We start from the raw sequence: 477,909 nt of genomic DNA on the forward strand, positions 1-477,909 counted from the left end.
CACGCTGGCGGAACGAATCCGATCATGCCCTGACCTCGCCTGCTCAGCCCTCCGAGCCGGCCGGAGGCGCCAGCGAAGGCGGGGAACCCGGCGGGCCGCCACCCACGCGCCCGCACCGCGGACTCAGCTCGCGCCGCTACCAAGAGCTAGGAGAGCGCGCTCGGGCGGCACCGACGGCCTGAGCACGAAACCTGTCACCCGCACTGGCTTTCCGCGCCCGCAGACGGTGCAGGATGGGTGCCCACCCGCAGCCCCCACGGCCGCCGGCAAGGATGCGCAGAGGGCGGGGCGCCAGGCGCCCCGCACCCCGGAGGGGACCGCAGCTGCGGGATGCCCAAGGTGCCCTTTCCCTTCCGGGAACAGTGCCCCCTCTCAAGTCCAGGGAACAGCAATGGTGGTCTCTCCAGGTTCTCACAACCGCTATGAAAGGGGCGGGGAGGTACTAGCTTCCCGCTCTGCGCCGAGAAACAGATCTTGCGTGGGTCACAGGCGGACAGAAAGACAGCTGCGACTAACACCAGGCAGGGGCGCGAATTCTCCCTGGCCCAGGGCTAGTTTGGCCTCCCTCCATCCCGTCCATCCCAACTGTTCTAAGAAACAGATTAAACCTTGAAATGGGCACAACGAACACCTTAAAAATTACTTGGGTCTGGCGTTGTGGCGCAGCTGCTTCAGCCGCTGCTTGCTGCTCCAGCATCCCCTATCAGCGAGCTAGTTCCAATCCCAGCTTCCGCTCCCGATCCAGCTCCTTGCCAATGCACCTGCGAAGGCAGCAGAAGATGGCCCAGGTGCCCTGCCTGCCACCCATGGCTCCTGGTTTTGGCCTGGCCCAGCCCTAGCTGTTACAGCCAACTGGGGAGTGAACCAGTGTATGGAGGACCTCTCTCTCTCCACCTCTCTCTCTCTCTCTCTCTCTCTTACTTTCAAATAAATAAACTTAAAAAAAAAAAAAAGGTGACTTGATCCCATTAAACCACCCAACTCTCCTTGCCTCTGCCATGGGGTTTTTTTTAGATTCTCCTAATAGGACAGAAAGAGAGAAGAGAGTTTTAAAGAAATCAGGTCTAAAAGGCCACCCCAGGGAAGCCGCCTTCCTCTTTGCCCAAAGCTAGTGTTTAGAAAGCCCTGGCTTCCTTCTGAAAGCTGAAAGCCATCGTCAAGGACCCAGTGCTCCCTGGTCCACACACAGCGGCTCAGATCTTTCTTCTCACAACCCAGAGGCGCCAGCTTACACAGCACGGTGCCAGGAAGTCAGGAAGTGAAAACTTGCCAGGGGTCGCACAGCAAGGGGCAGAGCAGCCCTCCCCCCCCCCACCCCACTGCCCTTGTGACCCCTAAAAGGAGAAGCCCTCTCTGACCCTGAAACTGCAACAGGAGCAGGAGCACTGGGCGTCAAAGCAGCTGGCTTTGCGTCCCCCGCTGCCACTTCCGGCTCTCTGACCCAGGCCAGCCACCCATCTCGGTCTCCCAGCCTGTGAAATGGGGATAAGTGTCCCACGAGGCGAAAGGACAACAGCCGATGGCAGGCGGTTATGGAGGAAGGCAGCCTTGGGTGTGGCCTTCACCCCGATGCTGCAGGTCAGCTTCTGCTTCCCCTTGAGGGGCAGCGGCAGCAACTGGCTTCCCAGGAACTGAGAAAGGAGGTGGGGGGGGGGGGGGGCTGCTTCCAGGTGGAGTCAGGTTCAAGGCTCCAGGTCTCCCACCCGGCCCGAGTCACTTTCTCAAATGATGTGTCAAGTGACAAGCAAAAATATATTACCAATTTAAGAGCGTGATTTGCCTGCAACTTTTTAATCCTCAGGCTGTTGTTGAATAGATTAAAGTGTCTGCCTTGATCCATGCATTTAGATGGGAACATAAATATAGCCATCACTTAGCTCGCCGCCGCCAGGCTGGGTGTCACGCCGCGGCGCCAGCTGCCGACCCGGCCGGGCGAGGCGTGGGAGGGACCTCTTTGCCCTTCAAATCCCTCGCGCATTTCCGCCCTGACTCGGTGCCCGCAGCCGCCGCCGCGGCTCGCGCTGGGAGAGGGAGAGGGCGGAGGCGGCCGGGTCCCCCAGCTCCGCAGGGCCCCGCCAAGAAGTCGATTTTGAAGAGGAATTTGGGACACAGATCTCCGGCGCGCCCGTTTTTTCAGGCGCTGCTCATCCACAAATCCATCTATTTTCACATGGATCTGCGGCGAGAGAGCCTCTTCCCTCGCGGGGCGGGGCGGGGCGGGGCAGGGGTCCGCAGAGCCCCCGGCTGCCCGATCCGCCCTCCGCCCCCCAGCGACCTCGACACCTCCCTCCCTCCAGGGGCCGGGCCCTGGGCTGACTGCGGACGCCCCCGGCCCGCAAGCGTGCAGCGCGCCGACGCCCGCGCCCCAGGCCCCCGCCGAGCGCGCACAAAGGCGGGCGCGCCGCCCGTGGCTCCGGGTTTATTCTGGGCCTGGCGGTCCGAGCTGCAGCTGCGAACAGTGGGAGTCGGCTCTGAACCGGGCGAGAGGGCTGGCGAGACTCCTGCAGGCAATTAGGCCTCAAACAATGGCCCGCGAAATGTCAGAAGTGCCGGGAGGCTGGGCTGCCGCGGGTCCGCGTGCGGGTGGGGCCCAGGGCCAAGAGACTGAACTGCCTTGCTCTGTGCGTCCCTTTGGACAGGTCGACACCTTCGTGTCTCCTCTTCCCGAATCCCCTGGGGGAAAAAATGAACCCTTGTCACTCCCGGGAGCCTTGGCTGCAGAGACCCCGCCCCCAGGGGTCTTTTTCCAGGGAGAAAAGGTAGCCCCAAGCTGGGGAAGACCTAACACCCCACGGGCCAGGCCTCCACCTACAATTCTTCTTCTTAAGATTTATTTTATTTGGGGCCGGCGCTGTGGATCAGTGGATTAAGGCCCCAGCCTGCAGCACCAGCATCCCATGTGGGTGCCGGTTCTAGTCCCAGCTGCTCCTCTTCCTATCCCGCTCTCTGCTATGGCCTGGGAAAGCAGTAGAAGATGGCCCAAGTCCTGGGGCCCCTGCACCCACGTGGGAGACCTGGAGAAAGCTCTTAGCTCCTGGCTTCAGATCGGTCCAGCTCCAGCCGTTGCAGCCATCTGGGGAGTGAACCAGCAGATGGAAGACCTCTCTCTCTGTCTCTCCCTCTCTCTGAAAAATAAAATAAAAAAGATTTATTTTATTTATTTGAAAGACAGAGTCACAGAGAGAGGGAGAGACAGAGAGTGATCTTCCATCCCTTGGTTCACTCCCCAAATGGCCCCAACATCCAAGACTGGGCCAGACTGAAGCCAAGAGCCAGGAGCTTCTTCCGGGTCTCCCAGGTTGGCTTCCCAAGCAGTTGGGTCATCTTCTGCTGCTCTCCCAGGCCATCAGCAGGGAACCGGATGGGAAGTGGAGTAGCCAGGACTCCAACCTGCACCCATTTGGAATGCCATTTGCAGGTGTTGGCTTAACCCGCTACCCCACAGCACAGGCCCCCAGAGACTTCTAATTCTAAGAGGTCCCGGGATCCAGGTGCGGTCAGTCTTTCAGATGCACCCAGCCCTGCCTTTCCCCACGGGAGGACCCTGGCTGTGGACTCCCAGCCAGAAAGCAGCATTGAGTGGTAGGCAAACATCCAGGGACAGCCGGGTGAGTGGGCCCTTCCAGAACTCAGCCCCACCCTCCAGTATTTGTATTTGGTTTCCTCCCCTGGAAGCTTCCTGCAGGTGTCATTAGGTGGCTGACCTTGGTAACGCTGAGATTATCCTGGGCTATCCTGTGGGCCCCAGTAAATTCACAGGAGCCCCTTTAAGAGCAGAGAATATTCTCCAGCCGAAGTCCGCAAGGTGCAGCGAGAGAGAAAGGAGAGGAAGAAATGTGGCAGAAGGGGACGTCAGAGAGCTTGCAAGTGAGAGAAGGGGATGAGGCACCGATGCTGGTGCAGGAGTCCACATGCAAGACATGGAAAAGGCCTCTGGGAGAGGAAGGTAGCCCCAGCCCACAACCGCGGGTGCTACAGCCCCGGGGAATGTGAGGGAGCATGGGAGCAGATCCTCCCAGAGCCCCCCATCAGAGCTGGGCCTGCGAGAAGCCACGGGAGTTTGTGACCTGCGCAACTGTGAGATCATTAATCTGTGTGGCTTTAAGATGCGAAGGTTGTGATCATTTGTTACAGCAGCAACACTCCAGCTCCCACTGCTGCTACAACAAAAGACACCTTCGTCTGGACTACTATAAACAGCAAAGGTTTATTCCTCGCAGCCTGGGAGGCAGGAAGTCCAAGGTCAAAGCATTGCAGACCGACTGTCCAGTGAGAGCCTATCCCAGAGTCCCCGTGGGTGGTACCTTCTCCGTGCCTCCTTCCCCCGCAGAAGGGCAAACAGGCTCTCCCAGCTCCTTTTAGGAGGGCACCAATCCCATTCACAGGGGCCTCACCTCTTCATGGGGGTCAGACTTGAACCTGTGGACTGGACAGCGACATCGACAAACACACCCTACCCCTCTCCCCCATGACCCACTTTGCAAACGGCTGCGGCAATACCAGCTACGCACCCCAGTGCCTTTTATGCGTGTCTCAAATCCCTACTGACATGCAAGGCAGCCGGCCTCCACTCGTCTCCCTCAGAAACCCCACTGCACACCTGCTGCACCTGCGCAAGCTCCCAGCAGCCTCCAGCCTCCCACCTTCCGGTCTCTGACCTCTCGTTTCCCTCCTCGCCACCAGTCCCAGATCCGATCTCCACCAGAGTCTCTGTGAGTCCCCTCTTCCAGGAAGCCTGCCTGAGCCTTCCAGCCTGCACAGTCCCCGCCCCTCTGCTCTCCCCACTTCACCCACTTAGCACACAGGACCCAGGGCCTTGGGTTCGAGTCTGCCTTTCCTAGACACCCTTTGCAACAGAATGGCAAGATCCACAGCTTTCATGTCTCTTATCTCCCCACTGTGCCTGACACGCTTCTGAGTACGGGGTGGGGGGCAAGTGAAACCTGCTACATTGTGGCCTGGCAGGTAAAGCCACCACCAGCAATGCCAGCACCCTGTATGGATGCTGGTTTGAGTCCCGGCTGCTCCACTTCCCATCCACTGAATGGAACTATGGAACACACTCTCTCTCTCTCTCTCTCTCTCTCTCTCTCTCTCTCTCTGCAACTCTTTCAAATAAAAAAAAAAATCTTTAAAAAAAAGAAACCTACTAAGTTGCAAGCACAGTGAAAATGTTCCCAGTGTGGTATTGAGCGCTAGGTCTCAGAATCTCAGGGACACTCCTCCTCCCCATCCGGCCTGGCCTTGCCTTCCAGGGGCCAGGAGAACGGGCAGAGGCCCCAGGCCAGGGGGCCCTCGGCAGGCACTGAGTGGATAAGAGCAAACCACACAGCAGCCCCTCAGAGTCGGGAGTAGCACCCTCTGAGCCAGGCCACGAATGAAACCGGATCAGGAGCCGGTGAGCCGAGAACAGTGCCCAGGGCGGACACAGGCAGGTGCGGCATCGCAGGAGAGGGCAGCGGGAGGAAGCGTCCACTGTGGGCTCTGGGAGCAGGGCGAATCAGTAAGGCCACGGGCTGGCTTGTTCCAGGGGAGACCAGGGTAAGGCCGAGGAGGCGGGGCAAAGAAGGAAGAGGTTAGGAAGGCAGGGAAGGGGCGGGCTGCAGACAGGAAAGGTGTGAGGAGGAGAGGGAGAGCCTGGCAGGTCTCCCTCCATGGTGGCCATGGCCAGGAAGGAGCACGAAGCGACACCTAGCCCGCCGGGGTTAAGGTGAGGTGAGGAGATGGCGATGTCACCCCCTCCCTCCCCCCAGCCACCACAACGAAGAAATTATGTAGAGTAATTAATCAAAAGCTAATGAGAAATGTGTTTTCTCTCCCAGCCTAGCCCCACATCACATTCTTATTAGCCGAGGTTATTACAATAGTAATCATGCGTGCTCCAGGCGCAAATTGGGTTTTTTGCTCCACTGCCACCAATTTAGAAAACCATTAATCGCAAGATAAAGGCCCCCATGGCTCACACCAGGCCGAGCTGGGTGAACCTGCCGCTGACTCCTGCTCCAGGCACCCACTGTCCAGGGGGTTTTGCGGAGCACCCCTGGAACCCTGGGAGGTGGACAGGGAGCCAAGAGCTGGGGGCTGGGCCGGGACCCCAGGTTTCTCCCATGGGAGGGCACTCTGTAGAACTCATGGCAAGAGGAAATGAGAAGGTAAGTGTCGGGGCAGGCGTTTGGCACAGCATGACGCCATTGGGACATCCATGTCCAGTGCCTAGGTTCAAGACCTGGCTCTGTTCCCAGTTCCAGCTTCCCACTAAGGCACACCTTGGCAGATAGCAGTGAGAGCTCAGACGCTTAAGTTCCCACCACCCACCTGAGAGACTGGGATGGAGCTCCTGGCCCCTGGCTTCAGCCTGACCCAGCCCTGTCTGTTCCAGGCATTTGGGGAGAGAACCAGCAGATGGGACATCTCACTCTCTAGCCTTATCTTTGTTTCTGTCTCTCTGCTTTTCAAATACATAAATATTTTAACTTTAAAATACATAAAAATTTTTAACTTAAAAAAGATGTTTATCGTGGCTCAAAACAATTGGACTCGGTGCATGGTTTTCCATAATACACATTTTCTATGAGTTTTTTGCAGACCCTCCTGCATGTGATATGTGTGTGTGTGTGTGTGTAGCCTTTCCTTGGTAATTACTGGAGACTCTTTCACTTGCAAGGGATGAATTTAAATGGATGCCACAAAGGAGGAGATGCACTGGCTCCCGTTCCTGGGAGGAAGAGGGGTAAAATCAGAGTGACGTGAGGGCGTCAGGTTTCTCTCGCTCTCTGCCTCTCTTTTGGTGTTGTCCTGTGTTAGTCTCTTACTACATGTGAGCCTCTTCCCTGGGTTGGGAGTCTGGGAAGAATGACTCCTGGGTCAGGGCCAAGGCTGCTCCGGGCTTACATAATTGCCTCAGCAGCCACATACAAAGTGCGGGGCAGGAGTCTGACTGTGCCACCTTGGGTCCTGCATGCGTGCTAAGGCCCACCTGTGGCTGGAGACACCAGGCCAGCCAGGTCTTAGTCATGGGGACGGTTTTGTGCTTTTGCCCCAACAGAATGGGGGCAGTGCCCTACAGCAGTAGAACTACGGCAGCCAAAGGTAGAGAAAGGGGTGCTGGGCACACAAAGATGGCGACGACCACTATACATGGAAAAATAAAAATATAATAAGATATCAGGGTTCCAACCCTGCCCTTTGCAAACTACCTCTTCTGAAAGCCCTGGGCACTACCGGGTCAAACACTGAGCCACCAGAACATGTCAAAGACCATTTTCCCCAAGTAAATCTCCCAGGATTTACGAAGCACTAAGTTTACCACACTCACGGAAGCCGTGGCAAGTGCTTAGCAACCTCACTGGTTGGGCTGCCTATCAGAAGGCCTGCCTGTGGCATCAGAACCTATAGCCCATCAGTCCCTTGAGCCCGTTCCAGATGATTCTGGGCTGAGGATCAAAGCGCAGATCTAGAAGGCTTTCCTAGCCATAGCTCTGTGAGGCTGAGGTCAGCCAACAGCAATGTCTCTACAGAGGGAACTCCCCAGGGGCCCAAAGACCTCGCAGAAATCCAATCAAGACAGCTCAAGAGATTTCTGGAATACTGCGCCCTTATATCATACAGCTTCTTCTAAGCACGCCTACAGATATCTGACTCATGGGATCAGAAGTACACTCAGGATGTCCTCCTAAGAGAAGGCTAAGGCTTCCAGTTTGGTTGTTCCTATTGTTTATTATCCTTCAGTTGTTTGAATTTGTCTATGGCCCTGACATAGTAAAACTGCCCACCGCTTCCCAGCTGGAACCAGACTAACCCAATCTGAAGTCTATCTCTACTTCCCACTGGCTCAATTTCCTCGTCTGTAAAATGGGAATATATCTCCACACACCTTTGGAAGTGGTCCATGAGCAGCCAGGAGGCCCAGAGGTGGCCTTGTGAGGTGTCAGGTGCTGTGTGAGCCACTATGGGTGAAGACAGGACTTAGGGGAATCTAAGAATGCCAAAGAGGGGGCCAGTGCCATGGCATAGAGGGTTAAAGCCATGGCCTGCAGTACTGACATCCTATATGGGCACCAGTTCAAGTCCCAGCTGCTCCACTTCCAGCCCAGCTCTTTGCTAATGTGCCTGGGAAAGTCGCAGATGACCCAAACCTTTGGGCCCCTGCACCCATGTGGGAGACCCGGATGAGCTCCTGGTCCTGGCTGTTGCAGCCATTTGGGGAGTGAACCAGCAGATGGCAGGTCTCTCTCTTTCTCTCTCTCTCTCTCACTCTCTCTCTCTCTTTCTGTAACTCTGCCTTTCAAATAAAAACTTAAAAAAAAAAAAAAAAGGCTGATGAGCAAAGACACACTCCCCGGGAGCATGGAGTACGTGTCATGCGAGAACCATGAACCAAGAGGAAGACGGAGTTGCTGGCAGCCTGGGGGTGGGGCAGATTTCGGGGAGGATCGGTCTGCTGCGGCTGGGCGGACAGCTGAAACGTGCTGAAGGGGCCACGGCCCAAGCTGAGGTCCGGAGATGAGAACCCTGAGGGTGGGAACGTGGAGCAGGCCACAGCTGGAAGGGGCCTCCCTCCGGACCACCTGCTTCCTCCTCTGGTCTCTCCAGTCACAGGGGATGCTAGCTGGGCACAGCCAAGGGGTGGCCTTGGAGGGGGTGGAGTGTTCCCTCACAACTCGTCCCTAGAGAATCTTGGGCCTGTGACACCCTCTGCAGGACCATCCGCCTCCTCCCCATCCCACCACCTGCCTTTATCTGCTCTCCTGCTCGGCCAAGGTTCAGCACTGCTGATTAGCAGCAATCAGCTCAGCTCCCCCAGCCCCACCCCTCTGCCAGGGCTGGGACAGCTGATCACCAAGGCTTCCTCTCCCTCCTGCAGGGACGGCTCAGCAGGCAGCTGGAGGCAGGGGGCAGAGGGGAGGGCACAGCTGCTCCTGGAGTGGCTGAGGTGGATACAGAGGGGTGTGGGATTAAACACAGACTCCAAAGGCCCCCCTAGCTCCTGCTCGGGCTGAGCCTCCATGATAACAAGAAGTCCTAGCCAGACAGAGCCTGTAGAAGCCCTTTTCCCATAGCGTCTCACTGCTTTAATCCCCAATCAGCCATGGGAGACAGGTATCGTCATCATCATTCTTGTCATCATCTGATGTTTTTCTGCCTTGGTCAGCTCTACGATCCAGAGGGAGGGGACCATGTCAGGCTTGTACTGCTGTGGTGCCCAGCACCCAGCAGAGATGGTATTCAATAAATAGTTGCTGAATGAGGGGCTGGCTGGATGGATGGATGGATGGGCTGATGGATGGATGAATGAATGGATGGATGGACGGACGGACAGGTGGATGGGCCAATGGATGGATGGATGAATGGATGGATGGATGGACGGACAGGCGGATGGACTGATGGATGGATGGTGGATGGAAGGATGGTCGGATGAGTGGGTGGATGGATGCAGAGGCAGGCAGAGGAACAGATGGACGATAAATTATTTCATTTTATAGATTAGGAAACTGAGCAGTACAATGGGAAAGTACCCTACACAAGAACAACCGACCAGCAGCAGGTCAGCCCAAGTCCTGGCTCACCAGCCTCCTCAACTCACATGCTCCCCAACATCCAAAACTGCCCTTCTCTTTGGTTTCCTGAACAAGCTCAGCCAAGAAAGGCCTGACCTTCTGAGGCTCTGGTTCAACCATTCCTCTGGAAGTTGGTCAGAGCCATGGCCCTGCCAACTCTGCCCTCACAGAAAGGGCGGGATCCCCGGAGCCCAGGACCGTGATCTGAGACACCGAGGCCCGCTCTGGTCACTGTCCTGGATAAACCTGGCTGGTGCGGGGAAGGAGCGTGCGCCCCCACAGAAGAGCTGGTGACCACAGTGCAGGGTGACCAGCACAGGACTTGGAGTCACACGGACGTCACACACTCCGCTCTGTGACTCAGCCAAGCACCTGCCTCGCCCCATTTCTTGGTTGGTTCCCTGGGCGCTGTGATGTTCTCCCTCCCTCTCTCCATCTCAGTGAACCTGGCTCCGACCCCTCCAACCTCACTCTCCCTATGGATAACACATGAGGGTATAGTGTCACCCACATTCCGTGGAAGGTTGAATTCCGTGACATAATTGTGCAGCCCAGCCCCAGCCCAAGCCCCAGCCACAGCCCCAGTCCCGTTCCTGGATCCAACTGCCTCCCTACCCTCCTCACTCCTCAGAACATAGACCTCAGCCTGGTGCTTTCACACCCTGGGAGTCACCCGTGGCAGCCTCACTTCCACTCCGACCACGCCCACCGCCATCAGGCCAGGAATCCTTCCCTCACACCACCATCTGCCCCTCTGCTGCCCCCCAGCAGCTGGCCCTCTCTCCAGCAGCTCCTGTGTCCCCGAGGTCCCGGGGTCCGTCCTCAGGCTTCTCCCAGGAGGCACACTCACACTTCCCGCACTGGCCCTGGGCAGCCACCTGGCTCCCGCTCTACCTTGTAGTCCCTCATTTGCTCTGATCTTTCCAGGACCACCAGAGAGCTTTGCCCAGACCTGGTGGGAGTCCTTTGCCTCAGTGCACTTTGGGGCTTACAGAGCAGGCACATTCGATGGGAACAGAGCCCACACCTAGAGGGGTCCCTGAGATGCACCTGCGAGTCACTGGGCGGAGGCCCCTTCCCACCCCTGCTGCGCCCATGGCGGCAGCTGTGCTTCATTCTGCTGTGATTCGGGGTGAGCTCTGCCCCTTCCAAGCCCACTCGAGGTGGGTGTTTAAGACACCTGCATCCCACATGGGAGCACCTGGCTCTGGCTCCTGACTCCAGCTTCCTGTGAATGCACATCGGGAAGCAGGCAGCACAAGGGATAGCTCAAGTAATTCAGGGCCTGCTATCCACATGGGAGACCCAGCATGAGCTCCCAGCCCCCAGCTTCAGCCCCGGCCCCCAGCCACTGAGGGCAGCTGGGGAGATTCAGCAGATGGGGGCTTGCTCGCACTCTCTCTGGCTCTCGAGTAGACTTCTAAAAATTTTTTTGAAGATTTACTTTATTTACTTGAAAGGCAGAGTTACAGGGTGAGGGGGCAGAGATAGAGATCTTCCATCTCCTGGTTCACTCCCCAAACGGCTGCAACAGGAGCCAGGAGCTTCATCCGGGTCTCCCACACGGGTGCAGGGGCCCAAGGACTTGGGCCAACTGCTGATGTTTTCCCAGGTGCATTAGCAGGGAGCTGGATTGGAAGTAGAGCAGCCAGGAATTGAACCAGCACTCATGTGGGACGTGGGCATCACAGGCAGTGGCTTAACCTGTTATACCACAACACTGGCCCCTAAAAAAAGGTTTTAAGTCCACTTAACATGATTCCTTCTGAGTGCCAGGGCACAAGGTAAACCCCTTAACACCACAGACTTCAGGTCCCTTTTCCTGACCCTGGCCCCAGCGCCACGTTCAGCCACATGGCTCAAGCAGGGGCTTAGTGTGCAAGCCAGCACTGGCCACTGTCCTCCCTGCCACGTCTCCTCCAGGGCAGCCTCTGGCCCATGGCCAGCAAGGCACTGGCAGGTGCCTCTGATGAGAACTGGAGGCTGCATTGGTGCTGTGACCACTTAGAGGTCATCGGACAGCAGGTGCAACTGGGACCCAAAGAGACCGACTGCCCCAGCCCATCATTCCAAAGCCAAGCAACCCCAGAGGAACAAAGACAGACAAGACCGCGTCCACTGGGACGATATTACCGTCATTCCCATCCGACAGGACAGGCAACTGAAGCCAGAGGCGAACGCCCACCCAGGTCAAACAGTGGGTAAGTGAAGGAGAGGAGCTGCAGGAAACTCAAAGTGTCCTGGCTTCTTGGGCTAACTGGAGGGTTCAGAACACACGTCTCCAGTGTGGTGACCCCAATATGGCTCCACAAGCCAGACCCCTGGTGCCAGCCTCTGTGTCGGGCTCCAAGACGTGGAAATGCCTGGGAGGGTTGCCTGCCAGTGCATGGGCACCAGCGTTAAGGAGTTTCTGCTTCACCTGGAGCATGCGCAGGGTTCCTGGCAGAGGAGGGTGGAGAGAAGCCGGGAAGCCACAGCCTGTGCATGCAAATGAGGCAGCTGCATAATTAATTAACATCAAACAGTTTCATTACGAGATGGAGCTTTGCGGCTGTTTGTCTTGAAAAAAAAGAAAAAGAAAAAAGAAAGGAAACAGCAGGAAGGGGACCGGAGAATGGAGGCTGAAGCTGCTCGAGCCCAACTGAGAGGTCCTGATTCTGCCTGCGGTGGGTGGGGGTGATGGCAAGGTCTGCTGGGACAGGACACTGCCCAGGAGGGCTCTAGCCCCCAGATCTTAACCTGCCTGCACAGGGACAATGCTCTTCCACCGCCAGCCTGCTAAGAACAGCGCCAAGCCCCCAGCCAGGCCCCTGCAAGAGCCGAGGTGGGGGAAGGAAGGTGAGCGTCACCAGGCTGAGTCCAGGGGCCCCTCCCAGAGCAGCCAAGTGGGAAGCCGACAGGGAACCTCGATCCCCAGCCACTGAGCAGTGGCTTCCCCAGGGAGGGGGTCGGTGCCCTACCACTCACCAAGACCCCAATGCTGCCAGGTCACCAAAATGGCCTCAAAGCCCTGTGGGACAAAGAGAAACCGTGAGGAGCAGGCACATCAAGGGGCCCCCGAGCCCTCCCTGTATCTCGGCTCTCCTCGGCTCTCCTTCCCCTGCCACCCCACCACCCATTCTTCCATAGTGCAAAGGGGAGGGCAGGCGAGCAGAGTTGCTGGCCAAGGCCTCCAGGAGCTCCAGCACACACAGGAGCACCAGACCCTGGGGTGCGGGCCCCCCATGTCGTCCCACCTCTTGGAAGGCATCCCCCCAACACCGCATGATCCCGACAGTGCCCGGTTCCAGCCATACCCAAGCAGTGGCTGTGCTGCGGGCAGCCACGGCCTCCTGGGTTCCCACTGCTGGTCCTGCCAGCCTCTGTCTCCCCTGTCTATCCAGCTCCTCCCTATCCGACGGTGCCCGAGTAAATATCCCCTCTCCCGCCCCCAAGATCCACCCTTCCTGCCTTCCTGTTGCCCGCTGGGTTAGGCCCTCCTGCATGTGCCCAGCTGGTTTGTGTCTGTGCATTTGTTTGTGTGACAGACTCCGGCCATAGACCTCGAGTGCCTCAAGGGCAGAGTCGTCACCTCCTTTCAATCACTAATATCTGGGCTGGACTTCAAAAGTTTATCAAGGGGCCCGAGGCAAGGGGATGGAGCTGCCACCTGCGATTGCCAGCATCCCATATGTGTCCCAGCTGCCCCACTTCTGATCCAGCTGCCTGCTAATGCACCCAGGAAAGCAGCAGAAGATGGTCCAAGGGCTTGGGCCCCTGCCACACACGTGGAAGACCTGGAAGAAGCTCCTGGCTCCTGGCTTCAGCCTGGCCCAGCACTGGTCATTGTGACCATCTGGGGAGTGAACCAGTAGATGGAAGACCTCTCTCTCTCTTCTTCTTCTTCTCTCTGTAATTCTGACTTTCAAAATAAATCTTTATAAACAAAAAAAGTTTGTCAACACTCACCTCGTGCAGACATCCAACTTTTTTTTTCTTAGTTTATTTGAGAGACACACAGAGAAAGCTTCCATCCACTGGTTCACATCCCAAATGTCCCCACCAGCCAATGCCGCGAGCTGGGAGCTCCACCCAGGTCTCCCATGTGGGTGGTGGGGACCTAATTGCCTGCTGCCTCCGAGGGTCTGCATTAACAGGAAGCCGGGTGGGATGGAGGTGGGGAAGAGCCTGCTACTCTCTCGTGGGATGCAGAAACGTCAACCCTGACCCACTGGAAAGAGAGGTTCATCCGCTTCCTGGATGTGTCGCAGACACCGGCCAGCTGTTGAGATGGCAAGAGTGGCCTCGGCGGCTGGGTGTGCAGGGACCAAGAGCCAGCTCCTGAAGGTGCCACCTTAGGCTGTGCAGCTGAACGCCAGGTCACAGCAGAGATCAGGTGCCGGAAAGTCCAGGGGCCCCATCTGGGTGTTGCAGGGGACACGGGGACCGCAGTGCCTCTGGACCCCCCTGTGTGCAGGGGAGGGTCTGTCAGAGGCCGTTCTGCACACATGGACTCAGGCGGCTGCTCCAGGCCTGCACCTCTCCCGCTGTTTCCCCAGCAAACCCACAAGGCCTCTGTGTGCCCCAGCCTTCTCTCTTCCGCCCTCCCTATCCTCCCATCCTGCTGACTCCGTGTAGCCCACATCTTCCCCAGACGGCCAGAGGGGAGGGACCCAATTTAGGTAACAAGGTTATTATCAGTTAATTACCTGCGATGTCTCCTAATTGCAAAGAAAGAGAGGAAAGAGGCTCATAAACATTCCCCTGGCCTCCCCTCCATGGGCAGACGGACCCGTCCTAGCTCGCTCTCTCTGCATTCCTGCTCTCCACCTGCTTTGTCTGCAGGGGGAAGCCAGGCCCGGCCTGGGACTCGCTCCACAGAAGCCACCAAGAGGCACATATTTCGTGTCAGGGTGGGTGCAAGGAGGAGGCACAAACCAGAGGGCTCCAGGCAACTTTCTTCACTATTTCATCTCTGAGGGTCCTGCTATTCAGCATGGCTGGCACACGTCAGCATCACCGATGCTTGGTCCCCAGTTCACAGAGGCACACAGCACTCAGGCCTTGGCTCCCTTCTCTCCTGCAGGGAGGGGAGGGCTCTTAGAGAGGATGCAGCTGGAGCAGGCAGCCCAGCACTTGCTGATGGGTGCCAGATGGCGGGGGGAATGGGGGACGTGCAGTCTGGATGGGAAAATCACCCTTGGCCAGGGGAGCGACGCCAGGGCCCAGAGTCCGAGACAGCAGGGCCACAGAGAGGCAGGAAGGGCCCCACCAGAGAAGAAGCAGTGGGAGTCGCTGGGGCTGAGCAGGTGCCCAACTGGGCAGCACAGGGCCCCGTGGGCAGTCTTGGAGCCCACACCCAGGATATCGAGGATTCGTGGCCGTGTCTGCCGGGTGGGACTCCCCCTGAGCAGAGGAGCCCAGTACAATCCCCCAGCGTGACACGTGGCCACTTGCTGCAAGCAGCTGGGAACGTAAGATGCCGTGAGTGGCCCAGCACTCGCCCCCTGAAGTCTGGCAATGCCAGCATCCAGGGCCGATGCCTGCCAGCCGGAGCACGGAAAGGTGGAAGGTCAAGGTCAAGCTCCAGGAGAGACCCAGACCTGGACATGGTCAAAGAGAGGAATTAAAAAAGTAGGGTGGCGAAGTGCCAGACCGGGGCCTCACAACGCCACCCAGCAGATGGCGGGCCCCTTCCCCGAGTCGGCCCACTCACTCCCAGGGCCCCCCCAGCCAGCATCAGCCTCTTCCAGACCCTCAGACCTTCCTCTTCTGCCTTCTGCCAGCCCTGTCTGCCCGTCCTGGGCCTCTAGAGCCACAGCCCACAGCCACGGTCACCATCTCGGGTGCAGGTGGCCATGGGCCACCCCACCTCCGGGAGTGGTCGCTGCGTCCTGCCTTGCCCAGGCCCGCCCTGCTGCTAACACAAGGTCTTTCTAAAGCACAACTCCAGGCACACAGTCCCTCGCTGCCCACGTCACGGTACGGACAGCGCGGAAGTGCAACCCTGCCGCCACACCTCGCCTCTACACAAGTCACCACTCCGGCTGCTTGCCGCCCGGCCTCGAGCTCCTGGAGACATCGGCAGCTTCGCACCCTCAGCGCGTGGTAATGTCCACTGGGTGCACGGCTGGACGCAGATGGTGGGCTTCCCTCGTTATCACAACGAGGAGAGTCAGAGAGGCGAGGAACTTCCCGGTGCCACGCAGGCTGCGTCCCACCTCCGGCCACCCACTGTGGCAGAGCCCGGAAAGAGCCAGGACATGAGCAGTGGGACCCTGGGCTGGGCAGCGGGCTGCACGGGGCAGGAGGCAGCAGGCAGGGAAGGAAGCCAGTGGGAGGGGCTCAGGAGTTCAGCAGCTCCAAGAACAGCAGCCGCTGCCGCCCTCGCCCAGGTGGGGACGGGGGTCAAGGACTTGCCTCCCCCAGGAACCAGGGTGGGGCTAGAGGTGCTGGGCCAGAGTGAGGACAGGACCTGGGCTGTGCAGGTTGTAAAGCCTAGGGCGCTGCGTGAGCCCTGACGAAGAGGGGACCCCGCCCCATCCCACATCCCTCTCAGGAGGAGAAATCTGGGAACACAGAGGCTGGGCCCTTGGTCTGTGAAAACCTCAAATCCAAGCTTGGCTGGAGAAATCTGGGCTTCATGGGGGGAAACGTGAAAGCCCTGTTCTCCCCAGCTCCCACCCCTGCCCCAGCCTTCAAAGGCCAGTGGCTCCCCCTACACACACCTTAGCCCCGCCCAGAAGCCCTGCTGGCCACACCCACTGCTCTCCTGCCCTTGGCCTCCTTGCCTCTCCCCTGGATGTAGAAGGCCACCTCCCTCCTCTCTCAGCGACTGGGGGAACAGGGAAACCTGTCTTCCATCATCAGCCACCTTGCCCTGGGCCTAGCCCCGGCCCCATGCCATCCACCCCTGCTGCCTAGAGCTTACGGCCCCAACGCCCAGCAGGAGGCAGCTATGCCATGGCTGGCCCTTCCGTTTTGTCAGCTGCTGCCCAACGCCGGCGAGCAGGGCCCAGGAAAGCACAGGTGACACTGCTGGCCCTGCCCGGCAGTGCCCAAGTCCAGCCATGCTGAGCAGCTCTGTGTGCGTTCTGCTGGGAGCCGCTGGGCAGCAGGAGGAGCTCATAGAAGGGCAAGTCGCTGGGCTCAGAGCACCGACCTGGGTCCCCTGTGCCACCAGAGGAAGGCACGCTGGGGCCTGGGGTAACGAGGCGGCCCCAGGCACCATGTTGGAGCTGCCCATTCTCACTCAGGGTGTCTCTTCCTTTGTGAAACCCCGGGACCCAGCAGGGAGCTCTGCACATCAGCCCTGGCCCAGATCTGGGGGCTCAGTGACAGGGGTGGCAGCTGGCCAAAGGCTGGTAGTGGAAAGCAACAGGGAAACTTTGCAGAAAACCCACCCCGCCCCTTCCCGAGCCCACCCCTTCTTTTGCTGGCCTGGCCTGGCTGCAGGGCACAGAGGAGGAACTGGAAAGGGCTGGGATCCAGCACAGACAGGCCGGGGCCCTGGCCATCCACTCCCGCGCCCCTGGCAGCACGGAGCCCCATCATCAGGCGCTAATTAAATCCCCCTAATGAGGAAAGAAGGATGCAGGAGCCGGCTCCGCTGTGGCTGCCCCGGCCCACCGCCCTCGCCTCTCCATCGGACTTATCGCTCGTCACAGGATGTTTACAATAATTTTTAATTTGTGCAATTATTAATCACTTTTCTATCTGCCTCATTTGCATAATAATTAGTCATCTCACTGTTTGGCATGCCTGTGAATGACAGTGTTTTAAATTGAATTAAGATTTTAATATTCTATTTTCCTGCTTTCTTCCCCCTCCGTGCGCTAATCAAAGTCAGATTTGGCAGCTGGAGAGAGGATGGGGAGGAAGTTGGCAGGCCCCGGCCCTGGCCTGCTCTGCACCCCTGACAGCAGTGCTGGGAGGAGGTCCCGTGCGGTGAAGGTAACAGCAGCCGCCTCTCACGGGAAACCTGGCACTTGAGGGGTTAACCCCGCATGGCTACCCGAGTGCAACAATGGGTGACAAAGGGCAAAGGCATGGGGGGAGCCTGGCCCAGTGGCACCAGGGGTCAAGAACTATACTTTCTTTTCTTTCAATTTCCAGGCAGGCATTGGCACGCACACTGCAGAGCAGCCACTGATCCCTGGTTTCTAGCCCAGGTCCCCCCCAAGGGCTCTCAGAGCCCCAGGATGGCCTCACCGCCATTCCCCTTGGGGCGGGGGGGCAAATCTCTAGATGCTGCAGTTGAGCCTGGCTCCCCTTCTCCATCCAGACAGCCCCAGGCCCTTTGCCCAGGCAGAATCTCGAAGACCTGCACCAGGGAGTGTGGCAGGACAATGAGCAGGAGCCTGGTGCTATGGATTGATGCATCTCAGCTCGCTCTTCTGACCGCCCTGAGAGCTCAGCTCCAGCCGAGAAGGGGGCCCTGCCCTATCTCAGCCTCCCGCTGCTGCTGCTGGATTGCCTGCGTGTTGCCATGGCAATCCCCTGGCTACCAGGGATACCCATTGCTGCTCTAGAATTCTCTGCTGAGGCCTGGCAGCTCTGCCTGCAGCCACTTAGAACACCTCGCCCTTCACCATGGTGTGAGCACCAGCACGGAGTCTGCCAAGCTTGGTCCTGGCCTTGCCCTTCAGGTGAGCAGGAAGACGAGCCTGGAGCCAGGGATCAGTGCAGGGCAAACAGCCACGGGCTAGGCCAGCGCCACTCAGCACCCCAGCAACAACGCTTTCTTTCCTCTAGCTGGCCCCCTCCTCCCACGAGCAGCAAAGTCTCCCAACCCTGCACTTAGGGGTCCAGGGAGGTCCCTCGATGGGGGGAGGGGAGTTAGTCTGACCGCCAGCGTTAGAACTGGGGTGGGAGGGAGAGCGCTAGAAGTCTCCAGAAACCTTTCTCTTTCACAGGGCCCCTGGCTGGCCTGAGTTGCCCACCTGCAAGCCAGCCAGTGGGGTCAGGAAGAGGAGGTGTTCCACGGGTCCCCTCTGGCTCAGAGTATCCCTGGGCTGACCCAGGAGCCCTCCTGCCAATGCATCCAATTGTTGGTCTAGAGAGGCGGGACTAGGAACCGGCCTGAAGGCCCAGGAAGAAGGTTCACTAGAATCCAGGAAAGGCCCTGCCCTATCCAGGCGTGACAGGGAGCTGTCAAGAACCTAGCAGGCCCTAGGGCTTTGGGCCATGTCTCCAACCTGAACTAGAAGCAGCACACAGTCTGCTTATCCACTGTCCACCAGGCCCAGATGAGCAAGGCCTCGGGACCCCAGCCCTGTCCACAGTTGACTGCAGCCTCCACAGCCCACTTCCTCCCACAGCCCTCAGACGGCGGGCAGAGCCCTGTAGGTGGCAGGACACTAGCCAGGGCTGCAGCAGCCCCTGCCGGCCGCTGTGGCCTCCATTCCTCATCCTGGGATGCAAAGATGGCCCAGGAGTTCGCGGGGCTCTGCTGGCCTGCCTGAGCTCCAGTTGACTGAGACAAGCCTGGTTGACACCTGTCACCCCAGCCTGATTGTTTAGGACAGCAATGCACGTGCTCTCACAAGCATCCTAGTCTGGATGATAAGCTAAATGGCCCCGAATTGCAGCCATCTTGGGAGTCCCAGAGAGCCTGGGGGACAGGTGGAAAAACAGCCTGGAGACCCCCAGCCCTGACTCCAGCGCCAAAGAGAAGTAAGGTTTCCCGCTTTGGGTCAGCACCATAGGAGGACTTTCAGAGCCTTGGCCACTAAGCCAGGGCAGAGGCATCACCCCATACCTTCCTGGGGGAGGAAGGCATGCAGAAAATGCGGGGAACTACTTCACAGAGGGAACAGAGAGAAGATGGGAGAAGAGCAGAGGCCGTGGGAGAGAGTAAAATGCATCACTCCATGTGTCCAGCAGATGGCAACACCGAGCAGCCTGACAGCCCACACCCGAGGCAGCCTGGTGGCCCTGGGAGGCTCTGAGTATCACTTCTGCCTTCTGCAAAGCCCGTCTTCCCCTTTATCTGCTCTCCATCTGCTGTGCCCTCCATGACTCAGCCTAAATCACAGAATCAAGACATTAAACCACTTCACAAGCTCCACCCCCTTCCCTCCCCAAGAACCAAGGAAGAGAAGCCAGAGCCATCAGCTCTGGCCAGCAGGGCTCTGGGTCCCTTGCGCTTGTGCAGACACCTGGATAACACAGGGCTCCCCAGAACCCCTTTCTCTCCACCCATCCGGGTGGGGAGTTCCCGAGTACAGAGGCACAGGAACCACTGCCGTTTCCCGTGGGGCCACAGAAATCTATGTGCTGTCATTCATTCAGAGACGGGAATGCGAGTTAGCCGTGGGGTAACAAACGCACTCGCAGTCACAGGGTGCAGGGCGGGGGAGAGCGGCTTCAGGGGCCCAGGAGGAGAGCAGCCCCAGTCCCACTCCGCACAGCCTTGTGGGGCGGTGAGAAGGGAGTCTGGCTGGTGCAGGCGGCTCCTCCTGCATGGTCCTCCCGCCAGAGTCCCCACTCCACACAGGCCAGGTCGAGTGGCTTGGAGTGGAGCTCAGTGGCCCCCTCTCCCCCCGGCCTCGGTCACGTGCCCCCTCCAGCCCACGCCAAGGCTCTGCAAATCAAGCACACGACTGGGCTCATTTGGGATTTTATCTCCTTCTTCCCCGTGCAGGAGAAAAGGAAAAAAAAAAAAAAAAGGCTCCCAGAATCCCAAGGAAGATTTCCACCCACACTGGCACGTCACTAACAAGAGGGCTGCTGGGCTCAGGAGTTGGCGCCGGCCCGATTTTTACCTGCTCGGAACCACGAACTAGCATCCAGCTCAACTCAACTCAGGCTTGCTGGACTCCTCCCCTAGGCCGGGCCTGGTGCTGCACGCTGCAGGCTGTGGTCTCTGCTCCGATTCTGGCTGGGGGAGAAAAACACCACAACTCCCTAGGGTCAGGTATGTGAGCGTACCACGGGACAAAGCCTGGCATTTGGGTTGGGTCCCAAAGGCTTTGCTAGGGCAAGGAGGAAGCACAGGCAGGAGCAGTCCCTGCGGGAAGCAGAGGCCCGTGGGGGGGGGTGTTTGCGGGTACATCCCGCCAGCTCTCCAGAGACGCAGGCAAGAGGTGGGCGGGTCAGGGCGGGAGAGAACGCCAAGGAGATTGGGCGCATCCTGTGGCCAACCACTGCATCCTGAACGTGCTTTTCCAGGGACCCTCTGCCCACCCCTCCACCCCCCCTGCAAGGCTGGGATTGCCAAGCTTCCCCCACTGTCTCCAGGAAAGCCACAGCGCCCCCTGTGGCTGGGCCTGGGCTGGCCGGCAGGGCCTCTGCAGGGGCACCTGAAGGAGGGTCCTGTGCACTAACAGGGGCCTGTGCACTAACGGGACCCGGGCAGGGACAGGACCGGGAGCTGGCAGGGGCGCTCTGACCTCTGCCACCTGGAGGAAGCACCCCCGGGCTCATCCATTAGCTTCGGTTTATGGAAACATTAGCATCGGCTTTGCTGGGTGGCTGGGAGGTGAATGCTGGAAGTGTGTGCATTTAGTGCCCAGAGCTGTGCTGCTGCTTCTGGGGTGTGTGCCTTGGGCTGGGAGATGGGAGTTGGTTTGAAAATGAGTAAGACAGGGGCTGGCACTGTGGCATAGTGGGCTAAGTCTCAGCCTGTGGTGCAGGCATCCCATATGGGTACCAGTTTGAGTCCCGGCTGCTCCACTTCAGATCAAGCTCCCTGCTGATGGCCTGGGAAAGCAGCAGAAGATGGCCCAAGTGCTTGGGCTCCTAAACCCACATGGGAGACCCAGAGAAAGCTCCTGGCTCCTGGCTTTGGACCGGCCCAGCTCTGGCTGTTGCAGCCATCTGGGGAGTGAACCAGTGGATGGAAGACCTTTCTCTCTCATCTCTTCCTCTTTCTATGTGTAACTCTGCCTCTCAAATAAATAAATAAAATCTTTAAAAAAAGAAAATGAGTAAGACAGCTGCTGGCCATGGGACCTCTCTGTCCTCCGCAGAGCATGGCGCCGGCTGCCCTGGGGGGGCTGTGAGAACTCAGAGAAGGGCTGCACTGGCAAGCCTATCCTACACTGGGAGTGCGCACAAGTCTCCACTCCGAGGTCTGGGCAGGAACTGGGCAGACGGGGCCCGTGTAGCACCTCTGGGATCCCTGGGGATCCCAGCACCTCGGAGGGTTGCCCGAGGGGGGCTCCGTCTCTGTCGACACTTTCTCTTTAGTTCCCATCAGCAGACTTCCCAAACCGGGCCTCAGAAGCCAAGTGTGCAGCATGAGGTCAGGCCGGCCAGGCTGAGCTGAGCCCCAGCAGCAGGCATGGGACCAGACAACCCCACTGTGGCCTCCTCCTCTCCTGCACCAAGGAAAACCAGGACAAGGGCAGCGTCCCACCACCTTTCACGTCCAGAAAGCGCGGAACAAGCAAGTGGCGTTCCTAGAGGCTAGAGGTAATCAGACTGCACCCAAAACACCCACAACACTAATAAGAGGTGGCAACACAGCTTCCTTCCTCTCCCAGCCCGTGGAAAGGAAGCGTGGGAACTCACCAGTGGTCAGCACGGTAGGAATCCATGGTGTGATATGGCCTCCAGGAAAGCTAACCCAGTCATAGACACAGTGCTTAAATTATAATATCTTGGAGCTGGCGCTGTGGCACAGCAGGTTAGGCTGTAGCCTGCAATGCCAGCATCCCATACGGGTGTTGGTTCAAGTCCTGGGCTGCCCCACTTCCAATCTGGCTTCCTGCTACTGTGCCTGGGAAGACAGCAGAAGATGGCCCACGTGCTTGGGCCCCTGCCACCCACATGGGAGACCTGAATAAAGCTCCTGGCTTCAGCCTGGCCAACCCCTGGCCATTGAGGCTATTTGGGGAGTGAATCAGCTGTCTCTCCCTCTAACAGTACCTTTCAAATAAATCAGTCAATCTTAAAAAACCAAAACCACCAATGGAGGCAAGCATTTGTCCTAGGGATGACGTTACTGCCTGGTTTAAGTTCCAGCTCCGCTCCCAATTCCAGCTTCCTGCCAATGCACACCCTGGAGGCAGAGGTGATGCTTCCCATCGTCGAGTCCCTGCCCCCATGTGGGAGATCCAGAGTGGGTTCCAGGCTCCTGGCTTCAGCCTAGCCCAGCCCCTGCTGTTGTGGGCATTTGGGGAGTGAACCAGCAGATGGGAGAGTGTTCTCTCTCCTTCTGCCTTTCAAATATATAAAATGCGCACAGTAGTGTGAGCTGTGCTCTGGGGAGAAAGGTGTCTGCTCTGATTGGAGAGCCCGGGGTGTGATGGCAGAGAAGTTGGTGTGAGGTGCAGGGCTGGCAGACCAAGGGCGGCCCAGGGACTGTGCACATTAGCCGGGTCCCACTGCTCTCCAAGCGCCGGGATGGGTGCCGCTTAGCTCTGGGGGAGGGCGGGCCCTCCCTCCCCTCCCTCCCCTCCCTCCCCTCCCTCCCCTCCCCTCCCTCCCCTCCCCAACACCGAGTCCAGGATCAGAATAATCAGCACTGCCTTGCCGCAGGACTAGAGCTGAGAAATGGACAAAGAAATCCTTCAAAACCAGTGAGCGGGAGGCACACTCAGTACAGCTGGGGGCGGGCAGACGCAGACGCCCGAGGGGCTGCAGCTCAGGTACACACACGGCAGAGGGCACAGCTGGACCTGAGGCTGGCTGCAGAGACAGGGCGCAACGACCTCCAGGCCTGCGTCACTCTAGTCACCTGGGCCCAGCTGCCGGCCACAGCGGTTTGTTGCTGGGGACGCGCTGCCTCCACCTCCTCTCCCACAGCCAAGGCAGTGGCTTGCAGAGAAGGCCCCCAGCAACCTGAGACCCCAGAGCCGAGGCCAGTTTGCTCATACACAGGCAGCCCCGCTCAGGAGCTGGGGACAGAGGGTAGGGCTGGTGGTTCAGAGTGCCCCGCCCCCGGGCATCCCTGTATGCTGTGGCTGTGGGTGAGTGTCCTCCAGTCACACCCCCATGCACACTCAGCATCTCTCTCTCACTCCCCTCCTAGGTTTCAAAGCTCTGGCTCTCTGCTTCCCTCGCTCTGAGGCAGGGTGGGCGGGGAGAGGAAGACACAGGGTGCCTCCCACCCCCGGCTCTGCTCTGACCTCAGGGGTTCAGTCGCAGCCCTCCCCACCGGCCTCCTACCATCCTGCAGGACACCTGCCCACCTCACAACGTCACCTGCTTCACCCCCCAAAAAGCTGCCCATCCTCTCCCAACCCCCCACCCTTGAACATCAGACTCTGGAGTTCTAGTTGCATCCACAAGTGGCCAGCAGAGGGGGCCACCCTTTCCTCCTCTACCCAGAGAACTGAAGGAGCCTCTTCTAGGTCCCGTGGGAGGAGCCTGGGGCTCTCCTTGTCTTGCACTCCCCGCTCTTTCTGTTGCCCCATAGGAGACCCGGACAGCACAGCTACAGTACCAAGCCCGCGGGCGGGGTGCCCTCCATCACGGAGCCCAGCATGGCCCCTCTGCATGGTAAGCCTCCCCGCCCAGGCCAGCACAACCTTCAAGGCCAAAGAAACTGGAAGTTATCATTAGCAATAACTGCCTTTGAGATGCCGTGTGCCCTCCGATGGGGACAACCGTGCCCTCAGCCGTTTTACGGGTCCCTCTTCTCTGCTCAGTGGGGCGGGGGTGGCGGGGAAGAACCACTGAGTCACCAACCACTCCTCCTCCCCTGCTTAGACCCTGGCCCTCCCGGGGACAGAGTGCACTGCCTGCTCGTCCACTCTGCTTCAAACAGCTTGGTCCTCAATCCCACCCAGGAGGACACCCTGGCCCCCCAACCACAGCCAGGCAACAGTGGCCCCGGTGTCCAGGTAAGGCCAGGAGTGAGGCGAGAATGGGTGATAGAGCTGCAGCAGACGCTAGTCAGAGGGCAGAGGCAGAGGGCGTGCCTCGCACTGCTGCTCCAGAGCCACCCAGAGGCTCAGACAGGAAGTTAAGCAACTTGCTAGAAGACAGCAGACACCTGACTGGTGTTTGATGATCTTCGCTCTAGAAGACTGACCTCTCTCCCGACTCCCCTACGCACCCCATTAATGAGAGGGGTAGGCCAGAGGGACTCCCCCTGAAGATGGTGCACCTCCCACAGGGGGAGCAACAGCCTGGAGAGTCGGAAGCCCAGGAGGAAATAGCCCCAGGAGACATTAAATACCGCCTGGAGCCCCTGGCCAAGGCTCCCCTTCAGACACAGCCCCCCAGCTCCTGCACCCGATTCCAGAAGCCTCAGGGGTCCCCCTTCAGGACGGCCTATGGATTTGAAAGTGGCAAGCCCTGGAAGGCAGAGCCCATGCCTTCCCGTGGGGAGCAGCCCTCCCGCCCAGGTGAGACCTGGCCTGGTAAGCGGGGACAAACGCACGGCACTGTGTGAAGCAGAATCCGAGCCCTCTGTTCCCACCACCTCCCAGCACCCTACCCAGGGCCACTCCTGTCCCCCACGCAGATGCCAGAGCTGGCAACCAGCAGCCCAGACACAGCAAGGAGCACGGGCCGTGGCCCTCGCTCTTCAAGAGCCCTGCAGGCAGGAAACCCTTGTTCCAGAAGGAACCATACCAACCCCCCCAACCCGGCCTCCCCTCCTACCCGCTTTGGTGATCCAAACAGGGCTGGCAGGCCCCTCTGGAATGCTTTGGTCTTGGGGAGGAGATAAGCAAAAGATCAGAGAGTGGTGGAGGGTACAACACTGAGACACTCCGGGTCCCCATCAGACAAAAGGAGGGTTGGGGGAAGGCCCAGCAAAGAGCAGGTGCAGCCAAGGGGAGGCCGGCCACATGGTCCAGATTCCCCGCGGGTGATCCCTTCCACACACCCTCTCCTCCTCTTAGGTGACCACAATATGACCACTGCTCCTCAGGTTTCCGCCCACAGCCAGCCTCTTGGGCAGTCAGTGCTCCCAGTTCATATCCAGGGCCAAAAAGTCGCCCCAGCAGCCCGCCCAGGCCACGGGGAAAACGTGAGTCAGCATCAGAGTGACTTGCAAGCCCCAGGGTGGAGGCAAATTGTTGCTCCTGACCCGGACAAGAGCACGCGAGGAATCGAGCCGCGGGAACAGCTGCCGAGCTGCAGGGCTGCCGTGCGGGAAGGGGCCCGGGAGCAGCCTTGTCTCCTGAGACTAAGGTACTAGCTCAGAACGCACGCAAAGTACTGGTTACTCTGGGATCCGGGATCCTCTTCTGGCTCAGCTTGCCTTAGGCCTCTCACCTGAGGCTGGAACTCGGGCTGCTCCTCGCTGGGGGTCAGCCCTTTCCTAGGGACCTGGGGGAGGCATGCACCCCAATTGCAAGCCAGAGGTGGAGTAACCAGGCTTATCTGGTGCTCAAGAATGTCCACCTGCCTGTCAGGGCTCGAGTGGCCTGTTCCTGGCCCCTACTCGTTCGGATGAGGTTAAAAGGCCCGGCTCAAACCCACAGCCTAGAGCAGGTGCTTCAAACATAAGCCACAGTCCTAGTCCAACGAGGTGGATGGAAGGATCATGTCCATCCCGAAGGGACCAGGAACGCCACCCTTGTGACCAGGACGGCACACACACCCCACACTCCTGTGTCCCGGGATCCCAATGGGTGCTTGATAAAGGCTCTCCCCGGCCTGCGCTTGGCTGCGGCTGTCTCACCCCCTCCGCTGAGTGGTGGCATGATAACTGAGGGGTGTGAAAGGAAAACAGCCAAACTGAAACTTCATATTCAGAGACACAATCCAGGAACTTTCATTTGAAATCCCCTGAAAATACACTGTAGCGTTTTAGGCAAACCCAACAAGGGAAGACAGAGAGATGGGCTGGCGTCTGGATCGCTCTAAGGGCGGATCCCCACAGAAGAAATACGTGTTCCCCATGCAGCAAATACATCCAGTACGCGCGGAGGAACATGGCCGGTGGCTGGCAGCCCACAGCCCACCTGCCCCAGGAGCCGCGACAGCCAAGGCTGGACACGGCCATGCTGGGTGGGAGCAACACAGCCAGGCTCGCTGTGGACCCAGTGACCAGGGTAAAGTGTCCAAGTTCTTGGTCAAGAGGTAATCAGCATGAGGGTCATGGCTGCTCCTTCGTGGGAGGGGCAGGGGGAAGGGGTGAGAGCCCAGAAAGACGGGCGACGATGACTTCCGCCTGCTGAGAGGCTGGCGCGAGGAGGCCCTGAACGTGTACTGGGCACACAGGCTTCAGGAACGACGGCCACTTCCTTCCCAGACACGCGTTCCTCCCTCCCCAGGTGTCTCCTCTACCTCCTCCCAGGCACCTGGTAAAAACACTCAAGGGTAAGTGCCCCTCTCACATCCTCGGGGTCTTCAAAGTCAAGTTCCAAACTGAAACTACCAGCAAGCCATTCTTCCAGGACTGGGGATCGCAGCCCCAGGTGCGCTGTGGCCCTCGTGACAGAGGCCATGAGAACCCCCCGGTAAGAACTCGGGTGGGCAGGGATCGGTGCCTGGGCTGCCCTCTCCCCCCGCCCCTCACTCCCAGAGGGGAGAATCAGCAGGGAGAGAGGACTGATGTTTAAATGCCTGCTCCTTCCCAACGCAGAGTGGTAGGGAGCAAGCTAAGCTCTCCATAGCAGAAGTCCCTCTCTTGCCCAGAGAAACGAACTAAAGAGAGCAGGCCTTGCTCCAGCCCCTGGCGGGCAGGGGTGCTGCGTATGACCTGCAGAGAGGGAAAGACTCCACTCCTTCTAAGCTCACTGCTCTCACCCCTCCCACTGGGGTGGGCTCACAGGCACCAGCTGAGGTTGGAGCGACCACCAGGACCGCCTACCTACCCTTGTTTTCTGAAAGGGTGAAGCTGTGTAAACCCAAGGTCAACAGCGACAAGCTTGAGCCAGGCGATTTGTCACCTGAGCACAGGTACGAATGACAGCCGGTCACTCCCAGATACGGCAGTGCAGCTCCTGCGCCAGGCGGCCAGTGGCGGCAGAGACGTGCCTCGGCTCCAGCCCAGCCCCGTCCTCTCCCTGCCTATCTCCACAGGCCAGTCCAGCTGCCCGAGATCCGGTTCCCTAAGTACCTATGCCTTGAAAACAGAAGATCACGGCAAAGGGGCTTCCCAAACATCCTACGCAGAAACGCCCAGTTCAGGACACACATCTCCTGACCGGCGAGCTGCCTGAAGGCGGGACCCCCCTCTCTCACAGAGATTGCCCAGCACGTCCTATCCCTCGTCCAGCTCTCTCTGCTGCCATCCGAGCACAGGGGAGGACCTGCCTTGGAAAGCAGCGATGCACCATGGCCCAGAAGGTGTGTGCTTCAGGAGGACCGAGGAGGAAGGAGGTCAGAGCAAGTCCCTCTTCCCCAGGAACCCGTGCGCCCGCCGCAGAGCACCATGGCTGCTCCAGTCAGTACCACCGATGAATTACATGCTATTGGAGCCACAGTCTGTTCACTGGTACTTCTTTCTTCATTTTTTTTTTTTTTAAGATTTATTTATTTTACTTGAAAGTCAGAGTTACACAGAGAGAGAAGGAGAGGCAGAGAGAGAGAGAGAGAGAGGTCCTCTATCCATTGGTTCATTCCCCAGATGGCCGCAACGGCCGGAGCTACACCGATCCAAAGCCAGGAGCCAGGAGTTTCTTCTGGATCTCCCACGCAGGTGCAGGGGCCCAAAGACTTGGGCCATCTTCTACTGCTTTCCCAGGCCATAGCAGAGAGCTGGATGGGAAGTGGAGCAGCTGGGTCTTGAACCAGTGCCCATATGGGATGCCAGTGCTGCAGGCAGCGGCTTTACCCGCTACACCACAGCGCCGACCCCTCTTTCTTCACGTTTTTACAGATATGATTCACATGCCCTAAGTTCGCCCTTTTAACTTAGACAATTCAGTCTAAACCTGGGAATGGAGGTGGCCTAGAAAAGGAAGGGAAGCCAGGGGGTCTGAATTCGATTAAAACAAAAATCTTCTATGTTTCCAAAACTCCGGCAAGGGACTTTTTTTTTTTTAACATTTACTTACTTATTTTGTTTATTTAAAAAGCCCAGGAGAGAGAGAGAGAGCAAAAGAGAGTGGGCACTCCTATCTGCTGGTTCACTCCCCAAAATGCTTGCACAGCAGGGGCTGGGCCAGGCTGAAGCCAGGAGCCAGGAACTCCATCCCGGTCTCCCACATGGGTGGCAGGAACCCGAGCACTTGAGCCATCACTGCTGCCTCCCAGGGTGCACATCAGCAGGAAACTGGGTTGGAAGCAGAGCAGCCAGGACTGGCATCAAGCCCTCTGATGTAGGATGTCAATGTCCTAAACACTGGCTCAACTTGCTACACCTACCCCTGGCAGGAGAGAGTCCTTTAAAAAACCATTTATTTATTTATTTCACAGGCAGAGTGATTGGGGGATGGGAGAGACAGAGACAGAGACAGAGACAGAGAGATCTTCTATCTACTGGTTCACTCCTCAAATGACCATAACAGCCAGGTCTGGGCCAGGCCAAAGCCAGATCAGAACTCCACCGGATGGCAGGGACTCAAGTACTTCTGCCATCTTCAGCTGCTTTCCCAGACACATTAGCAGGAAACTGGAGTGGAAGCAGAGCAGCAGGGACTCAAACCGGCACTGATATGTGTTGCCAATGTCACAGCAGCGGTTTAATCCACTGCATCATGCCAGCCTCCACCCCACCCCAAGTCAAAGAATCTGATCAAAACCTAAATACTAGGTCTTTCTTGAAGATTTTTACCATGTTGAAGATCTAAGGTAGGGGTAGGAAGCGGAGGAATATGCAACTGGATTTAGCCGCACCGCTACCCCTGCGATAGTCCAAGGCCTGTTATTCCAAAGCACCTACAGACCCAGGGCCCTGCTTTTCCCCAGGCCACAAAAGGCGTCTCACACTGCCCTCTAGCAGCCAGCCTAGGAAACGACAGCCGGCTGCAAGCTGGACAGGCTGGGGTCTCCCACCTGCCGACGTGCCGTGCTGTTTTCACACTAACAGAGAAACTGGAGGCGGGGAGAGTGCCTGCTAAACACAGAGCTCACCTGGAGCAGAATCTACCTGCTTCATCTACACCTCAGTGAAAACAGACAATACTTTTGTTAAGGAAAAGGCGAAGTGATTACAGACTTTCAGGTGTGAGGGTTTGGCTCCAGCGGTGAAGACACCACCCGGGACACACGCGTCCCACATGAGAGCGCCTCGGTTCAAGTTCTAGCTCCACTTCTGACTCCAGCCCTTGCTAACGTGCAACCCGGGAGGCAGCAGGCAATGGCACCAGTGGTTGGGTTCCTGCCACCCACATAGGAGACCTGGATTGAACGTCTGGCTCATGGCTTCAGCCTGGCCCAGCCCTGATCATGTGGGAAGTGAACCAGCACTTGGAGATCTGTCTTCTGTCTGCATTTCAAATATACTCAAAAATTTATAAGTAGTAAAATAAAATTAAAAAAAAAAAACTGTATCAAGCATGAAGACCTCTCAAAGCAAATTGTTCCCAAGAAAGTGTGGGGCCTCACAAAAATAAAGTCAGAGCCTGACCCAAACCTGGCTGTGCAGAAGGGTGTGGCAACGGCCTAGGGGTTGAATGCACTCGCTGCCCCCTCTGCCCAAGGCAGGGGGCAAAGGCGCCTGTAATAAGTAAAAACCTGCGGTAGAATCCAGTGTCCAGAGCCTGGATTTCTTGAGGCTTTTAAAAATAAGCCTTTTATTTTGTAGTAATTTTACATTTCCAGAAAGTCGTAGAGAGTACAGAATCTCATGTACTCGCCTCCCAATTCCTCAAACCACATCTTTTACACAACCACACTACTCTCAACACTAAGAGATCCACATTGGCCCACTTCTATGCACTAAACTTTTTTTTTTTTTAAGGTTTATTTTATTTATTTGAAAGACAGAGTTACAGAGAGGTAGAGATAGAGAGAGAGGTCTTCCATCCGCTGATTCACTTCCCAAGATGGCTGCAATGGCCAGAGCCGCGCCGATCCAAAGCCAGGACCAGGAGCTTCTTCCTGGTCTCCCACGCAGATGCAGGGGCCCAAGGATTTGCGCCATCTTCCACTGCTTTCCCAGGCCACAGCAGAGAGCTAGATCAGAAGTAGAGTAGCCTGGTCTCGAACCGGTACCCATATGGGATGCCAGCGTTTCAGGCCAGGGCGTTAACCCACTGCGCCACAGCGCTGGCCCCAACGCACTAAACTCTTACATTTTGTTTGGATTACACTAGTTTCTCCCCTTTTGTTCTAACCTTGAACCTTTAAAAAATGATTCAAAAGCCTGTACTGTGCCATAGTGGGTAAAGCCACCACCTGCAGTGCCAGAATCCCATATGGGCGCTGCTTTGAGATCCAGCTGCTCTACTTCCAACCCACCTCTCTGCTATGGCCTGGGAAAGCAGTAGAGGATGGCCCAAGTCCCTTGGGCCCCTGCCCAGAGTACCCAGAGGAAGCTCCTGGCTCCTGGCTCCTGGATTCAGATCAACGCAGCCCTGGCCATTGCAGCCATTTGGGGAGTGAACCAGCAGATGGAAGATCTCTCTCTCTCTCTCTCTCTCTTTCTCTCTCTCTCTGCCTCTGTCTCTCTGTAACTCTTTCAAATAAATAAATAAATCTTTAAAAAAAATAGAAAAAAAGCGATTTGAGTTAGGAGCCAATAGACAGGCAGGCAGTGTACACGGCTCAGGGAAAATGGCACTGAGTTCTGGCCCCAGGTCTTCCATGTGCTCGTGACAGAAGTGAAGTTTCCTTTCTGGGCTCTCAGAGTACTTCCATCTCACAAATGCTGGCTCCGGACACAACTCAGTCCCTTCATCTCCCTGACTTCACCTCTGCCACCTCCGAGCCAGTGCAGGGAGAGACATCCCTGACTGGGTAGTGACGCCAGGTGATGCTCCCCAGATAAGAGAATGGAGTCCCTTTGGGCTTTGCACATCTCAAAGTTAACAGCCTTTCTTGGTGAGTCTGAGAAGCGCAGAATGCTGTGGAGATGATACCCAGGCAAAAACACCCTCTGTGTCCCTTCTTCCTGGGCACACTGTGTTAGAGCCCCCTGCATTAAGGGGGAGCCACACAACATTTCAGCCGGCAGGATCTGAGTACAGTGTGTGCCACTTCTAGTGTGTGCCCGTCACATAGGCTCAACTCACCAGAATGGCAGTGCCCAAGCAACCACGGAAGCCTTGTTGCAGCTGGCATCAGCCTGGTCCCTCAGTGACCACACAGCATATCCTCCTCCCACTTCCTCCACTGCAAACCACCTGGATGTACAGGAGTGAGGAGGAGGAGGAAACCCCTTCTGTTCAGAGTCTGCTCTAGCAGTTCAGTGCACCCTGACACAGGTACCAATGTCAACTCCATCTGAACCTGGCTCCGGGAGCCGTGATTGGGGTCTTAGAGGACAAACTGAGTTGACTGCAGGCCTCAGTAATGGCCCACTGTCACTCTCACCCATGCAGGCCTCTGTTCCCCTTCACTCTCCTCTGTTCCCATACCCTCCCTCACCTAGTCCTATTCTAAAGATCTATTTATTTACTTGAAAGTCAGTTACACAGAGAGAGAAGGAGAGGCAGAGAGAGAGAGAGATCTTCCATCCGATGGGTCACTCACCAATTGGCTGCAATGGCTGGAGCTGTGCCCATCCAAAGCCAGGAGCCAGGAACTTCTTCCGGGTCTCCCACGTGGGTACAGGGGCCCAAGGACTTGGGCCATCTTCTACTGCTTTCCCAGGCCACAGCAGAGAGCTGGATCGGAAGTAGAGCAGCCGGGGTCTCAAACCAGTGCCCATTTGGGATGCCGGCGCTTCAGGCCAGGGTGTTAACCCACTGCACCACAGCATTGCCCCCCGCCAAGTCCTATTCTAACAAGTTAAGGAGTACAAGGAGGATTCAAGAAGTTCATGGAATATGCTTAATATTTAAAAACTACACATGTATTTCAATTATTTTTTGTACCAAAGTAACAACTTTTAATTCCATTTTCCATGACCTTTCTGAAGACCCCTCACATATCCTCCTTAAAAATAAGATTGCTTTGAGTGTTTAAAGTGCTGAGTTCATTTTTGCTGTATCTCAGTATTCCTTATTTTCTCCACCTGGAATCTCCCATGTGGCTGCGTTCCTAAAAGCATGCATCTGATTTTTCTTTAAGTAACATTCTATCAGAAGCATGTGTCACATTACGTTTCACTTCCCTTAGTCGCAGCTATCTACCTTGCTTCCAGCTTGTTGCCTCTGCACTGCACGTAGATAAACACGCCTGCATGTCAATCCTGGAGGACTGTGCGAGATTCTCTCAAGGGTACAGCCAGGAAAGGAAGTGCTCTGCTGTATGGACATACATACTCTATCAGTTACTGTATGCCAAGTTAGCTACCCTAAATTCAAATTACCTATCCTAAACGTTTAGTAACTTGGGGCTGGTGTTGTGATGTAGTAGGTAAGGCTGCCACCTGCAGTGCTGGCATTGATATGGGTGCCGGTTCGAGACCCGGTTGCTCCACTTCTGATGCAGCTCTCTGCCATAGCCTAGGAAAGCAGTGGAAGATGGCCCAAGTCCTTGGGCACCTGCACTCGCGTGGGAGACCCAGAGGAAGCTCCTGGTTCCTGGCTCCTGATCGGCGCAGCTCCGGCCATAGCGACCAATTGGGGAGTGAACCAGCGGATGGAAGACCTCTCTCTCTCTCTCTCTCTCTCTCTCTCTCTCTGCCTCTCCTTCTCTCTCTGTGTAACTCTTGACTTTCAAATAAAAATAAATATTTTTAAAAAAAAGTTTAGCAACTTAAACAAGTAACAACTCGCAGAAGATCTTTACAAACCATATATAAGGGACTTGTAACCAAAATATATGAAGAATTCTTTACATAGGTGTGTATGTGTTTATACGTGTCACACACACATGACACAAAAAAATTGTGACAAAGATATGGAAAAATCAAAACTCTGATTTGTTTCTTTGGAAGAAGTTGACAATTTCTCAAAAAGTTAAACACTGGATTACATAGGACCAGACAATTCCACTCCTAAGTATACAGCAGAGAAAATAAAAACAGACATCCACAAAACAACTTCCGCACGAGCTGTCCACAGAAGCATTGTTCATAATAATCAACCCAAATGGCCATCAAATAAAGTATGGATAAATACAAATGTGATCTAAACACAAGGAATATTAGTTAGCCATTAACAGGAAGAGGGTACAGACACATCACAACATGGGTGAACCTTGAAAACATCATTAAATCCAAGAGGTCAGACCCAAAAGGCCACATGATCGATTTCCATTCACATACGACACTAAAGTCCAGAACAGGCCCATCTCTGGAGATGGGAAGTAAACTAGTGGTTGCCCAGGCCTGGGGGGGGGGGGGGGGGAGCAGGGAATTACTGCTAATGGTTCAAGGGTTCTTGTGTCCCCATGGTGACAGAAATGCTTTAAAATCATTGTGATGGTTGTACAACTGCGAATGCTAACTCCCGCTGCATCACTTTAAATGGGTGAATTGTGCAGTGTGTACCTTGTATTTAAAACAGTTCCACAGCAGTTTCTCTGAAACCACTGTAATGCCACTGTGAAACAAGCAAGGTGCCTCGCAGGGGAACACACACGCAGACACCTGGCTCAGATGCAGTGCCTAGCACAGGGACCAGTTCCGACCAGACGAGCTTGCTAATGCACGTGTCACGACAGTAAGAGCATCCTTCCACATCTGAAGTAACAACACTCTGTGTACCAACAAAGAAAACGTGACATGGAGAACATTTTGAATGAGAAATCTTAAAACAGCAAATAAATGGAAATGCATGTAAAAAAATACCAAACACCGATTATCTCACAGTTTCTTTGATTTTGGAATTTGAGGTGAGCATTTGGCCTTAACACTTAAGGTGCTGGTTACAACACCCACAGCCAACACTGAAGTGCTTGGGTTCAATTCCCAGCTCCAGCAGATCCTGGAAGGCAGTGGTGATGACTCAAGTGAGTAGATTCCTGCCACCCACGGGTAGACAGACTGCATCCCTGCCTCCCAGCTTGGGTCCCATCCAGGAGCCACTGCTGGCATTTGGGGAGTAAACCCGCAGATGGAAGCTCTCTTCTCTCTTTGCTTCTTCCTCTCTCTCTCCTTCACTTCTTTGATCAATATTCTTTCTTGCCTTAGATTCCACATTTTGATTGATTGGTATTTTTTTTTTTTATTTTTATTTTTTTTGACAGGCAGAGTGGATAGTGAGAGAGAGACAGAGAGAAAGGTCTTCCTTTTTGCCATTGGTTCACCCTCCAATGGCCGCCGCGGCCGGCTCATCGCACTGATCCGAAGCCAGGAGCCAGGTGCTTCTCCTGGTCTCCCATGCGGGTGCAAGGCCCAAGCACTTGGGCCATCCTCCACTGCCTTCCCGGGGCCATAGCAGAGAGCTGGCCTGGAAGAGGGGCAACTGGGATAGAATCCGGCGCCCCATCCGGGACTAGAACCCGGTGTGCCGGCGCCGCAAGGTGGAGGATTAGCCTGTTAAGCCACGGCGCCGGCCTGATTGGTATTTATTTTAAAGGCAGATTAACAGACAGATCTTCCATCTGCTTGTTCACTCCTCGAATGCCTGCAACAGTCAAGGCTGGGCCAGGCTGAAGCCAGGAGCCAGAAACTCCATCTGGGCCTCCCACGTGGGTGGCAGGAACCCAGGTACTTGGACCATCATCTGCTGCCTTCCAAGCATATTAGCAGGAAGCAGAGGGGCCAGCGCCATTGCGCAGTAGGTTAATCCTCCGCCTGTGGTGCCGGCATCCCATATGGGTACCGGTTCTTGTCCCGGCTGCTCCTCTTCTGATCCCGCTCTCTGCTATGGCCTAGGAAAGCAGCAGAAGATGGCTCAAGTGCTTGGGCCCCTGCACCCATGTGGGAGACAGGGAAGAAGCTCCTGGTTCCTGGCTTCAGATCGGCGCAGCTCCAGCCATTGCGGCCATTTGGGAAGTGAACCAACAGAAGGAAGACCTTTCTCTCTGTCTCTCCCTCTCATTGTCTGTAACTCTACCTCAAATAAATAAATAAAATCTTAAAAACAAACAAAATAAAACCAGGAAGCAGAGACAGAATTCAATCCCAGGTGCTCTGAGATATTGGTGTGTCAAGCTACATTCCAACCTGCTGTGCCAAACTACCCTTCAGATCCTCAAATAAATAAAAATTTGAAGAAAAAGAAAGAATTTGGAGCTGGATGGTTCTGGCTCAGGATTTCTCATGAAGTTGTTGTCAAGTTGTCAATCATGGTGGCAAGTGCCTGAAGGCTTGAACAGAGCTGGAGGACCCATTCCCAAGGTGGCAACTGGTGCTGCCTGTTGGCGCGAGGCCTCAGTTCTCCTCCCCGGGGGTCTCTTCAGAGCGCTGCTTGAGTATTTTCATGATACAGAGGGTGGCCTCTTCCCAAGCCAGCGACCCAAGAGAGTACAAGCTATATGCTTCAGTGTCTTTTATGACCTAGGCTCAGATGTCACTCATTTCCTGGACATCTGATTGGTTGCCCACATCAGTGTTACTCACTATGGGAGGAAGCTACACAAGAGCTTGTATACCAGAAGGCTGGGATCGCTGGGGGCCACTCTGGAAGCTGATGACGACGACAGTAATAACAGCTGATCATCTTTAAACTTACTTTATGCTAGACACTATTCGAAGCTTACAATAAATCTATGAGGTAGGTACTATTATCTTTACTTCACTGATGGAGAAAATAAGGTACACGGAAGTTAAGTGCTTACCAGATCTCACAAAGCTGGCGAAGGACACAGCTGGGATTCAGATTCAGGGACCTCAGCTCCAGGGCCACCCTCTGCCAACTGCACCACTGCACGGCAGGCCTTACTTGGTTGCAGGAAGTGCTGTACATGTGTTCTGCAGAACGATGCACCAGGCAAAATTCCCCGTTTCCATTCCCCTCAGATTTCAGTCACTTGCTCATTTTTGCCAAACTAATAGATGTAGAGTAGAAACTCAGGGTTCTAATTTGCATTTTTCTAGTTACTGGTGAGGGCTACACTTATTAGCGACTCCAGTTTTCTTGTTTGACTTTGCTTTTCATACTCTGCATATTCTTATTTTATGCTGTCATTTTCTTCCTGATTGCAGGCGTTCTTTCTCTAATCAAACCCTTATTTTTGCAAACTCTTGGCATTAGACACCGCAAATACTTTCTCCTAATTCACATCCATTTTTGAGAGGCTTTGCAGATAGAAATCTTGTTATAGATGTCAAAGCTATCAGACCTTAGGGGTTGTGCGTTGGGATTACATTTAAGAAATCAATCTCCACTCCAAAGGCCTAAAGACCCCATCTGTCCTTACTAGCTTTATCATGCTACCCTTCATTCAGGTCAATTGCTCTGGGCTTTCATTTTATAGGGGATGAGCTATGGATCCAAGTTTATTTTTGTTCAAATAATATGTAAATTTCTGAGCACCATGATTCATCTCTTCCCCACCAATCTGTATCACTATCTTTACCAAATGCTGTGTCTTTAAATACTCGCCTGTCTAGTCCCAGGTCTAGTTTAGTGCTAATTCCTGTTCTCTCCAAGGAAAAAGTGTTGTGAAAGTTTTTACTCACATTGCTTTCTAGATTAACAAAAAATTCAAACACCACCCTAAGACCTCTGGAGTTCAACATTGGCTTGTATTCTTTTCTAAAACAGAGCACCCAGTTAAGAAAATTTTTCTTATGAAAATAAATGTATGTTTATTTTTAAAAAGAACAAAAAGAAAGCCCCAACCAAGAACCAAGGGTGGGGCACAGAAGTCAATGTTTCCTGTGAAAGTCAACCACAGCCAGTGTTGGAACACCTGCAAAGGTCAGGTACCTCCGTCCAAAGATCTGCTCTCAAAACTGGCATTTAGCCAGCTGCTGGTCTGCGTGGGCCTTGATCACTGGGATGGGCGACTGTTCCTGTTGGAGGTCTGGCTGCCCTATGCCCGCTACCACAGCCCACATCCACCAGCACAGCTCCACAAAGTCACATATCCTCAACGCTCCACTTGTAGGCAAGCTCTTCCACTGCCTTCTTGCTGGCAAGCCTGGCAAAGCGCTTCTGTTCAAATCCATTGGATCTGCAATCAAGAGATACACTCATCAGAACCCTGAACTGGGCATCTATTTTACAAAGGACAGAACAGTTCATAATAAACAGCACAGAGGAAAGCAAGGCAACTGTGTGAAAACATCTGAAGCAGGTGCAACAGAATCAAAGGGACAAAACACATGATTCACCTTCTCCTCAGCCCTTGTTCAGACCTTCCTCCCACTCTGCAACAACTGTTTCAAACCTTACCATTTTCTAAAGCTCAGCTGACATCTGTATCTCAGTTCATCCACTCATTAAACACTTATTCTCACTGTCCACTAGGCAACGTGGTAAGCATTAGGAAAATGAAAACAACACAGCACCTACCCTGATGAATTCATAGACTAGTGGAAGAAAGAGACAGCTAAACAATTTAAATTTAAATAAAAAGGATAAACTATGGTAGAAGAAAGATGCATGGAGTATCATGAAACAATAGAGATCTTACTGAGCTTAGAAGCAACACAGTAAAAAGGTGACACAAGGCCGGCACCGCGGCTTAACAGGCTAATCCTCCGCCTTGTGGTGCCGGCACACCGGGTTCTAGTCCCGGTCGGGGCGCCAGATTCTATCCCGGTTGCCCCTCTTCCAGGCCAGCTCTCTGCTATGGCCCGGGAAGGCAGTGGAGGATGGCCCAAGTCCTTGGGCCCTGCACCTGCATGGGAGACCAGGAGAAGCACCTGGCTCCTGGCTTCGGATCAGCACGATGAGCCGGCGGCAGCGGCCATTGGAGGGTGAACCAACGGCAAAAAGGAAGACCTTTCTCTCTGTCTCTCTCTCTCACTATCCACTCTGCCAGTCAAAAAAAAAAAAAAAAAAAAAAAAGGTGACACAAGGGATGGACAAGAATGGCCAGCAAAGGCTGAAAAGAGCAAGAATTAACCACAGGGAGCAGAAGGGTCAAGAGGTCTTTACAGGATAGACATCACCATAGGCAGTAAAAGGAAGGGCACAGAAGTGAGTACCACCCTAAGCGCAAGGAACTAAGGCAAACTGGCATGGCTGCAGCCAAAAGTGGAACAAAGGAAGCAGCCACAAGCCAAACTAGAAAGGCAGACAGAAGCCAAGTCCTAATGAGCTTTATAGATCATGGTAAAAAAAAGGCCGGCGCCGTGGCTCACTAGGCTAATCCTCCACCTGTGGTGCCGGCACACCAGGTTCTAGTCCCAGTTGGGGCACCGGATTCTGTGCCGGTTGCCCCTCTTCCAGGCCAGCTCTCTGCTGTGGCACAGGAGTGCAGTGGAGGATGGCCCAGGTCCTTGGGCCCTGCACCTGCATGGGAAACCAGGAGAAGCACCTGGCTTCTGGCTTCGGATAAGCGCGATGTGCCGGCCGCGGCAGCCATTGGAGAGTGAACCAACGGCAAAGGAAGACCTTTCTCTCTGTCTCTCTCTCTCTCACTATCCACTCTGCCTGTAAAAAAAAAAAAAAAAAAAGAAGAAGCTTAGATTTCATTCAGAAAAGATGAGCTTGTTCATCAGGCTGAGAGACAGACAGGGAGCTCCCATCCACTGGTTTACTTCCCAAAAGCCCACAACAGCCAGGGCCGGGCCGGGCCAGGAGCCAGGAGCCAGGAGCCAGGAAGTCAGTCAGAGACCGAATTACTTGAGCCATCACCTGCTGCTTCCCAGGGTCTGTATCAGAGGAAGTTGAAAGTGGGAGTCCGAGTCGGGTACTGAACCCAGGCGCTCTGATATGGGAGATGGGTACCCCGGCCAGCAGCTTAACTGCTAGGCCAAATGCTGGGCCCGTGAAGTGTGGGTTTAAATCAGGAGCATAAACTGTTCTTCCAAGAGCTCACTCTGGAGGAGCCTGTAGGCAGGAACGTCACTGCAAAGGTCCAGGTAAAAAGATGACAGCAATGATAAAAAGGAGGGATGGAAAGCGAGAAGACAGAAGAGGCAAAATCAGTAGAACTCAGAGACTGGTTAGTGCATAAAGCCAAAGTGAGAAGACGTGCTGTGCATCTGCTTCACAGGTTAATGACTGAGTGAGCAGACGAGTGAGGCTGCCAGTAGCCAACAAAGAGAGGACAAGAGAGGTGCGGGCTTGGGGTCGGGGACGCTGAGGAGGTCCATTTTAAACGTGCTGACTCTGAGGCATCTCAAGTGCCATCTATCAACAAAGAACTTCAACATGCGGCTGGATGTACCAGGACAGGCAGGAAATACAGATTTGTGTATTTCCATGGCTCAAAGCATGACCAGGTGAAATTCAGAGAACAAAGGGCGTGAGACAGCCAGGGGTTATGGATGGAGCCCTGAGGAACATTTAACAGGTGCGCAGAGGAAGAGATGCTCACAAAGGTAGCCAAGAAGAAATGATGGAATCAGCAGGAAGGTGTCTTGGACCCCAATGGTGGCGGTGGTGAGGGGGCTGAAGGGGGAGCAAGTGGATCTCAGATCTCTTCTGATTCCTATGTGTTACTTCAGTCTTCTTAGCTCAGCTTCTTGAAAGAGCCTTCATGTGTCCATTCCCTCACTTCTCATCCACCCCTTAACACAATGGAACCTGGCTTTTGTTTCACTAGAGCCTCAGACTAGAGAATCAGGAGTCCAGGGTTCCAGCTCCAGCTGCATCGTGTGAGTGGCATGACTCCAGGTAAACTGCCGATTTACCTAGTCCTCGGCTTCTCCTTTAAGTAATGGCTGTTAGAATAACTGAACTAATGGGTTTTCAGACTGCAACAAACTGCAGATCTGTTCTGGAAAGATTCCCTTGTAGAAGGCCAAGAGCGGGCAAAACTAGAAAAGTTGATTAAAGACTGAATAATCAGGGGCTGGCATTGTGACATAGAGGGTAAAGCCTCCACCTGCGATGCTGGCATCTCGTAAGGGCATTGATGTGTGTCCAGGCTGCTCCACTTCCAATCTAGCTCCCTGCTAATGTGCCTGGGAAAGCAGCAGAAGATGGCCCAAAACCTGGGCCCCTGCCACCCATTTGGGAGACCCCACTGAAGCTCCTGGCTTCAGCCTGGCCCAGCCCCAGACGTTGGTGGCTATTTGGGGAGTAAACCAGCAGATGGAAGATCTCCCTCTCTGTGTCTCTCCCTGTCTCTCTGTAACTCTGCCTTTCAAATAAATAAATCTTAGGAGAAAACAAAAAAACAACCCCTCACTATCCCAAATAATTGCAGAACTTACATTCTCTTCAAGTGCAAGTCAAACATTCATAAGGCCGACAATATACTGGGCTAGAAAACATATTTTAATAAATGTCCAAAGATCTGGCCGGCGCCGTGGCTCAACAGGCTAATCCTCTGCTTTGCGGCGCCGGCACACCGGGTTCTAGTCACGGTCAGGGTGCCGGATTCTGTCCCGGTTGCCCCTCTTCCAGGCCAGCTCTCTGCTGTGGCCAGGGAGCGCAGTGGAGGATGGCCCAAATGCTTGGGCCCTGCACCCCATGGGAGACCAGGATAAACACCTGGCTCCTGCCATCGGATCAGCGCGGTGTGCCAGCCGCAGCCGCGGCGGCCATTGGAGGGTGAACCAATGGCAAGGGAAGACCTTTCTCTCTGTCTCTCTCTCTCTTACTATCCACTCTGCCTGTCAAAAAAATAAATAAATAAATAAATGTCCAAAGATCAATATTTACAGAGTATATTCTCTGACCACAATGGAATTGAATTAGAAGTCAATAAAAGGGGCCAGTGCTGTGGTGTAGTGGTAAAGCTGTTGCTTGCAGTGCTAGCATCCCATATGGGCGCCGGTTCGAGTACCGGCTGCTCCTCTTCCAATCCAGCTCTCTGCTATGGCCTAGGAAAGCAGCAGAAGACGGCCTTGGGCCCCTGCACCCACATGGGAGACCCGAAAGAAGCTCCTGGCTGCAGATCAGCCCAGCTGTGACTGTTGCAGCCAATTGGGGAGTGAACCAGCGGATGGAAGACCTCTCTCTCTCTCTCTGCCTCTCCTTCTCTCTCTGTGTAACTCTTTTAAATAAATAAATACATCTTAAAAAAAAAATGTCGCCGGCACTGTGGCTTAACAGGCTAATCCTCCGCCCTGCGGCGCCGGCACACCGGGTTCTAGTCCCGTTCGGGGTGCCGGATTCTATCCCGGTGGCCCCTCTTCCAGGCCAGCTCTCTGCTATGGCCCGGGAAGGCAGTGGAGGATGGCCCAAGTGCTTGGGCCCTGTACCCCATGGGAGACCAGGAGAAGCACCTGGCTCCTGGCTTCGGATCAGCGCAGTGCGCCGGCCACGGTGGCCATTGGAGGGTGAACCAACGGCAAAGGAAGACCTTTCTCTCTGTGTCTCTCTCTCTCACTGTCCACTCTGCCTGTCAAAAATAAAAAATAATAATAATAGTAATAAAAAAGAAAACCTGGGAAACTGCCTAGGCCATCGAGTGTATGCATATCTAACAAGACACCAAGTATCTGAAAAATGCCACATTGAAAGAAGCAGCATGGACCCTTCCATATTTACAATGGTGGGGTTGAAAGCTGTGCCCAGGCCAAGCAGTGGGGCTGGACACAGGGTTGGTGGCCAAAAAAAAAGAATATGAGCTTTCTGCTGCATGTGCTTAAAGACACAGAGTGCTGAACTTGGGATTTGGATGTGGAGTCTCTGGTCATTGAACAAAGCCCCCAAGATACATCGCTGTACATGTGTGGATTAACCCACACATGAGCTCCGCCTGACACAGAGATGATCCTCACTGACAAGAGATAAATTACTCCTAAACCAGAAGAGAAGGTGGCACAGAAGGAAAAGATATCCTACAAAAAGCTGAAGAAACAAAAACTTACGGCCTGGGAATAAATTCAACATAAAACAAATACAAGTTAAAAGCAAAAAAGAAGCCAATAACAGGAAGATATCTCGGGAAATCACTATGTTTGGAATTTCACAATGCACTTCTAAATAATCCATGGATCAAAGATCCAAGAGGAAATATTTTACAAATCCATAATACATGAAAAAACTCTCAGTAAACTAATAGAAGGGAGCTTCCTCAACTTAGTAAGGTTTACTGACAAAAAGCGTAATTTACAAAAACATTTTTAATGGTAGAAGACCATGTTTTCCTAAGATCAGGAATAAAGCTCTTCCTACTTCTAGCCAGCATCTGCACTGGAAAGGCTAGCTAATGCCACACACAAGAAAAAGAAACAAAAGACATTCAGAATGTAAAGAAGCAAAATGGTCTGTATTCAAAAACAGCATGATCTTCTAGATACAAAATCTGATGGAGTTTACAAAAAAAGTTACTGTACAAGATGAGCTGTTCATCAAGAAAAACTGACAATATTTGTTACCAATGATAAAATTCAAGCTTTTAAGTATAAATTAGAATTTTGAAAAATTGTCACCATAATTCTTTAGCTTCCCATATTTAAAGAGACTTGCAGTAAGGTAAGACTAACGAAAGTATAACTATATAATGAAAACATGTCAGCATTTGGAAGAGCTGAAAAACTCAGCAAACCAGTATTTTGCAAATGATCAATGAGTGATGTTATAAAATCATGTATGGGGGCAGGCATTTGATGTAGTGATTAAGATGCCACTTGGAATGCCAGCATCCCATTTCAGAGGCTGGGTTTGAGTCCCAGCTCCATTCCAGATTCCAGCTTCCTGCTAATGCAAACCCTGGGAGGTAGCAGGTGATGGCTCAAGTGGTTAGATTCCTACCACCCATGTGGGAGATCTACATTGAATTCTGGCTCCTGGCTTTCAACTGGCCTAGCCTTGGCTAAAACAGGCACTTCAGGCGTGACACAGCAGATAGGAAATCCATCTGTCTGTCTCTCTGCCTTTCAAATTAAATAAATAACTAGACAAAAAATTAGAACAAGAGTCTAGAAATAATAACAAAAATGAACTGAAGTCAAAGATTCACTCAAACTAGGAAAAAGATAAATCGATTTTTATGCAACAGTATGAGAAGTTCCCTGACATGATTTCAGATCCCACTAAGGCAGCTTCAAGAAACTGGCACTTACTTGAGATGTGGTGCAGTATAACTATGTGTTCCCTTCTCTACCTACCCTTGTGCAAGGCTGACTTTTCTTCACTAAACAACATTTCACAACAGACAAATGCAGACTCCAGCTGCTGAAGTCAGACATTAATGAGACTTGCAAAAGCATAGATCAACACTATCCTTGTCAGTACTTTTCAATTTGAAAAATATAGCTATTTTTCATAAAAATAATATGGCAATTATTCTAACATGTAACAGCTTTACTTTTAGAATAAATTAAAGTAAGAATAATTAATATATTTAAATTAATATTTAATATTTTGGAATAAATTAATATAATTAAATGTCTCAGATTTAATTTCTAATATGGCAAATATTAATATAATCTATGTAAATAAATAAAAGCTTTTTTTCTAAATATTTTTAATTTTTTATTTTTATTCCTAAATATTTTTCCTAAATATATAAATATATTTAGGAAATATATATATATAAATTTATAAATATAAATAATATATTTAGGAAAAATAAAATTTTCCTGACTATATTATTCCTAAATAATATAATCTATGTAAATAAATAAAAGCTTATTTTTCCTAAATAATTTTTAAGAGTGTAAAGGGGTCATGAGATTAAAAATTTTGAGAATCATTATGCTAGATACTAGAACAATGTTCTTTAGTAGGCAAGAGGAGATGGGATCTAATAAGTTAGTAGAGGGACTGACTTGGAGTGGAGAAAATACAGCTCATCCATCAGAACAGACAAGAAGTTACAGTACACGGAAACAGATGCTGCTGGTTGAATAGATGAGAGTGTGAAACATTACAAGCAGCTCACTGCTCAGAGAGGGAAGGAAATGAAGGCTCAAGGGCTACATTTTAAAGATACAGACCACAATCCATAACTCATTCCCTCTAAACCTTAGCAAATATCATTAAAAGTGGCTAATGTCCAAGACAAAAGATGCCCTACCTTGACGTCAATTCTGAAAAAGAAATAGGAGGGAGGGGAGTGTTCCGAGCGTGGGAAATAGGATTTGTGGACCTCAGAACTAGAAGCAAGTAAAATGTATATTATTCACCCAGTGATTACAGCAGAGAAGGAGGCAGAGTATAGAGTGATTTAGAAACAGTGAGGAAAGATTAAGGTCAGACAGAAGAGAAGATGAAAATGTAGGAAGTAATCATGATTACCTGTCCACTCCATCCCAGCGATATCCAGGCCAGATATTGAATCTGTTGGGAGGAGGTGCTGGGCCATTGTAGCGAGGTCGCACTAATGAGAGGAATGAAAAAAAAAATAGTCAGTTTCTGCATTGTAGTGCAGTGGGTCAAGCCGCCACCTGCAATGCTGGCATCCCATGTGAGCACTGGTTTGAGTCCTGGCTGTTCTGTATCCAATGGAGCTCCCTATTAATATGCCTAGGAAAACAGTGGAAGATGGTTCATTTACTTGGGCCCCTCCCACCCACATGGAAGAGCGGATGGAGTTCCAGGCTCTTGGCTTCCACCTGGCCCAGCCCTGGCCATTGGGGCCACTTGGGGAGTGAATCAGCAGATGGAAGATGGATCTCTGTCTCTCCCCCTGCAAATCTGCCTTTCAAAAAAAGTCTCAATTAAGTTGAACCTAACTTTCCAAATACAAGGAATTTAGAAGTGTATGAGAGGGGCCAGTGGTATAGCCAGAAAAGCCATCGTTGCAATGCCAGCATCCCATATAGACACCAGTTCGAGTCCCAGCTGCTCCACTTCCAAACCATCTCCTTGCTAATGCACCTGGGAAAGCAGCAGACGAAGGCCCTAATAATTTGGCCCCTGCACCTACATGGGAGACCTAGAAAAAGCTCCTGGCTCCTGGCTTCAGACTGGCCCAACTCTGGCCGTTGGCCATTTGGGGAGTGAACCAGCAGATAGAAGATCTCTCTCTCTCTCTGTCTCTCCTCTCTGTAACTCTGCCTTTCAAATAAATACATAAATCTTAAAACACAAACAAACAAAAAACCCAAGTTGTTCAAATCTCAACTTTAGAGACAAAGTGCTTTAAAAAAAAAAAAAAAGTAAATGGGAAAGGCTTCTTTGCACATTGCTGTGTATTAGCACCCTAACAACTGTCTCTCTTCACAAAAATCCCCTCTAGTCACTTCTGGTGACTGCCGGAAGTCTCACCTTTCTTATTCTTGCTCTCCTTGGCCTTACTCTTTTTGATGAAGTTGGCCATGGGGTCTCCTTCTCTTTCTTGTTCTCTCAGCATCCGATCCAGATCTTCATCGTCAATATAGCGGGCCAGAGGCTTCTGCATCTCCTTGATTGCATCCTCCACATTCTGCTGCTGTTGCCGGTCCTGGGCAAGCCTGAACCAAAGAGAACCAGGAGGGCTTGCAACTGCGTTTGGTATTTCCATCCCTACACTGGATGGACCACACTCCTACATTAGTAGAACCTCCTCCTTCTAGTAACCCAGGCTAAATATTGAAAACATTGAGCTGGAAGTGTGCAATAAATCAGTATCCTAGGGAGGAGATTCAGCACAGTGAATTTCCCATTCCTGATAACAGTCTTTAAATAACTTTTTTTTTTAGGTTAACATGCAATGCTAGCACACTTTTAAAGGGGTACAATGGAACTTTTCCACACATATACACAGCTTCAACCAACCACATCAGACAACCATCCTGTTTCCTTATCTTTCCCTTGTGCTTGCAGTGTATCAGCTCCTCTCTTCCAGCTCTTCATAGAGGATATTTTATACCATCATGAGCCCCAGTCACCCCTACTGCGCTGCACTATACCAGAACTAGCCAGGTTTACCCTACTTTTTTTAAGTACCCATTGCCCCACCCTCCCCTCCACTTCCCTCACCTCTCCCCACATCTAGTAATCCCTATTTTAAATGTGGATCAAGTGTCTAATAACAGCTTTCGGGGCTGGCACTGTGGCATGGTGGGTAAAGCTGATGCTTGCAGCACTGGCATCCCATATGGTCACTGGTTCAAGTCCCAGCTGCTCCACTTCAGGTACTGCTCCTTGATAATGTGCCCAGGAAATGCTTGGGCCCCTGCACCCACGGGGGAGACCAGAAAGAAGCTCCTGGCTCCTGGCTTCACATGGGCTCAGCTCTGGCTGTTTCAGCCATTTGGGCAGTGAACCAGTGGATGATAGATCTCCCTCTGTCTCTTCCTCTCTTTCTGTACCCTACCTTTCAAATAAATAAAACAAAAGAACAGCCATGACAGAACAATGAACTGTTGGCAGAGCCGGGGAACAACTTGTTCTCATCACTACAGTCCCGCTTCCCCTTTCAGGGTCCCTTACCCTTTTCCCCATCGTGCGTACTGCTCATTTCTCTCCATGTCCTTCTCCGCTTTTCTCCTCTCCTCCAAACGTTCCAGTTTCAAATTCCTCTTACGACCAAATTTATCTCGAAATACGGTTTCAGCAAACTGGAATTGAGCTACAAAGAAAAACCACATTTTTTAAAGATAAATAACAGGTATTAAAATCAGAAATAATATTCTAACACATGATACCAACAGCTTGGGATTCTGATGCTAGGTAAGAACTTCTACAGCCAAACTACAAGTAGTTCCTATCAACATCTAGCCGCATTTTGGTGATGGGCCTGAGAAGCGACATTTTTCAAGAAGGAAACCATCTGGTCCCACAGAGAAGTTAAAATGATGCATAAAATCAAAGCTGAAATTTGGTAGCAATTAACTATCAATAAGTTACATTAAAAAAATAAAAGCTGCACGAGCCTGGAATGGTCTCAGCACTTTTACATTTTTACCTTCAAATGCCAGGGTTTCTTGGTCCTGTTTCTTGAGCTCCTGCTGTTCTTGCTCTACATTAGTTAACACCAACCCAGTTTTAGCTCCAGAATACATGTGTGCAGCCTATGCAATGAAAAAGGAAGCATCTGATGTTAATGAGACATGGTTAACTGCAGTTCTGATGATCAGCAATGACCAAACCAAAAATTCCAGCTTTGCATTTTCATTATTTACCAAAGGATAAAAGAATAAAATCTAATTTCATGGAAAATCTAATAGTACCATCAAGTTGAGGAGTAAGCAGAAACACAAACCAACAATATGTAAGCGGGAAGACTAAGCATTTGCATTTCTGACTTCTCAGCATACAAACTGCACACACCAAGACACTCTCGGCTCACTTGATCAGAAATTTTTATCAAGCTCGGAGCAACACTGAAAAAAATGCTCCATTTAAAGTGTAAACTTGAGCAAACCTAAGATGCTACATTGTAGATATATTTCAGGAAAAACAAAAGACTTGATGAAAGGAAAACTTTGTACTAATCTCCACCTCATATCAAGATAGCAAACCCCACCCCACAAATGGAGTATATGGTGGATCTTGGCATCCGTAAGCAACTAACTCCGATTAATATGACACCTCCCAGGAACTGAACAGACACATAAAATTCCAAGGGGTCCAGCTAACACAGACATCTTACTTTTTCCCCAAGAGCAGGTTTGGGGACAGGCTGGTCCACCTAACCAGGACCAGTCTTTTCCAGGTCTTCTGAGAAGACTTAGCTGAGAAACCTGCCTGAGAGAGAAACTCGCACACCACAGTGCTTAATCAACTCGCAGATAAGATGCCTTTAGTGCCACTAGTCTTCCTTATGGTTACTTGGGGTTCACATGGACTTTTATTGTGCTAATCCCTCAAGCTTTATCATAGATGTAAAATACAACAAAACAGATTTCTCAGACTGTGATTTCTGAAAGTAGTTTTATAGTTTAAGTGTCTTTCTTTATGTTCCAGCTAGACATGTAATCCAACTTACAATAATAAATTTGTAACAAATTACACTAAATGATCACTTTGTCCTAAGCTCACACTTAATTACTCACACTTGATTCTCATAATAATCTCAGGGTACTGCCATTATCTACAGCTGAGATGCAGAGATATTAAGTATCTTGCCCAAATCTCACATTCAGTAACTGGCAGAAATAGGATTCAAATATGTGATCAGTTTGACACAGGCTTTGTGCTACGAACTCTATCCTACAAACCACAACCCTTCATTTACTCAAAAGGAAGCCGGAAGTTTTTCCAGCCCAACTAACATGAGACTTGACACAAGCCCATCTGGGTGGGGTTACAGCCAGTCCCGCCCTGAGAGCAAAGGAAAATGCTCCAGTGGTACTTCTAAGCCAGGATTCCCTGCACTGCCATAGCTACCTCCTCCGCTGGCTCGGTTTCCTGGGACTCGTGCAAAGCCGGAAGACAGGAGTCACGGGAAGGGAAGGACGGGGCTCCCTACCCGCTTTCCGGGAGGCTGACTTCTCCTGGGTGGAGACAGATCCGAATCAGGAGACCTGGTCCCCCGTTTCCTCCTTGGTGGAGAGAGGTCAGAATCAGAGCTTCGGTGCTGAGGTCTATTCCGTGGAGGAGACAGATCTGAATCAGAATCCGGAGGCCTCGGATGTTTACGCCGTGGAGGAGAAAGATCGGAATCAGAGGCTTTCCGGCAGTCACCTGGGTAGGAAAAAGAGTCCCCACGTGTGACTCAAGTCTCCTAGGTGAGGAACTTAAATGAAATTTCCTTTGGCTGGAGGAAGAGCCTAGAAATAAAGAGAAGACTAACCCCTCTGTAAGAATCTATAAGAAAAATGTACTCAGCTGGTATAGAACATTGACCTAAACACAAGTACAGATGCTTTGGGAGAAGAGCCAAGTCAGAGATACTTTCAAAACCAACAGGCAGGAGATGGGGTTCTACTCCCAACTGACTAGTGACTGTGACCATGACCGCTGTGCCAAACTTCAACACCTCCATCTACTCACAGAACAGGCAAAACAAGTTGGGAGTTAGCTCTCCATGGTGTGGCCAAAGTTGGAAACAGCTACAGTATATTCTGATATCTGATATATATCATGTTAAGAGAGAAGGTAAGATTACACACACAGTAATACTCATTCTGCATAGCCAGGACTCAACTGCATCAAAAATACATTCAAAAAAAAAAAAAAAAAAAAAGACTAAAAGAGGGCACACATTCAGCCTAGTGGTTCAGATGCCCCAATTCTACAACAGAGTATCTGGGTTCAATATCTGGCTCCAGTTCCTGACTCCAGCTTCTTATTAATGCAGACCCCAGGAGGCAGCAGTCACAGCTCAAGTACTTGGGTTCTTGCCAGCCACATGGGAGAACTGGATTGAGTTCCCAGCTTCCAACTTCAGCCCAGGCTGCTGCAGGCATTTGAGGAATGAGTAGCAGATGGGAGCTCTCTGTCTGTCTCATTGGACCTCTACCTCTCAAATAAATTCATTTTTTAAAAGACTAAAAGGACATTGGTTACAACATTATCAGTGATTGCCTCTGAATGACAGAATTTTGTGTCACTTTTTATGCCTTTTTGTACATTTCTATGCATTATAAAACTTCTGCCACAAACATGTAGTACTTTTATACATGGTGAGAAGTAAATAAAATAATTCATAAAAATTTCCTCCCTGCCACCATAATGTTTTAACTCTCCTGAGCCCAGTCTCCCACTTTTCAAAACTTTTCCAAAGAAATTCCATTCTCACATCTAATACAGCAAGGAAGGGTGCAACAGAAAGCTGCCAGGGAGTGAGTCCTTCCTTCCCGCGGGCGGTCACGGGCTCACCTTTAGAATCAAGCGGCTGCTTATCTCCAAAGTGGGATTTTGCCTGTCTTTTTCGTGGCGGAGAGAGATCCGAGTCACACTCATATTTGCTCTTCTTCGGGAGTAATGAATGAGAGGTCTGTGGCTCATTCCAAGGTGGAGAAGTCTTGCTAGATGCTCTTTCTGGGCCTTTCTTACTTTTGGTTTTGGACACTGAGTGAGTGACATCAGGTGCCGAATTGGGGGAATTGTGCCGGGCCCCCCTGAGCTGCCCTGTGTCAGAGGTGCCGAGAATTTTCCTAGGTTGGGAAGCATCAGGGGAGCTGTCAGGGGCCCTTCTGGAGGAAGAAATATCTGAGGAATTATGAGACGTCCTCCTAGAAGGAGATGGATCTGGTGAATCACGACGGGTTCTCCTAGGAAACACAGCTGAAGGCTTCCTGGGAGGAGAAGGATCCGGGGTGTCGTGACGGGCCCTCCTGGGAGGGGAAGGATCCGGGGTGTCGTGACGGGCCCTCCTGGGAGGGGAAGGATCCGGGGTGTCGTGACGGGCCCTCCTGGGAGGGGAAGGATCCAGGGTGTCGTGACGGGCTCTCCTGGGAGGGGAAGGATCCGGGGTGTCGTGACGGGCCCTCCTGGGAGGGGAAGGATCCGGGGTGTCGTGACGGGCCCTCCTGGGAGGAGAAGGATCCGGGGTGTCGTGACGGGCCCTCCTGGGAGAAGGATCTGGAGTGTCGTGACGGATTCTCCTGGGTGGGGAAGGATCGGGGGTGTCGTGACGGATTCTTCTGGGAGGGGAATGATCGGGGGTGTCGTGACGGACCCTCCTGGGAGAAGATGGATCCGAGGTGTCATCATGGATTCTCCTGGGAGGAGAAGGATCCGGGCTGTTGTGACGGAAACGCCCTTGTGAAGGTAGGTCTTCATCGTGACCTAAACACAAAGAGCAAAGAACCAGATTTCCACAGTTGCTCTGTCCACCCCTTCATTTAAAGTTTCAAAAGACGTCCCAGCAGCATACACCTCAGAACTACTCAGAAAGCCCAAAAAGTCTGCACAGCACTCTTCCTTAGAGGCAGCAAACCAGCACTCATGAGTCTGGAGAATAACCCCGCTTACTGGTCTACAAGTCGTAAATCTGAAAGCATTTTGAAGACATCTTTCATAGTATACCCTCTAAGGTAAGCAGGGCAGGTCCCTTGTTTTATAGACATGAAAAGGGAGGCTCTGTGATACTGAGAGATTTCTTATTTAAGGTCACAGCTACTAAGATAAAGACTGGCTAGAACCAAACTCTTCTAACCCTTAATCCAGTTTCTTTCCAAAACCTCATTTATGCAGAGTTCCCCATCAGTGGCTCCTACTGATACTTAGCCTAGACTATTTATAGCTGTAATCAATCTTCTTTCAAAAGTCAAATGGACGGGGCTGGCGCTGTGGCGCAGCGGGTTAATGCCCTGGTCTGAAGCGCCAGCATCCCATATGGGCACCGGTTCTAGTCCCGGCTGCTCCTCTGCCCATCCAGCTCTCTGCTGTGGCCTGGGATGGCAGTAGAGGATGGCCCAAGTCCTTGGGCTCCTGCACCCACGTAGAGGCCCAGAGGAAGCGACTGGCTCCTGGCTTCGGATCGGTGCAGCGTGGCCATTGCATCCAATTGGGGAGTGAACCAGCGGATGGAAGACCTCTCTCTCTCTGTCTCTACATCTCTCTGTAACTCTGTCTTTCAAATAAATAAAATAAATCTTTAAAAAAAAAAAAGAAAAAAGTCAAATGGACAAAACCTTTGCATATTAAAATGAAATGCTTGTTGGCCGGCGCCGTGGCTCAACAGGCTAATCCTCCACCTTGCGGCGCCAGCACACCGGGTTCTAGTCCCGGTTGGGGCGCCGGATTCTATCCCGGTTGCCCCTCTTCCAGGCCAGCTCTCTGCTATGGCCTGGGAAGGCAGTGGAGGATGGCCCAAGTGCTTGGGCCCTGCACCCGCATGGGAGACCGGGATAAGCACCTGGCTCCTGGCTTTGGATCAGCGCGATGCACCGGCCGCAGCGGCCATTGAAGGGTGAAGCAACGGCAAAAAGGAAGACCTTTCTCTCTGTCTCTCTCTCTCTCACTATCCACTCTGCCTGTCAAAAAAAAAAAAAAAAAAAAAAAAAAGAAAAAAGAAATGCTTGTTAAACATTTAATCCATGTCACTGTGCTTGTTGTTAGAGGAGAAAATCGCTAGAAAAAAGATTAAGCACTTACTGATAACCTACCATGTGCGAATGCTCTATACAGATGGCCTTATTTAATTTTCACAAGTGTGGGCAGTAAACACTGTCCTCATGAGGAAGTGATACCCGGGAAGATCAATTCACTGCCAAAGTCACACTACTAGTAATTCGTGAAGGAGTAAATACCAAATCCAGATCGGACCCCAAAGTCCATGTGAAATCTTTAAAAATGTGTAGCTGAGGGAAAAATTCACATTTGAGACCATCAATTTCAGAGATAGAATAGTATGAAATGTTTATAGCAACTGCAACATTCCCCAACTCCAGTTCCTCCTCTCCCTCTAGTTCTTGTTATTGAGCTCCATGCACCAAAACCACAGCTGGCTAGGAACACGTGGATCCTTGTTAAGTGCATGAAGTGAACCGAGGCACCCCTCTGCTCTGAGAACAGACCTATGGCACTGGAATCCACCCCACAGAGAACAGCACTGATGTCTGCAGGAGGCTTGACAATAAATCTAACCCATGAGAGACCAGGAGAAGCACCTGGCTCCTGGCTTCGGATCAGCAAGATGCACTGGCCGTAGCGGCCATTGAAGGGTGAACCAACGGCAAAAGGAAGACCTTTCTCTCTCTGTCTCTCACTATCCACTCTTCCTGTCAAAAAAAAAAAAAAAATCTAACCCATGAGACTGATACATTTCAAGAGATGTATACAAAGGGGGAAAAAAACCAGAACAGTAAGTTATTTCCAGTAAATAAAGGACTGTGTGTGTGTGTGTGTGTATGAGAGAGAGAGAGAGAGAGAGAAAGAGAGATTTCCTAGACCTTTAGACATGGAGACCAGATCTTCTCTGAAAAGATTATACAAAAGATTGGAAACACACCTACAGGATAAGATAGAAAATAATGGATAAGACTAAAAAGCATTCTGATAAAAATATCCCAAGACTAAGGTTTTCATTTTTTTAAAAGATTTATTTATTTATTTGAAAGGCAGAGTTGCAGAGAGACAGAGGCAGAGAGAGAGGGAGAGAGAGAAAGAGAGAGAGAGGGAGGAGAGGTCTTCCATCTGCTGGTTCACTCCCCAAATGGCTATAATGGCCAGAGCTGAGCTGATCCAAAGCGAGGAGCCAGGAGTTTCTTCCCGGTCTCCCATGCGGATGCAGGGGCCCAAGCACTTGGGCCATCTTCTGCTCTCACAGGCCATAGCAGAGAGCTGGATGAGAAGTGGAGTAGCCATGTCTCAAACCAGCACTCATATGCAATGCTGGCACCATAGGTGAAGACTTAACTCACTATGCCACGGCACCGGCCCCAGACCCTGCTTCTTGATAGCTGTTTAATTCCAGTTTACTCTGGAGGCTTGCTCCTTTTCCCACATTGAGGATGAAATTAGTTTCTAGACAAGATTTGTCATCTGTGTTATACTTTCTGCCATTATGTTAATTATCTTAGAGTTCTGATTTGAAAAAATGTGTAGTGAAAGTGACAGCTATGGATTAGTGATCACTGTTGTCTTGGTTACTTTTCAGTACATATTATGAAAGAAAACTTTAGGGGCAGTGCTGTGGCATAGTGGTTAAAGCCCCTGCCTGCAATGCCAGCATCCCATATGGGCGCTGATTTGAGTCATGGCTGCTCTACTTCTGATCCAGCTCTCTGCTATGGCCTGGGAAAGCAGTAAGAGATGGCCCAAGTCCTTGGGCCCCTGCACCCATGTGGAAGACCTGGAAGAAGCTCTTATCTCCTGGCTTCAGATAGGCCCAGCTCCAGCCTATTAAACCAACAGATGGAAGACCTCTCTCTCTACTCTGCTTCTCTGTAACTTTGCCTTTCAAGTAAATAAATAAACCTTTAAAAATTAAATAAATAGAAATATTAAAAAAAAAAAAAACAAAAAAAGCAGGATCCTTGTCTATGAAAGAACACACACAGGACAAAACCAAGCATGCCCCCAGTGGCTACACAGAGCAGGACGTACTCACTGGACTCACAGGTACAGCTATCTAGAAAGTTCTTGGAAAAGGAGGAACGCTCTAGTGAAGAGCAACAAGCTGCGAGCAGCAAATGCCTATCAGCAAGCCAACAATTCCACACTACTGAAGGCACCTCCTGGGCTAGGCAGCAGGAGGACCACGGCAAAGCACAAGGGACAAACACACACCTCTTACTCAACTCAGAAGGTCTCAAAAGAAAACAAGAAGAACTTTTTTTAAGGAAGTTAAATTATTGGCCTAGAGAGAAGGTCTAGAATAGGCAATTGGAGGATAATGCATTGTAAAATACTAATATTTAAGGGAAAAAAACCAGAAATCTATTAACACAAATAAAAAGGACAAAAACCACTGGTCCTTGACCCAGACATGACCACTTCACTCTGGAAGAGAAGACAGGGGTGAAGTCTCCAAAGTGCTCCTCTGCTTCTTGTGACCTCCTCCCAAAGTCCCGCCTGTGGACCAAGAGCTCTCCCATCTAGGCCGAGAGCAGTCCCAGAGGAGCCGCTTCCTGACCTCGGTAACCCCTCATACCAAAATATGAGAGAAAGCAGGGCACTTGATCGCTAAGTTCCCATGTCTTACTCATTCTGAAGAAATCCTGAATTCTTTTTCACACTCGATTTTTCAGGCTCAATAACACACTAAAACAAACTATCATTCCTCTAAAAGAAAAGTGTACAAAAGGGAAAAGGGTCTACCCTGTAAACGGGGAGTTCAGATTCATCTGCTGGAGGAACTCACCTCCTAGGAGCTTCCATTTGGCACTGGAGCGAAAGGCCTCCATCTGTTTGACCTCTTCCGGCCGTTCATCCACAAACTCAGCCACCTGTGAGAAGAGGGACACTATGTAGAGGACATCCCCGCAACCAGCCAAGGAGCACTGTTGTCTCAAAACCTGAAGCTATGACCATTCCCATTCCTGATACACAGAGTACACCCAAAACAGTCATGAAGAGACACAGAGCAGTGCTCAGTTACCTCCGCCCCATAAACACCAACTGTCACTGTACTGGGTTAATTATACACCTTTCCCTGATTATCACTGTCCCTCCAAAGGTTAATTTCTTTCATGACAAACCTTTTTGTTAACAATCCGGGTACACAGGTGCCACTTGTAAACTAAAAGCCACATTCCTTTAACATTTTTCACTTTTACATTCAAAGAGAAAACACAGGCTGCCTCCCTGTCACGCCTGCCTGCCACAGATCAAGGACTCTGGGCTCCTTTCTGTTGCAGGTTGTCACAATGCCTGGTATTCTTAAATCCAACCAAGGAAGCCTCTGAGATGCACACAGAATCACAGATGTTTAAGGCATAAATCTACATCTCACATTCTCTAAACTCTCAAACAAGCTGGAATTGTCTCGAAAGTACTCCTGATAGGGGCTGGCACTGTGGAACAGAAGGCTAAGCCTCCACCTTTAGTGCCGGTATTCCATATGGGTGCCGGTTCCAGTCCTGGCTGCTACATTTCTGATCCTGCTCTCTGCTAATGGCCTGGGAAAGCAGCAGCAGATGGTCCAAGTGCTTGGGCCCCTGCATCCACACTGGATGCCCGAAAACAGCTCCTGATCCTGGCTTCGGATTGCTCCAATTCCGGCCATTGAGGCCATTTGGGGAGTGAACCAGTGGATGGAAGACCTTTTTTTTTTTTTTTAATCTATAACTCTGCCTCTCAAATAAATAAATAAATCTTTAAAAAAGAAAAGAAAAGAAAAGAAAGAAGGAAGGAAGAATGGAGAAAACAAAATATCCCTGATAAATATTCACTCACTCAATCCTTGACAGGAAACTCATGATCTTACAAGGCAGTCACTGCATTTTTAAACAGTGTGAGAAGGCTTCAAGTTTTATGAGATCCATATCCATCTTCTTATAACTTCCTTCCACTGATCCTAGTTCTACCCTCTGACAAAACAGATTCCCATTCCAGAAGATAGATTTTCTTTCTTTTTTTAAAAAAAGATTTATTGATTTATTTGAAAGAGTTACACAGAGAAGGAGAGGTAGAGAGAGAGAGAGAGGTCCTCCATCCATTGGCTCACTCCCCAACGGGCCTCAACGGCCGGAGCTGCGCTGATCCGAAGCCAGGAGCCAGGAGCTTCTTCCAGGTCTCCCATGCGGGTGCAGGGACCCAAGGCCTTGGGCCAACTTCTACTGCTTTCCCAGGCCATAACAGAGAGCTGGATCAGAAGTGGAGTAGCCGGGTCTTGAACTGGTGCCCATATGGAATGCCAGCACCACAGGCAGTGGCTTCACCTTCTACGCCATAGCACTGGCTCCCAAAGGATAGATTTTCAAAGAGACTGGCATTGCCAATTTCTAGTTACAAAGTAGACTATGCGCAAGGCACTATGTTATGTACTTTACTTAAATATTATCCCATTCTTACCTCACAGGGTCCTCACAATAATCCTGCACAGAAATACCCCATGCTGCTAAACAGAATACATTGATTTGCTTGTTTTTACTGGCGGCAGCCTAACTCACTGCACCACAATGCTGGCACTCAAACCATTTTTAAAAAATAATTCTAAGAGGCCAGCACTGTGGCACAGAGGGTTAAGCCACAGCCTACAGCACTGGCATCCCATATGGATGCCGGTTTGAGTCCTGGCTACTCCACCTCAGATTCAGCTCCCTGCTAATGAGCCTAGGAAAGCAGTGGAAGATGATGCCTCAAGTATTTGGGCCCCTGAACTCATGTGGGAGACACACCCAAATGAAACTCCTAGTTCCTGGCTTCAGCCTAGCCCAGTCCTGGCTGTTGCAGCCATTTGGGGCGTGAACCAGCGGATGGAAGATCTCACTGTCTACCGGCTCTCACGCACCCTTCAAAACTCAACTCAGTCGGCGGCGTGGCTCAACAGGCTAATCCTCCACCTTGTGGCGCCGGCACAATGGGTTCTAGTCCCGGTCGGGGCGCCGGATTCTGTTCCGGTTGCCCCTCTTCCAGGCCAGCTCTCTGCTATGGCCTGGGAAGGCAGTGGAGGATGGCCCAAGTCCTTGGGCCCTGCACCCGCATGGGAGACCAGGAGAAGCACCTGGCTCCTGGCTTTGGATCAGCGTGGTGTGCCGGCCGCAGCGCACCTGCCATGGCGGCCATTGGAGGGTGAACCAATGGCAAAGGAAGACCTTTCTCTCTGTCTCTCTCTCACTGTCCACTCTGCCTGTCAAAAAAAAAAAAAAACAAAACCCTCAGATATTTACATCTACATGACGTCTCCCAACAAAATACCAAGTATGCTATCTACCCTGGGCTCCCATGGCATTTGCTGCATGTGGCCTGGGAAAGCAGAAGATGGCCCAAGTCCTTGGGCCCCTGCACCTGCGTGGGAGTCCAGGAAGAAGCTCCTGGCTTCAGATCAGCACAGCTCTGACCACTGAGGCCAATTGGGGAGTGAACCAGAGGATGGAAGACCTCTCTCTCTCTGCCTCTCTTTCTCTCTCTGTGTAACTCTTTCGAAGAAATCTTTTTAAAAATATCATTGCTTACCAACACAACACACAGAACAGTACCAACTGCTGACCCTGGGATCTTGTGGCTGATTGGGAATGGCGGCTTGCTGCTGCCACCCAGCATCATAAGAGAAGAGTGCACTGCACACTGCTAACCCAGAAAACAGTCAACATGCAAAATTACAAGGATAGTTTCTACTGACTGCAAATAGCTCAGGAACTGTCTAAACAGACATAGTGAAAGACTAGGCTATGGTACTGGCCCAAAAACAGATGCATAGACCAATAGAACAGAATCAAAACTCCAAAAATCAACCCATACATCTACAACCAATTTATTTTTGACAAAGGAGCTAAAAATCAATCCCTGGAGCAAGGACAGTCTCTTCATCAAATGGTGCTGGAAAAATTGGATCGCCACATACAGAAGCATGAAGCAAGACCCCTACCTTACATTTTACACAAAAAGCCACTCAAAATGGATCAAAGACCTAAATCTACGACCCGATACCATCAAATTATTAGAAAACATTGGGGAAACCCTGCAAGACATTGGCATAGGCAAAGCATTCTTGAAAAAGACCCCAGAGGCACAGGTAATCAAAGACAAAATGGACAAATGGGATTACATCAAATTGAGAAGCTTCTGTACTGCAAAAGAAACACTCAGCAAAGTGAAGAGGCAACCAACAGAATGGGAGAAATAATTTGCAAACTATGCAACTGATAAAGGATTAATAACCAGAATATATAAAGAGATCAAGAAACTCAACAACAAACAACCCAGTTAAGAAATGGGCAAAGAACTTAAACAAAAGAGGAAATCCAAATGGACAACAGATACATGAAAAAATGCTCAGAATCATTAGCCATCAGAGAAATGCAAATCAAAACCACAATGAGGTTTCACCTCACCCCAGTTAGAATAGCTTTCATACAGAAATCAACAAACAACAAATGCTGACAAGGATGTGGGTAAAAAGGTATCCAATCCACTGCTGGTAGGAATGTAAACTGGTACAGTCATTGTGTAAGACAGTATGGAGTGTGGAGATACCTCAGAAATCTGAATACAGACCTATCATATGATTCATTCAATCCCACTCCTGGGAATTTACCCAAGGGAAATGTTATCAACATATGAAAGTTACCTGTACCCCTGAATTCACAATAGCAAAAATGAAATCCTGTTGATTGCAACAAAATGGATACAACAGGAAAACATTTCACTTAGTGAAATAAGCCAGTACCAAAAGCACAAATACCTTATGTTCTCCCTGATCTGTGGTAACAGAACATCTAAAAGGTAATCTATACATGTGAAATTGACACTGAGATGACTCTGAACAGCCCTTGTCTCAACTGCTGAGGATCAGTTTTTCATACTATTTGTTGAACTCTTTACTTAGTATAGAGTTAATCATGTGTATAAAGTTAATTGAAAATAGATCTTAGTAAAAAAATAAGAATGGGGTGGGGGTGGCTGGTGCAGTGGCATAGGGGGCTAAAGCCTCTGCCCGCAGCATCAGCATACCATATAGGCACTCGTCCATGTCCTGGCTGCTCCTCTTCCAATCCAGCTCTCTGCTACGGCCTGGGAAAGCAGTGGATCATGGCCCAAGTGCTTGGGCCCCCTGCATCCTCATGGGAGACCCAGAGCAAGCTCCTGGCTCCTGGCTTTGGATCGGCTCAGCTCTGGCCATTTCAGCTATTTGGGGAGTGAACCAGCAGATGGAAGACCTTTCTCTCTGTCTCTCCCTCTCCCCTCTGCCTGTAACTCTACCTCTCAAATAAGTAAATAAATCTTTAAAAAAAAAAAAAAAAGGGAAGAGGAAAAAGAAGGGTAGGAAGGCAGAAGGGAGGGTGGGTAGGGTGGGAAGAATCACTATGTTCCTAAAGTTGTATTTATGAAATGCATGAAGTCTGTATACCTTAAATAAAAGGCTTCTGAGAAAAGAAAGACAGACGGACAGACTAGGCTAAACCATTCTCTGTGCTCAACTTTCCCCTACAAATCTATTCTGCCCTGGGAGTTAACACTGAGAAGCTTAAATCATTTCCAAGTCCCAGAGTCCTGAATATACATACCACAGGCAAATCTCCATCATCTTCTTCCTCCTTTTCTGGTTTAGTGGTAGAGATAGCTGTCCAGCTCACATCATCATCCACAATCCGCATTCTAAATGGAAACAATAAAAAGATCAAAAAGGATACCAATCTAAGAACATGATCCATTGGTTTTACAGTAAAGCTCAAAATCCTACAAAATCGCCCATAGTCTAATTTTTGCTCCCATGGCCAGCTTCATCTCATACCACTGCCCCTCAGTTCACAGTCTCCCAGGTCATTCTCTGGTGCCTAGAATGACCAAATTCCTTCCACATCAGCTTTCACATCCGGAATTCCTTTCCCTCTGTCTAACCCACTATTCCCCTATTTACCAGGAAACTCTTACTCATTCTTCAAGTCCTAGCAAAAATATCACTTTCTTGGACACAGCTTCCTTGCCTATCCTCTCCCTGCCCCAAGATCAAGATCTTCAGTTATACTTCCATTGTATTGATCACGTAAGAAATAAATCAATTAGCTGTGTAATCAGTTGTTTAAATGCATCCCCATTGAACCACAGCTCCATCAGAAGAAGCAAGGCTCTCTGGTTCACAGAGGCGTCCTCACCACCCCGCAGTAACTGGCACGGCAGGGTATGGTCAGCCTTCCGCATCCACAGGCTCCACACGCAGGTGCATACTGAAAACAGCCAGGTATGACAAGTAATCTAGAGAAGACTTAATGTACACGGGACTTCATACATGGGTTAATGCAAACAACACTATGCCATTTCATATAAGGAAGTGTGATGTGAATAATTATTATTCATAAAGCCTAGGGCAAACACTGATTCATTGGTTAAGCCACTGCTTGGGACACCCACATCCTATGTCAGAAGTGCCTGGTTCTAGACCTGGCTACACCACTTCTGATCCTGCTTCCTCCTGGTGAGCTTTCTCAGGTATTCAGGTCCCTGCCATCCCCATGGAAGACCCAGATTGCGTTCCTGGCTCTGGTTTCTGCCTGGCCCAGCCCTAGCTGTCACAGGCAATTGGGAAGTGAACCATTTGGAAAATCTTTGTCTCTCTCTCTCTGACTTTCAAATAAGATGGAAACAAACAAAAAGAAATTTTATAAATTTTTACTAGGGCCAGCATTGTGGCCACTACCTGCAAATAAGCTCTGATTTGAGGCCTGGCTGCTCTACTTTCAATCCAGCTCCTTGCTAATGAGCCTGAGAAAGCAGCGGAAGATGGCCCAAGTATTTGGGCCCCTGCCACCCATGTAGGAGTCCTGGATGAAGTTCCAGGCTCCTGGCTTATGCCTGGTCCAGCCCCAGCCATTGCAGCCATTTGGGGAGTAAACCAGCAGATGGAAAAATCTCCATCTCTCCCTCTCTAACTTTGCCTTTCAAATGTGTAAATACATCTTTAAAAATAATAATTTTTTAAAGATAGGGATACTTGATGCAACATCTCTAATCACAACAATCACCACTTAATATGCTATATTACTCAACTTTACTGTCACTTTAAAAATTAGGAATCTTAAGCTGAGAGATGAAAAGATCTTGCTCACAGCCACACATCCTACAGTGGTCTGGCAAGGACAGAAACACAGATGCTGCACGGCCACGTCTCCAGCGTCCACACACGAATGGGGAAGAAAGAATGAGGTGAGAATCACACTAGGAGAATAAGCGGACTAATTCTTGGGAACTAATTTGACTTCCTGGGCATATCTGTTTCCTAGGGCTGGCCATCACAAAGTACCACAAACCTGGAAGCTAAAAGTCTGAGGGCAAGTCCAAAATGCCAGCCCATGCTCCCTAGGAAGCCTCCTGGGAAGAGCTTTCCTTACTTCTTCCGGCTTCTGGAAGGTCCCCAAGGTGGGGGAGATGGGAGGTGGGGGTTGGGGGTCAGAGGGTAATGAGGGTGCTGGCTCCTGGCAGCATAAATCCAACCGGATGTCAGCCTCCATGTACGCAGGGCCGTTTTCCCTGTGTCTCTTCTTAAAAGAACACTTGCCATATTGGACTTAGTGCCCACCTTAACCAAATAGGACCTCATCTTAACTGGTAGCATCTGCAAAGAACCTGTTTCCAAATAACGTCTGAGGTGCTGGGTGGACAGGAGTCAGGGGGCGAGGAGCACTGTTCAACCCAGGACTTTGGATACAAAACATTTCTCATTAAAAAAAAAAAAAAAAGACACAGAAATACCTACTTAATGGGAGTGTTGTGATGCTTAAAGACACTCGTGTTTTAAGTTCTTACAACGGCACTTGTTAAGAACTACAAATGACAAGAATCGTGTGAACAGCGGTTATTACTGTCAATAGTAGTTATTACTAAAAGAACAAGATGCGATCTTGGGTCTCTGGTTCAGGACCGGAGACCAAGGGATCTGGGGCACCCCCAACCCCACCTCTCTCTCTCTCTCACACACACACACACACACACACACACACCGCCCGGGACAGGCCCTGGAACCCTGAAAACCCAAACCCGGAGACCGAATCAGCCCCACTGCTCTCGGGGCACAACAGTCACAGGCTACAGGCGGGAAAGGAGAGTTACAGCCTGGCTCCGACGCTTGAAGACGCTGCCCGGACGCGCGGGGCTTAGGCCGAGCGGTCCGCGCGGAGCCCGAGGCTTGGACCGGGGTCGGCCGGGAATCTGAGCGAGGCCGGCGGGCCCCGGGATCAGGAAGCGCCGGCGGCCGGGGCGGAGTCGGGAAGGCTCACGGCGCCGCACGCCCCTTCCCAGTCAGCACCACTCACCCCTTACCGCCGGCCCCGCTGGGCTTCGGCCGCTTTTTGCGCCGTTTGCGCCCGGAGTTGGAGGCCCCATCGACGCCGGCATCTGGCCCGGATAAGTAACGCTTCAGGTACTCGGCCTTGGAGAGCGGCGGAGCTGCCGCCATGGCAGCGGCGAGGGCAGGGACGGCTAGGCGTTGGGGACAAAATTCTTGAGAGCGAAACAGACGGCGGCCGTCGAAGGGGTGGAGCCAGAACCGGAAGTAGCGGATGAGCTCCGACCGTGGAGACTGACAGGTGAGCCCCGCCGGTGACGCCGGGGCGGGCTAGCGTAGACATTCCTGCGGTGACGCAATCCTGTCTCTTCTTTATTCATCCAACGTGCTGGCAACAAGCTGACCCAAACAAGATCCCCTGCCCCCGCGGCCTCGGAACCGCACTGTGGTTAAGGTCGCCGGCCCTGGAGTGGCAGCGGACCCTGTGCGACTTTGGCCAAGTTTTCTAACAAAGTAGGCACAATGATTGGCACAGCCTAACTTAAAACGGTGGCGGGGATTGAGACATTACTGCGTGCTCATCGGCCTGTGATCGTTTTATCAATGTCAGTATCTTTAGGTGGGCAGGAACCTGCTCTGGTGGGTTACCAGAGGCAGCCAGGGAGCCCAACCCCAGTGTAATTACTGTGGAAAATTCGTAGGCTTCCAAAGCCTGTGCAGGTGCCCCACACTTGGTCCTATTGGTCGCCCCTAGTTCTTCTAGGAAACTGTGTAAAATTTTTCCAATAAAAGGATGTGGATCTACTTTCTGCATACTAAATAGCGAAGCTGGAGAGACTGAACTCGAATACTCAGGTTTCTGGGGAGAAGGCTCTTCTGTGGAGGGTAACAGCTTTATTTGAATTCTCTCACTTGGCCCTCTCCGCTGTTTTTGTGGAATAAAGTAATGGCCCGTATTTTCATCTCATCATGTCTGTTAAGTATGTGTCACTGTTTTATTAGTGTATTAGTCAAGTAGGCATTGTTGTATTTTACAAATAAATACACCTGTCTTGGGACATATGCCCCAAAAACCCTTTACTCACATAACAGGCTGGGAGATGACTGCCTTGAAGCATAACTTTTAGCCACTGGGCCGTACTGAGCATCTGCAGCCACAGGCCCCGAGTGGAAAGCAGGCTGGGTCTTGGAGGGCTTGTGAAAAGGCAACACTGGACTGGGAAATTAGGATCTTGCTAGCACAAGAGCCCTCTGGGGCCCCCTACACAGCCCTACTCGGCTTCTAATCTAACTTTGTACAGCTCAGACTGAACTTCAGGCGTTTGGAAAGCATCACCCTTCCGCTCCAGTGAACGAGAGCAGTGTCCCCTCCTTGGCCCCCATCAACACATCTCCTGCCCTTATCTGTCTTCAGTTCTGCCAGTAGCCATTCAGCCCACCCCCAACCTCAGCCTGACAAGACTCAAGCTCGAGGGCTTGTCTGGCGCATTGGTTATCACAGTGCCTGAATTCAAGTTCCAGCTCCGTGGCTGATCCAGCTTCCTGCCAATGTGCACCCTGGGAGACCCCAAGTGGTTGCTCAAGTACTTGGGTTCCTACCACCCATGAGGGAGACCCCGATGAAGTTCTTGGCTCCCAGCTTTGGCCTGACCAGCTGTGGCTGTTGTAGGCATCTGGGGAGTGAATCAGCTGGTGGAAGACCTGTCTACCTTTCAAATAAAGTGAAAAAAATAAGTGGGATGGATTTCTACTTAAAAAACAACACAGCCAAGCTCATGCCCCAAGCCTCCATTGCAAGGTGGTTAAACAGATCAACTGACTATGTGCCCAGTACAGGGTCTGGGCTTTGCCCCGCGTTACAGCTGCAGCGAACAAAACAAAAGGGTCTGCCTGGCCAGCGTTTGAAGTTTGCCTTGTAAAAGCTCTACTTCCTTCTCAAAGTTCCCTAACCTCTCTGAGGTTGTTTCGTTATCTGTAGAATGGGGATAATTTTATTTATAGCTACTTTTACTTAGAACACATTTACAGCTGAAAGAGACACTTCAGGATTTTTGAATCATGGGAAAATACATATACAAGCACTTTACAATTAACTCACTTATCCTTACAAAAACCCTACAAAATAGATGGTCCTACAGACCAGGAACCTGAGGCACTAGAGGTGCCCACACTAAACTCTGAAATAAACACACAGGACAATCACTGGCTCTTTTTCCTTCACAGTTGAAAACGCCACTTGCCTATAAAGTATGTAAAACTCTTTTATAATAATATTTTGAAAATTTTGTGGCATCACTAAAGCCTTCAGTTAGCAAAGTGAACTGCCCTTCATCCTTTTTCCAAACACTCACTCCGCACAGCACAGAGACCCCCAGTACCCACCTGCATGGTCACAGGTCTAATGGCATGTGCCTCCACTGAGCAGCTCAAAAGATGGAGTAGGAGGCATGCTCTCACTAACGAGCCACTTTCTTCTTCAATCACAAAACTTCCCACTTAGATTTAATTTTTATTTATTTTTTATTTTTTAAACTTTTATTTAATAAATATAAATTTCGAAAGTACAACTTTTGGATTATAGCGTTTTTTCCCCCATAACCACCCTCTCACCAGCAAACCATCCCATCTCCTACTCCCTCTCCCATCCCATTCTTCATTAAGATTCATTTTTAATTATCTTTATATACAGAAGATCAAATTAGTATATACTAAGTAAAGATTTCAACAGATTGCACCCACACAGACACACAAAGTATAAAGTACTGTTTGAATACTAGTTTTACTATTAATTCGCATAGTTCAACACATTAAGGACAGAGATCCTACATGGGGAGTAAGTGCACGGTGACTCCTGTTGTTGATTTAACAATTGACACTCTTATTTATGATGTCAGTAATCACTCGAGGCTCTTGTCATGAGCTGCCAAGGCTATGGAAGCCTCTTGAGTTCACAAACTCCAACCTTATTTAGACAAGGTCATAGTCAAAGTGGAAGTTCTATCCTCCCTTCAGAGAAAGGTACCTTCTTCTTTGAGTGGCCCCTTTTTTCTGCTAGGGTCTCACTCACAGAGATCTTTCATTTAGGTCATTGGTTGACTCTAATTAACACACAATTATTCTTAGGTGTTTATATTTAACTGAAAATTGATCCCTGTTAAAAATAAGAGTGGGAATAAGAGAGAGAGGAGATGTACAGTTCAGCACAGGCTCACTCGGATTTACCCCTAATGGTAGAGCTAGAAACATGCCATGGGACTCCAAATCCCATTAAGTTGGCATGTACCAATGCCATCTTACTAGTTAAAGTGATCAGTTTAAATTCATAATTGATCATAAAGATAGGATTGTCAGAGGGATCACATACACAAGACCAGTGTCTGCTAATACTAACTGAAAGAATTAAAAAGGAGAGAACGATCCAACATGGGAAATGGGATACACAGCACTCATAGAATGGCAAATGCCCTAAACAGCACTCTGGCCTCAGAATCAGCCCTTAAGGCATTTGAATCTGGCTAAAAAGCCCATGAGAGTTTCTCAGGCATGGAAAGCCAAGATTCTGTGGCAAAAAAATGACCCAACTAGATTTTTATTCTGATGCTGGAAAACTGATGTCCGTGGCTGCCACTCTTGCCCCCCCACAGCCTTTATTTAGCAGGGCCCTTCCCATACCTTATTACCCATACCTCCAGTGTCCCAACAGGACTCCATACAGGCTGGATGGTTCATAAGCATCTGTGGAGGATTTTCACAGATATTAGCCTATGCAACATGCCAGGGGCTGGGGGGCAAGACACTCTAACGAGAGATAGGCTCGCATCCCAACAGGCTTTATGAATGAAAATGCTGTGAAACTCAAGATGCAGACTCCAGGCCTGTCAACAGCAGGACGTGCCTTAGCTGGGTTATTCCAGTCTGGCACCTGGCCCAGTAAGTCTGCAGATTTAGAAGAAACTGTTATCACTTTGCACTAATTGCCTGGAGTCTGGGCGATGCCTCACACCAACTGAACTCCCGAGAGATTCCGTAATAAACCAGAGTGCCATTTTTCTCCTTTCATAGTAGATGATGAACCTGATAGCAGAGCTCATCTTCAAAGAGCAGCCCCTAGCCCAAGAGGAAGTTCATTCAAGAGGCCAAATTATAGATGAGGAGGTTGCCATGTAAACTCAGATACCCCAGTCAGTTGGAAACATATCTATTGACAATCTCTTGGGGTAGAGTACTTGTATCTGAGAAGTCGATTCCAAAGTGCTGTGGCTCCATCATGTGTGGGAGTCATTTCTAACCCGTGTTCCCACCTTACCTTTGCCCTCACAGAAATCAGAGAGGTACAGGAGTTAGTCCCAGGACAGGAAGAGGCGCCAGAAAGCAGAGCCTTCAGAAACGAATACATTTAAGGGGGAGGAGGCAGAAGCTCCACACAAGGAATGGTCAAAGTAAAGGGAAAATTTGGCACAGGACACAAGAGCCAAAACAAGGGGTGGGAAGAGATGATCAACTGTCCACCCAACGGAAGTCGAGAGGATGAGAACACTTCCAAGTGGAAAATCACGCGTGACCTTTGAGAATACTTTAACAGGGAGCAGATGTCTGCTGAGTCATCTGAAGCGAAGCAATTCTTCAGAGTTAAGTCTACGGCATAAGCAGACTTTATTGAACTAATACCCTTCAGCCCACACCACACGAGTCACAATCCGTTCCTCAGAGGCAGAGATCAGTGCGAAGGGCACTGGTAGGGGGGGTTCAGGGGCTCACTGGCTACACTGCTGCAGGCAGCCCCTCCTGCTCTGGTAGAATCCACTTCTCTGTTTGGAACTGAGTGTGCAACTGGCTGATCTCAAATACTCTGGCTCTTACATTCTCCAACCCCAAGCTTTTGCCTTTACAGTTCTTCGTCCAAGTCTCTCCCCGCAGTTACAAACCTGACTCCCTCCCTGACCTCCTTCTTTGCCCTAACATCAAATGAGCACCTTCCTGTTGAGATCTTCTCGGTCCACTCTATTCCAAACCTATGTCCCCACTTCCTAACGCTATTCACACCCTCTCCCTGCTTTACCGGGATATTCAAAAAGTTCTGGAAAATGGATACATTTTATAACTCCACTTTTCCCTCGATTTCTGAAGCCCCCTTGCCCATTCCCTGCTAATACCAACCACCTTCTGACATCCTGTGTTACCTGCCTCTTTACTGTTATTCCCTGTGAGGCTTTAAGCTCCAAGAAAGAAGCTTATTTTGTTCACTGTTTTGTGATGTGCCTGGATGAAGCAGGTGAAACTTCTGTGGGAAAAAGGCATAAAATGCCAGCTCTATTCCCAAATTACAGTGGTCACTCTGTAGAAAACTGTCCCTAGGCAGGCCAGAGACTACCAGCTGATGTCAAACCGAACAGAGTGAATTCAGAAGCCGGTGTTGTTTGAAAGCCATTGCTTTAATGATACCTCCTCCACCTGTGCTGGACCCCTCCCCTCAGTACTGACTGGAAAGTCAGCACTTCATATACGCAACTCCAACTCCCCGCTGCAGCTGTCACCGGATCCCATCTTGGCCAACATCAGAGTTCCAACTCGAGAGGACGCAGCACTGCGTGAAGGGAGGGTTAAGAGTGGACAGAAAATGTGGTAATGACATGCTCCGGGGTTCATTTCTGGGTTTCTTCCCAGGTCAATTCCAAACCTCCAAAATAAGGTCGAGTAACGGAACAGGCTTGAGCCTGCATCACAAGCTGTTTAGAAAGTGTGCCTAGATCGCTGACTCAGGCCGGCTGTCTTCCCAACCACGGACAAGGCTGGCGGGGAGGCCTGTCTCAGCCTTATTCCAATAGTAAATAACCCTGCAGTTCGAGCAGCGTGGAGGCAGGCCGTGAGCCTCCACTGCTACCGCTGTGGGGCCCCACCTGCCTCATAGCCCTCTGTCTTCATGTCATTGAGCCCTAGCTCCTCGTTTTGGTCAAAAGTGCGCTTATAGTGCTCCACCTTCATCTCAGGATCATCTTCAGGCGCATACACGTTCTGCAAGGCCAAGGACAGACCATCAGTGCCTGCACCACCTCCCCTCCCACATGCAGCTGCCAGTTCCCACTTTCCCCAGAACTCAGTAGTTTATTGTCTAAGGGTCTCCAATTCTCTAAGGCCAGGCTGAACCAGTGGGCAAGAGGGTCCACATGGGCCAGCCCAGCCCCAGGCAGAATCAGAGAACAAGTTGCCTAAAACATCTTTATCTGTCCCTTCTTAGGAAATATGTGACAATAGTCTCAATCATGGAAAGAACTTAGAACACTTTGCCAGACCCATCACTACTCCACAAGTATTAAAGTGACATCAATTACCAGACTGTCGCCCCCATCAATTAAGTCCTAGGTTTCCCCATCTGCCTCTGGATCTGGCTCCACTTCTTCTCACTGCACAATCAGATGTGCAGAATGAAAGCTTCACAACCGGAAGAGCCTAGGAACATTGCCTTTTCCTTCTTCACACAGCCGTCAGACCCATCCCCACTCCCACCTCTCTTGCTCCCTTATCTTCTAACATCTGCCAGAAGCCTCCTGGTCAAGAACAGAGCAATCAGAACCAAGTCTTCCAGTTTCTGGGGAAACTACACACATTCAAGTTACATCAGAAACTGTACCTGCATGAGACATCAGGGAAGGTCAAGGTCTATGTACCTGCAAGTAACTGTTTCCCGCCGGATCATTCATAATGAAGTGGGCCTTCAGGTGACCCGCCACGATCTGAAGGAGAGAGAACAGGACATGTATATTCTACACAGGGTAGGACTGGGCTGCACCTGCCAGACCAGCCCCAGCCCAATTCACACGCAGAATCCACCCCCACCCAACCAGGTTTTGAGCACTGGTGAAATCAGGTGCCTTGGAAGTGGGGGTGAAAGCATCTAAAACTGGGATGGCGAACACCCAGACCGAGGACCACACAGGCGCATTTGGTCCAGCCCTAATAAGGCATCTACAGGTGAGACTCGAAATTCAGTAAATCTATAGCAGGCTAAGTTTTAAGTTGATAATTTTGTATGGCCCATGAACGATGTTATAAATATCCACATTGACCTTGGCAGAAAAACAGTTCCCCACGCCAATAAAATATTGTTTGAAACCTCTTTATAAACCAATTCAAGCGCAGGTATTTGGCCTAGTGGTTCAGAAACAAATTAAGATACCTGCATTCCACACAGAAGTGTCTAGGCTGGATCCCAGCTGAGGCTCCCAATCCCAGCTCTGGCTCATGCCAACTCTGGGACGCAGTGTTAACAGCTCAAGTAACTGGGTTCCTGCCACCTATCCACACAGAAGACCTGGATAGAGTTCTAGGCTCTAGCTTCAGCCGTGGCCCAGCTTCAGCCATAGAGAGCAGTTGGGGAATAAACCAGCACATGGGAGCTCTGTCTTCTGTCTCTCTCAAGTAAATAAAATTAAAAGCAGTAACTCAATATCAATCTCATGTCCCACTTCAAAGGGCTAACAATTTTTTCTGGACTGGGGAACTGGCCCAGTTGAGAGCAGAGGGAACAGAATCAAGAACAAAAAGGTGGGGGCGGTGCTGTGGCATAGCAGATTATGCCATGGCCTACAATGCCAGCATCCTGTTATCAGAGGGTCAGCTCAAGTCCCACTTTCCAATCCAGCTTCCTGCTAATGCGCCTGGGAAAGCAGCAGAAGATGGCCCAAGTACTTGGACCCCTGCCACCTCAGATGGAGTTCCTGGCCCCTGGCTTCAGCCTGGCCCAGCCCTATCCACCATTTGGGGAGTGAACCACTGGATGGAAGATCTCTGTCTCTCCCTCTCTAACTCTGCCTTTCAATTTAAGAAATAAATCTTAAAAAAAAAAAAAAAAGAACAAAAGAGATTATATAAATGTATGCTTCTCAGAAACAGACACACATTCCCCAGCACCCATCCCACACTCAGCTCAGATACTTCCAGCCACGCCATTATCCTCAGGACAGAAAGTACCAGAGCCCCCTGGTGGACATCTTACCAGCCAAGAGGAAAGACCTGACAATTTTGGCATTCATAACCTTAACAAAATGGCTACGCTAGAGCCTGCTACAACGAGCCCCATGTCAGTAAGAATCACCCCCACTGAGGATTTGGGGTTTTGTTGTTGTGTTGTTTAGATTTATTTGTTGGTTTGTTTATAAGGCAGAGGGACAGAGTGAGAGTGAAAGTGATATTCCATCTGCTGGTTCACTCCCAAATAGCCACAAAGGCTGGGGCTGAACAAGGCCAAAGCCAGGAGACAGGAAATCCATCTGGGTCTCCATTGTGGGTAGCAGGCACTCAAGTACTTGGGCCATCTTCTACCACTTTCCCAGGTGCATTAGCAGGAGAGTGGAGTAGCTGGGACATGAAACTGGCAGTGTGATATGGGATGTGGGTGTCCCAAGCAGCAGCTGAACCCACTGTATCACAACACCCTCACCACACACTCCAAGGTTTTCAGGCCTCTACTTTAAAGAACGCAACATTAACATTCCCAAGAAAGATTACTAATCCTTAAAACAGGATATTATTTTTTAAAAGATGCAGGAGTATTCAGAGTCCACAAAAAGCTCTTAGAAAATAAAAATATTTAGCAGAAACTCAAATTTCTAATTGAAAGGTTGGAAAATAAAGTTCATGGAATCTTCCACAGCAGAACAATATACCAAGAATCTAAACAGAACAGAAGAGTACATTACAGAAGACCAGAAAGAGAGTCTAATTTCTAAAATCTAGGAGTTTTCAGAACTAAAAAGACAATCTTCAGTAGAATTGAGCCACACGTGTTTTCCAGATTGAAAGGAAACAATGGTGGGAAACCAACCCGCAGCACGGCACACCCTGAAAGTTCACATCACTGGGAACAAAGAGATCACAAGGTCACAAGCAGAAGATTGGGAATCAAAATGGCTTCAGGCTTCTCAAAGGCCAAACTGGGAATGGAAGACGGTCGTACAATGCCTTCCAGTTCTCAGGAGAAATTATTTCTATCCTGGGAATCTATTCCCAGCCAACAATCCAGTGTGAGGGCAGAATAAACAGAGACGTGGAAGATCCCAGAAATTTCACTTTCCATGCACTTTTTCTCAGGAAACTTTGAGAGAAGGTGCTTCAACTAAATAAGGGAGAAAACTGAGAAAGATGGCAGAGGATACAGGAAACAGCAGGACCCCCAACATGAGGGTTACAGTTTGGAAAAATGGTAAGAGTAAGTAAGCAGCCTCTCGTTCACCTGAGCCCCAGGGCCCCACGTACTGACCGGCCTGGGTCACCTTACCTGGTCCAACTTCCGGCTAAACTCCTGCAGCTTCTCCGCCTGGCCAGGATTGGAACTGTCACCCAGGGTAAAAGGGTTCTTGGTTACCTTCAAGAGATGGCATCCAAATTACTAACTAGTCTTTCAGTCTTATGTTTGCAAGGCTTGGCCATTAACCAGACAGGAGGTGGCAGTGGGGTATCCACACCACCTTTCTAACCAAGGCACTGGGATCAATGTGTCATGACAACAGAACTGGCAACAAGGAAAACATCCATACACAGGTTCCTACAATATGACCTTGAATTCCTAATTTGAAGAAATGCAAAGGAAAAGTACAATTTTCAATGATCAAATGCCAGGCAACTGAGAATTAGCCAAGTGAAATAAGATAAAATTGCAGAATATTTGCACGTAACCCATATATCTTCCTGTATACTTTAAATCATCTCTAGATTACTCACAATATAACTAACACGGTATAAATGCTACATGAATAATTGTTATACTATATTGTTTAAGGAACATGACAAGAAAACAGTCTATATTGGGGCTGGTGCTGTGGCATAGCAGGTAAAGCTGTCGCCTACAGTGCCGGCATCCCATATGGGCGCTGGTTTGTATCCTGGCTGCTCCACTTCCGATCCAGCTCTCTGCTATGGCCTCGGAGAGCAAAAGATGGCCCAAGTGCTTGGGCCCCTGTACTTGCATGGGAGACCCAGAAGAAGCTCCTGGCTCCTGGCTTTGGATCAGCTCAGCTCCAGCTGTTGTGGCCAATTAGGGGGTGAAACAGCGGATGGAAGACACCTCTCTCTCTCTCTGCCTCTCTTCCCTCTGTGTAACTCCGAATTTCAAATAAATAAATAAATCTTTAAAAAAAAAAAAAAAAAAAAGTCTGCGCACATTTAGCACAGGTGCAATTATTTTTCTGGATTTTTCCAATCCACAACTGGGCCAAAACACACATATGCAAGCAGACTTCACAACGTTCATGGAAAGTGACATTTTGGTCCAAAAATCTTGAAATCTACACATAGTTTGTTTTGTTTTGTTTAAAAGAATTATTTTATTTATTTGAAAGAGTTACAGAGAGCCAGAGAAAGAGAGAGGTCTCCCATTCTACTGGTTCACTCTCCAAATGACCACAATAGCCAGAGCTGAGCTGATCCAAAGCCAGAAACCAGGAGCTTCTTCTGGGTCTCCCACGCGGGTGCAGGGGCCCAAGGACTTGGGCCATCTTCTACTGCTTTCCCAGGCCATAGCAGAGAGGTGGATCGGAAGTGAAGCAGCCAGGACTTGAACCGGTGCCCATATGGGACGCCAGCACTGCTGCCCCACAGCGCCAGCTACTAGCATAGTTTTTTATAACATGTGTTTTTTTGTTTTGAAGATCCCTCTTCAAAAGATTCATAAGTGCATACTGTGAAAAATGTCTGCAGGGATTTCAAAATCTTTTGCACCAAAATATAAAATGATCTTTTAATTTCATTTTCTGTGAACTTTGTAAAGTACCCTCATATGTATGTTGTAGGGTACCTTCACATGTATGTTGCAGGGTTTCTCAGGTGCTAAAAGGACCTCATCTCATTTCATAGTGAAATCACTTACCCCAAACCAGAAAATAACTACATAGTCCCAAAGTAGGCCTGGGAACTTCCACTCAAAATTTCCCATAAACTTACCTTCACAATAAATAATATTTAAGTCTATTAAGCCAGCTTTACAACAAAGCAGCCCCAGTTAGCAAAAACAAATGAGGACATCTGAGGTCTCCCAGCCCCATTTCCATAGCCAAACTGCCGGGAGCAGCTGTACCCACACCGCAGACTCACCAGTTCCCGGATGTCTTTCAGCAGCCCCTCCAGTGTGGTGAACTTGCCCCCCAGGACAGCCATTCCCAGCTCAAACTCTAGCTCCGGGATTTCCACGCTACATGTCTCAGACTGTGAGATAAGAGGACAAATTAAAAAAAGAAAAAAAAAAGAGGTCAACTTGAGCTTTAAATCAAGAGCAAAGAAAGCAAACCAGAGGCCTCCTGCCAAATTAACACAACCAAGTGACAGTTTGGGGACAAAGTCAGCTGTCCCAGTTTTTTTCTGACTCCCCAGTTAAAGCTAGAGACTCACTCCTGTCCATCTGAACCACAGAAATGGAAGCAACTTAATAAAGGGACATCAAGTCGTAACTTCCAGCTGTCAGGCAGGCTGTCACAGGCCTCAGAGAAGAGGGCTCCAAGTCATCAGCAAGAGCTAATGAGGCACCTCCAGATCTGTCACTTCAACCACAGGCGACCCCTGCCCAGGGACCCTCAAACCCAGGGGGGCAGGGGGGTCGCCATGTCCTTTATCGTTATTTTAAGACTATTTCCTCCACGCAGAGGGACAGCCGTAGGAGCATGAGCAGGTCCTCACCTTGAGGAGGTCTCTGGTCATATCTGAGGGCTCTGTGATGTGAAGGGTGATCTTGGTGCCCAACGGCTCCACTGCTCCTCCAGACTTCACCTGCACAGACGACAATCAGGAGCGGCAGAGAGAAGCCCAAACCTCACCTGGTGCCAGGGAGACCACCAAGGGCAGGCTCCGGTCATGGCTCCCAAGACAGAACCTTCGAAATCAATAATGGTGGCAGTTCCCCCAAACCGAAAACATCAGGTACAGAGGGCCCAGCACCAACGGCACGCCAAAGCTTGTCCCAAAGTGCCAAGAAACTCTGAATTTACCTTTTAAAAAAGAAATCTGACTCTTGGGTCAAAAGACTTTTTTTTTTTGACAGGCAGAGTTAGACAGTGAGAGAGAGAGAGAGAGAGAGAGAGAGAGAGAGAGAAAGGTCTTCTTTCCATTGGTTCACCCCCCAAATGGCTGCTACGGCCAGCGCACCGCACTGATCCAAAGCCAGGAGCCAGGTGCTTCTCCTGGTCTCCCATGCGGGTGCAGGGCCCAAGGACCTGGGCCATCCTCCACTGCACTCCCAGGCCATAGCAGAGAGCTGGACTGGAAGAGGAGCAACCGGGACAGAATCCGGCGCCCCAACCGGGACTAGAACCCGGGATGCTGGCACCACAGGTGGAGGATTAGCCTATTGAGCCGTGGCGCCGGCCCAAAAGAGACTTTTAAACACTTAGTCCAGTTCTTACATCCACTGAACCAATGTGTGGGTCTCCTTTATAGTATTCTGATTTAAGAATTTAATCAGTGCATGCTTCAAGACAACGTGCAACCCTCCCAGGCACCCCATTCTATTTTCAGACAGCTCTAATAAATTCTTCATTCAGAATCAAAATCTGTCTTCCTGAACTTCCACCACTCCAAGGAGCAGGTCAATAGCCTTCTCTTTAGGAGCCACCATTGTGGCACAGCAGGTTAAGCTGCCACCTGCAATGCTGGCATCCCATATGGGCACTGGTTCGTGTCTGGGCTGCTCCACTTCCGATCCAGCTCCCTGCTAATGGCCTGGGAAAGCAGCAGAAGATGGCCTAAGTGCTTGGGCCTCTGTCACCCATGTGAGAGACCTAGAGGAAGCCCCTGGCTTCAGCCTGGCCCAGCCCTAACCATTGTGGCCATCTGGAGAGTGAACCAGAGGATGGAAAATCTTTCTTTCTGTAACTCTTTCAAATAAATAAATTAAAAAAAAAAAAAAAAAAGCCTTCTCTTAATATATTTCAACATTAGGATTTCTCTAACTTTCCTTCACTAGCCTCATTCCCTGTTCCTTCAAGGGTTCCTCACCCCACGCTAAGCCCAAGGGAAAGTTCCAGTCCACCATTCCCCCCATCCCCCCTCCCCAGGCAGATTCAGGAGGAATGTGAGTCAGAGGGGGGCTGCCCTCAAGCTAGGCTTCTCATTTGATGGAGCCCACTCACCTCATTGGTCCGATGTCCACAGTTCTCGCAGTTGGTGGCCATGATGATAACCTCCTTAAAGTGGGGGATTTCTGGAAGATGGAGTTAAGGAATTCTGCTCCCAGGAAAGCAAGACCACTCTCTGGAGAAAAACAAAGCCGAACCCCACACAAATAGGTGTTGCTCCCACCACCACAGCATTGTATCACAAGAGGCAGCCTAACTCCGAGAGGGCTCCAGAAGAGAGCAAGCTCCCAACCCCTGGCAACCCTTTCTCATTAACATACGAAGACATGGCTCAAGCCAGACACACAGGAGCCTCAAAACCACGGAATTTCCCTGTGAACCCAAAGTGAAGTTACATGGTTTAATCAAAGGCAGCATCATCCTCTTCAACACTGCAAATACAATTTTAGATATACTTGGCTATTTTGCTCCTGGCCAAAATACAGTCTTCCTGCCCGAGTCAGAAGAGCATCCCAAGAGCTTGCCAAAAGATACGTACTAGCTTCATGTTAGTCTGAGCTGGGGCATTGCATTCTGGGCAGTTTGTGTTGAACTGCAGCACCTGGAAGACAATATGGGCACAGGGTGAGCCCTCCTAGGTGTGATGCTCAGGCTAAAGACATCCGCCTACGCTGCTCGTGGTCACCCTCGTTGGGGAGAAGAAAGAAACACTAACATTTTCTTGGCCCACAACTCTGCTCCTCCCTCAACAGCAGGCGGAATGACTCACTTCATTTCTGAGATCTTCCTCTTCTGGCTTCTCCTCTGGAGCCTCTGCCTAAACAGCAGAGATACAGATCACAAGTTGGCAGGGAGACCTCAGCTCACCCAACACCCTGCCCTGGACTGGGAGAAACACTGTAGTTATGTCAGGTGCCACCTCATGGGTGAAGGAATCCAGCAAGGGAAGCCCCAAGCCAGGGAAGAACAGGGCTCAAGCCGGGCCCACAGTCACTGCCTTCCTTTCTGTGAGGTTTACACCGAGTCCTTGACATGAGTTAGATGAGAGGCACAGACATGCTGAGGTAGCGTACACACGGCATCAGCAGCAAAGAGAGCTTCTGCTGCCTCCAAGCAATCCAGCGAGCAAGGTATTTCCAGACTATTCTTCTTGCTCCTTCAGTCTACCTACCTGGAGCCCCAGCATCTGCTCCTGCTCTGGGGTGCGGCTGTAGTATGTGATCACCAGGGCATCATCTTTCTGAGGGGCATGTGGGTTTTCCACAAAGCTGTTCCCTGAAGGATCATCGATGATCTAACGGAGTAATTGCAACAAGAACTCATATCCAATGCTCCAAATACCATCAGACCACACAGTCCCAGACAGTTTGAGTGGTCTGTCCTGAGCAACTATAACCTCACAATACTCACCAGAGTGAAAGGCGAGTCCATTTGTTTTAGTTCCTTCAGTCTGACAATGAACTCATCAATTTGTTCAGCCATGGCATCTTCATTCGCCTACCATAAACAGAAAGTAAAAGCATCAGCCCTGTCACACCGTGTCCACCAAGAGACTGACACCTGTCTTAGTGTGAATGGACCAAGAGACTGACACCTGTCCTAGTGTGAATGGACCAAGAGACTGACACCTGTCCTAGTGTGAATGGACCAAGAGACTGACACCTGTCCTAGTGTGAATGGACCAAGAGACTGACACCTGTCCTAGTGTGAATGGACCAAGAGACTGACACCTGTCCTAGTGTGAATGGACCAAGAGACTGACACCTGTCCTAGTGTGAATGGACCAAGAGACTGACACCTGTCCTAGTGTGAATGGACCAAGAGACTGACACCTGTCCTAGTGTGAATGGACCAAGAGACTGACACCTGTCCTAGTGTGAATGGACCAAGAGACTGACACCTGTCCTAGTGTGAATGGACCAAGAGACTGACACCTGTCCTAGTGTGAATGGACCAAGAGACTGACACCTGTCCTAGTGTGAATGGACCAAGAGACTGACACCTGTCCTAGTGTGAATGGACCAAGAGACTGACACCTGTCCTAGTGTGAATGGACCAAGAGACTGACACCTGTCCTAGTGTGAATGGACCAAGAGACTGACACCTGTCCTAGTGTGAATGGACCAAGAGACTGACACCTGTCCTAGTGTGAATGGACCAAGAGACTGACACCTGTCCTAGTGTGAATGGACCAAGAGACTGACACCTGTCCTAGTGTGAATGGACCAAGAGACTGACACCTGTCCTAGTGTGAATGGACCAAGAGACTGACACCTGTCCTAGTGTGAATGGACCAAGAGACTGACACCTGTCCTAGTGTGAATGGACCAAGAGACTGACACCTGTCCTAGTGTGAATGGACCAAGAGACTGACACCTGTCCTAGTGTGAATGGACCAAGAGACTGACACCTGTCTTAGTGTGAATGGGAACTGAGCGACTCAAGACCGCAATGAGATGTCAAAAAAGAGCCTCAAGTTGATGGGTGTTACCAGGTTATCTTTATTCATTTGGCCCAGGCCACCTTCATGCTGGGTAAGGGACAGAACAGACCTCTGATGGGGCTCCCGACTCAGCTGCAGCCAGATGACTAAATGCAGAGTTATGTTATTTCTCTGATGCCAAGTATAAAATACAAAGGAACATTTAGAAAGCACAGAGACCATAAGGGGATCAGGATTCAGAGGCATTGTTAAGTTGTCCAGGATGAGGCCTGAGCATACACTGGGGGAGGGAGGAGAAAGGAAATTCAGCACCCTGGCCACTGCAGGCCCACCACATGCTCCCCGCAAAGCGCTCTGACAGTCAGTGAGACACCAGTCAGCCCCCTGGGAAGCTGACGCTCTATCAGACCCATATATGCAATTACCCCTTGAGTTGCTGCAGCCAGCAAACCCCAGCTCACCCTTCGTGTGGGTTGGTCCTGCTCGAGGCCAGAGATAGCACGGTTGATCAGTCCTTCAACGGTGGTCAGAGCTGATGAGCAGAAAGGAAAGGTCAGTGAGTCTTAAGCCCCGCCCCCAAGTGCCTACACCACCCTGGGTAACTCACAGTGTGCTGTCTGGGCCTATACAACAGGAAGCCATCACCTCTGAGAGCAGTGATGCTAAAATTCTATGATAAGGACACCACTGCCTCACTACCCCTCTCCACTATATCAAGCCACTGTTATACCAATGAAGATCGCAATGATCACATGGCCAAACACATACACAAGCAACTAGGCCTGATACCTAGCGGGACCGTGCGAGAAAGCAAGAAGACTCCAGCTACCTGTGAACAGCCCAAATATCTCAACGACGTTCAACTCACCTCCCTTCTGGCTGAAGGCAGGGATTTCAAAATCCAGCTCAGGGATCCTTGTGGTGGCAGAGTCCGTCTTCACCACTTCTCTGTTCATGTCCTGGACAGAAGGGGAAACCTTCAGTGCGGAGAGATCAGGAGCACAGCTTCTCCTGGGGAAAGAACCAGCCCCAGCCCAGCAGCATTGCCCTCCCTCCACTCCAGTGGTGTGAACACGCTACCCAAAGGGCGAGAAGAACATTCGCTTATTTCACGCTCCTACAAAATCCACGGACCATGTTCATAAATCCTATCTCACCTGAGCAGCTGATGGCACCAAAAGGGGCAATCGAGGCTTGGAGACCCGTGGGAATTTATTCCTGGTCTGCCCGCACAAACCAGACCTCAGACCCCGATACGCTGGGGCACTGGCGCTGGGGTGCCCTCACCTCCGCAGATCTGACGGTCAAGGCATAACGCACTCCCTGGTCCTGGATCCTGCCTGCCGACTGGATCTCCGTGTTGTCCCAGCCACAGTGCTCGCAGGAGAAGGAGCTCACGATGATTTCTCTGAAGAAGGGGATCTTGGTGAGCAGCAGCCGCGTCATGCCCTACGGGAGTACAGAGGAAGACGGGAAGAACCACATGGAACCCCGGTTCCCCGCCTTACGGATCGGACCCCGAGCCAGCCCGGCGGGACACACCCCCGGCCCCCGCCCGCTCCAGCCCTGCCCTCCCGCCGCCGAGCCCCCGTCTCACGTTGCGGTAACAGTTCATGCACAGCGACTCGATCTCGGTGGGCTGCTGCTCCTCGTCCTCGGCGTTGATGGGCCGGAACAGGTGCCCTGCGGCAGGAGGCCCGGCCGCGGTGGGCGAGGGGGCAGCCGGGGCAGCCGCGACCCCCGGGGGCCCGGGCTCCACAGCCCCGCCGGCCGACATCACCACGCGCAGCTCCAGCCTCGGCTTCCGGCTTCCGGCTTCCGGCGCGCTCGCGGCCCCACCCCTTTACCGGGCACTTCCGCCGGCCGCCGCCCTCGCCCCTTTTTAAAGTAGACGCGGGGCAGTCGGGGACGAGGGCTCCCGGTTACCCGGGTTGCGTGGGTCCGCCGCAGTTCAGCCGTCATCTCCTTCAGGATGTGTTTTCTAGACGCGGGGGCAGTTTTTCGCTCTTGGCAATAGTTCCACCGCATCTCACAAAATTCTCTCGGCCCTTAGGTCTGAACACCCTAGCTCGAGGGCAGAGGGACCTAGCTTGTCCTGGGTATCCTCCACGGAGCTGCGCTGCAGGTCCCCCACGCGGGGTGGCCCAGCTTCTTCTCAGCCCCTCGGTCCCTCTCTCCCTTTGTGTGCGTCCCACTCCCCATTCTGCCTTCTTACGCACCTCCCCAGTTTCCAACCTCCAGTGCGCACACAGCCCCCGTTTTTGCCGCCCTCACATCCCGCCCCCGCTGACTCACCCTCCAGGCTTCCTGACCGCAGCCCCACCACCTCCTTTCCAACGTGGCACACTTTTCTTTCCACCACTTCCTCTCCTTGTGCTGGGGCCACAGACCACAGCTCTGTGGCTGAGAGTGTCAGGGAAGACCAGGTGATGCGCTCAGATGCGTGGGGGGTCTTGTGGTGGGAGGGACGGGAAAGGGTGCTGCCAGGGACAGCCGGAGGGAAAGGGGTGCGTTTGTCCTTTCCTCTGCCCCACCTCACCCCCCGGTTCCCAGGGGGTCCAGGAAGGCTTTTGGTGATCCTGAGTGAGTATGTATGAGGGTGAGGGGCTAAGAGCTTGGGGGATCCCAAGAAAAAGAGGCCATCAGAGTGTAGAACATCAGGACAAAAGAGGCAGGCACCTCAGTGCCACCAAGGCCATACTCTCCTGCAGTAACAGGCTGTGTTCCACCCACACAGTCCTGTGGCAAGCAGCCTGTTGAATAGGACCGGTGCAGAGAAAGAGCCTGCAAGCCGGGTCCACCCTACCAGCCGCGACAGACAGCTGTGGTGTAGCCGGAAGCCGTAAAGCAGAGCCCCTGGGAGGGGCTGATGAGAAGGGGCAGCAAGGGGTTGCAGTGGGGCACGGGTGTGCTTTGCAGACTGTGGACGTCCAAATGAGAGTCACAGCAGGCCAACAAGCTTCCATGATCAGCATCTATTTCAGTGGAGCCAGACGGCCAGACTTCAGCCTGGGAGTCAGGAGAGAGTGGCCCGGGATGGGGCAGGCACCCCGTGTGCTCCCCAGGGCATTGTAAGTAGCCTCCCGCACGTTGGAAGGTTCAGTCCCTTAGGTGCAGAGAAATATGGGCTCTGCCAGCTCCCATGACTACCTCTGCCGTTCATTCTCAGTGGCACTAGAGCCAGCAGAGAAACATACACAGGACCCTCCCATGCCCTCCCTCTGGTGGTGTCCTCCATCCTCCCTCCTTGTCCCCTCCTGTATCCTGCCTCGGCATGCGACCAACTGCCTCACTGGCCGCTAGGTGGCCAGAAGTGGCTGGAGCTCAACTGCAGGATGTACCCCTAGTGGCGGCACAAGCTACAGGCGCCGGCCCATAGTGACCTGCAGGCGTAGGGCGTAGGGCGGTGTCCCTCCCCTTCCCTCCAGCCCTGATTGGAGCCACTCTGAAGATTCCCAAATGAGCACGGGAAGCTGGGTTGACAGTGCCTGCTGAGTGTAATGCGTCCAGATGGGAGAGTCGCAGGGGGCCGGATACACCTGCACAGCAGCCCCTTCAGCGGCCTCAGCTGTCCTGTAGGACCCTCCGCCCTCCACCCAGCAGGCCTCTTTCAACGACTGCACCCTGCCAGGGGCTCAGATCCATGCTTCTCCAGACAAGAGCTGCGGAGTGGGCCTGGGCAAGCAGACCTTCAGGGCTTCCCCAGATGGCCGTGGCCCTGGTCGTGGAGGCTGTAAGTGATGTCTTCCCACAGGTCATCCAGACGCGCCTGCAGCTTGCTCAGGGCCTTGCTGTTGTCCATTTGCCCGAACTCAGGAGCGAAGGCACTGTGACCAGGAGGGGGCGGCGCCAGCTGTTGCTGGACCTCCTGGGTCTCCTGATCGATGGCGCGAGTGAAGTCGGCGATCTGCAGGAAGGTGTCGTGGCGGAAAGCCTGGAGTCGCTGGCGCACCTCCTCGGAGAGCACCTGAGGGTCCGGGCCGGCCTCCTCCCCAGCCCCGTCCGTGCTGGCGCCCACAAAGGCGCTGAGCTCATCCCGCAGCTGGTCCAGGTTCTGCTGGATGCGCGCATGCAGGGCCCCCGCCTTGAGCGTGAGCTTGTGCGAGAGCGCCTGCATGCAGCGGCTGAGGCGCGCCGGGCTGGCGGCGGCGTGCGGGGCCACGCTCCGGTGCAGCTCCTGCACGTGGTACCCGATGCCGCTCAGCAGGCGCTCGGCATACGGGTGGAAGAGCTCTTTGACGCGGCTGGTGTGGTGCCTCACGCGGCCCTGCAGTTCCTGCAGCAGGCTCAGCGCCTGGTCCACACCCCCCAGCAGCTGGGCCTTGGCGTCCTCCCCTGCCTTGCGCAACTGCTCCTGCAGCTCCTGTGCCTGCAGGGCCACCTGCTCCATCAGCTCCTGCGTGTAGGGCTTCAGTTGCTGCCGCAGCCCCTCCAAGTTCGAGCCCACAAGCTCGTGCACCTCCGCCATGTAGGGCTCCAGGCGTGCCTTCAGCTCCTCCAGCTCCTCCTGCAGCTGCTGTTGTATGCTTGCTGGGTCCCGTGGCAGCCGAGGTGGCTCCTGCGCCTGCACGCTCTGAGGACCCAGCTTTTCCAGGAACGTGTTCATGTTGCTGACGTCTTGCTCAAGGCTGTCTTTCAGGCTCCTGGGGAAGGGGGCAGACACCCAGGCCATCAGACTGCCGGCCTCATCATCTCCTTTGCTCACAGGGGCATTGCACACTGATCCTCTAGGGAAACTGAGGACATCGGGCTGTGGCCCCAGGGGATGGAGCTCTAGTCCTCACCCTCCAACCAACCACAGCTCCTCCCACACAAAGCCCAAGCCATCACACATGCAAACCCAGATACGTATCACCGTACAAAGAAGCATGCGTGCACATTCAGCATCCTTTCACTGTGGGATCTCAGAATTAGGGCGGTCCCCCTGCTAAATCCTGACCCCATGGCTCAGTGGGCAAGGGGGCAGCCCCTATGGCAAGGTCAAGGGTGCTGAAGAGCCCCAGGGAGGGGGAATTGCCAGCAGAGGTAGCTCAACTCCTGTCCCCCCCGAACGAGGGCTCAGAGGTAGCAGCAAGCATAGTATCCCAGCCTGGCTGGCTCCTCGCCTGCTGGCACCCCTGGCCCTGGACACTCACGCTGGCTCCCGCACCAGCTTCTGCTGCTGGCTCTGCTCCTCCCTGCCTTTGTCCCTGCTGCTCTGGCTGAAGTAGTCCCAGAAGCCTCTCCGTGCCTGGGTGGCTGAAAGCGCTGCGGGGAGAGAAGGGGTGTGAGGCGCTCCCGCGGCGGCCGTCCCTCTGGCCAGCGTCCACCCTCACTCCCACACTGGCTCAGGGTTGCAGACCCACCTGAGAGCAGGGCCAGAGCCCAGGTGAGGATTGCCGCCGTGCTTGCCATTATTGCGGACTCTGAGAAGGAACGTGAAGAAGCGAGGGAAGGGATAGGCCCCCGGAGCAGCCTGCCCCAAGGCCCTGGCGACTCGGGGCACAGAGCTGGGGCGGGGGTGGAGCTCCCGAGGGCTGACCTAGGTGAGTAGGGGAGGCCAGGTGGGGAGGGCTGTCCTCCTCAGATGGGAGGAGGAGGAAGCCTCACCTCAGCCACATAGTAGGGAGTGAAGAGTTCAACCCTTTTTGCAAAAATGCCCCCATCCCTTCTGAACCCCAGACCCCAGAAGCAGATCCCTAGTCCTCTTTGGCCACCACCCCTCACTCACCTACCTTCCTGCCTTCCATTGCATGGCTGGGGATACTGAGGCACATGGACGGGCAAGAAGCAACTCTGCCTAAGTGCTCCAGGAGGCTGTCTCAGTTCCCACCCCCAGCTCTGTCCTGAGGGCCCCTGGCACTCCCCTCCCTAGAGGCCGCGACTCCATCCCGCTGCCCCGGCGGCTCACCTGCTCGGTTCTGGGCACAGAGAGCAGACGTTTGTGCTTTATACTCCGGAGGCCGGGGTCCTGGCAACAACTGCTCTTGGTAAATACCACGTGGAGGTTCAAAGAAGGGTGACCTCAGCTGCCTCCCAGCGCTCACCTCCTGCCCTTTTCCTGGCACCCAGAAGATTAAGGAGTTCCCTGGGAGCAGGGGCTGCCCCAGCAGAGAGTGCTTTCTGGAAAACATGTCTAGTGGGGCTGAACCGGTGGCCCACTTGTCCCCGAACCCCATGGCCAGCAACCATCTGCAGGCTGGCCCCTCGGGAGAAAGGAGCCTGTTTGTCTGCTGGGAGCCCCACTCTTGCTCAACTACCTTGAGGCACTGTGCCCCAGCCAGCCAGCCAGCCAGGGACGGCATCCAGCTGCAGCCAGAGCCGGGCAGCCCTTGACAGCCCCAAGTCAGGCTAGGCAGGCAGCCGGCAAGAGCCAGCATTTATAGGCTCAAAGGCCCTCCCACCACCTGATTCATGAGGTGATCCTGGAAGAAGCAGAGGAAGCAGGCAGGTTGGAGATGAGCCGTACCAGGGACTCTGGACCCAAGAGAAGGGAGCGAGAGAAGGCTTCCCCCCAGGGCAAAAGACTGAAGTCCAGCCCCCGGCCTTCCAGGTGGGGAAGCTGGTGACTTTCTCATTCCTTACGCACACGCATCCACAAGCTCCTGCCTCTACAAGCATCTTGAATCCATGCCCTCTCTGCCATTTTCCCCACTGCCACCACCGGGTTATCTTGCTGGTTGCATTCACAGCCTCCCACGGGCTCTCGGCCTCAGGCCTGCACCTGCGGACCATCCTCTCCTCCTGCTCACTGCCTGTTTCCAGCCTCATCTCTTGCTGCACAAAGCCTTGGCATTCGCTGAGCACCCCACCCCGCTGAGCCCTCGGCTGCACCGTTCCCTCTGCGTGGCACAGTCTGTCTTCCGGTGATGGATAGTTTTCTTCTTTTATAACCAGACTTAGTATGTGCAGTTTTATTTCTCATGTCAGTGTAAGCCATGCAGGGCTCCTTCTGTCTTGCTGCATTGTCATACTCACCAAGAGGCACATGTCCAGGGCCTGCACCGTGGCGTAGTGGGTAAAGCCACCTGCCTGTGATGCCGGCATCCCCTATGGGTACCAGTTTGAGTCCCAGCAACTGCCTGCTAGTGGCCTGAGAAACCAGCAAAAGCTGGACCAAGTGGGTGGCCCCTGCCACCCACTTGGGAGACCTTGAAGAATCTTCTGGTTCCTGGCTTCAGCCTGGCGCAGCCCCAGACATTGCCATCATTTGGGATGTGAATCAGTGGTTGAAAGATTCTCTCTCTCTTCTGCCTTTCAAATACATGAATGAATCTTTTATTTATTTAAAAGAGGCTCATGTCCAAGGTGCAGCTGCTCTGGCTCCTGTCATCAAGTGTACCTCCCAGCCTGCTGGAAAAAGGAAAAGAAGAACATGTTCCCTCCCTTTGAAGACACATCCCAGAGGTTGCCCTTACCACCGACATCTCACAGGCTAGAACTTAGTCACACGGCTGAAAAGGAGGCTGGGAAATGTAGTCTTTATTCTGGGTGGAGGCGGGCCCTGCTGAAAGGGGGCTTTATTGTTTAGGAAGCGGAGAGGAATGGACCTGGGGGCACAGCAGCAGTCCCTGCAGCGCAGCTCTGCGCGCCCTCTCTGCCTTCACCCTTGCCTGCTCTGCAGACAGATCGGCTCCTCACTACTCACGCAGCACCGTGTGTGTTGTCGTATTCCAGCACATGTTACTGTGCAGTGCAAGGATTTGGTGACTCATCGGAGAGCCTAACATAGGCACACCAGGGATTGCCGATGGGAAAGCGTATACTTGAAGGACATAAAGGCAGTCGAATTGATAGCACTTGGTGGTTGATGGGATGACGAGGTGAAGGCAAGGAAGGAACCCAGATTCCCAGGTTTCAGGGCAACAGGGAGACGAGCGTTCCTTTCACCAACTGCAGGAGCCTACCAGAGGAAGAGCAGGTTGGGACAGGCAATGAGAGCCCAGTCTAACAGGAGTCCTCGCTAGAACCTAACCTGGGTTCCCGACAGACACAGGGCAAGCCCCACTGAGGTCTATTTGCATAATGACCAAGGAGAAATTCATTAGAAAAGAAAACAAGCAACAGGAACTACAACCTAGTCACAAAAACTCTAGGCATCAGGGACGGGAAACTCAGAGTGTTAGGGAGGGGCCTGTATTCAGGGATGAAAGATGATAGTGGAGACCCCTGAGCATCTCCATTTGGGGGCAGGCATTTGGCCCGGAGGGTGGGACGCTGGTTGAGATGCCACATCTCAGATCAGAGTGCCCACGTTGGATATCCAGCTCCATCCTGATCCCAGCTTCTGGAATGCACACCCTAGGAAGCCGCAGGTGACAACCCAAAGAGTTGGGTTTCTGCCACCCATGTGGGAGACCCAGACTGAGTACCTGGCTCCTGGCTTTGGCCTGGCCCAGCCTCAGTTGTTACAGGCATCTGGAGAGTGAACCAGTGGATGGGACCCCTCTGTTTCTCTGCCTTACTTTTTTTTTAAGATTTTTTTTTTTATTTGAAATCCAGAGTTACAGAGAGAGGTAGAGAGAAGAGAGAGGTCTTCCATTCCACTGGTTCACTCCCCCAGATGGCTGCAAAGGCCAGAGGTGTGCCAATCCAAAGCCAGGAGCCAGGAGCTTCCTCCGGGTCTCCCACTCAGGTGCAAGGGCCCAAGGACCTGGGCCATCTTCTACTGCTTTCCCGGGCCACAGCAGAGAGCTGGATCTGAAGAGGAGCAGCCGGGTCTTGAACCTGCGTCCATACAGGATGCTGGCGCTTCAGGCCAGGGCGTTAACCTGCTGCGCCACAGCACCGGCCCCAGTAAATAATTTTTCTTAAAGGGAGGTTGAAAGACATGGAGGATGGAAGAAGGAAATCCCACAGACCCTGCATGACATCCACCAAGAGAAGAGAGAGGCGATAGCAGACGCAGTGTTCCAAACGTGATGGTGCAGAAATTTCACAAATGAAGGGTGTGACCTGAAGTGTACAGAGTCCGAGTAGGATAAATTAACACAAGCCCAGATCAACACACACTGTGGCCAATCTGCACAGCATCAAAGACAATGACTAGGAAAAATCAACCACAGAGAAAACAGTCATTATCTACAAAGTATGATTAACCTGACTGCTGACTTACTAGCAATACCCTTAAATCTTCAAAAGACTGATGGCAAATTAATGGTCAACCAAGCATTCTACTCAGTGAACTATTAATGGGGAGTAAATTGTTTTCAGAGAAAGACAGGAAGTTTTAGCATTCTCAGGCCCTCACTGAAAGAACTAGAAAGATTTGAAACGGAAACAGAACCCAGAAAAAAAAGAAGAGTTGATAAAAGGAGACACAGGTAGCCAGGAAGTTAGTCAATGTTTAGGTAAACAAAACAAAACAAAACAAAACAAGCATTAGTGAAAATACACCATGGGGCCAGCCTTGTGGCACAGTGAGTTAATCCACCATTTGCGATGCCGACATAACATATCAGAGTGCTGGTTTGAGTCCCCGCTGCTCCACTTCTGATTCAGCTCTCTGCTAATGCACCTGGGAAAGCAACAGAAGATGGCCCAAGTATTTGGGCCTCTTGACTCCCAGCTTTGGAATGGACCAGATTGCTGTCTCTTCCTCTCTCTCTCTCTCTCTCTCTCTCTCTCTCTCTCTCTCTCTCTCTTTCTCTCTGTATTTTAAAACAAGTAAATAAATCTTTAAAAAAAAAATACACAGAGGCCAGTGCTGTGACATAGCTGGTAAAGCTGCCACCTGCAGTGCTGGCATCCCACATGGGTGCAGGGTCAAGTCCCAGCAGCTTCACTTCTGATCCAGCTCTCTGCTATGGCCAGGGAAAGCAGTAGAGGATGGCCCAAGAGCTTGGGCCCCTGCACCTACATGGAGGACCTGAAAAGAGATCCTGGCTCCTAGCTTTGGATCTGCCCAGCTCCAGCCATTGTGGCCATCTGGGCAGTGGATCGGTGGATCGGAGATTTTTTTCTCTCTTTCTGTCTCTGCCTCTCTCTGAATTCTGCCTGTCAAATAAATAATCTTAGGGAAAAAAAAGTAAGCAAACCTATATTATGAAAGATCCTTTAAAAAAACATATGCAGATGAGATGTGTTTTTATAACTAAAATTGATCAAATATTGGCAATTTCATATAGTTCTAACAAAATATATATGTAGTTTAATTCATTGCTGTATTTGCAGTGCTTTATGCTTATCACATGGTAGGGGGTCTAAATGTGTGGGGGGGGGCAGAGAGAGAGAAGGAGAGAGAGAGAAAGACTACTTTAAGAAAAATGTTTAAAAAAATGAGGAACTAAAATTGCAGAGCAAAGTAATGTGAAAATGAGAACAAGAACAAAGTTAAAGCATTCAGTAGTCTTTGCATTATTCAAAAGGAAGTCAGGAATATTGATTACCTTTAGACTTTGTAGGTCAGGCAAGAATACCAAAAATTTTAAAGATAACCCATTAGAAGAACGGGAAGAATGGGTGACTTTGACCGGGTGTATGGGCAAGGGACTAAAGAGCATCCGATTGATTTCTAGTGAAGGAGGACGGGTTGATTGCATGCATTAGCCACTGCCGTGTTCTGCAATCCCAATAAAGTGGCATGAAAGTGCACTTCTTAAAAATGCATAAACCCACAAGAAGAATAGAAAAGGAGACAAAAACAAGAACATTGTGGAAGCGGTAAGGTTCCCGGATGGTCCGTCGGTAGTAACTGGGCAGACTTGAGAAGATGCATCTTGGAGCTCCTCAAAGCCCAGACACCAGCCGCAAGAGGTTCTTCCGGCAGCCCGGGTGACGGTGGGCCTGAAGCCGTCGCGATTGGCTGAGAGCCCTTCTTCAGCTCTGCCCAGCTGGGTGGCTGTCCTTTCCACCTGCGGCTTGCTCTCTGAAAACGGGGGCGAGAGAAGGTGGGGGGCAGCCAGAGTTCTGGCATTTAAACAAATTGAGGAAAGCTTCGAGTATTAAATGCTGAGACCCTTGGCTCTACGCACTGTCCTCGTGTCATCCAGCACCGTGGCCAGCTAGACTGGACCTCCAGGAAGGGGCTGGAAGAACCTTCTTCCTGAGGAATTTAACTATCCTGAGAAAACAGACCTAAAGAAAACAATTTTCAAGGATTCTCTGGGGTCCAGATGGTGTCTCCAAGACTTCCCCTCAACTTCTTCCTTCTTATAGTTTAGTATGAACACTGAAAAATACAGACAAGCTGAATGAACAGTACAAGAATCACCCTTACACTCAGTACCCGGGTTCAGTCATTGCTAACATTTGGCTATATTTGCACGTGCTCTCTCTCTCTGTCTCGCTCTCGCTCGCTCTCGCTCTCTCTCTCTCTCCACATAAAATGTGTATACATACACATTTACCCATGTGGAAGTTGCAGATGACATTCACGTTTCCTCTACATAACTTCAGTTTTCATGTCCTAAAAAATAAGGACATCCCTCTCCAAAACCACAATCCCGTTATAATACCTAGGAAAATTAGCAATGGTCCCATGTTATCACTGATAGACAGTCCATGCTCAGAGTTCTCCCTTTTTCCTTTTAAAAAGTGTTTTTTAATTGTTGTCTTTGTATTTGTAAATAAAGATCCAATCAAAGTTCACACATCACAGTTGATTGTCAAATACTCTTTATCTCAGGGCGCTGTGGCATAGAGGAAAAAGCCACTGCCTGCAGTGCTGGCATCCCATGTGGGTGCCGGTTTGAGTCCCAGCTGCTCTACTTCTGATCCAGCTCTCTGCTACGACCTGGGAAAGCAGTATAAGACGGCCCAAGTGCTTGGGCCCCTGCATCCGCATGGGAGACCTGGAAGAAGCTCCTGGCTCCTGGCTTGGACCTGGCCCAGCCCTGGTCATTGTGGTCATCTGGGGAGCAGATGGACAAACTCTGTCTCTCCCTCTGTCTCTTGGCAATTCTGCCTTTCAAAGAAAAAAATAAAATAAATCTTTTTTTTTTTTTTAAAGAGCCCACCTAGTACTTTAGCTTCCAACACAGTGGGTGGAAATAGATCCAGCCCAAGGCACATCATCAGGGCGCAGCAGAAGCCCAGGGCTGAGGGAAAGATGCTAAGAACTTCTGGAGAGAATGACAGCAACAGCAACAGGTCCCATGCAAAACAGCCTCAGCTTCCTCAGCAGCCACCCCTGGGGCTCAAAAGCAGCATAAGCAGACATTCCAAAGTGTGAGATGCATTTTATCTTCAATCTCCAATATTACACTACAGCATAGTAGCCTTTCAGAGTGAGGCAGCACGAAGACATTTTCAGAAATGATCTGAAAAGCCATACCTCCCGGGCTCTCTTCTTGGGAACAAGAGAAGGGGGTCTTGCACCGAAATAAGGGAGTCCCCCTTGAACCGGAGGGTCTGGGATCCAGGTCATGAGGTCTGGTTCTCTCGTGGATGCTTCTTTTTTTTTTTTTTTTTTTTTTTTATTTACTTGAAAGAGTTACATACACAGAGAGAGAAGTAGAGAGAGAGAGAGGTCTTCCATCCACTGGTTCACTCCCCAGTTGGCCGCAACGGCTGAGCTGCACTGATCCGAAGTCAGGAGCCAGGAGCTTCCTCCAGGTCTTCCACGCAGGTGCAGGGGCCCAAGGACTTGGGCCATCTTCCACTGCTTTCCCAGGCCATAGCAGAGAGCTGGATCGGAAATGGAGCAGCCGGGACTCAAACTGGTGTCCATATGGGATGTCAGCACTGCAGGTGGCAGCTTTACCCACTAGGCCACAGCGCCAGCCCCGTGGATGCTTCTAAAGCCTGTGGTGCTGCCTCCTGGGTTGGCACTGACCAAAAAGGCATGCAGCCCTCAGAGCCCCAGCCACCCTGAGGGCTGCCGGGCAGAAAGGAAGTCTAGGGGGCAAACATTTGTTTTGTACCATCTGGCAACTCTCCCCAGTCTCAATCAATCTCTGGTTGATTTCAACAAGGTCAAATTCATGGAGCAAGAGTCCAGATACTGTGCAAGATTTCGTTGTTTTACTCTCAGGCTTGCTTCCCATTTTCGAGATTTACACCAGTGGGTGGAAATTTACTGAAACCCATGGAAAACGTTGCAGCAAATCATGTTTGAGTTGTGAAAGCATGCACCATAATCATGATCACACTAACACGGACTATGATGTCACTGGTGTTTTTTAAGACTTATCTATATATTTTATTTATTTATTTTTAAGAATTATTTACTTATTTACTTATTTGAAAGGCAGAGTTAGAGAGAGAGAGAGAGAGAGAGATCATCCATCTGCTGGTTTACTCCCCAAATGGCTGCAACAGCTAGAGCTGGGCCAGGCCAAAGCCAGGAGCCAGGAGCTTCTTCCAGGTCTCCCATGTGGCTGCAGGGCCCCAAGCAATTGGACCATCTTCCACTGCCTTCCCAGGTGCATTAGCAGGGAGCTGGATTGGAAGTGGAGCCACTGTGAATGCCAGCGCTGCAGGCGGCAGCTTTAGTCTTTATGCCACCCCAATATCACCATTTTAGTAAGAACTATGGTATAACAAATTGAGAGGCAGAGGAAGAAGGCAAGAGACAGAAGAGAGCATGGATGTTGGGGGCTGTGGTGTGTATGAAGTGGGCATATGTGATAGAGAAACCAGTGTTCACCGACCACCGTGGGGAATCATAAACCTCAACGGGAGAGGAGTTGCAATCAGAAAGTGATGGCGCAGGCTTCCCTGAGTCGGAAAGGAGGCAGCAGGAGATGGCTCACGTGGTGGCGTCTCTGCCACCTCGGGGGAGGAGTTGGAGTTCCTGGCTCCTGGCTCTGGCCCTGCCCAGCCTCGGCTCTTGTGGGCACTTTTGTCTCTCTATGTGTTTCTTCATATGCCTTTGCCTCTCAAATAAATTATTTTTAAAAAAAAGAAGAAAAAAAATAAACAAGCAAAAAAATGGTAAATAGAGAATATAAAATAATGTGACAGAAATAAGACAATGATCACCATCAAGGTAAACACTAAATGTGCCATAAAACACCCACCCTGGGGGCCAGCATTGTGGCACAGCAGGTAAGCACGAGTCCGGCTACTCCTCTGATCCAGTTACTCTTCTGATCCGGCTTCCTACTAATGCGACTGAGAAAGCAGCGGAAGATGACCCAAGTACATGAGCCCCTGCCACCCACATGGAGACCAGGATGGAGTTCAAGCTCCTGGCTTCTGCCTGGCCCAGCCCTGACTCCTGTAGCCACTTGAGGAGTGAACTAGCAGATGGAAGATCAATCTCTCTTCTTCTCTCTCTCTCTCTCTCCTCTCTGTCTCTCTTCATCTGTCACTATGCCTTTCAAACAAAGAAAATAAATCTGTATAAAAAGCACCCACTCTGGAGCTGGACTCCGGGGTTAAAATTCTGCCACTCAGTAGCTCTATGACCTTGGGCAACTTATTTAATTTCCCTATGCCTCAGTTTCCCCATTTGTACAGTAGGGAGATGCTAATATCTACCTCAAAGGATGTATGGGAAGTAATGGATTTTCTTTTTCTTTTTGTTAAATATTTATTTATTTCAAAGTCAGAGCTACACAGAGAGAAGAAGTGAAAGACAGAGGTCTTCCACCCACTGGTTCACTCACCAGATGGCCACAACAGCCGGGGCTGGGCCAGGGAAAAGCCAGGAGCCAGGAGCTTCTTCTGGGTTTCCCACTGGGTGCAGGGTTCCAAGCACTTAGGCCATCTTCCACTGCTTTCCCAAGTGCATTAGCAGGGAGCCAGGTGAGAAGTGGCGCATCCAGGACTCAAACCAGCACCCATATGGGATACTGACATCACAGATGGTAGCTTTACCCACTGTACCACAACACCAGCCCCAGGGAGTAACATTCTTTTTTTTATTATTTAGTAAATATAAATTTCCAAAGTACAGTTCATGGATTGCAATGCCCCCCCCAATAATTTCCCTCCCACTCGCACCCCTCCCATCTCCCACTCCCTCTCCCATTCCATTCACATCAAGATTCATTTTCAATTATCTTTATATACAGAAGACTGATTTAGTATATATTAAGTAAAGATTTCATCAGTTTGCACCCACACTGAAACACAAAATGTAAAATACTGTTTCAGTACTAGTTATAGCATTACTTCACATTGGACAACACATTAAGGACAGATCCCACATGAGAAGTAAGTACACAGTGACTCCTGTTGTTGACTTAACAATTTGACACTCTTGTTTATGGCGTCAGTAATCTCCCTAGGCTCTAGTCATGAGTTACCAAGGCTATGGAAGCCTTTTGAGTTCGCTGACTTCGATCTTATTCCGACAGGGTCATAGTCAAAGTGGAAGTTCTCTCCTCCCTTCAGAGAAAGGTACCTCCTTCTTTGATGGCCCCGTTCTTTCCACTGGGATCTCACTCACAGAGATCTTTCATTTAGGGCTTCTTCTATTTTTTTTTTTTTCCAGAGTGACTTGGCTTTACATGCCTACAATACTCTAATGGGCTCTTCAGCCATATCCGAATGCCTTAAGGGCTGATTCTGAGGCCAGAGTGCTGTTTAGGACATCTGCCATCCTATGAGTCTGCTGTGTGTCCTGCTTCCCATGTTGGATTGTTCTCTCCCTTTTTGATTCTATCAGTTAGTATTAGCAGACACTAGTCTTGTTTGTGTGATCCCTTTGACTCTTAGACCTATCAGTGTGATCAATTGTGAACTGAAGTTGATCACTTGGACTAGTGAGATGGCATTGGTACATGCCACCTTGATGGGATTGTATTGGAATCCCCTGGCACATTTCTAACTCCACCATTTGGGGCAAGTCCAATTGAGCATGTCCCAAATTGTACACCTCCTCCCTCTCTTATTCCCACTGTTATATTTAACAGGGATCACTTTTCAGTTAAAATTTAAACACCTAAGAATAATTGTGTGTTAATTACAGAGTTCAACCAATAGTAATAGAACAAAACAAAAAAAAATACTAAAATGGATAAAGTATTACATTGTACATCAACAGTCAGGACAAGAGCTGATCAAGTCACTGTTTCTCATAGTGTCCATGTAATGTTCTAATATAGGGTTTTTTTTTTTTTAAGAAAAAACAAAACAAAACATGCAATTATGCTTGACACTCAGTAGGTGCTAAATGAGAACTTCCTATTGTTACTATTGTTCTTAGATTGAATTTCACAAAACTTCTTGTTATTTACTATTTATAAGAGGCATATCTAAAAGATAATGTCAGAAAAAGTCCAAAAAGTTGAGAGAGGGAAAAGAGACTTTAAAAAGATACACCAGGAGCTGATACTGGTGTAGTAAGCTAAGCCTCAGCCTGTGGTGCCGGCATCTCATATGGGCACTGGCTTGTGTCCAGCTGCACCTCTTCCTATCCAGCTCTCTGCTATGGATGGGGAAAGCAGTAGAAGATGGCTCAAGTGTTTGGGCCCTGCCCTCGTATGGGAGACCCTGCAGAAGCTCCTGGCTCCTGGCTTCTTATCAGCTCAGCTCTGGCTGATATGGCCATTTGGGGAGTGAACCAGCAGATAGAAGATCTGTTTCTCCATCTCTGTCTCTCTCTGTCTGTCACTCTACTTCTCAGATAAATAAATAAAATCTTTAAAAAAACCCCACACACACCAAACATTTACCAAAAAAGTAGATATATAGTATATTATCAGAATATATAATACAATATCAGCTTGTGGTAAGAAAAATTAATAAGGATTAAGTGTATCATTACTTAACAAGAGAAGAAAGAATTCACCAGGAAAATAAAACAATTCTGAACCTAACTGCATAGCTTCAGAATATGTGAACCAAAAACCCACAGAGTCACACGGAGAATTTGACAGATTGGGTGGGATATGTTAATACCATTTCCTCAAAAATTAGTAGACACACAGGAAAAAAAGGGAGATTTAAGCAATAATCCGTAAACTTGCTTTTTAAAAATAATTTATTTTATTTATTTGAAAGACAGAGTTACAGAGAGAGGTAGAGACAGAGAGAGAGGTCTTCTATACGCTGGTTCACTCCCCAGATGGCTGCAACAGCCGGAGCTGTGCCAATTCGAAGCCAGGAGCCAAGAGCTTCTTCCAGGTCTCCCACATGGGTGCAGGGACCCAAGGACTTGGGCCATCTTCTACTGCTGTCCCAGGCCATAGCAGAGAACTGGATCGGAAGTGGAGCAGCCAGGACTCGAACTGGCCCCCATATGGGGTGCCGGCGCTCCAGGCCAGGTCTTTAACCTGCTGCGCCACAGCGCCGGCCCCCATACACTTGCTTTATAACAAACTTTGTACCCCAGGAAATATAAAGTGTTTTCCACAATCAAGCATATACCAGGCTTCAAAAGAAGTCCTAGTATTGTTTGCAACAGCAAAAAAGTATAGAAGGAAGAAAGGAGGGAGGGAAAAGGAACATAATTTGTGTATCCCTCAGTAAAGGAACAGGTGAGTGTTGGTGTGGCCACAGACTGGAAGCTGCACAGCTGACAAACACAAAAGGCTTCACATATATGAGTATAACTTTTTTTTAAAGTGGAAATGCACTTAAAATTATTTATTTTATTGAGAGGCACAAAGAGAGAGAGATGGATAGAGTTAGTTCTCATCTTCCGACTCATTTCCCAAATGCCTGCAACAGCTGGGGCTTGGCTTGGATGAGGCCAGGAGCTGGGAACTCTTTCCAAGTCTCCCATGTAGGCAGCAGGTACCCAACCACTTGAGCCAGCACCACCTCCTCTCAGGGTGCACACGAGCCGGAACCTGGAGTGGGGAGCAGACCCAGGATCAACCTGAAGCATCCAGTACGGGATGCACTTGTCACAGGCACCATCCTAGCCACTAGACCAGACGCCAGCTCATGTCCCCAGAGCACAGTGTGAGGGGGAATAAAGCAAGACGCCCAAGGATATAAACACTTGTACATTATTTCATACATTTGTACAACATAAAACAATACTATCATTTTGGACACATAAATATATATAAAAGAACAAAACCAGGATAGCAAGGGGACTCGCCAATTTCAGGCTGGTAAATGGAACAAAGGAAAATAAATAGAACCAGGGAAGAAGGCAACCACATGTGTTGCATTTTACTCTTTAAAAAACGATTCTAAAACACAAATGTGAAGTCATCCGTGTTTGTTATTTCTTGGTCGTGGGAACAAGCATGTTAATGATGCTGTCATATGTGATTTTATGCATACTTGAAATACTTCATTACAAAAATTTAAAAATTTAAAAAAGAAGAGACCAATATCAGATGGCTGAAAGGGTAGAGAGAGAAAAGGCTGGCGAGGACACATGGGCTGGTGCACAGGACGCTCCGGGGAGCGCAGGTGAGCAGGTGTTGCGACCTGGTGGCTGCAGAAGCTTGAGAGCGGCAGCCTCAGGAGAAGCTGGGGCAGGAGGGGCCGGGAGAGGGTGTTCGTGTCCTCGAAGAACAGCACGAGGAAGGCTCACCAGACCCTGGCCAAGAGCCCGCTTAGAGCAGCAGGCCTAGAATTAGCGATGGCCTAAGTCAGAGGACAGTTTTCTGTAAGAGCCCACAAGGTGACATGCAGATGCGGGATCTAGCCCGAGGGGGGCTTTGCAGGTGCCTGAGGGAGGACAGGGATGGAGGAGAGCTGCCTGGGGGGTGGGGCGGGCCAGGTGCAGCACAAAGGGCAAGTTGGAGGGCTGGAGAGGATGTCTGAGAGACGGGTGTCAGAGGTGGCCCAGCCCGGGTCTCCAGGGTGCACATGTGTGGTGGCTGAATGAGACACTGAGCGTGTGGAGGAGGCGAGAGGGGAGAGGCGAGGTCCCTGGAGGAGGATGGCAGGCAAGCCATGGAGATGGGTGAGCTGCTGGGCTGGGCGCTGGGCGCCGCGTGCCGGAGGCTGCAGAGCCTGTGGAAGGCAGCGGCAGGGGCGAGGCGCACGACACAGCCAGGTGTGCCCAGCCATGGGGGGCGGGGAGTGGTCTGGAAGCAGCAAGACGCAAAGGAGGCCGTGGAGAAGGCAGGAGCCCAGGGACTTGAACGAAGGTCTGGGAGTGGAGGGAGGGGGCGGGGGAGGGGCTAGGTGACGGAGTTTGTCCCAGGGGGCAACAGGGCGAACCTGTGGGAATGGACATGTGGACTGGTGGCAGGGGAGAAAAGGCAAAGAACACGCAGGAAAGAGAAGGGGGTGTTTCCCTGGCCCCTCTGTGCCAGGTGTGAGTAGGAACTCAGGTGTAGGCTCGGAGGCAGAGTAGCCTGGGGCAAAATACAACCCTAAGCTAGGGTGCTGGGGAAATGATGTGGGGCTCAGAACAGCTGGAGCCCCAAGCCTTCCTGAGCCAGCTGGACAGGTTTCAAACAACTTTACCCCCAGGAATCTCTCCCTAGAGCCCAGGATTTACTCCATTATCTGGCAGGCTCAAGGCAGTACTCCAGGTAGATGCTGTTATCCATCTTCCGTAGCAGAGAGCCTGGGGCCCGGAGAGATTCCCTATCTCGCTCAAGGTCTCACCCTGGGTCACTTCCACGTCTATCTGACTCCAAAGTCCTCGCTGAGCAAACTGTCTGGGGCTCCGGCCAGGAGGACTCTGCTCCTAAGACCAGAAACACAGCGAGCGCCTCTGCATATCTCCCTGGGAGACCCCCGGGACCCGCTGTGCCCGCAGCGCCTCGTGCTGCACCCCACGGGGTGTATGATTCGGGAGAAAGAGGGCCCTGGGAGCACGGTCCCAGGACAGTAGCTCAGGGCCAGCCAGAGAAAGGACAGCCAAGCCCACAGAGCTGCCTGGTCATCCCAAAGGGGTGGAGGCCACCTCTCCCTCCATGTCCCATCCACACTTGAGCATGCCCCCCTCGGTTCCCCCTCTTCTCCGTCTCCTGCATAGGCAGAACCAGCTCCCCCATAGCCACGACACCAGGTCCTTGTGTCCTTGGGTCCTCGGGCTGCACCTGGCAGGTGCCCAGGGGTCAGGTGTCAGGGTCAGAAACATCTGCTTGTGGTGCAACCCTTGGGCAGGGCGACCACGTGGACTCTAACACAGCAGTGTTCCGAGCACATGCTGAGTCAGCACAGTGATGGCATGTAGCACAGATAACGACCTGGATCGTGTACTCGTTTATGTTTTGCTTATGTACACTCCTCTTCATCAGCAAAGATTTGAGGGCACTAGAAAGAAAACTTGAAATAGCAATAGAAGGGGGCGGGGGAGAAAGCCTCAGGACCAAGGGAAGTGAAAGGAATAGCAGAAAATCGCGGCCCTTCGAAGAACACGATCACAGGAGCTGTAAGAGACGTGGCTGTTGCCAGAGCTGACGTTCTCATGTTGGCTTCGGGTTTCCTGGAAATGCACGAGGAGGCAAAAGCCAGTCAGTTACACAACTGTTCTGATTGGGAAGGAGGAGGCACATCTGACTCACAGGAGAAATCTAGCTTGTCCTGATGCAGAGCTGCAAAGCGAGTATCTCCATGGGGTGTTCTGTGGAGGGCCCTTTGAGATGCACTGAAAAGTAACCGGGAAAGGACAGCTTGCAGGAAGCAAGGGGGTAGCCCGAGGCAGCAGCTTCCGGCAGCCTGGCCCAAGCGCTCATGGGTGGGAACTGAGCACGCCAGAATTTTCCGAGTGCTCATCTATCGAGATGTTAAACTGCTAACTAAAATTAGTGAAGAGCTTTTTGTTTTGTTCCCATAAAAATACAACATAGAAAAATGGGAAACACAGGTAAGCAAAAAGAAAAAGAGTAACTCTTAATTCTACCACCATCAACATTTACATATCCTTCCACATTTTTAATCTAAGCATATATTTGCATTTGACAAGTTTATTTTTATAGGACCAAGTTGTTTAGTAACTTGGTTTGTCATTTACATGGTATTCAACTTTTGAAATTATAAATGACAATACAGTGAATATCCTTACCGCTAAATGCATGAACCCCATGATCATTTTCTTAAGATAAATTTTATTTATTTATTTTAAGATAACTTTTAAATTGAAGAACGTTCTCTGGGCAAGCAGATCCCTCTCCACACTGAAGCCCTCCAGGGGAGGGAGGCCGCAGCGATGTGGCCTCTGTATCACAAACCCATCAGCAATCTCTGTGCTACTTCTGTGGATGTTCAGATAAACATGGCACATTGAATATATGTGTTTAATTTCACTTTTTTTTTTCCTGAAACTCTCCTAAAACTATAGTGAAGAGTTTTGTTTTGCTTTGTTTTAAAGAAAGGATATAGGGGCTGGCTGCTCCACTTCTAATCCAGCTCCCTGCTAATGGCCTGGGAAAAGCAGCAGTAGGTGGCCCAAGTATTTGGGCCCCTGTGCCCACTTAGGAGATGAGGTGGAAACTTCAGGTCCTGGCTTCAGCCTTACCCAGTCCTGGCTGTTGTGGCCATTTGGGGAGTGAACCAATGGATGGAAGACCTCTCTCTCTCTCTCTCTCTCTCTCTCTCTCTCTCTGCCTCTCCTCTGTAACTCTGACTTTCAAATAGATAAATAAATCTTTAAAAGAAAAAAAGGAAGAAAAGAAAAGCTGTAGCCTTCCAGAAGACTGGAAGAAAAGACTTGCATCCACATTTTTGGAAACTAGAAAGCAGACATCACAGTTGCTACTAATTTAGCAGAGGTCTGAAGATGCTGGTCTCAAGCTGTCGTGATACTGACTTGAAAGATACTCAGAGGGATAAAGACAAATAAACATCTATAAGGGAACTTGGGAGCAGGCACTTAGCCTTGTGGTTCCAATGTCGGAGGGCCTGACCCACCTGGGTCCCTGGCTGCAGGGATGCTTATCCTGTGGCTAAAGGAGAAGTGAAAGGAAGATCAAAGTGAAGGAAATGTGCTGAGGAAGCTTCCAGGTGAATTTTAATAATTTTTGAGCAGAGGAGTACAAATAAGAACATAACACAGAAGCTGTAGTGGAAGGAAACAATTTAGTTTTTTTTTTTTTTGAAGATTTATTTATTTATCTGAAAGGCAGAACTACAGAGAGAGAGAGAGAGAAGGAGAAACAAAGAGAGAAAGAGAGAGAGGGAGAGAGAGAGAAAGATCTTCCACCCCCCATCTGGCAAAAGCCAGGACTGGCATGTCAAAGCACGGAGCCAGGAGCTTCCTCCGGGTCTCCCATGTGGCTGCAGGGGTCCAGACACTTGGGCCATCTTCTGCTGCTTTCCCGGGCCACAGCAGAGAGCTGGATCGGAAGTGGAGCAGCCAGGACTCAAACCGGCACCCTTTTAGGATGCCAGCACCGCAGGTTGGGGCTTTAAGCCGCTGAGCCACAGTGCCGGCCCCGGGCCTGTTTAGTTTGAGTCATCTTCACAGGATCGTCCAAAGACGGGATGGATCAGGGTGAGAGATGGTAAATTGCCTCAGTGGAAGATCCTGTGCTAAGGAGGATTTGTTTGCTGGGCAATGGAGTGGCAACCACGTGCCAGGCTCTGTACCGGTCAGCTGTTGCTGCATAACAAGTCTCTCCAGAACTTAGTGTCTTAGCACAGCAGTAGACATTTGCAATCTCCTGCGTTGTCTTTTAACTTTTTAAATAGATTATTTATTTATTTGAAAGACATAGAGTGAGTTCCATTCCTCAAATGACTGCAATGGCCAAACTGGGCTGGTGCAAGCTAGAGCCACGAGCCAGGAAGTCAGTCCTGGTCTCCCGTGTTAGTGGCAGTGGCCCAAGAACATGAGCCACCCCTGTTGCCTCCCAGGTTCTGCCTTAACAGGAAGCTCGAATCCAGACACAAACCCAGGCACTCCAACGTGGGATGTGGGCATCCCAGAGTCTTAACCGCTAGTCTAAATGCCCAGCCCTGACTGGCAGTTTCTTCAGGGCCGCAGTGTGGCTGTGTTTCTGGGTGAGGGTCCGACACGAGGTTGCAAGCCGGATGTTGCCTGGGGCTCTGGTCACCTGCAGGTTTGACTGAGGCCTCGGATGCTCCCCGCAGGGACGGCTCCATGGGGCTGCTTGAGTGTCCTCACGACAAGGCAGCTGTCCTCCCTCAGAGCAAGTGACGGAAGAGCAAGTCAAAGAGAGCCACGACACCTTTTAGGACCCAACCTTGGGACTCCATCAGTGGGACTTCCGCGACAGCCTGCTGAACACCCAGGAGCCGCACAAAGTGAACGCTGCCAGTGAGGCTCCAGGGACCCCCTCTGTAGCCACAGTGATGCTGGGGCTTCCCTGAGGTTGGCCCCAGAGGTTCATGTGCAGGAAGCTCAGTCCTTAGGGAGCAAGACTGAGAGGTGACGGAGGTGGAAAGTGATCAGGTCGCCTTTCGGGGAGCCACCCCCAGAGGGGACTGTTTCTTCTTGAGGGGTCCTGGCTGGTTGCCACATGGACGGGTTGTTATCAAATGAGCCAGCCTGGCCCTGAACGTCTTTGGCTTCAAGTCTCCCGATGTGATCTCTCCCTCTCACACACACTGCCACCGTGATGCAGCCAGAAGACCCTCACCAGAGCCAGCCAGGGCCAGGGCCACGCTCTTGGCTTCCAGAACTGTGAGCTAAACAACCTCACCCAGGGTCAGGAAGCAACAGAAAATGGACACAAACAAATGATGAACAAAGAAGCAGGTGGCCGGAGCCCAAGGGGCTGTTTATTCAGATATAGTCATGATCATTTGCTGGAGGGGAAGGCAAAGGAGCTGGATTGAGAGCAGGCGCTCCCCTGCAATCCCAATGCCCCGCAAAGGTGCAGCTCTGACCCTAGGCCTGCAGGTCCCATCACTGATCGGCCATCTTGGGCCCAGCAGCTCAAACCCGTACTCCCTGACGCAGGCGAGCCTGGGGTTGCCATCACACAGCAAGGCAGACAGCCATGGTCCCGCCCTCTGACTGTCAGTCACAGGGACACAGAGTCCCCATGGAACTCCAAGCTTGTTTCTCTCCTCAGAGCAAACCTCTGTGTGCACTGCTCGTGCTGGGAGCACAGAGTGTCCTAGGACAATGGCAGGAGGACACAGCGTCCCCACACCAGGAGCTGCTTTTGATCCTGCCAGGAACTCCCTCCAGAGCAGGCGGGTACAGCAGAATGGGCCTCCAGCCTTCTCCCTTTGCCCTGGCCAGGGCCACTCAGGCAGTAGAGGCCTCAGGGGTAGTGACCCCTCTGATGTCCCCAGAACATTTCTGACCTCTGAGCTTGGGGGTGGTGTGGAGGGGTGTGGCTGGAACTCTGCCTAGCAAAGCGCTGGGGTGCCCTGGGCAAGCCCTATGCTCTGGAGGTGTCAGAGCTTCTGTCACACCTGCTGCAAGGCCTGTGTCCTACAGAGAAGATTCAGCTACTCACTTACTCCTGAGGTTCCATTTTTTTAAAAATAAAGATTTATTTTATTCATTTGAAAGTCAGGGTTACAGAAACAAACATGCATCACTTGTATCATGGGGATGGGGTGGGCTGGGCTAACCTACACTTGGCATAAATAAATCAAGCAAGGACACAGAACTTCATCTGCGAGGAGGGGCAGTCCCCACCACGGGACCAGGAGCTCTCGGAGGCCAGGAACCATGTCCTACTCGCCTCTCGGTGACCCCTCTGTGGGAAGCCCCGAGTCAGGCACACAGCTCCATAAAAGCTGCTTGTCCATTGTCCGGGGCCTGAACAATGACTGGCACACTGAGACCCATCAGTGAATACTGTTGGGCAGGTGAACACCTGGGTTACCTGTTTTGTCTTTGGATAACATGTGACATATTTTCCCATCTCCCTCGCCAGCACACCCTCTCCTGCTCTCCCCATGGTCTCCACAGCCCCCAGTCTCCCCCACAACTTTGCCAAGTGGTGGCCTCCTCCCCATCGCAGACGGGCCACAAGGAGTCCCACACCAGATGGGCCTAGCGTCTTAGAGGCTTTATTGAATAGTGAGAGGGAGCGTCACCTCCCACCGGACACGTGTCCTCAAGCTCATACAAGAAGTGCTTTGGGACAGACTGACAGACAGGTGGCAGGGCAGGGCAGGTGCCGGGAGGGCGGGGGCGAGGGCACCAGGGGCAGCTCAGCTCTCCAGGGGGGCCAGTGGGAGTGCCTGCACCTGCTCCTGCCCCTGTCCCGGGAGGGCGTCGGCTGGGGGTGTGTCCTGGATCTCTTTCTCCTTCATGGTGCTGAAGAAGGAGCTGACCTTGTCCCTCAGGTCCTTCTCCAAGAAGCTCAAGTGGCCTTCCACGTTCCCCGCATAGGGGCCCAGCATCTGCCTGAGCTGCTCCACCTGCTGCACCAAGGCCTTGTTGTAGGTCTCGCCGTAGGGCTCCACGTTGCGGCGGAACTCCTCCACCTGCCTGTTCAGGCGGCCGCTCAGCTCGGACAGCGACTTCTGCAGCCCCTCGCCGTTGCCGCTGAGCTTGCTGCGTACGTCCTCGGCCGCCAGCGCCAGCTGCCCGCGCAGCTCCTCGGCGTTCGCGGAGATCTTGGCCTTGAGCTCCTCCGCGTTCTTCTTCATCTGGAAGGCCAGGCCCTCGAGCTGGTGGTTGAGCTTCTCCTGCATGTCCTGCGTGTAGGGGGCCAGGCTGAGGCGCAGCCCCTCCACGTTCTGGTCGATCTTGGCCTTGAGGTCGTCAGCGTAGGGCGTGAGGCGCCCCTTGAGCTCCCCCACCTTCTGGTCGATCTTGGATTTGAGCTCGTCGGCGTAGGGCGTCAGGGAGGCCTGCAGGTTGCCCACGTTCTCGCGGAACGCGGTCTCCATGCGCTGCGTGTACCCGGCCAGCTGGTGCCGCAGCTGCTCGGCCTGCGCGTTGACCTGTGTGCGCAGCTCGGTCGTGTAGGGCCCCAGGAGCTCTTGCAGGTGCTGCATGTTGTCCCCGATCTTCTGGCTCACCTCTTTTGCGTGGGGCAGCAGCCGGGCGCGCAGGTCCTCCAGCTCCTTCCGAATCTCCTCCTTGAGCTTCTCCGAGTCCTTGGTGAAGCGCTCCTGCAGGTCCACGACGAAGGGCATCAGCTTTTTCTGCACGTCATCGGCGTACGTGTTCACCTCCCCGAGCTTGTCCTGGAAGAGGGTGCTGCGGAGGAAGGACACAAGAGGTTGGCCGCTTGTGGAGCGCTGGCCTGCACACGGCCTGGGACAGGTGAGTGAGCAGGGGGCCGGACCTCACGCATCCTATCCCAGCGGCTGCCCCCGGTGATGGTGGTGGTGGGGATATGAGGCGATGGGCACTGAGTTTGCCTCTCCCGGGCTCCCAGGGCGCCCCAGTGCCGCTAGCTCCCAACCTGTGACCTTTAGCAGTTTGCCTTTCCTCCTTGTTTGCATTAGGATTGGACTTTGAGGTCCTCCTGGAATAGGGTGTACTGCAACCTGGGATCCCACTGCGAGATCGAAGCTTGTGCTCACCCCTCTACGGAGCAAGGGGCCGGCTCCCTGCCTGGGCCCAGAGACTTCCCCAGTGTCCCCACCGCCCCTCCTTTCATGGGATCGCTCCTTCTGGAGTGCGTCAGGAGCCAGTTCATGCGACATCTCACTCGCATCCCTTCTGCCATGAGCCTCGGTGGTAGGATGTGGCCATGTGTGAAGCCCTAGATCGTCACTACAGGAAGGCGCCTTTGGGGTAATTCAGTCTGATCCCAGGTCCGGAGAGCCAGCCCGAGGCAGTGCACCTGTGCGCCCTGAGCCCCCAGCTGCTGCCCCTAAACTCAGCCCAGGCCAGTGCACAGCATGACCTCTAAGAGCCCCAGTCCGCCAGCTGCACCCCTCTTACTTGAGCTTCTGGCTGAGCTCTGACTTCTGGAGCTGTTCCACAGCCTCCTTGGCGTTGTTGCTCAGCTGCGAGAAGTAGTCCCACATCACAGTGGCCACCTGGTCCGCGCTGACCTCGGCCCGGGTACCTGGGCAGGGGACAGAGAGCAGTCTGTGTGGGCCGGCCTCCCTCCCGGGCCCTCTGCACCGGCTCTGGGCTGCAGGCTGGCTGGGTGATGGTAGGAGAGCCCCATCCACTCTCTCCCATCCTGGCTCAGCTCATTGGAAGCCACAGGCACAGGTGCAACTGGTATGAGCGCCGTGCTGGTGGGCCTGCCCGGCCACGGGGATGTGGTCAGCTCTGCAGGGAGCCAGCTGGCGAATGGCAGCCCCAGGCCCAGCCTCTCCACTCTGCCCACTCCTTGCAGCCCCTCCGAAGACAGCTTCTACTTACTGGTGAAGGCCACCAGGGCCAGGGTCAGGACCACGGCCTTCAGGAACATGTTGGGCTTCGTGCTGTGCTGCAGGGGTCTTGTGCTGCCCTGGATCCTTCCCGAAGCCCGAGGGAACCTGAGGAGAGGACCTCAAGCAGTGCACCTGTGCTGCTGTGCTCGGAGCCGGAGCCAGCCAGCCATTTAAAGCCCCTGAGCTGGCCTCCCCGCCTCCCTCTCCCCTGTGACTCCACGTGGAAGGTGACACATTCCCAGGCCTCTTGGACTTTAGTGACTCTAAGGCTACGTGGAAGCTGACAGCAGACCTGGGCTTAGGCAGCAGCCAGGGACAGCATGTGGCCCTGCCCCACCCAGCGTGAAGGGCAGGAGGGGCAGCCAAGGGCCGTGGGGGAAGCACAGCCTTTGGAGCCCCTGGGCCTGGGACGGATGCCCCAGGGGTCCTGATGACAGCTCTGGCTCTGTGCCATGCTGTGGGGGTAAAGTCCACTCTGCCTCTGTCTGCCCAAGTGCACAAACCTCCCTCCCCCAGCCCCACATCTGCCACCAACCCTGACTCCATGTCGGCAGCAGACACTGGACTGGGACCATACGGGGCTGCAGACGGAGCAGCGAACCGAGAGCCAGGTTGCTGTTGAGGTATCTGAGGGGCAGGGCTCTTGAGAGCCCTTGGGCAGGGGCAAGGCAGGCAGGGTTCTGCCTGGAGGGGTGCTTGTAAGTGTCCCCCACTGCCACACTGGGCCACCTTGGTCCAATTATTCAAAGCCCTGAGCCTCAGTTTCTCCTCTGAGCAATGGAGCAGTCAAGCACATTAAATGAGATGTTGCTTGTGAATTGGGTCATAGAGTGCTTCAAAGTTAGTTACTATTATTATTATTATTATTATTGCTTTCTTTTTTTTTATTTTATAGGTAGGGTTAGACAGTGAGAGAGAGAGAGAGAGACAGAGAGAAAGGTCTTCCTTCTGTTGGTTCACTCCCCAAATGGCTGCTCTGGCTGGAGCTATGCCGATCCGAAGCCAGGAGCCAGGTGCTTCTTCCTGGTCTCCCTCATGGGTGCAGGTGACCAAGCACTTGGGCCATCCTCCACTGCCCTCCCAGGCCACAGCAGAGAGCTGGACTGGAAGAGGGGCAACCGGGACTAGAACCTGGCTCTCATGTGGGATGCCGGCGCCGCAGGCGGAGGATTAACCAAGTGAGCCACAGCGTCGGCCCCTATTGCTTTCTTTTTTTAAAGATTTATTTTGTTTATTTGAAAGTAAGAGTTACACACACAGAGAGAGAGAAGGAGAGGCAGAGAGAGAGAGAGGTCTTCAATCCGCTGGTTCACTCCCCAGTTGGCTGCAATGGCCAGAGCTGCACCAATTCAAAGCCAGGAGCCTCTTCCGGGTCTCTCACGTGGGTGCAAGGGTCCAAGGACTTGGGCCATCTTCTACTGCTTTCCCAGGCCATAGCAGAGAGCTGGATCAGAAGTGCAGCAGCTGGGATTCAAAGTGGTGCCCATATGGGACGCCGGCACTGCAGGCGGCGGCTTTACCCCCTACACCATAGCGCTGGCCCTACTGCTTTCTTGATTTGGACAAAAACAGAGAGTGCGGTAGAGGGAGCGTAGAGGGAGCGTTGGCAGACTGAGACCCCGCCTTCTGAGGGTTGCAAAGGGGACTCAAGCCGAGTGACAGCCTGAGGCCTGATGGCTGCCCTGACCCACCAGCCACACACGCTGGGCAGGAGCATTCTGCTTAAGCAGAACCTCTGGATCTGAGGCCCTCAGGGGCCCTGTCACCTAGGCACGGAGTGGGCAGGGCTGGTGCTGGAAGTTCTCCTCTTTAGACATCTGATGGTGTCCTCTGCTGAGGTCACACACACCGGCTGAGAAGACAACACCCTGCGGCCAGCGTGGGCTGCTCTGCCGAATCACAGCCTCGCCCGGTGACTGCGCCTGCACAGCAGCACAGCGCCCTGGGCCTCTGTGAGCTGAGAGCCAGCAGAGAAGCCCCCGGCTATGCTGACCCCAAGTCACCACGGCTTTCCTAAGTCAGCTGGAAGGCCTCTATCACCAGCCTCCTTTCTGCAGGTTTCCCACTACCCAGCAGCAGTCCCCACCCTGTCCTGATTGCCTCCAGCATCTACAGGCTACTCCTTCCTGGGCGGTTCGTGGTGGTTCTCAGTAGTTTCTGGGTTCAGACTCCCCGGGTTTGCATCTGGGACCCTGCACAGAAGGTCTGTACCTCCATGGGATGTGACACAGACCACATCTCATAGGCGCTGCCGATGCGGTGGCATCATCTGTGTCATGCTTGCAACCGGGCTGGCCATAGTAAGTGCTCATTAAACAGTGTGTGTTTACTCCTGATTGGCTCACTCTCCTCTGCTGTTGACTGTCCCAAATCGGGCACAGTCCAGCCTGGGCTGGCAGCAGAGGTCGGTGCTCAGTGCCCCACCCCTTCCCCGGGGCCAGAGCTGACGGGGACAGTGAGTCAGGAAGGACACCTCAGCTGCAGTTTGACCTCCCGGCCTTGCAGTCTGAGAAGCAGGTGCCGTCAGCATGGAACAGGTCCAGAGGTGCTTCGTCTGGCCCGCCTGCCCTTTTGCACACAGCTCCTGGGAGCAGCTGCGCTACAGGCGCATGCCCAGGAGAGTCTACCCGGGCTACAGACTCACCAAGTGTGCCGACACAGGGGCTCCTGGTGTGGCCAGTGTATGCGGCCACACGCACGGGGAGGGCACGCTGCCCACTGGCGCAGGGGGTTGTGATGCCATTAATGCATGTGTTTACAGCTCAGAGCCTGTGGGCTTGTTGTTATTACTTTTAAAAATTATTTATTTATTTATTTATTTATTTATTTGACAGGCAGAGTGGACAGAGAGAGAGACAGAGAGAAAGGTCTTCCTTTTTGCCGTTGGTTCACCTCCCAATGGCCGCTGCAGCCGGCGCGCTGCGGCCAGTGCACCGCGCTGGAGCCAGGTGCTTCTCCCGGTCTCCCATGCGGGTGCAGGGCCAAAGCACTTGGGCCATCCTCCACTGCACTCCCGGGCCATAGCAGAGAGCTGGCCTGGAAGAGGGGCAACTGGGACAGAATCGGCGCCCCGACCGGGACTAGAACCTGGTGTGCTGGCGCCGCAGGCAGAGGATTAGCCTATTGAGCCATGGCGCTGGTTTAAAAATTATTTATTTATTTGAAAGGTAGAGTGACAGAGAGAGAGAGAGAGGGAGAGACACAGAGAGAGAGGGAGATCTTCCATCCGCTGGTTCACTCCCCAAATGGCTTCAACAGCCAGAGCTGGGCCAGGCCAAAGCCAGGAGCCTGGAACTCCATTCAGGTCTCCCACGTGGGTGCAGGGGCCCAGGCACTCTGGCCATTTTCTGTTGCCTTCCCAGGTGCTTTAGCAGGGAGCTGGACTGGAAGTGGTGCAGCCAGGACTTGAACCAGTGCTCTGATAGCGGATGCTGACCTCGCAGGCAACAGCGGCTTAACCTGCTGCAGCACAACACCGACTGTGGGCTTGTCTCGTACCCATCCATGGCCACAGAGAGAGAGTGAGGGCCCCAGCCCGAGCTGCTGATGGACACAGCCAGCCAGCAGGGGATGCTGGGCGCGAAGGACTGTGTGGTCTCGGGCGAGGCCTGTCCTTCTCTGAGCCTCCGTGTCCTGGAGTGACAACAGACAGAGCTGCTGGGGCAGCGCTGAGGCTGCTGGGTCAGAACTACTTACAGCCTCCCTCCTGGCCCTCCATACAGTGGTCCAAGCCGGGGTGCCCGGCTCAGGGCCAGCCGGGCACAGGCTCTGTCACACGAACATGGACAGCTCGTGTTGTCACAGGAAGGAGCTGGGTGAGGTATGGGAGGGGATGGCAGCGTGGGGAGGGTGGTGGCCCTCTGCTGGCTGGGCTGCAGGAGCCCCCCACCCCGGCCCAGCGGGGACCCAAGCGGAAGCACCATGGGGACCATTTTCAGCCCCAACTGGCCGAGCCCCCTTGTCCTCCCCATCCACACAGCAAAGTCTGCAGGCCAGCAGCAGCCTCGTCTTTCTGGGGGAGTCATGGAGGGCAGGATGGAGGGGCAGCTGCCGAGGGGATCCCCAGCACAGCCCGGGCTGGACTGCTGACAGCGACAATGACAACGGAGTTCGCAAGCAACAAGGATTTTGGAAGAGATAAGGTCCTTGGCCTCCGGAGAGAGGGTGGCATGCTGGTCCCGGCTGCAAGGGGCCTGCGCCCAGACTTCTGCACCCGGCACTCTGCCTGCGACTCCTGACCGCCATGGCCTCAGTGGCCTGGTGCCACTCAGTGGGGAAAGGGCCAGCTCCCCCTGACCCTCCACACAGACAGAAAGGGAGTTGGGGGAACCGGGCTCAGTGCCCAGCCCACCTGTTCCAGCACACCCAGGGCTGAGAGCCTCATCACCCACCCCCGCTGGGAGTCCAGCTCCCCCAGTGCCCCTCACCTCCAGGGCTAAGGGGCAGGCTGCCGCAGAAGAGGAAGTGCTCCCAGTGGCCGCCCCTGCCCCCCGGCCCAGCTCTGAGATGCCAGTGACTGCTGCTGCCTACGCGTCCGGTCCCTCTGGGCATTGGAAGACCTGGGTTCTGGTTCCCACTGGTCACTGGCAGGAAAGTGGAGCCGTGCACCTGGGGCGCTTCCTGGCCCTTTGAGCCTTAGCTTTCTTACCTATACAAAGAGACGATAATGTCTCCAGAACAGGATTACAGGGCATTTAAAACCAATGTTTGTTCTCATCTACTTGAAAGGCAGAGCAACACAGAGAAAGGGCTATTTGGTTCATTCCCAAATGCCTGCAACAGCCGGGGCTGGGCCAGGCTGGAGCCAGGAGCCTGGAACTCCGTCCAGGTCTCCTACATGGGTAGCAAAGACTCAAGCATTTGAGCTACCACCTGCTGCTTCCCAGGATGCATCAGCAGGCTGCTGGGTCAGACGCGGAGTGGTGGAAACTTGAACCAGGTGCTCAGATAGGGGACGTGGGCGTCCCGAGCCTCGGCTTGAGCAGCTGCGCCACAATGCCCGCCCCCGACTCCTTGTGTTTAGCAGACACAGTCCTAAGTGCGAGCAATGAGTCTCTGACAGAGGAATTTGAGGTCCCTGCCATGGATAAGGAATGCTGAGGGTAAGGCCAGGCCTCCGGTTCCACGGTGTGGGAGAGCCGCTGCCCACCCAAATCCCTGTCACACTGGCGGCTCCTCTGGCCTCCAGAGCAGAGGGCGGGGCGCAGTAGCTGGAGGAAGGCAGAAGGCTCGCCAGGACCCTGCCCAGGGCAGCCTCATCGTCCACCTCTCATGTATTCCTCGCCACAACGCTTGGAAATGCGTATTTGGTCCCCATTTTACAGGGGAGAAAATTGAAGTTGAGCTGCTAGATCTCTGGCCATGGAGCGCATGAGTAAGCCCAAGGCAACATTTCCATGTAGGGTTTCTTGACTGCAAAGCCCCAGCATCCAGAGGACAAAGGGCCCAGCCCTGCCATCCCTGCTGCGGCTCCCAGCGTGGGTCCAGCGGACACCTTGGCCCCGAGAAGGGCTGGAGGTCTCTCCAGCCCAGCAGCTGCCCACAGAGCTCGCCTTGTCTTCTGCTCAGCGGTGGGGGCAGAGCGCAGCGACCTGAGGCCCTAGGGGAGAGAGTCAGTGGCAGGCATGAGCTGAGCTCCTGGCCAGGAGTGTTATCAGTGGGTCCAGAGGGCAAGGGGAGATGCGTGGGACGGGCGTGGGGGTGGGGGACAAAGGCCTCGGGCTCAGAGTAGCCTTTGCTCTTCTCCCACCAACCCCTGCCCTGGCCCAGCGGGGGCGGGGGCAGCCAGAGGTGCTGGGGAAGGGGCCATGGGGCCCAGCAGCTGTGTCGCCCGGCAGTGCCCTGCTATGGCCTTGTCTCTGAACACCCCCAGAACTGTTCCCTGGGCCTGCAGAAGTCCTTGACCCCCACCTCCTGCCTGCCCTGCCCGCCCACCCAGGCTGTTTGCAGGGCTCAGGGGACGGTGGGGGAGAGGGGCCAGAAAATTCATGTGGGAGTGGCTGAGATGCACTCAAGGCCTCCGGCCTGACCCTAAGTCCTCCCGTAACTCCCCAGCCCCTCCTGGGGGAGCCTGTCTGTTAGAAGGGATGGGGTCTCCCCAGGCCCACGCACAAGCTGCCCAGCCCATCTGGGCTGCAGGGGTGGCACCGTGTAGCATGGGCCATGGTCTTCCAGGGATTTCCCAACTCGCCCGGCAGCTGGCTGCTCCGGCAACCCTGGCTCCGGCCCCGGCCTCCACTGGTCAGCAGGCGACCTTTGCCCAGCTCACTGGGCCCTCAGTGCCCGCTGTCCTGGGGCAATATAAAAACTGGCCGGCAGCTTCTTGCTGGGCTTCTACTCAGTTCATCCGGAGAAGCAGCGGCTCCAGGTAATGCCCCTGGGGAGGAGGCGGGGATGGAGGCCAGGGAGGGACCGGGAGGCGGGCAACCTGACTGCCCAGCCAGCAGGCCTGGAGAGAAGCCAGGGGAGCCTCCGGACCTGAGGAGGGTCCTCCACTCCCAACGGCATCCTGGGGGAAACTGAGGCCGGGAAGGGGAGGAGTCACTTGCTTAAAGCACGTAGAAGGCAGTGGCAGAGCTGGGGTGGGAGCCGGCTCCACATGCACGCTTGGGGCTGGAGAAGCCTTAGACACGCTGGTGCCACCCACACAGGAAACCTGTGACCCAGGGAGAGGCCGACGCCCATCCACAGCCATACAGCGTGTTAGCGGCAGACGGGGCTGGCTCCCAGTCTAATTGGTTTCTCTGTTCCACCCCCCCCCCCCCCACTGCCTGGGACCAGGGTCAGTCTCCAGAGCCCCCTGTCTGACCACCCCTTCTCTGGCTCACCCAGCTGAGATCCATCTAGGGACCACACCGCTCCCAGGAAGGGGTGCACAGGTTGGGGGGGTGCTGGGGTGCCCCTCACACCCCACTTTCCTCCCCGCAGGAACAGAGGTGCTGCCATGCGTCCCTGGCTGCTCCTGGTTGCCGCCCTCCTGGCGCTCCTGGCCTCTGCCCGTAAGCACTTTGTGGGGGACTGGGCTGAGGCCGCCTGGGGAGACTGTGATGGCTTGGGGAGCCCGAGGCCCTGGGACCAATCCCACCCTGCTCAGCCATGCTGTCCCTGCAGGAGCAATGGAGGCCAAGGACCCTAAGGACGCCTCCCTTCTCAGCGTCATGCAGGAATATGTGCAGCACGCCACCAAGACGGCCCATGACGCACTGAACAGTGTGCAGGAGTCCCAGATGGCCCAGCAGGCCAGGTACACCCACAGGCCCTCACTTCCCTGCCCTCCAGGCCAGCTGCCACCAGGTCTCAGGGCCAGGATGGGGACAGCCGGTGGGCATGATGGTGGGGACCTGGGTGCCAGAGATGAGCTCTTACCCCCTCCTCTGCTGCTTCCTCTTATTCAACCCCAGGGGCTGGGTGGACGCTGGCATCAGCTCCCTGAAAGGCTACTTCAGCACATTTGCGGACAAGTTCTCCGGGTTCTGGGACCTGAGCCCTGAGGCCAGTCCAACCCAGGCGTCTGAGGCTGCCTGACACCTCAACACCCGCAGTCCGCCTGCCCATCCATCCTGCTGCTGCCCTGGCTCCCGTGGGCTCCAGAGCTGCCTCCACGCGTGGCTTGAAGGGACAGTAACCTCAGTGTCCCCTCACCCCGCCCCAGACCTGGCTCACTTCCAGGCATACTAACTCCCAATAAAGCTGGACAAGAAGCCGCAGAGAGCGGGATGTCCCACGCGTGCCGTGTGTGCTTGGGCATGGGAGGGCGCTGGGCTGTTCCGCGGGTGGGCCTGGCACCAGTGCTCCGTCTACCTCCTGGTAGTGGCCTGGTGGTCTCTGGGGCCAGTTTCTTCATGCGTAAGGTCAGGGTAAGCCTGCTTATTCTGCCTGCCTTGCTGGGTTTGTGTGGAAGAGGCAATGGGATAATACTGGGGTTGGCAGTACTTTGGTAAACCGTCAAGTGCTGTGCCATGTGACTCGGTGTGTACTCTAAGCCAGGCACTGTGCCTGGAGCCTTTTTGACGTCATCAGCATTGGCATTCTGGATTCACCGAGACCCTGAAGCTGACCTGCCCTGTGCGGGCCCCTGGGGAACTCATAAGCACTCATGAGGAAAGGAGGCAGGGCAGGGCAGTGGTTGGGGTAAGACACAGTCAGGCTGTGGTCCTGGCCTCCATTTCGAGTCTGTAAAGCAGATCCAGGAATCGCCCCCTCACTGCAGGTTCGCTGTAAGAATGAAATGAGACAGCGATTGAACGCCATGGCAGAGTGCCGGCACTCCCGTGGCAGCCTAGTAATGGCAGTCACTGGTGTACTTGAGCTTGATGGGCTCCTTGGGACCAGGCCTGGCGCCGAGGCCTTCTGGGAGCCAGAAGGAAGAGAAGGTCACCCTGATAGGGGCTGCTTCCCTTGTGTTATCCACACCCCAGATGTTCCCGTCAGAGAGTTCTAGAACCACACAGCACCTCACACCCCCACACAACACTCCCCGGGTGAAAAGACAGAGGCAGTGAACAGCAGGGCCGGACCTGGAGCCCATGTCAGCTGCCCGTACTCTGCTCAGGAGGCACAGGAGAGAAAGCCTCGTTACCCCTGTGCAGGGCATTGGGGGTGCTCCCTAACAGATCTCGGTGGTTTCTGTACATCCAGCCCTGCCTGGAGGTGGCTTTCCCTCTGGAAATCCACCTGGGCTTCTCTTCCAGCCCTGCTAGAGCCAGGGATCTCAGCAGGACACCTGGGAAACGTTCCCACGAATAGCGTGACACCTGTTATTCTGCAAGGTTGGGAGCTAAAGAGCCCGCTCCTTCATTCAGGCGGCTGTTGAGGTGCACTGGAGGTGGGGAAGGAGCAGATTGCCCAGCGGCCTGCAGGGAGAGGCACTGCCCAGCACTGGGACGGCACACGCGTGCACGTGGGCCAGGCAGGAGCAGAGCGGAAGAGCAGGCCTCCCTGTGTGCACAGCTGTATGAACTTGAGCGCCTGGCCATCCACTTTTTTAAATATAATCATGGATGCCCAGGGGCGGATGAGTCTACAAAGGGCAGCAAAGCCCATCCTGCCTTTGGCTTGGCGAGCACCCTCACATCTGCCGGCTGCGGCTTCACCACCTGTGACGTGGCCACGATGGCCATTTACCCAGGATTTAGGGGAGGGTGCAATGAGACGATGGCCATGAAACATCTTAGAAATCAGCTGTGCTGATCACATGCAAGAGGCGGCGGAGGTTCTTCCGACTGCCGAGTGCCGCCAGAGCCCTGGCAGCGGCGTGGGTAGGGTGCGGGCTTCTACACCTGTGCCTGTTTCTAGGAAGGGTGGGAGGAGGGGTACTGACCTTGAGAAACAGAAAAGGGAAGGGTTTGCTTAAGCATTTTTTCTTTAAAGATTTATTTATTTATTTGAAAGGCAGAGTTTTAGAGAGGACACACACACACACACACAGAGAGAGAGAGAGAGAGAGAGAGAGAGAGATGTTCCATTAGCTTGTTTACTCTCCAAATAGCTGCAATGATGGGAGCTGGGCCAGGCTGAAGCCAAGAACCTGGAGCTTCTTCCAGGTCTCCTACTTGGGTGTAAGGGTCCAAGTCCCACTATTTTCCCAGGCACGTTAGCAGGAAGCTGGATCAGAAGTGGAGCAGCTGGGCCTCCATCTGGAGACCACATTTGGTGCCTGAGTCGTAGGCAGTGGCGTAATCCACGGCACCACAATGCTGGCCCCTCGAGCATTTTTGTAAATACAAGCAGCTTGTTTGCTCCTGCCCAAATCCTTCAAGTCCAGTGGCTTCTTAAGGGCCCGCCCCAGCTGGCTTAGAGACAGAGGGCTGGCAAAGGTGCCTGTCCCCTGCCCAGGTGGATGTCTCCAGATGCCCAGCTTACATTCAGCATCTCTGGGGACAGGGAATCCACTTCTCCCAGCAAAACCCACACTGTTCCCGGAGCCTCTTCAGGGAGGGCTGAAGCACCTGTTGTTAGAGCCTCCTGCGGGGCACTTGGCCTTGGACTGTCGCTCTGCCTGGCCCTCCCTCACTCCCAAGCAGCTAAGGGCAGGTCCTGTAGCTGCCCTGCTCTGGGACCAAAGCCTTCCACCCGGGCTGCCCCTCCAGCACCACCCCGCTTTCATTCCCCCCAGAGAGAGAAGCTGCTCCCAAGTTGTAAAAGACTTTATTCTAAGAAGCCGAATGCTGGAAGGGGTAGCGGGGGCGGCGGTAGGCACCTCACTGGGTGTTCAGCTTCTTGGTGGCCTCGTCCAGGACGCTCTGCAAGCTGGCCTTGAAGCTCTCCAGCACGGGCAGCAGGCCCTGGCGGAGGTCCTCGAGCGCGGGCTTGGCCTTCTCGCTGAACGCGCTCAGGTGCTCCCTGGCCTTGGCCTGGTACTCGGCCAGGCTGGCGCCGCCGCCCTCCTTGATGGACTCGAGGCGCGCGGCCAGGCGCTGCTGCAGCTCGTCGCTGTAGGGCGCCAGCTGCGTGCGCAGCGTATCCACGTGGGTGCGCGCGCGGTCGCGCAGCTCCTCGGCCAGCGGGCTCAGCTTCTCCTGCAGCTCGCTCAGCTTCTGGCGCGCGCTCTCGCGCAGCTCCGTGCCCAGCGGCTCCACTTTCTGGCGGTAGCGCTCCACCTCCTCCTGCCACTTCTTCTGGAAGTCGTCCAGGTAGGGTTGCACTTTCTGCTTCACCTCCTGCAGATCCTTGTTCATCTCCTCCCTCAGCCCCTGTGTCTCCTTTTCCAGGTTATCCCAGAACTCCTGGGTCACGGGGCCGAGCTGTTCCCGCAGCTTGCTGACGGTGCTGCTCAGGCTGTCCCAGTTGTCCAAGAGCTTCAAGCTGGAGGCAGACACAAGGCGCTGAGGGGGGGCCCTTCCAGGCCCCCGGGACTGCCCCCGCGGGCCTCGCGCCCCGCCTACCTGGGTGAGCCCGCGAGCCGCACCTGTCCCCGGATGTGTAGGGGAGCCTTGCGCCTCGGCCCCTCCACACACTTCCTCACCCAGTACCTCCCTCCCACACCCTGTCCCATTGTACAGACGGCTGGAGGCACGGCTGGGACTGGTGCCCAGGTAGTCCCGAAAGCCTCTCCACACCCCACCCATTATCCTCCCTGAACACAGCCATCCGTGGACACAGCAGGGGACACGGACCCCTTGCCGGCTGCCTCTGGGCAGGCAGCGCTGGTCTGCCCCATTCTAAGATGGGGGGAGTCCCTTCCCATTTCTCCAGCCGGGCCTTCTGTGGGGCCCTGCAGTGAGGACTCGACTGGTCCTGCAGGCCTCTGCCCCCAGCCGCTGCCCCGAGTGCCGGGCTGCCTGCTTACTTGAGTTGTTTTCCGAAGGCGGAGGCTTCAAACTGGGCCACATACTCTCTGCCGCTGTCTTTGATTGTGTCCACATACACGGTGGCAAAATCCTTTATTCGATCCCATGAGGACCGGGGTTCATCTCGCTGCCAGAAATGCCGAGCCTGGCTCCCTGGGCGTGAGAAGGCAGGTCTGGATTAGGCCAGCTCTGAACCAGAGTGCCAGGGGTTGGGATGTGGGAGGGGGTCCTAGGGAGAAATTCTACTCCCTGGGTGGGCCCTGGGGTTTCGGGGCTCCCTACACTGGGGTGGGGGCACCTACCTGTCAGGAAGAGCACAGCCAAGGTCAGCACCACAGCCTTCATCCTGCAGGAGCCCAGTGACCTGGAGGAGAAGAGGGGCCTGGCTGAGAAGGGGGAGCCCTCCAGCCAGGGCGAAGGCCTGGGGGCTGCCAGGGACTGAGCCTCAGCTGCCTGGAGGGAGCAGGCAGCAGCACTTACCTGCCCCACCTCCTGGAGCTCTCCAGCAGTCTCCTGCGGCCAGCTGGCCCCTGGCCTATTTATGTCTCCAGGCAGGGGCTGGGCTGTGAGGCTGATAAGCCCAGCTGGGCCTAGTCACTGCTCCCTGGTCCTGGCCATGTGGAACTTAGAGTTCAAGGATCAGCTCTGTCCCTAGGGCCGGGCAAATAGAGTGGGCAAACAGGAAGCTGTGGGGGCTGCAGGGCAGGGGTCAAGGGTTCAGATGGCGGGAGGGGAGTGGTTGCAGGCTCCCAGTCCCCAGGGTGGGGGGCATCGGCACCCCTCAGGGGAGTGTGAGTGCCTGCCATTGTCCATTGTGCCTATGCCGCAGGGGAGGGGTCCCCTTCCCCCACTGCCCTGTCCCCACCTCCCGCCACCACTGTTCCTCCTCTGGTCCCCACTGCTGCCGTCCAGGCCCTGCAGAGACCTCCCAAAGTGCTAACCAACGGGAAAGGTGGCGCCAGGGGGCACTGTAGAGGAGTGGCTCCCAGACTGAGAGCAGAGACTTCTAACGGGGAGCTGCCAACTTTCAATTTTGTCGGAGATAGTTGTCTCTCTTCCCCCCAAAAACTAGAACTCTCACCACCGAAAGTGACCATCAGTTTAGAACAGAAGAGACTTTCTAACATCCAAAGAGGAGTCGCAGAATTGCAGGCACTTACACTGAAGATGCGTGCCTTTGTGTTGCTGGTGTTTCCCTGTGCTCGCACACAGGGGAGGGTCCCTGGACTAGGAGGTGGCAGGGGGGCAGTTTCTCATCTCCCTTTTGTCCATCTCAGGGGAGGAGGACCGGGAGCCAGCTAAGTCATAACCCCGGGCCTCAGTTTCCTATCTGCCAAAGGGAGCGCCACAGTCAGAGACATTGGAGGCCCCCGAGGCAACCTGCCAGTGGGAAACGCTGTGCGTGCATTGGCACCTGCAGTGCCGCCTTGTAAGGTTTCTCGTGGAAGGCCCAGGCCCTCGCACACCGGGTCACGGACAGCACCCGAGTTACAGAGACTTTGAGCTTCCACGCTGAGAAGAACCCAGAGACCAGCCAGCCTCTCCCCACACCACCGTCTTCCCAACGAGGAACTGAAGAGTGGAAGGGATTTGCTCAACGTGTGTCATCACTCAGAGATGCAGTCAGGGCTGGACCCGGAACCCAGATCTCTGGATTTAGGACCCAGGGCAGAAGTCTGCCCTCCAGGAAACTCCCTAACTCTCTAGAAACCAGCCAGGCTCTCTGCTCTGCCAGACCTGGGAGTGGCTGGCTCCAGGCCTCTCCCATTCTAGCCAGTCTCATGCCACAAGAAGGCTTTCGATCTCAAAAACCTTAGGGTTCGACCGAGCCCTAGCACTTCCTAGCTGTGTGTAGCTCTGGGCAAGTCACTTAGCTTCCCACCGCCTCACGTCTCTGGGACACGAAGATGATGACAGAGCAGCCACCTCCTGGAGTTCTAGCCAGGGGTACTGTGTGGGAGCCCCTTCCCTGAAGACCCGCGTGTCCCCTCCTCTGCTCCCGATCTCAGACATGGCACAAGGGATTTGCAGAAGTCACGAAGGCCCCTGCGAGGGGGTGGGTGTCCTGGGTTATGCAGGTGGGCTGGATGTAATCACAGCGGTTCTTAAATACACCGCGGGCAGCAGGAGGGTCAGAATCAGGGAAGGCAGCCTGGGGATGGGAGGGGAAGGAGTTTGCTCGGGGGAGGCCACGAGTCGAGGGATGAGGGCAGCTTCCTTCTCCCCAGAAGCTGCCAAAGGTGAAAGAACACGTTCTCCCCTGGAGCCTCCAGAGAGCACAGCTCTGCTGACACAGGGTTCGTCCAGTGTGACCCATGTTGGACTTTTGAGCCCTCCTCCACTGTAAGGTGATGGATTTGTGTTGCCATAAGCACACCATCTTGACATGTCTGTAAAACTGTTAGAACGGTCCCGTAACTATCCGGCACCCCCTAGCCCCGGTCCGCGCTGCACTAGCCCATTAATCCCCACAGCCCAGGACCTCAGTTCTCGGCAGCAGAAGTGGAAGCAAACAAGGAATCCCTGCTTCTCCACTTGGCCTTGACCTGCAGATGATGAGATGTGGGACATCTTTTCCAGGACGACACTGGCCTCAGATACCCGTGGGGCCATGCAGAGAGGGAGTTGGCCTTGGTGAATGGTCCACCTGGGCTGCCCTGTGGCCATCCCAGCTGTCCGTGGTTTAGACAGGGATGGACGCTGATGCCATCCGTACGGGGCAGCTCGTAGGTATCTTGGGCCAGAAGTTCTTTTGCTGGTCAGAACTCATCTCAGCCAGTGTATGGGGATCTCAGCCGCTCACTGGTTGGACTCTAGGATTTTTACCCTTCTCTTTAGTTACTGAAAAGATTATGGCTAAAACTAGCGTCGAACATTTGTACAGTTCTTTAGCGGTCAGAGCGCTTCCACAGTCAATTTAGCATGTTCCTGTAGGGCTGGAGGCTAGGTTTTACCCTTCTTACTTTGCTAAGATCTTCCCTGTGTCCCTCCACTGTTCGTACTGAGTGCTGGCAGGGCTGGGAAGTAGGCGGCCTGGTTTCTGGCCTGTTGGCTTCGTCGTCCTTGTACTCTGTTGGGTACTTCTTGGTTTCCTGTTAAGGATTCCAAGGCCTCAGGGCCGGGGCCACTGCGGGACAGCACCGCGGCACGCACGCTGTTTCCTTTCGGAGCATACCTATCCCTAGTGTCTACTTCGTTTCGTGCAAGACATCTGGGTTACGCTCCGCCAGACACCACTAATATTCTGGGAAGGAAGTGAGGCTTTCTGGAGAGAAGCCTACAGAGACACTAACAACTGGGCTCTGCAGAGAATCGGGCTTTGGGTGCGGACCTCAGTGCCCGCAGACCGGGACCTCAAGCCCTATTCCCATCACCCTCTTCCCCCATCCTGGGAGTCTCCAAAGCAGCTGTTTCTCAACTGGGTCCCCCTGTGGGATGCAGGTAGCCACTCGGGAGTGGATTTTGCTCTGTGATTAGTGACTTGTTTCACAATTTATGTCCCAACACCCTGGTCTGCCTGCCTCAGGAGGACTCCGTGCCTTGGTAGGCTTGGCACATAACAGACACCAAACATCTGCTCAATGAGCGACACTGGCACAGCGAAGGGAAGGTCACCAGACTGGGGAAGCTGCGGGCCTTGGAAGGCGGCTCAGGAAACCAGAGCATCAGCCTTGTAGCGGCCCCCGCTCAGGACATCCCACCTGAGAACACCTGGGGAGGACCAGGATGGGAGTTGAGGTGGGAGGTTCGACTGAGCAGGGGAGTGAAGACATCCCCCACTCTGTATTTCCTGGTTGACAATTTTGTTGTAGCTCTTCTGATAGAACCCCGAGGCAGAGCACTGTAACCAACTATGCCAAGATTCTCTCCTGCCCTTCTCTTAAGAGACAAAGGCCAAGACCCAGCTCATCTTTGACCATCACGAGGGAGGCACAACAGCTCCCTGAAGTCTTATCTTGGCAGCAGAGTGGGGTGGGGCCTGGCACAAAGTCAGAAAACTTGCAGAAGGATTTGCCAGCGTGGCTTCCAGTTTCTTAAGCTCAGAGACTGGCAGTTCTACATCCAGGAGGTAGTGTCTCTGGAAGCTCACCCTCCCTCCAGCCCAAAGCCCTCCACCCCTGCCCGGGTTGACCTCAGGAGGTGGTGGCACCCACTGCAACAGGAGCTCCAAGTTACTGGAAGGCACCTGGGCATCTCACTGGGTCCAGACTCACCTGGTCCTGCGTGGGGGAGTGTATGCACAGGATTTCTAGAAGGGTCTTTTGTTCTAAATGGTCCTGTGGTGGCTTTCTGGTCCCCCCGGACTCAAAGGCTTTTGTTAACTTTCCTCCCCCTCTACAAACTCAGTATTTCCAGTGTCAGGATGTGTTCTTACAGAACCTTCCAATGGCTACCTCTAAGCCACGCTTGGGATGTTGTTAGAAATTCAGCTGTCCCCTTTGGAGCCCATGGCAAAGAGAAGAACTACAGGAAGAGTCCTCTTTCTACCCTGTCACTTATTTGTCCATCACATCACCAGGCTGAATGGGGTCACCTCATCTAGGCTCCACCTGTGCCAACTCTTTGAGGATTGCCTTCCCCCTACTTGTTCCAGAGTAGCCTGACAAAGAATGTTTCCTCTCCAACTTAGCAAACTCCGACGCTCCCTTCTAAGGGGGTAGAGTCTAAGCTGGGAGTCTAGGGACACAGTGTGAGCTGAGTCCAGGTTTCTACAGAATGCTAGTTTCCTAAGGCGAGGTGTGTGAATGAATGCTCAGAGCCTCACCCGCAGCCCGGGGACGCCCCAGTCTCCAGTGTTCCAGCTTCCACCTGCCTGGATACTTCTCTCAGCTACAGTCTGAATCTCAAGGCCAATAACACGTCAGCATCAGCATGTAATCAGAACATAGTCACCCGACTCAGTTTGTTTGTTTGTTTGTTTTTGACAGGCAGAGTGGACAGAGAGAGAGAGAGACAGAGAGAAAGGTCTTCCTTTTGCCGTTGGTTCACCCTCCAATGGCCGCTGTGGCTGGCGCATTGCAGCTGGCACACCGCGCTGATCTGAAGGCAGGAGCCAGGTGCTTCTCCTGGTCTCCTGTGGGGTGCAGGGCCCAAGTACTTGGGCCATTCTCCACTATACTCCAGGCCACAGCAGAGAGCTGGCCTGGAAGAGGAACAACTGGGACAGAATCCAGCGCCCCGACCGGGACTAGAACCCGGTGTGCTGGTGCCGCAGGCAGAGGATTAGCCTACTGAGCCACGGCGCCAGCCCTGACTCAGTTCTAAGTTGGAAGTGTTCCCCACTCACAAAAGGACAAAAGGTCTTAGCAACTGGAATCTGTAGATTTTTTTTTAATTCTTTTTTTAGTTCAACATAATGAGAAAGAAAAAATATTTCTGACATTTTCAAAGAACAGAAATAGGAAAGTATATTCATATACATTCAACATATACTGCGCATTGGTTACTACAATACAAAGCAATGATTTTTTTTAAAGTGTAGTTCGCAAGATGGCACGGTTAATAGGCTCACTGGCTGTCATCTGCGTAGGTGCTGGAGGGTGGTAGTCTGCTCTTTCACACACCCAGTACCTTGTCAACAGAGCAGGCTGAGCATGTGGTAGCGGCAGGCCGAGTCGGGGGAGGGGGCGTCAGGTTCGGAACAAGCCCGAGAAGTCCAACAACAGCTTTTGCTTTTCGGGCTTTCTTGGTAAGCCCCCTTCTGGCGAGTAGGTGGTGATCCCACCCTCCCCCCACCCCCAAGTGGAGGGGAGACAGGACCAGGGCAACATGGGACAGGTCCCAAGAAAGCTCTTGCGCTGCGGAAATCCACTTGAGGGCTACTGGGTCCAGAAGCCAAGCTGCCGGTATCCGGGAAGGACAAGCTGCATGGGGATCCTGCCGGCAGCACCAGGAGGGCCATGCGGGGCACCGCTTTCCTCTGTGCAAATTCAGGACGAAAGACTAGGAGGGAATGGGGACCTTGTACTCTGTTCCCAGAAAAAGAATCGAGAGTCACCATATTTAATGTCTCTCTTGGGTTTCGAAAATCAGAAGCGATAAGTCAGATCCTCTCTCAGCCCCCAGCCAGCGGAGAAGACTTTGGTTTCTAACAGTGAAATCAAGATAACCACGGAAGCGATAAACTAGTGCATTTGCACCGCTTCAGCTGGGGAGAGGGGACTGCTGTGTCTGCCACGGGCACAAGAAAGAGCTGTTTGCAACTACAATGCCTAAAGAAAATACTCTGAACAAAAGGTGCAAGTCACAATTCAAATAGAACAGAATCTGGTTAAACATTTCTCTTTTAAACAAAAATTCTTTGTCTTTATTTACTAACAATAATATCAACATTTATCAAAAACAATTCCTACATGATCAAGAATTAAAATACAGGGGTTGGAGATGTTCAGGGAGGAGGAGAAGGTTAGGAGAGAGGCAGGACCCAAGACAACCTCCTATTCTTGCCGGTGACAAAGCAACTGGAAGGGGAAGGCTGTGTGTATGTGTGTGTGCACGTGTGTGCACACGCACACACACACGCACACATCTTTTTATAGCACAATATAAAAATGAGAATGAAAGATGACACAGGAAGCATAGTGCGCCACATTCGGGTATTCAGTCCATGGGTGGGACCAGGACAGGAAAGGCAACCAACTTTCCAGGCGACAAGAGGGAAGCCGTGCTACACGCCAAAGAAGAGGCTCTAAGACAGCCTAGCTGGGGACTCACTGATTCTAGGTTACCCTCAGCCTCTGTGCTAAAGTTTTGATGTGATCTTGGCTGAGCCAGACATTTTTCCCATGGATTCCTGCAAAAAAAGGTCTGTCTGGGTTCTAGGCTTGGGACTTCTTTCTTTGCTTTCTTTTTGCTCTCCAAATGCCAGAAGCCACAAGCCCTTCCCCGCTCCCTTCCCCAGCCACCAAGATCTGAGAGGCTGTTATCCCGGAGCATTTGCTCATGTGGGAGAGGAGCCAGAGGAACGGTGGGCAGGCTGGTGAGGGTCGTGGCTCTGAGCCCCTGGCCTCTGAACTCTTAACTGCTTGCCTCTCCTGTCTCACAAAAGCAAAGAGAAAAAACAAAATGAAAGAAAAGAAAGAAAATCACCTCTAAGAGAAAACATGCCCCAAAACAAAACAAAACAAAACAAAAAAAGCACAAACAAAGCCAAAAACTAAACAAAGAACCCCACCAACTCAAATACACTAAATACGCTTTCACAGAGATGGGGAGCATGGATTTCCTGTTTATTTCCTTGGTGTCTTGGTCATACAGGCAAACATGGCAATACCCCCTCAGAACCCAAAAGAACAAACAGCACACTGATGAACCAAATGTGAGGAAGCGAGCCACGATACTCTGCGTGAAGAGAAACACAATGGCCGTTTGGCGCAACGCTGCTAGATACTGGTGGTTTAAAAATCAACCTTTTCATTCCCAAGCTGTATACAAAACCTGCAACAGAGCAGACAGAGAGAATCAGTATGCAAAGAGAGACTCAGATATTCAATTGAACAACTTTTTTCCTAAAGATAACTGGTTCACGTTCACGTTGAGTAATTTAAAAGACTTGCGTTACTGAAGCTCCAATACGGATCTGCCAGAGGGCTTCACTTTGATTCAATCTTTCAGTGAAAGATTTTGCAGAGACAGAAGGAACCGGTTCCTGTTGTGCACTGTTTGTATTACTCCAGCCAAACCATATACCCATTTCCTGCCACTAGCCTCTCGCCACGCATTTCCTCTGTCTGGAATATCCTACCATTTGCTTCTGTACAGCTTTTAAAATATACGGCTGGACATGTTTGCCTGCTAGGTTTCACCCTTCAGGACTGGGTTTAAAGGACTACCACTTTCCTTATTACACTGGCCAGAGGTCAGTCCCCTCTGCCCTTTGGAGCTGAGGCTTACTTACTCAGTGAGGGCGACAGCACCTATAACACAAAATGGTAGGTCACATATCTTATCCTCGCAATGGAACCAAGGGACTGAGTCGGCCCCATACTAGCACAGTGCTTAGTGAAAATGCAGGAAGATGCGAAGGCCATGAGATGAGTGATGGTGTCAGTTTCACTGCCACCACACATGGACTCGATCTCCTGATGGGACCAGGAGAGGGTCTGAGGCTACTGGGCTGGTCTGGCCCTGGTCAAGGTGACACTCACTCTGTTCCTTGCTACACGCCTGCCTGCTCCATGCTGAAGGAGAGCTCGGGGTGCTTGTAGCTGAGCAGGATGTCTGTAATACACGTGGATGGATAGCAAGAGGAGTTGACGTGCTGGCTGCCGTCGCTCTGTTCGTGAGCCCCCAGACTCACCCCACATTCTGTAAGACCAAAAAAACCACATGAGATGGGCAGGGAGCTGGATGGGGTTGGGAGGAGGGATAAGACATGAAGACGTGGAATAAGGCAGCCTGTCTGAGCGCTGAGCCTGATGGCCAGCCCACAATTCCAGCTCATAGCAAGCCTTCAGATGGTTTAGTGACTGTGGCAGGGAGTCAGGAGTCTTCCCGTAGTCTCCTCCAAGTGGCCCATTTCCTCTTCTTCTTTTAATATTTATTTATTTGAAAAGCAGAGTGATAGAGATCTTCCATTTGCTAGTTTATTCCCCCAGTGCCTGCAATATTGGTACTGGGCCAGGCTGAAGCTAGGAGCCTGGTACTCCATCTGGCTCTCCCACGCTGGTGGCAGGGACTCAAAGTACTTAAGCCATCATCTGCTACCTCCCGGGCATATCAGCAGGAAGCTGGATTGGAAGCAGACTAGCTGGGACTTGAACTCAGGTGCTCAGATGTGGGATGTGGCCATCCCAAATGGTGGCTTAACCTGCTGTGCCATTAATACCTGCCCCCAGTGTTCCCCTTTCTTTTCCTTCCCACCCTGAAGTAGGATCAATGACAGTATAGAGTGAGAGAGGAGAAACTTCTCCTTCAGACTAACATCTCTTGCAGCTAGGGTTGTGGTGTAGCCCACGATGTCAGCATCCTATATGGGCGCTGGTTCATGTCCATTGCTTCACTTCCAATCCAATTCTCTGCTAATGTGCCTGGGAAAGCAGTGGAAAATGGCCCAAATGCTTTAGCCCCTGCACCCACGTGGGAGACCCAGATGGAATTCCTGGTTCTGGCGTGTTCCAACCCTGGCTGTTGGGGCCATTTGGGGGAGCGAACCAGTGGATGAAAGATCACTATCTCTGTCTCTCCCTCTCTTTCAGTAATTTTGCCTTTCAAATAAATAAATAAATAAATCTTTTTTTTTTTTTTTTTAAACAGGCAGAGTGGATAGTGAGAGAGAGAGAGAAAGGTCTTCCTTTTTGCCGTTGTTTCACCCTCCAGTGGCCGCCGCAGCCGGTGCATCTTGCTGATCCGAAGCCAGGAGCCAGGTGCTTCTCCTGGTCTCCCATGCGGGTGCAGGACCCAAGCACCTGGGCCATCCTCCACTGCCTTCCCGGGCCATAGCAAAGAGCTGGCCTGGAAGAGGGGCAACTGGGATAGAATCCGGCGCCCCGACCGGGACTAGAACCCGGTGTGCCGGCGCCGCAAGGCGGAGGATTAGCCTGTTAAGCCATGGTGCCGGCCAATAAATAAATCTTTTTTAAGTAAAATATCCCAAGCTCTTTTAGGATGAAAGACACAGTAACTTCAGGGCTTGTGTGGGTCCATTCCTGGGCACCCTGTGTTCTAGGTGCTGTGCTAAGCACCTTACCCTCAGTAAGACACTCGATCTTCATGGCACAATCTAGGGTGCAGGCACTAGTACTTTTGCTTCCTTACATATGAGCGACTTGGGGTCCAGAAAGGTTAAGAGCCTTGCTCGTGGGGCCGTGAAGAGTGGTGCTGGACCTCCCTGCAGACCTCTCCATCTTACGGCCTGTGTTTACAATTATTTTTAGCCCCCTGCTTTGGCTCTCAGGAGAGCAGAACTACGTTCCTACAACACAATGCCCTCTAATTAGAAGCGGTAATTAAAAGTGTATCTTCTCAAAGCATTAGAAACAGGACAGGGCTTGCCCTGTTCTCAGCCAGAAAGCTGTGGGGATGCTGCGACTCTGCTTCTCCCTGAGCCCTCTCTACAGAAGAGGGGAGCAGTCGCTGGCAAAGATGGAGGGAAAGCCCTCTCTAGAACTTCTTTGGTGTGCTCCGTGCTCAAGGCCACTTACCCTCGTTTTCCACATCTGGAAACTGCTGGCTGCCCATGAGCGAGGACTGACTGAGAACTGCATCTGACATCCGGGCAGAACTAAGTGCTTTCCCAGCCACGAGACTCATTCCTGGCAAGTTATCCAGCTGCACCTGCAGAAAACAATTATGGAAAGACATAAGGACCCAGAGAGCGTGCCACTCTCAGGTGCCTCTTAGAGACAGCTGTTCCTTCTAGAAGAGCCCAGACAACAGGCAGCCTAACACAGCACTCCCAGACTCCCTTCTGAAGCATGATCCAAAGAGACACGCTGCAACACTGACAGTTTGGGGGAACCTGACTCAGCCCTCCCCACTTCCCTACCATGAGCAGTTGGGGTCTGGATGAGGGCATGGTAAATCTCAGCTGGCTGTTAGACCCCCTCGACATGCACACTTCCTTCTAAAACCAGGTTTCTATCCCAATCACTGCTAATCATTTGTCACAGGATAACATTGTGCAAATGCACCCTCTGCCCTCAACAATACAGCAGCTACTAGAAATGGCTGTGGAGCACCTAAGCTTTGACTGACATAACTGAGGAACTAAATTTTTAATTTATTTAAATACATTTGTTTAGATAGCCACATGTGCCCTAGTTGCTACCACTTTTGTGATGTCCCAGGAGTTTGCCCAAGGAAAACAAAGCAAGCCAACTTCAATGTAGCTGCCGAAAATTAACTGAGAGCCTAAGGGTTCATTTGCTGGGGCCTGAGTGTGGACTGTTTGGGGGAGAGGTTTAAAAACTAAGACTGCAGGGAACAGATATAACTATTTTTCACTCCTCTGCCTCAAAAGTGATGCACAGGTTCTACTGGAGTTCAGTAGGGAGACTCCTATTGGTCTCAGTGGTGCTGGCACTCTGAGAAGAGCAGAGAGTGGATACCACATTACTATGTTGTGTTTTCAAGTGCAGACTGATAGGATCCCACCTCTGAAAAGCAGGAAAAGACCAACATACGTAAGCGTCGTCACTGTTCTGGATTGTGTGGTGTCTCTGGAGGGTCCGGGGCCGGTGGTGTTCACTGACGGAGGGCCGTGATGGGTACCCAAGTCCATTGTGGTCTGGTAGCTCCATTGCTTGTCCTGGAGAACTCCTGTCCATGCAGTTCCCTAAGACAGACTCTGAGGAGACACAGCAGATGAGGGTCAGCGGTGTACAGCCTTTCCCAACATTGTAAGCCCCCATCAAAGAAATGCAATGTCTGGCAATGGGCCGCGAGCAAGGGTGGAGACCAGCATGTGCGCTAACCTGCTGATTGGCAGCCAGCTGGGGCTCAGAGGCCAGCCTGACTGCTTAGGAAATATGAGTCCCTTCAGTAAAGGGACCATATCCTAGGAGAAGTCTGCGTAAAGCGGCTGGCTGGATCGCACAGAACCTTTTCTTCTTTCTTTATTCCTCTGTGGACTCACCTGTGCTGTGTTCCCAAACCCAGACTCCCACACGGAAGGCTCTCAGAGCTTTCGGCACCTCTGCAGCCTGCGAGGATGCCCCCTTCTGTAGATGCCTCTCCTCTGCTTTCCGGGCTTCCACCTCTGTGTAACGCCCTGGTCCTCCCCTTCCTATTTTTTAAACTGCACTTCCAGCTCCTGTGGCTCCCCTACCCTTTATAAGCAAACACTCTTTTCCTTTCTGTCCTTGACCTTCTGTCCTCCGACACTAACTCTGACAATATCATCTACATTCATGGCTCTAACTGCATTGCCTTTTAAGTTCCAGATCCATAATTCCAACTATTTCCTAACCATTTCTTTTTCTGAATATCTAACCAGCGTGTGGCACTTCCCATGTCTAATTACAAATGCACCAGCTTTCCCTATAACCTGCTGTACCTTTAGACATCGTGGTTTTAGTGCCTAATTTTCCTAATCTTCCAGAAACAAGCGATTGGAGTCACTATTGGTTCTGTACTCCTGGTCCCACGATGGCTTGAAGTCTAAACAATCTAAAGAATATTTGTCACTTTAGCCCCCTTCTTTCCAATCTAACTGAAGCCTTATTACCCATTTCCTAGATTATTATACTTGCCCCCTAACCGTTCCCCTACAACTACCCTACCAAGATTAATCTTTCTATAGAGTAGTCAACATACTTCCTTTTCACAACACTGCCCCAGACTATTTTCCAGTTAGTGTTTCACTAAAAACTAATATCTTAAGTTCTAGTCAAATGAGACCACTTGTAATTCTTCCCACCCATCCACAAGTCTATGCATTTGCTCTTGCTGTTCCTTCAACCTAGGAAATGCCTGATTCTTCTACCTCTGTTCATGACAACCCAATCAACTTATCCTTCCAGGTTCACCTCAGATGTTGTTATCTTTACACAACTTTACATTTCATATAGAAATTGATCATTTCATCCTATCTTTTAAACTTCAGAAGACACTATTAGTCTGACTGCTCTAACATTAACCCTGGTATTGCTGGTCTGAATCATACATACTAGATTATAAACTCTTTGAAGGAAAAGACTGTATCTTATACATGCCTGTGAACCATCAGTATTCCAGAACATTGTCCTATAGCCAGTAAATATTTAATAATTTCTTTAACTGAATTTAATAAATGCTCTCTTAATATAGGTTAGGATCCCGTCAGAGCCATGCAGTTCTATGAACCAGAGTTTGGAGAGAGAGAGAAGTTCAAGAGGAGTGAGTTTTCTTGGTTAAAGGTGGTAGAGGAGAATCGTTAGTTATATCTAGATCGATAGGACCCTCCTGGTAGCCCTTTGACTTCAGTCATGAAAAGCCACAACCTGAACACATGTGAATGCTTGTTTGGTTTTTGGATTAAAGCTCCTTAGCAACGATAGGGCTTCTCTCCAGATGAATTACTCCGGGGCAAGACCAATTAAAAAGAAACACAGCTCTAATTCTAACTGTGCTGTTCCAATAGCTAGGAAAGGAAGATATATTGCTTTAGCACTGGGCAGAGGATTTCATATCTCTATATTCAGCTGGCCTCATATGAGGATCAAAGTTAGGCCCGGGCTTAGGGGCTGACGTAGGAATAGAAGGGAAGATTGCCTTTGTGTACACTGCTATTAATCTAAGACATTCTGGTGAAAAATTAGAGGAGGCGAGAGCTTCCCAACTACCAAGGATAAAGGCAAGCAAGAAATCTTTAGAAAATTCTCTGAATAATGAGATTCAGGGAGCAACCAGAAGCCAACTATTCTGCTACTGAAATCCAAAAAGCCAGCAGAAAGAGAATAAAAGAAAACCTATGTCAAGACTTGCTCAGTGAAATTAGCTCATCCGTCTTACCCACTCAGCCCAATTCCTCTCAGTGGACACAGCTCACACACTGGCCCCAGGGCCAACCAAAACCACTGGCAGGAAGTGGTGCAACCCTGGCTCTGTGGGAGTGAGGAGGTGTTGATGCTCTCTGCTAGGCCAAGAAGCCATGTGGGGAGTTGCTTCTTACTTTTTCAAAAAATTTTCCAATGCCTACACTCTAAGCCTGGTTATAGAGTTGGATGTAAACTTTATCAGCTGCCTCTCCTTGTTGCCCCCCAGAGACAGATGTTCTCCTGTTTAAATATTTTTAAAGGACCATTGTCAAACATGAGAGGATGGCAAAACTAACAAAAGGTATACAGTCCTGGCTCTTGGTGTTTAGCCTTTCCTTCCTCTCCTGGAGGCTTCACTGTTTTTATTTATTTGTTTGCCATGCAGCTGAGTCTCCTTTTCCCTCCCTATTTCTGAAATTTTTTTATTCCTGGGGATGGGGCTTTTCTGCAAACTCAAACACCTACACTCTTTGCAGCTGTGCCTTTGGGAAAGTCATGTGGATTTTGTCCTCTCTGTCCACTCTCCTCCCAGCCTTCTGAGGCAAACAGACCTGAAAGTACCACCAAGACAGAGCAAGCCCTCTTTGGACAAATCACATGATGAGCCTGCCTGATCAACCCTCCTCACCTCTCTGCCTCAGGCTCACCCCTCAGTCCAGCTATGGGGTTGGGAAGACTTCCTGTGGGAGTGGGAACTTGGGCAAATTATCCAGCTTCCCTGGCTCTCAGCCTCTTGATCTATAAACTAGGACCTTCTCTACAGGTGTGCAGACAGCTCAATAGGACATGGTATACCATAAAAGCTCAACAGAAACAAGTTATTTATACTAGTTTCAGAGATGTTACTTTTTTTTTTTTTTTTTTTTTGACAGGCAGAGTGGATAGTGAGGGAGAGAGATAGAGAGAAAGGTCTTCCTTTTGCCGTTGGTTCACCCTCCAATGGCCACTGTGGCCAGCGCATCGTGCTGATCCGAAGCCAGGAGCCTGGTGCTTTTCCTGGTCTCCCATGGGGTGCAGGGCCCAAGGACTTGGGCCATCCTCCACTGCACTCCCTGGCCACAGCAGAGAGCTGGCCTGGAAGAGGGGCAACCGGGACAGAATCCGGCGCCCCGACCGGGACTAGAACCCAGTGTGCCGGTGCCGCAAGGCAGAGGATTAGCTTGTTAAGCCACGGCGCCGGCCTCAGAGATGTTACTTCTGAGTAGGTAGGGGCATACAGAGGCAACTGATAAAAACAAACACAGAAACTGATTTCATCACAGAACCCTACTTGTAGGATCATGGGGATGACTCACCCATATATTAATAAACCAGTGAGTCTCTGGAACTTTATTTTCAGAGAAGCCTCTGATTTCGGAGAGAAAAACGCTGAGTTAAAAACCAGATGAAAGTGAAGTGTATGGCTAGGAGCTAGGGAACACACAGGGGCTGTCTGCATGAGTTTCAGTGTAGTCAACAGTCAGAGACCTGAGAGGGACTGGCATCTTTCACTTGACAGACATGCTCAGAAGGCATCAGATGGGGTAAGGAGGCAAAGCAAAGAATAAAAGCATAAGAGGCAGAGTACTGAGGTCAGAATGCAACTCCGCCACCAACAAAGTGAATGGACTTGGGTAAGTCCTTTAATCTATCCTTGCCCCCGGGGTCCATACATGAAAAATGAGGGGGCCTTAGGGGTTCAAAAAAGATAATACAAGTGAAGGAGTCTTTAATTGTTCAGAAACATGTGAAGGAGTCTTCAAAAAGCTCATGAAGAATGTGTATTATGAAAAAAAATTATACATGGATTTCAAATTGTTTTGTACCAAAAATCTTTTAATTTCATTTCCCACAAACTTTTTGAAGTATCCTTGTATAAAGTATTATTTTTAGTAAGAATGTTCACTTTGAGTATAAGTGAAAGTCCCTGTGACACTTTATAGATGAGATCCACTGACCACTCGGGGGTCTAAGTAGACTAATCTGGTGACCACGGGCCATGAGTTTTCACTGACATCTTCAGCATCCTTTATACCAATTTAGCAACTAGAAGAACTGCTGGGCTCACAGAAGGACATATAAATAATGGGAGAAAGATGACTTCCAAGAGCCCCACATTTGACTATTTACCAAAGTGAAACTAAGAGAGTACAGAGGGTGGGATGATCATCTAATCACACACGGGGAAAAATGCACAGATGAGCACAACACACACCGCCCGCCTGCACAAGGAACTTTGGGGCAGCTTGCACAACTCTCTGTTGAATCTGTCAATGTTGACTGTCCTTACTCATGTACTGGATTTTAAGAGAAATGACATGTTTGCATACTCCTCTTAAAGACTCGGAGCGGCGATCCTTCCCAGTCAGTCAGCATTTTACCTCTCTCTGAGGCCGGAATAACGCTAAGGCTGACTGAGCTCAGCGAGGAGGATGTGGTTTTCTTCATGAGTTCAAACTGGCAAGCTCACTGTGTAAACTGGCTATGCTGTTGCACTTACTTATTTGCAAAGTCAAAAAATCAAGTGTATATTATCACTACATTAGAATAGCAAATATGGCTACTTTGTGAGTGGCAGACAGAGATTACCGGCAGCATGGGGCATGGGTAGCTCTGTAACTTCTACCTGTTTGAATCAGAGCAATACTGCTCTGGCAGTGTCTGGCCTAATGGCTGGTAGCTAACAGCCATGAAGGAAATAGGTAACCATGGACATTGATATGATGGTATCTAATTTGCATTGACTAATACTGATTATCCTTGTTCATCTACCCTTGAGAAATTTCAGAAAGACCACACCAGTTCTACTTCTATTAAATTATACTTCTTTACAGAGCACTTCATGTCAAAGCTCTTTATGTCTTCCTTCCCACAGGAGAGTATAAACTCCTTGAGGGCAGGCTCTTTTTTTTCATCTCTGTATTTCCCATAGCATCTACAATATAATCTTGTGCAATACAGTAAGTTCTGTTGAGTTTGTTCTACCCTGGAAGTAAGAGTTGAAATGTTAGGGCCAACACTGTGGCGCGGTGGGTTAACGCCTGGCCTGAAGCGCCAGCATCCCATATGGGCGCCAGTTCTAATCCTGGCTGCTCCACTTCCGATCCAGCTCTCTGCTGTGGCCTGGGATAGCAGTGGGAGATGGCCCAAGTGCTTTGGCCCCTGCACCCATGTGGGAGACCCAGAGGATGCTCCTGGCTCCTGGCTCCTGGCTTCGGATTGGCACAGTTCCAGCCGTTGCAGCCAGTTGGGGAGTGCATCATTGGATGGAAGATCTCTCTCTTCTCTCTGTGTAACTCTGACTCTCAAGTAGAAAAAAAAAATACATCTTAAAAAAAAAAAAAGAGTTGAAATTTTTTGGAACTAGTGTGTAAGTGCACAGGGATGGAGGGATCATTAAAGGAAATAGCAGGCATCCCTTTCTCCAAAAACATTAACAAGTGTGAGTGCCCTCTACTTGCCCACAGGGTGATGGAGCACAGCATTATAATTCTTTTTTTAAGATTTTTATTTCAAAGGCAAAGTTACAGAGAGAGAGAGGGAGAAAGGGAGAGTGAAAGATAGAGGGAGGGAGGGAGGGAGGAGGAGAGAGAAAGAGGGAGGTTGGGAGGGAGGGAGAGAGAGGGAGTTAGAGAGAGAATCATCCATCTGCTGGTTCACTCCCCAAATGGCCATGAATGGCTGGGGCTGGGAGAGACTGAACCCGGGAGCCAGGAGCTTCTTCCGTGTCTCCCACGTAGGTGTAGGGGCCCAAGGACTTGGAGGCCTTGTTCTGCTGCTTTCCTTGGTGCATTAGCAGGGAACTGGATTGGAAGTAGAACAACCAGAACTCGCACATGCACCCATCTAGGACGCCAGCATCGCAGGGGGCTTAACCTGTTATGCCACAACGCCAGCTCCAGTATTATAATTCTTGCTTGGAAAAAATGACAGCAAATTATCTGATTATTCTTTGGAAAAGTAAAAATGAAAGACTTCTCAATTAGAAGAACAGAACGAGGTCAGGTTAATGCAGTAAGAGACTGTGGAACCTGTTTCTACTGTCTAAGGCAGTAATATTTGTCCCAGAGCAGTTGTGAAAAATAAATATATAACTGAGTTGAAAGCACTAAGCATGGTATAGGTATTCTACAAACATTAACTCAATGCTCCTTCTCTAAGAGAGGCATTTAACATAACACCTTTCATTACATAGGTGAACCCATGATCACCTAGTTGGCTCACACTGTTTAAAGTAAGGACAGATCAGCGCCGTGGCTCACTTGGCTAATCCTCCACTTGCGGCGCTGGCATCCCGGGTTCTAGTCCCAGTTGCTCCTCTTCCAGTCCAGCTTTCTGCTGTGGCCCAGGAGGGCGGCGGAGGATGGCCCGGGTGCTTGGGTCCCTGCACCCGCATGGGAGACCAGGAGGAAGTACCTGGCTCCTGGCTCCAGATTGGCGCAGCGCCGGCTGTGGCGGCCATTAAGGGAGTGAACCAATGGAAGGAAGACCATCCTCTCTGTCTATAACATACTCTCTCTCTGTGTCTAACTCTGCCTGCCAAAAAATAAATAAATAATAAAGTAAGGCCAACAGGGGCCAGTGCTGTGGCACAGCAGGTAAAGCTGCCACCTGCAGTGCCTGCATCCCATACGGGCACCAGTTTGAGTCCCGGCTGCTCCATTTCCGATCCAGCTCTCTGCTGTGACCTGGGAAAGCAGCAGAAGATGTCCCAAGTCCTTGGGCCCCTGCACCCGCATGGGAGACCTGGAGGAAGCTCCTGGCTACTGGCTTGGGATCCGTGCAGCTCCAACCATTGCAGCCAACTGGGGAGCGAACCAGCGAATGCAAGACCTCTTTCCCTGCTTCTGCCTCTCTGTGGCTCTGCCTTTCAAATAAATAAATAAATCTTAAATATGAAAGGCAGGGGGAGGGTGTAAAGAAACCCCAGATAAACTAGAAGGCTAGAAGGACAGGGTAGTTTTGAACCAAAGCCTTTAGGAACATACTTATGGGGGTAATGGTGATGCTGGTGGTATGTGTCAAGAACGTAGGGAGAAGGGAGAGGGGAACAGCCAATGGTGGCAAACCAACTAGAGGAAGAACTACGGCAGATTTGTTTAAAAAAAAAAAAAAAAGCATAATCACAAAGTATCAACCTGAAGTGAAATCATTACACTCACTAGAAAGGAAATGACGGGGAATAACTGACAAGACAGCACACTGATTTAAAACTCCAGGAGAACTGAGCAGTGTGCCTCTGCTGTAAATCTAGACGGTACTCTGTATTTTAGAAAACCTCTGCCCTCCACCTCTAATTCCTTCTTACACACTTTAAACCAATCAGGCCTCTTTGCAGTTCCCCCAAACTTCCCTGAGACATTCTTATCCACTGTTCTTTCCTCAGGCTTCTCCTGTAAATTCAAGTGGCAAAATCCTCTTCATCCATCAAGAGCCAACCCCAACACTACACTTCTGGCTACAAACCTCCTCTATTCCTCCACTTCAGAACTGACCACAGCACTTGGCACCTGACCCTATTCTGCCTGCTGTAGGCACTACCTAGACCGGTATGTCTGTCGAAGGAGGGCTCCTCTGACAATTAGGGAGCAGTGAATACAAGCTCTGTCCTTTCTGTACACAGCACACAGAAGGAAATGTAAAAAGAAATTACAGAAAATAATTTTTGAAGAAAAACACTTCAAAAAGTATTTAAGTGCATGGCAATCTGGGGTTGGGAAGGGGTAGAAAGTGAACCACTATTTGCTTTGCTCCTTCCAGGGTGCCTTGCAAACCCAGGACTTGCTCAATAAGAATCTGTTGGAGTGGGAGCCGGCACTGTGGCATAGCGGGTAAAGCTGCAGCCTGCCCATCCCATATGGGCAACGGTTCGAGTCCTGGCTGCTCCATTTTCGATCCAGCTCTCTGTTTTGGCCTGGGAAAGCCATAGATGATGGCCCAAGTACTAGGGCCCCTGCACCCATGTGGGAAGAAGCTCCTGGCTCCTGGCTTAGGATCGGCACAGCTCTAGCCGTTGTGGCCAACAGGGGATTGAACCAGCAGATGGAAGACCTCTCTCTCTCTGTGTAACTCTGACTTTCAAATAAATAAATAAATCTTTAAAAAAATAAAAAAAGAATCTGTTGGACTGACTGAACCCAGCAGCTGTTGGGTTCAGCTGCCACTTGCAGATCTTGACTTAGGGGCAAGTTACTTAACCTCAGTAAGTTTAATTAATAAAATAAGAATAGTAAGAGTTATTACCTTCTAAGCTTGCTGTGAGGATTAAATGAATTTTATATACTAACAACTTCGGATGCCTGGGAAATGTCCCAATAGACATGTTAGCTATTCTCCTTTTTATGTCAACCATAGTATGCTAGTTGCTGGACCCTCTCATTCCCACAGGAGCCTTTCCCACTGTGTCCCTAATACCGCCATCATCCCATCTCTGCTCTGATGCACCCAGCAAGAGGAAGTTCCCACGTGGCTGAGGTGACATGGCATGTTCTGTCAAGTTCTTAGAGAAGTCTTCCATGGGGGTGGGTGTTGGTGCAGTGCTTACGATGTCGCTTGGGATCCCCATATCCCATGTCACAGTGCCTGGGTTCAATTCCCGGCTCCACTTTAAACTCCAGCTTCCTGCTAATGCACATCTTGGGAGGCACCAAGTACTTGGCTCAAGTACTTGGGACACTACTACCCATGTGAGAGACTCAGATTGATTTCCAGACTCCTAGCTTCAGCCCGACCCAACCCTGGCTGCTGCAAGCATTGGGGATTGATCCAGCAGATAGAAGATCTCTCCATGTCTATCTCTCTCCCTCTTTAATAAAGTTTTTTTTTTTTTAAAGTCTTCCAAGCAGAGTTGAAATCTTCTGCAACTTCCCTATCCTGCTCTTGGTTCTGCCCTGTAATATGAACCCAGAAAAGTCTAAACCTTTCTTCCATCTGATATGTATGATGTTTCTCTTTAGTTTTTCTTTCCCAACTCTAAACATCCCCAGGTCTGTTAGTCATTCCACATATGACCTGGTTTTAGAAACTTCCACCATAGTGGCCACAAGTAAACACAATACAACTGCCTGGGGGTAGACCTCTAAGTTGATGACACACATGTATACAGAAGCCCAACATTTAATTGGCATTTTATACAACCACATTTTCCTATCAGTGCATGATAAGCATGATCAGAAGTCACCAAGTCTTTTGCACATAAATTGCTTTAGAGTAAGGTTGTCAATCCTGCTCTGGACTGTAGAATCTAAGTCCGCTTGGAGTTGAATTTTGCATGCTGACTCTGAAGGAAAGGACAGGAGATCCAAGTAGTTCCAGGAAGGGAATAGCAGAAGGTTGCACAGTTAAAATCCATTTTTATTCCCTTGGATGGCAATGGTGAAGAGTGGCAAATTGTTAAGATGTATGAGGGGATAGATATCATTCCTGTTTTTAGCTAGGGTGAAGGCTGTGATGCTAATGGAACTATATTTTCTGAATATCACTACTGCCAGTAATCCTAATATCCTTCACAATGAAAATGAACACATTCATTGATTATAAAGTGATACAAAACGAGCTGCTATGGGGCCCCTCATGACGCTGTAATATTCTATATATAGCTTATTAAAGAAATGATCAGAGTACAATAATTCACATTCAGATATTTATATACATTTCTGATCAAGTACTTCTCTTTGTCATTTCTGTGCAAACATAATATATGACACACACATAAATGTCTGCTTTCATCTGCCTAAGTGCCCTGCGAAGGGTTGTTACTCACCTGCTCCTCGTTCGCACACGAGGAGAATGAGGATCAGCGTTCTCATACGGGTGAACGAGCTAAGACCAGGATTAAGGTGCTCTGACCCTTTGTCCCACACATTTACAGTAAGTCCTACTTCCTCAGTGCTGTCTGGCTTTATGGCAGAAGTTAAAGGCAGCTGTCTTGATGACAGCACTAAGTGCTACTTGTCTTGTCATTACCACCTTAGTCTGAAAACAGACCCCATACCCACCAGTACCCACTTCCTATAGGCTTCTCCCCAACAAGGTCCCGAAGGGCTTCTGAGTGGCTTTTTCCTTAGGAACACAGAGTACTTGCTGGAACAAGATGACATTACTGAGTCACTGGAAATAGGCACTGTGGCCCAGGACTTGGATTCTGAGGGGACTCTTACCTCGGCTGGGCACCTTATTTCTACTGAACGCAGCAGGCGGCTGATGTCCATAGGGATGAATCCCCAACTCCTGGGCATGACTCACAGTTCCGAGTAAAGATTCGGGGTCCCCAGGTCCACCGGTACTCAAGAGCAGGGGGCTGTCATGGCAACCTTTGGTCAATGTGCGTGGACTCTTACTATCTGGAAAGCCATCCTTGGCCCCCTCACATGAGCAGTCCTCCTCCATGCTCTCTGAATGCAGCAGTGCCGGCTGATGAGCATAGCCATGGGTCGGGGTGGGTGAGGAAACCTGTGAGATACATTCTTGCACCCTGATTTGCAGAAGATGCTGGGGGCTGGTGTGGTGTTGGTGATAAGAGTCAGTATTTTGATAAGATAAAGCCTGGCGCTCTGTCATACTCTGTCCCCCGAGACTGGGAACCAGACTCCCAGCATCCCCTTGGTTCATGGCCCTGAACAATTCTTGGTACTCTTGCTGCTGTTGCTGCTGCTGCTGCTGCTGCTGCTGTCGTTGTTGTTGCTGCCTTTTAATGAGCTGTGCAAACTCTGCTGGGGGTAGCCGAATGTCCGAGTGGCCGGTGAGTGAATGCCGGGGAGAGAGCAGTCCCTGAAGGATGTGGGGTACCTGCTGGTGTCTTGTATAGTCTGGCGGCGTGGGGGACAGCAGGGCCTGCTGTAGTGCCGATGTGGTATAGTGTGGCGGCTGCTGATGTGCACTGGGAGGGAAGGTGGGGAATTGGTCAAGTGGAGGGACTTTCAGGGCTTGGGTTGGAGGGAACCCCACTCCTGTTGTAGGGCTGTAGCTGCTGGGGGAACCCCGGGACTGGTCCGAAAACAGATGGGGGTGTAAATGCGCCTGGTCGTAGTTAGCAGGGGAGAACCGATTCACGTTCAAGCTGCAGACACAAAAGGGAGTGAGTACCAGGCATCCACATCACAAGAGTGCTAGATTCCCCTGGGGAATAGCTACTACTCTTCCTCAATAGGGAGTGCACCCGCTGGTCCAGAGAACTGAGGTGTGATGGGGAGGAGGGGGATGGGTCATCCCAATTTCAGCCCCTTAGTCATCTATCCTGTAAGTTCCAAGGGTCCTGGAGCACTGTGAGCAGAGCAGATCTAGCTCCACCTTGAAGGCAGCACTTTGGCAAATCTTAAAACATCCTTTGAACTATTTAGAGGCAACAATCTCATAGAAGAGTGACAGAGAGAGAAAGACTCATAGAAGAATAAACTAAGGGAACTGGCATTTTAATATATCCCTCTGATAGGCTTCTTCACTGTAAACAAATAGCTAAAGTAGCTGTGTCCTTTCCCCCTCTCTCATTAGCATTTTAATCCCGAGTCCATATATAGGTTTCAATTTCATCTCAAACCCATCTCCCTGGTTTTAGAAAGGGCGTAACTAGAGCAGAGCCTAGTAGAACCATTCTCCATCCTCCCTTTTCTCGGTGAAGGGGCTTCCTCCCACCCGGATTCCCTGGGAAGATGGCTGAGGGATGTGAGGCAGTCTTACCTGTGGGCCTCTGCACTGTCAGCACTCAGCTGCTTGGACAAGGGTCGGTGCCCGTAGCTGAGGGTGGCCATCAGGTTGGTGCGGTGCTGCATCTGAATCTGACTGGCACTGGGGCTCATGGAGATGCCTCGCCCAGCAGAGCCTGCAGCTGGGGCTGGCATGTTGCTGAGCATGTCGACGGGCTCTTGTACTTGGATGGTCACCTGTTGTGACTGGGTAGGCTGCTGCATGCCCAAGCAGGTTAGTGCCACGCTGGGGGGAGGGGAGCAGCTCTCAGACTGCTGCTGGAAGATTGCACTGCGGGAGGGTAAGCCTTGAAACTGGGAGGGAGAGGCAGCACCTGGAGAGAGAGGAACTGAGAGTGACCAAGAGCCCAGGCTTCCTGCCAGCTGGAAGTAATGGGAGCCAATGAGAACGCTCAACCACACATAATCCTCAGTAGAGTCCAGACTCAGTGTGCATCAGACAAGCTAGGAGAATTTGTTAAAGACCAGATTCCTGGGACCTACCCACAGAACACTGATTCCATAGGTCAAGGTGGGCCTCTAAGAATTTACATTTCCAATAAGTTTCCCTAAACCCTGGTCCTCTGGTCCATGGATTATGCTTTGAGTAGCTCACTAGGCAGTACTTCTCAAACTTCAATGCACATACAAAGGCCTCTTTAAAATGTAGACTCCAGGGGCCAGTGCTGTGGCATTGTGGGTAAAGCCTCCACCTGCAGTACCAGCATCTCATATGGGCACTGGTTTGAGACCTGGCTACTCCACTTTTTTTTTTTTAATCTTTTATTTAATGAATACAATTTTTATAGGTAAAATTTTGGGAATATACTGGTTTTTCCCCCCATATCCACCCTCTCTCTCCCACTCCCGTCCCACCTCCTACTCCCTCTTCCATCTCATTCTTCTTTAAGATTTGTTTTGAATTAACTTTATATACAGAAGAGCAACTATATGCTAAGTAAAGATTTCAACAGTTTGCACACATACCCACACACAATGTAAAAAGTACTGTTTGAGAACAAGTTTTGCAGTTAATTCTCATAGTATAACTCATTAAGGACAGAGGTCGTCCTACATGGAGAATAAGTTCTCTTGTTGATTTAACAACTGACACTCTTATTATGATGTCAGTGATCATCTGAGGCTCTTGTCATGAGATGCCAAGGCTATGGAAGCCTTTTGTGACCATAAAACTCCATCAGTATTCCAGCTACTCCACTTCTGATCCAGCTCTCTGCTATGGCCTGGGAAAGCAGTGGAAGAAAGCCCAAGTGCTTAGGCCCCTGCATCGGTGTGGGAGACCCAGATGAAGTTCCTGGGCCCTGGCTTCAGACCAGCTCAGCTCTGGCCATTGCAGCCATTTGAGGAGTGAACCAGCGAATGGAAGACTTCTCTCTCTCTCTGCCTCTCTATAACTCTAACTTTCAAATAAATAAATAAATAAGTAAATCTTTACAAAAATGTAGACTCCAATTTAGCAGGTCTGGAGACGCCGTTTGAGTAGAAAGGGTCTCAAGGTCAATATAGGCTTTTAAACGATATCTGGGGAGATTGATAAAAGTCCTAGATTTTGTGGTTTGCTCAAGAAATTCTCAGAGTGATGATCTCTGCAGACTCAAACCCAGCAAAGCATACTCACCTTCACCTCCATCTAAGCAGCCACAAACCAGAGGGCCACAAGCACAGGGGGTCATCAAAGGGAGGCACAACAATAAAGAAGGCTAAGGAAGCAACTTTTTATTTGGTAGGGTTTATTTAAAAGATTAGTTATAGTTGATTTTCTCTGAGAAGGACTTTGTGCCAGAAACTATTCTAAGTGCTTTACATATATTTATTTATTTATTAAATATTATTATCCTCATATTTTACAACTGAGAAAGCTGAGGTACACAGATGTAATACACATAGGGTTTCACAGCTAAACAAATTGGTGGCACCAATGCCAGGCACTGGTTCTGCAGCCCCACATCTAACTATTACGCTATTCTGTCTTTCAAATGCTTTCTGGCACTCCAGACTGAGAGGGTCATTTTGTCCATGTGGCATGCACTGGGTCACCGTGAATCCCTCCACTCACCGTGAGGTTGGATCATGGCACTGTTCATTGGGGGAGGACTATTACTGGGTGGCCTGAAGAGATGGTTGTTTGGGTGGTTGGGGGGTGGGCTTGAAGGCTGAATCCTTAACCTTAAAAACAACAAAACAGATAAAGAAACTTCTTGTGGTGATACTACAATCTTGAGTTAAGTTTCAGCCATATGATACACACAAATAGAAACTTTTTTACTTTTTAGTTTTGATAAACTTCCACGGAAGACAGCCATCCCCTATAGTCTACTGGAAACCTATCCCCATTTTGTATAACCAGACTTCTCAAAGTGGCCAAGTGGGCCTGTGCCTGGCCTCCTGCATTAGGTATCAGATCACTTGAAGCTATCTGAAGTGACAAAGGAAGTCAGGATTTCAAAGGCTCCTAAAGTTTAGATTGGTTTCTCTGCTTTTCCAATAGTTTCTTCCAAGATGGATACTAAAGTAAGCCAGTGTCTCCCATGTGAGTGAGACCAAGGATATTAAGCTATAGAGACAATGGCTTTGGCATAACACAAAATGACTGCTTACCTCTGGAGCTGGTGGGTGAGGAGGGCTGGCTGATTTTCACACGAAGCCTGAAGAGGTGGAGAAGGCTGAGGAGGACAGATGGAGTCCTAAAACATAGATGGGGAAAGCAAAAAAAAAAAAAAAAAAAGAGTTGTGAGCCTGAGATTCATCAGAGCCATTCTCAGGAGAAACAGAAGTATATGTGACTCAGACTTATGCTTCTGTGTGTTGTTCGGCAAGAGTCTGATTACCTTTACTCCACCGTATCAAACATAAACTAACTCCACTTTGCCCCGAGTACTCTCCTCCAAAAAGCATATGCAAATCAGCCTGAGAGCAAACTCTAACAAGTTGGAGAAAGCAAAGCGTGAGGGCCTACTTGAATCTGTTGCTGGAGAATTTGGTGGTGCTGCTCCTGCTGGTATAACATATGCTGCTGCTGGGTCTTCTCCAGGGTTCTTTCATCAATCTGCCCCCCGTACATCTTCTGTAGCTGCTCACACTCCTGAAGGGAAAGCAGTTAATGCAGATGGGATGCAGCCAGGCCTAGCCCCTGCGGTGATCTCAGCACATGCAGAGTTGCCTGAAGAGCTCATGGGCAGAAAGAACCAGAGAGCACAGTGTCTTTGACGCCCACTTCATTTACATAGGCACCTGTGCACTAAATGTATTCTGCCTGGACTGTGTGAGTGAATGGAAACTGTGTCTGAGTGTGCACTGTGAAACGTGTGTACAGTGCCCAGGCCACCTGAAGCTTCATCATCAGGAAGAACGAAAGGAAACTGGCCCTCTACGGAAGCCTAGAGGGATGTCTCCCCCTTCTAGGAGCACCGCTCCGTACTGGCTAGAGTATGCCAGGTGGTAATGATGCAGAGCAGGTTCCAACATGACCCAGCACCTTCTATCAGGAGAGAATGCCAGGGTGGCTCAGAAGGACCTTCCCTGGTGCTTTCCCACTGAAACTCATGCCCAGAAATTCCTCCCCAGTGGATTACAGAGACAGAAGAAAAATCTAATTCCTTCATGAGGAAATCAAGTTTGACCTTGGGAGAGCTGTACGTAATGGGAAGTAAGGAAAGAGTTAGGAAGTTATACTTTTCTAACCTATTAAAATGCAGTGTTGCTGACATGAAGGGAGTGGGAAGTAACTGCCCGAGCCTCCTGTAATTCAGGTCTCTGTTACCCACGCTTCTCCAGAGATGCCTGCTGTCTCTTCCATTACCTGCTGCAACTGTTTGATGCTGCTGTTGTTGCCCATTTTTTCCAGGTGAGCTTTGAAGGCCTGGATGCTTGCAGCCCCATCTGAGAACCGGCGCACGGGGGAGAAACGCTCCGTAGGGAGGTGCAGGGTGTTGGAGTCCTTGTAGGTAGAGCTGAATACATGGGAAGACAAGATTAGGGGCTAGGCCTCAGGGGTTCTGACTCAATCACATAGGGCCCGCTGGTCCAGATGAGCACAGAGATGGCTGGCTGCACGTGTGGCCCTGCATTTTAAGCAACTTCCAGAGGCTGGTTGTTTCCCTAGCCTGCTTCCCATACAGGGCTCAGGTACGCATCTTCCATCTCCACTTACCTTTAGTTGGCTTACACTCCAGGGCTGGTGAAGTCCTGGGATCAAATACATTCATTTATTACAAATATATTAAGCCAGAGAGAAAAGCTTGTCAATATCTCCCAGGCCAGGCTCTACAGGAGCGCTTGTGTTTATAATTGTATCTCTATCTAGTGCCTTTAAACCTGAAATTCATCAATGAACCAGCATTTTCCCTGAGCAGTAATCTCTGTATGACCAGCTCATCTAGTCAGCTCTTTGGTCAAAGGTCTGGCAGGACTCACAGGTTCTGCGCTAGAAAATGCAGGGTGGAGGTTGGGGTGTGGGATAATGGGTACTTGTGATCCTGGGATGGAGACAGCACTTTCTTAAGGAATGTGGGTCTCAGATCCAGCACCTACCTGGTCAATGAAAATAAGGTTACCTACTATGAAAATCAGTAGCACCTGCCCAAAGGTCTAATAAAAGAGGAATCATGTGGATTACCTTCCAAGACCCAGTGGCTCAATCAGAACACAGCCAGTATCTTAGAGAAAGAAAGAACAAGCTATTGATAAGGAAGGCCTAAGAAAGCATCAGGGTTAGAAGCTAACACCTATACCTGTTACGTAATCAGAAAGAGATGTTTATGGATTGAGGTAAGCAGATAAAAGACTGCCAAAGCAGCATTCCAGCAGCTGATGGAAAAGGCCAGGGTTTCATGTCCAGAGCACAGATGACAGTACACTCAGCTATGGGTGAAATGATGGATCACCTTGCCAGTTACTCACTTTGGACTGAAGCAGAAGCATAGCTAAGGAAGGGGGTTAACAAGCGAGTTCAAATACAATGCAAACAGGAGGGACTAGGAGGAACAATGTGCAGAGGTGTCAAGAGAATTCTGGCAGCAGGTGCGAGCCCTTCACCCTCTCTTTGCTAATGATGTCCTGTTTCAGATGCTCCCTGAGGCTGGATACAGAGTGAGTTAATGAGATGAGCATGAACACATATTTGTTTCAGTAACACAAAAGACAAATGATCTGGGGGGACACAATCCAGAAACAGTGATCATGAAAGCTGATTTCCAGAGCATTTGCTCAAAACTTCTCTTTTCTCTTTCTGCTTCAGATTTTGAATTAAAGCAAGTATTTTTTTTCTTAAAATTTTACTCATATTTTCTGATAACAGACATATTTCTAATTCATTCAGAAAGCTGCGTTTTTCAAAGACTCAATAGTCTCTCCACACAAAACCATTCTCTGCCATCAGAGGAACGATCCTGGGTCCAGGTAGGTCATGACTTTTTCAGAAGCTCTGGTGTGACCAGACTGACATTCAGCTCAGTACAGCATAGTAACTTCCAGGGAAACATTCTGATGTAGCTGCTCATCTTAGATATACTGATAGCATCAATTGTGCTTGGCTTTATTTTTATCAGCAATCATGTTCAGACAGGCTCATATTAGGCTGATATTCCCAATATACTCTTCAAACAGGGACTTGGTTACCCACCTGGATAAGATCCATTCTGTGTCAATTTCTTGTAGTAACACTCAGAAAATTGTAAATTATAAAGTACACACTTCCAGTAATGAAAAGATAAATCAACTATGTCCTTGGTCTCCATGTTGAATTTCATCTATGAGACCTCAGAAGAACAGACGCCGTTATTTATCATATTTGTTCATCTATGCCATTCTTTAATCATTTCCTCCAGAAAACGAAAGGAATTCAAAAACCTATCCAGGCCACCCAGTTTCAGTCTTTTATGGCCTTAGAAAGTTCCTTTTTTCCCATAAAGACTAACTTCACTATCTTGTGTTACGTATTTGTACAGTAACTCCTTCAAGACATGCTGAGTTTGCACAAATTTCCCACCTTACACAATCTGCCACTCATAAAGCATTCTTTTTCTTCCAATTTAAACTGGCTTGACCACAGGAAATCCTTGACACATGCTACCAAGGGAGTCCACGTGAAAACAGACGGCTGACAGACTTCCAGCAGGCAGGGCCTGGATATGAGTGCCGGCTAAAAACCACATCAATGGAACTGTGGGCCAGTGTGGCCTTCCTTTAGCAGCCATGTTGACAGGATACGGGGTCTGTGACAGAGGCTGCCTGTGGAGATGTGCTCATCTTCATGTTTCTGAAAAGAGCAAGCCCTGAGGAACGCCTAGAATTGAATACGGAAATTCAAGGGACGTAAGCTGAACAACAGACTCTGACAAAGGCTGAACACTTCTTGTCAGGCTGGAGAGGAAGGGAAGACAGAGACGAGCAGAATGAAGTGACAAAGCACCTGTCTGCTCTAACTGTGCAGCTCACCATAACGAGAAATCACGGGAATTCACAGGGGGAAGAGAAGGCGGCGCTCCAGTAACCAGTGCCCTTTGGTGAACACTACACGGCTCTTAAGAGATCTTCATTAGATTGTCTTTCTGGGCCATCAGAGTTGTATTTGAGAAGCTTCATTCTTGTTATTCCTACCAACCCCCTTTTCACTAGCTTATTCACAGTCACTTAGACAAAGCTTATCTTCCTCTGTCAGAGTTCCAGCGTGGCACTAATGATGCCTCAGCCCGCTCAGAGTTCACCTCCTCTGCTGATCTCATCCAGACCCAGTGGGTAACCAGTTACAATACAAACATTCTATCAAGCCTGCAAGTGTTAAGTTGGTTGCAAGATTTCATAACACACACATAAACCTAATTTCCTTGGACTGTGATGGCTTCTCAACCTTCCCAGGAAAGACTTGCTTTCCTCTGTGATCTCAGAAAGACTGACATTAAAAAAATAAGCTCTGGCAATTGATGATGGTTCTGATAGTGTGGCTTAGGAGCTTGGGAACAGCTTCAGGATAGATGAAGATTTTTAGACATCAAAGTATTCACAGAAGATAACCATCTTCTGAATCTAGGACTGTGTCATCCCTCCTGCTTCCAGGCTTATTTGGAGTCAATCAAGTTTTCTTGGTCAGGAAGATTAAACTTGCTTTTACTTCTTCAAGAGAATGAATTAGAATGTCACAGAGACCTAGCAGAAGATTATGCCACCAGGATATTCAAAGAATGACGTCTCAAGCACATTAGTTAAGAGTGTACAGCATCTGCTCTACCATCCAGAAGGGGATGTATCTTCCTCCATCTCCAAGCTCGTTGTTCAATGGTCACACGGTATGGAATGCTCTTTCTTTTGTAGGTGATTAATTATTAAACGTCAAGTCTATTAATATGGCTACAAATCCTCCCATTTCCAGTTGGCCTTGAGAGCTTTACTTCCTTGTAGTTCTCAAGTTCAATTTCATGTATGAGTCAATATCCAGAATCATGGGAATCAATTGCAGACAATAAACAGGTCTGCAAGGTAATGGGAAAGAAGAATCTTGTATTGCTCAGGGCTCAGTAGAAAACCTTTGCCCTGTGCATTGCTTAATGCAAGAAGTTGAGAAGAGGTGCGTTCAGGATGACAGCTGGCTTCTATTTAAAGCCTTGATGCTAATCACCATCACTGAGAGACTGTCCAACGAGCCTCAAGGAGCTCACACAGCTCAGGTGGCTACTCACCGATGCTGATCTGGTACCAGGTGAGGAGGCCAGACCCGGGAACGGAAAGGCTGCTGTCCTAGCTGTCGTTGTAGGTCCGGTGGGATCTCAGCTGTAGGGTTGGTCATGGCCAGTGTATGTCTTTTGGACCTATTTGCCAAGTACCTGCAACAAGCAGGAGCACATTTCACAGTAAAAAAGACAGACAGGAATATTCCTCCACAAGAAGCAATAGAAGTTAATCCAAAGCACTCCGTGAAACAGTGCCAGCGCTCCAAAAGGGCTCCATGGCACACAGATCCCTGACAGATGGAAGTGAAACATGTCTACACGGCCAAGAAAAGCTGGCTCGACATCGAAGCTGCTGAATTTTGGACCTAGGAGTAGCCATCGAAGAGAAGAAAAGAAAGCAGGTCAAGCTCAAAAGGACGATCAACTTTCCTTACTGCGTTCAACAGAAGAATTTATTCTCTACAGGTTTATGTTATTCCACTTCCCCCTTCAAATTCCAAAATGCAAGTTAGAAGTAGTGAGCCTAAGGACTATCTCTAGAGATAAGCAAGGGAGATACTCCGAAGGATACCACATTTGAATCTTGAACTGATAGGCCTGGGTTTTGAGACTGTTCTCATTATGTCTCACAAAAACCAGATCCTTCCATGTGGGCAGAAAGCTCCAAAACCACCTCGGTGGCTATGCCCTGTGATTGTGACATCGGAGAAGGAAAAACGATGTGCCCAGGGAATCAGTGTTCTGTAGAGGATGAAGAACTAAAACCACATGAAAAGTGTAGAATTGTTTTTAGGGGGAAAAAATGGCAGGCAAGAAAACAGAAGTTTCAAAAGTGAAAGAGTTCACAAGCTGATGACTTTCTCTGGAAAATCTTCCAGTCAATACCATGAACAAGAATATCAGTCCCCCTTCGACCAGTTGGTGACTTCCTCCACTACTGCTGTTCTTCTTGGGCATGAATAAAAGAAGTACTATCCCATTTTATCAAAACTGATAGGCATTATCCCCTTTAAATGTTGATCTAAGGAAGAAAAAAGGTGGAGCTGGAGGAGGTGAAATACAAGACAAAGAAGATAAAGTAAAATATTGCAGTCTATATTAAGGTAGAGAAGCAGTGAATTTCCGAATTTCTCATTTCATCATGGTACCAGTAAGACCCCTTTGCAATCTTATACACTTTGTTATCTGTAAACAATAGATACAACAGCATCAAGAGAAAAAAATGTTACCAGTTTTCCCTCTATTGGCTAAACTGTAGAAGGAGCTGGCCCACCTGCCAACACTTCTGTGTGCCACAGTTTCCTTTCCACGTGGGACCAGCTTCTTTCTGAATAGTAGCTCTCATACAGAACTACTAGGGGTAGAAAAAGAGTCCTGGCCAGCAACTGTCAGGTTCTTAAAATGGTTTCATTCCATTCTCAACTACCCTGCCTATTTAAGCTAAAATCAGTTAACAGACTGTAAAGTAATTAGTGGTATGAAAACTTGCCAAAGAGTAAGCCATTTGTGGTTTAATATCCATTTGATAAAGACACCCAAAGTTTCTTCAAGAGCCCATGAAAACCATTTTATTTCAATTTCCCTCAAGGGAAAAACATATAATCACGAAGAACACCTGCAATTCTGGGAAAATACATGCTGGATTTTGATGAAATTCCCTCCCCGGAAAATAAGAACGACCACTCCCACAAGGAGGCATGCACAGAGTTGAGAACCAGGGCTAATAGAACTGAGGGCAAATGAACGGTACAGCACGCCCGGTTCTCTGTGATGTCGTTCTCTGTGAACTGGGCATCTCTCAACAAGGCTCTGCCAACAATCAATATTTGCAATTGTCCCTGGCCCAAATTCCATATTCATTTTTCAATATCTCTTTGTTGGTACAAGGGAGTGGAAGAAGCACACAGCACACAGTACAAGAGGTATTCATTCTCCTGGAAAGGAAGAGTCCATGCCAGAGGTCCATAGCCAGACCAGCTAGGATCACTGTCAGCCCAAATCTCCAATTCCTTTTCAGTAAACAGTTCTTGGCAGGTAGGAGCAGGCTTTGTGCCTCGTGAATACTATCAGAGTTGCAATATGAAGACAGGGGGCAAGGAAGGAAGGAAGGAGGACAGAAAAAGTTCTTATGGTTATTGCTGTCACTTAGGGGACTTCCAATGGCGCTTACAGAAATGAAATTTTCTGGGCAGTCTTCTGTTACTTCCATGTGGGGAGGAACATGCCATCTGGCTTGAGCAAAGAGACCACACAAATGTTGAAGCTGCACTGTACCACCTCCTTGGGCAGAGGTGACCTTTCGCTGGTCGCAGGGGGAGCCTGCCCAAGGACGTTCTGCAAGCACTGCCAGATGTCACATTACCTCTGCACAGCTTCCTGATCTGGCTCCCCGTCTGAGCTCTCCTCGTCCACAGGGGTAACTGCTGGCACTGCCTGAAGAGAAACAGGAAGGAAAAGCTCAAGGTGGCTGCTTATGCTGTAACATCTCTTATCCCTGTGACCGGACTTGGGGCAAGACTTTCTGTTAACCCTCTTGTTTACAAAACTGTTCCCAGATCTTTGGGTTACGTACAGCTTTCATATACTTATGGTTCATTTTTACCTTGATTCTAATCTGGATTCCTTCCTCTTATTACCTTTATCCATTCATGTATTCACCCAACAAATAGCTGAAAGCCTACCGTATTACATGATAAAATGGGAACTTACAGATAGAGTCTTTGCCTTCATTTCATAGTCTAGTGGAAAACAGCAACAAGCAAACACACAAGTACAGAAGTATGCCTAAGTCCTCTAATAGGGAGACTAGGGAATTAAGGAAGGCATCCTGGAGGAGGTGAACACCTCACCTGAGATCTGACAGATACATAGGAGCTACTAGGCAAAGAAGCAAAGGGTAATGGCTTCTAGGCAGAGAGAAAAGAGAAGGCGTGCAGGCATGAGGCAAGTCCATGGAAAATGCGCATTATGAAAAAACTAAGCATGGACTGAAATTTTTTGTACCAAACTAAAAAAACTTAGCTGTTCATTCCATTTCTCCATAAACTGCTTGAAATACCTTTAAATCCGAGGATCTGAAAATATAGGAGTGTTAACCTGGAATATCCAGGAATAATATTATTATCAGAGTTTCAATGTCTTAACTCCAGGAAAAGCCATGAATGATTTCAAAGGTACATTTTAATACGTAACATGTAGTTGTATAGTTGTAATTCAATACTTTAAAACTAACTTCAGTGAAAAGAGAACCGCCACAATGCACGCCTCACTGTGACAGTGTCCTCAACTGCCTGGAGACTGGAAGGTGGCCCACTCCTCATGGCTACGCATAGCTTGGTGCCCACAAATCACCATGCCCCCCCGCCATTACAAAACAAAAAAAAACTTTTTCAAATAATTCCACTTTTTAAAATCTAGAGTTTCCAGATCCTTCAGTATATTTCTACAAGAGTGGAGAAAACAGGGTTGGGAAGGCAGTGGCTGTACACGAGGCAGGGGAGGAGTGCTGTGGCCAGTTATAAATGGCCTTAAATATCCTACTGGAAGTTTATTTTGAGGAAGGGCAGTAGTGAACCACTGAAGAGTTTGAAGCAGGGCCATGATGCTATAAGAACTGTATCTGAAAAAGCTAGAAACCTGTAGGTGCAGGGTGAAAAGTGCTGGTGGTAGAGATCATGAGACAAGCCTGGAAGCAAAGAAGCCAGTTAAGAGTCCATTGTGTCAGTCTAGGCAATGGAGGACAGTGATCTCCGTTAAGAAAAAGGCTGTAGAGATGGAGAGAAGACATTGAATTCGTGGGCACCACATAACTGGTTTCCTATGGGGGCATAAGGGACAGGCAAGAGTTAAAGATCATATCCATATTCATAGCTTGCATAACCAGAAGAATGACAGCACCACTCACTGTCAGCCAAGGGGAGGAACAGGTTTCCGAGAGTCCTAAGTTCATTTTTGAACATACTGAATTAAAATTGTAAGTACTGTGGGATAACCAACTAAATCTACTGATGGGACCTTCTTATTCTTGTACTTATACTTGTATACAGATGTGCAGAATTGAGAATACTCTGGGCTGGAGAAACAGATGGTAAGTTAAATTATGGGAGTGGGCAAACTCATCCAGAGACAGTATGTAAAGCGAGCTGGGAGTTAAGGGCCTAAGACAAAACTCGGGATTTGCCAACTGCAAGGAACAAACAAACTGAAAAGGAAGGCAGGAGGAAGACAAAGAATATGTTGTCACTAATGGGAAAAAAAGTAAAGTCTATTTCAAGGAAAAAATGGTCCGCAGTGACTAATACAGTTGAGATGTCTAAAAAGATAGATTAAAAATGTCCACTGGCTTTACCAACAAGAACTTGTTAGTGACCTTGACCGAAACAGTTACAGCAGACAAGTCACCTCACCGCCTATAAAAATTTGTTCCTGATCCTTCCGGACCCACATTGATCTTGTCCATCCCTGAATGCCTCTGCCACCTGTTAGTCTACGTTATTTACTTTGGCATTTAAACTCATACAGTTTTTTACTATTATTCAAATACTTTCCATTCATTGATTTTTGTCTTCCCATCTTATAAGGTCAAGGATGCCAACAGCTATTATATATAATTCTGTCATTTTCCAGATATCAGTGTTATTGAAGTGTGGCCCAAGGATCCATGCCTATCCACAAACTGTCTTGTTACCAATCCATGACAGAAAAATAACCAGAAGAAAACCAAAACTCAGAAGAGGAAAAATTTCTTTGATTGTGATCATAATGTGAATATAAAAAAGATGAGACTGAGAAATACCACCTGACTACGCTAGACCTTCTGAAAGCCAAATAAGTGATCTTGTGGTATTAAAAACGTGAGGTGGTGTTGATCAAAGGAGAAAGAGTGGAGATAGGCAATTCTGGACCCCAGCCATGAAAGCAATTAACTCCAGAGAGCACTATTAATTCAGCTGCCTTCTGGCAGATACGTATCCGTGAGAAAGCTCTGAGCTAGGCTACTGCTCAAACTTGCAGAGAGGTACTGGTCCTTGACTTAGGGTGACTGTAAGTGGTCCACTGCGGAAGAGGCTTTCCACGAACAGGGTTCCACTTAGAAATTATTTGGTTAGGCCGGCGCCGCGGCTCACTAGGCTAATCCTCCGCCTTGCGGCGCTGGCACACCGGGTTCTAGTCCCTGTCAGGGCACTGGATTCTATCCCGGTTGCCCCTCTTCCAGGCCAGCTCTCTGCTGTGGCCAGGGAGTGCAGTGGAGGATGGCCCAAGTCCTTGGGTCCTGCACCCCATGGGAGACCAGGATAAACACCTGGCTCCTGCCATCGGATCAGCGCGGTGCACCGGCCGCAGCGCGCTACCGCGGCGGCCATTGGAGGGTGAACCAACGGCAAAAAGGAAGACCTTTCTCTCTGTCTCTCTCTCTCTCACTGTCCACTCTGCCAGTCAAAAACTTAAAAAAAAAAAAAAATTATTTGGTTAAGTAAGGAAATGAGCCAAAAAACAACAGAGATGGGAAGTCTACTAGCATGAAGAAAACAGGAATATACTGAGCATAATACATTTGTAGTAAGAGCAAATTCCAATACCTAGACTAGGTCTGGGTCCCCAACCCTATGCCCACAGCCCTTTTATCACATCTCTGGGAAAGCTGGGCTCTGTGCTGCTACTCACTGGTGTCATGGTGACAAGCGGGGAGGGTCCCCGTGGGCGCTTCAGCAGCTGCTGGGCATGCAGTTGGATGTTGGCTCCTCCATCTGATGCCCTCCGGCCAAGGGGGCCCATTCCATTCAGTAGCTGTAGGGTGGGTGGCTGTAACAGAGACTGCTCCTAGCAAGAACAGAGTGGGAAGCATACACTGGTGAGATAAGGGGGAAAGAGGAGTGAAAACAGCAGTACTTTATCTACTGAAATTAAGGGCTCTTTTGACTGTAAGGTAGACTAGCAAAATCTTCCCTCTGTTTTGCAACAGAAATCCTCCTTCCCTAAAAGGAAACCCTGAAATCCTGGAATAGATTCCTAGGGAAAGCCTCCCAAAGGAAGCTCAACGTTTGTGTCTCCTGGGGCAAGCCCTCTTCCATATCCAGGTACCTTGTACTCAAGCTGCCCAGTTGGCTGCAAATTTTGCATGGGTAGCAGGTTATGCATAAAGTTCATGTTAGGGGCCACTTGCAGGAATGGAGCTTGTGGGTTGACACCAGGAAAGCCTGGTAGGAGCTTCTGTAGATCTTCCATGACTTCCGTGCTGTTAAGAAACAGTATGTCAGAGAAATCTGGTTAATATTCGTATTCAAAAGTACATATATCCCAAAATTGATAGCAGTACAATTTGTCTTATTATTATTATTATTTTACTTCTAAAATTGTATTTCTAAGGTCCACAAAAAGAAGCCTAATGGGTGGAATCTGACTCTCTGTCACTTTACTACTTGGGCCTGAGGATTGTCATTCCTTGTTGACCACGCATGTAAAAAACAACAGCTCTAGGCCAAGAGGAAACACTGGCACCAGTCCAGCTCAGGTTTTCAAAGCCTGGAGGTGAACAGCAAGTCTGCGGAGAACACAGGCCATCTGATGAGACAATGACTGCCCGAAGTAGCAACTGATTCACCGGGGAAAGAATGTGAGTATTCTTGTCAGCGGTGACAGGACAGATAAGTACTGGGTGTACAGAGCTGTCACGCCACAACAGCAGGTTTCACAGCAGACTTTAAAATAAGCGTGCTTTCCACTAACAGAGCAACTCACAACTCCACCCCTTCGCAGTGACAGTCTGTGGAGCCACAGTGTTCCCCTATTGCCTGGTTGATCGTAGGCCGAGAACAAGAAATGGAAAGCAAGCAAACCAGCAGGAACGGGAGTCTTTTTTTGAAAAGCATGTGGAGAAAAGAGAGATGTGTAAGGAAACCACTTTGCTCCTAGTTGAACTCTCAGGAAAACTCTTGCCTCTAACTTCTCTTCCCTACTAAGCAAAGGAAAGTATCCAGAAAATAATTAAAGCTATTTTTAATACTCAGAGTTCTCAACTGTAGAACAAACATGGACCAAGCTGGTCTTTAGTCCATTTCCCCACTATGAGGGCCAGTAGGGAACTTCATGAAAACACTTTGGGAAACTGGTATGTTTTTGGATTCTTGTTTGCTGAATTTTTAATTGTCTACATAAACAAATGACATCATATCATTTGTCCTCACTTCCCCAAGAAGAGTTGCATTACAGCATGTGGCAAACATCTCTAAAGGCTGTCAAACTGAGATGAATTTTTAAAAGATATGTATTTTATTTATTTGAAAGGCAGAGTGACAGAGAGAGAATGAGAGCTTCCATCAGCTGCTTCACTCCCCAAATGGCCACAACAGCTAGGGCTGGGCCAGGCTGAAGCCAGATGCCTGGACCTCCATCCAGGTCTCCTACACCATGGCAGGGGCAAAAGTACTTGGGTTATTTTCTGTTGCTTTTCCAGGCACCTTAGTAGGAGCTGGATAGGTAACACAACATCCAGGACTCAAACCTGTCCTCTGTTATGGGATGCTGGTTCCAAAGGCAGCAGCTTAACCCACTTCACCATGATGCTGGCCCCTCAGATGAATTTTAAAAATCACTTTTATGTAACATAGATCAGAAGTCCTCAATCTTTGTAGGCAAAGATGATATCATACTCTTCACCAGTATTGTGATTAATCGGGATGATGGTTCTAACGCCCACTATCCACTAGGGACACCTGACAATTTTTTAGTCAAGTCAAGTCTGATCTACGGTGTGGTCCCTGGAATGGGTTTAAAACCTATCTTGGCCACTTGTTTAGATCTCATCTGGGGGTTATAATGAAGTGGAGAAAACCTGCCATGATAAGAATTGATAGCCAAGTGGGAATGCTTGGCTTTGGCCAGATACTCACCGTGGGTCAGCCACACCCACTGTGTGCCTCCTCATGGACAAATAGCGGACCAATGCTTCAGGAGATGGTTCTTCACCCTCATCACTATCCAAGTTCACTGTCCCATCCGGCTGAGGTGGAGGGAAAGAAAATCAGTTAGAAACAAACAGTACTTAGAAATAAGGAAGGAAGGAAGCGTGGATATGGGAAAGAAAACGGTTTCAGCTAACAATCATCCGAGGTAGCTACTTGCCTCCACAATTTGGTTCTCTGGGTTGATCAGCTGCACCTGGGGAACGCTGAGGTTCACAGTGGTACCTGACTGCTCTGCCTGGAAAGCAGTACACACAGACACACACAGCTTTAACAACAGAGGCAAACAGGAGCAGTCTTTCAAAATCATGTTGGTTGCTAAAGTCTGTGGTTCCTTTGCCCTTAAAAGTCACAACAAGGACGCTTTCCTTAGAGCGGACAGTATTTCCCAGTGATTTTTCTTGAAAAATCAATCAAACAAAAACAACTATTGTAGCCCATCCATCCTCTCTGTCAAATAAAGGTTCAGATTTGACTGACGCCTGACCAAAAAAAGAGGTAGAACAGGAAACTCTCTTGATTTAGGGTTGGTGAGCAATGGCTGATCTTTACCACTCCCCATCTCCCCCCGCCTCACCCCCAATGTTACTTTTCCTGAACTAATTCAGTGGAGTTATTGCCCACCTGGATATTGACTGGTGCTTGAAATGCCATGGCTCGGGGCATGCTAGGAAGTGCTCCGAGACGCAGGGTTTTATGTCTTTTGTGGCGATCACACAGCAGGCTGTAGATTGCACTATAGTGATCATAGGCATCTGATCTTAATGACTACCGAAAGAGAAGGAAACAGAGCAAAAACCCTGATGAAATGGCATGTCACTGGCCAAAGCCCTCTCAATAATAACACCAGAACACCAAAGCACCTTCTCTTCTTCCTTCCAAGGCCCAGGGAGGGAAAGGAACGTGGAGGGAAACAGAAAGACCCGGGTTGTCAGGGAGGAGGAAGGACAGGAAGGGCAGACAGAGGAAGGCCTGTTACATCCGACTTTGTTCTCCAGGCCTTCACAGATACCTGCAGCGTCCGCTCTTTGTCCAGTCCCATGTCTTCCATAGCCAAGAGAACATCCTCATTGAGGGGGTCCACCTGTCTTTCTTCCTTTAGTTGTTGGCATTCAGCTATTAACTGTAACATAAAAAGAAGGAAGCTATCAAATCCTCAACTGTGTTGATGGCACATCATATGTAATGACGAAGCTATTCCATGCCCAGGAGTGTGGGATTTTTTTTTTTTTTTTTTTTTTTGGTCTCAAAGTGTAAACAAGACAGCCCTGTCAGTAGTCAAGATCTCCTTGGTACCTGAATTCCTTTGAGGACCTAAGATAGCAAATAATGGTTTCAATAAAGGTATACTACAAGAGCCACTGAACTGAAGACACTGAGAAGGAGCGATATCTTGGTGAGTGAAGGGCAGATCTGTGAGCTGCACTGTCTGAAAAGCCAAAAACAGATGATGATTCCGAGACAAGCAGTAGGGAACTGGTACCACTATTCTCCAACAATTCCGATGGCTTTCCCTCCCTTATTGCTTGCTTCACTTGCTGCTTTAGTATTTCACAATAGTTTGTTCCTCGCGTCCATCTTTTCAGGCCATGGCCTGGTTATAATCACACGGGAAAAAGACTGCAGCAGTGCTAAGAGGAGTTGCCCGCGGAAAGCGGGGCCCAGCTCACCCTGTCAAAGTTGGGGTCGGCGTCCCCCAGCTTCATCCACTTGTGCTTGCAGATCTGCTCCATCGAAAGGCGCTTATTCGGGTCTAACACCAGCATGTGCCGGATCAAGTGTTCGCATTCTGCAACAGACAAATGGCCCGGTGAGGGAAGCACGAATGGAGCTGAGGATCTTCAGGCAAAGTCAGCAGACAGATTCTCAAGTTCCTTGCTTCTCATTTTGTCTCTCTTGTTCCTCCATCCTTACCCATTTTACTGCTTACTCCAGGAAGGGCAAGCAAAGAGTGGAGAAAAGAGAAACTGGAATGCAGTAGCCTGGGTAATGTCTTTGCTCAAAGTCTACCCACAAAAACTCTGGGAATGATCCATGTATTTCATTTATTTATATTATGTATGACTCCATTTAGCACAATGAATGAGGAGTGCAATTCCATCTTCTTTTATGTGTTAATGTGTGCATACTAACACACAATGCTGTTGGCCTACATGTGTCACGGCTGTCTTCAAAACTCAAGGAATTTGAAATCTCTGATGGTACAAGGCATATGGGGAGAGAGGACCGAGCACAGGCTACCTCTCTACCAGACACTAGGATTCAACCAACTTTATAATTTTGCAGTGTTGTTTAAACATTCACAGGCACGTAAAACTGGGCTGTGAGCTACAAAGATTCAGATCAACAGATACTTACCCAGATTATATTGTTGAAAGAAAAACGGATTTCAAATCAAGAAACCTGTATTCTGATTTCAAAACCACCTCTGTAGAACTCAGCTGTAACCTGGGATTACTGAAGATCGTACGGGAGTAGCCATTGTGATGAAACTGCTGCTACTGCTGATAAAATAGCCATGTTGTTTCTAACCTTTACAATTATTATCTTATTTAATTCTCACAGCAATCTTGGGAAGAATGTGCTATCACTGTACCCATTTTTAAAATGGTAAAAATCAAGCACAGAGAAGAAACTTATTCGAGGTCACATGATCAAGTCAGATGTCAAATCCGATGGTCTGACTCTTGACCATCATGCTGCTCTGCACAGAGCGGATGGCAGATCCAAAACCCTGAGCCACCTGAGCCACCATAAAACCGTCTTAACTAGTCTTTCTGCTTCGTTATAATCTACACTTCATGGAGAGGCAAAGGGGATTTTTTTTTTAAAGCATAAATCCGTGCTTTTCATTACTTTGCATGTAATTCTCTAGTCTCTTCTCACAACCTTCAAAGTAAAATACAAAGCTCTGGGCCCACAAGATCCCTTCCTACTTCAAGGCTCCTGCCTACCTCTCTGACTTCATCTCCTGCTATTCTGGCCTCTTGGAACCTCTGCACATCTTCATGCATGGCCACCCAATGGGATTACAGCTGCTCTCTCCTTTAACTAGAATATTATTCCTTAGATCTTCACATGGCTGGCTCCGGGTCATTCATGTAAGAGCTTAACACATTACTTCTGCAGAAAGCTCTTATCTAACCACCTACTCTGAACTAGGCCTCAATCCCTCTATTATATATTAATTTTCTTCATACTAATTACCTCTTTGTGAAATCTTGTTTATTTACTTACTTGTTTATTGTCTGACTACCCCATCATAATGCTAAAGTCATGTCTTTCTAACCACTGTTATCTAACATCAAACCTCCAGTATTAAAAATGGTCACTATATCTCATGAGCTGAATAATTATCTACTGAATATATGAACAAATGCTTATTAAATATTTAATCTAATAAAATGAGATTGTATTTGTCAAATGTTTTTTAAAAAAAGATTTATTTATTTGAAAGGCAGAGTTACAGAGAGGCAGAGAGAGAGAGAGAGAGATAGAAAGAGGTCTTCCATCCACTCCCCAAATGGCCGCAATTGGCAGATGCCAGGAGCCAGGAGCTTCTTCCAGGTCTCCCACGTGGGTGCAGGGGCCCACTCAAACACTTGGGCCATCTTTTACTGTTTTTCCAGGTCATATTTGAGAGCTAGACGGGAAGTGGAGCAGCCAGGACTCAAACTAGGGCCCATATGGGATGGTGGTGCCCTGTACGTCACAGCGCCGGCCCTGTGAAATGCTTTTAAAAACATGAAGTTCTCGGAAGTTTTAAAATTTTCCACTTCTATTTCATTATAACTTTCCTAAAAACAAAACTGGACAGTGGAAATAAAATAAATCATGTCAAATTTAAAAAAAGACTTTATATACCAAGCACTGTGCTTACCAACTTTATTCTACTTAATCTTCACGACAGCCCTAAACTGGATACTACTGTGAACACCATTTGCAAATAGAGAAGAAATAAATTTAGGAAAGCTAAATAGCACACTCAACATCATGAACTAATGGCAAATATCTTCACATGGACATAAATTCTGTATTATCTCTTTCAAAGATGAATTCAGTTCTGCAATTTCTATACCATTTGACAAATACCATTTTATATCACTGCCTTGAAAGGTGTACTAAGAATGATTAAGGCCGGCACCATGGCTTAACAGGCTAATCCTCCACCTTGCGGCGCCGGCACACCAGGTTCTAGTCCCGGTCGGGGTGCCGGATTCTATCCCGGTTGCCCCTCTTCCAGGCCAGCTCTCTGCTATGGCCCGGGAAGGCAGTGGAGGATGGCCCAAGTCCTTGGGCCTTGCACCCGCATGGGAGACCAGGAGAAGCACCTGGCTCCTGGCTTCGGATAAGCGAGATGCGCCGGCTGCAGCGGCCATTGGAGGGTGAACCAGCGGCAAAAAGGAAGACCTTTCTGTCTCTCTCTCACTATCCACTCTGCCTGTCCAAAAAAAAAAAAAAAAAAAAAAAAAAAAGAATGATTAAAATACATTCTTCTTAATTTTTAATTTATTCTAACTTTAAAAGAAAATGAAATAAAGCCCCTATATAAAAATGATTTTTACGGCAGCCACCAATTTGTTCTTGCTTTATGATTAAAAGTACATTCAGATGCAGTGTAAATCTCCAAGACTATAGTTCTTACAGGCCTATAAAAATAAATGCTGGGGCCAGCACTGTGGTACAACGGGGCAAGTCACCACCTGCAGTGCCAGCATCCCATATGGGCTCCAGTTCTAGTCCCAGCTGCTCCACTTCTGATCCGGTGCTCTGCTATGGCCTGGGAAAGTAGTGGAAGATGGTCCAAGTCTTTGGGCCCTTGCACCCATGTGGGAGACCCAGAAGAAGCTCCTGGCTCCAGGCTTTGGATCGGCTCAGCTCTGGCCATTGCAGCCAATTGGGGAGTGAACCAGCGGATGGAAGACCTCTCTCTCTCTCTCTCTCCCTCTCCCTCTCCCTCTCCCTCTCTCTCTCCTTCTCTGTGTAACTCTGACTTTCAAATAAATAAATAAACCTTTAACAAAAAAATAAATGTCATCTCTTATGGCCTTGTCCAAATACTGACAGAGTTTGTGGACTCAAAAGGCTTCCATAGCCTAAGAAGCTCATGTCAAGAGCCTTGGGTGGTCACTGACGTCATACATAAGAGTGTTAATTATTAAATTAACAGGAGTCACTGTGTACGTACTCCCGATGCAGGACTTCTGTCCTCAATGAGTTGTATTATGAGAGTTAGCTGTAAAACTAGTTCTCAAACAGTTTGTGTGTGTGTGTGCACGCGTGTGCAAATTGTTTAAATCTTTACTTAGAATAGAGTTGGTCTTCTTTGTATAAAGTTAATTGAAAATGAATCTAAATGGAGAATAGTACTGGCAAGAGGAGAGAGAGGAGGAGAAGGGGTGAGCGTGTGGGTGGGAGGGCGGGTATGGTGGGAAAAATAAGTATATTCCTAAAGTTATACTTATGAAATTTGTATTCTTTAAAAAATAAAAATCAATGCTAGCTAAAGAGCTTTATTAAATTGTTTCCAGAGTAGCAAGGCTAGAACCCATAACTGTATCATCTGTATAGATTATAAATATCATTGACACACACATTTGTGGTCTGCAATTACTGGAGAAGAAAAAAATGTCCTATATAGAGTTAAGAAAATTGCTAAAGCTGAAGGCCCCTGAATAGGGAGAATGGTGGGGCCTGCTTTAGAAGTTGTGAAATTGTTTGTAAGGCCTCTAGATGGCACTCTTCTGTTTCCTTTTGGTTCCACATAGAATTTATTGCATAAAAGATGATCAAGGCCCAATGATGTTAAATCTCTTTAAAAACAAACAAAAAATAAACATTATCATCAAAAGTCCTACTTATAAGTTGTTTCTAATTCAATTTCAGAATCCTGAAACCTCTACTACATTTTCTTTACCCATTATTTGACCTCAGATGCCTTGAAAAACCCCCAGAAAAATTCATACAAGATTCATGCACAAAAATCTGCATATAATTTAGACTTTTCAAGGAGCCCAGGAAGCTTGCCATAGATTCTACAGATGTCTACAGGTCCCCAGTTAAGAAGCCCTGGCTGGTGATAGCACTGGGACATGGCAGGTTAAGCCACTGACTGTAGTGCAGGTATCCCGTATGGGTGCTGGTTCAAGTCCTGGCTGCTCCACTTCTGATCCAGCTCTCTGCTAATGCATCTAGGGAAGCAGTGGAAGATGGTCCAAGTGCTTGGGCCCCTGCACCCACGTAGGAGACCTGGATGAAGCTCTTGGTTCCTGGCTTTGCCTTGGCCCAGCCCCAGCCCTTGCAGCCATTTGGGGAGTGAACCAGCAGATAAAAGCTCTCTGTCTCTCCCTCTCTGTAATTCTGACTTTCAAATAAAAAAAAAATTTAAAGAACTCTTAGTCTTAAGGACAAATGCTTTTATCTTGTCTACCCCACATAATATACAACTTGCAAAGGAACAGAAATCTAACACTTTTCATATGTTGCACAGATGGCAAAATATGACAAAATGCAGAAGGCTACACATCATCAACTTACATTTCCTAAGTGTCATACAGCTCATGAAATTAAATTCAAAAAGAGATTTGAACACCACCATTCTACATAAAATATGAAGAGAGAGAAGGGAACGAACGCTCTCAGGATAGTCAATTTAAGAGTGGAAAGAAGATGGGGCCTCAGATCAAAGGGTACAAAACATCAACTTTTCCAGATGCCAAGAAGGAGTCTATTTTAATGTCTGAAATGGCCCCATCATTTGTTCCCTCTCAAAAGGCAGGGCCTTTGATGCTGAATGAAACCAAAGCACTCTGGGCAATGCAGGAATATGCTACGTGTGCCAGAGAAGCAGCTTCCCAAGAGGTTGCTTTCATCTGCTCTGTATAAGAGGCGGAGTGGCCTCTGCAGTGGAAATCAGTGAGGGCCCATGAAACCCGAGACCTCCGTGAAATGTTAACCAGAGGATGCGCTGCACCGGGCACAGGCCCTGCCCTGCTGTGCTAACAGGCATTTGGATGACTTAGTGCAGAGAGAGCTGTTGTACGAGCAGGGTCCTAAAACGAGAATGAAGTTGAAATTTGGTGTGATTCCCTCTAAGAAGACGAACTTTTAAAACTGCCTCTCTTTTTTGTCCTTTTTTAATATTTTCTCTAAGATGCTGAAAATATTATGCCTAAGGGGGGAAAATAAAGAATGAGGGGAGGGACATAAAAAACTAACTTTACATTCACCAAAGATAGTTTAATAGAAGCTCTGCCTCCAGTTTCCAGGCTAGAAAAAGAAAGAATAATTAAGAAGGAATTTCCTCACTAAAATTTTGAAAGCATGCCCGAAGATAGGTTTAAGGCGATAAGGCTGATTGATCATGAAGAGAAACGATAGGCAATGGTGGGTGTTTTTCAAGGATCTCAAAGATTTTTACAGGGGTCGGTGCTGTGGCATAGAAGGCCAAGCTTCCGCCTGCAGTGCTGGCATCCCATAAGGGCAGCAGTTCAAGTCCCAGCTGCTCCACTTCCAATTCAACTCCCTGCTAATGTGCCTGGGAAAGCAGTGGATGATGGCCCAAGTACTGGGCCCTTGCACCCACATGAGAGACCTGGAAGAAGCTACCAGCTCCTGGCTTCAGCCTAGCTAAGCCCCAGCCAATTGCAGCCATTTGGGGAGTGAACCAGCAGATGGAAGACATCCCCTCCCCTTCTCTCTCTGTATCTCTGCCTTTCAAATAAATAAACAAATCTTTAAAAAAATTATTTTACAAAGATGACGAACTGGATTTATAGCATGCTGCTCTAAGTGCCTGAATTTGGAATAACTAGAAAGTCACAAGTTCGATATAAGAAAAAAATATTTCTAATTACCAGTACTGATTCAGTTTACTGGATCAGAGTCCTAGTGATCTAAGGAGAAACCCTTAGGGAAGTGAGAAGGAGCAGTCAAGCAGGTAAAGTCACTCTTGGAACACAGCGAATTTATCCATTTTGTGTTCTAGGTAATATTTCACTTGAAAAAAATATGTCCAGAAACAATTGAATAGTATGAACTTTTTGGTCCTCTTCAACTCCAGCAAGCATGCTACTGTGAAAAGAGAATGACTTATCCTTTGAAGTAGTGAGCTTACTGTCATCAGAAATGTTTAATCAGAGGCTAGCTTTGAGATGTTATTAGTGAGCAGAAAGACTCGAAGTCCTTTAAGCATGAAGACTATGTCTTATAGAATCATATATCCCCAGTGCCTACTATCATACCTGACACATAACAGGCCCTCAAAACACAGCAGTTGAAAGAAACCCAAAACTAGGTGACTCTTACAATTCCTTCTAACAACTTTAATATTATAGTTCCAAGAATCTACTACAGAGGAAGGCATTCTCCTTGGTTCAAGCAGGAATAACCATATGGCCACTATTTTACTTAAGATTTAAATGCAGCACTGGTATCAAAAGTCCAAATCAGATGACCTCCAAGGCTTCTCCTTATATCTTTATAGAGTTATTTGTCTCACACAGGGTGTACTCAATGATTTTGTCCCTGAGGCTATACAGAATAACCTGTAAAAAGCTCATTAGCAAGGAGAGAGATTTGAAGTGATGCAACCAGGACTTGAACCAGCACCAATATGGGATATGGGTGTCGCAGGCAGCCACTTACTCCACTGCACTACAACACTAGCCCCGAGGAATTCAAATAAATGTCAAAGAAGGTTCTATTTCTCAAACTCTCAAAATCCAAAAAGGAAACAAAATTAAAAAGGCTATAAAATCTCTAGAACATGCTTCTATGAAAACGCGTAACTCTATAAAGCTTTTTTCTTTTCTAAGTTAAATGGCATTAAAGTCTTAAACTTTCCAGAGCAACGATGCTAGGTGACACGCTGCCTGAACCTGTTAGCCATTCACTTTGTCCGGCTCACGTAAGAAATGAGATTGTGCGCATGACAGCAGAACACGACGAGCAGAACCAGACTGATGGGTGATCTGCAGTGACAATCTCAGGATGCTGCAGCGACGCTTGGGGAAGAGCCTGTGCTTTCACCCACTATGACAGGGCTCCAGAAAGCTCACGGACAAGGTGCTTCATGACACTGCATGGATTCAGAATTTTTTTGCACCATGATAAACTTATTTAATTTCCATTTTCCATGAACTTTTGGAAGTACCCTCATGTATTCTGGACTTAGTAATGTTCATGACCCAGAGCTCCTCGCTACTGCTGTCTGCCTTTTCCAAAGAGAAAAACCACACATAAGGTCATGTTGTTTTTCTTCATGCAAAGAAAACAAAGTCTGTCATAATGTCCTGATCCTTTAATAACCACAGAATAATGTGACCTGCTTGCAATGTCATGATCCCTACAGAAATACTTTTAAAGTAAGTCAATAAAAAACAAAGTTGTGGGTTTTTTGCCAAGATACTTTCTTTTGGAAAGAAGTTAGCCAGAGATAAGAATCCTCATCCTCTTAGAAATGATGCCTTATTAACACACCCAAGGAAACCTGTAAATTAACTACCAGCTAAGGTTAAACCTATTTTACATAGTTACTATTTTAAAATCTAAACAAAGTAGAAAATGGTCTTTACATAAGAAATTGGTACATATAAATAACACACCAAATGTGCTAACCTATAAATGCATTCAGAGACTGCATAAATGTTAAGTATAATGGCACAAAATACAAGGGACAAATACAATCCCAAAAATACATCACAATGAAATTTGTAACACTGGATATTGCTAGAACAATGGTGCTATAAAATAAAACTTTAGGGGGCTGGCATAGTGGCATAGCAGGTAAAGCTGCTGCCTGCGACGCTGACATTCCATGTGTGCGCTTGTTCATGTCCCAGCTGCTCCACTTCCAATCCACTCCCTGTTAATAGGTTGGGAAAAGCAGTGGAAGATGGCTCAAGTGTTTGGGCCCCTGCCACCCATGTGGGAGACCCAGATGAAGGTCCTGGCTCCTGGCTACAGCCTGGCCCAGCCCTAGCTATAGCAGCATCTGAGGAGTGAACCACTGGATGGAAGATCTCTCTTTCAAATAAATAAATATAAATAAATCTTTAATAAGTAAATATAATTTAAAAAATACATCAGTGTAAGAATGTCAATACTTTCACCACATAAATTAAATTTTGATGTGCTCCTGTTGCAACAGAAATATCTGAATGTTTCTAAATCCCAAGTTAAGGGACTAGCAATTTAAGTCATAGTCAACGCTGCAATTTTACACAAGCAAAATACACAATCCTGAAATTAACTGTAATGGAATTTGAACTATAACAGTATTGGTTCTAATAAACTGTGACTCATAAAAAACAAGTAGCAAGATTACCCCCTCTCACACAATGACACCAAGAAAAAACTATCTTATTTCGAAACCATTTCCTTTCAGTTCTTTTGGGAAAATAAAAATGGGAGTCTCATACAACTAGAATACTTCAGCAAAATTTCTTTTTTTTTTTTTTTTAAGATTTCTTTATTTTATTTGAAAGGCAGAGTTGCAGTGAGAGAGGGAGAGAAAGAGAATCTTTCACCCACTGATTCACTTCCCAAATGGCTGCTGTTGCCAAACGGAGTAGCCAAGAGCTTTTTCCAGGTCTCCCACATGGGTGCAGAGCCCCAAGGACTTGGGCATCTTCCGCTGCTTTCCCAGGCATATTAGCAGGGAGCTGAATCGGAAGTGGAGCAGCCGGGACTTGAACTGGCGCCTGTATAGGATGCAGCACTGCAGGTGTGGCTTAAACTGCTAAACCACAGTGCAGTTCCCAGCAAAATTTCTAAAAGGATTTTCCAACCAACAGCATACCAGACAAGAAAGTTTAGAATTTTTTTTTTTCATTTTTTAGTCAGACTTTCTTTATTATTTTTGTTTTTTTCAATAAGCATTCACTAATTACCAACTGTATACCAGTGAGAAGTTACATTTAAGCTGTGTAAGAGAGTTTGTGATCTAAATACAAATCTTAAAACTACTGGTTTCTGTAAGTATAAGAATATTCTGGAATAGAAATAACAATCCTTTTAACTCTAAATTCTATGAGACAATTTCTGTAACTGAACATAGAAGACGTACGGAGATGGCTTAGAATGTCTTAACAAAAAGCGATGTCACTGACAAGAAAAGTTTCTATTAGGAATCAACAAACTCAAATTGAGAGGCTATATTCTTCAGTTTTCATAGTTTACCAATCTGACACAAACAATGTTTTACTGGGACATCTCTATTTATTAGAAACGCAACATCTATGTTCTTGATTTTCTTGTGTTTTCTTTTCTGTTTCTTTATTGGATGCTTGTGATGCTTCCAGAATTAAGATTCAGAAATTAGGGGATACTGGTTTAAAGGCGGGAAACTATTGGCATTTAACCCTAGTCCGAACCTTGAAAATACCCTGGCTTGCTACACTGTTGAAGAGACTATCCATTTTGTGGTTTACATTTATGTAAACATGTTGCTTATATTATCATTCAAATATTTTTGAGTCCTAATGTCAGTAATTAGGACAAAATTATGGCTCAGTTTTACTACAGTGTCCGATACACGTACTTACTTCTAATTAAAGCTTTGGGAAATTTTCTAGACTTAGACAAAGATATCTATCCCTGGATTTTCTTGATACTTGAAATAACTTATTAAAAATTAAAATTCAATCAAATATGGTTGGGTGGTCTCTAAGTCAGACTGCCAGGGTTCAACTCTCAGCTCTGCCACTTACTATATGCATGATCTTGTATGTGACTTAAGCTTACCATGTTTCCATCTTCTTAACTATTAAGCAACCTCTCAACTAGATTACCCCTTATATTAGCCTATCTTTCAAGGATGTTTTGAGCATTATATAAAGTAACATGTTAATGCAACAACATCTTATACATAGGAAGTGTTCAATACTCACATCTCTAGAGTCTTCCTCTTAGAACATCCTCCTATTCTATATTTTTCTATATAAGTTGCCATAAGCCAGGAGACAGTTTGCTTAAAAAGACTAATAAGAAACAGAGCAGGCTCAGTTGTTAGGCACCGGTTTTCTATTCTGTCAGATAAAAGCACAGGGATGGTCAGAGGAGGCCTGGCTTACTCTGAGGAGTTTCAGCCTCTTTCCTGGTATCATTTGTGACTTCTGCCTTCACTGACACCAGAGCACTACCCGGACGCCTCCCAAGCAGTGGAGAACTGCTCTGAGGACTCTGCTCTTTAGGACTGGAGACTGGTGGGAGAGCTACTTTACTCCTCTGACCCAGTCTCTCTAAACAAAGTGCTTTTAGCCAGGCAAGAGGCTGCGTGGTTCTTTATGAGCAAGCCCATCAGATCAGAGTTGTTTGCCTCTAAGTGGAAGCTTTTTTGGCAGTAGCTGCAGGATACATTCTCCATCAGAAGCATTATGCAAGGCTGGGTCTTGCCATTCCCAGCGATAAAACACTTATGTAGTATTACAATTAATTAAGTCACAATGAAGTCTAATCAATAAAGATTCAAAAATATTGTCCACAAGAGATCTCTATGCTCTTGCCGTCACTACAGTTTTTACACTGTAAATTAATTTCCCTTCAGTTAAGTAAATGATCGTATTACATTTGCTAGCAGGTGGTACAATTGAGGATTAAGGCAAACTAGGCTTTAAAAAGCAGGTTTCTAAAAATATGTTGTCACTGAATGATTTTTGGTGCTCAAAAAATTTAATGCTGGTTTCCAACGCTGGGAAGGGAGTCAGAGAAGTATGTGCTCACACATGTAGCCAGGCCAGGTCTCATCTTCTGTGAGAGCCCAGGAGAACAAGTTTCAACCTTTAATCCTTCTAAAGAGGTTCTGGGATTCTGACAAGCCTAAATAAAAAACATTAGCCTGGACCAAACTTACTTTACTTGAGACACAGAAAGTCAGTAGCTCAGGTATCTCTCTCTTTATTTGTTTTTTTAAAGATTTATTTATTTTATTTGAAAGTCAGAGTTACAAAGAGAGAGGAGGACACAGAGAGAGAGAGAGAGAGAATCTTCCATCCGCTGGTTCACTCTCCAAATCGCCACATGGGCTGAGGCTGGGCCAGGCTGAAGCTAAGAGCTAGGAGCTTCATCTGGGTCTCTCACATGGTTGCAGGGGCCCAAGCACTTGGACCATCTTTCATTGATTTCCCAGACACATTAGCAGGGAACTGGATCAGAAGTAGATCAGCTGAGACTCTAGTTGGAGCCCATATGGGATGCCGACGCTGCAGGCCGCGGTTTAACCTGCACCACAGCGCCGGCCCTCAAACATTTTTTTTAAACTGTCAACTGGGACTTGAGTTGTGGTGCAGCAGGTTAAGCTGTGGCCTGCGACGCCAGCATTCCATGTTGTAGCGCCAATTGGAGTTAGCTGCTCTGCTTCTGGTCCAGCTCCCGGCTAATGTGCCTGGGAAGGCAAGGCAAGATGACTCAGGGACTTAGACCCCTGCCACTCATGTGGTAGCCCCAGATGGAGTTCCAGGTTCCTTGCTTTAGCCTGGCCCAATTGCAACCATCATGGCCATTTGAAGAGTGAACCAGAGGAGGAAAGATCTTTCTGGGTCTCTCCTTCAATAACCTATGTAACAAAAGGACATAAAACACATCTTGCTGAAAAAAATAATTCCAGATCATTAATTTTATCAACATAACACAAGAGTTGGAGATTCCACAGTTAAGTGGTGATAAATAATTGTTTTTCATTTAAAAATATTTACAGACTATTTATATCCTACCTGGTACTGTCAGGTTTTATGGAAGATTATGATGTGCAAAACCCATTTTGATATAAAACACAGTTCTGGTATCAGAGTGTATTCTAGGGGGCAGGGTGGGGAGAGATATACACTTTATGGTAAAACTAGGAATATAAAATCAACTCAACTTTGAATAAATCTTCTTTTAAATTTATATCACTATCATTCCAACTTGAAAGCATGTGTCTTTAGCACACTTTAGGATGCCCACAAAAGGAAATTTGTATCAAACAAATAAGACCAGGAATGAAATATCCACTAATTGCGAGGACATGTCATTCCACACATTACTGACAATAAAGAGAAGCTCAACATTCTTGAACTAGCTGTATCCATTTGTAGAGTATGGCCTCCCCCACAGCTGTGGATGCTCTGGAATTCAGTTTGGCTAGAAGGAGCTAGCTGATAGGGCCTCCTTCCAACTGGCTTTTTCTCCTAAGCAACAACTTAGGAAAACTATGTTAGTCCTGATGTCATTTCAAGATCCTTCTGACAGAAGAAAAAAAAAAAACAGAATAAACTCGACTTAGGTCTATGACAACAGCCTGAAAAAAAGAAATGATCTGTTCTTAAGGATTTCCCTCAACCACATTCTCTCCTGTACTGCAGTCCTAGCAGACCTGACAGGCTGGAAAGTAGCTGCCTCCTGCCTCCGCACAATCAGGTCTAATGACCTACAACTGCGGCCAGAAACAGGCACCGTAACCAGAAAAGGACTCAAGGAGACTCCAGATTTCTTTCACACAAACTTGAAATTTCATGGTGTCTAAGTTAAGAAAAGACCAAACATCCTTACTGATTTTCTCCTATGCCTTATCCTTTTGACAGTACCTCTGGTGGATCTTGGGATTCAGCCCTATGGCATTAGACAACACCAAGCACACGTATGTTCCTGAAGGCAGCAGAGATCATACTACTCACTTCCCAATCTGGGTTGTTGCTCATTTTCTATACTTAAAGCTTTGAAAAATTTCATTCCTATTTAGGGAATTTCTTAACTGGGATTAAAGAGTGGCTTTCTCTGACTCTTTAAGCTTTCATGTTAACATAAATATTAGTTCTTTCTGAATACTTAAAATGCTATATAGTTTATTTGTAAGCATTAATAGAAAATGTGGGGGCTAGCTGTGGTGCTGGCATTCTATATGAGAGCTGGTTCAAGTCCCGGCTGCTCCTCTTCTAATCCAGATCTCTGCTTATGGCCTGGGAAAGCAGTGGAGAATGGCCTGAGTGCTTGGGCCCCTGCACCTGAGTGGAGCACCTGGAGGAAGCTCCTGGCTCCTGGCTTCAGATAAGCTAAGCTCCGGCCTTTGTGACCATGTGGGGAGTGAACTAGTGGATGGAAGATTTTTCTCTCTGTCTCTCCCTCTGTCTGTAACTCTGCCTCTCAAATGAATAAATAAAATCTTAAAAAAAAAAAAAAAAAAAAAAAAAAGAAAGGAAAAGAAAATGTGATCAACGGCATGTTAGCTCTCTACTGGGATCCACTATGGAAGCCAGCTCTGGTAAGGCTTGAGTAAGAATCTCTCATGATGATGAAAAGCAGTAGAAGCAGGAGGTGGAGAAGATCCAAGCTGCTCACAGGAAACACTGGACACTGGAAAAGCAGAGGAAGTGGTTTGTTTACCTTCCCCTTGTCTTTTTTTTTTTTCTTTTTGCAAAAGTATGGTGTAGTAGAACAAATACTGATTTGAGTACTGACTTAGTTATTTGTTAACTGTGTGGCTTTAGACAAGTTAACTAATGTCTCTAAATTTCAGCTTTCTAAACTTCATTAACATGATAAAATATGTACCACTACCAATTACAGAGTATAATTACAAAGCTCAAATTAAATCAGATGTAAGAAAATGTTTTGTAAACTCAAAAGCCCTAAAGAAACGCAATTTCTTGATGTTGTTATTTGAATAGTCCTATCCTCTGGAAGGACTTCTGTAGTCAGCATTTTAACAAACTTATGAATCATGTTGTTCATTCATTTAACAATGAGTGTCAAGCACTGTGCTAAGCCCCGGAAACATAGCCATGAACCATACCCATTGGGGTCAAGTGGCCATGGGGTGGGAAGGAAGAAGGTAAGAAACATACAACGTCACGTAAGGGTGAGTACCATGATGAAATGACAGAACTGTGGAAAGAGAACGAGGAAGGCAGTCAGGAAATGCTCTCTATGAAGACACATGAATATGTGATGGGACAGGAATGTCTGTGTTTGGCAAGTCTGAGAATAAGCAAGAATGCTTCTGTAATGGGAGCTCAGAACCTGAGGTGCAAAGTTAACAGGAAATGAGATAAGGTTGGGGGGCAATCCCCACCATGCCTCGTAGGCCATAATAATGACGACTTGCCCCATTTTACTCTTAGTGTAAATGGAAGCCATGGTGGGTGGGGAGGGCAGCCAACAGTCAAACAGGATCCTGACACAGGTGTACTTCTTAGTAAGCACTATTGTGTTCCAGAACCTACGGGGTTACAGATAACTGTGAAGAAGACATGCTTCACCTGTACTTCCTCCACACTCACAGTCTGGTATGGAAAACAATGAAAGAAGTCTACTTACAATATAAAGTTTAGTAAGTATCATAAGAGAAATTCAGAGACCGGAAGAGTAAGTAGAACTGACTTCGATTCTTATTTCTACCCCCTCTAACGTCTTATCCTAGATTCCAGAATACAGGAGTGGGTGGAATGGAGTATGAGAAGAAAGAAGTAATATGGGCCAAGGGAACTGCTCTAGCAAACATGGTATGTTTAGCGACCTGGAACAAAAACTACAGCAACTGTAGAACAAGAGTTGAAAGGACAGGCAGGAATGGAGTCACAAAAATATTTCTAGGCCATTATTTTTCAAACAGCAGTCATGTGATCACTTTAGTAAGTTGTAGTCAGCTTTTTTTAATGGCATAGAATAACATATAATAGAGTGTACTGCACATAGTAAAGCTAAGTTTTGCTTTAAACAAAATTTTCAGAGTGGGCCTTGTGATACACGGGGTTAAGCCACCACTTTCGATGCCTGCATCCCATATCAAAGTGTGGGTTCAAGTCCTGGCAACTCTGCTTCAGATCCAGCTTTCTGCTAATGCGCCTGGGAAGGCAGCAGATGATGGCCCAAGGACTTGCACTCCTTCCACCCATGTGGGAAACAAGGATGGAGTTCCTGGCCTGGCCCACACCTGGCTATTGTGGCCATTGGGCAGTGAACAACCAATGGAAGATCTCTCCCTGTGTGTTCTCTCCCTCTCTCTGTCACTCTGCCTTTCAAATAAATAAATCTTCTTTTAAGAAAGGGTGAGGGCCTGGTTGTTGTGGTGCTGTGGGTTGGTCCTCCATGGCACCACCATCCTATACAAATGCCAGTTTGAGTCCTGCTACTCTGCTTCTGGTCCAGCTAGCTCCCTGCTAACTCACCTGTGACAGCAGCAGAGGGTGGCCCGAGTGCTTGGGCACCTACCATCCACCTGCTGCTTCTGTCCGGCCCAGCCCTGGCTGTTATGGGGAGTAAACCAGCAGATGGAAGATCTCTCTCTTTGTGACCCTGCCTTTAATATAAATAAATAAATCTTAAATAAATATATAAATCTTAAAAACATTTCAATTCAGGGCCGGTGCTGTGGCTCACTAGGCTAATCCTCTGCCTTGCGGTGCCGGCACACTGGGTTCTAGTCCCGGTCGGGGCACCGATCCTGTCCCGGTTGCCCCTCTTCCAGGCCAGCTCTCTGCTGTGGCCAGGGAGTGCAGTGGAGGATGGCCCAAGTGTTTGGGCCCTGCACCCCATGGGAGACCAGGATAAGCACCTGGCTCCTGCCATCAGATCAGCGCGGTACGCCAGCCACAGCGGCCATTGGAGGGTGAACCAACGGCAAAAGGAAGACCTTTCTCTCTGTCTCTCTCTCACTGTCCACTCTGCCTGTCAAAAAAAAAAAAAAAAAAAAAAAAAAAAAAACATTTCAATTCAGTGGCATGCTTATGTTCTGTTTTGCAGCATAAAATGTGTTTTTTTATTATGGTCATAGTAAAAACAAAATGTTTCAAAGCTGGTACTTTCCCCAATTTAAGGAGTAAAGGTTTACCTTGGAAGGAATGACAAATCACTAAGAAGTTGTAAGCTGGGGCTGGCACTGTGGTGCAGTGGGTTAAAGCCCTGGCCTGAAGCGCCAGCATCCCATGTGGGCGCCAGTTCTAGTCCGGGCTGCTCCTCTTCCAATCCAGCTCTCTGCTATGGCCTGGGAAAGCAGTGGAGAATGGCTCAGGTCTTTGGGCCCCAGCACCCGCATGGGAGGCCCAAAAGAAGCTCCTGGCTCCTGCCTCCGGATCGGCGCAGCTCCGCCCATTGAGGCCATCCGGGGAGTAAACCAGCGGATGGAAGACCTTTCTCTCTGTCTCTACCTCTCTCTGTAACTCTGTCTTTCAAATAAATAAAATAAATCTTAAAAAAAAAAAAAAAGTTGTAAGCTGAAAATGGTATGATCAGATTTTGGGAGAGAGGAAGAAGATTTTGTTCATTTTTGTATCTGTGTTTTCGAAAGATGACTTGTGCATCAACATGGAGAATGAATTAGAAGGGGGACAAGATTGGAGCCAGGAACTCATATATTTTACTATGCTTAATCTAGGCAAGCGAGGATGATAATATGATCTACACAAGTGGCTACAGAAATGGAGAGTTAAATCTACAGAATTTGGCCGGCGCCGTGGCTCAACAGGCTAATCCTCCGCCTTGCGGCGCCGGCACACTGGGTTCTAGTCCCGGTCGGGGCACCGATCCTGTCCCGGTTGCCCCTCTTCCAGGCCAGCTCTCTGCTGTGACCAGGGAGTGCAGTGGAGGATGGCCCAAGTGTTTGGGCTCTGCACCCCAGGGGAGACCAGGATAAGCACCTGGCTCCTGCCATCAGAACAGCGCGGTGCGCCGGCCGCAGCGCGCTACCGCGGCGGCCATTGGAGGGTGAACCAACGGCAAAGGAAGACCTTTCTCTCTGTCTCTCTCTCACTGTCCACTCTGCCTGTCAAAAATAAAAAAAAAATTAAAAAAAAAAATCTACAGAATTTGGTAATCAATCACTTCTGGCAATGATGCCAAAGAAGGAATCAAGGATTGTGTCTGCCTTGGTCAGGTGGGGATGCTAACTACTAAGACAGGGAACACAGACTAGAGCAAATCTGGGGAGAGGTGAGTTGAGTTCAATTTTGAAAAAGTTTCCAATGATATGACTTCAAGCCATGTAAGTCAAGACAATGGGTGGCAAATGGTTGCATATACAGCCAGAGGGCCTAAAGGAGAGCCCTAATCCAAACCTGTAACTGGAGATTGATTTAAGGATGGACAGAGAAAGAGAAATCTGGCAGACAATCCTGAGAAGGTGTATCCAAAAGCCAGCAGGAAAACTGGGAATGTGGTGTCTTGGAAGCAGAGAAAAATATGTTTCAAAAAGTGAAGTGACTCAACAATGAGAAAACAAAAAACTTGAGTGAAAAAATGCGCAGAAGACCTGACAAGACACCTCTTCAGAACATTCAGGAGGCCAATAAGCACGTGAAAAGATGTTTATCACCGTAAGTCACTGGGAATTGCAAGGAGATGCCACTATATAGTTGTTAGGAGTGGCCAGATCCAGAACACTGACGCACCACATGCTGAGGATAGTGCAGAGCAACAAAAACTATTATTCACTGTGACTGGCAATGCAAAATGGTACAACCACTTTAGAAGACAGTTTGGGAGTTTCTTATGCAATGAAACATAGGGGCCAGCATTGTGGCTCAGCAGGTTAAGTTTCTGCCTGTGATGCCAGCATCCTGTATGGTTGCAGGTTTGAGACCTGGCTGCTCCACTTCCTATTCAGCTCCCTGCTAATGTGACTGGAAAGCAGAAGACAGTCCAAGTGCTTAGGCTCCTGCACCCACACAGGAGACCTGGAGGAGGCTCTGGGCTCCTGGCTTCAGTCTGGCCCAGTCCTGGCCGTTGTGGTAATTTGGGAGTGAACCAGTGGATGGAAGATCTCTCCCCCTCTTTGTATATGTGTGTGTGTGTGTGTGTGTCTCCTCCTTTCTCCGTAGCTCTGCTTTTCAAGTAAATAAAAAATAAATCTTGGGGGCCAGCACTATGGCACAATGGTCTAAGCCTCCACCTGCGGCATCGACTTCCCACATGGGCACAGATTTGTGTCCCAGCTGCTCTTCTTCCTATCTGGCTCTCTGCTGTGGCCTGGGAAAGCAGTGGAAGACGGCGCAAGTGCTTGGGAACCATGTACCCACATGGGAGACCTGGAAGAAGCTCCTGGCTCCTGGCTTCAGATTGGCCTAGCTCCGGCCATTGCAGTCATTTGGGGAGTGAACCAGCAGATGGAAGACCTCTCTCTCTCTCTCTCTCTCTGTAACTTTGCCTCTCAAATAAATAAATAAATAAATAATCTTAAAAAAAAATTCTAACCATATGATCCAGCAATTGTACTCTTTAGTATTTACCCAAATGAGTTGAAAATTTATGTCTACACAAAAACTGTATAAATATGTAACAGTAGCTTTTATTCATAACTATTAAAACTGGGAAGCCACTAGGATGTCCATCAGTAGGTGAAAGGATAGTAAACGATGATATATTTAAACAATAAAATATTACCCAGCAATAGAAAAGTGGGCTATCAAGCCATGAAAAGACAGGGAGGCATCTTATACCACTAAGTGAAAAAAATCAAAGCAAAAGTGCTACATAATGTATGTATGTTTCCAACTACATTACATTCTGGGAAAGGCAAAACTTATGGAGAAAGTAAAAGGATCAGTGGTGGCCAGGAGTGAGGAGGCAGGCAGGGACGATTAGGCAGAGCACAGATGATGTTTAAGGCAATGAAACTATTCTGTATGATACTATAATGGTGGATACATGTTATTATACATTTGTCAAAACCCATAGGATATTCAACACGAGAATGAATCCTAGTATGAAGTATGGATTTTGGGTGATAATGATGTGTCAATGTAGGTTTAAGGACTTTATCTAGTGCACAATTCTGATGGGGGGGGGGATATGTTTATAGTGGGGAAAGATGTGCTGGGGCGGAGAGGGCAAAGTGTTTAGGGAAATTCTGTACCTCCCATGAACCTGCTCTAAAATACAAAGTCTTATTTTGTAAAACATACAGAATGGTGAAGCGCTCAATACTGCCGGGCAGTTATTATGATAAATATGAGGAATCCAACTATCACGGTGACTCTGGCCAGAGCCATCCATTGACCACTTTTCTGCTTCCAGTTATAGTAAAATTGGACAGAGTTGAATTTATTTCCCTTCTCTATTTTTCTTCCTCCACTCCTTTTCTGCTGTATCCACATGATTTAGGCTTTTGCTGCAGTCCTTCCACCAAACTTGCATCAAACAGCTCCATATTTCTAAATGCAATGTTCAGTTCTTGTGGTTCTCCGGTGACAGAGCAGCTGCACTCCCCAGAGTTCTTCACTCCTTCCCCTTAGAACAGTTTCTCCACTGTTGTCCAGAGGAGCAGACTCTGGCTCACCTCACTAACCATTCTTAGGATACCTCTTTACCTTCTCAATATCTAAATATTGGTATGTTCCAGAGCTTAATCCTCGGACCTTTTTATTTCTTTATAATCACTGCCTAAAAAGCAATCTCACCTCATAGCTTTAAATACTATCCACACTGATACTCCCATTTGAATACCCCTACCCCAGAATTCTCTGCAAAATTCAACTGCATATACAATATCTCAATTTAGATGTGTAAGGAACATCCCAAACCTAACACAGCTAAAACATCCCCTCCAAACGTCAATACTTTTCTTCACTCATCCACATCTTATTAGCCATAAATCCAGTCTTCCAGCTGCTCAGGCCAAAAATCCCGGAGCTAGCCTTTATCAGCAAATCCAACACTAAATATTGTTGGAGTCAGACTGCCTAGGTTCAAATTCTAGTTCAGCCACTTAGTAGCTGTGTTATCTTGAGAAAACTGCTTAACCTCTCTGGCTTCAGTTTTATCACCTATTTAAATGGAGAAGACAACATTACATATCTTATATGGTTGCTATAATTATTTAATTAGTTAATGTCTTTAAAAGCTTTGAACAGTGTTCTGCCACAGAGCACACAGTTATCACTTCAATCTCACCCCTTCTCACGGCTCTCACCTGTACATCCCAGTCTGGGAACCAGCCACCAAGATTTCTCATCTAGATTGTTGTAAAAGTCTCCTACTAACTGGTCTCTTCCTTCAGCCCCCATACCTTCAGACCACAGGCAAAACAGTAGCCAAAGTGATCTTCGTTAAGCCAAAAGCACTGTAAAATTCTTTCAACTTCTTTGTATGTTTGAAAATTTTCATAATAAAACTTGGGAGAAAAACAAAAATGGAATATGTCACACTTCTGTGCAAACCCTCCAATCCTGGACATTTCATTCAGAATAAAATTTTTATTTATTTATTCATTTTTGAAAGCCAGAATAAGAAAGAGAGGGAGAGACTGAGAGAGATCTTCCATCCACTGGTTCACTCTCCAGATGGCTGCAACAGCCAGGCTGAAGCCAGGAGCTGCTTCTGGGTCTCCCACGTGGGTGCAGGGCCCCACAGCCTCGAGCCATCCTCTGCTGTTTTCCCAGGAGCATTAGAAGACAGCTGGATCAGAAGTGGAGCAGCCCAGACACGAACTAGTGCCCAAACGGGATAATGGTATCACAAGTGGCAGCTTAACCCGTTAAACCACAATGCCCTGAAAGCTAGTCATTTTACATGAACTGACTGGGCCCCAAAATCAAGCTTTCTCCTACTTCTCTGACCTCCCCTCTCTTATCCCTGTTACTCCTGACTTTCCAGCACACAGGCCTTCTTCCTACGCATTTGCACTCTTCATTTGAAGGAAGAAGGTATGTCCCTTGGGTTGACAACAACGTTGCTTCCTCCCTGATGCTCCTCTGACTGGGACTTCCCAGACTGCACAGCTCACACCCCCGCCTCTCTGCGGTCTTGCTGAAATGCCACTTTCTCAATGGAGCGGCTCTCTGACCAAACCCTTTTGAATAATCTCCCAAGCGCCATCCTAAACTCAGCTTTTTAAATTTTTCACACAGCATTTTTCATTATTCAATATATTAATAAGTCATCAATTCTATGGATACTCAAATCTAGTCCAAGTTTCATCTATTTATTCTAAAATGTAATTCATTTGTGCTTATGGTTTGTTGCCAATCCAGTGCACATGTTTTTCTTAAAATTAAGTAAAACTAAAAACATATACTACTTTCTACACTGTCTCTACAATGCTTTTCTTCAGGGCAGGTATTTGGCAAAGCAGGAAAGACACCACTTGGTGGGGCCAGCCCATATCCCATATCAGAGTACTTGGGTCTGAGTTCTGATTCTGCTCCAATTCCAGTTTTCTGCTGATACACATCCTGAGAGGCAGGAGGTGATGATGGTTTAAGTAGTTGGGTCCCTGCCACCCATGTGGGAGACCCAGATTGTGTTTCCGGCTCCTGGCTTCAGTGTGGCCCAGCCTCAGCAGTTGTAGGTACTCAGAGAGTAAACTAGCAGATAGGAGCTGTGTGTATATGTACATGTGCCTTTCAAAAAGAGTCTGTATGTGTATATAAATGATGATGAAATATTGTAGATTCTAGTTATGTAGTACCTGTTTTCAGTATTACATTTTTTAACCCTATTGCTCTCTTTTTTTAAAAATGTCCCTTAATTGGAGTCCGGAGGATAAATAATATAGAAGTAGGAAATGAAGCAGTAGCAATCTAAGATGCAAAACCCATTTTATCTTTGCATTTAAAACCATTTTACAATGGAGCCACAGTAAATGGAAATACTACCCAGTAAAGGGGAAGGGGGCAAGACAGTGATAAAACAGGAACATTTACTGCATTGCCACCACGTGATGGGCCTAATGACTCATTACATACATTATTTAATTTAGTTCTTATAGTAATAGCCCTCACAAAACTCTTAGCTAATTTATGGAGGAAACTAAAGCTCAGAGTCTAAATTCAAACCCAGGCAGGGCTGTCGGATAGCAAAGTCTATATAATCTATTCCTTTAGAACCTTGCTTTCTGGAGGTGCTGGGTCAGCAAAATGTTGTTAAGGGGCTATTTACACTCCATCACCAAATTCTTACCATGGTAATTTAGGATAACTTAGCATGTCTAACTTTCCATGAATCCAGTCATAGGTGTGTAATGGCAACTCCCTTACCTGTGGACATAAAAAATGGGATGCGGAACTTTCCACTCAGGACCCGGGCCCGCAGATTCTGCAATGTGCTCCCATCAAATGGCAGGGCACCACACACAAGGACATAGAGGACAACGCCAAGACTCTGCATCCAAACAGAGAGTATATACAATTAATCACACCAGAGGAAACAAAGGAAACCACTGCTAGACGATGGTGATTCTCACACAAGGTAACAGAACAAACTCTTCCCTCTGGTTTTATGAGAAATGTTATGTGGCACTGTCAAAGCCAATCATCTTTAGAATGGTTAACATTCTTCTTGGGTTCCAGACATTAATTGGGGGTCACAGCTAAAATTTCTCTTAGTACTCATCCTCCAGGAATAAGAAAATGGCAACAATATAAAGAATTTCTGGTCCTTGTCAAGTGCCCCTGCTCATACCAGCCCCGGGGGATTATTCTGCAGACACAAATGGGAGAGTCTGAAACCCAGGGCTCTGTCTGTAAGACACTGCTTAGGAAAGACTTTGTATAAAGAAATGGGAATTGGAAGAACAGGTAACCATGATCTCAATTCACAGGCAGCATTATGTGGCCTTCCAGGATGAGAACAGTGCCATCAATCAAGGATTGTGGGACATCAGAGAAAGCAGTTACTTACCCAGATGTCCACTTTGGGCCCATCATATTCCTTTCCTTCAAAGAGCTCGGGTGCAGCATAAGGAGGGCTGCCACACCAGGTCTTCAACAGCTGCCCAGGAGTGAAGAGGTTACTAAAGCCAAAATCTAGAAAGGCAAAAAGACACAACTCACTTGTTTCTAGTCACTAGAGTAAAAATTCCAAATCATTAAGTCTGACTATCAAAGGCAAAAAGAGAAGGTTTAGATATGGCCAACTACTAACCTGTAATAAAAACAATGAAAGAGATATTACATGAGTTAGAATGCACAAGATATCTGGTTAACTAAAAGTAAAAGATTGGTTTACATCAGCAAAAATAGCACTGTTCCTTTCATAAATCTAGGCAGGCTGGGCTTTGTGGTACTTGTACCTTTTAAGAACAAAAATGAAACTGAATGATTAATATTAAGACTATATCATAATCAATAAATACAGGTAAGCTTTCTCAAATAGATCCAGAATTTTCAGATTATTTTTACTTCTTATGACAAACATATTTAAGACCACTTAAAAACTAGAGAAAATGATAATACTATCATTAAGACGGCTGATTCCAAATGAAGACTATGCAACTTACAGATAAAATTGAACCAAGAATGTTTGCATTTTAACTTCGACCTCTGAACTTAACTCCTTCCCCCTTTTCTCTTGCCCTCATATTGTGTCCTTTTATCTTTTTTCTTTCCTCTCACCTTTTAAGAGCGAGTAGAGAGTAGGTAGGAGGGGTGACTCTTGAGGAATGCTGAGAAAATGAACATCCAGGATGGCAGGCCACAGAACAGAGAGCAGCTGATACACACATGCTGTTATTTATAAACCACACTTCCTGCAATCCCACCATCCCCACATGCTAAGGACCTACCACTCTGTGCAAGTCTTCCCTCCCTCTTCTTGTTTGACTCTGCCATTGATAATTCTGTCTCCTGTGGCTTTTAATTTCTTTCTACTTTCTGTTTTCCGGTGGGCATTTATGACTTTACTTACCCCTCCCCACGCTCTATATTTTCTCAGGGTTCACTCTTATTGTCTCACAATTTCTACCATAACTTGTCTGGGAATATTTAACCAAAATTTCTGTCTCTGGACCTAGGACCACTCTGAAGTTCCTGGCATGAATGTTTAACACTTACTTGGAAACAAACACCACAAACTCATTTTCCAAACTCAAATCTGCTCTTCCAGTGATGCTCCTATCCTCACTGGAAGCATTACAATCCCTGTTATCAGGAATAATGAAGTCAACTTTACTTTCAATTTCTTTCTTCTTCCCATTTCGCAAGCCAAGCTGATAAAACGTCTGTTTCTACCCCGGTAAGTGTGTTCTGAATCCATCCCCTTTCTATTTCCATTGTTACCATCTCAGCTCATTTTCTTATCACTGCTGGCCTAGAGCAAGGCTATGATTACTACCTGTGTCTATTTCATTTCCCTTTAAGCCATCACAGCACAGTAAATGTTACACAATTCAGGTCCCCTTGCCTCCTGGCTCAGAAACATTTGGTGGCTCCTTTCTGCTTACAGAATAGTCCTAACCTCTTAGCATTGTTATTTGAGGTCCTTTACAACCTAGCTCCACCCAACCTTCCCAACTTACCCAGGCCCTGCTAGCATGACTACACTATTCACATCCTGTGTTTACATGCCTTTCTTATGCAATTTCCTCCCTGTGCCAAGCCTTTTCCTTTCTTTTCCACTTTTAAAACATCACCCATTTTCAAGGCCTGGTCAAATATTACTTCCTCGATGAAGCTTTAACTGACAGAAAATACCAAGTCAACAGTTTCCTCCCCTGCGCTCTACATCTCAATTATCACTCTGCCGTCTATTAAACTTTGTTGTATTATGTGTTTGTTCCTTCTACTAGTCAGTGAACGCAAGGAGCACAGTTTTATATCATCTTAGTTTCCACGCAGTGTTTTTAATACATAGCAGTGACTTGAGAAAAGGTCATGAAATGAAGCTGCAATAAAATCACTGGGCCAACCCTTTCCCCAGCTCCTGGCTTCTGTAGCCTTCTCACACTGACAATGGCAGCTGGCCAGCTACTACGAGCCTCCACCTCCTAGTCATTCCTCCTAAGTTTCTAAAATTAGCTTAATGATCACAAGGAGCCTGGAGGTCAGGACCACAATTAGAATCATTATAGCTCTAAGAAACCAAATGCTCTCATTCATCAAAGGAAATGAATGCCTCCTCTGTGAAGTCTTCCTGGATCTCCTACTTTCTCTGCACTCCTCCATTACTCTGCAGACATAGATCTCCAATCTAGTTCCTTAAAAACTGACTCTCATAAAGATCGACCCTCTCTTTAATTCCTTAGCAATACCTTATTCTTCTTACAGTACCTAATGTAATATTTAAACACAGTGGGAACTTAATAAATGCTGATTATGAATTAAACTGGTTTTAAAACTCCACCAACTAACCTACAACTTTTGAAACAGTATCTTTAATGTACAACTTAAAAAAATGTATAACTTAATAGTCTGTACACACTCTAATAGACAATGGGCCCAAAATCTCAATAAATGAAATTCTGCAAAGTAGATGTCTTTGGGAATTATACAGAAATATTTATAAATTTTTTTCATTAATTTTCAGAGACCTTCACTGGGTCTTTTTCCACGACTGAATTTCTATTTCTCCACAGAGCAGAGGACACATGTGGATGATTCTGTTATAACTGATAGAGTCTGACATTGGGGCGGCTGAATAGCAAAGTCCAAAAGAAAGAACTGTAGAGCTTTTCTATTTGTGTCTTAAACAGAGAATGCAGTAAGAGAAGCAACGGTTAAAACCAGTTTATTTTAAAATTTCCTAATAAGCACTTTAAAATATATAAGAAATTTCTCAGTTTAAACCACTAATGCTCTACCTACAATCAGTAACCTTTCCATCCTTTCATTCCACTGCAGAGGGGAAGGCACAAACTTAATAGCATGAGCTTGTTTATGGTATCTAACAAACAGGAAATCTTTACAAAGAATATCAAAGGAAACTAGCTTCACAATGGTGGCAGGCTTACACTACTATTAGGTTTCAACATGAGAAATGAGCATACAAGAATAAACGATCTGATGAGGACCTGACAGCTAGAGAGGTTCACATCTGGGAAGCACCTATTTCTACAGTATGTTCTAGACAAACAACTGGCTATAGCCAAATAGGTAGGCCTATGGCCAAAAGCAAAATTTCAAAAAAATTCAACAACAAAATGTTACTGGTTTACTCTTAGAGAGAGAGAGAGAGAGAGAGGTTTATTTATTTATTTGAAAGGCAGAATGATAGAAAAAGACAAGAGAGAGAGATCGTCCATCTACTGGTTCACTCCTCAAATGCCTGCAATAGCTTGGGCTGGGCCAGGCCGAAGCCAGGAGCCAGAAACTCCATCTGGGTCTCCCTCCCCATGGGTGGGAGAAGCCCAAGTGCCAGAGAGCTAGATTGGGAAGTAAAGCAGCAGGGACTTGAACTGGCACTTTGATATGGGATGTTGGCATCACAATCATCAACTTAACTCACTGTACTATGTACTACATTGCCAGTCCTACAATCCTTTCTTGAATATGCCAAACCTAACAGGATCTGGACCAGCCTCCCTTTTCAATATACATATTATCATAAATTGACAGTTTCGTTATCTTCCCTATTACTGGCGCTTTACAAGTATTTCACATTACCTTTCAGTATTGCCCTCTATCTTGTAAGATAAAATTCTGATCAGTTCACTGTCCATTCAGCTATAATGGTTTCTCAAAATTTAAAATATCCCTGCAGGAGAAGCCCAAACTATTAACATATACAAAACCTGAAACTCATGTTGAAAGCTAAATTCTTTTCAATCAGCCCTTCAGGGACTGAATAACTGGGATGGAGAGAATACCTTCTCTTCATTCTTTTAGCTGCTTGCATTTTGCTACACATTTTAAGAGGGCTGGAAGGAAAAAACAAAAGCAGCTAAAAGGCAAAGTAATCTATTGTGGACTTGTTGGTAATTTAGGGAAGCACCAGGAGAATGTTGGGATAGGTAGTAGGAAGTAGAGGCAGGATGGCGTGGAGGGGGAACAGATAGATATGGAATAGAATTACTAAGATTTTTGTTGTTTTTATTTACATGCAAAAACAACAGAAAAATTAACCATCTTGGGAGAGAAAATTCTCGTAACAAAAATTGGCACAATTGACAGCACGGAATTTTTGTCTGATGTAAAAACTGGCTAAGATGGTAGGTGTTGTGGTACCAAGGGTTAATCCAACATCTGGGACACCTGCAGCCATACCGGAGTGCCTGCTTCAGATCAGCTTCCTGCTGGTGCATCCTGGGAGACAGAGGAAAATGGCTCAGGTATTTGGGACCCAATCACCCACATGGGAGACCTGGATGAAGTTCCTGGTTCCTGGCTTCAGCCTGGCCCAGCACTGGCTATTGTGGCCATATGGGAAGTGAACCAACAGGTGGAAGATCTCTCTCTCTAACTCTGTCTTTCAAAATAAAAAAAAATAAATCTTAAAAAAAAAAAAAAAGATAACATGAATTATCCATGAATGCTTTTAAGTCCCTTAGTACTGCATGACTCAGCAATTTCATTCCTAGGTTTATATTCTTAAATGTTTAGGAATGCATATTAATGTTTAAGCATATACCAAGATGATTGTTTAGGAATGTTCACTGAAGCCCACAAATACACCAACAGATACAATGAAGAAAAGATTTGTAGTACATTCATACCATAGAATAATGAATTAATCACAGCTATATTAACATCAATCAATCTCACACACATATTGTGGAAATAAGACACAAAATAATGCATTCAATAAGATTCCATTCATATATAGCTCAAAACAAGAAAAACTTTAGCACTTAAGGAGGGGCCTATTGCACATTGTATTCAATATAAATGGCAACTCTTGAGGCAAAACTCCTAAGTGATGCATTACATCAGTAATAAAACCATTTTATCAAAAAAAATTGTAACACTATAAAGAGCATAAGTAAGTAACATGAAAGTCAGGACACAAATTACTTCTGGAAGAGGCATGAGGCAGTGATGGGGGTGCAGTCCGGACTGATGAAATATTCCGCTTTTTAGGTAAGAGGTAATTGTACAGGTGCTTGCTTTAGTGATTCATTAAGGACTATGCCTAAGTTTAAGGAATATTTTCTGTATATAAACATAGTATTTCAAAATAAGAGGAAAAAGTGATAAAAAAGAATAGCTCCCTGTTCTCGCCCACTTTTATTTCATGCTATCCAAGAAATTGGATTCACTGGAATCCCTGGGACTCTGGAGCAGAGGGAGCAGGTTGTTCTTACTCCGATTTCCCAGGACCTAACAGCACCGGCTGTTGTGCCCATTTTGGGACTAAAACAGCAAATAGAGATCTTTCTTTCTCTCTCTCTGAATCTGTCATTCTGCCTTTCAAGTAAATAAATAAATAAATCTTTTTAAAAAAAAGAATTACCGTGGGGTAAATTACGGTATATCTACTTGATACACAAACAAGATTATATTAAGCAGCATGGAAATAGAAGCAGCTATAAAATTGTATATACACATTATAATTATAGAAAACATGAATATGGAGAAAAGATAAAAGGAAACATATCCAAAATGACAGTAATACCTTCAGAGGTGGGATTATAGTTTGAATACTTAAAAAAACTCTTGTTGTTTAAATGCCCTATAAAATGCTTATATTATTTATAGCTAATTTTTTTCAAAGATTTATTTATTTATTTATTTGAAAGTCAGAGTTACAAAGAGAGAGATGGAGAGGCAGAGAGAGAGAGGTCTTCCATCCGATGGTTCACTCCCCATTGGCTGCAACGGCCGGAGCTGCGCCAATCTGAAGCCAGGAGCCAGGAGCTTCTTCCGGGGCTCCCATGCGGGTGTAGGGGCCCAAGGACTTCGGCCATCTTCTACTGCTTTCCCAGGCCATATCAGAGAGCTGGATGGGAAGTGGAGCAGCCAGGACTCAAGCCAGCGCCCATATGGGATGCCAGCACTTCAGGCCAGGGCGTTAAACCACTGTACCACAGCTCCGGCCCCTTTAGCTAATTTTTTGAAAAGATATATTTATTTATTTGAAAAGTAGAGAAACAGAGAGAGACCGAGAATTTCCATTTGTAAGCTTATTCCCCAAATGCCCAAAACAGCTGAAGCTAGCTAGGCCAAGAGAAGCCAAGAGACAGAAAATCCACCCTGGTCTCCCAAGTGGGTGGTAAGAACCCAAGCACTTGGGCCATCATCTGCTGCCTTCCCAGGCACATGAGCAGGAAGCTGCTACAGAAGTGGAGGAAATAAAAATAAATAAATCTTTAAAAAAAAAGGGGGGGGGGGCACGCTGTGGCATAGCCGGTAAAGCTGCTGCCTGCAGTGCCGGCATCCCATATGGGCGCCAGTTCAAGTTCCAGCTGCTCCACTTCCAATCCAGCTCTCTGCTATGGCCTGGGAAAGCAGCAGAAGATGGCTCAAGTCGTTGGGCCCCTGCACCTGTGTGGGAGATCCGGAAGAAGCTCCTGGCTCCTGGCTTCGGATCGGCACAGCTCCGGCCTTTGTGGCCATCTGGGGAGTGAACCAGCGGATGGAAGACCTCTCTTTTCTCTTCTCTCTCTCTCTCTTTTTCTTTCTATCTCTACCTCTGCTACTCTCTCTCTGTGTAACTCTGACTTTCAAATAAAAAGAAATAAATTAAAAAAAAAAAAAAAAGAGAGAGAGAGAGAGAGGTGGAGAAGCCAGGACTCAGAGTGGCACTCTGATATGGGATGTGTGTGAACAAAGTGGCGGCTTTTAATCCACTAAGCCACAATGCCTGTCTCATAATTAAAATTTAAATATAGGCTTCAAAACATGATTTTGAACAATAAGAACTACAACATTGAGCTGTCATGCTTTTCAGATCATTTTCAGATACTAATGCTAATAAAAATACTTTAGTATATTTTACTCTTTATTTATTAGCAATAGGAAAGTTTCATGATTTATAGATTCAACAATAAAATGAACACTCTGGGGCAGGTGTTTAGAACAGGGAGGCCCATATTTCATATTGTAGTTCCTGTTTTCAAGTCCCAGCTCTGCTCCCAATTCCAGCTAGTGCACACCCTGGTCCTTGCCACTCACGTGGGAGATACAGATTAAGTTCCTGGCTCCTGTCTTTGGCCTGGCCCCACCCTAGTTATTGTGTCCAATTGGGAAGTGAGCTGGTGGATGCAAGATCTCTCTTTAAAAATAAATGAATAAAAATTAAATGACAAGTATTCTGAAGAGTTACAGAAGAAGAAATTGGTTACCAGGATACTCTCACCCTCACAACAGAAGAGATATGGGTGGAACTGTTCTCTTCATGTGGCCTATGGTCATTTATTTCTCCACTTATAAGTGGTTCTTAACATAATTTGTTAAGTTTCTGTTCCAACTCCTAACACCCTGGTTGGTTTGCATTTGTTTGTAAGCTAAAATGGCAACTTAAGTCCCTTTCTCTAATATAGAGCAGTAGACTTTAATTTGAACCATATGTCTGTCTCCAAAGGAGAGTTTAAATACTAGAGCTTATTATCAACTTTAAGACTTGAAATTCTTTGTTCTAGGCAAGACCAAGAGCTTGGAACTTTATAAGGTAGTAATATCGTATCCTTAAACATGAGTATATCAGCAACTGGACATACAAAGATATCAAGGGGGAAAGAAGGAAGAATGGGTAGCACTGATTTAACAATCAGGGTACCTGCTACCAGGAATTCTCTTATTTGGTCTACCTCTTCAGAGAACTATCCTTGATTTCTCTTTGGCTGACCAGAGAACAACCCAAAGCAGATGTAAACAGACTAGCCACAGCTTCAGCTAGCTTCAGTGTTGCTAGTATCCACTGCAACTGACAGCCAACCAAGGGGAACTTGGGCTTCCTTGCTGCGTAAGTCAACAGCTTGGAAGTAGGGAGCTGAGAGAAAAAGGCAAGTGGTGAAATATTTATCCTAAATGAACAACCTCACCAGAAAATATTGTGATAAGATCTTTCATTTTTCCAAATTTCAAAGCTTCTGAGGACTCGCAATCCCAATACTGCAATTGCAATCACAGACAAAGATGAAGAACAGAAATAATTTTGGCCCTTAATTATTTCACAATGGACTTTTAAAAATGGAAGGGGGTTGGGAGAGCTATTAGATATTAGAAATGGCTAGAAATGACTTAGAGAACCAAAGATCAACACTAGCATAAGGACACTGTATAAATAGGGTTGAGACTGTTAGACTGCCTGTTAAAACGGAACATGGCACAAATAAAAAAACTAATTCTGCCTTTCCTAGGCAGTATTACCAGCCTGGAAATCACATGACGCAAAGGCTTTATCTGAAATTAAACAAAACAGCAGTCAACTGTGTGGCTCTCAGAATCACGGTAGTGATGAAGGATGAGTTTCCAAGTTCCCAGGAGTCACAACATTAATTCACTCTTGAAAACAGGTCCTGGGGAGTCCTCAGTGTTTAGCAATCACTCCGACCCCTGGCTGAACTTTCAGACTAGGAGCTAATAAACAAGTAATGCCAAAACCAACGGACTCACATCTTAAGCACATATACACAAGAAACAAACTCCTTTATGCGGAAAAAATAAGTCAAGTAATATGCTCATTTGATTTGGACTAGCATTAGAATGGTCGCATTTTCAGTGAATGACATGTTATCTCCCACCTCCAAAAACACCTTATCATATCGGATCACTGAGCTCAGCTATTTTTTATTTTAAGATTTATTTACTTATTTCAAAGTCAGAGCAATAGAGAGGTAGACAGAAAGATGTTCCATCCACTGGTTCATTCTCCAAATGGCTTCAATGGCCAGAGCTGAACCAGGCAGGAGCCAGGAGCCCGGAACTTCATCTGAGTCTCCCAGGTGGGTGGCAGGGTTCCAAGTGTTTGGAACATCTTCTGCTGTCTTAGCAGGTGCATTAGCAAAACACTGGATGGGAAGTTCAGCAGGGACTTGAACTGGCTCTCCAATATGGGATGCCAGCATTACAGGTAGCAGCTTAACCTGCTGTACCACAATGTCAGCCCTTAAATGGAATTCTTGAAATTATGAGTGAGGACTATTATACTCATCATTCTAAATTTCATCAATTAGAACAATAAAAATTCATGCATTTCATCAGGTAAGTTTCTAATTTCTAACAATTTCCCAAATTAAAAATACATATGGTCTAATAACCAAAAGCCTACTTTTGGAGGAAAGCAGGTACAGGCTATCATTTAAGGAGCTATAACGTCTTACCCAGAAATTAAGAGTAGTTATGAAAATATTTTCTTAAATCAAAACTAGTAGAGTGAACATAATTAAAATGACAGCAGACATCTGAAAAGCAAGCAATCTGAAAGGTAATCTGTAAATATGATAATAGGAGTAAGTGTTCTCCAAATTCCTGACGGATCCCAAATGTGTCTTAGTACAAGATGAACAAAACAGACATGGCCCCTTCCCTCAAGGAGCATATTAGTCCAAGTGGAAGAGATACACATGAAACACCTACACATCTAGCTATATAATTAATCCCCATATAGGTTTTAAGGAAAGTTCAGGCAGCAATTGGCATACAATGGGGAGGGTAGGGGGCGCTGTGGTGTAGTGGGTAAAGCCACTGTCTGCAATACTGGCATCCTATATGGGTGCTGGTTTGAGTCCAGGCTGCTCCACTTACAATCCAGCGTCCTGCTAATGCACCTGGAAAAGCAGAAGATGGCCCAAGTGCTTGCAGCCCTGCACCCACTTGGGAGACCTGGATGAAGCTCCAGGCTTCAAGCTTCAGCCTGGTACAGTCCCACCTGTTGCGGTCACTTGGGGAGTGAACCAGTGGATGGAAGATCTCTCTCTCTCTCCCTCTCTCTGTAACTCTGCCTCTCAAATAAATAAAAATAAATCTTAAAGAAAGAAAGAGAGAGAGAGAGAGAGAGAGAGAGAGAGAGAGAGATTCTTTCCTGAGGAAGATTCTATCAAGAGTTCAGAAAATTTTTTGGTATGATCAAGAAAACCAAGTGTTATACTTGAATTAGAATGTAAAGCAACTGTAACCTATTTAATGGGTGTCTGGCATAGCAGTTAAGTCACCTCTTGGAATGTTGGCATCCCATTACCAGAGTGCCTAGTTCAACTCCCAGGCACTCTGTTTTTGATACAGCTTTCTACTACTGTGTATCCTGGGAGGCAGTAGTGATGTCTCAAGTACTTGGGTCCCTGCCACTCACATGGAAGACCCAGACAGAGTGGTGAGTTTCTGGCTTTGGCCTGGTCCAGCCCTGGCTATCACATTTGGAGAGTGAACAAGCACTCTGCAAGATCTCTTACTCTGCTTCTCTTCCTTTCAAATAAAATGAAAATAAACAAATAAAAACATTAGAAAGAAATAATTTTAAAAAGTAATGTATTCTCTTAAAAACCTCCCAAGAAAGAAAGTTTTAAAATAATTTTGATATTTTCTATAATTTGATAAAATGACTAACTTTAAAAAAGTTACTTTGCATCAGTACATAATTTTATAATTGATTTGAAAATTATTTATTAATTTTATGACAAACTCGTATTTTCCCATTTTACAAGTGACTCACACTTATTTCTTACAGAGTGTTAAGAAAGGTATTAATTTCAAGTTTATATATCATGTTCAGTTATGAAGCCACATATACACTGATTGATACTAAAATGAAATCAATGAAAACTTTTTATGACCTGTATCGGGAACACTTGAAAACCAAACTGGTTATCTAAATTATTCTCATGTTATTTTTAAATGATGCAATGACAAATTTTAAGCCAGTATTTGTAAGTACTTCTGTACTTCTTTACAAATAACACATTATGAATGTGGATAGTCCTTATTTCCAATAAACCAGCCTAGACATAATATTAGACAGCTAGGTATAATATATATCTCTGTGCATGCATGAGTGTGTGTTTGTTAGTTTAAATGTTACATGTGTGTATAATACATATAGTTTTTGTATTTTTGATTTTTAAAGCCCTAGAAATACATCTTAATGTTCTATGTAAGAACTACGATCAAGGCCGGCGCCGCGGCTCACTAGGCTAATCCTCCGCCTTGCGGCGCCGGCACACCGGGTTCTAGTCCCGGTCGGGGCACCGATCCTGTCCCGGTTGCCCCTCTTCCAGGCCAGCTCTCTGCTGTGGCCAGGGAGTGCAGTGGAGGATGGCCCAAGTCCTTGGGTCCTGCACCCCATGGGAGACCAGGATAAGTACCTGGCTCCTGCCATCGGATCGGCACGGTGCGCCGGCCGCAGCGCGCCTACCGCGGCGGCCATTGGAGGGTGAACCAACGGCAAAAGGAAGACCTTTCTCTCTGTCTCTCTCTCTCACTGTCCACTCTGCCTGTCAAAAAAAAAAAAAAAAAAAAAAAAAAACTACGATCAAATGAAAATAATTTATGAATTTGGTGAAGTTTATCTTGAGGTATTACAAGAATTATCATTTTTACACTCATTAATTTAAATTGTGGCTGGCGCCGTGACTTAACAGGCTAATCCTCCGCCTTGCGGCGCCGGCACACCGGGTTCTAGTCCCGGTTGGGGCGCCGGATTCTATCCTGGTTGCCCCTCTTCCAGGCCAGCTCTCTGCTATGGCCCGGGAAGGCAGTGGAGGATGGCCCAAGTCCTTGGGCCCTGTACCCACATGGGAGACCAGGAGAAGCACCTGGCTCCTGGCTTTGGATCAGCATGATGCGCCGGCCGCAGCGGCCATTGGAGGGTGAACCAACGGCAAAAAGGAAGACCTTTCTCTCTGTCTCTCTCTCTCTCTCACTATCCACTCTGCCTGTCAAAAAAAAAAAAAAAAAAAAAAAAAAAAAGATAATTTAAATTGTAACACTGTGTTACTTACATTCTATGTAGTCCAGTGGTCCAAAACAGATGGGAATTTAACCAAATACAATGAAAACCTGAATCCTGTTCAAAACGTTGTGGTAACCAATTACTGAACAAGAAATGGAATGACTGAATCATAAGCATGCTTATTATCTCCCTGATAGTACACAGACTCAGTCAGAGGCCCTCAAAGAATTCCATTTAAGGAGGATGGGAGAAGACACAAACACTTCACTTACTAACTTCTAAAAACTAGAAAAGGCAAGGAAAGTCAAGAAAGGTCATTCTCACTTTTTATGACAGGAATCCGCTGGAACACTGAGACTCTCTCAAGAATGAGCAGTCATTGGCTGGAGAGAGATCCTGTATACTACTTGAGGTGTTAAAAGTAAGCATAGCCTGAGAGAAAAAATCCAAAGATCACATTTATCTGACTGTGTTATTAAGCAAATTGTGTCTTCCATTTCAGCAACCTGGACTTTTTTTTTTCAGTTAGGCACAAAAAAAGATAAAAATATTATAGTTACTTTCAGGATTTTTTTTTTTTTTTTTGACAGGCAGAGTGGACACCGAGAGAGAGAGACAGAGAGAAAGGTCTTCCTTTGCCGTTGGTTCACCCTCCAATGGCCGCCGCAGCCGGCACACCGCACTGATCCGAAGGCAGGAGCCAGGTGCTTCTCCTGGTCTCCCATGGGGTGCAGGGCCCAAGCACTTGGGCCATCCTCCACTGCACTCCCGGGCCACAGCAGAGAGCTGGCCTGGAAGAGGGGCAACCAGGACAGAATCCGGCGCCCCAACCGGGACTAGAACCCAGTATGCCGGTGCCGCAAGGCAGAGGATTAGCCTATTGAGCCACGGCGCCGGCCCAGGATTTTTTTTTTTTTTTAAATTTTATTTATTTATTTATTTATTTGAAAGAGTTACACACAGAGAGAAGGAGAGGCAGAGAGAGAGAGAGAGAGTGAGAGAAGTATCTTCTATCCACTGGTTCACTCCAGTTGGAGTTCAACTCCCCAGTTGGCCACAACGGCAGGAACTGAGCCAATCTGAAGCCAGGAGCCAGGAGCTTCCTCCGGATCTCCCATGCAGGTGCAGGGGCCCAAGGACTTGGGCCATCTTCTACTACTTTCCCAGGCCATAGCAGAGAGCTAGATCAGAAGTAGAGCAGGGGGGCATGAACCAGCGCCCATATGGGATGCAGGCACTACAGGGGTGGCGGCTTTACCTACTACGCCAAACTGCCAGCCCCCTCTCAGGATTGTAAGAGGACTGATAAATTATATTCAATACTCATAAAAATGAGGACCATTTTCTGGACTAATGGAGACTTTTGCTAATATCTGCTACCTATTAAGGGCCTGCTGAAGTAATTAGTCCATTCTTTTTGAAGATCCTTTCATTTGAAGTTTCTGTCATACTTTATACAACATAATGAAGACTTCTTCATAGTCAAAGTGAAGTAACACTCTAGGCAATTCGTTAGTCCCTTCCCAACAGCAACTTGCAGATAAAGAGCTTATAATCCTTTAAGAAAATCAGATACAGAGAATCAAGGTAGGAAAAAAGTCCTTTCGGTTTCTACATCCACTAATAAAATTCAAACAACACTAAATGGATAGAAGATCAGTGATCTTTTAAAAGCATCTTAAATCAGAAATTACAGGTAAGTGTGTACCTAATTTCCAACAACCATCCCTTGCTTGCTAGAGATATTTTAAAATGGTCATTTTCTGCACCTTCAATTAGATGGTGATAAATTATTTTCCTTTGTTCTAGATGTTATGTAGATTAAGATAAAATTTTTATTTCAATCATCATTTATCCACATTTTATTTCTATTTTAACTGACATAATAATTATATATATTTATGGGACACAATATGATATTATGATACATGTATATATTACAGAGTGAGTAAATCAAGCTAATTATCATTTCCATCACCTCACATACTTATCAATCCATATTTTATTAAATGCTATGTGCACTATGGTCCCAGAGACAAACAGCAATCTGAAAGTTTGTGATGTGATGGCAGGTTGAAGGCTTAAGCCATCCATCCCTCCACACTACACGCAGCTCAGCTGCCTTCTCCCCATAGATGGGGGAGGCAAGTTCTCAGGGTCAGCTTTCCTTTCCCTTGGCTGCATTTCTGTTGCCCAAGGCTTCAAAGAAAAGTTTCCACTTCTGTTCTGCCCTCTGCTTCCATTTCCTTTTCTCTCTTCACAACAAACAGACACAGTGATTTATTTACTTAAGAGGCAGAGAGAGAGAGCACTCCCATCTGTTGGTTCACTTCCCAAATGCCGTTAACCACCGTGGCTGAGCTAAAGCCAGCGCTGAGATCTGGGAACTCAATCCAGGGTGACAGGATCCCAACTATTTGAGCCATCATCACTGCCTCCCAGAGTCTGCATTAGCAGGAAGCTAGAACCAGGAGCCAGAACTATCAAACCCAGACCCTCCCTTGTGTAACAAGCTCCTTCCCTTCCTTTTCTATTTTTAACTCCTTTATTTTCTAGCTATCTCGAAAATAAGTGACTTTGCAATTCATTTCTTTTTTTCTAATAAAGACTATTTATTTATTTATTTATTTATTTATTTATTTATTTATTTGAGAAGGAGAGACAGAAAGGTCTTCCTTCCTTTGGTTCATTCCCCAAATGGCCGCAACGGTTGGAGCTGTGTTGATCCAAAGCTAGGTGATTCTTCCCGGTCTCCCATGCGAATGCAGGGGCCCAAGTGCTTTCCCAGGCTTCCACGGCTTTCCCAGGCCACAGCAGAGAGCTGGATTGGAAGAGGAGCAGCCGGGACTAGAACCAGCACCCATATGGGATGCCAGCGCCACAGGCAGAGGATTAACCTACTTTGCCACGGAGCTGGCCCCTGCAATTCATTTCTATTGATGTGGAAAATTTCAAGGTTGGGTAAAAGTAAAAGAGAAGTCAACGTATGCAAACTGGAAGCCTATGTAAGAGGAGCCTTTGGTTAGAGAAGAAAAAACTGCTTATTCTCAGCTTCTCAAACCGTTCAAATATCTTCAGGCATAATACGTCAGTGTGCCAAGAGTTATGTGAAACTATAGGCTAAACAGAATGCGTATTCCTGGAACATCAATCTTTTAAAAGTAATCTTAATATTAAAACAGACACAGACACAACATTGAGTAGAATACAAAATGTGTATTAAAAGTTAAAGCATGTGATTAAAAAACATGTTTAAAGTGGGCCATTTCAGACTATGTAATTAATCAATAACCTACTTGCCCCACCTTATATGAGTTCATTCCCCTCTGCTATCAGGGGAACAGCAGCAGGAAAATCTGAGAGGTGATGCTTCTACACAGGCAGCATAGATACTCTGAGTGAGTTAGCACCACAAACAGAAAATTGTTCTTGATCTTAGCAGGATGTAATCGCTCTTCAAGATCAAATATTTAAGACATTTCTTATAACCTAGAACAATAACTGACAACAACCTGCTCATTTGGGGGCCGGTGTTGTGGTATAGAAGGTTAAGCCACCATCTGCAGTGCTGGCATCCCATGTGGACCTGGTTAGAGTCCCAGCTGCTCCACTTCCAATCCAGTTCCCTGCTAACTCAGCTGGGAAAGCAATGGAAGATGGCCCAAGTCTTTGGGCCCCTGCACCCATATGGGAGACCCTTAAGAAGCTTCTGGCTTCAGCTTGGCCCAGCCCTGGCCATTGTGGCCATTTGAGGAGTGAACCAGTGAATGGAAGATCTCTCTCTTTCTCTCTGTCTCTTCTTCTCTCCCTGTAACTCTGCCTTTCAAATAAATAAAATATCTTTTAAAAATCTGCTCATCTGAATTTTAACTTTAGATTTTTTTCATACAAATCAGCTGTATATTTGGAAAAATCTTTTAAATAAATGCACACTAATTTTTCATTTATAAAGCTCTAGTCTTAGGAATAGAATCCAGAAGAGACAATTTTTCAAATTTTATTTCCCCAAGGTCAAAATACATCAAGGTTGTTTATAGCACCTTCTAGCTGAGGGTCATATGACATTTCAGTGTGAGAACACAGACTGAGCCATTAAACTTCCTAGACTCTAAAATGACCTTGAACTCAGGAAAGTCACAGTGGCTTCTGTGGGCCTCAATTTATTGACTTGTCAACCAGGGAGGTGCACTGAATAATAACTCAAAGAAAGAATGTTAGGATCATGAAGTAAAATTTGTGTCAATTCAATGAATTTTGCATAACTACTTCCTACAACCAGTCAGGGACATTCTCAATCACCACACTGTGGAAGCACTCTCAGAAATAAAGGTTTCCAACCTTTTTTTTACTATATGATAGTATCTTAGTATATTTATAATGAGAATAACAGGTCAATGAACTTGTAGAATGTTTTGATTCCTCACTTTAACAAAAACGAAACAGTCTAGCTCTCACTGCATTAAGGTCAAAAATTTCCATAGTACCTTAAATCCATGCACTCCGAAAACTCTTTCCAAAATATTGGCTTTTTTGTAGTTGCACTTCAGATCTTTGCTGTCTACTGATTGCCAACTAAAACAATAACACAGGAGTGGAAACTATCTCATGGAGACCATTCTGGGAGTCGACATTTAAAGGGAAAAGTTTCCAACTTCCTTAGGTTAAAAAAAAAGTTTCCACAATTTTCAAAACATTCTCATAACATCTGAGTATCTGAAAGAACTTTTCTTCAGGGAGTAAGCCAGCTACATTTTGGGGCTTTTTTCTTGGGCAATCTTTTTAAATACAGAAAGCTCTCCGCTTAATCTTTGGGGATAAGGATTAAAGTTATTTGCAATCAGCAGCACATCAACCATTTAAAAATAAGACAATGTCATTTTTCTTTGATAGCTTAATAACCCAGCAATAAGAAAATGTGATTTCTCTAGTTCTAAATGTAGCATTGAGTGGAAGTTTTCTTTTACCAGCCTAGATGGCTGACTTGCTATCTAGTCCTAAAATTTCTCTTGCTTTCTCTCCTGCATTTGTCACCATTTTCTTCCTTTCCATGTTTACTCTCCACCCTCACAGAGGATTTCATCATTTCACAGCCTTTAACTGGCCTTCATGTCCCCTTCCTCTTCTCCCCTATCTGTCCTGAATTTGATTTACTAAGTCACGTATTAAAACAATCTCACAGTCTAGTGTAAATAACAACCACTCCTCCCTTCTCTGGTGCGCCTGCCCACCCTGAGCCTTGCTTCCAGCACTTTGACTTTCTTTGCAAAGATGCCACTTGCCTTCTGTTGCTGCTCATGCTTCTCTAACGTGGCTTCCCATTGGAATCAAAATAAAATCCCAGAGCCTCACCAAGTACAACTGGTCCTGGCCATCTCTCACTGCAGTGCCTTCCACTTCCCCTCTTCTTATCCCTGCTCATGCTGATCCTTCTCAGATTAGACTCTCAGATTAGAGTCTTTATATGCTACATTCATCTCTATCAGGCCTTTGCACTGCTCTTCCTTCTGCATGGAAAGGTTGACTAGCCCGGTTAAAAGCAATAATTCTCGGGGCCGGCGCCGTCCTGCGATAGGTTAATCCTCCGCCTGCGGCGCCGGCATCCCATATGGGTGCTGGTTCTAGTCCTGGCTGCCCCTCTTCCAGTCCAGCTCTCTGCTGTGGCCTGGGAAAGCAGTAGAAGATGGCCCAAGTCCTTCGGCCCCTGCACCCACAAGGGGGACCAGGAAGTGGAACTTGGCTCCAGCCTTTGGATCTGCACAGCTCGGGCCGTTGCAGCCACCTGGGGAGTGAATCAACAGATGGAAGACCTTTCTCCCTGTCTCTCCCTCTCACTGTCTGTAACTCTCTCTCTCAAATAAATAAATAAAATATTTTTTTTAAAAAAAAAGCAGTAACTCTCCCACAAGTCATTCAAATAATTTGATTTTACCTTTGTCACAGTCCTTATGAGAACTTATTCGTGTTTCCTATACATCTCCCCTCTCTCCCCCTAACAGAATGTTAGCTCCAAGGGACTATTTTATTTGCTGTGGTATCTCTAATAGGTAGATCAGTGTTCAGTGTCTACACACACATAGCAGGTGCTTTTTATTTATTTATTTATTTTAAAGATTTATTTATTTATTTGAAAGTCAGAGTTAACACAGAGAGAGGAGAGGCAGAGAGTGAAAGAGGTCTTCCATCCGATGGTTCACTCCCCAACTGGCCACAATCGCCGGAGCTGCACCGATCCAAAGCCAGGAGCCAGGAATTTCTTCCAGGTCTCCCACGCAGGTGCAGGGGCCCAAGGACTTGGGCCATCTTCTACTGCTTTCTCAGGCCATAGCAGAGAGCTGAATTGGAAGTGGAGCAGCCCGGGACTCAAACTGGTACCCACATGGGATGCCAGCATTCCAGGCAGCGGCTTTGCCTGCTACACCAAAGCGCCAGCCCCAATAAATAAATCTTAAAAAAGAAAAAGATGAGGAGGAAAGAGGAGGGAGGAAGGAGAGGAGGAAGAAGAGCAAGAGGAAGAACAACAACAACAATAATAAAAACAAAGATATTTACCTGGGCTTCATTCTCTCTGTAAACAGCACAACAACAAACATTCACAGAAAATAATCTAAGCACAAAAAGCCACAAAACTCTAGAACGATGGTTCAGTCTTACATCTATGAATGACATTTACCCATCAGGTCCAGGGAACAGAGGTTCTCTCTTAAGAGGGCTACCACTAGCATAGGCCCTAAGTAAATAGCCACATTAGTTCATAAAAAGGTAAAAAGAAATTACACACAATTATCCCCAGAACAACTTACTCATCTTCAAGATTTAACAGACTGCACGATCTTTAAAAATTTGATTGTGGCACAGCAGGTTAAAGCCCTGGCCTGAAGCACCGGCACCCCATATAGGAGCTGGTTTGAGACCCGGCTGCTCCACTTCCGATCCAGCTCTCTGCTATGGCCTGGGAAAGCAGTGGAAGATGGCCCAAGCGCTTGGGCTTGGGGCAACCCAGAAGAAACTACTGGCTCCTGACTTCGGATTGGCTCAGCTCTGGCTATTGTAGCCATTTGGGGAGTGAACCAACGGATGGAAGACCTCTCTGTCTCTACCTCTCTCTGTAGCTCTGTTTTTAAAATAAATATGAATAAAATTTTTTTAAAAAAAATGTATTTAAAAGACAGACAAGCAGATGAGAAAACTCCCATTTCCTGGTTTTCTCCTCCGTGCCCACAGTGCAGGCTGGGCCAGGCCAAAGCAGAGCAGGGAAAAAGCAATCTCACACAGATGGCAGGAACTCAGTCCCCTGAGTCATCACTACCTACTTCCCAAGGCTAGTATTAGCAGAAAGCTGGCATCAGGAGCCTGGGTGAGCATCAACCCCCTGCACTCTGATATGGGATACAGGTACCCTAACCAATGTCTTAACCAACAGGCCCTACACCCAACCCCAAGTGCATGATTTTAGAAATCAACACCACTTAGGTAAACATTGGCATAAGGAAAACACGAACTCCTAGTATTACTCAATCTGAGTCTTTTTATTTGTACCATGTTAAATTTATACTATAACACATACAACAATTTTAAAGATTAGTGACCTAAGACTGATGATATTTTAAATAAATAACTCTCTTTTTCTCTTTCATGGGTTTCTTTCATTTACGTTAGCTTCTTCTCACTGTGATTGATACTTTATCCAAAAAAAAAAAAAAAACCCACTGAAAGTATCTGTAACTTACTTTTAGCTACTTTTAGCTTTTAGAATTAAAAGTTGATATCATTACCTATCTGACGTTATCTTGTGAAAACTATCCAACCTACTGCTCCATAATTAGCCATGTTAGAGTTGGTTTTAACTAGAAGCATGTCCCCCACTGGTCCATTAAATTCAGAGTTGGCAGGTGAGAATGACAAGTTTTTCAAATTTATGTGCAAGAAAGAGAAGTCCAGGCAATGGCTGAAAAACTGAACAATGATGGCATAGAAGCAAGAGAATGCACAAGCAAAGACAATGTTAGAAATTTCAGTAGAGCACAAAACTGGAGGTGCACATTTATTGTTTTGTCCTAAAAACAAATAATAAAAATGCAACCTTTGGGTTAATGATCTTGAATATCTTGGCAAATCATATGTGTTAGCACACAGCAAGGCTGGCAACCAGCACCCCGTGAGTCTGAAATCACATACCATCAGGTCGAGATCCTTAGTGTGATTATTTGGATTTCTTTTAACTAAAAAAAAGACTGAAAAAATTTCCTTATCCAAATATTTCAGAATAGGCTCCTATTTCAATTATTAGTGGTCTCTGCTTTCACTCTTGGTTTCCCAGTGCAAAAATCAAAGAACATAAGAATTTCCTTCATTGAATCAAAATAGTCCTAAATTCAAAAATCTAGAATCAAGGAAACATTAGAAAGTCTTGACTCCTGGATCAGTGGAGGCAGAACAAAACTACAGAATATAAACAGGGCCTGATAATCCAGACCTCTACAATGACATCTGAGGTAGGATCAAGAATGGCCCCCAACTATATCTATGTCTTAACCCTCCCCTACTTGTGAATGTGTTGCTTATATGGTAAAGGAAACTTTTGCAGATGTGATTAAATTAATGATATTAAAATGGCGCTATGTTGGATAATCTGGGAGAGTCCCATATTAAAGACTTATCTGGGGCAGGCTCCGTGGCTTTGCAGGTAAAGCTGCCACTTGCAGCAGTTCGAGTTCCAACTTCCAATCCAGCTCTCTGCTATGGCCTGGGAAAGCAGAAGATGGCCCAAGTCCTTGGGTCTCTGTATCCACGTGGGGGACCCAAAGAAGCTCCTGGTTCCTCCCTTTGGATCGGCCCAGCTTCGGCCATTGATTTTGTGGCCATTTGGGGAGTGAACCAGCAGATGGAAGACCTCTCTGCCTCTGCCTCTTTGTAACTCTGCCTTTCAAATACATAAATAAATCTTAAGAAAAAAAGTGTAAAACCCCCATGTTTATTGCAGCTCAATTCACAACAGCTAAGATATGGAAACAACTCAGATGTACAAAAACTGATGATTAGATGAAGAAAATGTAGTATACATATAGTATGGAATACTACTCAGCAGAAAAAAGAATGAAATTCTGTCTTTTGCAATGAAATGGCTGCAACTGGAAACCATTATACTTAGTGAAATAAGCCAGACCCAAAAAAGACAAATACCATATGTTTTCCTGGATCTGTGGTAACTAACAGAGTATCCAAAAACGTAATGTATATGAATGAAACACATTTTGAGATTCGAAGATTGTTTACAGCCCTCTTCTCTACTGCTAAGGAACAGAGTTTTTTTTTCATCTTACTATTTGTTGAATTGTTTACTTAGTGAAGAGTTAATCTTATGAGTATAAAATAGACTGAGAGTAGATCACTGTAAAAATTAAAGGAAGGAATGGGAAAGAATGGAGGGAGGGGAGGGAGGGAAGTACTACTATGCTCCTAAATACATGAAATTTGTTCACCTTAAAAACATTTAAAAAAAAAAAACTGTGTTGTTTTAAGCTACTATGTTTGTGGTAACTTGTTATAGCAATAAGAAATTAAGATATTTTATTATACTTTAAGAATTATGAAGTTTAGTAAGTATTATTACTATTAATTTAACTAGAGCTACAATAAATAATTACAAGAGTGTTTGAAACTGCCAGCTCTACCTCTATGGAACTTGCCAATATCTAGATAGCTTTGGAGAAAATAAAACAGATAAGAGAGAAGAAAAAACATGATTTTACATCAGAGAAAGAAAGCTCTTAATTCCTATATTCTATGAGGTGAACTAATGCTGAATTTAAAGAGTTTACAAACGGTGTGAAAGTTCTAACAAGAGTACAGCCATCAGCCCAACTGAGATAAAGAGCTAAAGATGTTCTAAGGAAGTGAAAGTGAACAGGAATACCTCCACAAAACAGTAAGAAGAAGAATCGCCAGCCAGCAAGGTGATACAAAAAGCTTTGACTATAATGTGGTATAAAACTGAACTCTCAACTCCCACTCTACTAAGGAGTGAAATCAACTGCTCTTTATCTTGGCTTTTCAAGGCAATCATATTCTAACTATACTTCAATTTTCTATATGAGAAGCCCTCCTCTTTACCTGGGAGGCAGCAGGCACATAATACAATACCAGGAACTGTCATAAAACAAAAAGGCTTATTTCATATTTATAGTTTCTGTATAGATTACAGTCACTTTGTGCTATCAACAGCTTACATTCATTAGGCAAAATGCTAGCAATTTACTAAAACTGAAGTATGAACACATTGAGGCAATGCAAAGTAGTTTTTAGGTACTGTCAGATGACCAGACCAGTAAAATTTGAGGAGATAAGCAGTGGAAAAACTAATTGTGTTAAAACTACCTATCATCACAGACTTGTGAAATGCAGCCATATATATGAAGAGATATCAAAAACTTCATGAAAGTGAAATTAAAAGACAAGTTTATTTTGGTGCCAAAAAAAAAAAAAAAAAAGGGAATCCATGCATAGTTTGTTCATAGTACACAATTCCATGGACTTTTTCAAGACTCTTCTATTTATGTAAAAGAAAATAAATACTTAGAAAAGCCTTCAGAGGTCCTAAATCTACTTTTCTTCATTTTAGAGATGAAGCAGCTTTTAATAAAATATTATGTTATATTTGGGAATAACAACAAAAATGCTTAACTGTAAGCCACTATAAGATCTATTCTTAGAAAATTATCATTAAACTACAGCCAGGAGAATAAGTATGCCAACAGGTACAAAAGTCAATTGTCACAACTTAAGCTGAGGGTACACAGACAATTTTAGCAGTTTTCCTGCCTACTTTATTCTATATTTTATTCTTTTTTATTTAAAAGGACTTGCCAACGAAAATAATAAAATTTTAAATGTCATGTTTTCCCTTCTTTGTCCCCAGCCTACTTCGAGCTAATACTACATTTCTGTTTTAAAGATTTATTTATTCATTTATTTGAAAGTAAGAGTTACACAGAGAGAGAAGGTAAGGCGGGGGTGGGGAGGAATCTTCCATCTGCTGGTTCACTCCCTAAATGGCTGCAATGGCTGGAGCTGCGCCAAACTGAAGCCTGGAGCTAGGAGCTTCTTCTGGGTCTCCCACTCATGCGCAGGGGCCCAAGGACTTGGACTATCTTCTACTACTTTCCCAGGCCATAGCAGAGAGCTGGATCGGAAGAGGAGCAACCGGGACTAGAACCAGAACCCATATGGGATGCCAGCACTGCAGGCGGCAGCTTAACCCGCTAAGCCACAGTGCCGACCCCAATACCACATTTTTTTAAAGATATATTTTGAAAGTTTATTAATTTTCAGGTTATTTTTTAAGCCTAAATTCTCCTTATTTTCACAATACTTTTTTCTGAATATATGGAAATAGACAATTTTGCTTTAAAAACCCCAGAGGAAAGTTCCTTTGTCTCTATTTCATATCCTTACCACTCTTCTCACCTGCTATTTTGATATTCAGATTAGCATCCAGAAGTAAATTTTCAGCTTTTAAATCACGATGAACAATATTCCGACAGTGACAAAAATAGACGGCTGTGACGATCTGTTTGAACTTCCGACGGGCCTCCTTTTCTGCCATTCTACCATGGGCCACCAGGTGGTCTGCAGTGAAAAAATGCACAGTCAGTTCTTACTTTTGGACAGTGCTGTTATTTCAAAGGTAGACTTAAGGAGAGATACAAAAAGACCCCATCAAAGGAATGAGTTAGAGAATTGAAACAACCAAAAGGAAAGTAACACACCTACAGTTCTGGTTTGCATCTGTAAAAATTCATTGGTAATAAGTATCAGAACTATTTTAATTATAACTCCTGTTATGCAGAAGTATGCATAGCAATGCACTTGTTCTACCATAAACAAAGAAAAAGGAATCCTGAGGGTGGTAATGGTATAATGGTATTTTCCAAGGATTATAACTAATACCTTCCTTTTCATATTCCAGTGCAAAAGATTAAATACACATAAGCAAACACACACATGAAGTATCAGGTCTATCGCCATGTTAAAAAGCAGCAACCCATAATAATTTTAGAAAACAGCAGAGAGAAATAAGACACTACTAAGAGCAAAAAAAAAAAAAAAAAAAAAAAGGCCATATCTCTTCTGTTTTCTCTATGATTTGATTTTAAAATGCACCTCTTTGGTCACTATTCTCAGGAATGCACAGCAATACGCTTACATTTTTAATATTAGTATTTATTGGATTTACTAAATATTTTTAAAACTGTTATTAATTTTACAGATAAAACCCATAGAAAACCAAGTGAAGCTTCTACCAACTTAAATTAACTCACTTCCTTAGCCATGTTGTTAACAAAGGCACATCAAAAGAATTACAAGAGATAAACCATGCAATATTGTAAGTCAAGCTTTCCTGACATTTAAATACCATTTGACACATAATCAATACAGTAAGCTATTTAGATACTATCCAATAGTGGCAGTCAGTTTATACTGAACCAGTGACAAACATATGCCTCAAATCAACAATATACATAGGTCATGACATCTGATGGGCTGAAAAATGATAAAGTACATTGATCATCATTTCTAACAGTCTTATCAGCATTTTTCTTTATTCAACTGATCTAGCTCAGAAAAGGACATACTCGTATTTGCCATTATAAGCATCTTGAAACAATAAAAAAATGAAAAATGAATGACACAGATAAATGTATTGCTTGTTTATCAATAGTACTTTATTAATAGTATCCAGATGTTTTGGTGATACCTCACTCACTCAGCTGTATCTTTTCTTCATCAAAGGGAAGTTCAGGATAAAACACCGTGACTAGAAATGACAGCCAAGATTAAGAGCTTGAGGCAAGACACGGGACATGGGAAAGGGTGAAGAATGGGAGCCAGATGACAATCCACGCAGATTTTGAAACAATTAAAACTGCTTTCTGACCACAAAGAACATAAATTTCTGCAGTGCAAATACTACAGCAATTTTATTTTATTTATTTATTTATTTTATTATTATTTTTTTTTGACAGGCAGAGTGGATAGTGAGAGAGAGAGAAGGGTCTTCCTTTGCCGTTGGTTCACCCTCCAATGGCCGCTGCGGCCGGCGCATCGTGCTGATGCGAAGCCAGGAGCCAGGTGCTTCTCCTGGTCTCCCATGCGGGTGCAGGGCCCAAGCACTTGGGCCATCCTCCACTGCCTTCCCAGGCCACAGCAGAGAGCTGCCTGGAAGAGTGGCAACCGGGATAGAATCCTGCGCCCCAACCGGGACTAGAATCTGGTGTGCCGGTGCCGCAAGGCAGAGGATTACCCTGTTAAGCCACGGCACCAGCCATCAATTTTATTTTATTTTTAAAGATTTATTTATTTGAAAGTCAGAGTTACACAGAGAAAGAAGGAGAGGCAGAGAGAGAGAGAGAGAGAGAGAGAGAGAGAGAGAGAGAGATCCTCCATCTGCTGGTTCACTTCTTAATTAGCCGCAATGGCCGGAGCTGCGCCGACGAAGCCAGGAGCCAGGAGCTTCTTGGGGTCTCCCACATGGTTTCCGGGGTCCAAGGACTTGGGCCATCTTCTACTGCTTTCCCAGGCATTAGCAGAGAGCTGGATCAGAAATGGAGCAGCCAGGACTCGAATCGGCGCAAATATGGGATGATTACGGCACTGTAGGCAATGGTGCTACCTGCTACACCACAGTGCCAGCCTCTACAGCAATTTTAAGAACATGTCTTGGGACCAGCGCTGTGACGTAGAGAATAAAGCCACCAACTGCAGTGGCAGCATCCCATATGGGAGGGGGCTCATGTCCCAGCTGCTCTACTTCTGATTCAGCTCTCTGTTACGGCCTAGGAAAGCAGTATAAGATGGCCCAAGTGCTTGTGCCCTCACACCGCATGGAAGATCTGGAAGAAGCTCCTGGCTCTTTACTTCGGATCAGCCCAGCTCTGGCCATTGAAGCCATTTGTGGAGTAAACCAGCGATGGAAACCCTTTCTCTCTGTCTCTCGCACTCTCTGTATGTGGTTCTGCCTCTCAAATAAATAAATAAAATCTCATAAAATAACCAAAGAAAATTATTTTTAAAAATGTCGTAAAAGTAGAAAATATAAATTAAGACCTTTGAAAGGAATTTCTATAATTTTCGCTTAATATGTACAAGATTTTTGAAGCATTTCCCTCAAAAACAATCACCTATAGCCAAAATACCAACTTGATAGAAAAAAAGAAAAGAATAACTCTTCAGCCTAGAAGTTAAAAGGACTAGAATACTAGTGTAGCTTGCTCTGAGGGCTCAGAGGCAGTGATAAATGAGCTAACACTCTGGTGTGTTTAGGCTTCTGGTGAGATCTGTCATATGAATTTTAAACAACACAAAGTCCCTAACCAAGGGCAGTAACTCAACACAAGCTGTTAAGGAACTGGACGTCCATCAGATGCAGAACGCTAGGTCTTATTTTAAGATACCATTCTCTAACGTACCTACTCCTTTGACCCCTATTTCTCTTAAAGAGGGACCTAATTATTCTAATAATATGTTTTCCTTGCTAAACTTTGTCTAATTAAAGAGCTTTGAAGAGACAGCTATTCTTGAGAAACATAAAAATAAACCCTGACGAAGGTTTACCATCAGAAGCTCAATTGGCCAAGCCACCCATTAATTAAAATGCCCAAGAGACATTCGTCTGGCAGTAAATACTAATTACCAGCACACATCAAAGAGCTTCTTAAATACGACAGAATGATTAATTTCATGATTTCCAAAAGAAGTGATTTTCTTTTATTAAAAAAACTCTTTATAAATTTCTAAGTATCTTGTTTTCCTAAAATGATTGGAAAGTTCTCAAAAGTGTTACAAGGCCAGGAGCTAGTGGAATGCAGCCTAGTTCTGTTTTATCTCTACAATGACACATCAGTTGTCCCTGGACAAATCATTTCTACTGCCTTTATCCCTACCTCTTGATCTGCTAAATGGAAATACACTCTGTTTGCACGTTATAGCCAAGGAAGGGATAGCATATTTGGAAATAAATTAATATTTTGGCTGAGTTATCATATATGAAAAACTAACTTACAAAGACATTGAGAAGGTCTACTTAACAGAAGGAATATTTAAGCATGGCATTAATAAATAGTCCTTCAGGATTCTGTAGTGTTCATTTAAAGGTGACTATTCTTTACATCAATTGCCACTGTAATGGTTCTAGTTAGAAGATATTTGTCATTGGGGCTATTGATGTGGCACAGCAGGTAAAGCCACTGCCTGTGATGCCAGCATCCCATATGGGCATTGCTTTGAGTCCTAGCTGCTCCACTTCCAATCCAGCTCCACGCAAATGTACCTGGAAACGCAGCGGAAGATGGCCCAAGTCTTTGGGCTCCTGCACCCAAGTGGGAGACCCAGAAGAAGCTCCTAACTCCTGGCTTCAGCCTGGCATGGCCCTAGCCGTTGCTGGGAGTAAACCAGTGAATGGAAGATCTCTCTGTCTCTCTAATTGTGCCTTTCAAATAAATAAAATAAACCTATTGTTTTAAAAGATATTTGTGGTAGCACTCTGGATAAAACAGTTTAAATCATAACAGTTAATCCAAAGTCACTTACAGTACCCCCTCCAGTTCTGTATATAAAGAAATACAAATCACTCTTTAAAAAAGTATTAGCTACAAACACTTAAAACTTGATCCTTTCTCCTGGCCGCTGGGCTTGGTGTCCAGGTGTCCTCCTCTTGGTAGCCCTGCACTCTCTCCACACACGCACTCTGTCAGACCTCAGCCTCAGCTTGTACTTTCCCTCCTGCCCTCCACCATCCTTACTGTGCTTTCAGTATTAGCCTGCAGTGGCCTAGTGGGTGTGCCAGGAAGCCAGCGGCCGGCAGTGGTTTTCAGACCCTGCTGAGCTGCCTCTGACAAATGGCTGCTTTCTAGCCCTATCTGCTCCATAAGTCAGACAGCAAAAACTCTCCAAGCACAAGTGTGATATTTAACTTACAGGGAGGAAACCCAGAGCAGCAGCCCAGCCTGGACATAACACAGAGCCATGGCATCTGAATAAATACTCTGGGGCTTTCAGAAGGAAAATGGCACCCGAATCCACTTGAATGACTCCGAGTAAAATATATTTTGAACCTTGTCAGGACAAACTCTAAAGAGTTGTTCTGCTTGTTCCAGGCAATTCAGTGAGCTGGCTCCTAAATACTGGCCTACAAATACACTCACATCCTCAGTCCCAATCACTCTGCACTCGTGAAACTCCGGAGTCTCCAGATTCTTCCCCTTTCCCCCAAATAGGAACAAACCTGCCGCATAAAGTCCATCATACTAAGTCCTTTTTTATGAGCAATTAAAATGTAAAGTCTTCTAGCACTACTTCACTGCAACCACCTAAACTAGACAGGGATGAGATAACTCTTGCTTTAAAAGGGAAAATGGCCAGCACCACGGCTCACTAGGCTAATCCTCCACCTGCGGCGCCAGCACCCCGGGTTCTAGTCCCAGTTGGGGCTCCAGTTCTGTCCCAGTTGCTCCTCTTCCAGGCCAGCTCTCTGCTGTGGCCCGGGAGTGCAGTGGAGGATGGCCCAAGTGCTTGGGTTCTGCACCCACATGGGAGACCGGGAGGAAACGCCTGGCTCCTGGCTTCGGATCAGCACAGTGCGCCAGCCATAGCGGCCATTTGGAGGGTGAACCAACGGAAGGAAGACCTTTCTCGCTGTCTCTCTCTCTCTCTCACTGTCTAACTCTGCCTGTTTAAAAAAAAAAAAAAAAGGAAAATGGTTCTCTTTTTCCACTCTTTCTCACTGTGCAATCACCATATCACTTGACAGTGGACTACCCTCATCCTTATCTGCTTTTCTTAATGAATAAAAAGACACTAGTGACACTAAGGGTTTTATACTCATATACCCCATGAGGAGCAACAGTACTGAAAGAATGGGAAATGTATTCTGAAGTTTCAAAACTATGACAGCACCAGCACATAAAGTTTCAGAATGCAATGTTTCTCTTTTTGTCCTATCATTCTCAGAAGAACTATCCAGTGTACGTTTAGTTTCTAACTTTTCAAAGAGCAAAAATACACATAAGCTAGTGTTAGCTTCCCTAGACCTGCTTCAATGGAATGCCGAGGTATGCCATTAATGGGATAGTTGTGGAGAGCCAATATTTCTTAAAATATTCCACTTTTCTACTCTGAACATACAGTGTCTCCATTTGTCTGCCAAGTCTACAACTAATAGCTGTGGCAAAAGACTAGCTGAGGGCTGGCGCCGTAGCTCACTTGCCAGCATCCCATATGGGTGCCTGGTTCTAGTCCCAGTTGCTCCTCTTCCAGTCCAGCTCTCTGCTACTGTGGCCCAGGAAGGCAGTGGAGGATGGCCCACGTCCTTGGGCCTTGCACCCGCATGGGAGATTAGGAGGAAGCACCTGGCTCCTGGCTTCGGATTGGTGCAGTGTGCCGGCTGTAGCGGCCATTTGGGGGATGAACCAACGGAAGGAAGACCTTTCTCTCTGTCTCTCTCACTGTCTAACTCTGCCTGGCAAAAAAAAAGGCTAGCTGAGAAAATGCATACCCCTACAGCAGGCCAAGCAGTAGAACAGAAACTCTGCATTTCTTCTGATGAAGAATGAACTCAGCCTAGAAAGGGAAAAGACAGCCAGCCGGTGTGCTAATCTTAGGTGGCTACCTGAAAAAATTTCTGCCAATTCCAAGCTAACCACAGCTAGCTTTGCAACTCAGTTCTATCATTTCTTCTTCCTATACCCATGGAAACGACTTCCTGTTTATCAAACAAACGCTTCTTCCAAAAGAGCTAGGGTGAGGCCAAGATAATTCAGCTTGCCTGTGAGCAAGTTAGCAAGCGTGCACTCACTTTAATATTCTATTGTCCTCTACTTGTAGGCCCAGGCTACCAGTGACTAGAGGAAGAGGGTTTGTCATTTTGTCTTCCTTTCCAAGAATCCAACTACCTCATACCAGGCTTCCTGACTTACGCTGCTTCTTGTTACTATCTCTTTTTTTCAGTCTTCCAGTTGCCTAGGCCAAAAAATGTGTCATCTGTCTTCGTTTTCCCCCATACCATCACCAAATTCGATTAACTACAACTCTCAATCTGTCAGCAAATTCTATTAACATCCAATCCACTAGCAAATTCAATTAACTCTACCTTCAAAATGTACCCAGAATTCAACTACTCCCCATTCCTCTCTCCACCCGACTCTAGCATAACCAACGTAGTCTGACAGCCATTCTCTCTCTCTCTCTCTCTCTCTCTTAGATAATTGCAGTCACCTCCTAACATTACCTCTAACCGGTGCTCCTGCAACTGCCCTTGGCCCACTGTATCTGCTCCCACAATAGCAGCTATAGCAATAATTTTTTTAAAACTTTTTATTTTGAAATAATTACAAATTCACAGGAAGTTGCAAAGATAGTACAGAGAGGTACCATGTACCCTTCACCCAGTTTCCCCCAGTGGTTAAACCTTACCTAATTATAGAAAATATCAAAATGCAGAATTTTACATGGATACAATATGTGAGTAGTTCTATGTCATTTTACCCCATATGTAGATTGATGGAACTAACACTGCAATCAAGATACACACCTATGTGGAGTTAGTCACTGAGTGCTCATATATGTATATGTGCACATGCAAATAAACCTTGTCTTTTCTCCTATTCAAGAAAAAAAAATAAAGAAATAATCTATCATCATAAAGATCTCCTTTGTACTACCCTTTTAGAGTCATGTTTGTTCCCCAAATCCTAACTCCTAGAAACCACTAATCTGTTTTCCATGTATATAATTTTGCCCTTTTGAAAGTGGTTTGTAAGTGGTATCATACAGTAGGTGACCTTTTGAGACCAGTGTTTTTCACTCATCACAATGTCCTTAGGATACACCCAGGTTGTGACAGGCAGTGGAGGATGGCCCAAGTGCTTGGGTCCTGCACCCACATGGGAGACCAGGAGGAAGCACCTGGCACCTGGCTCCTGGCTTCGGATCGGAGCAGCGCGCCTGCCCTAGCAACCATTTGGCGGGTGAACCAACGGAAGGAAGACCTTTCTCTCTGTCTCTCTCCCTCACTAATTCTGCCTGGCAAAAAAAAAAAAAAAAAAAAAAGTTGTGATATCAATCGTTTGCTCCTTTTTGATCTGAGTAGAATAGCATGGTATTGATATGTAACAGCTTGGTTACCCACTAACCTACTGAAGGACATTTTGGTTGTTTCCAAGTTTTAGATATTACAAAGAAAGCATCTATGAAAAACTATGTACAAGTTTTTGTATGAACCTAAGTTTGCATTTCTATGCAGCTTGGGTAATTCTCTTAAATTCTCAATGAGATCATGCCATTTTTCTTCAAATCTTCCAGGGGATTCCCAGGTCATGATCTCTGCTATCATCATTTTCTGTGTCACTGGTTCACTCATTCTACTCCAGCCACATCTGCCTCCTAGATATTTTGCAAACACAACAAGAATGCTCCTGCCTCAGGCCTTTGTTCTTTCATTCTTTCTTCTTCTTTTTTAAATATTTATTTACTTATTTTGAAAGAGTTCACAGAGAAGGGGAGAGAGACAGAAAAGGAGATCTTTATCAGATGGTTCACTCCCAAACGGCTGCAACAGGAAGCTTCATCAGAGTCTCCCACATGGGTGGCAGGGGTACAAACACTTGGCCCATCTTTTGCTGCTTTTCCCAGGCCATTTGCAGGGAGCTGCATCAGAAGTGGAGCAGCCAGGACACAAACCAGTGTTTGGGATGTCACAATGCCAGCCCTACTTCCTTTTTTGTTTTTAAGGGAAAGGGTTTATTGGGGGAAACCCGACAGACTGGAGGGATGCAGCGAAGAGGGAAGATGAGGGAGAAGGAGGGTGTAAGAGAGATCAAGAGATAGAGAGAGAAATCAGGAGACAGTGGCAGTTTTATTGAGGAATTTTGTCCTTATAAAACTTTGCTGAGGGGAGGCAGGCCGGGAAGTAGGAGCAGCGAATCTCATTAGGATGGGGGTGGGACTGACACTGGTGGTTGGGCCATGTGGCCACCTGGCTTCCAGCAAGGGCGGAGGGCGGTAGAGCCTAGGATGGTGTCTGGCAGCCCACTTTCATTCTTTCTACCAAAAATGCTATTCCCCCAGATACGTGAATGACCTTTTTGAAAAAGCTAAGCTTCGGGGCCAGCATTGTGGCATAGCAGGATAAAGTCCTGGCCTGCAGTGCTGGCATCCCATATGGGTACCAGTTTGAGTCCCGGCTGCTCCACTTCTGATCCAACTCTTTGCTGGAGCCTGAGAAAGCAGTGTAAGATGGCCCAAGTCCTTGGGCCCCTGCACCTGTGTGAGAGGCCCAGAAGAAGCTCCGGCTCCTGGCTCTGGATCAGCCCAGCTCTGGCTGCTGCAACCATTAGAGGAGTGAACCAATGGATAGAAGACTTCTCTCTCTCTGCCTCTTCCTCTCTGTAACTCTGCCTTTCAAGTAAACAATAAATCATTTTTTTTTTTTTAAAAGGTAAGCTTCTTAGTGAGGCTTTCCCTGACCACCCTATCTCTACTGTCAACTCTACCCGATAGTTCATATTCACTTCCCTTTTGTACTTTATCACTTTCTAAGAAATTACCCATTCTACCTATTTAGCATGTGTACTGTTTAATTCTTCCATCAGCAAGTAAGCCTCATAAGGACAGAGATTTTGTTCATTATTATCTCCAGTATGTAGAACAGTGTCAAGCACATGTTAGGTTTTTAATAAATCTGTAAAGAAAGAACAAAGAATGAATGAACTCCAATCTACTTCTTAAAACTATTTTCTGGACCTCAGATTTTATTGGCAAAATGAATACTGAATTAAATATATTGTTTACCTTAATAGATATGTCTTCCTAAGTAGTTCAAGGAGACATCCTAACATTTCAGAACTATCATTTAAAAAGATTCATTTATTTATTTGAAAGACAAAGAGACAAAGAGATGGGGAGAAACAGAGAGAAAGATCTTTCATCTGCTGGTTTGCTTCCCAAATGCCTGCCACAACCAGAGATGGGCCATGCTGAAACAAGGTGTATGGAACTCCATCTGAATCTCCCATGGGACGGCAGGAACCCAAGTGCTTGCCAGCATGTGCAGTGTCAAGAAGCTGGATTGGAAGTGGAGGGAGGCTACAATCCCAAGCACTCTGATATGGAAGGCAGGTGTTACAGCTTAACCTGTTGTACCACAATGCCAGCCCTGAACTATCTTCAATTACAAGATATGCTTTACATTTGAAATTCTTGAATAAAAGAACTATTTCTATTTTTTCTTAATCCTCCGAATGAGATAAGATGGGTGTCTAATAATTATAGGTTAAGAATATCAATCAGAGAAAATAAGAAGATTTCACAAAAACACATTTTTGGATTCTTCATTTAGCCATAAAGCATGTCTGTAAATGAAGCACTTCATGTCAGTTATTCATGAAAAACGTCTACCCCGGGGGGGGCGGGCATTTGGCCCAGTGGTCAGGCCACTCAGGTTCTGGTTTCACCTCCTGATTCTAGTTTCCTACTGATGTAGATTCTGGAAGCAGCAGGTGATGGCTTCAGTGGCTGGGTCCCTGCCACCCATGTAGGAGACCTGGACTGGGTTCCCAGTATCTGGCTTTGGCCCAGCCTAGTCCCAGCTGTTATGAGCATTTAGTGAATAGGCCAGCAGATGGAGGAGTCTTCGTGTGTTCTCTCTGCCTCTCAAGTTAAAAAAAAAAAAAAAATCATGTTATCCTTTGGATCGCAAGTGCATTCACGTTAACGTACAAAGAAAGATTTGTTTTCATACAACTTCTTAATAAATAGTTCTAGACTAAACATAAGCCCAGGCAGCCTGTTAAACAAGATTCTACATATTCCAAAAAGCTTTTCAGGAATGTTACTCAGACTTTTCTGATGTAATCCAAGTGTTTCTCATGCTACACCAATGTATTAGCAATGGTTGGTTGGGTGATTTTGTAACAGAGGTTAGTCCTGATTCCTGGTATAATCTGCAGACTCCAAATAAAAACAGAGGTACCTTTTGTTTCCAATATTTCCTGTCAAAATGCTGTAATCTTAGCTCTAACTAGCCTTCTTTTTTTTTTTTTTTTTTTTTTGACAGGCAGAGTGGACAGTGAGAGAGAGAGACAGAGAGAAAGGTCTTCCTTTTGCCGTTGGTTCACCCTCCAATGGCCGCCGTGGTAGGCGCAATGCGGCCAGCGCACCGCGCTGATCCGATGGCAGGAGCCAGGTGCTTCTCCTGGTCTCCCATGGGGTGCAGGGCCCAAGCACTTGGGCCATCCTCCACTGCACTCCCTGGCCACAGCAGAGAGCTGGCCTGGAAGAGGGGCAACCGGGACAGGATCGGTGCCCCGACCGGGACTAGAACCCAGTGTGCCGGCGCCGCAAGGCGGAGGATTAGCCTAGTGAGCCGCAGCGCCGGCCTCTAACTAGCCTTCTAAAGAGAAGAGACTAAGTACATGTCTCCATGCAGTTTTATCTAGTGTAAGATCATAACTAAGTATAGTAGGCTAAGCCTCTGCCTGCGGCACCGGCATCCCATATGGGCGCCAGTTCATGTCCCAGCTGCTCCTCTTCCAATCCACTCTATGCTTGTTGTCTTGGAAAACAGACAAAGATGGCCCAAGTCCTTGGGCTCCTGCACCTGCATGGGAGACCCAGAGGAAGCTCCTGGCTCCTGGCTTCAGATCAGCCCAGCTCCGGCTGTTGTGGCCATTTGGGGAGTGAACCCGCAGATGGAAGACTTTTATTTCTGTCTTTCCCTCTCTGTAACTCTATCTCTAATAAAAATAAATAAAATCTTTAAAAAAAAAGTAAAAATTTTGAAATATTTAATTTTAATTGAAACATTAGTATAAACATATGTTTTACTCTATTTTAAATATATAATATTTCTATATATATATATATCCTATATTTCCTAGCTCTATGCCCTGAAAAGGTCTGTAAGTAAAGACAACCAAGAATCCCTAATGGGCATCCCTTATGATCACACCCTGGTCTCTAACTGCTACTTTGAAGTAGAAGAAACCAGAGCTCCTAAGGAAAATGTCAGATTCCAGGTCGGGTTCTAATACATTAAAGATAAGTCTGGGATATCTTGTCTAAAAGCAAGGAAGATATAATGACTATTGAGATCTCAAAGAAAGGCCATAGAATTAACTTGTCAAGACTCCCACTGGCTAAATGGAATAAATAAATAAAAAAAATTAGTAACATAGATTAAAGCACAACCAATACACTAAAATGTATACACTCATAATTACATTGTAAAACAAATAAATAAAATCTACCTCATTGGTCTCCACTGAAAATTGCTAAGGTTTCAATTTATTTTTCTGAAATTTGATTCAAAGAGTAAAACATCAAGCATTTATCTTGCCTTTACTATGGTTTCTAAATAGTCTGTAAGACAAAGTTTCTTACAGAAGAATTATAGCTAATAAATGTATAAAGGATGAGACAAGCAGGAAAAAAAATTGCCATTTTGCAACTGCTAATGAAATGAAGCATCTAGGCAACTAATAATAAAGACAACTAAAATATTAGGTCCAATATTGATGGAAAACTTTTAAGAGATGGTGCTACCTCAGGAATGTGGCTTGTCCCCTCTGAAAATTCACTGGCAGTCTAATCTCCATTGTGAGGTAGTAAGAAGGTATAAACTGGGCCGGCGTCATGGCTCACTTGGTTAATCCTCCGCCTGCGGCGCCGGCATCCCATGTGGGCGCCAGGTTCTAGTCCCAGTTGCTCCTCTTCCAGTCCAGCTTTCTGCTGTGGCCCGGGAGGGCAGTGGAGGATGGCCCAAGTGCTTGGGCCTCTACACCGGCATGGGAGACCAGGAGGAAGCACCTGGCTCCTGGCTTTGGATTGGCACAGCGCCGGCCAAAGTGGCCATTTGGAGAGTGAACCAACGGAAGGAAGACCTTTCTCTCTGTCTCTCTCTCTCACTGTCTATAACTCTACCTGTCAAATAAAAAAAAAAAAAAGAGGGTATAAACTTAACCCAACCAGGATGCTTAGACTTGTGGCCTTTGGGAAGATAATCAAGGCCGGATAAGGTTATCAGGGTGGAGTCCCATGACTGAATACCAGTGACTTTCTAAGAGAGAGACCAGGAGACACATACAGGCACACTCTCTTTCTTTCTCTGTATCTCCCCCAACCTTTTTTTTCTTTTTTTAAGATTTTATTTATTTGAAAGGCAGAGTTACAGAAAGAGAGATGTTCCATCTGCTGGTTCACTCTCCAAATGGCACCAATGTCCAAAGTTGGACTGATCTGAAGCCAGGAGCCAGGAGCTTCTTCTGGGTCTCCCACATGGGTGCAGGTGCCCAAGGACTTGGGCCATCTTCCACTGTTTCCTCAGGCGCATTAGCAGAAAGCTGGACTGGAAGTGGAGCAGGCAAGACTCAAACAGGTGCCCATGTGGGATACCGGCACCGCAGGCAGCTTTACCCGCTACATCACAGCACCCGTACCCACTCCCTGTCTCTTGTCAAGTGATGGATGCCTTGTACCACCCTGGAGTTTGTCAGAAAGAAGGACGTCACCGGATGCAGTTCCTCAACCTTGGACCAGAACCATGAGCCTCAATACAATTTTTTCATTATAACTTAGTCTGTGGTACTGTATTATTAATAACAGAAAATGGACTAAGGCAGATGGATTAGGTGAACAATACCTAAACCTACAAATTATCCTAAATATCATTAGAAGTGGAAAAAATAGGCCGGCGCCGCGGCTCAATAGGCTAATCCTTCACCTTGCGGCCCCAGCACACCGGGTTCTAATCCCGGTCGGGGCGCCGGATTCTGTCCCGGTTGCCCCTTTCCAGGCCAGCTCTCTGCAATGGCCCGGGAAGGCAGTGGAGGATGGCCCGGGTCCTTGGGCCCTGCTTCCCATGGGAGACCAGAAGCACCTGGCTCCTGGCTTCGGATCAGCGCGGTGCACCAGCCGCAGCAGCCATTGGAGGGTGAACCAACGGCAAAGGAAGACCTTTCTCTCTGTCTCTCTCTCTCTCACTGTCCACTCTGCCTGTCAAAAAAAAAAAAAAAAAGTGGAAAAAATAAACATGAAGAAATAGGAAAATGTGGAAATGTTCCTACCTCTCACCCTAAAAACTGAACCTGTATTTAACCGAATTCCTCAATATAACTACCACTTTTACAAGAAACAGTGAGCTTGAAAAATCTTCATTGAATGACTCAATGAAGATACGATGGGCCAAATCAGGCATGTGGGAAATTTTAATTGATAAAGTGCTGGATTTATGATTTCACGGTCTCAAATAGGAAGTGTGAGGATATATATCTAAAGAAATCATAGTGTGGAAGCTTTAAATTACAAGTCTAGTGGTTTACAAAACTAACCAATTTCTGAATTCAGTTTGTAATATTAAACAGGCCAACATTCTCATGGCTGCCCCTGTTATGATATAGTAAGCAATAATCATCTCAATAAGGTAACTGAGTTACTAATAAATGTTCATTCCATAACCATTTATTGAAGCCTATGACACCGCTTAGAACTCATAATCTTCAATGTCTTTCTCTGGAAGGCCTCTGGAAAACAAAAATGTGATTTCCTTCCGTGTCAAAAACTCACTTAATTAAAACATGTTACAGAATAACGTGATAACTCCATAATTAACCTGATTCTATCTCATTGTGACACATGAGATAAATTTAATGAGTGTGTCCTACATGTTAAGACGTCGCAAGGTAGACTTGCTACAAACTGCAATCTAGGAACATTCTTTCTATGCTCCACCTAGATTCTGCCAGTTACCTAGCCAATGTCAGCATCTATGAAGATAACTTATTTGACAGCTAGGTGTCATGGTACCTTAAAACCCTCTTTTCTCCCGTGACATATAATTCCATCAAAGTTCAGCAACTTATCTTGTGGCCACATCTTGGACTTGCCTTTGACATTATGTTACCTCTGACATTCTAATCTCTTATCATAACTTTGTAGATCTATACAATCAAACAGGAATATGAGGGCCATTTATAGAATATAGGATGTTCTAAGTTATTGCATTAAAAGTAACTGCTCATTAAAAATTAATTTTAGTAACTTATTTTATGTAACTAATACTTTAAAAATGCATTTAAACATGTAATCAATATAAATATTAGCCATGAGGACTCCATGTTTGGCTCAGCAGTTAAGACATCTTTGTCTCACACTGGAATGCCTGGGTTTTATGCCTGACTCTGACTTCTGATTCCAGCCTCCTACTAATGCAGACTCTGAGAGGCAGCAGCAATAGTCAAATGACTGAGTTCTTACCACTCATGTGGGAGACCTAGATTGCATTCGTGGCTCCCAGCTTCAGTTTCTAGCCCAATTCAGAGTTGTTGCAAGCTCTGATGATCAGCCAGTGGATATGGAGGATGAACCAGTGGATAGGGTGCTCTCTTTCTGTAATTCTCAAGTAAAACTTTATAAAATTTATCAATGATATATATTGCCTGCTTCATTTTTAATACATTAAATCCAGTGTGTGTTTTACACCTATATCACAACTGAGATGCTAAATTACCTATAGCCAAAGTGAAATGTAATCTTACTAAAATAAAAGCCATGTTCAACAGAAAAATATTTAACATTGTCTATATTGAAGAAATAGGCCTTGCCCAAAGAGAAGGTCTGGCCTTCGTTGGCTTCTGGGAAATGATGTCTGGGTCCCTGGAATACATGTGAGCTAGGAGTATCTGCTTGGACACCTTGGGATGTACAGCATGTCAGAGAGTCTAACGATATGATTCAGATTGGGACTTGTCACACCCAAAAGGTCATAGGGTAGAGAATGGCTACATTAGAAAGATTAACAATCTTAGTGTTGGGGATTCAGGTCATCAATATCAGTTGATCTGGACAAAGAGATCAATCATGAAGGCAATCAATCAATCAGGCCTATGTAAAATAAAAAAGCTGAACACAGGGGCTTAGCTGAGCTCCCCTGATAAGCGGTATTCTACATATTGTTCCACACTGATACCAGGTGAGTAACACATCTTGCCTCCATAGCGAGAGGACAATCAAAGCTCTGTATCTAGTATTCTCCTGGACTCTGCATTTTGTCTCTTGGTTGATTTTAATCTGTATGCTTTGCCTGTAATAACCACAACTGTGAATATATTAGCTCTCAGTGAGTCTTTCTCAAACCTTATTAAACCAGAAGGTGGTTTTGGGGATTTCCCAAACTTGCGGTTGCTGCCAGAGGACGGGTGATTGTTGGAGTCTGTACTCTCTAACTCTGGTTGGTTAACTCTAGAAGCTGGCTTAAAACACTTACACAATGACACAGATGTTAAATGTAAATGTAAATTAATTTTTTTTTTTTGACAGGCAGAGTGGATAGTGAGAGAGAGAGAGAGACAGAGAGAAAGGTCTTCCTTTTGCCGTTGGTTCACCCTCCAATGGCCGCTGCGGCCAGCGCATCGCGCTGATCTGAAGCCAGGAGCCAGGAACCAGCTTCTCCTGGTCTCCCATGCAGGTGCAGGGCCCAAGCACTTGGGCCATCCTCCACTGCCTTCCTGGGCCATAGCAGAGAGCTGGCCTGGAAGAGGGGCAACCGGGATAGAATCCGGCGCCCCGACCGGGACTAGAACCCGGTGTGCCGGCGCCGCTAGGCGGAGGATTAGCCTGTTAAGCCATGGCGCCGGCCATAATTAAATTATTAACTCAGTTTCTCACTAGTAACATTTTGAATGCACAATAGCAAGATGTGGCCAGTAGTTGCTGTATTGAGGTATATTTTATACTCATAAACCCAAAACACTTTTTTTCAACTTAATCTAGATCTCTAGCTTTTTAAGTTATTAAGACCACTCATCCTGGTCTCACTTGAGTACCCTGTCCCCTTCCAGCCTAAGCCCAGGGATCCATTATCACTAGTGGCCTCAATATCTTTAACAAATTATCTCTTCTCTTCATGTCTTGTAAACACCAACACTGGATCAATCCAATTTCCCACTTACTTATAGGTAGTTTAGCACTATTGAGGGCATTCAATTCTGTATAATGAAACAAAATCATAGTTTCCTATCTCTAGGAACTTTACTCTTTTACCTAGTCCTGATTACACAATGGCTTTCATTCCTCCCAGGAACTAATTTCCCCTTCTCCCTGATCCAGGTCACTATTCTCTCAGCTAATGACCTCATATTCTACTCCAAATGGAAAATTAGACAAAGACATGATATTCTGTACTTCTCATTCTGATATCTAAAAAATTATCTGCAGCCACAAGCATCTTTTCACCTTTTTCCTTTACTTTCTTCTGTAAGACCAATTCCTTACAACTATCCTCATAGCTGAATTACCTCCACTTCTTATGGATCTTGGTGTATAAATTATGTTTTCCATATCAGTTATTGTCCAATTCATCTTTCTCACTACTGCATTTTCATCTCAACCTAGAATTAAGTCTTATATGTAACAAATTGAAGCACAACAAACTCTCCCTTACTCCTTTATCAAGCACCAAGAGGCTCTGAGATTTTGCCCTTCTTAGGAAATTAACCTGTCAGTTTCATGGATGCTGGCAGAAGACATGATCTCCTCTCTGCTCAGGTCAGAGACAAAGGACTTTGTTACTTTGGAAACAACAAGCAGAATGGGCAGCAACATATTTGCTTCAGTTCCCCAATTCGTAATTCCCATAGAACAAAAGAAAAGGGAATACATACACATAGTAGAGTACATTATAGGGGAGGAACCCTAAACTTTGGAAACTTAAATATTTTATAATGGGTAATAAACAAACCTATCTTTGAGCTCTGGAGAGAAACACTATCTCAATTTTTCAAGGGTAGAAACATTTTTTTAAGAAAGACAGTCTGGAGCCACCACTGTGGCATAGCAGGTAAAATCACTGCCTGCAATACCAGCATCCCGTAAGGGCACGGGTTTGCGTCCCAGCTGCTCCACTTCTGATCCAGCACTCTACTATGGCCTGGGAAAGCAGTGGAAGATGGCCCAAGTGCTTGGGCCCCTGCACCCGTGTAGGAGACCAGGAAGAAGCTCCTGGCTCCTGGCTTCAGATAGGCCCAGCTCTGGCAAGTGAGGCCATTTGGGGAGTGAACCAGTGGATGGAATACCTCTCTCCTCTCTCTCTCTCTGCCTCTCTCTAACTCTGCCTTTCAAATAAATAAAATCTTGAAGGAAGGAAATAAAGAAAAAAAGAAAGAAAGAAAGAAGGTAGTTTGTAAGGAAGGCAGTCAATGCCTTGCTTGCAAAACATCAAGAAACTTCAGATACCCATTCAGAATTCTCTCTGAACAAACAACTTCCTGTTCAAACTACCATCTTTCCCATTCTTTTCTTGAAAGCTATGTTTCTCAAAATACTAGCCTTACCTAATGCCTCCAAACAGGCTTCTAATTTATACCAGCTTGATTCCAGTGATGTATAAAAATGTCACTCTTCAGTAGTTCTATTTCTTTGCCATCATTTGTAGTAATGTTTTATACCTATCACATTAAGTATTATAAAACAAACAATATATTGTTATAGTTATTACTTTACCATCAGTAATAATTTTCTTAGTCCAATGCAGTTTTTCTCCTACATGTCTCTTTTGTACTGTCATTGGCAGATATGTAATACAAATATTATATTATAGGCCTAACAATGCATTATGTATATATTATTTCTTCTTTTAATTGTATTTTAAGATTTATTTTATTTATTTGACAGATAGTTACAGAAAGAGGTAGAAAAAGAGAGAGAGAGAGAGAGAGAGAGGTCTTCCATCCACTGGTTCACTCCCCAGATGGCTGCAACGGCCGGAGCTGTGCTTATCCAAAGCCAGGAGCCAGGAGCTTCTTCAGGGTCTCCCATGTGGGTGCAGGGGCCCAAGGAGTTGGGCCATCTTCTACTGCTTTCCCAGGCCATAGCAGAGAGCGGAATCGGAAGAGGAGCAGCTGGGACTAGAACCAGCACCCATATGGGATGCTGGCGCTTCAGGCCAGGGCATTAACCCACCGGCCCCCAATATTTCTTCTTTTTAAATAGGTTAAAAGAAGAAATGAACCAAAACATGCACCTCTTCTTTAATAATCACAAAATTGGCCAGCGCCGTGGCTTAACAGGCTAATCCTCTGCCTTGCGGCACCGGCACACCAGGTTCTAGTCCCGGTCAGGGCACCAGATTCTATCCCGGTTGCCCCTCTTCCAGGCCAGCTCTCTGCTATGGCCCGGGAAGGCAGTGGAGGATGGCCCAGGTGCTTGGGCCCTGCACCCGCATGGGAGACCAGGAGAAGCACCTGGCTCCTGGCTTCAGATCAGCGCGATGCGCCGGCTGCAGCGGCCATTGGAGGGTGAACCAGCGGCAAAAAGGAAGACCTTTCTCTCTGTCTCTCTCTCTCTCTCACTATCCACTCTGCCTGTCAAAAAATAAATAAATAAATAAAAATAAAAATAATCACAAAATTATCTTTGCTGGTTCTCCCATCTTGTATTTGTATGGATTAGAATTACAAATTTGGAAGCCAGTACCATGGCCCATTAGATTAATCCTCGGCCAATGGCACCAGCATCCTATACGGGCACTGGTTCTAGTCCCGGCTGTTCCTCTTCCAATCTAGCTCTCTGCTGTGGCCTGAGAAAGCAGTGGAAAATGGCCCAAGTGCTTGGGCCCCTGCACCCACGAGGGAGATCAGAAGAAGCTCCTGGCTTTGGAAGGGCTCAGCTCTGGCCATTGCAGCTATTGGGGGAGTGAACCAGCGGATGGAAGTACTTTCTCTCTGTCTCTCCCTCTCACTTTCTGTAACTCTCTCTCTCAAATAAATAAATAAAATCTTTTTTTAAAAAAAAGCATTACAAGTTTGGTCACTTGCTTTCAGCCTAAGGGATTTCCACTGGTGTTTCTTTTAACTGTAAAGTGGATCTATCAGCAAAAATACTCTGGTTTTAATTACTTGAAGATATTTTGCTTTCTTCTTTGAAAGACTGTTTTTCGGGATACAGGAGTTTGGTTAACACATTTTTGTTGAAGCACTTTGAATGTTATTCCATTGCCTTCCATGGTCCACAGCTTCTGCTAAGAAGTCAGCTGTTGTTCTTCCTGGGGTTTCCTTCAACTGATACATTGCTTTCAATATTCTTCCCATCTTTGACTTCACCATTCCCACCACGATGTGTCTGTGCATCGGTGTTTACTCAGATTTCGTGTACTTCCTGAAAATCCAGGCTATTATTGTTTTTTGTTAAGTTTACAACCATTATTTCCTGTTCCTTCTCTCTCTCCCTCTCCCATCATGCACACATTGCTGCTTTGTTTTTTATTCTTCATTCTTTTTTATCTCTGTTCTTCATCTGCATAATCTCTGTTGATTTATTTTCAAGTTTGCCTTTTCTTTCTTCTGCCAATCAAATCTATACCTGAGCCTAATGATTTTTTTAATTTCAGTTATTCTACTTTTTTCAACTCTTTAATTTTCATTTGGTTCTTTTTAATAATTTCTCCTTATTGATATTCTCTAAGTGACATTATTGTTTTTTAACTCTTTATCCACTTTTTTTTTTTAAGATTTTATTTATTTATTTATTTGAGAGGTAGAGTTACAGACAGTGAGAGGAAGAGACAGAGAGAAAGGTTTTCCATCTGCTGGTTAACCCCCCCAGATGGCCGCAATAGTCGGAGCTGAGCCAATCCGTAGCCAGGAGCCAGGAGCTGCTTCTGGATCTCCCACATTGGTGCAGGGGCCAAAGTGCTGGGGCCATCTTCTGCTTTCCCAGGCAACAGCAAAGAGCCAGAACAGAAGAGGAGCAGCCAGGATTTGAACTGGTGCCCATAAGGGATGCCAGCACTGCAGACAGAAGATTAACCTATTGCGCCACAGCACCAGTCCTTACATTATCATTTCATGTTTCTTTACTACATTAAATGTGAGGCCCCTTATTTTTGTGATCATGTTTATGATAACTCTTTAAAGTTTTTTTCTTCTGATAAATCTGACATCTAGTCTCTCTGATACACCATTCTAGTTGCCTGATTTTTATCCAGTTTATGGTTCATCCTTTCTTTTTTCTTTTCAAGCCTTGAAGATTTTTGCTGTTGATGCTGCTAACAGGGCATTTTTAGTTAATATACTATAGCACCTCTAGGCAGTGGTATACCTTTACGCTGTACCCCCCTACCCCATCTGCTTATTAATTTGCTCTCTGACTAGCTGCATTCTTTCATTGAAGTTTATCCCCTCCATACACCCAGTGTTCAGCTTCTGTTATAGTTCTGAGAGACATAGCTTTGGCATGCCCACAGTTAATCTGGCAGGACTCATTCTCTTTTCCTGACCATATCCAGCTGTTTAACTCCACTAAATGTTGGCTGATTGCTCTAATGTTCTGAACAATAACCTGGGATATAAACTGGTTCACAAATAATACAATCAAACTCTGGCTCTCTTGAAGGAATAGTTTCTGAGATCAGTATCTTACTTTTGTTTTGACCTCAGGAAAGCTCTTTCTCAATGTTTTATTGCCTGGTTCTCTCCAGGAAATTATCATACTGCCATTTTGGCCTGTGTTAAGAATAAGAAACTGTGTGTTTTATGGTCTGTTTTTCCTCCCCAGGTAAAATCTCTGAGTTAGGTCTCCAGAGCTAGGGTTGAGGCCATGGCAAGCTTGTCTCTGAGTGAGCAGTAGGAGAGAGAACAGCAACTTGGAGGTCCTCCAGGCATGGAACCACTACTGTGTTATTGCCCCAGGCAAGAGTAATCTGGTCCCAGTAATACCAGCCTGCTGCAATCAAGTCCCACAGGTCCGGACTGGGCAGAAGGGAACAACCATTTCTCAACACATCCCCTTAGGACTTAGCCTCAGCAACAAGTCGCTGGGGATGAGATGAGAAATGCTGATGTCCTGCTCTTTCTGGGAAGAAAGGAATCTGCCCGGGTGTTGGGAGAGGGAAGTAGAGAGGAGGAAGCCCTATGTTCTTGGCTGAAGTAGTCTGTACTGGAACGCCCATCTCCCAGAGACAGCAAGGAGAAAGTGGGAGGAGTATTGATGCAAACACCAAGAACTCTAACTGAATTTCACAGACATTCTTGATAAAAGTTTCATTTGCTGATTGGCTTTAGTATCACTTCCAGAGACTGTAAATGGCTATTTGTTTTATTCTGTTTTCACCAATTCTACTAGGACTAGAAATCAGGTCAGCAGAGCCACGACAGAAGGTGATTATGTTTTATATGTAATGTTACCTTCACAACGATGAGGCAAATACTATACATCTTACCTTCTACAGATGTTGTAACTGAGTCACAGAATCATTTAGTAAACTTTCTCCAGGTAAAACAGCAAACAGATGGCAGAGATTTGATTCAAATGTAGCTCTAACTACCTTCAAAGCTCATGTTCTTCATTAAACCCATCCTCTCATCTTTTACACAGATACTTTTTAGAATGAGACCTCATGAGACAGTCCTACTTTGTATAGTCAATGATTTCTTAGGAAATACACCACTTTTGTTTTCATCTGAATCTTTTGAAATAATACTAATAATATAGTTATATGTATCATAACATAATACATAATTACACGTTTTTAAATATATAAGTGTATGTTTTTTAAATATTTATTTATTTGAAAGGTAGAGTTACAGGGAGGGAGAGACAGAGAGACAGACCTTCCACCCACTAGTTCACTCCCCAATGATCACACTACAATGATCAGGGATGGCAAGGCAGAAGCTGGGAGCCAGAAACTCCACTTAGGTCTCCCATGTGGGTGGCAGGGGCCCAAATACCCGAGCCATCTCTGCTGTTTTCCCAGGCCCATTAGCAGGGAGCTGGATCGAAGTGGATCAGCCAGGAATTGAACCAGCATGCATAAGGGATGCCAGCAATGCAGACGGTGACTTAACCTGCTATGCTACAACACTGGCCCTGATATATACGAACGTTTAAAATAACATTATCAAAATTTTCTATCCTGTCTGCTTCCGCTTGAACTACATTGCCACAAAAGAGTTCGTGACAGAGGATTGTCTTTCCTCTATTTTTAAAATCTGCTTTCCTAAAGAGCAAGGCAGATCTCATGTATCCTGTGTTTGGTTCTTAGATTATTATGAACATTTAGATGACATGATCTCTTTTCTCCCAAGATTACCATCGCTTTTCCACAAATAAATGTCTTTCCATGAGATAAGACAGTAAGTAGCGCAAGGATTTGAGAGATGTTTTGCTTTAGTTATAGAATAAAACTTGTAAAAGGTATCCAGATAATGAAGTTTGTCTGTTGGCTTTTGTGTACATAGATGGCCTGAATGAAGGTAGTTTTATAAGACATACATAGCATGTCAGACCACAGTGTACTCCCCAAAAAACATAACTGCTATTTCTCTCTCTCTCCAAATACTGTTTATCATGCTTTTATTTTCTGGTTTACAGACTCCCACATAACCACGAGTAAGACTTCAATGATCTCCAAAAATTAATCACAGCATCTGCACTACTGTTCTTACCTCTACAGAATTCTATGGTTTCAGCTCTCACGATCAAAGTAATATTTTGATTTCCATGTCTTTATTTTACCAGATTTCTTTGTCTTAAACGAGTCAGCATTTCCAAAGCATAGGAGGCATATAATTATACATAGTAAAAGCCTGGTATATCCTCTTGACAGACAATGCTATTCTTTAATCCTTTTAATGCTTTAATTTCTTTGAAATAAAGTATCATCTCCAATACTATATTCTGATTAGCAATATCATTTCATTGCTATAGCTTTAGCATAAAAGGACATACATAAAGCCAATTAAAGATAAAATTAAGAAAAAGGAAACTGCCTTTAAAAACAACTAGCACTTATTCTGCCGGTTTTTAAGACACAAAAACCATTAGATTGCACGGGAAGATTTCACACACACACACACACACCCCAGGTAGCCACAAATGTCCAATTGGAAGTTCTATTTTGCAAGTGATTACATACTTTTAAATATATTTTAAATGATCAAATTATTTTCTAGAAAATAAAAAAATGAAGAAATTAAATAAATCTAAAATATATAAAAAGAAACCTACTCTGGCAAACAAGTTAGTTGCTAAAAAGGTGCAGTGAGGGGAGAGACAAAGTTTACCCTTTACCCCTACTAGGCTCCATTTATCACTGTTGCCAAAACAAAAAATACTGCCAGTTTTTAGGACCTAAAAAATCAGATTTGCCAGTAACAAACTGTACTGATTATGATATTGTGTTAATGGTAAATAAATTAAAGAGAAAAAAATAGCTGCTGAAGGCAAACTCTGAAAATTACAAGAATCATCAAAGAGAGCTATGAACACATGGTAGGGAATATAGTTATAAGTTATATTTAAACAAAGTATAAGGAATGTACTAGGGGGAGACTGCTTGCTCACACAGCAGAGCCTGCACACTTGTGGGGGTTCTGTCACACTTGGTGACCTCAGTTAGAACTCAGCAATAGGAGAGAACATGTTCAGAAGGAAAGTTTGTTTTTGGAGAACTCTGAGTTGAACTGTCAACATCCAGCTGAAACAAAGAAAACACCTCGGCTTAGGAAATAAAGAAGTTAGAAGGATTTTATTAGGTGAGTCAAAAAAACTAAATTACTCTGTTGGTAGGAAACGGCAGACGGAAGGACAGCATCAAGTGACAGCTGTTCAAGTGACAAAGGCACAGAACAGCTATTTTAGGTTTGCCATTCTGTGCTCAATAGCTGTTTAAAGAATGCAGTAAATGTACTTACCAAATATTTCCCCTCCACTAGCATATTCTGTCACCAGATAAATCATCCGTTCTGTCTCCATAACCTGGTACAAAGGCAGGAAAGTGACAGACAGTGACACAAATGACAGGTTGATATCATAGGAAGAGAAACGAATGATTCCTCTTTTGTCATTGAAATATTAATAATCACTATTACTCAAAGGAAATATAAAATATTTTAGGTGGAACAGATATAATGTTAAGAAAAAAGGGAGAAGATAGATATTCTCCCGAGTTCTTGAAAGTGTAAGACATTTACTAATTGAAGGATATAATCTTTCTTGTTGTTCCAGGAGGTCTCTGCAGTCTGCTAAGCTGTGTAAAACTGAGAGGCAAAGGTGCCAACAACCAGAACAAGTTCACATTCAACATCAAGAACCTGAAGTTCAAAAACACCCCCAAAACACTCAATGAAAACAGGGAAAATAATGGGACTCACTTAAGAATGGCACAGAAACCATAAATGGCTTTCTTTTTAAATGCAAATGACAACTTTCCTACCCTTTGCAGTTTTATTCAATAAAGGGGAGCAATAATTTAAAATATTCAATCCTTTAAGTAACATAAATTACTCATTTGGATTCTGTCTTGGCACCTGACTCTAGCTTCCTGTTTATCTGGACCGTAGGAGGAAGCAGTGAAGGATCAAGTAATTAGGCTCTTGCCACCTACATGAAACACCTGGGTTGAATTCCCAGCACTCACCTTCAGCTCTGGCCCAGCCCTGGCTGTTCTGGGCATTTGGGTAACCAACCAGCTAAATGAGAGTGCTCCCTCTTTCTCTCTAATGAATACATTTTAAATTAATAATATAAAGGTATATATATTCATTATAATTATTTTAAATGCCTAGTATATAAACAAACGAGCATTTTTTCCTCTTTCTAGTTTCCTCCCTCTCACTCATCAAAGGAACACTATCAATAATCTATTATAGGCTGGCGCGGTGGCTCAGTGGGTTAAAATCCTGGCCTGCAGTGCCAGCATCCCATATGGGCACTGGTTTGAGTCCTGGCTGCTCAACTTCCAAATCCAGCTCTTTGCTGTGGCCTGGGAAAGCAGTAGAAGATGGCCCAACTCCTTGGGCCCCTGCACCCATGTGGGAGACCCGGAAGAAGCTCCTGGCTTTAGATCAGTGCAGCTCCAGCCACTGCGGCCATCTGGGGAGTTGACCAGCAGATAGAAGGCCTCTCTGTCTCTACCTCTCTCTGTAACTCTGTCTTTCAAATAAATAAAATAAATCTTTTTAAAAAAAGAAAGAAAAATAATGTCATAATGTTATTCTCCTTTGCACTTCAAGGCCTTTTATTAACTGCAAATGTTCTTTTTTACTATTAAAACTTTTCAGGAGTTCAGAAACTGTTTCCTGTACAGTTATCTGTATTTGTCACCTTATAAACCTGAGGAGACTGACCTGAAAACCACCTTGATACCATATGAAGACAATTTGCCAGCTATTCACTTAGGCAGTTCAGAATCTCTCACTTACAATACTAGTTGCCAGAAAGCAAAATTAAAGTTTAAAAGAAGGCATTGTTCAAAGCCAAGGCTGAAAGTATGAAGATTATTACAGGCTAATGAAGCCTTGGGTAAGACTGTAAATTTGCGGAATTCAGTTATAAGGTTCATATCTAGAAATTAATCTCTTGAGAAAGGTCAGCCTAAGTCCTACAATTATTTAAACACAATTTATTATTCAAGGGGAGGTCAAGAAGTTTATTCAGTCTACAAAGACAGGAAAGAAGCCAAGATTAGGCACCTGCAAACTCACAGATCTAGGTCTCAAGGCAACACCAGGAAGCTTCCATAAGTTTGCTTCTGGGGTAGGTATTGTTCATCATTTAATATGATAAATTTCAACAAATCTGTTCCTGCTGACCTAATTCATTTCCTTATGTAAGAAGCTGATGCCAGAGAAGAAGTCTACAACTGTAGCCTTAACCACACATCCTAAAATCACAGTATGTTTGCTCACTGCCATAAAAATGAAAGGCTCTGAAAGCTTGCCCACTGTACCTTATCCATGCTTTCTCCACTCCTACACACGGTCCCAAGTCTGGGGGGCAGTAACAATTTACTGCAAACTAATAACAGCAAATGAACAGAGTGGGTGGCCACTTCCTTCAGAACCAGGAGACGTCTGTTCTGGCAGAAAGCAGTGAACAGGGCTGGCCCTGAACAGAAGCAGAGCTCGGGGCTGCCAACACACTGCAATCTGAGAAGCACCCCAAAGCCCAACCTCTCCTAAAATATCTCTCCTATCAGCCTGCTAAGGTGAGGTCCCCCCTCTCCTATCTGGCTTGAAATTCCAGTCACTAGATTTACTGCTTCTGCAGTAAGGTTAGGGAATCCTTTTAATGATGGCATGAAATATCCATGTTCTTAAGATGTTAAAAAAAATTGAAATAGAAATCTCTATTATTGTATAGAATTCATCTTGATCGGCCGGCACCGCGGCTCAATAGGCTAATCCTCCGCCTGCGGCGCCGACACACCGGGTTCTAGTCCCGGTCAGGGCGCCAGATTCTGTCCCAGTTGCCCCTCTTCCAGTCCAACTCTCTGCTATGGCCCGGGAGTGCAGTGGAGGATGGCCCAAGTCCTTGGGCCCTGCATCCCATGGGAGCACCTGGCTCCTGGCTTTGGATCAGCGCGATGCGCCGGCCGCAGTGCGCTGGCTGCGGCAGCCATTGGAGGGTGAACCAACGGCAAAAGGAAGACCTTTCTCTCTGTCTCTCTCTCTCACTGTCCACTCTGCCTGAAAAAAAAAAAAAAAAGAATTCATCTTGATTATCAAAATAATTAAATGTTACCTTAGAAAAGTCAAGGACTCTACTAGAATAGAAAAGAGGTAGGTTTTAACTGATGAAAAAAGTTAAAATATTTCGTTACCATAACTTACAACGTGATTACAGAAAATAATAAATAAATAATGTAAAAAACATTATATTCATCTCTAGCTTTTTGTCTCAAAAGTTTCTGTTCCTTTTAGATTTCCCATCCTGATTTAGGATTCTGACCTAAATAAATTCTCATCATCTTCTGAATAATTTTTTTGTGTAATTTTTGCTACTAGTAGCATCAAATTTAAGATCTACTTGGATAAGGTAGGCCTCACTAGTAAACAGTCAGGGGAAACAAGAAAATTCTACCAAGTACTGAGTATGACAATAGAAGGGTAGGATAGACACAAACATACAAACACAGAAACAGAGTTGCTCATGCTAACCCACCCACGTTTCCTTCAAAGGCAGCCACAGATACAGCAAATCACTCTAGGTTCTTCATAGCCACTCACCACATAACTAGTAATCCTACCTGGTACAGCCTGATGATATGGGGGTGGCAAAGCATCTTCATAATTTGAACTTCCCGAAAAATCTTCTTCAAGTTTTCTTCGTCCAGTTGGGTTTTATCTATGATCTTAATGGCAACCTGACAAAAGAGGAAAAACGTTTACTCTGACGCATTATTAAAAGCAGTTCAGGAAGGAAAATTAAAACTACTTTAAGGCGCCGGGGCTGTCGTATAGCAGGTAAAGCTGCCACCTGCAGTGCTGGCATCCCATATGGGCACCAGTTGGAGTCCCAGCTGCTGCACTTCGATCCAGCTCTCTGCTATGGCCTAGGAAAGCAGTAGAAGATGGACCAAGACCTTGGGCCCCTACGTCCACGGGGGAAATCTGTAAGAAGCTCCTTGCTCCTGACTTCAGTTCAGTGCAACTCTGACCGTTGTGGCCATCTGGGGAGTGAACCAGCAGATGGAGGACCTCTCTGTCTCTCTGCCTCTGCCTCTCTGTAACTCTGCCTTTCAAATAAATAAATATTTAGTTAAAAAACTTTAAATTTTATATTGCATAAAATACAAGCTGCCAGTAGTTAATATATAGAATGTCAATGAAGACAATGAATTTACTCTCTTAAAAAGACAAGAAATGAACTTCTAGCAAGTTCATCTTAGAAGAACAGACTTCGAAAGCTAATGAGTCTTCTGCTATTTCTTAAATGGCTTATACAGTAAAACCTGTATGAGAAAACACTTCATCACTCCCTGGATGTGGTTACACTCTGGGTCAAATCCTGCCTCAGTGTAAAGAATGAGTATAGGGCCATTCATGAAGCAAGAAGCCTATATCGCAAGTGCATGATTTTTTTAGTAGGGCTCCACCAGAACTTTCACATCACGTGAGGTACTTGTAGAGCTCAGTAACAGAGGTAGTAGTAGCAGGAAGGCTAAGTAGCAGCTGTGGCAACTACCTTATCGTATATGCTCTCTATGTGGCAGGTATAATAGTGCTATGCAGGTACTAACTCATTTGAACCTCATAATACCCAAATTATTAGTATATTAACCTTGTTTTATAAATATGGAAATGGAGGGACATATGTAACAGATCCAGCATTGAGATGCAGGTAGATTGGCTTTAGAGAGAAATTCTTAACATTGTAAGAGTCAGATCTTTCTGTGCCATACACTGCTTAAGCATAAAACATAGCTTTCCATTTTGCCCACTAGTCTGAAGACACCCAGTAGCACATACATTTTTAAAAAAATGAATTACTTTAATCTACTAAACCTAAACTTCCTCATTATTCTCATTGAAATGCTTAAAATATTTTCCTAAAATATCTCTAAATCTCAGTTTCAGTTTTTTAATCAGCATATACTCAATATTAGTTAGATGAAGGAAATTCTAGTTTTCTCCAAATCTTAATATTCTGAGTCCACACATGGAAGAAGGCAAACTTTCAATGCTAAAAATGTTTGTTCAGAGAAACACATATTGTTTGGAATTACACTTGATAGATGATTCAAATGTATGAATGACTACTGTAAAGTAACTTTATTCAGGGGTAAGCACTTGGCACAACAGTTAAGTTGCCATGTGGGATGCCCATATCCCACATAGGGGTACCTGGGAGTCCCAGCTCCTCAGCTGAGGCAGCAGATAATGGCTCAAGTACTTGGGTCCTTGTCACCCACATGGGTGACCCTGATGGAATTTCGCACTCCTGGTTTTGGCCTGGCCTGCCTCTGTGATGAGCATTTGGGAAGTGGATCAATGGCTCAAAGATCTCTTTCCGTCTCCCTGCCTCTCAAATAAAAAATAAAAATACATACATAAATTTTAAAGTAACTTTATTTGGAGTTGTTTCGGATGTTAAGACGAGGAATAATGTGAGAAAGACACAAGGAAACAGATTTCTGCTCCACTCAAAGGGCATTTAAGCCCTGCCTACTGATGAGATGTGATGAAATGATGTGGGGATATCCACAATTACAAGGATTGCAAAGAGCTTGCAATCCAGCAGGGAAAAGAGATGTGTGAAACAGAACAACACAGCTCTGGAAGGATAATCAACAGAACTATGTATGAAGCATTAGTAGTACAGAGGATGAAGACTGGTCTTCACTTGGAAAAGAAGACATAGACATAATAAGGAAAGGCCTCACAAAGAAAAGAGAATCTGACTACAAACTTATTGGGGGTAGGCAGAAAAGAGGGTGGAGAATTCAATGAGGGGAACCACTGGAATCATGAACAAATCTCACCAAAAGCCTGATCTTCTCTAAGAAGTCTTGAACCATGACTACTGACCACCAATATTTCTACTTCTCATTACTATACCAGATCACATATAGGACTTCAACTCCAGCTACTGGTCTGGCATCTAGTCTTCTTTCAGGACAGCTTCCATGACAAAACAAAAAAAAATTATGGTACACAATGTTTCTTTAGAGAAGGAATATGTAGATCTTAATAGTTACTATTCATAAAATCCTACAGAGACATGTACCTTGTAGTATACAGAGTGCTTTCATATTTGCAACAAGCCTAGAAAACTTGCAGAGAGGGCTGGCGCTGTGGTGCAGCAGGTTAGAGCCCTGGACTGCAGCACTGGCATCCCATATGGGCGCTGGTTTGAGTTTCAGCTGCTCCACCTCTGCTATGGCCTGGGGAAGCAATGGAAGATGGCCTAAGTCCTTGGGTCCCTGAACCCACATGGGAGACCTGGAAGAAGCTCCTGGCTCCTGGCTTTGGATCAGCTCAGCTCTGGCCATGGCACCCATTTGGGGAGTGAACCAGCGGATGGAAGACCTCTCTCTCTCTCTCTCTCTCTCTCTCTCTCTCTCTCTCTAACTCTGTCTTTCAAATAAATAAAATAAACCTTTTTTTTTTCTTTTTTTTCTTTTTTTCTTTTTTTTTCTTTTTTTTTTTTTTTGACAGGCAGAGTGGACAGTGAGAGAGAGAGACAGAGAGAAAGGTCTTCCTTTTGCCGTTGGTTCACCCTCCAATGGCCGCCGCGGTAGCGCGCTGCGGCCGGCACACCACGCTGTTCCGATGGCAGGAGCCAGGTGCTTCTCCTGGTCTCCCATGGGGTGCAGGACCCAAGGTCTTGGGCCATCCTCCACTGCACTCCCGGGCCACAGCAGAGAGCTGGCCTGGAAGAGGGGCAACCGGGACAGGATCGGTGCCCTGACCGGGACTAGAACCCGGTGTGCCGGCGCCGCAAGGCGGAGGATTAGTCTAGTGAGCCGCGGCGCCGGCCAAATAAACCTTTTTAAAAAATAAACTTGCAGACATATGCCTACAGCAGAACTTTTCAAACACCTGTGCTAGAAATGGGTTGTAAGTGGCAATAGGTTATCTCTAGGCAAGAAGCTTCATTTGTTTACCACAGAACTATGTCATGATGGTGAGAAGGTTGGAAAGCATGGCTAGGAATGTTATCTTAACAACAGCAGGGGTGGGGGAGTGAGAGGAAGGGGTGGCAGGGGCGGGGGGAAGGGGCACAAGGGGGCACGGAGCAAAAGCTATCTAAATATTATACCTAAAAATCCCCCTCCTCTCACCCATGCCCTATTAATTGATGGTATGTACAAAGTACTTCAATGTGGGGGGAGGCAACTGAATACAACTGACCAAATTTTTGCACTTTTTCACTCCTAACAGAACAGTCCTGCCACACTGTAATTGGGGTAGTCCCTGATTCACAGTGGACTCACTCTCACTTTCATAAGCATTCTAAAGCAATAAACCCTTCATAACCGTAAAGCGAAAATGAAACCTAGTAATCTACGAGAACCAAGTTGGCTACTAGGATCTTATAGTATATACTATGTAACTAATAAAGTTTTAAATTTATAAAGATTAAAAGGTATACTATGGATTTTATAACAAGTACATCTGACTTCACATAAAGGGAATATGGTCTCACATGCTGAACTGTATTCTTATCTTTTCAGGGGAAATTGCATTAAGCATTAACTTATTCATCAAAGGTAGACACAGAAACATTCCAACAGATTAAACATCAAGGGAAGGCATTTGGCCTCGTGGTGCAGAGGCCCGCATCCCACATCAGTCCCTGGATTCAAATCCTGGCTCTGCTCCTGATTCCAGCTTCCTGCTAATGTCACCCTGGGAGGAAGCAGGTGTTAGCTCAAGTGAGAGGGGGCCCTGTCACCCATGTGGGAGACCTAGACTGAGTTTCTCAGCTCCTAGCATTGGCCTGGCCCAGTCTCAGGCTTTGAAAGCACTTGGGGAGTGAAGTGGTAAGTAGGCAGGTAGGACAGTTCTCATTTGGTGTTCTCTCTCTGCTTCACAAATTAAAAAAAAAAAAATAAATAAATAAATAAATCTATTTTCTATCTATCCTTCAGTGACACTTAAGATTCCACAAGACCCCATAGGTGAAATTTTGCATTGCAATTAAAAATATCACCAAAAACAAGGACCAAAATCACTTAATGTGTAACTTAGCGCCAGTTACTGAATCTTTCTATGGCTCTTTATTGATAAAATAGGGGCAAAAAGGGAACCTATTTTAAAGGATTGCTGGAAATTAACTGATGCATGCAAACTTTTTAGTATAATACTCGGTACATGGTAAACATGCAATACAGCAATCCTCCTTTATCCAATGTTTCATATTCCACAGTTTTCATTAGCTATAGCAAACCATGGTCCAAAACCATTACATGGAAAATTCCAGAAATAAATAATTCAAAAATTTTAACTTGCATGCCATTCCCAGGAGCATGATTATTCTCTCACCATCTCACTCCACCTATACCATCCTGTGCCATATGTGAATTATTCCTTTGTCCAATGTATCCACACTATTTGTATCCACTTGCATCCACATGTTATTCATTGAATAGCCATCTCGGTTATCACACTGACCGTCATGGTGTTGAAGAGCTGAGTTCAGGTGTTTTACTGAATAATGTCACAAAAGCAGCAGAGTAGTGATGTTGGCAACTCCAAAATGTCAAAGAAAAACCATTAAAATGCTTTCTTTGAGTGAAAATCTGAAAGTCCATCACTTAAACAAGGAGAGAGAAAAAATTGTATGCTGAGGTTGCAAAAGATCTTCAGCATGATTAGATATTGAAGGAGAAGACTACATTCATGTAGCACATGCTGATAGAACTATTTCATTAGCAGTCACTGCTGTCAATCTGTTACTGAGGCTAATTTATAAATTAAACTTGCTCATAGGTAAGCAAGTGCGGCAGGTGCAGGAAAAAGCAGATGTATAAGGTTGGTACTATCCAGTTTCAGGCATCCACTAGGGTTCTTGGAACACATTCCCTATGGATAAGGGGGGAAAGAACCACCACATACATTAATTACAGGTACTGCTTTTATTTTGCTTTTTCTGGAATCAAGTTTAGGCATTCCTTAGCAAAAATTAGATTTGTTTCACAAAGCAATATAATCCAGGATCTGAAATACATCGACTCTTATTCTGGGGGCAAGTTGGGGGGACAAGAAACAAAACAGCTAACAATTTGTGGGCAGATTTCAGAACCAACTGGCTGCTGCCAGCTGATGTGGGAAGAACATGGAAGAAACAGAGCTTTATGGAAAAAGAAATGCATTCCATTCAAAAAAGTCACACTGAGCCACAGGATGGAACCCACAGCTAGACCTGACCCCTGGGGGCTGTGCCCGAGAGAAGGCAGCCTGCTTCTTCACAGCAAGCAATCTCCCTTCCCACATAGCTGACACCCAGGACGAAGTAGCACAGTTACCTCTGACAGTACCACTGCACACAGAAGGGAACTTTCTAGAGCTCAGCTGCAAACCACAGAGCGAAGGTTTTCTAAACAGTGGGAGAATACCAATGGAACAGAGAAACTAGCAAGGCACAGAGCAAATGATTGGCACACAGGATTATTTTGAGAGTACCTGAACAGATTAATGAGCCTGAATTTTCACAGTTACAGATTATCAGAGGCCATATAATAAAGGTTTTAGCTTCAAGTAAATACTGGTTTCTTGAAAAGTTAAATCTGTTCATAGCAAAGGTAAATTGGTAGGTAAGCAGAAGCCAAGCTCTCAAAAAGTATGTTTTTAGATTGGGGCTAAAAATCTATGAATCATAAAAATTGTACTTACATATGAAAATTATGACAAGAAGGCAACTTCACACTTTACCAAAAGATGATGGATTTCTTAGGTTTGCCTGTTATGCACAGAATTCTTTTAGCTTGCAAAGAGCATGATTTTTTTAACTGACATTCTAACATTAATTAAATATGGCATTGAATCAAATATGTTGTAATAGACAGACTGTGAAAGTCCTTGAGAATTTCCCTCCTCAGACATTTTCATTGACAAGCTCTTTTTTTCTGTCATATGGTAAGAAAAAAAATTAAATTCAGGTCATGCCAAAATTAAAGTCATAATTCTTTATTATTCATTCTAGAAGGGAGAAAACAGCCATTTCCCCCTTTTTAGATCTCACTTCTAAAAACCACAGTTCCTTTAAAACTCTCACCTCATTTTTGCAAACATAGTAATGCTCATAGGGAAAGAAGTGCACAAAAATAGTGGTTTCTTTGCAACACGCAATAATTCACTTGCATATTCTGACACCACATTCACAGGCAAGATAATGTGACAGAATAAAAGCTAGCGAATCAGGAAAAGCTCAGTAATGAGATCAAAACAAACCACCTTTCCTCCTCAATGTTTCCCATCAAAAGTAAACTGGCTAAAGTAGGGACTTGGGATATGGCATGACCAACAGACAGTTAAAATATACATATGTACCATTTAGAACGAAAATGCAAAGGCCACAAGTGCTAAAACTTCCTCAAACATAGAAAGAGCATTCCCTTTAACTGCCATGCATATACATGTGCAATAATTTCACAGAATATAGTAAACAGATTGTATGGTTTTAAGAAGGAAAGAGAAAACATTATGACAGTTTGGGCAAAAGTTTATTTTTGCAATATTCTGTTAAGGAAATAAGTTTTATTTCTCATTAAAATCTCTTGAAGTTTAGGCAGATAAACATTTTGCCACTGTGAATTTTTTTCAATATACTTATGTCATTATATTAAATTTCTATAACAATATGTTTACTCTCTATTTATATTACAAAGCTTATCTACTACAGATCATGCTAGCTCAGCTCAGCTCTAGAAGATTTTATGGCCTAGATCTCAGTGACTACTGGGCATTGAAATGCAGCTAGTTCCAAACTGATGTGCTATAAATGTAAAGCATCCACTAGATGTAGAAGATATAGCTCTTTAAAAAGAATGTAAGCTTTTCATTGATATATGTTTATAATTATTATTATAATAGAGAAAATAATTATATTTATAAACTATATATATTATCTGTATATATTTTTTCTATATATTTACATAGAGAAAAATTATATTATAGAGCAAATAATACAAATAAAACACATTGGCCGGCGCCGCGGCTCACTAGGCTAATCCTCCGCCTTGCGGTGCCGGCACACCGGGTTCTAGTCCCGGTCGGGGCACCGATCCTGTCCCGGTTGCCCCTCTTCCAGGCCAGCTCTCTGCTGTGGCCCGGGAGTGCAGTGGAGGATGGCCCAAGTGCTTGGGCCCTGCACCCCATGGGAGACCAGGAGAAGCACCTGGCTCGTGCCATTGGATCAGCACAGTGCGCCGGCCGCAGCGTGCCGGCCGCGGCAGCCATTGGAGGGTGAACCAACGGCAAAAAGGAAGACCTTCCTCTCTGTCTCTCTCTCTCACTGTCCACTCTGCCTGTCAAAAAATTTAAAAAAACATTATTTAAATTAATTTCATCTGTTTCCTTTTACTTTATAAGATTTATTTTATTTATTTGAAAGGCAGAGCTACAGAGGGAGAGGAAGGGACACAGAGAGAGAGGTCTTCCATCTGCTGGTTTACTCCCCAAATGGCCATGAGCAGGAGCCTGGAACATAATACAGGTCTCCTTCATGGGTACAGGGGTGTGCATTAGCAAGAAAATGAAGTCAGGAGCTGGGATCAGGCGCTGAACCTGGGTACTCTGATATGAGATGAAGGTATCTTAACCACAAAGCTAAATGCTCGCACCATTTTTAGTTTAATTTATGAAAAGAGTTTTGGCCTTGGAGATCCTACTGAAAAAGTCTTGGAGAGTCTGGGGTCTCTGGATCAAATCTGGAGAACATCTGCCCCAAAGCATTCATTATATGAGTATAAAATGAATTAACTTCTCTTCCATGCTTTTAGAATAGTATCACCTTTGGGAGAACTGAGAAAATAGTCATTCCAATATTTTTCTATAAGACTTAATCTTTCACAGGACCCAGCTGAGAATGACTAGCTAGAAAAGATATAAAATGCCTTTAAAATCAACCTTGATGGAAAAAAAAAAAAAGAAAGAAAAAATGTTTCTTTTAAACTTACTAGAAAATAGAAAACAGGTTTAAAGAAACTCCAAGTCAACACATGCCAGACAAGCTGGACTCAAGCTAAACCTGTCAGGCACTAAATGGGCGTGATTACTAATGTGTCACACGACCACAGTCATGATATAGACTGGCCATATCCTTGGGAAGCTCCTAACTTCTGCACTGGAACCAATTTCTTAGTTGGAGTCCATATTTCAGTTCTTACTAAATGGGTAAATCAAGTACTAAGAGGCATAGCAAAGATGCATATTTGGAAAAAAACAGATTCTTTTATTCATTTCACACACCAATCACAAGTGTTTCTGGGGAAATATACCACTATCAAACCCAAGAAAGGGCTGGGATTCAGAGGTGCTAGCTAGTCAACTAAAGAGAAGATGACTCAGCATAGCTAACACAGATAAGGGTCACCCTTTCAATAACTCCCAGGGAAGTAGCTGATAAGCATAATTTAAAATTTCCAGCATTGGGATGGACGCTGTGGCAGAGAATTAAGCCACTTCTTGGGATGGCCACATTACCATATCAGAGAGCTGGTTAAAGTTCAGCTACTCTGCTTCCTATCCAGTTCCCTGCTAATGTGCTTGGCAAGCAGCAGACAGCTCAAGTACTTGAGCTCCTGCCACCCCCAGGGGAGACCCAGATGGAACTGACTCAGCCTGGCCTAGCCCTGACTATTGTAATCATTTGAGCAGTGAACCAGCAGATGGAAGATCTTTCTGTGTTTTTCTCTCTCTTTCTGTCACTATACCTTTCAAATTACATCTTTTAAAAAATTTTTAGAAAATGAAATATCTAGCATTTTATAGGAGGGCAGCCCATTTTTCTCTACTTCTCTGGGCTGTGTTGAATGGTGAATACAAAACAGTTGAAGCATTTACAATGTCTATGGGATAGAGAATAGAGAACTTACTAAAAGTAAGAGAATATAAATAGAATGATAAATAGATTATTCTTGGAAGTATTTCTGTGTTGGAACATGGTATATTGTGTATATTTAATAAAAGATGTATGAAGCAAAGGAAATTCCCTGGTAATTATTTGAAATTCAAGGCACAAAAGAGAAATTTTACAGACAAAAAGGAAATGGCTTGTCAGTTCCAATAATTCCCTAGTTAACATTTACCCTCTCAGAAACCAGAAGTCCCAGGAGTGTTTCTAAAATAGTATGGTCAACACTCAGGCATACTGACATTATTGTTGTGGTTATTGACATTTACAAAGTGCCAATAGTGTTTTGTATGGTATATAGAATATTAAATCAAGTCTCAGTCTGTAGGTTTACAACTTTAATGACACAGATAAAAAAGATACCTTTTAAAAAGAAAGTAAAGAATAGAGAAAAGGAAGAAATAAACAACAGTTATAAAATATTACACAATAACAGTATCTGATTTTCCATTTTTAGGAATTTATTTTAGATTGACAGAATTGCAGAAGAGTGAGATGTTCAGAAAGGGATTGACAGCTTAATTCTAAGGTTAGGAAACAATATCTGAGAAAGTGATATGATGACAAAATAGTAATTGTTAGATAAATGTTTTGAAATAAAAGAAAATGAGGCGAATCAGGTCCAAGTGTCCACTCCTTTAAGCTGCTAGGTTTATGATAAGTTGTTTCACAGTGATAGAAGACTAACACCTTATGCTTCCTTAAGATGTAGGTAACTCTTACCTCTAAGAGATTTTAGGCCAAGAAAATTTCTTCCATAATTTATGGTTCAGACTCTAGGAGTTTCAAGGAAGAGTTCATGACGAGTGGAACCAAAGCTCTTTCTTGAGAAAAGATTCTGCCCTACTTATAGGTGTTCTACACCACACCTTTTCTGTGTAACATCAACAGTAATAATAAGTCATGTTGACAGTATATGCCTCTGATTTGATGTGATGAAATGGTTCTTTACCTCTCTAAAACTATGAGACCAGCCTAATCATGACAGACATCAGACAAGTTGCAATTGACAAGCATTCAATGAAACACCTCACCAACATGCCTCAAAACTATCAAGGTCATCAAAAACACGAAAAGTCTAAGAAACTGTCACACTCAAGAACAGCCTATGGAGTCATGATGACTAAATATAAAATGATATCCTGGATAGGATCTTGGTAAGGAAAAAAAAGAAATTAGGAAAAAAAAGTAGATATAACAATTTTAGTTAATAATATACCAGTATTACTCTATTAATTATGAAAATTTATCACACTAATGTAAGGCATTAATAACATGGAAAACTGCATATGGGCTATTTGGGAACTCTACTGTATCTATAACTATATATAGTTAACTATTCTAAAAATAAATATTTGGCACAGCAGTTAAGACGTCACTGAGGATGCTCATGTACCAGACTGGAGTTCCTGGGTTGGAGTTCGGGCTCACCTCTGGATTCCAGCTACTTGCTAATGCACACCCTGGGAGGCAGCAGGTGACGGCTCAAGGATTTGAGTCCCTGCCACCAGTGTGAAAGATCTGAATGGAGTTCCAGGCTCCTAATTTTGGCCTGGACCAGCCCAAACTGTTGTGGCATTTGAGGAGTCAACAAGCAAGTCGGCAATCTCTATCTCTACCTCTCTTTCCCTCTTTTTCGCTCCCTCCCTCTTTCTCTCTCTTCCTTCAAATTTAAAACATAATTTCAAAAGTAAAAAAAAATCAAAATTTTAAGACAGCCATATGTATCTCATTTCAAAGATCATAATGAAATACCTGGCTCTTATGGCACTACATTCAAGTTAAGCTTCAAACTATTTTGTTACAAAACTTCTATTTAATATTTAATGCTTATAGAGCCCTTCCTCCCTAACCCCCCCTCCTTCAATCTTAATAAACAACATTTTTCACTAGATATATACCCAGGGTTAAAATGTATTCCCATATGAGGAACACTTTATAATCGTTCTAAAATTTTGCATTGACAAATCATTTTGTTTTTTAAACAGTTTTATGGACAGGTTACTAAGCTTCACTTTACAGTCTAATGCTGTGGAATAGGTTTTCTCAGCTATATTAGTTCCTTTTATTTAATAATGCAAATGAAAAAATTCATCATGGCTTTTGTTTGCCTGAACTGCCGGAAAGCAAAAGCTTAGTGAACTGTGGTACCTATAGTTAGTCTAAGTTTTCTGATAAAATAATATCCGTTTCCTTTCCCACTGACACTATTTGGCTCATATTACTTTAAATTTTAATCTATTGGTCTTTTACTAAAGAGACCTGAAATTCTTTCTGAAAGCAGGCCTTTTTTTTTTCTTAATTCTCAAATATTTAACAGAATAAGGCCAAGATAAATAATCACATTAGCATCATCCTTTAGCAAGAGTTCTGCTTTCTTTGTATCCTAGTAAAATAGCTTTATGGAGCCATTACATCTTTTACTTAAAATTCACCAATTTCTAGTATAAAATCCCATGCTTTTTTAGTATATTCATTGGATGAAATTCATATCATCTCAATCTAACTTTGAAAATTTGTCTTCCCTAAAAGAAATCCCATACCCATTTAGCTGTCATTACCTGTGCCCCCAACCCTCTCCATCCGCCAGCCCTAAGTGACCCACTAATCAATCTTTCTAAATTTGCCTATACTAAATATTTCATCTAAATGAGATCATATAAAATATGGTGCTTTTCTGACTTTTCATTCAGCAAAGCTTCTCAAGGTACAAGGCATGTTGCAATGTGTACCAGTAAGGACTTCATTGATATTTTTAAGAAATGGCAAAGTGGCTGCATCATTTTACACTCTCACCAGCAATACAAGAGGGTTTTCACTTTTCTACATCCTCACCAACATTTGTGATTGTCCACCTTTTTTATGATAGCCATCTAAATGGGTGTGAGGTGGTATCTCATTGTGGTTCTGGTTTGTAGTTTTTATGACTAATGATGTCCAGCGTTTTTCATGTGCTTGTTAGCCAGCTGCATAGCTTCTTTGGAGAAACATATTCAAATATTTTATCTATTTTGTTAACTATTTGTCATTTTACTATTGAATTATACAGGTTTTATACATTCAAGATACAAGACCTTTCTTCAGACACATGATTTGCAAATATTTTCTCCTAATTTGGGACTGTCTTTTCCCTTTTCTGAGGGAACTGTTTGCAGCACAAAAGTTTTTAATTTCAATGTAATCCAATTTATCTAATTTTCCTGTTGTCCCTGTGTCATATCTAAGAAACCACTGCCTAATAGATTTACTTCTATATTTTCTTCTAAGAGTTTTACAGTTTTAGCTCTTCCATTTATGTCTGTGATGCATTTTTGAGGTAATTTTTTATGGTGGGTAAAGCAAGGGTCCAATTTCACTCTTCTGCATGTGGATAACCACCTGTCCCTGCATCTTTGTTGAAAAGATATTTCTTTCCCACAGAATTGTCATGGCATCCTTGTCAAAAGTCAAATGATCATGATCATAAAGTTTTATTTCTGCACTCTCAAACCTATTCCATTGATCTATATGCCTCTTCTAATCCCAATACCACATTATCTTGTCTCTTATATTTGTTCACACTCCAAATAGATACTGATGATCATCTGTCTTCTACTGATAAGGTTGGTACTCCTTACAAAAAAACAATGGATTTACTAAAGTCATAGGCAAGGACCTGGGACCGAGGAATCAGAATTCAATGTGGTGTTATACCAACTGTTCAAAAACAAAATAAAACAATTTCTGTCATGGGAGGAACTTTAAATTTTGTTAAAGATACTGGATAATGCAACTATTAAAAAACTGATTTTCGCCATCAACAACCAATTTAGGAAAATTAACAAATAGAAAAGAAAAAAGATGGCCGGCGCCGTGGCTTAACAGGCTAATCCTCCGCCTTGCGGCGCCGGCATACCAGGTTCTAGTCCTGGTTGGGGCGCCGGATTCTATCCTGGTTGCCCCTCTTCCAGGCCAGCTCTCTGCTATGGCCCGGGAAGGCAGTGGAGGATGGCCCAAGTCCTTGGGCCCTGCACCCGCAAGGGAGACCAGGAGAAGCACCTGGCTCCTGGCTTCGGATCAGCGCGATGCGCCGGCTGCAGCGGCCATTGGAGGGTGAACCAACGGCAAAAAGGAAGACCTTTCTCTGTCTCTCTCTCTCTCTCACTATCCACTCTGCCTGTCAAAAAAAAAAAAAAAAAAAAAGAAAGAAAAGAAAAAAGAATTAAGGTAGAACTGAATTAACAGTTAAAAGGTAGCCACAATAGCCCAAACTGTTGATTCACTCATTATATGTATAAGAGTGTACATTTACGGTCGGTACTGTGGCTCACTAGGCTAATCCTCCGCCTGAGGTGCCAGCACCACGGGTTCTAGTCCCAGTCGGGGCACCGGATTCTGTCCCAGTTGTTCCTCTTCCTGTCCAGCTCTCTGCTATGGCCCGGGAAGGCAGTGGAGGATGGCCCAAGTCCTTGGGCCCTGCACCTGTGTGGGAAACCAGGAGAAGCACCTGGCTCCTGGCATCGGATCAGCGCAGTGCATCGGTCGCACTGCGCCAGCCACAGCGGCCATTGCGGGGTGAATCAATGGAAAAAGGAAGACCTTTCTCTCTTTCTCTCACTGTCCACTGCCTGTCAAAAAAAAAAAAAAAAAAAAAAGTGTACATTTACATCCCTACTACTTCTTGAAGAAAATGACTAAAGTTGAAGAGTTGATCCGGCTCCCTGCTGATGTACCTGAGAAGGCAGCAGAAGATGGAGAAGATGGCCCAAATACTTGGGCCCCTACCACCCTCAAGGGAGACCTGGATGGAGTCCCAGGCTTCTAGCTTTGGCCAGGCCCAACCCAGGCCATTGTGGACATTTGAAGTGACCCAACAGGTAGATCTCTTCTTTCTCTATCTCTTCCTCTCTCTCTGTTGCTCTGTCTTCATATAAATAAAATAAATCTTTTTTAAAACATCAAACACATAAAATGGAACAATTAAAAACCAACCAGTGGAGTATCACAGCAGGTTAAGTCACCATTTGTGATGCAAACATCCCACATCTGAATGCTCCCCGCTAAAGTACCTGGGAAAGCAGCATTGGATGGACCAAGTACTTGGATCCCTGCCACCAGTTTAAGACCTGGGTGGGGTTTTGGGTTACTGGCTTCAGCCTGGCCCCACCCTCTGTCACTCTGCCTTTCAAATAAGTAGAATAAATTTTAAAAATAAATAAATAAATAGGTTTTTTCATCCTTACTCTCCCAAAGTCATAGCGCCTTGAAAAATGGCCAAACACTTCCAGATCAGCAAACATGCAAAGGTTTCAATTAGGATCAAGTCCATTAGTCTGTAAGGGGTACACACATGGAGAAGGACAAACTATAACGGACACTTCAGAGAAGAATAGATATGGGAGTTCTAGCCCTTGCATCACCAAATTCCTGCTTTTTAACAAAAAAAGGATGAAGAAAGCTCGAGCTTCTGTGTCCTCTGGTTTCTCCAAAGTAGGTCAGGTCTGTGTGTAATTATTTGGTTTCGCATTCCTTCAGGAAGGGAAGACATGTCAATGTATGGAGGTTTTTGACAAACAGCTTATTCAGGCCAGCGTAGAGGCAAGAAGAGTGCCTCAGCTGCTGACCAAAAACAAAGTGAGAACATATTTTGGATTTATCAGTAGGTCAATTTCAAGATAGGATAAGACGCCCAATTTCTCATTTTAAGGCTACAACCAGTGAACTTGAGCTTGTGGATAAATCCTACTTTCTTTTTCTTCCTAGGCATATTCTTTACTTAGCAAGGTCGATACAAGGAAACTCTTGGGGAAAAAAATTCAAAATCTAACTACTGAAGGATTTTATTGGCAAGAACACAGGCCAAAATATTAATTAGGCACTAGCATTTGCATTAACACAATTATTTCCTTAGAAAGAGAATCATCACTGCAGGGTTATTTTCAACAACACACTTGTAAAAAATTGTATTGTAAAATAAGTCCTATACAAACCACAGTTCCTTACTTTTCCATTCCACAGTGTGCACATCCCAAGAAAATTACTACTGAGATGCTTGTTAATTATCCCTTTGCATTTCTTTTTTTCTTTTTTTGACAGGCAGAGTTAGATAGAGAGAGCGAGACAGAAAGGTCTTCCTTTTCCATTGGTTCACCCCCGAAATGGCCACTATGGCCAGTGCGCTGCGCTGATCCGAAGCCAGGAGTCAGGTGCCTCCTCCTGGTCTCCCATGCAGGTGCAGGGCCCAAGCACTTGGGCCATCCTCCACTACCTTCCCAGGCCACAGCAGAGAGCTGGCCTGGAAGAGGGGCAACCGGGACAGAACTGGCGCCCCAACAGGAACTAGAACCCGGGGTGCCGGTGCTGCAGGCAGAGGATTAGCCTAGTGAGCCCCGCCACCGGTCCCTTTGCATTTCTTTGTAATTTTGCCATATATGTATCCCCAAACAGTATATTGCTTACATCTGCCTATTTTTAAAGTTTATGCAAATACAATCATATTTAATATTTTTAACTTTTTTGATCCCTATACTATTGGCAGTATTCCTCCATGAAGATATACATAATGATATTTACTTCACTTTATATTTAACAGTCATCCTTTTATGAATACACCAATTGTTTATATATTGCTTTATAACTGCTAGACATTTGAGCTGTCTGGATTCTTAGTTATTATGAATAGTCTTTTAAGTATTTGGATACATGACTTGACAAGATTGTCATCAGTGTATATACCTATAGAAGTCACTAGCTGAAGTGAAATTCCCCAAATGGCTGTACTCAATAGTGGCACTGTACCTACTGCTCCTTATTATCCCCAATAACTATTATTTTAATTTTCCCCAGTCTGTAGGAGAGGACCAATAGTCTCTCACTGTTTTAATTTCCTTGGTTGATTAAAAAAAAAAAAAAAAAGTTGAGGAGCTCTTCCCATGTTCATGGACCATCTGTGTCTGCTCCTGTGAAATAATTTCACTATTTTTCTATTTCCACTTTTTTATTATCTTTAACTTAAAGAGTTACTTTATATTTTGGATAACAAATTTTTTGTCAGTATATCTTTCCTCTAGTTGTAGCTTTTCACTCTCTTTATGGTTTTGTCTTCTCTTGAAGTAAACTTTTTTTTTTTTTTTTTTAAAGAAAGGCAGAGAGACAGATAGAAACAGAGATCTCCCATCAGCTGTCTCACTGCCCAAATGCTTATAACAGCTGGGACTGGGCCAGGCTGAAGTCAGGAACCCACAATTTAATCCAGGTATCCAGAGCCCTAGGCAAAGCCCTAGAGCCCTAGAGCCCTGGAGCCCTAAGCAGAGCCCTAAGTACTTGAGCCATCATTTGCTGTTTCACATGTACATGCACATTAGCAGGAAGCTGAAATCAGAAGCAGAACCAGAATTCGAACTCAGGATCCAATAGTGGGATGTGGACATCCCAAGTGATAGGTAACCTAACTGTGCCAAACGCCCACCCCACATTTTAAGGTAAACTTTTACTGAACTATAACATATAAAGAAAACGTGAAAAAGTTTATGCAACTGGATTTCTCAATTTTTAAGACTGAGAAGGGGCCCTAAATAAAAAATATTGAGAACCATTAAATCAAACATATGTGGTACTTTCTCATTGTCTATGTCACTAAACCTCACATGTCTCATATAGTGTTTTGCTGTACCAAATTCTGGAAATTTGCTTCAGATCTGTTTGCCATGCAGTTCATTACAGTAATTCACTCTTTCACTTTAACTAGTCAATATTCTTCCATTGTGTTTTTCAACTATGGTTCTTTATTTATATAAGTTCTACTGCTACTAAGTTCTTCTTTCCCATCTTCCTCATCAATTTTGAGTCTACTCATCCTACTCTTAACCCTCTCTTTTATTTCTTTAAATATCTGCAGGGTGGGCATTTATACTTCAGCATCCCATATCAGAGTGCCTGGTTCAAGACCTCACTCCTCCACTTCAATTCAGTTTTCTGCTAATGCCCACTCAAGGAGGCAGCAGATGGGTCCCACTATCACATGGGGAAGCCTGTTGAGTTCCAGGTTCCTGGCATCAGTCTGGCCTGGCTCTAGTTGTTGCAAGCATTTGGGGAGTGAATTAGCAGACATAAGATCTCTGTGTATCTGTCTTTAAAAAAAAATTAACCAAAAAAATCTGCAGGGGCCAGCATTTTGGCATAGTGGGTAAAGCTGCCACCTGTGATGTGAGTATCTTGTATGTGCCGGTTCGTGGAACAGCTGCTCTACTCCAATCCAGCTCCCTGCTGATGACCTGGGGAAAGCGGCAGAAGATGGCCCAAGTGTTTGGGTCCCTGCCACCAGAGTGGGAGACCCAGATAAAGCTCCTGGCTTTGACCTGGCCCAGCCCTGGCAGTTACAGTCTCTGGAGAGTGAACCACAGACAGAAGATATCTCTGTCTCTTTTTCTATCTCCCTCTGTCACTCTTTCAAATGAAGTACATAAATCTTTTTTTTAAATCTGCAGTATTTTGTTAATGTTGATGTTTTACTTATCTATTACTGTGTAAAAAAAACTACCACAAAACAGTGGCTTAACACAATAACCACTGATTTTGCTCAGAAATTAGCAATTTGTTCAGGGCTCAGAGAAGGAAGTTTGTGTTGGCTTCCTGTGGCACCACCCAGAGAAGCTTGACAGGGGAGGAGAATCCCCTTTCAAGACACCGGACTTACAAAGGCCAGATAGCTAACACTGGCTGTCAGCTGCGAGCCTCGATGATGCTATTGGCCTGAGGCTTCAGTTCCTTTCCATATGGATCTCCATCCTTGGACTTTTTCACAGCATGGCAACAGATTCTAAGAAAGAGCATCTCAAGAGAATTGGGAAGAAATGTGTGGTATTTTTATGACTCGGCCTCAGAAATCACACATCACTTCCGCAACATTCTTTTGGTCAAAGCAGTCACAGAGATCTGCCCAGGTTCCATGGAAGGAGACAGACTCTTTCTTAATGGTACAACAGCAGTGTTCTAGAAGGGGACATGGGTCATGAAATGCTGTTGTAGCCATATTTGGAAAATACAATCTGTGACTTCTGACTTAGTTGCCTATTTTCTTTAACAAGCTCACATCTCTGGCAATTTCATTTATAAAAAAACCTTTTATGCCTGTCTAGAAGGTGTGTTTCTACAGGGGTATGAATTTGATCCTGCCAGTCACTGGAGATCACAAGCAACTAGGAATACGTTCAAAGAAGTTTGCAGCTTACAGCTTTTCATGTCTCACAGGTAGTATGGAATCGGCTGTAAATCTACGTGAGTATGGGTATCTGCTTAACAGTTTCATGGGACACTTTTTCCCTACTTCCATTAGATTCAAGACACTAACAGGCAAGGCTCCTGATGCAGGGCTTTTTTTTTTTTTTTTTTTTTTTTTTTAAATCTGACTCATCCACTCCAGGTCCCAGTTCCATCTGGAACAGTCTCAAATATGACTTACCACTATGGGCTTTTTCTTACACCAGGCCCAGAATTTTAAATACATTTTATATGCAGTTACGTATTTTACCCTTCCCTAGCTTCACTTAAAAATATTCTGACCAGAAGTTATTTCTCTGCATATCTAACCTACCATATTACTGCAAAATAAATTACTTACCATTCAATTTTTTAAAAAAATTTATTTATTTGAAAGGCAAAGTTAAAAAGAGAGAGAGAGAGAGAGAGAGAGAGAGAGATCATCTGCTGGTTCACTCTCCATATATTTGCAACAACCAGAGAGAGTTGGGCCACGTCAAAGCCAGGAGCCTGGAACTCCATCCAGGTTTCCTATGCAGGTGGCAGCACACAAGCACTTGGGTCATTCTCCACTGCTTTCCCACATGCATTAGCAAGGAGCTGGTTTGGAGCTAGAGCAGCCAAAACTCAAACTAGTGCTCATATGGGATGCCAGAGTCACAGGAGGCAGCTTAACCTGCTACGTCATGATGCCAGCCTCTCATAATTCATTTTAAGCTATTTTGTTTATTAAAAGTTGATCAATAACTTCAGGAATACATCAGTATTTTTAAAAGGCAGGTACATAAAATATTTTCACTTGAAAGGAAACCCTTTGGAAATGATTGAATTAATATACATTCTATTGACAGACCCGAGGAAACTTAAACTTATTAGAGACGATAGCGTCTATCCAAGATTTCTTAGCTTTTAAAATCTATTGGGGTTTGTACACATTTCAAATGTGGTTTAGTGCTGTCCTACAATCCCCTCAAAAAAGGGAAATTCCTCTTATTTAAAGGAAAAACAAAGAAAAAAACCCAACAAACTATTTCTACAATCAGTGTCCACCGTTTTTTTTTTTTTTTTAAAGAAGCCAATATAATTGAAAAACAGATAAATTCAAGTTCTTTTTGGCAAAGTGAAAATTAATGCATTTTTTTGAAACAGACATTCTTACTATAATTTTAAAAATGAATCCATGATAGCATTCTAGGCTCAAAAGAAAAAGCAGCAACTCAAGGGAGAAAAAGCTGTACACTGCGAGGACAGGCCCTATGAATGCTCCATCTCCCTACCATGCTAAACTGCAATGGCTACAAATCACCACATTCTCCAAAAGATGACAGCAAACTTATATCTCAGAGGAGAAATAGCTCTTATGGCTATTAGTTGGCACTGGTAGGAGGCTTACCAACAACTTACTGAACAGACTATTTATTGTTCTTCATCTTGTGCACTATGACCTTTCCAGCTCAGCCTGCTAAACATCACAGTGGTCCACCAGGGGAAAATCCACATGGAAGCAAATTCCAAAATGTCATTTACCCTATGGGCAGCACGGATTTCCAGATTCTTCATCCTATTTTGCTCTACCCCTCTCTGGGTCACAACAAAACTTGTCAGATGTTACAATTTGCTATGTATAAACTCTGGAGCCCAGATTAGAAAGCTCAGCAAAGCATGCATTTAGGGCTGGCAAAAATGGCTGCTTTGTGTACCAACTTGGATTTGCTAACTTAGGATATCTACAGTTTCAAAAATGTGCCTAAGACCATTGAAATTTAAAATTGGAAGGAAAAAAAGTACATGTCACACACATCTTAACTCAGGCTTACAAGTCTTCTGAGATCACCCTTCTCCCATACCAACAAAATACCAACACTATTACGCAATTTGTGGCTTCTCATAATTGAAGAAATTAATGGCTTTGGGTACAAAACTTAGATAGCTTTATCCTGAGATATTCTCCCAGTCTTGTCCAAAAAGTACCAGTTACCTCACTTCCAAATACGAATGTACAAAAGGTTCTCTTCATTCACTGGCAATTTCTCTTCATAGCAAAACTTCAAGAATGTGTACTGGAAGAATTTTTTACATATGAAAAGAGCCTGCAACAAAATCCTGTTGTTGGGGCCAGTGCTGTGGCACAGCAGGTTAAAGCCCTGGCCTGAAGTGCCGGCATCCCATATGGGCACCGGTTCTAGTCTCGGCTGCTCCTCTTCCGATCCCACTCTCTGCTATGGTCTGGGAAAGCAGTAGAAAATGGTCCAAGTCCTTGGGCCCCCGGGAGACCTGGAAGAAGCTCCTGGCTCCTGGCTTCAGATCGGCGCAGCTTTGGCCATTGTGGCCATCTGGGGAGTGAACTAGCGAATGGAAGACCTCTCTCTGTAACTCTGTCTTTCAAATAAATAAAATAAATCTTTTAAAAAATCCTGTTGTTGTATTTATCAAGTTAACAGCCCTCATTCATACTGTATTTAATCTCATACCTTATTGAAAGTTGTTTTCCTAATATTAAAGTCAAATGTTAGGTACATAATGAGGTAGGATACATTTAGCCTACCAAGTTTAAATAGTTAAACCTGGAAGAAGTAATTCCTCAGCCTCAATTATAAGCCACCCTAACTTACAGATTTGGAGAGCAAAGTTACATTCTCCAGTTCTAGGCAATGTAAATCTAATAACACAGTAATGAAGATTCTCATTTTGGGTAATACGGTTATTCATATAAATTAATTAAAGCCTAGAAGTTAATTGTTCATGCTAGTTGAGTTTGCTGTTATAAATCAGAAAGATGCTTGCTTGCCCATAACTTAATGTGCTTGGTCTGCTTTTTTTTCCCTCCCTTTGCTCACTTGTATCTTCGGAAAAAACTTTCACGTGTGTCAAATAAAAGACTTAACCTTGCATTTATGATACAAAGAAAACTGGGTTTTTCTTTTCCTAGGTATCACATGTAATAAGGGCAATAATGAACATGCAAAAAGAGAAGCCATTGTTCTAAAAAAAAAAAAAAACTTTTATACTTAGTAACACAGTCCTTTAGTGCAGAGTTCAGTTAATACCTACTCAACAAATAGAGATCACAGATAAAAAGTCCATCATCTCCCCTTGCATAGAAATCGAAGAATCCACTAGCACTAACCACAATCTACTCTCTCAGACTCAGGATTTAGGGAGAAGACCAGTTTATAATTTCAGACACCTCTAAGGTCTCCTAATGAAATCTGCATTCCCACGGAGCTGCGTGCCGGCTCACTCTATTTAGTGAAGCAATCATCAAAGGTAGCAACCATTCTGCTGTGGGAGAAAAGGGTAGTGATTATATTTTGGACACAGTCCCCCCCCCCCCAGTTCATTCTTCCTCTTTTCTAAAAAGAATGATTTTTTTGCTAAAGAAATTATGCTCTAAACTTCCAGCTTGCAATATCAGGTGAAAGTTCCCAATGTCATTAACAGTGCAGAAAGAAAAGGCCCTGGGTTTGGGACAAAACAATGGAATTAGAACCTTAACTCTGGCGCTTAGTTTCTATTCTGTGTAAGAATTACTTCTATAGAGCTGTTATAAAGGTTAATGCATTAGGCCAGCGGCGCACTGTGGCTCAGTAGACTAATCCTTCGCCTGAAGCGCCAGCACACCGGGTTCTAGTCGCGGTTGGGGCACCGGATTCTGTCCCGGTTGCTCCTCTTCCAGTCCAGCTCTCTGCTGTGGCCTGGGAAGGCAATGGAGGATGGCCCAAGTGCTTGGGCCCTGCACCCACATGGGAGACCAGGAGGAAGCACCTGGCTCCTGGCTTCTGATCGGCGCAGCACTCTGGCCGTAGCGGCCATTTGGGGGCTGAACCAACGGAAGGAAGACCTTTCTCTCTGTCTCTCTCTCTCTCACTGTCTAACTCTGCCTGTCAAAAAAAAAAAAAAAAAAAAGGTTAATACATTAAAGCGACCATAACAGTAGCTGATATAGAACAAACAGATACTAGCTGTTCTTACTGCTGTTATTATTACAACTACTGTAACTGGTTGTGATCAATTAGTTGTAAGCACCACTGCACTCGGACCAGACATATTACAACTACTAATATTATTATTACTCTACATAAGCCTGATCATGTCCCTGCCGCAATTCCTGATCATTTCAAACTTCTGTCAATTTCTTTTTAAAGCCTTTTAGTCAACCTCAGACCTCTAATTTTCAACAGATGACCCAGCTTTATGCTTAACAGAGAAGACAGACATGAAGAACTCCCTCAGCTTCCTTTATGTCCCTATATATGTATCATGAATCCATATTTTTTCTCTTTCATCCCAGAACAAGCAGGTCTTTCCTCCGTTCTCAGGCATGCACACTTATTGGGATAAGTGTTAGTCACAAGCTACTGCTATCTTCCTCAAAGAAAGGAAATAGCAATTTCCAAACTTTGCATTACAGAAGACTCACTGATTCTACTGGTTTTACTGGATTACTCGGCTCTTTGTGCTCAAAAGCACCTAGCTGGCATAACCGAGTGCTGAAGAACTACTGGTCGAACACATACAAACAGAAAGTTAAATGGTAGTTGCCAGGGGATGAAGGGAAGGGTAAGGGAGAATGTCATTTAATGGGGAGGGAGTTTCAGTTTTACAAGATAAGAAGAGTTGCTGGAGGTTAATTGCCTAACAATGTAAATGTACCTAACAATCTGTACATGTAAAAACGGTTACAGTAAACTTTGTTACATGTATCTCAACTCAGAACAACCACCAAATGAAATCTGCTCTGATCTCACTTTTTTTTTAGTGTTTTTTTAAAAAAATTTTAAGGTTAACAAATGTCATGTATTTCATATACACAGATTTAGAAGCACAGTAATAATTCCTACCATACCTTCCCTTCCACCCATGCCCTCACCCTCTTTCCTCCTTCCTTTAAATTTTTATAATGATCTACTCTCAGTCTATTTTATACTCATAAGATTAACCCTACACTAAGTAAAGAATTCAACAAATAATAATAGGACTAGTGTATTTCACTAAGTATAATGGTTTCCAGTTGCATCCATCTTGTTGCAAAACGCAGGATTTCATTTTTTTAATGGCTGAGTAGTATTCTATATATATATATATACACACACACATATATATTATATATATTATACACACGCATACGCACACCCACCACATTTTCTTTATCTAGTCATTAGCTGGTGGACATCTAGGTTGATTCCGTATCTTAGCTATTGTGAATTGAGCTGCAACAAACACAGAGGAGATGGCTGGGTCACGTGGTATATCTATTTTCAGCTTTCTGAGGTATCTCCATACTTTCTTTCACAATGGCTGGAAGTAGTTTACATTCCCACCAACAGTGGATTAGGGTACCTTTATCCCCACATCCTCACCAGCCTTTCAATTTGTTGAAATCCTTGGCCAGAATCTAAGAGAAATCTTTGTTTCCTGTGTCTTCTTAAAAGATAACAAATGTGGAAAGTGTCTGGCACAGTGGTTAAGCCATGGCTTAGGACTCCCACATCACATATCAGAGAGCCTGAGTCCAGTTCCAGCTTCCTGCTAATGTACACCATGAGAGGCAGCAGATGATGGATCTAGTGTTAAGTACCTGCCATCTACATGGGAGGCCTGAAATAAATTCCTGACTCTGGGTTCAGTCTGGCCCAGCCCTGGCTGTTGCAGGCATTTGGGGAGTGAAGCAGCATATCGCAGGTCTCTCCCTCTCTCTCTCTCTCTGACATTCAAATAAATAAAGAAAATACAGGGGCAGTGCAGTGGCATAGCGGGTAAAGCCACCTTCTGAGTGCTGGCATCCCATATAGGCACCAGTTCAAGTCCTGGCTGCTCCACTTCCAATCCAGCCCTCTGCTATGGCCTGGGAAAGCAGTGGAAGATGGCCCAAGTCCTGGGGCCCCCGCAACTGCATGAGAGACCTGAAAGAAGCTCCTAGCTCCTTGCTTCGGATAAGTGCAGCTCTGGCCATTGCAGCCATTTGAGGACTGAACCAGCAGATGGAAGACCTCTCTCTCTCTCTCTCTCTCTCTCTCTCATCCTCTCCTTCTCTCTCTATGAAACTCTGCCTTTCAAATAAATAAATAAATCTTAAAAAAGAAAATACAAAGGATAGCCTGTTGCAGGCACAACTGTGACTTCAGATTGAATGTATTAGCAGAGATAACAAATACATCTGCAGAAATGCCCTGGAGAAATAAGGATAACTCCTCAAATACATCACTCACATTCCCAATGGATTCTCCTGACATCTATACATAGCATCCTTGGGGCAGGGTATGGAAAAGAGTAAACATGTACTAGGAAGCCCTCTTAACATAACTTGCTCTAAATGAAACTCACCAGATGAAATCTCTGTTGTAGGAAACATTTTACTTGAGATGCAAATATTTGTAAGAACTATGGTTTAGATAAAGACCATCTATTTTTAGGAGAGAAAATATGCAATAAAACTAGTGTAGCAGCAAACCAAAATGCAAGGAGAGGAAATAATAGTAAACCATTCCAACCAGAATAAGAAACCGGACTTTTGAGTATTATTTTTAAAGCGCTAAGCACTCACTTTTTACCTCAAGATGTTAAAGAATCATTATGCAGGGAACACAGTATATTAAAAACAAAGGCACAACAGCAAGACTGACTGTATTCAAAGAATGTACTTGTGATTTGGGTGGTGTAACACTCACTAATTTTTTTTTTTTTGACAGGCAGAGTGGACAGTGAAAGAGAGACAGAGAAATTTCTAATATAACAGCATCAATTATAAGAAGGTGTGATAGTTTTTAAAAGAACACATCCAGAATAGCCAGAAACAACCAGAAATCTTGGGGGAAAAACATTAAAATGTGTGTGAATTTTATGAGAAAAAATATAAAATTTTACTGAAGAATCCAAAAGGATACACATGTTGTGTCCACAGATGACCCTAATATCAAACAGACCTCAACTGTCCCCCAACCTCTAAATAATCCACATTTTCTCTTCCAAATAAGACTTCAGTAAATAAAATGATATTCTCCTATGTTGTGAGTAATAATGGGAAAATGACACAGGAAAAAAATGAGAATAAATCAGGAAAACATGTCATCTTACCTAAGTAGCTGAAACTTTAAATGTAGGTCTGTAGTTTATGATACCCAGGGAGCCACACCTTTCCTTCTACATTCATTTCTCCCCCCAAGTTTCAGTGTCAATCAGATGCTACATGTTTTCACACAGCTCTCTGTATTTGCTTTTAAAGTCGGTAAAGCCTTTTAAAACACAAAGTAAACTTTGGAACCAATGTGGGCAGGCCAGAAATTAATTTAACATTATAACTTTATAGTTCACCATGTACATATTTAAGATTTGCTCAGTCTTGCAACTCAATATTGTCACTCTGCCTATTAAACACAAGATGTTGCGGGTTCAACATCAACACAAATTATCCTTCTAAATCCTAGGAACAGCCAAGAAGAACTGGGGCAGCCCTCTGAGACTTCCAGTACTAAAAAGATACAGCATCAGTAAAATCCTATTAAAAGTTATAAATTAAAACTAAAGGCCATCCAAGATTGTTTACATTTGCATCCTTGAGGTAAAGAAAGGACTGAGCAAATTAAAATGAAATCATTAGATGTGGCCCTGTGGGGTTGTTAACTCCCTATAAGTGGATTTCCAGAAATGAACATCTCATGTGCAGATTTTTAAACACAAAGTAGGATAAGGCGGGACAAATAACAAAGGTAAATCTTTAACTTGAAGGAGATAGTTTCTGAAAGCTTAACTCAAAGAAAGTAAAGTACTAAACCTTTAGGTGTAAACCTTATTACAGACTGAAAAGCAAGCAACTAGAATTTCTATTCTAGAGTAATTTTTTTTTTAAATTTTATTTTTATTATTTATTATTTTTTTTTTTGACAGGCAGAGTGGACAGTGAGAGAGAGAGAGACAGAGAGAAAGGTCTTCCTTTTGCCGTTGGTTCACCCTCCAATGGCCGCCGCGGTAGGTGCTCTGCGGCCGGCGCACCGCGCCGATCCAATGGCAGGAGCCAGGTGCTTCTCCTGGTTTCCCATGGGGTGCAGGGCCCAAGCACTTGGGCCATCCTCCACTGCACTCCCTGGCCACAGCAGAGAGCTGGCCTGGAAGAGGGGCAACCGGGACAGGATCGGTGCCCCGACCGGGACTAGAACCCAGTGTGCCAGCGCCGCAAGGCGGAGGATTAGCCTAGTGAGCCGCGGCGCCGGCCTAGAGTAATTTCTAAGTTTCCAATTTTTATTATATTGGATTCAAAGTTACTAAAACAAATTTCAAGCTTACAACAATGATGAAGACTTTGTTTCCTCCCTCAGAGAGGAAAAAAAAAACTGGAAACAGTACGCATTCTGTTAGAAGACAGCAAGACATTAAGACATTCTGTATTTTAGTAGTGTAGTCATGTAAAGAAAAGGCTATGACTGAGCACATTAACTATGCAAGTTTCTTGGCAGCAATAAAACATGGTTCCAACCAGTACCAATACTGCACAGCCAATTACCAGCAAATCTGCCTAAGTCTACAACTCAAAGGTGAGAATGTTCCTAAACAAAATTATCATAGAGGCAAGTGTCTAGACAAGGAGAAAAACTGCCGACATCAGAGGGCGTCCCCAGTTTAAAGAACGAACTCCCTCCCCTCTTCTAGAGATAACCAGAAAGAATATTGCGAATACAGCCCAAAGGTCAGAGGCTAATAAGCAAAGCTGAGTATAACTGGTACACAGTAATGAGTAAAGCAACAAATCTAAACCCAGAATATACAGCCTAACAGCTTAACATACAGTTAAAAAAAAAAATTGCCAATACATAAAAAGTATATTTTTATTTAAACAAACAAAAAAATATTAATTTCCCTTGGACTCTAGTTTTCTCAAGAAATTAGGCAGAAGCTGGGCATGTGACCCACATTCCACATCAGGGTGACTGGGCTCTGACGTCTGACTCCAGCTCACTATCAATATAGAACTTGGAGGCACCAGTGACAGCTCAAGTAATTGGGTCACTGCCATTCACAGGGAAAGCTGGATTGAGTTCCCAGTTCCAAACTTGGACCTGTCAGCTGCTGCAGGCACCTGGGAGGTGAACCAAATGGAGCACATGCTTTGCTCGCTTGCTCTCTCTAGAAAATAAAAAAATTTTTAAAAATTAAGATTTATTTATTTATTTGAAAGTCAGAGTTACACAGAGAGAGACGGTGAGGAGAGAGAGAGAGATCTTCCATCCGCTGGTTCACTCCCCAATTCTGCAGTAGCTGGAGCTGTGCAGATCTGAAGCCAGGAGCCAAGAGCTTCTTCCGGGTCTCCCACATGGGTGCAGGGGCCCAAGGACTTGGGCCATCTCCCACTGCTTTCCCAGGCCATAGCAGAAAGCTGGATTGGAAGTGGAGCAGCCTGGACTCGACCAGCGTCCATATGGGATACTTGCACTGCAGGTGGCGGCTTTAACTGCTATGCTACAACGTCAGCCCCAGACTAAGGTTTCAATATCAGGTGCTAAATCCTAAATCTGAATTACACATATGAAACACAAAATTTATTGTAAACCCTGACAAAGAGAAAAGTCTTAGTTTTTCATGTATTTAAACACATATACACAAAACACCTATCTTTGTGTATCTATATAGAGAAAGGCATTGATACAATATTTCTTACTATTTCTGTTCTTATTTCTTCCCTTTTTTCTGCTCTATATCAGTAATATACTCCCATATGGGATGCCATTAATCCTACAGCATAAAGATTATATTGAGGTAAAAAAATTTTTTTTCAAGTGTAAGAGTAAATTATATGGTCTCTACCACTAGAGTTAGGATCAACCATGTAGGACCCAATAGACATATAAACCATACACTGCTGTGTCTTTAAAGAAACAGGGGTTGGGACCAGCATTGTGGCAGCTGCCACCTGTAATGCTGATGCCAGCATCTCATATGGGCGCGTATTAGAGATGCGGCTGCTCCACTTCCAACACGGCTTCCCGCTAATGCGTCTGGGGAAGCAGAAGATGGCCCCTCTGTTTGGGCCCCTGCACCCACATGTGAGACCCAGAAGTTCTACGCTCCTGGCTTCAGCCTGGCACAGTCCATGCCTTTGCAACCATTTGTGGAGTGAACCAGCAAATGCAAGATCTCTGTCTCTTCTCTCTCTGTAACTCTGCCTTTCAAATAAATAAAAAATACAACCTTTAAAAAAAAAAAAAAAAAGAAAGTAGGGCTTTCCACTGTAGGTAGTAGTATAAATGGCCACCACTGATCAGGACAGAAACTGGTAACATAGCGAAAATAAAAAGGTCACTAAGAGACCAAATGTGAACAACAGCCAGATTTTTAAGAACTTTGCTTGTTGTCCCCTCCCTACAGTAGTAAAAAATGCTCTTCATACATAAAACTGATTTTTTAAAAGACAAGTCACAGAATAATCCTACAGTAACTCAAATATGCACATCATTTTCAGATTGCTTTTTCCTCTATGGTACTTTACATTCCTAACACGGCTGACTTAGAGAATTCAAGGTTAACTGGAAAACATTTTATTACTATTTAACTTTTTTAAAAATTCTGAGAAAACAAAATAAACTTAATCCTTTATGAATGAAACCCTATTATAGTAGACCCAAAAATACAGGTTACTTAGCTTCTACTAAACATGATTTAATTTCTCTCTCTACCCTTCTAATACATTCTACAAACCATGCAGGAAAAGATATTTAAGGAAACATGTATATTCCTTTAGTGCAGCCCTAAAGCATCAAGAGGGAGAAGGAAAACCTCAAGTAAAGGGAGGATAAAGGAGAGGAAGAGGGTCTGAAAAGATGTCAGCAGGATGCTAAGGGAAGACAGGTTGCCTAAGAAACCAAATAGTAAAAAGAGGAAAAATCTGGAAAGTCTCTGAAAGGCTTTTAAGGAGCTCAATCTCTCATCCCAAATGATGCACTGCAGAGACCAATTGTTATGAGCCAATGCCTTTCCTAAACTACTCAGTACTCATACATCAATTTGAGTGACCATGAACAAACTGGGAACTGATGACAAATCTTTTGACCGCCTAATCTTCAAACATACATGTTGTGTGTTTTTTTAATAATTTTTTAATAATTTTTAAGGCAGCTTAATGTCAGCTTAGCATTTAAGGTATAAATAGTATATTCAAACAGGTTTCAACTTAAAAACCAATTCTGTTTGCAATATGATCTAGGTAAAGAAACTCAGGAAACCAGACACATCTATGAATTAGCTAGCTTTCTTCCTCCAGCCTTAAAATCCACTCTAAACTTGGTTTGATTTTTCAGAGTTGTGAAATTACAAAATGTTATTCACAAGTAACCAGGAACCGATTTTGTAAAGGGTTTCAAATGGACAAAACTTTTTGAAGTCTCCAAGCCAAATCTTTGTTCTAAAACACTAAGCCAGTTTGTTGGTAAAGAGAGGGAATTAATAAAGGGAAAAAATTACACAGGAGAAAAGAATGGTAATATTTTCTCTGAAAAATAACACTTTAGAGCACAGAGGTTAAGACTTCTACAGGCAGACTGAATGGTCCACTCCTAGTGGACTTTGTGACCCGAGGGAAGGTGCTTTGCCCTTGCTGCTTTCCGTTTCCTCACTGGTCAAAGAGAGGTTAGTAATAATATCTAGCTCACAAGGTAGTTGTCAGAGTTTATATATATGCACATATATACATACACACATATGCATGAAATTGTATTTTATTATTATTATTATTATTATTATTATTATTATTATTTTTGACAGGCAGAGTGGATAGCGAGAGAGAGAGACAGAGAGAAAGGTCTTCCTTTTTGCTGTTGGTTCACCCTCCAGTGGCCGCTGCGGCCGGCGCATCGTGCTGATCCGAAGCCAGGAGCCAGGTGCTTCTCCTGGTCTCCCATGCAGGTGCAGGGCCCAAGCACTTGGGCCATCCTCCACTGCACTCCCGGGCCACAGCAGAGAGCTGGCCTGGAAGAGGGGCAACCGGGATAGAATCCGGCGCCCCGACCGGGACTAGAACCCGGTGTGCCGGCGCCACAAGGCGGAGGATTAGCCTGTTAAGCCATGGCGCCGGCCTAAAATTTTATTTTTTGAAAGGCAGAGTTACAGAGAGAGGGGGAGAGACAGAGAAATCTATCATTTGCTCATCTACTCTCCCACAAATGGCTGTGATGGTCAGTGTTGGGCCAAGGAGGAAGCCAGGAACCAAGTCTAACCAGTCATCTGCTGCCGCTTTTCCAGGCACATTGGCAGGGAACTGGATTGGAAGAGGAGCAGCCAGGACTGGAATCAGTGTTCATATAGGATGCTTGCAGGTGGAGACTTAACCTGTTAAGTCACAATGCCTGCTCCAATTGCCATGTTTAAGTAAAATAATGATTAGGGAAAAATAATGCTTGCTAAAGATCCAATAAATGGGGCCGGCGCTGTGGCATAGTGGGTGAAGCCACCGCCTGCAGTTGCCAGCATCCCAAATAGGTGCTGGTTTGAGACCCAGCTGCTCCACTTCCAATCCCGCTATCTGGTATGGCCTGGGAAAGCAGTGGGAGATGGCCCAAGTGCTTGCACCCTTGCAATTGCATGGGAGACCTGGAAGAAGCTCCTGGCTCCCAGTTTGGATCCGGCCCTGCTCCAGCTGTTGCAGCTATCTCTCTGCCTCTGCCTCTCTGTAACTCTGCCTTTCAAATGAAAACAAAACAAAAAAAGGATTCAATAAATGATCTTAAAATCTCTTTGGGATTATCTAATTAACCTAAGCATCTTGACCAGTTATACAAGTATATAACGTAACCATCCCGGATGGTACTGTAAGACTAAACTTCCTAAAACACTCCTTTTATAGAGCTCCAGGAGCCTGTGCTGACTCACACTGAGCTCACACTCATGAGCCTGACTTTCAGGATCCTCAAGGGGCTGGTCCTGGCTGTTAGGGCCATGTTGGGAGTAAACCAGTGGATGAAGACCTCTCTTCCTCTCTGTCTCTCTCTCTAACTCTGCCTTTCAAATAAATAAATAAAATCTTTTTTAAAAAAGTTGTTTCCTCTTTTACCATTTCTTACAAATTCCTATGTGGCATCTTATTAATGTTCCCAAGTAGTGTCCCTATGAGAGTACTATATATGCTGATCAGAAAATAAGCTATTCCACGACTCAAGGGAAGGAAGATAAATAAAAGACTGACAACTACTCTTAGAAAACTCTGAAAGTCGTCTTCCTCTTACCTAAGTTGGGTTTTAGATGTAAACAGAAACAAATGTGTAAAATCTCAATTTCACCATAGAGCATCATGAACTTTAACCAAGATCTCATAGATAAAGAGAAAAAAAAAAAAAAAACTGGCAAGGCAAAAGCATGGCTTTCACCCTTTGGCCAACAAATTTTAGCACTCTAATGCTTCAGAATGCCCCAGGTAGGGCCTGGCACACAAAGGTTTCATTAAATCTAGTGCTTTGCTTTCTATACAATTTATAAAATCACTGGGATTTTTAAGAATAGCCATAAAATTATTAATCTAAGTTTGTGCAGTTATATGAACTTTTTGATCAAACACAATGAAAGCATAAATTCTCAGCCATACAAAGATATAAATTTAGTTATAACCCCAAATAAGTTCAAAAAGTTGTTCTTAAACTAAACACACATACACAGGAATAACTTTACCAAGTAACCTTTGAACAAGTCAAAGAGAATACTGACAGCTACAGAGTTTCAAGCAAGAACAAAGGCATGCAAAATCAAGGGATATTCCTAATCAGATTCCAAATTCATAACTAATAACAGTTCTAAGCTTTTACTTCAGAAGACTTACGAAATAAAATACATTTTTACAAAGACAGAGAACCAAATTTGCCTATTGTTTGACTATATAGTTAAAAATGTTAGATCAGTCCTGGAAGCATGGGTTTCAATCCAATATTTAAAGCATTTTCTGTTTCTTACTGATAGATACATACTGCTCACTTTCAGGTACATCACTTTTAGTCACATTAACAAGACAGATATTTAATAATTAAGTGTATGTATATATGTGTGTGCACTCTAATTATGATTCTGAAATTTTTATTATAGTCATATCTTCCTGTTGAATTGATCCCTTAATCATTACATAATGCCTTTCTTTGTCTCTTTAACAGTATTTATGTTAAAGTCTATTTTGTCCAATATCAGGATGATAACACTAGTTCTTTTTTGGTTTCTTTTAGCATAAAGTATCTTTTTGTAGCCTTTCACTTTCAGTGTGCATTTATCCTTGTTGGTGAGATGTGTTTCTTGTAGGCAACAAATAGATGGGTCTTGTTTTTTAATCCATTCAGCCAGTCTGTATCTTTTAACTGTAGAGTTGGGGCCATTTATATTCAAGGTGATTATTGATAAGTAATGACTAAGCCCTGCCATTTTTCCATAAATATATCTACTATTTATTTTAGATTTCTTTTGTACTTTTACTGGGGGATTTTCTGCCTTCACATTCTTTCAGAATGATGGCTATCTTTCTGTTTCTGTGTGCACATCCTTAAGCATTTTTCATAAGGATGGACAAGAGGCAACAAATTCTTTCAATTTTCTGTTTGCTATGGAAGGTCTTTATTTCACCTTCATTCATAACTGAGAGCTTTGCGGGGTACAGTATTCTGTGTTGAGTTTTCTTCTTTTAAGACTTGGACTGTATCTCACCATTCCCTTCTAGCTTGTAGGGTTTCTGATTAGAAGTCAGCTGTAAGTCTAACTGGAGATCTCTGAAAGTAACCTGGCATTTCTCTCATGCACATATTAGAATCTTCCATGTTTTACTGTGGAGAGTTTGACTACAATGTGTCATGGTGAATATCTTCTTTGATCATGTCTATTAGAAGTTCTATGTGCTTCCTCCACTTGGAAGTTCTTTTCTTTCTCTAAATTGGGGAAGTTTTTCTGTAATTATTTCACTAAATCGGCTTTCTAGTCCATTCTCTCTTTCCACACCTGCAGGAATTCTTAAGTCACACATGTTGGGTAATTTGATAGTATCTCATAAAACTGCAACACTGGTTTTTTTTTTTTTTTAAAGATTCATTTATTTGTTATTTATTTGAAAGTCAGAGTTACACAGAGAGAAGAGAGGCAGAGAGAGAAAAAAAGAGGTCTTCCATCCAATGGTTCACTCCCCAGATGGCCACAACAGCTAGAGCTGCGCCAATCCAAAGCCAGGAGCCAGGAGCTTCTTCCGGTATCTCATGTGGGTGCAGGGGCCCAAGGACTTGGGCCATCTTCTACTGCTTTCCCAGCCCATAGCAGAGAGCAGGATCAGAAGTGGAGCAGCCGGGTCTCAAACCAGCGCCAGTAGGAAATGCCCACACTTCAGGCCAGGGGGTTAACCCATTGCACCACAGTGCCAGCCCCATGCAATACTGTTTTTAAGTTTTCAATTTTCTCTTTTTTGGGGGGGGGCGGGGGGTGGGGGGGTGGGCATGCGGGGTCTGACTGTAAGATTTGTCTTTTAGTTTGGATATTCTTTCATCTGCCTCACCAAGTCTGCTAAGGCTTTCCACTGCATTTTTATTTGATCTATTGAATTCTTCATTTTTAATATTTCATTCTGATTTCTCTTTAAAATCTCAATTTCATGGGAAAATTTCTCATTCATGTCATATATGGTTTTCTTTAGCTCAAGAATTTGCTTCTGATTACTTCTGAGTAATCCTATGATTAATTTTAATTCCATTTCTGGCATTTTGTTAACCTCTTCATCTTCATATTGTAATACTGAAATGTTGTGTTCCTTAGGGTGGGGGGTTTCATGGTGTCCTCCTTATTCTTTTTTCTTGAATTTCTGTGTTTGTTTTTAGGCATTTGTGGAGTTGATTTTTTTTTCTCTCTCTCTCTGATGGCTTTTATCTATGAGCTATACCTCTGTGGTTTAGTGGAATGTCTGCACATTAAGTGAATACCAAGAGGTGGTGTGGTGGGTGTGGCCAGGGAGCTCTGGTCAGTGCACCAGGGTGGGGTGAGTATCCAGGGTAACACCCAAGTTGGATATGGCAGATCTTAATACCCAGCTACACCCTGCACCTTCTCATGTAACCATCAAGTCCCCACAGTCTCAGCACACTAGGATCCCAGTCGATGTGTGCAAAGGTTTCTCTCTGCCCTGTCAGCCTGTCCAGTCAACAGAAAGGCAGATGTTCCGCGAGATAGCTCCACCTGGGTGTCTTGACCCTAGAGGATGTGGGCACCCCACCGTCCCAAATGGCTGCCCAGCCACCTTCCAACCAGGCTCAAAGTCAGTGGGGACTGTGGATTGTTCCCTCTGCTAGAATCTCTGGATCACACACGTACCGAACAGCCACTGCTAAGAGTACTGCCAAGGTGTCCTGTCATAGCTAGCTCCTGTGTGGGCACACAAAGTTTTCTGTAGCTCCTGCCCAAACCCAAAATGGCACCTGCCCTTTCTCAGCTGGGTAGCGGGCACTGTTGTGGGGAACCTGAGTTGAGTTAACTGTGTTCACTCAATTTCCACTGGGTCTGAGGGCAACTGTTAGCAACCACTAGCCCCCAGGGCTTCAGTCCAGACTCACATCCTGCTCTCCCTCCAGCTATATCACCACAGGATGCTGCAGTCTGGTCTTGCCTCCGTCTCCAAGCTGCCACCCTTCTCTGCGCTCAGCTGTGCAGTTGTGTTCATGTTCATGCTGCACGTCCGCACCCTCCTCACAGGTCCACAGTGTTCCTCTTCCTCTTGTAGGATTTCCAGTGCAGTTTTCTCTCCAATTCTCCCCGAGAGTGCACTTCCTACTTCTTTGTTTTTATCCATTTTCTCTTATTAACACAGTATCTATTTGTCTTCCCTCTGTCAAACCCTGAGCTAACCACTTTCCCTAGGTTGACTGGGAAAGTACAGGAAGAGTAGTATATAAGACAGCCAAGACATAGAACAAAGAACTATGGGAGGTAGAGACAACTTGTTCACATGGCGAACAGGCTGAGAAAAACTACCATCAGGGAAAAGAGCCCCATGGCCTCTGAGACAGCAAAGTCCAGACTCATATTTCACGTAGAAGAGTTGTTGCTTCGGAGAAAGTTCCTAGTATAACCAATGATGAGGCTCCAAATACAGTCCCAATCCCAGCCCAACCATGGCAGCCCCAGCCCCATGCCCTGATGAACCTGGCTATTGTGTCAATGTCCCTTGCAATGACACTGTTTTGGAAGCTACAACTTGGAGAGAAGTGAGGTCCGGGGTCGTGGGACTACCAAGCTGCTAAGGCGCTCATCTGTCTGTCTTCGGTCTTCTGAACACCACACAGCAGGTGATGGGCAGCTCAGCAGCTGTAGGTACTGTGAGTAGAGATGAACCTGGAGCAGGCATACATTTTCAGGGTACGAAGGGCAGTAGCAGGACAGCTGCTCTCAGTGCAGAGAAGAAAGAAAGCTAAACAAAAAATATTGTTGATCTAAAAAAGCAATTGAATAAAATATTTCAATTTTCCATGACCTTGCAATCTCACTTTACTAACACAAATCATCTGTCCATACCTTGCTTTAATGTTCTCTCAACAATCCAATACACTGGCCATGTGAAGGGTACAAAACGAGGAAACAATTAACATTTTCATCATCACATCATTGACAGTTAGCCTACTTGCTAAGTCTGTAACACAAACTCTTCTGGCAATTCAATGAAAGCAACCCAATCACCTTTTAGTATTTGTTTAAGTACTTTGTAATTAAAATGTTAAGATATTTTTATTTCAGAAAATTTAGAAAATACTGATAAAAAAAATCACTAATCTTATCACTCATGGAATGTGCCCATAAGCATTTCAGTAAGCAATCTATCTTCATCACCTGGCTTAATTTGTTTCACCTCAACTTCAGCTCCATCACCATCCCAACCTCTTCCAGGTACACCCGGATCACCTACTCAAAATCTGACCCTAAATTCCTAGAATATGTCTACACTTCTCCCCTATATAAATATCTATCCACACAACCAACTGGATACATACATATTCCATACACCAAACGGAATATGAGTTTTATCACTTACAAACACAAACTGTTTAGCTTAGTTTTCTACATTATGAATGTGTCTCACAATCTAAAATTAATCACTCAAGATTAAACTTTTAGGTTACTTCATTTCTATTCTCCTATTTCAAATGATGCTGCAATAAATACTCTTGAGGCTATACTGTCTTAGCCTATCATTATTTCGGTAAGACAAACTCTTAAATTGCTAAGTTAAACAGCATATACTTCTTAGGCTGTTGACAGACTGTTGAGAAATAATTACTTTCCATTAAATTGTGTCTGCCTAGTCCCTCCAACTGAAAAGCAGCACTACTTTTTTAAAATAAAGTTTTGGGGCCGGCGCTGAGGCACAGCAGGTTAAGCCCTGGCCTGAAGCACCAGCATCCCAAATGGGCACTGGTTCTAGTCCCAGCTGCTCCTCTTCCGATCCAGCTCTCTGCTATGGCCTGAGAAAGCAGTAGAAGATGGCCCAAGTCCTTGGGCCCCTGTACCCACATGGGAGACCTAGAAGAAGCTCCTGGCTCCTGGCTTTGGATCAGTGCAGCTCCGGCCATTGCAGTCATCTGGGGAGTGAACCAGCGGATGGAAGACCTCTCTCTCTCTCTGCCTCTCCTCTCTCTGTGTAACTCTGACTTTCAAATAAATAAATAAATCTTTTAAAAAATAAAGTTTTGTCATTTTGGCAAATAAAAGAATCTAAATATTTTAAGTTAATTTTTATTCTTCTCTATTTGAAAGGCAGAGCAACATAGAAGAAAGCGAGAAAGATCTTTCATCAACTCCCTAAATGCCTGCAATAGTCAGTGTCAGGAAGGCCAAAACCAGGAGCCAAGAGCTCCAAATGGGTCTCTTACTGAGTGGCAGGGACTCAAATACTTGAGTCATCATCTGCTGCCTCCCAAGGTTTGCATTAACAAGAAGCTGGTCAGAAGTGGAGGCAGGCCTTGATCCCAGTGCACTCCACTTTGCGATGCAGGTTCCCCATGGGGCAGCTTAACCCACTGAACCTCAATGCCTACCACAAGAATATAATTATAATGGGCAATTCTTTAATTCTAAATGACACATATAAGTATATAAGGAATATATCTACTATTAGATCTGTATATTAGATCATTGTGGGGTTTTTTTCATTGTTTGTAAAAATTTCTATCTGGCCACATGTAGCTCAAAGCCATTTTATCCAATCTGTAAACTCCAGCAGGTCTATATATAAGGGGAAAGTGAAAGTATAGCATGAAATAACACTATTTGGTATTCCTACCTTGGAAATTACGTACCCAAACCTAATGCTGGGTAAGATAATATCTCCATTATTTATGCTCCAATATAAAAGGTATATACAGAAGAGCTGACACAATACCTTGAATAATAGAAAAATCTATCTGCAATTAGCTAGTTATTGTTAAGAGCTTATAAGCCAGAGCAACCCATCTGGGGTTTGTATTTTAACTACTTTCTTAGATATCCCTTTTAAAACCTTAAGTGCATTTTAATGCATAGTTCTGTCATGGAGCCAAGAAATAATAAAATAGGGAGACTATCAACTCTCTTTAATGCTGTCAGATTACTAAAACATTAATGGCAAAATATCATTTTAAAGTGATATATCTTATAAAAGTAATATCAGATCCTATTACATTACAACTGATCATCCTTTTGTTACCTTGCCCAAACCAACTTGAAAGACAGAGTAAGCTTTCAGGTTCAAGATTTCTCTAACTCGTCCAATTCATTCAGACATCACCAAGCCCAGCTCCAAAATGATTACTTGTTTTAATGAATGTGTTTCTTAAAGACTATTAAAATACTTATTGATGCCAGATAGCTGGAGAGGCGATAAGTAGCCCAATGAGATCAGTAGTCATTGACGCTAAATCATAGTAAATGACAACAGGTTGCTTAGCAGCAGTTGTTCAAATGCATTCATATTAAAAGAACTGACAGTGATCTCCACACAGAATCACAGATGAAATCTATCTATAAAACAGTGCTCATTAACTTCTCAGTAACAGAGGTCAACTTCTTGGCAAATATTCGTCACACACAGGAACTAGAAGGTGAGACTACAATTTTTTCTCCCACCTTCAAGCAGGGAGAAACAACAGGGAAATCTTCCTCTCTTCTGATCTTCATGCTACTCAACTATACAACTACCAAAGTCTCTTTTTTAAAGGTTTATTTTATTTTATTTTATTTTATTTGACAGGCAGAGTGGACAGTGAGAGAGAGAGACAGAGAGAAAGGTCTTCCTTTTTGCCGTTGGTTCACCCTCCAATGGCCGCTGCGGCCAGCGCATCGTGCAGATCTGAAGCCAGGAGCCAGGTGCTTCTCCAGGTCTCCCTTGCGGGTGCAGGGCCCAAGGACTTGGGCCATCCTCCACTGCACTCCCGGGCCATAGCAGAGAGCTGGCCTGGAAGAGGGGCAACCGGGATAGAATAGAATCCGGCGCCCCAACCAGGACTAGAACCCAGTGTGCCGGTGCCGCAAGGCGGAGGATTAGCCTGTTAAGCCACAGCGCCAGCCAAAAGGTTTATTTTATTAATTCTAAAGGCAGTTACAGGAAGAGGGAGAGAAAAAGAGGTCTCCAAACGGCCACAACAGCCAGGGCTGGGCCAGGCTGAAGTCAGGAGCCAGGAGCTTCTTCCAGGTCTCCCAAGTGGGAGCAGGGGCCCAAGCACTTGGGCCATCTTTCACTGTTATCCAAGCTGCATTAGCAGGGAGCTGGATTGGAAGCAGAGCAGCTGGGAATCGAACTGCCCCCAATATGGGATGCCATCACTGCAGACGGCGGCTTAACCTGTTACACCACAAAGCCAGCCCCAGATTATCTTTCAGTGTATAAAGGCTAATGTGGCATCTGGCTCTGTCTTCTCCATCCAAGTAACAATCATCATTCTAGGCAACTTCAAGTTTGTAACTGTGACCTTACTACTAAGGACATTTGCCTCTAGTCCACTTTGCTATGTCAATCCCATTGCTGAATTAGTCATAATCTATAACTATTCCGAACTTGACACCCTAAGTTCCACTAACCAATTTGTTTTCTCTATGCCTTCCCTTCCCCATCACCTCCCTTTTTTTTCTCCCTCTGAATTATACCAGACAATTTTTTCCCAGTTTCCAACAATGGTAATATTTGTCCTACAACAGTCTGAGAAACAACACATGGATGTCTAAACACTGTTAGTTCTTCTCTTCCCACCCCACTGTTCCCCGTCAGGAAGATCAGCAGATAGCCCTTCATTCTCATTAGAATCTTCAATCACTGACATCCTCCTTCCCATCTTCACAATTGTTCCTGACCTCCCCATAGCAAAGATTCTATGAAGAGCAATCTTTGTTAGTGCTACATCCTTACCTACTACTCCTCAATGCAATGGAAACTGCCCTCCGCTCCTACCATTCCACTGAAACTTTCTCCTGTAAGTTCACCAATTGACCCACTAATGCCAAGTAAGTAGACATTTCCCAGTCCTTATCAAAATGACTTTCCAGCAAAATTTGACAGAGCTGACCAGGCCTTTACATAAACATTTCCTTCTGCTTTCAAAAAAATAAAATAAAAAAATAAAAATCCCTAGCCTCTCTGACTCCTCCTTTATTATCTACTCTATCCTGCTTCCTCTCCCAATCCAGAAGATTTTCCTGAAGGCTTAATTTTGATCATGATACTCTCCAAATTAAAACAGTTCGTTTTCTCTTAAGCAAACCCTTTACATGGTATATAAGGTTATTCTGTTTAACTCAATATCCACTTCTTGCTCTCCACTACCCAGCCATGTAGTTCCCTAAATAAGCCATGGTTTTTCTTTCATCTCATCTAGCCATTTTCAGATACTTATTTCCTCATACTTCCCAAACCCCACCCCTCTATACTGCACAACTTTACATGGCTGATTTCTACTTAGGCTTTCCTAAAAAGGCTCTCCTACCCCCTAACACTACACTAAAGCCTGTATGTTGTCATAAATGTCCTGCTATAGTATTTAGCAGTTGTAATTGCCTGGTACTTCTTCAATCTTCTACTAGACTGTACACTCCCGGAAGGCAGTAAATGCATCCCATTCACCTCAGCCACACAAGGTATAATTCTGTGCTTGACACATAATATGAACTTAATGAACATTTCTCAAGTGAATGAATGAAGTTCATCCTTTTATGCATCGCTATGTACATAATTCAGGTCATTATTTCTTCTTTTTTTAAAGACTTCGTTTTTTTATTTATTTCAAAGGCAAAGTTATAGAGAGAAAGAGGGAGGGAGAGACAGAGAGAGATCTTCCATCCACTGGTTCACTCTCCAAACGGTCCCAACAGCTGGGCTGAACCAAGCTGAAGCCAGGAGCCAGGAGCTTCTTCCAGGTCTTCCAAGTGGGTACAAGGGCCCAAGCACTTGGGCCATCTTCCACTGCTTTCCCTGGTGCATTAGCAGAGAGCTGGATCAGAAGTTGAGCAGCCAGAACTCAAACTGGTGCAGGATGCTTGTGCTGCAGGCAGCGGATTAGCCTGCTACACCACAGCACCAGGCCCTATTTCTTCTTTAATGATTCTAACAGACTCCTGACAATGAATGAGTCTCCTGATAAATACAAGTTTCCCTACCTTCCATGTATGCTCAATTTTGTCACATGAACCAATAAAAGAAAAGCTGATTCTAAAACTATTAGAAGTTTTCCCTTTGGCAACAGGAAGAAATCCAAACTCCTTAGCATTAAACACAAAGTACCCTCATTGTCTGGTCTCCACTAACCTATTCTTTCCTATTCCCTGCTACTTCCTAACACCATCATTGTGCTCTGGCCTTCAGAAACCATCTACAGTTCCCCAGATTTGCCATGCTTTTTCAAACTTATCTTTGTATCAACTCTAAGTCCTTTCCTGACTTTTATAAAGCCTGTCTTTTAAGCATTATAGTAACATCTAGAAAGCGTCTAGATTCCAACTTACTGTAAACTGCAAATATTGGGATAACGTATTATTCTTTCCCTCTCTCACAAAAAAATAAATAAATAAAAGTATCCATCTTAGATCATTTTCCCAATAAAAGCATAATCTATTTTTCTGTTTAAATTACTTTCACTAGTGTCCACATGGGCAACAGCAGCTCCTTCTATATAATATGCCTACATCTAGCCCATTACCAAGAAAAAAAAATGCATATTCTGGAAGAAGAAAAAAAGAACATTTCACAATATTGGCTTCATAAGAAATATACTTTAACCTATAACAGTATGAAGCAGAAATCTCAATATAATAAAATGCTTGTCACTAGCAGTTCTTTCATGGAGAACACGTAGGTGGAAGGCTTGTCATCTGACAATATCTACCAGTTAGCATTATGCAAGTATCAGAATTAAGCAGAAAGTAAGTTACTGTCACCAAAAAGACTATCCTTAAGTGAACTCTACTGTGAAATGAGGTTGAAGTTGTGTTTCTTCTGCTCTAAAATTCAACATGCAGGGCTGGCACTGTAGCGTAGCAGGTAAAGCTGCCACCTGCAGTAACAGCTTCCCACATGGGCATCGATTCAATTATTGGCTGCTCCACTTCTGATTCAACTCTCTGCTGTGGCCTGGGAAAGCAGTAGAAGATGGCCCAACTCCTTGGGCCCCTGCATCCGCGTGGGAGACCCAGAAGAGGCTCCTGGCTCCTGGTTTCGGATCAGTGCAGTTCCAGCCATTGCAGCCAATTGGGGAGTGAACCAGCGAAAGGAAGACCTCTCTCTCTCTTTCTCTCTCTCTGCCTTTCCTTCTCTCTCTGTGTAACTCTGACTTTCAAATAAATAAATAAATCTTGAAAAAAAAATTCAACATGCTTACATTCCTTATAGGTAGCTAGTATTGGTAAAGTACAGAATTGTCAACAGGAAAAGCAGTCAGTGTTCTACCTTAATCATATATGACGTGTCGAGTAAATGCAGCCTTTGTAATTGCTAGAGCAACAACCAATAACGATAACAAAAAATTGAGGTAGGCAAGAGAGTGTTCTGCCTACCACAGTAACATTCTCTTTCTTATGATACTAATTTTTGCTACATTTAGTCTCTTATAATAATGAGAAATCCACATTAAGTTTTTCAGATTCTAGGGGCCAGCTACGGCACACTGGGTTAACACCCTGGCCTGAAGTGCCGGCATCCCATACGGGCGCTGTTTTAAGACCCGGCTGCTCTACTTCCGATCCAGCTCTCTGGTATGGCCTGGGAAAGCAGAGGGAGATGGCCCAAGTCTTTGGGCCCCTGCACCCGCGTGAAAGACCCAGAAGAAGCTCCTGGCTCCTGGCTTTGGATCAGCACAGCTCCCGCCACTGTGGCCATCTGGGGAGTGAACCAGTGGATGGAAGACCTCTTTCTCTGCCTCTCCTCTCCCTGTATAACTCTGACTTTCAAATAAAAATAAATAAATCTTTAAAAAAATTTATCAGATTATGACTATTTAGAAACTGACAAGATTTATACAGAATTAACCAAGCTACATGTGCCCAACTATCATTTCTGTTCAAAGAATCTTTTTTTTTTTTCTTTTTTGCCAGGCAGAGTTAGACAGTGAGAAAGAGAGAGAGAGAGAGAGTTACAGACAGTGAGAAAGAGACAGAGAAAGGTCTTCCTTCCGTTGGTTTACTCCCCCAGTGGCCCTCACAGCCGGCGCTGCGCCGATCTGAAGCCAGGAGCCAGGTGCCAGGTGCTTCCTCCCGGTCTCCCATGTGGGTGCAGGGACCCAAGCACTTGGGCCATCCTCCACTGCCCTCACAGGCCACAGCAGAGAGCTGGACTGGAAGAGGAGCAACCAGGACCAGTACCCGGCACCCCAACCGGGACTAGAACCCAGGGTGCTGGCGCCGCAGGCGGAGGATTAGCTAAGTGAGCCACGGCACTGGCCTCAAGGAATCTTTAATGAACATAAAAACATAAAAGAAAGGTTCAACTCAGGGCAGATCTGGTTTGGAATTCAAGCTCTGCTACTAACTACTTTTGCATTTTGGGTAATTTGTTTAACATCTCTATGAACAATTTCTTCTAATATAAAATGAAGGTAAAAAAACCATGAGCTAAAAGCAGTTCACAGAGTTGTTCTCTGAATTAAATAATATATTCAATGAAATGCCAGGCACACAGTAAAAAGTTTTTTCAATTTTACCGCTGTAACTATTCTATTTGCTTTAGGTAGACTCAATTTCACAGAAGCTTATAAATTCACATAGAAGGGGCTGGTGTTGTTGCTCAGTGGGTTAAAGCCCCAGCTTGCAACGCCGGCATCCCATATGGGCACTGGTTCGAGTCCTGGCTGCTCCACTACCAATCCAGCTCTCTGCTATGGCCTGGGAGAGCAGTTGAAGACGGCCCAACTCCTTGGGCCCCTGCACCTGCATGGGAGACCAAGAAGAAACTCCTGGCTCCTGGCTTCGGATTAGCTCAGCTCTGGCTGTTGCAGTCATTTGGAGGTGAACCAGTGGACTGGAAGACCTCTCTCTCTCTCTCTGTAACTCTGCATTGCAAATAAATAAAATAATTCTTTAAAAAAATTTCACACATAAAAAAAGAAACAATTCAAGTCAAGAATTTAAAGTCGGAGCACATTATTTATTAAATCGACATAAGTGAGGAGTACAGATTGGTCCTCATTGTAGATGTAGAGCACTGCTGAAAACTATACTTTAACAAAAACCGCTCAAAAAGAGAAACCCAGGAGTGGGCATTCAGCCTAGCAGCTAAGATGCCCGCATCCCACTTCAGAGTACCTAGGTTCAGTTTCTGGGATCCAGCTCTTAACTCCAGCTTCCTGCTAATGTAGACCCTGGGAGGCAGCAGATGTTGGATCAAGTGCTTGCTTTGGTCCCTGCCACCCACATGGGAGACCTGGATTGAGTTACAGGCTCCTGGCTTTGGTCTATTGCAGTCCTGGCTGTTGTGAGCATTTAGGGAGTTGAAGCAGTGGGTGGAAGACCAACCTCTGTCTCTCTGCCTTTCAAAACAAAAATTAAATAAGTACGTTTTTTAAAAAATGAAAATCCACTTCAGGGGCAGGCATTTAGCCTAGCAGTTAAAATACTTGTTAAGGCACCTGTGTTCTGGGCCAGCATTGTAGTGCAGTGGTTTAAGTCATTGCCTACAACATCAGCATCCCAAATGAGCACAGGGTCCTATCCTGGGCCCCTGACACCCATTTGGGAAAACTGAATGGAGTTCCAGGCTCCTGGTTTTGACGAGGGCCAGCCCCAGCCATTGCAGCCATTTATTTGTGGAGTGAACCAGCAGATGGAAGAATAAAATCTCTCTCTCTCTCTCTCTCTCTCCCTCCCTCTCTTGTTCCTCCACCCTCCCCCCCAAATCTCTTCTCTGTAACATTGCCCTTTTAAATAAAATAAATTCTTTTATTTTTTTTATTTTTGACAGGCAGAGTGGACAGTGAGAGAGAGAGAGACAGAGAGAAAGGTCTTCCTTTTGCCGTTGGTTCACCCTCCAATGGCCGCCGTGGTAACGCGCGCTGCGGCCGGCGCACCGCGCTGTTCCGATGGCAGGAGCCAGGTGCTTCTCCTGGTCTCCCATGGGGTGCAGGGCCCAACCACTTGGGCCATCCTCCATTGCCTTCCCTGGCCACAGCAGAGAGCTGGCCTGGAAGAGGGGCAACCGGGACAGGATCGGCGCCCCGACCGGGACTAGAACCCGGTGTGCCGGCGCTGCAAGGCGGAGGATTAGCCTGTTGAGCCACGGCGCCGGCCTCAGCTCTAGCTTTTGAATCCCAATAATGCATGTCCTAAGAGGCAGCAGTGATGGCTTAAATGATTAGGTTCCTGCTTCCTTCATGGTTGAATTCCCAGCTCCCAGTTTCAACCCAGGTTAGCCCTGGTTATTGTGAGCATTTGGGCCTTGGTTATTGTGAAAAAGTGGATGGGAGTGCTCTGCTCTCTCAGTCAGTCTGTACCTCTCTCTTATTCTCTTTTTCTCTCTCTCATAAATAAAAATAAGAAATCTAAAGACACTTCAAAAACGATACCTAGTTTTTTTTTTTTTTAAGGAACTTATTTACTTGAAAGGCAGAGTTGAAGGTGAGGGGCAGCAGAATCTTCCATCTCTTGGTTTACTCCCCAAATGACTGCAATGGCTGAGGCTGAGCCAGGCCAAAGCCAGGAGCCAGGAACACCACCCAGCCTCCCACATGGGTGCAGGAGCCCAGGGACTTGGGAAATCTTCAGCTGCTCTTCCAGGCGCATTAGCAAAGAGCTGGATTGCAAGTGGAGCAGCTGAGATATGAACTGGCCCCCACATGGGATGCTGGTGTCACCGGCGAGGCTTCACCTGCTGGGCCTCGACATTGGCACCCTATAACTCGTTATTAATCCTCATCACAGAGGCTTTTCGACTCAACTCAGGGAGATGCCAGTTCCACTCAGCAAGTTCTTTAAAAGTGGAAATTTCACAACGGCAGCTATGCCATAGCCCAGCTGTAAGGCACGCCACCCTCCACACACTAACCATCATTAGCCAATAGTGGAGGCCCAGGGAACTGTAGTCTGGCCAAGCTACATAATAAAGTATGTTTTGAATTAAAGATGTCCTTTTAAAAAATATATAATTACCCAAATAACTAACTCAGGTTATTTATTCTCTTAATGTACTGCTCTCTAAAATGAGATACCAACCTTGACTTCATCAACTGAGAATAATAGATAAGAGATAGTACTCTTATTTGGTTATAGTACCTACCAAAAATCTTTTATTTTTATTTTTTTTCATTCGGTTTTTTTTTTTTTTTTTTTTTTTTAGACAGGCAGAGTGGACAGTGAGAGAGAGTGACAGAGAGAAAGGTCTTCCTTTTGCTGTTGGTTCACCCTCCAATGGCCACTGCGGCTGGCGTGCTGCGGCCAACACACTACGCTGATCCGATGGCAGGAGCCAGGTGCTTCTCCTGGTCTCCCATGGGGTGCAGGGCCCAAGCACTTGGGCCATCCTCCACTGCACTCCCGGGCCATAGCAGAGAAGCTGGCCTGGAAGAGGGGCAACAGGGACAGAATCCGGCGCCCCGACCGCGACTAGAACCCGGTGTGCCAGCGCCGCAAGGTGGAGGATTAGCCTATTAAGCCCCGGCGCCAGCCTACCAAAAATCTTGTTTATACTCATTATTACTATCTTTTGCTGCTTTTGATAATATAAAGTATCACAAACCCTAAGAACATTATACCTAGATAAACAGGAAGTCAAGGGGGCCAGCGCCCTGGAGCACTAGGTTAATCCTCTGTCTGCGGTGCCAGCATCCCATATGGACACTGGGTTCTAGTCCTGGTTGCTCCTCTTCCAGTCCAGCTCTCTGCTATAGCCCGGGAAAGCTGTGGAGGATGGCCCAAGTGCTTGGGCCCCTGCACCTGCATGGGAGACCAGGAAGAGGCACCTGGCTCCTGGCTTCAGATCAGCGTAGCTCGGGTTGTTGGTGGCCATCTGGGGAGTGAACCAGCAGATGGAAGGCCTTTCTCTCTGTCTCTCTTACTGTCTGTAACTCTACCTTTCAAATAAATGAATAAATAAATAAATAAATAATAAAAAAACAGAAAGTCAAAATGACTCCAAGAAAGAAGCTTTATCAAAAGGGCAAGATATCTGGATGTTAAACACTCCATTCAAGCAAAGGAAAATGAAGGCTGGCCCACTGAAATAGATACCACCGGAGTTACTGAAGCTCCACTAAAGGGTTAAAGTAAGCCACTGGGGGAATAACAGTGAATATGGCAATAAGGAATTATAAAGCCACAATAGAAACACAGTAAGGAAAGGAAACTTTAAGCAAAAACTAATGAATGAACAGTGTTCCTTGAACACTTAAACTTAAAAAACTTAAACTTAAAAAAAGTAAACTTAGGCCGGCGCCGCGGCTCACTAGGCTAATCCTCCACCTTGCGGCGCTGGCACACCGGGTTCTAGTCCCGGTTAGGGCACCGGATTCTATCCCGGTTGCCCCTCTTCCAGGCCAGCTCTCTGCTGTGGCCAGGGAGTGCAGTGGAGGATGGCCCAAGTGCTTGGGCCCTGCACCCCATGGGAGACCAGGAGAAGCACCTGGCTCCTGCCATCGGATCGGCGCGGTGCGCCGGCCGCAGCGCGCTACCGCGGCAGCCATTGGAGGGTGAACCAACGGCAAAAGGAAGACCTTTCTCTCTGTCTCTCTCTCTCACTGTCCACTCTGCCTGTCAAAAAAAAAAAAAAATTCATACAAATACTTTGTTTTATGCTGACATTGTACCATTCTTTTTGCTCAACCTCTAGATCACTTACCAATCTCACACAACTATACCACTAAAGTCCTTGTAATGATGATGTATTGTGTGGAAAATATATTTTGATTAGTTAAAATAACACAAATGACAACATCTGTTACCAGTTCATCCCCCATGGAGAGTGACTGCAGCTACACAGTGACAAAGATCATAGAAACTGCAAAACTCTTTGCAAAAGGATGGGTGGGGTGGTCAGGTAAGCAAAACCTTTCCAACCTGGAGTGAAAACGTTGACAGTTACTCCAGACATGGAGAAAACTGATTAGCCAGAGACAAGAAAACAAGGTTGTTGTGTTCACATGAGCAATTCAAGGCCTTCTAAGGATACTACAATCTTTTTTTTTTCCCCCTACTAAACAATCTTTTTCCATTCCCTTCAGGCTATACCCATTACATCAGCAGGGCTGTTCCAGCTTACTGTGGGACTCTTCTCTGCTGACATACTAAATTATATGCCAACCACACTCCATTCCCTGTCCCCAAGGCCACTGTCCTCTTTAATTCTTTATGTTTCTTATTTGATATATTTTTTTTTTAACTTGAGAGGCAGAGAGAGAGAGTGAGCTCTTATCCAGTGGAGTTCACTCCCCAACTGCACAAAATGGCCAGGATTGGGCCATGCCAAAGCCAGGAACTAGGAACTCAATCTGGGTCTCCCATGTATAGCAAGGACCCAATCACTGGAGCTATGATCATTGCCACACAGGTCTACATTAGCAGAAAGCTGGAGCCAGGAGCCAAAGCCAGGTGCTAAACCCAGGTACTCAGGTATCAGGCAGGGGTGTCTTTAACCGGCATCTTAACCACTGGGCTAAATGTCTGCTCCCCTTTCAGCATGTAAAGGCTGTTCCTCTAGAGGAAGCCTTCATTCCTCACTTCATTTAAATGACATTATGGGGGGCTGTCACCGTGGCTTAGTGGATTAAGCTTCCACCTGCAGCACTGGTTTGTGTCCCAGCTGCTCCTCTTCTGATCCAGCTCTCTGCTGGGGGCCAGGGAAGGCAGTGGAAGATATCCAGAGTTCTTGGTCTCAACACCTGCACGGGAGACCCAGAAGAAGCCCCTGGCTCTTGCCTTCAGATTTGGCCAGCTCCAGCTGTTGCAGTCATTTGGGGAGTGAACCAGTGGATGGAAGACTGACCTCTCTGTCTCTCCCTCTCTCTGTCTATAACTTTGCCACTCAAATAAATAAATAAATAAAACCTCCCAGGTGCTCCTGGCTCTGGCTCCTGACTACAGCTTCCTAATAATGTACTTCCTGGTGGTGACTCAAGTGATTGGATCCCTGTCATCCATGTGGGAGAACTGGACTGACTTCCCAGCTCCGAGCTTCAAACCACCCTAGTCCTGGCTGATGGGGACATTTAGGGAGTGAACTAGCAGGTGGGAGCGCCCTTTCTTGCTCTCCCTCCCTCTCTCTGGCTGCCTCTCCTTCTCCCTCTCAAATGACACTAACTTTTTAAAAAATGATTGTTGTTTAAGAATACACAAACACACACACACACACACAGATTAACAAATACTATCTGAGATGAAATCTGAAATTTCCACAGCCCTCTGGTTTGTTCCCTTCAAATAGAAACTACAAAACTTCTGCAGAATGTTGATGTGTTGCAAATAGATTAGTCAGGCTAAACCACAATGGGGTGAGAAGGAGTAATAAAAAGGAAGGCAAACAGGGACTGTCTGAGCTTGTACCTAATAGTATGGGTGCATTTTGATCACATTCCTAGGTTTTGGTTGAGTCATTGTTTTGTACCATGGAGAGAAATATTTCTGACCACTGGTACACATAATAATGAACTATTCTCAAGCAGTTTTCTACAGAAATTACATAGAGAAAATCATTTCTTTCCCAGAATGAGAAATTCTGTTAAGTTTTGTTAGGTTTACAAAGAATCAGCCAGCTTTTAGCACTGTGAGAAGCTGTTTGGGATTTACTGAGAATTCATTCACACACAAAATTTTGTAAAGTATTGTTTAACAACTTTAATAAAATGAGGTTCCTGCTTGGTTGTCTATCACTACAATCTCTGATTATCGCTTAAATACCTTTTAAAAAGTTAATATCTTCAAGCACCAGACATCACCCATTATACTTGAAAATACAGGACATCTTCAAGCAAGTCAATCGTCATTTCACAGAACTAGAATCTTCATGGCACCATCACACTTGCAGCTGTTCACTTTTCCCAAGGCGTTATGTTTTTATGTTTTTTTAAAGATTTATTTATTTGAAAGGTAGGGTTAGACACACACACACACACACACAGAGAGAGAAAGTGTCTTCCATCCGATGTTTCACTCCCTAAATGGCTGCAATGGCCAGAGCTGGGCGGATCTGAAGCCAGGAGCCAGGAGCTTCTTCCAGATCTCCCACATGGGTGCAGGGGCCCAGGCACTTGGGCCATCCTCCACTGCTTTCCCAGGTGCATTAGTGGGGAGCTGGATTGGAAGTGGAGCAGCCAGTACTCAAACCAGCACTCACATGGGATTTTGGCGCTGCAGGCAGTAGCTTAACCCATAGGCCACAACACCAGCACCCAGTTTTATGTTTAAAGGCCTTCATACATTAGCCTCAAACTACTTTCTCATCATCTTCTAATACTAAACTGATATATTTACTGTCTCTAAAAATGACTTGCACTATCATGTTTTCATATCTTTGCTTACATCACTCTGTCAAGAATTGCCTCTTTCCCATTTTTCTCCCCACATATGAACAGACACTTCTAATCACTCCTTACTAAGCCTGGCAGTCTTCCCTTCTCTCACTACTCTAGTCAGCCAAAGGTTTTCTGTCCCTGCTCACAATCTTTGTGGTCTTTGCCCAGATGACCCTATTCAACACTTAGTGAAACAAAGCTACAAATATTCTCGTTTTCATTGTAATATTTTACAACTAGAAAAACCCTGTAAAATAATTAGAATAATAGCTTTCCAAGTTTTTTTTTAATCACCAAAGATACTTTTGTTTTAAATATATCCCCCTACACCTGCTTGTCACTCTTAGGCCTTTATGTTAAAAATCTGAAGACAGGCCGGCGCCGCGGCTCACTAGGCTAATCCTCCGCCTTGTGGTGCCGGCACACCGGGTTCTAGTCCCGGTCGGGGCACCGATCCTGTCCTGGTTGCCCCTCTTCCAGGCCAGCTCTCTGCTGTGGCCAGGGAGTGCAGTGGAGGATGGCCCAAGTGCTTGGGCCCTGCACCCCATGGGAGACCAGGAGAAGCACCTGGCTCCTGCCATCGGATCAGCGCGGTGCACCGGCCGCAGAGCGCCTACCGCGGTGGCCATTGGAGGGTGAACCAACGGCAAAAGGAAGACCTTTCTCTCTGTCTCTCTTTCACTGTCCACTCTGCCTGTCAAAAAAAAAAATCTGAAGACAATATTTTTAAAAACCTTGTGAACTAAGTTATGTTTATGAATAAACAAAATTTACTTCAAAAACAAAAAAGGATGAATTAAAGATTTGTTGTATGGGCCCGCACTGTGACGCAGCAGGTTAAAGTCCTGGCCTGAAGCACCAGCATCCCATATGGGCACCAGTTCCAGTCCCGGCTGCTCCTCTTCCGATCCTGCTCTCTGCTGTGGCCTGGGAAAGCAGTAGAAGATGGCCCAAGTCCTTGGGCCCCATGCACAAATGTGGGAGACTTGGAAGTTCCTGGCTTTGGATCGGCGCAGCTCTGGCCCTTGCACCAGCGGATAGAAGAACTCTCTCTGTCTCTACCGCTCTCTCTGTAACTCTTTAAAATAAATAATAAAAATTTTTTAAAATCTAAATAAAAAAAAAGACTTATTGTAGATCGAAGTTGCTCAAACTCAGATCCAACAGAGAAAGGATACAACTCAGTTAACAGCAAAGATAACTGAAATTTCATTTAACCTGGGTAGTTTAATCATGAATAAAAAATGTATAATTATTCTCAGCTTTAGAAAAGCAAAACAAGCCCAGTGTTGGGGCACAGAGGGTAAAGCCACCTTTGATGCTGGCACCCCATATGGGGACTTGTTTGATATTCAGCTGCTCCATTTCCGATCCAGCTCCCTGCTGCTTGTCTGGGAAAGGCAGCCCAGGAGTGCCTACGCCCTTGCTACCCACTGCTCGACTTCCGGTCCAGCTCCTGGCAAATGTGCCTGGGAAGGCAGTGAAAGATGGCCCAGGTGTTTGGGCACCTGCACTCATGTGGGTGACCTGGAAGAAGCTGCTGGCTCCTGCCTTCAGCCTGGCCCAGCCCTAGCCGTTGTGGCCATATAGGGAGGGACCCAGCAGCTGGAAGATCTCTCTCTCTCTCTCTCTCTATCTATCTATCTCTCTCTCTCTCTGACTTTCAAATAAATAAATATATCTTTTTTTAAAAAAGTATAGCAAAATATAGTTTCCAATGTTATCTACTCAGACTTTATGTTATGATCTTATTTGAGAGAAATCAAAATTAAAAATCACTGACTTAGGTCAATCTCCTGCAGTGCCAGCATCCCATATGGGGGGTGCCAGTTAGAGTCCTGGCTGCTCCACTTCTGATCCAGCTCTCTGCTACGGCCTGGGAAAGCAGCAGAAGATGCCTCAAGTGCTTGGGCCCCTGCACCCACATGGGAAACCCAGAGGAAGCTCCTGGCTCCTGGCTTTGGATCGTACCAGCCCAGCTCAGGCCATTGTGGTCACTTTGAACCAGCAGATGGAAGACCCTTCTCTTTCTCTCTTCCTCTACCTCTCTGTAGCTCTGCCTTTCAAATAAATAAGTAAATATTTTTTAAACATTAAAAATAAAATAAAATTAAGAACCTGGGGACCAGCACTTGGTACACTAGTTAAGACTCTACTTGGGACACCCACATTCCATACCAGAATGCCTAGGATCAAGTCCTGCCTCCACTGTGGATTCTAGCTGACGGCTAACACATACCCTGGGAGGCAGCACTAGATAGCTCAACTAGCTGGGTCCCTGCAACCCATGTGGGAGACTTAGACTAAGTTCTCGGCTCCCAGTTTCAGCCTGCTCCAGTCCCAGCTGTTGCAGGCATTTGGAAGTGAACCAGAGGATAGTGTTTGATCTCTCTATCACTTTCTCTCTCTCTCTCTCTCTTTCTCTCTCTCTCTCTCCCTCCCTCCCTCTCTTCAAGTAAGTAAATGTTATTTTGAAAAAAAAAGTAAGATTAAATACAATTAAGAACTTATTTATCAAAAAACACCATCAACAGTGAAAAAGCAAGCTACCAAAAGAAACAAGATCTCTTGTAATAATTATGTACAACCAAGGGGAAAAAAAGGCTTACATCCAAAATATATAAAGAACTACCACAATCAATAATTAAATGTACAAACAACCAAACAGAAAAACCTGCAAAAATCTGAACATTTATGAAAAAGATAGTCCCATTTTAAAAATTAAAAAATACTTGTTACAAGTGAATGGAAGATTTGTCGTATTGGTACTAGTCTGTGTCCTGTTCTATCTTATCTATCTTATCTTATTTGAAAAGCAGAGAGAGATCTCCCATCTGCTAGTTCACTCTCCAAATGACTACAACAGCTATGGCTAGGCCAGGTCAAAGCTAGGAGCAAGGGACTCAGTCAAAGTCTACTACACGGGTGGAAAGGACCCAAGTACTTAAGCCATCACCAATGGCCTCCTAAGGTGCACATTAGCAGGAAGACAGAATCAGGAGCAGAGCTGGGACCTGAACCCCGTCAGCTAGATATGAGATGCAGGTATACTAAACAGCATTTTTACTACTAGGCCAAATAGTCTTCAACCATTTTTAAGACTGTAAAACATGGCCGGCGCCGTGGCTTAACAGGCTAATCCTCCGCCTTGCGGCGCCGGCACACCGGGTTCTAGTCCCAGTCGGGGCACCGGATTCTATCCCGGTTGCCCCTCTTCCAGGCTAGCTCTCTGCTATGGCCCTGGAAGGCAGTGGAGGATGGCCCAAGTCCTTGGGCCCTGCACCCGCAAGGGAGACCAGGAGAAGCGCCTGGCTCCTGGCTTCGGATCAGCGTGGTGCGCCAGCCGCAGTGGCCATTGGAGGGTGAATCAACGGCAAAAAGGAAGACCTTTCTCTCTGTCTCTCGCTCTCAAACTATCCACTCTGCCTATCCAAAAAAAAAAAAAAAAGACTGTAAAACACTGGTTTCAGTCTGTCTTGGGCCAAATTCACATTAATTCTGATTAATTTTGTTCAAAACTAATCATAAAGGTTTGACTTTAGGGGAACCAGCAGCAAATTCTGTAGCTACAAAGTTTTCTAATGATAATAACAGATTCCAGAAATGATATTTTCCAAATAAAAAAGTGACGCTTTAGTCATTAAAGTTAAAAATGGAGATTATATCAAGAAACAATATTCTGAAATTGGCTGATAAGTAGTCAAAAGTGGGACAAATGAATTTACTTAAAAATTTTACGTAAATTGCTTATCAACTTCTTTTTGAGGAAGAAAAACTACTAAGATGACTAAGATAAGCTTTGTTAATTTACACTTCAGATTTAACTAATCCAAATAAGAAATAATTGTGAATAAGAAGTATTAAAGTTCACAAAGTAATGCTTTTATGCCACTTAAGTTTAAGACTAGACAAAAAGGTTAAGAAAAGAAAGGCAGGCATTATGGGGCAGTGAGTTAAGCCACCACTTGGGATGCCAGTATTCCATATCAGAGAGCCTGGTTCAAGTCCCAACCACTCCACTTCTGATCTAGTTTCCTGCTAACGCTTCTGCAAAGCAGCAGAGAAGGCTCAAATACTTGAGATTATATACTACCCATGTCCAAGATCCAGATGGAACTCCCAGCTTCCGGCTTCAACCTGGACCACACCTGACCATTGTGGACATTTAGGAAGTGCACCAGTGGATGGAAGATTTCTGTCAATGTGTATGTGTGCATGGCCCTCTCTCTGTGTCACTCAGCCTTTCAAATAAATAAATAAATCTTTAAAAAAAAAATACAAAAATCACTGAAGCAGTATTTTAAAAGATTTTTTTATCACTTCATTAAATTCCTTCAAAGAATAAGGGGAAATTTGTTATTTTGAATCTAAGTGGTATTTTGCTCTCCAATGGACTGAATCAATTAAGGAAAGCCTCATATGCCCCACACAACTCTTCAAAGGCACTTAAACTGTAGATCAGTTCTCTTATATCAGGCAAAGTAACGCTAAGTTCCATCTCCCTTGACAGAAGACAGGGACAGATGAAAAAATCTGCAGGGGGGGCCAGTGCTGTGGTGCAGCTGGTTAAAGCCCTGGCCTGAAGTGTAGGCATCCCATATGGACACCAGTTCTAGTCCCAGCTGCTCTTCTGATCCAGCTCTCTGCTGTGGCCTGGGATAGCAGTGGAGGATGGCCTAGGTCCTTGGGCCCCTGCACCCACGTGGGAGACCCGGAGGAGGCTCCTGGCTCCTGGCTTCAGATCGGCACGGCTCCAGCCATTGCGGCCATCTGAGGAGTGAACCAGCGGATGGAAGACCTCTCTGTCTTTACCTCTCTCTCTGACTCTTTCAAATAAATAAAATAAAATAAAAAAAGAAAAGAAAACAAATCTGCAGGAATTTCATATCACATTTCCATCTTCTGTACTCATTCGTTTGTATTATTTTCCTTAAACCTTGCTCTCCAGAGCCATGTATTACCACTACTACCAGACATATATATCCATTAACCTGAAACTCAACTACCAACAAAAAATTGGGCTTAGATCAGTGAGGCTTAATTGATGTTTCTTCATTCCTTAATATAAAATAAAAGTAGTTTTTCTAAGTGTACATGTATAATATTGAATAAACGTTATGTTCAACTTTAGAAAAAAATCTCATGAAATCATTTTTAAAAACCAAAATCAGGGCCACAAAACAGAATCATTTTCTGCCCCTAAATTTTCTTCAATAAAAGAGGAAATAAAACAATTTACTGATACCACTGCACCATAAGGCTACACTACTACTTGAAAGGGAATGGGAGGTCCAAGTTGTACCTTTCCCAAAGAAAAAAGTCCCAACTCAACCACATCAATTACTTCTGGCTAAAACAGAAACAAACATGTAAGAACAAACAACCTCCCAAACCAGGAGTGTGACTAGTAGGCTGGAACTATATAGTCATTTGTTCAGAAAAAGAAGTATAAAAGCCAACTTAGTTCCTATAAAGCACATGCCCTTGAGAGGAGGTCTTTCATGATCATTTGGGCTGTTTCTACACTAATAGAGAAAGCCTACTGCATGTGTAAAGAAAAATAAACATTAAACCTTCAGAACTATTTGCGCAAAAGAAAAATGGAATCACAAGTCAGACTAGGGAAGACTGGTATTTATCAAAGTTCAACCACTCAGTACAAATTTGCTCAATCGCCATGGCCACAGCTCATGGACAGAACTCCACTGCTTACACAGAATTTTCCAAACATTAACCAATGTCCATAACAGCCAGGTGAGATAAATGATGTTTTAAATCTCTCTCTCTCTCTCTCTCTTTTTGACAGGCGGAGTGGACAGTGACAGAGAGAGAGAGACAGAGAGAAAGGTCTTCCTTTTTGCCGTTGGTTCACCCTCCAATGACCGCTGCAGCCAGCGCAACGCGCCGATCCGAAGCCGGGAGCCAGGTGCTTCTCCTGGTCTCCCATGCAGGTGCAGGGCCCAAGCACTTGGGCCATCCTCCACTGCACTCCCAGGCCATAGCAGAGAGCTGGCCTGGAAGAGGGGCAACCGGGATAGAATCCGGCGCCCTGACCGGGATTAGAACCCGGTGTGCCGGCGCTGCAGGTGGAGGATTAGCCTAGTGAGCTGCGGTGCCGGCCAGGGATTATGTTTTGAGATGCTAAAGTCCAAAGCAAAAGTAGCATGGACACTTTGCTTACCATTGTCTTTGTCAACAATTACAAGAAATTCCATTAATGAATTAAGAAATCAGCTTTTAAGTAACTTTCTACTAAAACTACAGGCCTGCCTACAAAAAAAAAGCTTTAGTTTTAAATGTTTTACTTTATATTATTTATAGTACCAGCTGCTAGAGAAACAAAGATCTAATTATTTTGTGTGTAGGTATATCAAAATCATTTTATCATACAAGCAAATGTGTCTGGGGGTTGGCTGGAAACAGGTATGAATGACAAAATTTTGTCTCTTGATTAAGGTGATGGCTATTAATGATTCATTAAACCTCACTGAACCATATACTTAATATCTATATGTTTTCTGCTGTGTAAGCTTCACCCAAAAATTACACGAGTCAAAGACAATTATTTAATAGCCAAACCCTGTGTTAGGAAGTACGAAGGGTAAGCAACATATCATACAAAAAAAGACAAAAAGTCCTTGCTCTTTTTCATTTTGTCTACATTTCCAGCTTCTATGTACTAATTAAATCTTGAAGAATTAACTACCCATGGGACTTTCATAGCCTACACATAGTACAAAGGAAATGGTCTCAGGGTAGTGTGGACATGCCTGTGAGCATGTAACCCACATTCAGCAACTAGAGAGGCCCAAGGTACCAGACAAAGCTCAGCAAATCATGCTGCATCAAAGGCATCATAGAAAGTCCTCCTATGATATCTGCTGAGGTAGATTAAGAGATGAAGAAATGGACTGAAATTTTATTGATAGCCACAAGACCCAAATTAGTCTCTCATGGTCATCAATAAGCTAGTTACCACATTGTGTAGGGCAATGGAGAAAATGTGAAATGATACAAATGTAAGTAGTATCATAAATGGAAATTGCCACTATCACCTGCAAATAGAAGAGTAATCTGGCCAGACAGGCCTACTTTGTTCAGAAGCAAATAAAATAACAACACCTTCGCTCTAGAAGCAAAGAACTTCTGCTTGATAGGAATGCCAGGTTTAACCATTGGCAGATTTCAGAAAACACAAAAGACACCTCAAGACAACTAATGCAGGCTAAAGTACAACAGTTTCATGTTTTAAAATAACTCAGTCTAACTACAAAGTCAACCATTCTAACAGTCATTTTAAAAATGTACTACTCGGCCGGCGCCGCGGCTCACTAGGCTAATCCTCCGCCTTGCGGCGCCGGCACACCGGGTTCTAGTCCCGGTCGGGGCACCGATCCTGTCCCGGTTGCCCCTCTTCCAGGCCAGCTCTCTGCTGTGGCCAGGGAGTGCAGTGGAGGATGGCCCAAGTCCTTGGGCACTGCACCCCATGGGAGACCAGGAGAAGCACCTGGCTCCTGCCATCGGATCAGCATGGTGCGCTGGCCGCAGCGCGCCTACCGCGGCGGCCATTGGAGGGTGAACCAACGGCAAAAAGGAAGACCTTTCTCTCTGTCTCTCTCTCACTGTCCACTCTGCCTGTCAAAAAAAAAAAAGTACTACTCACATTGGTTACTTAAACATTATTACCCATTGTTCATTTCTGATATTTTTTCTCTTTACTCCTAAAGACTACTTAAAACAGGCATTTAAACCAATAAGAATAAAGACTATCTTGGAAGATACGGCTTCAATAACGACCTATTACTGTAAACTGACATACAGTGGAAACATCTACATATTCACCATTATCACCATCTGATAATAATACCAAATTTCAAATAACTGAATGGCACTTCTCTGTAACAAGCCTTACATGGACAATAAAGAGAAGGCTGGTGACAGGAATTTAGTGCTTAATATCTACCAAGTCTACAGCTGCTGAGCTACCTCTTTTGTCAATCTAAAATGAGTCACTGCCATTTTACCTATCTAAAGGGTGAGGTGAAAACAATGAAATTAGAAATCAAGTAGAGAAAATAAAGCCAGAGGTGCCACTAAAATGTAGTATGAATAACAGAAAAGAAAAACATTTTATTCAAAGAAATTCTAGGGCAAGTAGAAAGCTTCTCACTTGGAAAACACTACCAATGCAATTTTGTTTCGAAACATAAGAACTTTTTATAAAAAAAATCTGTGCTTATAAGCTCATGCATATTCATAAAGTGATTCATCTGCTAAGAAGATACAGTCATCCAGATGCAGTGAGAAAAGCTACAGCTTTAAATGCTCAATCTACCCATCAGACTTAAAGGTTATCGTAGCATTTCTTGAAAACATATTAGTCATCACATCTCAACTATACATCTCTGTAGAGAAAACACAGAAAACAGGGCAGATCAGTAGTATACAAGTTTGTCCCAGATAATAGTTAGAAAAGTCAAACCACATTAGAAAATAACATGGAACTCTGTTAACATCTGCACGTTCATCATCCTGGAAATTTCACTTCATACACCAGTAGCACGACGAACTCTTTTCAGAGAAGGCTGTGTTCTAAAACTGACTCACCCTGACCTATCTTTAGTATCTGAACACGTGACAAGACAATGCAACAGTAAGACAATGAATGGTCTATAAGACAAATTATAGCAAAGCCAGGTAAGCTTATCTTGTAATTGATGAGCATAGCTGTCCAAAGTTTTAAGTAAATCTCCTCCTACTTCAAAGAAGACAGTGCATTACACATGTGTGGACTGCATACACAGGATTCTATTTTTTAGGAAAAAAATAAGATTAACTAAGATTTATGGAGTGTTTGCTATATAAACCTACTTTACTATTTTTATTGCTACTGATATTATTATTACTATCACCTCCATTTTGCAGAAGAACTGAAGTTCAGAGAAAGGAAAAGTCTTGCCTAAAATTATATAGACATTAAAAGATAATGGTAAGACTCAAACTCAATCCTTATAACTCTTAATTCTGTGATTCTCATTAAAGCTAAACTCTTTTTCACCTCTCTGGATGAAACTCATATTCGTTCATTCATTCCTTTATCTAGTCAAAAAATACTAAGCTTCTCTAAGTTTGACATTATTCTCAAGCCCAGGGGATAGTGCTTTAGGTGGTAGAGAGATTGTATTGCAATCTAGTATAATAGCCAAGGAGAGTTTAACAAAAAAAGTACACCAGTTTAGGAAGTGGTCAAAAAATGTGGGTACATGGCACACTAGAAACACAATGAGGAAGTCCTTTTACTCTTGCCATGGAGGGCCTCTTTTTATAGCACATTACAATGTTACCTGACTCTTGGAAAGTGAAAGAATTTTGACAAGTGGATAGAACAGTAAGCATGTCAGGAAGAGAAAACTACCTGAGCAAAGACAAAGGCCAGAAAAATATATCTAACATATTTTTTAAAAGTTGGCTCAGTATGACTGAGAGCCAGATCAAGCATAGCCAAAACAAGAAGTAGGAAAAGAGGCACAAGTCACAACAATCAAGACTAGCGTCACCGATGCCATGTTTTACACAAGATAGAACACAGTGAAGTTGGGTAACTTGCTAAAAACGTACACTTCGAGTGCTCAGCATAGCAGCACAGCAAGTTAAGCTGCTACCTGTGATGCTAGCATCCCATATCAGCACCAGTTTGAGTCCTGGCTGCTCTACTTCTGATAACAGTTCCCTGCTAATGCACCTGGGAAAGCAGCAGAAGATGACCCAAGTACTTGGGCTCCTGTCACCTATGCAAGAGACCCAGACAGAGTTCCAGGCTCCTGGCTTTGACCTGGCCCAGCCCCAGCCACTGGAGCCATTTGGTGAGTGAAGCCAGTTGATGGAAGAGCTGTCTTTCAAATAAATAAATAAATCTTTAAGGAAGGAGTGGTAGGAAGAAGGAAAGAAGGAAGAAAATTAAAACTTTGAAAAGATAAACTGCAAGGCCAACGGTGGGTCATGGCAGGTGATGCTACCAGCATCCCATATGGGGGCCAGTTCGTGTCCTGGCTGTTCCACTTCCAATCCAGCTTCCTGCTAATGCTCCTGGGAAAGCAGTGGAGGATGGCCCAAGTGCTTGTACTCCTGCATCTGCATGGGAGATCTGGATGAAGCTCCTGGTTCCTGGCTTCAGATCAGCCTAGCCCCAGCCATTCTGGCCATTTGGGGAGTGAACCAGTAGATGGAAAACTACTCTCTCTTTCTGTAACTCTGCTTTTCAAATAAATAAATAAATCTTAATAAAAAATATTCTGTGGGTTAGAAATTAAACTCAGTGATTTTTATTTACATAAATTAAGATTGTAGTTGGTACCCAAGAGGCCCACCTTTCTCTTCAGCATAATGTGTGAGCTTTGGAGTTACTCATCTTCACTGTAGATTTCCAAATACTTTATTTTGGTTCTCTTAAAAATTTGTCCTCTTCTTGGCTTTCTGATGCTGTTTCTCTTTGCCCTTTAAATATTTGAATTCCTTAAGGTTCTATTTTTAGCTTCTTCTCTATTTATATGCTTCCCTGGACTAGCTAGAACGAGCCCAATGTATTCAACTATAGCTTTCACCCTGAGATTCTTAAATCCCATAGCTCTTCCGAGTTTTAGAATCCAGTTTCTAATAGAATAGTATATGTCTTTACCTTATGCTATATAGACATTATAAACTTAAGTCAGTTTTCTAAAATTGAACTCATTAATTAACAAACCAAGTTTTCTTTTCCATCTCCATCATGACCTACCAGTGGTATTAAGTCAGAAGACTACAAGTTAGTCTAGAGAACTAGAAAGTTTATTCCCCAAATGCATACCGAGCTGTGGCTGGACGAAGAGTGAAACCAAGAGCCAGGAGTGCAATACAGGTCTCCCACATGGGTGATGAGAACCCAGTCACCTGACGGACCCATCACCACTGTTTTCCAGGTTCTTCGTCAGCAAGAAACCAGAGGAAGATGGAGGAGGGTATCAAACCCAGGTGCTTTGATATGGGACATGGGTATCTTAATATACATCTTAAGTATAGGCCAAATGACTGCCCCTATCTGCCACACTATATGTGATGCCAGTGCCACAGGCAGCAGCTTAATCAACTAGGTCACAGCACTGGCCCCCAATAGCATATTAGAAGAGGGAAAAAGTAGTAAGGGCAACCATGAGAAAAAAATCTGTTGGGGAAAAGATAGAAATATTATGAAAGAATTCAAACATTTAATTCATTCAATTCATAGGAAAAGAACACTATATACTTCAGTATGATAAATAACATTTATCTTAGGGTACTTCTAAAAGTTCATGGAAGTAAAATCAAAAGGCAAGCTTATTTGGTGTAAACAATTTTTTGAGATCCATGCATAGAGGACATTTTCAGAAGGTTCATGGATGGGGTGGGGCATCTGGCCTAGTAGTTAAGATGCCCATGTTCCCTAGAGTGCCTGGTTCTGTTTCTCACCTATGGCTACAGACTCCAGCTTCCTGCTAATGCAGACCCTGGGGAATAGCGGTGATGGCCCAGGTACCTGGATTCCTGATACTCATGTGGAAACCCTAGACTGAGTTATCAACTCCCAGCCATGGTCTTAGTTCAACCCCAGCCACCAGAGGCATTTGGGGAATGAATCAATGTATGAGAGTTCTCAATCTCTCTCTCAATCCCCCCCTCCCCAACTCTCAAGTAAATATTTTTAAACTTCATGGAAAATTTAATTATGAAAAATTCAGGGATGAATTCAAAATTTTTTGCGTGAAAAAAACTTGTCTTGGAATTCCATTTGTCCTCTAATCATTAATTTTTCCATGAACAATCTGAAGTACTTTCAAAAAGATAATCCTAACACATTTAATAAATTTACACTCATTCATTCTCTTAAAGAAAACACATACTACTTTAAATATGTATACTCAGGAATATGTCAGTACTGTGTTCATTAGCTTTGAAGTCAAACAGATCTTTGAACAAAAATATGTACTAGCTCTGTGACCTCAGACAGGTCTACTGAAGACCCAGATTCATTTCACATAAGAATTAATAACACCTACCTCAATGGGTTGTTGACTAGTATGTAAGAGCTAGACCAAAGTACATATAATAAAATGTGTATCAGTTTATCCTTTGATGAATCTTGACAAATATATGTACTATTGCTCCAATCAAAATATGAAACATTTCCACCAGAAATTTCCTTCCTACCCTTTTTAGTGAATTCTATCAATTAACACAGAGACAACCACTGATTTCCATCACTGCCACTTACTTTTACCTATTCTACACTTCGCACAAATGGAATCATACAACATACACTTCTTTGTGTCTGGCTTCTTTTATTCTACATAATGTTTTTGAAATTCAAGTTCATCTTTTTTTATTTGAGTAGTTTTTTTTTAAAGATTTATTTATTTATTGGAAAGGCAGCGTTACAGAGAGGCAGAGGCTGAGATAGAGAGACAAAGAGAGAGAGAAGAGAGAGGTAAGTCTTCCATCTGCTGGTTCATTTCCCAGATGGCCACAATGGATGGAGCTGTGCCGATCTGAAGCCAGGAGCTTTTTCCGGATCTCCCATGTGGATGCAGGGGCCCAAAAAGTTGGGTCAACTTCTGCTGTTTTCCCAGGCCATAGCAGAGAGCAGGATCAGAAGTGGAGCAGCCAGGACTTGAATCGGTGCCCACATGGGATGCTGGTACTGTAGGCAGTAGCTCTACCCGCTAAGCCACAGAGCCTGCCCCAATATTTGAGTAGTATTTTATTGTATTGTATTGTACTACCATTTACTTATCTGTTGGTTGTTTCCAATTTTGGGCAATAATTGAAATGTCTTTTCAAATAATAGGATATATCATTAAGACTCATTTATCAGTGGTATTCACTATATGGCATATTCTATCATTAATATTAATAAAGGAAGCACTAACATAAAAAACATAGATATTTCTAAGCCTATTTAGGGCCTTGAATTGATTCAATATTCTATCTTAACATATTACTTAAAATATAAATTTAATTTACTTAGTATATTTCATTTTAGATGAATTTTTTTTTTTTTTTTTTTTTTTTTGGACAGGCAGAGTTGGACAGTGAGAGAGAGAGAGACAAAGGTCTTCCTTTTTCCTTTGGTTCACCCCCCAAATGGCCACTGCGGCCAGCGCACTGCGCTGATCCAAAGCCAGGAGCCAGGTGCTTCTCCTGGTCTCCCATGCGGGTACAGGGCCCAAGGACTTGGGCCATCCTCCACTGCCTTCCCAGGCCACAGCAGAGAGCTGGACAAGAAGAGGTGCAACCGGGACAGAATCCGGCACCCCAACCGGGACTAGAACCCGGTGTGCCTGTGCCACAGGCAGAGAATTAGCCTATTGAGCCGCGGTGCCGGCCAGATGAATACATTTTTAAATTTCTACTTATTTTAGAGGTAGAAAGAAAAAGGGATAGAGAGAACCTATCACTGGTTCATCCTTCAAACACCAGCAAAGGCCATGGATAGGGCTACCAGGATTAGAGCCAGGGGCCAGAATGTAATCCCAATCTCCCACATGGATGGCAGAATCCAATTATTCAAGCCATCAACACGGCCATTCAGGGTCTGCATTAGCAGGAGGCTAAAGTCAGGAGCATCTTAATGGGGAATAAGACAACCACCCTTGATGAATACTTTTTTTTAAAGATTTTTTATTTATTTATTTGAGAGGTAGAGTTACAGTGAATGAGTAGGAAAGACAAAGAGAAAGGTCTTCCGTCCGCTGGTTTGCTCCCCAAATGGCAGCAACGGCTGGAGCAGCACCAATTAGAAGCCAGGAGCCAGGTGCTTCTTCCTGATCTCCCATGCGGGTGCAGAGGCCCAAGCACTTGGGCCATCCTCTACTGCCTTCCCAGGCCACAGCAGAGAGCTGGATGAGAAGAGGAACAGCTGGGACTAGAGCCAGCACCACATAGGATGCTGGTGCTGCAGGCAGAGGATTAACCCACTGCGCCACAGCACTGGCCCCAAAGGTTTTTATTTATTTATTTAAGATGTAGAGAGGGAGAGACAGAAAGAAAGGTCTTCCATCCACTGGTTCACTCCCCCAAATGGCACCAATGGCTGGAGCTGAGCCGATCTGAAGCCAAGAGCCAGAAGCTTCTTCCGGGACTCCCACAAGGGTGCAGGAGCCCAAACACTTGGGTCATCTTCCACTGCTTTCCCAGGCCATTAGCTGGGAGCTGGACTGGAAGTAGAGCAGCCAAGACAGGAACCAGTGCCCACATGGGATGCTGGTGTCACAGGTGGTGGCTTTACCTGCTATGCCATTACTGCAGTCCTCAGGGTTTATATTTTAACCACAATTTGTTAGAGGGAAAAAAGAAAAAAAAAAAGAAGATCTTAGTTCAAGAACTCAGAATAGCTCCTATAAAGTAGAATTTTAGACTTCTGCTCCCAAATTAAAATTTGCATATGTATTGTGATTATTCCATCACAGTCAACTTGTATTAACATAACATTAGGGGCAGGGGCTGTGGCACAGCAGGTTAAAGCCCTGGCCTGAAGCACCAGCGTCCCATATGGGCGCCGGTTCGAGACCTGGCTGCTCCTCTTCCAATCCAGCTCTCTGCTATGGCTTGGGAAAGCAGCAGAAGATGGCCCAAGTCCTTGGGCCCCTGCACCCACCTGGGAGAACCAGAAGAAGCTCCTGGCTCCTTGCTTCAGATCGGCGCAGCTCTAGCCGTTGTGGCCTATTGGGGAGTGAACCATCGGATAGAAGACCTCCCCCCCCCCCCCCCGGCCACTCCTCTCTCTGTATAACTCTGACTTTCAAATAAATAAATAAATCTTTTAAAAAAAAAAAAACATATCGTTAACTCCTCCAGAATTGTTAAATGTCACAAGTTAAAGCCAATGTGCAAAAAAATACATGAAATAACTGGCAAAATAAACTTTCCAGTTCAGATGAAAGTTGGGGTATTACAAAAAATACATAGGTCTTTTCCATTTAAAACCCCTCATTCACTAAGAAATAAAACATAAAAACACTTTTTTAAAACTTCAGAAGTGTCAGCATTGTGTAGCATGCTGGCATCTCACATGGATGTTGATTCAAGTCCCAGCTGTTCTACCCCAATCCAGCACCCTGCTAATGCACCTGGAAAAGCAACGGAAAATGGCCGGCCCATGTGCTTGGGCTCCTGCCACCAACATGGGAGACCTGAACAGAGTTCCTGACTCCTGGTTTTGGCCTGGTCCAACCCTGGCATTTGTAGCCATTTGAGGAATGAACCAGTGGATAGAAGATCTCTGTCTCTATCTTTCAGATAAATTACTTTTTTAATGCAGACCATTTATCAATCTGATCATTCATTTCTAACATCAGCTAGTGGGTAGAAGAAAATTGAAATGTGTCTTATACGATATTTCTCCTCCAAAGAAACCTTTTATTTAAGGAATACAAATTTCCTAAGAAAAACTTTAGGAATATAGTGATTCATTACACCATACCTAACCTCCCACCCCTCCTTCTCCTCCCTCTCCCATTCCCAGTCCCATTCTCCACTGAGATTTTATACACAGAAGACCAACTCTATACTAAGTAAAGATTTCAACAATTTGAACACACACACACACACATAATGTTTGATAACAAGTTTTACAGTTAACTTTCATAATACAACTCGTTGAGGACAGGGATCCTGCATGGGGAGTTAGTGCACAGTGACTCCTGTCGTTAATTTAACAACTAACACTCTTATGTATTACATCAGTGACCACCCGAGGCTCTTGACATGAGCTGCCTAGGTTATGAAAGCCTTTTGAAGCCACAAGCTCCGTCAGTATTTAGACAAGGCCATAAGCAAATTGGAAGTTCTCTCCTCCCTTCAGAGAAAAGTACATCCTTCTTTGATGGCCACTTCTTTCTGCTGGGGTCTCACTCAGAGACCTTTCATGTAAAACATTTTTTGCCACAGTGTCTTGGCTTTCCATGCCTGAAATGCTCTCCCAGGCTTTTCAGCCAGAACAGGATGCCTTAAAGGCTGATTCTGAGATCAGAGTACTACTTAAGGCAATTGCATTCTGTAAGTCTGCTGTGTGGACTACTTCCCATGTTGGAACATTCTCTCTTTTATAATTCTATGTATTATTCTTACCAGACACTTGATCCTATATATATATATGATCATTTTAACACTTAATCCTATCTATATGTTCACTGTAGCACTTAATATGATCACTTTAACACTTAAGATGACATTTTCAGCACCTAGCCTAATATGATTTGGGTTCCCATGGCAAGTTTTTAAACTGCACCCTTAGGAGTAAGTCCGTAGGAATGTATGCAGAACTAAACAGCTTTACAGTTACAAACTTCCTCCTCCCTCTCTTATTCCCACTCTTAAGACTTTGAATATATCTCATCATTATCTCCCACCCTGTAGGGTTTCTGATGAGAAGTCCACTGTGAATCTAATTGGAGATCCTCTGAAAGTAATCTGGTGTTTCTCTTGTGCACATTTTAGAATCTTCTCTTTATGTTTTACTGTGGTGAGTTTGACTACAATGTGTCATGGTGAAGATCTTTTTTGGTCATGTATATTAGGAGTTCTATGTGCTTCATGTACTTGGATGTTCCTTTTTTTGCCAAATTAGAAAAATTTTCTATTATCATTTCATTAAAAAGGCCTTCTCATCCTTTCTCTTTTTCCATGCCTTCAGGAACTCCTAGAACCCATATCTTGGGCCATATCTTGTAGATTACCAACAGTGTTTTTTAGTTTTCTAATTTCTTCTTATTTTTTAATTCATTCTGACTGTATAATTTCCTATGCTCTGTCTTCTAAGTTGAATATTCTTTCTTCTGCTTTCCTTTTTTTTTTTTTTTTTTTTTTTTTTTTTTTTTGACAGGCAGAGTGGATAGTGAGAGAAAGAGAGACAGACAGAGAGAAAGGTCTTCCTTTTTGCCGTTGGTTCACCCTCCAATGGCCGCTGCGGCCGGCACATCTTGCTGATCCGAAGCCAGGAGCCAGGTGCTTCTCCTGGTCTCCCATGCGGGTGCAGGGCCCAGGACTTGGGCCATCCTCCACTGCCTTCCCGGGCCATAGCGGAGAGCTGGCCTGGAAGAGAGGCAACCGGGATAGAATCTGGCGCCCCAACCTGGACTAGAACCCGGTGTGCCGGCGCCGCAAGGCGGAGGATTAGCCTGTTAAGCCACGGCGCCGGCCCCAATTCTGTTGTTAAGGCTTTCCACTGCATTTTTTATTTGTTCTATTAAATTCTTCATTTCCAAGATTTCATTTTGAATTTTCTTTAAGACCTCAATTTTGTGGGAGAAATTTTATTTTCATGTCATGAACAGATTTCATTAGTTTGTGCATTTGCTTCTGAATACTTCTATGTAATCTTTTTTTAAAAATAAAAGTTATTTTATTTGAAAGTCAGAATTACACAGAGAGAAAAGGAGAGGCAGAGTGAGGTCTTCCATGCGCTGGTTCACTCCCCAATTGGCTGCAACACTCAAAGCTGCGCCAAGCCAAAGTTAGGAGCCTGGAGCTTCTCCCAGGTCTCCCATATGGGTGCAGGGGCCCAAGTACTTGGGCCATCTTCTACTGCTTTCCCAGGCCATATCAGAGAGCTGGATTGGAAGTGGAGCAGCCAGGACTCAAACCGGAGCCAATATGGGATACCGGCACTGCAGACGGCAGCTTTACCTGCTTTGCCACAGCACTGGCCCCACTTCTATGTAATCTTATGATAAATTTTTGAATTCCATTTCTGATACTTCTTCAATCTCATCATCACAATCTAGTATTGAAGTGTTGTGTTCTTTTGGGGGCATCATTTTGTCTTCCTTATTCTTGTTTCTCTTTGTTATTCAGCATTTGTAAAGATATTCATTGGCTTCTCCTTTGTTTTTTCACTGTGGCTGCTTTTATCTTTGTACAATGCCTAGGTAGATTAGTGAAGTGTCTGCTTTCAGTGAATACCTAGAGGCATGCGGTAGGTGTGGCCAGGGAGCTCATTCAGTTCTCTAGGGTGAAGGGCATCTCTAAGGTAACACACACAGGTTTGGCGTAGTAAATCACCTTTTAAAAAAAAAAAAAAAATCAGAAAGGAGGTTTATTCTGCTCAGCTGAGCTCCTCTCCTCAAAGGAGACCAATGCCTGAGCACTATCCCCAGTGGGTATAATATTCATCCACTCTGCCCCAAGGACCACACAAAGGATCTGAACAGTCCTCAGTGTAAGCTCAGATTCCCCAGCAATGTCCTTCACCAGGTAACCAGGGAGCCCTGAATGTGTGCAGCCTTCTACAATGACTGCCCAAAGTCCCAGCCACACCCTGAGCCCTCCCACACAGCCTCAGTTTTTTCACATTCCCAGTGCATAAGCCTCCCACAGTCCTGAGCACCCAGCCCCCTGTCAGTTCTCCCCATCAGACTCAGGAGTCTCCACTCTGCTGGTTGCTGAGCGCAGATACGAGCTGGTGCAGCTGTTACATATGTCCAAAATGGCACCCACTCTCTATTGTCTTGTTACAGGACACTGTTGCAGGGTGATGGGGAGAGAGAAAAGGCTTCTCCTTTTTTTTCTTCTATTCTGGCTTGGTAGACACACTATCCTCCACAGGGCTCTAAGCCAGATTCCCTCTAGGCTCTTCCTGCAGCTTTATTGCCAAATGGCTTGGGCTGCTGCGGTCTGGTCTCACCTCACTCTAACACTGGTGTAGAGGCTCTAGGCAGCCAGCATCCTGAGTTGTGGGTGTCCACACCCTCCACATAGGTCCACTGTGTCCCTCTAATTTGCATAGTTTCCTTTGCCATTTTCTCCCTAACTCTTTCCTGAGACAGAACTCTCTCCACTTTTTTTTAAACTATCTTGTCCTAGACTAGAGAAGTAAGCTCCCTCCCAACTCCACCATATTAATCCCCTCTTATACAATATCTATTATTCATGCAAGAGCTTAAAATTTTGCTTGTTTACCTAGCCCCATAGCTAACTTATATATACCATTTGTTTCTATTTTTCAAATGATTGGAGGAATATAAACTATTTAGAAATTAAGCATAAGTGGAAGATAATGCTATTTTTTAAAAAAATACACAGGATAAATTATTCATCTAGGAAGACTTTGGTGTCTGGTATTACCCAGAATCTTGCTGTATCTGTTCCAAAGTGGGTAAAATTAATTTTATCAAGTCCAAAGGCAAACAGAGTATGGCCTGAAAAATCTAAAAGATTCCACAAGTTCTTAACAAATGTTGTAAAGGATCCTGTGGTCTTTTTTTTTTTTAAGTATTATTGCTTATTTATTTACCTGAAAGGCCAGTGGAAAGAGGAGATGGAGACAGAGATAGTTCTCCTATTACTGGTTCATTTCCCAAATGCCTGCAATAGCTTGAGCTTTGGCTCAAGTTGAAGCCAGGAGCCTGAAACTCAAAACAAGTCTCCCACACAGGTACCACGGGCCCATCTACCTGAGCCATCACCTGCTGCCTTCCAGGGTGTGTATTAACAGGAAGCTGGACATGAACCTAGACACACCAATATGAAATGTGGGCATTCCAAGCAGCAGTTTAACAGCTATTTCAAACACACCTGTCCCCTCTCACCATTTAATGAAAATAAATTCCTCGAAGGTAAATCCAGGAAATAATCAATACTCAATATAAAATGTAAAGGGAGGAGCTGGCACTGTGGTATAACGGGTAAAGCCACTGCCTGCAGTACTGGCATCCTATATGGGTGCCAATTCAATTCCCAGCTGCTCCATTCCCATCCAGCTCTCTTCAATAGCCTGGGAAAGCAGCAGAAGATGGTCCAAGTTCTTGGGCCCTTGCACCTGTGTGGGAGACTGGGAAGAAGCTCCTGGCTCCTGGCTTCAGATCAGCTCAGCTCTAGTGGTTGCCGCCACCTGAGGAGTGAACCAGCAGATGGAAGACACCTCTCTCTCTCTCTCTCTCAAATAAATAAATAAATCTTTTTCAAAAATTTAAAGAGATACTGTATAACAACAAGCCTTTGCCCTCAAGCAGCTTCCATTAACAATAAAAGTCAACTACAAGGGATATCACAAAGCAAAACAAGATTAATGGCTACATGACTCAGAGACTATTAGACTATTTGAGTTCAAAGGAAGGAATGATTGCCTTGGCCCAGAAAAGCTGATAAAGCTTCACCAGGGCTGAGAAGCAAAGAAAGCAAGGCTGTCAAGAATAGGTGAGTAGTGTTTAGGATGAAATAGGTTACTCTGGCCCCACACTTATATCCCCAACTTCACTGTCCTGACTCTTCTTAAAGAAACTATGGACCAAAGAAGATGTGAATCTCACACCTTTTATTAGCATTAAGCAACTAAGAAAAGTTAGAATAAAAATAAATTGTAATGACATTCCAGATACCTGCCACTCCCAAATAATTAAGCATCAAAACTTAAACCAAGTAAGGGGCCGGCACCATGGCGCACTAGGTTAATCCTCTGCCCGTGGCACCAGCATCCCATATGGGCACCGGTTCCAGTCCCGGCTGCTCCTCTTCCAGTCCAGCTCTCTGCTATGACCTGGGAGAGCAGTAGAAAATGGTCCAAGTTCTTGGGCTCCTGCGCCCATATGAGAGACCCGGAAGAGGCTCTAGGCTCCCTCCTTCGGATTGGCGCAGCTCCAGCCATTGCAGCCATCTGGGGAGTGAACTAGCCGATGGAAAACCTCTCCCCTCTTCCCTCTCTCTCTGCCTCTCCTTCTCTCTCTGTATAACTCTGACTTTCAAGTAAATAAATAAATCTTTCTTTAAAAATATGAAAAAAGACACAGACAACAACTAGCTTCTAATCTACCTCCTGTGTAAGAAGGGAAATTGCCATAGATAATGAGATATCTTGGTGGGGGGGAGATGAAAATGAAGCAGAAGAAAAAACACATATGCATGAAAATAAACAGAACCACCATGGAACCAGTGATTCCCAAACTGACAACAGTTTCCTGGCCACAAGTTAATTCCTATGCTAAATACCTTTCCCCTGGTTTTTCAAATTCTGAAGACATCATAAAATCATAAAAATTCAGAAGTTCAGAAGTTTTACATCTTTTTTTGTTGTACTTTCTAAGACAGAAAACTGTTTTATTCCTGAATCAAAAGAAAGTAGAAACCTTAGCCAGAATCATTTACAACAGATAAGTGAATTTACATATCAGACAATATTTTTTAAAAGCAGAAACATCCTGTTTGGGGACTCTCCATATAGGATTACTGACTTGTCTTGGCCAAACTACAACCTTCTCCCTTTCCAAAGCACAATCTTCCTGTTTTCTCAGCCTCATCTGAACCCGCTCAACCAAACAAAGAACCACTCAAAGAAAATTTCACAGAATACCAACTTTAATAATTTATAGCCAAATCAACACAGCCCTTAGGCTCTTATCCAGAATAAAGTACAAGATTCTTCATTTGCAATGATTCTTTTATCCTCTTATCTTTGCTAATAATTTCATATTTTTTGCCTACAAATCAATCAAAGCTACGATTTTTCAAGGTAGTCCACATTCACGCAGTATCTCACAGATCAGAATCGCCGTCTCTGCGTTGAGACTAGAGCAATTCTCAGCAAGGGAAAGGTGGAATCTGACTCATGGCGGTATAGTTTAAAGAAAAAATATAATCAGTAAAATAAATGTGATTTGATAAATAAAAATATATCTACATCTTCACATTACAAACCTCAAAAATAAAACTCAACCAGCAAATATTCTGAACCCTGCAATTAACTCAGTTCAAGACAAGCTTGCCACTAATATGATACGGTACCATAATGTACAGTATAATTCGTACTATATATCACAAATAAACTTTCCTGTTCTCAAATTAGAATTTACATTTTCTATTTAAAGGAGAGCTGGAAGAAGCCTCTGGCTCCTGGCTTCAGCTTGGCTCAGCCCCAGCCATTACAGCCATTTGGGAAACAAACCAGTGAATGGAAGATCCATCTCTGTGTGTGTGTGTGTGTGTATGTATCTCTCTCTCTCTCTCTCTCTCTGTCTCTCTCTCTGTCTCTCTCTCTCTCTATATATATATATAAATATATATATACATATATATATATATGGCTCTCCCTAACTCTGCCTTTCAAATAAATAAATAAATCAAAATTAAAAAAAGAGGTGATGAAAGCACTGAAAATCACTGTTGTCACTGACAACAACCATAAACGGAATAATACATCCAGAAATCCGACAGAAAACATAACTAACCAAGAAAAAAATGTGTTGGGCTTCTAATCTAGTACTCCATTATTTGCTGTGAAATAGAGAATAAACTGAATTTGGGATTACTGTCATACCCAAAAGAAAAATACTGAGAAAAAGAGGTTAGAGAAAAACAAAATCATAAATATACAATCTATTTCATGCTTCAGCTAACTAAAATTTACAGGCCCAATTTCAAAGAGCGCGTATTTTTTGACAAGAGGTAAAGAGTAAATTTTACATTAAGTAAAACCCATTGTCCTAACAGTAATTGAACACTGTGATATGTGATAGTCATACTATCAATATGTGATAGTCACTGCATTAAATACTTTACATGATTATTTGTTTAATCCTCACAATGACACTAAAGAAGTTTTTAATATTTCACAGAGGAGAAAAAATGAAGCTTGAAACAGTTAAGAAATGTGCCCAAACAGATAATAAATGAAGGAACTGAAATTCTCATAAGGTCTTCTGTCTCCTGTATGAGACTATAATCCTGGACTATTCCTTCCACACGGATAAGTAGCAGTTTCAAGTGCAGTAATGAACTACACACAATCACTAAACACATTATTCTTCAATGAAAATTTATTACATGGCTAGTTGAACATCAATTTTGAAAAGGTAAAAAGAAAGAGCCTTACAACCTTGAGCCACCACTGATAGGCCTCCTTTCCAAACAAAGCTTTGTTTGCTCATGTGTTCATTCAAGGACTCAGTGAGCACCTACGCAGGAAGCAGTACTGCATACGAATGAAGAACTGCAGATTGCTTAGCTCCAAATCCTGGCCCCATCACTATATATGTGATTTTGAGTAAGTTACTCTGATGCTTACCACATTAATCATGTAAAGCACTTATAATAGTGCCTACCACTTATTAAACTATAAATGTTAGCTGGTATTATCACTCTGTGTGAGGCCAACAGTTAAGTTAGAAGTGATAGGTATTCTCCCTCTTCTGAATTCAAGATTTGTGTATAAATAACATTACAGATGGTAGTGAATAAATGCTACAGATGAAAAAGGAGAGATTAATTCCAGCTAAAGAAATCAGGGACAGTCTCACTGTAATGGTGTACCTGAGCTACACCTTAATCTGAAGGTAGAAAAGAACGTTCCAAGTACAGAATATCATGAAATCATGAAATACAAGGGACTCGTTGAACACAAGTGAAGCATCATCATGGAAGAGTGGTGTGACAGGGCTGGTTTGTGGCACTGTGGCACAGCAGGTCAAGCTTCCGCCTGCAATGCCAGCATCCCATATAAGTGCAGGTTTGAATCCTAGCTACTCTGCTTCTGATCCAGCTCAATGCTAGTGCTCCTGGGAAGGCAGCAGAGGATGGCCCAAGACACCCACGCAGGAGATCCAGATGGAGTTCTAGGCCTGGCCCAGTCCTGGCTGTTGTGAATATTTGGGGAGTAAACCAGTAGATCGAAGAGCCCACGCTCACTTGAGCTCTTGCTCTCTCTCTCTCTCTCTCTCTCTCTCCCCTTCTCTCTCTGTGATTCTGCCTTTCAAATAAATAATAAATCTTACAAAAAAAAAAAAAAAGAGTAGTGTGATAGACCTTGAAATGCAGGTGAGATTAGGAGACCATATTATCATGAAACCTGAAGATTCAAATAAAGAGTTTAAAGATAAACTATAATCATATAATATTTTGGTTCCATTTTTTATTATATATTTAAGTTGTATTTAACTATATCAACATAATATTTTGTTTTGTTTTTGTTACTACAGTCAAGCAAATTACCATATACATCATCTCATGCAGTTACTCTCCTTCCCCATTCCCCTTCTTTTATAAGAGCACTTCAAAATCTATCCTTAGCAAAAATCTGGAATACAATACAGTATTATTAACTATAGTTTTCATGTATCAGATCTCTAGAATTTCATATTTTTAACTGTAAGCTGGTATTAATATTTCTCCAAGTAGAATATATATATATGTATATATATATATATGGAAAAGGGAAAACAGACTCCCCCAACTGGGACAAGGAAAAGAGGAAGGGAAAAGTAACAAAGCAAGTCAGAGGAGATGCAGAAAGTCAGGCTTTGCAGGTAATTCAACTGTACGTCCGCTTTTCTCAAACTGTGTGGTCAAACAAATTCAAGAAAGGCTACATATCCAATCTCCATCTATCCCTTCAGGTTACTTTAAGACCTCTAAAAATGTCCTATACTAAAGAAACTCACTAATTTTGTTTACCCTATCAATTCCCAAACTTATTTAATTTTTTTAAAAAATCCTTTCCTCCTACAACATTTATTTAAACATTGAGGAACACTAATTTATTCTACTGAACAATTTCTGGGAAAGTTTAATACTAAAACATCTGAAAAATATGGTAGAAGTGGGGCCAGCATCATGGCGCAGTGGGTTAAGCTACCACCTGCAATGCCATCATCCCATATCAGAGTGCAACTCGAGTTCCGGCTGCTCCACTTTCAAAACCAGCTCCCTGTTAATGCACGTGGGGAAGCAGTGGAAGATGCCCAAGCGCTTGGGCCCCTGCCACCCATCTGGGGAGTGAACCAGTGGACGGAAGATCTCTATCTCCCTCTCTCGTTACCTCTCTGCCTTTCAAATAAATAAATCAATCTTTTAAAAAATGGGAAAAGTATGATTCCTATAACATGAGACAGCCACTATCTTATGGTTCTGTATTATTTTTCAGAAAGACTTTTTGAAAATCACAAACTACTTTGGAAGCCTCTCTTATTTTACCCCAACTGGCACAGGAATATCAGGCTTTATTTTCTATCTTGAGCACAAAACATTTCAGACTATATTCTGACAACAATACAACTTGAATTAACTTCTGATTTCTTTGTCCAAAGCAGCCCAAGGATTTCAACAAAGAACTTTCTTTTACTTATCAGATAAGGAGAGTGGTAGAGCCTGTTTATCCTTGCTCTCTTTTTCATGTCTTTTTAATCTTTTTCCTTCCAATTTACCACTTTTCATTCTCTATTCTTCCAGTCATATGCAATCTCCCCTTACTGGCCCACTTTTGTCTTATGTACTCATGTCCTGTGTGTTTCTCCCAGCTCTCTGCTCAAATTGTCATCTTGAGCCTGTGGAATGCCATTTTTTTAAAAGATGTATTTATTTTATGTGAAAGGCGGAGTTACAGAGGGGCCAGGAGAGACAGGGAGCTCTTGCTTCCTGTGGTTCACTCCCTAAAATGGCCAAAACCAAGAGCCAGGAGCTTCTTCCAGGACTCACAAGTGGGTGGAGGGGCCCAAGCACTTGGGCCATCTTCCCCTGATTTCCCAGGCATACAGAGAGCTGGATCAGAAGTGGAGAAGCCAGGAATCAAATTGGGCCCCATATGGTATACCAGTGCTACAGGCAGCGACTTAACCTGCCATGCCACAGCGCCAGCCCCTGTGGGATACCATTCTGACCATAAAACATGTTCAACTACTGATAAATGACAGGAAAGACAAAAGGCACATATGCTGCAGTTACCCCATTTTTTGCCTATTGTAGATTCTTAAACACCAAAGCACTCTTTCTCACTAAGCCTACAATGTTCTCAACAGTTACCTTCCATCTCCTAGATTGAAACCTATTTACAGACAAGCCCCACATGTTCTCACTTGCATCCTTTAGATTCTAGCAAATACAAAGTACTTGTTAAGAAGGAAACACAAACAGTGAAAGGCTGCACTAGTGTCTTGCTGCACTTCTACATGTGTCTGGTTTCTAGGTCAGTACCTGCATGAGAAGCACTTGAGACACAGCAAAGGCCTTTGTCAAATTATTAGTATCGCAATCAGGAATCTTTCTATAGTTAACACACATAAGGAGCAGTAAAAACAATGAGGATAACTTTAAAACAACCTTGAAGCATTTTACCTTCCAGGAGTCCTTCCAGTATATTGACTAGGTGAATGTTTCAACAAGCATTTCACTGTGATTTCTTCCTAATTGGATTTCATCTAAATATGAGTAACCATCCTAATTAAGGAAAGCCAACTGGCTAAAATGCTATAAAATCAAGCCCTCTCTTAAAGTAATTCATATCTTTCTCTGTTCAACCAAGAATGTGGAGTACAGCAGAATGAAGGAAAATGTAAGACTCATTCAATGATGGCACATAACTAAGCTAATTAAGATAAATTTTTTAAATGGTTTACTTAGTACCCGCCAAATTCTATAAGGAAAATAACTGTTGGTGTAATTATGCAGTTTTGTATCTCATTAGCTACCATAGTGGAAGATTATGTATTGTGCAACAATGATATTTGTTGAGCCAATAAAATCTGAAACTGCTGTCAGAAAGCTGTGTTTATATACCCCTTACAACAGTATCCTTTTTTCCTTTTAAATAACCAAGATATGCCCACAAGAGTTCCCATCACAGCTTCTACAGTCAAACTAAAAATTTACTTGATCAGTTTCCCTAACCTACAAGGTTGGAAAAACACAGTCATTGCTGATTCAGCAAACATCCCATCCCATCTCCCAAGATGCCATGAAACAACTCTAGACACAGAGGTTGGGGAAAGCTTAATAACTAAAAGAAAAACGGGAGAACAAAGAGCAAGAGCAAGTCCTAAACTGTAATTCAAAGCAAGTATTTGGCACAGCAGTTAAGAGACCACTTGGGACACCTGGATACCATAATGAAGTTTCTAGGTTAAGTACCAGTTCACTTCTGATCCAGCTTCCCAGCGATGCGCATCCTGGGAGGCAATGGTTATGGCTCAAGTAATTGGGTCCCTGCCAGCCAAGTGGAAGACCCAGATAGAGTTTCTGGCTCCTGACCGCAGCCTAAACCCTGGCTATTGCAGGCATTTGGGGAGTGAACAGTAGATGGAAGATATCTATTTCTCTGACTCTCTCTCTCTCTGCCTTTGAAATAAATAAACAAAAATTTAAACCGTAATTTGTTTCTACTTCCTCCACCTCAAAATTAAAATCCATACTTATGCAAACAAACATCCATTACCACAAAAATTTTAAAAATGAAAGTTCAGTCCTCAGCCTGCATAATAGACTGATGCCCCACTTGACAAGGTTTAAATAAAACATAATAATAATACTGAAGGGGCTGGTGCCATGGCGCAATAGGTTAATCCTCCACCTGGAGCACTGGCATCCCATATGCGCGCTGGTTCGAGTCCCAGCTACCTCTCTTCCAATTCAGCTCTCTGCTATGGCCTGGGAAAGCAGTAGAGGACGGCCCAAGCGCTTGGGCCCCTGCACCCACATGGGACACTGGAAAGAGGCACCTGGCTCCTGGCTTTGGATCGGCGCAGCTCCAGCCCTTGCGGCTATCTGGGGAGTGAACCAATGGAAGGAAGACCTTTCTCTCTGTCTCTCCCTCTCACTGTCTGTAACTCTACCCCTCAAATAAATAAATAAAATTTTTAAAAAAAATAGTAATAATAATAAAACTGAAATTCACACATCTTGGAAGGCAGCAGATGATGGCTCAAGTAGTTGAGTCCTTGCCACCCATGTAGGAGACCTATATGGAGTTTCAGGCTCCTGGCTTCAGCCTGCTCCAGCTCCAGCTGTTCTGGGCATTTGGGAAGTGAATCAGTGGGATGGAAGATCTCTATCTCTTTCTATCTGGTCTGTCTGTCTCTTTCTCTGTCATTCTGCCCTTCAAATAAATAACTTTTAAAAAATAATAATACTGAAATCCATCTAATGAATATTTAAAGCAGCAAAAGCACTACATTTAGAAAACCAAATCCAGATATTTTCATTAGAGTTCCCAAAAAATTGCCTGAACTCTTTATAATCCTGTTAAATATAGTAACCATGCCTTAACACAGATTAAACATAATAAAGTTTAGTTACTGTACATTAACTGAACATTAACCTGAGCTGTTCAGCCACTGGGTTCACATCTAATTATTCCACTACATCTTGGCCTCCAAATATAATTTATATGTTCCCTGGATTTGAACTTTAGCTATATCTTACAATATTATTATATTTGCTTTCTGTCAGCCACCTCAAATCCTGTGTAGAACAAAACACAGTTAAATCAAGTTTTATTCAATTTGTACCCTCAGCATTTACTGTAGTGGCTGGTATAAGTTTTTTGTTTTGTTTTGTTTTGTTTTGTTTTGTTTTGTTTTGACAGGCAGAGTGGATAGTGAGAGAGAGAGAGAGACAGAGGGAAAGGTCTTCCTTTTTGCCGTTGGTTCACCTTCCAATGGCCGCTGTGGCCGGTGCATCTCGCTGATCCGAAGCCAGGAGCCAGGTGCTTCTCCTGGTCTCCCATGCAGGTGCAGGGCCCAAGGACTTGGGCCATCCTCCACTGCCTTCCTGGGCCATAGCAGAGAGCTGGCCTGGAAGAGGGGCAACCGGGATAGAATCCAGCGCCCCAACCGGGACTAGAACCCGGTATGCCGGCGCCGCAAGGAGGATTAGCCTGTTAAGCCACGGCGCCGGCCGTAAGTTCTTAATTCATGTTTAATTCACTTGAAGGCTACTGTCCCATATAACAGTTCAGGTCAATAAAATATTTATGTCAAATAAGTATCTGACCATAGCAAACATTAACAATATTAATTATTGGGATAGATCGGAAGCCACATGCCCTAAACCAACATATCCAACAATGTTTTATCAATAAACAAAGGAATGCCAAAAATTCCATTTAAAACTGTTCTATGGAGGCAGGTGCTGTGGCACAGAAGGTTGAGCCATGTCCTGCAGCCCCAGCATCCCATATGGGCACCAGTTTGAGTACCCCCTGCTTCATTTTCAATCCAGCTCCCTGCTGAAAAGCATGGGAAAGCAGCAGAACATGGCCCACATGGGAGACCCAGAAGAAGCTCCTGGCTCCTGGCTCCTGGCTCCTGGCTCCTGGCTTTGGCCTGGCCCAGCCCTGGCCACTACAGCCACTTGGGGAGTGAACCAGCAGATGGAAGACTTCTCTCTCCGCCTCTGCCTCTGTCTCTCCCTCTCTGTCACTCTACCTTTCAAATAAATAAATCTTTACCAAAAAAACAACTTTTCTTTTTTTTTTTTTTTTTTTATTATTTTTGACAGGCAGAGTGGACAGTGAGAGAGAGAGACAGAGAGAAAGGTCTTCCTTTGCCGTTGGTTCACCCTCCAATGGCCGCCGCGGTAGCGCGCTGCGGCCGGCACACCGCGCTGATCCGATGGCAGGAGACAGGTGCTTATCCTGGTCTCCCATGCGGGTGCAGAGCCCAAACACTTGGGCCATCCTCCACTGCACTCCCTGGCCACAGCAGAGAGCTGGCCTGGAAGAGGGGCAACCGGGACAGGATCGGTGCCCCGACCGGGACTAGAACCCGGTGTGCCGGCGCTGCAAGGCGGAGGATTAGCCTGTTGAGCCACGGCGCCGGCCAAAACAACTTTTCTAAAAGAGTTTAATATTCATAGAAAAATATTTCAGTTGGTCAGAGCAAACCTGTACCATGTACTTCTGTGCATGCATGACAAGGCATACTATCTATACTACAATTCCTGTTTAGACAAGATTATGAGTCCCAGTGACTAAATTTTAATTATGACTCATCTAACAAGCCAAGACACACCACTAAACAAAAAGTACACTGCTGACTTTGAGATTTTGTGATAGAAAAATACAATAAAGTCTTCCAGAAAATAATGTTTCCTTCTTCAGCATCAAAAGACCCCACGCCTGGTGACTTTAAAGACCTCTCCCCCTCATATTTTGTACCACTTAAAAGTCGGGGATGGAGCAGGCATTTGGCCTAAAGGTTAAGATGCCCCCATCCCACCTCAGAGCACCTATGGTCAATTCCTAACCCCAGCTCCCGACACCAGCTTCCCACTGATGCAGGTGGTGGTAGACAGTAGTGATGGCTTAAGTGACTGGGATATTGCCACTCACATGGGAAACTTGAATTGCATTCCCTCTGACTAGTTTGGCCCCAGTCATTGCAGGCACCTGGGGAGTGAACCACCAGATGGGAGTTTTCCCTCTCTTTCTCTCCCTCATTAATTAATGAAATTAATGAATTAATTTTTTGGGTAAAATAGTTAAAGTCCAATTTAAGTTCCTACCTAAAGAAGGCAAACTATCCATTACAGGATCTGATAGTAGATAAATAACAATATCTGTAAATCAGCCATAGAATTTATTTCAGTTACCTTTGTTGGCTTCCAATAATAGAGACAGCATTTAAGAACAAACACAGGAGATGAAGACTGGTTAAATTGATAATATTTGTATACATTTATCTACCACAAGCTAATTTTACACACTTCAATGATCCCTATAGCCTCTAAGAACACAAAACAGAAGCAGAGTCTTCTGTTCTAAAAATTGTTTAGAGAGGACTTGTCAATATTTAACCAAATATCTGCTTACTGATGGGGAAAAATCTCTGTTCACAAGCCAAGTGCCTTGTGAGAATGAGAGCTGCATACGGCATCTCCCCTCTCTGGCCTCCTAATCCCACATCAGGTTGTAGTTATTCTTGTACTACAAGCGTATCAGTTTCAGAACGTAAGCCTCATAAACCCCCAGGAAAGCCACTCTAGTGGAACTGTTCCAGAGTTTCACTTTGGCTCCATAAAGAACCTAGGAGGCCCCATCCATGACATGAGTGAACAGTAATTGCTCTATTAGTTTCCACCTCTGACCTATAAAGCCCAAAGCCTGGAGCTGTCTATAATCCATAAGCCATTTTAATATTCTGCAAGAACATTGCAAAAATGTGGCTTGAGTTACTAATCCTGGGTAGAATTTGTTCTAATTCTCAAAAAATAGGGGAAATTCTCTCTCTCTCTCTCTCTCTCTCTCTCTCTCTCTTAAACGTGTTGTGATGAGACAACACTTTTATGAAAGGTCTGTAACAGAATATCTTAATCACACCTGAGATAAAAATAAAAAGTTGTGAGCTATTCTCCTCCACACATTACATTAACTAAGTAGTCTGCTTCATTATTCTGGTATCTATTCCTAAAGTTTACTACAGTAAATAACTCTTCTAGAACTAATAGACTGGGTAAAAATGCATGACCTCGATGGGTAGATTCCGAACATCAGATATAGAAGACTATCCAGTTTAAACTTTTTGCTATGAGAAAATGAGAGTTTCAATATGTTGTGATTTAGCCAAGGTCAGATGGCTTGCGGTACACTCAGGACAAGAATTAGGGTGTCCCGGCCCAGTCTCACATTCATTCTGACCACAAGAACCAGACAATGAGAGAAAGCACTACTATTCATTGGTAGTAAGTGCAGTAGGCACTTTCCCTATCCATCTGTCTTTTAAAATATACAATCTCTCTCTGTTCTACACAATAGCCTATGTGGTAACAAAGCACATATGAGCTAAATCAGTATGCAAGGGTCATTTTTAAAAAACATGACACAACACTAAGGCATAATGCCCACATTAAGTAAGAAGCAAAATACTGTGACACAATGAAGGCTTTATTTAAGCCAAGTGATTTATATATGCCACCACTTCACCAATCACCTAAGACACTTCTTGTGGGCAGAAACAGTTTCTTCTCAATCTCTGTATCCGCACAACTAAAACAGTTAACTTCATGAACCCATTAAATTTGAAAAAGCCGGGGGGCAGCACTGTGGCACGGCAGGTAGAAGCCACAACCTGTGGCACTGGCATCCAATATGGACGCCAGTTCAAGTCCCAGCTGCTCCTCTTCTCATCCGATCCAGCTCTCTGCTATGGCCTGGGAAAGCAGTAGAAGATGGCCCAAGTGCTTGGGCTCCTGCACCCGCGTGGGAGACCCGAAAGAAGCTCCTAGCTCCTGGCTTTGGATCAGTGCAGCTCCAGCCGTTGCGGCCATCTGGGGAGTGAACCAGCGGATGGAAGATCTTTCTGTATGTCTCTCCCACTCTCTCTGTAACTCTCTCTCTCTCAAATAAATAAATTAATTAATCCTGAATAAAAAAAGAGTATTCCCCTGACTATTTTCAGTTTGACATCTAAAATTTTTCATCGTAAGTTTGAATTCCCACAAAGACCATACTTTCATTCATATAAAGTTATTTCAAAAGGTTTGTGAATAATTGAATTAAAAGGGAAGTTTATGGGGTGAGTGTTTGGCACAGTAGTTAAGACACCAGTTAGGACATCCATGTCCCATACCAGAGTGCTTGGCTTCAAGTCCCAGCTCCAGCTCCTGATTCCAGTTTCCTGCTAATGCAGATCCTAGGAGACCTGAATTGAGTTCCTGATTTGGGCCCTAGCTGGGCTGGGTTGTACTGTTGTGGGTATTTGGGAAGTGAACCAGTAGATGGGAGTGTGCTCTTGGAGCGAGGGGGAATCCGCCATTCAAACATTTTTTAAAAAAATAAAACATTGTAGGGAGTGGAGTTGGCATTGTGGTGCAATGGGTTAAGCTGCCACCTACAATGCCAACATCCCACTGCTCCACTTCTTCTTTTTTTTTTTTTTTAAGATTTATTTATTTTATTTGAAATTCAGAGTTACACAGAGAAAGAAGGAGAGGCAAAGAGAGAAAGAGGTCTTCCAACCGCTGGTTCACTCCCCAACTGGCCGCAACTGTGCCGATCTAAAGCCAGGAGCCTAGAGCTTCTTCTGGATCTCCCACAGGGATACAGGGGCCCAAGGACTTGGGTCATCTTCTACTGCCTTTCCGGCCATAGTAAAGAGCTGGATCAGAAGTGGAGCAGCTAGGACTCAAACTGGCGCCCATATGGGATGCCAGCACTGCAGGGGGCATCTTTACCTGCTACGCCACAGCGCCGGCCCCACCAACTGCTCCACTTCTAACCCAGCTCCCTGCTAATGTGTCTGGGAAAGCAGAAGATGGTCCAACTACTTGAACCCTTGCACCTACATGTAAGACCTGGATGGAGTTCCAGGCTCCTGGCTTTGGATGGAGTTCCAGGATCCCTGGCCACTGTAGCCCTTTGGGGAATGAGTCAGCAGACTCATTTTCTCTCTCACTCTCACTCTCTCTCTCTATCTCTATCTCTGTAACTCTGCAGTTCAAATAAATAAATAAAAATTTTTAAAAAAATAAAATACTTAATAAGTTCTCTGGATTAATTTATTTTCCAATAATCTAAAAAATTTTTAGGAATTATCAACTATTTAATAAGATAGAAATTACAAAAATATAAATTCCAACTATCCCTATATATATTTTATTCTGAAGGATAAATTCTAGAGGTGTATAAAGTTAGGTATTTTCCAAGGTCTGTTTATCCAATCGTCCCATACAGAAGGCTGCAGTAATATTTATGTTAATTCCATCCTTATCGGATTGGCTGCTTCTTCTACTCAGCCCACTAGGGTAACCGGGCACTGCAGTTACCAGACTAAAGTTTGACAAAGTTACTTGTTCTCTCACTTGTCTTTGACACACTTGGAGATCAAAATGTACGAAGCCTTTTACACACATCTCATCATGCCAGAAAAACAGGTACAGTTTTGAATCACATCACAGTTAAATACAAGTCAATTGCAGAATAAATATTTTTAAAGACACAATTCACATACTATAAAATTTTCCCCTTAAAATGTGTAATTCAGCAGCTCTTATTATCATCAAAAAGTTGTACAACCATTTACCACTAATTCTAGAATATTTACAACACACCAAAAAGAAATCCTGTACCTACTGGCACTCACCATTCCCTCCTCCCTCCAGGAGCCTGGAAACCACTAACTCAAGTACTTGAGCCATTATATGCTGCTTCCTAAACACCTGGAATTGGAGTAGCCAGGACTCCACAACGGGATGCAGGTGTCACGAGCACCACAATGTCTGTCTCATAGGTCCAATTTTTGAAGAACTGTGAAACTGTTTTTCAAAGTAGCTGAAAAACTTTGTATTTCCACTAGCAATGTATGAAGCCTTCAATTCGGAGAAAAAATTTTATTTTCTAAAATATCTTCCTTTACAAGCTTTCTGCCTTCCTTTTTATAAAAACATGTTCTAGGAAGACAAAGGCACTAACAGAGAATATAAATGGTATGACTCTAAAATATTAAGACCAGCTATCCCAACACACTGGAATATTCATTTATATAAATAAGTACTATGCTTCCTTTAATTACTTAAGGAGGTTTACACCCAGTCTGTCTTTAGAAATCGCTTTTTTTATTTTATTTTTTTTTTTTTTTGACAGGCAGAGTGGACAGTGAGAGAGAGACAGAGAGAAAGGTCTTCCTTTGCCATTGGTTCACCCTCCAATGGCCGCCGCGGCTGGTGCGCTGCTGCCGGCGCACCGCGCTGTTCCGATGGCAAGAGCCAGGTGTTTCTCCTGGTCTCCCATGGGGTGCAGGGCCCAAGCACTTGGGCCATCCTCCACTGCACTCCCTGGCCACAGCAGAGAGCTGGCCTGGAAGAGGGGCAACCGGGACAGAATCAGAAATCGCTCTTTTGAAATTATGTTCAAGGACAGGTCTTAAAAGACAGATGAAAGTCAGTCTTTTTTTTTTTTTTTTTTTTTTTTTTTGGACAGGCAGAGTTAGAGAAAGAGAGAAAGGTCTTCATTTTCCGATGGTTCACCCCCTAAATGGCCACTACAGCCGGCACGCTGTGCCAATCCGAAGCCAGGAGCCAGGCACTTCCTCTTGGTCTCCCATAGGGTGCACGGCCCAAGCACTTGGGCCATCCTCCACTGCACTCCCGGGCCACAGCAGAGAGCTGGCCTGGAAGAGGGACCGGGACAGAATCCGGCACCCCAACTGGGACTAGAACCTGGTGTGCCGGCGCAGCAGGCGGAGGATTAGTCTATTGAGCCGCGGCACCAGCCCAAATGTCAGTCCTAACAACGTCATATATCCAGACTCTTTTCATTTTAGGACCATACACCATACTACCCAGCTTGATCACCCACCTGATTTGTTTTAAAGACATAAGTTCATATGATTCCACAAACAAAATCCAGCCTTGAAAAGAAAAAAAAAAATTTAGCCATTAGAATGTATAGGGGCTGGAGTTATGGTGCAATGGGCTAAGCCACAGCCTGCAACACAGGCCAGTTCAAATTCTGGCTGCTCCATTTCCATTCTAGCTCCCTGATAATGTGCCTGGGAAAGCAGCAGAAAATGACCCAAGTCCTTAGACCCCTGCACTAACACAGGGAGACCAAACGAAGTTCTAGACTCTTGGGTTCATCCTGGCCCAGCCCCAGCCATTGCAGCCATTTGGGGAGTGAACCAGCAATAGAAGACCTCTTGATCTCTCTCTCTTTATATAACTCTTTCAGATAGGTAAATCTTTAAAAAAAAAAAAAAAATGGATCTAGGGGCAGTGCCATGGCAAAGTAGGTAACCATCCCATGTGGGTGTCAGTTCGAGTCCCAGTGGCTCCACTTCCAATCCAGTTCCCTACTAATGACCTGGGAAAGCAGCAGAGTATGACCAAGTCCTTGGGCCGCTGCACCCACTTGGGAGACCCAGAAGAAGCTCCTGGTTCCTGGCTTCAGATCACCCCAGCACCAGCCATTGTGGCCATTTGGGGAGTGAACCAGTAGATGTAAGATCTCACTCTCCGTCTCTGTCACTCTCTCACTCTAATTCTGATCTTCAAGTAAATAAATCTTTAAAAAAAAAAAAAAGGATCCATATTACAATTACATAAGATATCGTCATTAGAGGAGCTAGAGGAAGGGTACTAATTTGGCAACTTCTGTGATTCTGTATTTCAAAATAAAGATTTTCTAAAAATGGATCTTAAAAGCACTTCAAAAGGAAAATGGGAAGAAAAAGGAAGATATTCTGGATAGGTACAAAGGGAAAATGCAATTCATATTAGAGGAATCATAACTAGCCCAGATAAACCAAAAAGTTTATTCTAGGCCACAAAAAAAGAGAAAAGGTAACCATAGCTGAACTGTAGATAGTTCTATACTGGTTCATTTTGTGTCAGCTTGACTGAGCTAAGGGATGCCCAGACAGCTGGTAAAACATTATTTCTGGTTGTGTCTATGAGCATGTTTCTAGAAGAGATTAGCACTTGAATCACTAAACTAAGAAAATTCACCTCAACGATCTGAGTGGACACCACCTAATTTTTAGAGGGTCCTTACCCCAAGAAAACAAAAAGGCAAAAGAAAGGCAGAGGAAGGTGACAAAGCTGCTGTCTCATCTTGAGCTGGGATATTCATTTTCTTCTGTCCTCAGACAACAAAGGGCAATCATTTCTCAGCCCTTCCGACTCCAGGATTTACAACGGGACACTACCTCTCCCAGTTCCCAGGCTTTCAGCCTTGGCTCCTCTAGTTCTCAGGCCATTAGACTCCAAATGAATTACACCACCAGATGTCCTGGCTCTCCAGCTTGCAGGTATCATACCATGGGACTTCTCAGCCTAGATAACTATGTGAACGAATTACCACCATAAATCTCCTCTTTATCTACCTATCCATCCATCCATTGTAGTGATTCTGTTTCTCTGGGGAATCCTGATATAAATCCAGAATGTCAAGACTCAGAGTTCGGAACTTACCCTGCATACAATGGCGTACTCTTGAAAGGTTTTTTATATATAACGCATAAAACAAAATCAAAGCAGGATTTAAAAAGATTAATATGGGGGCCAGCGCTGTGGCGTACCCGATAAAGCCACCACCTGCAGTGTTGGCTTCCCATATGGGCACTGGTTCGAGTCCCAGCTGCTCCACTTCCAATCCAACTCTCTGCTGTGGCCTGGGAAAGCAGTGGAAGATGGTCCAAGTCCTCAGGCCCCTGCACCCGCATGGGAGACCTGGAAGAAGCTCCTGGCTCCTGGCTTCGGATCAGCACAGCTCCAGCCATTGTGGCCAATTGGGAAGTGAACCAGCAGATGGAAGACCTCTCTCTCTCTCTGTAACTTTGACTTTCAAATAAATAAATAAATCTTTAAAAAAAAAGAGAGAGAGAGAGAATAAAGTCCAGGAGCTGGCATTGTGGTATAGTAGATAAAGTTGTCTCCCACAACTGTCATCCCATATAGATACCAGTTTGTGTCCTGCCTGCTCTTCTTCTGATCCAGCTACCTGCTAATGGCCTGGGGAAAACAGTGCAAGATGGCCCAAATGCTTGGGCCCCTGTCAATCATGTGAGAGTCCCAGATGAAGCTCCTGGGTCCTGGCTTCAGCCTGGCTCAGTACTGGCTGTTGCAGCCATCTGAGAAGTGAACCTGTGGATAGAAGATTCTCTCTCTCTCTCTCTCTCTCTCTAACTCTGACTTCCAAACTAAATAAATCTTTAAAAAATAATAATAATAAAATTCAAAAGGAAGAAACCACTCTACTTACATACAACAAAACAAAACAAAACAAAAAAGGTCTGATAGTAGACTTTCTAGCCTTGGAATATATAGCTACTTAAGTAAAATGTATGAGAAGGTCTCCTATGTTCTGGGAGTACCTTCTTGCTGTAATCTCCCTACAGGTTCCTATCTATTGTAATAGCAAATTTCTGAATGAAAAGCCTGCAGAGGTCTCGTCCCGAACAGTTTGGAGTCTCTAATGACATACTTCAGAGGGCAATCATTTCCAGGAGACACAAGATGCTAGTTGTTGTGATACAAGAGGATCTAGCACTTTATTATGGGCTAAGCAAAACAGCACAACTGACTAAATGCTTGTTGAGGTCACACAGTATACTAGACACTGTGACTGATTAAAACAGTTCCACTAGGGTAGGCATTTAGCCTACTGATTAAGACACCCACCAGCTGAGATGCCCACATCTCACATCTGAGTGCTAGCATTTGATTTTGGCTCTAGCTCCTGCTTCAAAAGCTTCCTGCTGAGACTTCATTTGAGGCCCCCACTCCCAGCTTTGGCTTCAGCCCTGCCTAAGGGCCACTGCAGGGGAGTAAACTATTAGATGAGAGCACTCAGGTGCTTGGGCCCCTGCCAGCCACATGGAAGACCCAGATAGAGTGCCGGGCTCCCGGCTTCAGCCCGGTCCAGCCCCTGCTGTTGCAAGCATTTGAGGAGTGAATAGTGGATAGAAAACCTCCCTCTTCTGTTTCTCCCACTCTATTACTCTGCCTTTCAAATAAATTAATAAAATTTAAAAAGAAAAAGAATTACAAAAGTCCCACTTTCAAAGAAGCCACAGTCCACTGGGAAAAATACACACACACACACAAAAAAACTGTAATAACAACTGGTAAATGCTATTATAGAGGTATCTAAGAAATGCTTTGCAAATAAAAATAATATGGAGTACTTAGCATGTACATGCTCTTTTCAAAGTATTTTTCCTATATTAAATTTCTTAACTCTCACAAGAGTAATACTGTCCACTTTTTATACATGAAGACTGAGACACAAAGAGGTTAAATAGTTTTATTCCAGTTTTATGGCTACCTTATAAACCTGGGCAGTCTGGCTCCAAAAAGGACTTAACTGTCCACCATATTGCTTCTTAATAAAGGACCAATTAATGTTGTCTTGTAGGGCAGTTAAGACTGAAGAGAGAGAAGAGCAGACATTATGGCACAGGAGGTTAAGCCACGGTTTGGGTCACCCACATCCCATACAGGAATGCCAATATGAGTCCGGGCTTCCCTGCTTCCAATCCAGCTTCCTGATTACGCATCATCGGAGGCAGCAGATGATGATCAGGTGCTTGGCACCTACCACTCATGTGGGACACTCGCACGGAGTTCCAGGCTCCGGCCTTCTGCCTGGCCCAGCCCTCGATATTGTAGGCCTTAAAATATGAATCAGCAGAAGAAAGAGCAATCTCTCTCCCCCTCTACCTTTCAAGCAGATAAAAAATAAATTATCTTAAAAAAAGTGTGAAGGGGAGACAGTACACGGCATATTCTAGACCTACCAGTGAAAGATGACCAGGAATTCCCCAGGCAGGCATTTAGGATGGAAGGCTGGATGCTTATTTGCAGGGAGTGGTGGAGGAGACCGCACTCTATGCAAAAACAACGCAGGAGCCTAACAGCAGGTCAGGGACAACAGCCTGAGATTTACCGTCCAAGGAAGAGTCATGGAGTGGTAAGTATCTACTGGACTTAACACGGTAGGGCTCCTAGGTCCCAGGAACAAGAGCGGAGGACATAGAAGAAGGCCGGTGTAATGGGCCTTAGAGGCTTTATGTTTCAGGTCCCATCTGAGGCCTTGCCTGCTGAGTGGTAGGAGCCTATCTGCCTACCATAAAGATAAATCTGGATGAAAGGAGGAAGGTGGCCCAGAGGCCAGGAGGCCAATTACATTATCACAATAATTCTACCAAGAAGTGATAAGGAATGGATGGACACAAGCAGATGCTTCTGAAGTGGAATTCTCAGTACTTGGCGACTGGTTGCATGGGGAAGATAAGGAGAAGGCAGACAGGCAAAGTTATTTCTGTTCTGGGCAGAAGGAAGACAAAATTCTACAAGACAAAAATAAAGGCAGCTAATATTTATTAAGCACCAGTATATATGACCACCATCCTAAATATTTTCACAATTCTCTAATTTAATATTGATAAGGTAGGTTCCATTATTATCACCTATGCAGTAATGGGAAAAGTTTTAGCCTAAGGAAAATAAGTAGGGGTCAGCCTTGTGGTGTAGCAGTAAAGCCACCAACTGTGATGCCAGCATCCCACATGGGCATCAGTTCAAGTCTCAGGTGCTCCACTTTCAATCCAGCTCCTTGCTAATGTCCCTGGGAAAGCAGCAGAGGATGGCCCAGGTACTTGGGCGCCAGCACTCACTGGGAGACCCAGAAGACACTCCTGGCTTCGGACCGGCCCAGCTCCAGGTGTTGCAGCCATTTAGAGAGTGAACCAGCGGGTGGAAGATATTTCTCTCTTTCTCTCTAACTCTGACTTTCAAATAAATAAATTAAAAAAAAAAAAAAGCAGTAGTTTATTCAAGGCCATAGTTATTAAGCACTGAAGCCAGAGAAAGACTCTGACTTTAGATAAATTGAGTTTATATTTGGGGAGGAATTCAAATGTGTATGTCTTGTAGGTAGATAAATATTTTTGTATGAACTTCAGGAAAATCAAGAGTCCTTCAGCTAAAGATTTCTAATAACATCTATGTTATAGAATATAACATCTATATCCTTACTATTTTTTCTATTAGCATTTATCAATCTCTTGCTATAAATAAGACACTTTATTAAATGCTTTTATCATTTAATTCACAAATCAGCACAGAAGTACCAATTTTGCCCATTGTTATGGAGAAACAAACAGAAACACAGAGAAATGAAGCAAATCACTCCATGTCCCTCAGACAGAAAATAATGAACCAGATTCAAATGCTTCTCTTTCCAGTTTGGACCACAGGAAAGAACGAAAGGGGCTAAACGTGGGTTGAAAGGAAAAGCCAAGGACTGAATACAGAACATGATCAAATAGAACAACAAACAATTTTAATAAACAGTAACATATTTGTAAGAGTACACCCAGAAGGTATTCCTGTTTTGAATACTAAAGAAAAAGAAATTTGGGGCCAGCACTGTGACGTAGTAATTAAGCCTCTGCCTGTGGTGCTGGCATCCCATATGAGTGCTGGTTCAAGCGCTAGATGCTCCACTTCCAATCCAGCTCCTTGCTAATGAGCCTGGGAAAGCAGTGAAAGAGGGCCCAAGTACTTGGACCCCTGCACCTTCGCGGGAGATCTGAAGGAAGCTCCTGGCTTCGGATTGGCCAAGCTCCGGCCATTGTGGCCATTTGAGGAGTGAACCAGCATATGGAAGACCTCTCTGTCTCTCCCTCTCTCTAAGTCTGCCCCTCAAATAAATGAAAGAGAGAGAGAGAGAGAGAGAGAGAGAGAGAAAGCAAGCACAAGCACTGTGGCGTACCAGGTAAAGCCGCTGCCTGCGGTGCCAGCATTCCATATGGGCGCCACTTCAAGTCCCGAATACTCCACTTCCAATAAAGTTCTCTGCTGTGGCCTGGGAAAGCAGTAGAAGATGGCCCAAGTCCTTGGGCCCCTGCATTCGCGTGGGAGACTCAGAAGAAGCTCCTGGCTTCAGATCAGCCCAGCTCCGGACAGTGCGGCCATCTGGGGAGTGAACCATTGGATGGAAGACAGACTTTCTCTCTCTCTCTCTCTCTCTCTTTCAAATAAGTAAATAAATCTTTGAAAAATAAAATAAATTTTAAAAAAGAAAAAGAAATTTGTTTTTTAAAGATTTATTTTATTTATTTAAAGGCAGGTGATAGAGAAAGAGGGAGACACAGAGTGAGAAAGAAGATTCTATCCACTGGTTCACTCCCCAAAGGGATGCAAGGGTTTGGGCTGGGCCAGGTAGAAGCTAGGAGCTAGAAACTTTATCCAGATTTCATGCATGGGTGGCAAGGCCATCTTCTGCTGCTTTCTCATGCACATTAGCAGGGAGCTAGACAGGAAGAAGAGCAGCCCCAAAGCATCACTCCAATAGGGGACACCAGTGTCTCAAGTGGTGGCTTAACCCACTGAACAAGAATGGCCCAGGAAATTTTTAATTTTTAGTTTCAATTTCAATAGCCAGGGCTAAGCCAGGCCAAAACCAGGAGCCCATGCCTTGATCTGGGTCTCCCACATGAGTGAGTGGAAGGGACCTAAGGACTTGGGCCATCTTCTGCTGCCTCCCAGGGTACACATCAGCAGAAAGCTGGATTGGAAGCGGAGGAGTCAGAACTCAAAACAGAGACCATGGAATGTGGGCATCCCAAGTCACCAAGAGCCGCCCAGGGAAGGAAAAATTGTAAAGAAAAAAAGAGAAGTTGGCCGGTGCCGTGGCTCACTAGGCTAATCCTCCGCCTGCGGTGCCGGCAACCCGGGTTCTAGTCCCGGTTGGGGCGCCGGTTCTGTCCCGGTTGCTCCTCTTCCAAGCCAGCTCTCTGCAGTGGCCTGGAGGGCAGTGGAGGATGGCCCAGGTGCATGGGTCCCTGCACCCTCATGGGAGACCAGGAGGAAGCACCCAGCTCCTGGCTTCAGATCGGCACAGTGCCGGCCGTAGTGGCCATGTGGGGGGTGAACCAACGGAAGGAAGAAAGACCTTTCTCTCTGTCTCTCTAACTCTGCCTGTCAAAAAATATTTTTTTAAAATTAAAAAAAAAAAAAAGAAAGAAAAAAGAGAAGTCAGAAGTGTCACACAAATAGAAAAGTTTAAATTAGGTAGCTGGGATTAGCAACAAAGCACTGGTAACCCTTCCCAGCATAGTTTCAGTGACACTGCTGGGACAGATTACATAGAAATAAGAGAGTAGGGGAGGTAAAGAATAATAAAAGTTTGGTGATAAAAAAGAGGCAGGAATCTGTGAGTGTTTTCTCTAGGCTTTAAGGGTCACATCCTGTCTCATATTTTCCTTCTTTTTTTTTTTTAACACCCTTTTAAAACTGTGAAAGTATTTTTAGCTGGGAATGGGAAACAGACAAAAACAAGCGGCAGAGCAGATTTGAGCACTGGCAATCATTTGCTAACACCTCTCCAGAGCACGGTGGTCAAAAGCACAGATTGAAGCCACACTAACTAGGTTAATATCCAACTAATCATTATCCGGGCAATCTTGAGAGGGTCACTCACCTTTTGTATGCCTTTTTTCCTTACCTGTAAAATGAGGAAGATAGCAGGCACTGCCTCATCAGGCAAAGATAAGGAAATACAGGCAAAGTTCGCCAGGTAACTTTAAACACTTACACAGTTTGCTATGTTTGTTTGAGAGCATTACTGGCTCCTTTAAAGAGAAATAAAACTAGGGCCTGTACTGTGGCATAGTAGGTTAAGCATCCCATATGGGTGCCAGCTCTAGTCCCGGCTGCTCTACTTCCGACCCAGATCCCTGCAATGACCTGGGAAAGTAGTACAAGAGGACTCAAGTCCTTGAGCCCCTGCACCTGCGTGGGAAACCTGGAAGAAGCTCCTGGCTCCTGGCTTTGGATCGGCTCAGCTTCAGCTGTTGCAGCCAATTAGGGAGTGAACCAGCGGATGGAAGACCTCTCTCTCTCTCTCTCTGCCTCTCCTTTCTCTGAGTAACTCTGACTTTCAGCCAAACAAACAAATCTTTAAAAAAAAAAAAAAAAAAAGAATTAGGTTGTGAGGGCTCCCCACTTCCTGAATTGGGTTTAGGTACCCTTCTAAAGGGGCAGGATGGAGGGAATCTGTCCCCTTTTGGCCCCCTACCTTCAGTCATGAGAGCACACAGTGTTCTTCCTCTCAAGGGGATAAAGTGTTCTAAGTACTATTTCCAAAGCAACAACTAAACTCTCATCAAACAATGAACCTGCTGTCATCTTGATTATGGTCTTCCTAGCCTCAAAATGTGAGGAAATAAATTATCCAATCTCAGGTACTGTTAAAGCAACACAATTGGACTAAGACAGCTATTACAGAAAAGGAATATATAAGTAGGGAGCATTTGTCAGAGGATGGGCAGTCAGAAGACCACCACAGAGAAGGAGAAATATTAAATGAAAAAGAATTAACTAATAAAACAAAGTCCTGGGGGCAGCATGTGGCACAGCAGGTTAACCCACCACCTGTGATACTGACAATACTGACAACCCATATGGGAGAGACCCAGCTGCTCCATTCCATTCCAACTCCCTGCTAATGCACCTGGGAAAGCAGTAGAAAATGGCCCAAGGACTTGGACTCCTGCCACTCACATGGGAGACCCAGATGGAGTTCCAGGCTCCTGGCTTCTGCCTGGCTCAGTTGTAGCTATTGCAGCCATTTGGGGAGTAAACCAGTGGATGGAAAAATCAACCTCTTCTCCCTCCTCTCTCTTTCACTCTCCCTCTCTCTCTGTAACTCTGTCTTTTAAATACTTTTTAAATTTGTTTACATAAAATAATAAAAGTGCACTCATAGGAGAAAGTTGAACTAAGGCAATGCACATTCATACAATGAAATCTGTGTAGTCACTTAAAAGAAATATAAATAGGCTGCATGGGAAGAATTCTATAATTCATTATTTGGTTAAACTGAGATAATTATAGTGCCCCATGCAGTTGTACCCAGAGTTGTATGCAAAGAAACCCTATGTACTTTATCTTTTTTCCCTTAACGGTGACATCTTGCAAAACTATAGTTCAACATCATAATTTTTAATTTAAAAAACTCAGAATAAGAAACACATCGATTGGTCGAGCCTGAGGCAGCATGGCGGCGCCCATGTAACCTGGTCCCTACCCTGGAGGACTGCTGTGGCGTGGGTGCAGCCGAGGTCAGAAGTCAGCATGCTAAGAGCCGCGTGGAGGAAGCTGAGTGCCCTTCGAATCCGGGCAGTGACTCCGGCCCCAGGCTTTAGGCTGCCGAGCGGTGGGAGCACCGGGCTTCCCTTGGATCAGCAGGGCTTGCAACCGTGAAGTCTCCTGCTCCAGGCTGCCCGCGGACTTACCAGCCAGAAACCAGTCCAGCCCATCCAAGACAATGACCTCCCTCCTTCTACGCTGCTCAAAGACTACCAGAACATTCCTGGGATTGACAAGGTGGATGACGTCGTGAAGAGACTGCTGTCTTTGGAAATGGCCAACCGGAAGGAAAAGCTAAAAGCCATTCAAGAACAGTTGATGAACAAGGTTGTGGCAAACCCTAAGGACACCAGTTCCCTGGAAGCTCGAATTGTTGCCTTGACTGTCAAGATCTGCAATTATGAAGAACACAGGCAGAAGCAGCGGAAGGACAAAGCTCATAAGCGCTATCTGCTGATCAGCGTCAATCAGAGGAAAAAGATGCTCAAAACCCTCCGCAAGACCAACTATGAAGTCTTTGAGAAGACGTGCAGGGAGCCGGGTTCGAGTACACCTTCCCCGCTCTGTACTACCCCAGAGCACATCGCCGCTTCCTCGCCAAGAAGGCTCTGTGCATTCAGGTTTTCCAGGAGGTGCAAAAGCTAAAGAAGCAAATAAGGGCTTTAAAAGCAGCAGCCGCAGCCCAAAAACAAGGATCCACGGAGAACCCAGCAAGCACTCCCACAGCCTTGCCAGAGACACGCCAGAAAACACACCAAGAGGGCCAATAAAGTCTGTTAGAATCTTTCAAAAAAAAAAAAAAAAAAAACAACTCAATACTATTCAGATTACATACATTCCCCTTGTGTATCCACACAATTTGTACATTTACAAAGAAGTTATACATTTAATTGCTAGTAGCTGACCCATCTAGAAAGTATGAGAGGTTACAGAAAATGGAGGATATATGCTTTTATGTTGACTCACACTAATTTTTCCTATGAACTACTTCTGGAATATAAAAGGTAAACAAGCAGAGAGGTTAGATTTGAAATAAATACAGGTACCTATTCCTTCAACCAAAGGCGTTCAGTATTTGGAAGCAGAAGGAAGGAAACCTGAGAAAGACCACACTGATAGCCACTATTCAGTCAGCTAAATGGAATGTCACAAGGACTGTCACTACTCAGTGGCAGCTTCGGTCTTAGACACTGAAGATCTGAAAATTAATCAGACAGGTGCAATCTCTGACCTCAAGGCACTTAAAGCCTTCCATAGAAGATGGACATATTAACAACAACAACAACAAAAATACACAATTAAAATTGGGACCAGCGCTGCGGCATAGCGGGCAAAGCCACCGTGCAGTGGCCAGCATGCATATATATGGGTGCCAGTTCGAATCCCGGCTGCTTCACTTCCAGTCCAGCTCTCTGCTATAGGCTGGGAAAGCAGTAGAAGATTGCCCGAGTCCTTGGCCGCTGCACTTGTATGAGAGACCTGGAAGAAGTTTCTGGCTCCTGGCTTCAGATCGGCCCAGCTCTGGTCATTGTGGCCACCTGCGGAGTGAACCAGCGAATGGAAGACCTCTCTTTCTCTCTGCCTCTGCCTCTCTATAACTTTGCCTTTAAAAAAAATAAACAAACACATATTTTTTAAAAATAGACACAATTAGAATCACCATGACAATACAGCACAACAGTTTAGAACACAGGCTCTGTAGTTTGTTTGCCTGGGTTCAAATCCCAACACTTCTACAAAACAACTGAGCAACTTTGGACACTTGATTCATAACCTGTAATGCTCTTCATTCCAATTGTGTCATCTATAATAATTGTTATAGTTCCTATTTATTTAGTGACCTATCTAACGCATTGGATTGCTGTGAAGACTAAAGAGGATCATATGTATAAAATGCTTCGAACAGGGACCCAGTATTGTGGTGCAGCAGGTAAAGCGGTGCCACCCGCAACGTCAGCACCCCATATGGGTGCCAGTTCATGCCCTGGCTATTCCACTTCTGACTCTGCCCCCGACTAATGGCCTGGTAAAAACAGCACAAGATGGTCCAACTGTTTGGGACCCTGCCACCCAAGTTGGGAGATCTGGATGAAGCTCCAGGCTCCTGGCTTTAGCCAGGTCCAGAGACAGCCATTGTGGCTATCTGGGGAATGAACCAATAGATGGAAATCCTCTCTCTTTCTCTGTCTCTCCCTCTCTGTGTAACTCTTTCAAAATAAATAAATAAATCTTTTATTAAAAATGCTTAGAACAATCGCTGGTACACAAAAAATACTTAAATGTTTGCTGTTACTATTGTTCTAAGTTTTACTACTACTATTAGTTATTTGAGAAGGAATCTAATCTACCTTCAGGCAAAAGGAAGATCAAAACTTCCTTAAGAAAATAACATATATTGGCGGCCAGTGCTGTGGCACAGTGAGTTAACACCCTGGCCTGAAGCGCGAGCATCCCATACAGGCACCGGTTCAAGTCCTGGCTGCTCCACTTCCAATCCAACTCTCTGCTATGGCCTGGGAAAGCAGTAGTAGATGGTCCAAGTCTTTGGGCCCCTGCACTCTCGTGGGAGACCTGGAAGAAGCTCCTGGCTCCTGGCTTCAGATCGGCGCAGCTCCAGCCGTTGTGGCCAACTGGAGAATGAACCATCGGATGGAAGACCTCTCTCTCTCTCTCTCTCTCTCTCGCTCTCTGCCTCTCCTCTCTCTCTGTGTAACTCGACTTTCAAGTAAATAAATAAATCTAAAAAAAAGAAAGAAAGAAAAAGAAAAGTACATTGGGGCCACTCAGTGGCGTAGCAGATAAAGCCACCACCTGCACTGCTGGCATCCCATATGGACCCCAGTTCAAGATTTGGCTACTCCACTTCTGACCCAGCTCTCTGCTATGGCCTGGGAAAGCAGTAGAGGATGGCCCAAGTCCTTGGGTCCCTGCACCCACATGGAAGACCTGGAGGACGCTCCTGGCTCCTGGCTCTTGGCTTTGGATTGGCACAGCTCCAGCCATTGCTGCCACCTGGGGAGTGAACCAGTGGATGGAAGACCTTTCTTTCTCTCTCTCTCTCTCTCTGCTTCTGCTTCTCTGTAACTCTGCCTTTCAAACAAATAAATAAATCTTAAAAAATACATATATAAAGAAAGAAAGAAAAGAACATATAAGCTAAGTCCCAAAGAGGAACACAAACTAAACATACTAAGAGAAAAGGTCTCTATCACAAGGAAGAGGATATACCAAGCCCTATGCTAAGACTGAGCGTGGCATGTTAAGAATCTGAAAAAAAGGGAAGATGGGGCACTGACCAGAGTAAAATGAGACTGGAAAACTAGAAAGGACATGTTAAACATAGAGTTTTATCTTTATCTGAATAATGTAGTATATTATAAAGGAAATAATATAACAGATTTGTCGTTTTTCCCTTTTTCGAAAGTGATTGTGCTAAAGTATGGAGTCAGCTAGGAGGGAGGAAGGTAGCAGGAGCCTAAGGAAAATGGGTAAAAATGTAGAAAGAACATTCTGGTGACAGAGAAATGAAATCAACTACAGACAAAAGAGAAGACGATTAGAAGAGAATAACAGGCACAGACGAGGTTAGAGCTCATGAATTAGTAATAGAACAAATTAATATGATTAAATCATTTCTTTAGGCTCTAGAGCAGGAACACACAAAAAGGGCAGCATTGTTAATCCACAGCTGGAGATCTGCGTGGCATGTGGGAAAGAACAAAGAGGCAGGAGAACTGAGGAGATTTATGACTCATTGAAAATGACCAACTATGGTGTCCATATGGCATAAGGCTATGCCAGGAAAAATGTCACAAACTGGGAAACAAGGAAGATACAAGGGGTGGTAGGCCCTGGTGAAATCAGAGAATAAATTCAGCAAATGGCAGCACTAAGACGAAAAAAAATTATGTTCAGAAAGTAAAACTTCCAACTTCATGATTTCAGAAGTAGAAGTCTGAATGGCCATGAAATTAAAACTGCTATAAAAGTGGAGGGACAAACAGCTAAGCCAAAAAACATCAGTCAGAATGAGATCAGAATGTTGGATGAGGAATCAACATGGACACTCAATGTACACGAATGGAAGGAGTAAACTTAAGGTCTTCCATCTGCTGGTTCACTCCCCAAATGGCTGCCACGGCCGGAGCTGCGCCAATCCGAAGCCAGGAGCCTCTTCCTGGTCTCCCATGCAGGTGCAGGAGCCAAGCACTTGAGCCATCCTCCACTGCCTTCCCGGGCCACAGCAGAGAGCCGGACTGGAAGAGGAGCAACCCGGACTAAAACCCGGAGCCCATATGGGATGCTGGCGCTGCAGGCGGAGAATTAACCAAGTGAGCCACGCACGGCGCTGGCCCCATCTTCTTCTTCTTCTTCTTCTTTTTTTTTTTTTTTTTTAAAGATTTACTTATTTATTTGAAAGGCAGAGTTTAGAGAGAAAGAAAGAAAAAGACAAAGCTGGAGAGATCTTCCATCTACTGGTTCATTCCCCAAATAGCTGCAATGGCTAGAGATGGGTCAGGCCAAATCTATGAGCCTGGAGTTCCATCTGGGTCTCTAAGACAGGTGGCAGGGGCCCAGGCACTTGGGCCATCCTCTGCTGCTTCCTAAGACACATTAGTGGGAAGCCGGAACAAAGCAAAGTAGCCAGTACTCAAATTGGCACTCCAATATGAGAGGTGGCAGCTTAGGTCACAATGCCAGCCCCCAATGAGCATTTTTTTAAACTTGCCTTTGTTTAATTAAAAAAGAAAAAACATCTAGTATACTCATGTTACAAATACATTCACATTATATAAAGTGCTATATAATGAAGTTGAACATCTTTGTACTTGATTATTATTTATGGCCTTTGTCTATTTTCCTGCTCAACTATGGTCTTTTTACTTTTAAAAAGATAAATATGCAGGTCAGCATCATGGCATAACAGGTAAAGCCACTACCACCTGCGATGCCCACATCCTATATGGGCGCCGGTTCAAGTCCCAGCTGCTCCACTTCCGATCCAGCTCTCTGCTATGGCCTGGGAAAGCAGTAGAAGATGGCCCAAGTCCTTGGGCTCTGCACCCATGTGGGAGACCCAGAAGAAGTTCCTGGTTCCTGCCTTCAGCCTGACCCACTCCTGGCCATTGTGGCCATTTTAGGAGTGAACCAGTAGATGGATGATCTCTCTGGCTTTGTCTTTGTCTTTCTTTGTTTATAACTCTCTGTGTCTCTCTTCTCTGTAACTCTGCCTTTCAAACAAATAGAATAAATCTTTTAAAAAAGTAAAAATAGAAATAAAAAATACAATTTAGCATGTTATCAGACTTTAAAATCATTCACTGCTACCCAGAACTAGATTTGTCAACTTTTATAACGTATATAAGGGCCCCCTTTTTAAAAGACACCTTGAAGCAGAACTTCAACTAAACTTATATTCTTCCCAGAGTATAGGCAGAACAATTAGTAACTAAACGGTTTACAAATTAAGCTCTCTTGAAGCATTCAAAATATTAAAGGTAAGTAATATATCTGAACTGTAATTGATTTTCAGTTGCTAAAAACCTTGGATAAAATTCAGGAATTGATCTCTAGAAAGTAATTTTTTTCCCTAGTGGTTCTTGCCCAATGTAAAATAGGATGTGGTTTGGCTTCCTGCCCTGCTCTGATAAATCCCAAGCTACTTTATTACTTTAAAAAATGAAAAAAGTAGAATGAGCATTTAGACTAGAGGCTAAGACATGCATATCTCTGAGTGCCTTGGTTCCATTCCTAGCTTTGACTCCTGATTCCAGTTTCCTGCTAAAATAGATCCTGTGAGGTTGCAGTCATGGTGCAAGTAATTGAGTTCCTGTCATTGACCTGGACTGAGTTCCCAGCTCCTGGCTTTAACCTTCACCTATCCCCAGTCATTGGGGCATTTGGGGGGTGAATCAGCAGATGAGAGCGCGCTCTCTCTCTCTATGTTAACTTTTTTTTTTTTTCTTTTTTGACAGGCAGAGTGCATAGTGAGAGAGAGAGACAGAGAGAAAGGTCTTCCCTTTTGCCATTGGTTCACCCTCCAATGGCCGCTGCGGCCGGCACATCTCGCTGATCCGAAGCCAGAAGCCAGGTGCTTCTCCTGGTCTCCCATGCAGGTGCAGGGCCCAAGCACTTGGGCCATCCTCCACTGCCTTCCTGGGCCATAGCAGAGAGCTGGCCTGGAAGAGAGGCAACCGGGATAGAATCCGGCGCCCCAACCGGGACTAGAACCCGGTGTGCCAGCGCCGCAAGGCGGAGGATTAGCCTGTTGAGCCACAACGCCAGCCTCTATGTTAACTTTTAAACAAATAAAGGAGGAGTGAAAACTGAATTTTTTTTTCTAAGTAGAAAGCATTCATGTATACATTTATTTTATTAAATATATAAATACATAATATAAAAACTACACATAAGTCATTGATGATCGCTTTTTTACAATTTCCAAAGAATAATTCTACATTTACTGGATCCTTGCCTAGAGATGAAGGCCAAAGGACAAAACTACTGGTTTTCTCCCTATTCAACTTTTTCCATTTGACATTTACATAGTACAACATAAAAACGATACTCTGAAAACTGAATTTTTAACTTTAACTATAAACTATGTAAAAACAGCAAAATAGGATCTGGCATGACCACCTGCAACACTAACATCCCATGTGAACCCCGGTTCAAGTACTGGCTGCTCCATTTCCGGTCCAGTTCTCTGCTAATGCACCTGGGAAAGTAGTGGAAAATGGCCCCTAATTATTCACCACCCAAATGAAATGGGGTATGGGGATGCCATTCCAGGCTCCTGGCTTCGGCCTGGCCCAACCCTGGCCCTTGCAGCCATCTAAGGATTGAACCAGCAGATAGAATGTTCTTTCTCTCTTTTCCTCCCGCCCTATTCAAATAAATAAATAAAACTTAAAAAAAAAAAAGTAAAATAAAATGTCTCAGATGATCGCACTAAACAATATATCTTATTAATGAAGTAAATGGATTTTTCATTTTTTATGAACACTCACTGAACTTCAGAATAGCCCATGAGAACAAATATTTTACCTTATACTTTATTTACTTGATTTGAAAGCATGAAAACATACATATATCACAAAAATATTCTATATAAAAGTGTTGAACAAAAGTGATATGTCTGGGGCCAGCGCTGTGGCTTAGTGGGAAAACTGCCGCCTGCAGTGCTGGCATTCCATATGGGCACCAGTTCAAATCCTGCTGCTCCACTTCTGATCCAGCTCTCTGCTATGGTCTAGGAAAGCAGCAGAAGATGGCCCAAGTCCTTGGGTCCCAGCACCCGCATGGGAGATGGGAACAAGCTCCTGGTTCCTGGCTTTGGATCAGCACAACTCCAGATGTTATGGCCATTTGGGGTGTGGACAAACGGATGGAAGACTTTTCTTTCTCTCTGCTTCTGCCCCTCTGTAACTCTGCCTTTCAAATAAATAAATCATTTAAAAAAAAAAAAGTGATGGCTGTTTTCACACAAATCTAGTTCCTTTCTCTATTATCTTCAACTTTAAAATTAATCTTCATATATTGATTTAAATGAAATTCATTCCCCAATTTAATGTTTTTACTCCTATCAATAAACTATGATACCAGCATCATACACCAATACACCAGAGTTTGGGCTTCACTAGAATGTATGATTTTTCTAGATGTGGGTGACTATCACCACACATAAGTTATTTGTCTTTCAAACATAATTAAAATCTGATGATTACTTTTTTTTTTGACAGGCAGAGTGGACAGTGAGAGAGAGAGACAGAGAGAAAGGTCTTCCTTTTCTGTTGGTTCACTCCTCAATGGCCGCTGTAGCCGGTGCACTGTGGCTGGCGTGCTGCGGCCGGCGCACCGCGCTGATCCGATGGCAGGAGCCAGGTGCTTCTCCTGGTCTCCCATGCGGGTGCAGGGCCCAAGGACCTGGGCCATCCTCCACTGCGCTCCCCGGCCACAGCAGAGAGCTGGACTGGAAGAGGAGCCACAGGAACAGAATCGGTACCCCGACCGGGACTAGAACCCGGGGTGCCGGTGCTGCAGGCGGAGGATTAGCCTATTGAGCCGTGGCGCTGGCCAAAATCTGATGATTACTAAAAAACACATTGAAGATGCCCCAGGTACATGAAAAAGTAGCTGGAAGACAGTTTTTATTTGCTTGAGCTATGGATAAATAGCAAAGATTTCTCAGATACATCTCAAAAGCACAACTGGTAAGAGAACAAAATAACAAATATAAACTCTTGCTCTTCAAAAGTCATCGCTCCCTGTTAATGCACCTAGGAAAGCAGCAGAGGATGATCCAAGTGCTTGGGCCCCGGCACCCATGTGGGAAACCTGGAGGAACCTCTTGGCTCCTGGCTTCAGCCTGGGCCAGCCCTGCTGTTGCAGCCACTTAGGGAGTGAACTAGCAGATGGAAGATCTCTTCTCTATGTATTCCCCAACCCCATAACTGTGCCTCCCAAATACATAAAATAAATCTTTTTTTTTTTTTTTAACAAAAAAGTCACTGTTGAGAGAATATAAAGCTAAGTCACAGAATGGAAAAAAAAGACCTGGTTGTTATGGCCATTTGGGAAATGAATCAGTGGACAGAACATCTCTCTCTCTCTGTTTTTCAAATAAATAAATACATTTTAATGGTTCAATTTTATTGAATGCAAATTATACCACAATCAAGTTAATTAAGAATATATACTTTTTTTAACTTTTTTTTTTTTTTTTTGACAGACAGAGTGGATAGTGAGAGAGAGAGAGAAAGGTCTTCCTTTTTGCCGTTGGTTCACCCTCCAATGGCCGCTGTGGCTGGCGCATCTCGCTGATCCAAAGCCAGGAGCCAGGTGCTTCCCCTGGTCTCCCATGCAGGTGCAGGGCCCAAGGACTTGGGCCATCCTCCTCTGCCTTTCCGGGCCATAGCAGAGAGCTGGCCTGGAAGAGGGGCTACTGGGATAGAATCCGGCACCCCGACCGGGACTAGAACCCGGTGTGCCGGCACCGCAAGGCAGAGGATTAGCCTGTTAAGCCACGGCGCCGGCCAATTAAGAATATATTAAGAAGGTATTTTGGAAAAAAAATCTATAAAATTATCATGTTTGTTCCCTAAGATGTTTATGGTACCTCCCATTACATGCTTTCAAATATTTTGACATTCTTATAAAAAAATCTCAGAAAAGGCTAGAATTATCATCCCATTTTACAAATATGAGTTGGGTAGATACACAGGGTAACAATTAGAAGCATGAACTGGGGACTTAACATTGAGAAGACTTGTCAATGGCAATAACACAACTGCACCCAACAGACTGACGGGATAGGATAAAATGAGTATTGATTGGGTCCTGACCTACTTAAAAAAAAATGTGTAGATCCACACAAAAAATAAAGACTATAAAAAACATATTCTCAGGGCTGGTGCTGTGACACAGTGGGTTAAAGCCTTGGCCTGCAGGGCCAGCATCCCATATGGGCGCCAGTTCAAGTCCCAGCTGCTCCACTTCTGATCTCTCCCTTTCTGTCTGTAACTCTGCCTTCCAAATAAACAAATTTTTACAATAAAAAAAGAGAAAATGCCTAAAACCAACACTATTGCTATACGTACCACACAATACCACAAATAAAAAAGAAGACCAATAATATGGAAAACAATTACTTTTAATACAAGTGAGAAGGAGCTCAAAACCCATATATCTGATCTGAACTTGGATTTGCCATTGATTTACTCACACTTTGATTTTACTCATTCTGCCTGCTTCATTACCACATCTTTCTTTTAATAGAAATATTAATTCTGGTCCTAAATAGACCTTGAGGATACTGCAGATGTAAATAATTGATGTTAAAAGAACTGAAATACGGCCGGCGCCGTGGCTTAACAGGCTAATCCTCCGCCTTGCGGCACCGGCACACCGGGTTCTAGTCCCGGTTGCCCCTCTTCCAGGCCAGCTCTCTGCTATGGCCCAGGAAGGCAGTGGAGGATGGCCCAAGCCCTTGGGCCCTGCACCCGCATGGGAGACCAGGAGAAGCACCTGGCTCCTGGCTTCGGATCAGTGAGATGTGCCAGCCGCAGCGGCCATTGGAGGGTGAACCAACGGCAAAAAGGAAGACCTTTCTCTCTCTCTCTCTCACGATCCACTCTGCCTGTCCAAAAAAAAAAAAAAAAAAAACTGAAATACTACAAAGTCAAGCTATACTTTCCATACAAAAGCACATAACAAAGAATACATTGTACATGTATTATTATCAAATCAAATTAATAAATACTTGGTTCTCTTTGTCAATATTTGTTTTATATCTTTGTCAAACCAAAGGTTAAAAATGCTGTATTACTGTAGTTTAATGATCTGTGATTACTTTAAAATTTACTGCATATGGGTGAAATGGTCATCTTTCATTCAATTACTGTTGACGGCCCTTGCCTATATTCCTGCTCAACTAGGGTCTTTTTGCATTTTACTTGTTAAACTTTTGATTTGGTGGAGCATTAAGCCCTTGACTGTAATGCTTATGTCTCTGTCTCTCTTCCCTCAAATAAATATACAATGTCTTTAAAAGTCAGTCAAAAGAGATGTAAGACTTACCCCATATTAAGTACTAACTAGAAAGCACACTGTTACATTTCCACTTTTTATGAACACTAAATGTAAGTGGCCATTTTTCCTACAATGGTTATTCAACGTCTTTGAAATATTATTAAGCAAAACCCAGAAAGTGCACCAACATTTCTCCAGAGGAGAAACAATACCACTAATACATATGAGTGATTTAGTATGGAAATATGACTAGGTTATAACTAAGGTCAGTCTCTTTAGATAATCAAATGATTAACACCACATTAAGGCAAGTCAAAGAAGAATGTAACCTAGCAGAAAAAAATCAGTGATTAATGATGAATCATTGTTTCCCAGTGATTATTTCACCAAAACAACAACCTGCCATATTAACACTCCCCTACAATGGCCATTGGAAGTACCACAGTTATTATCCAAAAGGCATGCACCGATATTTGCAGGACAATGCTAAGGGATTGAAGGCAACAAAGTCTCATTTAAAAGCTGTATTTGGGGAAGGCATTGTGGTGCAGCAGGTTAAGCCAGCACCCGGGACACGGGCAGCCCATATCAGAGTGCTGTTTCATGTCCCAGCTACTCTGCTTCTAATCTAGCTTTCTGCTAATGCTTCCGGGAGGCAGCAGATGATGGACAAGGACTTGTGTTCTGCCGTACTGTGGGAGGCACAGATGAAGCTCCTTGCTCCCAGCCTGGCCCAGCCCTGGCTATTGTGGACATTTGGAGAATGAACCAGTGGATGGAAAATCTCTCTCTCTCTCTCTCTCCCTCTCTGGATGACTACAGGATACACCAGGACAGAATACATCTCTCTATATTTTATTCTTCTGTAGCTTTTAAAATTTTGATCAGGGTCCAGCATTGTAGCATAGCAGGTAAAGCTGCCATCTGCGAGGCCAGCATCTGTATGGGCATTGGTTTGGTCTCGGCTGCTCCACTTCCCATCCAGCTCCCTGCTAATAAGCCTGGAAAAGCAGCAGAAGATGGTCCAAGTGGTTGGGCCTCTGCATCCACGTGGGAGGCCAAGAAGGATCTCCTGGCTCCTGGCTTCAGTCTGGCCAGCCCAGACCATTACAGCCATTTAGGGAGTGAACCAGCAGATGGAAGATCTCTCTCTCTGTTTATCTCCCCACCCCCGTAACTCTGCATTTCAAATAAACAAAATAAATTTAAAAAAAAATTTTTTTGAACCACTGTTCCCCTAAATGAGTTAGGAAAATCATCTTTTCATACAACTATAAACCTGAGAAATAAGTTGAACCATTAATGAGGATGACAGATAGCGTATCTAACAACTCATTTCCTGGGCCAGCTTTATTATCACAATTACCACACCACCTAAAACAATGTTCCCTTACACAACCACATTCCATCAAGTGACGAGAGTTAGTTTATTTCTTCTAGTCAAGTATCCTAACTTGCTAGTTATATGTCTGTATGCTGTACATTTCCAAATCCAGTATTTGTAATTCTTAAAACTTAACTGTTTTAGGGTTCTACCACGAGCCTTAAAAGGGCTCCCCGAACCCCGAACTGTAACATCTCCCACCTTCAGTGCATGTTGAGGAATCCATTCCAATGCTTACTTTCCAAATCAAAGACAGTTCTGCCTCTACCACTCAATATTCACCACCCAAGCAAATCACCATCAAGGATCAGCTGGCTATAATACAAACCACCCTCCTATTTTAAAAAGAGCTAATTTTTGGCCGGCGCCATGGCTTAACAGGCTAATCCTCCGCCTTGCGGCGCTGGCACACAGGGTTCTAGACCCGGTCGGGGCGCTGGATTCTGTCCTGGTTGCCCCTCTTCCAGGCCAGCTCTCTGCTATGGCCCGGGAAGGCAGTGGAGGATGGCCCAAGTCCTTGGGCCCTGCACCCGCATGGGAGACCAGGAGAAGCACCTGGCTCCTGGCTTCGGATCAGCGCGGTGCGCCGGCTGCAGCGGCCATTGGAGGGTGAACCAACGGCAAAAAGGAAGACCTTTCTCTCTGTCTCTCACTATCCACTCTGCCTGTCAAAAAAAAAAAAAAAAAAAAAGAGCTAATTTTTTTCCAATCTTGCAGAAAATATTCCTCCCAAACCTTCCAGAGTAACTCTTCCATAGAGGTAAGGAAATTTTACCAAGGCAACAGTCTCCCAAACCTAAATTTTAAATATTGCCTTAATATGACTTAAATAATACTGGAGAACAACCATTTAGCTTAGTGGTTAAGACACCCCACCCACTATCAGAACACGTTCAACCTATCTCTTTTCCTGACTCAGTTTCCTGCTGGTGCAAACCTGGGAGGCAGTGATGATAGCTTGGGTGACTGGGTCCCTGCTCCACCAATGTGACAGACCTAGACTGAGTTATTCCCAGCTCTTGGCTTTAGCCCCAGCCAGGGGCCACTGCAGACATTTGGGGAATAAACCAGCAATTATGGGAGGGGGGGTGTTAGTGTTCTCTCTCTCTCTCTCTCTCTCTCTCTGTATGTGGTGTGCCTGCCTGTCAAATAAATAAAAATCCAAAATGAATAAATAATACTGGAGTAACATGACAGGTCATGAAACACGACTCAAAACAGGAGCTAAGGCTACCTTCATTCTTGATTTCCTATGGCAAGCAGGTTATTTTTGGACCTAGCTTATGAAGCAGTACTTTGTTGACTACACGCTTCATCCTCTGAATGAATATTCCTTTCACATTCAACCTTGGTCCTCGCTTTCTGGCACAGAGTTCCAAAACCTCAATGGAATACATAATGAAATGCCAGGTTATTTTAGAGCAAAAAGGTTACACCTAAAAAAGCTTTCTAACTGGAAATCTCTTCCATGAAAGCATATAGAAATTTGCTGATTCTTTCATTGCCCTTTTCTCTTTTTCCAATAGCTATCTGCTTTCTTTGGAGCAAATCTGCAGGCAAACACAAAAGTCGATCACCTACCAAAGTTCACATACAGACAGGTGTCTGTGAGCACAGTAACTCTTAAAAGTATCCACTCAACACGAGATAAACTACGAATAAGCTGCTTACTGGTATGCAGAACAGTTAGCTGCCTAAAAATCTCTCAATTAAGGCTAACACTGCGAAACATTTTTAAACCCAACTAAAAGAAAAGATCATTTTCTACCCATAGACACTTGCAAAACCCATGTAAGTCAACTAGTTCTGCCACATAAAAACCCTTTATTCCAGAGTTATTTTCAGTGGCACTAAATTCCAGGGTGGAGACTAAGGGTCCCAAACAAACCTATTTGAGTATTTTTCTACTTTAATAAATTCTAAAATTCATGGTTAGGCTTATTCTGGAAAAGTATAAAAGAACTTGACAAAATCTGTTTTGTTTCATTTTAAGAAAATGGGGGAGGGGGGTGAGCTAGGGTGGGTGCCACGTTGTAGTAAGTTAAGCCTCCGCCTGCAGCACCAATATCCCATACGGGTGCTGGTTTGTGTCCTGGCTGCTCCTCTTCCAATCCAGCTCTTTGTTAATGGCCTGGGAAGGCAGTGGAAGATGGTCCAAGTGCTCAGGGTCCCTGCACCCACATGGGAGACCTGGAAGAAGCTCCTGACTCCTGACTTCTGGCTCCTGCCTTCTGATTGGCCCAGCTCCAGCCATTGCAGCCATTTGGAGTGTGAACTAGCAGATAGAAGAGATATCTCTCTCTCTCTCTCTCTCTCTCTCTCTCTCTCTCTCTCTCCCCCTCTCCTTCTCTCTCTCCCTCTCTCAGTAACTCTTTCAAATAAAATTTAAAAAAGAAAATGGGGGGGGGGGGGGGGCTGGCGCTAGGGCGTAGCAGGTTAAGCCACTGCCCACAGTGCCAGCACCAATACGGGCGCAGTTCAACTCCCAGCTGCTCCACTTCCAATCCTGCTCCCTGCTAATGTGCCTGGGAAAGCAGCAGAGGATGGTTCAATTGCTTGGGCCCCTGCACCCCTGTGTGATGACTTTAGGATTTCAAATGAAAGCCCCATGGCAACCACAAAGGAAACAGCTATGGAATATACACAAGGGGACGATGAGAAAGTAATTTTAACATTTCATTATGGAACAGTCAAATGGACACAAACGAAGACAGTAACACAGGACATAAAGGACATAAAAAGCTGCCACTCAGCAGAAAATAAGCAGCAAAATGATGGACACCAACCCTTCACTTTAAATGTAAGTGACTTTAACTAGCCAATCAAATGTCAGATGAGGGGCCAGTGCTGTGTTGCAGCAGGTAACCTGTGGCACCGGTATCCCATATGGGTGCTGGTTCAAGTCCCAGCTGCTCCACTTCCAATCCAGCTCTCTGCTAATGTGCATGGGAAAGCAGCAGAGGATGGCCCACGTGCTTGGGCCCCTACATCACCATGGGAGACCCAGAAAAAACTCCTGGTTCCCGGCTTCAGGCCGGCTCAGCTCTGGTTGTTGTGGCCATTTGGGGAATGAACCAGCACAAGGAAGAGCTCGCTCTCTCTTTGTCTTTCCCTTGCTCTCTTCTGTGACTCTTGCCTTTCAAATAAATAAATAAATGATTTTTAAATAATGAAAGAAAGAAAAGAAACAAAAAAAATGGGCAAATGTAAAAACACGCTTGTAACAGTTATTTAGAATGGAGAGTTTCATGGAAGCATTCTAGAACATTTCAATAAAAAAAAAAAAAAAACCCAAGGATTTTATCATAATATGCATGTCCTGTTAGTTCCGGTCCCCAGACATTAAACTCTGTTCTAAACGTTTCTAATATAAGACCCTGACATTAGTTCCTGCATGCGAAAGACATTACAGAAAATCCCAAGAAAATGTTCTATTTCAGAGATTAACAATGCCCATGTTTCACGGGGCTGGCACTGTGGGGCAGTGGGTTAAGCCCCTATCTGCAGCGTCAGCATCAAATATGGGCACTAGTTCAAGTCTCGGCTGCTCCACTTCCAATCCAGCTCCCTGTTAACGCACCTAAGATAGCAGAAGATGGCTTAAGTGACTGGACCCCTGCACCCATGTGGGAAACCTGGATGAAGCTCCAATGGCCCAGCCCTTGTCACTTTGGCCATTTGGGGAATGAACCAGCTGCTGAAATATCTCTCTCTGTCTCTCTCTCTCTCTCTTTGTATCTATGACTTTCAAATAAATGAATAAATATTTAATAAATAAGTAAATAAAATTTTTCTAATATAAGACCCTGACATTGGTTCTTGAATAAGAAAAACATTACAGAAAATTCTAAGAAAACATTCTATTTCAGAGTTTGAGAATTCCCATGCTCAGGGCCAGCACTGTGGCATAGAGGATAAAGCTGTTGCCTGTAGTGTCGGCATCCCATATGGGCGCCAGTTCCAGTCCCAGCTGCTCCACTTCCGATACAGCTCTCTGTTGTGGCCGGGAAAGCAGCAGAAGATGGCCCAAATCCTTGGGCCCCTGAACCCGCGTGGGAGACCCAGAGGAAGCTCCTGGCTCCTGGCTTCAAATTCAGCACAGCTCCAGTCACAGTGGCCATCTGGGGAGTAAACCAGTGAATGGAAGACCTCTCTTGCTCTCTGCCTCTCTGTAATTCTGCCTTCCAAATAAATAAATCTTTAATAAAAAAAAAAAAAGGCCGGCGCCGCAACTCACTAAGCTAATCCTCCGCCTTGCGGCGCCGGCACACCAGGTTCTAGTCCCGGTCGGGGCACCGATCCTGTCCCGGTTGCCCCTCTTCCAGGCCAGCTCTCTGCTGTGGCCAGGGAGTACAGTGGAGGATGGCCCAAGTGCTTGGGTCCTGCACCCCATGGGAGACCAGGAGAAGCACCTGGCTCCTGGCTTCGGATCAGCGCGGCCATTGGAGGGTGAACCAACAGCAAAAGCTTTCTCTCTGTCTCTCTCTCTCACTGTCCACTCTGCCTGTCAAAAAAAAAAAAAAAAAGAGAGAATTCTCATGTTTCACAGAGATAAGAAAGATAAACCAAAAAAAAAAAAAAGTGATTATTCAGCAATGATACTTGACCCCATTTGGTTCATCCAATGACTCAAATACCGCATGCCACAGGAAAGTAATATGTCATGCAAACTGTGGGAAATCAAAGTCACTAAACTGAATGCTATTATAACATTTTTAAGATTTATTTATTTGAGAGGCAGAGTTACAGACAGAGAGGGAGAGACAGAATGAGAGATCTTCCACTTGCTGGTTCACTCCCCAAATGGCCTCAACAGCTAGAGCTGTGCCTATCCAAAGCCAGGAGCCGGGAGCAGTCGGGACTCCAATCAGTGTCCATATGGGATGCCAGCACCTCAGGCAGAGGCTTAACCTACTACGCCACAGTGCCAGCCCCAACACTATTTTTTTTAAAGACTGATTCGTTTATTTGAAAGTCAGATTCTGGGAGAGTGGTAGATGAGAGGGGGATCTTCCATCCACTAGTTCACTCTCTCCAGATGACTGCAATGGCCAGAGCTGAGCCAGGGTGAAGCCAGGACCCAGGAGCTTCATCTTGGTTTCCCACATTGGTTTCAGGGGACCAAACACTTGGGCCACCTCCCATTGCTTTACCCAGGCCATTAGCAAGGAGCTGAATCAAAAGTGGAAGGGCAGGACTGGCACCCATCACTTTTAAACAATGTCTTTTCCACTACCTGATTTGATTATCAGCTGGGTACCAACATAATTTTTTTTTTTTTCTCCAAGAAGCCCTCAGTGTTTGTCATTGTTGTTAGTTGAGAGGCAGAGTTACAGAGAGGGGGAGACACAGAAGATGTCTTCCATCCACTGGTTCACTCCCCAATGGTTGGAGCGGGACTGATCCAGAGCCAGGACCCAGCAGATGGAAGATCTCCCTCTCTCTCTCCCCCCCTCTCAAATAAAAAAAGAATTAAAAAAAAAAAAAAAACTCTTCAGCAAGTAAAACCCTCAAAATCACTTCTACTTTGCAGGCTATATCAGAATAGATTTATGGTTTTTTTGTTTGTTTATTTGTTTTTTGACAGGCGTTTAATCATTAAGTTAAATGAATATTTCCTATGGGATAGCAAGATGTTTTACTAAGGGAGATTATAATGCCTCCCAAACTGTGGTAGCATGTATTTCAGAACGCTTAAGGCTAGCCTTTCAAGTAGACTTTAAGTAGTGTAATACTCTAATATTTACAGCTGTACTATATCGAAGTAAGTAAAGTCAAGACAGTCAATGCAATAAGCTGTATAGAAATGGACAAAAATATCTATATGGGAGGAGTATAAATTGTAAGATAGCTTTACAAATCAAGAGGGAAAAGATGAGTTATTTAAGAAATTATGTTGGATCGCCTCTCGGCCTTTTGGCTAAAATCAAGTGAAGAAATTATGTCGGGGCCAGTGCTGTGGCGTAGCAGGTGTAAGCCAATGCCTGCAGTGCCAGCATCCCATATGGGTGCCAGTTCAAGTTCCAGCTGCTCCACTTCTAATCCAGTTCTCTGCTACGGTCTGGGAAAGCAGTAGAGGATGGCCCAAATGGTTGGGCCCCATACCCACGTGGGAGACCCAAAAGAAGCTCCTGGTTTCAATCTATGGATCAGCCCAGCTCCAGCTGTTGTGGCCATTTGGGGAGTGAACCAGCAGATGGAAGACTTCTCTCTTCTGCTTTTCAAATACAAAAAGAAATCTTTTAAAAAAAATTATGTTAGGACAAAAAGCTAGACATCCTGAGAGAAGCCTATATTTATTCATGGAATACATGAAGACCTATCATAAAATAGATACTATGCTACACACTGAAAATAACAAGACAAAATATTACTCTGTTGCCCTTGTGGAGCTTACAGTCAAGTGGGAGGAAGAAAGTCATTAGTAATCACAAAAATAAATGTAAAATTATGACTCCAATAAATTTCACAACTGATTCCTATCCTACCAAAACATATTTCCTAGTAGGCAGAGATTTAGATCTAAAAACAAAACCATAAAAATACTGAAGAAGGTACAAGTAAGTATTTTGTAAGATGAGGATAAGAAACCAAGAAATCATAAAAAGCAACAGAAAAATATTATTGTAAACACAAAAATGGTCACATTCTATATTATACACACACACATACACACACACAAAGCACAGGAAAATATGTGTAATATGCTTTATTATTTATTTTTTTGCCAGGCAGAGTTAGACAGTGAGAGAGAGAGAGACAGATATAGACAGTGAGAGATAGAAAGAAAGGTCTTCCTTCCGTTGGTTCACTCCCCCAATGGCTGCCACGGCCAGTGCTGTGCCAATCCGAAGCCAGGAGCCGGGTACTTCCTCCTGGTCTCCCATGCGGGTGCAGGGACCCAAGCACTTAGGCCATCCTTCGCTGCCCTCCCGGGCCACAGCAGAGAGCTGGACTGGAAGAGGAGCAACCGGGACTAGCACCCGGCACCCCAACAGGGACTAGAACCCGGGGTGCCAGTGCCGCAGGCGGAGGATTAGCCAAGTGAGCCATGGCGCCAGCCTGTAACATGTTTTAAAAGATAATTAAGTTCCCTGATATCCAAAAGCTATTATGGTTAATAAGAAAAAGCCAAAAGCCCAATAAAAAGCACACAGAAAATTCTAACAAAAAATACAAATAACCAACAAATTAAATTATGCTTAAGTGTAGTAAAAAATGACAAATTAAAATGACATCTTTTTCCCACCTGTCAGATGAACTTCCTAAAATGACAAGTTGCCAGCATGAAAGAAAACAGAAAAAGCCCTGTCATACACTTTTGAGCGAATTAGCATGGCCTTATTCAGAGAGAAATTTGGCAGCATCAAAGCTTTAAGCACTCATTCATTTTTTTGATCCAGGCATTAGATTTATGGTAAGTTATTCTTTACAATTACTGAGAAACGAAGAATCTAGCTTCTGAAGAAGATCCTAAGTTTGCATATATCATGATGGAAAAGAATACATTACTTTGAGGGCTTACCCTAGGGGTCAGATATAATAAAACTCTTGTATTTTTTAAAATTTCAAAAAAATCTAAGACTTAAGAGTCTTCCAAAGAGTAAATAGTACAACAGGAAACAAATGGAATAGAGAAGAATCACTAGTGGGCCAGGGCTGTGGCTTAGTGGACTAAGCCCAGGCTAGCGGTGCCAGAATTCCACATGAGCATCAGTTTGTGTCCTAGCTGCCCCACTGCTGATCCAGCTCTGCTATGGCCAGGGAAAGCAGCAGAAGATGGCCCAAGTCCTTGGACCCCTGCACTCTCATGGGAGACCCGGAAGAAGCTCCTTGCTCCTGGCTTTGGATCTGCTCAGTTCCAGCTGTTGCAGCCATTTGGGGAGTGAACCAGAGGATGGAAGAAGACCTTTCTCTCTGTGTCTCCCTCTTTCTATATGTAACTTTACCGCTCAAATAAAAAAACAGTAGTAAACTGGATGCGTGGCATGATCACTTTTTAATAATCAACATACAATGTTAAGAATAAAATGTTAACGATCCTTTTTCTGGCAAAAGGCAACTTCCACTTTCTTCGATATATATTTTATAAAGTTTAATTATTTCAAAAGACACATGTGGGGCTGTGGTTGTGGCTTAGCGGGTAAAGTTGCCACCTGTAGTGCTGGCATCCCATATGGGTGCCATTTCAAGTTCCAGCTGCTGCACTGCCAATCCAGCTCTCTGCTATGGCCTGGGAACGAAGTAGAAGATGACCCAAGTCCTTGGGCCCCTGCACCGGCATGGGAAACCCGGAAGAAGTCCCTGGCTCCTGGCTTCAGATTGGCCGAGCTCCAGCCATTGCGGCCAATTAGGAAGTGAACCAGCGAATGGAAGACCTCTCTCTCTCTCTCTCTCTCTCTCTCTCTCTCTTTCTCTCCCTCTCTCCCTCTCAGCCTCTTCCTTTCTGTAACTTTGCCTTTCAAACAAATTATTTATTAATCTCTTTTTAAAAACGGCCCATATATCAGATAAATAGACACATACATAGATGTTTTTAGAGTCTTTGAAGTCAGGAAAACTACATGAAAATGCAACAAAGGCACAGAATGAACATAGAGGAAAATAAACAATAGATCACATAATTTCAGAGTTTCTGCACAAATTTCTACACAAATTCAGAAACTACAGAAGCAAAACTTTAAAATTTTGTGCTACAAACAAAACTACCAAAGAAGTGAAATGACAACCCGTGGAATGGAAGAAAATAGTTGCAATTACATACGTAGTAAGGAATTCCTATCCAAAACATAAACAACTCTTATAACACAACAATAAAGATAAATAACCCAATTTTCAAAACCAGCAAAAGGATGCAGCCATCTTTCTGAAGGAGATACACAAATGGTTAAGTCAGCACATGAAAAGACAGTTAACACCATCAGTCATGTAGGGAAATGCAAAATGCAAAACCACAATGTGATACCACTTCAGAGCCACTAAGATGGCTAAATTACAAAGAAAATAAGATTTGAATGTGGAGAAACTAGAACCCCCTACTTCTGCTAATGGAAAAATAAAGTGGAGCAGCCCCTCTGGAAAATACCTTGGTAGTTCCTCAAAAAGTTAAACATGTAGTTACCACATGCCCAAACAATTCCACTCCTAGATGAATACCCAAGAAAAATGAAAACACACCATTACACAAAAATTTATACATGAAATGTTCACAAAAGCATTATTATTAAGAGCCAAAAGGTGCAAACCACACAAATGTCAACTAGTTCATGGATGGATAAACAAAGTGTGGTACGTCCACACAACAGAATATCATTCAGTCAATAAAAAGAATGAAATTCAAACATATTCTACATCAATGAACCTTAAAAATATTATGCTAGGGGCCTGCATTGTGGCATAGTAAGTAAAGCCATCACCTGTGGCACCAACATCCCATATGGACAATAGTTCCAGCTGCTCCACTTCCAATCCAGCTCCCAGAAAATGAGCCTGGGAAACAGCAGAAGATGGCCCAAGTGCCCAGGCCCACGCACCCACGTGGGAGACCTGAAAGAAGTCCCTAGCTCCTGGTTTCAGCCTGGCCCAGCTCTAGCCATTGCAGCCATTTGGGAAGTGAATGAGGGATGGTAGACATCTCCCTCTACCCCATAATTCTGCCTTTCAAATAAATAAAATAAAACTTTTTAAAAAAAAGATATCATGCTAAGTGACAAATCCAGAAGCAAAAGACCACGTACTGTATGAGTCCATTTATAGGAAATGTCTGGAATAGGCAAATCTATACAAAGATTTACTAGTGGTTGCTGAAGGATAGGGGAGAGAGGTTGAAGAAATGAGCGTGGGTATAGCATTTCTTCTTTTCCTGTTTATTTTTGTTTTTGAGAGACAGAGAGACACAGACAGACAGCTCCAATCCACAACAGTCAGGGCTGGGCCAAGGACAAAGCTGGGGGCCAGGAACTCAATCCAGGTCTCCCACTTGGATTGGCAGGGACCCAGTTATTTGAGCCATCACCTGGTGTTTCCCAGAGTTCACATGAGCAGGAAGCTGGCATCAGAAACCAGAGGCAGACATCAAACCCAGGCACTCTCATATGGGACGCATATGTCTCAATCAGCGATCAAACTTAACCACTAGCCAAACACCTACCCCTAGTGTTTCTTTCAAGAGGAACAAAAACATTCTAAAATTTATTGCATTGTACTTGCACAACTGCGAATATGCTAAAGCAAAAATTAAATAAGGTGAATAGCATGGTTTATGAACTGTACATCAATAAAGCAGTTGAAAAGCAAATGAATAAAAAAGAAACTGGAAGCTCCATGAGGTTAAGTGATTTGCAAAAAGGCAAACTGCTCAGCTGTAAAAACTGGAACTAGAAACGCATCTCCTTACTCCTAAACAGTGCTTAGTCATTACTACAGATTGTATCAGACAGCTGTGATGGACCAAAAAGGTTCACCAGAGAGCTAGAAAAGCAAAAACCCTAGCAAAAGCATTAAGAAAAGGAGGAGACACGTAGGTAGCATCACTGAAAGGCGGTTTTTAAAATTTAATGTGACTCCAAAATGGATTCTTAGCCTAAATGTCTAACAACCATCAAAATGCTGCAAGAGGCAGTGACTCAGTATTAACAGTGCCCCCTTTTACTAAGAGCTCAATAAGAGCAGGGCACTGGATGCAGCTGCTGACTCAATAGGAACCAGGAAAAAGAGATCCGAAGAGGCAGTCTGAAATCACATGCTACTCGCCTGCATGTGTCAAAGGCCAATGAGTAACAGGCTTCAAACAAGTCATTTTGTTCCTTAAGATTGTAAAATCCTTTAAAGAGATTCTGAAGTACTACCCCAACATTTAATTATGTCCTAGATTTACTAAACACATATAAGATATCTAAGTATAATATACAAAAGTGGTGCTTCTGCAGCTGCCTGGAAGCACAAAGATCATTACCAGAATACAACTACCCCATTTGACTAGAATAACAATATCACTGTTGATGTAGAAATGGAAAGTAAGCCAAGAACACGTAATCACTAAAAACATTATTGTGAGGGTTAAAAAAAAAAATGAGCTACTAAAAAACCTCATCTATTGTCAGAACATTGCTTATGCAACATTAGAACATTCTGACAGAAGGAAAGGACAACAGGAGGCAGGAAGCAGAAAGAGAGAAGAAATCCTGCAGGTGCCCAACGAACCCTAGTAAGAAACACACAGCTCTGCTCCTGCCTTCCACAATAAAAACAATTCTGTTTCTCGTGGCATGTGAACCAAGATTTCTTCTGCCAGAAACAGAAAACAACTTACTACATGAAAATGTCAGCTTGTTCCACAGAACAATATACTGGCAGTGAACAGACATAAGCCTTTTAAACTAGAGTTTGGGCTGCATCCTCACCAAGTTTTAACATCACTGGCCCATTAGCAAATTCAGTTCAGCGCATGCAAACTCTAACAAAAGTGACAAAAATATTACCCTGAAGTAAACATAACAAATAATAAAAACTCTCACAAAATATCTTGTTCTCAAATTTCTAACCACTTTGGCTTATTTGTCATTCTGAATTAACACAGCAGCTTCCGTCACCCACCTCCACTGAAGTAACCTGCCAAAATAATCAATGCTTCCCTTTTTCTTCTGTCTCTCTCTTTTTTTTTTTAAAGATTTATTTATTTATTTGAAAGTCAGAGTTACACAGAGAGAGGAGAAGCAGAGAGAGAGAAAGAAAGAAAGAGAGGTCCTCCATCCTCTGGTTCAGTCCCCAGTTGGCCACAATGGTTGGAGCTGCGCCGATCCGATGCCAGGAGCCAGGGAGCTTCCTTCGGGTGCTTCCACGTGGGTGTAGACCTGCTTTCCCAGGGCATAGCAGAGAGCTGGACTGGAAGTAGAGCAGCAGGGACTCCAACCAGCACCCATATGGGATGCTCCTCAGGCGGCGCCTTTACCCACTATGCCACATCGCCGGCCCCAGCTACTATCTCTTGTTCCTGGAAATTTCTGTTCCCATTACTACATTGCATGCTTAATTATTTTTTCACAAATCTACTGAGTCTAGCTGTTCTTACTATACTACTTACATAATTAAATATCATGTAAACTAATGAAAGAAAGAAAAGAAAGGCATGTTTCCATGAAAACTAAGTTGAATGACCAAAAAAACTTGGTAAATCAGATTAGCTGTGGATGAGACAAGTGTAAAAGATTGAGGGAACAGGGATCATAAAAATCAAGAAGGATTCGGAATTCACATTGCTTCAAAATGCCTTTAAATTCCTCTTTTGATTTACAAAAAGGCAGAGTGATAGAAAAAGGCAGATATAGAGAGAAAGAGATCTTCCATCCACTGGTTGACTCTCCAAAGGGCAACAACCAGGCAAAGCCAGGAGCCAGGAACTCTCTCCGGGTCTCCCATCTGGGTAGCAGGAGCTCAGGTAGTTGGGGCCATCTTCCTCTGCTTTCCCAGGCACATTAGCAGGAAGCAGAATCTGAAGCGGGGGAGTCAGGACTGAAACTGGAGCTCTCATATGGGATGCTGGCATCGTGCATGGCGGCTCAACCTGCTGTGCCACAATACCAGCCCCCTCTTCAGCTTTAAAAAAAGCAAACCAAAACTGGAAATTGTAATTTGGTGAAAGAATTCCAATCAAGGCATACAAAGAAATGGCCAATGTGCTTCCTCAACAAATTTGAAAGAGAAAGAAGGCAAAGCCTATAGTTTGAAAACAAACACATTTAAACAAACAAAAAAAAATCATCACTTGAGGCAGCAAGTACAATGCATGGACTTTAGACTCTAATTCAAATAATTAAGTGATTAAAGTATGACAATGGGGAAAGCTTAACACTGACTTGACATTTAATGATATTAATGAGTTACTGTTAAATGTTTTAGGTAAAATAATGGTACTGTGGCTCTGTTTCTTTGAAAACGAATTCTCATCTATTTAAAGATAGGTCCAAAATATGTACAATGAAATGGCAGTATTTCAGGATTTGCTTCAAAATCCAGGAAGAAAGGGGAAGCACAGGAAAGTATACAGATGCAAGACTGGCCATTAGTTGATAACTTTTTGAGCTGGGTAACAGTTAGACAGGGCTCATTGTACTATTCTTTCTCCTTCTGTTTATGTTTGAAATTTTCCATAAGCAACACTTTAAAAAGATTAGTACATGGGGCTGGCGCTGTGGTGCAGCAGGTAAAGCCACTGCCTGCAGTGCCGGCATCCCATGTGGGCGCCGGTTCAGGTCCCAGCTGCTCCACTTCCGATCCAGTTCTCTGCTATGGCCCAAGCCTTTGGGCCCCTGCACCGTGTGGAAGACCTGGAAGAGACTCCTGGCTCCTGGCTTCAGATCGGCACAGCTCTGGCTGAACCAGTGGATGGAAGACCTCTCTCTCTCTCTCTCTGCCTCTCCTTTTCTCTGAGTGTAACTCTTTCAAATAAATAAATAAACCTTTAAACAAAAAAAAAAAAAAAATTGATGCTTACCAATAGTTCTTAATGATGAAAAAGTGCTTATGATAATTGGAGTGGGGGACAAAATAGTGTAATCTTATCTCAATTATTTAAAAATACAAAGGTAGGCCGGCGCAGCGGCTCAATAGGCTAATCCTCCGCCTTGCGGCGCTGGCACACCGGGTTCTAGTCCCAGTCGGGGAGCCGGATTCTGTCCCGGTTGCCCCTCTTCCAGGCCAGCTCTCTGCTGTGGCCCGGGAGTGCAGTGGAGGATGGCCCAAGTGCTTGGGCCCTGCACCCCATGGGAGACCAGGAGAAGCACCTGGATCCTGCCATCGGATCAATGCAGTGTGCCGGCTGCAGCGCACCGGCCGTGGCAGCCATTGGAGGGTGAACCAACGGCAAAAGGAAGACCTTTCTCTCTCTCTCTCTCACTGTCCACTCTGCCTGTCAAAAAAATAAATAAATTAAAAAAAAAAAAAAAAAACAAAGGTAGACAACTATTGCTTCTGAATGGCAGGATTATAAGTGGGTTTTCCTTCTGCTTTTTGTTTTGTATTGTTTTAAAGATTTATTTATTTACGGGGCCAGCACTGTGGCACATTGGGTTAATGCCCTGGCCTGAAGCACTAGCATCCTTTATGGGTGCCAGTTCGAGACCCAGCTGCTCCACTTCCAATCCAGATCTCTGCTACAGCCTGGGAAAGCAGTAGAAGATGGCCCAAGTCCTGGGACCCCTGTACCTGTATGGGGGGCTCCAAAGAAGCTCCGGGCTCCCAGCTTCAGATCAGCACAGCTCCGGCCGTTGTGGCCATCTGGGGAGTGAACCATCGGATGGAAGACCTCCCTCCCCGCCCCCACCTCTCCTCTCTCTGTGTAACTCTGACTTTCAAATAAATCTTTAAATAAATAAATAATTTATTTATTTGAAAGAGTTAGAGGGAGGGAGAGATAGAGATCAATCTTCCATCTGCGGGTTCACTCCCCAGATAGTTGCAATAACCATGGATGGGCCAGGCCAAAGCCAGTAGCTTCTTCCACGTCTGCCACGTGGGGTGCAAGGGCCCAAAACACTTGGGCCATTTTCTGCTGCTTTCCCAGGTGCAGTAGAGGGAGCTGGATCAGAAGTGGAGCAGCTACGAAACAAATCAGTGACCATATAGGATGCCAGCGCTGAAGTGGCAGCTTAACCAACTACAGCATAGCACCAGCCCCTCAGCTGCCCTTTTAACTCAACCCTCTGTCCACCCTGAGAATAAAATCTGTCTTCTTGTCTTTCAGTGCCAGTTATTGCCATGTTTTGCATACACATGACACAACAAATACTAACTGAATTACCCTTAGTGTTAAGGACCAAAGTAAACCACCAAAATTAAGGGCCAGTGTTAGGGAAGTTTCTTTGGTGGGCTGCCTTTCATTTTGTTCTGTTTTGTTTGTTAAATTAAATCACTTGGTATAAAGAAGGGAACAAGTAACTCAACAAATAGTCTGAAGTTATTTCAGGAAGTGCCAGCAGCCCAAGACAGTCTGATAAGTCACCAAATTAAGAGAGGATCCAAAAGAAGGGGCCATCAAAGAAGGATGTACTTCCATCTGAAGGAAGGAGAGAAGTTTCACTTTGCTAACGATCCTATCTAAATATTGACGGAGACTGTGGGCTCAAAAGGCTTCCATAGCCTTGGCAGCTCATGACAAGAGCCTCAGATGATCACTGACATCATAAATGAGTGTCAATTGTTAAATCAACAACAGGAGTCACTGTGCACTTACTCCCCATGTCCTCAATGAGTTGAACTATGAGAACTAGCTATAAAACTTGTTTCCAGTGCCTGCAGCGCTGGCACCCCAGGTTCTAGTCCCGGTCGGGGCGCCGGATTCTGTCCCAGTTGCCCCTCTTCCAGGCCAGCTCTCTGCTATGGCCTGGGAAGGCAGTGGAGGATGGCCCAAGTCCTTGGGCCCTGCACCCGCATGGGAGACCAGGAGAAGCACCTGGCTCCTGGCTTCGGATCAGCGAGATGCACCGGCTGCAGCGGTCATTGGAGGGTGAACCAACGGCAAAAAGGAAGACCTTTCTCTCTGTCTCTCTCTCACTGTCCACTCTTCCTGTCAAAAAAAAAAAAAAAAAAACTTGTTTCCAAACAGTGCTTTATACTGTGTGTCTGTGTGGGTGCAAATTGTGGAAATCTTTACTTAGAGTTGGTCTTCTGTATATAAAGTTAATTAAAAACGAATCTTAATGAAGAATGGGATAGGAGAGGGAGTAGGAGGTGGGACAGGAGTAGGGGTGGGAGGGTGGGTATGGGGGGAAGAACCACTACATTCCTAAAGCTGTACCTATGAAATTTGTATTCATTAAATAAAAGCTCTCTTAATTTTTTTTTAAATAGACAGTTCAAAGTTAAAAAAAAAAAAAGATTCAAGGCAAAAGGGGAAAAAATTGCAGGCTCTGACAGGCTGATCATGTCTGTGGAGCTATCCCACAGAAGTAACCCACTTGGAAATATGAAAGAAGCTCCCATTTAAAGTATGGAACTTGGGGACTGGTGCTGTGGCTTAGGAGGCTAAGCTTCTGCCTGTGGCGCCAGCATCCCCTGTGGGCACCAGTTTAAGTCCCAGCTGCTCTACTTCCAATCCAGCTCCCTGCTGATGGCCTGGGAAAGCAGTGGAAGCTGCCTCAAGTGCTAGGGCGCCTGCACCACCTGGGAGACCAAAAAGAAGCTCCTGGTTCTTAGCTTCAGATAGGCCCAGCTCAGCCACTGCAGCCATTTGGGGATTGAACCAGCAGATATAAGACCTTTCTCTCTGTCTGTAACTCAATCTCTTAAATAAATAAAATCTTTTTAAAAATTGAAATAAAAACATAAAGTAAGGAACTTGAATTTAGGGCCAGTGTTGTGGTGCAGCAGGCTACACTGCCACCTGCAATACCAGCATCCCAGTTCCAGTCCCAATTTCCAGTCCACTTCTGATCCAGCTCCCTGCTGATGCTCTGAGAAAGCAGTGGGAAATGGCCCAGTCATCCACATTGGAGACCCAGATGGAGTTCCTGTCCCCTGGCTTTGCCTTGGCCCAGCCTTAGCCGTTACATAAACCAGCAAATGGAAGATCTCTCTCTCCATTTCAAATAAATAAATCCCTAAAAAAAAAAAAAAAAATTTAATTGCAGGATTTAACACACTGAACTTCCTAATAATGAAATTTTGAGATATGCCAAAAATCACTTGCTCAGATATGTGAAATCTCCTTACTCAGAGAATTGTGAGAACAGAGTAGAAAATTACTTTTCTTTAATATCTTAACAAGAGATAAATTCAAATAGAAAATCTGAGATGTATTAAGTGTAGAAAAATAAAGCTTTTTTTATTTTCTATATATTCATTCACTCCAAGATTATGTACAGACATCATACTAAGCACTGGGACTGGGAATATAGGTATAGCAAACAACAGATTAAAATCTCTGCCCTCAGAATTTACATTAAATTATCACAGTCTGCCATCCTATATCATGCAATGTAAGTTTGATTTTTTAAGTGAAATTATTTTTAGAAATTTCAAATATATCAAATTCAATAAAATAAACAGAATGTAGTGCATGGGCTGATCCAGAGAAGCCCTTAATAAATGTTTGTGAAACAAAATTAAGAAATTGTGTGGCTGAGCTATTAGGGGAGCACAAAGACTTCACTGGATACTCCTTCACACATTTTAAGTTTTGTGCCGTATTCCATTTATTTCTATTTCTTGTTTAAGAGGCAGAGATGGGGACAGAGAGCTCCAATCATTATTTCAGTCCTCAAACGCCCACAACAGCCATGGAGACCACACCCAGGAGCCAGATACCCAATCCAGGTTTCCCATAGAGTGGCAGAGACTCAATCACTTGACCCATCACCACTGCTCCCCAGGTTCCGCACTGGCAGGAAGCTGGAGTTAGGAGGCAGAGCTGAGTATCAAACTAGGTAGTCCGATGTGGGACATGGGCATCCCAGCCAGCATCTCAACCACAAAGCCAAATGCCCACCCCATCTCTATTTTTATAAATAATTTTTAAAAAGCTTATTGGATGGGGGCCGGCGCTATGGTGTAGTAGGTAACACTGCCACCTGAAGTGCTCACATCCCATGTGGGCGCCAGTTCGAGTTCCGGCTGCTCCACTTCTGATCCAGCTCTCTGCTATGGCCAGGGAAATCAGTAGAAGATGGCCCAAGTCCTTGCGCCCCTGCACCTGCGTGGGAGACCTGCAAGAAGCTCCTGGCTCCTGCCTTCAGATCGGCCCAGCTCTGGCCACTGTGACCTTTGGGGAGTGAACCAGCAGATGGAAGACCTCTACTTCTACCTCTACCTCTGCTTCTGTATAACTCTTTCAAATAAAGAAATAAATCTCCCTCTCTCTCTCTCTCTCTCTCTGCCTCTCCTCTCTGTGTAACTCTGACTTTCAAATAAAGAAATAAATCTTTAAAAAGAGGGGGGGCGGTGTGGTGGCGTAGTGGTAAAACCACTGCCTGCAGTGCATGCATCTCATATGGGTGCCAGTTCAAGACCTGCATGTTCCACTTCTGATCCAGATCTCTGCTACGGCCTGGGAAAGCAGTGGAAGATGGCCCAAGGCCATATGGGAGACCTGGAAGAAGCTTCTGGCTCCTGGCTTCAGATCAGCGCAGCTCCAGCCGTTGCAGCCAACTGGGGAGTGAACCTCTCTCTCTCTCTGACTCTCCTTCTCTCTGTGTAACTCTTTCAAATAAATAAATCTTTTTTTAAAAAAAAAAGAAAGAAATCTCCAAAAAAAAAAAGCTTTGCTTATTGGATGGACAGACAGAGAGATAGCTGGAATGAATAAAAATTTTCTTCTCCACAAATATTTAGTCTCAAGAAATGTGTGGTTAGCTAACCTAAATTTTCACATTCAGTTCTTCTGGGGAAAGCGCTAAGAAGGAAAGCATGCTGTAGGTAAGCATGTGCTGGAGAAGAAACTAGGCAAAAATTTCGTGATTTCTCAGAGGTTCCCAATCAAAACCTAAAATAACGAGTCACAAGTATCCAACTGAGTAAGCCCAGCCCACACAGAAAAGCTTAAGCAGCCAATAGGTCTGCTTCTCCTTTCTTTTCAGTTTCTGGGAAATGTGGCTAAGTATTCACAATGTGATACCTAGTCCTTTGGAAAGCCTAACTCTGAGATGGAAGTATTTCTCAGTGGCCACAGAGTCCATGTCTACTGTGAATCACACACCTGCCAAACAGAAACATGTTCCTAACATAACTTCACGACGGCTCATTCAACAGTTTTGGACTAGCTGATGGGATTCTATTCTTAATGGTCTTTCAAATTAATGTGGCCAAGACTGCTGAGGCTTCTCAAAGACATTAAGCCATTTACTTAGCAATGATTTATTACATTAGGACAAAAGCCCATGAGAATGTATATAATTCTCATCCTCTGAATATTATCAGTCAACTGCAGGACAATAGGACTATACTATTATGCCAGTAAGGTACCAAGCTACTCCCTATTACGAGGATCCAGGGACTCACTTGATAGGGGAGGTCATTTATCTGGGGGAGGGGTGCAGTTCTCAGACCAGAAATTTGAACCAAATTTATAAGAGCCCTAGATAAATGATTCTCTTGGTCCTCATCTGTGTTATCAAGGTATATATCTAGGTATCCAGTTCTCTTAATGAGTTATAAGATGGTACCATTCCTGGAAACTGATAGTGATCTGGTAAGTGAAAAGCCCACCTAAGAAAGGTACCTTCAAAGGTAGATCAGACCAAGCCAACAGAGCAAAAGTATTAATCACCCATATTCCCTGGGAGTGAGTTGGATATACCGACATAAGAAAATTATATAAGGCAGACTATTTTAATGGTCCCTGCATTTGTTTTTACTGCATCTCCTTTTTTACTTACTTTGTATCTCAGTCGTGTTAAGGGAGCACCAAGGGGAATTTGAGTAGGAAATTTAAAAACAAAGCAGTGGTAGGTAATTGACACAATGCTAAAGGACAAGTAAAATACAGTGTTGATATATTTACTCTTCTTTCCTACTTACACATGTCTCTTCTCACTATGGCATCTCACTTGTGGAGTCTGTTTTAATAGAAAGGATATAAATATTTCACACTTTAATTGGTAGGAGTATCTTGTTTCTCTAATAAAAGAGCAGGGTTCAGAGGGCAAGAGCAATGCTTTCTATGACTGCAGGAATCAAGGTAGAATCAACTAGGAGTACAGATGCATAGATTCTTTTTTTAAAAAAAGATTTATTTATTTATTTATTTGAAAATCAGAGTTACACAGAGAGAAGGAGAAGCAGAGAGAGAGAGAGGTCTTCCATCCACTGGTTCACTCCCCAGATGGTCGCAAAGGCTGGAGCTGCACCAATCTGAAGCCAGGAGCCAGGAGCTTCTTCTGGGTCCCCAACGCGGGTGCAGGGGCCCAAGGCCTTGGGCCATCCTCCACTGCTTTATCAGGCCACAGCAGAGAGCTGGACCAGAAGAGGAGCAGCCGGGTCTGGAATCGGTACCCCTCTGGTATGCCGGTACTTCAGGCCAGGGCGTTAACCCACTGCACCACACCGCCAGCCCAGTTGCCTAGATTCTAATTCCAGCTTCTCCACTAGCTAGAGGACTCTGGGAAAATGAGGGTGGGGGGAGACATACAAGAAAACCATGAATCTAGCAGATAATTGCTCTAAAAGACTTCAATGGTCCCTTAAAACCTGAGAGTCTAAATTTTATTAAATTCGCATTTCCAAACTCTAGAAAAGAGTTGGAACAGAACATCTCTATTTCTATTCTGTGCCGAATAAATCAATAAATATTTGTTAGTTGATCCTGTTTCATTTATGTGCAAAATGTATGGCATTCTCTTTATCCTGTTAAAATCGAACACCTCCCTTCTCAAGATATCTATCAAAACAAGTTCTCTTGCCCTGTATCATAAAACAATCAGCCTGAATTTTTTTCATTTTATTTACTTCTTTGAAAGAGAGAGAGAACAGAGAGAGAATTTCCATCCACTGGTTCACTCCCTCAAATGCCCACAGCGGCCAGGGACTGAAGCCACAAATTCAGGAATACAATTCAGGTCTTCCCTGTGGATTACAGGAATGAAACTAACGGAGCAATCACCACCGCCTCCCAGGGTCTGCATTTGCAGGAAGCTGGAGTCAGAAGCTGGAACCAGGAACTGAACCTAGGTATTCCCATGTGGAACACAAGAATCTTAACCACTAGGCCAAAAGCCCAACCCCAGCATCAATTTTTAAAGGCATCTATCAGTTGATATCAGTGCTCTATTTTGATATCCTATGATGTTGATCCCGTTTCATACCCAATTCCATAAAATGGTCCATAAGATCTGAAATCTGGCCCCTATCTGACTTCATCCTTACCACTCTCCCCCTAGTTCACTAAGGCACCATGACCTTGGGTCTGATCTTTGGATAAACCAAGTTCATTCTGCCCCAAGACCTTTGCATTGACCATTCCTTTTGGATGGAATGTCCTGTCTTCTGGGTCTTCCCAGGATGATTTTTTTCTCATCATTGAGGCCTGGGGTCAAACATCACCATCTTGGAAGGCCTTCTCTGACCACCCTATCTGATTCAGCACCCACTCCAGATAGTCTCTGGCACTTTTATTTTCTTCATATGTATGAAGGCATGGGTTTTTTGGTAATATATCTCTTATCTATCCGCTCCTATTAGAAAATAAGCTCCAGGAAGTCAGGTGCTTGTTGTCTGTTTTGTTCATCCAGTGTACTGCAGAACCTAGAAAAAATCTGACAAAAAAAACTGCACTCAGTATATATGTGTTAAATTAATGAATGGATAAGGGAAAGGTTCCATTTCTGGAGATGTTGGCTCTGCTAAGTAGAGAGCATTTCTTTTTTTTTTTTTTCTATTTTGTTCTCCTTTATGCCATGAACTATAAAACATTAGCCAGATTGATGCTTGGAAAATGAAAACAGCACTTCTGGCACAGAAATAACTAGTATGGGCACCTCTGGCTTGAGCCAGATCTACGACTTTCTAGGGAGCTGGCACCAAAGCCAGAACGTTAAAATAAACACCTTTGATACTGAAGTGGAATGCTGGTCAGTCTTGGCTCTTTAAAAAGTTTACACAAAGTTAGTAACCCCATCACAGCTAAATCAAAACAAATTTGGTCATCTTTTAACAGTCACTTCTAGATTGACTAAAGAGGGGACTGTCTTCCACAAATGTCTCTAATGTAAAACTTGCTTTCAATTTCTTTCTGACATAATCCTCTCTTCTATTTCCCAATGAATCTTGTTTTCAGCTTTCTAATGGGCATAAGCATCAGCTCAGCTGTGACATTAAACTCTTCCTTAGAGTAAAAATGATGCTTTCAGTTCACTCGGAGTTGTTGGAAATGAGTTTGCACTAAAACCAGACAGCACACAGATGTGTCCTCACTGATCAAATCTGGAACAGGGTCATAGGGCAAAATGTTTCCCTGCACAATATTTAAAGTTAAGAATCCTGACCTTTGCCTTCTAAGCAGCACTGTCGCAGGCAAGTGCGAATGTGTTCTGATCGTCTACACATTCTCCACTGGGTTTAAGTTGATTCTCTGGAGAAGACTTTCAAACACCCTCTGTGTCATCATCAATGTGACAAAAATTAGTTACACAAAACACACTGAAAATTCAAAGCAACTGAATGGAAAAGTCAGGGTTAGTCACACTTTTCATTAGATAAGGCTCATAACTTTTTTAGGAAACAGAAAAAGAGAATTTAGTGAAAAACTATGTCTTAAAATGTCAATTCCATGTGATTAGCCAGCCCATACCCCACAGGAATTAAACACAACTACCTCAAAGTGGCACCTGAAATAGTAGCAAACTCCATTTTTTTTTTTTAACCATGAAAACATATAATCAAGATGGAATCTATCTACACAAAACTGATGACGTACGCATTGATGAACTGTTCCCAAGAGGTAAAAAGCAAAAAAGAGGGCCTATGTCTTACTCAGCTTTCTTACTATAACACCTGATGACGATGGTGATGATCACGAAGATCACACTTATTCCATGTCTTACTATGTGCCTGACACTGTCCTAAGAGCTTGCAGTGTATTATCTTATGTAACCTTCCTAAGACCCAAATCTGTCAGGTGAGTACTATTTTACAGGTGAGGAAATGCAAGCGTGGAGAAGTTAGATAACTTCTCATGGTCCAAGATCAACCAATTATGAAGCAGCAGAGGATTCAAACCAAGCAGTCTTATATAAAGCTGAAGCTATTACCACAAACTAGTAATAGGTAAGTGAAATATATTTAAAAGTATTTGACCAAAGGCTTTTATCGTCATGCACTTTTAAAAAAGCATGCAAAATATATACATACATATCACGTCATTGTTCCCACTCATCTAATCAGTGAAGGTATCATTAGGCACATGCAACAGACTATAAGCAAGCTGCGAACAGAAAACCTATTTTTAAACTTTCTTTAATGCTTTATAGTGTTATTCGAAAATAACAGAGTCAAAAAGTCTCAGGCTAAGGCTCCTTCAAAAGCAGAGGAAATCAAAGCAGGTAGGACACAGACAGCCAGGGTGAGCTGCTGACCAGAGTGTGTCACAGATGAACATTCTCCCCGTTAACGTTCTGCAGTGACGCCCTAGCACTGCAGTGCTGCCAATATGAAGTCTGAGCTCACGAGGACCGTGCTGCACAAACCAAAGAGGAAAATATTTCCTTTTCTCTGCTGATATTATTCATAGCCGGCTCCTACTACAGGAGGTTTGAGAGCTCTCTGAATCTGGGGAAAAGCCAGCTAAACCACTTATTGTTGGATAGGGTGCAGTAGCTTAGTCAATAAATGCAGTTTATTTTAGCCCTTAGTCCTTGGAATGGTTAGTGTGTGTTAGAAAAGGCGATATAAATATTTCTCTGATGTTGAGAAAATATCCATTGCCTAACCTCCTTTGGCCAACGCAAGTATCATCTGAATTATCTTAAGTCTGACTGCTATCTACAGTTATACGAAAAACTCAGACCATTCCGTGAGCTACAGAGGAAAAAAGAGAAAGACAATCATCACACACTTCTAAGACAGAATTTTACAAACGATACATTCTGGAAAGAGATGGGGAAAACATGTACTCTTTGGTGTCAACTGACCTTTCTGCCGAAGATAAATGCTGCAGTACATGGGGAGAAAAATCTACCTGAGTAACGGAGCAGCAGCTTCGGCAACTTCTAGTACCTAGGCACCTTCCCTGCCATTATATAACCGAACCATGGCCTAAATAGGCCATCGTACTGTATGTCAACAGCTGTTAGGCACATCCAAGTTGTCAGCATTTGAGAACCCCTTCCAAAGTGGATTCAGATAAGCAGGGAGCAGGCCAAAATATGCTCACCCTTCACACAGAGCGCATGACAACTCCTTGTGAATTAAGCTTCCCTCCCTGTCCTCAGAGTAATTTAGAGAGCAAGAGATAGGGCACTGGTAACTGTAACTAGGAAATTGCACACTGTTACAGAAACACAAATGAATGCTGGTGTGGTCTCTTCACACATGTAACTCATTGTCCAAGCCATTTCAGTCTCATTCAAGACTCTGAATATTTCCATACATAGGAATTGCACAACTACACACCACAAATGATCAAAGATAAAAACCAACATAAACAGTGACACCCGTTTATAAACAAGCCAACATTTAAAGTTCTGCAGTCCTAAAGGATACCAAAGTCTCAGTTGAAGAAATAGGCCTCCTCTCCCCCAACCCCCAAACACACACACACACAGGAAAATTAGAAAGCGGGCAGACCAGCCATAATTAGGTACTGGCTTTGCTGACTACTGAAGACAGAAATGTCTCTTTTGTATATAAAGCCAAGAATCAACTGTTTGCAATTACACTTACAAAAACACTCAACCCTGTCTGTCATAGATTTTTTAATCAATATTTTGATGTATCCAAGGGCTAGAAGATTCAAAATTCTTTAAATCACAGAGACCATAAGCCACACAACCAATTAGGTTCACAGAGTCCATCCCCCAGAGGTCAGAGCAAAATAATCACAGGAGCACAATGTGATTACTTAGTGGAGGGAGTGGGGAAAAATATCAAAACAAGGAACAAGGCACACTGTTTGTAAATAGAAGTTTGGCTTGGCTAACAGTAAATGGGACTGGCAACAGTGGGGGGTGAGGAGGTCCACTCATCTTGGGAGCCTGCTCCTCTCCAGGGTGGTCAGGGATCCCTGGACTTTGGTATATCTCATTCAGCTCTGACCTGCAAACTAGAGGCCTTCAGATAAAAACTGACCCCCACCCTCCAGAAGAAAAAAAAAAAAAAAACCGAAGGGGCCCTCCAGAGGAAGTGAAACTGACCAATCAATGTGCCACAGCCACCCTCCCTGCCACCCTGGTAAGAAAGGCCCCTTGTAGTCTTTGACAGAAGGAGGGGGGAAAGGAACTTCAAGGTTGCAAGAGAGCAGGAGAGAAGGCCTAAATAAGCCTAAATGAGCCTCTGAAAACAAGTGATTGCCGTAAAAGCCAAAACAAGAAGGCAGGTCGTGATAACCAGAGGCCGGGCTGAGGGGAACTGATGTGGCTTGGTAGGAAACAGCAGCAGCCATCGGCTCCTCCAGCCGTCAGGTTGAGGGAAAACACAACTGCAGTTTCCAATATATGAATGACTCCATGAACAGTATTCATTCAAGTGCGATACCGAGCAAAGAAAAGGGGCAGCTAAGATGGGCTTTGTGGGTTCCACCAAAACCGAAAGATGCCTCCTGATGTCAACACTACCAATGAAGAAAGTACTGGCAGTGTTTCCATCAAACACGCAATTTCTCATGTGTACATACATGGCTTCCTAACTGACCTTGGCCAATTTCACCACTCCGGCTCCAAGAATCCCTGGGGAACCTAAGGGCCCACGGAATGGGATCCTCCCGCGACTAGTTCCTCAGTCGCAAGCTTTCCCAAGCCACGGAAAGCCCACCCTAGGTTCCACAAAGCCCACAGTTCCCGACCCTCCAACAACTAAAAATAACCAGCGACCCAGCGCTCCCCAATGGTTTAACCCCTGGCTTCCCAGGGCCACCGGAGCCCTGCCCGCCTCCCCCTTCCCCTCGGGTCGCTCTCCCCGGACCCCTTCCTAGGGACAAGAAAACAATCGTCCTCCTTGCCCCATTTTCTGCACGGCCCCCTGCAACAGCCGTGCCCCTCCAAAGCCCCCCCCCCCCACGGGCCCCCTCTCTGCAGCCTCGGAGGAGCCGACGCGCGTTCCCACCTCTGTCACCAGGTGCCAGGCTCCGCGTCGCGCCCTGGACCCTGCACCGCTACGCGGCCGGCCTCGCTCTCCTCCGAGCGGGTCTGCCAGTCCTGCCCCGGTCTTCTCCATCCTCCTGGCCGCACTTCACACGCCCCTGCCCTCACCGCCCAGGATTTCCTAACCGCTGGTTCCACACTCCCCGGCCCCGGAGAGTTCCAGCCAGCCGCCCCCCGCCCCCCGACAGCGCCCGGCCGACCCTCCCCACGCCTGCCCCGCAGCCCCGCACCGGCGCTCAGTTTCCCTCTCCCGGGAGCCCGCGTTGCCCACCGCCTCACGCAGCCCCGAGCCGTGCCCCGGCTCCCCAACGCTCCCCGACACGCCGAGCCCAGCTCGCGGCGCCCGCCGCCCCGCCGGGGGGTCGCGGGTCGCCCCGATCGCCCCGGGCCGCGCCGCCCCGAGCCCGCGGCGCCGGTACCTTGGCCTTGGTGACGAGGTGCGTGGCCCGCTTGACCACGGCGAAGTTGCCCTTGCCGATGGTGCGGTCGATCTCGTAGTAGCCGATGCGAGCGGGCATCGGCCCGCGGGAGGCCGGGGCTGAGGGACGCGGCGGGCCGGCCGACGGGGGCACAGCGGCGGGGGCAGCCGGGGGCCCCGGGGCAGGCGGAGGCAGCAGGCGGCCCGCCGGCCCGGCTCCCCCCGCTCCGGCCCCGGCAGCCCCGCCAGCTCCGCTCGCCGCCGCCGCCGCCATCTTGTTGTGCAGTGAAACCTCCGGGGCCGCGGGGAGCCGGCTGGGGGGGAGGGGGCACGGGGGGGCGGGAAAAGGAGGGGGGCCCGACGGACGTCACTCCGGGAGGCGGAGCGCCCGCGCCGCCGGGCGCCCGGCGCCATGGCAACCGCTCGTCACGTGCCGACGCGCGTCACTGCCCAGAGCCATGGCAACCGTGACCTCACGGGGAGCTCGACCTTCCCGCGTGGGCCCGGGTTCCTTGGGTGCCGGCTCCAGGGTGCCCCCCTCCGGGGAAGCGGCAGAGGGAACCTCAATCCGGAGGCTTTCGGCAGCGCTGCCCGCCTGCGGGAGCCTGGCGCCCGACCCGCAGCCAAGCCCCGCCGTGCCTGGAGGGGCCAGTGTGACCCCTACGGTGACCTCTGTCCCAGTTCAACCGCCACCAGCCTCCCTTAAAACAAAAGTACTTCCTCATCACCAGAAATACCAGCCTTGTCCCACTTTAGCCCTTGAGGCCACAAAGGCAGGAATAGCGAGGGTATTTAAGCAACTGTAACCAAGTTGGTAGCAAGGCAGGGGAGTTGTTTGGTAAAATTCCTTCTTCTTACAAAATCCGGCTCGCCCTGTGCGATCAATCGCGTTATCACTAAATATAGAGGGAAACCAGGATTTGCGTTTTCAAGGGCGGAGAAATCAGCCCAAATACGCACTCCAGTCCCGGGGTGGGTGAGGGCCAGGGAGGGTGTACGTCATTTTCCTTCCTACCACCCCCGTCCCTGAATTCTATAGCTACGTGCCTGTCAGGGTCTGCACGCTCTTGTTAACCCTGACGAAGCAGTGGTGCATTGTCCGGTAAGCCACGTCATCTTTAAAGACTAGCACGGTCTGTTGGGCAAAACACGTAAGTAAATAATAGAATTTGAAATTGCATCCATACTACTAGCTCTCCAAGGACATTAAAGGTGATCGGCTCTGTAACTTCAGCAATAAAACTCCTATGCCTTCTTCCCTCTGACATTCCACAGCCTCCGCAGGCTCCCAGGCTGCTCCTCCTCTTCCCCCCCTCCCTTTCTTAAGTAGATACACTTAGCTGCTTAAGGTGGGAGTGAAGGGGAGGGGAAGTGGGCTAAGGAGGTGGAGGGAGGATTGTTGAAATGTGATCCCTGCACTCTATACTGATCCATTGCACTGTCTTTCGCAACCCTGGAACCATACTGTCAGGTCACTGCATGTACAATGTTAAAAACCGACTCTTACAGGATTGCAAATGTGTGAGAGGGAGCACAGGTGTGTACGCCCTGCAACCAGGGAACATTTCCTGGTGCTTTGATTCCCCATCTGACTTTGAGACTAAGGTGGGACAGAAGTGGTGGCTGTTCCAAATTGCCAACACAATTAACAATAATTACCTTTTTTAAGATATATTGATTGTATGTGAAAGGCAGAGTTACAGAGAAAAGAGAGACTGAGAGAGATCTTCCATCCACTGGTTCACTCCCCAGATGGCTACAACAGTCAGGGCTTCTTCCAGGTCTCCCATGTGGGTGCAGGGGCCCAGGCACTTGGGTCATCTGCTGCTGCTTTCCCAGGTGCATTATCAGAGAGCTGGATCAGAAGGGGAGCAGCCGGGACACGAACTGGTGCCCATATGGGATGCCAGTGTCACCAGCTCGTAACTGGCTTCTTCACTAACAAATAAGGGAAAGGTTGAAGAGGACTTCGACTTGCTGCGCTGATCATCAGCTGAGCACATTCAACACCAGATAAATGGGGTGCGGCCAGCCGCTCTTACACTTTCTGGGCCTTAGCTGCCTCTCTCAGGGACTACAATTTTGGCATCCCAGGCCCCAGTTTTACCTTCTCACTGCCCAGTGGCAGTGAGAGGGGGTGGCACTCAACAACAGCAACCTTATCTTTCACTCTGGAGGCTGCAGAACTGAAGCCCTGCTCCCAAGTGACTCTGCACTCACAGAGCATTCCTCCACTCACAGACAGTTGAATAAGAAGTACCACAACGTGTGTCTCTTTTTCATCAAAAACAAAACAATAAGGAGGACCTAGGAAATGGAGCACTGGTCCAAGTTCCAGAGAGAAGAGGCAAACACCCTTGTCCTTGACCTTGACCAGAGTGCATACCCTGTGCTGTGCATTATGTCATTTATGCTCCCTGCCTCCATGCATTCAGGCTAGTAGATGGTACGTCCAAGTTGTACGCCTGCTGGAGAGCTCCCCGAAGAGTCTTCTTTGGTGGAAAGAATATAGAAAATTGAGAAGGAGACTGATCAGAGGAGATGATTGGGGGAGAAAGGAAAATAGTTTAGATGTATATATTCGATGTGTGTACATTTATTTGAGAGACGGAGACAGACAGCTTCCGTCTATTGGTTCCCCAGGTGGGGCAGGTCTGCATTAGCAGGAAGCAGGAGCCAGCGCCAGGGATGGAGCCCAGCCACTCCAATATGGAATATGGGCATTGTAATCCAGTGTCTTAACTGCTAGGCCAAATGCCTGCCCCTAGATATATATATTTAATAAAGATTTATTGAGTACCACAAATTAAATTAGGTTTGAGAACTCATACTCAATATCAATAGCAATTTCTCAGGCACTATGCTAAACAGTTTCCATATCTGAACTCACTTAAATCCTTACCACAACTCTATGAGGTAGATTATATATTTTTTAAATAGTATATATATATATTTATTTATTTGAAAGGCAGAGTTACACAGAGAGAGAGGGAAAGATATCTTCCATTCTCTGGATCACTCCCCAAATGGTTGCAACGGCCAGCATTGGGTGGATCCTGGAACTCCATCACAGTGTCTCACAAGGATACAGGGGCTCAAGCACTCAGGCCATCTTCTGCTGTTTTCCTACATGCATTAGCAAGGAGATGTATGGGAAATAGAGCAGCCAGGACTTGAACCAACATCCATATGGGGACACTTTCCCCAAGGTGGGTTGTACACATTTTTTTTTTTAAGATTTATTTATTTACTTGAAAGTCAGAGTTACACAGAGAGAGAGGCTGTGAGAGGTCTTCCATCCACTGGTTCACTCCCAGATGGCCGCAAGGGCCGGAGCTGCTCTGATCCAAAGCCAGGAGTCAGGAGCTTCTTCCAGGTTTCCCACACAGGTGCAGGGGCCCAAGGACTTGGGCCATCTTCTTCTGCGTTCCCAGGCCATAGCAGAGAGCTGGATCAGAAGTGGAGCAGCCAGGACTTGAACCAGTGTCCATATGGGATGGCAGCACTGCAGGCAGCAGCTTTACCCACTATACCACAACGTCGGCCCCCACTCATTTTGCTAAGGGTGAGGTTAAGGGAATTGGCTAAGGTCATGGTTCAAGCCAAGGAAGCCTTCATCTGAAGCCTAAGATCTCCACTTGTTATAGCACAGTCCTTCGAAGGTAGAAGCCAGAGGGAAAAGAAGCCCAGGGTGACTGAGCTCAGTTTGGACCCAGGGAAGGAGTGGACTTGGAGAGTTTTGTTTTATTTTTAAGATTTATTTTATTTGTTTGAAAGGCAGAGTTACAGAGAGAGAGGGAGAGACAGAGAAAGAGAGAGAGAGAGAGAGAGAGAGAGAGAGAGATCCTCCATCTGCTCATTCACTCCCCAAATGACTGCAATGGCCAGGGCTGGGCCAGGCCTAATCCAGGATCTTCTTCAGGGTCTCCCACATGGGAGCAGGGGCCCAAGGACCTGGGCCATCCTCCACTGCCTTCCCAGGCCATCAGCAGGGAGCTGGATCAGAAGTAGAGCAGCTGGAACTCGAACCAGCGCCCATATGAGATGCTGCGTTGCAGACAGCGGCTTTACTGGCTATGCCACAGTGCCGACCCTTATAAAGTTCTTAAAAGCAGAGCAGAACAGGTAGCTGAAGCATGTGAGTGCAACAGACTGCAAGGCTGAATGAAGTAGCTGTGATCACTTCACTTGCAAGTACAGCCCCTGAAGAGACTCTGCTTGTGATGTAGGAGTATCACAGGCTAGCAGGTGTGTTCCTGCCCTGCTGCAAAGGAGAGGCTCCAGAGCCGAATTCCTGGCCCCCGGGCAGTCCAAGGGGAAAGCAGACAGTTAGCTACCAGCTCATCAATCAGCCACCATCTCCAACACCCCCTCTTCTGAGAAAGCAAAAGATCGGTTCAACGATGAAAAGCAGACATTTTCCAGGTGAATACTATTGTGCCTTGTTTCCAGAACTGGAAAATAGCCAAGGCATTTTTTTTTAAAAGAGTTAATTATTTATTTATTTGGGAGGCAGAGTTACAGATAGAGAGAGGGAGAGACAGAGAGAGGTCTTCCAACTGCTGGTTCACTCCCCAAATGGCTACAACGGCTGGAGCTGGGTCCATCTGAAGGCAGGAACTAGGAGCTTTTCCCAGGTCTCCCACGTGAGTTCAGGGGCCCAAGCACTTGAGCCATCTTCCTGTTTTCCCAGGCACACCAGCAGGGAGCTAGATCAAAAGGGGGAGCAACAGGGACTTGAACTGGCTCCCATGGGGGATGCTGGTACCACAGGCAGAGGCTTAACTTACTGTGCCACAGCACCGGCCGCACCAAGGCATTCTTGAAGGAGATGATGGAATCTTGGAGATTTCTAGAAGTGATACGAAAACTTCTCAGGACCTGAGAGTGAGAAAAGCAGTAGAATGTAAGTCTTTAATGATTTTACTTTTTTTTTTAATTTTTATTTTTAGACAGGCAGAGTGGACAGTGAGAGAAAGAGAGAGAGACAGAGAGAAAGGTCTTCCTTTTGTCATTGGTTCACCCTCCAATGGCCACGGTGACCGGCGCACCGCGCTGATCCGATGGCAGGAGCCAGGTGCTTCTCCTGGTCTCCCATGGGGTGCAGGGCCCAAACACTTGGGCCATCCTCCACTGCACTCCCTGGCCACAGCAGAGAGCTGGCCTGGAAGAGGGGCAACCAGGACAGAATCCGGTGCCCCGACCGGGACTAGAACCCGGTGTGCCGGCGCCACAAAGCGGAGGATTAGCCTAGTGAGCCGCAGCGCTGGCCAGTCTTTAATGATTTTAAAGGCCTGCTTAGCCTGTCAGCAGCGATCGCAAAGGACACATGGCTCTCCGGGCTGTGAGGACCTTGAAGAAGGTCCAACCCCTCTCACCTGACATTGGTCTGAATCATTGCTGCCCTGGAAGAGCTGACACCGCAGAAGCACTCAGTCAACACGGAAACCGTTCGGAATTTCTGTATACCATAAGACAACATCACATGCTTGTACATATCACATGCTTATATATGACATATAACCCATGTGTATTTATATGCTACTTATTTTCCAAACCAGGACATTACAAATTACAAATTCTAGGGATGGGCGTGTGATATAGTGGGTAAAGCCGCTGTCTGCAGTGCTGGCATCCCATATGGGCGCTGGTTTGAGTCCTGGCTGCTCCACTTCTGATCTAGCTCTCTGCTATGGCCTCAGAAAGCAGTAGAAGATGGCCCAAGTCTCAGGCCCCTCACCTGTGTGGGAGACCTGGAAGAAGCTCCTGGCTCCTGGCTTGGGATCAGCATAGCTCCAACAGTTGCCACCATTTGGTGAATGAACCAGCAGATGGAAGTCTCTCTCTCTCTCTCTCTCTGCCTCTGCTCTCTGTAACTCTGCCTTTCAAATAAATAAATCTTTAAAAAACATACACACAAATTATAAACTCTGCTGTCACACAGGAATCAGGGCACTCACTGGTGGTCACCCATGGTCTGAACACTCCACATGCCCTAGTTCTCTGGGTAAGCTGGACATACACCTTCTCTTTGTCAGGGCTGTGTTCTGCCTTACCGCCTCAGCCATGTGGCTTTTGCCCTCCTTCCTCTGCTATCCCAGGCTTACTTGTCAGGTGCACATGTTTCCCCAGGGTATCGAGAGCATATGATGACAAGTACCTTAACCCCATGTTGTAACACATCTCAGTGAGGGGGCTTATGAGAAGCTAAATATGTTTTAAGTAAAGAATTTTCTGTTTAGTTTGCCTACATTTTTTTTCCTTTCCTTTTTTTTTTTTTTTTTTAATTTGTTTGAGAGATAGAGCTTCCGTCCACTTGTTCATTCCCCAAATGCCAGCAATGGCCTGGACTGTGCCCTCCTCTGAAGCCAGGAGCCAGAAACTCAATCTAGATCTTCCAAGTGGGTGACAGAGACACAACCACTCAGGTTGTCACCTACTGCCTCCCAGGGTCTGCACTGGTAGGAAGTGAATGGGGGGCCGGAGCTGGGATCAAACCCAGGCACCTTGACAAGGGACATGGGCATTTTCACTGGTGTCTTAAGCTGGGCAAATGCTCCCTCCCACAATTTTCTCATTAATTTAACCATTCAAGCTACTACATAAAACATAAAAAATTACTCTCTCTGTGTGTTCTAGGATATGGTGTACCCACTTTTGGATTACAATTATTCTTTTTTTTTTTTTTTAAGATTTATTTATCTATTTGGAAGTCAAAGAGAGAGAGAGGTCTTCCATCCACTTGTTCACTCCCCAAATAGCTGCAAGGGCCAGAGCTAGGCCCATCTGGAGCCAGGAGCCAGGAGCTTCTTCCAGGTCTCCCACTCAGGTGCAGAGACCCAAGGACTTGGACCATCTTCTACTGCTTTCCCAGGCCATAGCAGAGAGCTGGATCAGAAGTGGAGCAGCCAGGACTTGAACCAGCACCCATAGGGGATGCCGGCACTACAGGTGGCAGTTTTACCTGCTATGCCACAGCGCTGGCCCCACCATTATTCTTTAAATCATCCAAAACATCTTTAAGGTTTTTTTTTTAAAGGTTTTCTGCATTCTTTGATATGACTGTGTGATCATTCAGGATCAGTACCTTCCTTGGATGAACATACCTTTGGTTTTATAAGGCAAGTCGCTGGGGAAATAGATTTAGTAGAGAAGATAATTCATTGAGGCTCCTTAAGGCTAGGTACCCCTTGGGACCCTGAGAGCAATTCTTTAATATTTAATATTAATTGCAATATTTTAATATTGCAATTGATCTCTTTTCCTAAATTTCAATTGTGGTATTTAACAAACATTCATGAAGATGTAGAGGTATTTGCATCCTTTTCTTTCCCTGGAATATGGAGATGTACCTGGGATTCTGGGAGGTCACAACACTTCACAGAACACAAAGGCCTACATCAAAGGCCACCTAGGGTGGGAGTTTCTGCCTGCTGCTATGTTTCTAACCCAGGGAACTGCATCCTTCCCCTTTCCCCTTGTCTGCACATCTCTGCCTACTGAGCCATCTCCACTTTGGGAACTGCTCTAGGTTTCAGGTGCAGCCTTGCAATCAGCCTCCCATATCTTAGTAGGACAGAGGCTGGACTCTGACCCTGCATAGGAGAGGGCTTTGCTTAGGTCTTCTACCACCCTTTCAGGCTGTTGGCTAAGAACAACTGGTACTACTGGGATTGGTTGCTACAGGTAGATGACCTACCTTGATTTGCTTCACTTCCATGACAGTTTTACCAGGGAAACTAGAAAATCCATCTTCCGCCTCTTGAGGCTACAGGAAAGCCTCTCCCTTGTCTGCAGAGACATCTGCTGGTCAAAATCCTACAGTACATGGCGCCTAACTACATGCTTTTCTGTTCTACTCAGGCCTTCTAGTTCTTTCTATTGAAACTGCAGGCGACTGAAAACCACAAACCCAGATCAGGAGCCAGAAAGCTGGAACTGAAATGGAAGCTGACTCCAAGGAGCTGGATTACTTATGACCAAACAGAAGGTACGGTGGAGTAAGCTCACGGTGTTCCTTGGATCATGCTATAGTTTTATGCCACCCAAGGATGTCACCATTGATCCCCAGTGTTCCCATGGTATTTTAAAAAATTCCTTAGGATGATATTTTTCCTCTTTTTTTTTTTTTTTTTTTTTTTTTTGACAGGCAGAGTGGACAGTGAGAGAGAGAGAGACAGAGAGAAAGGTCTTCCTTTGCCGTTGGTTCACCCTCTAATGGCCGCCGCGGTAGCGCGCTGCGGCCGGCGCACCGCGCTGTTCCGATGGCAGGAGCCAGGTGCTTCTCCTGGTCTCCCATGGGGTGCAGGGCCCAAACACTTGGGCCATCCTCCACTGCACTCCCTGGCCACAGCAGAGAGCTGGCCTGGAAGAGGGGCAACCGGGACAGGATCGGTGCCCCGACCGGGACTAGAACCCGGTGTGCCGGCGCCGCAAGGCGGAGGATTAGCCTGTTGAGCCACGGCGCCGGCCTATTTTTCCTCTTTTTAAAACTTATTTTTATTTAATTGAAAGGTAGAGACAGAGACAGAGAGAGACAAGAGAGAGAGAGATCTCCCATCCATTCCCCAAATGCCCACATCAGACAAGGCAGGACCCAGGCAGAAGCCAGGAGCCTAGAACTCCCTTTGGGTCCCCCACATGTGTGGCAGAGACCCAAGCAGTTAAGCTCTCAGCTACTGCCTGCCAGGATCACATTAGATAGAAGCTGTATCTGAAGTGGAGTAGCTGGGACTCAAACCAGGCGCTCTGATATGGGAGGCAAACATCCCAAGCAGTGTCACTGAGCCATATGCCAGGCCTCACTTCCATTTATTTTTGTTTTATTTTTATTATTTTTAAATATTTATTTTATTTATTTGAAAAGCAGAGTAGGGGAGAGATGAACAGAGAGAGAGAGAGGTCTTCCATCTATGGGTTCACTCCTCAAATGGGCCAAGACAAGGCCAGACCAAATCCAGGAGCTAGGAGCTTCTTCTGGGTCTCCCACATAGGTGCAGGGGTCCAAGCACTTGGGCCATCCTTCATTGCTTTCCCAGGCACATTATCAGGGAGCAAGATCTGAAGTGGAGCAGCTGGGACTCAAACCAGCGTCCATATGGGATGCCCACATTGCAGGCAGTGGCTTTACTCACTATGCCATGGGAGACTTGGATTTAGTTCCCAGCTCTTGGCTTTGGCCTGGTCTGCTCCCAGCCATTATAGGCATTCTTAAGTGAACCAGGGGATGGGAGCTATGTGTGTGTGTGTGTGTGTGTATACCTCTCAGATAAACAAATAATAACTTAACATTTTTTTCATTGTAGCACAGTGGGTTAAGCCGCCTGAGACGTCAACATCCCATATGGCTGCTCCACTTTTGATCTAGCTCCCTGCTAATGCACCTGGGAAAGCAGCAGAAAATGGCCCAAGTAGTTGAGTCCCTGCCACCCACGGAGGAGACACAAATGAAGCTCCTGGCTCCTGGCTTCAGCCTAGCCCAACCCAGGGCACTGCAGTCATTTGGGAGAGTAAATTCACAGATGGAAGATCTCTCTCTCTCTCCCTGTGTGTGTGTCCCTCTCTATAACTCTTTCAAATAAAATAAATAAATATTTAAAAAAATTTTTTCTTGCAGAGTCGGGGCTACTCTGCACCCAATCCATCTTCTTGCTAATGCATCCTTGGGGGCAGCAGTAATGGCCCAAATGCTTGGGCCCCTACAACTCACTTTAGACACCCAGATGGAGGCTGGCGCCGTGGCTTAACAGGCTAATCCTCCGCCTTGTGGCGCCGGCACACCGGGTTCTAGTCGCGGTTGGGGCGCCGGATTCTGTCCCGGTTGCCCCTCTTCCAGGCCAGCTCTCTGCTATGGCCTGGAAAGGCAGTGGAGGATGGCCCAAGTCCTTGGGCCCTGCACCCGCATGGGAGACCAGGAGAAGCACCTGGCTCCTGGCTTCGGATCAGAGAGATGCGCCGGCTGCAGCGGCCATTGGAGGGTGAACCAACGGCAAAAAGGAAGACCTTTCTCTCTGTCTCTCTCTCTCTCACTATCCACTCTGCCTGTCAAAAAAAAAAAAAAAGACACCCAGATGGAGTTATAGGCTCCTGGCTTCAACCTGGCCCAGCCCTGGACACTCCCAAATGCCTGTAATGGCTAAAACTGGGCCAGGCCAAAACCAGGAGCTGAGCATTCCTTCCAGGTCTCCCGCCTGGGTGGCAGGAACCCAGTTACTTTTGCAATCACTGAAGGCATTTGGGAATTAACCAGCAGATGAAACTTCTCTGTCTCATTCTCTCTGCCCCACTTTTCTCCCTCTGTCACTCTGCCTTTCAAGTAGATGAAAAAAATAAATAAAGATTAAAGATTTAAAATGTTTAAACATTTGGCATGGTTAAGGGGAAGGCTGGCCTAATAAGTAAAAAGAACAAAGATTTTACAGTTAGACTTGATATCACAGGTGTTTCTATTTCCAAAGTCATCTCTGAGCCTCAGTTCCCTCCTTGGGAAAATCACTCCTACCTGTGAGGTTGTTGGAATCCCCTAGCATGAATACATGAAGCAACCTAGCTTAGAATCTGGTGCATTGTGTGTAGTCAAGGATTAGCTTCCTGTCTATAGGTGGCAAAGGCAAGTGAACAGTGATGTGTTGCTTTCAGAATAACTTCACAAGATTAGCAATGATTGAGAATAGAATGAGCGCCGTGAAAATGGGTTGCCTTCAGAGTTAAGACGAGAACGTAATGGTGTTAGGTGTTTTGGTTAGCTTTACTGCCCATGGATAGATCCATCTTCGGAAGCTGGATGTAACTGTGTTTGTGATGCCACTTTGCAAGTACAATGAAAATATTCTCATTCTCAAACGTTCCACAGCAGTCGTTCCCCCCTCTTTATAGTGTTCGAGTTGCTTGGCCTGCTAACAGGTCACCCAGCCCGTAGGGGAGTCTGATGAAGCAGGGCAGCTGCTCTCCAAAGCCAACTGTCTTTACAGACTTGAGAGCAGGTACACCAGTGTCTGTGGCCATTTAGAAATAAAACAAAACTGACTTTGTTCCTTCTTATTTATTTATTTATTTGACAGATAGAGTTAGACAGTGAGAGAGAGAGAGACAAAGAGAAAGGTCTTCCCTCCACTGGTTCACCCCACACCCCACACCCCAAATGGCCGCTACGGCCGGAGCTATGCCAATCCAAAGCCAGGAGCCAGGTGCTTCCTCCTGGTCTCCCATGCGGGTATAGGACCCAAGCACTTGGGCCATCCTCCACTGCCTTCCTGGGCCACAGCAGAGAGCTGGACCGGAAGAGGAGCAACCGGGACTAGAACCGGCGCCCATATGGGATGCCGGTGCCGCAGGCAGAGGATTAGCCAACTGAGCCACGGCACCCGCCCTGTTCCTTCTAAATTTTCTTTAAAGTCTTTACAAGACATTTCAAAGGGTTTATGGAAAATTAAATCAAAAGATAAGTTTTTTGGTTTGATGCCAAAAAAAATGAGATACATAGTTTTTTTCTAAACCCTCATTTATATGAGCAGTCTTCAAGAAGTTCATGGAAAATTAGTATTTCTATTTCTCTCATTCAAATGTAACAGGCTGCTTAACAAATTGATTGCAGGGGTGGCATTGTGGCAGAATGGATGAAGCTGCTGCCTGCAGTGCTAGGGTTCCATGTGAGCACCAGTTTGTGTCCCAGCTGCTCCACTTCTGATCTAGTTCCCTCCTAATGGCCTGGGAAAGGCAGTGGAAAATGGCCCAAGTGTTTATGAGAGTGCCATTCATGTGGGGGACCTGGATGAAGCTACTGGCTCTTGGCATTGGCCTGGCCCTACTCTGGATGCTGTAGCCATCTGAGGAATGAACATCTCCCTCTCTCTGTCTCTCCCCATCTCTCTGTAACTCTTTCAAATAAAATAAACAATTTTTTTAAATGACTGCATCCTCAATCTTTGCAGAATGAAGAGCTCTGGGAGAATTCTGTATCTCTATAAGAAAGAAAAATCCATCCTAGTGGTACTTTCTTCTAAAATTAATTTAAAGCCATATGTAGGGGAGAGTGTTTGGCCTGCCTGTTAAGATGCCCACACCCACATCTGAGGGGTGGTATGCAGATCTTCATGAAGACTCTGCCCAGCAAGACCATCAGCCTGGAGGTGGAGTCCAGTGACACCATTGAGAATGTCAAGGCCAAGGTCCAGGATGAGGAAGGCTTCCCTCCTGACCAGCAGAGGCTCATCTTTGCAGGCAAGCAGCTGGAAGATGGCCGCACTCTCTCTGTTTACAGTGTCTAGACAGAGTCCACCCTGCACCTGGTCCTGCGTCTGAGGGGTGGCTGTTAATTCTTTAGTCTTGCCATTCAGAACGCCTAATGGCATTACTCTGCACATAGCCGTTTGCCATAATTTAAGTTTAGAAAATACCAGCTTCAGTAATAGCTAAATCTGTTCAGAAAGTTAATAAAGGTTTTATTGCATGGTAAAAATCATAGTTATAATAAAATAAGATGCCCACACCCCATATCAATCAGCCCGAGTTCGATTCTGGCTCCTGCATGCAGGAGCTCCAGATTCTTCTGCAGATCCCAGGAGGCAGCAGGTGATGGCTCAAGGGATTAGGTCCTTGCCACTCACATAGCAGACTTGGTTGAAGTTCCTGGCTCCTGGCTTTGGTCTGGCCCGGTCCCGGCCATTGGGAGCACCTGGAGAGTAAATCATCAAGGGGGAACTCTCTTTGTCTATCTGTCTGTCTCTGTTTCTCTCCATCTCTCAAATAAATAAACAAAAATAATTTTTAAAAAATTAATTTAAACAGGGGCCGGTGCTGTGGTGCAGTGGGTTAACGCCCTGGCCTGAAGCGCCAGCATTCCATATGGGTGCTGGTTCTAGTCCTGGCTGCTCCACTTCCGATCAAGCTCTCTGCTGTGGCCTGGGAAAGCAGTGGAAGATGGCCTGAGTCTTTGGGCTCCTGCACCCAAGTGGGAGACTCAGAAGAAGCTCCTGGCTCCTGGCTTCGGATCAGTGCAGCTCTGGCCATTGTGGCCATCTAGGGAGTGAACCAGCAGGTGGAAGACCTCTCTCTCTGTCTCTACCTCTCTCTGTAACTCTCTTTCAAATAAATAAAATAAATCTTTAAAAAATTAATTTAAACAGTGAAGGTACTTTTAAAAAATCATATATGTAACAAATAACTAATATATTATTTTATCTGCTAATCTGCTTTTAAAGAACTAAAGACTCATATGTGATTTTTAATTTTTTTTCAAAATGAAATCTCTAATTCCTTTTTATTCTTAAATAAATTAAGATTATACCATTGAGTTGAATTTTAAGTTAGACATCAGGGCAGGACGTGATGAGGTAGGGTAATAGGATGTAAGCCTTCCGGCGAGGCCATCCCAGAGCTCTGACAGGCCATTGGGAACAGCATGTGGAAACTGAAGTTCTCTGAGACCAGACCATACCCTTACCTTTCATACCAGCTTCACTAACAACTTTGATCTCCCCAGAGATTTTCTTCTGATGACATGCAACACCGAGTATTTATGGATTCTTTATTGGGCAGAGTCTAAACTCTTTTGCAACCTAGCCTCAACCTACTTTTTCAGCTTCTCAGGTTCATTTACTTTCCTACCCCTCCCGTCCCCACCCAAGGCTACCACAAGAGTCTTTACTATCAAAGTACATCCTGTAGTTATTCCTTAACCTTTGCTACCCCACCCAATTGTTATTTGAAATTCTACTACTCTTTTAAGGTACAGCTCAGCTTAAGATTTTTATAATCCAAGTAAAATCTCCTAAGTATTTTATCTATTCAGAGCAGATGAACTGGTTTCAAATCCTGGTTCCACAGTTTATTACCTATGTGTTCTTGAGGAAAGTAGTTAACCTCTCTGGGCTAAGTTCAATGCTTCAACTGCAGAATAGGTATAATAAGAGCTCCTGTTTCCTAGATATGTTCTAAGGATTAAATAAACTACTACATATACATTATTACATGGATAGCACTTACAATAGCACCTGAAACAACATTTGTGACCTATGAGATGATTGCTAAAATTATTAGTAATGTTCATTTACTGCAGCATCTTTTTTTTTTTTTTTCCATAGGAAGGGTGGACAGTGAGAGAGAGAGAAACAGAGAGAAAGGTCTTTCTTTGCTGTTGGTTCACCCCCCAGTGACCGCCTCGGCCGGCCAGCGTGCTACAACTGAAGCCAGGAGCCAGGTGCCTCTCCTGGTCTCCCATGAGGGCGCAGGGCCCAAGAACTTGGGCCATCCTCCACTGCACTCTTGGGCCACAGCAGAGAGCTGGAATGGAAGGGGAGCAACCGGGACAGAATCTGGCGCCCCGAATGGGACTAGAACCCGGGGTGCTGGCGCCACAGGCAGAGGATTAGTCTATTGAGCCACAGCGCCAGCCTACTGCAGCATCTTAACACTCTAAATGACATGCATGGCTGTAGACAGCCTAACTAGAAAATTTCCAAATAGGATTGATATCTGTTTAATTTGCTATTCTATATCCAGCACTTAACACTGCCTGCCACAAATAATTCATTTTAAGATTTTTCTCCTTATATATTCTTTTTTTTTTTTTTTTTTTTTTTTTGACAGGCAGAGTGGACAGTGAGAGAGAGAGACAGAAAGAAAGGTCTTCCTTTTTGCCATTGGGTCACCCTCCATTGCTGCCGTGGCCGGCGCGCTGCGGCCAGCGCACCACGCTGATCCGATGGCAGGAGCCAGGTGCTTCTCCTGGTCTCCCATGGGGTGCAGGGCCCAAGCACTTGGGCCATCCTCCACTGCACTCCCTGGCCACAGCAGAGAGCTGGCCTGGAAGAGGGGCAACCGGGACAGAATCCGGCGCCCCGACCGGGACTAGAACCCGGTGTGCTGGTGCCACAAGGCGGAGGATTAGCCTATTGAGCCACAGCGCCGGCCTCTCCTTATATATTCTTAAGATTTATTTATTTATTTACTTATTTATTTGAAAGAGTTACAGAGAGCACTGTGGCATGGCAGGTAAAGCTGCTGCTTGCAACACCAGCATGCTATATGGGCACCAGTCATGTCTTGGCTGTGAAAAACCCGAGGAACCCCTATATCGGTGTCTTGGTGTGCTTAGAAGCTAACTGCAAATTTTTGCTTCTGTACCCGATGGCTTTGCTTGCTAATACTTGATCTTATGAAAAGCGCCTCCCCCCCCCCCCCCCCCCCCCCGTTAGCCAATACTCTGTAAGTTTCGATTTCCTGAGCGTTTCACTCCCCGAAAGTTCCGGTTTCCCCACAAAAGAAACTGATTGTAACTCCCGCCCAGGACAGCCACTCCCCATCTAAAGGATCCAATGAGTACTCATGGTAACTTTCAAACTGGCCAATCAAGCCAAAGCACGCGAAATATGTTAATCTTGTGGTTTTTGTCTTTAAAAGCTGCTGGTAACTGCCGCTGGAGGCTTCTCTTCATTTGCGCAAACGCCTAATAAAATCCTCTTGCTATTGCATCTACCGGTCTGGAGATTGGGTCTTTGGGGTGGCCACCCGAGCGTGTTGGATTCCCGATTTTGGGGTCCTTCAGCTGCTCAGCTTCTGATCCACCTTCCTATTGATGGCCTGGGAAAAGCAACAGAAGATGGCTCAAGTGTTTAGTCCCTTACCACCCACCTGGGGACTATACTCTCTCTCTCTCTCTCTCCCTCTCTGTAACTCTGAATTTCAAATAAATAAATCTTAAAAAAGAAATAAATTGGCAAGTTGATCCTAAAATCCATATGTAAAGAACCCAGAATAGTTAAAAACAATATTTTTAAAAAGATCAAGATTGGAGGAGTTACGCTTCCCAATTTCAAAACTCATTACAAATACCCAGTAATCAAGCAGTGTGGTACTAGCAGAAAATTACATGGATTGCTGGAATAAAAGTGAAAGTTCAGAAGTAAACCTTTATATTAATGGGCAAATTGATCTTTGACGAGGATGCCACGATAGTTCAATGGGGGAAAGAATAATCTATTCAACAAATGGTGCTGGGACTTCTGGATATATGCATGCAAAAGGATACATTTGGACTTCACACTATGCACAAAATTAACATAAAAGAGATTATAGATCAAAATGTAAGAGCTAAAACTATAAAAACTCTTGGAAGATAATATGGGAGTAAATCTTCATGACTTTAATTTGGTCAATGATTTCTTAGCTATGACACCAAAAGCATGATGAAAAAAATAAATAATAGGTAAATAAGACCGCCTCAAAATTAAAATATAATTGGGGAAGACATTTGGCATCGAAGTTAAGACACTGCTTGGGATGTTGTTATTCCATATCAGAGTGGCTGGGTTCAAGTCTCTGTTCCACTTCCAATTCCAGCTTCCTGCTAATGAACACCCTGGGAGGCAATAAGTGATGGCTGAAGTACTTGGGTCCCTGCCACCCACGTGGGAAACCCAGGTTGAATTCTAGGTTCCAGGCTCCAAGCTTCAGCCTGACTTAGCTACAGCTCTTGCAAACACCTAGGGAGTGAACCAGCAGATGGAAGGTCTCTGTTTTCCTCTGTTTCAGTCTCTCTGTCTCTATCTCTCTCTGCCTTTCAAATAAGTAACTATTTTTTAAAAATAAAATATAGGGGTCCACATTGTGGCACAGCGGGTTAAGCTGCCAGTTGCGATGCCCACATCCCACATCAGAGTGCTGCTTTGAGCCCTGGCTGCTGCACTTCCAATCCAGAAGTACTTGAGTCCCTGCCACCCATGTGGAAGACCAGCTTCCTAGCTTCTGGCTGATGGGGATATCTGGGGAGTGAACCAGTGGGTGGAAGATCGATCTCTCTCTGTCTGTCTCTCTGTCTCCCTCTCTCTGTGTCACTTTGCCTCTCAAATAAATAAATAAATCTTCAAACATATATAGCAATTAGTAACACTATTATTAATAGGAATAAATAATAAAATAGGCTGCAAATGAAGCATCAAGAAAAGGAAAAACAACATACAGAAGAAAATGTTTACATATGTATATGACATGCATACAGAATATATGCACATCTTGCAACTTAATAATAAAAAACACAACCTAAAGTGAAAAGCAAAAGATCTGAATAAACATTTCCCCAAGAAAGATCCACAAATGGCCCATTAGCATTTGAAGAGATATTCAACACCATTAATCATCAGAGCAATGAAAATCAAAACCACAGCAAGAAAACACTGCACTACCACTAGGCTGGCTAAAATAAAAAAGACAATAACAATAAGTCATGGGGAGAACAAAGAGAAATCGGAGCCCTCATGGATTGCTGGTTGGAATGTAACAAAGGTACAGTGATTTTGGAAAAACACCTTAGCAGCTTCTCAAAAATTAAACGTGGAATTACAGTGTAACCCAAAATTCTAGGTCTATGTCCCAGAGAACTAAAAACATACATTCATACAAAAATGTGTACATGAACGTTCATAGCAGCATTATTCACAATAGCCAAAAAGCAGAAACAACCCCAAAGTGCATCAACTGATGCCCATACACTGGGTTATCACACAGCAATAAGAAGAAATGCAGTATTGGTGCTCCTCATGGATGAACCGTAAGACACTGTGCTAAGTGAATAAAGCCAGACACGACAGTCATGTAGTGTATGATTCTGTTTATGTGAATGTCTGGAAAAGGCAAATCCATAGGAACAGAAAGTAGATTAATGGTTACCAAGGGCTGGCAGAGTTGGGTGTGGGAGAGGCTAGGGAGTGATTGCCGATGGATAGAATATGTCCTTCAAGATGGTCATGGCGTCTACTGCACTAAGTGGAAATATACTAAAGCCAATAAATAGTATGGTTTAAGTGTGTGATTTTTAGAGTATGTGAATTATATCTCAAAAAAGACATACATTTTTAATAAAAAATTGATAAGGAAAAAATTCTCTCCTTTACCTAGGCAGACTCAGCTAAAGGGGGACAAAAAGAAAAAAATCAACAGCTTTATGTAAACACCCAGGGAAGCCTTAAGACCACGCTACTTGCTGACAATGGAGAATCCAGACGTGGAATCGGCTTCGTTTATAAAAAGAACACAGACTATAGGGGAGGGGGAATGTGTGGGAAGCATTGCAGGAAAGAAGCCCTTCACAAGAAGAAGAAATAAAATTTCTCCCCTTTCCCATTCAGCAATTTTACCGAGCAAAAGCACTCAAAGTTACACAGCTCACTCCACACTCAGTGATGTATTGGGTCATACAGCTGATCCCACTTATCCCTGGGAAAAGCTGCACCTGTAGCCCGGGTCCCTGAAGAATCCCTCATGGTTGTAAACAGCTCAGCTGGTTCACAGGCAGTAGCCACATCTATTATTTCTCCTCTATCCCTGTTGATAGACGTTGAGGGCTGCTGATTGCAGTCCCATGTTGGAGGTGGTCTCCTGGGCTGAGTTATTTCCAGCGACTCCGTGGTTCTTCAGTTCCCTGTGGACCTGGGGAAGGGGAGAGTTGAAGACTATGCCGCGGTAGCTGCTGTCTGACAGCTGCCAAGGAGCAGCTCCAAGAACAGCTGTTCCCACGATGGGACGGACCTAATGGGAGACCACGAACTGCATCTCTTCCAGAATGGGGTTTGAAATATGAATTGGAGAAAGAACCAGAATGATGTATTTTCACTTGGCTCCCCGCCCCTGATGGAGCCGAGCTGGGAACATAATGGAAAGGGATTAGCAGGATTTCCATAGAAGTCAGTGCAGCGGGGCTGTGCGCTGTGCACCAAAAATAGAGGGAAAAAAGAAAAGACCTCAAACAAAGCAAAGCACAACAAAACACACCACTCAGCTTGGAGTTATGTAAACCCGCCAGCCAGAAACACTTCCTACGCTGTGTGTATAAACTAGATTCACTGAAATAAACTCTCTGCCTTTGAGATGCTGGTCTTAATAATTTAAAAAACCAAAAACTTACTAAGACAGTACTGTGAAGTGCTTGGTTCTGTTGCAAAAAAAATCCTACTCTGGGAAAATAGGCTAGGAGCAGTTTGAGGCGCCTGTCCTTGTTTCCGATGAAATGAAATACGCCAATGGAATTCACGAAGTTCCTGGAAATGCGTGTTATGAAAAAACTATACCTGGATTTCAAACATTGTTTTAACAAAATTAATTTACCTCTTAATTCCATTTTTCCACCCTCATATGATCAAGACTTAGGTGGGCTGGCACTGTGGTACAACGGTTTAACGCCCTGGCCTGAAGCACCAGCATCCCATATAGGCACTGGTTCTAGTCCCGGCTGCTCCACTTCCGATCCAGCTCTCTGCTATGGCCTGGGAAAGCAGTAGAAGACAGCCCTTGCACCCATGTGGGAGACCAGGATGGAACTGAGTTTCTGGCTCCTGACTTCAGCCTGATCCAGTTCTGTCTATTGCAGCTGTTTGGAGTACGAGTCAGTAGATGGAAGATCCCTCTCTCTCTCTTTCTCCCCCTGCCCCATTCCCTAACACTCCACTTTTCAAATAAAATAAATAATCTTATAAAAAGATTTTAAGGAGATGGAAATGCTAATTACTGTGATTTGATCAGTATGTTACAAAAATGTCTTGATTTATCACACTATACACAATAAATATTAACAAAAAATAAACATACACAATAAATATTATTAACGTGTACAATTACACATTAATCAAAAAAAGTCACACATATCAAAGAATTAGTTAAATAGTTTTTTAAAAGATTTATTTATTTGAAAGAGCCACGGAGTGGGAGAGAAAAAGACAGATCTCGTGGCCTGGGAAAGCAGCAGCAGCAGATGGCCCGAGTGCTTAGGCTCCTGCACCTGTGTGGGAGATCTGGCAAAAGCTCCTGGCTCCAGGCTTCGGATTGGCCCAGCTCCTACCACTGCAGCCATTTGGGGAGTGAACTAGTGGATGGAAAATCTCTCTGTCTCTCCCTCTTTCTCTCTGTAACTCTGCCTCTTAAATAAATAAATAAAAATCTTAAAAAAAGAAAAGAAAGAAAAGAAGCAGGAAAGAATAAAAGTGAAAGTGAATTGTCGTCCATCCTCTCTCACACCTGCTGCGAGGTTTGGGGGCTGAGGGCTCCACACAGAGGGAAGGCTGCAGCCAGATCTAAGTCTATAAACATTTCAGCTGGGGGCCAATTGTGACAGCGCGGGGCAATGGAGAGAAATCTGAACACTGGGTCCGGTGATGGTAGTTCAAGCTCAGCTGCATCATGGAGTAATGTGGTGACCTTGGAAGGCTTGCAAAGTAAGGATAATATTAGCTTAACCAGCTGGGTTGTAAAAACTAAGTGATACCTATATACAAAAGAACTTGTAAATTACGAAAGCTTACATAGATATATTTTTGCTGAACAGTAGGATAGTTCTGGGGCTATTGTGAGAATCTCCTAATCCGATAGGGTAAAGTTTACAAACCTGAGGATCCTTTAGGATAGCACGGGGTTGCACAGAGATGGAGGCAAGCTTTCATCTCGTCCATTGCAGGTGACTCCAGGACGGCTGGGTGTGTCTGGCTCCCTGCGAGGGTGAGGAAGTTTATTGGAAGGACAATCAGGTGTCTCACTTCAGAGATTTTCGTTGGGAAGAATATGAAGATCAGCGGGACAGGCTTCACCAAGAGTTGCCTGACCATCAGAAGCAACGTGGTCGTTGTTACTCAGATGCAATGCCGAATCAACGCTTAGCTCAAGATCCAGGCCCATAAAAAAGTCTTATGGAGACACTGAAAGAGCTGCCTCTGTAATACACGGGACTCAAACAACAGTCAGCACATTCTGAGTGAATAACACCAAAAATAATGGGAAATGTTCCCGACTCTGCCACAGACCCTGTATTCCTTAGACACCCAGAGGTTCCTGATGGGGCAGGGGGGAAACCCAGAGAGCACCCAGGAGAAGGAGCCATCATACGACGCCAGCTTCCAGAGCTGTCAGCACCCAGCCAGGGCCGTTCAGCAGCAGCTAAATGCTGCAGTGTGCACTGTTCCCTGCAGAGCAGCGACAGTCCCTAGCAGAGGCTGCCAGGCCAGACAGCACCGTGGGAGCAGTATTCACAGAACCACTCAGAGCAGCGGCAGCTCTTGAAAGAGCGCTGTGCGTATTTTGGGAATCCAGGGTGTTAGATAGGGGCTGGTGTTGTGTTAAGCAGCAACACCAACATCCCATATCTAAGCGCCAATGTAAGTCCTGGCTACTCCGTTTCCGATCCAGCTCCCCACAATGTGTCTGGGAAGGCAAAAGCATGTGGCCCAAGCGCTTGGGAGTTTTGGGCTCCTGGTTTCAGCTCCTGGCCCAGCTCTGCCTGTTGCGGCCATTTGGGGAGTGAGCCAGCAAATCAAAGAGCTCGCTCCCTCCCTCTCTCTCTGTAACTAACGTTTAAATACATACATACATACATATATACAGAAGGAGGCTCCTATGTTGGGAAGTAGACCTTGAAAAGTTCACAGAAGTTCACTTAATCCAGAGTCCTCTCAGATAATAAAAAGGCCAGTAGACTGAAATCATTGACATCAGAGAGGAGGAGGTAGCTGCTCCTTAAAGTTGATCACCTGGGGCCGACTTTGTGGCATAGTAGATAAAGCCGCCACCTGTGACACTGGCACCTCTCAGGGGCAACAGTTCGTGTCCCAGCTGCTCCACTTCTGATCCAGCTCCCTGCTAGTAGCATGGGACAGGCAGCGAAGGATGACTCAGGTGTTTGGGCCCCTGCCACCCATGTGGGACCTGGAGGAAGCTCCTGGTTCCTGGCTTTGGCCTGGCCCAGCCCTGGCTATTGCAGCCATCTGTAGAGTAAACCAGTGGATGGAAGATCTGCGTATCTGTGTGTGTGTGTGTGTGTCCTTCTCTCCCTCTCTCTCTCTATAACTCTGACTTTCAAATAAATAAATACATCTTTAAAAAATTGCTCTCTTGGGAGCAGGTGTTTGATGTAGCAATTAAGACACTACTTGGGAGGCCGGCGCTATGGTGTAGCAGGTAAACTGCTGCCTGCAGTGCCGGCATCCCATATGGGCACTGGTTAGAATCCCGGCTGCTCCATTTCTGATCCAGCTCTCTGCTATGGCCTGGGAAAACAGTAGAAGATGGCATAAGTCCTTGGGCCCCTGCACCCATGTGGGAGGCCCAGGGGAAGCTCCTGGCTCCTGGCTTTGGATTGCTCAGCTCTGGCTGTTGCAGCCATTTGGGGAGTGAACCAGCGGGGATGTAAGAACTCTCTCTTCTCTTTCTGCCTCTGCGTCTCTGAACTCTTTCTTTTTTTTTTTTTTTTTGTTTTTTTTTTTGTTTTTTGTTTTGTTTTTTTTGACAGGCAGAGTGGATAGTGAGAGAGAGACAGAGAGAAAGGTCTTCCTTTTGCCGTTGGTTCACCCTCCAATGGCCGCCGCGGTAGGCACGCTGCGGCCAGCGCACCGCGCTGATCCGATGGCAGGAGCCAGGTGCTTCTCCTGGTCTCCCATGGGGTGCAGGGCCCAAGCACTTGGGCCATCCTCCACTGCACTCCCTGGCCACAGCAGAGAGCTGGCCTGGAAGAGGGGCAACCGGGACAGGATCGGTGCCCCGACCGGGACTAGAACCCGGTGTGCCGGCGCCGCAAGGCGGAGGATTAGCCTAGTGAGCCACGGCGCCAGCCTTGAACTCTGACTTTCATAAACTCATAACTCTTTCGTTTCATAAAACATCTTCCATGAATTTTTTAAAAAATTTTATTTATATATATGTATTTCAAAGGCAAAGTGACATGGGGCTAGCGTGACGCAGCTGGTTAAGCTGCTGCCTACAATGCCAACATCCCATAGGAACACCGGTTTGAGTCCTAGCTGCTCCACTTTCAGTCCAGCTCCCTGCTAATGTGTGTGGAAAAGCAGTAGAAGATAGCCCAAATACTTGGGCCCCTGCAACCCGTGTGGGAGACCCAGATGAATCTCCTGGCTCCTAGCTTCTGTCTGACCCAACACCAACCATTTCAGCCATTTGGGGAGTAAGCCAGCAGGTAAAAGATCTCACGCTCTCACTCTCCCTTTCTCTCCCTCTCTCTTGTCTCTGTGCCTTTCAAATAAATTAATTTTAAAAAGAAAGAAAGGCAGAGTGATAGAAAGAGAAAGAAAGATCTTCCATCCACTGGTTCACTTTCCAAATGTCTACAATGGTCAGGCTGGGCCAGGCCAAAGCCAGAAGCCAGGAACTCAATCTAGGTCTCCCATGTGGGTGGCAGGTACTCAAGTACTTGAGCCACCATCTGCTGCCTCCAGGGTTTATTGATGGAGAACTCAGTAGGAAGTGGAGTAGCCAGGACTCCAGGCAGCACTCCATTATAGGATGTGAGCACTGCAAGCGGTGGTTTAACCCTTTGTATCACACGCCCATCCCTCCATGAGTTTTTAGAAGACCTTTACTATATATCTTATTGGTTCTATTTTCCGGAAAAACACATTCATCAGGCATGTGTAAGTGTCCAAAGGTGCCTCTTACTCCACAGGTCTTAGGGAAAATGTCCAACTATTAATTCCCTAACATCCAGAAGTGACAACAGAGCTTAAAAAGAGCTTTTTAACAACACTGTTACAGGCACCAAACTGACAGCAAGTCTCCCTGGCGGGTCGTTCTTGCAATTTGCCTATACCCAGAGCAGCTACAGCTTCTGCTTCTTGCCCAAGAAAGCTTTCTCTGTGTTCTGCCTCACTCCAGGGACCCTACAGAGACAGCGTATTCTTGACTCTTCCCCTGGGGGGTAGGTTGTTTAGAGTCCCTTGGGCCACCCAAGAAAAGTAAGAAACGGGTGGTAGCTGTGAACACAACAGAACTAGTTCAGATGTAATCTGTGCCCACTGAAGATTTTTCCCAAGGATGGTTGTCAGAGTTGCTTAGAGAACTCTAGAGAAGTAAGTTTCAAGGAGCCTGGTGGTTGCCATAGGCAACACTGTCTTCCCTAAAAACAAGTGACAGGTGCTCTCTGCGTCTTTAATATATCAGGGATTATGGTGTGGGGGTAGGGAGAAAAACTGACTGTTCCTAATTCTGGATTTATTTTAAAGATGACTACCCAATGAACTGGAAGCTGAACCTCCTTCCAGATTTTCTAGATTGGAAAAGATTCCATTCTCCTGTTTTTGGGAAAAGACATCACTAGCCATCTAAGTGACAAGTATAACAAATGAAACTTAGGCAAAGGTTTTCAGGCCTGGGGTGGAGAGCATCGTGTTGCAGAGGGTTAAGCCATCATTTGGGACGTCTGCCTCCCGTATCAGAGTGCCCGGTTCCAGTCCCTGATACTCTGCTTCCAGTCCAGCTTCCCGCTAATAATGCACCTAAGAGACAGCAGGGGCCGGCTCAAGGGCTTGGGTCCCTGCTTTGTGGAGGGAGTTGGTTCCTGGCTTCTGGCTTCAGCCTGGCTCAGTCCCAGCTATTTGGGGAGTTAATCAGTGGATGGGAGATCTCTTCTGTCTCCCTGTCTGTCCTTCTCTCTCTCTCTGTTATTTTTTTTAACCAAAAGTGTGATTTATTTTTGGAGAAAAATAATTAAAAATGAAGTTTTTCCAATAAAGGGGAGAAATGAGACCAAACCCTGGTTACATGTTAATTGTCACATTCCGTGCAATATGGATGTGTTCAACATGCATTCAATGATAATATCAATAATGAATTTTGCAATTTAAAAACTTCAAACCACTGCCAATATTACAAATTCAGAAATGTTGAAATAAATACCTACAAAATAAGTATATTTTAAAACCTGAAGCCTTAACAGTGTTTATAGATCAATCCATCACATACAAACAGTACAGCAAATAAACTGATGTTACTGCTAGTTTCCACTTAATTTCTTCATAATATGGCTGTTTGGTGTTGCATTAGTGAAAACACTTCCTACACCTACATGGGTGCCCCAGAGACTATGACGAATCACTTAAAGCAGCCAAGATCACCGACACAGAAACCTAAATGTCAGTAGCGTTCATCTGTTTCAAAAATAATGTTGTTTGTATATGGTCCAAAAAAACTGGAAGAAATAAAATACAAGGTAATATTTTCATTAGGAAGAAAGGCATTGTAGTAAGTTTTCACGTAAACATGAAGATACATCTACTGATACTCCAAATATTTCAAGTAGGAAATAAAAAGGTTATATTCAACATCTGAATTACTTCCTCCTTTTTTTAATAAAAATATTTATTGATTTATTTGAAAGTCAAAGTTACACACAGAGAGGAGAGGGGTCTTCCATCCAATGGTTCACTCCCAAATTGGCCACAATGGCCAGAGCTGTGCCGATCCAAAGCCAGAAGCCAGAAGCTTCTTCTGGGTCTCCCTCGTGGGTGCAGGGGCCCAAGGACTTGGGCCATCTTTTACTGCTTTCTCAGGCCATAGCAGAGAGCTGCATCAAAAGTGGAACAGCCGGGTCTCAAACTGGCGCCCATATGGAATGCCGGCACTTCAGGCCAGGGCGTTAACCCGCTGTGCCACAGCACTAGCCCTTATTCCCTCCTTCTAACTTCCTATGCATTCTGGAAAGCTACATGAATGATTTAGCAAATTTTGTGTTTCAACTCAAATGTGTAACATTACATAACCTTTGAAAATAAAACGAATCTTAGAGAAGTTCACTATCATTTTTTCTTTTTTGACCAGCAGAGTGGACAGTGAGAGAGAGAGAGACAGAGAGAAAGGTCTTCCTTCCGTTGGTTCACCCCCCAAATGGCCGCTAAGGCCAGTGCTGCGCCAATCCGAAGCCAGGAGCCAGGTGCTTCCTCCTGCTTTCCCATGCGGCTGCAGGGCCCAAGCACTTGAGCCATCCTCCACTGCCCTCCCAGGCCACAGCAGAGAGCTGGACTGGAAGAGGAGCAACTGGGACAGAATCCGGCACCCCAACCGGGACTAGAACCCAGGGTGCCAGTGCCGCAGACAGAGGATTAGCCAAGTGAGCCACGGTGCTGGCCCTGTAATACTCTATTTTAGCTGACGAGTGGATGCAAACCTGTCTCTCTGTAACTCTAACTTTGAAGTAAATAAATAAATCTTTTTACTTTGAAGTATTTATTTGAAAGAGCTACAGAGAGAGGAAAAGAGGACGAATTATTTCCTTAAAGGCAGAAACTCCTCTTGGCATCCCCAGAACCAAATGCAATGCCTGCTTCATGAGCAGTCAATACACTGTCACTGTCACTGAATTAACCCCTATGAGGAAGACACTGGGCTGCTGTTCTAGATGATATGAGAGGTACCAAAATAAATTAGACCCAATTCTGACCCTGGGGAGTTTGTAATCCAGAGCGGGGAGCTCATATGCAGGGTACTCCAAAGAGTTTGTGGGAAAAACAGAATTAAAAGATAAGTTTGTGGGCCAGCGCTGTGACATAGCAGGTAAAGATGCCACCTGTGGCGCCAGCATCCCATATGGGCACTGGTTTGAGTCCCGGCTGCTCCACTTCCAATCCAGCTCTCTACTATGGCCTCGGAAGGCAGTAGAGAATGGCTAAAGTCCTTAGGCCCCTGCACCCACATGGGAGACCCAGAAGAAGCTCCTGACTCCTGACTTTGGATGGGCCCAGCTTTGGCCATTGCGGCCATTTGGGGAGTGAGTGAACCGGCCAATGGAAGAGCTCTCTCTCTCTCTCTGTGCCTCTGCCTCTCTGTAACTCTGCCTTTCAAATAAATAAGTAAATCTAAAAAACAAACAAACAAACAAAATCTGGATGTGGAGAAGTTAAAAAAAAATGCCAATTAAAAAAACTAAAAAAAAAAAAAAAGATAAGTTGGGGAAGTTGGGGGCTGGTGCTGTGGTATAGTAGGCTAAGCCTACACCTGCGGTGCTGGCATCCCATATGGGTGCCAAGTTGTTTCCCAGCTGCTCCTCTTCTGATCCAGCTCTCTGCTATGGCCTGGGAAAGCAGTGGAAGATGGCCCAAGTCCATGGGTCCCTGTGTAAGACCCCTGCTAAAAGTAAATATTAAAATAATTTTAGCAAGGGTTAAAAAGTTTGGCTGCTGACAGTAGCCATTCCTTAAGATAACTGTGTCTCCACCTGCCTACAGAATAACCTTGGGAAACTGCCTTGTGAAACTGCTCTGTGTAACTGTCTCACGCGATAACACTTGCAGGAGTCCGGAAAAGAGTTGCAATAAGGTTCTGTGACCATTGTATAAACTTACCCCTTCCCTCACTAAAATCGCAACAAGAGTTTGCCCTTCAAAATAGCCAATCACCAAACGCCCCGCATACATATGTTAATCAGGTGACTATTGTCTTTAAAAACTGCTGTAACCCCTGCTCGGGGCTCTCTCGCTCTCTGGACTGCCTGAGGTGCTGGGGAGCCCGTTTGCGCAAACGTATTAATAAATATCCTCTTGCTTTTTGCATCTACTGGGCTGGAGTTTTGGGTCTTTGGGCGACCACCCGAGCGCGTTGGATTCCCAGATTTGGGGTCCTTCATTGGGGGCCCGTCCGGGATTTGGACGCCCCCAGACCCAATTCTGTGACCAGTTGGAGGTAAGCTACTTGTTTTATTGGTTGCGTCCTTCTCGTCGTCTGGTCAGTGTTTAAGTCTGCACTTGGTGCCCGTACGGGACTTGAATTCGTATCGGACCAGTGGGGGAGGCAGACGTGCCCTGAGACCCCTGGTCCCACTGTGGGGGACGCCCCAGCAGTGGTTTGGGGGAAAGGAGAGAGAAAGTGCCTCTCTCCTTCCCAGGGAGAGCCTGGCCGTCCGGCCGCTCCCATTTGAACTTGTACTTTCGGTTTGCTACCGATTTGGTGCCGCGGCTCGTCTTGTGTGTTGTATGCGTCTGTCTGTTTTCTTGTTCCCCTCCTCGTTCGTTTTACTCTCTCCGTACCCATGGGGCAACAACTAACCACCCCTTTAAGCCTTACTTTAGGCCACTGAAAAGAAGTTCAAAACTGCGCGCACAATCAGTTGATTGACGTCAAAAGTAAAAAGTGGGTGACTTTCTGTTCCTTGGAATGGTCGACCTTTGAGGTCGGCTGGCCTGGCCGAGGGACAGGACCTTTAATGCTGATATTATCCCACAGGTCAAGGCATGAGTCTTTCAACCAGGACCCCACGGACACCCTGACCAGGTTCCCTATATTACCGTGTGGGAAGACCTGACCCAAGACCCTCCCCTAATAAAGGCTGGAAAAACTTTACTGCAGATGTAGAGGATAGGGTTAAAGAAACAAACCGTAGAGCAATTTATCAGCGCTGTTAAAAAAATTTTTGTCCTTGGTTTGCTGAAGAGGGTGTTGTAAATAAAAAACACTGGGAGTAAAAAAATATAAATCAGTGTACACTGGACAGCCCTCACCCTGTATTTAAATATTTTACTTAAAGTAAATGTTACCTGTTGTAAAATTAATATTACTACGTAAAATGAGAAATTGTAGTAACAAAGTGTCCGGACTACCCATTCTATTTTTGTATTATGTGTTAACTCTACCCTATTATTAATAGGAATGCTTGAACAGATTATGCTTGGTTTGCTTTACAAAAAATTGTAAATCAAAATATGCTGCAAATAGTTAAGATTGCACAAACCTATAAGAATGTAACAATTACAGATAGTAAGAGGCTACTATCATTATGGCTAAATGGTTACCCAGCGTGTTCCATCCGCTGAAAAATTTGTTGTCTTATCAAAAAGAGATGTTACAAATATTTAATAAAACCCGAATCACTAATTTTAGAGTAATGCAAAATGTTAGCGCATTTGTTAATTGGACTGTGTGTGCCTCAACATGTCTGTTTAACAAGTAACAATGCCTCAGATCTCCATGCCATGGGATCATCTAGTCAGTTCTCAGCCTGTCTGCAGCAGCCTGAGTTGTTGTATTGGAATGGTACTGTTTTTTATGTCCCTGACATGGGTGCCCAAGAAGCTAATTCTCCCTCAGTTATGTTTCAATTTACCCTTAAAACACATTGAGTATTATTGTGTTTAATTGCTGGATATATACTTTTATGAGAAATTTGTATTGTATTCTTATAATGTGTTAATTATGTCTACCTCTCAATGCAGCCCTAGGGCCAAATGTAAGGACAAATTTTTGGAATAAAGAGGCTTGTATCTAGGTTCAGCTCTGGTGGACAAGTAACTTTGTTGCCGGATGACCTTCTCCTGCTCCTTGGGAGCCTGGCCAGTTCCCGGGGAGGAGGATAAAGAAATGTTTCTGATAAACAGGTGGGCATGCTTCGTGTCTCGGCTCTTTGGCCAAGATCCGAGACCGGACGCACTGCTTGCCTAAAATCTTAGCAATGAGCCACCCTTGTCCTTGGGGCTTTGAGAGGGAGCCAGAGCAAGAACCTTAATCCATTTAACCCTTTCCAACCTGATGGGTTTTTCTCTTTGCAGTTAATGGAAGCCTAAGCAATGGTTCATATGCTGATGTCTAGTTCTTTTCTGTGCTGCTGTCCCTGACTTATCTGATGAGAGTGTTCCTTCACGTGCCTTGAAGGTTTCGCGTTTTTCTATTGCCATTATGAGTCTTGATTGGGAAAACTGCAACGCAAAGTTGTTTATGTTGTTTATCTGTTTTCAGTGTTTGAGTGATTACCCAACTGATCAGAAGTGTACTAATTGTTGGCTAAACTGCTTGACTCTGACAGCTTAAATTCTAAACCGAGTCTTCCAACTTTGGGCTTCCAGTCGGATCCCTGGAACTCTCAAAGGATGAGACTCTTAAAATTTGAATTGCTTGAGTCAATTCAGATTATGTAAAATGTATTAAAATGTTGTAAATGGTGTCAGACCCATGCTGTGTTCATGTTTTTGCTTTCCAGCTAGAGTGGTCTTATAAAAATAAGAGTAAATTCTGTGTATACAAGCCTTTATGTTGTTAACATTGGTTCAGAGAATTAAGTTAATGCCAAAGCCCTTTGGTTTGCTTGGTAGCTCACTTGCTCGGTTTTACATGTCTTTGATATGCTTTAGACATGTTTCTCTTAACGATGAAGATCTTTTCAAAGTTGTGTCCATGTTTGCTGTCCAGGAGGAGTTATTCTTATGTTACTTAAAAGCATGGAAATGTGATTTTGACTTTTAATTCAGATAATGGTGTGGTATTCATTAATAACTCAGTGTCTTAAGCCATCTAGGCATCAATGCTAAGCAAAATGTGGAAAAATGTATTGTACTTTTCACATCTTAAATTCGATAAGAGAGACTGTTTGAGTTTGTTAGCATGTATTCTCATAGATTGTCCATACATGACAATTCAAGACTATGTAAAAGTAACTACAGGTGTAAAGTTTCAAAAGGTGTGAGCAAGTCATAAAAAATTTTAAAAGGTTTACAACTTTAAAATTGTTTACAGAGTTTTCTTTGAGTGCTAATGCCAAAATTACATTGACCTAAAGTTAAAGTCTGATCTTCTGTTACAACAATGAGGTTTTTAAAAAAAAAAAAAAGTGCACTAATGTTAGTAAATATCTGAAAATGGTCTAAGTCGTAAATCTTGGAATCTGTTTTTGCAAAAACTGTAATGTCTATTTTAACAGTGTCTGCTTAATCGGTTGCTCTACCATTTCTAAAGTTAGGTTCTGTAAGCTCTTTTTGACTCTGTTAAATAGTTCTAAATTATGTGAACCCTTATGTTCAAGGTTTTTATTTCTGGTTTATTCGACAAACAAGAGATATAAAATTCATGTTCTGCCAAAATAATCTATTGTTTACGCGGTAAATGGGCAGAACTCCCCTTTTAAACCAAACTGAGGGATAGATAGGAAATTGCACTGATGACCTCAAAGTATGCAAGCAGGTCACCACAGTTAATTTTGCCTAAAAGGTCATAGTGTCATAGTTCTCATGGGCACGGTCTTAACTCGCAGAAAAATAACTAAGTGTCAGAATTTGCCCATGACCATAGTTTTTTAGCTCACCCTGATATTAAAGAAATCAGGGTTGGGTTGAGCACCCCCTTGGCTGACATCATAGAGGCTGCCTCCTTGGTCCACTTTATTAGAGACCAGGAGAACGAGGAGCAAGCTAGCAGCAGGAGCAATATAAGGATAGGCAACAGGCCAATCAATGGCTTTCTGCACGGTGATCTGCCGTCAAGGAGACCCAGCAAGGCCAGTGCACCCCAAACAGCATCTGTTGCTGATATAAGGAGCCGGGGCATTGGGCAAGTAGCTGTCGTGACAGAAACTGCCTTCTGTCAGCTCTGCCAAGAGCATGGCCACTGGACACGGAACTGCCCTGGGTGTTGAAGGACTCCTGGTTCAGAACCGCAGACCTTGTGGCCCCGAGCTAAAATGCCTTTAGCTCTGCCCAGCTTCTAGCTCCAGCCACTGCTATTGAGGGGATGGCCTAGGGTCAGTGAAACGCAAGTTGCCTATTTCTACCAGCCTCCTATTAAAGCTCTCCTCCTAGTCCAGCCAGGTAATGCAAGTCAACAGGGTGCCTCCCTTAAAGGAGATTCACATCTCTTGCAATTCTCTATTAGAGCAAAAGGGCTCTCACTGGCTCACAGATAGTAAAATACTAAAATATCAGGTCCTCCTTCTAGAAAACCCTCAGGTAAAAATAAGGCATAAACCCAGTTACTTTAATGCCAGTTCCAGGGGAAAGTGGTCCTCTCCACTCCTGTACTGAGGCCATAGACTTGATCTGTGCCAGCAGAAGGGACCTAAAAGACAGCCCCCTGACTAATGCAAATAAAGTTTGGTTCATAGATGGAAGCAGCTTTGTCAGACAGGACCTGCTTCTCAGGGTATGCAACAGTTACAGCATGGCACGTTATTGAAGCGTGCTCTGCCCCCAGGAACTTTTGCTCAGCTAGCAGAACTAATTGCCTTAACCAGAGCTCTAGATCACACAAGGGATTTTTAAGGCATCTTCACTCTGCATGGAGACCTTAGTCTTCTGGTAAGGTAAGAAGAGCCAACCAGGCTCTATGGAAAACATCAAGTATAAAAATGTGTGCTTGGTAAGAAAGGTTCAGAAGGAAAGAGTGTTGTTGGTAAGAAGGGCTAAAAAGGAAAGAGCTTTTTAAATAAGGGAAGGACATGGTTTGTAAGAATGACTTTATCCTGATGGCTAGTTTACTCTAGACTAAAATAAAAATGGTAAAATGTTTAAAGTAAGTTAAAGAGGGTGTGTGGAAGTCACAAAAGGTTATAAAAAAAAAAGTATTAAACATGCTGACTGCTGCTCCAGGGGGTATCTGTGCCATGCTCCAGGAAAAATGTTGTCTCTGAGTCAATCAGACTGGACAGGTACAAACCCAAATTTGTACTTTTCCTGGACAATTCCAAACAGCTCCAGGGCCAGGCCAAGCAGGGCTGGGAGTTCTGGCCTGAAATCTGGTCATGAAAATCCTGACTATTTCCTCTCCTTGGCCCAATAACGTCTGTAATCTTGCTGCTTCTCTTTGTACTGTGTGTTTTTAATGCCCTTGTTCCTTTTGTCTCTAACAGACTAAAGGCTGTCAAACTCCAAATGGTCGTCAGACAAGGCTTCCAGCCCATTCCATTGGACGGCCTGAGCAGCCCTCTGGACTGAGCAGGACAGTCTTTCCAAGGCCACTGTCACACACCATAAGACAGATAGCAAGAGGAAATACCCAAATCTCCCTCGACGCCCACATGCCAGCTTTGAAGAAGTTACAGAAGACGGAACTCCATCCATAATCCCAAAAAAAATTTTGGGTATTCCTCTTGAGGGAAAATGTTAGGTAGAAAGTCAGTTATGAGCTTAAGTGTGTGTGACAGGCCTAAAGAGAAGACATCTATATGCATCTGCATCTCAAACACCCTGCTCCCTTCCTTTGTTTCAGACCTTCAAGAAAAGTTTTAGCTCAACAATATCAGAGTCTAAGAACAGAGAATATAACAGAGACAGGGGTTAAGGGTGATCCCTAAAATTTTAAGATTAAAATCAGTACAAAAAGAAAAGGAGGGAATGTAAGACCCCTGCTAAAAGTAAATATTAAAATAATTTTAGCAAGGGTTAAAAAGTTTGGCTGCTGACAGTAGCCATTCCTTAAGATAACTGTGTCTCCACCTGCCTACAGAATAACCTTGGGAAACTGCCTTGTGAAACTGCTCTGTGTAACTGTCTCACGCGATAACACTTGCAGGAGTCCGGAAAAGAGTTGCAATAAGGTTCTGTGACCATTGTATAAACTTACCCCTTCCCTCACTAAAATCGCAACAAGAGTTTGCCCTTCAAAATAGCCAATCACCAAACGCCCCGCATACATATGTTAATCAGGTGACTATTGTCTTTAAAAACTGCTGTAACCCCTGCTCGGGGCTCTCTCGCTCTCTGGACTGCCTGAGGTGCTGGGGAGCCCGTTTGCGCAAACGTATTAATAAATATCCTCTTGCTTTTTGCATCTACTGGGCTGGAGTTTTGGGTCTTTGGGCGACCACCCGAGCGCGTTGGATTCCCAGATTTGGGGTCCTTCACCTGCACACACGTGGGAGACCCAAAGGAAGCTCTTGGCTCCTGTCTTCAGATCTACTTAGCTCCAGCTGTTGCAACCATTTTTGGAGAGTGAACCAACAGATGGAACACCTCTCTCCTTCTCTCCCTCTCTCTGTCTATAACTCTACCTCTCAAATAAATAAATCTTAAAAAAAAAAAAGACTGTAATATTCTGGGAAAAAAATGATAAGTTTACGTTGGTCCAAAAAACTTTGAAGTTCATGCAATTTTTTCATAATATCCAGTTTGTGTGAACTTTCTGAAGAGCCCTTGTACTCCACCTCACAGTGGGCAAGAAAGGCCTGCCACAAAATCATGCTGGCTTCTCACTCGCTCTCTCTCTCTTTTTTTTTTTTTTAAGATTTCTTTATTTATTTGAGAGGTAGAGTTACAGACAGAGAAGGGGAGAGACAGAGAGAGAGGTCTTCCATTTGCTGGTTAACTCCCCAAATAGCTGCAACAACAAAGCTGGGCAGATCTGAATCCAGGAGTCAGGAGCTTCTTTCCAGTCTCCCACATGGGCACAGGGGTCCAAGCACCTGGGCCATCTCCCAGTGCTTTCCCAGGCCATTAGCAGGGAGCTGGATCTGAAGTGGAGCAGCCAGGACTTGAACCATTGCTCATTTGGGATGCTGGCATAAGGGCGGAGGCTCAACATACTATGCCACAGCACCAGCACCATGTTAGCTTATCTTACATAGAAAGTATCTAGGTGTTCATTTACTGGGGCACAACCAGAGCTCAAGTGTAGAAGGGAAGTTCTTCCACTAAAAGGAAGAACCTTATCTCTGCAAGACAGCTGACCAGATAAGAACAGAAATATACAGGATCAGACCAAAGGAGAGAGAGCCCAGTGGCAGGGGGAGGGGAGGGGATATGCATTTCACAAGTATCAGCATAAGTAAATCCCTTCTGAAGAGCATGACTAGAAACTGGGTTCCTAGAGGGAATATTGAGAAATTGCAGATGAAGAGAGGGAAGTTTGGTCCAAAAATAATAAGGATCCTAATACCAGAAATCAGGGGCCAGTGTTGTAGCGCAACAGCTTAAGCTGCCTCTTGCAATGCCAGCGTCCCACACTGGAGCACCGGTTCCAGACCCGGCTGCTCCACTTTCATTCTACTCCCTGCTAATGTGCCTGTGAAGGCGGAAGACAGCCTGGGTACTTGGGCCCTGCCACCAAAGTGGGAGACCTGGATGCAGCTCCTGGCTCCTGACTTCAAGCCTGACCCAACTACAACTGGTGTAGCTATCTGGGTAGTGAACCAGTGGATAGAAGATCTCTTTGTCTCTCTCTGTCTCTCCCTCTCTATCACTCCGCCTTTCAAATAAATAAAATCTTAAAAAAAAAAAAAAAAGACAAACAAACAAAAACCAGAAGTCATATCCTAGTGTAGATTAAATGGAATAAAAATAGCAAGGTCATAGAGGAAGTAAAGCAGTAGAAATTGGAAGAAGAAACAGAGAGACCAGCGGTCTTTATTTTATTTTATAAATATTTTTATTTTATTTGAGAAGCAGAGAGAGAGCAAGGAAGGGAGGAAGAGGAAGAGAGAGAGAGAAAGGGAGAGGGAGAGGGAGGAGGAGAGGGAGAGAGATCCCATCTGCCAGTTCACTCCCCAAATGCCCAAAATAGGAGCAGAAGCTGGAAGCTGGGAGCCAGGAGTGCACTCTAGATCTCCTATGTGGGTGGCAGGAAGCCAATTACTTGAGCCGTCACTACTGCTTCCCAGGGTCAGCATGAGCGGCAAGCTGGCCTCAGGAGCCAGAGCGCTCTGGTGTGGTATGTGGGCATCTTACCCACTGAGTTAAACTCCAGCTCCCATACCCGAAACTGTTAAACCATATTTGGCTGAGAATGCTTACATGATCCCAGTAAGAAAATAATTACAAAGAATAGGAGAACCCTACTGGAAACTCGCATTTAGTGTGCGGAAAGTTATCTCAGTGGCAAATTGTATGTCTTTCACATTAGAATGGGAGTTCATTCTCAATAAATCCTTAAAAATCATGCCTTGCACCAGGCTTATTTGTGTCAGGTATTCTCCCATATAATACTAAGGAATGTACATGTGTAGACACAATATAAGGTGTCCATAAAGGACACAGGCACCGTATTATGGAAACCCAGAAGGAGAAAGTTTTCTTTTAGCTGGTGTGATTGGGGGAGTTTTGTGGGAATGGACAGTTCAATTAAGCCTTAAAAGGTGGTCAAGATGGGAGGCATTGGGGCGGGCGTTGTGGCATAGCAGGTAAAGCCACAACCTGCAACACCAACATCCCCTTTGGGCTGCTCCACTTGGAATCAGCTCCTGCTGATGGCCTGGGAAACACAGCAGGAGATGGTCCAAACGTTTAGGTCTCTGTTCCACTTGTGAAACCTGTAAGAAGCTCCTGGCTCCTGCCTTTGACCTGACTGAGCCGTGATGGTTGCAGCCATCTGGGAAGTGAAACAGTGGATGGACTATCTCTCTCTCCATCTCTCCCTCTGTCTCTGTAACTTTGGCTTTCACATAAATAAATAAATATTTTTTAAAAATAAAGGAAGAAGGAGCCGTTGCTGTGGCATAGCAGGTAAAGTCGCCACCTGCAATGCCAGCATCCCATATGGGTGCTGGTTCAAGTCCCAGCTGCTCCACTTCCAATCCAGCTCTCTGCTGTGGCCTGGGAAAGCAGTAGAAGATGGCCCAAGTGCTTGGGCCCCTGCACCCATATGGGAGACCCAGAAGAGGCTCCTGGCTCCTGGCTTCAGATCTGCGTAGCTCCGGCTGTTGCAGCCAATTGGAGAGTGAACCTCTCTCTCTCTCTCTCTCTCTCTCTCTCTCTCTCTCTCTCTCTCTCCACTGCTTCTCTCTCTGTGTAACTCTTTCAAATAAATAAACAAATCTTTTAAAAATAAATAAATATTTTTTTCTTTTTTTTTCTTTTTTTCTTTTCTTTTTGACAGGCAGAGTGGACAGTGAGAGAGAGAGACAGAGACAAAGGTCTTCCTTTGCCATTGGTTCACCCTCCAATGGCTGCCGTGGCCGGCGCACCGCGCTGATCCAAGCCAGGAGCCAGGTGCTTCTCCTGGTCTCCCATGGGGTGCAGGACCCAAGCACTTGGGCCATCCTCCACTGCACTCCCGGGCCATAGCAGAGAGCTGGCTTGGAAGAGGGGCAACCGGGACAGAATCCGGCGCCCCGACCGGGACTAGAACCTGGTGTGCCAGCGCCGCTAGGTGGAGGATTAGCCTGTTGAGCCACGGTGCTGGCCTAAATAAATCTTTTTAAATAAATAAATAAATAATTTAAAAAGAAAAAGACGTAGGGAGGCACATGGCAAAGGCAGACAAGCCGTTTCTCAATGACAGCCACCTTTTGAGTTGTGTGTTTGAGTTGACTGCTGGCTTTGTTTCACATGCATACTCCACACTGCATACAAATTCAGAAATCGTGCAACATAAAATGTATACAGTGGTTCTGGTATCAGTCTCCACTCCTCTTCCCTTTGAAACTAGTTATTGGGACTGGCATTACAGCATAGTGGGTTAAGCCATTGCTTGTAGTGCCAGCATCTCACATTGGCTCTGGTTCAAGTCTCCTCTGCTCCCCTTCTCATCCAGCTTCCTGCTAATGTGCCTGGGAAAGCAGTGGAAGATGGCCCAGGTGTCTGGGTTCCTGATACCCATGTGGGAGATCTGGAGAAGCTCCTGGCTCCTGGCTTCAGACTGGCCCAGCTCCAACCATTACGGCCATTTGGGGAGTGAATCAGTGGATGGAGGATCTCTCTCTCACTCTCTCTCTGTAACTTCACCTTTCAGGTAAAAATTAAATAAGTCAATAAATAAAAAATCAAGGAAGAAAGAAAGGGAAAGGAAGAGAAAGAAAGAAAGAAAACAAAGAAAGAAAGAAAGAAAGAGAAAGAGAGAAAGAGAGAGAGAGAGAAAGAGAGAGAGAAAGAAAGGAAAGAAAGAAAGAAAGAAAGAAAGAAAGAAAGAAAGAAAGAAAGAAAGAAAGAAAGAAAGAAAGAAAGAAAGAAAGAAACTTGTTATAATCCTCCACCAGTGTGGCTGGGGAGTAGTTTGGAGGCAGCTCCAGATGGCCTTCTGTGTGCCTGCTCTAGGCTTGTTTTCACCCTGTTTGGCTGGATATTTTCTTTGGCTTGGGACCTGAAGTTTCATGTTCACGCATTTGCTTAAAGTTCTGTCTGTTGAGCCCCTTCCCATTTCTATCATCACCTCATAACAAAAAAACCCTGCTCTGTTCTGTAGCTTTCTCAATGCACATGTGATCAGACATAAGGAAATAAAAAGACAAGTATTAAGGGATTTGCTTATTTTCTCAGACTACTTTCTTTTTGAGCTGTCTTAGGCTTACAGAAAAACTGAATGTAAATACAAAGTTCCTGGAGCCAGTGTCTGGAACAACAGTTACCGCTTGGATCACCCACATTCCTGTATCAAGTGCGTTCAAGTCTTGGCTCTGCTTGTGATTCCTGCTTCCTGGTTATGTGCACCCTGGGAGACAGCAGGTGATGACCCAAGTACTTCAGTCCCTGTCACTCAGATGGGAGACCCAGATTGAGTTCTGGGCACCTGGCTTCAACCTGGTCCCATCTGGGCTGATGTGAGCATTTGAGGAATGAAGATCTCCCTGTGTCCCTATCTGTCCATGTCTTGCTAAAATGAAAATAAACAAATTTAAAAGAACAATAGAAACATAATGAAATTCTTTACAAACAAAAAAAGAATACAAAGTTCCAGTACATCCCTCCCTTTCCTCCTGCTTTTCTTTATTATCAGCATGTTGCTTTAATGAGGGACATTTGTTACAACTGACAAGTCAGTACTGACACTGTATTTTGAACTGCAATCCATTGTTTACATTAGGGTTCACTGTACTGCACATTTCTTGGGGTTTTGACAAGTGCATAGTGTCAGGTAGCCACCATCGTAGTACCATGCAGCGGAGTTCCACTGCCCTGAAAATCTCCTGCTCTCCACCTATTCACCCTTTCTTTCCTCTTCACCACTCATCTTTTTACTGTCTCCACAGTTTCGACTTTTCTAGAATGTCGTAGAGTTGAAATTCTACAGTATGCAGCCTTTTCACATTGCCTTCTTTCACTTTATAATTTAAGTTTCTTCCATGTCTTTTTTTTTAATAGTTAGTTTTCTTATTTGAAAGGCAGACTGACAGAAAGAGAGAAAAAGAGATAAAAAGTGATCTTTTATCTGTTGATTCACTCCCTAAATGACCGCAATGGCTAAGGCTAGGCCAGGACGAAGTCAGGAGCCTGGAACTCCATCCAGGTCTCCCAGGTGGGTGGCAGGGAACTCCAATACTTGGTCCATCATTCATTGCTTTCCCAGGTGCATTAGCAGGAAGCTGGATCTGATGCAGCTGGGACTTGAATCAGCCCTTTGATACGGGATTCTGGCATCGCAGGTGGCCACTTAGCCTACTAAGCCACAATGTCATGGCATCTTCCATGTTTAGTCATGCTCAAATAGTCCATTTTTTTTCTTTTTAAAAATTAATTTATGGGGCTGGCATTTTGGCATATTGGATAAAGCCACTGCCTATGACACTGGTATGGCATATGGGCACCAGTTTGTGTCCAAGGTGCTCAAGTTCTGATCCAGCCCCCTGTTAATGGCCTGGGAAAAGTAATGAAAGATGACCCAAATGTTTGGGCCCATGCCACCCACATGGGAGACCTAGATGAAGCACCTGGCTCTTGGCTTCAGCCTGGCCCAGACCTGGCTATTTCAGCCATGTGGAGTGACCCAGAGAATAGAAAATTCCTTCTGGGGCAGGTGCCATGTGGCATGGCAGGTAAAACTGCCGCCTGCAGCGCTGGCATCACATATTGGCTCTGGTTCTAGTCCCGGGTGCTCTACTTCCGATCCAACTCTCTGCTATGGCCTGGGAAGCAGTAGAAGATGGCCCAAGTTCTTGCGCCCCTGCACCTGCATAGGAAACCCAGAAGAAGCTCCTGGCTCCTGGCTTTGGATTGGATCAGCTCCGGCCATTGCAGCCATTTGGGGACTGAACCAGCAGATGAAGACCTCTCTCTCTCTCTCTCTCTCTCTCTCTCTCTCTGTAACTCTGCCTTTCATATAAATAAATAATTTTTTAAAAAAAAATTTGAGCTGGAGAAAGAGAGACCAACAGAGTTCCCATGTGCTAGTTCTCTCCCAAAATGCTCACAAGTGCCAGGACTGGGCCAAGACTAGAATCAGGAACTCAGTGCAAGTCTCCCACGTGGGTGGCAGGAACCAACTACTGGAGCCATCGCATGGTATCCTGGGGTGTGCATTAGCCAGGTATTGAACCCAGGCACTCTGACGCAGGATGCAGACCTCTCAACCAGTGTTTTAATCTCTATGCCAAATGCCTCCCCCTTTGCCTGATTTCCAAATGGATTGTTTGTTTTCATATTGTTGAGGGATTTTGTTTTGTTTTATAAAAAAAAAAAGAGAGAGAGAGAGAGAGAGAGATTATATTGTGCATGTTTGTCTTGCTTTTCTCACCTAACAGTATGCTGTGGAAATCCTTCCACATCAACTGGAATACATGTAAAACAGTCTTGGGACCGGCGCCGTGGCTTAACAGGCTAATCCTCTGCCTTGCGGCGCCGGCACACCGGGTTCTAGTCCCGGTTGGGGCGCCGGATTCTGTCCCGGTTGCCCCTCTTCCAGGCCAGCTCTCTGCTATGGCCCGGGAAGGCAGTGGAGGATGGCCCAGGTCCTTGGGCCCTGCACCCGCATGGGAGACCAGGAGAAGCACCTGGCTCCTGCCTTCGGATCAGCGTGATGCGCCGGCCGCAGCAGCTGTTGGAGGGTGAACCAACGGCACTCTCACTATCCACTTTGCCTGTCAAAAAAAAAAAAAAAAAAAAAACACACACACACACACAAAACAGTCTTGGTTTTGGCTGCTTAATAGTTTATGGAATGAATGGCCCACAGGCGTCAGCTTCTGCGCAAGGTTACTCCCCTTCATCTGGATTCTGCCATCACAAACACTGCTGCTGTGTATACCCCTGTGCTTATTGTCTCCACACACACTGGCTCTTTTATGTCTGTTGGGAAGGAGGACTCAGTGGGTGATGAGGAGTGCAAAGCCCTGGATTCAGCCTAAATTTGAAACCGATATCTTCACTCATTATCTGGATCACCTTCAGGTTGCTCGGTATTTCCCATAAAACAAGAATAATAGGGCTGGTGCTGTGGTGCAGTGCATTAATGCCCTGGCATGAAGCGCCGCCATCCCATATGGGGGCCGGTTCGAGACCTGGCTGCTTCACTTCCAATCCAGCTCTCTGCTATAGCCTGGGAAAGCAATAGAAGATGGCCCAAGTCCTTGGGCCCCTGCACTCACGTGGGAGACCTGAAGGAAGCTCCTGGCTCCTGGCTTTGTCAGCGCAGCTCTGGGTGTTGCGTTGCAGCCAATTGGGGAGTGAACCATCAGATGGAAGACCTCTCTCTCTCTCTGCCTCTCCATCTCTCTCTGTGTAACTCTGACTTTCAAATAAAATAAATAATTTTTAAAAAAAAAGAAAAAAGAAAAAAGATCTACCAAAACAGTAGAATATTTAAAAAAAAAAAACAAGAATAATAATACTAATATCCCAGAGGGTTGTTGCAGCAATTAAATGACATATTATCGTGTAATGACCAGAACTTTTCATCGTTTACCATTATCAGCAATGAGATTGCTTGTTGAAGGTTATATGCATTCTAAATTGTTTGTTTTTTTTAAAGATGTATTTACTTATTTGAATGTCAGAGATACAGAGAGAGAGAGAGAAAGAGAGAGAGAGAGAGATCTTCCATTCACATGGTTCACTCTCCACATGGCCACAACAGCCAGAGCTGGGCCAGGCTGAAGCCAAGAGTCAGAGCTTCATCTAGGTCTCTAATATGGGTGGCAGGGGCCCAAACACTTGAGTCATCTTCCTCTGCTTTTCCCAGACCATCCACAGAGAGTTGAATCAGAAGAGGAGCAGCTGGGACACAAACTGATGCCCATACAGGATGCCAGTGTCATGGTGGTCACTTTACCTGCTACACAACAATGTCAGCCCCTACATTCTAAATTTTAAAGAAGTACTTCTAGAGTGTTTTCAAAAAATGTCAAATGCCATTGTAATCCATAAGCTGTACACTGGAAATTTATATTCATTAAATAAAAGTTAAAAAAAAAAGAAAAAAAGAAAAAAAATGTCAAATGACAACCTTGTACTTTCAATTCTCTGATTGCTGAGATGAGCACCTCTACATGATCTCTTGTCATTTAAATGTTCTCTTCTGTGAATTGTCCAGTTATATCTCTTGTCCACTTTTCTGTAGGTTGTCTTTTTGTTACTGCTTATAAAAGCTCTTTATGATTTATAAATGTCCCATTTATTTATTTATTTATTAAAGATTTATTATTTACTTAAAAGTCAGAGTTACACAGAGAGAGAAGGAGAGTCAGGGAGAGAGAGAGAGATAGAGAGAGAAAGAGAGAGAGAGAGAGAGAGAGAGAGAGAGAGAGAGAGAGAGGTCTTCTATCCACTGGTTCACTCCCCAATTGGCCGCAACGGCGGAGCTACGCTAATCTGATGCCAGGAGCCAGGAGCTTCTTCCAGGCCTCCCATATGGGTGCAGGGGCCCAAGGACTTGGACCATCTTCTACTGCTTTCTCAGGCCATAGCAGAGAGCTGGATCAGAAGTGGAGCAGCCGGGACTCGAACCAGGGCCCATATGGGATGCTGGCATTGCAAGCAGAGGCTTTACCTGCTACACCACAGCACCGGCCCCAATATGTCCTTTTTATTGCAAAATCTTTCCTCAGTATACTAATAGTCTTTTGACTTTGCTTATGAAATCTTTTTCCAAACACAGAAAATAATTTTTTTGGCATTTTTAAATCTGTTCTCTCACAGCTTCTGGGTCTCCTCTCTTGATTTAAAGATTACATAGCTCTTAGCTTATTTATAAAGATGCCAAAATAATCTTTCATAATTTTTATTGTTGTTGCTTACTTTTAAGTTTTTAATTGTCTGAAATGAAATTTTTGCATATGGTGTAAGTCAATGATCAAACTTGGGACTGGCTTTGTGGCGTAATGGTTTAAGCATCTCACATGGGAGCTGGTTCAAGCCATAGATGCTCCATTTCCAATTCAGCTCCCCACTAATATGCCTGGGAAAGCAGTAGAAGATGTCCCAAGTCCCTGGGCCTCTGCCACCCACATGGGAGACTCAGAAGAAAGAAGCTCCTGGCTCCTGGTTTCAGCTTGGCTCAGCCCTGGCCATTGTGGCCATTTGAGGAATGAACCAGTGGATGGGAGACATATTCTCTCTCTCTCTCTCTCTCTCTCTAACTCTGCCTTTCAAATAAATGAAATCATTAAAAATAAATAAATAAGATGTATACAGAACACTAGACACATACCAAGGGAACAGTTAACTTGAATACAAGGTCAAAAATCAGCAACAAGTTCTACAGTCCAGTGCTGATAAGAGATACAAGCTTCAAGGACAAATTCCTTATTCCAGGTTCATGAAGTGCATACATCTGCCACAGCAAATTTATACTTCAGGTCAGCTCATGCAGCAAATGCTATGTGTCTGCTGGCAGCCTGTTCAGAAGCCCTTTATGGTAGGTGATGGAGAGAGAAGGGCACCTGCCCACTGATCCACATCTGGGGAAGGTGGGCAAGGAGGCCAGGATGGAGGCACCGATGCACAAGGGGTACTGGCGCTCAGGGGGTGCAGTGACCTTGATCTTCATGGCGCTGGGCGCCAGGGCAGTGACCTCCTTCTGCATCCTGTGGGCAACGCCCGATTCCGTGCTGATGCCCGCAGACAGCACAGTGTTGGCGGGCAGGTCCTTGCCGATGTCGATATTGCACTTGATGGAGTTGAAAGTGGTCTCAGGGATGCCGCGGGACTCCAGGCCCAGGGAAGAGGGCTGGGACAGCGCCTCGGAACAGCAGAATGACTCGCTGCCCGTGGTGATCGCTTGGTGAGCAGGCAGCTGGTAGCTCTTCCCCAGCAAGGAGGAAGTCTTCTCTCCCATGCCCTGGGCCACGTAGCATAGCTCCCCCTCGGTGTCGCGCACGCCGTGGTGGTGGCGAAGCTGCAGCAGCACAGGTTCAGATTAGCCAGGTCCAGACGCAGGATGGCGTGGGGGTGGGGGTTGCCCTCGTAGGTCAGCACCATGTGGGCACCTGCGTAGCCAGAGCACATGATGATGCCGGTGGTGTGGCCAGAGGCACCGGGACAGCCACGTACATGGCTGGTGTGTTAAAGGCTTTGAACACGACCTGGGTCATCTTCTCTATGTTGGCTTCCGGGTTCAGAGTGGCCACGGGCAGCAGAATCGTGGGCTACCGGCTGAGACTGCTGGCGGCGGGAGCGGAGCTGGATGAGGGAGTGAGAGGAAGCGAGAGAGGAGCGAGCGGAGCGCGCCCTACCGCCCGCCCGAGGAGCCGGAGGAGCCGGAGCCGCCCGGGGCCACAGCCCTGTCCTCCTCCACCGGCAGCGGCCACCAGCCCAGCCAAAGCCGTGCCATCCCCACGCGCGCCGTGCCCATCAGCGACGCCGTGCAGCTACCTCGCCCGGCGGGGCGCTCCTCTCCACCGCGCCGGGAGGAACCCGAATCATTTATGTTCCAAAGTTTCTGTTGGATCGTCGCAATTCTCCAATGGCTCAGACCCCGCCATGCCACCTGCCCAATATTCCAGGAGTCACTAGCCCTGGCACCTTAATCGGAGACTCCAAAGTAGTAGTAAACAATTTGAACAACATAAACACTCATGACCGGAAGCATGCAGTTGGGGGTGCTGCTCAGTTTGAATGGACGTCTGACTCTCCAGCAAGGGTTAGAAGAAAAGCAGTGGCACGGAGGCCTGCGTGTGTCTGACTGGGCCAATAGGATCCACAGTGGACCGACAAAAGAGGCGGCACCAGCAGGCCCCCTTGCAGTTCGCACCTCCCCCTTCCTGCAGGTGCCCAATAATGGGATGTTGAGCAGCATCTGACCATTTCTCCGCCTCTTCCTCTTACCCCTCCCACTTAGACAGATTAGATTGAAGGCCTTGAGAGTATTTCTATAGAAACAAGCAGTTGGTAGTAGAAACATTTGATGGCCGGCGCCGCGGCTCACTAGGCTAAACTTCCGCATGCGGTGCCGGCACACCGGGTTCTAGTCCCGGTTGGGGCGCCGGATTCTGTCCCGGTTGCCCCTCTTCCAGTCCAGCTCTCTGCTGTGGCCCGGGAGTACAGTGGAGGATGGCCCAAGTGCTTGGGCCCTGCACCCCATGGGAGACCAGGAGAAAGCACCTGGCTCCTGGCTTCCGATCGGTGCAGCTCCCGCCACGGCGGCCATTTGGGGGATGAACCAACGGAAGGAAGGCCTTTCTCTCTGTCTCTCTCTCTCTCTCACTAACTCTGCCTGTCCAAAAAAAAAAAAAAATTAGACCCAGCTTCCTTGGTCATTTTTCTATTGAGAACCACCCATCCTCCCTTAGATCTCCCCTAAACCAAATCTCAGCCCCCCAACAAATTCCTGCTGGGGCTTCCCACGAAGGTGAGTTCTGCATTGTTCATGTCCTTTAACCTCCTCTCTCCTCCCTGGCTCTGGATCCTGCCTGTGCTTCAGTGCTGCGAGATTGTGGGTTTGGGTCTGTAAAACCACCAGGGGAAACGAGCTGCTCTCTCTTTTACCTTAGGCTGCCCTGGTAGCGTTACCCTGTGAGACCGTCCCCTTTCCCTCTTTCCTCTGGAGGAATGCCTTCTTGTCTTGGTCTCACAGTCCATCTCGCCATTCCTTTCCATAGGCGTTTGTGCAGATACTTTTAAACTGTGTCTGAAGAGAGCCCTCGGGAATGGCTGTCTTTGCTCCCCGCCGTTCCTCCCTGCTTGCTGTGACTGCTGGCAGAGTCTGCTTCCGCTCCAAGATATCTGGGTGGTTTATCTGCTCCCACAGCAGGTCTATCCCAAGTAAGAGAGGCACGTCGGCCTCCACTGGTGGGGAAAGCATTTTGTGCCAGGTCACACAGGAGGATGGCCCCGGGAGAATGTGGAATCTCTGGCATACCCCATCCCAACAGTTGCTGTTCTAAGAGTCGATGAGCATTGTGAGTTTAAAGCTGCCTCTCAGGTTATTCTAAGACAGGAGCTCTTTTTCCCTTGGCGGATCTGCTTTATTTGACTGCTAGAATAGATAAGCATGGGCATTCAGAATGCATTCCTTGGGCCGATGCTGTGGCACAGTTGGTTAATCCTCAGCCTGCGACACCTCCATCCCATATGGGCGCCAGTTCTAGTCCCGGCAGCTCCTCTTCCAATCCAATCTCTGCTATGGCCTGGGAAAGCAGTAGAGGATGGCCCAACTCCTTGGGCCCCTGCACCCGCGTGGGATACCGGGAAGAAGCACCTGGCTCCTGGCTCCTGGCTCCTGGCCTCTGATCGGCGCAGCTCCAGCCATTGTGGCCATCTGGGGAGTGAACCAACAGAAGGAAAACCTTTCTCTCTGTCTCTAACTCTCACTGTAACTCTACCTCTCGAATAAATAAAATCTTTTAAAAAAATGCATTCTGGCCAGCGCCGTGGCTCAACAGGCTAATTCTCTGTCTTGCAGCGCAGGCACCCTGGGTTCTAGTCCCGGTCGGGGCGCCAGATTCTGTCCCGGTTGCCTGTCTTCCAGGCTAGCTCTCTGCTATGGCCCAGGAGTGCAGTGAAGGATGGCCCAAGTGCTTGGGCCCTGCACCTGCATGGGAGACCAGGAGAAGCACCTGGCTCCTGCCTTCGGATCAGCGTGGTGCGCCAGCCGCGGCAGCCATTGGAGGGTGAACCAACGGCAAAGGAAGACTTTTCTCTCTCTCTCTCTCTCACTGTCCACTCTGCCTGTCCAAAAAAAAAAAAAGACTACAGACCTATTGTTGGATACGTTTTCAGTACAATTCTGAACAGCAGCTTTTTAATTAAACATACCAGTGTTAGGAAGGTGGGAAATGTCCACAATATAATAGTCTGTTATAACCTCACTGATGGGGATGGAGAAAAAGAGATGTAGATCTTAGTAAATTTGTCAACTCTGGAATCTGTAAGACCAAGGACAAAAATAATCATACACAAGCCCTGTACTCTGGTTGGTACAGATGTTTTCCCTGGGGGTTAGGGTTAACAATTTTAAAGTCACTATACAACCATACTGGGAATGAACAAGTAAGCAAATGGCTGCTGGTGGGAGCCAGGTTCCTCAATGTTGGAATGAGAGGGTACAGATAAGAAAGGCATGAAAACTAGAATAAACTAAATGATATGAGTTACAGTGACTATAGTAATAGGTATTGAGTTTATCTGACTACAGATAATGACAGGTATGCAGAGACATAATAATAATTTGTGTATATATGCAGGTTAGTATACTTATAAGGGTACTTCAAAAAGTTCATGGAAAATGTGAATTATGGGGCTAGTGTTATGGTTTAGTGGGTAAAGCAGCCACCTGTGACACTGACATCCTCTATGGGTGCCAGTTTGAGTCCTGGCTGCGCCGCTTCCAATCCAGCACCCTGCTAGTGTGCCAGAAGGCAGTTGAGGATGGCCCAAGTGCTTGGACTCCTGCAGCCATGTGGAAGACCCAGATGGAGTTCCTGGCTCCTGGCTTAGGTCTGGTCAGCCCTGGCCATTGTAGCCATTTGCAGAGTGAACCAGCAGATAGAAGGTCTCTCTCTCTCTCTCTCTCTCTCTCTCTCTCAACTCTGATTTTAAATAAAGTGCATCTTTAAAGAGAAAAAAGAAAAGAAAATATGTATTATGAAAAAACTATACATGGATTTTGGAATTTTTTATATCAAAAATAAACTTTTTTTTTTTGACAGGCAGAGTGGACAGTGAGAGAGAGAGAGACAGAGAGAAAGGTCTTCCTTTGCCGTTGGTTCACCCTCCAATGGCCGCCGCGGCCAGCGCGCCGATCCAAAGGCAGGAGCCAGGTGCTCTCCTGGTCTCCAATGTGGGTGCAGGGCCCAAGGACTTGGGCCATCCTCCACTGCACTCCCTGGCCACAGCAGAGAGCTGGCCTGGAAGAGGGGCAACCGGGACAGAATCTGGCGCCCCGACCGGGACTAGAACCCCGTGTGCCGGCGCCAGAGGTGGAGGATTAGCCTATTGAGCTGTGGCGCTGGCCTAAATAAGCTTATTTTTAATTCCATTTTCCACAAATATTTTGAAGCAGCCTTATACTTATATTTCCTAGCTCTGTCTTTTAAGCAGCGTAAAAGTGACAACTCTTGTAACGTTGAGAATAGTCAGTGCTCATATCTTGATTTCTATTATCATTCTGCAGTAGTATATTTTATGTTTTCTTTCCTTTTTTTTTTTTTTTTTTTTTTGACAGGCAGAGTGGATAGTGAGAGAGAGAGACAGAGAGAAAAGTCTTCCTTTTTGCCATTGGTTCACCCTCCAATGGCCGCTGTGACCGGCGCACCGCGCTGAACCTAAGCCAGGAGCCAGGTGCTTCTCCTGGTCTCCCATGCGGGTGCAGGGCCCAAGGACTTGAGCCATCCTCCACTGCACTCCTGGGCCACAGCAGAGAGCTGGCCTGGAAGAGGGGCAACCGGGACAGAATCCGGTGCCCCAACCGGGACTAGAACCCGGTGTGCCGGTGCTGCAAGGCGGAGGATTAGCCCGTTAAGCCACGGTGCCGGCCATGTTTTCTTTCTTTTTAAGATTTATTTATTTATTTTAAAGGCAGAGGACTTGAGAGAAAAGGAGAGATCTTCCATCCATTTGTTCACTCCCCAAATGGCTGCAATGGCCAGGACTGGGTAAGGCTGAAGCCAGGAGCATCTTCTAGGTCTCCCACATGGGTGGCAGGGGCCCAACCACTTGGTCCATCCTCTGCTGCCTTCCTAGGCATATTAACAGGGAGCTGAATTGGAAGTGGAGCAGCCAGGACTCAAACCAGTGCCCATAAAGGATGCCAGTGTCACAGGTGGCAGCTTAACCCACTATGCCGCAGGGCAGCCCCTTAGATTTTCTTTTGAAAAATTATTTGTTATTTATTTGAGAGAAACAGACACAGAGATAGAACTCCCAAGTGCTGGTTCACTCACCAAATGCCTACAATGAATGGGACTGTGCCAGGCCAAAATTGGGAGCAAGGAATTCAATCCAGGTCTCCCATGTGGTTATCAACAACCCAGCTACTTGAGCCATCACCACGGCTTCTCAGGGTCTGCATTAGCAGAAGTTGAAATCAGGAGCTGAAGCCAGGAACTAAAACCATAGAACCCAATATCAGATGTGGGTATCTTAACTGGCAGCCTAACTGCTAAACCAAACTCCTCACCTTATAAATTCTCTTTCATTTGCGGCACTATTCTTGGAGATGTAATTCACATATCGTAAAGTTCACTTTTTCCCAGGGAAAAAGGTTCTGCTTTTTTTGCTTGTTTTACTTGTTGTCTTCAATAGTAGAGGCTTTTCTCAGCTCTCTGGTAATCTCGACTGTTTGTTCTCGGTTAAGAGTGGGGATTCACAGCTAATTGAAATCCCTGAGCACATCCACGGAGCTTGCTGACTGTGAGTTTCACCACAGAGGTGGTGTGCTTGACTCATTTCTTGGGGAACAAGATTCTCCAGAGAAGTCTGTTTCAGCCTCTGCCCGGATAGGAAAGGTGTGTGCCCCAGGAACCAAGTGAGGAAGAGTATTGGGAGCTCTGTGCTCTCAGGATTCAGTGTGAGTAGTCACTTAATCCTGGTTCCCGCGCCTGCCAACTCCAGGTGCAGAGCCTCTCTGTTTCACCTGGTCCGAGGGCTATGACTGGGATCTTTCCTGGCTTGAGCAACAGGCAGTCAATCAGCAGAATGGAGAGAGAAATGATCCCTTTCTCACTCAGCGTTCCCACCGCTCTGTGTATTTTAGTCCTAATTCCACTCTCATCCCATTCTGATATGGAGTTCCAGAGGTACTTAGTGCTGCCAAGTTCTCTTGAAGATTTTGTAGTACAGTTCAGGCTGATTCTCAGTGTTGCATCTTCGGAGATTGGACATTCCAGTTCTGCCAAATCACTACTTACCCTTTGCTTATTATCCACTATGTTCCCATCCTAACAGGGTTTTGTTTTTTTTTTTTTTTCTTTTTAAAAATACCTTTATTTATGCCTATTCTTTGAAAGACGATGAAATTAGATGTGTAAGATCAGTTTGCCATCCTAACACAAAATCTTTTTACCTCCAGTCTGGTCCCAATAAGATCCTACCTACCAGCCTCTACCCTGTCTCTTGCCAGAAGCAAGTGGGATCAGCATTGGAGATACTAAACAGGCTACCTGTGGAGGGCAACCAGTTATTCAGGTCAGTGTCAATGAAATCATGGCAGGCTGTGTCTCCATCTGGGTCAACATGGAGAGTCAAGAGGCTCTACCTTGGAGGTAAGAAAGCAATGGCAGGCACCATCACACCACGATGCTATTGGTAACCAAGCAACCAAGTCTGTTTATAATCAAGCCCGATAGGGAGGGCCAAACATGGGTCTCAACCTCTGGAAACAGCAAGAACTGTGTGGATTGTCATCCAGCCCTACAGTTTCAATGAGGCGAATTAAAGGGCTAAGCCATAAATCTCATATGCAAGAACTGGTATGGGAGAACTCTTCCTTGGAGCAAGACTAATGCCACAGAGTCTGAGTATAGTCCTAGGGTTTGTCTTGGTCCTTGCAACTTTGAGTATGACCCAATGACCAGCAGCCAGGGTGTCCTGTGGTAGCCTATGAACAAGGCAGAATCTAAGCTATACAATAAGCCTTCTGTGGGAGAACCTGTGTTTCAACAAGATGCTTGGATTAAGTCTGCCCATAGTTGGAAGGATTTCAACGTCTACAATTGGCTCAGGCTAGGATGACAGGTACAAAAATTAACTACACCCTTATAGAGAGTGTAGCTTTTTTTCTTTTCACAGAAAAAAAATCAAATTGAGCTGACTCTACTTTAGGATGAGTAAGTGAATTTTTACAGGGCTTGATCCACTTAAGTGAAACCCAAATGTGTCATTTAGTGGGGACCTAACAAGGTCAACCACGTTGGAAGGAGATGAGATTTGCTCAGTGAATACAACGGGATCCTCTGTACTCTTAGTGTTAAGTTGCTTGAAACAGGATAGAGAAACACATGTATTATGGTACAATAGTTGATAAAAGTTTGGAAGAACAAACCAAGAAGAAAAACAAATTAAGAAGGTAGAATCAGTGTGGCGCCGGCACCGTGGCTTAACAGGCTAATCCTCCGCCTTGCGGCACCAGCACACTGGGTTCTAGTCCTGGTTGGGCGCCGGATTCTATCCCGGTTGCCCCTCTTCCAGGCCAGCTCTCTGCTGTGGCCCAGGAGTGCAGTGGAGGATGGCTCAAGTCCTTGGGCCCTGCACCCACATGGGAGACCAGGAGAAGCACCTGGCTCCTGGCTTCGGATCAGCGCGGTGCGCCGGTCACAGCGGCCACTGGAGGCTGAACCAATGGCAAAAAGGAAGACCTTTCTCTCTGTCTCTCTCTCTCACTATCCACTCTGCCTGTCAAAAACAAAACAAAAACATATTTAACAAAAGGTTAAAAAAGAAAAGAAGACTGAATCCCAGCTCCATTCCTTACTATCATTCAACCTCTGGGGCCTGAGTTCTTCATCTGAAAACAAGGAATAGTAGTAGCAAATCATGGGGCTTCCTGACCATTAAATTAGACGGTAAAGTGAGGTGAGGTGCTACGCAAATCTGTCTTTCATTGTGAGTGCCTGACTCAAAAACCCATCAGTAAAGCTATGAGAAAATTATATGACTGGTAAGCCTGAGAAGTTAGGTAATTATCTGTTACATCTGTTGTGATGTAACAGACACCAACAAAGGCCCTTGCTCCAGTGATAACTACAGTGTTTCAAATTCTGTCATCAGGGGGCCGGCGCTGTGGCATAGTGGGTAAAGCCACTACCTGCAGTGCCGGCATCACACATGGGCAGCTGATTCGAGAGCCAGCTGGTTCCACTTCTGATCCAGCTCTCTGCTATGGCCTGAGAAAGTAGTAGAAGATGGCCCAAGGACTTGTACCTGCGTGGGAAACCTGGAAGAAGCTCCTGGCTCCTGACTTCTCATCGGTGCAGCTCAGGCTGCCGTTTTGGCCAACTGGGGAGTGAACCAGCTGATGAAGACCTCTCTCTACCTCTCCTTCTCTCTGTGTATAACTCTGCCTTTCAAATAAATAAATCTTAAAAACAAACAAACAGGGGCTGACGCTGTGGCATAGCAAGTAAAGCGGCCTCCTGCAGTGCCGGTATCCCATATGGGCACTGGTTCAAGTCCTGGCTGCTCCACTTCCAATCCAGCTCTCTGCTATGGCCTGGGAAGCAGTAGAAGATGGCCTAACTCTTTGGGCCCCTGCACCCACATGGAGACCCGGAAGAAGCTCCTGGCTCCTGGCTTCAGACCAGCCTAGCTCCAGCCATTGGGGCCGCTTGGGGAGTGAACCAGAGGAATGGAAGACCTCTCTCTCTCTCTCTCTCTCAGACTCTATGTCTCTCTGTAACTCTGTCTTTCAAATAAATAAAATAAATCTTTAAAAAACAAACAGACAAAAAACAAATGGTATCTAGAGGGCAGTGCACCCTACAATAGAAATGTTACCGGAGAATGGCAGGGTTCTTGTCTTCACGCAAGAAAGAATTCAGGCGTAAGACAGAGAGGAGTGGGAGGTAAAATAGCAAGGTTTATTAGGGAAGGGACATCTGTAAGGATGGATGGGCACAGAGCCTGAGGGAGAGTGCCCAGTTGCTCAGACTCGGGGGGGGGGGGGGGGGGGGAGGAGCGAGGTTACATGGTTGAGTGGAGAGATTATACCTGGGCAGGCAGGCGGGCAGCTCAGCAGAGAGGCAGAGGGCTGAGCGCGCAGTCCGGTTGAGGCCGGGGGTCTAGCTTCCCTACCTGTGCTCCTCTTGGAACAAAGGGGTTTTTGGATGTAAATAGAAAAACTTCTGTTACCGGAGAAATTGCAGGGTTCTTGTCTTCGCGCAAGAAAGAATTCAGGCGTGAGACAGAGAGTAGTGGGAGGTAAAATAGCGAGGTTTATTAGGAAGGAACATCTGTAAGGACGGATGGGCACCTCTCCAGACAGGGCCTGAGAGAGAGTGCCCAGTCCCTCAGACTGGGGGAGAGCGGGGCTGCATGGGTGAGTGGAGAGTACACCCGGCCAGGCCAGGCGGGCGGCTCAGCAAAGATGCAGAGAACTGAGCGCGCAGTCCAGTTGAGGCTGCGCGTTTTAAGGAGACGGGTCTTGCTTCCCCACCTCTGCTCCTCTTGGAACAAAGGGCTTTTTGGATGTAAATAGAAAAACTTCTCTTGAAGGTCTGAAACAAAGGACTTTATGGATGCAAATGTTATCAGACCTGAGGAAAGGGCAGGGTGTTTGAGATGCAGATGCTGAGCTGCACCTGGGAGATTGTGGAAGATTTAGCAGGAGGGGTGAGGGCCTCCACCTGGCAGGTTACCAGGTAGAAGGGGGCAGGGCAGGCAGGATGCGAAAATCTGGGCTTCCCCTGGAACATTGTTAGGATGACTTTGAGATGCAGATGCATATAGATGTCTTCTCTTTAGGCCTGTCACACACACATAAGCTCATAACTGACTTCCTACCTAACACTTCTATTTGAGTTTTCCTCTGAAGGTATCAGACAGGAGGAAGGTTAGCTGGCCCTGTCCTGAGTTTAGAGAAAGGGTGAGCAAGACCCCCTAGAGAATCGGGATCCAGAGCAGGGTGTTTGAAATGCAGATACTGGGCTGCATCTGGGAGACTGTGGAAGATTTGTCAGGCAGAAGGGGCGGGGACACACACACACACACACACACACACGCAGGTTATCAGGTAGAAGTGGGCAGGGCAGGATTCGAATACTGGGCTGCCCCTGAAACATTATTGGGATGACTTTGAGATGCAGATGCAAATGCTGGACATAGACGTCTTCTCTTTAGGCCTGTCACACACACATAAGCTCATATCTGACTTCCTACCTAACAGAAACACTGGTGGGTCCCTGGCATTCAGAGTTCTGAGTTGTATGCTGAGAGATAAATAATTGTTTATTTGAGAGCAAGAGAGAGAGAGATAGTGAAAGAAACACAGAGCTTCTATCCACTGGTTCACTTCTCGAACACCTTCAACAGCTGGGTCTGGGGCATGCTGAAGTCATGAGCCAGCAACTCAATCCAGGCCTCCCAAGTGGGTGGCATAGACCTAACGGCTTTAGCAGTTACCTGCTTCCTCCCAGGGTTTGTGTCAGCAGGAAGCAGGAATTAGGAACACTATTGGAATTCAAACCAGGCACTCTGACAGGCAGCTTAACCACTGGGGCAAATGCCAGCCCCAGAATGAAGTGTGCATTTGAATGAAAACTGTCTTCAAGGTTCTTGAGTAATGAAAACAAGGCACTTAGCCAGTAGGTGAGGCCCAAATGCCTGGAGAGTGTGTATATTTTGGCCTGGCATTGGGTTCCCTACTCCTTTTTTTTTTTTTTTTTTTTTTTTAATTTATTTGACAGGTAGAGTTACAGACAGAGAGAGACAGAGAGAAAGGTCTTCCTGCCTTTAGTTCACTCCCCACATGGCCACCACGGCTGGCGCTGCATCAATCCGAAGCCAGGAACCAGATGCTTCATCCTGGTCTCCCATGCAGGTGCAGGGGCCCAAGGACTTGGGCCATCCTCCACTGCCCTCCCAGGCCACAGCAGAGAGCTGGACTGGAAAAGGAGCCACCGGGACTAGAACCCGGCACCCATATGGGATGCCGGTGCCACAGGCGGAGGATTAACCAAGTGAGCCACGGCACTGGCCCCAAGGGTTCCCTACTCCTAATCCAGCACACTGCTGCATTCATTACAGATATGAAGTGAGTATTTAGAGTTTTCAGGTACATTTCATTGGAAAACTATATGATATGGGGCTGGCATGTGTCATAGTAGGTAAAGACACTGGCATCCCATGTGGGCACTGGTTCATGTCTCAGTTGCTCCATTTCCAACTCAGCTCCCTGCTAATGGCTTAGTAAAAGCAGTGGAAGATGGTCCAAGTGCTTGGGCCCCTGACACCATGTAGGAGACCTAGAAGCAGCTCCTGGCTTCAGCCTGGCCCAGGCCTGATCATTGCAGCCATCTGGGGAGTGAACCAGTGGATGGAAGATATCTCTCTCTCTCTCTCTCTCTCTCTCTCTCTCTCCCTGTGTAAAATCAGAATACAAATAGAGTGAGTGTGGCTAAAAGCTAATTGCAGATCTCTTGCTTCTATACATATTAGCTTTGCTTGTTAACAGCTAAGGGTGTATCTTGTGAAACTATGTGGGCCCAAATTCCCAGGAACTAGGTTGACCGAAATGTGTCCTTCACTGTTAATTTACAACCATATCTTGGATCTGTTATTGGGTTTGTTATTGTTAACTGTTATCTTACAATCATATTCTGGTTTTCCTTTTTATTGTTCACTGCATACCAGGGGTCCTGTTTGAAATTGTGAGCCCCAGTGGACAGAATACTATAAAAAGCTGTGTAACCGCTGTTGGGGGCCGCACTCTGGTAAGGAGTGTTGGTCCCGACTGGTGGCAGGTCCTGATCGGTTACCTTGCCTCTCATTTGCTTCTCACTTCAATAAAATTCATGTGTGACTGTCACTGGTTTTTGTAATACTCTACTATTTTTTTAAAGATTTTTTTTATTTACTTATTTGACAGGCAGAGTTAGACAGTGAGAGAGAGAGAGAGAAAGGTCTTCCTTCCGTTGGTTCATCCCCCAAATGGCTACTACAGCCAGAGCTACGCCGATCCAAAGCCAGGAGCCAGATGCTTCCTCCTGGTCTCCCATGTGGGTGCAGAGCCCAAACACTTGGGCCATCCTCCACTGCCCTCCCAGGCCACAGCAGAGAGCTGGACTGGAAGAGGAGCAACCGGACTAGAACCTGGTGCCCATATGGGATTCCGGCATTGCAGGCGGAGGATTAACCAAGTGAGCCACGGCGCTGGCCCTGTAATACTCTATTTTAGCTGACAAGTGTATGCAACACCTGTCTCTCTGTAACTCTAACTTTGAAATAAATAAATAAATAAATCTTTTTACTTTGAAGTATTTATTTGAAAGACAGAGTTACACGCCGGCGCCGCAGCTCAATAGGCTGAATCCTCCGCCTGCGGCGCCGGCACACAGGGTTCTAGTCCCGATTGGGGCGCCAGATTTTGTCCCGGTTGCCCCTCTTCCAGGCCAGCTCTCTGCTATGGCTCGGGAGTACAGTGGAGGATGGCCCAAGTCCTTGGGCCCTGCACCCGCATGGGAGACCAGGAGAAGCACCTGGCTCCTGGCTTCGGATTGTGCCAGCCGCGGCGGCCATTGGAGGGTGAACCAATGGCAAAAAGGAAGACCTTTGTCTCTGTCTCTCCCTCTCTCTCTCACTATCCACTCTGCCTATCAAAAAAAAAAAAAAAAAAAAAAGTTACAGAGAGAGGAAAAGATAGAGAAATCTTCCATCTGCTGGTTCACTTTCCAAAGGGATGCAATGGCCAGCGTTCGGCCAAACTAAAGGAGTTTCTTCTGGGTCTCCCACATGGATGCAGGATCCCAAGCATTAGGGCCATCTTCTGCTGCTTTCCCAGTTACATTAGCAGGGAGCTGGATTGGAAGTGTAGCAGCTGAAACTTGAACTGGCGCCCATGTGGGATGCTGGCACTGCAGGGCAGGGCTTGAACCCACCACATCATAGTGCTGGCCCCAGATAAATAAATCTTAAGTGCAGGGTGTCCGGTGTAACAAATCTTCCCAGGCAGACGAATCAATTAATTCACAAGCTTTTATTGGGATTCCGCTCCCAGGTGAGGTTCCTGGTCCCAACAGAGCCGGGGCCAGGGGAAGTCGGGTGTCAGAGGGTGGGAGGGCTCCTTTTATAAGTACAGGGCATGGGGGTTAAAGGTCAAGGCAGGTCTGATCCTCATTGGTTGACCTTTAGGCATCCGTGGGGACCTCGACAAGGACTTTTCGTTCCCAGAAGTGCGGGTAGGGACTCTCCATTCCCAGAAGTATAGACCTTCTCTCCTTGCGGATCCCAAAGCTACCATTAAGGAAAAGAAAAAAAAAAAAAAAAAAAGGAAAGGAAGGAAGAAGGAAAGAAAGGAAGGAAGGAAGAAAGAAAGAAAATTATTGGGCCAGCTCTGTGGCATAGCTGGTTAAGCTGCAACCTGCAACGCTGGTATCCCACATAAACACTGGTTCCAGGCAGGCCGAGTTACTCCACTTCCAGTCCAAATAAATAATAAATAAAGCCATCGCCTGCAGTGCTGGCATCCCATATGGGCGCTGGTTCAACTCAGCTACTCCTCTTCCAACTCTACTCTCTGCTATGGCCTTCAAAAGCAGTAGATGATGGATGGCCCAAGTACTTGGGCCCCTGCACCCTTGTTGGAGCCCTGGAAGAAGCTCCTGGCTCCTTGCTTCAGATCTGCGCAGCTCCAGCCATTGCAGCCATTTGGGGAATGAACCAGCAGAGGGAAGACCTCTCTCTCTTTCTCTCTGCCTCTCCTTCTCTCTGTGTGTAACTCTGACTTTCAAATAAATAAATAAATCTTTAAAAAGGGGGGGGGATTATATAAATAGTGAAGTTCTCAAAATTGGGGAGTCCCAAAGACCTCAGGAAAATTTTCCCAAGAATGAGAAGGGTATATTATATACACTTAGATAAACTCGTCAAATATGTAGACCTGTACACTTGTTATGGTTTGGATAATAGTTTGGGTTTCTACCAGAGGCCCATGTAGTGGGGATTAAGTCCCCAGGGTTTTATGTTAATGATGATTGCTTCAGCAGTGAAGGCTTAATCTAATTATTGTGTCTAGGAGGTGGGTCCAGTGGGAGGTCTTTAGGTCACTGGAGGCATGTTCTTAGAAAGTAGTTCTTGTAAGAGGGTTGGTTAGGGGCCAGCGTTGTGGCTTAGTAAGCTAAGCCTCTGCCTGCAGCTCCTGCATCCCATGTGGGCACTGGTTGGAATCCCAGCTGCTGCTCTTCCTACCCTGCTCTCTGCTATGGCCTGGGAAACCAATGGAAGATGGCTCAAGTCCTTGGTCCACTGCGCCTGCATGGGAGACATTTCTCTCTCTCTCTCTGTCTCTCTCTCTTTCTATCACTCTCTCTCTCAAATAAATAATAAAAATCTTTAAAAAAGGGGGGTGGGAGTTGGTTAGTTTGCTGAAGTGAGCTTAGTTTTTCTTTTCTTTTTTTCCTAAAGTTTTTTATTTATTCTATTTGAAAGGCAGCATTACAGAGTTACAGAGACAAAGAGGCAGAGAAAGAGATCTTCCATCTGCTGGTTCACTCCCCAAATGACCACAATGACCAGGGCTGGGCCAGGCTGAAGCCAGGAGCCAGGAACTTCATCCAGGTCTCTCATGTGAGTGCAGGGGCCCAAGCACTTGAGCCATCTTCTGTTGCTTTCCAAGGTGCATTAGCAGGGAGATGGACTGGAAGTGGAGTAACTCAGCGTGGAACCAGTGTTCATGTGGGATACCAACATTGCAGGTGGCACCTTAACCAGCTATGCAACAGCACTGGCCTCAGAGTAGCTTTTCTTTTCTTTTTTTTTTTTTTTAAGATTTATTTATTTGAAAATCAGAGTTACACACAGAGAGAAGGAGAGGCAGAGGGAAAGAGAAAAGTCTTACATCCGCTGGTTCACTCTCCAGTTGGCCGCAACGGCCAGAACTGCACCAATCCAAAGCCAAGAGCCAGGAGCTTCTTATGGGTCTCCCATGTGGGTGCAGGGGCCCAAGGACTTGGGCCATCCTCTACTGCTTTCCTAGGCCATAGCAGAGAGCTGGATTGGAAGTGGAGCAGCCAGGACTAGAACCAGTGTCCATATGGGATGCCAGCACTGCAGGTGGCGGCTTTACCCGTTACGCCACATCGCCCAATAGCTTTACTCTCTGCTTCCTGGCTCACCATGTAATCTTCCCTCCACAATTGTTCCACCATCCATTGGCCTCATCAGACACCAGAACATTGGAGCCACCTGATTTTGGACTGAGAACTTCTAAAATGTAAGCTGAAATCAACATTCTTTCTTCCAAAGTATCTCCTCTGAGATATTTCAATTAAAGTAATAAAAAGCTGATTAATACAACACTGAAAGCCACAAAATATTGCTGAGAGATATTAAAGATCCAAAATAATGGCATGATAAAAATACTACTCATGAATCAGAAGACTCAATGTTATAGAGATGCCAATTCTCCCCAAACTAATCTGTAGATTCAATGCGACTTCAATCAAAATTTTGAAAGGCATCTTTGTAGAAATCGACAAGTTCTGTGGCCTGTGTTGTGGCATAGCTGGTAGAGTCACTGTCTGCGATGCCAGCATCCTCTATGAGCTCCAGATTGAGACCCAGCTACTCCACTTCCCATCCAGCTCCCTGCTAATGTGCCTGGGAAACAGCAGAGGATGGCCCAAGTGCTTGAGTCCCTGCCACCCATGTGGGAGACCCGGATGAAGCCCCTGGCTCCTGGCATCTGCCTGGCTCAGCCCTAATTGTTGCAGCCGTTTGGGGAGTGAACCAGTGAACGGAAGACCCCCCCTCCCCGCCAACTCTTTCAATTAAAAATAAATAAATAAATCTTTTAAAAAAAGGATTTGACAAGTTTACTTTAAAATGTATATGGATGGGCTGGTGCTGTGGCTCAGCAGGGTTAATGCTCTGGCCTAAAGTGCCTGCATCCCATATGGGCGCCAGTTCGAGATCTGGCTGCTCCATTTCCAATCCAGCTCTCTGCTATGGCCTGGGAAAGCAATAGAGGATGGCCCAAGTCCTTGGGCCCCTGCACCCACATAGGAGACCCATAAGAAGCTCCTGGCTCCTGGCTTCAGATCGGCACAGTTTCGGCCATTTTGGCCAACTGGGGAGTGAACCATCGGATGGAAGACCACTCTCTCTCTCTCTGCCTCTCCTCTCTCTGTGTGTAACTCTGATTTTCAAATAAATAAATTAAAAAAAGAAAATAAAGAAAAATGTATATGGAAATGAAAAGAATCTAGAATAATCAAAACAATTTTTAAAAAGGAGACACTTGGAGGATTATACTCCCTTATTTGAAAACTTGGTACATGGCTACAATAAGTAATATAATTGAGTATTGGTGTAAGGATAGACATAACAATCAATGGAACAGAAATGAGAATATGAAATAGATTCACAAATCTATGATCAATTATCTTTCTTTTTTTAAAGATTTATTTATTTATTTGAAAGTCAGAGTTACATAGAGAGAGAAGGAGAGGCAGGTAGAGAGAGAGAGAGGTCTTCCATCCACTGGTTCACTCTCCAATTGGCTACAATGGCTGGAGCTGTGCCAGTGCAAGGCCAGGAGCCAGGAGCTTCTTTTGGTCCTCCCACATGGGTGCAGGGGCCCAAAGACTTGGGCCATCTTCTACTGCTTTCTCAGGCCATAGCAGAGAGTTGGATCGGAAGTGGAGCAGTCGGGACTCGAACTGGCACCCATATGGGATACTGGCACTGCAGGTGGCGGCTTTACCTGTTATGCCACAGTGCTGGCCCTCAATTATCTTTCAATAAAAGGGTCAAGATAACTCAATGGAAAAAAGAGAAGGCTTTTCAATAAATAGCACTGATGCAACTGGACATCTGTTTGCAAACACTTAACCTCGTCTATTATCTTTTACTATAAGAAAATATATCCTAAAATGGATTATGAATTGAAATGTAAAATCTGAAGTTATAAAACTTCTGGAAGAAGACATAGGAGAAACAATAACTAATAGTAGGTAAAGATTTCTCTTTCTTTTTTAAAGATTTATTTATTTATTTGAAGGGCCGAGTGGTAGAGAGAGAGGGAGAGACAGAGTGAAAGAGAGATCTTCCATCCACTGGTTCATTCCCTGAATAGCTCCAATGGCCAGGGTGAGGCCGGACCAAAACCGGAAGCCTGGAATTCCATCCAGGTCTCCCATGTGGGTGGCTACTCTACAATGCTGCCCCTTTTTTCATATAGTAAACATATCCTTGTCATATGCCTCAGCAATTCCATTCTTAGGTATTTAACAAGAGAAATGAAAGCACTACTCAAAGAACTTTACATGAATTTTCATCTTAGTTTTATTCATGAAAGTTGAAACTAGAAACAATTCAAATCAACAGTGAACGGATAAACAAATTGTGGAATATCCATACAACAGAATGCTATTGAGCAATAAAGAGGAAAGGACAACTAATACACATGACAGTGTGGATGAATTTCAAAAATAGCCCACCAGTAAGGAAAGAAACAAAGATACTCCCACCACAATGGGGTGCAGCCAAGGGAGCCTCCCCACAGCCTGTGTCATGCTGTGTGTGTATTAAGTAAAATCCATTTTTTTCCTCTTTTCACATTCTGTCTAACAAAGATAATTGCTGATTTTGTGACTAATCAGTCCTATGTTTAACTCAACACATAAATAATGCTTCCTTAAGAACCCAAGGAGGGGGGTGGCGCCATGGTGCAATGGGTTAATCCTTTGCCTATGGCACCAGCATCCCATATGGGCGCCGGTTCTAGTCCCAGATGCTCCTCTTCCAATCCAGCTCTCTGTTATCGCCTGGGAAAGCAGTGGAAGATGGCCCAAGTGCTTGAGCCCCTGCACCCGCATGGGAGACCAGGAAGAAGCACCTGGCTCCTGGCCTCAGATCAGTGCAGCTCTGGCCATTGCAGTCATCTGGGGAGTGAACCAGCGGATGGAAGACCTTTCTCTCTGTCTCTCCCTCTTACTGTCTGTAACTCTACCTCAAATAAATAAATAAAATCTTAAAAAAAAAAAAAAAAAGAACCCAAGGGACTGAATGCAGGTATTACAGCTCAGTGGGTTAAGATGCTATTTGGCGCCGGCGCTGTGACTCACTAAGCTAATCCTCTGCCTGCAGCGCCGGTACCCCGGGTTCTAGTCCCAGTTGGGGCACCGGGTGCTAGTCCCAGTTGCTCCTCTTCCAGTCCAGCTCTCTGCTGCGGCCCGGGAAGGCAGTGGAAGATGACCCAAATGCTTGGGCCCTGCACCCACGTGGGAGACCAGGAAGAAGCACCTGGCTCCTGGCTTCAGATCGGCGCAGCGCACCGGCTGTAGCGGCCATTTGGGGGGTGCACCAACAGAAGGAAGCCCTTTATCTTTGTATTTCTCTCTCTCTGTCTAAACTCTGCCTGTCAAAAAATTAAATTAAATTAATTTTTTTTTAAAAAGATGCTACTTGGCATGCCCAGGTTCAAGTCCAACCTCTGCTTCCAATCCAGCTGCCTGCTAATGCACACCCTGGGAGGTAGCAGATGATGGTTCAAGTATTTTAGTCCCTGCCACTCACATGGGAAACCCAGGTGGAGTTTCTTACTTTTGGCTTTGGCCTGGTCCAGCCCTGATTGTTGCGGGCATTTGAGAAATAAATGAATGAATGGAAGATTTCTCTCTCCCCTTCCCATTCTCTTTTACTCTTCCTTTCAAATAAAAATAAACAAACATTAAAAATAATAGAATTCCAGGAACTAACTGTGTGGGAAGTGCCTAGAAATACAAGATCTTTTTTTTTTAATATTTTTATTTCTTTATTTGAAAGGTAGAGTTACAGAGAAGTAGAGAGAGGGACAGAGAGAGAGAGAGAGAGAGAGATCTTCCATTTGCTGGTTCATTCCCCAATTAGCCATGACAGCCAGAGCTGGACTGATCTGAAGCCAGGAACCAGGAGCTTCTTCCGGGTCTCCCAAGCAGGCACGGGGAACCAAGGACTTGGGCCATCTTCCACATCATTCCTATACCATAGCAGCAAGCTAGATCAGAAGTGGAGCAGCTGGGACTCGAACCGGCGTCCATATGAGATGCCGGCACTGCACATGGCGGCTTTACCTGCTACACCACAGCGCCGGCCCCTCATTGCAAGATTTGAACAACAGATGACTTTTGAAGTAACAACTTGACAGTAGGTACTCCATTTTGGAGCACCTGAGACTCCATTCTGGGAAGGCACCCCCGCCCCCCTCCGTGAGACTCTGGTCTGAAACTATGATCTAAAACAGTCGGACAATAGCAGTCCACCACATCACACTCAGCAGAGCATAGACACTCCCTAGCATGAGTGCTCAAGCTTGAAAGTAGATAGGCTGAACCTGGGTTAATGATAAAAATATAATTTGTCTATGTCCTACATATGATTAAAACCAATATTTGGATTAACATCAGGATTATAATTGATATTGTTAAGATTGCAACTGGTATTGTCAAGATTATAATTGATATTAATTTCACATAGGTTTTAGGTCAGCTTGACCCAAGTAACTATGTACTACTCCCCCTTGATCCTAGCAACCACGTATTCCCCTCCCGATTTTGCAGGTTTTGCCTTTATAAACCCTGTTGCTTTGGGCTTCGGGGTCAAGAGTTCTTTGGGGCATGAGCACACTCTTGGCCAGCAATAAAGGACTCTAAAACTTTTCAGTGTGTGGCGTTCCCCTGTCAGCACTCACTCAGGCACAACACTTTGTGCCTACCAAGCCTAATCTCAGAGGAGCCATAATCTGACCAAGAATTTGGGACTACTCGCTGAAAGCAGTCAAATACTTAATCAAAGGAACCCACCACCCAGTCAGTTTCAAGATGATTATTAAGACTGCCTTGGACGTCTTCCAATCAACTAAGTCCATTATCCTCCCTGACTTCCCCGACTCCCGTTTCCCTCTTTAAAAAGTTCTGCTAACCTCTAAGTTGAAAAAAACCCTTTTTAAGACAGAAACATCCACTCTCCCCTCCCTCAAGATTGCCAGTCTCTTGAATGAACCTGAGTTCCTTGCACCAACTCCTGTCTCTGATAAATTGGCCTTCAAGAAATGCAGTCTGGGCCCAGGTTTCCAGGATCATCTGGGCTTTGAAACTCTAGAACTGTGAGTCAAAATAAATTTATTTTCTTTATAAAGTAGTCTGTGTCAGTTATTTCATTATGATGATGGGAAGTAGACTAATATAGAAAAATTGGAGATGAGGATGGGATTACTACTGTAATCCACCTGAAGAGATGGAACTGGCTTTAGAATTGGATTTCTTGCAGAGGTTGGAAGAGTTTGGAGGAGTAGACTAGAAAAGTCTAGAATGTTCTAAGTGGAGCAATACAGGAGATTCTGGTGAAGGCTCAGGTGAAGACAGTAAGACCACAGAGGGGCTGGCATTGTAGCATAGCTGGTAAAGCTGCCACCTGCAATGCCAGCATCCCAAGTGGGCACCAGTTCAAGTCCTGGCTGCTCTGGTTCCTATCCAGCTCCCTGCTAATGCATCCGGGAAAGCAGCAGAACATGACCCAAGTGCTTGGGCCTCTGCTCCCACGTGTGAGACCTGGATGAAGCTCCTGGCCCCTGGCTAGTCTGTCCCAGACCCTGCTGTAATGGCCACTTAGGAAGTGAAACAGCAGATAGAAAATGGATCTTTCTCTCTCCTCCCTGCTTCTCTCTGTACAGTTTGCCTTTCAAATATAAATAAATCTTAGTTTATAATTAAAAGGGCAATAGTGTAGAAAGATTTGGAAAATTCTCAACCTGGCCCTGTAGAATGGAATGAAAGAACATATTCAGGAGAGGAAACTGTGTGGCTAAGCAACCATTTGCTAAGGAGATTAGTATGAACAGAAAAGAGACAATGGGAGAAAGATCCTGAAGGCATGGCAGAGATCTGTGAGGCTATCCCTCTTGTCACAAGACCAGAGACATACTCTCTGAATTCTGGCACAGTGCTCCTTGGCTGCTCCAGTAGTGGTGCAGGTGGGACCAAGTGTAACTTGTGCTGGTAGTAGACCTTGATGTGGTTGACAGGATTCTGGTTTTGCAGGCATCAGAATGCAAGAGTTACGGGGTCATGATCCCACTGAGGGTTCAAAGGGAAGCTCGAGAGGCCAGGCAGAAATTTGCTGCAAAGTCAAAGCTTCCACAGGGAGTCCCTGATGAGGTGATGCCCAGTGGAGCTGTGGAAGCAAAGCCAAAATAGAGATGCCAGAGAGGTGGAGAAAACAGGAATGCACAAGGCCTGAGAGGAAAGCTACAAGCAGCATGCTACACGAGCCTTGGACAGCTGCAGTCATCAGCACACGGCCCATGAGAGCCGCCAGGTGAGCCAACAAAGCCACAGGAGTGGGATTCCCACTGAGGCTCCAGAACCGGAGCGCTACCAGCATGCAGTGCCCACCTAAGTGCTGAGCCCAGGAAAGCCATAGTGGGGGCTGCCCAAGAGGGGTCCAACCCCCATGCCAGCGTGCATGCAATGCCAGACATGGGGCTTTGGGGATGTAATACTGCCCTGCTGAGTTTGGGTCTTGCTTTGGACTGATTACACCTTTCTTCTATGTATGTTTTCCCCTTTGGGGTCAGGAATGTATCTCCTGTCCCTGTCTCTGTCCTGCCATTGAATATTGGAAGAATGTAGCTTGTTTTTTATATTACAGGAGCTCATAGCCAAAAGAGTTGGACTTGAGTCTCAGATTCGATTTTGGACTTTTGAATTAATGTGGGACTAAGTTAAGACTTTGGAATGATGAAGGCTGAAATGACTGTATGGGATATATGAAAAGGACAGGAGTTTGAGGGACTGGGAATAGAATGCTATAGTTTGAAAGTTGTCTCTCGGAGCCAGCACTGTGGCTTATCTGGTAAAGCCGCCACCTGCAGTGCCTGCATCCCAAATGGGCACCAGTTCGAGTCTCAATTGCTCCACTTGTGATCCAGCTCTCTGCCATGGCCTGGGAAAACAATAAAGGATGGCCCAAGTCCTTGGGCCCGTGTGGGAGACCCACGAGAGAGACCTGGAAGAAGCTCATGGTTCCTGGCTTCAGACTGGCACAGCTCCAGACATTGTAGACATTTGAGGAATGAACTAGCAGACGGACAACCTCTCTCCCTCTGTCTGTCTCTCTCTCTCTGCCTCTCCTCTTTCTGTGTAACTCTTTCAAATAAATAATAAAACTTAAAAAAAAAAAAAGGAAAGAAAGAAACTTGTCTCCTCTCACTCATGCAAGGGGTTAATCACTAAACTCTGTGTTAATGACATTGAGGGTGGAAATTTAATTCAGTAATGATGCCTGTATGTGGGACCTTTGGGAAGTGATTAGATTGAATTAGGTCACAAAGGTGGCACCCCCAGGACTGAAGGCTGTAGAAAGAGAGGCCATACAGACTGGGACAGACTACTGTGTATACAGCCAACTGGGTGCCCTCACCAAAGCCTGTGTCATGCTATTAACCTACAGAATCCTGCACCAAAGCTTCTTTTTGTTATGACATAAGCAAGTTAAATCTATACCTATTATAAGTATATTCTGTATATATTCTTAAAATTAATTAATTTATTTATTTGAAAGGCAGAGTTATATAGAGAAGGAGAGACAGAAAGAGAGAGATTTTTCATCTACTGTTTCATTCCCCAAATAGCCACTGCAGCCAGGGCTGGACCAGGCCAAAGCCAGAAGCCAGGAACTCCATCCATGTCTCTGATGTGAGTGGCAGAGGCCTAAGCACCCAGGCCATCACCTACAACTTTCCTAGGTACACCAGCAGGGAATGCTGGATTGGAAGCAGAGAGGCTGAAATTTGACCCAGCACTCATATGGGATGCTGGCAGCACAGGCAGCAGCTTAACCAGCTGTTATATATGTCACAATGCCAGCCCCTATATATATGTGTGTGTGTGTATTTGTTTTTTATACATTTTGCATACATATATAACCATGCCAGTCAAAACATGCTGTACGAGATAAATATACACAATTTTTATTTGTCAAGGTAAATAAATAAGTACTACAGTTTACATGTGTCCCTCAAAGTTCATGTGTTGGAAGCTTAATCCCCAAGGCAACAATGTTGAGAGGTAGCAGTGTGAAGTGATGATTGATTGTAAGGGCTCTGTCCTCATGGAGAGATTACAATAGTCTACCCTGTACTGTGATTTCACTTCCCAAGCTTTAGTTACCTATGGTCAGCTGCAGTCTGAAAATATTACATGGGAAATCCCAAAGATAAACCATTCATGTTTTAAGTTGCATGCCATTCTGGGTGGCATGATGAAATCTCAAGTCTTCCTGCTCCATTCCATCCTGTATGTAAATCATCCCTTTGGCCAGCTTATCCATTAGTTGCTTAGTAGGAAAAAACATAGCACATATATAAAGTTCAGCCACAGATGCAATTTCAGGCATCCACTGGGGTCTTGGAATGTATCCCCCAGGCATAAGGGAATATCACAATAATGCCATTATCTTGGGAGTGGGTCAGTTATTGCAGGAGTCGATTCTTGTTAAAAGATGGGTTCAATCCCTTTCTCTGTCTTGTACATATTCTCTTTTCCTTCTGCCTTTCACCAGGGGATAGCCCAACAAGAAGGCACTTGCCAGATGGGGGTCCCTTAACCTTGTATTTCTCTGCCTCCAGAACCATAAAAAATAAATCTCTATTTTTTTACACAATCTCAGGTATTCTGTGATGACAGCATGAAGCAGACAAAAAGTGATTAAATAAAGAATGCTGAGCAAAAGAACCAAAAACAAAAGAGTGCCTACTATATGATTCCATTTATTTGAAATTATACAAAAGGCAACATTAAAGCGGCAGAAAGCATACCAATTTTTGGTCATGTCAAAATAACTCAAGGGTGGGCTAAGATATCCATGTTCTACATCAGCCCTACTTCTGGTTCCAGCTCCCTGCTAATGCAGACCCTGGGAGGCCACAGCAGTGGCTCAAGTAACTGGGTTCCTGTTACCCACTTGGGCGACCAGGATTGAATTCCTGGTTCCCAGCTTCAGCATCAAGCCACTTGGGGAGTGAACCAGTGTATGAGAGCTCCATCTCTTTTTTTTTTTTTTTAATTTTTTTTATTTGACAGGTAGAGTTATAGAGACAGTGAGAGAGAGAGAGACAGAGAGAAAGTTCTTCCTTTTCCGTTGGTTCACCCCCCAAATGGCCGCTATGGCCGGTGCTGCTCTGATCCGAAGCCAGGAGCCAGGTGCTTCTTCCTGGTCTCCCATGTGGGTGCAGGGGCCCAAGCACTTGGGGCATCTTTCACTGCCTTCCCAGGCCACAGCAGAGAGCTGGACTGGAAGAGGAGCAACCGGGACTAGAACCCAGCACCCATATGGGATGCCAGCGCCGCAGGCAGAAAATTGACCAAGTGAGCCATGGCGCTGGCCTGAGAGCTCTATCTCTTTATCTCTATCTGTCTCTGTTTCTCTGCCTCTCAAATAAGTAAATTTTAAAAAATTAAAAAGGAATCAGGATCTAGGGTTCCACTAAGCAAAGACAGGACAATTTGCTTAATAACTGTTATTTAGTAATACTAAAATATACATACACACTTATTTTGCTTAAAAATATGATCACTGAATGAAAGGAGTTGAGGCAAATAAAGATCTGTTAATGTGTAAAGATGTTAATTAACTTTTTTCTGTTGAAACATTTCTTAATTTTGAATGATTTTAAAAATTAGAGGGCTGGCACCGCGGCTCACTTGGCTAATCCTCTGCCTGCGGCGCCAGCACCCCGGGTTCTGGTCCCAGCTGGGGCGCTGGATTCTGTCCCAGTTGCTCCTCTTCCAATCCAGCTCTCTGCTGTGGCCCAGGAGGGCAGTGGAGGATGGCCCAAGTGCTTGGGCCCTGACCGGCATGGGAGACCAGTATTAAGCATCTGGCTCCTGGCTTCGGATCGGCACAGCACGCCGGCAGTGGCAACCATTTGGGGGGTGAATCGGTGGAGGGAAGACCTTTCTCTCTGTCTCCCTCTCTCTCTCTCTCACTAACTCTGCCTGTCAAAAAAAAAAAAAAAAAAAAAAATAGAGGTAGTGGGAAAGAGAGAGAGAGAGCAAGGGAAATCTTTCATCTGCTGGTTCATTCCTCAAAGAGCATGGAACTTCTTACGTCATTGGGAAAGACCCAACTACTCAAGCCATCACTTGCTGCATCCTGGGGTCCACAATAACAGGAAGCTAGAATCAGTAGTAGGGCTAGGACTTGAACCAAGGCACTCTGACATGGGTTCTGGGTGTCCACACAAACACCCATACCTATCCCAGGACACAGGCATCCTTAAATGTTAAACCAAATATTTACGCCCATTAATGTTGTTGTAAGAACAGAAAATTTTGGAACTGTTTTTCTGTAAACCATTTGACATGATGCTCTACCCACAGAAATTCCCTGGATTCATGTTTCATGTTCGTTTCCAGTCGACAGGGATTTTCTTCCCTTCCTTCATGGTTGAAACACCAGGCCCTCTGTAATCTTCCAGTTTCCTGACAATGCCAAGTAGCCTGCACTTGGGTGGTATTTCCAAACTCATCAAGGTCCCAAGTTCACACCTGATCGATCACATTTACTCTGGCCCATTGGAAGACTCAGTCCACAGACATTTTGTCAAAGTTTTGATATTTTCTTCATTCAGGTTGGCATTTAGCCTTGAAGGAAACCAGACTGAGGAATCTGGAAAGGGGTGGCGCCATGGCATAGCGGATTAGGCCACTGTCAGCAGCGCCAGCATCCCATATGGGCCCCGGTTCCAGTCCAAGTTGTTCCCCTTTTGATCCAGCTGCCTGCTGATGCACCTGGGAAAGTAGCAGAAGTTGGTACAAGTGCTTGGTCCCTGAAACTCCTGGCTCCTAGCTTCAAACTGGCCAGCTCTGGCCCAGGCGAGCATTTGGGTAGTGAACCAGCAGATGAAAGTTTTCTCTCTTTGCCTCTGCTTCTCCTTCTCTGTAACTCCACCTTTCAAATAAATTAATTAATTTAAAAAAAAAAAAGAATCTGGAAGGATGCATAAAACCCATCACAATTAAGAAAGCACAACTTAAGTGGCAAGCTCCCCTGACCAATTTCAATTTGTTTCATGATCAGAAAATACATATTTTTACAGATCATTAAGTAGGTCTTTATGGAAAGCTCAGAAACTGAATGAGTTCCGGGGGTGGCAGGCTGTGTATAGGAAGTGAGAGTGAGGAGTAGGACTGGGTGTGTGAGAGGCTTGCCTACCAGCAGAACTGTGTTTTGCATGAAATTGAGGGGAGGGTTGAAGTTTAGAGTCTGAAAGCTTAGCCATCATCTAAAAAATCCTTTTTGTCTTACAGACTAAGGAACAAAAGCTTAAAGGAATTAAATGAGGAATAGCCTTTAGACAAGAACCTAGGAGACCCTAAAGGCTAGTTCAGGATTTTTCCCAGCATATCACACACACATATATATATATATATATATATATATATATATATATAGACAGGCAGAGTTAGACAGTGAGAGAGAGACAGAGAGAAAGGTATTCCTTCCGTTGGTTCACCCCCCAAATGGCCACTACGGCCGGTGCGCTGCGCTGATCCGAAGCCAGAAGCCAGGTGCTTCCTCCTGGTCTCCCATGCAGTTGCAGGGCCCAAGCACTTGGGCCATCCTCCACTGCCTTCCCAGGCCACAGCAGAGAGCTGGACTGGAAGAGGAGCAACTGGGACAGAATCCGGCGCCCCATCCAGGACTAGAATCGGGGTGCTAGCATCGCAGGCGGAGGATTAGCCTAGTGAGCAGCGGCGCCAGGCTCACCTACATATTTTTAAAGATAAACTATTTAGAAATAGTTTAGAAAGGTAAAACAGACATGGGGCCAGCACTGTGGCATAGCAGGTAAAGTCGCAGCCTGCAATGCTGGCATCCCATATGGGTGCTGGTTCAAGACCCAGCTGCTCCACTTCTATTTTTTTATTTATTTATTTTTTGACAGGCAGAGTGGACAGTGAGAGAGGTAGAGACAGAGAGAAAGGTCTTCCTTCCGTTTGTTCACCCTCCAATGGCCACTGGGGCCTGTGCGCTGCAGCCAGCGCCAGGTGCTTCTCCTGGTCTCCCATGCGGGTACAGGGCCCAAGAACTTGGGCCATCCTCCACTGCACTCCCGGGCCACAGCAGAGAGCTGGACAGGAAGAGGAGCTACCGGGTCAGAATCTGGCGCCCCAACCGGGACTAGAACCCAGTGTGCCCGCACCGCAGGTGGAGGATTAGCCTAGTGAGCTCCGGCGCCGGCCTGCTCTACTTCTGATTCAGCTCTCTGCTATGGCCTGGGAAAGCAGTAGAACATGGCCCAAATTCTTGCGCCTCTGCCCCTGTGTGGGAAACCTGGAAGAAGCTCCTGGCTACTGGCTTCGGATCGGCGCAGGTCCAGCCTTTGTGGCCAACTGGGGAGTGAACCAGCCAATGGAAGATCTCTCTCTCTCTCTCCCTCTCCTTCTCTCTGTGTAACTCTGACTTTCAAATATATAAATCTTAAAAAAAAAGACAAATTCAGGAGACATGTTCTTTTTTTTAAGTTTTTTTTAAATTTATTTGACAGGTAGAGTTACAGACAGTGAGAGAGACAGAGAGAGGTTTTCCTTCCATTGGTTCAGTCCCCAAATGGCTGCAATGGCTGCAGTGCGCACATCCGAAGCCAGGAGCCAGGAGCTTCTTCCCAGTCTCCCACGCAGGTGCAGGGGCCCAAGCACTTGGGCCATCTTCCACTGCTTATCCAGGCCACAGCAGAGAGCTGGACTGGAAGAGGAGCAACTGGGATTAGAACCCGACGCCCATATGGAATGCCGGCGCTGCAGGTGGAGGATTAACCTAGTGCACCACAGCGCTGGTCCCAAGGCATGTTCTTTTTTAAAATACATATTTATTTTATTTTCATTTCTTTGAAAAGAAGAGAGACAGAGAGAAAAATCTCTCATCTGCTGGTTCATTGCCCAAATGCCCACAATGAGCCGGGGCTGGGCCAGATTGATGTAGGCCAAAGCCAATAGCCAGGAACTCAATCTGGGCCTCCCACATGTTGAGCCTCAGCTGCTGCCTCTCAGGGCACACATTAGTAGGAAACTGAAATTGGGAGCAGAGCCAGGAGCCGAACTCAGATGTGATGCAGGCATCCTCTTGCTGTGTCTTCACCACTGTGCCAAATGCCAGCCCCAGGGAGACAAGCTCTTAATACATATCAGGGTTCAGTGACATGAAGAGTTTGCCAAAACACTAAAAACTGCATGAACCATTAAAGCATTTAAATATTTGCAGAGGCTAGTTTAGTGAAGTCTGGTGCTATTTACTTCCCAGGGACATACCTCCCACCTTTATGTTTCTTAATTTAAAAGCCGAGAATGGGGAAGTACAAAGATAAGCCATGGGTTTCACAAGGCACCCATTCAACCTTTGACCATTCCTCGTGTGGCATATTTCCTGCATGTCTGCTATGTATTGGGGCAGAGAACCCACAGAACAAGATCCCTGCTCCTCCAGAGCTTACAGCAGGGAAGGCAGTGTGTGAAAGTGTCCTGAGTGTTAAAGTTGGGGAAATGCAGGATTCATCCCTGGAGAACCATTCAAGCTGTTCCTCAATGTATCCATATATTTCTGAGCTGCCTTTTTGTTTTTTAAAAGTTTATTCTGGGGGTGGGCGATGTGGAGTAGCAGGTAAAGCCACTGCCTGCAGTGCTGGCAACCCATATGGGCACTGGTTTGAGTCCTGGCTGCTCCACTTCCGATCCAGCTTTCTGCTATGGCCTGGGAAAGCAGCAGGAGATGGCCCAAGTCCTTGGGCTCCTGCACCCATGTGGGAGGCCTGGAAGAAGCTCCTGGCTCCTGGCTTTGGATTGCTCAGCTCTGGCTGTTGCAGCCACCTTGGGAGTAAACCAGCGGATGTAAGACCTCTCTCTCTCTCTGCCTCTCTGAACTCTGACTTTCAAGTAAACAAATAAAAAAAATTTTTTTTAAAAAAAGTTTATTCTGTATTTGAAAAGCAGAGTGACAGAGAGGGAGAGGGAGAGGGAGAGAAAGATCTTCCATCCACTGGTTCACTCCCAGCCAGGTCTGGGTCAGGCTGGGTCTCCCACATAGGTGGCAGTGGCCCAATCTTTTACTACCTTTGCAGGAACATTAGCAGGAAGCCGGATCTGAATTGGAGGGGACTCAGGCTTCCACATGGGATGCTGTGGCTTAGTAGCTTAACCGGTTGCACCACAACCAGGGGCCCCAGCTGGGCAGCTTCTATACCCCATGTGAGTTATGCAAACAGGAATTCTTTTTAATAAAACACTTACAACAACAAATATTTGCTGAGCACCTATCACTAGGCCAAACCACATGAATATCTGCCAGACTCTAAAATAAATTAGCAAGGTAAAAGCATTTTATGTGAGAACAAAATTATTTTGGGTTACGTGCCTCTGATAAAATACACATTTAATGCCACTTGACGGCAAAGGTGACCTGAAACATAATTTGATAGATCTTGACCCTTAAGGCCCCAGGAATTTTTGTCAGCAAAATTATCAGTCTCCCTCCCGCTCCTCCCTCTCCCCAGGCGTCAGATGCCAGGAAGGTTCTGCTGATTCACCAGCTTGGGTGGGAAAGAAGCCCCCCTCAGGGCCAGCCGGGGTTTGCCGCTGCGTTGCTGTGCCCCTAGAGATCCCGCGTTTCTCTAGCGTTCAGCATATAGTGCTTTCGATATTGACTTTGTATGTTTTCCCCTAAACCGGGCAGATCTTTTAAGAAAAGGCTGGAGTCGCTCTTCCCTATGTTGTCGTCTCACCCTGTATATTCATCATAGAAATTGAGATTGCCTCATTAACCTCGGGGTCCCATTTCCCTCCCAGTTTCAGCAATATGGTCTATTCCAAGGGTGGAGAAGGAGGCCAGGTTGCAGGGGTGGGAAGGGAATGGCGTCAGTGTGAGGTCACGCTACATTGTCCCGAATGCCATCTGCACACCGCCGCGACATGAATGCAAATGCAGGATGGAGGGATGCAGCTGGAGGGAAGGTGGAGGCCCGAACGGCGCACCCCACGAGCGAAAGGAGCGCAGGGGCGAGAACAAAGCGGGGAACCTGGCGGGGCGTGGCAGGACACCTGCGCGCGAGCCCAGCGCGCCGGCTGACAGGGAAAGTGCGGCGCAGGGGCCACGCAGAGGCCGGGCGGGATGGGGGCGGGACTTCCGGAAGCCATTTGCCTGAGTGGCAGGGGAACCGGAAGTGGAGGCGCTGCTGCTGGTGCTGGGGCCCGAGGAGGGACGCGCCGGAGCGGGGCCGCCGGGACCGAGGGAGCGACAGACGCGCCACCCGCCGACGCCGCAGCCGCTTGGGGCCCACACGGACCCCTCTACCTGAGTGAGTGCATCCAGGATCGCGGGGAACCCGTGGCCGAGAGGTGGGAGCTGGAAGGGGCTGCGAGGGGTTATTGTGAGAGGCCCTCGGCCGCCCCTCCCCCACCGCGCCCCTCCCCCCGCGCCGCCGGCCCGTGGGGGCCTCGCGCGCGCCCTCTCGCAGGCCCGGCGTTGGTCCCCGGCCGCTCGCGTCGCTCGCCGTCCGCCGAGACCCTTTCTTCTAGCACCGCAGCCCCGAGCCCGTCGACTTTTCCTCAGCCGCTGGCCGGCGCCGCACCCCGCCTTTGCCTTGGAGCAGCGGCGTGGCGGGGCGGACCGCGCTGGCCGATCCCCTGCCCCGCACCCCCGGAGCAGGCCTCTCGGCGCCCTCGGGTCCCTTTGGCCGCCTGTCCGCTCCTGCACGCACGCTGGTTGGGCAGCTCTGGCGGCTCCAGCCCCAGCGGAGCCTTTTCCCTCCATCCCTGAGCCTGCACCTCCGCGCCTCCTCTCTGGCTCGCCTTGCGCCTTGTCGCAGTTGCTCCGTTTTTTTTTTTTTTTTTTTTTTTTTTTTTTTTTTTTTTACCGAGCGCTCTTCCGTCCCCTTTACAACTCTTGAGAAACTCCTGTTACGGATTCGGAAGGTCCATGTCAGGGTTCGGCAGGGGCTACTTCCTGGAAGGCGGCTGAGTGCAGCATCTCATTTTAGGGATGAGGCCCCGAGAGGCTGGTCCTTTGCCCAAGGTCAGCCAGCTCGGTTGCACCTGCGGCGGTGGTGGGGGGAGGCGTGGGGGGCGGTGTTTTCCAGAGGCATGTCCGTTTACCAGATGAGGTCTTTCTGGTGTGGATGTTCGGTGCATCCGTTGTGTGGTGACTCATTCTGCTTTTCCATAGCTCCCAGGCCAGCATTCCGTTTCATCATTGATATGCAAACCGTAAGGAAAGTGAGCACTTAAGCCTCGGCCTCAATTTGTGCACCCTTAGAATGGGGGTGAGGAGTGAGTGAGGGGCCAAGATGTGTGGAGACAGGAAAGAGCAAATAGGATTGTCTTTTTCGCCTTGGGAAGGCTTGCGTTCTTGGGTTCTTCGTGGCACCGCGTTCTGACATAAAGGTTGCCTCCTGTGGGGGAGCAGGGGAGGAGTAGGAAGTCACTGTGGTTTAATTTGTTGGCTCGGGGATTTGATAATAAATTATGGATGTTCTCTACCCCGGACCCACCCACCAGTGCACTGAGCCAGCGTATTCGTGAGTTGGCCCGCCTCCCTCTGCAGAACAACCCAATCAGCTCCCCCTGAAATTAAACGGAGAGTTTGGGTGTGGGTGCAAACGGCCTAAATTTTTGAATTCTTCCTTTTCTGTCTTCCTCCTGGTCCAAACTAAAGAAGCTCCCACCTCAGCTCGAGAATTTTTAATTCTTTGTTGTCGGAACTAGCTTCTGCTTACATACACTACACTGCGCTGGTGGTACATGCAATTGGGAAGTCTGGTGTTGTATTGTCATAGCCCAAGTTAAGAGGAGATCTAAAATGCAGGGAAATTGTGCCAATCACTTCTCATCTTCCAAGGCAGCTCATTTAAATGGGCAATTAAAGCTTCCCTGAAATATGGCTTCTTGTGGCAAATTTAACAAAACTTTGTTTTTGGACCCTTCATCTTCTCTGTGTTGTGTTTTTCTAACTGAGCCTGCTGTTTGTGCAATCTCAGACGTCGGTGACTTGCTGCATGGGGAGATTATTATGAATCAGGAAGGTGAGATGGGAGTCACATCCCTCCCTCTTGGTACTTTGTTTTTTCATTTTTCCACTGTTCTGAAGATGGCCACGTTACAGCATTGCCCTCTACATGAGGCAGGAAACCCAAAGTCAGCCAGATTTTTGTGACCTACCACAAGCTTCCCTCGGGCTAACCCTGGATTATTTATTTTAACATAAGAATACAACATTTGGGGGCCAGTGTTGTGGCACAGCAGATTAAGCCACCACTCATGACACTGGCATCCCATATGAGCACCAGTTTGAGTCCTGACTCCTCTGCTTCTGAGCCAGCTCTATGCTGATGTGCTTGGGAGAGCAGCAGATGATGGCCCAAGCGCTTGATCCCCTGCCGCCCACATTGGAGACCCAGATGGAGTTCCTGGCTCCTGTTTTTTGCCCAGCCCAGCTGAGGCCATTGAGGCCACTGGGGCGTGAACCAGTGCATGGAAGATCTTTCTCTGTCCCCCTTCCACTCCTGTAACTCTGCCTTTCAAATAAAATAAATCTTTAAAAAGAATACAACATTTTATTTTATTTTATTGACAGGCAGAGTGGATAGTGAGAGAGACAGACAGAGAGAAAGGTCTTCCTTTTTGCTGTTGGTTCACCCTCCAATGGCCACTGCGGCCGGCGCATCGCGCTGATCCGATGGCAGGAGCCAGGTGCTTCTCCTGGTCTCCCATGCGGGTGCAGGGCCCAAGGACTTGGGCCATCCTCTGCTGCCTTCCCAGGCCATAGCAGAGAGCTGGCTTGGAAGAGGGGCAACCAGGATAGAATCCAGCGCCCCGACCAGGACTAGAACCCGGTGTGCCGGCGCCGCAAGGCGGAGGATTAGCCTGTTAAGCCACGGCGCCGGCCAACATTTTATTTTCTCTAACTCCTAGAAAAATTGAATCCTCCAGATGCACAGTCCCCTAATTTGTGCATATCCAGAGGAGTTGGCCTGGGTTTATGGATCAGCTTTTCTTTTCCTGGTATTTAAAAATGTTACCAAGTCATAGGCATCAGTAAAACTGAAAGCTACTTTGTATTATAATATTTAGATTTGGAAAATAATACAAAATCCAAGTGTCTGAAGGCACAAAGAAGCTAATTTTCACTCAGATGCTATGCCCTTGTAGGGAAAGAGGAATGGCCTTGTTTTCATAGTTAAAAGGGGGAAAAAAGACTACTTAATTGGGAATATTTTGTGAGCTTTTCCTAGTTCCACTTGCCTTGTAGTATTAGATAAGGAACATCTTGTTCTTCAGTTTTTCTGTCCATATGCCCTTTTTTGTCAGTCAAGAAATTGAGGATTGAGATGGAAAAGTGTTTTGTTCAGAGTATAAGAATGTCATTAAGATTGGGTAGTATTAATAGAAAACATAGGTGAAGCAACTTAGTAAGTTAGAATTTACACTGTATAAGATTAGCTTAATAGTCTATATATGAAACATGAATTTGTGTGAAGACTTAGATCCCATCCCCCAAAATACCTTATGTACATATAGGTGTTCCAAGATCTGAAAAAAATCTGAAATTTGACACACCTAGGTCCCAAGCATTTTGAATAAGGGATCCTCAACCTGTCATGGGTTCAAGTCGCAGCTCTCTTACTTACCAGCTATACTGTCATGGAGTAGATTCCTTAGATGGCTTTGAGCTTTGGCTTTATTTATTTATTAAAGATTTATTTATTTACTTAGAAGACTTACAGAGAGAGATCTCCCATCTGCTTGTTCACTCCAAATTGCTGCAACACCAGGGAATGGGCTAGACCAAAGTCAGGAACTCCATTCAGGTCTCCTACATGGTTGGCAGGGGCCCTAAGCACTTGGACCACCTTCCTCTGCTTTCCCAGGAGCAGGGAGGTAGATGGCAATAATAACTAAGGCTCACATGGAATTGTGGTTTTGCAGGTGGGTTAACCAGCTGTGTCACAACACCAGCCCGTCACTTTTATTTATTTATTTATTTTATTTTATTTTATTTTATTTTATTTGACAGGCAGAGTGGACAGAGAGAGAGAGAGAGAGAGAAAGGTCTTCCTTTGCCGTTGGTTCACCCTCCAATGGCCGCCGCGGTTGGCGCGCTGCGGCCAGCGCACCGCGCTGATCCGATGGCAGGAGCCAGGTGCTTCTCCTGGTCTCCCATGGGGTGCAGGGCCCAAGCACTTGGGCCATCCTCCACTGCACTCCCTGGCCACAGTAGAGAGCTGGCCTGGAAGAGGGGCAACCGGGACAGAATCCGGTGCCCCGACCGGGACTAGAACCTGGTGTGCCGGCGCCGCAAGGCGGAGGATTAGCCTAGTGAGCCGCGGCGCCGGCCTCAGTTTTATTTATTTATTTATTTTTAAAGGTTTATTTTATTTACTTGAAAAGTAAAGTTAAAGAGGTAGGGACAGAGAGAAAGGTCTTCCATCCACTGGTTCACTCCCCAAATGGCCGCAACAGCTGGGACTGGGCCATTCCAAAGTCAGGCACCAGGAGCTTCTTGCAGGTCTCCCACACAAGTGCAGGGGCCCACGCACTTGGGCCATCTTATTCTGCTTTCCCAGGCCATAGCAGAGAGCTGAATCGGAAATAGAGCAGCCAGGACATGAACTGGCTCCCATATGGGATGCCGGCACTGCAGGTGGAGGCTTTACCCACTATGCCACAGTGCTGGCTCCAATAAATATATCTTTAAGAAAAAAAAAAAAAAAAGTAGAGTCTAGGGGCCAGCATTGTGGTGTAGTGGGTTAAGCTGTCATCTGCAGTGCTGACATCCCACGTGGACACCAAGTCCCTGTTGCTGTACTTCCAGACTCAGAAGAAGCTCCTTGCTTTGACCTGGCACAGCCCTGGCACTTGTAGCCATTTGGGGAGTGAAACCAGCCTGTGAAAGCCTACCCCCACGCCCATGCCCGCCCCACCCCACCATCTCTCCCTCTCTCTGTAACTCTCCCTATCAAAAGTAGGATATAGACAGACACCCCCAATGGTCATAAAATTATGCATTGAAATATAGGAATGGGCCGGCACTGTGGCACACTGGTTAAAGCCCTGGCCTGAAGTGCTGGCATCCCATATGGACGCCGGTTCTAGTACCAGCTGCTCCTCTTCTGATCCAGCTCTCTGCTATAGCCTGGGATAGCAGTAAAAGATAGCCCAAGTCCTTGGGCCCCTGAACCCACGTACGGAGACCCGGAAGAAGCTCCTGGCTGCTGGCTTTGGATCGGCGCAGCTCCGGCCATTGCAGCCTTCTGGGGAGTGAACCAGTGTCTCTACCTCTCTCTGTAACTCAAGTCTTTTTTTTTTTAAAGATTTTATTTATTTATTTGACAGAGTTACAGACAGAGAGAGAGGCAGAGAGAAAGGCCTTCCATCTGCTGGTTCAGTCCCCAAATGGCCGCAACAGCCGGAGCTGCGCCATTCCGAAGCCAGGAGCCAGGTGCTTCTTCCCAGTCTGCCATGCAGGTGCAGGGGCCAAGGACCTGGGCCATCTTCTGCTATCCCAGGCCGCAGCAGAGAGCTGGACTGGAAGAGGAGCAACCGGGACTAGAACTGGTGCCCATATGGGATGCCGGCGCCGCAGGTGGAGGATTAACCTAGAGCGTCACGGCACCGACCCCCTGTCTTTCAAATAAATAAATCTTTTTAAAAAAAAGAAATGTAGGAAAAAACTAGAACTTTCTTTTATTTTTAATATAGTAATAATTTAACATACATATTAACAGTAATTCACATATTTATGTACAAATATGTGTATATTGGGAAATTTCAAATAGATTCTAAGACATTGAGCATATTTAGACCCCACTAATCTGAGCCATCCTTCAATCACATGCTTTACTTTACTTTCTGCTTTCCTATTAGATATTCACCTACCCTCTTTTATCCCCATTGAGAGAAATCTACTTTGTGAGTCAGGCCACCTCATTTTGTATTCAGTGTTAGAAATTTGACCTGTTGGGGCCGGCATTATGGCACAGTAGGTTAAGCCACCAGCTGCGTGTTTGAGTCCTGGTTGCTCTACTTCCAATCCAGCTTCCCTTCTAATGTACCTAGGAAAGCAATGGAAGATGGCCCAGGAGCTTGGGCCTTTGTGTCCACATGGGAGACCTGGAAGAAACTCTTGGCTCCTGGCTTCAGCCTGGGCCAGCGCTGGCATTTATGGTCATTTGGGGAGTGAACCAGTGGATGGTGGATCTCTTTCTCTCTTTTCCTTTCTCTGTGTAACTCTGACTTTCAAATAAATAGATAAATATTTTTTTAAAAAAATTTCTTTTCAGTAATGAGCTCTCAATCTACTTAATAAATTCTTTCAATTAACTTTTGCCTCACTGATAACCTAACATGTTAAGCATTTCTTCAGGTAGGAGAATAAGTGAGGCTATAACTAATGAAATGACTGGATTTTAAGAATCTGTTTAAAAAGGTGGGAACTAGACTTTTTCATTTAGTGAATAGAAAATAGAGTTGTATTTTATATTTCTTCACAGAAAAGGTTCTTTGCCCCTTATGTGTCTTAAATCCAGGAAGAGCTTTTTGATCTGTATGAAAAGAAGGTACTTTTAAAATTCATTTGTATTAAGGATCATGTCAAATTTAACCTAAATAGCCAAAACTGAACTTAGACTCAAAGAAACTCTTATATATAAAGTATAGAATATGGTGCCAGCACCTGCATACCGGTATCCTTTATAGGCCCCAGTTCAAGTCCTGGCTACTCCACTTCCAATCCAGCTCCCTGCTAATGCACCTGGGAAAGCAGCAGACGATGGTCCAAGTGCTTGGGCCCTTGCACCCACGTCGGGGACCCAGAAGAAGCTCCTGGTTTCAGGTTTCCGATCAGCTCAGCTCTGGCCATTGCAGCTTTTTGGGGCGTGAACCAGCAAATGGAAGATCTCTTTGTCCTCCCCTCTAACTCTGCCTTTCAAATAAATAAATATCTCTTTAAAAAATGTAGAATGTTTTATTGATTTCAAAACAAAAGCAAAAAAACTCCAAACTGTTTTTTTTTTTTCTTTTTTAAGATGAATGAAGGACAGAGATCTTCCATCTGCTGGTTCACTCCCCAAGAAGCCATTATGCTTGGGACTGGGCCAGGCAGAAGCCAGCAGATTCATCCAGGTCTCTAATGTGGGTCCAGGGCCATCTGTTGCTGCTTTCCCAGGCCATTAGTAGAGAGCTGAATTGGAAGTGGAGCAACCAAGACTCCAACCGGTGCCCATTTGGGATGCCAACTTCGTAGTCAGTACCTTAATGACACAACACCAGCCCCCTTTTATATGGCTATCTTTTAACATGTTAAGTCATTTTCTTTTTCCTTTATACATCTTCAGTTTTTCTGTGCTTTAGATAATGAAACCCCAAATAGATTCTGTAGTCTGATTCGAGCCATGCAGATTCATCTTGAAGTTCTTTATGATTTCTTATATTTTATGTTGTTATACTTAGTTCCATGTTGCATGTACCTTCTGAGTGAAGTGGTTAGATATTATGCCCCTTTAGGGAGTCAGTGTGAATTAATTTATGATCAGTGAGCCAGATGTGATGTTACTGAGGTCAGACAAACCTAATTTCAGACCCCCTCCTGTCACTTACTGCACATATTGCCTCAATTCTCTGATTGTTTTCTTCCTTTTGTAGTACTCTGGGGTTAGCCCTCAGCCTGATTATTTTTATTAGACCTAGTGTCATTTGTACTGAGTTCCATCTGTTTGCTTCTGTAATTTGTTTTTTCATGATGGTATGCTTTCATTTCTAAGGCTTGGTACTTGGGATTCTAAAAAACTGTCTTGGAAATCCAGTGTGTTTTGTGTACTCAATGTGAGAGTGTGTGTGTGTTGAATGAATATAATTTAATCTTTCAGAGAAAGTTTAACTGTTTGGAGGATAGCAAGAGAAATAAAACCATTGCTCATAGAGAGAATGTTATCTGTTACTCTAAGCAATAAAACTCCACTTTTTTTTTTTTCTTTTTCATTGTTTGCATTTAGAGCCTGATGTATTCTCAAGAGTTGGTTGAAAATAGTTTGGCTTCTTACATGTCTTTTTAGAAGACTAGTGCTTCTAATTTTGCTAAATTTTGCTTATTCCTTCTTCCCCACTATCTCATCACCACTAAATTTTTTAGTGGAGGGGCCAGCACTGTAGTGCAGTGGATTAAACCTCTGCCTTCAGTGCCGGCATCCCATATCAGAGCACCAGTTTGAGTCCCAGCTGCTCCTCTTCCAAGCTAGTTCCCTGCTGACACACCTGGAAAGAGCCAAGGATGGTCTGAGTGCTTGGGCCCCTGCACCCATGTGGGATACACAGATGCAGTTCCAGGCTCCTGGCTTTGGCCTGCCCCAGCCCCAGCTCTTGCAGCCATTTAGGGAGTGAACCAGAGGATGGAAGATCTCTGTTTCTGAGTCTCTGTCTCTGTCACAGTACCTTTCAAATAAACAAAATAAATCTGTAAAATAAATGTAAGTGGAGATTTGTCAAAATATCTAGTAAACGTTTGTCAAAGACCAGTGCCAAAACCTGTGATTAGATTTCATAGTAATTGATTCTACATTTATCTGTGAATTTTAGTAACCTATGGATTCTAATCATTGCTGTAGTACATATCTTTTTTTTTTTTTTTTGACAGGCAGAGTGAACAGTGAGAGAGAGAGACAGAGAGAAAGGTCTTCCTTTTTGCCGTTGGTTCACCCTCCAATGGCCGCTGCAGCCAGCGCATCTCGCTGATCCGATGGCAGGAGACAGGTGCTTCTCCTGGTCTCCCATGGGGTGCAGGGCCCAAGCACTTGGGCCATCCTCCACTGCACTCCCTGGCCACAGCAGAGAGCTGGCCTGGAAGAGGGGCAACCGGGACAGAATCCGGCGCCCCGACCGGGACTAGAACCCGGTGTACTGGTGCCATAGGGCGGAGGATTAGCCTAGTGAGCCGCGGCGCCGGTGTAGTACATATCTTTTTAAGATTTATTTTATTTATTTGAGAGGCAGAATTATAGAAAGAGGGCAACACAGAGAGATCTTCCATCTGCTGGTTTACTCCTCAGATGGCCACAACTGTCAGGGCTGGGCTGTACTGAGCCAGAGCCAGGAGCCAAGAGCTTCATTCAGGATTCCCACATGGGTGGCAGGGGCCCAAGCGTTTGGGCCATTTTCCACGGCTTTCCCTGGCACATTAGGAGGGAGCTAGATCGGAATTGGAGCAGCTGCCACTTGAACCGGCACCCATATGGGATGCCAGCACTGTAGGCAGGGGCTTAACCTGCTACACCACAATTGCCAGTCCCTATAGTAATTCTTACATGTGTAACTCCAGAAGTCTAGAAGGTGGTAATACAGGTTTCATTGTATTATATGGGTATCTAATTCCTTGTGTGCTTTGGTATTTACAGAAACATACAGTCATGAAAAACTAATGTAGGTATAATATATGTATCAAAAGCAGATTTTAGGACACAGTACAGACCTGTCTGGAAGTTTAGTGATGCTGTATTTATGAGGCTGAAGTGGTCATGTGTGGAATTCATCACTACTGAAAATAAACCCTAGTTTTTTAGTTTCTAGGCTAAATGACAGTGAAACAAATGGTTATTTAAAACCTGCCATGTAGTATTTAAGTAAGCGGTAACGAACATTATTGTTAATAAATGAAGCATAACATAGACAATTTTCCTCAGGTGTAGAATGAGCCAAGGAGACTCAAACCCAGCAGCTATTCCACATGCCGCAGAAGATATTCAAGGAGATGACAGATGGATGTCTCAGGTAAGAGGAAGTGCATGTATACTACTTACATGAGATGAGTCTGAAAATTTTTAGGGCCTTTGACCAAAACTGCAAAGGGATGGTTATAATACTTGTAACTAACAAACTTAATTGCTATAAATAAAAATCTAACATTAGAAATATCATACCTGATCCTCATTCTGTTGGAGTTTAGGATGTTCATATAACTTGGTAATTGTCCTCTGGTTAAGATAATTTTTTTTAGGATTTTTATTTTGAAGTAATTTCCAAATTGCACAAATGTTATTGTAATTTTAGAAAGAACTCTTGACATCCTTCACCTAGATTGATAGTTGTTAACATTTTGTCACATCTGCGTAGTTAGTCCATCTATATCTATTTGTGTATGTATAAACTGACATCCATTTTTTTTCCTGAACGTTTGAGAGTAAGCTGCACTCATCATTCTCCTTTACCACTCAGCTTTTTTAGCATATTTTCTAAGAACAAGGACATTGCTTATATAACTTTAGGATAGTTGTTAAAATCAGGTAGGTTAACATTGGTATAATACTATTGCCTAATCCAAAACCATGATCAGATTTCTCCAGTTGACTCAGTGATGTTTATAACAATTTTCTTCTCAGTCCAGAATCACATTACATTCAGTTGTTGTGTCTCTTTTTTTCTCCCTTTAATCTGAAACATTTCTTGGCCTTTGTTTCTCATATGAAGGTATAGGCCATTTAATGTGCAATGGCCTTCTGTTTGGATTTATTCCTTTTCTCATAATCAAGATTGATACTGTGTATTTTTTGCAGGCTATCAATAAAGTGATGCGTCTGTAGCACATCACCTAGAAGGCACATGATGTTGGTTTGTCTCGTTGGTAATCTTAACTTAGATTGCTTGGTTGAAGTGGTATTGGCCACAATCGGTTCTTATTTACTATAGTATGGATTCATGGATTCTTATTTTATTCTTTGGTTATAATTCATTACCATTCTTACTTTGAAGCTCACATTTTCTCAGTTAGCAAGTGGGATACCTTCAAACTGACCTTTTTGTCATCTTGATGGATTTCATAATTTTCTAGCACTTTATTTCCATCTTTAATATTATTAGCTTCCTTTTGATAAAATGTTATATACTTAGCTGCAACTAATTTAATCTGTTTCCAACCATATTACCTCCTCAAAATAACAGGTTCTATATAACTAATTAAGTCCTCAAAGTTTAATGTGTTAGTGTTTTGTGATTCTATTAAAATCCTCATAATTGTATAGTATTCTCTGTGTGTGTGGTTTTTTTTTTTATTTTTAGCTTTAAAAATTCATCTGTCAACTAGCTTATTTTTAGTGGCACTATTTTTTTTGAACTGTTCTCATATGGATTAGTTACCTTGGTTATACTTACTAGGTTACATTTTTTTAAAAAGTATTAAGGGAGCTGGCATTTGGAGCAGCAGTTAAAGATCCCCTCATCCTGTGTCAGAATGCCTGGCTCTGCTGTCAGTTCCAGCTTAAACCTTGAGTCTGGAATTCCATTCAAGTTTCCCAGGTGGATGGTAGGAGCGCAAGTACTTGGATCATGTTCTGCTTTCCCAGGCTCATTAACAGGGAGCTCGATTGGAAATAGATCAGCCAGGACTCAGACTGGCACTCGTGTGTGCTACTGGCATCACAGGTGGCAGCTTAATTTGATGCACCATGCTACTGGCTTCAGTTTTCATTCTTTAAATAGCACCCACTACTATATATGAAAATACCGCATTTGATTTGCTCATTTTCTCATTGATGGACATTTAGGCCATTTTTACCTTTATTAAAAGTATTAACTAAACCTGGCTGCCTTGGTTGTTCCTTACTTGTTAACAGAATTTATATAATGAACACTGGCTGAAAAAAAAGACAGTTACGTTAGAAAAACAGATCCAGATATTGAAATAAATTGTTTTAACGGCCGGCGCCATGGCTTAACAGGCTAATCCTCCGCCTTGCGGCACCGGCACATCGGGTTCTAGTTCCGGTTGGGGCACCGGATTCTATCCCGGTTGCCCCTCTTCCGGGCCAGCTCTCTGCTATGGCCAGGGAGTGCAGTGGAGGATGGCCCAAGTGCTTGGGCCCTGCACCCGCATGGGAGACCAGGAGAAGCACCTGGCTCCTGCCATCGGATCAGCGAGATGCGCTGGCCGCAGCGGCCATTGGAGGGTGAACCAACGGCAAAAAGGAAGACTTTTCTCTCTGTCTCTCTCTCACTATCCACTCTGCCTGTCAAAAAAAAAAAAAAAAAAAACTTATGATAAGAATTAAAATGTAAGATATATCTAAATCTTGGTTCCTAAATACTGTGACCAGTGAAAGGAACTGGGAGTCCTTGAACAATTGGTTGATTCTACAGCTGAAGCATGGAAAAATAAAAGATGAACTTAGCCTATCTTGTAATAAAAGAAAATAGGGAAGAAGAGGGGAGAAAGGTGGATAAGAATGTCACTAGCATGGTGTCTTCTGTGATGTATGACATAGAGGGTATCTGAAACTGGTTCATCTCATTGATGATAATGTTGATCTCTTGGAACCAGCCTGAAAGAGCACCCAAAATGTGACACTGGAAAAGTTGATAATATATTTTTGGCTTATAACACAAAGAATGACTAGATGCTCGTGAATCCACATGTCCATAAATACATAATTGAATGAATAAGCAACAGGGATAAGTTGCATCTAAATATATAAATATGTGAGTTTTTTTAAGATTTATTTATTTGTTAGGCAGAGAGAGAGAGAGACAGAGAGGTCTTCCATCACTCTCCAAATGGCCGCCAGAACAGTGTCGATCTGAAGCCAGGAGCTAGGCGCTTCTTCTGGGCCTCCCATGCTGGTGCGGAGACCCAATGGCTTGAGCTATTTTCCACTGCTTTCCCAGGCCATAGCAGACAGCTGGTTTGGAAGTGGAGCAGCTGGGACTAAAACCAATGACCATATGGGATGCCAGCACTGCAGACCGGGACTTTAACCTGCTGAGCCACAACGCTAGCCCCTAAATATGTGTTTTTAAGTTTTACGTATGTATGTATACTTGAGAGAGTCAGAGATTACTTCTCTCTCTCTCTCTCTGTTTTTTTTTTTTTTTTTTGACAGGCGGAGTGGACAGTGAGAGAGACAGACAGAGAGAAAGGTCTTCCTTTGCCGTTGGTTCACCCTCCAATGGCTGCCACGGCCGGCGCACTGCGCTGATCCGATGGCAGGAGACAGGTGCTTCTCCTGGTCTCCCATGGGGTGGGTGCAGGGCCCAAGCACTTGGGCCATCCTCCACTGCGCTCCCGGGCCACAGCAGAGAGCTGGCCTGGAAGAGGGGCAGCCGGGACAGAATCCGGCACCCCAACCGGGACTAGAACCCGGTGTGCCGGTGCCGCAAAGGGGAGGATTAGCCTATTGAGCCGCGGCGCCGACCCTTACTTCTCTCTATTGGAGTACTCTCCAGATGGCCACAATAGCTGGTACTGGGCCAGTCTGGAGTCAGGAGCCAAGAACTCCATCAGAGTCTTCCCATGTGAGTGGTAAGACCCCAAGATTTTGAGTCATCGTCCTCTGCCTCCCAGGCACATTAGCGGGAAGCTGGATCAGAAATGGCAATAGGACATGACCCCAGATAACTGCAGTAGGGGATATAGCTGTCCCAGTTGGGGTCTTAACCTGCTGTGCCACAACACCTGTCCCATTTGGAGAATTTTACTTAATGTGGAAGGAAAAAAGGAAAAGAAAACCATCAGTAGACCTCTCATGATAATCACTACCAAAAGCAAATCCACTGAAGAATATGAAAATTGGTGGGCACAAGTGTTTGGGCCATAGTTAGGATACCACTTAGGGTGATGCCTGTATCCTGAATCAGTTCCTGGGTTTGAGTCCTGGCCCCACTTACTGTTCCAGTTTCCTGTTGGTGAACACTCTGGGAAGCAGTGGTCATGGCTGAGGTGACTGGATTCCTGCCACTAAAGTGGAAGGCCTGCATTGAATTCCAGGTTCTGACTGGTGTGACCTAGCTCTAGCTGTCTTGGGCATTTGGGTAGTGAGCCAGCAGATGGAGGATCTCTTAGCTCTTTGCCCTTCAAATAGTGATAAATAAATAAAGTTTATAAAATATGCCCCAGAATGAACATTTTTAAAAATTAAACTGGTAGATGTAATGTTAAGGAGAAAGCATACAGTATTTGCCCAGCCGCAGAGTATGTTTCTCTGCATTACTTCGGTGATTTTACATAAGGCCATATACTTTTTATGTTCCTGCTTCTAGCAGATGCAGCTTAATTTTCCTCACCTTTAGTGTAGACTGGTTTTTGTTTACGACTCCTAACAGATTATGAAAAATAATGTTCCACTGGAGAACCCTGGCAAATGATCAGTGTCAACATCATTATTAATAAGTCACAGTGATAGCATGTACCTGCTGAAAGGATGCAACAAGGAGGGCATATCATCTCTGTGGCAGTCTTTAAAAAAAAAAGATGGTGATCTTAGTCTGTGCTTGAGGAAAAATCAGACCCAAATTGAGGGCTGTTCTACAAACCACCTGACCAGTACTCATCAAAGATGTCAAAGATGGATGCCAGTTCAAGTCCCAGGTGCTCCACTTCCAATCCAGCTCTGTGCTAATTTGCCTGGAAAAACAGCAGAAGATGGCCCAAGTGCTTGGGCTCTTGGCACCCACCTGGGAGACCTGGAAAAGGCTCCTGGCTCCTGGCTTTGGGCTGGCCCAGCTCCTGCTGTTGTGACCGTTTGGGGAATGAACCAGCAGATGGAAGATTCTCGTTCTCTGTCTCTCTCTCTCTGCCTCTCTCTGCCTCTCCCACTCTCTTTCTGTAACTCGACCTTTCAAGTAAGTAATTAAATCATCAAGAATAAAAAAGATGTTGGGGGCTGGCGCTGTGGTGCAGCGGGTTAAACACCCTGGCCTGAAGCACTGGCATCCCATATGGGCACTGGTTCAAGACCTGGCTGCTCCACTTCCGATCCAGCTCTCTGCTATGGCCTGGGAAAGCATAGAAGATGGCCTAAGTCCTTGGGCCCCTATACCCACGTGGGAGACCTGGAAGAAGCTCCTGGCTCCTGGCTTCGGATTGGCGCAGTTCTGGCCGTTGCGGCCAGTTGGGGAGTAAACCATTGGATGGAAGACCACTCTCTCTCTCTGCCTCTCCTCTCTCTGTGTAACTCTGACTTTCAAATAAATAAATATTTAAAAAAAAAAAAAAGAATAAAAAAGATGTCAAACTGGAGTGGGTATTTAGTCTAATGGTTAAGACTGTGTCCTGTATTGAAGTACCTTGGTTCAGTTCCCAACTCTAGCTCCTGAATTCAGCTTCCTATTAATGGAGCCCCTCAGAAGCAATGGTGACAATGAATTAATTGTGTTCCTGCTACCCATTTAGAAGACCTGGATTACATTCCTGGCTTTGGCCCAGCTCAGTCCTGTCTGTTGTGGGCATTTGGAAGTGAACCAGGGGATGGGAGTTCTCTGTCCCTGCCTCTCAGATCTTTTTTTTTTTTTTTTTGACAGAGTGGACAGTGAGAGAGAGAGACAGAGAGAAAGGTCTTCCTTTTGCCATTGGTTCACCCTCCAATGGCTGCCGCGGCTGGCGCATTGTGCTGATCCTAAGCCAGGAGCCAGGTGCTTCTCTTGGTCTCCCATGCGGGTGCAGGGCCCAAAGACTTGGGCCATCCTCCACTGCACTCCTGGGCCATAGCAGAGAGCTGGCCTGGAAGAGGGGCAACCGGGACAGAATCCAGCGCCCCAACCGGAACTAGAACCCGGTGTGCCGGCGCTGCAGGTGGAGGAGGATTAGCCTATTGAGCCCTAGCGCCGGCCTCTCAGATCAATTTTTAGATAGTCAGTCATGAATGACAAAGACCATGAAGCTGTCCCAGATTAGAAGAGACTAAGAAGACATGATGGCTAAATGTAACATGGTATCCTGAATTGGTTCTGGGAACAGAAAAAGGATATTTCTGGAAAAATTGGTGAAAGCTAAATAAACTAGTTGATAGTTTTTCAATATTACTTTATTTCTGATAAATGTATCATGTTTATGGAAGATACTAACTATGAAGAAAATTGAGTGGTATATGGAAGTACTCATACTTATCTTTAAAACTCATCTATAGATCTAAAATTATTTTGGGGCCAGTGTTTGGGCATAATGGATAAAAACAATGCCTGCAACACCCACATCCCATATGAGTGCTGGTTCATGTCCCAATTGCTCCACTTCCTATCCAGCTCCCTGCTAATGGGCTGGGAAAAGCAGCGGAAGATAGCCCCAGTGTTTGGGCCCCTGCGCCACCATGTAGGAGACCTGGAAGAAGTTTAGCTCCTGGTTTTGGCCTGGCCATCTGGGGCGTAAACCAACAGATGGAAGATTTCTCTCTCTCTCTCTCTCTCTCTCTCTCTCTCTCTCTCTCTCTATATATATATATATATATATATATATATATATATATACACACACACACACATGTATATGTATATATATGTATGTATGTATATATATATATATATATAATAATCTAGGGGCCTGTGTTGTGGCCTGGTGTGTTAAACCACTTTTTGCAACTCCAGCATCCTAAATGATCTCTGGTTTTTAAGTCCTAGCTTTTCCACTTCTGATCCAGCTCCCTGCTAATGTATCTGGAAAAGCACTAGAAGATGATTCAAGTCCTTGGGCTCTTGCACTCATGTGAGATACCCAGATGAAGTTTCTGACTCCTGGCTTTTGCTTGCCCCACCCCTGGCCGTTGTGGCTGTGGAGTGAACCAGCAGATGGAGATCTCTGTTTCTGTTTCTCTCGCTCTGTAACTCTGCCTTTCAAATAAATATTTTAAAAGAAATCTTTTCAAAAAATTATTTCAAAGTAAAACTTTTTAAAAAGGAAAATGTAAAACTCATGATTAAACCTCTCTCTTTTTTTTTTTTTTTTTTTTTTTGACAGGCAGAGTGGACAGTGAGAGAGAGACAGAGAGAAAGGTCTTCCTTTGCCATTGGTTCACCCTCCAATGGCCGCCTTGGCCGGCGCGCTGCAGCTGGCGCACCGCGCTGATCCGATGGCAGGAGCCAGGTGCTTCTCCTGGTCTCCCATGGGGTGCAGGGCCCAAGCACTTGGGCCATCCTCCACTGCACTCCCTGGCCACAGCAGAGAGCTGGCCTGGAAGAGGGGCAACCGGGACAGAATCCGGCGCCCCAACCGGGACTAGAACCCAGTGTGCCAGCGCTGCAAGGCGGAGGATTAGCCTGTTGAGCCGCGGCACCGGCCATGATTAAACCTCTCTAAACCCTTCGTGGTACCTGTGAAGTAACCTTGTATAGGGAATTTGTTCCAGGACTCCCCTAAATACTAAAATCCAAAAATGCTCAAGTCCTATACATAAAATGTCACATTTAGGGCCATTGTTGTGGCATAGCAGGTTAAACTACCACTGTTTGCAACACCAGCATCCCATATTGGAGTGCTAGTTTGAGTCTTGGCTGCTCTGCTTCTGATCCACCTCCCTGCTAATATGCCTGGGAATACAGTGAAAGACAGCCCAGTACTTTGGCCCCTGTACCCACTTGGTGGACTTAGATGGTATTCTGGCGCCTGGCTTTGGCCTGGCCTGGCCTTGGCCATTATAGTATTTGGAGATTGAACTAGTGGATGGGGGATCTCTTTCTGTTTCTTTATTTCAGATAAATAAGATAAATTCTGATAAATAAAATGGCCTAATATGCACATCCTCTTGTATATTTTATATTGTTTATTTATTTGAGAGGTAGATACACATACACAGCTCTCATCTACTGGTTCACTCCCCAGATACCCACAACAGCCAGACTGGGATCCAGGAACTCAATCTAGGTCACTCATATGTGAACAGGAACCTAATTACTTGAGCTGTCACCATTACCTCCCAGGGTATGTGTTAGCGGAAAGCTGGAGTAAGGAGCTAGAACTGGGAATCAAACCCGGGTATTCTGAAGTGGGATGCTGATATCTTAACCACTAGACTGAACACCCACTCCAAATAGTAATCCTTTAGTATCAATATATAATTAGTGTTCAAATTCAATGCCTGATTTTGTTTTTTGTGGTGCTTTTGAATCAGAATCCAAACAATTTATTAAACTTCTTTTTATTTAAATTTCTTTTTCCTCTCCTTCTGCCACCACTTCTCAAATTAACTTTTTTTTTTTGAAAAATACAACTGTTTGACCTATAAAATCAGAGTACCTGGATTCTATACCCAGTTCTGACTACTGTCTCCAGCTTTCTGTTAATACATACCCGAAGAGGCAGCAGATGATGGCCCAAGTATTTGGATTCCTACCACCCACATAGTGTTCCCAGCTCTGGACTCTGAGCCTGACCCAACCCCAACTGTTGTGGGCATTTGGGTAGTGTACCAATGAGTAGGAGCTTGCTCGCTCTCTATGTCTGTGTCATAAATAAAACACCAGAACAAACATTAAGAGTTACACACTGAAATTTTTAAAGGATTTATTTATTTGATAGATAAATAGAATAAATCTCATTTTCAGTTGTATCTTGTGCGTTTAAAACTGAAAGGCATTCCAGGACTTGGTTACTGTTTATAAACCTGGTTTCCACTGAACAGTATTGAGACCTTGTTTACTAAAGTCTCACACTTGGAAGTTAACAGGCATTTTCAAAGTCCATATTTAAAACACCCAAATAAAGTACATGGATCTTGATTGGATCTTAGTTCAAAAAACAAGTAAAGGGGCAGACATTTGATCTAAAGGTTAAGCTACCAGTTGGGACACCCACATCTCAGTGCTTGGATTTGAATCTCAGCGGTGTTTCTGTTTCCAGCTTCTTGTTAACATGCATCTTGGAAAACAACAGTGGTTGAATCCCTACCACCTACTTGGGAGACCCAGATTGATCTTTGACCTGGCCCAGCCCCAACTCTTGTGGGCATTTGGGAAGTAAACCAGTGGATAGGAGCTCTCTCTCTGACTCTCAGATGAGTAAATGAAATAATAATTTAAGATAAAGAGTGGTCTGCAAGTGGGTTAAACCACTGCCTTCAGCACTGGCATCCCATCCCATATGGTTGCTGGTTCGAGTTCCATATGTTCCACTTCTGATCCAGCTCCCTGCTAGTGGGTCTGGGAAAGCAGTGGAAGATTACCCAAGTGTTTGAGCCCCTGTACCCATGTGGGAGACCCAGATGAAGCTGGCTTTGACATGGCCTAGCTCTGGCTGTTGCAACCATTTGGAGAGTGAACCAGCAGATGGAAGATCGATCTCTCTGCTCTCCTCTCTGTAACTGCCTTGCAAATAAATATTTTAAAAGTTCTCAAAGATGTAGTGGTTTATTTAACTTTGGAACAATTGGAAAGAATAAATATGGATTTAATATTGGATGTTACAAGATTGTCAGGTTCTTAGATATGGTAGTAGTTTATGGGTTTTTAGAAAAATGTCATTAATAGATGAATGCTGAAATATTTAGAGATGAAGAATCATTTTTGCAAGTTAGCTTCAGATGGTTCAGCAAACGCATACACAGAAATAGAAATAAAGCACAGGAGGAAGGCTTTGGCCCAGTGTTTAAGACCCCTTCATCCCAGGGTCTGGAAATGTGGCATAGTGGGAAAAGCCACTGCCAGTTGTGTCCCAGCTGTTCCACTTCCAATCTAGCTCCCTGTTAAATGGACTGAGAAAAGCAGTGGAAGACAGCCCAAGTGCTTGGGCCCTACCACCAATGTGGGAGACCCAGATGAAGCTCCTGGCTTTGGGCTGGCCCAGCCATAGCTGTTGCATGCATCTGGGGAGTGATGTGAGATTCTGTCTCTGTAACTCTGACTTTCAAATAAATAAATCTTTAAAAAAAAAAAAATCATCCCATATTGGAGTGCCTGGGTTTAATATCAGTGGGACTGCAACTTCCTGCTAATGCAGAAGACAGTGATGCTAAGTTCCTGCTACACACATGGCAGACCTAAATTGAGTTCCTGTTCCTAGCTCCCAGCTTTGACTTTTGCCCCAACCAGGGGGCCATTAAGGTCATTTAGGGATTGGATCAAGATTAGGAGTACTCTGTCTCTCTGTCTGTCAAATAAAAAGAAAACAAGTCGCTAGCATTGTGGTGCAGTGGGTTAAATCACCACTCCGGATGCCTACATCCCTTATTGGAATCCCTGGTCTGAGTCCTGGCTACTTAGCCCTCCCTATCTGGCTTCCTGCTAATGCACCTGGGGGCAGCAGATGATGGCCTGAGTATTCACGGTCCTGCCACCCATGTGGGAGATCTAGATAGAGTTCCTGTACCCTGGCTTCAACTTGGCCATCCCTGGCTGTTTTGGGCATTTGGGAAGTGAACCAGTGAATGGAAGACCTCTGTCACTCTGCCTTCCAACTAAATAATTAAAATCCTTAAAAAGGAAACCTGGGAAAATTTTATTCATTGTACATGTATAGGTATTCATTGAACTTTTACAACTTTTCTATATACTTGAAATTTTCCTAATAAAAATTTGAGGAAATGATAAACTTTTAAAAAATTTTTTTACTTTATTATTTTTTTTTTTTTGACAGGCAGAGTTAGTAAGAGAGACAGACAGAGAGAAAGGTCTTCCTTTTCCGTTGGTTCACCCTCCAAATGGCCGCTGCAGCCGGCGCGCTGTGCCGACCTGAAGCCAGGAGCCAGGTGCTTCCTCCTGGTCTCCCATGCGGGTACTGATAAACTTTAAACTATGTTAAGTGTATTTTTGTATTCTGGTTTTCTTGAACATGTTGAAGTGATGAGTATGGTGAAAGTAAGAAGAAAATTCTAACAGTTAATTGCAGAATGAGAATAATAAGGTTTACAGAGAGTCCCTCCAAAAAGGTGTAACAGCAGTAACTGGTTGAATAACTTTTTTTTCTAGGATGAGAAATCTCATAAGGAAAGAAATGCCAGTTTCTAATTTTTCTTCTTCCTTCAAATTAGCACAACAGATTTGTCCTGGATTGTAAAGACAAAGAGCCTGATGTCCTGTTTGTGGGCGACTCCATGGTGCAGTTAATGCAGCAGTATGAGGTAAGGGTGGCAGGGGTGAGGGGACTCCTGGCTATGTAAATTCTGAGCTGAACCTGCAGACATAAGCATGAGAGCCTATAGTGGGCTCTTCTGGATCTTTTTTGATTTAGGCATTCTTTGCAAGGATACTTGAAAGAAATGGCTTTATTTCTTTTTGACTGCAGCACTCTAAATGTCTTCATCTGGTTTCTGTTCTGCCCTGTCCCTTTGAGTGGTTAAATAGGGATTGACTTTGTGGCGCTGCAGGTTAAGCTTCTGCTTGGGATGCTTCATATTGGAGCGCCTGGTTTGAGTCCAAACGACCACGTACTTCTGATCCACTGTATCCTGCTAATGGCAGCTGGGAGGCAACATGGGAAACCTGGGTGGAGTTTCTGGCTCCTTCCTTCAGCCTAGCCTTGGCATCTAGGGAGTAAACCAGCAGATGAGATCTTTGTCTCTGTTTATCCCTCTCTCTCTAACTCTGCCTTTCAAATAAATACATCTTTTTTTAAAAAGCCTTTTTTTCTAAAGTTTTTTTTTTTTTTTTTTGGAAGAATTACAGAGAGAGAGATATCTTCCATTTGTTGGTTGACTCCCCAAATGGCTGCAGCCGTGCCAGGCCGAAGCCAGGAGCCCGGAGATTTTTCTGGGTCTCCCATATGGGTGGCAGGGACCCAAGCACTTGGGTCATCTTCCACTGCTTTCTCACGTGCATTACAAGGGAGCTGGATTGGAACAGTCAGGTCTCGAACTGGTGCCCATATGGGATGCCAGCATCGCAGGTGGTGGGTTAACTTGTTATGCCACAATGTCAGCCCCTTTCCAAAGCTTTTTCAACAGTGAGTGGCACAATATTTGCAGAGTTACGTTTGAATACAGAAAACAAATAGTTGGGACTGGCATCCCAAGTGGGTGCCGGTTCAAGTTCTAGCTGCTTCACTTTTGATCCAGCTCCCTGCTAATGCACCTGGGAAAGCAGCAGAAGGTGGCCCAAGTGATTGGGCCTCTGCACCCATGTGGGAGACTAGAATGAAGTTACTGGCTCCTGGCTTTGCCTGGCCCAACCCCAGTCATTGCAGCCATTTGGGGAATGAATCAGCAGATGGAAGACCTCTCTATCTTCTATTTCAAATAAATGAAATCTAAGTGCTACTTCAGATGAAGATTTGTTTCCTACTAATTTTAGCTTAACTAACTCAAGTTTTTCTCTTCAGATATGGCGAGAACTTTTTTCCCCACTTCATGCACTGAATTTTGGAATTGGGGGAGATACAACAAGACATGTTTTGTGGAGACTAAAGAATGGAGAGCTGGAAAATATTAAACCTAAGGTAAAAATAAACATTTTTCTAGAAGAATATTGTTAATATTGCCTCTTTTTTAAGTAGTTAAATTGTGTGAAACTGGTAGTAAAGCATTGCTTCTTTAAAGCACTGTTTCGCTGTTGCTATTCATCTTGTGCCCCTGTAGGGCCAGTGATATTGTCATTGCTTAAGAACACAAAGTATTTATCTAATTAAGAAACCAGCATGTTGTTTGTCTGGGTTGTATTTGTAATTATTTTAATTATCTGCTTCAGTTGTGGGAAGAGATTTGATGTTAATGAAATGTGCTATTCTGTGGAATGCATGGACGTGGAGCTGTGAGGGAAAACTGCTCATAGGTGGGCCATGGGAGCCGTGCCATGATTTACTTCAGGAAGTAATTTGGATCTGTTTGACCTTATAAACAAATTAGTAATCTGGGTCTCCAAGTTATTCTAAAGAAAATTCAGAGCAGATGTGAATAAATTATCTCTGTCCAGAACACTATCATATAAACTTCCTGAGTTGGCACAATGTCTGTTTTTTCAAAGTTGGGGGAAAAAAACACAAAACTGAATCACTGATAAAAGTTACTTTTGTTAAAAGTATGTTTTCTTTGCCTTTCTAATAGAAAAAATTGTCTCTGTACCTTTCTTTGGGGACAAGTAGGAAGTTTGTTGGGTCATACAAGTATAATAAAATGTATGCATCTTAAATGATAGCAAAATTGTAAATTGATTTTTTTTTTAAGAGAAAAATGTTAAAACTGCATCCCACCTCTATCCTGTGACTCTTCTTTGAGTGCAGCATAACATCCATATCACTCTCTTTGCTATGTCATTATTATAGATGACACTTCTAACTAGGGAGACAAAGTCTTTATGATGTGAGTGGTAAATATCTTCCCCCAGATTTAGATGTTATTTATATAAAATTTTTTTACATACAGAAGGTTTTAGTTTATACAGTTGAATTCATTAATCTTTTTTGTATAATTTTTGGATTTGGAGAGGTTAGCATCCAACTCTGTGATGAGAGAATTCTTCCTTATTTCCTTCTAGTATCATCTTGCCACTTAGATGTTAATCTTTTTGTACTTTATCCTGATATGTGAGATAAGGTATGAATCAGTGTTTTAAGATAGCTACCCAGCTGAACTTAACAAATATTATTTGAGAAATTCGTCTTTCTTTATTTGATTTTTGAAATAAAATTTTAATCTAAATGTTGGACATTTCCTTTATCACTAGATACTTACCTTCTTTTCTTCCTTCAATTACAGGTCATTGTTGTCTGGGTAGGAACAAACAACCATGAAAATACAGCAGAAGAAGTAGCAGGTGGAATCGAGGCCATTGTTCAGCTTATTAATACAAGGCAGCCACAGGCCAAAATCATTGTATTGGTATGTAGCCTTTGTTATATTTAAGTTAGCTAAGGACTCTGTTTAGAAGTGTGTCACTCATGGGCGCTGGGTTCTAGTCCTGGTTGCTCCTCTTCCAGTCCAGCTCTCTGCTGTGGCCCTGGAGGACAGTGGAAGATGGCCCAAGTGTTTGGGCCCATGCACCCACGTGGGAGACCAGGAGGAAGCACCTGGCTCCTGGCTTCAGATCAGTGCAGCGCCAGCCATTGTGGCCATTTGGGGGGTGAACCAACGGAAGGAAGACATTTCTCTCTGTCTCTCTCTCACTAACTCTGTCAAAAAAAAAAAAAAAAAAAAAAGGTGTGATCGCTCACTGAGGAGTATAGTTGTGGGGTGGAAGCAGTGTATGGTACCTCTGTTGACCTCTTCTCTCATATATCTATGAGAGAAGACATATATATGTCTCATCGTTTCCCATACCAGCTGGGAGATCATCTTTTTTCCTCTCATCCTTGTTTAGAAGTGTGGAAATCTTTTGTTGCCTCAGGTACCCTTTTTTAAAGATCTATTGGTAAAAATTATGTGAGATCTGCCAGAACAATGAGTCTGTTTTTCCTAAGTTTGGATCAAGTTAGGTGTGTGGTTCTGTTGCATTGTTGATATTTTATAGGTGGTGAACTTAATCTTACTCCTAATGGAAAGTGCTACCCTTTCTTACTATTTTTTTTTTATTTTTATTTTTTAATTTAAAAAAAATTTTTTGACAGGCAGAGTTAGTGAGAGAGAGAGAGTTATAGACAGTGAGAGAGACAGACAGAAAGGTCTTCCTTCCGTTGGTTCACTCCCCTTATGGCCGCCACGGCCGGCGCTGTGCTGATCCAAAGCCAGGAGCCGGGTGCTTCCTCCTGGTCTCCCATGCGGGTGCAGGGCCCAAGGACTTGGGCCATCCTCTGCTGCCTTCCCAGGCCACAGCAGAGAGCTGGACTGGAAGAGGAGCAACTGGGACTAGAACCCGGCACTCATATGGGATGCTGGCGCTGCAGGCGGAGGATTAACCTAGTGCGCCACCGTGCCAGCCCCAGAGCCTTATGCTTTTAATATTCATGTTAAATTAGGGTTTAGGATTGGCTTCAGCTTTTGAATTTTTTGAGGAACTTGACCCATTAAGTCTCAAGTTTCTGATTCTGTAAATTTTTCAATGGCAAAATTTGTATCAGAGTTACCGTTAGTGGTATATTTATTGCTCAATTTAAATCTTTGTAGGTGTCTAATATAGATTATGATGGGACACAAAGGGTTAACAAGTATAGGACATGGATCAAGGTAGCAGAGTCATTTTTTCAAAAAAGATTTATTTATTTGAAAGGCAGAGTTACAGAGAGGTGGAGGCAGAAAGAGAGCGAGGTCTTCCATGTACTGGTTCACTCCTCAGATGGCCGCAATGGCTGGAGCTGAGCTGATCTAAAGCCAGGAGCCAGGAGCTTCTTCCGAGTCTCGCACGTGGGTGCAGAGGCCCAGGAACTTCTCTGCTTTCCCAGGACATAGCTGGGAGCCATATCGGAAGGTGGAGCAGCTGGGATCTGCCCATATGGGATGCTGGTACTGCAGGTGGCGGATTTACTCACTATGCGACGGCACCTGCCCCTAGAATAACAGAGTCATAATTTTGTATAATTCTCTTTAGGAACTATGCAATCATATAATTGGTAATCGAAGTTCTAACATCTTGCTGAAAAAATTTAAAGTAGATGTTAATATTTTGAGCATTTTATTTTTTAAAGAAAATACCCACAGAAAATCTTTTTGTGAAATAAGACCTCTTTTTTTTTTTTTTTTTTTTTTTTGACAGAATTATAGACAGTGAGAGAGAGAAAAAGGTCTTCCTTCCGTTGGTTCACTCCCCAAATGGCCACTACAGTCGGCACTGCCCAATCCAAAGCCAGGAGCCAGGTGCCTCTTCCTGGTCTCTCATGGGGGTGCAGGGGCCCAAGCACTTGGGCCATCCTCCACTGCCCTCTCGGGCCACAGCAGAGAGCTGGACTGGAGGAGGAGCAACTGGGACTAGAACTTGGCGCCCATATGGGATGCCGGAGCTGCAGGCAGAGGATTAACCAAGTGAGCCATGGCGCCAGCCCAAAATAAGACCTCTTAACATACTCTGGGCCGGCGCCATGGCTCAACAGGCTAATCCTCCGCCTAGTGGCACTGGCACACCGGGTTCTAGTCCCGGTCGGGGCACCGGATTCTGTCCCGGTTGCCCTCTTCCAGGCCAGCTCTCTGCTATGGTCTGGGAAGGCAGTGGAGGATGGCCCAAGTGCTTGGCCCTGCACCCCATGGGAGACCAGGAGAAACACCTGGCTCCTGCCTTCGGATTGGCGTGCTGGCTGTGGCGGCCATTGGAGGGTGAGCCAACGGCAAAGGAAGACCTTCTCTCTGTCTCTCTTTCTCACTGTCCACTCAGCCTGTCAAAAAAATTTTTTTTGTTTATTTAATTTTTAAAGGTTTATTTGTTTATTTGAAAGGCAAAGTGACAGAAAGAGATAGAGATCTTCTGTTGGCTAGTTCACTCCTCAGATGCCCACAACAGCTTTAGCTGGCCAGGCCAAAACTAGGAACTCCATCCAGCTCTGCCACATATGTGGCAGGAAGTCGAATACTTGAGTCATCATCCACTGCTTCCCAGGCTCATTAGCAAGGAGTTGGATCAGAACTGGAGCAGGCTGGACTTGAACCAGCAGTTGTATGGGATGTGGGTGTCCTAAGCTTAACCTACTATACGCTATACTACAACCCTTTGCATGCAGTGTCTGCCTCTTTAAAGACTCCTTTCAGATGATAAAACTTTGCTCTTGCTAGGTAAGAGTAGGCTTTTCTTTCCTTTACTATAGTAGGGTGACAGACATCTGATTTATCTGAAAGTTATGATAGGCCATTAGCATGTAAGTTAAAAATTGATTGAGGCCATATTGCTGTTTCATCCTACCAGATATTATGTGGCTCTGATTCATCAAGACAGCATTCTTTCTAACCTTCTCATGGTATATTGTGGTGTAGGCCCCATGTGACAGCAATGGACAGGTGTGCATTTGTACTAGACATTCTGAAAGTTTTGTGGAGAATAGATTGAAGAGAAGACAACACTGGAAGTAGGAAAACCAGCGAGATTTTTACATTAATGTAGGTGAAAGGTGATAAGTTTCCTAGCTACGGTAGTATATTTAATGGATTAGAGAAGAATTTAGAATGCAAAAGGTGCATAATTTAATGATCAGTAGACAAGGTGGTGGGGTGAGATCCTCAGGGATGCTAGGACAACCAGTTGATAGAATGTGTAAGAGAGCTAGTTTGCGGAGAGGATGATGGTGCGCTGTTTTAGATCATGTTAAGTTTGGACTGTGAGCAGCATTCAAGTGTGGTTCTGTAACTGCATGTTCAGCATATAACTCTAAAACTCGAGGGAGAAGTTTGGCTGAAAGTGTTCGGAGTGGGAAGAATAGTGGGCCAAGGACAAGTTACCTGCAGAATACTCACAATTATGGGAAAGGAGGGAAAGAAGACCCTGTGAAAAAACTAAGAAGGAATGCTCAGCTTTCATTAAAACTGTTGTGGTCCAGAGTTTCAGAAATCAAAGCAGGTTATTTGGGAATATCTGAAAGCAGAAGTAAATATTACAGAAGAATGAATGAATCCTCTCATTTCATGTTCTTTGCTCTGCCCAGGGTTTGTTACCTCGAGGTGAGAAGCCCAACCCTTTGAGGCAAAAGAATGCCAAGGTGAACCAACTTCTCAAGGTTTCCCTGCCGAAGCTTGCCAATGTGCAGCTACTGGATACAGATGGGGGCTTCGTGCACTCGGACGGTGCCATCTCCTGCCACGACATGTTTGATTTTCTGCATCTCACGGGAGGCGGCTATGCAAAGATCTGCAAACCCCTCCATGAACTGATCATGCAGTTGTTGGAGGAAACACCCGAGGAGAAGCAGACCACCATTGCCTGACTGGCTCCCATCGGTGTGAATAGCTCCCCAGCTTCCCGAGATCAGTTATGTCACTGGCACTACAGAATCCTTCTCTTTCTTAAGGCACTTTGCATTGTAGAATGTTCCTGGATGTTCATACCTAGTGTTTGAAAGGGAGGAGGGATTCAAACTGGTCCTGTACATAGAAGGTTTGTTTGACACAGGAGAAAAATTAGCCAAGAAGATTGTTTAAATTCATTTCAAACAAGAAGGGGACTTTTTAGTTGTATGTGTGACACATTCGTTGAATTATCGCTGTTTTTCCTAGGACGACATCAAGCCTAAATACTGAACAATATGAAGATTCTTTTCTTGGCCTTTTTTTCTATGGATTATGTCATATATAATAATTATCACTCACACCTATTTGGCTTTAAAATGTGGGGTTTTTGTTTCTCCAGTTTTGAAGGCTCATAATTTAGCCATAATTTACTCCTAAGTATCCTCAGCATTTTCTTAACATACAGCATTGGATTAAACATGCTTGTCATTCAGATATGGAAGATTTATAGTTACAAGTGAATTTGTTCCACTCTCTTAATCTTTTAGCAGTGAAAAACAGGTTTTTGCCCCATTTGGAGGACTCTTTGGAGGGTATGATTTTTATGCTGCTGAATATCATGTCTATAATAGACCCATGCATGCAGCCTTTTCCCTTGTCCCCACTTCTTTTGCCCTTGTTGACATTACAAGCTTTTAACATTTTTGACCTAGGGGCTCTGTTGCTGGAAGTGTAAGTCCCCAGCCAGTTACTCTCATATATTACTGATGTATAACTCATTCTCGTGTGGTGTTCTGTGCTGTCAAGTCTGTGTAGTGCTATCCATATTCAGAGTCTGCTTTGTCTGGTTTTTCCCTTAAAACCTGTTACAGTTTGTTTTGGGAAAAAAATAATCAGAATTCTATTTCCTATCCTGTAATGCCTGGCATTGTTTCAAATTTTATAGGCTCTTAAGATGTATATTTTATTATTTTTAAAATTGGCTTGTTTTTAAATTATATCAGTCCAAAAAACTTGGCTTTTTCCATGGGGAAACAGTGAAGCTGCTCTTCAGAATAAACATTCTACCTTTACCCCATCTTTTAGTAAAAAAGAACTAGGTTCATTTAACTTTTAGGGTTTCTCACTAACATATCTTCAGAAGAATTTCTTTCAAGAGAGTTCTTAGAATCTAATGACTTCCTTGAGCTTCAAGAATTGCCATTTAAAAAATAATGAGAGAGTAGATGATTTGTCGTTCAGTATGCCTATGGAATATGCACAAACTGGACCAGGTGGGTATTGCAGCGACCCATCGACCTGTGCTCTGCAGTGATTCCGCTTCACGTTCACATTCAGTAACTGAGTTGTGTGTTGTATATTCTGCTTGCAAGGCAAATGGCGGTGCGTTGTATATTGGAGGAGGGTTGCCGATTTATGCTAAGATTCATTTCTGATTCAGAGGGATAGAACTTGGGCTTTTTTCTTGTGCAGTCTCTAGAATTTGTGTTTTTTGTCTTTCTTTAAAAAGCACACACTTTTCTGAATGTATCATGTCTTCATTAGCAATTGAAAATACATATGGTGTTTACTAAACTTGTTTACTATTTTGAAAGTTTCTTTATGTTTTTAGCAGCCCAGGTTCTTGAGTTTTTCAACACAGATTTTTTTCTTAACTGAGGTATAGGTGGAAGCAGAACTAATGAAGCCAGAATTCTGTGTGTACAAAGACAGTTTCCTATGCAGGTTTCTTTCTGTTTGTTAGGGAGTGAGTATGATCCAAATCAGCTCCTGAGCTTGCTCCTGCAGCATGTGCTTTCAGCTTCTCTCTCGACCGAGGCTCAATAGCCCTTTGTGGGTTGGCCATCAGCTTCTTTATTTGTGAGTACAAACCTCAGATGTTACTACATCTGCCAGAGCTATTCAAGCAATAGTGTTGGAACCACTAGCCTTCTAAATATGATGCTGTCGTGTTGCTAATGTACAGATACTGGGTCCACTTTCATTTCTTGCCAGATTTCTTTGCACTGCTTTAGACAAAAGCTATCACTCTACTTTTCTTTGATTGACATCCCAGTTTGCTTCAGTGACAGAACTTACTGCCTAGTCTCTGTACTTTGAGAAGTCTATAATGCACTGTCCAAGTGAAATGTCCTAGTTGTCATTGTGATTAGGGGCCAACTTTCCAGGCAGCTAACAGAGATACTATTCTGTTTTTTTCTCAGTAATTTCTTTGCCCACCATTCCTGCTACGCTAGATGGCAGTCATGATGGGACAGTACGTCTGTGATCTCATCTCGAACATAGCAGGTTAAAGATGTACTGCCAGAGGTGACCTAGGGCAGGTTGTCTGCTGTCCCTATACTCTAGATGGCCACAGACGTGCCCTGGCTACCACCTTGGGTCTATATGGACTGCTTAGGACATCTGCCTAAACCTCAATCTTTTGTCAAAAACCTGAACCCAACAAAACACATCTTGAGTAGCTCATGCCCTGCTCTTAAGAATTCTGTCTGTTGTTTAAAAATATAATTCCAACTTCTTTTATTTTTTTAACCTAGTCACTGTTTACAGTTATATGCTAAAGCCTGAAATACTGTCTGTGCTGTGGTGTATGAGCATTGCCAATTTTATATTTATTGCAGTGAAGAAGAAACTAAAAATATATGAAAATGAGGAGCATGTCCAAGCTCCCAAATCTGTGTGGGTGCATGTGGGAGAAGTGAGTGTGGGCCTCGTACAGGGAGGCTTTTTGGAGAGGGGTCCTGCAAGCTTCTCCTTGGTGTTCCTGCTTGGGGATCACTGCTGCTAGCTGACTGAACCTCCCCAACGGAAGTTTGTGATTCTGCTTTGGCAAAGTTTCATTGACTAGTAGAACTCATTCTGTTTAGTGCATATTTCAATATAAATGTAAACATTTCACTCAAACTTGCTGATGTCTTTGTGTCTCCTTTATTATTGTTTGGATTCCCTTATCACAAGCAAATTGAATGCTTCAGTGGAACTGAATGGGTGAGAAGTTGAGTCTCATCACTCATCTTCTCGGGGATGAGATAGGGCGAGTAGGTGTCCTAAGGAATCTAAGGAGAGAAGTGGGAGAATCTATTTCAGACTGGCCACAGTGTCTGGGAGAAAAAACAACTCTTCAACTGTAAAATGACCTTTTGATTCCTTTTAATTACAGCCTTACCAGTTTAGTCATATAAAGTGTTCTATTTTCTACTGTTTTTCCATTCCTGATATTAATGATCACCAGGTTGTGGTTTGGTTTTTTTTTTTTTTTTTTTTTTTTTTTTTAATTTATTTGAAAGAGTTAGAGAGGTAGAGAGAGAAGTCTTCTATCCTCTGGTTCACTCCCCAAATGACCTCAAAGGCTGGGCAATCTGAAGCCAGTGCCAGGAGCTGCTTCTGGGTCTCCCTGCAGGGGCTTAAACACTTGGGCCATCTTCTGATGCTTTCCCAGGTGCATTACTAGGGAGCTGGATCGGAAGCAGAGCAGCCAGGACTCAAAATGACGCCCATATGGGATACCAGACTGCAAGCCAGGGCTTTAACCCACTGCGCCACAGTACAGTACCAGCCCCAGTGTTGTTTGTTCTTAAAATTATGTATTGTTTATTTGAAAGGCAGAGAGAGAGGTCTTCCATCCACTGGTTCACTCCCCAGATGTCTGCAATGGCCAGAGCTGCGCTGATCCAAAGCCAGGAGCTTCTTCTGGATCTCCCATGTGGGTGCAGGGGCCCAAGGACTTGGGCCATCTTCCACTGCTTTCCCAGGCCATAGCAGAGAGCTGGATTGGAAGTGGAGCAGCAGGGACTCAAACCAGCACCCATATGGGTGCAGGCGCTGCAGACCGGGGCTCTAACCCGCTGCTCCACAGCACCAGCACCACCCCAGTGTTTTGTAATATGCTTTAGAAAATAGCTCTTTCCTCTATTGCCTCTAGCTTGAATTTTAGTAGCACTCCCTCAGTTCCTGTGCCTTTAAGTATAAAAAGCCTTGGAATACTATTTCCCATGTCAGCTTCCTATGCACTTTATGTAGGAGCATCCCCAAATGTTACTGTCTGCTAAGAAGTCCAGGTGTTGGGTTTTGTATCTTGTCCCAGATCAATCATATTTAATTTAATAGTTTAAATAGTTGAACTGGGATTTGGATCCAGCACTACCTGCTTCAAAGTCCTCACCCTTCCCTCAGTTGAACTTGAATCTGGCTCCTGATTTTGATTTGCTGAGTTCATGACAAATGAATCCCTTAGTTTCCTTTCTGTTGAACGTCCTGGGAATGAAGTTGTCTTCCCACCTGAACCAAGGCCACAGCTTTCTCCATCATTAAGCAGCTAGCTGATCAGCTTTTCAGTTCTATCCTTCACTGGCCACAAAATGATCAGATTCATTTAGTTTAAAGTGCATTCATTGTATGTCCATCTTGCTCCTTACCTTAAACACAGCAGTAGGACTGGCATGTTTATGGAGTATGACTTTTTGGTGGGATAACCCAAGGGATTCAAAGAAGATCTCTTAGCTATGTTGACATTATTACATTCAGATGAGTAAAAGCAGACACTGCTTGAATAAGTGGACATAGAATCTAAAGGAAACCTAAAAGTTTAATGAGATTTAGAGCAGAAAGATAACTTTCCACACGCCACGGTGACAGGGGAGAAACCACAACTTGAAAACCTCAGATAAAGGGTTATGTCAGGATTCGGCCAGCACAGCTGCCTCCCTGGAAGTCCGCTCTTACACACGAGGCTGGAAGCTTTGCAGAGAAATTTGGGTGGGTGCTGTGACCTGCCTGCACGGAACTTGGTGAGTATCCTCAGTCTCAGAATAAATACATTTGTGACTAAATGGGCCACCATTGCGCACTGCCTGTGACACCAGCATCCCGCATGAGTGCCAGTTCAAGTCCCTTCTCCACTTCAGTCCAGCTCTCTGCTCATATGCTTGGCAAGGCAGCAGCAGATGGCCCAAGTACCTGTGCCCCTGCCACCCATGTGAGACCTGGATGAAGCTCCTAGCTCCTGATTCTGCCTGACCCAACCCTGGTGGTTGCCGCCATTTAGGGAGTGACCCAATGGATGGAAGATCTCCCTGTCTCAGCTCTGCCTTTCAGATAAATATTTTAAGAACTAAATACATTGTGACTACAAGTACAAGTTAGGAAACTTGAGGGTGGACTATCATTCCTACATCCCCAGACTGAAACGGCCTACTCCGAGCACTTCAGGCTGTGAGGCGAGTTCAGTTACTCAGTGGGCTCATCAGACGTATCCTGGTACCACCACCAGCCACCATGCCAGGAATAATTACGGCTAATTGATATGAGCGGATCCTGTGGTTCCTTGGCAGCTGAAAGTTCATAGTTTTTGTATCATTGTATCATTCTTCCCTGTAGTCATGCTATAGAAATAAAATGGTTTATTCCTGTAGGGTAATAAAATGTGGATACGTTAAACCAAAGCATTTTTCCCCATTATCTAGTAAGTTCCTCTCCACCCATGCCCAGGGAGGCCTTGAGTTTGTCAGCTGCTGTACATTCCCCTTAAAGTACACAGCTACCACAGAAGCAGCCTGGGTCCTGAGGCTTTGCCTGACCGGATCCAAGGTACCTCCTGCAACCTTTCCAGTGGCTCATGGGAGGAGAGTGGTGTGAAAGTTGTACTTGGGGGGAAAACTGGACAAAACCCACAGGGAAGTTAGTCTCCTGCATTTCTCCAGCCATCGCAAGGGTGAACGCCTAAAGAAAAAACCCAGCACAATGGAAAGGCCTTAACCTAGTGGTTAAGATGCCAGCTGGGGTGTCTGCACCTCATATGGAATGCCTGGGTCACAGTCCCAGCTCTGCTCCCGGTTCCAGCATCCTGCTAATGTATGCCCTGAGAGGCAGGAGGCTCAAGAATTGGGTCCCTGCCACAAAGTGGAGACCCAGATTGTTTTCTGGGCTGGCTGAGCCCTGGCTGTTGTTAGCATTTGGGTAGGTAAAATATTTAGAAAATCTGTCTCACTTTCAAATAAAATGAAAACAAATTTCTATCAAGCCGGCACCATGACTCACTAGACTAATCCTCTGCCTGCGGCGCCGGCACCCCGGGTTCTAGTCCCGGTTGGGGCACCGGGTACTAGTCCTGATTGCTCCTCTTCCAGTCCAGCTCTCTTGCTGTGGCCCGGGAGGGCAGTGGAGGATGGCCCAAGTGCTTGGGTCCCTGCACCCCCATGGGAGACTGGGAAGAAGCACCCGGCTCCTAGCTTCGGATCGGCACAGCACCGGCCACAGCGGCCATTAGGGGAGTGAACCAACAAAAGGAAGACCTTTCTGTCTGTCTCTCTCACTGTCTATAACTCTCTCTAACTCTGCCTGGCCAAAAAAAAAAAAAAAAAAAAAATTCTATCAACAAATCCTCATACAACAAAAAACCTCTTTCTGAATCTTTTTTTTAAAAAAAAAATACATTTAAAAAAATTTTTATTTATTGATTTGAAAGGCAAAGTTACAGAGAGATGCAGAGACAGAGAGGTCTGTCATCCGCTGGTTCACTCCCCAAATGGCACCAGCAGCCGGAACTGGGCCGATCAGAAGTCAGCAGCCAGGAGCTTCTCCGGGTCTTCCCACGTGGGTGTAGGGTTTGGGCCATCCTCTTCTGTCTTCCCAGGTCATAGCAGAGAGCTGGATTGGAAGTGGAGCAGCTGGGACCTGAACCGGCACCTATATGGGATTCCAGCACTGCAGGCGGTAGCTTTACTCACTGTGCCACAGCGCCAGCCCCAAAAGCTACCTGTTTTACATAGCCATGAAGAAAAGATTAAAAAAGTTAAAAAGATGTTAAATGTTTTGCTAAGTACACTGATTTTCATGCTATGCCTCTTTGGCTTTAGTTTCTTTGCTGGTCATTGTAATTCATTTGCATACACACAGATTTTACAAACTGATCAAGGTTTTTTTTTTTTTTTTTTTTGACAGGCAGAGTTAGAGAGAGAGAGAGTTATGGACAGTGAGAGAGACAGACAGAAAGGTCTTCCTTTTGTTGGTTCACTCCCCTAATGGCCGCTATGGCCAGCGCTGCGCCGATCCAAAGCCAGGAGCCGGGTGCTTCTTCCCAGTCTCCCATGCGGGTGCAGGAACCCAAGCACTTGGGCCATCCTCCACTGCCCTCCCAGGCCACAGCAGAGAGCTGGACTGGAAGAGGAGCAATCGGGACTAGTACCAGGCACCCCAACCGGGACTAGAACCCGGGGTGCCGGCACCGTAGGCGGAGGATTAGCCAAATGAGCCGTGGCGCCGGGCTTGATCAAGTTTTGATAGCACACCTGGAAAGACTTCATCACACTTGGAAAGACTTCATCACACATCAGTGTACTGTACACTTGTTAACAACCACTGATGTACAAGAATAAGTCCAATCTGTTAAATTTAACTTCCAGGGGCTGGTGCTGTTGTGTAGTGGGTAAAGCCACTGCCTACAGTGCTGGGATCCCATATCACCAACCATTTGTGTCCCAGCTGCTCCACTTCTGATTCAGCTCCCTGCTAATGTGCCTGGGGAAGCATTGGAAGATGGCACAAGTATTTGAGCTCCTCACCCATATGGGAGATCTAGGTGAAGCTCCTGGCTTTGTTCTGGCCCAGCCTTGGCAGTTGCAGCCATTTGGAGAGTGAGCCAGCGATGGAAGTGTGTGTGTGTGTGTGTGTGTAAAACTTTGTCTTTCAAACAAATAATTTTAAAAAAGAAAAACATACAACACTCATGACCCTGCCACTATCCCATTCCTATCCCCCTAACCTTTTCTTTGAACTTTCATGTCAATAGCATTGACCCTCTGTCCATGCCTTTCCCCCAAGTTAGGACCCCTGCCTGGGGTACACTTCTGCCCCTCTGCTGGCCTTGCTGGTACACACCTTTTAAGAATTGCTCAGAGGGTTTGGCATGTAGCCTAGAGGTTAAGACACCTGCATCCCGTATGGGAGTACCTCTGCTCGATACCTGGCAGCAGCTCCTGATGCTAATGCACACCCTAGGAGGCAGTGGTGATGGCTCAAGCAGTTGGGTCCTTGCCACCCACATGGGAGACTTGGACTGGGTTCCTGGCTCCCTCCTTCGGCCCTGGCCCAGCCCCACCTCTTTGGGGCACTTGGGGAGTGCCCAGAAGGTAGGAGGTCTGTATCCTTTGTCTCTTTACTCTCAAATAATTGTTTTTAGTCTCTGAGGAGCACCTGATTTCCCCTGACTCCAGTTCTGGTGTTAGATCAGAGCTCCCATGATGCCTTGTTAAGTCTTTTGTCACTGAACTTACTCTGTGTTACATGCTTAACTATTTGTCTACACTGCTAGGTTATGAATCCCTAAAGAAGAGAATGTGTTTTAACTATCTATATTTTCAGCCCTTAGCTTAGAAATCAGCACAAGCGCAAATTAGACACTGAATAAATGAAAGAATGAAGGAGTGGAAAACTGAGTGATTTATTTGTGGTCAACTAGCCAGAACCTTTCAGAATTGAGATAGGGACAGGGGCCGGCGCCATGGCTCACTTGGTTAATCCTCCGCCTGCAGCGCCGGCATCCCATGTGGGCACCGGGTTCTAGTCCTGGTTGCTCCTCTTCCAGTCCAGCTCTCTGCTGTGGCCAGGGAAGGCAGTGGAGGATGGCCCAAGTGCTTGGGCGCTGCACCCACATGGGAGACCAGGAGGAGGCACCTGGCTCCTGGCTTCGGATGGGCACAGCGCCGACCATAGTGGCCATTTGGGGGTGAACCAACGGAAGGAAGACTTTCTGTCTCTCTCTCTCTGTCTGTAACTCTACCTGTCAAATGAATTTAAAACAAAACAAAACAAAATAAACAAAACTGAGGGACAGGCATGTGGCGCAGTGGATTGAGCCATCACTTGCCATGTTGGTATCCCACATTGGAGTGCTGATTTGAGTTTTTAGTGTTCTGCTTCTGATCCAGCTCCCTGCTAATGCTTCTGGGAAAGCAGTGAAAGATGGCCCAAGTGTTTGTACCTCTGCCACCCACATGGGAGATCCAGATGGAGTTCCTGGCTCCTGGTTTTGGCCTGGCTCAGCCCTGGCCATTGCAGCCATCTCAGATGCAGGATCTCTGTGTCCATCCAATTCTGCTTTCAAATAAATAAATCCTAAAAAAAGAAAAGAAAATGAAACACAAATCATATCTTATTTATCTTTATTTGATTTTAAAGGCAGAAGAATCCACTGGTCTACTCCCCAAACTAGAGTCATCACCTGCTGCTTCCAGCATGGGCATTAGCAGGCAGTTGGATCAGAAATAGAGGTGGAACTCAAACCCAGGCTCTCTGTTAATGTGGCTGTCTCAAGTGGCAAACACCTGCTCCAGTGCAAATCTTTTGAGTTCAATTCCTGGTTCTTTTAATGATACCATGGGTGACAACAGTTGTTATTCCTGCTGATACTAATGACAAAGTTAAAATTCAAATATTTCTGCTAAAGATAAGGGTAAAAGTCAAACAATGTTCAATTAAAAGCAAAAGCAGAAAATGCAATGAATACCCAATGGAAAATTTTCTGAGACCTATTTTGTAATTACCTGATTAGAACTAGATGGAATGAATAAAGATAATTTTTATAGAGGCAGGAGTGCTAGTTCTAGTCCTGGCAGCCCACTTCCAATCCAACTTCCTGCTGATGCACCTGGGAAAGCAGGAGAGGATCCCCAAGCACTTGAGTCTCTGACACTCACGGTGAGTTCCAGGCTCCTGACTTTGGCCTGGCCTAGCCCCACCCTGGCTTGTTGTGGTCACTTAGGGAATGAATCAGCAGATAGAAACTCTCTCTCTCTCTCTCTCTCTCTCTCTCTCTCTCTGTTGTCACTCTGCCTGTCAAATCTTTAAAAAAATATATTTCTAAGAAAAGTGAATGTAGAAGGGGTAGGCTACAACACCGACATCCCATGTGGGTGCTGGTTCAAGTCCCAGCTATTCCACTTCCAATCCAGCTCTCTGGTGTGGCCTGGGAAAGCAGTGAAAGAAGGCCCAGGTCCTTGGGTCCCTGCACCCCCATGGGAGACCCAGAAGAAGCTCCTGGCTCCTGGCTTTGGCCCTGCCCAGTCCGCGGGACCATTGCTGTCATTTTGAGGAGTGAACAGCAGTTGGAAGATTCTCTGTCTCTCCATGTCTCTCCCTAATTCTGACTTTCAAATCTTTTTTTAAACAAAAGTGAAGGTAGGAAAAAAGGCTAGATTGATTGAGAGGAATAAATGTATTAAGGAGAAACCACGTTTGTGCACTGAGGCCTGAGACCCAATGAAGCAATAGAGAAATGTACACAAAGGTGTGCGGTGTGGCCTGTATCAGGGAACATCTCTGAGTAAGGCCCAGTTTGCTACCTGGGATCTTTAGATAGAGCCAGACATGGGTAAAGTTTCTTTAGCTGCAGTCTCTGATTTCTTAGGCGGGGCTCCACGCCATGTCCTGAAGCAAGAGGGTGGCTGGCTCATTTTTATCAGTGATCTTTGGAGGCACGGATTTGAGCTGATCAATTATGTATCTGCCTGTTGTCCACAAGCTGGTGCCAGCCTCATTTCCTGGAAAGCTGCGTGGGTTCCAGCACATGGCCAGAGGGAAGCACACGTTTCTCAGTGCACATGGCAAAAGCCAGGTTTCAGGAAATGGAAAGTGACTGATCTGGGGCCGGCTGAAAGTTCTGCCCACCTGACCGAAACTGCTCTCTTGCCTGTCTCTTCCTGTTCTTTAGAAATAGCTTAGGAGGATGAATGCAGCCGGGCCCAGTCTACCGTGTACTCTCTAGGACAATGGAGGAGAGAAGGCACTCCTAAGGCTTGGGAAGTTGGAAATCATTTGCCTAAGACACACAACGCGGGGGTTTACTAGGCCTTTCTGATTGGAAGTCCTTGCTTTTGCCAGGATGCCAGGAAGCTGTGCAGCAGGTTGAAGAGCGTCTCCCCAGCCTGGCAGCACGAATCCTGTATGTCTGATCACCAGCCTGTAGTGTGTCCGGTTCTCAGTCGTTGAAAGCGAGAAAGCCAGACACAAGGGCAGCCCTGGGAGAGAACAGAATGTGCACGGGGGAAGGAAGTGCTGAGCTGCTGCTGCCAGGGCTGCCTGTGACCAGACAATTTATTCTGAGCTCCAAATAGACACACCGAGCCCTTTTAATGGTCACAAAACAGGGAACTTCACGTACATTTCCTTCAGAGGCATTGGTTTTATGCAGTCTCTTTTCTGGGTTAAAGTTATACCATTACTCGATTATAAAGTCCATTTTCATCCCGCCACCTACTCACAGACATAGCTACTCCCCCTTGGGCTAATTCATTTACCGGGGTTCTTACAGTGTCTCACGACAGGTACAGTCTTCAGGGCATTCTAACCATACCCCTGAGCCAGCTGCTGCTTCCTCCCTGTCCTCTCACCTAAACGTCAGAGATCCCAAGGCTGGTCCACCTTCCTACTAATGCACCTGGGAAGGCAGCAGATGATGGCCTGAGCTATCCACGGGAGGTGGGAGGGGGCGGGGGCACCTGGTGGTCCTGGCTGTTGTGGCCCTTTGGGGAGAAACCAGTGATGGAAGATTCTGTCTCTCTCTCTCTCTCTCTCTCTCTCTCTGTCTTTCCAATAACTAATTAACTAAACAAATAAATACGTCTTTTACAAATGGGGCTGGGTCCCTGGAAGGTTGGGAGCCCTGTCAGCTGCTTGGTAAAGGGCAGTGTTGCTTTGGTCCACTAGGTAGTCAGGCCCAGGAAGGGCGGCTTACGGGGAGACAGGAATCCTTGACCCTGTGACCCCACTGTGCCCCGTTCAGGGCCGGGGTGGGGGTGGGGGTGTTGAGTTTGGGTGGAATAGGACAGAGAAGGCGTTAGCTGGGCCTGTGTAGGAGGCCAGCAGCGCTGCACCAAGACCTTGACATCTCCCCTTCGCGCTCACAAATCTGTCTTTGAGACCGAGTATTGCCCTTCTTTTATGTGGACTGCTGGAGCCAACAAAAAAGGCCTTCTCTCCTCTCCCGCAGAACTCAGAAAGGGCCTATTCATATCATAGGCAGCCGGCCCTCCCCGAGGCGTGGGCAGAGAGGCTGGGAACACAGGGCGCCTGCTCTCCCCTCTCCCGGCCCATCCGAACACCAACGTGCTGGCAACTCCAAGGCCCTGAGCCCTTGCAAAGGGGAAAGATCCGTTCTGGGTGCCCCCACCCCATACCGCCAGGAGACAGGGAGCAAACAGGAAAGCAGGTCCTGCACAGCTGCTTGGCTCCAGGGCAGTATTCAGACCTTACAGCGTTAAATGCAGATTTCTGGGCTTCACTGTGATTCAGTGTGTGCGATGCAGGGCCCCAGACATGCATTTTAAATTTATTTGATTTGAAAGGCAGAGACAGCTCCTGTTCACTGAGTCATTCCCCCAGATGCCCACAATGCCGGCCCTGTGTCAGACCCAAGCCGGGAGCTGGGAACTCAGGGCGGTTCCCCACCTGGGTGGCATCGCCGGTGCTGGAGCTGGAATCAGGAGCAGAGTCAGGACTCAGACCTAAGCACTCGGGTCCGGGCTGTGGGTGCCCCTGAAATGTGTATCTGCAACAGGCCTAGGGTTGCCTCGAAGCCTAAGAAGCCAGTTTGGAATGCTTCTCCCTACCCCGCAGTACAGGTTCATCCAACACAGCCGTAGCAGCCGCCAGCCTGTACCTGACTGTGACCCTCAGCTTGGGACCATTTAAAGCACACCAGGCTCAAGCTCAGTGTAGACTTTTGTCTTAGAAAAGCAATACATGTACCGTGTAGACAAGCTACAGTTTTGGAAAGACCAAAAAATTATTTCTTAATTTTTTAAAGATTGATTTTATTTATTTGAAAGCAGACTGACTCAGAGAGAAAGAGTCAGAGACAAGACCTTCCGTTGGCTGGTTTACTCCCCAAATGGCTGAGACACTCAGGGCTGGACCACACTGAAGCCAGGAACCAGGAACTCCATCCAGGTCTCCCAAGTGGTGGCAGGGGTCCAAGCTCTTGGGCCATCTTCTGCTGCCTTCCCAGGTGCATTAGCAGGGAGCTGGATTGGAAGCAGAGCAGCCAGGCCTGGAACCAGCACTCCGGGATGGGATACTATCATGGTAGGAGGTGACATAACCCACTGCACCACACCAGTCCCAATCCTTGCTAAATTCCCTGTGTTAGGGGGAAGGAAGGAGACCTTGGTTCTTGTCTCACGTAGAAGAGGACAGGTCAGTAAGCAAAGCAAGATTTATCTAAGTCAGAAGCCTCGTGCCCTGGCATCAGCAGGGAGGGCTCCAAGAGAGGAAGATGGGGGAAATTGGTCCAAGTGGGGTCTTTTAAGCACATCTGGGGGAAGGACAGAGGGCGGAGACTGTAATCCTGTGTCATCCTGCTGAGGCTAGGTAACTTCAGCCTTCTGTTCTCACATAAAACTAGAAACTCAGAGAGGGGGAGAGTGGTATTTTGTTAAAGGCAGCTTCTGTGCGGAAGCACCTTGACCATTCTTAAAGGCACTTGCCCTCTTCCCACTCCAACAGGGACCTGACCTAACTGCCCATTAGCTCACCAACCTCCTCACACGGGTGGGCAGCCGTGGGACCCCTGCAGGGGGCACTGGTTAGAGGCTGGGCCTC

The 477,909-nt window shown here is 45.9% G+C and overlaps 8 protein-coding genes and 3 pseudogenes across 18 annotated transcripts; 4 read left to right on the top strand and 7 right to left on the bottom strand.

The window, feature by feature from the left end:
* Positions 1–37,064: 37,064 nt before the first annotated feature.
* On the bottom strand, positions 37,065–62,793 carry BUD13 (BUD13 homolog). Of its 2 annotated transcripts, none has more exons than XM_062197062.1 (10): positions 62,575–62,793; positions 59,833–59,923; positions 55,026–55,110; positions 50,093–51,004; positions 48,741–48,955; positions 47,235–47,340; positions 46,760–46,898; positions 45,614–45,798; positions 44,642–44,723; positions 37,065–37,505 (listed from the first exon to the last, which is right to left on the bottom strand). In XM_062197062.1, exons 1-10 carry the CDS (start codon positions 62,715–62,717, stop codon positions 37,412–37,414), a joined length of 2,052 nt encoding a protein of 683 aa, XP_062053046.1. In that variant the 5' UTR covers positions 62,718–62,793; the 3' UTR covers positions 37,065–37,411. The 2 variants fall into 2 exon arrangements, with proteins under 2 accessions (XP_062053046.1, XP_062053047.1); XM_062197063.1 differs by lacking the exon at positions 62,575–62,793 and adding an exon at positions 62,019–62,379 and having other exon boundaries at positions 37,066–37,505.
* A 5,164-nt stretch (positions 62,794–67,957) lies between these two features.
* Positions 67,958–80,287, bottom strand: ZPR1 (ZPR1 zinc finger). Its single transcript, XM_062197067.1, has 14 exons — positions 79,645–80,287; positions 79,335–79,496; positions 78,916–79,006; positions 78,509–78,579; positions 77,015–77,101; positions 76,776–76,898; positions 76,374–76,421; positions 76,139–76,205; positions 75,659–75,729; positions 74,211–74,300; positions 73,632–73,742; positions 71,821–71,907; positions 69,212–69,277; positions 67,958–68,558 (listed from the first exon to the last, which is right to left on the bottom strand). Exons 1-14 carry the CDS (start codon positions 79,822–79,824, stop codon positions 68,424–68,426), a joined length of 1,389 nt encoding a protein of 462 aa, XP_062053051.1. The 5' UTR covers positions 79,825–80,287; the 3' UTR covers positions 67,958–68,423.
* Positions 80,288–81,007: 720 nt separating this feature from the next.
* APOA5 (apolipoprotein A5) lies at positions 81,008–84,357 on the bottom strand. 3 transcript variants are annotated; one of them, XM_062197064.1, is made up of 4 exons: positions 83,938–84,357; positions 83,393–83,452; positions 83,183–83,294; positions 81,008–82,690 (listed from the first exon to the last, which is right to left on the bottom strand). In XM_062197064.1, exons 1-4 carry the CDS (start codon positions 84,329–84,331, stop codon positions 81,739–81,741), a joined length of 1,518 nt encoding a protein of 505 aa, XP_062053048.1. In that variant the 5' UTR covers positions 84,332–84,357; the 3' UTR covers positions 81,008–81,738. The 3 variants fall into 3 exon arrangements, with proteins under 3 accessions (XP_062053048.1, XP_062053050.1, XP_062053049.1); XM_062197066.1 differs by lacking the exon at positions 83,938–84,357 and adding an exon at positions 83,762–83,931; XM_062197065.1 differs by lacking the exon at positions 83,938–84,357 and adding an exon at positions 83,758–83,931.
* An 18,400-nt stretch (positions 84,358–102,757) lies between these two features.
* APOA4 (apolipoprotein A4) lies at positions 102,758–105,217 on the bottom strand. Its single transcript, XM_062197068.1, has 3 exons — positions 105,040–105,217; positions 104,608–104,734; positions 102,758–103,914 (listed from the first exon to the last, which is right to left on the bottom strand). The coding sequence occupies exons 1-3, from the start codon at positions 105,086–105,088 to the stop codon at positions 102,918–102,920; spliced, it is 1,173 nt and encodes a 390-aa protein (XP_062053052.1). The 5' UTR covers positions 105,089–105,217; the 3' UTR covers positions 102,758–102,917.
* A 5,660-nt stretch (positions 105,218–110,877) lies between these two features.
* Positions 110,878–112,760, top strand: APOC3 (apolipoprotein C3). Of its 2 annotated transcripts, XM_062197076.1 has the most exons (4): positions 111,122–111,417; positions 111,978–112,048; positions 112,161–112,293; positions 112,451–112,760. In XM_062197076.1, the coding sequence occupies exons 1-4, from the start codon at positions 111,137–111,139 to the stop codon at positions 112,572–112,574; spliced, it is 609 nt and encodes a 202-aa protein (XP_062053060.1). In that variant the 5' UTR covers positions 111,122–111,136; the 3' UTR covers positions 112,575–112,760. The 2 variants fall into 2 exon arrangements, with proteins under 2 accessions (XP_062053061.1, XP_062053060.1); XM_062197077.1 differs by lacking the exons at positions 111,978–112,048; positions 112,161–112,293; positions 112,451–112,760 and adding an exon at positions 111,701–111,968 and having other exon boundaries at positions 110,878–111,417.
* Positions 112,761–115,179: 2,419 nt separating this feature from the next.
* Positions 115,180–117,069, bottom strand: APOA1 (apolipoprotein A1). Its single transcript, XM_062197075.1, has 4 exons — positions 116,819–117,069; positions 116,641–116,702; positions 116,338–116,491; positions 115,180–115,853 (listed from the first exon to the last, which is right to left on the bottom strand). The coding sequence occupies exons 2-4, from the start codon at positions 116,681–116,683 to the stop codon at positions 115,250–115,252; spliced, it is 801 nt and encodes a 266-aa protein (XP_062053059.1). The 5' UTR covers positions 116,684–116,702; positions 116,819–117,069; the 3' UTR covers positions 115,180–115,249.
* Positions 117,070–121,473: 4,404 nt separating this feature from the next.
* SIK3 (SIK family kinase 3) lies at positions 121,474–363,853 on the bottom strand. Of its 6 annotated transcripts, none has more exons than XM_062197072.1 (25): positions 363,581–363,853; positions 230,618–230,734; positions 227,283–227,346; positions 203,011–203,172; positions 179,689–179,813; positions 179,046–179,169; positions 156,771–156,889; positions 156,113–156,223; positions 155,725–155,868; positions 155,261–155,338; positions 155,029–155,138; positions 153,221–153,374; positions 152,804–152,959; positions 149,502–149,572; positions 147,149–147,292; positions 143,275–143,425; positions 142,432–142,557; positions 142,074–142,159; positions 141,532–141,641; positions 139,450–139,789; positions 137,934–138,652; positions 127,462–127,625; positions 126,481–126,613; positions 124,486–124,645; positions 121,476–123,775 (listed from the first exon to the last, which is right to left on the bottom strand). In XM_062197072.1, exons 1-24 carry the CDS (start codon positions 363,851–363,853, stop codon positions 124,497–124,499), a joined length of 3,930 nt encoding a protein of 1,309 aa, XP_062053056.1. In that variant the 3' UTR covers positions 121,476–123,775; positions 124,486–124,496. The 6 variants fall into 6 exon arrangements, with proteins under 6 accessions (XP_062053057.1, XP_062053054.1, XP_062053056.1 ...); XM_062197069.1 differs by having other exon boundaries at positions 121,477–123,775; positions 137,934–138,832; XM_062197073.1 differs by lacking the exon at positions 147,149–147,292 and having other exon boundaries at positions 121,474–123,775.
* LOC133764882 (small ribosomal subunit protein uS15m-like) lies at positions 325,399–326,236 on the top strand (annotated as a pseudogene).
* Positions 363,854–406,548: 42,695 nt separating the features above from the next.
* LOC133763917 (actin, cytoplasmic 1-like) lies at positions 406,549–407,317 on the bottom strand (annotated as a pseudogene).
* A 93-nt stretch (positions 407,318–407,410) lies between these two features.
* Positions 407,411–407,971, top strand: LOC133763918 (eukaryotic translation initiation factor 4E-binding protein 2-like; annotated as a pseudogene).
* A 29,070-nt stretch (positions 407,972–437,041) lies between these two features.
* PAFAH1B2 (platelet activating factor acetylhydrolase 1b catalytic subunit 2) lies at positions 437,042–467,233 on the top strand. Of its 2 annotated transcripts, none has more exons than XM_062197079.1 (6): positions 437,042–437,148; positions 446,518–446,605; positions 457,555–457,644; positions 458,841–458,957; positions 460,213–460,335; positions 464,013–467,233. In XM_062197079.1, exons 2-6 carry the CDS (start codon positions 446,525–446,527, stop codon positions 464,289–464,291), a joined length of 690 nt encoding a protein of 229 aa, XP_062053063.1. In that variant the 5' UTR covers positions 437,042–437,148; positions 446,518–446,524; the 3' UTR covers positions 464,292–467,233. The 2 variants fall into 2 exon arrangements, with proteins under 2 accessions (XP_062053063.1, XP_062053062.1); XM_062197078.1 differs by having other exon boundaries at positions 437,043–437,188.
* Positions 467,234–477,909: the final 10,676 nt, after the last annotated feature.

Source organism: Lepus europaeus, chromosome 7 (genome assembly GCF_033115175.1).
Source record: "Lepus europaeus isolate LE1 chromosome 7, mLepTim1.pri, whole genome shotgun sequence".
Taxonomy (NCBI): domain Eukaryota; kingdom Metazoa; phylum Chordata; class Mammalia; order Lagomorpha; family Leporidae; genus Lepus; species Lepus europaeus.

Bases quoted from the DNA above. Each gene is read 5' to 3' on its own strand.
- BUD13 (XM_062197062.1), bottom strand. From the start codon at position 62,717: ATGGCGGCAGCTCCGCCGCTCTCCAAGGCCGAGTACCTGAAGCGTTAC. The intron at 48,956-50,092 runs GTGAGCCCGTGA...TTTCCTACCCAG, and splicing joins GCAGCCGCTTGATTCTAAAG to GTGACTGCCGGAAAGCCTCT. The intron at 44,724-45,613 runs GTGAGACTTCCG...TCCTCTCATTAG, and splicing joins GGAGAGCAAGAATAAGAAAG to TGCGACCTCGCTACAATGGC.
- SIK3 (XM_062197069.1), bottom strand. From the start codon at position 363,853: ATGGCGGCGGCGGCGGCGAGCGGAGCTGGCGGGGCTGCCGGGGCCGGA. The intron at 155,869-156,112 runs GTATCTGTGAAG...CTCTTTCGGTAG, and splicing joins ACAAAGAGCGGACGCTGCAG to TCATTAAGATCAGATGCCTA. The intron at 126,614-127,461 runs GTATGTTGGTCT...TGTTTTCTGCAG, and splicing joins AGAACAGTGACGACGCTTAC to GTGCAGCTGGATAACTTGCC.
- APOA1 (XM_062197075.1), bottom strand. From the start codon at position 116,683: ATGAAGGCTGTGGTGCTGACCTTGGCTGTGCTCTTCCTGACAG. The intron at 116,492-116,640 runs GTAGGTGCCCCC...TCTCACGCCCAG, and splicing joins GGCTGTGCTCTTCCTGACAG to GGAGCCAGGCTCGGCATTTC. The intron at 115,854-116,337 runs GTAAGCAGGCAG...GTCTGCCTCCAG, and splicing joins GCCTTCGGAAAACAACTCAA to CTTGAAGCTCTTGGACAACT.
- APOA5 (XM_062197064.1), bottom strand. From the start codon at position 84,331: ATGCCGTCCCTGGCTGGCTGGCTGGCTGGGGCACAGTGCCTCAAGGTA. The intron at 83,295-83,392 runs GTGGGTCTGCAA...CTCTCCCCGCAG, and splicing joins GGCTCTGGCCCTGCTCTCAG to CGCTTTCAGCCACCCAGGCA. The intron at 82,691-83,182 runs GTGAGTGTCCAG...CCCCTTCCCCAG, and splicing joins AAGCTGGTGCGGGAGCCAGC to GAGCCTGAAAGACAGCCTTG.
- ZPR1 (XM_062197067.1), bottom strand. From the start codon at position 79,824: ATGTCGGCCGGCGGGGCTGTGGAGCCCGGGCCCCCGGGGGTCGCGGCT. The intron at 79,497-79,644 runs GTGAGACGGGGG...GTACTCCCGTAG, and splicing joins GCATGAACTGTTACCGCAAC to GGCATGACGCGGCTGCTGCT. The intron at 79,007-79,334 runs GTGAGGGCACCC...CCTTCTGTCCAG, and splicing joins TGACCGTCAGATCTGCGGAG to GACATGAACAGAGAAGTGGT.
- APOC3 (XM_062197076.1), top strand. From the start codon at position 111,137: ATGGGGTCTCCCCAGGCCCACGCACAAGCTGCCCAGCCCATCTGGGCT. The intron at 112,049-112,160 runs GTAAGCACTTTG...CTGTCCCTGCAG, and splicing joins GGCGCTCCTGGCCTCTGCCC to GAGCAATGGAGGCCAAGGAC. The intron at 112,294-112,450 runs GTACACCCACAG...ATTCAACCCCAG, and splicing joins CAGATGGCCCAGCAGGCCAG to GGGCTGGGTGGACGCTGGCA.
- PAFAH1B2 (XM_062197079.1), top strand. From the start codon at position 446,525: ATGAGCCAAGGAGACTCAAACCCAGCAGCTATTCCACATGCCGCAGAA. The intron at 457,645-458,840 runs GTAAGGGTGGCA...TTTTCTCTTCAG, and splicing joins AGTTAATGCAGCAGTATGAG to ATATGGCGAGAACTTTTTTC. The intron at 460,336-464,012 runs GTATGTAGCCTT...TGCTCTGCCCAG, and splicing joins AGGCCAAAATCATTGTATTG to GGTTTGTTACCTCGAGGTGA.
- APOA4 (XM_062197068.1), bottom strand. From the start codon at position 105,088: ATGTTCCTGAAGGCCGTGGTCCTGACCCTGGCCCTGGTGGCCTTCACC. The intron at 104,735-105,039 runs GTAAGTAGAAGC...TCCCCTGCCCAG, and splicing joins GGCCCTGGTGGCCTTCACCA to GTACCCGGGCCGAGGTCAGC. The intron at 103,915-104,607 runs GTAAGAGGGGTG...CTTCCTCCGCAG, and splicing joins GAGCTCAGCCAGAAGCTCAA to CACCCTCTTCCAGGACAAGC.